At 34.3% G+C, this 430,582-nt stretch overlaps 1 protein-coding gene and 1 pseudogene across 3 annotated transcripts; both read right to left on the minus strand.

Moving 5' to 3' along the window:
* Positions 1-37,844: 37,844 nt before the first annotated feature.
* Positions 37,845-358,048, minus strand: PDZRN4 (PDZ domain containing ring finger 4). 3 transcript variants are annotated; one of them, XM_039882300.1, is made up of 10 exons: positions 357,193-358,048; positions 354,768-354,854; positions 352,831-352,938; positions 95,041-95,297; positions 91,952-92,054; positions 56,813-56,911; positions 54,572-54,634; positions 47,643-47,744; positions 43,494-43,610; positions 37,845-40,035 (listed from the first exon to the last, which is right to left on the minus strand). In XM_039882300.1, the coding sequence occupies exons 1-10, from the start codon at positions 357,841-357,843 to the stop codon at positions 38,512-38,514; spliced, it is 3,111 nt and encodes a 1,036-aa protein (XP_039738234.1). In that variant the 5' UTR covers positions 357,844-358,048; the 3' UTR covers positions 37,845-38,511. The 3 variants fall into 3 exon arrangements, with proteins under 3 accessions (XP_039738234.1, XP_039738235.1, XP_039738236.1); XM_039882301.1 differs by lacking the exon at positions 354,768-354,854 and having other exon boundaries at positions 357,193-357,343; XM_039882302.1 differs by lacking the exons at positions 352,831-352,938; positions 354,768-354,854; positions 357,193-358,048 and adding an exon at positions 159,489-159,963.
* A 44,380-nt stretch (positions 358,049-402,428) lies between these two features.
* Positions 402,429-402,547, minus strand: LOC120618723 (uncharacterized; annotated as a pseudogene).
* Positions 402,548-430,582: the final 28,035 nt, after the last annotated feature.

Here is a 430,582-nt window from a genome sequence, read left to right on the forward strand (position 1 = left end):
GAGTCTTTTTTTTTTTTTTACCATGCATGTGACATTTGAGATTTATCCATGTTATATCATCAGTTCATTTCTTACTGTTGTTGAATAATTTGTTTATCCATTCACCAGTTGAAGAATTTTTGGGTTGTTTCCAGTTTAAATTACTGCAAATAAAGCTGTTACAAACATTTGCATACATGTTTTTTGTGTGATCTTAGTTTTCTCTTGGGTAAATATTTAGGAGTGAAATTTCTAGGTCATATGATAAGTGAAAGTTCAACTTTATAAGAAACCATCAAATTGCAAAGTGACTATAGTATTTTTCATTTCCTCTCTTTTGTGTATAATATCCTATTGTTCTAATATCACTTGTTTAAAAGACTATCCTCATCCATTTTAGTTAGCTTTGCACATTTGTCAAAAATCAATTAAGCATATTCGTATAGGCCTATTTCTAGACTCTATTTTTGTTTCATTGATCTATGTGTATATCCTTTCATCAATACCATGCTATCTTGATATATATATATTTAATCAATGTTTTGTGGTTTTCAGCAGACAGAACCCAAATATATTTTGTTATATTCAAATCTTTCTATTTATTTTTTTGGTGCTGTTTTAAATAGTACTATTTTATAATTTCGATTTCTTATTTTCATACTATATAGTAATATAGAGTAGTTGATTGATTTGTTTATATTGATCTTGTATCCTGCAAACTTGCTAAAGTCATTGTTAATTCTAGGAGACTTTTTATAGATTCTTTGGAATTTTCTACACAGACAATTATGCCATCTGCAATTGAGTTAGTTATTTTTCTTTCTCATACATGTGCTTTTTATTTATTTTTTAAAAAATATTATTTATTTTATATTTTTCAATTATAGTTGACATTTAATATTATTTTATATTAGTTTCAGGTATATAGCACAGTGCTTAGACATTTATATAATTTACAAAGTGAATCCCCCTGATTAATACCATATTGAACTATTACAGTATTATTAACTATATTCCTTATGCTGTATATTTCTTATCACCATGACTATTTAGTAACTACCAATTTATAAATCTTAATCTCTTTACTTTTTCACCCAGCTCCCCAACTGCCCTCTCATTGCAACCACCAGTTTGTTTTCTGTATCCGTGAGTCTGTTTCTAATATTTCATTTAATTAATTAATTAATTAATTTTTGCCTTATTGTACTAGGTGGCACTTTCAATGTGGTATTGAATAGCATGACAGAATGAATATCTTTGCCTTCTCCCAATCTTAGAAGGAAAGCATTTAGGCTTTTACCATTAAATATAATGTTAAATGTAGTTTTATGTAGAAGTTCTTTATCAGGATAAGGAAGATTGCTATTGTTCAGAGTTTGCCGAGAGTATTTTATTACATTTTTTTGGTCATAAATGAATGTTGAATTTTTGTCAAATGTTTTTCTTGCATATATTGAGATGGTCATGTGGCTTTCTTTCTTTAAAGTATTAATATCCTAAATTAAATTGATTTTTGAATGTTGAACCAGACTTGCATTCTTAGCAAGAATGATGTAATGTGTTATCTTTTACGTAATGATTAATAAAATTTTTATAACATTTTGTTAAAGATTTTTGTCTATTTTCATGAGAAATATTGATAGATAATACTCTTCCTTATAATGTTTTTGTCTGGTTTTGGTATCAAGGTAATGCTGGACTTACAAGATTATAAGATTAGTTGATTAGTATTCCCTTCTTTTCTGTTTTCTAGAATTCTAAAATTCATATTAATTGTTCTTTAAATGTTTGATAAAGTTTTTCAGTAAAATCTTTTGGATTTTTTTTTTGTTAGAAGTCTCTAAACTACAAAATTAATTGCTTTAATAGATTTAGGACTATTCAAGTGGCCTATTTCTTCTTGAGTGAGTTTTGATAGTGTCTTTCAAGAGGTTGATCCATTTCATCTAAGTTGTCGAACTTATGGACATAGAGTTATTCATAATATTCCCTTATTATTTTTTATATTGTAATATTTGTAAAGATATATTCTCTTTAATTCCTGATATTGGTAATTTATGTATTCTCCTTCCCTCACCCTCGGCCATGCTAGGTTGAGATTAACAAATTTTATTGATCTTTTCAAAGAACCACATTTTTATGGTTTTATTTTATTTCTCTATTTTTTTGCTTTTATTTTTTATTTTTTATTTTTATTTTTTATTTTTCTCCTACCTTTATTATTTCCTTTCTCTTTCTGGCTTTTGGTTTAATTTGTTCTTCTTTTTCTAGTTCCTTAATGTGTAAATTTAGAATATTGATCTGGGAACTTTATCTCTCTCTCTTTTTTTAAAATATAAGCCTTTCTTGCTGTTACATGACAATACAGCAGAGAATATTTGAGTTGTCAGTACTACCTAGTTAAACCTAAGCTTATAGATATGGATTTTACTAATTCGAATGGAGTTTCCTTTAGACAAGTGTTTCCCTTAGTTTCAATTACACACAAAGCACCAAAGAATCATGTGAATTCTGCTACTAAATTTATTCAAGTGCCTCTTGAATTTGAAAATGAGATTATCATTACAGAAAGAAACAAGTGAAATGAATCCCAGTCATCGCAGTTCTGTCCAGTAGGCACAAAAGCAGGTTCCTAAGGACATTTTCAGGATCAATTGAAACCTAAGGTTGAAAAACTTAAAACTGCAACATATGAAACTTATAAAAAATGATACACTTCATCCAGACTGTAGAATCGACAAGAATTTAATAAAGTTAATCAAATAATTGTAGTTCAATTGCACATAAATTTGAATTGTTTTCCCATTAAAGAGTGCTTGTCTGTAAATTATTGCAAGGAAAGCCATTTTCAAGTTAATGTTTCAATGATTAGAAAATACAAAGGGCATTTTCATTAATTAGACACAGCTCTTTTTCCTCCTAGCTTATCATTACCTTTGCTAGGTGGAATCAGTTTAATACTCAAATTTATTGACATGTGTGATTCAATGACACTATTTGTTTAGAGTTCATCATATACCTGGTGGAATAAACTCATTAAGTATAAATGAATAGTTATGTAGTCATCATCTAAAATGAGTCAGAGCTGTTCTCCAGAGTCATTATAATGAATGCGAACACAGCTGGAATAAAAGTCTCTGTGAAGGTTACAGGCTTTATTCTGAAATATTTAAGGCTGTGGCTTTCTTCCTACTATTTGAAGGCCCCTTGTTCAGGAAAAAGAACTTGACCTCCCTTAGAGGAAGATTGTTACATGCATTTACTTGCCATTTTATCAAAGCTACGTATGTTCTGTAGTGGCATCTTAGAAAGTATAGGAACATGTAAAAGCCAGAACTGCCCTGGCTGTTTTTGTTTGGTGAATTTTCTGTATTCAAGAAAGCGTTTGGAGATTTAGAATGAACTTTTTGGGTTCTGTGGGCTGCTAAGTTGTCAATATTGTCATGATGCAAGATTCCTCTATCTTCAACCCTTTTGCTGTTTTTCCACTGTTCCCTTGAGAATGGGGAATAGTGTGCAGCACAAGAGAATGAAATTCATCTTTGTGTTTTTGAGATTTATAGTCTTGATTGGAATTTGGTGCTATAATTCTTTTTAGCATCTAAGGATGGAAGAGGGTATGACTTGAATATGTAACCAAGGGTGGAGGGATTCATTAGAATAGTGTTTCAAAACTCTGCTTTAGAATTATGCAAATATTGTATTCTAGGACTTTGCTTTTAACCAAGTCACTAATATGTTCTTAAGACATGCATGCTATATATCAGTTAAAGGAATGTTCAAAATCAGAGAGTAACATCAGTAATAGAAAAAATTTTATTATACCAGTGCACAAAGCTATTCCATTGTTTTAGGATTTGATAGCAGATTAGCCCATTTCACAGTTCACACCATTGAGAAAATATCAGGGTAAAGATAGGAGTGAAACTGCCAATTTAGTATGACTATTATATAATGCTACCATGCTGGTTAAGCTCCTGCGTACAAAAGTGGTGAAATGATGTGGCTTGAAGGAATTCCTGAGATGTAAGATCACTTTTCCTCACCTCCCCCTTTCCCTATCTTTCAAAGTATCTGACAAATTTGCCAGAACTATTTTTAGAAAATAGTGATATTTGGGTATATTGAGTATGTTGGGAATGTAGTCCATGTGTGAAGCTTCTTTTAGGTAATACTTTTTTTCTTGATGTGAAAAACAAAGATATTGTATCAAGTAAGTGAATGATGTGTGCATTTTTAATCCTTGTTAATAAATATTAAACATTACTTATTCAAATGCTAATACTTCATTAGCTATAAAATTAAACATTGAACCAACAAGAAATTAAATGTAAATAATTATGTCTATTAATGAGAAAAGATCAATGAAAGAAGGGAGGTGAGAAATATATTCTGTAACCACTATTTCCTTTTATACAAAGATCACTATATAGTGTTACAAGTATTCACTTTCACTGGTGCCTTCATTTTTTATGTCCCTCTTTTTTTTTCCTCCCACTCTTCTGGTTTTCCCCTTCCTCCTACTCCCCGTCACCTGGTTCCTGTTGTCAAATAAAGCTACAGATTAATGCTTCTGTCCTCTCTTGAGAATTTCCATAATGCTCTTGTCTTCCCTGCCGGGGTGAAAACTGTACGGATTATCATTCTAAATATTTATGTATTTGATAAGACATAGTCTTAGTGAGCTGAGTACTGAGTTTATTGCCTAAAAAAATCAAGCCAAAAAATGAGAGAAGCTATTCGCATTAATATCCAAGTGGTAGTACACATAGGAGAGAACAATTTCTTGCTCCTCATTCATTCATTCACTCACTCGCTCATTTGTTCATTCATTTAATACATGTGTATTTTGGTGGCACTGTGTGCTTAGCAGATGCAAGGTACTGGGGTTATAAAGAGGATAATAAGGTTCTATAGGAGATTACAAATTTTACATTTCATTTTTCTTCGAGAAATCAGGAGAAATTTAATAACAAACAAACTGAAAGTGTAATATACGAATGACCTAAAGTTAGGTAAGTGTGGTTTTCAAAATTAAATGTCTGTTATAGTCTCTCCACAATATTCATTCAGAAGATGTGGGAGGAGGAGTGTGGAGAAGGGGTAAAACCCTCAGGCTCCAGAGTCACTCCTGCCTCCAAGCCCTGGCTTGTCATTTTCTATCTGAAAGATGGTAAGATTTTTGAGAGTAGAGATTTTTGTTTATTTGTTCACTGATGGAATAAACTGAACTTTGTTTGTAAATTCACCTCTCTTTCTTGGTTTCTTCATCTGTAAAATAAGGCTAATAATAGTTACCACCTAGGAGAGCTTGAGCATCTCTTGTGGATGTAAAGCTTAGTGTCTGGCACAGAATCTGGGCTCAGTAACTGCTGGCTATGAAACTCTTCAGCAGCTGTTCATTGTCATGTACTTCCTGCCAGGAGCACCGTGATGGACAATGAATACGTGAGAGTGAAACTAACAAACGTGCATAGTCCTTGCCTTCTAGGGGAAGTGAGGGCACAGACATTAAACACACACACATAAGTATAATGACAACTTGTGATGAGAGCCAGGAAGGAAAAGAACACGGGAGGTAACAATGAGGAGGACCTAACTTAGATTTAAGTCAGAGTAGCCGTCATTGAAGAATGGTATATAAACCGGTGTTTGATGGTTGAGAAGAAGTTAATCCAGAATAGGTGCAAGAAGGGTTCCATGAACAAATGCAATAGGGCTGCAAGAGTGTAGGCCAGAAAGCGGTAAAGAGATTGGTGCATTCAAGAAGGGGCCCTGTGTGCTTGGACTGTACATTTCCAGACTTCTATATGGGAAAAAGACTCCTTTATTGTTAAGACCACTGTTGTTTTTGTTTTGTTGTTCTTATTAGCTTCCAAACTTAAGCATAATTACTCTAGATGTACTTCTCCCTCACCTCCTCGGATTTTAACATCTCTAAAATCTGGATGCTTCTTTTAGTTAATGGCACTTACAGTTATAATTATAACTGTAAATTATAACTGTAACTATAATTTTTACCTTCAGAAAGGTAAAAATTAATTTTTATGTCAACAAAGTTAATATTGAAACATGTTAATTTAAAATTTTAGTGACAAAACTTCTCAGTCTTCATAATATATTTGGAGAGACCAATGTGTTTGAATATGTTTCATTATTTTTCAAATGTTTGGTTTATCTATAAGTTATGATCATTTATAAATTCTGTTAATTTAAGTATTTGGTATTATATCAGATTTGAGAAAGATACCTCACAAAGATATGTACATCTAAATTGAAGAAATTCAAGACAGGCTACACTTACTAAATCACAGTCTCATTATTCAATCCCAACCAACAGCGAAGCCAACAATTTTGTTGAAGCCAGCTCATAAATTTTCATCTTCCCTTATGTCAATCAGTTGTTTTTGCAAACTAAACAGAAGATGTTACACTTTTACACTGGTTTAAACTCAATTTAATCATATTTAGAAATGTCTTTTTTAATGTTAGTAGTTTGTTTCCAAGAGGTTTAAATATGCAGATATGTAAGTTTTTATAGAAGACATACTTACATCATTATTATTGTCACAAAAACACGATCCATGGAAATATTTCCAGACATCCATTATCAACATACCGACTTCATAACAGTCTCTTTTGAAAAGCAGTCATATTTTTCATTTGTTGGCTGCCTTCTTATCAGATTTGGTGAGATTGTCATTGTTTCCCCTTGTAATGTGGCTAAGAGCTTTTATCAGTTAAGGATTAGCTCTGCCGTTTTCTTGTTCACTTGTGTTGCATTTTAAATCTTCTATCCAGTGTGCATGTGTGTGGGCATGTGTGTGTATGCACTTTTGTATCTGAACATGTCAATGCTGAGAAACCACTTAAAACCACTTGTGCACTTGGAGAAGTTTATGTTAATTAAAACAAGATATTTAATTCGAGTGTTTTCTTAAGTAAAGGCTGCCTATACTTCGATGCCCAGTGTATGAACACAGCACATAGCTGCTTGAATTGCAATTTTCCCTGCGGCATATCTGAATTGTAACCTGACAAGCAGACCGGGTGAAGGTGCAGTGGTCTATATGAACATTAAATATTAGTAAAGTCAAATTTCTTTCTTGTTTTTAGATAAAAACTAAATTTTAATGTGTTCTAAATTTTCCCCTCACGTCCTAGTGGACTGATTGCCTAGTGTACCTCTTGGGGTCAAGATACTCTACTTTGGAAATCCTGGTTTATAACATAAATTCCTTAGCTTTGAAGTCATGGCCTTCCTCAAAGTGCTTCGCACTCATGTATCCATGTTTATTTTCCGTTTCTCTGTTTCACAAACCTTCAGAATTCTTTGATTAATCTCCTTATTCTTCAGGATGCAAAATAGTGTTGTGTTTTTCCATCTTTAACATGCATACAAATCACCTGCTGATCTGGTTACAGTGCAGATTCTGAATCATTAGGTCTGGGGTAGGGCCTGACATTCTGAATCTCTAAGCTCTTAGATGGTGCTGAGGCTGCTAGTGCATGGATGACTTTGAGTAAAAAGGAAATAGAGAAAAAAACACTGTCAGAAAGACATTTTATTAATTCCTTAATTTGGGAAAGCCACACGTTAGGCCTCAGTTTTTTCGTACCTCTTCTGCAGTGTCCATTGATTCATTCTTTCTTTTATTCAATGAATATGTATTAAGCACCTAATACGTACGTGTCATGTTGGTTCCTGATAAGTATGGGGTTTCAGATATCAAGGAGCTGAGTCTAGTGGATTGCTAGGTGAATTAAATGACTTACCATAAATAGATATCATATTAATATATTTATATGCATGTATGCATTTAAGTAGCATGGCTACACACATATATGTATGAATTTTCATAACATGCATACACATATATGTGTGTATACACACAGCCACAAAGACAGAAAGACAGACAGACAGACAGACACATACACACACACACACACACACACACACACACACACACTTTTCCCACCTGAGGCATTTGTTTCGCATTGTTTCTTCAGCCTACAATACCCTACCTTCATTTCTTTGCTAGTCTAATCTTACCTTACTTTTCTGTACCCAGCCTATCTCTTACCCTCCAAACTGAACAAATGCTCTTTCTTTTTAACTTTTATATCTATTATTTCGTGCCCTATTTATCTGGCATATAGAAAATGCTAAAAGGCTATTTTTAATAGCAATGCTTAATTGTTAATCTCTTTAAGGGGAAAAATCATGTCTCATACTTTTGAAATATAATTAGAAGAAGCTCAGTCAATATTTATTGGCAATGACCATATTACTTTTAGTTTTTAAATGTCATGTCTAATACTAACTCAGATATTCTATGGTTTCTTTTTTATTGTTTATTAATTTATATTTAACTGGTATTTTTGTCCACCACTTAAAGTATTTATAAGAAAAGCTGAACTCATAGAAACAGAATAGAATGATTGCCAGGAGCTGGAGGTTTGGAAAATGGGGAGAGGTTGATAAAAAGATATAAACATTCAATTATAAAGTGAATAAGGTCTTAGGATCTAATGCATAACATGATGACTATAGTTCTATAATTAAAATTTGTATTGTGTAAATGAACTGTATTATGCAATAAATTTGCTAAGGTGGTGGTAGAATTTTATAATTATATCGTATAACTGAAATTTGCTAAGGTGGTAGAACTTAAGTATTCTTACCAAAAAAGGAAAAAAAGTTAAGTGATGGATTAGGTGTTGGTCACTGGATTGTGGAATCCTCTCATCATGTATACCTATATCAAATCATCACATTATACACTTTATGTTATGATTTTATTTTTCAAATATATCTCAATAAAGCTGAAAAAAGCTGAGGAAACACTTAAAACTATAGATTACAAGTGAAATATTCAAGAAACTATAATAAGACTTTAAATATGACATTGGTTTTATGGTTATTTGTTCAATTCATTGTCCTATTATTGTTCCTTGAAGATAAAGATCATATTTTATATTCTGAATAATTCAGAGTACTCATCTTACTCTGCTATGCTGCAGTCACTCAATCCAATTGTTAAAGAAAAAACATAAGAGACTTTGTTTAATACATCAAAATAAGAAGTTTTAGGCTAACTAAAAACTATAATTAACATAAAATTGCATCAGATCAATAAAACAATCAAAACTCATGAGTTTGTTCTTTCTCTTTCATTTTTTGTCAAATGTGAAAACTGTACTAATCACTATGATAGCACTTCCAAGAGGTGATACAAACTCTCAATCTACGCCTCTTCAATGTATCTTTCATAAATCTTCTGTATAGTTGTTACAGAAATAGAAACTGCATGGGGCTCTACACACACCTTTATCATCACAAGATCATCTTAAAATTCTACATAGAGGCTGGTCCACATCATCTTTCTTGGTTCAGAACCACACCAGATATCTAGTTTAGCTCTAACTGGTCTTCTATCTTGAGAATTAGTGAGTGCATGGTTCATTCATTCTCTTAAAAATAATGATAGATAAAAATTGGTAATAACTGCATGCCATTAAAAAGTGATCTAGAAAGTTCTATGGTGAAATATATTTCTCAATCCATCCTGACTCATACCAACCAGAACTCATACCTAAAGGTAATCCTTGCTGCTCGTTCTCATATATTGTTTTATATCAACTAGCTATTGACACATGACAAACCTAATAATTTAAAATAGTGTTTGTAGTTTTGTGAGCCAGCTGGACAGTTTTTAATCTCATCTGGGATCAGTCATGCATCTGTGGTTAGGGGGGTTGAGACATGACTGGCCTGTGATGACCTTGGCTGAGACAGGTAGCATGACTAGAACCTCCAAGGTAGACTCTTATTCAGTAGGCTAACCCACACTGCTTCTCATGGTGGCAATGACAGGGGTCTGAGAGAAAGAGAGCAGAAGCACAAATGGTAGACCTAGGTTCTGAACTGACAAACTGCCACCTCTGCCGCATTCTTATATTTAAGGCCGTGCCTGATTCAAAGGGTGAGGAAATAGATTTCACATCTCAATGGGAGGAGATGCTAAGTCACCTTGTAAAGGCACAGGTACAGGGAGGAGTAAAGAATCAGAGACATTTTACTATCCATCTACCGTACTTTCAAACTATACATTATATATATGTAAATATACATATTTACATATGTGAAGATTTTCTTCTTTTTTGCTTTAAATATTAACATTTTTTGAGCACGTGGTGGTATTTTTTGAGCCAGGTGGTATTTTAAGCACTTTTCCTGTTCTAATTCAATTAATCCCTTCTAAAACTTTAGGAGATAGGTCCTTAATTCTTTTTTTCCATTTTACAAGTGAAGCTACAGAGATACTAGGTACTTGCCAAGATTACCAGCTAGGAGTTGGAGACAGAATTCAGTCAAGGAGACTAACATGAGAACTGGAGTTCTTACCACTCTGGTCCCATGCTTTTCATGGGTCTGCTAACATATGATAACATACTCTATACGTGGTTCTGCACTTTGCTTTATTCACTTAGAAATAGATCATTGATATTCTTATCTATCAGTATATATAGGGTTTCCTTATTAGTTTCAGTGAGTATACATATTTGGTTGTATAGATGTATATAAACTATTTAACTAATCCTTTATCGATGGACCTTCAGGTTGTTTCAAATCTTTTTCTACTACACACAATATCTCATTAAATATCTCAGTACATTGGTTTATTAAATGAGACCACAGGGTCAGTTTTATTGCTGAAGATACAACTACCATGAATATTTGCATCCTAAATAACGGTATTGACATTTAAAAGTAAAAACTACTGCAACTATAAATAAAAGAATTTTATTTATCATATCATAAATATGATAGCATTAGAAGATCTTACACAATGTTCTCAGTTATATTCAGATAAAATGCTCAAGGAATTACTAGGGCATAGATAATCTGAATGATAGCTAAACTTGTTTAAATTGATACTCATCCAACTTTATACTATACAAACAGCAAATGCATTTTATTTCAAGTACCCTCTTGATCAAATATTAGACAATATTCTAAACTGTATTCAATTAAAATTGGAAATGGATACTGAAAATATAAACACACAGAGAAGAACCTGAATCATTTGGAAAACAGTATTCTAAAAAAATTTTTGGTAAAGGAGGAACTCAAAACTGCTTGAAATACAGAATATCTAGGAAAATAATCATGAGATACAGCCAGGCAGGAAAATTGAAAGTATTTAAAGAGAAAAAATTAAAAATTACCATTCAACTCAAGAAATTACAAAAAGAAGAAAAATATACCTATGGAGAGCAGGTAGAGTAATTAATAAGCATAAAAGCAGAAATGAATGAATTAATAAATAAAGAACACTAGCATTGAAAAACAAATGTAAGAATTGGCTATTTGAATAAAAAGATTCTCTGAAAAACCATAGAGAAGATAAACAAAAAAACAATAAGAGAGATAAGATTTTGGTGAATCCGATGAGGTGAAAAGAGAAGAAATAAAAATAGAAAAAAGACATTAGAAATTAGAAGTAACAGAAGATATCAGGATTAAATACTTATAAAGATGTATTTTTATTGTATTTATGATACTAGATTTGAAAATGGATGAAGTATTTAGGAAATATAAATAATAGTTTTTTCTAATTTAGTTAATAGTTTTATTTTTTAATTATTTTTAATTTTTATTTTTCAATTACAGTTGACATTCAACATTATATTAGTTTCAGGTGTATAGTGTAATGGTTAGACATTTATATAATTTATGAAGTGGTCCCCCTGACTAGTCTAGTGCCCACCTGGCATTATACATAGTTATCATGATATTATTGACTATATTCCTTATGCTATACTTTACATTCTCATGACTATTTTATAACTATCAATTTGTACTTAATCCCCTCACCTTTTTCACTCAGCCCCTCAACTCCTCTCAGCTGGCAATGATCAGTTTATTAACAACAAAATTTAATAATACCATGAAAAAGATTACCAGAATGATCCAAAACATCTTCTTTTAAAATGTACTAGGTCCACACAGTTTCAATGTGAAGTCTTTTAAACTTTCAATGAACAGATTATTTCTTATGCTGCTGTATATCTTCAACTCTGAGAATCATGGAACTGAAATCAGGACACATTGTGTAGCATATAATGGCTGCATTTATATCATATTATTTCAATTCTTCTCTAAAAGCTTCTATTAAATTAATAATGAATTCTACAATGATAAAGGTGTAGAAGCTGAATATGCTATTCACACAGAGATAAATGTCAGTAAATAATCCTACCACTTTGCCCCATCAACATGCACACTTCGTGTCTATGGACTATAAACTTACCTGCCTTAGAGAAATTTTAAGAATAGTTATTTCATAAATGTGTAATTTTCTTCCAATAGCCTGGAAATCTCTTTAGGTGAGGGAATGTACCTTTTGCTCCCATTTTTACCCACCATAGTATAAAAACTAAAATTTAGACCAATACAAGATGATGACACATGGTTTTGAAATAATGAATGTCAGAAGTAGTATCATATAAGAGTTTTAGTCCAAAAACTTTAGTTTTGAATTCTAGCTCTTCTACTTTATATCTGTGGGACTGGGACAAATTACTTAACTTCTAAGCTTCAGCCATCTATAAAATATATATAATAATAGCCTAGATTGAAAGTATTAAATATGTGGGTTGAAATATATAACAGGAAAACATTTGGCATAGTGGTGAGCATGTAGTAAGAGTTCAAAATAATAATGATGATAGTGATAGACTCTTTATAATTTCAAGTTTTCATCCCTGTAGATGGGAATCTCTATGAGGGCATGGGAATTTGTCTCTTCATTGTCTTATCATTGTACTTAAAGTAGTAGCACATAGCAGGCATCAAATAAATACCTGTTAAATGAATAAATAAATAAATTTCCAGTGTTTGTTAAGCATAATTTGCTTAGTCTGTCTTAAAATAACTCCATGGTAAGTATTTTCATTATTGCAACACTAAACAAAATTTTATTTTTTCTATTGTTAACAAAAAATTGGTTTAAAAATTTTGATAAGTTACACATTTATCTTTTATATGTGTCATACCTTTAGTTTTTCTGGCAGTGTTTCTCATTTGGTGTCAAAAAGAAAATATATGTTGGGGAAATTTTTCTATCAATATTTTGTAGTAATAAAAGAAGCTGAATGAAACACACTGGAGACTGACAGAATTAAAAATATAGCCCAGCATCTAGGTAGTATGATTAATTTTTTTAACACAAATTTATTCATCTAGTGTGTGCCTACATTCATCCATTAGTCTATTCTAATAATGAGTTCAGAGATGAAAATAATTATTTCACCCAAAATATAATTCAGTGCTGGGGCTATATTAGTTTTAAAAAAGCGCAAGCTATCATGTGCTTGAAATTGTCATCAAATTTCTTCAATTTAATGGTCATTTAAAAAACTACCTTCCCCCTACCGTTCCCCCCGCCCCCCCAAGTATTCAGGATGAATGTCAGTGTGCATATCCAGGGAGATCACCAATCAATTTAGTATTAATGATTATTGTTTCCATTTCAGAGTGTTTACAGTTTTCTTCAGCTTCTCCTAATGCAGTATTGTATGATTTAGGGGAGAAGGCACCACTTTGTCAGCACCGTGGCATATGTGAGCATTTCTTTGCTTATTTGTCGTGAAGGCATTTAGTTAGAATCTAACTGAGAAACAACAACAACTGGAAATATCTTTCCCCACCCCAGTGAACACAAAAAATTAATCATCTCAGAGAGACTGCATAAGACTCAACAATGCACAATGCAAATATGGCACAAAGTCTATCTTTACATTTATTTGCAAATGTGTACAGATATGCTTCATATAAATTAATCCTCCATTTCATTATAAGGAAAGAATTACGTCTGTGGTCAAAAGTGGTAGTGGTGGGGGTAGAGTTAATCTGATTTAGCGCAGCATGTGAAAAATTAATTGAAAGTCAGAACTCCATAGTGTTTATTATAAAGTAATTTCACACCAGCTCAGGATTAGCATGATAACGGGTAACAATAGGTCATCACTATGTTAATTGAAAGACAGCATGCTTCATAAAGAGGGAGGGAGAAAAGGAAGGAGAGAGAGAGAGAGAGAGAGAGATTATTGATACTGAATGTAAGATGAGTTGATGCGTTTGGGACAACGGGAGGGTCCTCTCTGAAAAAGACAGCTTTTTGCAAAATCAAATGTCTCTCTTTGGGTAGCCTAAGCAAACATTTTGTCTGGTGACATGAAGCTCTGAGACATTCTGAAATTCCCAAAGATTGAAATGTTTTCTAGTTGTTCTTGTCTTCTACCTGAAGACTCCGATGTGCTTTCTGGTGGCGATGCTGGAGCCAGTGGAGAAAGGGAAGAGCCCAGGCCCGTGGCAAGGTGTTTTAAGTTTTCATCTTTTGTTCTCTGGGAACACAGCTTGGCTCTAGAGACTCTGAACACTCACCCGAAAGGATTAGTGCAATAGCATTAGTAGTAAAGTGAGGGTATCTTTCTCCCACCAACCTCAGGGTTAATAAAACCAATACCAGTAGACAAGCAACAGAAAATAACCTGTCATTTTGACATCATGCCGACTGAGCAGCCAAGTCAGGCTCAGCCTTCTAGGTGAGTGCAAGATGCACTGAGCATCTATCTCTACAGCAACTTGTGCCCCACGACACTTCCGCACTCCCACGTGGACTGTGGGCTGGTATTTGCAACCCAGAACCACAGCCTGCTGAAATAGGAAAGCACTTCTGTGGCCGAAGTAGGAAAGCACTTCTCTGTGATATTTACATAAGGGGGTGAAGTGGTGAAGTTTCATGCCACAGGCACAGATCACACAGGATGTATTGCAAGTGAGAACTCTGTGTTTTTAATTGCTGTCATCTCTGAGGTCTGGGCTAGTGGCTTGTTAATGATTTAAATAAGCATTTCCATCAGAGCAAACATACAAAGAAAAGTAGAACAAGGAAACACATATTTAACTCATCTAGGAACTGACTCAAGAAAATCAAATTCTCAGGAACGGATGGGAGAGAAGCTGGCTGCGGACTATGGGGTGAGTGGTGTGTGTGTGAGTTGTGTGTGTGGGGAGGAGGTAGCTGGTGGCTGTAACAAGAGGAAATTAGTGACTTTTATTTATAAAAAGAAGAAATCATCTTTTAGGATTCTGAAATTCTCTGTGGTATGAGCTGATGAGTATGACCTTTCAGCCTACCCTTTCTTGTGGAAAGTTCGCAACCCAGGCTGACACAAGCTCTTGTAATATGTTAATTTTGACTCGACTCTGCTAAAAATACTAACTCTGATATCTAAGACATTTTACTAAGAAATATAGTCTTTTCAGACATAGCTTTCAGCATTAAGTATCCTGATGAAATGTGCTAACCTTTTTAATGAAGGTCAAAATTTAAAAATAAAAAATAAAACAAGCAAAGAAAAAGTGGTGTAGAGAAATGGGAGCTCCATGGAGGTTGTTAATTGTGAGGTTAGCATTCCAGGTACAGTTCTTTCTCCTTCATTCTTTTAGTAAGCTTTGTTCTTTGCAAGAGCATGGCAGGAGGTCAGCTGGAAGTTATTTGGAAAAAATTGAGTGGAGATGAATTCAGTGAATGGGCTGCATTTGGAATCTCCTATCAAGGAGTTAGGCGTGATTTTAGAGGCTGGAAGGAAATGGGGAAAGCAGGCTTGCTCAGCTGAGTGTTCGGTGACACTGGGTCGACATTCATTTATTCAAGGGCTGACCATCATGGGTCACAAGCTCCAATGCCCACTAAGGTCAGCCACACACTAGAAATGAGTGAAACAGCGAAGTAGGTGCTTGTGGGTATTGTAGTGAACTGGGAAAACAGGTAGTGGCTACTTAGCCCTTATTGATTGTTGCTTCATAGAAGTATGGACCAACTGTGCCCTATACCTTCTGACCTTCCAAGAAGAGACGGAAAAAACTTTATGTGAAATTTCCCAATTTCTAAGTGTGTATGACTAATTTAAATGTTTGAAATTACTATGTGGATCTAACAAGGACTGTCTGTAAGAAACAGCTGTCTGCTCATAGTTTGCTGCTGTGGTCCAGGGGGTTTGCCCCAATCCTCCCATTCTTCTCTGAAATTTATTTGCTGGAAGATAGGTGTCCCTCCTTCAGTGGATGTGCTTGCAGAATTGGTGTTTGTTATTATATATATCATTATATTTTTAAATCTAAAGGTTAAATGAATTTTTCCCCTCTCTGATTAATAGCTCTCTTGTCAATTCTCTAGTAAAATAAAAGGTAAAATATGGAATATGGGTTCTGTGATACACATCATTGAGGTTTATTGAATAAGAAAGCATTTCATGAAACTACAATGTTGTATCTTTTTGTTCATTCTTAAAGATAAGAAATAAACGTTCTTTGTTCTAGAGCAGAAATTCTTAGTACTGGGTTTGCTTATGAGCTTCAGTTGGGCTCTAAACTCTCTGAAACGGTACATATAATTTTGAAAGTAAATGTGGATTGTATATTTTCCTTTTTGGAGAGAAAGTCCATAGCTTTCATTGACTCCAAAAAGGAGTCCATATCTCCCCTTAAAAGATTAGTATCTATAGCTTTAGATCTTATTGTTAATCTTTAACTATTTATATTCCAGAAAAAAAAATTTCATTTTCTCTGTTTTAACTGTATCTTTTGAGGTTCATAGTTAGTAAAATAAAAATGACAAGGAGTTCTCCTATAATTTCTTTAGTAGTAAATCTAGAGTCACATGTTTGATGAATGTGTCAGGTCATAAGGACAATCACTGGTAAGTTATTTCTGATCAGATTAAATTAGTTTTTATACATTGAACTAGAACTGTATTTAAAACTTGGTAGAATGCATACTTTCCTAGATTTCACACTTTTTAGATAATATGGTAAGTGGGCAATTGCCATTCTTTTTAACTTTCCAGGATCCAAACCACTTATTTTAAGAATAAGTGAAATTAAGTAAAGAAATTTATTTAAATTCCTGGTGAAAATGCATAGAATGGGAATAAAGAGTAAAGGACTCATCTTTGAATCAGTTCAACCCATGATTGTATTAAGGTAATCTTTCTTCGAACTAATTTTTTTCAAGAAGCTAAAGTACAGGTTCTCTGGAGGTTGTAACATCATCCAGAGTCTCAAGTACTTTTGTGATTTTCCACACAAAAAAAATATGTGACTCAGAATAAAAAATAACAAGGTACAAGTGGTACAAACTGGCTAGAAATCAAGAGCAAAAATATAGAAACATGTCAATAGGAAATACAGATACTGGAGTAGTGTGACTTAAAGTGAGTGTGATTAATATAATTTTCAGAAATTACATGACAAAATGAAGAATTTCAGAAGGGAGCAGAAATATATCCTCCCCAGACTTAAATGGCAAATCAACAAACAAATAAATAACTGAAATTAAGATCAGTGGGTATTTTAAACTGTGATTAGATTCAGCTAGAGAGAGAATTATTCAAGTAAAATACAATTCAGAAGAAGAGATTCTGACCGAAGAGGAGACAATATATTGGAGAGTTTAGGAAAAAGCATTAGAAGCATTTGTAATACCAAGAAAAAGTCTAGCACATGAGTAATTGGAATTATAGAAGGAAGAGAGAGAGAGAGGGAGAAAGTGAAGGAAGAAAGAGGGAGGGAGAGAAAAAGAGAGAGAATATGAATAAGTAAATGGAAGAAAAGAAGTATTTGAAAAAATAGTGTCATAAAATTGTCTACACGAAAGAAAAACATCAAGCAACAGATGCAAGAAGTGCCATAATCCCAAAGCAGAATAAATCCAAAGAGAACTACATAGAGACGCATGGTAGTAATAGTGCTCAGTATCAGGACTGAGAAAAAAATGTTAAAAGAAGCCAGAGGAAATGTTATAATACCTTACAACACCTTTTAAGTAGCAACAATAAGGCTGTTAGATGAGAGATCACTGACAGAAACAATGCAAGTCAGAACACAATGAATGTTATCTTCAAAATGCTGACAATTTTTATGTTTAACAAAAAAAAGCATTAACTAGGGCAAATCAGCTATGGACTTCTGCTCCCAGTCAATATGAATTAACAGAGACCAGATTTACCTTCCTACCTGGAACAACAAGAAGAAACTCGACAAAATAAATAAAAAATTTCGCAGACACTGGACATTAAGGTCATTACCTTAATGAATGTGTGATCCCTGAGAAATGTGATATAAATGAAGTTAGCACTATGATTACCTGGCTTAAAGTCTTGAGAGACTTTCCAGCCCATAATGCAGGGAGGAGAAACACTCAAAAATTAATGATAAGAAAACAAATAACCCAATAAAGAGTGGGCAAAATATTTGAACAGATTCTTCACCGAAGAAGATATGCAAACTATAAATAAGAACATGAAAAAGAACCTATCATTAATCATTAGAAGAGTGACTGTTAAAACTATAGTTATATCTCATTAAAAACTTATTAGATTGGTTAAAATTAAACCAGCTTACCCTGCCAAGTGTTGGCAAAGATATGGAGAAATTGGAACTCTTACACAATGCTGGTGGGAGTGCAAAATGGCATAACTACTTTAGAAATTTTGACAGTTTCTCAAAAAGTTGATACACCTACCATATGAATCGACTATCCCATTCTAGTAATTTACCTGAAACAGGTGAAAGCATGTGTCCCTATAAATAACTGTGCATGAATTTTCAGAACACTTATATCTGTATTAGCTTCAAACTGGAAACAATCCAAGTGTCCATTATGGTAAATGGATAGATACTGTAGTACATCCATATGATGGAATACTACTCAGCAAATTAATGAACAATTAAAGCACGTAAAATAGGTGATCTTAAAATAATTATGCTGAGTGAAAGAGGGGAGACAAAAAATATATTTGCATTATTATATATATATTATATATATATAATATAGTTATATATAATATATATAACTCTAGAAAATTTAAGCTAATGTGACAGAGAACAGGTTAGTGATTGGGAAAGGGAGGTACTTAGGGGTAAGAGGGAGATACTACTAAGGGACATAAGGAAACTTTTGGGATTTATGGATATATTTACTCTTTTGATTATGGCATGTTTTCATGAGTGTATACACATGTCAAAACTTATCAAATAACACACTATAAACGAAATATCTTCAGCTTTTTTTTTTTTGGTCAATTATACCTCAATTAGGATGCTAAAAATAAAGGCAAATGGATACACATTTAAAAAATAGGAGAATTCTTTATATGTGAATGAAAGAAAACACAAGAGGAATTTATTCAAGTGAAAGGAAAATTATCCCAATTGAAGCAGAGTGGTGTAAAAAAGAATGAAAAACAATAAAAAGAATAAATATGTTGATAAGTCTAAGTGAATAATAATTTATTAAGAGAATAAAAACAATGTCATTAGATATTAAAAGTATATGTAATAATACATATCAACTGCAACATAAAGATGGGTAAATGAAGTTAAAATGTCCTAAGATGATTTCATAGTTGGTCATGTGACAAGTTCTATTAGACTTTAATAAGTTAACAATGCATATTTTAACATCTAGGGTAATGTGGAATAAAATAGTAAATATAATAATATAACTTATATAGAAGAAAATAACAACAAGAATGATAAATTATTCCAATCACGGCAAGCAAAGAAAGAAAGAGGGACATGAGGATAAACAGAAAATAAGTAATAAGATGGTAGATTTAATAGCAGATATGTCAGGAATTATATTTGAAGTAATGTCTAAATATGTTTATTAAAATCAAAGATAATATTGGGTATAATAGACTGGATAAAATAACAAAATGTAGCTATGTGCTGTTTAGTGTAGATTATATAAAGATTGAAAGTAAAGGACTGGAAAAAGATAACTTTGCATACACTACCCAAAAAAGGCTAGTATTATCATAACAGTATTAAACAAAGTAAACTTCAAGGTAAGAGAAATACTAGAGATAAAAAGTAACATAAAAGTGTCATTCCACTCCAAAGTATAATAATTCTAGTTTTTATGGCTCATTATATAGCTTCAAGGTCTTTGAAAAACTATTTGGCTGTATCTACTAAAGTTGAACATATGCACACTCCATACATAGCACAGTAATCTACACGTCATTTTTGCAACAGAAACATGTATATTTATGTACCTAAATATATAGGTTCATAGCAACATTATTCTTAATAAACAAAAACTGAAAAGAACCCAAATGTTCATTAAAGTAGAATGTCTAAATAAATTGTGGCACACTTACATAATAAATATCTTCTGAATGCCTAAAAGTCCTCTGAGTTTCAAGATTTCTTACTCTCTACCTCTGTTTTAAAGTCATATATATATTTCTTTGTGTATAAATGAGTGTCTTTTGGGGAAGAGTTTAAAGCTTTCAAGGTATTTGCACAGGCATCAGTGGCTCCAAAAGGGCTAATCTCTTTTTCTAGCATTGACCCAATGGACACTGGCTAGTATTTCTCAAAGAATACTGATGAGTCTTTTAAGATGTCCGATGGACATAGGAAATAACGCTTGTAAATATAACCCCTCTTTTGGAGATAAGCATACTTAAGGCTTTTATAGAAACCCTGCTGTGAAGAATCACGTATTATTTCGGTCATATTAGCATCCACAAACTAGTCTGACAAAGGAATTGAAATGCCCTTCTCCCAACTGTTTTTGTGTTCTGTTCGTTTGTTCATGTTTTTTTTTTTTTTTTTAAAGATATCTGATGTCCTAAAGGACTAGTCTTTCTTGCAAAAATATTTTGGAAAACCTTTCTGTATGTGGGGACATTATATGAAAGAATTTATGAAAAATACTTAACATAATCGAGAGATGACTCAAACTAGTCAGTGCCAAACCCAGATATTAATTGAAATCACCCAGTCCTTATTTATACACAATTAGAAATCCAATTCCTGCCTAAATATTTCTGTAAGTTCCCAGGGGATTACATTCTCATGTTCATTTCTGGGTCTGAGCTTCTGCTTTCACTGAACTCCTGATCTTATTCACATTTTACCCTAAGAGTGTTCTCTTTCCTCTGTTGCTTATAAAACTTGACGTGGCCCTTGTTTTAATCTCTCCTAATCATTGTATGTCATAGACCTCATTGATAATTTGTTGGGTTGGTTGAGGAGTTTAAAGCATAGTAAAGCAAAAATCTTAAAACCTTTTGAGATCTTTGTTCTCAAAAGTCTTTCAGACCCTTGATCACTAAAATTTTCTTACCTGCCACCTCTTGTTAGAGGCTCTGACTTCCTACTATGCAGCTGTGACCATTAGTTCCCTCCCTTCATTCTCTTCAGAGCCTCTCTTTCTCCATTCTACATTTCTTGTTTTTCTTCATCTGGAAAGTGGGTTAGTCATCAACTGTCTCCATGTATGACCTCATCTTCTACTCTTGAAGGGCATACTGAGATCTGTTCTGAACAAATTCTTCTTTTCTGTTATTATTTTTTATTTATTAGTCAATAAATATTTATTGAATACCTCCCGTATGCCACACATATCGGTAGCTATTTGACTTTTTATCTGGGTTATAGCTCTGTGCCATTGCAGCTTTCTCTAATCTCTGTTTCCTACCTCTATAGTTTTACATGCACACACAAAGGTGGGCATTTAAAAATCTTTTTCATAGAACACAATGCTTTTTCTCAGGATATATCTAAGAACATATTACAAGGTGGACAAAAATATGTAGTCATGACATTCTCTGTGTACCATATTATATCTTTCTTTAAGATGTAATAATTCAAATGTTTCGACTTAACTATTTCATATTTGCTATTGTTTAGCTTGTGCACATAGAAATTATTTTCTTGGCCATAAGACCGATGAAAGTGTTTTACATTTATTACTTTTCCTGATCTTCAATACCTGCACTCACGTAGAAAGAGAAGAAAACCAAATCACTTCTTTTCATCTCTCATCCTTCTCACCTCTAATAATAAGTAATCAGGAAGTTATTTTCTCCCTATGACTACTTTTATTTTGTGATTTAGAAATTGTATTCTTGGGAATGTATGTGCTGTTCATTCATTGATTCATCCATTCACACTTAAAGTCACCGAACATATATTGAGTCTCATCAGCAACTATGTTAAGTAATAGATCATAAAATTGGTCGGTGACAGTCTCTGCTGGGGGTTGGTGGCTTCTCCCTTTTCAAGATGGTGCCTTCACTAGTTTTGGATGATCTCTTATCATGGAAACAAAAGACAAGCTCTAATCTAACAATGGATCTAGAAATTTGATTGATTATAGTTCTAACCTTGAGAAAATTTCACTTCAGAAATTGGTGCCTCTGCAACTAGAATATTCCTTTCCACATGATGACCTGTGATGCTCTGTTTGTTTATTTCAAACTTCCCTGAAAGACCTAACAGGAGTAAAGACCATAGAATTAGACTGAGCTTTACTTCATGGGAAGAGAGCATCTATGAGCTGAATTCTCTTCCAGAATAATGAAATTTCATGTGAAGCATTTGGTGTCCTGGGATTCAAAAAGGTTATCAGCCAAGCATTTATAATAAAAGTTCTCTCTGCTTTTCCCTTGCATGCACTGGGAAGATGGGAGTGCTATCAGTTTGACATTTCTGTCAGAACTGGTATTTGAACCACAGGATGATTCTGACAAATGCCACTGCTGTCATTGGCTCAGTTTTAATTATACCTGACTGAAGCTTTCAATGGCAGCAAGCAGAAAACTTAATTAGTTGGAGTCTAGAGCATCAGCTGGCTGGAGGATTCCCAAATAGTTGTTTGGGCTTCCAGTGGAGAAGTGACCATGTTTAAATCTACCACCCTCAGCAGGGAGCTGTCCTGGATGGACATTTGTTAAAGCCTATAAAGATTATTGATCCATTTAAATTGCTTTCGAGGGCACATTACGGCTATACATTTGTTTTTCAAGCATTTCACTCAGTAAGTGAAATAAACAAATACGAAAAGGAAAAAAAAAAAAAGCATGTGTATATATGTTTATAAGTGGATTTAGAAAAAAAAAAACAGCAAAGAAGAATGGAATTGATGTTTCTATCACATCTTATATGCTCAATATTTGCTTTTTAGGTATAAATGTGATTATACTTTTTACATTCCTATAGAAACATGAATTAGCAAGCTATGATGTCAAACTGCTAATATGTTGCAATTAAAAATTAACATAACTCTTGCCTGGTTGTTGGACAAAGCTTTTTCTTTTTCATTAAAACATGCAATCTCTCAGAATCACTGTACTTTTGTATGGTATTTCTGAGTTTTTCTTTAAGGCTACTACAACTCACCGTGTAGCTCAGACTAAGTTTACTCTACTTTTCAAATTACATGTGGATTTGAGACTCGTCATTTGTTTTCCCTCACAGAGGCTGAGCAGAAAGAGCTGTGCTGAATATTGAGTTTTGTCAAATGTAAAGAATAAATTCTGCTTTATTTTATAAATAAAATATGGCAATTCTTGACAAGAGTGACTGAACTTCTGTCTCAGTGACTCAGGCAGGACTCAGGATCTCTCACTCTTGTCAGATGTCTGGTTTGATTCTGCTGTCATTGTCACTGCTGCCTGTAAACCCAGTGGCGTCTGTGGGACAGAACATTATTGGATACTGATTGACTCCTTGGGTAAAATGACAGCCTAAGGGGAATTTTACTTCTGAAGGAAGGCATGACAGTGTTGGGCTTCGAAATTTTCTCTAGAGGGTTCCCGTGGGAATAGCTGTAAATTTTTCACTTTCAGGAATACTAAAATGCTACTACTTGGCCTAAGTTAGCCTTATTGTAAACTGGAATTATTGGCCTTAGAATAATATCTGGGTGAAAGCTTCCCTCAACATTCTTAGCAACTTTGAAGAAGAACAAATTTTAGATTTAATTGTTAAGTCAAGAAATATTAATTTCCAGAGATAAAATTACTACTGAGTTATGTCTCAATATTTAGTAATATGGGAGTTAATTTTAAGCATCAGGTTTTTTTCATGGGTACTTGCATTGGCATGCAGAGGTCTTTTTGAGGACAGATGTGATTAAGAAATATTTAGTCTCTATCATTTTATGACAGTTTTCAAGAGACGTGCTTCTAAACCTCCACTTTCTAGGCTCTGATGAACCAAAGTAAGGAATAAGGTTGATGGTGTCCCTTTTCATCATCCCTCTGAAAATGAAATGGAATTAAAATTGGTACTTAAAATTAAATTAGGAGAGGTTCCACGTATCAAGTAAATATAAAGTATTTAAAAGAAAATGCTACAGATGACAGAAAAGCACAAAAATTGTTCCTGACATGAATAATTCACCAATTCTTGGATGGTATAAGTCACCTACTAATGTGCACTACTTGCCATTTAATAGTGGCTGTATCTGAAGAAATATGGAAATTGGAATATTTTAATAACTTTCTATATGAAAGATGATGAGACTGCCTAAATGATTAAGAGGAAGATATGTTATAATGAACTAAAGCCACTCGAGTGTAAGGTAATTTTAATTCAAATCTCCATCTGCTTATGTATAATTAAGACTCATTTAACAAGTTAATGCCTACCAGAGAGAACTGATAAGTTTGGTATTAAAGATCTTAAGAGAAGTAAATTAAACTGTTGGGGTTGAACTGGTCTTTAGTTTTAATTTCTTACACCTGAACCTTGATATGAATTTCAGGGTCCATTTCTTTATCCTCACTATTCATTTAAGTATAAAGACAAAGACAAAAGGGGAGGAGAAATGGAATTATTCTTTTTATATTTTAATTTTGGAGCTCCTTCCTGTCAAAGGTGTGACAGCATCTTGACTGATATGAATATTTATACATTTCATATCGCTCACTGTATAGCATCTATATTCCATTAAGGTGGTGATTTCAAAGCCACAAAAATATTTATGCACAGTTGAGATTGGCAGCAAGGTTAAATAACCTCAGAAAATAAGAGAAAAGCCTTTAAAGTGCCAAAAGGGACTTTTTTTGATCTCTAGTGAATTTCATGAGCTTGTTGACTGCTCAACTTCCTATTTCAATTTATTTTCTACAGTTACTGCCAAAAAGGTCCAGCCATCATAAATATGGTGTCAACCTTTTTGTCTTCTAGCATAAAAATTTAATGACCAGTGTATGAATGACTCCTCATTTAGAAAGAAGATAAATGGATCTCTATTTACATGCTTTTTAACATTTTCAGGACTAGATTCAAACACTAGACTCATGAGGCTTTTTCGGCTTGAGTCTCACTAAGAAGTCAATGGGTTTTAGCAATGCTTGAGTAATGTGCTACTGTGAGACCACAGAGCTGAACCTCAGTCTTTTTGCTCATTGTCAGCCATTACATACCACTTTTGTCAGGACACCTGGAATGACAACTTTTTATGTCATAACTTTCACAGATCACAAATTAAATCATTGAAACTTTTTGAGTCCTGTCAAGAAATTCATAGCTCTAATCACCTTCTAATATGCATTGCCTGAATTATTTTTTACACCTTAAAATCCAGAAAGTATCCTATTGCTTGGTTCTTTTATTTCATTGACTCTTAAAGTTCAAGAAATTTGCTCAAGTTCATGGTCTAGTATTTTGATTACTGGTTTGGCATTCTTTCCCCCATATTACACTGCCTCTTAGAGCTATCAAATATATGGTCTTCCTTTCACACACATATACTATTTTTATAAATATGTATTTTCCATATAATATATATATATTTTGTGAGTGAATATATGTCACAAAATCAAAATATCCTTAAATTAACAGTGCCTCATTTTTGTTTTCTACTATTTAAAAATATTTCTTGGAAAGAAAGTAAACATTTGCTAGAACTTGCAAACTATATAGGAAAGCAAAATCCATATATGAATGAAACTCTGGTTATCCTTCCAGGTAGTATAAACTATTTTTCTTAAAATATGTGTAGAATGCAGTGTCCCCAGCAAGTTTTCATCTATCAAATTATTGAAAATCTGGCTAGCCACTTAGCATGTTCATGTTCAATAGACCCATTCACCTCCACATTGCTCCCTCAATAACTGGCCTCCCTTGGTGTATGTAGTCACTACAACTGGGGAGACTCCTCAGAGACAGTGAGATCTTAAGGCAAATATATATTTATTCATACAATTGGACATTTTCATGCATTGTTGTTGAGAATATAATTGTTAATTCTAGAGGGCATTTTAAAAATATGATTTAAAAGTCTTATAAATGATCATATTCTTTAATCAAGCAGGCTTACTCCTGGTTATTTATCCAAAGGAAATAATCAAATTAGTATATACAGATGTATGAAAAAATGTGTTTCTTGTATCATTATTTATTATACTAGCGCAAACTATATGATAAAGGGAAAAAGGCAATTACTATATAAGTTCCAGTTCATCCTTGTAATGTCTACTCTAAACACTGAAAATGCTGCATATACACATTTATTGTTACAGATATTAAAAATATATTGATAAATCAAATAACCAGGACATAAATGATTTGTATCATACGATCTGATTTCGTAAAAATAAAATCATACATATACACAGAAAGAGGTTCAGAAAGACATTATTTCAAGTGGGTTCTTCTGGTTGCAGTGAATGAAAACTTTCTCAGGTTATTATAATTATGGTGACTTATTATGAACATGTATGTCAAGATAAAGAGTATAGGAATTTCAGTCACAGAGCCAGCCCTCATGTAAACCAGAAGAAACTTTATTACCAGCCATCACTAAAATAGCATGAATTGTAAGAGTCAAGCTTTCTGGAAACAAACTAGTTAGCAAATCACAAAATTGTCCTTTCTTGAGAATGTGTGAATCCCTACTCTAGTTTTTCACCATTATGGAGAGTCTTTCTCTTTCTCTCTATTGATTTAATCATTAGCTAATAACTAACTGATGATCTCCCCAAACCTCCAGTTCAAATTCCTAGTAAAACTGATTGATCTACTTGATCAATATGCTTATTTGGAAGTGACAAGTCACTTCTTAGGCAGACGGTTGGCCTTAAATTTGGATACCCTTGGGTTTGATGTCCATCCTCTGGTCCAATTAGCTATGGTTAGGGGTGTGGATTTTCAGATACCGGGAGGTGACCTATGAAAAAGAACTACAACTCAATTGCAAAACAAAAGAAAGCAAAACAAAAAGACAAAAAAAAAAAAAAAAACAACCCCAAAAAACCCACCTCAAATAATCCAATTAAAAAATTTGCAAAGAATTTAAACAGACATTTTTCTAAAGAAGACCTATGAATCGCCAACAAGCACATGTAAAGGTGATCAACATCACTAACCACCAGGAAACTGCAAAACAAAACCACAAGATATCACCTGACACAGACTAGAATGTCTATTATCAAAAAGGCAAGAGAAAACAGGTGCGGGCAAGAATGCAGAGGAAAGGAACTCTTGTGAACTATTGGTGGGAATACAACTTGGTGTAGCCACTGTGGAAAACAGTATGGAGGTTTCACAAATGATCAAAAATAGAACTAAACATAATGCAGGAATCCCACTTTGGGGTACATATTTGAAGGAAATGAAATCAATTTCTTGAGGAGATATCTTTATACCTATGTTCAGTGTTATTTACAATAGCCAAGGCATGGAAACGCCTAAGTAAACATTGACAGATGAATGGATAAAGAAAGTGTTACACACACACACACACACACACGCACACACATGCACACACACGCACACAGAAATATTTTTCGGACATAAAAGAAGGAAATCTTTCCATTTCCTAAAACATGGATAGAACTTCAGGGCATTATGCTAAATGAAATAAGCCAGCCAGAGAAAAACAAATACTGTATGATCTCACTTACACGTGGAATTTAAAAAAGCCTAACTCATAAAAACAAAGAGTAGAATATTGGTTGCCAGGGGCTGGGAAATAGGGAAAATACAAAGTGATTGTTAAATAGTACAAATGTCCAGCTATAAAATGAGTAATTTCTGGGGATCTAATGTACAGCATGATGACTCTACTTAATAGTACTGTGATGTATACTTCAAAGCTGCTAAGAGAGTAAATCTTAACGTTCTTACAATACACAAAAATTATGTGAGGGGGTGGGGTATTAACTAACCTTACTGTGATAATCATTTTGCAATGTATACATTAAATCATCATGTTGTACATCTTAAACTTAATGTTATCTGCCAACTACATCAATAAATCTGGAAAAAATTTAAATAGGGAAAGAATAATAAAGAATATTCTGCTAAATTATTAGGCATGAAATTTGGTTGTATGCTTACTAAAAATAGGTATTTCTTATAATCTTTGGATACTTTGAGCTGGCATGAACAATTAGTACGGTAATAAAATAAATTCTGCCCAAAATTTAAAAAAAATTTTCAAGTATTGGTAATGATGTGGAACACTGAGAACACTTAAACACTGGGAATATAAATTTTAATAATCACTTATTTCATATGTCTAAAGTTGAACCCATGCATAAACTAAGAGCCCGTTATTCAACTTCCAGGTATATGCTAAAAAAAATGTGTACTATGTATACAAAAATGTTCATGGTATTATTTGCCATAATCAATAATTGGAAACAATCAAACTTTTTATCAGCTATAGAGCAGATATATAAATTGTGGCAATCTTACACTAGAATACTGCACACTGATGAAAATGAACAAACTATAAATACACATAATACCATGGGTCAGCCTCACAAACAAAACGTTGAATAAAAGAAGCCAGACCTAAAGAATATATACTGTAGGATACCATTTATACAAACTTTGAAAATAGGCAAAATCAATCTGTAGTGTTAGAAGCCTGGATATTGTTTAAGTTGGAAATGAGAGAGGGGTAATATTTAGTGGGTGAATTCTGGAGTGCTGGCTATGTTTAGTCATCATAGCCTGGATGCTGGTTATACAGTTGTGTCCATTCTGTGATAATTTATAGTGTTTTTTATGTATGTTTTACTTTTATACAAAAGTTTAAAATATGAGTTATTAGTAAATAACAAAATAACTACTTAGAAGGGAAATATGATGTGTTAGGCATTCTGAAGTTTAGTTTGTTCAGTGTAGGTGGACTATAAGATTGCCAGTGGTTATTTCTGATGCCTATAAATGTGTCTTTATTAAAAGTCGGTCTTTTTTCCTAATAGTTTCTCAGTATTGGTTAGAGTTAAAGCAAGAGAACAGAAATTGTTTTAAATAAGACAGAGAGTTTAATAAAAGGAATCCATTGAGGGTGACGAAAAAGTTGAAAATGAAACAATCCAGAAATGAGAAATAGTGTGAAGCCAAGAATGGTCCTAGGCAAGTGTTATAGGCGTTCAGGGGCCAGGGTCACTTGGAATTTGGAACTGTGGTTGGCTTATCTGGTGGGAGCTGTAGCCACGGAGGAGATTCAGCTTCTGCCAGAGATGTTGCCTGAGGTGGTGAAGGAGGAGCCAGAGGCAGACTGAGGGTGGAGTCAAAGAAGTTTGAGCTTTAGCATCCCCCATTTGCTCTCTAAGGCTGTGGGAGGAGCTGGGTCAATGTGTTCACATGGTCATGTTTTTGTAAAATTTTGTAAAATTAAGATATCATAACTATGATTAGTTAAGACTGCTGCTTGCTTTCACTCTTTTCTTTTCACATTTTCCCACATCAGGTGGTGATAGCGTGACCATGGGCATTTTAGGGCTCAGACTAAGGAGAAGATGAGTTGAGAATATATTTATTTTCATATTTTTGTGTTTCACATAAATAAATATTTACTTTTGTGCCTAATTTTGAATTCATAATTAAAAAAATTTTTAATTAGAACCTCTGAGTGTTTAAGCCATAGGCCTCATAAAAATCTGGATATTCCCTTGGGAGAAAATGCCATGATTTCTTTCTGTCCTCCGTTCTCCACTGACTGAGTCCAGCTGACATACAAGCGTGGGACATATAGTCCATGGGAATCTGCAAAGTGAGGAAAGGGGAATGCATTAAGAAGCAAACAGGACTGAAATGCGGCAAGGAAGTAGGAAGAACAGGCCCTTTCTGACTCTGCTTCTAGGAGCTGAAGTCATGCCACCTCTGTGGAGGATAGTGTTTATGATAGTAAGTATCAAAATCACAAATTCATGCATGCAATAATAAATTATAAGGTTATTAATTAAGGCATTAGTTGAAATAGAGATTAGAGACAATAAAAATATACAGAAGTGTGTGATAGATTAACACATTTATGGTACATCAATACAATAGAATACCATTTCCTTTCAAAAGGAGGACAAACAAAAGAAAAAGGAAATTATGGACTAGTATGGAATATTAAGTAAAAAGGGGTTGTTCAGGTTTGCTATCATTGATGTAAATAAGGTTCATAATCTTTCTGCTGAAATTCTAAAATTCATAAATCTCTGAAAAAAGAAACTTTTTAATAAATAATTGGGTTGTAAAACCTGACCTAAACCTACATGTGCTGTTTAGAATTTAATTATTCACATGTTTCTCTGAAGAGATGTTTATGTATTTGGTTACAAGGTGCTTTCTGGGAATATTTCTAAAACCCATTCTCTGGACTTGAAGGTGGCTCTAGAGGAGCTAGGAGGATATGTGAATGGGATGCTCTTCTCTTCTTCACTTAGCGAGGCAGAGACATGACATTTGCAAACCAGGTGCTCCTATAAGTGGGGAAGGGCCCAGGAGGAAGAAAGGTAATGGCAATTTGATATACGCCCCAACTTTTTGACATTCAGCAGTTTCCTGTTGACTGCTCTTCTCCTGGTAACTAGGCCTTTGTGGACATTGAGGGGCCTCGGTGAAAGAGAGGAAACCAGTGGATGGTACTCTTGGTGCCACAACACATATTCCTCTGATTCCTGTTTACTATTCAGAACTCTATGTCTGTATATTTAATTGCCCATTAGACATCTTTCCCTAGATTGTTGTATTGGCAACTTAACATCAACAGGCCCAAGACTTACTTGTTCACCTTTCCTTCTAGAACATTTTTCTCATGCTAAGCCCATTCTGCTGAGTGGTAGCATTGTTCCCCCAACCAGAAACCTGAACAACATCCTCAGCTCCTTCCTCCCTCTATTTATCTCTTATTCTATATCGAGTTAGTCCCCAAGATCTAGCTATTCTACTTCCCTAATAGAATTGTCAGATAAAATACAAGACGCCTATTTATATGAAATTAGACAATAATTAGTTTTTAATGTAAGTATGTCCCCAATATACACTTACATTGAAAAAATTATTTCACTGTTTTCCTGAAATTCAAATTTAATTGGGTGTACCGTATTTTATTTGCTAAATCTGCAACCCTAGTCCCTAAAATCTGTCAAATTCTCTCTCCGCACTCACTGGTTCATTGTTCAAGTTCTTCTCTTTCTTTTCTTTTCTTTTCTTTTCTTTCTTCTTCCTTCCTTCCTTCCTTCCTTCCTTCCTTCCTTCCTTCCTTCCTTCTTCCTTCCTTCCTTCTTCCTTCTTCCTTCCTTCTTTTTTTTTTCTCTTTTCTCTTTTCTCTTTTCTTTTTTTCTTTTCATTTCTTTTCGTTTCTTTTTATTTTTTTTATCACTGGAACAACTTCCTAACTGGTTGTCCTTCCTCTAAATATTTCCCTACCCAATATTAGGTCTAAATTGCTAATAAACAAATCTTTCAAAAACATAAATTTGATTACTTTCACTTCTCCACTTCTTTGCATATGAAACCCTTCATAATCCAGCTTCTGCCTAACTCTCCTACCCTTCTTGTAACTTAAATTTTAGTCCTACATTATATGGGGAAACTAGTCAATGTGTCAGCTGGATGACTTCAGGGGCTTTCCCTCAAATAGCCTAGTAACAAGCTTTCTCAGGCCAATCATTATTGCAAAACTGAGAATTACCCAGATGGTGGACAAGCTCTTCCCCTTTCCATCTTCCCTATAACTATGCAAGTGTCAGAAGATCCAGGTTTCTCTTCCAGAGCATAGCTCCATGATGCTCTGAGAATGTAGAATGCATATGTAGCTTTTCAGAGTGTGGCAACCATCATGAAAGATGGCTTCTAGAAATAAAGTATGTGGTGTGGCAGCTGGTAAATATGATAAGAGAGGATAGGCATTATTTTCTACCAATGGATTGTTTTCTTATTTTTCCTTTGGAAAATGTCCTTATTTGCTTTATTGGCAGGAGATGAATTCATTTAAAATAGCTCCATAACAAATTGTGGTATAGCTACAATGAAAGGAAATTTGGAATAAAATGTTTCATTTTATTGACAACTTATAGGATGTTAGAAATAAAATGGGTGGTGAGGATGATTGGTTCTAATATTCTCATTTCACATATGAGAAAAAATGGAATCTCAAATAAGGGATGTAACTTGCTCAAGATCACAGAACTGATGCGAAATTGTCCTGGAGTAAGTCATCATTCCAGTCTGTGAGACCAGGGAGGACTTTCCAAAGATACTGACAGCCCATAGTTAGCCCTCAGCCTCTTAGCCCTCTTGTGCTCCTCATTGGCTCTATCACTCTGCACTGATTGCTTATACAGTTACATTTCTTTTCATGTGCTCATATTTCACCTCCCTCAGACAAGAAGTTCATTAATGACCCATGTAAAGCATTTACACGAACACTGTAGGTTCTCAAACATGTTTCTATTTTTTTGTGTCCATCTGATTTTCTGATTAGCGTTCTGTTTCAAAAATAAAGTCAGGCTAAATTAAATGGACACAAATAGAAATCTAGGCTATGCTCACTGAACCTACCATAATGAGAACATCAGGGCAGGGCTGGTTTCTTGAAACTTTTGAGTAGGCTTTGCTTCCTAGAGGCCCTCACAAATATTCCAAGATACAATGGGAAGTTTCATCCCATCTAATCTATTCTTATCACCACCAGAGATGTGAAGTTGAATAAACGTCTTGGTTTATTAAATTTGAGGACCGAATTTCTAGCATTGACTAAGCTTCCTATTAAAACACCAGGCTTTAAGAATCTGTAACAATTCCACAAATAGATATGCAAGAAGTTCTTTACAACGATGTTAAATTTCTGATAATGTACTGGCAGGCAGCACAATGGCCAGGAGTGTTAATAAATTTGAGGTAGAATGCAATGATGTACTGCTTATCTTTTAGAGAAACAATCATAGACTCACTGACTGATCAAACCCAAAATCTACCACCATAATAATTCCCTATAGTAGGTAGCACGTAATTCAAGAAACAGGCTGACTGGTAAAATACAATCAAATGAAGAAAGTCAGCACATTTGATAACACACAGAAAATTGTGTCAGTACCTGGACTTCTGTTTGAAGCAGAACTGATAGACCTTAAGTGAACAGGTTGCTGTTAACTCTGATGTCCATTCTTAATTAATGTGGAGACTATAAAAAGTGGAAAGAAGAGAAACTTTGGGGTGGCAGACCACCATGAGTTTGAATCTAGAACCTATGGCTTAGTAGCTGTGGAATTTGTGGCAGATTACTGAAATTATATTAGCCACAGTTTATTTGTAAATAAAAATATTAGCTGAGTGCCTGCCTATTTGTGCCAGCACTTATCTATCTTCTTTATATGTATTAACCTATTTAACTCCCAATCTATGAAAAAGGCTATAATTGTCTCCACTGTATTGAGCAGTAGCAAGCTTAAGTAACTTGCCTAAGAATACAAACCTAGTAAGTGGCAGAGCTTGGAGGCAGTAAATAGGTAGCGAATATTGCTAAAAACATGTATTAGGATACTGAAGAATAAGTAGGACCCTAGTTTATAAATGGCCTATGAACCCAGAAGCAATGCTTATTGCAACACTGTTGACTGGAAATGTGAAGAACGCACAGCAGCATTTTCTGGTAAAACAGAAGAAACGCCAGAAGGACACATGTGGCAATGATTCCTAAAGGTGCAACACACTACATGTAGGACAGATGCCTTATAGAGAAAAAAATTAGGCACTATTGAGTAGAAAGTCAAGTGAGTGTTAAAACAATACCATTTATGAGTATTCAGAAATAAGAGCTGCTGTTAGCAGCAGCTAGGGAAAATCTCCTGGAGAGATGGGAAAACGTGAAATAAACATTGATGGAGGGATGGACAAAGAGAAAGGAGAAAGGTTTAATCTAATATGTGAAATACCACTATCAAAGAGCGATGTCAGAAATGAGAACGACATGTTTGAAAAACTATAGGAGTCCTGTCTGACTAAAGCAGAACACTAAAGCTAGTGGAACACTAGAAGTAGCACAAAAGTATCCCCCTAATAATCTGTCTTATGGTGCTCATTTACTCACTTCTTCAAGGAGACTTCCTACAAAACTGCTACAGTATAAACTGGTCTTGCTCTGGCTGAAAAGAGCAGCACACTTGAGAGGAAACAGCAAAAAAAAAAAAAAAAAAAAAAATTCAAAGTGTTCCTTAATAGATGACTATCTTAATAAATTATTTTTGTCAGTGGCTTCCTGTAGTCACTAGTCACTAAAATTCTGAAACCATATTATGCATATTTACAGGTACAAATGTTTTATCTAAATTTAAGTCCTTTAACATACCTCTAAAGATGTATATTTTTGAAAATAATGATAGAAAACTGAAGGGAGAACCAAAACTTCAGATAAGTGGGAACTAATTAGCTGGGAAAAATTTTTTTGTTTCCTTTTTTTTTTTTTAGAAGTGAATTAGTTGCAGTGTTCAACTTCATTTATTCAAAATTAATAGAAATTATTTAATAATTGTTATATTATTTATATCAATTATATTGATTATTAATAGAAATAGAAGTAATGGTAATTAACTAATGAGTATTAATAGAAAATAAAATTGAATTAAATATTAATTAAAATTTAAAGAATATTAATTTGAAGGAGCATAAAATTATTTACCTACCCAAGGAACAGTTTTCTTAAGGTCTGAGTTGGAAGTGTCTCCCAGAGAGAGTGTGAATCAGATGGAAAAAAAGATTGAGGTTTAATTATGGAAGTCCTTGGATAATAGTTTCGGACACTCTGGTTTTATCCCATTGCTCAGAAAAAGATTCCTTAAGATACCTTAGCACAGTGAGGAAAGTGATATTTAAGAGGCCAAGTGTTGCCGCCATATGTAAGATAGACTGGAAAGGGCATACGGGGTGACCAGTACAGATCCATTGAGATAATTAGGCATGAGACAGTGACAGTCTAGCCAAAAGGTGATTTAAGGTTAAGACAGTCTGATGCATGTAGAAGAAAAATTAAGACTGCCTTTGTGATTGACCAGGTAAAAGAGAATTTCAAGAGGACTTAGGTAATAAGCATGAAAGAGGCATCATCACAAAACAAGGAATTTGAAGCAGGGAGCATGAACTCACTGGAGGGATAAAAAGAATATGTTTATGTGGAAGATTTAGACAAACACGAAGACATGGATTAAGTTATGAGTAGCTATGGAAAGGCAATGTTAGAGGAGTCTCCCTCAGCCCACATTATGTGTTCGTAAAGGTACGGTCAGCACAAAATAAGATGGGAACAATCTCCTTCCTCATGGCACGCAGTGAAGAAATGTCCATTGAACATACATTATTTTCAACCCTTTTAGGTCATTTACATATAGATCCTAACACAAATTTCTGTAACATTTTTAATATAAAAAGCAAGAATATGGAATTTCAAAGGTAAGCCCACGTGAAACATTTCCTCTTTATATTCACATAATTTTTCTGAACCGAAATAAAATATCCGACTTATAACCAATCATTTTTCTTTGCTGAGCAAGATTTATTGTTCATTTACTAAAAAAACATATTTAGCACAAAGATAAGTTATGTAGAAAGATAAAGCATTCCAATTTTCAGATTTTCACTGATTTTTTAAAAAGACATTTCTCAACTTGTAGAACTATATAAACACAGACATGAAAAACACCAACATTACATTTTTTAAAAAATTGGCAAGCACGCTTGGCTTTAATAAAAATAAAATTAAACTGGTAACTTTGGAAACACAGCATTCTGTGAAACGTGTACATGTTTCTTCAGGGAAAATCTATATGTTGATTCTAAATCACATTTATCTATAGGAGTAATATGAAGGCAATGAATATTTAAACCTAGTTGTGTCATGGTAATAAACACTAACTACAGGCATTAGGTCAGGAGAGAACTGAGCTCTTCAGGTAGACAGGCATTCTCATTTAAGACTGAATGTTAACTCTCAGTGCACGCAGAATAATCTTATTGATTGGATTAACAACAGTAAAGTTAGGATTGATGAAATTTTCACTTGCCTTGGGTTGCTATTACTATCACTATCTTAAAATTTTTGACCCTAACTTTTCATTATATGTAAATAAGATTCATTTTTTTCCTGTTTACATAATAGCCCTTCAAACAGTAAGAACTTAGAAGGGTAGAAGAGTAAAGAAAACAGTAACAAAAATACCAATATGTGGAGGAGAGAGATAAATGAATAAAATAATTTAACAACTAGCATTCATTATTATTTATCTATCATTCATATCAGAGATTTACAAAGACAGAGGTGGACGCAAGTGCCAAACCCTATGTTCAAATCTATGCAGGGAGATAATAAGTCCTATCTACGTGATAACAGAAGAATAAAATTTCCAAGGTAAAACAATACTGCAGGTGCAATCATAATGTGTGCCAAAATGCTGAGAAAATCTGGTGTCATCAAAACAGTCTCTAAAGGGAAAATATATACGTGATTATGCTTGAAGGGAGGTGTGGGATTGGCACAGAAATCCTAAGCAGGAGAATAACATATGGTAACTTCAGTGGAAATGGGCAGGTTATTTTGGAACCGGAAATAACTCAGAGAAGATCTAAAAGGGGCAATAGGCAAGGTGGGCAAGTTAATAGAGAGGCTTGAAAGAGGCTGAGGCATCAGAGTCTGATTCAGTATTTAACAAGGAGCCACTGTATGTTTTTAATCATGAAAGTAGCTTCAAAAATATTCAGATGTTGCATATCCATTATGTTAAATGATCTCTTAAGTTTAATGAAAATTTGATCTAACTTATGTTTGCATGCATACGATTGACCTTTCACTCTGGAGGCATCATGATTGACAAGATATGGTTTACAAATTTATATGATGAAAAGATAGATTTAAAAAACCTATCTGATAATCTAACAATTTCACTTTTTAATAAACTGATATAAAAGGCATTTATAGTCGACTATGCTGAAAATGATGAAAAAGATGGTTCTCAAAAATTTATTCATAAATGATCAAATAAATAAATGTACATGGTGCTATGGGCTGAATTGTATTACTGCCCCCAAATTCATATGTTGAAGCTTTAACTCCCAATGTGACACTTGTTGAAGATGGGCCTTTGTGGTAATTAGGTTTAGATGGAGTCACAAGGGTGGGGCCTTCATGATGGCATCGGTGACTTTATAAGAAGACACCGGAGAGCTTCCTCTCTCTATTTCTACCATATGAGGACACAGAGAGAAGGTGGCCATTGCAAAACAGGAAGAGCGCCCTTTCCAGGGAGCTGAATCAGCTGGCATCCTTGACCTTGGACTTCTCAGCCTGAAGACTCTGAGAAAAAAATTCCTGTTTAAGCCACATAGTCTATGGAATTTTGTTATGGTAGCTTGAGCTGACTGATACATACAGGGTCATTATAAATCATCTCAGACATGTCATTGATCATCTCTCTCCATGTCTTCCCCATTTTTTCTTGGCTTTTCTTTACATGAGTGGCAGGCAAGGGCAGCATGAACTCATGTTTACTGAATTTTAGTTAGCGTCTGTAAGATGCTCTACATATGTTACCTAATTTAATCCTGGTAAGAATATATGACACCATGATCTATGGGAAATATTTCAAGACAATTTTATTGAAAAAAAGTGATAGAAAATGTGCACATTTTATAATCCACAATTAGAAGTCTTCTAAATAGTATACATATATAACTAATTTATATCTGGTAACCACAGTGGACAATGAAAATAAAACACTCCTTGAAAACTTTTATTAAGGATAATCAATAATTTATTTCTTTTATTGTCACAATTACCACAATTACCTAGCTACATGACCAATGTCACTACATATCACAGGAAGATTGTCCACCTACACTTTACTGAGACAAAAACAATGGCCACATATTATGTTAAAAGTACAATGGGATGTTAAACAAGTTTTTTTTTTATGTGTAAGACAAGATGTGGCACATGACTTATTAACAAGTTTGATATAATAGGCATTATGCCAAGTACAGAAATGTTTTGGCATTGGGTTATTATTAAAGTAGAAAATAAGTAAACTAGAGAAATAAATCCAGATCTTAACGTACAATAGATACATCAAAATAGGAAATTAATTGGCTCCTTAGTATTTTTGTTCATTTTTTTGTTTTCTTTCCTTTTGTTTTTTTTTTATATATATATATAAATGAGTAATATGAATATATCACAAGTTAAAGAAAGACCTCAGCCAAAAAGAAGGTACCGGTATATGAAAAACAAATGAAAAATTACCAGGTATTTTTTGCTTACAAAAAATTCAAACTATAGAGTCAGAAAATATATATAAAAATGCCACATTGAACGAGGCAATCATACTCTACCCAAACTGGTAGCACCCTCTTAACATCAGTTGTGTTCTATTCATTCGGTCATACAGTGGTGACTGACAAAAAGGCATTATGAACTCGTGTGCCATCAGGAGACTTGGCCCCGTGGGTCATCAGTTCTTGGATTGTCATCCAGTTGTCCAAAATTTTCTTGTTTCTTTTTTTCATCATCTTTTTGTGGCTGAGTTCAATGATGTTGAGCTCCTTCTTGCCCTCGCTGCCACTCTGAGGACTCTCCTTGAGACACTCTAACCGGCTCCGCATCATGAACTCTCTGCGCCGACGTTGCTCTTTGGCCCGAACCAGGTGTTGCTTTCTCTCCTCTTTGCTCCAGTAGCGCCCCATTTTCATCTCGCTCATGGTGTCATCGTCTGTCGTCATGCCACTCCGTTCCTCCTTAATCTTTAAGGCACGTTCCTTCAGAATCCGGTCTCGCACTGGTCTCTTTGTTATGTAGCGGGTCCCATCGCTCCTAATTTTCACCTTCCATTCCATCTTGGGCTCTGAACACTTCTGAGACTCCTTGCACATGCTCACCAAACTGAGCTGACTCTGAGCATATTCTACCGCAGATTTCTGTTGAATTAACTGCATGTAGCTTTGATAATGCCGGGCATGTGCTGGGATGTTTGCATATCTATATGAGGAGCTGTGGTAAGGAGAGAGGTAAGGGATGTGTTCGCTGCCTGTCTTCTCTTGATCAGAAAGTTTGTTGCTTTCTGAAATCTCCTTGCCTTCGATGCCACAACCTTGGTCAGTGGTTTTGGCTTTGGGGGAGGTTGACTCTTTACCGCTCTGTCCAGAAGAGGGCTGATTGGCTGAAATTGTGCTTCTCAGGTTTTTCTTATTGGTGAGGTTGATCACTCTTGGAAGGGAACTGTCAGGTGAACGATCCACAGTGAGTGGAGTGCTTCTGCAGCTTTCGGCTGTGTTGTAAGCACTCGAACTGTCCTTGTCTGACTTTTCTGGGTGTTCGATGATGTCATCTAGTTTTCCCCTTTGCATATCAATGCTGGTGTTATAATTTCGGAATCCTCCATCATGCAATGCCCAGATGTCTCCATACTGGTCTGTCACTTTCTGGAGCCTGTGAGCCTGCATGATATTCTGGCATTCGAGTTCAATGTTTCTTAGTTCTTCATTAAGCAATTGTAGCTCATGCTCCACTCCCTCTTGTCCGCCTTGATTGCATTCTATTGTGCTGCTCGAGTAATACAGGTCATACTCTCCATGGTTTCGAATCTTGCATTTGAGCTCCAAGAGCTGCCGGAATCGTTCACACTCCTCATCCTGGTTGCCAGGGCAGTCTGAGTCAATGTATTCACCGGACATGAAGCTCTCGTTGCACTGAAGTTCAACACTCCCTAGAGTATCGTGGCTCTGCCCCAGGTCTCTCTTGCTCTTCAAAGATGTGTTGTTGGGATCTTCAGCTGCATTCTCCTGCTCTGAGCTCTCGTCATTCCGCAAACTTTCATCTGTGCGCCCCACTCCACTGTCCTTCTCGTGGTTGTTTGATGAAGATGTGGCCGTGTCTGTTGTGCCTTCTTCTTCTTCTTGTTTTTTCGGCTAAGAAAATAATGTTGAGGGAACAAAGAAAACCATGTGTTGAAAAATTTGCTAAAAAAAATGCTTTTTGACAAAAGTACAGTTCCTAGAAAGATGCTCTAATTTTAGTATCCATAACAATTTTAGAAATAAAGGCAATTAGCTCAAGGTAGCTTTTTATGCAATGAAATAACGAAAAGAAAAACTGCATGAATATAGCTATGATACTCACTTGGGGATAAATAAAACAGAATGTATTTAAATAAGTTATTCTTCTTTTAAGGCTTTATCTTACTTGGAAAACTCTGGCATGAAGATGTGTAAATGAGGTGACTTTATGAGTTTCTAAGAAGATGAATAAGAATGTCTAAATGGTCTTCAGCCATATGGAAGCTTGGAGTTCAGAAGTCACATCACCCTATTACTATTACTGTTTTCTGAACATTAAGTTCAGAGGAAACGTTATTGCTCTAGTAATACATTGATTATGGTAAGCCAAACATCACGAAATTTCAGCAATAGGTTAGTATTGGAGCCTAGGTCCTTCTATCTACAGATGAGGAAGCTTAATCTCAGATGGATTTAGGTTATTAGTGACACAGAGAGGTCTAGAAGGCTTTTGTCATCTCAGTGTCAGGATTTCTTATATGTCCAGGATGCCATATTCTTGCATACATATGCTTTGACCTCAGTGCATCTCCGAATCACGTGATTGAAAAGCAACGATAATGTCTCAGGACTCATATGGGTACTTAAAAAGATTTTTCTACTTTTAACCAGTAATTTCCTTCAAAGGTGAGTTTTATTCTGCCAAGAGTAAAATAACAGTTCCCATGAAAATCTGAGCAGCACTGATTGCCACAGATAGGCATAATATCAAAAATATATTTTGTCATATATATGTAAATATATGTATAAATGTCACTCCCCAGTACTTTCTGGCTTTTGAGCAGAATGATTAACTGTTGCTGCCCTAAGGAGATGCATATCTAGTTCTTTCTCTGTGAATGGCGTAAAGTTACTTTTTCTCCCACCACTCCTTAGTCTACATGGCAGTGTCTGGACGTATTTTCTTTATGTTTAAGTTTTTTTCTCTTCCAGGTGTAATTATATAATTCAATATAATTGAGCCTTTTTTAAAGAAGGACATAATGGGTGATAAAACATATTCTAGAACAGGTTTGAAAAGGTCTCTCCACATAATTGTTATTTTTTCCACATAAGTAATGACAGAACTATATGTAACAAATTGGAGATGAAAGAATATGGCCATGTATTATGCTATTCTTAGAGTCTATCTTTCCCTAAAATATTTTTCCTCACTTGTTGAAAACATACTGAGATTGATTTAAAATATCTTATTGATAAAAATAGTTATAAATAAGTAATAGTAACTAAAAATGGAAAGCTTGTTTCATCTGCATGTCCCTTGCTATAAGCTGATAATACCAAATGTGGTGACATCTGCACATTGTGCTATAAAACCCTCAGAGGATATAACTGATATTGAACATCTGAGTTTCTGTACCACATTATTTACATTTATATTTTTCTCATATCTAATGATAAGCTGAAAAAACACAAGAAGGTTACTATCTTTTTAAAAATTTTACATGCAGTATAGACTAATTATGCTGTGGGAGATGTTACACAATGTGTCAAGAGTAGCCATAGGACCAAAGATAGTATGTAAAGTTAAACTGTCATATGGTTATTAATTTTAGTTTTTAAATATGGGTATGTATTTTTAATTGAATTGCTCTTTCTTTAGTCACTGGTTTATGAACATATCTGAAAATAAAAAGAGTTTTTCTATTCTCAAACCTAGAATTCCTGGTTTCTAATGTAATGCTACTCTATCATTTATCATTTCCCTATGGAATTATTATAGTGACAGGCAATGTTTTTACCAAGACATTTCTAATGTAGTGTTATTGTTTATAAGGGCAAAGGACTTTTAAAGGTTTCTGTATTTCTCATCATTTTTCAGTCTCATGGTGAAGAAAAATTTCCACACGATGAAAATTTAACCTCAAGGTCATCTAGTGTTACCTCAAAAGACTTAGCATTTGTATTATGTCTGATGAGTAGGCGGCATTTGACACCATATCACTTCACCTGGGCAGGATTTCTCCCTTCTTTCTTTATTCCAACATCCTCCTGTCAATTCTGTATCAGGTCACATTTTGTATTTAAGAAAGAAAAAGCCTGGAGCAAGGGCTCTCTTGCTTGTAACCAGCAGCTGCCACCCGAAAATATCTTTATTTGTGGCCAGTGTTGAAGTCATACATAAAAATTTCAATCTGTCTGATACTGAAAAGCCTTCACTATAGTAGAAGTGTCACTGCTGAGCATGAACTACTGTTGATGAAGTGGCCAATGAGCCTCCATGATCAGCTCAGAGTATATAGCACACATGGCTATGTTGACACTGTAGTTTGCATTTTAATGATTTATTTAATATATGGACATGTGCATATACACACATATCTCTGTTATGGGATGCTAGCATGTCAATATATTTCATCATTCAGCTTGGTAAAGTGATAGGATGTTTGTGTTTCATGTTCTTAAGCTGAACTGTCAGAGTTTTTTGTTTTTGTTTTTGTTTTTAATTATCTTTCAGGATATGTTAAGGATTAATATTGAAAATGGATGATAATTAAACAAATCAGAAAACTGACAGCAGAAGTGTTAATAAAATTATATAAGGCAGATGAACGTCATGAATCTGACATAAAAATTTATGATATATTGATCTGTTTTTATCTAGTAGGAAAACAACAACAAAAATGAAGACTGCCACAAATCACACTGTGATCTTTTACTAGTTATACATTAATTAAAAGCAGGAACTTTGCTCATTTTTCTTTGTATTCTCAGAATCAAGTGTGGTGATTGGAACATATTAGGAGCTCAGAATTTTTTGTTGAATGAATATGTCCCTAAGGCAAAATCATGTGAATAATTTCAAGTAGGACTGCTCCTATTTAATGTTATAAAGGTGTAATCATAATACCAAAAACACAGATAAGATAGATGGCTTACATCATGTCATTATCTTCCTTTAGTTGCTTAAATATTCAAAGATGCACATTAATTTCAAAGTATAAATTTACTGTTTTGGGGGAGGTTCTCTCAAAAGATATAGTTTGTCTCCCACTAGCATACTGAGCAGCAACATGCATTTTTACTATTAAACTTCGGAATTAGGTTGACAGTATCTGGGTCAGCATTTGAATACTACATTACTCTATCAACAGTGGTCCCTAAGCTTCCCAAACTAGAAATATTCTTAATAGAAAAAATTGTATTTATTCCCTCTGCTTCATTTGAGATGCTCATTTGCTCTCAAAAATTACCATTACATGGATGGTTGATCAAACTCTTTGATTTTGTTTTTTACTCCATTTATGGTTATACATTAAAAAAAGAACTAGCAACATTTCAAATGATGTAGTTCAAATTGTTGGCCCTACCTGCTCCACCTCATTGGCAGTGCGCTGCATTGCTTCATTATGCTGTTCTTCCAACATCTCTAAGTTTAAGTCCTCTAAGAATTCATTCCTTTCATCTTCCAGCCAGCCTTCATCCAGCTGCAAAAGAATACATTAGTACATTATTTTAGGTTAGTGAGAACTCATGCTAAAATAGGGGAAACTTAAATGGCGATGCCTGACCGGTTCCTTTTATCATAATGATTCTCTTTAGAACAGTGGCCTCTGATAGTTCACCTCTCAGAAGGAAGAAAAGGTGATTAAAAAAAAAAATGGACTCACGCCTTTTATCCTTTCCTGAAACAGAGCTACAGATTTTCTCTCATAACTGAGTAGATCTCACAGCATAGAACATTACCGTCTTTCAAAATGTATAAAAAGCATACTGCGTAATCCACAGCTGTCACGCTCATTACCTCCAACAGTCCCCATGTTAAAGAAACGCACTCGTACTAATAGGGCCATGAGCTGATTGGGCTTTTCCCTTAACAATGACCCCCAACGTGACTACACATAAAGTGCCTCTCCCTGTCCCATCCTGCTTTTTATATTTTTAGGAGCATGGCTTCCAAGTTAACAAGATGGCTGCTTGCCACAAATGCAAACATCATTTATTTTATCTGAAAAAAAAAAGTTCTAAGTTATTCTTCTCAAAAAACAAAACAAAAAACAAAAAAGTGATGTTATACCATGTCTATTTTGATTCATTTTCCAGGTTCAATTCCAAAGAAAATTACCTTAAATGTTGCTTGTAAGGGCAGTGGAATGGCGTGGAGCATGCAGGGTTTTGTTTGTGGGTGCTGAATGGAAGTATTCTTGTGGGCATCTTACACAAATTAAACTGAACAAATCTCTTTGACTTCTAAATACAAAGTAAAGTGGAGAGCTGGTGGTTGCTAATATGATGAATGTTGACAGCCAATACAGATAATTTTCCTCAAAGTGGATTTTGGTGCTGGATTACATGAATTAGCTGTCTATGCTGATTAAATTAACTGAATTATTGTCAAATCTCTGCTTCATTCTGTATTACAGAGAAACAGCAGCTTTCTAGGGAGCCAAAATTGATAATAGTTTGAGGTGTTTCACCACTAAATAAATGGGCAAAATAACCTTTTAAAGATAAGTGATCTCTAAAATTTGAAAACAAAACAAATCTGAGAGAAGGATATTAAATTGGCACCAGAAGAGGCATTAGAATATATGTATCACATACATTAACATGAAGGCAATCATAGGTTTCTTGATATTTATTAAAGGTTATCTAGAACTAAAATTACCTCAAATTTCACTGGGGCCAAAAGCATGGACACATTTATTCATTCTCATTTATCTTAATATAGTCTTAATAACTAGATCAAGTTCCACCCCACTGACCTTGATATGCAGATGAACTATGAAAATTAAGCTGACTAAAAATTTAAATTCAGTCCAATTTATAATTGTCCAAGTTTTACTTTCTTTAATCCCTTTTAAATTTCATGAAGCTGCAAACTCCAGACTCTGAAAGAAATTATTTCAAGCTAGCAATGTTTGCTTTTTATAAGCACACTAAGGTATTTTTCTTAAATTGGGTCAAAATATTTGCTGACATTGATATAATAAATGACGGAACCAAATCTTTTGAAATTTCAATGAAGGAGTAGAGAAGATAAGGAGACCACAGGGTAAGAATTAACGGTCTCTTGCAACTCTTTTCTTATTAACTATCCCTGTAGATCCTTGATTTACCATGTGTAGTCAGTATATGCCTATTTTGATTAGGCTTTCCTCTAGGCTAGAGGTATACACAGCACAATAAGTGAGGAGAGATTCTTCTTGCTCACTTCCTTTCCCTGTCCCTTTCCACGGAGAAGTACATTGATGGCAGTCTGAATCTAGCTCTGTGGCAGAGACAAAACTCTTCCTTGAGCTGAGCTGCAGGAAAGGGAGGACTGTCATTATGATACAGGGGGATCTGTCTGCATGGTAGTGGATCACACACTGGCATTTCAGAGAAAGAAACAGCTACACTGTCTCAAAACTAGTGGCTACAAGTTCTTTATGAGAGCCCTCTGTGCCCCCATGTCCCAAGGGGAAGCAGAGAGAATGGCAATATCGTTAATGGTCTGAGGAAGAAAATGGGCAGAAAATGAAAGAAAGTTGACAGGGAATGAAAAAAATGAGTTATTTAAAAATATTGCACAGTTGCACAGTACAGCCCCCAGCAACTCTGTAGATCATTTCCAAGAATGTAGAGAGGATTTGAGACATTTAAAAAATATGGCTAGAAAAAGCACACAAAAACCTTCTACATTTTCCCTGAATAAAACTCACATGCACAAAAAAAATGTAATAATGAGATATATTGAAATTAATGAAAATATATAGGTGATATAAAGACAAGGGTTATTGTTTTGTTTTGGTTTCTTTTTTTTTCTTTTTCTTTTTTTGTTTTTTTTTTATGCTACTTTATAGCAGGTACTGCTTAAATTACATTTTTAAAGTATGGTGTTAAAATGAATTTTTTTTCTTTATTTTCCTACAAATCTTATTTTCTAAAGGTAATTAGCTCCATTCCAGTATGATGAAGGCTAGGGGGACTTCAGGATCAAGGGACTAATGCAGACCTTGATTTTGATAGACAGGACGGTATCCTACAGAGTCAGATTGCCATTGACCTTTTATCAACCATGGAAAGGAAGTCTTGTTTGAAAATTCATCCTCCAACACTGATTCTTTTGGGTCAGGAGTGTAGCAAGATATTAAAAAATGTCACTGGTTCTACCAAGTGTGTGTATTCCACTAAGATTAACAGATCTGGTCTTATGTCATTAATTTCCATTCTTTCCTTAGCCCATTATACCGGCTATGTGGGAAGGAAATGTTTTAATTCTAAATTAACGAGGTTCTCTAGCAGTTACCTGGAAAGGGCAGGGAAACCACATTATAACATCAAAATATCTTTTCTACAACTATTGAGTTCTCCTCAATTTACCATGAATTTCACTAATATGTTTTTAGCCTCATTATTCTGTTCTTTTTCAAGAAAATGAGATCAGTAAGATTAACTGGTTTGTGAAATTTCCAGGTAATTAGTGCAATTTCATATGTATTTTTAAAATTCACTCCCAAATAGGCAGTCCAGCCAGTTGTATAGGTTCCCCTCCCCACTCTGAGGACCTCAGGTGTGTAACTTTACTCTGCCCTGGGCTATGGCAGGCTTTATGAGAATCATTTAGAATGGTCCAGGGTGTAAAGGAAATATATGTGGAAAGGGTGATCTTTTACAACCACTACATTTGAGTCAGGATTCAGTCTGACACTGAAATACACTTACTCAAGGAAATTTATAGATAGTATATAGTTACTGAGTCTAAAAAATATCAGATCAATAACCTAGAAGACAAATGTTGATATAACGAATTTCACTCAAACTACTGACAGATGGATAGAATGGTGACAACGTAATGTCCCTTCTGCACTGCGATGGCGCATAAAAGGGTATAAAAGGAAGTACCAACAGTACTTCGCTTCCACCATTTCCTCTCCTTGACTTTCACGACATCTCCCTCTGTAAAAACATTTAAAAATTCCTTTAGAAGCTTTTTGTTTTTGGTGGGACAGATGTTTTTGTCACACTAAACTTGGAAAAGATTTGTTAGCTACACATAGAAAGAACTACACCATACTATGTAAGCCACTTTATTTGATAAAGTTATTCTGAAAAGATTTAAGTTGATAGCTAGATATGTTAATGTTTTTCTTTCATTAGAGATTCTTTCAAGATACCTTAAGATGTCAATTAAGAATTTTTAGATGGAAACCTAAAGCAAGGATCCACACAGAATTAAAAATCATGTAAAGTTAACCATTTTTCAGTTATGAATTTATTTAAATAACTGATAAGAGAAAGGAGAGAATAACGATTCAATTTTTTTTTTTAATAAAATATTTAGTTGACATTCTGTGAAGCAATATTAAAGGAGACTTTAACTTATAATTGTTTTGATCAGGTTGGTAACTTGGGAAAGATAACTCAATTATACTTTGAATACTTGGTTTTACAAATATCCATGGTACTGATTTGATATAGAATAGCAAATAATGACTATAAAGTTCAGTTTCAGGACATTTGATCTCTGTTCTGACCTGAATCTCTGGCCTTGCAACAAGCAGCACGATTCTCTTGCACTCATCACTAGAGAGTAATGCCACCGCTTCTTCTCGATTCTGGACATCCTCTCCATTTATCTAGAAAACAAATGAAAGTGGCACATTAGTTTCCATTTCCACAATGCTGCACACAATAAATGGCAAATATCAGCTCATTTATGGTAAATGTATGGACAATGAAGCTCACACAATGGGCTCATCTTCAGCCCCTCAGTGGTAAGTGCCTTCACTCAATTACGCACTTACTGTAAGAGCCATATCGATCCCTGAAGGATGGCGGACATCAGAGGAAGCAGTTATGTTCATAAATGTCCAACCTGCGCCCTGGCAACATACATCTAGCAACACAATTAACCAGCCCCTGACAGGTGACGTTCATCTTTCTCCGCTCAGAGTAATGGAAGTGTCACTCTGAGATAATAGTGCTGGGGGAAGCAGTGTGGCAATACCACAACTGAAATCCGTCATCCTGCATGCTTGCTGCGAGCCAATTAGAGAGCTGCAGTATTATCTCTCGTCAGGCAATGCTCCCGGGACACTGCCGATTGCATTTTCATTTAATCATTTCATATCTGTGTGTGGATCTGACTCAGTTGAACCGAATCACTCTCAGGATATCTTTCAGTGCTTAACTAATCAAAAGAAAATACAGTTCATCAGTAACATCCTCATTCAATACTCCAGTTCCTTTCCAAGATATATCTTTATGCTAAAGCAACAAAACTTTAATGTAATATCTTAAGGCTCATCTTTTCAGTGTACTTAAAATTAAAAAAAAAATAACAAAGTAGGATTAGCTTTTAGTAAGAATGCTTAGTCAAAGAAACCAAGCCTGAGTAAACTTTTGGTTAAAAAGAAAAGACTCTAGTGGCATTCAAACCATATCTTTTTTCCTTTTTCTAAGTTGTACGGACAGAGAAAACAAGGTTTCTAAAGTTTGTATTTTAAACTACATTTTCATGTTTAAATGTATTTTGTTCTTAGTTAACTGAACTTTTTTCTTTGGACATTTTAAATTAATTTTATTTTATTGATTGTTCGAATCCATAGAGACAATGAGATTTTTGATTTATAACATATAATCAAAATATATAAAAACAAATTTCAATTGAATAGGCCAAGTAATTCTATCTCAAATAAGTATTAATTATTTCAATAAATTAAAATGTGGCTGCACTGACGATTTTTTTTTTTTTCAATAATTAACACCTTTCACTAAGGATTTCTACTTAAAAGCATGACACAGACTACTCAAGTTTCCTACTTGTGGGTCTCTGGGATTCCGGCTGATATATGATGACAGACATAATTACCAAAAACAAGCCCTGGAAATCTTAACTTTGAACCACAATAAATGATCCATATTCCTAGATTCTTATCATACATACTGAGTATAAACAAAGCAGACAATAATAGGCAAAGAGGGGAAAATCACAAGAGTATTTTCTTACTCTGATCAAATGAATATCAGCTTAGTCTTTCACTTGTAAATGTAGACAAGAAATTCAGCTCTTATAAGTTTCAACTGCATTTCCTTTTTTTTTTTGCAAGTCGCAAATAAAATTTATCAAATTAGAAAATAAAGGCTATGATTCAAAAATGGAGACTAGTGACTGGGAAGCATATGATGTTTTTTTCATAACTATATATCTGAAAAGCTATTTTTGTACTGAATCCAAGGTCTTTTTTCCCTCAAATAAAGATAAATTGGCAGTGATGGATTCCACAACACCTCTCCTATCCTCAATTAAGTGTACTTTGAAAATAATGACTTGGAAATTTTTACCTTCTTTGAGCTTTGAGAGCTTATGTACATTTCATAGTAATTCTTGGTAGTATATCTGCAGTGCATCTATTTGTCTATCGATCACGGATCTAATCACCATTCCCCCACTGCAGGCACATTTAGTCCTATGGGGATTGAGTTGAGTAATTTCACATACCTTTTCTTCATTTTTCCTGTTTAAAATAAAACCCCCACTACTTTTTTCTCTGGTCTCCACTCAAGTATATAAGTACTGCTAAATTCTTTATCAAACTTTCACTTACCATTAGTCTAAATACTCTTATTTATGTTAGTTTAATATAATTATTATGTTCTCTATATTAAAGTGCAGATAATAGTGCCTTTCTAAGAGGTCGTTATAAGGATTAAATAAGTTAATATATGTAAAGGGCTTAAATAAGTGCCTGGTATAAAGTGTTCAAGGTTGGCACACATTACTGTTAATGATGTTGTTATTATAACTATCACTATTTATATTTTAATCTTTGGTAAAGGAAAGACTATTTTCTCTAAATAAAGCAAATATATTAAAATTTATGCACAATAATCAAATCTACAGTAGTAAACATGGTTCTGTTTTGAAAGCTATCTATGTCATATGTACTTTTAACTCTTAGAGAGCCATCAAGAAAAATGTGTTTACCCCTAAAAAGAGCCAAATATTTGGTGACAGAAGGTAATCTAACTTTGGGTGATGAATATACTATACAATATATATACGACTTGCTGTTGAATGACACACTTGAAACATTTGTTTTTGTTACTCAACGTCACCCCAATAATTTTTAATTAAGATATGTGTTTATGTCTCATTTTCAGTTCTTTTACAGTTGGTATTCATTTCTCTCCTCTGTGAACGCATAACAACTCAAGCTACGGTCTCCAGCTCTGGCAGTAAGTCCCTGTTTTGGGGGGACAGATCATAAGCTTTAGAAACATTTTTACATTCACAATCATATGTGGAATAACATTAATTTGCCACCAAATCTGGCATTAAAATGTGATTTATTGTTTCTTTTTCAAACCAAAGGCCCCTTTAGCCAACTGGTTGGTAGGTCTTATAGTACTCAGGACATTAATTTGATGGCCAAACTAATGTCGGGGCAAGAAATGCAGCCATGGGTTACAGCAAAGATGTTTCTCAAGGAACGAAAAGGTTTGAGGAATGGAATCAGATAGAACTTTCAGCCTTCATTTTCTCTCACTCCTGAATGCTGGGGTCTAGCTACAGGCTTGCTTATGGGAATGTGGCTTTCTGTGCCTGAAAATACGTTAAAGGCGCAGGGCCCAGAAACAAGGGGAGGGGACAGATGAGTAGTCGCATTACCACGGTTTCATGAGAGAGTTCTCTTTAAAAAAAAAAGAGAGGGAAAGGGAACCAAGAGACGGGAGCATATAACTTTTATTATAAATGAGGAAAACCTTTGCTAGATAATTATCTGTCTCATTTTCTGTGGAGGTACATATGCAAATATTAGTTTCAAAAGGGATATTGCCTTGGCTTAGAACAGATTTGTGGCAATTACAAAGATAAATCAGTCAAAATTTCACTTTAGGCCCAATGTCCTATTTACATGTGCGTGCACGCGCGCGTGTGTGTGTATGTGTGTGTAAAATACTCAAATCCTAGCAATGACTTAATATAGCTTTTTTTTTTTGCTTGAATATACCAAATTTTAGGTTTTCAGTATTAGTATATCAGAGACAGGTGGGCAACTAGAATTTTTGTGTCCAATTACATATGGAATTTCTTATTTGAAAACAGAAGAATCTTAGGCAAAAAAGGAAAGATTCATTTCAAATGTGTTTTTATTTGAGTGTGGAGAGAAAGAAGGTGAAGTACAGAGATATAGAGATGGAAAAAATGGATATAGGGTAAAACAGCTACCTAAAAGGAAGAAAATTAGAGTAGGAAGGAATTCCAAGGACTAGTTTATGTGTAGGTCAGAGAAAGAAAGAGCTCATTAGGTGTCTCATTGTTCCACTGTTTGAGTTTTTGCAGGGTTTTGTTAGGGAATAATCCTTAGGAATATGACTGATTGTTTTGGCCCGTATGAGATTAGGCTGCTTACACAGAATGTTATATGCGTACTCTCCCAAGGAGAAAATGAGAATATAGCACTCTCTCCTGTGGAAAGCTGATCACATGTGGCATTTAATCCTTCCTCTCTGGCTCAGGAATGCTTTGTCTTGATGCAGTGCTGCAATTTTGTGAGAGGACTTCCCCTTATTAATTCCTGATACCACAAATTTGTGGCAATGGCACAGCAGATGGAACTGTCAAGCACTTGCAGAGAAAAAAAATGAGTGATAGCTAGAATATATTCTCATAAACTTGGTTCATGGTTTCTCTTCTGCATAATACCTACCCTCTGTCAATCTCACGTGAGTATCTCTGTGTGTGGTGCCAATGTGTGAGGTCATTTAACGGGGCCCATGGTTTAGTTCATTTGGAAAATTTTATCTATGCAATGAGGACAGGGCCACAGAAGTACTCTACTTAGGTCCTCACAAACAGGAAATTAAAATCACAATTGCTCTAAAGAGATTCATTTAAATAAAAGCCAGCCAGGAAACTTCAAGGATAAGAAGAAAATCCTCTCTTTCTCCTATTCTCATCTCCCTGGGACAAGAGTCATTAATTCTTCATTACAGGGTATCCCATAATCTCTTCATCAGCCATATGGGAGCTATTTGTCTATGGGTACAATTTTGTCACAGTTTTATTTAATATAATTTCACTATCACCCTTAAGACTCTTTGTTTCCTGTGTGCACAGATAGAATTGGATTCTAGGCTTTCTAATGTGACATGTATTTATTCATTAAGTGTGACATATTTGTCACTGAATATAAAGTAATCAGGCAGACAACAGCACTTTATCAATTCTGCTGTTGTTTCTTCAATGAACCAACTCCATTAAGAAATGCCTTATTATCCAGCAAATATTTTATCTGAAAACTTTATCTGCCCATAATATAGCCAAAAATAAGAAAGTATCAAAATGTACAGTATACATATGTGGAGATACATGTATTTATTTCTGTCCAACTCTAGCCATAGAACAAATAGATGCAATTTTAATAACTGTATTTGTGTATCTAGCTTACGGGAAAATCATTAGCTAGAAACTAGGAAGGGAGCCAGTGAGGGTGCAGAAGGTATGGGGTATGGCAAGTAGATGGTGAGCGGACGAAGTGACAGCTGGAAACAGCAAGAGAAAAATGACAAAGTGTAGATCCAATATATCAGAAAATGTAGCCAAGTAGAGCCATTTTATATTGGGGTGCAAAATTTTCCAGACCTTTTAGTTATTGAGCATTCTACTCTATTATATCATTGTGTAATGATTACTGAGTATAACATGACCCTAAACATCAAAAAAAGTTACGTTTTATTTTAGTATACTTAATTGGAGATGTTAACTAAGTGAACAATACATTTAAGATTATTTCCACATTTAAAAAAAATCAAATATTTTTGAAGCTTTCATTATCTGGATAACGCAGTAAAATGGTCCTCTTATTTCTTATTGAGGCCATGCAAATAAAGCTTTGCTGTAGATTTTATTCATTTATGCTATCACTTTTTCCACCGAACACCTTTGTTTTCTTCATTCATTTATTCACATGTACGTGTGAAAGACATTGAAAATATGGGAGTAAACAAGACTAAATCTTGATCTCCTGATTCACTTTCCTTCCCCTGATATATCCAATGATAGACATAGTACATTTTGTTAAGTACAGGTCATCATTTAGGGAGGTCACTGAAGTAGAAATGATATATTCTGGAAGTTTTCTGAAAACTAGTGGGGCCAAGAATGACCACTAATTCATGCTTTTTTTTTTTTTCCCTAATCAAAGCCTTAGTAGAGAGTCCTTGATGTAAAAGGAGTTCCCTGGCTTCTAGCTAGAGAAAGGGATGGTATGAAGAAGTGGTGTGATTTGGAGAGTGTTATCCTGAAGAAAGGGAGGGAGAATAGTGGAAGGCCACGCTGGAAAAATCTCCAATGTGCACCGAAGGTGGCACGGGCACACCTTTATCATGACAATATCAGTTGTGTTTGTAATCATCTGTGTACACAGCCATCTTCCTAATTACACAGGGAGTGCCAAATGCTGGGATGGCATCTTGTCTATTTTCAAAGTGCTGATTCTAGGCAGAGTGTTGAATCCAACTGTGCTGAATCCAAAGAAACATTCTTCAGGGGTTCGTATCTAGTAAGGAGAAATGGGAGCTATAGATCTGTCGCAATGACTAAAATTTTTGCAGAATGTTTTAACAGTTTGTACTATCCTCAACTTGTCTTTTGAGTCTTCCTTCCTGTTTTGCAGTTGGATCTGCAGTGAAACTGAACTCTCAAGGGCTTGTGTTCTTATTTTGGGTTAATCTGGACACAAAAGCTGAGGAGCTGTATATCTTTCTGCAGCCATTCTTCATAGGAGAGGACTCCAAAGGGATAGAGCAGGTCAAGGCAGGTTTAGGACAGAAGCTTTGCCTTTCAAAGTTATTCCCGTTTTGGCCCAGTACTCTTTCCAGTTCTGTATCCCCTTTCCATGATCTGCTTATCATCTCTCTCATTAAACTGAAATTTAATAAAACAAATCAGTCTCTATGTTTTCACATTTCCATGAGCAGCAGAAAGCATGTTTCTTCCACCTGTCACTAGCTACTCACTAGTAAATAGTTAAATGGTCTTCAAACTTCTAGATTTTCATATAGCAATGGAATATTGTGATTCATCACCTACTTTATTCTGGAAAAAGCATCAATAACTGCTGCTGCTGCTAGTAATAACAGCAATTAATGTTTATTACTTACCATGCACTGTGCTAAGAATATCACATGCATAATCACATTTAACCTTTGCAACAATGTTTTATTATCAAGTTATCTGAGTGCAGATATGATATCTAAATCACTAGTTATTAGCTAATAATTCTTAATAAAAGGCATCATTTTTACCTAAAAAAGGTTTAATAGCTTTATATTTTGTAAATGTTACTACCCAAAGCAAAGACAAATTAATTTCTCTCACATTTTACAAGAAACAAACATAAAAAAAATTAAGACTGTTAGATAATAGGAAACTAAAGGAAATAACCACACCACATACTTGCAAAATACGATCCCCTTCTCGAATTCGGCCATCTTTGGCAGCGATGCTATTTGGATCTACCTGTAAGGAATGGAGAGGATGTATGTCTTCAACTGGATATGCAATGTTTCACCACAAGAACTTAAAAATATGGTTTTAAACATATTTTTTTAAATATTTGGTTCACAATTCTCTGATTTATACAATGTCAAAAATCACTGATTCTAAAAATGTAAATGAACTCAGAATAACAATGAAATTAAAGACTAGAGAAGAACTCGATTTGAAGACTGTTTTTCCCTCCCCTCCTTTCTCCCTGTCTTCCTTCCTTTCATCTTTTCTTCTTTTCCTTCTTCTCCTCCTTCTCTTCCTCCTCCTCCTCCTTTTCCTCCTCCTCCTTCTTCTTCTTCCTCTTCCTCCTCTTCTTTTTTTTACATTCATTCACTCACTTCTGTAACCCAACTGTCAGACTGTCAGACTCAGACTGTCAGACATGGTCTTCAGCTGACATGATCTTCAGCTGATGTTAATACTTAGGATTCTCTGGACCTAGGAAATTTACTTTCTACTAGGTTGATTTTTAAATCCTCCCTCAGCTGTCTTAGAAAAGCTGAGACCTATACTCTAAGTCCATACTTACTAAAGGGATTTCTGTCTCATGAGCATATTAATTTATAAAGAGATTTATAATTTATGTTGCTCAAAAAAATGAAAAAAATTCTACCTATGTAGATTATTATTAGACACTACTTCATACATAGGGTGAACTATATTAACTATGTTATTTTAGAATAAATAGATATTTAAGGATTTATTAAGAGTTGATTAACATTTTAATGGGCTAAACTGGAGTGATGACTTACATTTCATTGGGAGTAGTTCTATCACTTTTCATATGATGGCTTCAAACCATTTATTTGTGCTTATTTCATAAAAACGTTTTGTTTTTAAGCAAAGTATTACAAGTGTTACATAAGGTTGACCCATCCTATCCAGAGTGTATATATTACTTATTTATTTGATGGTAGTTATCAATTAAGAACAAAAGATACTATGATTACATGTCAGAGGTATAAAAAAAACATTTCTTCCAAGTACATATGTTCAGTTCCTATGACTTCTTTATTATCCCTGAAAAATAAAGTTCTAAAATCGACATATTTAAATAATAAATAGAGACTTACTAGAAGGAAGTGAGGGATAAGTAATCAATCATATCTATTTAGAAGTTATTTGGAAGAATAACATTTACATTTATAGAGCTGTGTAATTTTTTTAACTTCATTAATTATATTATCTTTTCCATATTCTAAACACCTACAAAAACAATGAGATAAGCATCATTACACTAAGCTTCTAGTCGAGGAAGCTGAAGTTCAGTAAATTAGGTAATGTTTTCAAGATCATGGCCACTAAGAACTGGAACGGCATAGAACAGCAGTAAGTATGTAGTTTGTCTAACTTTTGTATGTGTGTGTGTGTGTGTGTGTGTGTGTATATATATATATGTTTTCACACATATACACACATTTATGCCTGTATATTTGGAGGAGTTAGATAATGTATATATACATATGTATGTATGTATTACATACATATGTAATTTTTAATCACATGTAAATATATAATTTAAAAAATCATACCTTACTATTTCTCATAAAATGATTATTTTGGGAGTTTTGAAAAAAAAATAACCTGTACTAATAAATGTTGCTCCACATTTTTTCGAAGTAATTAACACTAAGGTGTTCCACATTTAAGTGTCTAATTTTTTGAAAGTAATTATGGGGTTGAATAAAACAAACTAATAGATGCACTCCTTGTATATCTAAATTTATCAATCCTGTCAGCAGAGTAAAATATGTGATTATTGTGAATATTAGATTTAAAACAATTAGTCAACACTATTGTTAACAGAACTAATAAAAGACACAGTGGAATGGAAGGACAAATGTTTGCCAATCAAAACTTTGCTCCACTTCCTGAATACTTATGGGAATTTATTCAAATTTAGACAACGTTACTATTTTTGCTTTTTCCCTTACTGGGATTCTGTGGTGAAAGCATCCACATTAAACAAGCTGATAATAATTACATTACTTGGGCAACATAATTTACTTTCCTAATTGAAAGTGACAAGTATTGGAACATGGCCAATCCTTCACATTCAAGCCTCCCAAGGATTTTCTCATTGTAAGTCATTTCACTCCATTTCTCACATTCTCCCCCCTCTAATGTCCCCTCTATGGCATTTCTTACCTCGCTGACATAAATGCCGGTGTCTTCTTCATCATCCGTTCGGTAACAGACTGTCAGGCCCAGCTTCTCTTGACTGCTAACACGACACAACTCGACCTCCTGAGAGGAAAACACACACGTAATGACATTTATCTCAGAGAGAAATCCCACAGCTGAATGGAGAACTCACTGATACTTTGGGTTATCCTGGGAGGTTTTCATAATGATTGCCCAACATTTGAAATTAACTTATGTTACCAAAATCATCGAAATTTACCTTTGATGTGTATTTCTGTATAGTCAAGCCAATGTTTTAAATTTCACTGTAAAGTTGAAAACGAGAAAATATGTTCATCAAATCATGAACTTAAAACTCCTTAGAAATTACACAATGAAGTATAAAAATGTATAAATCAATAAGATGGGATTAATAAAATATTTGAGGATGTCAAGGTAGCTGGTAAAATGTTCATAAAAGTATTGAGAGTTATCGTGTTTTTATTTGTATTTTAATAAAATAAAGTTAAATAAAAAAGACTATATTGGACTCTGCATTAATTTCTCTTCTGAGTCCTATATGATAGGATGATAAGCAAGTGTTTCACATGGCTTAGGTCAAGGTTTTCTATTATTTGGTAGAAGCGCTCACCCTTGGGATAAAATAGGTTCATCCAGGCTGAAGGGAGAGACATCAACATTTATATGGGCAGAGGCAATGATTCAAAATGTAGCAGTAAATGAACAAGAGAACACATTTACTGAAACACATGGCTAAGGGGCTTGAAATGTCAGTCCTTACCTAATGCATATTGAATCCATTGCCTGATTTATGTTCAGTAAAATAATAATAAATTTCAGTGTATTTCATTTTTATACAATGAAATGGACTCATACTACTCCCAGAAGCAGATGACTTTAGGATAAATCACATAATTCCAAGGACTAAAACACAAATTGGTACTCTCATCATGGAGAACTTGTTCTTATTTGATGGAGAATAAAGGCCCCTTAGTAAGTAATCGGATGAGAAAGAACAAAGTAAATTTAAATTAGAAGTGAAGTCTGGATCAAGTTTTAGAACTCAGGCTCTGTGGGGTGAAAATTTGTCTGTCTTGCTTAATGCTCTTTCTCCAATGCCTAGAATAGGGCCACACTCAGTAAATGCTGGTTGAAGGGTACCTGCTTCTATTTCAAAATCTTTCCTAGTGTTTATGACTTTTTGTAAAACAATAATTATCTTTCTTCTTTAATTGGAAGTAGATGCGTGTGTATATGTATGTGAGAATAAAAAGATTTTGAACTTGATAATAATAAAGTATACATTTAACTGTCTGTAAACTGAAATAGTCACCAGGACTAAATAAAGAAAAAAAATCACTTAACTTCTAATAAGAGGATACCTCCCAGTAAACTCTACTACATTTGAAGAAGTATCCTTCCCTTTAATTTTGCATTTCAGTCTTTGTCATTGGATAATAATCATTTATGTTAATCACATGCTATCGACCATAGGTAAATCCTTACCAAGGATAGTCATAAGTTCCAATGATCAATAGTTTTACAGCTAATAACAAATCATATAGAATTTAAATCTTCTATCTTGAAACTTGTACTGTAAACCGGTGAACTACATGAAACTATGAAGAATGTTGACTTTCTAACTGGTGAGCAATAATACTCTAAATTGCATTACGGTGCCCTAAACTTTGGGTGGTAAACACACAATAGAATATGCAGATGTCAAATGATAATATACACCTGAAAATTATATAATTGTATTAACCAATGTTACCCCAATAAACTTAATAAAAAAAAACTTTATAAAAAATATTGTTTATCATCCTCTCCCCCAAAAGGGCATGGTGCATTCTGAATAATAAAGAAAAAAAGATGAAAAATCTTTTCACCTAAAGGAAGACTAGGAAAAGGTGATACAATTTGGCACTGGAAGTGAAAAGTACACACCAAGAAAGAATATTTTTAAAACTGGCAATAATTAATGCCTCCATAGGGAAAGAAGACGACTAAAACTATAACATTAGGAAGGAATTACAGCAACAAAAGAGCTTCAATTACAGCAAAGAAGTACACAGCTAAGGTATAAAAAAGCTTGTGATTCCTAAGAGGCCTATGAGGAAACCTAAACACTCCATAAAGAACTGAGATAGGGACCTTTAAAATCAAGCAAATGAAGAGCGGTAGTCAAAGCTGAGATCCACTGACTTTCAATGTCCTTCCAATGGTACAGGAGAAACTCCCTAATTTGTGGGAAGATATTTCCACAAGGAAGCATTCCTTTCCTCAGTGTTTTTCTCTGCTTTCTCAGTGGTGTACCCTGTTTTGGCGTTTGTTTAGAATAAAATGGGACCACTCTATTAAAATGAAAGGGTATAATCCATTTGTAAGACTCTAATACCACAAATAAAAGTATTTACCCAAGAATTACAGGGAAAAGGAGACTAAGATTGTGAGGTCAAAGTAACTTTTCAATATTGTCAGTCTATTGGACCCAAACAAAACTGTGAAATAGGTTTCAAAGTTATCTACAGCATCTTTGTTTTCAGCATCCTCCCTTTTACGACACTCACTACCCTCATATTTCCTTTTAGCTTCCTGGAGTTCTTAAGGTCTGCCTATCTAGTAGCCACCGGTATTTCAGATTTGCCATTTTATCTATTTCCTTGCAAAATCTGGCATTTGATGTGGTCTTCCATTTTCTCAGAAGTGGCTTTTGAGATATAAAGATAATTGATAAATAAATATTTCTTAAAGGGATCATCATTAAAATTACTTAAAATGCGGGCCATGCAGGGTTCGGTTCATACTAACAAATTACCAAGCTTTAATTCAAAAGATGGAATTTCTGGTAGCAGGATTCAAGGCTCTGGAAGGAGACTCAAGTGAGATTTCCTGGATCCCACCTACCACCAGCCCCAAGTGTGGACTTGCATTGCTTTCTTTGTTTGAAATGCCTCAGACACTATACATTTCATATTGATACAAAGAAGCATACATTTTAGAATCAAAGTTCCTTTAATTCCACGACAAAATAACTTATAAGCAGCTACCTGTAGACCACTTTGTTTGTATGAGGCAAAAGTGGCTTTGTAAAGCCTGATTATCTGAAAGAAATTCCCTGGCACAGGTTTAATTTAGCATTCCCTTCACAGCGAACACCAGCCTCTGACTTCTGAAGAAACAACCTCCTGGTAATAGAGAATGTTTTCCCTAACAACTTTCATACCTTTCTCGCTGTTACCTCGAAGCTGTTTGATGAAAAACATAAAAGTGAAATGCTACCTCTGTACATTTTCTCCATGGAGACGATTCATGGGCGTATACAAATCAAAGCCGAGCCCGCACGGATAGCACTGCTCACCATCCATAAGTCATTTGTGACTGGAGTGGAAGACTCACTTCATAGAGCTGGTGAAACTACGTTAATTTTGGCTTAAATGTGCTTTAACATGTCCCTTAAAAAAAAAAATCAAATCATGGTATCTAATCCTGTGAGAAATTGATTATATGAAGACTGAGGGTGGAGTAGATTAAAGTTAGTTAGTAAAGCTTGCTGTGAAACACCCTTCTAATCTTAAAATGAGAAGAATAAGATTTTTACATAAATCAATTATACTACAGTGCTGGAAAAATTTTATATTTTTTTATGATTGAGTCTGGGGAGGAAAAAGGAACTTAAAAAGAAAAAAAAAACCTACACTTTTGTTTTCTAGATAGGACTGTCTTGGTGGAGGAAGAATTTAGGCTTAACGCTGCCTGCCATGGCTTTTAAAGCAAATTGTTTCTAAACTCTAAAGCGCCCTGAGGCCCAAGCTATGAAGGTTTTTCCTTTCGGAGAGAAAATTCAGAGGCTGTCAGAACTACTCAAGTCCGAAAAGGAGCCAAGGCTAGAAAGGACAGTCACTGAGGTCACTGGTATTAATTCACAATCACAGGAGAGAGGGGTCTGTTGTGTTCATTTGTTTTGTTGTGTTTCATTTGTTTTCTTGGTTTTTATTTATCAGACAACATATGTATTATTGTATAAGTTTAATATTAATCATATGTCATTGTTTTACATTTTGAATTGTTTATTAGTAACTAGGGAAATACCATGCTTAGATGTTTCAACAAAACATTAAAAAAAAATTAAATGGGAAATATGAAAACTTTCACCTCCCCAGGTAAGAAAAGCCTAGACAGTGTGAAAATACTGCTTCAATGTCATTGTCTTCTGAATAGTGGAAATCAGGTATAATACATAGTAAGAAATAAATTTAAAAAACTCCTAAAATACCCAAATCGTTATGATGACAGCATTTCAGGACACACACCTCAACTCTAAACATTCAAAACAAGTTGCTACATCTAGTAATTAAATCACGCTTCTAGAGCTACATTAGGGTAAAAACAAAAGCAATGTGGCCACGTCTTTACACGAATATCCCTAACCTCAACCTCTTGTTCAACACTTTTTCTTTTTCAATGATATTGTGAATTGCAGGCAGTGTTTTATCCTCGATTTCCTTCCTACTCTTAGAGATTTTCTGCAGTTTTTGGGAGATAAAATTGTCACATTTTTATAATTCCAGTTTCTCTGCTTCTCACTGTGGGTTCTGAATCACTTGAGGAAGTCATACATTACCCATTTTGAATGGATTTTATACCTCTTTTGTTAAAAAAAAAAGATAATTTTGTTTACACTGCTAATTGGGGAAAGGGATGGATTCACGATCCCAGTAATCAATAACTGATGTCATAAATAATGGACCAGGGATAGAAATGGGAACCTTAAAATCAAGGTGAGTGTGAAAAATGGTATGCCGTTTTTTTATTGTTACTGCTGCTGCACCACCTAGAGAATCAGGCCAGCTGCATGGACACCTGTCCCCTTATGGGCTCTCACCCAGTCCTGCTCTGTCTCAACAGACAACAAAAGCATGTCAGGAAACCAGAGAAGCGCTTCTGCTTACATCATATAAGGTTTTATTTTTTCTTCATTTTTCTATTTTGGTTATTGTATCTTTTGAGAAAACTGTAGTTGCTTTTAGGCACTAGGATCGTGAGGTTTACCTTTGTAAGAATCCAGAAACCCAGGGTTTTTCACAGCTGAATCTTGAGTTTTGAACAAACATTAAAATGATCATTTGTTAGCTTATAATGACATTGCTAAATATCCACAGTCATTTGTGGCTGGATTTTGTGATTTATATGAGTTCTTGGTGTAGGGGTCTCCCTCAAAATAGTTCAACATGGAATAAGCAATGTGTAAAAAGAACTATTCATAAAATGTCATTTCCATAGTTGCTTTCGTTTTTAATATATTCACTTTAAGCATGCCACTCTTGATCAGCCTAAGAACGCTTGCATCCCCACTCGCATTTTTGGTCTCTCACTAGACCTTGAACCTATTGATGCTTCCACTTTTCACTATCAATAATTCCCTCATGCTCTCCCTTGTCTCCTTGCCTAGCTTGGATCCACAATTAGTCACAATAATCTTTTATAAAAAACCACAACTCCTGTGTTCTCTGTCTCTGCTATATCATCCAGCAAAAGTTCAATCATGGTTAAGCCCAACTATTCACTTCCTTGTATCCCCACCTCAGCAGCCGCATGGTCCCGGAGGAAAATGCACAACCATGCTGACCACGCTGACTGCTTTCACTGTAAATTCATTGCCACAAATCTCAAATGGGCCATCAATGTTGCCTGACGATCACACTACACTTCCCTTGTCAGGCTGTACCTCTTTCCTCGAATTTTCAACGGAACCTGCCCACTCTCAGTTGGTAACTTTACCTCATAGTTCATTGGACACGAGTGGATAATCACTGCCTCAACTTTCCACTCTCCTAGACTAGCATTTCACACTCCTTTTCTCTGCTACACTGCCTTCTCTCTTTTCACTCTTAGCCAATCATTCTGTTCTATGCTTTATGAAGAAAAAGAAGCCAGGAAACGGAAACTACTGCATCTTCTCTCCACTCAGTTTATGGATCTAAATTTATCTGTAACCACCTTGTAGTCTGTACCTCTGTTACAATGAAAGAAGAATCCCCAATTCTACCGAAAGCAAATGCCTCCATGCATGCTTTATTATTCCGTTTTTATTTTTCAAGAGTTTTTCTCATGGAATTATTCCTCCTCTTTCTCTTGTGTTATCTCTTTCCTTATTAGATCATTCTCATTGCTATACACACACACACACACACATTAATAAATTCACATGGGCTGGGCTATTAGGAAACCCAATAGAGACAGTGGTCAGCTCTAGATTGGCAGTTCCTGGAAGAACCTAATAAAAGCACCTTGGAAGAGATAATGGAATTGACCATGGTGTTCACCAAAACCAAATTTTCAAGCAGAGGACACAGAACATACAAAGACACAAAAATAGGAAACAGCATGTCATGTTAGAGGAATTTTAGTAGTTAATGTGTATGAAGCTAAAGGTTTAAGATTGGGGTAGATGAGGGGGCATGATGAATGACAAAACTGGAGAGGTAAACAAGGGCCAAATCATGGAGGGCTTACCACAACATGTTAAATTATTTGGACTCTGTAAAAAGGAAAGAGGAGTCATCGTAAAGGAGATACAGTTTGGTTTGCAGTTTGGAAGAATGGCTTCAGCAGAAGCATGGTGATCTTACTGGTCCTTATATTATACTTTAAGTAATTCTCATCTGGGATAGAGGTCTGGAGGGGTACCAAGAGAAGAGTGTGTTGGGGTGGCAAAATCATTGCATGGAATGAGAGAAGCTGATAGAGGCATGTTACTTAAGTAAGATGTGTGGAGGAGGCAGGAGCAAGATTGAGAAGCTGATGTTTGCTGTAATATTAACTGAATCAGGATGATGAATATAGGACTCAAGGAGAGAAGGGGTTGAATTAAAAAATTTCTTAGTGTTCTTTCAACCCTTCATGTCTGCAGCAAATTTAAAAAGAAGATACAGTATACCAAACTTTTACATAAAAGTATTGTTCATTCTCTGAGAAGCTCAAATATCTACTGTCATTTTGATAGTACTGTTTTTCACCTGGTCCTGCTATCTTTATTGTATCTCTACTCTTGGCATTTGTAAACTGTCTTTTCTTTGAATTACTGAAAATAGCTTTTTCAAAAGAAAGTGTTAACAGCATTTCTTTGAGATTAGCTATGTGCTCTCTACAAAGTAAATGGTCAAAACAGACAGGGTACACCTTTGTGTAATGATAGTCCCCGATTCAATGATTGCAATTCTTGGTGACATTCATGGTCATGCTTTTGAGCTGGTTATGTTTTCAGTAAAGGAGATCAGCTAATGAGATACCATCTACTGTTTGGGATGCTGCTTGAAAGTGAAAAAAAAACCCCACATCATTTTGAAGAGGCAGACATTTACACCTCTAAGGGTCTATATAAACAATCTATAGCTATTCTGGGTGGCAGAGTGAGCATTGTAGAGGAATAACAGCAAAAGCCAAGCATTCAGAAAATGATCCTCAAGAGCATCTTCAAGGGAATTTGGTAAACTAGGACTTACATAGGTTATAAACATCAACTTTGTGTAACAAGCTATGATGGTAAAGGTTATCATTACTTTATCTAATGGGAAACAATGTCATTGGCAGTTAACATTTTGGAATATTGGAAGTCCTGTTAAATATTTGGCACAGATGTTGAGACGTTGCTTATCTCTAGAGGTGGGATACATGGGTAAGGATCAAGTGGCAAAGAAGGCAGAATGAAGAAACAAGGCTGTAGTTTAATACACACCCAAGAAAGAGTACATTTAGGTTTGATAGGACTGAAAGACTGTTCCAAAGGGCACAGAGTTTAGGAGAGATAGTAGACTATGATTTTGGGCTAAAAGTTAATGAAAGGAAAAAATGTGGGGCAAGTTAACATAAACTACTTTTTGAACTTGAATGGAGACATTAATCTAAATTTATCAGATAAATTCCATTTATTATGCTTCATGTTGGGTCGATATGTTGATATGCAATGGATTTTTTTTTCTGTGACAAATAGTGAAAACGCATTGTTTTCTTCATAGTGGGTCAGATTAATTAGAAAAGTTACACAGAAACTACATCATAAAACATTACATAGAATAAATCTGTGTTCCTAGAAGTGGATCTAAAAAAGAGATCTTTTATACTGTTATATTTTTGTACCCAATATTTATTGATGTTGGTTAAAAATATGGTCAAATAATGAATTTAATTTTCTCATGACAAAAATCCAAAATATTGTTTTGATCATATGATCATCCAAAAATATGGTACTTTATTATAGCATCTGACAGGAAGAAACTTGATCCACAAGATTAATTATTAAAAGACTGCTTGGTGTTCCACATCTTCAGATTACTGTCATAGTGTAAAATAACAAACTTTTTGTGTAAATATATAGCTTTTAATTGTAGGTAACTGGCTAATTCTTAATTCAAGCTTTTTTTTTTTCATATTTGGTAGGTTCCACGTTTTGCTGCTGGCATGATCTCAAGTGGCCAAATAATTCTTTTGATAGCACAGATTCTAGATTATTCCTTTTCTATCTCTTTCTTTTGGAGCAGCATTTCCTAGTTATTTTTTTAATGCCGGTCTATTATGTACTTGAAATGCACTGCATTTTATTGTACTGGCAATAAAATTCTAATAACATGCATTAAAATCAGTTAGTAGACCTGAATATCTCCTGATCTGATGGATGAGAAATGGAGGGTTTACATTTATCTGTTTCAGATATTATACATTGAGTTCCAGACTGGGAGACGCCCAAGTTTATGTTGACACAACAGAAATTTTTCAATCCCCCTCGGAACTTCTCTTTATATGAAAACCATTCAGGAACTTTCCCAGCATGTGTTATTAAGGAAACATAAAGGAAAGATTAAAAAAAAAAGAAGAAGAAGAAGGGGAAATAAATAAACCTGTTGACAAGATGAATTTCATTTCCATGAGCTGGTTACTGGAGCAGGAAACATAGGCTTTTCTAATGAGGCAAGGGCTATCATTGCAAGTGTTTCTAAGCTAATTTATAGTTGGGGCTAGGGAGTTTTCCCATGGTCATCATAACAGAAAAGGTACAAGACTTTTAAACCTGTCAAGATCCCATAAATGTCATAATAATTGTTCTGAAATTATTTTTTTCTCATTTTTTTTCTTGTTTGGTAAAGTAGAACTTTCATATAATTAAATGAGTTCACATTACATCATAGATATTGCTGATCTAAGAAAATTAACCCCCCCAAAATAGATTTATTTTAAAATATAGCAAATATTATAAAATGTGAAAGTTAAAGCTTAATGTTTCATTAAACAGTTTTACCTTTTCTTTAAAATACTCAAGACAATGAGTTTTTTTTTTTTTTTTTTTTAAACCAGGAAGCAAGATATGCATTTTAAATACACCCATTCTTAGAAGGGAGAAAGTTCATTTGGAGGAAGTATGTGCAGTCTTAAATACTGGAGTAGCTCTCTCAAAATGTATATAACATTACTTAAAGGCAAAAGTGCATGTATACATATTTTCTAAGTTTGGTAATAGCTCCTTATCTGTACCCATAGGATTCATGATTAACAATGGACTCTAATATTTACCACTATTATTTTATCATCTCTTAAAAAATGCAAAACAAGTGATGGTATAAACTATTGTGAGCTAGTAAATTTTCATAAGAATGTATATACTCTCACATATATGTATTAATTTTTATTCTGAATGGTATAATTTTCCCAGTGACTGTTGTGTAGGTATTTATTGCATAATCATGATGTCAATGTGTCATTTTGAAGGAATTTGAGTAGCATTTTACTACATGGAATAGACAATAAAATAAAATAAATGATCAGATTAATTTACTTTTTTATTTAACATATTTATTTACTAAAATTATTTTATGGTTATTTGCCCAACTCCTTTATCAACTGCTTTTTCTTTGGGCCTTTGAAGAATAGGCATGTTTCTCTATTTATTGTTAATGAGATTAATCTGATCATTTTGGCCACTTGAAAATTAATTTCAATCATTTCATTATGTATTCTGTAGTCTGGTTTGGTAACTACATACAAAAACATGGATTGTCAAAATTAACCTGACATATATCAGCATCTGTTCACTACCACATAATTTGTAATAGCAAAATGTCATAAATGCCCTCAATGTCCACAATGTGGGAGTTCTTGAATAAATAAGGGAATAGCTAAACAATGGAACGTTATGAGTGAAGAACTTTTATAACATGGAAATGATCATGATAAGCTCTAAATAATAAAACAGGACACATATAATCTCTTCCCTTTATTTTAAAGTCTTATAATCAGTACTATGTTAAATCCAAACTCCTAAGAATTACTCTCCAGGTCCTCTATAATCTGATCCCAAACATTTCCCCAACTTCTCCTGCTCTCTGCTCAAAGATCTCATGATCTGGCCAAACCAGAATAGGAATAATTTCCTATATCTGTCATATCTTCTTCCTCCTCAAAAAATATATGCCACTTCACTTACCATCCCAATTAAAATTTTACCTATATTTAACTTAAGATCTAACAAATCATAAACTTACAAAAGGTAGAGGAAATGTATTAACTTTGTAGGACCTCGCAAGCAGTTAAGTGCCTGTTTGCTGAATACATGCATGTTTCAAACAAACTTCCACCACAGTTTCATCACCCAGAATGTCTTCATCCATCTGAGAACACAGAGATCTCTGCATTTCTATTTCAATACATATCATACTCAAACTTGCTTGTTGTTAGGGAAGACAGGGACATTCCCAATTTATGGGCCTATAATGTTTTCACATTAGGATTCAGTTACCTCTGGATAAGTCAAGAAGACTGGTAAAGATGGCCTGCTAGAACCTATTTGTAAAATAGGGCTTAAGAGTCTTCCTGTGAAAAAAACTGATACTAAGGAAACAAAGATTCAAGAAATAGGACTCTCCAAAATAGGAATTTCATATGTGGCAGTTATGTTGTGCTAGGTACTGTGAAGATCCTTCTTGCTGAAAACAATTAGTGATGCTGATAACCTTCTTTTATTATTTTTAACATATTGATGAGATGACAAAATAACAGTAAATACTCAGAGGTCAAAACAAATGAGTGAAGGTGAGACTATGGAGAAGAATAATCAGGAAGCAGATTTTAACTTTGAGAGAATTTACTGATTTAAGTGAACCTAGGCTTCAATGTCCACAGTTTCATAGGCCATGATGAACAGGAGACAAAGTCTAGGGCCCACTCAGGATGGAGAGTCTAATAGAAGACAAGAGGAAGGAAGCTGGAAGTCCCAATAGCAACAGTGAACAAGAAATACAGCAACTCTTTCTTGAGGCGTTGCAAAGAAAATAGCCTATCGTGAATTCTGGCCTTGAATCAAAGAGACAAAAGTCTCATCTGAGAATGCTCCAGAGCAAGCTGATTCCCCATGCAAAGCTCCAATTTGCACTACCTGGAAAGTTGAAGTAATATCTAAAACAGTTAAAGCTGATAATTCAGCTTAAAGTAATCCTAGGAGAGTGATATCTCAAGGAGTTATGGTAGAAACAAAGTCACACTATCTGGTTGGTGAAACATAGGCCTCAAACGGTCTCAGAGATAAAGTTGGAATTAAAATGAGTTTAGAATCAAATTTTACAAAATATACAAAGACACAATACACTATGAGTGAGATCTAGCAGGAGAAAAATAATAATTAAGCAAGCATCCTAATTACAAAGACACTGCAAATATATACAGGGAGATTTAACATAATAAAAGAAGTTGGAGAAATGATTGCAAATATGAGTAAAGAGTGAGCAAAAAAAGAAACAAAAAATTAAAACTTACAGAGATGAAAGTTATAATAATTGAGATTAAAATATAATGGATATGTTTAATAGCAGATTAGACATACCTGAGGAAAGAATTAATCAACTGAGCTGGAAGATAGATTGACAAAATTACCTAGTGTGCGCACAAGGAGACAAAAAATTTTTTTAAAAAAAGAAATAGGAAATAGAAGTTAAGAAACATAAAGATAAAGGCTGACAATATTCCAGAACTGATTCAGGAATATTCAGGATCAGTGTTTTTCTTGTGCATTGGTTTTGTACTGTGTATCAGTAAAGATACAGTGGAATGACATCTTTGTTGTGCTGAGACAAAACATCTGCTGATCTTGAGTCCTATACCCAGGAAAAATATCTTTTTAGAACAAAGGTAGAAAATATTTTTAATAAATAAAAAAACAAAATATTTTGTCAATAGCAGAGTTTCACTAAAGAAAACTCAAAGATATATTTCAAGTTCAGAAGGTCTGAGATGTAAAAAGAAATAATGGCAAAGAAAATATAAACAAATGTGGAGTATAATGGTTTAAAGAGTTAAAACTAGGCCAGAAAATATTAAAATGTTTATAAAGTTAGCATATAGGCTGGCAGGGGTTGGTTAGAGTTTAAGTGTTCTTGAGTCCCAGCATTCCTGTTTAGGAGAAGGGTAAAGATACTATTTAATTATAACAATTGATAAATTAAGATTTCTTAAGCTATACACTAAAGGACAGAAACAGTATATATTACTTCTAATTCGGCCGAAGTAAAAAAATGAAATGAGAGAAACAGATGATCAATTCACCTAAAAGATTACAAAGGAAAGAAAAAGAAACAGAAAACAGAAAACAAATGAAGCACAGTATGAGATACTGGAATTAAATCCAAATTTAGAAATAATTATAATAAGTATAAACTGTGGTATAGTTAAAAGACAAAAAATGATAAAGTAGAAATAAAAAACAAACTACCACCACCACTAGTGCAAAAGAACAACAATCCAGCTATGGAAAAGATAACAAGAAACACTTTTAACGAGAAGTTACAAGATGTTATAAGAAACACATGTAAAACACAATTCAGAAAAGTTGAAAGTAAAATGTTGGCAAAAAGATATGCCACGAAATACAAGAGAAAGCTGATGTAGCTATATTATTACCAGGTGAAATATATTATAGAACAAAGAGCATCACAAGAAATGAAGAGGGTGACCGCATAATTTCTTTTAAGAAAAGTGAAGTCGACCAGGAAGAAATAAACACTCTGGACTTAGATGTACCTCATATTGTAAAAACAAAAATGATAGAATTAGAGATAGAATTTGACAAATCTATTACTATAATGGTAACTGGTATATAAATCAGGTAATAAAAGTTTAAGGATATAGATGATCTGAACAATATGATTAACAAGCTTGATCTAATGTATAAACTATGTAATATTATTAATATTAATAATCTATGTAAATGGAGAATATATTTTTTCAAGCATGAATTAACATTTTATGAAAAGGTTCTCCTCAATATAGTAATAGCTAATAGAATAGTGCTTTAACCACTTTAGAATACATTTAACCCTCACAAAAATCCTAAAGGTTGGTATATAAATATCTGTATTTACATATGAAAAAACTAAAGCCTAAAGAAGTTAAGTGATTTTTCTCAAGATAACAGAACTAGGAAATGAAAGAGCTGGGATTCTAGAGTCTATGATCTATTTACTATATAATACTGCAGAAAAAATATGCAGTACTTAGGAATAAAGCTAATAAGAAGATGTTTAAGCAACTTATGGAGAAAATGACAAAATCTATTGCAAGACATTAAAGACCTGAGAAAAGAAGAGTTTCTGTTTATGAATTGGAAAAATCAATAACATAGTTAATTCTTCTCAAACTGATGTACAGATTCAAAAGCCCCATAATATTGTTGTGCATTTGCAAAGTTAATTAAAAAATTTCTGTGAACTGCAAGGGACAATGATATTAAATATACTTGTGAAGAAGGATAAGGTAAGATGGATTATCCAGTCAGCTACCAAGACTTCTTATAAAGCTATACTATATACTACTTAAAAAGATTGTGTAGTGTAACACACGGTTTGACAAATCGACCAGTGGAACAGATAGAAGAAACCAGAAACAGACTCACACATGTACAAAAAGTTGATTTATGATGGAGTTGTAATTGCATATCAGGTAAAAAGTAGACTTTCAATTTGTAGGACAAGGAGAACATATTATTCATATTGAGAAAAAATAAATTTGGGCTCCAAACTATGACCATAATAAAAAATACTCTTTGTGGATCAAAGATTACAGTGAAAAGCAAAATTATTTTTAAAATTTAGAATACAAAATAGGAACTACTTTTATTTGGGCAGGAGGGATATAAAAACCTAGAGCATCAAACGTAAAGAAGCATATTTTACTGCATTAAAATTAGGAACTTTTGTTTATCATAAGATACCATAAAAAATGGAAAAAGAAGTCACAAACCGTAAAAAGATATTTATAACACAAATAGAGGATTGATTTCACAATATATAAAGAATTCAAAAAAATCTATAAAAAACAATCAATATAGAAGTAAGCAAAAAACTTGAAATGGTATTATACAGAAGAAGAAAACTGAATAGGCCCATACGCATATGAGAAGATGCTCAATCTCATTAGGAATCAGAATAATGAAGATTTTAAACCATAATACCATTTTAAAACAAGCGGAGAAAATGAAAAGTCTGAAAATGCCAAGAATTTTTAGGAGTACGATGCCCCAGGAGTACCTCGGCGTGGTTGATAGGAGTTAGAATTGGCTCAAGCACTCACTGCTTAGTAAATGTACATATCCTATGCTCAGGAATTCTCCTAGAGAGCTCTCATATGCACTGGTCTATACATAAAAGAATGTTTATGGTAACATTGTAATACTATAAAGCTGGAAACAACTCAGATGCCCACCAAGTGATTGGATAAACTATGCCATTTTCATAAATGTTAATAATATAACAGTAAATATGAATGAATTACAGCTATACATAACAACTTGAATTAACTAGGCACTAGGGTCACAATTTGAATAAAAAATTTAGGTTTCAGAAGAATACATTGAATTTGGTTACATGTACAGAAACATGCAAAATTAAAGAACACATTGTTTAGAGCTACAAACTTATGTGATGAAATTATAAAGATAAGCAAGATGATGAAAATAAAATTCAGGATAGTGGTTACTTCTGTGGGAGAAGGTAAGGAGACAGGATTAGGGAGAGGAATGCACAGGGCTATAATGTCATGGTAATGTTTCTGTTCTAGAACTGGGTGTTGAGTAGACAGGTGTTTATTGCATCTCTTTTTGAAGGGAAGTTGACATTGTAGCACAATATCACTCAGACTCTTTTTAGACCTGCCATTATACTCTTATACCACTGTCCTATAAGTGCCATAGAGAACAAGTAAAAATAAAAGACATTTTAGCTCTTATGACACCAAAATCACAAAGACAGACAAAAGTTGTTTTTTCTCCTGAGGTAACTTTTGGAACAGGACATGACAAGTATCTAGTGATCTGCATGATCCATCTGGGCCTCTCAGAAATGGAGAGTGGGAGAGGATGGGCATCAGAATATCAGGTCCAGCAGAAGGTGTGAACATCGTAGTTGAAGTCAGAAAGAAGAAAAATGTCAGATTTTACGGGGTGGCAGAAAGGCAGTTTTGAAAGCATAAATGAGACATACCCTGAGGGTTCCCAGAAGTTTCTAAAAGAGTTTTGAGAGGTGACTTAAAGAACTCTAAAAACTTTCAGAGGATACAGCCAGAAAAAGTACTGTTTTCTTACTGTCTGTGTTTTAGTTTACCGTCTGGGCATTTTCTAAGAAAACTTGGCAACTTATCCACGCACTTCAAATGAATAATAGATATTAATACTGAAGGTAGCCACTATATTTCTTTTATCTCAACACTACCTTACATGATATAAAAGTAAACATTCCATGAATGAATGCAAAAACCCTACAGAACTTCTGTAAAACAACTTTTAAGTGTGTCTGACACTTTATATTAAGGACACCATTCTGAAAACTAAAGAAGGCACGTGACCTACTATAGCACTTAAAGTGCTGTTCTACTAGTCTCGTAACACCAGTAGGCGTTTTCAAATTTAACTCTATCTCTAATCTAGGACAAATACATGTGTGGGAGAAAGGGTCTGAAAGAACAATGTGTCTATGAATTTATAAAGGCGACAAGAAATGTGTAATATATAGATACAGTAATTTACGTACACATGGAAATCCAGAAACACACACACACACACACACACACACCCCTATAGAATATATACTAGCCCTAAAAGGCTCTGTTCTTTCCAGCTTGGCAATGCTACTGGTATCCAGCACCCCAGGTAGTTGCTCCCTCTGTAAGTTCCTGGCTAAAATGAAGAAATTCTGCAAATTACTTCTATAATGGGCAATGGAGAGGAAAAACTGGATAAAATGCAACATAGGAAAAGCCAATTTGAATACTATAAAATGTTTTCTAATGATAGTCTATTAAGTCTTGGAATAATCTCAGCAGGAGAGTATAAAGGCTATATCATAGGAAAGACTTAAAAAATCTCAATGAAAAATCATTTTTAACCATCGATTGAACAAACATCTGCAGCAGAAGAAAGGCAGAATCTTGAGAACATTATCAGGGTTATGACAATTGTCAAAAGTTATGTGTGACAGAGAAAACCTTGCAATTCACTGCTGTGTGCTGGAAGGTCAAGGACATTATAGCTTCAAAGAATCGTTATTTGATTTCTAGGGGGGAAAAAGGGACAGTTTCATGTTAAAAATATGGTTTCCTAATGTAAACAATGTGAGGCAAGATGGTCTGGGAATGAGAAACAGTGGATACCTGCCATAATTAAAATTTTCCTGTTGCAAGCATTTCGTCTAAAGAAAATATTCACTGAAAAATTTTTCAACTTTCCACTGTGAATGGAAGCTTCGTTACTGACCACGCCATGGGAAGATCAAAATCCTGCCGTTGCTCTATTTAAATTTTGGCTCTTTACTTCCTAGGTTTTGAGAGAAGTGTATTCAGGTTCATAGCTAACCACAATCCCATTTGCAAAGAGGAAAGAGAGGAAAATTGTCCAGAGCTGCACTGTAGACTTCTATTCTCATCAGTGCTGGGGTGGTCCTCTGAGACTTTCATTTCTTTCCTTCACAAAAGCAGAAGATGAAGTTTAAATGCCTTCCAGTGTATTTAATTTAAAAACACCAGCCACTCTATTGTTCAGAGCTAAGTCTTTTTAATCAAAAAAAAAAAAAAAAAGCTCCTAATTCCTTAGATACTTTCTATGCATGAGGTAATGAACATTTTAGGATTTTCGAAGTACACTTTATAGTAATCCCTGGTTTTTTCTATTTCACAGAATTTACTACCTATTTTGCTAAATGCCTACAGAGAATTGGTCAAGTTCATGCTTTCCCTTTTAAAGTTATTGAAACTCTTCAGTTGTGAAAACAATCTAATGAAAGCAGCCTCTTTATCTTCCTCCTGCACTCACAGACTACTCTGGAATAATTATCTCACATAGGTACGCATGGCCTCAGTGTGTTTTGGGGCTATTTGGGTGAAAATAGAAAAGTCTCAGAGCAAGACAGACCAGTCTAGAGGTAAAGAAGCTGCAAGTGCTGGCAGCTGTGCCATTACAAATAGGACTGCATTCCCCACTGTCATCTCACTTATCAATTTTGACAGGAGACTGTCTTGGCTCCCTGGAACATTTATCAAAGAGGACAAATCATGCTGAGCATCGAGTTTGCCAGAATGACTTTGTTAGTAGTTGATATAAAGAAAATAGGGCTCATAACCACTTGTCATGCAGGGGAAAGATAACAGTCTGCCTAAATAATTTTTGTTTATTTTAAAAAGCCAGTTATTTTGTTTATTTATTTGAATCTATACTCTACCATTCCTACTACCTTTCAATTTCACACCTGAACTATTCAAATTGGCCCCAATTTGTCTCTTGTCTTTGGGTTTTGTTCTTCCAAATTTTCCCACACTCTTACAAAACCGGTTCAGTCTGGAATATCAATCAGACTCCATCACGCTTCTTCTAATATGGAATTGTCTTTCCCTTGCCTGTAGTATAAAGTCCAAGTTTCTCATTATAACATAAAAGGCATTTTTTAAAAAAATCTGGCCTCTGCATACTTGTCCAGCCTCATCCTGCATCTTCACTTCTCAAAACTTACTCCTCAGTTAGACAAAACTATTAGTAATTCCTTGAACCTGTTGTGCTTGTTGATGCCTTCACATGTTTGCACTTGTTCTAGCCTTAAATATCTGCTTATTAGAAATTCTTCTCAGGTGCCCTGTCCTCTCTGACCATTCCCCAAAGAGTTAGTCACTGGTTTGTCTGTACCACTTATGTATTTTATTATTGTATATGTCTCACAGTTGTGTATTATATATGTCTTCCCATTTCCATATCTAGACTGTGAGCTCCTTTATGCAAGAGGGTATCTTTTTTATTTTTGGTTTACCAATGCTCAACATAGAGTCTGAAATATATTGCTCAAAAATATTTATTTCTGAATTTATCTATGTGCCCATGGCTACCAGATAGCTGAAGGGAAAACATTTTTAGATCACAGTAGAAGTGGAAGCCAATTCAAAATCTTTGGGTCTAAAAGAAAATTTAATAGAATATGAAAAAAAAAAGTAAAAAACCTTCATGTTTATTCATGTATTATGGGAATATCATGATCTGTGCTTGTATGCAGAATAATTGAGACCTTAGACTACGATTTTCTTTTCTGTTCTTATTTTGTTCCAGCTTTACTGAAATATTATTGAAATCCAGGAAAATTTAAGGTGTGAAATATGATGATTTCATATATGTATATCCTGTGAAATTATTATCACAATAAGCTTACTAAGCACCTCCATTCTCTCACATAATTACTTTTTTTGTGGAGAAAACATTTAAAATCCTCCCTAAACCAGTGGTCCCCAACTTTTTTGGCACCAGGAACCAATGCTCCTTTGAGAATCTTATGCCTTATGATCTGAGGTGGAGCCGAGGTGGTGATGCTAGCCCTGGGGAGCGGCTGCAAACACAGATGAAGCTTTGCTCGCCCCTTGTTCACCTCCTTCTGTGCGGCCCAGTTCCTAACAGGCTACAGACCAGTACTGGGGATTGGAGATCCCTGCTCTAGACAACTTTCAGGTATATAATACAGTACTGTTAATTATTGTCACCATTAATGCCCAGCACTTATTCATCTTATAGCTGGAAGTTTGTACCTTTGACCAACATCTCCCCATTTCCTCCAACCCCCAGCCTCTGGCAGTCACCATTCTACTATTTTCTTTGAGTTCAGCTTTTTTAAGATTCCACATGTAAGTGAGTATATGCAGTACCTGTCTTTCTCTGTCTAACTTCCTTAGCATAATGTCTTCAGACCACCTATGTGCAAATGGTAGAATTTCTTTGTGTGTGTGTGTGTGTGTGTGTGTGTGTGTGTGTGTGTGTGTGTGTGTGTGGTTGAATAATATTCCACTATGTGTATATACCACCTTTCTTTATCCATTCATCTGTTAATGGACACTTAGGAGGTTTCGTGTCTTGGTTATAGTGAATAATGCTGCAATGAAAATGGGGGTACAGATATCACATTGAAATAGTGATTTTATTCCCTTTGGATACATATCCAGAAGTGGAACTACTGGATCATATGGTAGTTCTATTTTTAACTTTTTGAGGAACCTCCATACTGTTTTCCAGAGTGGCTGCACCAATACACATTCTCACCATCAGTTATTACAGTCAAATTTTAAATCAGTGAATACAATGTTCACGAAGTTGTAAAACTGAGATGAGTGTCTGATGTAGGGTATATATGAAACTTAAAAACCAATAAAACACTTAATTTAGTAAATACTAGTAAAATTTACTTTAATTTGCAGGAATTAATGCTTAAAAAGAACATCTAATATTGAGCCAGGCCTTTCCTTAATACTCCACATTCCAACAATTACTAACTCTTTGAATTTGCCTCTGAAATATATGCTTCAGACATATATTTAAAGGCAAACATAGGTTTGCCTTTAATTTTCCACTGCTGCTGCTGCTACCACCACCACCATCACCACCACCACCACTACTACTAGGGCTGTCCTTATTCTGGTCTAAAAAGAAAACTAATAATTCATTCATTTTATTTTTAACATACAAAAAATATCATTTGACAGACACATATTGAACATATAACTAATATGAGAGATATACAAGACTGGAAGAAAGGAGCTAAAAGTCTAATGGGAGAAACTAACGTACATTGATGCTAGCTAGCATAGGCTATCATCTCCTCTCCTGCTCCAAACCCTAGAATGTATAGAAAAGTATATATTAAAAATCACAATAATGCTTTAAAATAAGAAAGGGAATCCTTGATGGGTTGGAAACTGAGAAATCTCAGAAAGATGAAAAGCAGAAGGGATCACATGAAAGCCTGAAGCTCAAACAAGAGAGAACGAGAGCCAAGGGAATGATTCTAAGGCAACACTGTACGTACCAGTGAGGCTCTGGGCTGGTGTTGGTGTGACACACGTTGTGGATTCCTCCAGTTCCATTTTCCCTGCCGGCTCGGAACACCAAGAGCCACAGGTCAGCTTGTTTAAGTCTTCCCACATCCCTGAGAAATAAGGCTATAATAGCCCCAAACTTAGAGATAGGAAATTGAATTAAGTCTGGGTAGAGCTGTCATATGATTAGAAGATAAGGCAGAGGGGTACTGTGGAAACCAATAACAAAGAGCATTTCAAGAAGATGCAGATGACCAAACAGAACCAAATACTGATGAAAGGATAGTGAAGTAGAAGATATAACTGGATTTGGTCATTCATTCAGCGTTAATTTTCACCCTCAAATCCCACTTAAATGGACTGAGAAATGAATGAGATTTTTAAAAAGTGGTAGAGAATAAAACTATTCTTTTAAGATGTTCAGGAAAAGGAAGAACAGAGAAGATAGAAGTCAGAGATCCAAACAGGCTTCATTCGAGGCCTTTTATTTTATTTTTTTAAATAAAGGACACACTTACATTTGGGCCTGCGTGACAGAGTATTCTTCCTTGTGTGCAGCTTGTACCTAATTAGACAGTACCATCTATAAAGTTTCTCTTCTGAAGTTTTATTTTCTTCTTTCTCCTTAAATACTCTCTACTCAAGGTGATGAAATTGAGACTTACAATGGTTAAATGGTGGAATATAAATATAAATAAATATATAAATATGGTATCTCTCTCTGTATATACATATGTATATCTCCCAGCCATTGTATTACATGTTCTCATATATTATATCATTTAATATTAAGAATTACTTATTAATCCTATCTTCTTTGCACAGATGAAGAACCCAAGGCTCAGAGAGGTGACACAGGTACCAAACAGTGGAGAATGACATGAGTTCACTTCAGGCTAATTCCAAATAAAACTAAATATATATATATTTTTCCAAATCAGAGTTATACAATCAGACCTTTAACTTATTGGGAGAAAAAATTTTGAAAGATTTTCTTGCAAATTAATGGGTAGGTTATTTATAGGAGGAAAAAAATGAGGATTTAATGAAGTTAATTTATTTTATGTAGTTGGAAAATAAGCAAAGTACTATGGATGTCAGAAAACCTCCTAGAATGTTTTTCAGGTGATTGATCTAATACCCATCAGGTATGGATCACCTTGCATTATTATTTTAGAGATGTCTGCATTTTGTTTTATGGCTACTATATAGTAATGCATGTGTTCGAGACTATTAAGAAAAAATACAGGAAATGACTAAAAATAATATCTCCATACCTGAGAGAAATCCGTAAGAGAACATATGACTTTCTCTGCTTTTGACAATCATAAAAATAGAACATGAATCTGGAATACCCAGCCTGGTTTTGAAGTGGGGCTAATGTTAATGCAGTTCCTCCTATGAGAGTCAGATAGTAAAACTAATTGAAGATTCACATATGATGCCACTTCTATGAATTACTCTAGGTCTGTGAACTTGTTTACCCATCCAACATTGGGTTTTATTGCATGAAATTGCTTTACTAAACTATTTAAAGTGGACAAATCCCAAAGTACATCATTGGAAATATTTAGACCTTCAAGTTAACACAGAAGAAAGTAAGCAATGGGAACTCTGATGATCATCCAAGTTATCTGAAGAAGAGAAACCAGTTTAGAGTCCCTTCAACTTTCATTGTGAAGGGAGAGATTTTATTAATTTCTATGCATATCAGACAGGAAGTGATTAAATCTTTTCTAACTACAAACAGTAACGTCTTCACTCAGGGCATCACAGTTTTATTTTGAATTTCCCAACTAACTTGCTCACATGTTCTTAAAGCATATTTAAAACTTTGTTTAAAAGGATTCACGACAGTGTTTATTTGGCAGGTACTCATGTATAAGTCAAAGAAAGGAAAAATTCTTTAAGGATTATGAACTTCCTGGCTATAAAAAGGCTCAACAGCTGTTCATGGATCATTTGGTTACTTATAAATATCCGCTTGGAAAAGCATTATCCTTCCAATGGTTATTTAGAAGTTTCAGACCTTTCTCATAAGATAAATCACAGGTAATCACACTTTGTAGGACGTTTTAGTTTTAGTTTGTTTATAAGAGGAAGATGAAATATTATATACTCGACAATTTTACACTCTAGAAAAGAACACTTAATCACTTGTATGCCAAAGGGGAATTTGAATAAAAAAATAAAACAACGAACACCTATTACTTTTATAACCATAAAATTTTTTTTAAAGAAAATAAAATAAACTTTTGTCTAGCATTTGCTACAAACTAGCTATGATCAATGGATCTTTAACCTTCATGGGTTTGACTTTCCTCTGTCAAGTAAATCTGCTGTGCTTCTACAACCTTCTTATGGTTCAAATTCTACCTCACACTTCTCTTAATTTTAATTCTCTTCTGTCCAAAGACCATTTAATTATTTTTTATCCAGATGTGCTCATTTTTATTTTAAGGTTCTACCTCTAATATCTTTTATTATCACTCGATTACTAAAACTCCTTTTATATTTGAAAAGACAGCTGTAATAATTCTCCTTTTAAAAGTACATTCATTTTTTAAAAAGAAGTTTTATGGCAACTCTCTTTTTTGTTACTGCTTCTTATAAAATTCTTCACTTCCTACTGGGCAGAATATATGACTTTAAAATCTGGTCTTCTCAGGAGAGTGAAAGAACAAATGGTTTCAATGTGTTTTACAGAATAAAGAAAAAAGTTACAGATCTAACTTTCAATATTTTGCTACTGAAAAACAAATAGAAATATGAAAAGGAAATGTCAAGAGGGCAAGAATAATGACAGCACAGGCAAAAGAGTATTTGTGAGGCCTGTCAAATTTTAACTTTGGCTGGTGAATAACTTCTGCTGTAGAACTCCAACTCACAGGTAGCTTTGGCTCCCAAAACAATGGCTTCTATGACTTGTATCAACACCAAGTACAAACAGAAATTGCCTTAAATGTCCTGTCCTAAGAGATGAAACATGCTCATTTAAAATCCAATGATATAGGTAAGTGTCATATCTCAGTTCAAAGTGATTATCAATTTTGTGCCACTCATCTTAGCATTTTCCCAATCTATTTTGTCTATGATGACTATAGGTATAGATTATTTCTTGTTGTCTTTCAAAATACTACTGTCCCATGTTTCATCTGTAAACATCATTATTTCTGTTGATATTTTTCTCTGGGTTTAAGATGAGCCAAAATATTTATTTGCTTCATCACATTTTAAATACACTACTAGTCAATGAAGAGGCAGAGTAAGAAGCTTTGTGACAGTGTGTGTGTGTGTGTGTGTGTGTGTGACATATTTTTAATTGTTTACTAGAATGGTAAATAATAATTTGCAATTTCAATTAGAAAAAATTATAATGATATTTTCCCTAATATTTAATTCAAAGAAGAAAACAACTATATGAAAAAAATGAGAACATCTAAAGAGCTTCACCTCTAAACCCCCTTAAAGACTTAAACCTTAGATATGCTAGCCTATAAATATATTTGAGATTTAATCATTGCTTCAGTCATACTTCTATGTGCTTCATACTTAGAAGACAAAGTACCACACTGAAGAAGCTCAGAGACTTAAGGGGGAGCCCAAAGTGAGAATAAACAATAATCATATAGTAAGGCAAAAGGAGGAAGATGTAGAGGCCAGAAACCAAGACCCAGTGCTTATTTAAGTAAGTAACTGTAATAATATCTTATGATTGTCAATTATTTAACAGTTAATGCAACAGTTAAAGAGACAATTTTTGTCTCTGCTCTCATTTCTACCTCAATTATAAAGTCAATGAATCATCAATTTACAAAGGAAGAAAGCAATTGAGGAAGAAGAAAAAAGGAAACTACAAAATAGTCAGGATACAACTAATAAAATGGCGTTAATGGATCTTTACCTATCATTAATTACTCTAAATGTAAATGGATTAAATCGTCCAATCAAAAAGCACAAAGTGGCTGGATGGATAAAAGTAAAATAAGACCCAACTATCTGCTGCCTATCTGCTGCTCAGAGTGAAGGGATAAAAAAAAGATAGTCCATGCAAGTGGAAATCAGAAGAGACTAGGGTAGCTATATTTATACCACATAAAAGACACTTTAAGTCAAAGCTGTAATAATAGACAAAGAAGGTCATTATATCGTATTAAAAGGGGCAATTTATCAAGAGGACATTATAATTATATATTTATATGTACTCAGCACCAGAGCACCTAAATATATTAAGCAAATACTAACAAATCTGAAGAGATAGACAATAATATAGGACCAATAGAAGACTTCAATACCTTTCTTTCAACAGTGGATAGATCATCAGTAAGAAGTCAATAAGAAAACCTTGACAATCAATAAGGAAATATTGAAAATCAATAAAGAAACGACTTGAAATATACTTTAGAACAATAAACCTAACATATATATACAGAACATTCAATCCAACCACATATGATTTATCTTGGAGAATATTCTGGATGTGTTCTCAAAGCAGAATGCACTTTATTCTCAAACACATCCAGAATATTCTCCAAGATAAATCATATGTCAGTTCACAAAACAAGCTCAACAAATTCAGAAGATTGATATGATATTAAGTATATTCTGACCACAATGGTATGAAAGTAGAAATAAATAATTAGAGAAAAGATGAAAAATTTACAGTTATGTGTAAATTAAACAACACATTGCTCAACAACCAATAGTCAAAGAATAAATGAAAAGAGAAATCAAAAAATTTCTTGAAACAAATGAAAATGGAAACACAGCATGTCAAAACCTATAGGATGCAGCAAAAGCAGTCCTAAGAGGGAAGTTAGGTGATAAATGCCTACATTAAGTAAAAAAAAAGATCTCAGGTAAAGAATCTAAATTTATACCTTAAGGAACTACAAAAAGAAGAATAAAGTATGTCCAAAACTAGAAGAAAGAAAATAATAGAAATAAATGAAATAAAGACAAGAAAAACAATAGAAATGATCTATGAAGGTAAGAGTTGAGTTTTTGAAGGTAAACAAATTTGATAAACCTTTAGCTAGACTGAGAACAAAAGAGAAGATGCAAATAAATAAAGTCAGAAATGAAAGAGGAGACATTATAACTGAGACTACAGAAAAACAAAGGATCATAAGAGACTATTATGAACAATTACATACCAACAAATTGGATAACTTAGAAGACCTGGACAAATTCCTAGAAACATACAACCTACCAACACTTAATCATGAAGATATAAAAAATCTGAACAAATAATGATTTGGAGATTGAATTAGTAATTAGAAACCTTCTAACAAAGAGAGCCCAGGATAAGATGGTTCTGCTGGTGAATTCTACGAATTAATGCCAATCCTCCTCAAATTCTTTCAAAAAATTGGAGGAGGAAACACTTTCAAACTCATTTTATGAGGCCAGTATTACTCTGATACTAAAACCAGATAAAGAGAGTACAAAATAAGAAAACTATAGGCCAATGTCCCTGATGAATATAGGTGCACAGATTCTCAACAGAATAATAGCAAACTGAATTCAACAGCACATTAAAAGAACCATACAGCATGATCAAGTGGGATTTATCCCTGGGATGCAAAGATGGTTCAACATATGCAAACCTATAAATGTGATATACCACATTAATACAATGAAAGGTAAAAATCATATTATCATATCAATAGATACAAAAAAAAGTATTAGATAAAATTCAACATTCTTTCATGATTAAAAACTCTCAACAAATTGGGTATAGATGGAATGTATACAGGCCGAATATGAAAAGCCCAAATCTAACACTCAATGGTGAAAATGTTTCCTCTAAGATGAGGAACAAAACAAGGGTGCCCCATCTCACCACCCCTATTGTCAGAGCAGTTAGGCAAAAAGAAAAAATAAAAGGCAGCCTAATCAGAAAGGAAGAAGTAAAATTATCTCTGTTTGTACATAATATGATCTTATATGTAGAAAATCCTAAAGATCCCACCAAAAAACTGTTTGAATTAATAAACAAATTCAGTAGAATTGTAGGATACAAAATCAACACACGATAATCAGCTGAGTTTCTATACACTAACAACAAAATAATTAACAAAGAAATAAAAAAAAAATCTCATTCACGATAGCATCAAAAACAATAAATACTTATAAGTAAATATAGCCGAGGAGGTGAAATATCTATGCTCTGAAAACTAGAAGACTTTGATGAAAGAAACTGAAAATGACACAAATAAATAGATATCTGGTGTTCATGGATCAGAATTAATATTGTTACAATGTCAATACTATCCAAAGCCACATATAGATTTAATGTAATCCCCTTCAAAATTCCAATGGTATTTTACATAGAAATAGAAAAAAATCCTAAAATTTGTGTGGAACCATAAAAGACCCCAAATAGTCAAAGCAATCTTGAGAAAGAAGAATAAAGCTGGAGGCATTTCTATTTGGCAAATGTATGTGATTAACTTGTTCTAAACACTAAAGTTAAGTCAGAGATAATATGAGAGGTGTGCTACTTGCTACCATACCAGTTGGTACAATATGGTACTAGACACAGAACAATGTGTGGCCATATGAATGTATGTATTCTCTTTATAAAAATCTGTAAAATGTGGGTTGATATATTTCAAATGTTAAAATATTTGTAAAATTTTTAAGGCTTCGTCTATGCATTTATCTCAATTTCCTTAAGTTCTCACTATGGAAAAACTAGATGATGGTAAATTTTTTCAAACTAACATTGGTATCCTCATGAAACTCACATGTGAGAATGCTGTGATTCAAGAGGTAAATGGTCCCTTCAAGAGACATACCTAGAACTGGGACCAGACTCCTTGTTTGAATTTCTTCCACCAGATTATATTGCCTCAGGAAGGAACATTAGGAATCCTTATCTGAGATTTGCTTTATACTGAAAAAGACATCTCTTATTTCTTTGCCCTGTGAAAATAATTCTTTGAAAGCAGAATAGAAGTCATTGGGAAAGATTTGAAATGTAAATGTTCACCTTAAACACAACCTTTCACAAATGCTTTTCAGTAATGCAAGGCAATCATCTGAATGTGTATGATGAGTATTTTCAAACAAAAATAGAACGTCAGTATTTTGATAACATTCATATATACAGTATAGGGAATCTTCTTTTTATATCTAAATTCCTAGTAAAGTAAATGCGCCCATGGTTATATTGTTTAATAACCAACCTGGAAAATTAAATTTGCTTTTCATTGTTTTCTTAGGAAATAAGGTTTAGTGTTGTCATAATCAGTGAGGTGAAAGATATGACTCGTGTTTATGAAATGACATGACCAAATTAACAGCAATACTAATCTCATTTCTTTCAGTAAGAAATCTAAAAGAATTACAATAACTTTAATGACTAGCTCCAATTTTGTAGCATTTTCCTTCTTGTCACTCCTTAAGGAGGACATTTTTTTTACATAGAAAGTTACAACTTAGTTCAATTTCATAAAGATAGGTATTCAAATTAAGAAACTCTAAGTTGTCTCCACTTGGTATATTCAAATTATATAAAATATGATTTCAAAGTCTTAGCAAGGGTCAACAAGTATAAAAACTAGGACAATCATATAAGGTATTGTATAACTAGAATGTTTTTGAAAGTGAAAGAAGTTGCTATTCATAATTAATCTGGAATATCAACCACACATGGAGGCGGTTTAGGGCAAACCAGGATATGTGGTTACCCTAGGAGGAACTGAACCCCAGTCATTCTTCATCTACATCAGTCAGCAAGTCTATTTACTACAGTTCTGCAGTTTATAAATTGGGGATAAAATGCACACATTTTCATTGTTAGAAAGGCAACACAAAATCCAAATTTTCTTTTACAATCTGACATAGTGTGTGCTTAAATCCATTTGCTCCTATTACTAAGCTGTTAAATGAATTATTTTGAGAAAAAATGAAGTCTTTCATGCTTTATTTCAAATTTCTATTCTCCCTCAGATATCTTTCCACGTCCTCCCATTTAACTCTTTGTATTTGTTTTCAGGACACTAATAAAATAAGAACAGAAGCTGCAATGATCAATATTTTATTCACTCATTCTGAAAATGCTGCTGAGTGCCCACTGTCTGCCAGGGCCTGTTCTAGGCTATCCTGGTGATAGATAATTAGAAGAGGTCACTTCTGTTAAGAAAGACAAGCTATTTAGAAGAAAAAGATAAGTACATGAATTACTATAACACAGGGCATAATGACAAAAATATAAATCTATATATACTTATATAGATATATACATACATACGTGCATATATACATATACACGTATGTATGTGTATATCTATATCTATCTATCTATCTATCTATCTATCTATCTATCTATCTATCTATCATCTCTCTATCTATCTACCTATATATATGGTATGGGAGTTCAGTGATGGGAAAGAGATTTGAGAAAGGTGTTTTGGGAGCAGAGAGGCCCATAAGTAAAGTCACAGAGGAAGGAAAGCACAGGGATTCCTCTGAGTGTTACTGCACTCTGGAGTTTGATCCCAAGGTGCCTGGAAAAGTGGAGTGGTGAAAGAGTACAAAGGATCTGCAATATCAGGCAAAGCATTTTAGAATTAGTTCAAGGAATAGGGTCATACTAGATGAGGAACAGGGAAAGATCTACTGAGAAGTGCACTTGTGGAGGACTGGTCTGACAGTGGCGAATAGGATGGACTGCCTGGCCTGAGGAGACCAAGAAATAGCCTAGAGATAGAGTAGTGTTCTAACAAGGGAGGAGACAGTGGTGATATGAAGGAGGAACATGCCCCAGAGAACCTGGAAATATAAGCCTGAATATATGACAAGTGACTCGTTTGACCTCCATGATTAAGCTTTTAATTTGATATAATAGAGAAAATAATGATGGTGTCATTAACAAACATTTCAATGAACCTACTCCAAACTGACTGAATACCATTTTATCTTAAATGTTCAAGCAGTAAAAATATTTTCACACTTCATCTAGATTAGTTTTTAATTCAATAAGTTTTCCAAAAGAATAAAACTTACAAAGGTAACTTTTTAAACGAATAATTTTATTGTCCCAGTCGTAAGTGGTATAAACTTATTTTAGTTATTTAATTAATAATTTTAAAATGTGACTAGCAAGTGAAAGAAAAGGGACTAGTGAAATCTAAAATATCCACTGAATTAAAAATGTTGAAGATTCTACACTTCGATAGTCTACACGCTGTTTTCTCTTTCCCTACTATCCACCATAACATAAGGATAACATACAGTCTCTTTAAGAGTAATGTGTCATTCCCAAACATGTTCCTTCCATCATTTGCTTTCAAACTCCTTAATAAATTTCTCTCTCTAAATACTCAGCGATTGTCACTGACAGATTTGGCTACTTGGGGAAGGCGCTCAGTTCTCTGTCCATTGTAGTATATCACAAATTTGCTGAGTGATCCCTTGGTGAAGAAGTTACATTTCTGGTAGAGGTTGGATTTGAGATCTTTCTCTGACTTGCTAAGGGCTATTTATGATAAAGAGTGTCTAAGAATGGATTAAAGAACATGTCATCTTCACACCAAGTACAAGATTCTACGATTTTACAAAATGGTTATCGGCAAAGATGAATTTTCATGAAGAAATTCTAAATTCAAAGAAATTTAAATTATAGTTTATTACTTATCTCTCTGTTTCTGTTCTTATTTTATTAGTGTCCTGAAAACAAATACAAAGAGTTAAATGAGAGGACGTGGAAAGATATCTGTTAGGATTAGAACCCCTGACACAAAGAACAAATACCTGTTAGAAAGGGAGAGATTGATTATCTGTTGTAACTGCATGGTAGTCCCAGGTTCTTGTTATGTGATTCCCTTGTTTAAAGGGAGGAAAGGTACCACACTGCCCAGAAGTTGATCCATGCAGAAAGCAAGGGGAATCTTTATTTATTTGTTCATCAAATACTGAACATCCACAGGGAAACAGGTGATGTGATGCAACGATGAACAAGGTAGATAAGGCCTCTGATCTCACAGCCTAGGAAGGAGCCACAAAGCTCTACACTTGTACATCTTGGCGATTTTTCCAAAGGTAGGCTTCACGAATGAAGCTGCTCAAAAAGATCTGATCGAAATCTAGTTAAAGCTTATCCTCTTGTTAACTTTTTGAATGAACATCTCTTTGATTCATAATTTTCTTTTTTAATTATGTAAGAGAGAGACTATATACTTAAATTCTCACAAGTATTCTGCACATATTCTAAGAGATCCAGCTCTGGGAAATAACTTTTGCAAAATTACACTTCTCAGTATAGCACAAGGGTTTACTTATGCTTTGCATAAAAATTGCGAAGAAGCAGCTCATTAATATGCTAAATGCCCTTTCCTATTTATAGACACTGACCCACATTTCGTTTTCAGTTAATATGTATTCAGAACTCTGACATTTACTTGTCCTTCTCTCCTTTCCACCTTTAATACCACTTCAAGCAAAACTGTCAAATTCCTTTTTATTTTGTTGACCATGAACATATAAGGGGAGAACTCTAAGTGTACTTAATTCAAGCTGTTTGAATATGTTTCTTTTGCCTGATCTTAGAGGAAGCAGTAAAAACGATTTCAGGTAGCATTTTTAGTGATGAAAATCTGCAGGCTCAGCAATATTGCTTAAATTATTTGCTTGTCTTGGCTAATGTGATGTTTCATACTATCAAACTGTTGCACTGATTAGTTCTCTGTCCTCTATCAGCACTGACTTTTGAGAGTTAATGGCAAATGCTGTAGAAAATTTGACATCTTCCTTGCACTCAGGCAGTAGCAAACATATCTTTATTAGGAGTTAGATGAAAGAGTGCTGTATTTCTTGAAGCTTTTCTCTTTAAATTATTTCTGGTAGAGGTTGGATTTGAGATCTTTCTCTGACTTGCTAAGGGCTATTTATGATTTATTTCAACCTTTAGCTGGCTCTTGGAAAAAAAAAAGAACAAAGTTGAAAATAAAGAAGAGAGGCCGCTTAATCCTCAGTGGTATTTCAGCGGCATGGAGTACCCTGAATCTTAGGATAGGTGCATTGTTTAAATTTAAAAATATTTTTATTTTTTCTCTGAAAAATAAAATTAAAATCCTTTATCATTTTTAATTAGAGAACAAGTGCCATCATTTTTTAAAGAGAACAAATTTCAAGCTGTGAGTCTTTTAATGCAGGCTGGTCCTCTGAGACTTTTCTGAATCACAGCAGGGAAATTTTAAACTCAGTCAAATAATTTTCTTAGGCAAAGTAGTGATAGGCCATGGTGAGATATGAGTGTCATTAAAATTTTATAGAGGTCCCTAAGACACCACAGTCACTGTAACATTGACACATTGACTATAATATCTCCAAAGAAGCGTTTGCTGTCTATCATGTCTCTGAAGGGAGCTGTTATAGCCTATCGATGCAATAATCTGCATGTTAAAAAGTCTCTAAATATGTATTTACAAGATAGTCAGATCTGTTTTGGTCTATTGGGTCAATAATCCATGCATTAAAAGTCCCTAAATATATAATTTACAAGATAGGTCAGTTTTGGTTCGCTGAGTCAACAGTGAGGAGGCCTTTAAAAAAGGACCTAGATAGTTGCATAGTCTGCATTTTAGCAAGTTTGGAAATGCAGTTCTGTACACTTTCTCTCATTTAAAGAGTGGATTTACTATGGTAGTTTCAGTGGATGTCAGAATCTGTGTTTCATTCTGGCCTATGATATTTTGCTTTTAAAATGTCAGAAGAAGGTAAACTGACATAGTATAAACTATATTAAAGCTATGAGCAAGTGATAGAAATGCAGACATTTAGGCAAAGCCCTCTGGGCCAGGATGTATGCTGTCCTTCCAGGCTGTCTTAGAGCTTCTTCTATCTCCATCCAGGCCCAATTCACCTCTCCGTTTTACCTGACTGCTCTGCTGTAGCCTTTGCCTCCTCTCTGTCAATCTCCTTCCAGCAGCCAGAGGGATCTTGCTAGGACTTCACATTATGGCCTTGCTCTTTCTTCTCCAGCAACTTTGCATTTCATGATAAAAGCCAAAGGCTCCTTAAGATATGCCTCTAATCACTGACTTCTCCTACCACTCGCCCCCTTGCGGATGCTGCCAGAGCACACTGGCCTCTGCTGTTCTTGAGCAGACCAGGCATGCTCTTGCTTCAGGTTCTTTGTACTTCCCTTCCCTCTACTTGGAAAGCTCCTCCCTCAGATATCCACATGGCTAGCTCTCTCACTTCCTTTAGGAGTCTTAGGAGAAGAGGCCTTCCCTGGCCACCTTGTATAAGATAGCAACACCCCATCCCAACACCATGAATTTCTTTCTCCATCATCCATTTTTGTTGTTCTCCACTAGCACTTATCACCATCTAATATACTATGTTGTTATTTATTTGTTTATTGTCCATCTCTCTCCCCTAAAAGTTAAGCTCCACTAGGGCAGGGGCTTCATCAATCCCAAAAATTTAGATAAGAACCTGGCACCTGTAAGTGCTCATTAAATATTTGTGGTGAAAATGAATGAAAGCAGATAAAATAGAGTTTTCTCTCTACTTCCCCAACTGCTGGCTGATACGTATTCGTGTTTAGGTTGAGGAGGAGTATCTCTTTCTGAGATAAAGTCCTCTCTTCAGCCATTAGACCTCAGTTTCCTGTAATATTCTCTAAGTGGCACAAAACTGGTCCTTCATGAAGATGTTCATCCACCACTACCCCAGAGCTACTGGGTTACGATGGGGCTCGTGGAGGAGCTGGGGTCATTTCATCTGGTCATGAAAACACTCGACCAGCCAAATTCTAAGTGCAATAGTGTATCAAGATGGGATTAGCATTTCTAAATCTCCTCCAGTTATATGGCAGAGGTGCACATACCATCCCTCATGACTGCACCAGATTAGACGACAGTTACAGTTATATGGCAGAGGTGCACATACCATCCCTCATGGCTGCATCAGATTAGACTGTATGTGCACCTCTGCCATATAACTGTAACAGACTGCGGAGTACTGAGTAGAATCATTATTCTCTCCTAAACTTGGTAAATTATCCTTGGGTATTCTCCCATGTCTCTACCCCCACCTTGAACCATGCATGATATTCTCAAATGCATCCTCTCTCATGATGGAAGCCTGTCACAGTAACTTCTTTATTTAAATTTCACAGGAACATTCTTTATTTCAGTTACTCAGAAAGGTGCCTTTGGCAAGAGAATCACAGCTGACAGCAAATTAATGACTATGATGCTGTGATTAGTTGAGATTACAGGCTATAGAGGACGTGTCTGAGCATTTACCACTGTCATCATACTAATGCTGTCATCTATCAGTGATTCATATTGGTCAAAAAAGAAGATATGGTTCAGTTACAGTAGTCCTATAGAAATGTAACGAAATCTGTCTGTAATGTAAGATTCAGTGATATGCTAATTAATTGAGAGAATTTTTACTGTTAACCTGCTTATTCTAGTCTCTCCCATGCCCTCCCCCAGCACACAGATTTATTTTAATAAAGCTTTAAGGAACAAGCTAACTGAAAAACTGAAGATAATTCCAGTCCCCAAACCTGAAGTATTCATTAAATGAAAGGAAAACATCATTTAATCTTGAATTATTTGGATAAGTGACTCAATTTTGTAATTTATTTTGCATGAGTAGACAAAACTTAATGGATATTTCAGTGCCTACCAGCACTTGACTGGATTTATAAAATAAACTTTTCTATCAGTTTAACAGACAGGAGAGGATAAAAATTAACATGAACAATACCAACGACAAAACCTTCTACTCAGATACTAGGTATCATTCCACCTCCTTCCAAATTCTGTCTGAAAAGCAATAACGATTTCTATAATCCCCAGCAATGACTTTTGCAGGGAGAAGATTTCAAATAAACGTCTATTTGCTTTAGGTGAGCTTCACTGAATCGGTCTTATTTGATTTCAGATCCTCCTCAGGGAAGAGATTTCAGGATTTCCTGGTTGTAAAATGGAAAAGAACATTTTGCTGAACTTGTATGACATCATCTAAAGCATTAAAAGGGCAGATAATCATGGATTCTCTGCCTGTTTACTAAAGCTTCTTTACCTTCTCAATCTATTTTATTTCCAAATGTCAGAGTAGTCTGAAACCTTTCAAAGATTTACAGACTGCAGAAGCAGAGGAAATATTAGGATAAATCCTTTAACTTTTGCAAAAGCTCTTAAATAATTAATAGGTGGGCTTTTGGAAATGTTATATATCACAGTACAGTTACTCTAATATATACCTTGTGAAGGCAAAACATAATTTAACAACAAAGGGCTTGAGGCCCTCTCCCTTTCTAGAAAGTTAGTGAAATGGCTCTTTAGTATACACTTGAGTCACAAATGAAGAGAATATTGAATTTGTGAAGGGGAAGATTATAACTAATATCATAAAATTTATTTATTAAAATTAAAATACTACATAGTGAATGAAAATGGTAAGTACCATCTTTGTTTTAAATACAATTTCTTTTCCATATTCTACTTGGAAATTCCCTTGCATTGTGGAAAGAAGAACAAATGTAGCTACCATAATATTATTGATAAAAAGCAACAGAAAATGTAAGCAAATTATTTTCAAGCTTAAATTACAAAAATGTTTCTCTAATATACTTAAAATACCAGAGCCAAATAGCTAAAACAAATAAGATTTAAAAGATCTTATCCCACATATAGACAAAATATATTTCACAGTAATAAATTAATTTTTCTTTTTTATGCAAAATCTTTCAACCATAACTTCATGAAGAAATGTGAAGTGGTGTGAAAATGATCTTACCTCATATTCAAAGTCCTCTGTTCTGTCTGCATCAGCAGGCAAGCTGGAAAGATACTCATTGTCCTCATAAAATTCATGCTCCATCGGATGAAGAGAATGGCAGCTATGGGGAATGTAGCAATATGATAGGAATAGATCAAAAGGGTTGTTTTCAAAATTAAAACTGATTTTAGAATTTCACTTTAGTCTTCTGTGCTTTGCAATAAGACTTGTACTGATCTAGGCTTTAAATGAACTACAGCTCAGAAGGAGCAATTGCTTGTCTTTCTCCACCTACATGAAGTCCATCAATTCGATTTTCTGAGAGAATTTGAAGATAAGGGCCCATGGTCAGAGCTGCATTTTGTGAAGACTGATGTGAAATCTTTGACAGGCCATGGTGTTTTATTCATATTCTCTGGTCTGTTGCCAGTCTACCGAATGTGACTTGCTGCATGCATGGGTACATGGCTTTTAAGACTGCAGTCTACCCAAAGGGAGGGTGGGGTAGGGTGGGTATTTTGTAACAAAGTACTACCAATGTCAAAATACACAGCTCCAAACTTTTTTGAAATCCATTTTAAAAGCACATATTTTTCAGATAGTAAAACATACTCACATTACCCCCAATTCCTTAAGACCTCCTTCCTCATAACCTACATTTTCCCCTCTTTGCACAAATATTAAAGAACATTCATGGTGATAACTCACTGGAAACTCCTAAGCCACAGGTTTTTATAATCCCTTTAGAAAATTCCAGGGAACAGACAGAACTGATTAAGTAAAGGAAATGAAGGGGCCCCAGGGCATTGTACATATCTTTTATACATTCTTTCACTTTAGGGAAATGTTTTAAGTAATTGATAGAAGTGCTTTCAAATTATTATATACTATGGTAGATACTATACATTATACTATACAAGGGCTAAGCATAGTTCAACAGCAAAGGGCATGAGATCATCTCTATTTCTAAAAGTCAGTGAAAAAGCATAAGTGCAATCAAGCAAGTTCATTGCAAGTAAGATTTGCCAGTATGGATGTTCTTGGAATGGTGCCTTCACACAGTCTGTGTAAATAATTTACCAGCCTCTTACTACTATAGGCTCCTTACAGGGTGAAACAGTGTAGGCTCAAATACTACAAGCAGTACATGCAACACCTTGTTTGCTGTTCTAATAGGTAAACCCTTCTTGCTTAAATCCAGACTGGTTCTGCAAAGCCCATTTGGGCTGGTAAAATGTCAAAGCTTGCTGTTTGGGGCATCTGATGTGTTTCTCTTATCTTTCAGTCAGTAAGAGGGGAACCCTGCCAGGAGAAACACCTTATTCATTCAATAAACATTTATTGCATGTCTACCAGATGCCAGGCCCTATGTCAAGTACTGGAAATAACGTTGGTGCACAAAATCCAATTCTTGTCCTATTAATTGGGTAAAGCAGCAAAGTAGGATTTTAATATAGTGCAATAAGGAAAAAACACAGAAGCTGTGAGAGCGCTTAGTGGGGGTATTCCTGTGGCAGCCCTAGGAAGTTTTCTAGAAGAGGTCGCCTCTAAACTAAGATCTAAGGAAGAGCATCACAGCGTATTGGTCGAAAGAGTTTGCACTTAGGCCAGACCTCTTTGGCTCAGGAGTGCGTCCGACATTTCTTTGCTATGTGATCTGGGCCAAGTTACCCAACATGTGTGACATGGGTATGGTAATAATACAGTGCACCCCTCCGAAGGTTGTTGTGAAGACTAAATGAATTAATAAGTGTAAAACACTTAAAATATTACCTAAAACATGTTAAGTGAGCTAATAAATATTGGTTGTTTTTATTATTCATTCGAGAAAGTATTTATTGGAGGGCTGGCTATTCTGTGTCAGGCTGTACTAATAGATATTTTATATTTGTTTGCTTGTGCATTGTTCATCTTTCTCTCTAGAATAGAAGCTCCAGGAAGTAGTGACTTCATTTTCATTCCCAATTTTATGCCCAGCACCTAGTTCCAGTGCCTGACATAAGGAATTATTTAACAAGCAATGGATAAATGAATAGAGCCATAAGCAAGACAAACTAAGTCCCTACATTCCTGGAACTTGAGGTTTCAAGGAGTGGTTTCCAAAACATGGTAGCACGTTACAATTTTCTAGAGAGATTTTTGAAAAATTCTGATGCCTGGGCCTTACTCTAAAAAATTCTTATTTAATTGGCCTGAGGTGGGACTCAGGCAATTGATATTGCTTTTCCAAGTTCCCAGGTGATTCTAATGTATACATTCGACCCACTGAAATAACTTAAAAAAGCCACTTAAGGGCAGGAAATTGGCACGATTAGATCTATGTTTTGCAAAGTGGAAAATGGAGTACAGTAGGCAATGAAAATGCCATCTAAGCATACTATTGCTCTTATGAATCAAACTCTCAATAAGGTTTGAATATTTGCTTAAAAGTTCATAGAACATGGGCAAAGCATTCTTCTAAGCCTATACAAGTAGAATTACTTGAATAAAATATCTCAAACTCCCTTTTAATTAGGTAAAAATTTGGAAGAAATATTCTTATAACAGTTTATTTCATAGTTCTATACTTCTCTGACAGCCAGGACCTTTTGTTTACAAATACAATATATTGGGTAATTGCTTTCTTTGGACAACTGCACTTCAATTAATTTCCTAGCGTTTCCTTTAAAAAAGAGAAAAGCAACAGAGAGTCAGAGAGAGAGGTGACCTACAGGGGAGAGTATAGTGCCAACATGCCACTTCTGTATCAGTCTTAATAAGGGTTTTGGCAGCTTTTGTGAGAAAAGCTATTTCCCTGACCAGTGCTCATGAGTAGTGTGAGGCTTTTGATGACTGGAAATGAAAAGGTGAACTAATTGGAGCCAGAATTTTTCATTGTATCTCAGTAAGTAAGATTCCTGAGGTGAAACAGCTGTGTGGGTCAGGGACAGCAGCTAGCAGAGATATCTGAAAATTAACTGTAGACAAGTGGAGACAGACTATAGACAACTGTAGACAGCCTGTCTCTGTAATTGTCAACTAGCTAGTGTGACTGATTCTTTCCAACAGCGACTTTAAACGATGAATGAAAACAAATAGGGCTTTGAGGGGAAATGACAGAAAAATACCTGTCTGAGAGCAGAAATGGACAGATGTCTGGCACTGGAGGCGTAGGTGGCCTCAGCTTGGCCAGGGCCATGATGTGTTCGAAAGTGATGTCTGTCTGTGTGCTGGCGTTCATGAGCTGCACTTCTGGGGCCGTTCCGTAGAATGGTTTACTAAGAGGCGTTCGCCTTAGCACCTGAACCACAATGGGCTCCTTGGCATTTCGAAAAGCTTCCACTGCCTCTTCATGGGTGGCCTTTGAGAGATCCTTCCCATTGACCTGTGAAGATAAAAGGACACTGCTCATCTCAGAGGAAAGAACAGAGAGGCTGTCATGATAGATTAATAAAAGGTGGAGAGGGGAGGTTTAAATCAGCTCTGATATAAATTTTGCAAAGGAATATTTAATCGGACATGGATATTTATTGAGCTCCTTACCAACATGAGAAAGTGAAGGAGATAAGGAAAACAATTACTTCTAGTATTTTTAGAGAGTACACCAACAGAATGATTAGTAAAGATTTAAAAATTTAAATAATACATTGGCCTCAGAAAATGTTCACTGAAATCTTCGGATAGGTAGAAATGCTAAGTATATCCTTTTTTATGATCTATCAATCTCTTACTAGAATTTTCAACATTTAATCAAAGTCTTCCTGGTCTGAAATCTATTTTTTTAGAATACTGTTAAATTTCTTTCATATTCGTCATCTTCTTATCTAAGACCATGTTTTATCCAAGATAATTTACATTTTATCCTAAATCCTTTCTATTCAAAGTATGGTCTGTGGACCAGCAGTTAAGCATCATCTAAGAGATTATTAGAAATGCAGAAAACCTAGCCCTACCTCGGACCTCCTGAATCAGAACTGGCATTATAACAAGATACCAGATGATTTCTATGATATGCACATAAAAGGAGCACTACTCTAAAACACCTCTGAAGGAGTATACTGTGTCTCTTTGGATCATCATCTATTTTAATTTATATCAACTGATGACTCTCCAAGGTAGCCCTGGACATAATAAAGAAAGAGGTGGCATTTGCCTTTGCTCTCCATCACTGCTTCTCAGCTGGACCAACTACAGGCACTTACTCTAGCCTTTGTGGCATCCCAAACACCTGCACACTTTTCTGAACACCCTCTTGAGGGGCAGCACAGGCTGCTCTCAAATAGTTGTTAATATATTTCCCTAAATAGGTACTGATAACATAGCCTCTTAGTGGGAGTTGTGCTTTAATAAAAGATCATGGAATCTTGAAATAGCTTCACAACTCCCACCCCAAATGAATTAATAATGTTGGCTTTTGCCTACAGGAAAAGATACTTAGAAGCAAAATTCTGTGTTCAAAACCACAGAAATAATACCATTTTTAGACAACTATGACACCCGTCTATTGGTGAGGCTCAGATAACTGCTATGTACCGGCAAATCCTTAGAGATCCCTGGGAAGAAGCAAAGGGAATCACTGAGTTGCAATCAAAGAGCAATTGCTGACATTGAAATGAGCACATTCTCTCTCCCTGAGTAGACAAAGAACATGTGTGCTCAAAGCAAGTGTGGGGCATTTCAGGGTAAATGATACAATGCCAGGTAGAAATCGTCATGTCACGTAGAGACAGGCTTAATAACCTGGAAGAGTTAATTTACTCAATGGACCCTGAAAGAGTTAATGTGCCTTCACAAAAGGAGCAATTAAGTTTCCTCACCAGCAAAATATGTCCCAGCACAGTTCTTAGATCACTAGTAAGAAATTTTAGTTGGAGATTTGAGTGGGTACCTACCAGTGTGCATATGCTCGCTAATCTGTACATTCACACTCTAATTCTTCTCTCCATGGACTAAACTTGAAAATTACCACCAAATTTTCATTGGCACAACCTCAGAATACCTTGATGACTTTGGGCATATGGGAGTATGTAAACATCAGACACAAAAACCCATGGACACAGTCATTCGTTCCAGGAACTTTGGGCTGGGGCCACCACTGTCTTCCCTGAGGACATGTAGTCAGCAGATGATAAGAGAACTTCCAGAATGTTAAAGCACAACCTAAAAGCTAGCCTCTCATTTTAAACGATGTCGTCTTCTATGTTTCATATTGTGGTCAGTATCTATAAATTCCTGGGTTATGGAAATTGCTCCAGTTGTAGATAAGATTGCTCTGTCAGTGATATCTACAAGCTTTGCATTTAGAGTAACCCCTAATAGTGGCAGTATGAAAGAAGACAATGCTCTTTCAAAAGGAATTTCAACCAATATCTGAGGGTAAAGGGAAAATAATTTGTGATCAGGGTTCATTCCAGTCATAAATTAAATCCCACTAATGCATAAATTGTGTACTATTAAGTAGTGGACAGATAAATGTCATTATTCCATTTCTTCCTCAGGGTAGATGGGTACCTTGCCTACATGTCAATCTAGTTTTGGTATTCCTTTGTTTTAGTGATCTTCAAAGCAAGAATAATTTTTAAAAAGTGAGTTATTACTGATAATGATCATGTTCTTATGAGCTAAGTAAGATTATTTTTGCAAAATCCAGAAAAGAATAAAAATTTTTGTAGAGACATAAAAACTAATGAAGAGTATTTTGGGCTGTGAAATCATCAGTTCTTATTGTAATGGTTAGTATATGCAAATGATATTAGCATTCATACAGCAAGATCAATAACTATTGATTCTAAGACCTGTACATTCATTCATTTACAATCATGGCATTTACATGCAAATTTCATTTTCGGCTTTAAGGACAATCAAATACAATCTTAAAAAAGGACAGTTGGCGTAATCTCAAATATCTTACTTTCTCATTGGGGAATGCTTTTTTCTTCCGGTTATCATGCAGCTGACCTCTATTTTCATTAGCTATTTAATATCTCTCAAAGTAAAGAAGTCTATGACCTTTAAAGGCTCTACTGCTTCACGTGATTCCTTGGAAAATGTAAGCACTGATAATACAAAACACTCTTTTTTTTTCTTTCACTTCACTTGAAGTTCATCAACATACTGTTAGCCTACCAAAAGGTCACCATTTTATAAATTATGCCTTTCACAACAGAAAAAAGAATGGCTTAATTGAGATTTTCCGACAGTGGCTTTACTCAGTTATCATCAGTTACAGCTAGGAAGACGAATAACACTGAAAGAATATCTAAAGTTTTAATCCTAAAGAAAAATTTTGTAGTACATTAACAAATAAATTTATAGCAAAACCTCATTTTCTTCAAGTGGTGAGATCCTAAATCAACAACAAGGTATTTGATATTTTATGGTGCCATATCATTATCATTATTTTTCTTTTTCATCATATTTTCTCCCTCCCTTCTTCCCTTGCTTTCTCCTCCTCCCTCCCCCCACACTTTACTCCCTCTGTCTCAATCTTAAATTTGGTTTTGTATGGGTGATATATAACTTTTATGTGTTTTGGGAAATGAAACTGGTGATGGAGAAACCCTCTATTAAAGGTGTTCCACTTAACACAGACAGTTAAAGGTGTGGATCCAAACTCCGCTAGGTGCCCAGTGAAAGGAAAGAAGCTTTTGTGCTAGAAAAGTGCAGGGAAATTGACTTTCAGGAAAAAAAAAAAAATGAAGAGGGTTGGGAGCGAAATTGGTGAGGAGATGAAAGATAATATGAAGATTTAAAAAAATATTTTTGTGTTATGGAGTTTGAGTTTGAAGTTTCTATGCAAAAGGGTTTCAAAAAAGCTGGGAATTTGATTTCAGCACGGTTTAGAGAAGGAGACTTTTTCTAAGTGGTTGTTAAATGGAATGGGTGAGACGTTACAGTGTCATAATAAACATGAGAAGTGTATGAGATAATTCTCTCCGTTACTATAACATCTGGCATTTTGATAACTGTGGCCAAACTGATTTGGTTCCATTGCTACCAAACAATAAGAATATACCTGAAAAGACTCATGTGATTGACATTTGGTAAGATGCTAGCAGTTCAGAGTGAGATGACTGGATCTGAGATGGTGACTAGGCCATCTGATTTGAGATAAATGAGAAACCAGGCATGTTATGCATAAGTAGGTTATCAGAATTGGCAACAGCATAAACAAGGGGAAGAAGATACCAATGATAGAAGTTTTGGGATAAATACATGTGGTTGTTCTCATAAAAAACTAAATTTGGGATTGGAAACAAGTGGAAAAACTTAGTGATGTGATCACATTGTAAGGTATATAAATGTTAAGTCACTATATTCTATACCTCAAACTAATAGGTATACTATTGTATACCTACTATACTTAAAAAATATAAAAATAAATAAAAAATAAACAAATAATATTACTCATGTCAAACTTGAAGCAATTATGACATTCAGATAAACTAACAAACAGATGATTGATGACTAAAAGATAAACTGATCACTGGAAAGCATTTTCTGAGGTCTTCCTCTCACCCCTGCACTTGTCAACTCAGTTGAAAAATATACACATTTTTACAGATATAACAAAGTAAGTGTCCTAGCTCTAAAAAGTTATTATTTGCCATTATATTGATAGAAATAAGTGGATAGGAAAAAAGCAGGTACTTTTCAGCAATCAATACAAAAGAAGTATGAATACATTTGTTGTGGCAGATGGGCTAATTAGTCCATAAGCAACTTGTGAATGTTAAGTAAAGAATATAGCTTTTCATATGTAAACCATATCACAGGCAATGTTTGATGAAGCTTCTGTTTAACGAACAATCCACCCTTTTGAATAAATTGCAAAATCTGGGCCACTAGTCAACGACCTCCCCAGAGTGACTGGTGGCCTCAGCTTGGATATGAGCTGTTTTACTTTGATTATTTCTCCAAATCCAGCCACATGCAAAATTTTCTTGAGTATCAGAAAACAAACAGGCTTTTTTTTCCCTTTTGAAGTGCAAACAAGTGCATGGATAACTGAGTCACCCTGGTGAGTTGCCATTTCTAGAGTCAGCTGTTTGGAAATGATGAGGATTTCTAAACTTCTGTGCTGCTTATGAAAAATAAAGGCCTTTAAGCACCTATGGCTTTCATGGGAGAATACATGTAAGAATACTGTATAGAAGAAGTACAGAATATCAAGGATTATGTATAATTGATATAGCCCAATTTCAAATTGGGAATAAGTAGAAATCACATGGATCTTTTCTGAATGTTTACAAAATTCATTCATTCATTCATTCACTTATTCCTTTATTTTTAGCTTTATTGAAGTATAGTTAACAAAACTGTAAGTTATTTAAAGTACATGTCATGGTGATTTGATATATGTATATGTTATGAAAGGATTCCCATTATCTAATTAATTAACACTTTTATCACCTTACATATTTGCTTTTTTTTTTTTGTGAGTTCTATTCTCTTAGCAAATTTCAATTATATAATATGGTGTTATTGACCGCAGTCAGCATGTTTTATGTTACATCCTCAGACCTGAGTATTATAAGTCTTGTTGGACATGACAGTTTATAAGCTCTCCCCCCGTCACAAATAACTGTGGAATTAATTTTGATTAAACTCCCAATGTGAATGCTGATCAAATGTTCTATTTGCTAATCAGGAGGGTGCTGTAAAAATAGAGTCTAGTAATATTTTATAGAAGGAGGAAACTATTTAAATTGCTGCTAAAATGTTTGGTATAAAAGGAACTTAAAATAATCTGAACCTTATATTCATTAAACACCTGTCATAGACAATCTTTAAATCCATTTTAAGGATTTTAATTATATTTTTTTCTAAATTTCAGTGTGTATGATTCTATGTGGACATCTGTTATATAAATTGAGCATTACACAGTGTTAAAAATATTTAAAGGAAAAAGAACTCACAGAATAGGGATTGTACATAAGTATATGAAGAAAACCCAGTTAGAGACTGACTAAAATTAATTTTGATCTTTAACAATATTTTTAATGAACATAACTATAACTGGTAGGTTTGTGATCAATTTTAGAAGATAAGAACATAAGAAATGTTAGAAAATGTTAGACTATATTAAACCAAAAGCCTGTGTAGCCAGTGTTCTGCTTTTGACAGTGCTATTATTAGATTTTTGGAAAAAAATATGGTAATTATCACGTGCGATATAATGAGCAGACTTATCCGAAAGTGATCCTGGGGCTCCTTCTGGCTTGTCTGAACTACAAGGGACTAGAAACTTCATTTTCCTGGTGTATGGGGGTGTTGCAGCTTCCTTTGAGCTCCAAAGTCTCCAGCTGGCTTTCCCAGACAAATGGAAATAACCCAGACAGCCCCAACCTCCTGCAGTGTTTCCTTACTGACAATGTTTTCATAGGAAGAGAAAGCAACCAAGGGATGGAATCCCTCCCTCCCTGGAATACAGACCCACTCACTGCATGTCCAACAGTTCCAGCTCCTGTATGACTCTCTGTGTTGCTGACTCCTGAATTGTATATTTCCCAAATAAAGACTGTTGCCTAACCTATAACTTGCGACATTGTGGGATCTGCCCTTATTAAAGCCACATGTGACATAATACACATTTGCAACTTAAAGAATTGAATATATTAAAAATGCTTATATATGCAATAATAATGAATTTAAGACTCTCAGTAACCCACCCAATGAGACAGTTAGACAGCTTATTATTACATTTAGTTAATTGATTGTGACGTTGAGGTTACTACAGTAGGACAGTATGCTGCTTCCTGATCTCTTTCACAGAACACTTTGATGGTGGGGGTATTTATTCCCAAATGCAAGCAAACATCTTTAACTTTTCTTATTAAGATGATATAGACTCATTATTTGTGAACGTATTAAAACTTTTTGAACCAATTTATAATTTTGGTTATAGGAAATCTTGGGGATGTATCTTTTATAAATGCTCTTTTTCTCTTATTATCTTTTGATTTATTTTTTAAATCTCTTCTGTATTTTCTGTTTCTTTCCTTCTTCACACTCCCATACTTCTCTTCTATGCTTTCCCATTTGGGATTTAAAAAATCTGAAAAGTGTTTATCTAAATTATTTCTGTTATTAAGGAACAGGTTATGATAGGTATTAATTTTTACTAAAGTAAATAAATTAAAATATACACAACATAGTTTCATATACCTCTTTATAAAGTATTTTTCCTCGCCTTAACAAAAGAAATGGAAGTTTCTTCTCTTTGGCACATGAGCTGGTGGTTCTTGGTTTGTCTCCCAGATACACAGTCCACTCATCTCTACCTGCTCTGTGCCCTGGGATGCTGACCACTGTATACTGCATCACCAGCCACTCTGCTTTATGTATTTTGTTTGGTTTGGCCAGTAGTAAGAAAGCTCATGTTCTGTACCTTTACCCAGCCCCCTCTTCACCTGGCTTTGGAAATACTAGCTCTTACCTTGTTCTGCTCACACCCCTTTCACCTGTCCCCTTCCGGTCTATGGGTATTTAGGATTTCTCTTTCTATTGCTATTCCCTACGTTCTTTTTCTTAACTCTGCTCACACCTCTGTAAGTTGTTCCATCATTAAACTTTGTTCAACTAAACACTTTTAGTGGGCCTTCCGTTTCCTTCTGCCTGACATAACTGGACATAAAACTCCTCTGATTTAAACAATAAAAAACAAAAATATGATAAAGCTGAAGGTTGCTATCTTTGCAAATTAACTTTACTATCAAAATTAGTCATATCAAAATATAATTTCTAATTTCTTGAATTTAGCAAAAGTCATAGATTTTTAAGGGAGGACTAAAATATAACTTTTATTGAGATCATATAGCACATTTAAAGTATTTAAATATTTGATAATAGAGTTATTTTGTAGAACATCCCTCAGTTTGCCTTTGTCTAGTGTTCCTCTTGATTTGGTTCAGGTTATGTATTTTTGGCAGGAATGTTTAGAAGTGGTAGTGTGTCATTTTCAATCTATCCTATGAGAAAGTAACTAATATGAATTTGTCCATTACTGGTGATGTTAACCTTGATGATTTATTGAGGGGGAAGAATATAAATCAAAGCAAATGTAAAATGTTAATGTTAAAATTTGGGGAATCTAGGCAAACGATATTTGAAAATTCTTTGTACTATTCCTGCAATGTATAACTTTTTGATTAGTCTGAAATGATGTCAAAATAAAGTATTTCAAAATATTGTATTTGTTTTTAGCTAAGAACAGATTTGTGTTGTAATCATTTAGAATTAATAATAATTATAAGGACTTGAGCTTCCTCAGAGTTTCTGTATTTGCCTATCTCTAGAGGAACAAATTTCTACTTGGCACTAATGTCTTTTCTTGTGCACATGTGCACACACAACATGTCCCTACAGCAAAAAACACAGGTTGGTATCACCAATTTATCATTGTCATAACAATTCATCTACTGAATATCACCTGAAATCCTGTTCTCCTCCAAGCTGAACTATTTAAAAAGATAGATGGCTGCCTTCTGGCTAATTGTGGGAGTACTTTCATTACTATAAAAAGACTTTATATCTCAAGTGACTCTATAAGCAGTGAATAATGACTTGAAGTCTTTAGAGAAGAGTCCACTGATGAGATGGTAGAATAACAACTACTTAACTGACCTTTTACTTCCTAAGATAATACTAAGCTGATGTAGCTGATTATTAATAAACCCATCCATTGAGTTTTGACATATCAGATCTAAGTATGTTAAACTTAATGAGACATAAAATTTTCTGCAACAGGCCTAAGGGTGTAAAGACATAAGGCATATATAGGGTAAATGCTGTTAAAAAGAACATAAATTGTTTCATTCGGAAGAAACTTCAATATAATTAAATGACCTAGATTTACTTTAAGAAAATTACTATAAATAGCATCAGTATCTGAAGACTCAGACAGAACTATTCATCTTCTATACTCAGTGAACAATAGGAAATGTGCTCTTAGTCCCTGGACAAGAACTCCTGGTCTCATTTTTGTTAGGAGAGCATATATGTATATCAAGAACAGAACCTTGGGTCTTAGCCACACTAGGGTAATGCTAAAAAAGTGCTAAATATAACTATCTGTTAAATGGAAGGAGTAAAAGTGTTCCACATAGTTACTAATAAGAGACTCTAGACAGTGAATTATTTGTAATAGGGCGTCTGTCACAACAATATCAAAGATGCTGAGGACATCTTCACCAGAGGTTCGCTGTGCCCTATCTATGAGAGTGATCTCATGCTTCACTATTTAAATACTTCTGTGCAAAAGGCATTAAATGATAAGAAACTGTTTTGTTCAGTGCTGTAGTTTAAGGTCCCTAAGATGTTTGGCACATATTTGACAATAAATATGTTAAATAAATTTTCAAGATACACATTAAAATAAATGTGATTGGACTTGTCATTAAAATTATCTGTGTTTACATGCAAATTTCATTTTTTTCATTGCCCAACTCTATTTTGTAACCCAGTTACTCATGTTTCTCTTTTTACTTAAATATATTGCATAAATGATTTGAGTGGCAAGCAGAGGCTTCAAAAGCTCCATTTGTAAGCCCCACCCATCAGTCTATGTTGTAGTACAAAAGAACATGGGTGTGGGAATCATATAGAACTGTGATCTAAAAACAGTTCTCAATATTAGCTGTGTGACTTTAAGTTATTTAAACTATCTGAACCTCAGTTTCTTCACCTGGAAAAGGAGATGATAACACCCACTCAAAAGAGTTGTGGATTAAGTTAAACAAATAATACAGTTAAGGCAGCTAACAGAGTTCTGTGATGTTGACCTGTGTTTCCTTCCTTCTCTCCTTTTCTTCCTAAGAAACTCTTAGTGACAGAGACTAGACAATTCTGTGGGGATACAAGTTAATACCTGTGCTTACAGTCCGGGCAGTGACAATGACAATAGTATCAGTTTGCATTGAGTGAGCTTTCACAAAGTGCCCGAAGCTGAGCAAAGCATCTGGCTTATATTATCTCAATCACACTCAAGAACAGTCATGTGAGGTAAATATTTTACCACCATCTGAAAGCTGCAGAGGCTGAGGATCACAGGGGCGTAATAGACTGAACAAGGAAAGGCACCTACTTGCTCTCAAGATCTGCTAGAGAACAGTAATGTATATATCTACGATTGTAAGCACACTTGTAAAGAGCTGAAATAAAGGTACTAACAGAGTTTTGTGAAAGCACAAAGGGCTAACTATGCCTAGGAATATTGCAATTTGATTCTCAGATGTGACATTTCGGGTGGGTCTTAAAAAATAAAGAGTTTTGTAAGTCATAAAGATGAAAGAAAGGAAAGGAATCCTAGGGTAAAGGCTTGAAAGAGCAAGTCTTCTGAGAACCGGTGAGAGATCTGATGTGACTGAGTATTGAGGAATTTGGGTCAGTGTTAAATTAAGAGGCTGGAAAAGAGGCTTTGACCCAGGTCCTGGTGTTCTCAGTGAGCCATGGTCAAGTATTTGTTTTAAACAACACCTTTCATCTGAAAATTAGCATGATCTCATTTATATTTTGGGACGATAACTCTGAATCTGTGGTGAGAATTGAACAGAGAGAGGAAAACCACTTAGAAAATTACTGGGAAAAAATGATTAGTGTCTGAATTGAGACAGAGACAGCATGGATGGTCCAACTGGAGGAGGATGGAGATAATTATAAAATGATATTTTGATGCTCTCATTCATATGTATTCCTATGAGGTCTATAAGATTCGCAGACTTTTTATAACAGCCTAACCTCAGTTTCTATTCTAATTAATTAAATCCATACCATGTAGATATACAAGCTGTAGAAGTAAATTTAAAGTACAAAGTATAAAGGCATGAAGGTATTCTAAGTAGATGTTACCCATCTTCTAAAGACTTTACTTTTAGTGATCACTTTAGAAATCAAAAACTATTTCTTCCAATGTTGTGAAACTGCCTTTCTGGTTAGTACCCGCCTAGCCAAGTGGGCAATTGTCTCACCACAAACACACAAATACTCTCTCCCTCTTTTCCCTCTTTTTCTCAGTCTCTCTCTCTCTCTCTCTCTCTCTCTCTTTCTCTCTCTCTCTCTGTCTCTTTCTCATCTCTCTCTTTTTCTCTCTCTCTCTTTCATATACTTTTATACCTTCTAGAGTCCTTAACCTGAATAACTGATAGCTTTGTGTGGCATATAAACTTAGAAAAATATTCTAAGTGAATATATAGGAGTTGTAGTACATGGAGATTAACATAAGAAAGTAGAACTTGCTTAATATATAACTCTCATTCAATACTAGCATCTCTATCTAACCTAGTGGCTGAAAGATGAAAGGTACTCCATACCAGTTTTAAAGGGCAGGGCAAAATCTGAACAAACAGCCGTCACCTTAGGAAAAGCAGGAGGTTTAAATCATTTTCAACAATCAATTCTGCCATTTGAATTCATTCTGACACTTGTTGAGCTCAGTGAATGAAACTATAGTAAAAAGGCCAAGCCCCCAGGGAAATTCACAGGCTTTTACATCTGCAAGTAAAACCACTTGAATTTATGTCCATAACTTTCCTAACACCATGCTTCCAATTTCCTCAAATTCACTGGCTTGGAAAAAAAATATTTTGTTCTATATTTATAAAAAACAGATTGCTGCCTAAGTCAAAAATAAAATTATTGCATTTAAAATATCTACTGATACTATTTTATTTAACATAGTTGGAATTTGCCCTAGTAATTTAATTGACTTGACTGTCTCTAAAATCACCTTAAAATGGTTAATAAAAATAATAATAATAATAAAAATTTGTTGAGTGCTTACTTTGTGCCATATACTCTACCTAGTACTATCTGTTACTAGAAGTACAGAAATTATTATCGTTCTCATCCTATAGACAAAGTGACTAAACCTTAACAGCTTAGCAACTCGTTCAAGGTCTAAGTGAAAAAGAAAAGATTTTTCTACAAATTCCTATTCTTTTTAAACATCAATAGGAATTTTAGCTTAGAAGCTCTAAAAATTATACAAGAGAATTGATGGGAAGTTTATTCCATTTTCTTTTAGTAAATTATTCATAAAATTATAATTAAGTAGTGAATCACTATGAATATATGTATGGTTAATTGTCTTAACTTATGTCCCTAAGACAAGAAAACTCCAGTTTAAAAGTGAAAAAAATGTTCCTGTAAAATAAATAAGTTAGATAGCATACTATCTAACAACCACCTCAGTTCTAAAAATCTTTTAAAAAAACCATACCAATTTTGGGTATTTACCTGAAGAAATCCAAAACACTCATTTGAAAAGAGATATGCACCCCTGTGTTCACCAGAGCATTATTTACAATAGCCAAGATGTGAAAGTAACCTAAGTATCCATCGACAAACGGATAAAGAAGAAATGATACATATATACAGTGGAATATTACTCAGCCATAAAAAAGAATAAAATCTTGCCATTTGCAAAAACTTGGATGGACCTAGAGGGTATTATGCTAAGTGAAATAAGTCAGACAGAGAAAGACAAATGCCATATGATTTTATTATATGTGGAATATAAAACACAAAATAAATGAGGAAACAAAACAGAAACAAACTCATAAATAAAGAGAGCATTTTGATGGTTACCAGATGGAAGGGAGGCTGAGGGGTGAGTGAAATAGGGGAAGAGATTAAGAAGTACAAATTTCCAATTATAAAAACAGTCACTGGGATGTAAAGTACAGCTTAGGGAATATAGTCAATAATATTGTAATAATTATGTATGGGTCAGATGGGTACTAGACTTATTGGTGTGATTTCTTTATAAGTTATATAAATGTCTAATCTCTATGTTGCATACCTGAAACTAAGATAATGTTGTATATTAACTGTAATTGAAAAGTTTTTTAAAATATACATAAGCATGAATAAGGCTTTTCATTATACAAACTCTGAAGTTACTTAAAACTTTTGTAAAGAATACTTTCCACCACTATCTTTATTTTCTCTAAGTGCATCAGGTAAAGCTTGGACTAGGAGGTGACTCAAAGACTGATCAATCTATTATTGAACTTTATCTTAAGATCCTCATTCAAGGCTCAGCCTGGCCCATGTGTGACCTAATATTGTTACTGCTGAGATGAGATGAACGAAGTTCTTAAGGGGAAAAAGACCACCTGGGTTCTTTCATGCTTTTACCTAAGTAGACAGTTGCAATGAGTGGTTCAAACCAAAGGACTTTTCCAAACCAGCAGCTGGACTGTATGGACAGGGGAAGCCAACTCAAGGTTCTGGGTCTATCTGAGTGCATGTAAAATCAGACAGTGGTGTTAGGGGAGACACTTTTTGAAAACTGTTTGACATGGCTCTATATCTCCTTGAGGAAGCACATAAGACAGAGCAACAGAGTGAGTGTAACTACAGATGGAGTCATCATATTCTTAAATTTAATTTGCCATAAACATTTTTCTATACTAATACTGTTAATTTTATTTCCTTTTGTTTGGAAGAGTGGAAGAGAGGGGCAAATTTTTATAAATTTAGTTCCTTTAAACAATTACCATCTGTATGCTTTTGAAATAGTTTTCAGCAGATAAAACCATCCTGCCAAGGCCTGGTAAAAGCTCTTCATTGTTCCATGTCTGCACAAATTACCTTGCATCTCCAATGATTTTATGTACATTTAATCACTAAAGATTAATTACATGGCATACGGAAACCAGTGAAATACTGAAGAGATAACTTCACTTTAAGTGCACATGCAGCTAACTTGTGGCTTTTTAAAACAATTTTAATTAAAAGTACTAGAAGAATCATCGGGCTGAAAATATTAGGAGCTCTGGGATGGATGAGCTTAGCATAGCTAATTAATTGTATATTTAATCACAGCAGCCTTTGGCTGTAATTAATAATCTATTTTCCTCTGGTAATAAATATTGTAGTTCTGTAAAACAGAATTTATAATTTCCAGAATGCCATATGCACAGAAAAGTGGGACAGAAAACAAGCATTTCCACACCAGCTTTTGAGCTGAGGTTGATTTTATTTATTTAGAGAAGATGTTTTCTATACCTTTCATTCTTTTTAAATGTCATCTCACAGTGGCAGCTTACAAATAGCTATCCCAGAGTGACTTGGACATTTCAAAGGTGTAAAGAATAATCCAAGAGGAGTGACTAGTGGAATGCTAAATGAAGTCTGATTTTTCTTGCACCACAAAGATCTCATACTTTAGAGAGCTTCAGGTAGCTGCAACCTAATACGAATGCTAGGATGGTGAAACTCAGTAAAACAGTTCCTGCCCTTCATTTCCTTTTAAATGGCAGAGATTTCTACCACCTGCCACCTGGTAAAATGCTTAAATCAAACAGCCAACTTTAAAAACACTTCCTGTGATAGCTTTCAGTCTGAGTGCCAGGCGCATGCCCTTCCAGAATCCATGCCAAGTACAGCATATTTTTGTTCTTATGACGCTTTCATCAATTTTTGTGAGAGAAACTCTCTAGTGGGAGGTTGTCACATGCTTTTCATATGATCTAAGATTTCTTTTTGCAAGCAAGATTTAAATTCCAAGAGTTTTGCATATAAAGGAGAAAACAATAAATTAATCTTAGATGATAGGTTTTTTTCCCTATATTTTAAAGATTTTTTAATGAGAAATTTAACTATCAGTTTGCCATTACTGCTTTATAATTTTAAGATTTTTACAGTAATATGTAGGAGTTACAAGTTGTTGAATAAATAAATATTTAGCTTAAAAAATCTTTTAAGATCGTGGAGAACACACATTTTTGTATGCATCCGACAAAATTGTTTGATACGCTAATCAATTCATAGCCCAAGTTCCAACTTTTGGGGAGTTATGTGGTCTTCATATAAATATGTATGACAGAAACAGATATTAATTAGGTTATTAAAATTATATCAAGTGAAAATGTTTATTCAGTCTATACTGGCGTTAATAAAGGTCTAGGAACCAGACAAAGAAGAGAATAAAATACGGTGGTAAAAATTTGCAAGTTTCCTGGAGGCCACCATCACTATCATGTGATCAAAAGTAGCTCTTGTCAAATAGATGATGACGTCTTCAGGGCTTAATCGGTTTATAATATAAAATGTATTTCTAATGAGAAGAAAAGTGTTAAAGATAATCATTTAAAAACTGCGCAAGATAGTCTTTTCTTTTTAGAATCATTCCTAGTTAACAACTCCTAACACAGGCTCTCCCAATATTCCACTAAAATTATTTATGAAAGCAAAGGGGAAAAAAGTTTATCTGGACAGTGAAAGGCAGCAGTCACGGTTACTTTATTTTCCCCAAATTTCGCAGAATTCTTCACTTACCGATTGAAGAAAATTAACAACTTTGACAACTTTCTCTGAGAAGTCATTTGATATTTGGATAATATAGATATGTGGAGTGTGTGTGCATGCGTGAGTGTGTGTTTGTGTGTTTGTGTGTGTGTGTGTGTGTGTGTGTGTATGTGGTATTTTACACACTGGATACTGGATGCTCAGAAAAGTAAAGTTGTGCTGCTCATTCTGTAGCGAAACCTGGCAGTTTCCATGTCTGCCCTGGAATATTCTGTGCTACTCACAGAACAAAAGCCTACTCTGCCCTGTTCCACCTTTAGAAGATTATGTTAATATGTCAGGCCTGAGGGTATGTACTGCTGGGGCTGAGAAGACAAATCTTGAGAGATGAGATCACACTAATAGATAGATGTGGGAATTCCTTGAAATGTATAGGGAGATTTGCATAGAAGAAGTTCAAAACAGAGGATCTTAGATATGGGACAATCCTGAAGACAAGAGAGATGATGCTACCATGGTTTTTTAACTTCATTCTCTTGGACTATGAGATGCCATTTTTAAATTTATTCTCCATTTTAGTTGTGTTCCTCATAAGTTATTTTCTTTAGTTTTCTTTAAAACTTCTTGTTATGAGAAGGGCTGATTGAGAAGAGAATGAGAGGGAAGTGAGAGTGAGAGAGTGAATGACACACAGAGAGAGATATGCCGGAGCCACACTTAGCTCTTCTTCATGTTCAGTGCTGCACATGATATCCTTGTAGACAAGAAAGAACTGTGGACACAGAGAAAGTGCTATTTTGAGGGCCCAAGTTGCTTAAACAGTACATGAAAAGATATTAATATACCATTATAATGCACAAAGGCAGAGTAAAGTAAAGGAAAAAGAAAGCGTGAACGTTTAGCCCTCTGTTGATTCCCAGCTCTGCTCCTGAGCAGCTGTGGGACTTCAAACTAGTCACTTCATTATTTGAACTTTGTTTTCCTTTTCTAATACATCGAGGATAATATTGATCTCTAAGAGTTGTGATGACAAAGTAATGAGAAAACATAGGTAAATAACCAGTATGTGAGATAGAGTAGGAATTCAACAAAAATATGGAAATTATTCATCATATTTTGTTATGTATGTGGCATTCGAAAGGATTCTCTATCCAGTTTATCAGTGAGTGATTATTATGGCACCTTTAGACCTGTTGAGAAAGCTTGTTCAAGAGATTTTTTGGATGGTACAAATTTGAAGAAGTAAAATGTTATACACAAAAATATAACATTGGATTAGTGTTTCAAAGTCTTGAATCCTCATTCTAGACCATTTGTTACCAACGTAGAATTGGAAAATTACTTAAGTGCTGGAAACCTTAGTTATAAAAAGTTTTGAACACATGTGAAGTCATTACAGATGAGGGAAGTTAATGCTTGATATTCGAAATCTATTTAGCAATTTATAAATTAATTGCTTCACCACCATTTATCTCACTGCTCACAGGAGATTTAAGTATTATCCACATCTTAAATAAGAGGTAATATTGGTTTAATCGATTTTTGCCAAGGTCACACAACAAGTGATAAAGCTGGGATTAAAAGCCTTGACTGGCTCTCAGCATTTTTGTTGTCCCACCATAAGGCATCCTTTTCATTCTCGACCTTTTGCCTGGATTTATTAATCACTGTACAGGATATAGAAAATGGCTGTTAACTTAAATCCAAATATTATGTTCTCAGCAAAACTGCTTATCATGCAAGACAACGACAAGAAGAATCTATTATTGATTTTCAAGTTCTCTTAAGTATAGTTGAGTGAACTAGAAAGCAGGGCATAGAACTATTGGCTACACTTGGTCCTTGTGAAATATTTAATCTGGTACCTTTTAGAAGCTGAGGATTATGGATAATTGAAGTCACCATTAAATTTTTACTAATGTCCTAGACTTATTGAATGATAGCGTCACAAAGAGTTCTGTGTTACAGAGAAAGAACTGAAAACCTCAGTAAAATATCCAAAATCTCTAAAGTCTAAGTCTTTCCAAATAAATAAAATAACATAACAAATTCAAAACATAGTTTTGAGAATGGTGAGTTGACTTGCTCTCATTGCTTAAATTGAACACTGTGTATAAATTGCTGAGATTCCAAACATGGAGGTAAGTTCTAGTCACATCTACTGCTCCATTACCCCCACAATTACTCTAATACAGGATGCACAGAGAGGAGCAGCTGGTGGAAATGATTTCCTAAGTGACTGAACTGCTGAATAGCACAATATCCTTTAGGCTTGGCTTTCTCAACAGTGGCACTATTGGCATTTTAGGCTGGATAATTCTTCGTTGTGGGGCACTGTCATGTGCACTGAGAACGTTTAGCAGCATCTCTGGCATCTACCCATTTGATGCTAGCAGCAACTCCTACAGAAACATACACACACCGCCACCTATTGTGACAACCAAAAATATTTCCGGACTTTGCCAAATGTCCCCTAGAGAGCGAGATCATATCCAGTTGAGAACTGCTGTTTTAGGCTTCATTTGTTTGTGTGTGTGTACGTATGATTTTTTTTTATTAAAGCATGGTTGACATACAATATTATATTAGTTTCAGGTATATAACATAGTAATTCAACATTTGTACACCTTATGATATGATCAGTAAGTATAGTAACCATCTGTCACTGTACAAAATTATTATATTATTGACTATATTCCCTATACTGTGCATTATATTCCTGTGACTTAAGAGGTACAAACTTCCAGTTATAAAATAAATAAGTCACAGACTTCATTTTAATGGCATTTTACTTCATTAAAGTTGAAGAATGCTGGGTCTAACAGAGACTCGGGTTTATTTTAAGAGAGTTAAAACACTGCATAACATAAAAGGTGAAAACAGAAATTAATTTGCTTCATGTATTTTTAAATTTTATAATTATAGTCGTATTTTAAGGGAAAAAAATGACTCAAATATATCTGAATAAAAAAGAAAGCAATATTACTTAGCAGGGCTCTAATTTGTTTTTTTCTGCCAGTCAGGAAAAGTTAAGTGTGATTATCAGGCTTCATCCACCATGGTGTTGTCCTAAAGTAGAGACTCAGAAACTGTTACTTGTCTGTCATCTACTTACTTTATGTCAGATTCTTTGAGCTATCATCAAGTGGTAAATCACACTTTGTTGGTGATGGCCAAATGACAAAAATTGAGAAAACAAGGATACCTGGATACCAGATGATTGGCTGCTTGCTTATTCTAATAAATATTGTTTCATTAATTTTATACAAAGAAAACCCAAACAATAATTTGTAAAGATCTATGCATACCTATGTTCATGGCAGTACAATTTACAATAGCCAAGATGTGGAAACAACCTAAATGTCCATCAACAGATGATTGGATAAAGAAGTTATGGTTCATATATACAATAGAATATTACTAAGCCATTAAAAAAATGAAATCCTACCATTCACAATGACATGGATGGACCTAGAAGTTATTATGCTGGGTGAAATAAGTCAAAGATAAATACCATATGATTTCACTTATACACGGTATCTAAGGAACAAAAAGAACAAACTAATCAAAAACAGACTCACAAATATAGAGGACAATCTGGTGACAGCAAGAGGGGAGGGGGATTGGGCAGTTAGAAGAAAGGGGTGGAGGGTTAAAGAAGTACAAATTAGCAGTTTATACATGGTCATGGGGATGGGGAGCACGGCATAGAGAATGCAGTCAACATTAACGTAATGGCTAGGTGGAGAGCCAGAGGAGAGAGAGAGCAATCAGGGGGATCATTTCATAAACTGTTTAAATGTCTAACCAACATACTGTACACTTGAAACTAATAATAAAATAAAATTAAAAATAAAAATAAAAATAAAATAAAAAAATAATTTTTCCTTTTAGATCTCATTTTCTATTTCCTATTCAATTTATAATTTCCTCTAAACTTATTTAAATTTTCCATATCCTCCTCAAGTAATGAAGCTTACATATGGTTATAATATGACCCTAATAAATAACAGCCTAAACATTGTTAATATAAATTTAAAAATTGTTTGAAATTCCATATGTTCTTCCTAGAAATGCTCTGCTCCATGTTGATTATCTGAACACTTCACTGCATTGCTGACTTGGGACAAAATTTGGGATGCTGAATAAAGAAATGTGGAAAGAATGACAGAATGTACTTTTACAGGATGAAAAGGCTGCGACACATCACCAGATTAACAACAATACCTGTAACACTTGTTCTGGAAATAGTACTTAGCTATTTGGAGCTCTTGACATGACTGCATACTGTTATTTTGGATGCTGATGAAAAGTAACATAGAAGACTCATATCTTATTCATTCATTCATATATAATGCATTTTCTCTCTAGATTTAAGAAGGATGCATACATATGTATTTTCTAAAAGGCTATAAAAGTCAATTACTATGTTTACCCAACAAGGAACTACTTTCTCAACTTTAGAACTTCAATTTGAGAAAACACTCACCTTTTAGCTAGAAGACATTTCCATCTTCCCTCATTAGGATGGTTGGGTGTGATACAGAAAAATATGATCAAGTATGACAAAATCTGTGCTTCATCTACACTAGTTGCTTCCACTATAATTTTAATTGCTAGATATCAGGGATTCAGGTATTTCTAATGCATGTCAAGAAACAAGCCTTATGAATTAAAGAATATTTTTGGCATATAACCAAACAAGTAAATAGATATTTTGCATAATTAGCTAATTTTTGGAAGCCAGCAAATTTGAAGAGTTTACAACAGTAAACATTTAAATACACATAGTTGAGGTTCCCTGCTTATAGTATTTCAAGTTCTAGGCTTATTTAGAGTTGGTTACAGTAAACTAGAAAGTAATTGGTGTTTTTAAAACTCAAAGCTAATGATTTAAAATATATGTTGAGACCTTTTTTCTAGTGTGTAACGTTATACTCCTGTCAAAGCACTGAGAATAACCATTAAAATAAAAAAAACTAGAAAACAATTTTCCTGAGTCTGAGATTAGTTTCTTCTTTTTTTTTCCCCCAATTTTCATTAATGTATTAAAAAAAAATTACTGAACAGTAGCCATATGCCAGACAGTTTTAGGCACTGTTGTAACATAAGTGAACAAGTCAGACAAAATCACTGATCCCATAGAGTTTAAATTTTAGTGAAATGTAAAACAGATAATAAATATAATAAATACTTCATCTATTTGTTATGTGCTATGGAGAAAATAGAGCATTGTGAGGATGACTGACAATGGGGGAGGGGAGTTATAATTTTTCTTTTTGTGGTCAGTGTAGGTCTCACTGAGAAGGTGCTAGAAATTTGAGCAAAGATTTAATTCGTTGTCTTCCCAAGAAAGCTTTCCCTGCTTTTCTTACTTTGATTTATTTTTCCTATTTTCATTCTCTACTTTCCTATCTTGCTCAATCTGCCTCCTCCTTCTCTGTCATCACCCACATTCCTCCAGTTGCTGCCATGCTAGTGCCATTTCTCTCGCAACCTCCAGGTAGACTGTCCACTCAAGCAGTAAAATCTTATTCGTTGAGCTCTTACTTTGTTGAACATGAAGTATTAAATACAATCTTGTTTAATTCAATTTTTGCAATAACTCTATTAGATTTGGGCATTATGACTACACCTATTTTTCAGATGAGAAAAGAGATAAAAGTTATATATTTCTATTTATGTTGTATAATAAAGCTCTGCAAGCAATGAGATTTGAACCCAGTAGAGCTGACTCAAAATCTAAGTTTCTTATCCACCAAATTATATTGTTTCCTGGTATTTTTTTTTTTTTATTCCCAACTCAATTAAAGAAGTATTCAAAACAATGGATTTAACAGAATAGGCATCTTACCAAAATTTTCAGTGTTAGAAGGGGCTTTGTAAGCCATTCTGTCTAACTGCTCCTCAATATTTGAATGTTTTTTATAGCTTCTATGCCAAGTGGTCATCTAGGCTGTACATGAAAACTTTCAGCAACAAAGAGTTGAAATAATGGTTTGTTTTTAAACAGAACGTTATTATAACACAGGTCCATGATTTTCTATTGTTCTATCTTACTATTAAACTGGAAACTATTGTCTGTGATTTTTCACATAAAAATATTGAAAAGTTATTGTCACTTTTCAGTTCTGTTTTAACAGTATTTTGTCTTTATTTCATTAAGTGATACATTTTAAAAAATAATTTAATAGCATAACTTTATATTTCTTGCTAAATTTAGCTTTGAGATTCTGTTGCAGCAAAAGCAGATATAGGAATTATTAAACTTCTTTGTCTCTAATTGCATTTCAAACCAAACACAAATAGTAACATAGGAAACAGGTGACAGTAAGAATAGTAACACTTCCAGTGAATCCTGGCATGCTGGGAATTTCCTGACATGTCATTTCCGTACCGGAATTAACCCACAGGAATAGTCAGTCTCTAGGATCTAGTCATTTCAGGACAAGTAAGGGGTACAGACTGTCTGATTTGGCTTGCACCAAGTACAAGATGATGCAAGTTTCCTGCCCAGAAGTGGGCTTCTTCCTGTTCTCCTAATAGCATCCTCTGCCATGGAGCCTGAAACTTCTCACTGTTCCTTAACATCACACTCCCCTCCCCCAACTTAAAAGAATTCAACACATATCTTGTCTAGGAACAGTAACATATTAGCATTCTCTGCACTTTACTATAGATGAATTAATCAGGTTAACTAATGGCAAGATTTAGATATTAAGAAACCTGGATCTAGGGCAAGCACACTTTTCCAGGAGGACGTTGAGACTGAAGAGAAGGGGCAAGTTTTAAAGTGTGAGAATGATTAGGGTGTCACACTTGGAAAGTAAGGTAAGGATCAACCTTGGATGACCAGAGGGAGGTTAGACTAGGAAAGAACACAAAAAGTCATTGGACAAACTAGTGTGTAGACACACTTGACCTCCTACATGCTTTTCTCTGGTGTTTGTCATCTTGTGGTGACTTCCTAGTAAAATGCCAATGTGCCCACGAAGAATATTTGAACAAAAATACCTCACCTTAGAATTAAGAAAACAGAATCATAAAGACTGAGTAGCCCCAAATCACACGGTTAGTTTGTATTAAATCTCAGTGACAGAGCTGTCTGGTAGATATTTGGACTCCTTGGTTTAGTTAAGGTTATAGCAAGGGAGAGGAAAATGTGGGCAATCACATTTTACATTTATTTAGCACTTACTAGTCATCAAGTGGTAAATATTTTTCTTATATGCATTCAGCATGTAATTGGTAAAAACACTCCTTGTGGTGAGATAATTCTCCTATTATACTTTTTTGGGTGCTTGAAAAAACAGATGCAGTGATTTTAAGTGACTTGTCTCATCATGTAGCTAATTTATCAAGGTCAAGATTTGAACCAAAACTTCTAATTACTGTATTAAAATAAGAAAAGGCTCTAGTTAGTTTTAGTGGGAAGAACCCAGCACATAAATGACCTCTTCGATTCTGCAATTATGGTTAAGGGAGATTTAAGTTCGAAAAGTCACATGGATTTGCTTTGATCTCTTAGGACTATTTGAGTATTTCCAAATACCTCTTCTTAATTTCACACTATATAGTAGGGCAGAAAAATCCAGTTATAAGGAATAACGCTCCCTTAATTTTACTATAAGACATTCCTAAGTTCTCTATATAGTGCAGGTCCTTATTCTATTTCTTTTAAAAATAATTTGTTGAACTTTTCTGATGGGTCTAACAGGAAGAGCAGGATCTTACACATAAATTCAAGGTATTTTTTACCTATTTCCCTACTTAACAGAATATATTTTTTTCAGAGTGGGATGCAGAACAAATTTAACAAAGATAAAAATGCACAAAAAATTTAGATGAAATAAGTTCAAGGGGCAGATGAAGAGGGTTCTAATCATACAAATGTAATGTATGTAATATTAGACTCTGAATTTCTACTTGATTGGTCGTTTATTTTTTCTTTGGAGAAGGCATATCGGAACAAAGATTAGGTGCTTTAAGACACTGCCCAAGAACTTTCAAGAGGGAGAAAAAAACTTACAGTTAGGTTCCATAATTTAGGGATCCTGACAAGAACCATTAATTATCACTGTGTTGCTACCATTTGAACTCATACAGTCAATTTAGTCTGAGTTCTTATAAGATCTGAGAGGATCATTAAAGGAAGCTTGAGGCTAAGCACAGATAATAGAAGTATTCTAATATTCTTGATGCCTTTACAAAGGAACAGCATGTCATACATCAATTCTATACACTGCTCTGAAGCTCTCTAGATGAGGGGTGGGGGAATTTAAGCCACCCTCTCCTTTTTTCTCAACTGCTTAAAAAAAAAGATGTTTAGAAAGCTGCTCTCCAGAAGTCCTAAGGCACTATAAGAATCTAAAAAATATCAAAAGAGATATGTATTAGTTTTCACTCTTTTTGATATTCTTCTCTTTGAAGTCTTGTGTAAACTTATTGAGAGAATGAAAATATATTGCTACTTTTTGGATCACAAAGAAAGGAAATTTAAAATACAGAAAAACTATAATCCTTGGTTATGGAGGATGCCTACTATCTGCCATTTGACAAAGAGGATAGAATGTAAAATTTTAGAATATTTAAAAGCTCAGCTGCAATACAGGTTATCCTTTAGGATCTACATAAATTAAATTCTATTTCATGACTGTTTCTCAAAGTGTATATATATATACACACTTAATATCAGGATGAATTTTTCAAAAAGTTATTTTTCTGTTTACATAAATAGAAATAATTACATAATTTTGAAAAGTTCTTAACACTCTTATTGCTGATCCTGGGCTAATCTCTAATGGATGTTCCTAGTTCCCCACCCCCTATAAACAGCCTCACTATTAGAAGGCCAATTTACTTGTGCTGTCCCTGTTCTCTTTCTACTATATATTAGGCATACTACCCTATCTTATTCTGGTTAGGTTTTTTTTCTTCTTCTTTACCTGTCATTAAAATTTTCTGCTCTGAGAATCAGCTGAGGTACAGTAGAAAACATGCTGGCCTTGGCCTTATAAGAGGAACTTAAATCTCATCTCTCTTATTTGGTTAATTTTGGTAATTCTCTAACCTCTCTGATCCTCAGTTTCTTATTCTGTAAGATGGAAACTACTACTAACCTCACAGGATTGCTATGAGAAATAAATGACTCAACACACGTGAAAGCAGCTAGTCTGAATCCTGACACTGTAGGTACTTAATGATGGTTACTTGACTCTGAATCTTACCTGGTGACAGATACTATTGGTTGCCCATCCAGAGCCATTCCCTTCTTCCTTTTTGTAGAACCCCAGCTCCCATGCTAGAGGCAACATACTTCAGTTACTTCTTTTACAGCTTCCTTAATAGCTAAGAGATAGGCATAAAATCCTATACTGGTTTCAACTATTTCTGGGGGGAATCTACTGAGGTATTTCTGGGATTTTTCATTTTGGTAAAAGAGAGAGATGGCAAAGAAAATCACCTTCTCTGTCTTTCTACCTCGGGTTTGGCTTCATGAGGATATGGTACTTAGAGATATGGTAGCCATTTGTGACAATGAAGAGAAAGACAGGGAAGCTAACCCAATGCCTGGACATCAATCACTCATGGATCCAGGCTGGGAATGATTATTCCTGGCATGTTTTTATGAGATTAAAATGAACATGAACTCCCATATTTAATCCACCTTTGGTGGAGTATTTTGTTACTTGTAGCCATAAAAAAGTGATAAAACTAAAAAGCCCTTTACAAATATAAGGTATTATTATAATCGACTCATTCTTCTTTACCTAGTAAATTGACCCATATTATCCACAAACTCCTAGTAGTAAATGGCTAATCTAAGGAGGGCAATGTAATAGATACTAGTGAGGTGAACAGGTACAAAATATGGTTTCTGTAATTTAAGATTTCGTTTTGGTATTTATATTTTATTTGCCTGACATCATGAGGCTTTTCAGTCTAGCAAACAAGATAATTACTTAGCCATGTTTTGAAGTCTATCTTCTCCATTGAAATTTTATCTGTCTTCTATTCTATAGGGTATCAGCATTACCCACCTAGAGCTCTCATTTGAGCAAAGTATCTTTTTGTATTTCTCCTCCTTTATCTTGTTCTCTCTATGTTGGTTATCTGGAAAGAATATCTTCCAGGGGAGGAGTTAAGAAACTATAAAATGTTTATGTAAAAGTTTCTATTTGGTAGCTGAGCCTGACGTTGGGAAACACTTAAATAGCAATGTTGTTTTTGTTTATTACCTCCATTAAGGCTACATTGTGCAGAGGTAACACACTTAGTAGGAAATCTTCCCACAGGGCATCTGGGATATAAAATAAAACCTGCTTATTAACAGTTTGTATCTTCATAGCATGTTATGTTTTGACATTCAATCTAGATGTTTCCCAAAGAACTGAAATCTCAGTAAAATCCGTTACTCTACTGAAAACCTATATTCTTAGTACAATAGATGAATATAAAACAAAAGGGCAGGAGTAAATTTTACCTAAGATTTCCAAATCTCAATTCCAATTTAATTTGACTGTCTAAAATATCCCAACCATCTGGTGGCTTAGCAGTTGGCTAATGTCAGCCTAATGTCTTATGACCAGGATCAAATCTAGAATGGGATTGATAAACTAGCTTTACCTCGGAAGGATACTGAAGCCATTGAGGTAATAAATAGGCCAGCTGCTCTCTTAACAGGTGGCTGGTAAAAGAGATGGCTATTGTGACTGAGAGAAGGAAATGCTAACATATCCGAAATCATGTCCTTGAACTTCCAATCATTATAGTTAATTTAGAGAAGAAAAATTCTGTACCAATGTATAATAAGCATGAAACATACAAACTTAAAACATGCGAAGAATTACATGGTCACAAGAGATTAACTATCTTGGTTCTTCGAAATTACACTGTCATTTGATCTAGTTTTAGAAAGTTATGGATCGATGATGGTGATTCATATTTAATAGAAAAGATATTTGGAGTTGATAAAACAGCGAGGTGGATCAAATGATCGGTTTAAGGATGGAAAACATGTTTTTAATATGTGTATATTTTAATTCTCATATTTCTTACACTCTCTGGGCTCTCATTTTCTTTAATGTAAAATTGTTATTGAAATCTTCACCAAAGGGACATGCCTATTTCTATGAAGAGAACTATATAATAGGTGTTCTGGAATTTCTCTGGTTAAGCCTTTCTTGCACTTAACCATCTTTCCAGAGAAGTGCTTTTCCTTGTGTACAGCAGGAACTCATGTGTAAGGAAGCTTCGGACAGATGATGATGTTGACGATCATGATTCCCATGCAACTTAGAGACCTGCTACTTCAATTTAAACTATTTCTTCTTGCTCACTCATCAGTGAAAATGGTGAGCAGCTAGTTAACCTTTTTGATAAAATAATCTTATGCACATGAGAAGTTACTCAATCATTCTCTCAGCCATAGAAGAATTTTGAAGTAATAATGAAACTAAGTAAAAATGGATATATATTATTATAATACTATCATAACTATGTTCACCGATCTATTGAATTGTAATAAAATTGAAATTAAAAAAATACTGTGTCATCTCCTTTAGTATCCTGACGAGTCAGTACTGCCCCAATCTCAAGGAAGTTAGCTTTTTTTTCTGTGTATCAATTGAAAACCTATACCCACATCCAAATTAGGATATGGTCACATTCTTTTTATCTTTTTATCAATGATATACCATTAATTTTAATAATATGGCATTGGTAAAAGTCATTATTTCTTATTCTGAAATCTTCATGGTAATTGTGATGTTGAATATTTGAATGGATTTCATAACAGAAACAAAACTAACTCCCCCCACCCCCCAACAAGTTGCTTTTATTTTGGGAAGGGAGATAGGGATTACTTTGGTCCTTATTTTTCATTAGAAACTAACTAAAAGCACTATTATTTTCCCCTTAGAATTCTAACTTAGAACATCTGGTTAAAGCTTGGCATTGGATGTGTTTCTGAGGCAATATGGTTCTAACAAAAGGTTTATTAAGCTTTAGCGTTATAGCTCCTTTAATTTTTTCTCAGGAAGCTTCCTGGATATCATGAACAGTCGAGAGAGAGAGAGAGAACAGAGAGACAGAGAGAGAGAGAGACAGAGACAGAGGCAGAGAGACAGAGAGAGAGCAGAGAGAGAGAGAGAGAGAGAATGTTTCTTATTAAAGGGACCAAACTCACTAATTATACATTATTTTAGTTTTTTTGATGCTATCAGTATTGGGTCATTGTGATTACAATTATGTTTGGTCCCTTCATGTAACAAGACTTCTATGACTGTGGAGAACATGTGAAGTTTGCGTCTTGGATTCCTATAAATTATCAATAGGTAATAATGTTTTAAAACATATTAAAATTATAATAGGAACAGTCTCTGGTCTTTTATTCTTTTGTAAAGAGTAAAATCCAGCTTTCCAAATAATAGCATAACTCATATAAGTTAGTGTATGTTAGGGATCTTTAAATTAACATATTTAATTTCATTTTCAATGGATTGCCAACAGGTCACAAAGCCAGAGGTTCAAGGAAAAACTCTCCTATTTGGAAAATATAAGAGAAATTCAAAGATAAGCATTTTCCAATCAAAATCATTACCACATATATGGTAAATACCCTTGTGAGCTTTTCATGATGTCACATTTATCTCTAACGTTTTTTATTTGGCTGTTTTATGCAGAGCTGGTATATTTACCAAATAACCATCATTTATATTTATATTCTATATCATACCAATTCTGAATCTAAATAAAATAAGCTTTTATGTGGCTCTGTAACATAGTAACCCATTGCTGATGCCCAAAACTTTTTAAATAGTATTAATAAACAAAAGAAATTAAAATTCAAAAAGTTTGCTGCAATCCTTCCACATCCAAGACCGCTTCCATACTTTTCACCATCCTCTTCAGCTATTCTAAACAGACACGTGCCGACATCTCTTCTAGACAATTTCACCTTCAATACTGCTGAGAATCTGCCCACTAATGACCATAATGAAACATGCTTTGTGTGAGAGCCTGTTCATTTATTTTCATTCCCGTGAGTGCCTTCAGAGACCAGAGTTGCAATCACGGCTACTTACTATTTAATTCCCAGCCAAATTTATGGTCAAATTGAAAAATGGAGGCAGGCAGCCTGATGCAGGATGCTTTTGTCTGAAGTGTCCTCATGGAATCATTATACTTGCATTAATCTTTAATCTGCAATTAAACAATCAGTTCTATGTAAAAGATAGCTGCAAACAGATCTCCTGCATGTGTCCTAGACAATATATCTTAATGGAAGGTGTGGAGGAAGGGTGAGAATAAGGTGCAATTAGGACTAAATTCGTCACGGATCCTGGTTCAGTAGGAGGTTATTCATGGAGCTAAAAGTTCCACATGCAAAATGACTTTTGTATATTCAGATATTGGCCAAATAACCTCCTTGTCTCCTTGGGGGCCTGCAGAATAACAAAACACAAATGTAAGTGTGCAGACTAGAGGATGAAGGTTGGCCTGACAGATAACATGTCTTGGCAGAAATTGCAACCTGCCTTGCATCTTCAGCTTCCCAATTAAGAGCCTGGCTTTTCAGCTACCGCAGATGCTTAATTAGAGACTGAGGATGCCAGACAGGCATGGGAACCACAATCATTAACAGGTAGTTTGAGGACATTAGATGCTCAGGCTTGTCAATTTTCCTTTGCTTTCAGAGCTGTTGACAAGGTGCCACCTTCCTGCAAGGGAGAAACACCTGGATACGATGAGCTTTTTTATAAATAATACAAACAAAGCTCTTAGAGTAGACCAAAGGTTTGTTTCAGTGTGTTCTTGGGAAAGGAACAGTCTGAATGGAAGGCAGTATAGATCTCTCTGCCTGAGGAAAACAAACATTCAAAGAGGACAAAATGAGTAAAGCAATAGTTAAATAAAAGGGTCATCTATTTCAGATTTGAGTGGTCCCGTAATACAGTTTGTATAATGGATGGTGCTTAAACACTAGTTCATTTTGGATCCCATCTAACAAATTAGAAAAAAAATGAGATACAAGCCTCCTAATTTTAATTTCTAATTGTGATTCTACTGGTTTGCTAAGCTGTTTTTTAGCAATGAATATGTACTATGAAAATGAGTCATTTCAGTCAATTTTTCAGCGAACAACAGCTATGACAACTTTAAAGTCAACCAAGTAAATAGAAACAAATTGGCATAGAAATTGTATTAGAGCAAACCCTGAAGAGACTGACTTTGCTTTACAACCACATTTCTACAGACAATTTTCATTTTAATATCATGTTTCTTTCTTCACGTACAATGCATTCACAATTATAAAAATCATAGGAAAATATCAGATTTATAGGGGGTACTAAAAAACTGTTTTCAAGGCACTTTGGGATCTTGAAAAGCTGACAACTGTTAATGGCATTGGGACATGCTCTGTGAGCACAGGGTTGTGGTGTGTATGAGAGAGTTGCAGGTGCTGCGGAGAATCCTTAGAAACTTGGTATCTTCAAGGAGCTGAAATTCTCTATGCATGAAAGTACAGCTTAAAATACTGAATAGCACGTATTGAATGAATGGTACAGACAACATATACCCCTGGAGGCCAACAGAAGAAAACAAGGAGAAGAGAGCAAAGGGAATAATAGAAAAGATTCTCTAAGTATTCTATTCAAGACACCACGTAGGAATTCCAGGTTTCTAAGGCATCTCAAACATTACAAGCGTAGAAGAAGCATCATACTTTTTATGATATTATGTATGAAATAAATAAAATGTGAACGGTTAATACTACGCCATCAATCTGCTTTTCTGGGTTGTTTAGATTCAGAAGATCACATGGTAAAAATGTATTGCCGTTTTTAATTGAGACATAAAAGTCACTTCCAATACCTGGCTGTTCTTAGGAGAGTTTCCTACAATACCATTTAGAGCTACAAAGAATTTGCTTCTCGACACCTCTTACAGCCTCACAACCAAATACTCTAGATAAACACAATTAAAGACATGAGAGTAATAGACATGTATTGATTCCAACTACTAAACCATTAAGATAATTCTCAGGTAATATTTTGTTAAACATTTGATGATTTTACTCTACAGTATCATAGGTTGTAAGTTTTAAATCTGCTAGAAAAAGAGCTGAAACCATAATCTCCAGAAGAAAGAGAAAGCTGATATCTGATTCTCATTTCTCTATTTTCTTTAGAGACTCAAGACCACAGCTATCATTATTATCTGAATAATCCTTATTCATGTCATCATATTTATTGAGCATACTATGTTACCAGGTCCAGGGATGAGGGCTTAGAAATCACTTCTAGGTAGGAGAAACAGGTATAGAAACATGCCATAGAATACAATATAAGTACATTTAATGTAAAATGGGAACTTTAGGTATCTATCTCTAGTACTGTACTAGATATGTCCACTTGCATTTTTCAGTCAGGGCACAAAATTTGCCTCTAAGTGTTTCTTGCAATTTATTATTATTATTTTTTATTTCAGCAGGTTGTAGTATAATTCTTGCTAGTCAGGTTTACATCCTCAGGATCATATTTTACTCCTTCACACTTACCTTTCATATCTAATTAGTTCCCACATCTGCTTTTATTCTTCCTTCATAATATTTCTCATGTTCTTTTCTCTTTCTGTTCTCACCAACATTGTTCACTCAAGGTCTCACTCATTTCAGGTTAAAATTGTAGATTTAATCTTCCACCTGACTTCCCACGTAAGTATTTAATAACACTTACATGTCACTTTGGTTATGTAATTATATTACTCAAAACTTTTAGTGCCCTGCTGCCCCCTCATTTTACAACTATTAGCAGAATGCAGAACACAGACCCCGAAGCAAGACTTCCTGTGTTTGAATACTGGCTTCAGCTTTAAAAAAAAACTGTAAGACTTTGAGCAAATTAGGTAACTCCAGGGTTCCTCTTTTAGCTCTAATACGAGAGGAGAATAATAATAATGAATAATAATAATACTATTTGCCTCACTGGGTTGTTCTGTAGTTTGAGTTAATTTTTGTTAAGCACTTACATCTGAGCCTGTTCTATAGTAAATATTTCAAAAGTGATTAACCAAAAAGCTTTAAAAATTAGCCTTTGATAAGATACTTATCCTCTCTAGATGGCAGCTTCTTATCTGTAGAACTGATAACTGAATTCTCTAATTTGCTAAAATTAAAGATGTCATGTCAAGTACTTGGCACATAGGAAATATTCAGTACATGGTAGCAACTACTGGTTGTGACTCAAGGCCCTCAACCCGACATTAAAAACTTAATATAAACTATTTTAATTCACCTTTCTCTTCTATCTCCAACTTCAGGAAATCTTCGCTCTGATGGGATGATTCCTTACCCTCCCTACCAAGGCCATGGGCCCCTCTATGTTGTTTCCACAGCCTGAATATCCTTTTACGTCTCTATTCATCTACATTCTACCAGTTCAAATCTCTGTTCTGGCTTATTCATGTCAGTGAAGCTATCTCTAAATAGTTTGATTCTCAAATACTCTTTCTCCTTAATATTATGATACTAACTGGTCTGGTCACTTTGAAAGATTTTATCAGATAATATTTATAACAGCTACTTAATAGGTTGAGTCCTATCAAGGTATCAGCATGGTACTGGGGAGAGCTTCAGGGCATACAGGAGATAGAGACAAAGGCCAGATGCTGGAGGCAGAGCTGTGGTTGGGGACTGAGGCAGGTCACCAGTGCTTGGCCTAGAGTGGGTAAGTGCATAATGAGGGACATTAGCGGGAGTCAAGCTTAACTCGGGGTATAAGACTCAGAGTATGTGCAGTTTCCGCGGGTCATGCAGGCAGAGGTTACTGATGTAAGGCAGGAGCACTCACAGTGGTGCTGGCAGCTTCAGGGAGATTGCAGGGACCTTTCTAAAAGCCCGAAGTTCATTCCTGCCTTGTGCTGTTATTGCTTTTACAGGGAAAGCTCTCTGAGCCCTGCATTTGAACATGATTTCACTCTGTAACATCTTCTGAGTGGTATCATTTACATTTATAGGTATGTACGATTTGTTCCTACACTCACATTGGAAGCCCTCGTGACTAGGACCATGAATGACTTCTTTTGAATCCTTGCATTTTCTGTATCATAATTTCTGACCCACTCTTTAATAATACTTGTAGTATTTGGTTGGTAATCATTTGAATCATATGGAATTGTCAATATGTGACCATTTTTGACCTATAAAACTGGCAATTTTATATATGGTCCAATTCAATATAGTTTGTCTTTTCTAGGATGCTTTACTTAAAAAAGAATAGCATATTAGTTAACTTATAAAGCTGATTAAAATAGCACTCAACTTTTTTTCCTCTTCCTTTTCTCATGCCTTAACTTCTCTAATAGTCTTCTAAGATCAAAAAACATTTTTCAAATCAAGAGAAATAAGGGATATTACCTTTTGTCTTTTATATGTAGCAATGAACTACATATGCATTCCATTTGATTATTGGTTGCTCAATAATATCATGCTTATTTGGATACATTGCAAAAACTATTATGTAAATATTACCTTAAAAATCAACATTTTGGTTGTTCTTTGTAGAGAGGCAGCTTTAGTGTGGCTCTGAGCAAGGCTTGTGGTGTTCGACTTCCTTGGTTCAAGTCCCATTTCACTAGTGAGCAATGTAACGGCTATGGGCAAGCTATTTAATCATGCTATGCCTCAGTTTCCTCACTGTTAAAATAGAAGTAATATTACTACCATCTCATATGTCTACTAGGAAGACCAAATGAGTTAATGTGTTTAAAACTGAGAGTGACACCTGATACTTAGTAAAAACTCAATAATTTTTAGCTATGTTAAGTAAATGGCAGCTAGAATACTTTTTAAAATGCTTTCACAGAAAGTGAATTGCTTTGTATAATTCCTGAGGAAGTAAAATGCTCTACAGCACAAATATATATCCATGAAAGGGTATCTATCGTCTTTTTGTCACAGTTGATCAACAAATAATGCTGTGTGATATAAAATATCTCAAATATAATTAGATCTTTTTAGCAAGTATTGCAGAATAATAGTTATTAAATATATGTACTTTTTACTTGAGCTTATTGATGATTTGTCACCTATCAATTATATTGACATTTATTAGAAATATAATTAATTATGCTCAAAGGGATCTTAAGTATTAAAATGTATTCTAAAAAAATTGACTTCTATAAAGAAATTTTTATAAAAGCAACACATTCTATTTTAAATGAAGTATAGTCCCAGCCTGTTTTTATCAATGATTTATATTTATAATTTTCACTTTATAATAATAATAATGATTATTATTATGATGATACAATTCATCATAAGAGCTAAAACAATTTCAACCAACACTCATTAATCCACACAACTATCTCTGAGTTTCTGCATAAAAATCATCACAATCATCATCACCAATAACATCATCAAAAGTCCTATTTAAACTCATCTAATATTTGTTAAATACCTACTATGTACGAGGCAATGATTCAAAACACAAGCCAATAGAAAAATCCCCCTCTCTGGCAAAATAAAAAATAAACTTTTTTTTTAAAGCGCAATTCAACTACCTAGTATATTTTCAGATATGGCATTAAAAATAATTTACTCTAGAAACTGAGTTTCATGTTTCTCCTTGACATCACCTGTTAGATGTGACAATAGAAAATAATAAACAGTAAACAGCAAAACCAAATAAACTAATAAAACATATTTAAATAACTTTAGCAAGAGTGAGAAAAAAAGAACCTGGCATTGGTTTAAAAAATTACTCTTATTCTTTGGTCATGTGTTTACTTTAACAACATTTGAGTTGTTTAATGCAAGCTTTATCACTTAAGAAAGTTTCTCTGTCACAATAGCTTTGGACATGCATTTTTCTATCTGGATAGGGGTCATTTCAAACCACCGCCATTACTGAAAAAACAATACTTCGAGTACATTATTAACTCAATCAGGAGTGTTATTTAGTAGGTAATTTGCATATTGATACAGCTAGATGATTTTATCTGCATGTGTGTATTCTCATCTATTTGTGCTTTTTCTCTCATTTTTCAGACTTCCAGGTTCTTTATTACCTATGGCTGAGGTGGCTAGTTATCTACCATAAAGTCATGCTGTCCCAGTGTGGGGTTGTGGCTTATATTCAGCTACTTAGGGACTATATTTCTGACTCCCCACAGTCCAGCTGTAGTTATGTGGCTTGTTTTTGCCAATAGAGTAAGAGCAGAATCGAACATTTCTGTCTTTTAAGAAGTGGGTGGGATTTTCTACTCTCCTGTTTTTCCCTTTCTGCTAGCTGGAAACAGAGGATTCTGAAGCCACAGGGAATGAGAGACACAAGATGGAAGGAGCTTGGGTTTCTGAATCATATGGAGGAAGGTCTCCCGCCAATAGGAGAGAGTATCCAATCCTTAGTTATTTTTTCCCTACTACAGAAGATCATTATCAAAATAATTTTGACCTTTCTTATCACCACTATCATACATTTATTAAAAATGAGGGTGATTTATTTAATTATGTCATTGGTGAAAGACTATACGTAGAGATCTCACCAGCCAAAATCTAAAAAAAAAAAATTGGAAGTTTTCTGGCAAATTCATCTATATAAAACTCAGTAGAGACCCCGAAATAACCCTGAGCCTTAGTCAAAATAAATGTCAAAGATTTCTAGTGCCCATGACAAGGCTTTGGGCAGAGGGGAATCTGTAAGAATGAACTCTACTGTTATTTTACAGACCAGTTTATCAATCTTTTAATCTGATGTTCCAGTCTGTGGAACATCCGAATTAACATAACAGACACACTAATAGCAACGAGAAATGGATCTGGACTGATTAATTTGTAGGAAAAATCCAAATTTAAGTAGAAATTTTTCAAAAGCTATGACAGAGTCTACTTAGTAGAAAGAACACAATGATACAGATAACTTTAACTCTGTTTATTTCCACTTACGGCTAAACTGGAATTTAGAAAATAATTGTGCACATATAGAGTAAGATACACATAGAATAAGCCAACTAGCAACAACGTAAGTTGATATTCTTTGGTTTTAAGCATTTGATTAACATCAGGTTATCTAGTTCTTTCACTAATTATAGTTTTTCTTTTATAATTTCTCAACTATTCTCAGCATGCCATTTTTCAAAGACATTAATTTTAGCAGGTTATTTAGGCAAAATGATGTTACTAAAATACTTAGAAGAAACAACAGTTTTCTAAAGGCTGCCCCCAATTGTGAAGAGAAATCCTTCTTCTCCTGGTATCCCATTATTGTAACATTCAGGAAAACCAGTATGCACCACAAAGTAACTGAAGAAAGGATGGCTATAACTGGATGCAAGGGCAGATGATTTGAGTAACAAAAATCAAAGGCAAAAACCAAAAGAGAACAAAAAGAAGTTTACCAGATTGTTTGTGATAGAATGGATTCTGATTATTTCTAATTAGTCAATATACATGAGGGGAAGAAATTATGGAGTACATTTAGCTTGTATATAATGCCTTTTTGCAAAGGTTACATTCTAATACGCGCACGTTAACATTTGTGCTTAGTGAAAGACCTGGAAAGTTTAAAAAATTAATCGTATTTCCTACAACTCAAAAGGAGGAAGCATGAAAAGAATTTACTTAAGAATATATACTTGCAGTATATAAATGGGAATGAGCAAAGAAGTTACATTTTTAGGAAAGGAAAGTGATATTTTAGTCTTTCTGGTGGTTTTCCTTTAGTTAAAGTTCAGTTAAGAATATCTGTCTGTGATGTTAGTTCATGTTAGTTCAACTCAGTGTTTTTGAGCTTCATCTACAGAGGGGAACGATACTCTGGAATCTTTTACAAGGGGAGACATTCTCTCGTTTCCATGGGTGAGGAAATGTTGCCTGCTGATGCCCACATAAGTCCAGGGAAAATTTTTCCAAAAATTTTTAATGATCCAACCACTTTACCCAAGGGATAAGGAATTAAATTGGGGGGTCTTGCTAAATGTTCCCTGACTTATTTTTAGTTTCCACATTTCTAAGGAGTAGCTGTGTATTCTCTGAAATTGTCCCTTTCTTCTCTGTGTTCTCATGGTACTCTGCCCATACTTCAATAACAGTATCCCTCACATTAGGTTGCAGATATGCTGTTTCCTTCTCCATTAGAGGAAGAATGCTATTTCTATTTGTTTATCACTGAAATGCAATGCCTAGCACATAATAAATGTTCAGTATATATTTGCTGCGTGAATGTTAGAATATCAAAGGTTATAGAAGGTATCCACTACTTAATTGAAAGGGGCAGAGAAACTTTCAGTAAGAATAGTAACTAGTTTACCCACAATAAAGGGGAACATACGATGAATTAGGAGTGATTTGTGGAATAAATAATTTCTTACTTTATATTAGCTTTTACTTGGTCAGAATGTGTGGAGTGCCCTGGGGCTGTCTGCATTATGAGCTGGGAGTCACCAGTTATCATCAGCAGTAGATCAAAACTCAGAGTGAAGCTGCAGCTTGTGGCCAGCTCTGGGTCACAGTTTTATATTTCTGGTTTGTGGTGAGAAAAAAGTAGATAAGTTCAATCTGCAAATCACTGCTGTGTTCTGGACAAATGGCTAAACCACATCATAGTGACAAATATATCCAATTGCATCCTCTGAAAGAGTTTAGAACCCAGAAAATCCCTCTCATTCAACCTCGTATACTTAAACCTCCTTGCATTTTTTCCTACTGAGTAGGGTAAGAACAAAGTGAGGTGAAATAGCATTTCTATAGCACTTAGGCAAACAGTTCAATTGTGAATCATCGCTTAAAACCTTTATATAAAGGACACATTGTTCATTAATTTCAACTATCATGGTTTTTGAAAGAATATACTATTATTACAGATATTTTCCCTCATACCCTCGCCCCGCCCCCCCCCAAAAAACCTCATTAGTTTTTGAGGCCAATAACATCAAAAATATCCTTTTCTGGGTCAATGTGTTCTATGCAATTATACCGTAGTGAATTAAAATTTTCCACCCACCAAACTCTCATTCTATTTACTATTGCCATTATATGTTATTAAAGTACCATATGTATACAATATTTGTGGTTTAGGTATGCCACTCTCCCATCAGGAGCGAAGCTATTTGTGCTGTAATGCAAATGACTGCATTCATCAAAGAAGCTTTGTTAGTTATTCATTGTGCTCCTTATCATTCCTTTCCCAAACCCTAGCGATTCTGCAGCACGCACGGAGGTGCGTCAACAGCAGCATCAGCCACTGTCAAAGGTATCCTTATCAGGCGAAGCAGGGTGCACTGGGAATGACCTGCCAAGTCGCTGCATCCTCTTGCCTTCCTACTCTTTTGTGCCTAGTGAGATTCTTTGTCCTCATTCTATGATCTGCTTTTCTCAACATGGTTCGTAGTGTGAGACCCACAAACACATCTGGAAAAACACACTGGAATTTGTGAAAACACCAAGCTCTTCTTTTCCCTTCTTTTTGTATGAAATGGATTACTTCGTCCAGCCTTCCCACATGGATCAGCTTAGTTGTTTTCTCTCTTTGTCCCTCTTTCTTTTTAAGCACAAATATAATTATTTAAAGATGCCATAAGACTTAGAGAAGCCTCGTAGGAGTGGAGAGAAGGAAAGCCCAAAAGGGATATCGATAAGTTGAGAAAGGGTCATCTAATGTCTCCGACAGAGGTGGGCACAGGGGGCTCTTTTTCATTACATCTAACACAGCTTAACTGAGTTCAACATAGCCTTCTCTATCCTCTAGGGGAAGGTTTTCTTTTTGGAGGAGCACTAGAGATTAATCCGTCTGTAATTTCTCCTGCTTTTCTAACTGTCAGGGGATTTGTGTTGGAGATAATGGCGGTATTAATGCCTAACCTAGGTGTAGAAATTGCCTTAATATAACAAGGATCATAAGGAGGACACCAATAATTGCTCCTGAGTGATAGCCCTTAAAGTAAATGGCAATATAGGAGGGCCCACATCCAGCGGTCTTTAATGAAGTTTGGGGCTTTTCTGATGAGATTCCCTACACAATAGGCAGAGAATCAAGCCTGCCTCATGAGTTTTAACCTCTAGCCTGGATTTAATATGGCCTTATTAAAGATCCTGGCCAGGTTTATTCTGGCATGAAATGTAATAAAACAAGGCACAAAATGTGCTGTAATTAAAGCGGTTTGGATAGTATTATCAGATACTTAATAATTAAGGATTTTATCAGACAGTTGTGCTGGACAATGAAACAAAGAATACACGGATAATGAACTGATAATGGCATTGAAACAAAGGCTACTTAAAAAATGCACTAAAAACATTCATACATATATTTTCTGAAAACACTGTGGCATTAGAACTTAAGCTGAATTTAAGTATCGCTGGGTGAGATTCTATAAATTAACAGTTGGCAGAAAACTGAAATAGTCTATAGTAAACACTTCTCACATTCTCTTCTTTATCCCCAGTGCCAAAATAAACTGGTGGCAGGAAGGGAGACCGGTTAGTGCCATAACTGTCTAGATATAAAGCAAGACTATGGCAGTGGGATAAAGAAAGGGGAAGAACAATTGCCAGAACATAAAAGGAGTCTATAAATGATGTTATTATTATATTAATAGAACTGTAAGCAAATGAGCATATTAACTATCTTTCTTCAACACGGAAACTTATTTCTAATTTTGTTACTATCCTTTCACAGCTTTTCTTTGGTCAACCAATTTTTCAGAGACATGCACATTTTCTTAAATTTCTTGGTTCCAAAAAGTAAACTTTAGAAAAAAGGAATATAACTTTAGTTATTAGATGTATAGTGAGTTAGAAGTGAAATCTCTGTAGTTATTTACTGATGTGCTTGGATGTCTTAAATTATGTCTATAATTTAAACATATCTGTCTCTTCTACACTGACACATGATAAGGGCCCTCTTCCCCTTCCACAACACAGAGTACAAACCATGTAATTAGATGTTTAGAAGTAATTGTCATATCTTTAAAGAGAAAAAAGTATAATTCGAGAGTATGACAATGGTCCATTCACACTCATTCCCTATCTTACTGGATAAGAAGTAAAAGATACCATTATATCCATTCACCCCGTTTAACAATGAAATTCATCCTAAATGATTCTAAACAGGCTCCAGTTATCACATAATATTTTCATTATCACATTCTGTCTTCACTTTTCCTAAGAGTGATAAGTGAATTCACCAGATGAGTGAATTAAAGAGAAAAATATGTAAGTTAGTACTTGGATGTTTTTATTTACTAATTCTTATATGTAAACTCTATGGCAAAATATGTCTAATTTAGAAGGGAAAAAGTAACAATATATACCAAAATAAACTTAAGGAAAAGAAACCCATGACAAGTATAATTTAAGAATGCATATTAATTGTATTTAAAATTTTCTAAGTACTCTGGTACCATGTCTAGACTGGTGTGTCTCCAGACACTGTTGAATGAGTGAGTGATTCTACTGAATGGCATCATAATAGAAATAGTGAGTAGGCACAGGTGACCATTTTGTTCATTTGCACTTGAGCTCTTCTATTCTATAGAACTGAACAACATATGAGAGCCATATTCTATTTTCTGAGAAGCTAGTGGAAGCTCAGAACTGGGCTAATTCTCTTGGCATTCAGCTGGATTTCTGAACAGAGCCAGTCGTATCATCTGTTGAACGTGTTTTGCTTCTGTGTTCATTCAAGACCGCTGGCACATGACTGCTTGACTGTTCTAGTTGAACATGGTTGATATTATGGAGTGTGGAGGTCAGAACAGCCACTTCTGGAAGTAATCTAATTGTGTTCTCATGTCCTTGGAGATGCAAATCCAATCTTAATAAGAGATGCACTTTGGAAGCCATGAGAGCCCTGGTCATGCTCTGTGACCCAAGGTCGTGGTGCTTCTCTGGTTAGCTGAGCTCCCAGGATCCCCCTTATGTTTGGCCAGAGTGAAGCCTCCTGGTAGGTGGAAAGGGCTAATTTATATCTTATTGACTCAAGATCTTTAACTACTGGAAGGAAAGCACACTGTCTTCCACCTAATCAGAGACTGTGTTTAAGCTCAGGTGCTTTCTGATGATCAATTTGACAGAAATAGGGAACAAAAATTTACTTCGATGCTAAATGGGAGTGAATAACCTATAATTTCTGTTTTAACTTAAATATATCACAGTGCATCCTACTATCTAATTTACTGAAGGAGTCACATGTTGGATATAAATGTGGAGATCATCATATAATATTCCAATTCTTTGGTTCTATACATCTGTTGTGTGTACTAAGCCTGCAAGGTGCTGTGGTTTCTAACTTGTTCATTTAAAGATTATGTGGTTCTGACAGTCATTCTTCTTTAACATAGTCCCTATTCTTCCTCTTTCTTCATCCCACTGCCATAGTCTTGCACTGTGCTAGATATTGTGGAAGGAACGAAGAATTCAAGATAGGGCTTCTTCTGTCATGAAAGTTATAATATAAAGATACATCGCCCAAATCCAAATAACTCTAATATAAGTCTGAGTGTCAAGAACTTCATTATAAACTGGGAGTATGTGGACTTGAGAAAGTATAGTTGAAGGACTCAGGATTCAGATCTGGGGAGACATCTCTAAGGTGGAAAAAAATGTTTCCAGCAGAGAATATGGAATGAACAAAGTATAAAATAAAGTCCAAAGTCAGCTGGTTGCCCAGTTTGGCATTTATTTATTTGGGGGAATTAGGCAATATGGCATAAGAGAGATCTTATAACACTTGCTAATCATATCTGGTTTTGTAATTTTGTAGACAATTGAGAGCTACTAAAGATTTGTGAGTAAGAGAATGATATAGTTATATATTCTTGAAGAATATATATTCGGCTCTGGGATGGTAAGGGATCATAGTCTGTGCCTGTTAATGCTAGAAGTGATCTCAGGGTATATTACCCAAACTTTGGCCTTGAAATCACTGGGCTGTGCCCAGGGTCTGGCAGTGAACAGACCCCAAGTCCTTTTACATTGTGCCAATTATTCTTGTCAATATCACTGTTGAATTATTTTAATTCTTGTGTTTTTTTATTTTATAAAACCATTTTCTAAAAAAATTGACAAAATTACTGACAAATAATTGTGTACATCAATTTTTTGGTTATATATTTTTTCTGTTGCAAGGAATTACCCCCCCCCATAAAAAATCACTTATTTTTTTTACTTGATTTGACAGAGCTTAAAAATCAATATTTCTGCCTTTTCCTCATAGGTTAGTGAGAAAAGATCTTGGAATCCAGGCAGAGGTCATTGTGTGTATATCCTTAAGTACAGTTTAGGAATTCTTCTGAAGCAATGACTAAGTGATGATCAATTTTTTACCTGGATAGCTTCATTTGTTTTACTCAGGTAGAGAGATTAGCAGCATCTTGTGACTAATGATCAATGACTTTTAAACCATGTCAATACCTTTTTAGAGTTAAAGCATAATGAAAACTTAATGAAGTCTTCCTGGTACATTAACTTTCTATGAGAAATATACATAAGAAATGCTTGCTCAGCAGTCAAGAGACTCCATATGAGTTTTATAGGTCTTCCTGACTTAACAATTTAGTTCCATAAACACTGACTATCTATTTTATTAAAAGCCCTGTATTAAGCAACTCTGTGGGATTCAAAAATGATATATGAAGTGAATATTTCCCTCAAGGACCTTTCAGTATAGAAGTTAATTTACTTGTATTTAATCCTGAATAGATTTGAAAATCAGGTTTAGAAGACTACCTAGGCTGGTTGGTAGAAAAGACAGACATTGTATAGTCATATAAGGCTGAATGTAACCAGTGCTATTATCAAAGTTTAACCTTCGGGTGTACATGTCAGGTTAATATTTAATGTGAACATGAATGGCATTTTACTGAACATCTACTTTGTGCAAAACACTCTTCTATGGGATTCGGGGTGAGATGGGGGAGTAAAGCAAATATGAAAGAGACAGGTCCTGCTCTAGAGGACAAAGATAGACATGCACGCAATTGAAATACAAAGCATCTGTTAAGAGTTCAATAAGAGAGGCACGGACAATTTATAGATTTTTTGAGAAGAAACTATTCTAGTTAGGGCTCTGAGAAGACATTATGAAGCTGGTGCCATATAAACTGGGTCTTGAAGATGAGGTAGAATTTTTAAAGGCAAGGAAATAAGTGAAGGACCACACAATTTCATTCCCCAATATTTTTACATGGGTAAAATCTGGCTAATATATGTCAATATTAAATGTTTGCAGAAGTAAGCTATTGCTTGGGAATAACATGAGGAAATGTGGTTTTCAGGGAGCCTCTTTTCTCATCTCTTTAGGGGAGCTGTGCCCATGTCTCTCAATGGTTGCTTTTGCTGTTGCTTTTGTGCTTGTCATTTGGTTGATTGGCTAAAATGTCTCCCTGCAGCACTATTCAAATGAATGGGATTTCTCCAAAGACCAAGGTCCAAAGTGCCCACTTACTATACAAGAAACTCTGCAGAGCATCATCCAATGTACAGGAGATTCTATACAGCTGTGCCTGAGGACAGCCATAGAAGTAGCAGAGATCCCCCTGAAGACAAAGAACTCAACTGAGCAATTTGGAACTCCAATGAATCCTTGTAATCCACATAGTTGTTGCTCAGTCGGGCAACATGAAGGTGAATAGTTATGACAGACAGACAAATCTCCACGAACCTATTCATCTAGGGTTATATGTGCATTTTACAACAAGACAGAATTTTATTCTTTTCTTTCCTCCTCAAGAAAGCATAGCGGAATGCAAGAGAGTACAGTGTAGTTATAACACTTCTCTCCTTTTCTGTACATATGCGTGTGTGTATGCACACACACACAAACACACTCAGTTTGTGAACATTAAGTACTTTTTCTACAATTATTAATAATATGTTACCTGCAAAATATAATACAGTTTTTAAGACACATTGAATATTTCAAAAACATATTCAGGAAGGCTCTAAGAACACTAGTACAGTTTGCTCTAAATTTTTTTCTCAGTATACTTCCAACTGAATTCATCTGTGAGCAATTCACTTTCTCCAGACTTCCTTTGTTCGAACTGAATTTTAAAAAGCTTCATTTAAAAAATGCCTCTCTATTAAGCTTCATTTCTAGCATGTTAACATTTATGCATTAGGAAGTTTGAAACCAGTTAAATATAAGCTTTTTTTCATTCAAATTGGAAAATTACAACCTTTAAAAACTACATATTTAATGCAAAACATATAAAAAAGTAGCAAGTATATACTTTTATCTATTCCTAAATATTTGAAAAGGAGACTATTTACTCATTCAAGGAGAAAATTATTTGTCAAAGCTGCAACCAATATATAAATAAAAAGGCAGCAGGAGAAACATGTGCTAGGAAGGCTATGTTTATGATCTCCTGACAGAAAATGTATAAATAGGGAAAATTTACCATTTATTCACGAGAGCCTAATGCAGCAGAACTAAGATCTCACGCACACTATCCGTCAGGTTGGGAACGTTGGCAATTTCTCAATTTCATGCAGAATAACACTGTTCAAGTCACATCTCATAGAACAAAGGTCATTTTTTCCCCTTAAGTCAAAACAGTAAAACTGTAATTGTTTCAGAAGTTTTCATTTTTCTTAAACTAATGTTAACTTAATGGGTATTCCTTTCCTACATTCCTGAATGCAGGTGACACAGGGCTGTGCTCTCTACAGAATCAATCTGTTCCATGCACTGTGTCACGTGCAGTACATTTAATTGATGTTTATTGCAAGGTAAAATGATTTATAGTATCTAGTAAGCATTCACAATGAAGAGACTTATTGTTCACAACAGCTTCCTGAAATAACAGAATCTTGGGGTGCATAAGTCTATTCATAAAGGCTATTAAAAGTGTTGCATCTCTTTAGCTATGGAATCTGATTCAGCCATAGACAGGATGAAAAATCTACTACCAGCTAAACATTTCTATACTTAAATCTGATAATGGCTAATTGAAAGGTTGCAGTATGTAGGAAGGCTTAAATATGGCCCAGATTTTAGACAAAGGCATGATTCCAATTATTGAATGTTCATTTATATTTCCTCAAGCTGCACTACTGTGTTGGCCAAAAGAGACATATGGAGTTTCGACTACTCTCTAAGCTGCACATTGTTAACTTGCCCATGAAAACACATTTTAAAATTTGTTACATTAGCCTGGATCATATGCCAGACTCTCCTCTAGTACTTTCTCAAGTTGTTTTGAAATGTTGGTGTAAAAGATCACGTTAACAAAGCTTCAGGATATACTAAGGAAAGAAAAATAATAAATACAAACAAATTGACTTAAGCCTGAACAGTGCTAACATGACTTTGGGCATTCAGATAGCTACACATTCAAATTACTGAGCGAAGCTGCCAATATTTGTCTGCATTTTTAATACCCATTGTTCTACAAAACTTTTGAATTCAGGTCTCACACTTAGTCCATAATCTATTTCTCAAGACCTGTTAATTCTGTCTCCTGTATTTCCTATCTTAGTGCCGCTGCCCTCTTCCCAAATACTCTAATCTGACACATCAGAAAATTCTCTGCCTCCTTTCTCTCCCTGAAGTCCCTCCATTGGAACCAGTCACCAAGTCATGATGCTCTGGCCTGGATCCTTCTCACAGCCACCTTCTCCAAGCCAGTCCCAGCCCCTATTCTCATTTCTTTTGACTTTCCTATTAACCTCTGGTCTTCCTCACTTACCATCCTCACAAGTCCACCCGTAGGAGCTTTAGGGGCCACCACTTTGGGGCTCACAGTGCTGAGTCCACTCTTAGAAACTCCTCAGATACAGCCAGGCTACTGTGTTTTATATATCAAAGTTTTTTATTTTTTTTTATTTTTTTAAATTTCATTTGGAAAAACAATAAAGGTTCTACTCCTGAAAACAAGTGTGAAAATTACACCTATCTTGCTAATAGTAATTTTCTCTCATTTTAGGCACACATAGATCTGATTTTGCTACCATGAGAAACAAAACGTCTGAGGGCTTCCAACCACATATTAAAACCTGCTCTCCTCAGCATGGCACACAAAAAGTTGTCACGATCTACTCCTCTCTTACTTTTTGGTCGCTTACTCCTCTCATCTTCAGCACACATTAGATTCCCCCAATTCTGACTCTGCACTTTCACTGTCTTTACTAGAATGTTGCACCCCCATCTACTTGTTCAATGTTCCAGAATCAACTCAAATCACATTCTTCATAAGATTTTTCCTTTTTTGTTGCTCCATTAGCTACAATTCCCTTCCTTTCCCTGGTCATCAGTTGCATTTTGTCTCATTCTAATGACTTTTCCTGAGAATGTTAAACCTCTGGTCCGTGTCTTGTCTTATTCACCTCTAGAGCGCCACTACACTGGTAGCTTTGCACATAGAATGCACTTAAAATCTGTGTTGAATTTATTTGGTCATTATCAACTGCTGGGTTAATTTACTATTCATATTACCAAAAAGTCACTAATCTTTTTCAAGTATTTACGAACTACACTTCAAACTTGCAAATTAAGTTAACTTAATTTAAAACAAATGGCTTGTTTCTGACATTGGTACAATGAAAATTAACATTATAGAAAAGGTCTTGGTTCCTTAAAAATTGTAGTTATAACTACACAACTCAAATGGGTATGATAATCTAGCCATTTCATTTGACTCTAGCTAAAAAGAGGGGGAAAGGAGATTATTCTTCATGAGTTGAAAGTTTCTTTGTTATAAAACTCGAGGAAGTGTAAATGTTTTAGTGTTCCCAGAAAATTTGAAAAAAATCATCTTTAAAATTCAAGCTACTTTTCCTCTACAGAAAAGTTAGTTTGTGCTATTCACTACACTTCTATTCTACTTAAAAAGCATTCATAGCAGAATGCATTTGGGAAAAATGCAGCTATTTTTGTGGAAAATTATATTTTTGGTTGTACAATGTGTGCCTTAATTAAACTTTCATAAAGGATACAGCACAATTCAATAGAAGAGTGTTTATGGCACATTCAAATTAATCAATTTCCACACTTCTTGGTGGGTCTACTTCTGCCTACCAGGGGGGCAAGTGCCACGGGAACAATAAGAAAAGATAGAGGAAAACAACTTTTCACATGTGAATAATTAGACATGGATCCTGGGAAGAGTATGAGACAATATACAGTTGAATCAGATACCAAAGGGTGTAGAACACATAAAGCCTCATCTGCATTCAAGCAAAACACCTTGTCCTCTATGCTCATCTCTTTCTGGTATGGGTACCACTCTGGGACACATACCATGGCTAGATGTTGTGCTTTGTTTTCTCTTTTGGCCTTCACATTCAATTTGTGTCAAAAAGTTATAATTCTTAACTTTTTCTTGAAAATATCTCTCACTTTTCCCTTTTTATCTTGTGTTCCACTGCCACACTGTATGGAGCTTGTATCTCCTCACTTCTGTTTGACTTCCTAATTATTCTCTCCAATTTACCTGCATACCTCTGTGACTGCTCATTGTCTAATTAATCCAGTTTAAACACCAGTCGGCATATTCAAAAGGCCCTCTACGATGTACCTTAATTAATTCATTCACTCATTCAATCAATCAATCAACTTTTACTTCTTTTTTTAAAACACTTATTATATGCCAAGTAGTATTTTAGGCACTGGTGATATTATTGTTTTTATTGAAACCTTCATCTTATTACTATGGAAAGAAGCCAGAAATTGGGTCACTTACTGGCTGTGTAACCTTGGGTTATTCTCTCACCTTTCTAACTTCTGCTGGTTTCCTTCTTTATAGAGTAGGAAAACTATCCTGTCTGCCCTACTCAGATCTCGGAATTTCTGAGAAACTTAGATATGAGGTAGGGCATTGAAAATGTTTTGCAGTCTCTGAAGTAACAAACTGCCATTAATTCCTTTAGTTCTGCAGATATCCTGAAAAGAAATAGTCAGCCAATATAGAGAAGAGAGGAATAGATTATGGAAGGCTTTCAGGATTTAGTGTTCTTCTCTGAGCTAGGTGTAACTTGCAGAACTGGGTTTTGTCTTAAATATAGTGAGAAATCTGTCACTGAAGAGTTTTGAGTGATGAAGTTAAAAGGACAATGTACTGGAAGCAGGGTAGAAGATGGCTTGATGCTTAGAGACCAGAAGCAAGAAGATAGGATTAGAGAGAAAATGTAGGTTCATTAATTCCAGAAGATTGGTAGTAAAGGAAAGGAAGGGTGGAAGTCAAAGAAACATTATAGAGGAAGAATCCTAGAATTTGACAACTTAGATGTGGTGACCAGAAGAACAGGATGAGGAACACAGATAAGTAGGAGATGACTTACAAATTAGGATGGCTTGTGATACTCCTACCAGGGAAAACAAGCAAATTTCTATTCAAAGGCAATGAGTTGACTATTGAATGATGAGTCTGAATTGCTCATATCTTGGAATAGACATCACTATATATAAATTAATACATAAATAGAAAGTATTATTAGAGCCAAAATAGACTAATAAGAACTTTGAGGAAATGGCACTTCCTAACTATTTCTCAGATTAATGTACATGATTTATGGACAGAATCCTAAGATTGAGGAAGAGTGGAAATGGAGGTTCAGTACAGACCGCTTCCCTAATTATACTTTTATTAATATTGTCATTTTATTATTTTATTTATTTTTGCTGTTACGGTTGAAAGGGGAACTGCTTTTCTCAGAATGCTCCAGTTGATGATACTTTTTTGAGGTCTAGAAAAGCAATTCTTTTGTATGTGGATTAAAATAAATTTATTCTTTACTCCAACTGCTAAAGTACAATGAATCAGGTTTCAAGCTTTCAAGATCTCTAATTTATAAAATAAATTAGAGATAAATAAATAAATTAGTGAGACTGTTTTTTCTTTTCTGTGAAATTTTCATGCCTAGAATGTTCACTGAACTATTATGTATAGGGGTTCTATTATTGTTGCCATTTCTAAGACTCCTCTCTGTAGACAATTTCATGTGATTCATATGTTTATGATTTTTTTGAACTTATATTCTGTCAGTTTTTAAAAAAGCATTACATATTTACACAAAATGCAACCCTCCTAAAAAATCAACAAAGAGGTTTTTTTAAAAAAATGCTAGGCTAGAATAAGAATTGAATTGTAGACTTTAAAGTTTTAAGACCTTAAAGTCTATAGCTGTGGCTATGATTTCTTAAGAATTTCTAGACCAGGTATAGTAGCCACTAGCCACATGTGGCTACTGAAATTTAACTTAACTAAAATTAGTAAAATAAATTCAATCCCTTAGTCTAGTCCCATTTTAACTAAAATATACACATGTGGCTAGTGGCTACTGTATTCAACAACACAGATATTGGGTATTTCTATCAACAGAAATATCTATTTGTATAGAAATTTGTATAGTACTAGTTGAACTATTTTTTTTTTTCTACCTAAGTGAAAGAACCTGACTACAGTCTGATTAGTTCTGTTTGTCCCACAGTTGGTCGAGGTATTTGTATAGTAAATGATCATTAATATTGCTGAAAATGTAGGACATTTTCAGGCCACATCCAATGTGATAGCTGTTCACAGATGTACTCCTGTGGTCAAAATCCCAGGAGAGCTCCTGCCATCCTTGTCACCAAGGTCCATATGGAAGAATGTGTTTTTTTACCTTCCTGTCTCTCTCAAGGAACTATATTATCCTAAGTAAATTATCCCGTAGATCCCTGGGTAGTTAGATTTGCTCAGGAGAACCCCAAAATAATGTTATTTCATATTATTTGGTCAAACTTACTTCATTTCTAAATTTTATTTTTAAAAAATGTGATTTTCTCCTGTCTCTTAAGAAATAAATACACACTGTTCCTTCTAACTAAACACAGGAATATGAGGAGAAACGAGGTGCAGAGGCCAAAGCCTCATAACTGCCAGTGGGCAGGATTTCCCCCCATAACACATTAAATATTGTAATTAAACAAATGTTTTGTGAGCAGTGCAGAAATATCTTGCTGTTCTATAATTTGTTGAACACAAAGATAACATTCAATAGATCCAAAAAAACCTAGGAAGAGTGGGCAATCCAAAATCACTATGGTTTTGGCTTCAGTTTACAATAACGGTCAATTTAATTATCGGCCATCAGAGAACATAAAATGAGCTATTACGATAGCTCATCAGAAGGAAAAAAAAATCTGACATGGAAGGCATCTGATCTAATTGGTTCTGGTATTGAGAATTCACCAAAATAACTCCTGACTATAAACAATGTTACAGCTATCGAATTCATCTTATAAAGATCAAACATTTCATTCAGGAGGTTGAATTTTAAAGCAGGCTAAATAATGTGTGCTTATAAATAGGAGACTCTGTTTAGTAAATCTAGCTAATTAAAGCACTTAATAAATGGGGGGAAAACCCAGCACTCTAAATCTCTTGTTGGTACTAGAGAATTCTCATTTGCTCTTTCAGAGAAGTAATCAATTGAAGGGCACATTTTTCCTCTCTTTGTTCTTTCCCATCAGTTTTAATGGGTGCAGAACATCAGTCACACAACATGTAATGGGACAAGAAGATGGATGAATACATTTGAAGCCACCAGTCACAGGACAGAAAACATCCTGATGAGGTGACCGTGGCAGTGCAGAGTTCAACGATATGGCCTGGGCAATATTTAGTAAGTGAAAGTACGTGGTTACATGATTTGGTATTAGCACTCAGCAAAATCAATCTCCAGGCACAATTTATCACATTTCCACAGGTCAGCCTTTCAAAGTCACATTTTCAAAATATGCTCCAATGATACTCTTACTTCCAGAAAATGATTTAATCTAGCAACAAAGTGGATAAAGAGGAGAAGAACACTTTAACCTTAACCTTGTCGTATAAGTGATTAAAATTCCTTTAGGAGGGAAATTTTATTATAGCCTACGAATTATGCCCACATCTTACAAGATGAATTGGTGTATGCAGTGAATACTTGCTGGGCACCAACATCCCCTTTAGGACTGAGGCACTTGCTCTCCCTGGCCCTGGGGGCACTGGGTGCTGCACCTCCCAACTCTGTCCTTCTTTGGGAACTGTGCTCAGCCAAAGGGAGTTGCCTTGTGTAAAGCTAACCCTCTCTACATGGGCCACTACATCCTAAGACTAGACAATACGGGAGTGCAAAGACATGGTTGGCTGCTTTGCCCCCTTTGAGAACAGTTATGAAGGGTCATCGCAGCTTCACAGCTCTCCCTGTTATCAGCTGAGGTCTCTGTTGAGACTGCATCACAGTTCTGCTTTTTCTCTGCCCCGTCCTACTGTCTTCACTCCCACACAGGTGTTATTCCTGAGGCAATTCTCCAAGCATCTCACACCCAAATCTCAGTCTCAAAGCCTGTTCCCAGGGCCATGTAACCTATGACGGTATGTATTTTCAAAGAGCCATTCATTTTTCTTTGCAGCAAATTAAGATAATTTAAATGGGCTAAATGAAATGACTATGGACATTCAGGTTCACGATTGATATGTAATATGCTGTTACTGTTAAGACTTACACAGAGAAAAAAGGTGTTTTTTTTATATAGCTTTAAAAAAATTTAAACATTACATTTAATGGTTTCAGCAGTTTGATCCTAGTGGCTTTTATAACCCTATGAATCCAACGATGAATCAAAGTGTATTAACGCAGTCAGGGGCTAAGGTACCATCTGCTAGGCCTGCTGTTTCCTTTTTGAGGGATTCAAGGCAACACTAGGTATCGTATGACCATCTATTGGTTTCCACCTATGAATACTATGATATTATTAATAAAATTTAAATAGATATTTCCCTAAGGTCCTGTCAGCTATTTGTCTCTTATACACCTTCTAAAAAAATGCTTTATTACAGGATATTGCAAAATAAAACCAAACCTATTTGAAAAGTACCAACAGAAGATTCTACATCTCAAATTAATAAGTGTTTTTCCCTCTCTCAGATTTTCTGTGATATATGAAACAAAGGTAATACTGGCCAGAAAGCTGTGCATACTTCAAAGCTATCAAAGGAACTTCAAAGTGAGGGGCCAATTTTAAAATAATGTTCAGTTGTTGTGGAAGGTGAGAATCAGGTATTTATGGTGGGAGGAAGAGAAGAAAAACACTGGGGAGTGGTGATTAGCACACTGATAAGATTGTTACTGGGTGTGTCCAATGACATCAGAGGGTCTTGTTCATCAGTCACAGTAATTGACAAAGTGTCAATTACTCAACCAGAAAATAATTCATCAAGATCATTTCATGAATAGGATCTCATATAGAAATTATTGGGGAGGCTATTTATGTATACTATTTGCTTTAAATACTTTTATCACTGTCGTGTTTAATCAGTTATGAAACCACGATTTCATTTTCCTGAAATCTAGGACCTAGTTACTTTGATTTGAAGAGAATGGAATAATAATATAAAAGATTTATAAAACTATGTCTTTATAAATTATATTTAACTTAGCTTTAACAACTTTTCAACATAGTATCCAAATAGATCCCACGAACCTGAAAAAGAATGGATAGTCACAGACTCCACTTAAATATGTCTGTGAATAATCTACTGTGCATATGAACATCATACAAAGGAATATGCAATTTTTATACATTTGCTAAGGTTACTGGTATTTATTGGTGATATTTCAGAAGGTGGACATAGAAAAGACTAAATTAAGCTACCTAGTCTGTGTTAATTCAGGAGGAGATATTTCTAAGAATTTTGAGTCTAAATTTCACACTCAGGGAAATATTACTATATAAAATGGAATACTGTCACTGTCTTTCTCTCAATTTTACTAACTACATTAAATATAATTTGGTGCACTTCTGAAAAACTTTAAAAATTGTTACCTAAGTTTTACCAATTCTTGAGAATTGAGTAATTCACTCTCAGGTAGAGACACCAGCCTTATATATTGTATTTAAAATGTCCACCATAAGCAAGACAGTAAAAATATCCTCCCTCCTTCCCTTCCTCTTCAGATAACTCTAGAATCTGGATACGACTCTAGGCTTTCATCGAATATATTGGGCATTTAGGTTAAAATTCAGGACTAATTTTCATGGGACTGAGAAATCCTGGCTTAAAAAGAACTTTGGAGGTAGACAGAGATAAAAGGGGTCAAATATTCAGTGACATTAGAGAATTTAACTTTGGGTGATGAACACACAATGCACTAGATATATTACATACTGTTGAATTGTACACTTGAAACTTATTTGATTTTATTAATCGATGTCACCCCAATAATTTTTAATAAAAAAATGAAATTCAAAAACTTAACTTCTACCCTCTTTGAGTTTTCTATCTCAAGTGATATATGGTCCATTGAGTTAGATAGTTTCCTGAAAACCTTCACTGATATTGGGTATATGAGGGGGATTATCTTTACTCATATTATTTTCTCCATGGCTCAAAAATTATCCTAGCTTTTCCAAGTAATAAAAATAATAAACATGCTTTCAAGTTATTGAAAAATAAACATTTAGTATATCAACTTGGACTAGGTTTTAGTTAGAGCTTAAAGTTTTAAAAATGATTTTCATGATTTTCTTAAGCTACTTTGTTTAAAATAATCTTAAGTGGGATATTCGCAGTTGTAGAAATTCTCATTTTAGTACTAAAGTAATTATAAAACCCAAAGGCAGCATCAGAGAATTTTCATCAGGGAAAATCTGAGCATTTTCCAGTATGTTTTACAAACATCACCTTAAATTATTTTTATACTTAGGAGGAAAATATATAAAATTAATAGTTTAATAATTAGCCATATTCATTATTCCAATGATATAAATCATCTAAAACAAAAAGAGATATGTATTAAGGCATTTTTATATAAAATAGCTAATTCAATTTTACAGTAAATGAAGAAACATAACTAGTTACTAAATCAATAATCCATTTAATCTCACACAGAGCACTATTTTACTTTATACATGCATAAATAACATTCTATTTTAGATACTTCGTTTTAATTTTTATCTATACTACAGCAAATCATCAGTGTGACATCTCATAAAATTTTGTTCCTTTCTCTCCTTTCCCCACTCTCTTTTTGTCTTTGTCCCTCCCTTCCCTCCAATAGAATATCACTCCTTGCATTGTAGTTATTTGTGAACAAGCCATTTACTGAAGCCTGCTGGACAGTAAACACCTTGAAGGCAGAGATCCCACCTTATTCTTTTATGTCACCTTCATCATATTGCTGTGCACACAATTCATTTAGCGTTTATTTAGTCATTCATCCTTTACTCAAGAAACATCTATATGAGAACTGGATTAGATTGAAGACAGAGTTTTTGTCCTGCAGAGATTTGTAGCCCAGTGGAAACTGTAAGCAAGTAAACTGAGAAATGATATGATTTGGTACATATTATGACAGAGGTAAGCAGTGGGCATCTTAGAAAAAGAAAAGAGAGGACCTACTTAAATTAATAAACTCTGAGATTTCCTGAGAAAGTGATTCCTAATCTAAGCTTTGAGGAAGGCTACCATTTAGTGTGCTAAAGAACAATGGGGAAATTTTAGAAAGAAAGAAAAAAAAAACAGATAGGTTTATTTTGACAGTTGAGGAATGAAAATTCTATCATCTATCATGACTGGGGATTTTGAGATAAAGACCTGATATGCAAGTTCATTTGGGTAATAAAATCCACAGCTTGGGAGCGGAGGTCAGGGAATAGGAGTGCAGTATGCGTGAAGGAAGGGTCAAGAGTGATTTTTTTTTTTTTGAGAAATGACCATTTTCCCTCAATTCTAAGATATAAGTTCTCCCCAATATCTTCTTGTTTCTGAAATTGGTATTCAGCTTGCAATCAATGTGCATGTTAAAGGTGGTAGCTTGTCAATCCCAGATGTTCTTAAATTTGATGATCAGCCTTACAATTAATAGTATCTTAAAATAGATGGCATCTTCAAAATCAAGAAAATATAGACTATTCAATTTCTTGAATTATCCCGTTTTTCAAATACAACTCAGTGAATATTGAAGAGAATAATGAAATAAGATTTCTTTTATGAATGTAATTATAGCTATGTTCTCAATCCTATCCCCTGACTTGATCTATATTAAATACCTGCTTTGAACCAGGCATTGTATGATATGGTAGAACTGCAAAGATGAGGAAAAACTAAACACCAACACAGAAAAGTCTGGCTGTATTTCAAATTGTGAAGCACCACTGAATAGGAGAATCGGGAAGAGTGACTGACTCTTCGTTAGGTTCAGAGAGGACTTTTCAGATGGCAGACTTTGAACTGAGTCACAAGGGATCGGTGTTTTTACACATATGGGGGTGGGAAAAGCACAGTAGGCAAAAGAGACATTGTGTTGAAAGGCAAAGATATAAAAAAAATCAAATACAAAATTATAGTTTGGTTTGCCTAAAATATGGGTTGTTAGGAGAGCATAAGAGAAAATAGCAGATTGTGAAGGATCTTTTCAGGCATGGGTTTATTAAAAAGTGGAGAAAGGCTTTCAAGCTCTCAAAAGTAGGATTGACAAGTCATTTTCCCATACTGATGGGCTCTCATAGGTAAGAAGATTTGATTTAAGGAGTTAAAATAGATGAGGAAAGAGGTAGTGGAGAGGATCTATTTCTCTTCCTCATGTCAAAAAGGGCATCTCTGCAAACCCTTCCGAAGAGAAATTTAAATAGCATCTATTATTTTCCTTCTTTCCTTCTTCTTTTCCTCTCTCCTTTCCATTTTTTTCTTCCTTTTTTCTTCTTCCTTTATCAGATATTTATTGAGTGCCTACCAAGTGCCATGGACCAGTAAAGCAGATAAATATAGAGAGCTCAAAGGGTGCGGGATATTTCATACTTATAATAAAATAAACATGAGCTTTGGCACTAGGCAGATCCTGGTTTGAATTCCAAATGTTCAACTTGTTGACAATATGAATTTGTCACTTGATTACTTTGCGCCTCAGTTTTCTCATCTGTAAACAGGGACAGTATTACCCATCTCACAATATAATAACTTGTTAGACTGAAATGGGATTGTAACCTCAAAAGTTACCCTTTATTGCGTTCCTGTAATGTGTTATGCCCTTTATATATGCTATCTCATTTAACCGTTGACAAAACACTTTAGTGATATTAATCAGTTAAACTAAGGCTAAATGAAGTTAAGTAACTAACTCAGTCCTAGAGGAAATAAGTGGTGCAGTTGCCTGATTCCACAGCTTTTGTTCTTTCTTTTATGCACAGTACCTCTGCTGTGTACCACATTGTGTATTTAGCATGTCCTCACCAAATAGTAATACCCCATGTGCCAACTAGTAAAACATTTTTACTATTTTCCAAGTTGCCTTAACACTGAGGTTCACAACTGCATAGGCAATAGGCAAAACCAACTTCAAACATTATAAATAGGAGTCACTAAGGAAATACAGAGCATACTTAAGGTGTGCATGGCAAGATCTATCCACTGTGGGTCAGCTCAGCATGGTGGTGCTCTTATAAATAAAGTACCAAGCAAACAATATTTACACATATTCTATTGTTTAAATTGATTTCAAAGACTCTATTTGATTGAATCTTTAGGGTGTACAGTGCCCTGCTGTGATGATGGCACCAAGTCCATTCATTTTTGCATGTAGATCAAGACATTCAACTACCCTCATCCCATATCTTGTTTTAGTCAGGCTGGCCTTCCCATTTCCCCCTAAATATGTCCTGTTAGTCATCTTCCTGTGATTTTGCTTTCATGATACATCCTGGCACCAAACATTTATCTTCAACTGGGTGTCTATTTAGCACAGTATTGAGGACAAAGTAGGTACAGAGTAATTATTTATTGCTATTTGATGAGAAATACTCTTTCCCAAACTTTCTTTTATTTAAAAAAAATATTAATACCTGAATTCTATCATGATTCAATTATAAGAGAACATTACCGATTGCAACAGTGGTCTTTATGGATTTATTATTTTAAAATCATACTAAATATTTTAGAAATTCCCTTTGTTCACATACCCTTGAAAGAGTCTTTAAAAAAATAAATAAAGGCACCTGAAACAGATCCTTAAGAAGCTTGGAAGTCAGAGGTTAGTTCATAAAAATCTAATTTCCACTGAGATGAGAGCATGTTTCTAGAAAAAAAATTCCAACAGTATTTCTAAAAAGCTATATAAAGCAGAAATGAGGGGGGTGGGAGTGTGAGGGAGAATACTTCACCAGGACCCAAACAACCATAAAGCAAGATTTACAGCTTGTTACGGAATGGCACAAATTAGCAATTAGATGTTATATGTTGAAACACAGAAAAATATGGGGCTGCTACCTTTTAAGCTTTTTGTTGAAGGAAACAATGAACTCTTCACAATAACCCTTTTAAAGCTGTTATTCCACATTGAGAGTGATAGAATTAAGAAAGAAGAAATGAGTACATCTGGAAGGGAGATGGAGATGGGACAGGGTATATTGATGACTTTGGAAATACTGCAGTTAGAACTGAAAAACGCAGCTGCACTTGCATTATCTAGAATTCTAAATTTGAAGACAAAATTACCTCTCAGTGTTACCTAAATCCCCATGCATCAAAAGAAGACGACATTTATTAAGAATAACACCTAAAACTCTTATAGTGTATGCCCTAGGATGGATAATGGGAGAAAAGAGTGTCTGCAAAAGACTAAATGATTGAAGCAGATCCTGTTCTGAGCACCTTGTTCACCTTCCTTTCCCCCATGGATTATAAACGTTTCAAAGGCAGGGATCCTTCATAGAACCACAATCCAGGGACCTCTATTTGACTACCTGGTGATTAATTTTTGTGATTATTTAATAAAATTGACTGTATACCTATTAATTGACTTGTGAAAATTTAATAGATAAAAATCCACTTATATAAAATGAATGTACTAGATTGTGATTGGCTATTGTGGAAGAATTTTTCACTTATCAGTTAATCTTTAGAAATAGTTCCTCTTGTGAAGTTTAGAAATCACTGCTGAAGATACGAGTCTCATTTGTTACTATCTAATGTGATTATAAATGAATAATAAAGGTGCATGTTAAGTAATTATGTAAATATCATGTTTTAGAAAAAAATTGCACCAAAAATTGAAATTAAAGAATTTACTAATCAGACTAGCCTACTTAACCAGCAAATTCAGATGAGTTGAAGAGTCAAATTTCTCAGCATATGTATCAGCTAAGTTTTCAGCAACATGTCACCTTGTGTATAATATGAAACCAGTGAAAATGTTTCATCTAAATAGAAAAATATGCAATTAGAAATGATTGACCTTCTCCCAGGTCTAGACCAATTCAATAAGTGGTGAAATATAAATAAATTAAATGTGTACATTTAAATAAAATATGTGATGTGATTTTCTGATCCTTCTAGTAGGAAAGGACACTTCACTTATTAAACCTATAAATTAATTGTACAATTAAAATATTCATTTTTACAAAAGGCCTCCTATATATCAAAAACTCTAACATTTAAGTTTTTTTCTCAAACGTCTTAGATAAGGATGATCCCAGCTAAATGTATGTTTTATTTTTTAATTGCTACATTATCACCACTATCTTAATATCATGGCTCAAATGTAAAATCAATTTATCTTACTTTTTAAAGTAAAAGTAAGAATAACTTTAATTTTTTTTAAAAAATTCAGTTTTAAATAATTTTGCATTCTCCTAAAAATGGGCTAATAAAATCTGTACTCCAATGCAAGCGGTGACTTCATTTTTGATAATCTGTTACATCTTGAGAAACTTCTAGAAAGCGTAGTAGACCTTTTCTTTGAATACACCACTTTCTGGATTTTTGTCCATATTTTTATACTGAAATACTCTGTAATAGTTACCACTGACCTCTGTCAAGGGTAGGTTCTTCAAAGAAGGCAGCCTCTGAGATAGAATTGAGTGTGCAAGATGTTTGCTAAAGAGTATTTCCTTTGTAAATAGGAGAAGAAGAAAGCAGAATTTGGCAGGAGAACCAAATTGTGATGAAGACCCAATGACAGCTGCAGGAAACTCTAGAGCCGACACTGCCTTTTAGAGTCTCCCCGCAAACAAGGCTAGGCCCTTATACTCGTGCATCAGTCATTAGATGGGCCTCCTTGGAGGGGAAGAACCTTGGGTGAGGGTGCTCTCTGCATGTAAGACAGTCCCCGAAGAAGCTGACAGGTGAAGTTCCTTACTGTCTGTATGCTCAGCAGCTGAAGAGGACATCATATCTTTTTAATCCGAAGATACCGCGATTCTTAACTTATCACACACAATGTGTTTGACCACGTTTGGCCACTCCTCTTTTTAAAACTCTCTCCTCTTGGCTTCTCCTACAGCTCATTTTCCATCTCGCTCTGTAATAATTTCCCTTTTTCTTCCTTTCTTCTTTCTTCTCTGCCCATTTCTCAATATTGCATCCTTGGCCCCCATCTCTCTGCACTTTTTAGTTTATTTCCTTACTTTTGACATCTTTTTAGGTGATTTCATCAGACAAATATACATACGACAAGTTTTTGTTTTGAACATTCACTATTTGCCAAACATTGCTTGGATTGCCCATAAGTGAACTCAACAGCCTTTTCTTCTCTCCCTAGAAATTACTTCCCTTCTCTTATTCTGTCTATAAATTCACTACGCCTCTCATCTCACAAGCCAGAAACCTATTGGATTTACCTTCACATGGGTCTTAATTCTGTTCCCTCTATTATATTCTTTCTATCATTAACTTAGCCTCTGTAACAACCACCAATTGGTCTCCCTTGTGTCAGTCTTGCTGTAGTACACCATCCCAACTCAAGCCCAATGTTGCTCAGCTACACATAACAACCAAGTCCACCACACTCTCAATTATTATCAGAGTGATCTCTCCCTCTTTAAAACCAACCAACCAACCAACCAACCAACCAACCAGCCAGCCAACCAGGCAGCCAGCCAGCCAACCAGGAGATAGATGGGAGACTCTCCAGGGTCCGGTATTGTCCATCTCTCAGGCCATGTCATGGGAGCCCGTCTCCCACTTTAGGTTTTAGAAACACTTATCTCTTGTAGTTCCCGTACTCCAAGTCCATTCACACCTATTATCTGTTTGCCAGTTCCATGGACTTCTTTACCTTTCCATCTTTTTATTTTCATCTCCCTTTCTTCTCCCACTCCCCAAACTCCTATCAGGTTGAGTATCTTTGCACTGCTATAGATAGAGGTCGGTGAACATCTCTGTTGACTCAATGCTTCACTTACTAACATTATATGAAAATTCTCTGCGTATATGTCTCTTATGCTACCAGAGTGCACATTTTTCAAAACCAAGGACTGTCAAATTTGTCTTTGCATTCCCCTCAGTAAAGATCAGAACTTGGCACTTACTGGGCAATTGGAGCTTACTGAAAGTTTATTGAACTGAACTGCATGTCTAGAGTTTAAGGCACCTGCTGGGTGGTTGAAAGAAGCAAGATACTGTCATGTGTCATTTGTTTTTCTGATTGTAAGGAATAGACCTCATTTAAGCAAAATTAAAATAAATGGAGATTTATAGGAATGTACCAGAACTAAGAAAATGAGGTCACTCTGAAGATTTGTTATTTATTCTTGATGTCTTTTTCTCATAACCCACGTGACTTATTTCTCAAGTGTCTCTGATATTGGTAGCAGATATGATCATCCTAGATCTGGTAAACCACAGAACCCCAAGTTCCCCAATATATTTAAAGATTACTCTCTCTCTCTTTGCATTCTTTTGCTTCCTAATCCCCTTACTAATGGTCTGTTTCCCAATACAAATTTCTGAAACTAAAAGACATTTAATTGAACCCTCAACTTTATGCATCAGGTGTCTGTTCCTAGTTTAATCAGCCATTAGGTATGGGTAGAGAGGACAGCCGATGGATATGGTCCTTCACCAGAAGCTGTGAGTGGGAGAATTTACTCTAAACAGGCTGTGGACATGCAAGACTTCCTGTCTGCTGGCCGAGTGGGGGTTGAAAGACAATCAATCACCTCACCTGCCTTCAAGGAGCTCACAATTCAGTCACACACAATTGACTATGATACCAGACAGATGAACATGATAAAAGAACTCTAAAAATTGTGTGCAAAATGCTATGAGAGTTCCAAGGTGGGAGAGATCAATTTTTTAAAATCGATAATCTGCCCGAGGAGATATTTGAATCAAAGACGCAGGATTTATACAGCTAGTAAAGAAAGAAAATAGACAGTGGTGGAGGTAGATAAGAAGGGCATTCTACAGAAGTTGAACAAAAAGAACTAAGTTGCAAGGGTCCAAGCTGGGAAGCAAACTTACAGAGAAAAGCAAAAGGACGGGTCCAAAAGAATTGTAAACTGTATTAGGAAAAGATTGGTGAAAGAGAAAGCTGAAAAAGAACCTAGGATCAGCTCAGGAGGTCCTTAAATATACTAGAATTAGAAGTTTTACTTTATTTTATAGTAATTGGGAGCCACTGGATACTTTCTAGAAATATTATTCCAGCAACAATAATCAGAGTAAAAGGGCACACTGGTGAATTCTATGTGGGAAAGTTCTTACTATGATATCAGCGAGTGTTAATAAAAGAAATTATGCTTGTAGGGAGGGCAGGATTTGATGCTGGCGAACGTGCAGAAGTACAATAAGCAGAAGGTAACTGTGTGGATGAAGAGGACAGAAGCGTCCATTTAAAGTCTGCTTCTGTGTTTTATTGATAGCAAGAAGGACAGGTGAGACCTTCTCTAGCATTAAGGAATGTGAGGAAAGGATGATGTTTGGGAAAAGAGGTTAAGATGTGATTTGAGTTTACATAGTATGTGACAAAGTAAATTTCTGAAAGCTATGGGACAGTAACTAGAGAAGGGAGATTACATGAGATTCAAGAAACTTGTAGAATAATGGTGCCTTTAACATATTTTAATATTATGGATTCTATCCTATAACTCCTCATTGGGCTCTTATGAGGATTAAATAAGAGGATGCTTAGGGAAAGAGTACTTAGTGTAGTGCCTCGAATACTGTAAGTCTTCACTGCTGGCTGCTGTCAATATTGTGATTGTTGTTACTTTCAAAGCAGTTTCTCTTTCAGTTTATGTAACTAATGCATGGGAGCAGATTGCAGGGAGACCTTTGAGCTGTGCCAAACCAGTCAAATGAATAAACCAACTCTGAGTCATGCAACGGTCTCCACTTATAAGAAGATAGTGGTCACATTGGTGACATTGCCTGGAGAGCTAGCTAGCACTAGTGTAAGTAAGAGAAGAATCTTGCATATCACATTACGGGATTTTAACTAACTCTTATAAACAGTTTTATGTTAACAGTATAAACTCTTAAATATATGCCTACATTTTGAGTACATTATTTATTCAACACCAAAGAACACCTCATTGATAATTTCCATTATTTAATCAATCAAAAAGTTTACATTTGGTTTATGTATGAAGAAATTAAACTAAGAAGTCAATAGATTAGATATTATCATGTAATCTCACAGAAATAAATCTGTTACTAGGTCAGAAATGCCTAGCAAGCTACTGTAGCTTTCTCAGTACAATTGGCTGTTTAATCAGATTAATAGGAAACAGGCAATTCAGTTCATGTCAACAGAAGGGCATTGTTCGAATTACCCATTTATTAATTCTTAAGAGGTTAATAAATAACCTACTTTGAATAAAATAAATCACTTCAGATAACAATTGTGTCCCTGGCACATATAAAAGTTAATAGATGCATAAAGATGTATGGAAACTGCTTAGTGTCAAGGTTGCTAGATCCAGCCCCAGACCCTAGATTCTCGCATCTGTGTTTATACTGGAGCCTGATTGGCCCAACTCCAGCTGAAAAATAATTTTTTTGAGGCAACATTTCCTCTCTTCTGCCAATTGAAAGTCTTAGCTACTCTATAGGAGCAAAAAATAGCAACAAAATATAAATGACCTCATTTCACACCTCGGCACATCATTCTGATTGCTCCACCATACTCCAAAGTGAGCACATTTGCTTTTGTTTACTGCAGTTATAAACCTGAAACTGTATTCTACTTGGCCTACATCATCAGATTGCTAAATCTAGAAAGAAAATGTGAAAAAGTTCAATAAATACTTTACTCTTGGTTATGCATTTAGTATTCGCTGCTAATCTTAAATCATCATATCCCCTGGTAAACTTTAATTTGTCCTGGCTTTTAAGAAATAATAACAAAAGAAACAAAAGGGCAGGTGATCTGAAAATTACAAGTCTATATATACATATGATTTGGACAATCAGGTGTTAATGTTTGTGTGAGCTAATTCATTTTAATATACCAGGCAGAAATACTCAGGCTTCCAATCTCAAGTCACTTTTGTAAATAGTATCCTCTCTAATGGGGGCAGCTACGTGTCCTTGTGAACACCTGGCTGAGAACATGCTCACTTTCATGTGTGCTCTGAGCTGCTTCTCCAAATAAAAATAGAAACTAGTTTGCAGCACCACACGGGGCTCCAGTGTATTATATGAGCCTATCACTGGTTTCCTTTGATATCTTATCTATTGCATTAACTCAATAAAATAGAACGCAAAGCTGGGGACAAACTGTAGGAGGGCTCCCCTTGGAAAAGACATGCAAGACCTTTAAGCTGAGGTTTTAACTTATCTAATAAAAGCCAGTTAAATGGAAGCTAATACTTCATTTTTCACTCCCTTTATTAAAGATCATAAGTACTGCATCTCAGGAGTAGAGGAAATAAAATAAATATATGGAGGAGTACAGGTGGAGGCAATAAAGAGTATGGCTTATCTATTTTCTCAAGATTTAGGAAGCACTTAAAGCCAAAACTCACAGGCAAGCATTTTAAAAATCCACAACAAAGGCTCCTGCTCCTTAACAAATACAGTGGTCCTTTCTGGATGCAGTAATCCTGCTTGATTGTTTAGTAGAATATAAACAGCATAATCAGGGAGGATGCCACCCAACACTTCCTCCATATTACACTTTTATGTCAATTTAGTAATTCAGAGAAAAAATAGATTGAATAATCCACTCCCCTGTTCCCCGACCACCCAAAGAAAAACAATACTAGAACTCAAACTCCAACAAACCAAACTAAAGGAAAGTGTTCCACCTAGAGACTGTTTTCATGAGTCAAAGTAGATGAGAGCTTATCTATGAGGTGAATATTATTTTAACCTATCCTTGAAAGTTTGTAGCAAAAAAATTAAGCAAAAGGTATTGCCCCTGGTGTAATTAACAATGTTAATCTTCTTTTTCCTCTCTATGGTGATAAAGGAGTCATTTTTATATTTAATTAATGCAGAGCATCATTTTGGAAACTGGCTAATGAGCCTCTGATCACATTACCATGAAAATGTGCATTAACATTGCAACTGAGGAGGCTGTTTCATGTGTAGCAAATCCACTTTGTAATTAGCCCACTGTGAAATGAATCATGTTAGGGGGAAATCTGAGGGAACCAGTAGGCAGTGGGCATTTGGCTGCTGCTGTGCCCACAGACCACCAACATCCCAAACATTGTCTTTCATTAGCAATATTGTTTAAACACAAAAGTAGTGGTGTGCCACAACTGGACAAACTGGAAGAATGGAGAAATAAACTTTATTTTGACAAACCAGAAATTTGGACTTGAGCATACACTTCAGGAAAATCTGCCTAAATCAAATGGTGAATACATAAAATTCTATGAAAACTATGAGGGCTAGGGATATAGTTTTCTTATTTTTATTCTGAAAAACCCTCGGATATACATAGATAGACATCTGAATTTATACACTTTTTTCTAGAACACACGCAGATATTGTAACAAGCTCTTGAAATTAATTTCTAGTACTAAACAGGCAAAAAATTACAAAAAGGATCCAAGAACAAGTGAAAAAAAATTCCTTTATCTCCTTTTTAAGCTAAGACATATCATATATTTTTTTTCCCTCATATAATACAAATATACTGGGTCTTCCTCTTAAACCAAAGCAAAAATTCCTAATTAATCAAATAATTCCTCTGATTAATAAGATCTGGCAAGAAACTTTTCCTATTAAAAATTACTGAGATCACAGACCTATTAAATCCCAATATTTATGCAGACAATGATACATTTGATTTTCAAATGTCAACACTATTCCAAAATGAAAGAGGTGTCTCAAAATATGACAGACATGGATCTCAGTGTTACTCTTTTTACTTGACTGACATCTTGGCAGGAGATACAAAAAATGTTAAAAAGAATCCCACAGGAAGTCATCTGAAGGGGGAGTGGCAAGGAAGCTGAAAACTGCCACCCAAAAACAAAATAAAAAGCCCCCAACCAGCAAGTCTGTCCTCAATTCTGAAATCTACTGAAAGAAAAAATAAAGCTAGCCACAATTCATTTACCATCTTTTAGACAAACACAAAGCCTGCCTGTTTAGCTGCTTAGGTATCAGACCCTGCACTCACCTGGGAAACTTCATACAGCAGTTTGTAGTGTTCCTCTCTTTTCTGAAAAGTGCACAAATTGCAGCCCATTCTAAGAAGCAGAGAGAGAGAGCAAATCTTCTAATTTCCCCAGAACTGAAAGGCAAGTGAACTGAAAGGGAATCACCCTCCAGACTTGACTACTGTTTTTCATCAGTCACTTCAGTCCAGAAACAGACAAACCGCTGTTAGCTGGAAGCACAAGCCAGGGTGGTGTGTAGCAGCATGCTCTTCTTCGCTTTCCCTAAGTATCTTGCACTCACGGATACACACACAGAGTTTCCAGTCAGTTCATGGCAACACTCCCCCTGTCTCTGCATCAGTGCACATGACTACACAGATTCCAGCTCATGAATATTAATAGTGCCTCATTGATTATTTATGACAGAACATGTTAGCAGGGAGGGGTGTCATAGCTGCTGCTGATGACAGATGAATATTCACTAATTAAGAAGCAAATGTAGTGTGGTTAAACAAAATTCACTTGTGTCAATAGCATCTCTGTTTATTAAGGATAAAGGGGTTGAGCATAGGGCATTTCAAAAAGAACATACACTTAATTTCTCCATTGATTTAAGCTTTTAATATGGGAATAAGAAATTCAGAAACAAATATATTTAGTTCCCATCTCCATGTTTTGCAACAATTAGAAGAAATATTTTCAGCATTATTAAGGATAGGGGAAGATGAATAGGAGCAATTATTTAAAGTAATAAAATAATCAGAAGCAAAGAAAAATTTGGGGAGTGATAGACAGAAACAGAAGATGGGTGGTGTCATTCAGAGTTTTAATTGTGAATCAAAAATAAATAAATAAATAACTGAATACTTTCATTTGTAAAGACCATTACTTCCTAGAAAGAAAATAAGGCATATTTTTTTAGTCTAACATTTAAGCAGGTGTGAGTACATGATACTTGTACAGATAATAAATATTTTAATTAGATAATAAGGGCATATCTATTGAATATGAATTTACAGCAGTATAATGCATGCATATCTATATTCAAAGATTAGATAAATACAATGCCTTTCCTGAGAAAAATTTCAAATGCATATATAGTATTTATGCTAATTTTATTAAAGTCATATATAATATTTCAGAAAGCTGACTTTGGCAATATTTAAATTCTAATGTAATGCACAATAACTCCATTTATACTTCTATATCTACAGTTCATTATGTACGAAGGTGAACACAGACTTAAAAACTAAGCTTAGATGTTTAGATAACAGAAGTAATGTATTTAATTTCACACTTTCACAAACATATATATTGTACTGCAAGCTGGCAATTTTTGTCTCTTAAAGATATATTACAAACACCTAAAGCAGATAATGAAAGAAAATTCCTTTTGTTCCTCTGCTGACTTATCCACAACCTCTGCTAATTAAGAAGTATGTCCTTGTTCCAGCACATCTTTAAACTGGACAGGCTAGCAGGTGGGTTCCAAAGCAAAAATAATTACTTGGAAACTGATGACTCTGGTTAGGAATTACATTGGATCTTGAAGATTTTTAATTGCTCAACACTTACACATAGCTACTTTTGGGGGTCTAATTTCCTAAAAGTGCTTTGTCAAATGTTTAGAATCGATAACAGGAAATGATTCTAATGAGTACTAATTGTTAACAAATTGGCTTTGCAACTAGTAACACCTCAACACCAGCAAGTAGCAAGGAGATGAGCAATCATCTGCTGCTTATCAGTTGTTTCCCTTGGGATGCAATAATCCGATTTTCTGGGCCTAATTTCACCTAACAGCCTGGATGAAAGCCAAGATGAGAGACCTGGCATCGTAATTGGGAACAGTGCATGTGAACAAAGTTCACCAGGACTTCTTGTAAGTTAGAAAACACTGGTGGTAGATATTAATTATTTTGATTCTTTTATAGAAAGAATGTTTTCAAGGTGGTATTTGAGGGAACCTTTATGAAAACCAGTGGAGGCCACAAACAGAAGCAGTCTCTTTAGGTGCAGTTGTCAAACACGTATGTTTGGTGATTTTTAAAATTGTAATTTTCTCTGAGTGTCTACACCACTTCCCCTGAAGTGTTCTTATGTTAGAGTTCACATCCTCAAAGTAGGCACTGCTTATTTCTTTGAAGGATTCTGTATTGCTGAGCTGCGTAAGAATTAATGATTTTCAGGTGTTTAAATTCTGTACATTAACAAGTCAGATCAAAGAATTAGAATGCAGTAAGGCAAGGACGGTTCACTTATCTATCAATGAAAATGCTTCTTCCACTGATAAAACTTCTTTATGCAACAGGTCTTAAAAGCTAAGTAGGAAACTTAATTATTAAAGCTAGTTTTGCTTATGGGAGCTTTCTTATGGTGTTTTGTAGTTGGCTTTTATAGAAAAAATAAACAACGATAGTTTTAAAAATATTTTCTTAGTCATCAGAAAATAAAGAATAAACATCCCCATGAAGTAAAGCAGTTTCAAATTGAAGTCATTCTTTCAGGAATTTCTCTTGGCTATTTTCTTTATTCATTACTAGTCCCCCTGTTCTTTTGTTTCTATTTCAGGAAGCAAGGGCAGCTTCTCTAATCATTTATCAAATGCTGCCCTTGGCCCATCTGTCCTGGAAAGATTCTATCTTCTGCTTCTAATGGGCTCATCCCATAGAAGTGAAGGGTGATTTGAAAAGGGTAACCCATAATTCCAAAGTTCTCTAAATTTCATTAGAACATGAGGGTTAGGTTTCTCAATGATTAAACTACAAAATCTTTTATTAGATTATAAAGTTTAAAGTAGATAGGAAAAATGAGTTAATCTGAACAATGTTTTAAAAATACAAATGGATTAGATGTTATATGTCTTGATCAGTAATAGTAATTGGGGTTATATGGATTAAAAATAAGCAGAGAACAGATGACTATCTTTCCAAATATCCTTAGGAAAAAATTCACCAAACTATAAAATCACATGTTAGGTATATATTTTGAGATATAGTTATTTATTTTAATTGCCTTTGTGTTAGTTTACTCTCCCCAAATGCTGTGGCATTCAAAGTCGGACATACGTTTGTCGAGATCTAGACTGACATCTAAGAGGGCTAAATGAGAGGCAAATAAAAGAAAGGAATCAAGAGTTTATCTTGCTTTTCCTCTATCAAATGTACCATTAAGTCACTAAAGAGACGGTGAGGGTGAGTTTCTCTTTATTGAATTATTCTAGCCAAAAAATTGAGGAATGATAGAACATGCTCATGCCAGCAATCCTTAATGAATGGATCTAGTACTGAGAATTAATGGTTGCTAATATCACACACACACATGCATGCAAGCAGGCATACACGCATGCATGCATGCACACACTCACAGACACAAGAGATAACTGGACGTTATGTACCACCTGCCAGAAGAAAATGAAATCAATTTTGAAAGAGCCTATCCAAAAGTGAGAAAATTACAGGGAATGTGGAGGACAGGTTGAAATATTAAACTATTTCATGAAGATACAATCAGCCCAATTCAGACTGTGGGCAAGTCAACATAGATAGATTCATATTTCAGTTTCTGAGAAACAGAGAGAAAGAGAAGGAAAGAGAGAGGGAGAAGAAGAGAGAGAGAGGGAGGGAGGGAGGAAGAGGAAGGGAGTAGAGAGAGAGACAGACAGACAGACAGACTAGAGATAGATAGATATGATGGGGAGGAAGTTTATAGATTTTTAAGAGACTTCAGCAACATTAACAAACAAGAGTTAATAAACTAGATACTTTAGGTATGCACATCGTTTGGGTGATAAAATTATAACAAAAGTAAGAAAATGATTACCAAAAAAGTCAAGATGATGATTACTCTTTAGAGGGATATAGGTGGCTGTGATTAGGAGGGGGCGCCTGAAAATTTCAGTGTGACTAACAAAATTCTAACTCCTGATCTGGGTAGCATTTTGCTAGGTGGTCTCATTATAATTCATTTGATCAACATTTGTTTTATGTGATTTCTATATTTTTGCTACCTTTACAAGAAGACATTTTAAAAACTGAAATGCCCTATCCCTGGTGGCAAAGGCAGCACATAGTTGCAGTTCCTACTCTGAGAGGGGTGGAAAACACAAATACGAATCTTTTGAATCGCCAGTCCCCTGAGTCTGTGACAGCTGCCATAAATTGTAGATGATCCTTTTCTTTATTGCCTTTGCAATGACTCTAATGTTCTTTTTCCTCTGCTGGCATGGAAGTTCAGTAGGTAACTTCACTCTATTACTCTCTCTGTGTCCTTGCCACAGTCATATGTGGACATTCCAATTAGGCCTATCGCCTACCTTGACACCCAGTTTACACATTTCTGTTCTAGTTCCAATCATTTTAGACACTTTTGAGTAGACACTTAGCTACCTAACATTTTCTAAAGTTTAAAATCTTATATTCATTCATAAGGCAAAGAACCTGAGGCTCAGAGAGACAACGACTTAATTAAGGTCAAACTGAGTAGGGATCTGAACTCAGTTCTCCAATTAGAAATTCTATGGTTGAAGTCAATAGCTAATTTGCTGAGCTAACTGTCGCAGAGGAGGCTAGAACTATATCAGTATGCCTTTACCTGATCCTGAGGACTGAGAAAACGTAGGATAGCACTTGAAAGTGCTGAAATTGAGAGAGAGAGAGAGAGAGAGAGAGAACTTTAAAAGGTTAAATCTAACCTAAAATAAGGATGTAAACTTTACTTATCAAAGTATTAAAATGTTTTTATATATCACGGCAAAATACCTTTAATTAGCTCATACCCTTGATGACCAGTCATTAGGCACTGCTTGAGGGCACACAAGAAATGACCAACTCATCAGGTTTGCCTGGGACTTTCTGAGCATTAGCATTCAAGGTTCCATATCCTGAGAATGCCCTCAGTGCTGGGCAAACTGGTACCTTGAGTGCATAAGTCATCTTTCTAGGCTCCAGGAAAGCTGAATGGCTGTGTACAGGTTTCCATCTGCCTATCTTTGTCCCAGATTTTATCTCATCCTGCTTATTCTTCAGAAACTCCCACGAATCAATTTATTGACTGTTTGTGGTCCAGTTTAAACTCTCTCTCCTTCATGGGCTCATGAAACTAAAGTAGTCATCTCTTCAACATCTGAATCTACGGTGCATTTTATCCATACCCATCTCAAGACACATCACTTCTATTTTGCATCATCTTTATATACGTGCTTTGCCTCCCTTATTGAACTCTAAGACATGTGAGGGAAACAGTAACATAAGTCTTGGGCAAACTAGGATGAGTTGGTCAATTGACCTTTGAATTCCTGAAACTCCTAGCATGGTGTCTTTCACATTGTAGGTCTTCAATAAAGCCATATTGAATAAACGACTAGTAAATGACAGCAGACCTGATTTTCGCCAAGTGACACAAATTTGTGTTTTTGTACCTATACCTACATGCCAGGTGACTTTTTTTCCCCTAATGTGGGAAATATTAACTTGAAGGACTCAAGAACTATAAATATAAGGTATATTTAATTTGGTTCAATTATGCAAACATAAATTTGAGAGTCTGTGAAATAAAAATCTCTGTGATAGGTACACAAATGAATAAGGTATGATCACATGCAGTTTATCATTTATTGGTGTCTTTATATGTATATACTATATATACATTTGAAGTTATACACTGCTCCACATATTAGTCATATATCAACTTATTTTTTCCACAAGTACATATTGGGCACTTATCATATTTGACTGATGGTATATGAATGTCAGGTGTTTGGAATTATGTACTATCTCATTTGGTTTTCACAATGTCTTTGAGGTAAATATGCTAGATAGTATTCCTTATTTATTAATGAAGAAATAATTAGATGTTGAAAGTCTCAGTGTCAAGAGACCTAGAGCCTTTGCCTTTTGACTTGAATCTAGTTTTTTTTTTTTACAACCTTCTGCAATAACAACTAATATCATGAGTTTACAAAAAAAGCTACTGCTGATAGTGCCCATGTTTGAGCCACTTGCATGGTTATAGCTCAACAGATAAATGTGTAATCAAGCATCCTTTTCACATTGTATTTACTAGATGACCATCTTCATTTTGCATCTATAATAACTGCTTGGTGAATGAAGAGTACTTTACCAACTTATGAACCACTACGAATTGTCAAGTTATAAGACTAGACTCTAATGGAAGGAATTGGTGCTCAAGTCTGAGGTCTGAGTGTCTGACTTGGCTCTTCTCTTCTTCTCTTTCCCTACACTCAGTGACCAAGCATGGTCAATTTCAACTGCTCAATCTCTCCTTTCTTCCTTTCCAGACCATTCTCCTAGGTTCAAGTTACTCTTTTTTTCACCTGGGTCCATCATTCACTCATGAGCATTTGGAGTTTATAATAGTATAAGAAGCCAACTGTTGGGTTCTTGTTTCTCTCTGCCTACGAACACATTTATAAGCCCTTCTTATCTCCAGGTCCCTGGCCCCTATCCTTGCCCCTCCCCCACACTCACACCACATGCATGTACACATACACATACACAAAAGAGAACATACAATAGAATATTCCTGCTCTAGGTGCAGAGATCACATCTCTACTAGCATCGCTCCTTATGTCTTTCGGGTATATTTCTTTCCTTTGACCTGAACAGATTCTAGACTCCACTTTTCTGCCTGGCATTGTGACACATGATCATTCCACTCTTATTCTTGGACTCTGATCACCTATTCAGTTACTGTAATGATACTGAAGCTATACAAAGGTCCTAGGTCTCATGGAGGAAACTTTAGAGTGAGAGGAAGCAATCAATAAATGAAAAAAATCATTATATAATATATCTAGGCAATAATAGGGGTTATATGGGGAATTAACACAGAATGATGTGATAGAGAGTAACTGGATTATCTTTCTTGGATATTCTAGAGTCTGGGATATCTCTTTTATTCTCTACCTGCTTATATACATTATATATAGAACCAAGTAAATATAAATAAAGAAAAATAAGGCAGGTAAGAGATAGAAAACAAAGAGATGAGCTATTTTAATAAAGTGTCCAAGGCCTGAAGTTTTTTCTACTTTCAGGACCCTATGAAATTATCTACTGTGGTCCTGGCATCTTCAGACCTCTTAGCCAATGGCCACTTTTGTTTTATCATGAAAACAGCCCTAATATGGCTGTTTAAAACATTAGCATTATTAATCAATATATTAATACAACATTGATTTCTATGCAATTAATCATCTAGAATTCCTGATTGCATACAAATTCCTGTTTAGGACACCTTGTCATCAAAATGAGTATCTAAGTTTTTTTTAAACTTCAAAGTCATCTAGAAATGTCTTCAAACCTCATTATAAAAAACTTTCTGTGTGAACTTGAACAAGTTACACACCCTTTAGATACCTCAATTTCCTCATTGTGAAATAAGGATGTTCATAGTACTTACCACAAAGGGATTTGTGTACCTGGGCTTTATCTAGATCTGCTCCACGTAGCTGCTCAATAAATACTAGCTAATGATATTACAGCTTACAATAGTGTCTTGCTGAAGTGTCTCAATTCTATTATTGTGAAGATATCCCCACAAAAGCGAGCAGCTATATTATTATCTTGTCTACATTTTTGCAAATGGCTAGATACTTTGAAACGTGAATTTTCCTCTGGGAGGAGCTGGATGCCTCTAAGGTAAACAAAAGTTAATGTTGTAGTAACTGGAAGCCAGGAAAGAGCAGAAAAGAGCGATATGGTTACAAGAAGTAGGAAATGGGTCAAGACATGGACCTTCTGAATTCCACAAGTGTTTGCAGAGTACCTCCTATTTACCAAGATCTGTGCAGGCCTCTAGAGCTTGGTACTTAATTATGGGTGTTCATCAGACTTATTCTTATTTCTAATTTTTATTTATTTTTGACTCATTTGTGAAGCTTTTTCAAGTTACACATGCACAAGCTTTATCCCTGGAGCTTCTGAGTCAGCAAACCTGGAATGAGGCCTTGGGTAATGCATTTTAAAACAACCTACAGAAACAATTCAGATGTGTGCGCCCCTTTCCCTCTTCTAAATCTAGATGTAAGGCATTAAACCTGACACTCTCTTGAATGCCTCCTAGCACCATAATTTCTAATATGGTTACTTATATGATTATGAAGGTCATCTGGTCTTTATTACTAATTTAAAGAGAGAACTAACATTTACAGAGTGCCTACTATATCAAAAGTACTTTAAGTCTCACAAAAATTTTATGAGATATACGTGGTTATTTTTCACATAAGAAACTGAGGCTCAGAACACTACGTGATTTGATCAAAGTCACACAGTTGGAAACTGGCAAAGCTGAGATTTAAATCCAGATGGGCTTAACTCTAAGACTCTGCCTTGTCCAGTAAGGAAGTAAGGCAACAGGACCCACTTCATACAGCACAGTGTCTTTAGTCCTGTGGCCCATGAATGAAGAGTTTGTGGTAGGGTTGAGCCTGAATCAGTCATTATCTCCTTATGCAGTTCACTAGACATGTCCTACCTATGGGCTATACTGATGAGCAAATTCTTACCAGATCTGTGGCAAGGCTGAGTTTTAGCATCTGAGACCAGATATGAGGTTAAGCATGAATGACCCACTATGCCCCTAGTGGGACAGTGAGTGACCCAAATTCCAGGTATCGGTGCCAGGCTAAGGGAATTAAGTGACTGCTTATTGGATTTTATGTTAACGAGAGGATTTTGCATAATGTGCCCAAACCAATCGAGTTAAAGTATAAATCCATCTACTCTTCCAAAATATACAATTCTTCTTTGATTTTCAGTATCTCTAGACACCAAGTCCAACCTGTCTGGAGCTTAGTAGCTTGCTATTTGAAATCTGTTTCACAAGGAGCAGTATGTAGTGATGATAAGGAACATAGGGTAATTGAGGTCATAGAGCCTATGGTATCAAAGAAGTGGCAATGGAGGGTATACTGTGGAAATTGTGGTTTCAGGTTGGAATTCTTAAAATCGTGTTTTTAGTCCAGCTAGCTGTAAGCCTATTTCTTAGTTAGGCTGAAGTAGATCCAGAAGGCTAGTGATACATTCAGTGGGGAAGGGCCAAACGTATCCACCACATGTGTGCTAACAAAAGACACCAATATAGAGCGGGGTCACATGGTGAAAATAGCCTAGGTGTCTGCTCACTACTTGGAGAAAGTCTTTCACATGAACTTCCAGACCTGTATCCAACTTCGTATGAAGAAAAAACACACCTTTACTTCATTAAACCACTGAGGATTTGAAAACTGTTTGTTACCCCAGCGTAACTTAGTGTGACTAAGATTCAAAGACAACACTTGTATTGTCTGTATTCTATGTATTTAAACAATAAGTTAGCACAAAAAAGCTCAGCTCATCATGGCTCAAAAACAAGTAATGATGGCTTCTAGGGACCTCTTCAGCAATCTGTGTAAAAAGATATATACAAATGACCTAGCATAATTAAATGCATACTCAGAAATAGCAGTATAAAAATTGTCAAATTTCCCCATAAGCCACCCAGATTTTCATCAGATCATTGGTTTAACTGTAAAGATAAGCAGTATGTTTTTGGAAAGAAGGGAGAATAAATGCAACATAGGGAGAGGTTTATAGAAGAAGACTAAGTATATACACGGTGTGATCTTATAGAGCTAATGACCCTTTGGAGAGAAACTACCCATTTCAGAAAGACGGAAGCTCTGAGGGACTTTGCACCTTAATTGGGTTAAGACAGCAACTCTGTAGCAAACAAACAGAGCGCAAATAGGTTAAGCTGATTCTTCATCAAGGGATGGATTATTTTTAAATAAAGGAGAGCGGGCTTGAAGGAAACCAAACATAGCTTGGAGTGATTTTAGTGTGTTTTAGAAAATAGGAATTTCCACAGCATAAGGAAATTCTAAATACAGAAAGAGTAATGGAACGACATGGGCTGCAAAATAAAGAAGTTGTGGGTTAAAATCCAAGCTCTACAATTTGAACTACAAAACCAGGTTTAATTTTGTTGAGTCTCAGTTTCCATTTGTGAAACAAAGTCGATTGCTCCTGCCTCATGGAATTATTGATAGGCTTACATGAAATAACTGTTCCTCATATAAGACCATCTTTTCCTCCCCTGGCTCCCAAGAGTTTTACCACCTTGGGAATGATTTGGACAAGTTACAATTACTAACTTGTTCAAAATTTTAACAGCTTAAATATCAACTTTTTAACTACTGACATGAGAGGTGGGAGTCTAATGCCAAGGTAAAATGAAACTTCTGATTTGGAGAGAGACTTGGAAGTATGGAACTAATAGAAGTTTGGCAAAATTTTCATATCTGCTAAATACAATATTATAATATTACATACAAAAGGTCAGAAGCATCAGATTATATAGAGCCAGTAAATCTTGGGGAAAATTGTCCTAGTAGGACAAATCTTAAAAATTTTTCTCACTGAAATTAATGCTGAGGAGTGCAAAACAACAACAATAACAACACAGAGTTGAGCATAGGTTGCAATTTTTAACTAACAAAAAGGAGTTCTTGAACAAAGAACATCAGAAGGTAATAATTTAGGAAAACCAGAATGAGCATACATAAAAGGAAGAAAGCAGAGGATAAGAGCTGGGCTAATCATTTTGTAAATGCCTCAAATACATGTCATATTGACAAAAGAAATTACTATTACACACGCACAGAATGAGATGTATATGTATATTGTGTATACATGTATATATTATTATGTACACATATTTATAAATTTTGGACACTAGTAATAATTTTTGGTAAATTTTATTACGGGAAATTTATTATAATAAGTTATAATAAATTACAAAAAATAAATAATACTCTATTATTAATTAATAATGTGAAAATAAGTTATGTTTGTATTAATTCTTTTTGTGCTTTAATGATTATTCCTATTTATTTCCATAGGTGTAGCATATAAAATGATGTAGAAATCAGTGGGCATAAAACTACAAATAAAAGCAAAATTGATAACTCTGTCAGGCTCAAGAAATACCAAGTTAATGAGCCAAGAGATTCTAATTAAAAACAATCAGTTAAATTCATTTATTCATGCAACAAGTATTTATTGATACACATGGGTACTCTGCTAACCTTAAATAATTAAATAAATAAATCATTAAAAGAATTCTCAGTAGAGAAATGGTATAGTACTCACTGTGAAATATTAGCTGGCTGAGAGATCTATTTTTATATATCATTTACTTATAAATATATGCTACATGTAGATGTAGTTCTTTGTTGGTAATTTTTGACTATTTCTCAGGAAAATATAAGGCAGCATAGATTTAACAGGTAGTGATAGAGAGTTGAAGAAAAATTGTTTGTGGAATAAAATAGTGAAGAAAAGATGAATACTTAAGGAAACATGGGAACATTAAGGGCATGGCAAATAATTTAGTTTGCAGAGTGAAATGTAGAACCCCTTCAGGAGAGATGAACTTGACTATTAGGTGAAGAGTCTTGATGGTCTGTATTTGTTCTCTCTGCAGTGAGTAGTGAGGTACTACTGAAGATTTCTATGTGAGGAAGTGCCAAAATGCAGGTCATTATTTCAATTTCTCAAGAGTCCCAAACTGGAAGAAACAAATAGGAATCCAATAACAGTCTTAATAAAAAAAGAGATAAATGTTTTACAATAGAACAGTGTGTGAGTGGTTTTGAAGAAAAAAAAAATGGAAATGGAAAGACAAAGTATACAGAATAAATGAGAGAAATGATACAGAGATAGAAACAAGCTGTCTTCCCAAGTCATTGGCAAGGGATAGGAAGAAATCAACAAGGAGCACATTTGTAAGTGTCTGGGTTAAAGGCTATGTCATTAATAGAAATAAGGAAGTCAGGAGGAAGAGCTACTATGTAAGCAGATTGAACTTGGGTATGGTGCCACTGAGGTATTTCTCAGAATAAAGATTTCCTTTATGGAATTAAAATTTTGATTAGTGAAGACAAAAATAATGATATGAATATGGTCACCAGTATATATTTGTAACAGGTAGTAAGTTGGGAATTCAAAGAAAAAGATATACAATAAAAGGATGAGCTAAGAACTAAAACTCTGCGTATCCCTAGGTAAAGAAATCAGAAGAGAAAGGGCCAGAAGAGAAAGACAAGAGTCAAGGGAGTCAAGAACCCACAGAAATACAGCTTCAGAAATGAGGGGCTCATCAGTAGGGTCAAGTGTGGCTGAGAAATCCAGGCTGGGGTGCAGTGTAAGGAATGGTAGGTTTGTTGATTAGAATGTAACAGACATTTGTGAAAGAGCTGCTTAGAGTAAGGCAGAGTGTTTTGCACAGAGTTGAACAAGAAATGTGGCAAAAGATGAAGTGTTCCCAACAGATTAAGACTATTCTTTCAAGAAGTTTAAAATGGAAAAAAGAGAGACCTAAAATGATATCGTTGGATATAGCAGAATCAAGGGAGGGTTGGTTTGTTTGCTTATTTTAAAATAGTAATGAACCTAATATTCCATTGTATAGATAGACCATCTTTATCCAATCATATATTGATGGACGCTTATGCTGCTTCCATATCTTGGCTATTGTAAATAATGCTGCAATGAATCTAGGGGTGCATAACTGAATGAATACTCAGAAGTAGGATGTTTTGCTGGGATATTTGGTAATTCTATTTTTAATTTTTTTGAGACATCTCCTTACTGTTTTCCATAGTGACTACGTCACTATGTATGGTGCCAGAGGAGCACTAGACTTATCACGGTGATCGCTTCGTAAGATATGTAAATGTCTAACTGCTATGTTATACATCTGAAACTAATATTGTATGTCAATTGTAATTGAAAAATAAATTTAAAAATGGTAATGAATCTAAGAAAAAAGAGATTGAAAATGCTGAAGAGAGGTGGAACTCAAATGAAGAGGAGGTGAGAGTGAATTAGATGAGAGCGAATTGGATAAAGGCAATAGGTATTGATTGGAGGAAGATTTTTTTTTTTCAGATAGGAGACAAAGATAAGTAAAGACATGGACAGTTTAAAAGTATGGGAAGGAAGAATAGTTGAATGAGTTCACATCAGATTTCTTTGCATTCAGTGATATAGAAAGTTAGGTTACAGCCTCTTTAGGTTAAATTAAAAAAAAAAGAATAATGTTACTTTTAAAAATCAGATATTCAACAAATAGCAATAATTTCAAATACTTCAATGCTCAAGAAAACTAAGTTTCCACAGGGACATGGAAATTGCCTCTAAAAAGTGACAACTTGCTTTGCTTTTGTCATAAAAGTTATATCAAGCACATGCAAAACAGTTGAGGTTCCAAGTAATAATATGATGGATGTAAGAGAAACGTCAAATATTACCAAGAAGGATTCCTCATGTTCTGGGTGTATCTGACAGTTGGCTAGTTTGATTTAAAATTACAATTTGAACAGATATAAACTCTTATTTCTTGACAGTCATTAACCGCAAGTCATAAAAATGCCATTAATTCTGCAGCAGTCAGCAGAATGCTTTGTAATGATCTAACACTAATGCACCCCACTCCTATAAAACCCCCACGGCAACAAAGGTTTTCTCTGTGATACTGGTTGGGTTTTCAGAAGCTTAAAATTCCTGCCAATGCACCTGGTTTCCAGAAGATCATTAGGTAAAAATCCCAAGGCAATACAACCAACCTGGCTTTGGTTACCTTACCGTCTGCTAGAGAGGAAAATTAATGTTATTCTATGAGTCTCTCTCCCAAGATTGGCTAGTGTATAGTTTCTGGGTCAGCTGTCTGAGGGGTGCTTAGGTCTGTTCTAAGCTGACCCGGCTCAGCATTTGTCTGGATTGCAAGTCTCAGCATAGCACACTAACAAACTGACTGCAGCCTGCACCAGCTGTTACACTATTGTACAGGTACTTAACAGGATTACAGCACACGGAGCTACTAGCTTGGCAGTAGTTCGTTGTCCAACCACAGTTTTTTGGCAACTCTCACAGAGGCCATTATACTTAAAAAAAAAATTATAAAAGCAAAACATCAGAATAAAACCAGCGTTCAAGACAAGAAGACAAGGAGAAAAGGAAGATTCCTAATACAGGGTTATTGCTAAAATCTATTTAACAAAGGATTTCTCTTTTACTCTCATTTCCTATGAAAAATATTACAAATTAGCGTAGAAAATCCTGCTTTATCTCAGAATGGAGTTATATAGCCTTAATCTGAAATCTGCTTTTATTCTGGCTACAAGCCAAGCAGGGCATCCCATCAAATTGCAAGGAGAGATTTGTCACATTTGACTGATTCTCAGACTGTAGGTCGTCAGCTGGATGCTGATCTAAGACAGCAGTCACCCCACCACTGACACCTATACCCTACACTGGTCATCCAACTATTCTCGAGCCAAGTCCTTTCCCTTGGCTGCTGCCGTATCCACTCAGGGAAGCAGCAATAGATCAGTGTTTCCTTCATATATCAGAGCTGTCCTCCAAGGAGGATTGCAGTGAAATTGCTTTGTTTTACATAACAGCCAACTCTGAAATTTCATGGTAGAAAAGTAGCCACAGGCAAAATGTTGTGGATCTCATTCAATCTCTGGTTTAACCACTTAAAATAGGACAAAGTCATGACTATTTATAGAGATACAGCTTGCCTTTGGATTTGCATGAGGCATGATAACACAATTTTTAACAAGTCAGGGATTTTTTTGTAAAACCAGGAGTGAAATTCCTTACGGGCAGTTTTTAAACTTGATATCTATATGTAGTAACTATGATTATTTCCTTGTTTTGATGCAAGCTAGAATGCCTTTGTTCATTTGAAAATGTATATTACAGTATCGTTCTTCCAGTTACTCTTTCCAGATAACATACCAGCAGAAATGACACCAATGATTCATTTGGGATGACATTCTACTTTCAATTAATGTTCCATAGAATGAAAGCAATGTTTCCAAGTTTTTCAATTTAGATTTTAAAGTATATTGCTATTAAAAAAGTGAATACATGCAAACATCATGGACTTTTGTTGTTTGTCAATGTCAGTTATAAATTCAAATAAATGATAATCTGCTGCAGAAGGATGCTCATAGAAGCAGGAAAAAATAAGCCTATTAGAATTGCATAAATTCTACCTTGTCATTCAATGTTCAATATTTTTAAATAAAAATAAACAAATCTGTATTTATACAAGTTATACATTGCATACATAAGATAAAGACCACTTATTATCTGTTGTAAGGATGAATATTCAGAAATTAATGGGGTTGTTTGTGGTACATGACTATAAAAGGGGTTAACATGTTGGACTAAATTGTCACTACACACACACACACACACACACACACACATCAGAGGTGGAAATCTTGAGACCCATAAAATGTGTCTTACAGCTTCAACCTTCAATTCCTTCTACTCTCCTAAAGAACACTGTATAGCTCTGCATTTTCCACCATTCTCATGTACCTTACCCTGTGTACTCGAATACCATTAACCTAACTGAGAATTCAAACTTTACCCCTTCTGTGAGCTTTTCCCTTCTTTCTGAAGTAGAGCCGTATGCCTCCTTTTCTGTACTTTCACACCACTTTGTAATTATTGCTATTATGGGAATGTTGACATTGTATTCTTACTTGCCTGCTGGATTGTGAGATCTTGAAGGATAAGCATCATCTCTGCCTTTCTGGCATCTTGAATACTGCCTGGCACACAACAGACACTCAATAAGTACTAATGGATAATTGAATGAGATGTGTGAAACTATAATAGTGGCCAAATTAAGGAAGAACATCATACATAAATCTCTTGAACTATTAGCCTTGTCAATGGTTTTGCCAATTGTTCTCCCTGAAAGTAGTTGATTCTAATTGGTTTGTGTTGACAATGGTACATACCAAATTTCCTCTAGCCAAAGGTGGCACTGACTATAAAACAACTATTAATTTAATATCAGCTTTTTGAGTAGGGAGGAGAGAAAAGAAATATTACATTAAATGTATAAATTGCAAGCCTTTGTGTCTTTTTTTTTACTTATCGAAAAATGTGAAAATATTTAAAAATGTTTTTTTGTTTTTGTTTTTGTTTTTGTTTTTTAGAATTGAGAAAATATAGCAATTTATTTTCCAAGTAAAATATTTAGAAATCATTCTTGGTCAGGCCTATAGTATTTACCTCAATATTCCATCTCTGGAAGTGATGAACAAAATAAGACTTCATGTATAACAATATTTGATTTTATCTAGGAAGTCGAATTCCATTTTCTTTAAGAGCATATTCTTTTTTTGTGTTATCCTTGCCAGGTTTTCGTATAAAGGTAATGTTGGCCCCATGAAATAAGTTAGAAAGTATTGGCTTTTCTTCAATTTTTTGGAAGAGTTTGGGAAAGATATGTATTAAATCATCTTTGAACAGTGGAATTCACTAGTGAAGCTATCTGGTCCTGGACTTTTACTTTTTGGGAGGTTTTTGATGATTGTTTCAATTTCCTTACTGTTGATCAGTCTATTTAGATTTTCCAGTTCTTCATGATTCAGTCTAGGAAGGTTATATATTTCTAAGAATTTGTCCATTTCTTCTAAGTTATTGAATTTGGTGGCATATAGTCTTTCATAGTATTCTTGTATGATCCTTTGTATTTCTGTGGTATCTGTCATAACTTCTCCTCTTTCACTTCTGATTTTGTTTATTTGAGTCTTTTCTCTGTTTTCTTTAGTGAGTGTAGCCAGGGGTTTGTCAATTTTATTAATCTTTTCAAAGAACCAGCTCTTAGTTGCATTAATTTTTTTCTATTATCTTTTTTGTTCTCTATTTCATTTAATTTTGCTCTAGTTTTTATCATTTCCTTCCTTATATAGACTTTGGCTTCATTTGTTCTTCTTTTTCTAGTTCTTTAAGATGTAATGTTAGGTTGTTTATTTGGGATTTTTCTTGTTTCTTGATATAGGCCTGTATTGATACAAACTTTCCTCTTACTACTGTTTTTGCTGCAGCCCCAAAGTTTTGATATGTCATCCATTGCATTCTATATACTAACAATGAAATTTCAGAAAAATAAATAAAAAAATTTCATTTTGCAATTTCATCAAAAAGAATAAAGTACCAAAGAATAAACTTAACAAAGGATATAAAGGATACATACGCTGAAAACTACAAGAAATTACTGAAAGAAATTGAAGAAGACACAAAGAAATGGGAAGATATTCCATGTTCATGGATTGGAAGAATCAATATAGTTAAAATGACCATATTACTCAAAGCAATACATAGATTTAATGCAATCCCTATCAAAATCCCAATGGCATTTTTAAAAGAAATATAACAAAAAAGTCATCAGATTTGCAAGGAATCACAGAAGACTCTGAATAGCCAAAGCAATCCTAAGAAAAAAGAACAAGCCTAGAGGTATCACACTCCTTGACTTCAGGTTATACTGCAAAGCAACAATAATCAAAACAGCATGGTATTGGCAGAAAAACAGATACAAAGACCGATGAAACAGAATTGAGAGCCCAGAAATAAGCCCCTATATGTATGGGCAAGTAATTTTCAACCAAGGAGCCAAAAACTTACAATGAAAAAAAAGAAAGCCTCTTCAACAAGTGGTGCTGGGGAAGTTGAAAAGCAACATGCAAAAGAATGAAACTAGACTACTATTTATCACCATACACAAAAATTAACTCAAAATAGATCAAAGACCAAAATATAACACTCAAAACAATAAAATACATAGAAGAAATCATAGGTACTAAACTGATGTACCTTGGTCTTAGAGAGAAATTTATAAATTTGCCCTCAAAGGCAAGGGAAGTAAAAGCAAAAATAAATGAATGGGGCTATATCAAACTAAAAAGCTTCTGCAGAGCAAAATAAATCATCAACAAAACAAAGAGGCAACCAACCGAATAGGAGAAAATATTTGTAAACGACACCTTCCATAAGGGGTAATATTCAAAATACATAAAAACTCATACAACTCAACAACAAAAAATTATACAATCCAATTAAAAAATAGGCAGAGGACCTGAACAGATACTTTTCCCCAGAAGACATACAAATGGCCAATAGATATGTAAAAAGATGCTCAACTCCACTAGCTATTAGGGAAATGTGAATCAAAACCACAATGAGATACCACTTCCTGTCTGTTAGAATGACTAATATCAACAAGACAAGTAATAACAAGTGTTGGAGGGGTCATGGGGAAAAAGGTACTTTCATACACTGCTGGTGGGAATGTAGATTGGTACGGCTACTATGGAAAACAGTAGGGAGGTTCCTCAAAAAATTAAGAATAGAATTACCATATGACTCAGCAATCCCTTTTATGGTATCTACCCCAAATTTTTGAAAAAATTTAGTCATAAAGATATATGTACCCCTATGTTCACTGCAGCATTATTCATGGTGGCCAAGACATGAAAACAACTGGTGTCCTTTGATAGATGATTGGATAAAGAAGATGTGGTATATATATACAATGGAATATTATTCATAAGATGAAATACTGCCATTTGCAAAATATGGATAGATCTTGAGAATATCATGCTAAATGAAATAAGTCAGGTGAGAAAAGTGGAAAACCATATGATTTCAGAAGACAAACAAACAAAAACTCATAGACACAGATAATAGTTTAGTGGTTGCCAGAGGGAAGCGGGGAGAGGGGTAGGTAGATAAGGATAAAGGGGGTCAAATACATGGTGACAGAAGATTGATTCTGGTAGTGAACATACAATGCAATATACAGATGATGTGTTATTGAATTATATACTTGAAATCTATAATTTTATTTATCAATGTCACCTCAATAAATTTTATAATAATAAAAAAGGAAGCTCAGTATGGCTGGAACAATATTGGAGGGTTTGTAGAGAAGAGAGCATGTAAGACATGGCCAAGAATTTTGATTTTAACCTAATGGGAATCAGAGCAAAGATTTCCACCCTAATACTTGAGTGTCAAATTTTATTAAGACAAATAAAAGTATGAAGTATGCCAGTGGGAAAAAAATTATAATGACTTACAAATATTATAAGAAAAGAGTAAAGGGGATCAAATATATGGTGATAGAAGATTTTACTTTGGGTGGTGAACATACAATGCAATATACAGATGATGTATTATAGAACTGTACAATTGAAACTGATATAATTTTATTAACCAATATCACTCCAACAAATTTAATAGAAAAGAACATATTTTTTCAATGCTGCTATAGACTGAATATTTATATCCCTCTAAAGTTCATATGTTGAAACCTAAACAGAAGGTGTTGGAAGGTGGTGATGGAGCATTCGGAAGATGATTAGGTCATGAGGGCAGAGCTCTCACGAATGGAATTTGTGTCCTTATGAAAGAGATCCCACAAAGCTTCCTCATTCCCTTCTGTCCTGTGAGGATAGTGTCAAGATGACTATCTACAAACCTGGATGCAGACTCTCACCAGACACCAAATCTGTCAGTGCCTTAATATTGGATATCCCAGACTCCAGAATTGTGAGAAATAAATTTCTCTTATTTATAAGCTACCCAGTCTATGTTATCCTATAATAGCAGAAGAAATGGAATAAGACAGATGCTTTTACCACAAAATTTAAACATCAAGGCACATGATACATTTAAATAAGGGTATTATGGTAGTATTTCAGGAAAACTTTACAAATATTTGGACTCAACTAGAGCATCCCACTGCGATATAAAAGAACAGGCCTAACCTGACACACAATTACAGATAACTTGCACAAAACTAGGACATCTACCCAGAGAAGAAAAACAATTCACTTCAGACTTTACAGCCATCTTCCCTGGCCTAATCTGTCCCAAATTTTTAGTTGTATATAAAAATTCATGTTGAGAAAAATAAAAGGCTAAATGTTTTTAATAAGAAAGTCCCTCTTTTGCCATTTTTGGTCTTCAAAAAGAAGAAAAAGAGTCTCTTATTTATAATGGAAGAAAATAATATCTCTAAAATAAAAACTTAGTTACCAGACTTTTAAACTTCAGTAGGTATATAAGCATGTGGAGAAAATAAGAACAACCATGAAAATAAATTTAGTACACTGGCTCACATTTTTATTCAAATCCTTTTTTTAAATTTATATCATGTGTAAACTTTCAAATGTTAATTACTAGTTTAAGAAAAAAATGTTTGTCAATCTCAGAGGAAATATTTGGATCTCCATTAATCACATAGTTGGAAAGTCATGGAAGAACATTGAAATATGGCTTTGCTTCTAGGACTTGTGTGTGCTGGCTAGACTTAGGTTTTATATAAAATTTAAAATGAATATGAAGTATACACACATTACACTTGCAAGTTTGAAAATAGACAAAACTTAGAATAATTCTATTTCAAGAGTCAAGATCTTGATTAACTAACAAAATAAGCCGATAATATGTGACATATTCAGCACATTTTTCTTATGATAAATTACCCTTTGTAAAACTGACAGACATACTGTAACTCAATGTTAAGGTTGCTATGGTAAAGCATGCTTTCTGGACACAATTCCTCATTTTCAAATAATTATGTTTTATCTACCATAAAGTAACCAATTTCTTCCTTGAAATACAGAATAAAAACGTTTCTATACTTTACTACAATACTTTTCCAAAGTCTAAATTTTACCCAAAATATTGGATGGTTTACAACAAAGGCTGTTTAGCTGTTATAAATTTGACGGTGTCAACAATTTTCTATACACAGGCTAAAGTGTTTGTTTATTCATTCAACTTTCATTTATATATGGGTAGTTTATCCTGGTAGCCTCTAGGAAGAAAAAAGCAAAGTTCCAAATTAGTACCTGAATTTTACAAAGTTATATATTAAAAAAAGTCCCATTGACTTTTGCTTCTAAATATCTCAGTTCCACTTATGTCTACATTTTTTACTGCATACCACCAAGGTGAAATGATCATCATCTTTAATCTGAATTATACAAAAAACTGGTACCATTATATATGTCCTGCCCCTCTTCAAAACCTTCTCCAACAAGCTTTCTATAGTTCATGTTGAGTAGAAGTGTACTTTAAAAGACTAACTGCATCATATCACATCCTTACTTTAAACCCTAAGCGAATTCCTGGTGTCTTAAGGCTAAATAGCTAAATCTGTAATACCGTTTGCAAGGCCCAGCCTGATAACATCTGTGCTTTACCAGCCTCAGTTCTTGCTGCAATTCCTTCAGTCATTAGCCTTTGTCTATTTCTTCATGTGTGCTCTGCCCTGTTCCCTGCTACCTTAGACCTTTGGCTGTGCTGGTGCTTGAATAACAACAATGAATAACACTTTTCTATGTGTCGTAAGTGCCTACTCATCTTACAATATCATTTCTCCTGGGACAGTTTTCCTGAGGCTCAAAATAATATTATTTTTCTGGTAGACATCTTTATAGTGTTCTGATATTTTTCCATCATGGTAGTTACCATTTTTAATTACTTTTGTGAAAATTTAATTAACACTTATCTTATTTACTCTTACTTCTAGATTTTAAAGTTATATACATAATAAATATTGACATTCTACAATAGATAATAAGAAGTTAGTTCTTTACTTCCCTTCCAACTTTTTAATATTAATTATTCCATCATAATTTTTGTTTAAATCAATATTGTTATTATGTCATCATAACTATGAATATATGATTCACTGCTGAGTCATGTGGTATATTCTGATTATATTTCCTTTCTTATAGAAAATCTTGTTTTCCCTGGAGTTAATATTGACTCTCTCATTTTTAAAAAAATTTTTTATTTACTCGGTATGTATCTATGTATATCTATGTCTCTATAGTGGAGACTGCTAGATGTCACCTAATATCACATATCCTTCTTTCAAAGTAAAAAAACTTCCAATTTTTAACTTGGTACATGATTACCCAAAATCTACTTCTCAAGTGCTGTCAAGTTTCTGACCAATGAGCTATAAGTGAAATGTCATGTGGCATCTTCCAGGAACCTTTCTTAAATTACTGCTGGCTCATATACTTTTCATTTTTTTCATCATCCCTTTCTCTTTCCTGCTATCTTTCTAGCAGAGGTAAAGTACACATAATGACTGCAGGTGAAAGTCATTTGGGTGAAGTGATCTTGGAAATGGAGGCCAGATATGCCCATATATGTGGTTCAAGGACATCTGTGACTATTACACCTAAAATTGTATTTATATATATATCCTGATATGATAAAAAGAAATCTATAGGAATTATGAGATTTTTCAATGAAAAGAGCCTAACCTTTAAAATATTAATTAAAGTTGATCTTGTGCAATATCTTTATTTTAAACCTAAGGAAACTGACCCAGAGAGACAACTTGTCTTACAGACATATTAGCAGACATTGGACTGGCCGGAGATCTTAGCTCCCTCTTTTCTTGGCCCTCTCTTTTCTATCTTTTCTTCTCAATGTCTTTGTCAATTGTTAACAAGCAGAGTTCTTAGCTATAACAACCTGGCAGAGAAAGCTGCTGATCATGTTAAGAACTGAAATTAATAGAAGAAGGTGAAAAGAGGACATAACTGCTCTATTTTGTTTACCTATAGGGCCTTGTAAAGAATTAACTAGGTTTAAATGAAATGGCTTTTGATGCCTTTTACTTGAAACAGCATTCTCGCTTCAATTAAGCAGCACTCAGTGAAGCAATAACCCGGTAGGATAGAGAAGCTGCTTATCCTCTAAGTTCTTTAACAAGCTAAAAAGTCAAACCCAAGATGTAATGTCTGTGCTTCTGTCAATGAGTGCCGAATAAACAAAGAATCCTGTATCAATTGATTTTTTATTTGTCTTTCACCCAGTGAGAGAAGTCATTCTGATCAATGTTATTTCTTACACAGAGTTACAGGTTTTTGTGATCTAACTCGTGACTAAAAATAGAGAAACATCGGGGTAGGTAGTGTATCTTGAATGTGACACATGGGGATGACTATCTTCCTACTTCCTCTTCACTTTTCCTATTTTAAATGGGACGTTGAAGAAAATACGGCTAGAAAGGAAGATTAGAACTGCAAACAGAATGGCTGTACTTATATCTGGAGGTAACACTGATTTTGTATGTTCTCACACTCTAGGAATTAGGTTGTGAGAGCCTAGGCTCCACTGACTGCAAATTCCTGGACTTGATGAACCCTTTCCCAGGTAGCCCCTATGTACCCAACAGTGAAAGAGGTGCTCTCTCTCATGTTATGTCATTTAATTCTGGCAACAGCTCTTTCATTTTTAAAGATGAGAAATTAAGTCCAAGGCAGATTCAACCGTCAGAACCATCAAGCCAGAACAGGATTCCAAATTAAATCAGTCTTCCTTTATATCTCACTGTAGCATTCTTCCTCCTAGGTAGGATACCAAACAGGATACTTTCTGATACTGTAAATACTAAAGAAAAGACAGTATCACTTAAACCATGAATATTACATAATGTTTTAGTATTTTATTTTAGGCTAGGCCAAGTCATTATCAGAAGGTTCAATAATAATATAGTGTAGCTGTATATATGTTAAATATAGAACTGCCTATGATAAAAAAATTCCAAGAAATGGCATGTATTTAAAGGCTGAATTAGCATGCAAACATTTCAGAATAACTATCTTTAGCTTTTTAATTATGTGCACACACACATTTTTCCAGCATCTGAGAATATAAAGGATTTTTTTAGGAAATCCTTATGCTTATGATTTTAAAACAAAAATACTAACAAAGACTGCACATGACCATGACCAACAAAATATGGGAAAAAGTGTTAGAAATCTTTCTGGGAGAAAACATGTGAGCTATTGTTCATATTTTTACAGTGCTTAATTTTCTCAAAAAGGTATAAATTTGAAATGAAAGTTTATATACTGTTATATATTGACAGTGTCCCTCCACCCTGCAAAAAAGCTTTGTTTGTTGAAGTCCTAGCCTCAGTACCTCACTGCAAATTTAATTAGTTAAGATCAGCTTAAACTGGAGTAAGGTGGACCCCTAATCCAATATGATTACTGTCTTTATAAGAAGACGGCCATGTGAAGACACAGGGAGGATGCTATGTGAAGACAGAGGTAGAGATTAGAGTTATGCTGTTACAAGCTAAGGAGTTTGTAGCAGCATAACTGGGGCTATTAGAATCTAGAAGAGGCAAGGAAGGCTCCTTTCCTGGTGGCTTCAGTGAGAATGTGACACAGCTGACACCCTCAGTTTGGACTTCTGGTCTCCAAAACTGTGAGGCAACAAATCACCCAGTTTGTGGTATTTTGGTAAAATAACCCTACAAAATGAATACATCTGCTAACAGTAGTTATTTCTGAGTTTCACTGAGAATATTGAAAAATATATTTTTAAATATCTGAATCTTATTAAGAACAAAGAGAAACTTTAACATTTTTGTATTTCCTTGATTATAAAGTAGCAAATAAATGAAATGCCACAAAATATTGTCAGGAACAACCTCATATTAGTAAATTCTACAACAAATGGAATAAATTCTACTAAGAATGACAGGTAAAATATTTCTTCTCAATGACCCTACTGAATCCCTCTGTTTACTTATCTTTTTCCCCAATGAACAGAGAGTACTTAAAGATAGGGGTCTTGTCTTTTTGTAACTTCTGCACTCAGATGAATGCCTGGTGTTAAAAACTCAATAAATATATGTACTAAACAAATGAATAAAGAAATAACAAAATAGCACAGATTTTAAACTTAAAAAAAAAGTGTTTAAATTTAAATTTTGTTTTTAAAACACAAAAGTATAATAAATCTCTTTATACAAAGGCTGTAGATGATAAACTTTTTTGTCATTTTCAACTTTCATTGTATTTCTTATCTCAGTTGTTATATTTAGGAATATAATTAACTATCTCATCTAAAAGTAAAACTATTTAGAGCCAAAATTCAGTCCATAATAAAAATAGTTTTCTCTTTGATACCAACTGGATTACACTATGTAAACAAGTAATTTGGAATATTTGCAGAAGTTTTTAAAATTAAAGCTATCAGAATTTTTCATTCAAGCAAACATTAATAATAGAAGTGAATATCTTTAAGGTCCAAAAGTAATAAGAAGAAAGATAAAGATGGAGAGAGAGAAGGTAGGAAAGAGGAAAGGAGGGAGGGAGAGAGAGAGAGAGAGAAAGAGAGACTGATTCAGGAGAGAGAGAGAGAAGAAAAAGAGAGAAACGAACAGTAAATTTGCTCAACCAGACCTTTAAAAATTCCACAAGAATTTTTATATTTAGCATATTGTTTATTGGAAAAATATATAAAACTCTGACTTTAAAAGTCTTCAGTAAACCTCAGATTTTAGACTAAGAAGGGCCATATAATCTTCATTTTATATGCTCATACTCAGTGTGGCTCTTTAGAGAACTACTCCTCTTCTGGGTAAAATACCATTTTCTCGTTAGAAGACTTCATCTCTTATGTTGAAAAAGATGATGTTTTAATCAGCTCCCACACATCCACTTTGACAAAATTTGAACTCTGTAAACTTATAGAAATGCAGCTTCCGTAGATGATCGTACTTCACTGGGAGCTGTTTAAAATAAAAACCTGTTGTGCTGAAAGAGAAGGAATTTACAAACATCTTTATCTTTATGTTTCAAAACACTTCTAAATTAAAAACAACGAGCCTTTCATAATGTATGAATCAGTACCTTCTAAACGCTTCCATGAAGGTGAAATATCCCTTTCTTTATAGAATGCAAAATGCCTAATTTTTCTCTTCTACTCACTTCATGGTCTCAGTTCATCATACTTTCTTATTTATAATATCCATTTACTGAAATTATTCCTGGCATTTTTTCCAGCTGATAAATACTGTCAAGGTAATTATTAAGTGTATATTTCTTTAGCCAGCTAACTCGCCTTATTATCAAACCTCACACTCTAAAAACTAATTGTATGTAAAGTCAACGGGCTGCATGTTTAAGAATTTTAATTACTTTTCTATGATCACTTTATATTCTGTACATAACATCCAGGTAACACAGCCTCTACAAATGATAAGGAGTTTAATTAGAGAGCTAAGATAAGAAAAATGCCTTTTACGTTACCGAATTTGTTCATGCCAGTCACGTGACAACTTGGACTCATCCCTTCTTGCAGAATTTTAAAATGTGAAATGTTAATATTAGTTGAACCTTACTTTCTAACAGTCTAGCAAATGCTTTATTAATATGCCGTTTGGTTCTTTCTCTTCTGCACATGTAAACACTACAGTTGTAATTAGATTGCAAAACTGAACCTGCCTTTAATCTGTGTGCCAGTCCAAACAAACAAGTTCTTTCTCACACTCATAACCTGGCACAAGAACCACAACAAAAAGACACAAATGTAAGCTGTGTGCTGCCAATAGCAAGCCTGCCCTTTCCACAAACTGTCTCAGAGGAGAGCCATTGATTTCCTAGTTATTATGAACATGAAATTATTGAATGACAGATGATAGAGTGTTAGGTCCTACAAGTATTTTCCCAAATGGGTTATCTAGCCAGGGTTGCCATGGTAACTGTGCTGTTTGACAGACCTTCCCACAAAGAACCCTTTGCTCAGAATTCAGCATCAAATAGCTCTCTGCTTACTACAGGCTCATGTTAAATCACAGAACTTAGACGCTTTCTTATAAAGAATAGAAGGTTTTTCTTGCTGGGTGAGTCCACTCTGGTACTCAAAGTACTAACCTAAAACGACACATATTTTAGCTCAGTATTTTCCCCAAGGGGATGAGAATTTTGCCAACGGCTGGACCCTGTTAGATTAACAAAGGCAGTGTTGATTCATAAAAGATAAATTAATAGTTCTGAGAGCACAGGGTCTACAGGGAATGTAAGTTCTGCATCACAAAACACAACTCATTAGGAGGAATGATGCTCGCAAATCAGGCGTTTCTTGAACACCTAAAGGCTGTAGAATTTCTTGTCATTGCAATATTCACTCTATGAAGATAAAATTGGGTTGCATTTTTATTTTATTTTATTTTTGGTTGTCAGATAAACACAAAATAAATTAAAACAATCTTTCTAAATAAAATATTTTTAAAGGTGATTTTTCCACTTGATAAGTCTCTTCCTAACTTTTGGCTTCACACTTAGCAGATTAGCTATGGAAGATTTATAAGCTGGTGTGGTTAAGATGAGTTGTCCTAGATGTGTGTAAACAACAGTTTCATATCAAAACAACAAATTGAGGACATCTTAATAGCTTGTCAAGATGACTGCTGCCCACAGGTAGGCTTTGTTGTTTTTCTTTTTTTTCTAACTTTTCAACTGATTCATTTCCTCATTTTCTTTTCTTCTTGCTAAATATAACTTTGCTCTTAAATAACGTCCTGTTATTCAAGAGCTTTAATATTCTTACTAAAGGATTCTTTGTATTCTTACTATGTAGTATTTTTACAGGAATATTTTATTAGACTTATCTAATGCTTGTATTTTAGTCTTTCTGTAGAAGGTATCAGCACTTTAAAGGAACATAAATTGGGTCGAATTCTGTATCCGATCAATGCTTTATAGAAGAAATCTTATAGGAATGAATAGCAGAGACTACATTCTTTGTATGTAAATGCAACTCATCTTCAAGTTTCTATCCAAATTCTCCAGAGACTATTTTAGGACTGAGATGCCAAAACCTAGTTTTATAACATTATTTATCTAAAGGAAAGACCTAAAATAAAATTAATTTTAATTCATTTTAAATTAAAAATATATATGCCATTCAACATTTTTCTTTCTTCCGTAGAGTAGAAGATATATCAAGTAAAGTCAAACAAGAAATGATAATATGTCACAATTCCAATCATTTTGGACTAATTAGTTTTGACCAAATTAACTAATAGAATCACAATAGTTTAGAGTAAAAATTTAGAATAAAATAGAAGGTTAAATAAACCACAACTTAGGCAAAATTTTTGCTATTTCAAATTTAAATTACTATGAATTACAGGAAATTCAATTACATGCTGATAATAGACAAATTCTAGATCTTTGCAGATATCAACCCCCCGAACTTCAGACCTATTATAGCCAATGGTCTAATGGATGTTATCTATTGGCATTTCTATTGGGATGACCAAAAGACACACCAAATTTGACATATTCAACATGGAATTCATTGAATTTGTTGAATTCCTTCCCCTTGCTCTTATCATTTCTCTAAACCAAGTGCTGTTTTCTATATTTAAAAAATGGCAGCATCATCCACCCAATTGCCCATACTAGAAACTTGGGTGTCATCTGACACCCCATCTATAATACAGATGACACTGCACCTCACCTTGCCTCACTCTCTACATTCAATCATCAAGTGCTACTGATTCCATCTAATCAAAATCTCTCATATAGCTAAACTCAATTTATTGCCTACTATTCTAGTCCACACCATCATAATCTTTCCTAAATTATAACAATAGACTCAGTCTCCTTGCATTCAGTCTCATTGACCTATGCAGACTCTATAAGGTGGTCAAATTAATCTTTATAAAACATAAATCTTGTCAGATCACTTTAAATGCTTCTCCATTGCCTTCAAGATGTAGTTTAATCATCTTATATAGCATGATCCAAAGGTCACTATTTACATTCCTAGTGTTATTTTTGGGAACTTTAATGCATTTTTTTTTTCTAAACTCTAGCCAGGTTGAATAATTTTTTAGGCTCCTGATCAGTACATGAATTCTTTTGCCTCCAGGTCTTTGCATGCACTGTTTTCTTTGTGGTGCAGGATATTTTAAGATACCAATGTTGAGTCTCTGTGTACTAAAACCCCTTGTATCTTTGGTACCCCCACTTTTCAATTCACTTTGGGAATCTCCCCTTCTGTTTAATTCTAAGAAGGAATAATACAGTAGAACATGAGGATAGGGGAAAAATTAAGGGTAAATTCTTGGCATTTCAGTTTCAAAAGCTTAAACCTGAGATGTGGTAGAGGGTAAACGGTGTTATGAAATCAGAAACTAGAAAATGTATTTTAAGAGAAGTCCTTGAAGAGGGTCAGAAGTAAATGAATGAGAGCTAAACCTGAAATGGCCTATCACGTTGAATGAAGAGCTAAACCTGAAATGGCCTATCACGTTCAAGCAAGTCTCAACAGTGACTTGCTTGAACTGTCAATTGAAACCCAGTCAGAATGAGGATTTCTCAGTGGATAATGGGTAGCTAAAGGAAGACATGGAAGATCAGATACCCATCTCTCTCTCTCTCTCTCTCTCTCTCTCTCTCTATCAGCTTTACTGAGGTATAATTAAAATTGTAAGCTATTTAAAGGCTACAATATGATGATTTCATATATGTATACATTGATATATCCCCAATGTATGTATACATTGATATATCCCCATTGAGTTATTTAACACATCTGTTACCTTACATATTTACCCCCGCCTTTTTTAGTGAGATCATTTAAGTTCTAAACTCTCAGCAAATTTCCATTATATAATATAGTCATCATGTTATACATTAGATTACCAGATCTTATTCATCTTCTAACTGAAAATATGTACCCTTTTATCACCCTCTCCCTATGTACCCGAACACCCAGCCCCTGGCAACCACTTTTCTACTTTCTGTTTCTATGAATTCGACTTTTCTTGTTGTTTGTTTAAGATTCCACATATCTTTGTACACATACACACGAACACACACACACACACATACACCACACACTTCTTATTTATTCATCTATTGACAGACACCTCCATACTGTTTTCCATAGTGCCTATTCCAGTTTACATTTCCAGCAACAATGCATAAGGGTTCCCTTTTCTTTACATCCGCACTAGCATTTCTTATCTCTTATCTTTTTGATAATAGCCATTCTAACAGATATCATATCTCATTGCGGTTTCAATTTGGGTAAAGGTAAATAATACATAAAACACTGGCAGTGCTCTCAAAGGGCTTTATTTTTAATGATTTTTTTATGCAAAATAGATCATAATATTTTAATCTCTGATCAATAATGATAGGTAAAATAATTGGTAATTCCAATTTTTGAGGACCTATTAGTGTTCAATAAATGCAAATACTTCTTGCCCTTAGGAAGAGAGGAGTGGGAATAAGTTAGGGCTATAGTAAGGGAGAGGCCCACCCACGGACACAAGATTTGGATGCTGACCTCAAGGGATGGAAAGTATTTTTTATATAAGAGAGAAAAGTGGCTCTATATGTGAAGGACACAACTATGCAAAGGCCTGAAAAACTTAAGGGTTCACAAATGAAGAGAGTTAATTGTTTCTGGCTGAAGTATAGTTGGGGGAGGACTGCAGGAGATATATTTAATATAAGATCAGAGAGAGACTGTAAAGTTTGTGATATTCTGTGGACTTTGGACTTCATCTTGCAGATAATGTAGTTGCTATCAAAAAATGTAGTATGATTGGGTTATTCTGGAAAGGAGAAATTCTGTCAATATTGAAGACATTGGACTGAATAACCCCCAAAGGAGGTTATTATAATAAGCTAGATAAGGTATGAGAATGGTCTGCATAACAGTGAGAAGTGACAATGGCAAAGAAGGGATGTATTCAAGAACCTCTATGAAGACAACAATCTGTTTCAGTGAAAAAGACTGACAAAGAATAAAAATAACCCATGAGGTACTAATTTCTAAAGTATGCTCTCTGCCCAAAATGAACCCTGATAGTGCCTTGAATGTGTTGCAAATCACTTAACACAAATTATCTTCCCCAGAAAAAATTTCTGATGAGACTGAGAAAAAGAAACTGAGATAGATTCTGAAATTTCTGCCTAGAGAACTAATGGATAGTGAATGGACATAAAGAGAGTATTTTATCAGTTACACATTCATAATAAAACTATTGAATTTAACACACAGCACAATAGAGGGCAAGTTAAAGAACCAACTGAAATATGTTTATTATAGATGTTGGAGAAATTGGTGATATACCATAAGCTACTGAAGGGAAACTTTCAATTTCTAATAGCGTTCCTTAGTTCTCAGTAGACATTTGTGAAATGTTTCTTGAATAAGGGAAATGGTATATTTATTTTTTTGACTATTGGCATGCAAAGTGTCAAGTTGGTGACAATTGTGTTGCTTCATGGATATTTTACACTGACTTGGCAAGCAGATTAAAGGAATTATAAGGACAAACTTTTAGCATTTAAACAGAAAATTTGGATTGCCAGTAAGTGGAATTTTGCTATGCACAAAGCACATTATGGTTAGCCACCTCTTTCAAAAGTATACATTTAATGAGGAAGAATTTTTTAAATGCTTAGATCCTAAATAAATGTGAAAGCAAACTCTATTGTATAATCCAGAATCTCAAGAATATAATTTAAAAAGCCTAATTACAGTCAGGTTCAGTTTTACCTCAAAAATGCAAAAGATATACATGCCAGTAAATCAAGGAAGGCCTAATTTGGCTAAGTAGGCTATACTTCAGAACTATTTTAGCTTCTTGAACATGTTTATAAAAAAGATGGTTTTGTGCTATTTGCAAAGCAACATCTGTTCCTAAAGGCAGTTTTATAGGTTAGGTCTTAATGAAATTATTTTTCAGTGACAGTTAGTTTAGATTTTACTGTAAGAAAGGGTAAAATGATGCACTGGGGCAGTTTTATGGAGTTATCTTCCCCTGCTACAACTTCTCACTCACACCCTCTTTCTCCCTCAGGCTGAAAGCTGTAAACATTTTAGGGCTGTGTGACAGTCTCAGAACAAAACAGAACATATGTAGTGTATTTTCAAACAGAAAGAAAAAAGAAATAACCCATGAGGACTCAATTTCTAACGTATGCCTTCTGCCCAAAATACACCCTTGACAGTGCCTTGAATGTGTTGCAAATCACTTAACACAAATTATTCAGATTTAGATGAATCTGAAGCCCCATCAGAAGAATATTAGTCGACTATTTTACATGGAGGCCAATTACATGTTTCCTATATCATTCCCTGACTACCCACTAAAATTTTGCTGATATTAGCCTATCCAAAATGCCTTTCTGAGACTTAAGTACCGATAGTGTCTATTATGAAATTCATCCACGGTTTCTGTCAGATTTAAGTTAAATGCACAACAGGGAGAAAAAATGCTGCTAGAAAATTGCAGATTCAGTAGATATAGAAACAAAGAGAACGTATTTGTGTATTGCTCTGAGTCTTGCAACCAGAACCTGAGTTATCTGATAACTGCTTCATAACTGAAGCAGCTTCAATCTCTCTTTAGAAATAGCATGAGTTTGAAAGAGAACAGCATTTTGCACATGAAGCTGGCCAGCACATTCTCTCCCTCTGCCCTGCCTCTGCCTTTCTGCCATGCCCTTTGCAAGATGTATGGAGTCTTTATTATTAAGCTGAGAGAACAGAAGCATCTACCGAAACAGGAATAATTGAATTTTACCCTAAAACTGAAAGGCCCATGGAACAATTAAGAAGGAATACAAAGGGAAATTACTGCTTTTTCTTTCTCTTTTGTTGACATCAATATCATATATCACTATGACTTAGAATACTTTTAAAACCCATAGATCTGTAAAAATCTAAGTGTGTAGCATGGAAAAAGTCAGGAAGACAACCATCACAAGTTGGGAAAATAGGTGGAAGAAATAAGAAACTGGATAAAGGGACATAATTTACCATTTGATTTTAATATTCTTTTATCATTCTCATGTGAGCCTACACATTTATATATGCATATAACATGTTAATGGTAATTATTTTGAATGACTATAATTTTTTAAATTTCTTCTTTTTATATACCTTGGTCATTTTACTTTTGGCAATCAACAGGGATTATTTGTGCAATAAAAACAACTGATGAATTTTAGTGGATCAAATAAAAGATCAATATTCTTGAATTGCATATTTGAGTACACATAATAAATACTTTATTTTTAGGCATTTCTAGTTTTCCATTTTTCTTTAAGACCTGATGACTCAAATGCTTTAAAAACAATGCAAATGAATAAAAGTACTAAAATATGTTGTCTTTGCAAGTGCTTATTTCACAGCTGAGAATGTATTAGGGATAAAATTGTACAGAATAAATGAAAATAGTTTCTTTGAATTTAATCTAATAACATCACTTTAGGATTAGTACATTTAGAGAAGATTCTCAAATTAATTGTCAATCTTCATGCAACCAAAAAATTCTTAACTGAGCACCTGCTGTGTCAGGCGCTGCTGTAATTTCTGGAATAAATACTTTTATAATTTATTTATACCAGGTATGAAAGAAATGGGAAGGAAAATCTATATCTTTGACTTTCTACCCCAATTTCGATATAAAGTAAAATAGTATAATATTTGATATTTTGACTACAGCACAAAAAGTTTACTAAATGGAACTTACACAAAAGTTACAGCTTATGACAGTTGTAAGTCATTATAATTTTTTTCACTGGTATACTTCATACTTTTATTTGTCTTTCTAAAGTGTGACACTTAAATATTAGGGTGGAGATGTTTGTTCTGATTCTCATTAGGATAAAATCAAAACTCTTGGCCATGTCTTACATGCTCTTTTCTCTAGGATCTCTCCAATTTTGTTCCAGCCAAACTGATCTTCTTGTTCTTTTTTATTATTAAATTTATTGGGGCAACATTGGTTAATAAAATTATGTAGGTTTCAAGTGTACAACTCAATAACACGTCATCTGTATATTGCATTGTGTGTTCACTGCTCAAAGCCAAATCTCCTTCTGTCACCATGTATTTGATCCCCTTTACCCTTATCTACCTATCTCCTCCCTCTTTCCCTCTAGCAACCACTAAACTGTTACCTGTGTCTATGAGTTGTTTGTCTGCTTTGTTCGTTTGTTGCTTTCAGTCTTATACCCCACGTGAGTGAAATCATGGTTCTCAACTTTTTCTGTCTAACTTATTTCATTTAGCATGACTATCTCGAGATCTATCCATGTTGTTCCAAATGGCAATTTTCATTATAATTCTTCATTCAAATTAGAACAGCTACAGGCATTATCATGAATCTTTTGGTTATGATCTGGTCTGTTTATTCCTTTAAGTGGTGACCTATGATTTTCTTAAAAAAGGGACAATAGATCGAGGTCCTTCTCTTCCTATTTTGCTTCCTTTGCTTCCTTCCCAAATTTGAAATAGCAATTTTTCTCCAATCACTGAATTCATATACCCTTTGTCTCACTGCCCTACCTCTTAATGACACCTTCAGAAAATCCCATAGTTTCCCAGTCACCTTCTGTTACTAAAATTTCTAGTCTCATGACTGTTCAATGTACTCTTACTCTACACCAGCCACTGGAGATGAAATCTGCCAGTGTAGGTATATTTTAAAATTTAGTGTTATATTGAGAACAGAGTAGTAATAGTAATAACAACCAAAACTTACATTGCATATCTTATACACCAGGTACTTTGTTAGAAGCATTACACATTTATACCTCCACTCTTCGCATTATCTTTAAGGAACAGACAAGGTTAATAGCATGCCCAAGATCACCTAGCTAGTAAGTAGCTGAGTCAAAATTTAAACTTGAGTGCTTGTAGATCGCAAGCGCTTCTGCTTTTTTACTGTATTTCCTCTCTTCTGTATAAAGGGCAATTTTGTGTATCGTTTAGGACAAGATATAGTCCTGAGGGGTGAAATTACTTATATTTTTACAATAAAGGAGTAAAAACTTTAAGTGACTTATAAAATAAACTGCCACTTTCTAATAATAGTCTAAATTCTAGGAGGGTACGAAGACCGATATACTGTATGATAGCACAATTCAAAAATGTCTATTGGCTAGAGTTGTTTTAATTTTTAAAGGTGAGAGTGACCTGGAAAATAAAATGTGGTTTCTTCAAGTTTCTCTGGAACTTTCTCAAAATTGAATCTATTGGAAAAAAAAAAATACTGAATGTTAAAAGTAATTAAATACAGCATTGCCCGCCCTGTCTCAGCTTGATTTATCAATCTTATTAGACCAAACTCTAATTAAGAGTGGAAAACTAGTTATTTTATCTTCCAAATAAAAATAATCTAGTGAAAGTTAATAAAGATTGGTTTATTTCTGATTGGCTATTTTGATTCCAGCTTGTTATAATAGTAGACATTGTTTTCAAAAGATATACTCATTTTGCCAGTTGTTTATTCGCATCAGATAAAGAAAAAATACTTTGTTGTGCCTATTTTTGGATTCAAAATAGGATGGAGGTATAGTAGAGCAAGAAACTAAACACACCCTTTGAAATCATAATTCTAAGGTGAAAGAAGAGGAACAGAAATAAAGTAATTCCAATATCTTATTAGTGTTTTATTTTGACACAACATCTTTCAATTAAAATAAAATGAGAGTGATTTAAAAGTCGAACTTGCAGAAAGAGCTACTTTAAAACAAGCATGTATTACTTACCAGTCAAATGTATATACCCACTAAACTACACATGCCACTTTATAATTGTAACACATGAGCAAGAGAAGAAAAACTATCATAAAAAAAAATTATATTTGGGAATTTTTATTTATATTACACTGTAATGATTTTTAATTAGTATGATTCATCATAAAATATAACAGTTAGTAAGGCTGATCTTAACATTCATTCTCAAGTACCTGACATTCTCACTGTGCACTCACTTGATTTGATTTGTAATTTTCTTAAAATATGTCGTAGATCCTCTAGTTAAAGGATAGCATATAAATAGACAATGGAAAATTCCATTGGGCATAAAGAGCTATTTAGTTTACTTACAAATGTGAGCTGGGAAATAGATCTTCCCCAGAATACCTTTCTGATGAGACTGCAGCCCCAGCCAACTGCATGACAGTAATATCATAAGAGATTTTGGGGCACGAAACAGCCAGCTATGTTGTTTCTGAATTCCTGACCCACGAAGATCATGAGATAATAAATGTTTGTTGTTTTTAGCTGCTAAGGTTTGGGAGTAATTTATTATAAATACAAAAATGACACAGATTTTGGTACCTGGAAGTGGAGTGCTGCCATAGCAGGAAAAGAGAACCCTCAAATGAGCAAGTAGCACTTAAACCAAGCCCTGGGCTTTTTGGGGAATGTTAGTGAGAGCCTAAAGGGCCTTAAAGAAACCATCTCATGATCTTTGACAGGACTGTAGAGGAGGATCTGCAGGAAAATTCGGTAATGTTATTAAAAATTGGAGGAAAGGAGATCCTTGTTATGGAATGGCAGTAAAGTCGAGCAATCCCGTTACCTGGTAATAAGTGACTTGCTTATTAAATGGGGTGATCTAGTTAAAGGCCTTTCCAAGCAAAGTGTTGAAGTTGTTTTCTCGTTTCTTTTTACTGCTTATAGTGAAGTGCGAGATAATGAAGATGAACTAAAGAAAGGACTATTAAAAGGGAGGTTAAAATTGGTAGTTTTGAAAATTCTTATCGTTTTCATATGGCACACAACGCTAAAAGTAAGAAATGGCTTCTGAGAAAAGATGAAATCCAGAGTATTGCCAAGAAAACCTGGTCCAAAGGTGAAGCAAAAGGTATGTAAACCTGTGAGATCTTTTGTTAAGGTGTCAGAAAGATCTAAGGTGGTATTTCAGTGTACTATTCAGCTATACAAAAGGCCTCTAAAGAGATTAGGGGTGTGCCAAATCTTTCAACTAAACAATAAGTCTTCTAGAAGGTTAAGGGTGTTGTTTCTTGGTGTTCACAGCTGAATCCCAAAGAAGAAAAGGGCTTACCTGAAAGATGTTTTTGAGAGTAGACTTTGTTTAATGGAGCAGACACTAATAAGATTCACAGAAGACTCATAAAGTTTTAAAAGAATTTTATATGTGGACACACTGTCAGCTTTGACTGAAAGGGACAGAGATAGCATGAAATGAACTATGGATTTTGGACCTCCAAAGTTCTACTTGCTGAAAGCAAGAAAAGGGAACTATTCAGCTGCAAACGTACTAACTTTCATGAAAAATGAAGGAAGACTCAGCCTGAAAGTGGAGCTGAGACCTATGAAATATTACAACACCCCCTGACCTTGAGACGTAATCAAGGAACCTCAGAATTGTGATGGACCAGTGATAGCTTTACGTTTCTCATTTCTCCCATTTTTTGAACAGGCATGTGTAGATCAGTTATCTGATACTTGTGACAGCATTGTATTTTGGGTGTGTGGGGAGCAGATAACTTGCTTCTTTGGTTCAACAGATTACATGTTAAGAGCAACTGTACTCAAGAAGATTTATTTAAGGGTCTATAGCACAGGAGATTCCTCCATATCTACAGCTGATTTAGATAATGCGATTCTAGATTTAGAGCTGATGCTGTCTGTAATGCATGAGACTTTTGGGGGCCTTGGGTGAGGTAGGTGTATTTTGCTTGCGGGAGCAATGTGAATAAATTTATGGCCAGAAATTAGACAGTGGTTACAAAAATTCTTTGATACTTTTCCCTTCAATAGGTGGAGCATAGTTTACCTTCCTCTGGGTGTAGGCTGGACTAATTAATTTGCTTCTAATGAATAAAATATGGCAGAAGTGAAGCTATGCCATTCCCAAAGTAGGGTATAAAAAGAATGTGGTTCCTGGTTTGGGTGTATCTCTCTCTTTTGCCTGAATTCTTGGCCAACGAAATCATGAGATATAATAAAATGGTTTTTATGTTGAGCACAAAGTTTGGGGAATTTATGCAACAATGGATAGCCAGAACAGTTACCATTTTTATTTTAAGGTAAACATTCAGTTACATAGCAATACATAACCATAAAAGCTACAATTACTGATACTAGAAGAATTCCAAACTCTTTCCTGAGTTCATAAGCCCCTTGAAAACCTATTAAAAAAAAAAAATTGGGAGTAGGAATCCTACCAATCAGTGTTCTAAAAATGCACTTGCTACAACTGATTGGGTTACCCAGAGTTACAAACAACCATGACAACAACAAAGTAAGTCTTTTAAATAAATCTAATAGTTCATGCATTTACCCAATAAATAATTACTGGCCTCAGACTAATTATAGTGTTAAAAAAAAAAGGAAAGCGTTACATAACAATTTTTTTTGTGCTAGGTGTTATATAAAACTATAAGAACCTAACACAGTTTAAAAAGAGGGGAAGTACTACTTCTAAATACTGACTACATGGTAAATTCTATCAATTAGGATAAGCACTCAATGAGGGAACCAAACTGAAGAGCTGAATGATTTAATGAAATAGAGAATACTTTTACTCCATAGATACTGGTGATAGTGAGACCACAATCACAGTGTTATCACAGTAAACACATAATGTCTGGGACATTAAAGGCACTCAGTAAATCTTTCGGAATGAATGGATGAATTCTAAATAAATGCATAGAGCGTACGGTAGTATACAGTGACTAAGAGCATTGCTTTGATTCTTGTTTCTAGTATGACGCTAAACTTAGATGAAGAAATTTTCCTAGACAATCTGGGATACCTCACCTTGTGGTTCAGTGTTAATAATAAAATATTCTTTTGCAGTTATATTGTGCATGTATTTCCATTAGGGACCTTGCTGAAAGAAATGGCTAGTGAAGGATAAGGTTCCAGTGCTCTTGGATCTTCTGGTGATATACTATTAATTTTATAATTATTTCTAATAGAATTCAATAGGTGATAGCACTCTTTCTGGGTAACTTCCAGGATGATTGGGATTTAGGTAAAAGGAGAGCATTCTGGAAAAAATAACAGTATGAACATAGGTCTAATGAGAGAAACGTGTACAGCATATTCTGGGAATAAGGAAGATTTCACTACAATGTATTTCAAATAGCTTTTTGTGAACCATTGGCAAACTCTGTCATCAATTTAATGTGATATAATCAGCCTTTTATATGAAAACTGAAATAGAATACAAGAAGAGAATAGAAATAGAACAGGACAGAACAGAACAGAATAGAGTAGGAGTAGAATAGAATAATCAAAGTGTGTCTGTCACAAAAGATAGGAATGAGTCTCTTTTGAGTAATATTTATTTAAGTTCTGGGTATGTGTACTGTATATATACTGAGTCCCAATGAATAATCTCTTCTTTCACTGGTCATGATCAAAGTAGTTTGAGAACCTTTGTCCTAGGGGAACATCAGCAGAAGCCACTGGGAGATCCTGAATCACAAGAACCAAAGCCTTTATTTTACTCTTCCATCAAAGCAAATCCTTCAGGATACATTTATAATTTAATTCACCCCTCTGTGTTGAATTTTCAAGAATTCTGACATCAGTACATTTTATGTGGCCTAATTTTATTAAGAACTATAAAATAAGGTTTCTCTGTTTTAGTGAACGTAACACCTATAGCAAAAAGCTATGCTATAACTTTCTTGCTTTTTCAATTTTACATATTCTCCCTAAAGCCCTGTGCTACTAAAAACCATATAATATGATTTAAAACAAACATCACTCCAGGGCTTCCTCATCTTCATCATTTGTTGGCTTTTGACCTTGACACTTATTCAATTAGAACTGACTTGCCAATCATGCACTCCTTGGCTAGAGTCAGCCTTCTCACACCGGGGCGAAGGCTATTTAGTTAGTAAAGATTTTTCAATGAACCCAGGGCCAAAAAGAAAAAGAAAAAAAATCTTACAATGTTAGAGCACATAAACTAGTGACTGGGGGGGCGGGGTCCATTTCAAAGACTCCATTTCTCCTCATATTATGACACTCACTGAATTGATGTATATGAGGAGAGTCTACAAATATGTTGGCAAATAAATTGCTTCAAAATGTCCCAAATTGTGAGGCTGTTTCGTCTGTTCATTGACATGTGCCTCACTAGGTAAGGTGGCTCAGGCTCTGCCTAGTTATAATGTCAATTTTCCCTTGGTCTCAGAATATGAGTAAGCACAAAGTTCACATCACATATTGGCCATACAGTAAGCTTGGAGAGAGCAGGACTTAAGATTGTCAAGTACCATTCACAAATTTATGCCTGTAGAGTTGTTCCCCCTGGAAGGGAGCCAAATAACTCATGCTTTTTGAAAATTGCTTATGACAGCTTTTCAGTCTGCTTTAGGCAGGCTTTCTGTAGTGATTTGTATTTTCATATACTGCTCATACATTAAAAAATTTACACCTGTCAGGTATTGACAGAGTGCCTCCATATTTAACCTTTTTTTTTTTTTTCTTATGGGGTTGGGGGGGGGTTGTAGACATTATCCAAATAAGTTTCTATCAAGAGTGAGGGTGACAAAACAGGAAGAGGCATAAGAAATATGAACCATATAGGTATAGAATTTTAATAAGAAACCAAGTCTTTGGACATTTTGAAGGGGTAGAAGTTGCAATAGTTCTAGGATGTTTGAAATTGCACATCCAGTATGTGCTAATAGTGGGGAGACACTATAATTATAGTTAGTGTAGAACTTGCAAGGTTTGTTTTATTGTTCATGGTGGAATTTTATTTTCTCCCTGCATCTCTGACTTATGCTTAGAATTAAAAAAAAAATAAGACTGTCCATGGTATCTTCTTTTTTGTTTCCAAATGAATGACAATAAATACTATTGCCAAGCTGTTTGTATTAGTTATTTTGTTTAACTCATTTCTGAAATTGCTTGCACAACAGGGGCTTGTAAATTTCACCTCCTGCAGATCATGGTTACATTGTCCTTATCAAGCAACTTGCTAGGATATAAGAGTATTTCAAATATCAGTGGGATAATGACATGTTACTTAGCCCAATTAGAAGGATATATATGATCTGAGCCCTAGTTTGAAAATATCAAAAAAGCTTTCCTTCTTTTGCTCTGTTTTTCACAATCACCAGGCTACCAGGCTACCAGGCAACAATTCCATTTTGTTTAGCGAGTATAGGGCACAATTCTTTCAGGAAATACCCGCTGGTTCCTTCTCTTTACTTGGAAGGTCATGTGGGTTGCTCATATGGGGAACAAAGCAAAATAAAACAACAAACAAGCAGCTCAAACAACCTGAGAAATGAAATTGAATAAGGAAAGCATCAATGCAAATATTCCAGTCTGCATCTAATGAAGCAAGAATTAATATTCATTTGAACATAAAAAGTTTTTTAATACTCATCATGGCTCTAAATAACACCACAGCAAGTCTTCTGGGCAGTAATACTTAATTATCCCTGTTCTTAAACTCTAATGAATGGCTGAGTTATCAGTGTTAAAAATCCAGTTTGTCCATTGCAAATTAATGTCATTAAACACATTGCTGTCTTCAACTATATAAAGGGCATTAATCTCAGGCATCTAACTAAGATTACCATTCGTTCTTTACAGCTTGCATATCAAAGGTTGAATGGTTGACTTTTAGCCATGTATTTATCTTATTTGAAGAATAATCAACATTATCAAACACAAGATGCTACTGAAATCCATAGTGCTTGAGAATGGATTATCTCTGGGTATAATTGCAATTGTGATGATAACACTCAGCATTTTGCAGAAAGTGACAACATTCAGAACTCAGAAATGGAGATGTCTCCAGGTGGATGTCAGCTTCTTTCTGACCTCTGAGTGGCCAGCACAAAAGGCAGTGGCACAGTAAGGCTTGATGGCTGAGAATATACAGGTCACACCCTATAGCCAGGGAATAGTGTGTGGACACTGTGACCCATGTGACATCGTGAAGATAGTTAAATATCTTGCTTGGCATTCAATCACTTTATTTCTAAAATTATGTCTATACTCTTGGGAGATTGACAGGATTGTACTCTAAATTCCCTGAAAATTGAAAAAAAAAAGAGACTAAAGTCAAAACATAAACAAAGTAAGGTAGACCACTGGGCCAGGAACAAGTAGATGTGGTTTTAAATCTCCCTTAGCCACTAATTAGCCATGGGAACTTGACCAATTCACTTTGACTCTCTTAGTAACTCAGATGGAAAATTAAAAGGTGAAAATAGATACTTTCTCAATTCCCTTTTATTTATAAGTTCTGGGTTGTACAGCATAGAGGTACAGGTATACCTGTTTACATTTAAATACCATCTTTTGTTCCAAATTAGGGCTTTGTTTGATTTCACTTAAAAGCCTAGAAAATGCCTTTAAAAGGTTTCTACAATAAAATGAAATGTGTTTTTAGTCTTTTAAACATTCATTTAGATTTACTAGTTATAAGTAGATGTTGCTTCTAGTTAGGAGTATATTAATTTTCTCACTTATAGTATTATTTATATTAGATCAGGGGCCCTTCAAGTATACTGCATATTAGATCTGAGAATTTTAAAAGCAGTCAAAATTCTTTATATGAACAAACTTTTATTTTTCCTCTATTATTTTCATATAATTTTAAATATCTCTAGAGATATTTACTAGTCCAACCATAACCATCCATGGTTATGAATGTAGAATTATCTCAGCCATCACAGCCAACTTTATGACAAGTTTAATCAGTGTCACTGACAAGCCATACAAAATCAGTCAATCAGTCATCAATATTTGCTGATTACCATAAAGAGAGAAAAGTGCCATTAGCATACACGAAGAGGAAACAATACACTGTTCTTGCTCTTTAAATGGAAGCTCCATCTGCTTAGCTACTCAAGTCAAAATCTCAAGATATCCTTGACTTTTTCCTCTCTCACATACAACATCCAATCCATCTGAAATTCTGTCCACTCTGTCTCACAAGCATCTGAACATTTCTCACCACCTCCATTCATTACCCCTTGGTAATTTCTCACCTAGATTATTGCAAGTTTCCTAAATGTTCTCCTGCTTCCACCTTGGTTTTTCTAGAGTCCATTCTCAAAAGAACAATCAAAGAGACAAAAAGTAAAGCAGATATAAAACAGGATTGCACAAAACCTCCGATGGCTTTTACTCTAGCTGAGATAGTCTTGACAATGGCCTACAAATCTGATCACAGTTTGGTCCCTGAGACTTATGTGACCTTGCCTTTTTTACTTTTCTCTGTTCACTCTGTTCTAGAACATTAGCCTTCAAATATGCCAAGTCTATGCCCACATCACTTTGCATTGGCTGTTTACTCTGTATGGAAGATTCTTCCTCCAGACATTTACCCGGTTGGGTCCCTTGTCTCCTTCATTCTTTTGCTCAAATGTTACAGTTTTGTTTATCTTATCTCCCTTTTTAAAACTCTCTTTCCTCTTATGCTTTGTTTTTCTTCATAGCATTTATTTTCCACTATAGAATATCATTTTGTTCATGGTCTGTCTCTCTCTACTAGAATGTTGGATCAGTGTTATAAATCTTGTCTGGCATCAAATAAGTACTGTTTATTGAATGCATGAATGAATTGATGAATGTAGGATGCAAAATAATGCTTTCTAATGCAATCATGTGTATGTTGTATAAAAGGAAGGCATCCACTTACCAGGCAGGATTTTAGATACTTAGTATACGTCACCTTTAATCTTAAATTCCTTGGAGTTGAGAATTGCTATTACTTCTTGTATCACTATTCCCCTTTTCCAGATGAGGAAATTGAGTTTCAGGGCATATAGTTGATTAAACTGGAGATACATAGTTCTAATCTATATTTGACAACTTTAGCAGACTCTGCCCTCTTTGTCTTATAGTCTTTCAAGTTCTAATCAAAAGCCACAGGAGCCCAGAAATAAGAGTCAACGGTTATGATAAATCCACAGTAGCTAGGCTGAACTGTCCTAACAAGTAGTGTACTCCAGGAGCATAGGACACATGGGTCCTTCCAAGACCAATTTTATACAGTGAGAAATGTAATTGATTTTAACAACTTGAAATTATCAGCACTATTGAAGACAGCATTAATTCCATCTATATTCAGTTCAAAAATAGGAAGTCTCCACAGAAAGTTTTGGCAGTGTTAAATCTAGCCTTGCCAAGGGGAGAAAAACACTGTCAGGAGGAAGTTACTACTGGGATTAATAGAGTTGTTTATTCTGGTGTAAGTGGCACAGTAATGCTTATCATATCTTTCCACAGCCCAGAAGAAATGCCCCTTACAACAGTCCCAATTCTGCAACTAATATTAACAACTTAAAATTCTGATTTCTCCATCACTACGAAACATTGTGTTTATTAAGGGACCCAACCAGGAGGTACTTTCAAGACCAGAAATTGAAAAGGCTTTCCCACGTATCTTCAATCCCCTTCAGAAAAATCAAGTAACGTCTTGGCGTATGCATCAGCCATCAATGAGTTGGGCTAGCATAAAACAGCTCGAAGGATCCCAATGTATTGTAGGTGAAGTTAAAATATTTATTGATAATACAACACAATAAATATTATAATACAAACGTGTAGAGAGTGATGGCCAACATAGATAAAAGTGTGACTAATCCATGTGAAGAGAGAAAGCTTTAAAGAATAGGGATTATTTAAGCTGATTTGAGAAGAAGTTTTTTCAGATTCTTTTGGGCTCCAGAATTCTCTGGAATATGCGTCTTTGCAAATTATAAAAACTAAATATGACTTGGTGTTTATGGATGCACTTTGCATAGTCACAAATATTTTATTTAAGTTGGTGCTTTAACCATAAAAATATAAAGGTGATTATTTCAAGCAAGCAACTACTTTAAAATGCTCAACATATCACTTTGCTTAACGGATCCCTTTTTTTCTGTCTTTTCACCACAAAGTGCTTACACAGAACAGCTTTGCTGGAGTTATTTCCTTGGCAGAAGGGAGGCAAATTTCTGCACCATCTACATGGCAAAAATTGAAGAAATAATGTGCTCCAAATTTCCAAATCAGGTGCCCAAATCCTCATTTGGTGTTCTAAAGAGCAGAAAAGCACAGAAGATCCAGTGTCATTGGCCTCACACATCTGAGGACCTGAAGGCATAATCAGGAGCCTGAGTAATTATAGTTGAAGATCACTGTATCACTACACTCAATGCATTACAAAATCACAACATTAAAATGGAATTTATTTATGTTTCACTTATACAGTATTTCTTCTGGGAGAAAACCCTAATAAGAGATATGAGGAAAAGGTTATGAATTGTTTACAAAATGACAACTGATAAAACAAGATGAGCTTCATTCTATGTCAGTGTAAACACATTTGTTAGCAAATGAACAGAATACTTTTTTTATATTTAGTGTTAGTCTTTTAATATGCTAATGATATAAAGCTATAAATGGAGATACAAATTCAAAGAATACTTAAAGAAAAATACCAACTGTATAAAAAAGAACAGTGTTTTTATATCTGAATTCCTCCGTCTTTTGACCCAGGCTTCCACAAAGCTGCCAAATAGTAATAGAAAAAGCACACCTTTGAAAAGCAGAGAAATTGTTGATTACTCCCTATGTGAAAACTGCTAAGTAATTTATAATCTCACTATCCTCCTCTGTATAAAGGCCAAGCCTGCTTTGCAAGGTAGGTCCCTAAGAAGAATCCAAGATTGTGGAGAGAATATGGGCTGACTTTTAATGAATTTTTGACAGATGAATTAAAATCATGAATTAAGGAAACTTCTGTTTTGACAAAATTCAATGAAGTTCTATTCCCTGGATTTGTAATTCCTTACCCTGGTTGCCTCTTTGCTCGTCCCATTCCTTACTTCAATGTTTAGCAGTTAAGAATATGAGTCTGGGAGCCTCAGTTGCTAAACTAGCTGTGTGATCATGATCATGATCTTAATTTTCCTCATTTGTAAAAGAGGAATAATAATACTATCTAGTTCATAAGATTGCTATATTCAATGTATTAGTACACTTAAAGAATTGAGAATAGTGCTCTGGATATGTGGTTTCTCTTTATGCTTTATTTTAAAATAGTAAAAGTAAAGACAGGTACTTTAAAATTAGATTTCAAATAAATAAATATTGAACACTTAGAAGATGTGTACATATATACAACAGAATATTACTTGGCCATAAAAAATGAAATCTTACTATTTGTGGCAACATAGATGAACCTAGAGGGTATTATGCTAAGTGAAATAAGTCAGAGAAAGAAAGACAATTACCATATGATGTCATTTATATGTGGAATCTAAAAAACAAAATAAATGAACAAATGAAGCAGAAGCAAACTCATAGACACAGAGCAGCAGTCTCCAATCTTTTTGGCACCAGGGGCTGGTGCTCCTATGAGAATTTAATGCTTGATGATCTGCGGTGGAGGTGAGGTGGTGATGCTGGCACTGGGAAGTGGCTGCAAATACAGAGCTTTGCTCGCTTGCCTGCTGCTCACCTCCTGCTGTGTGGCCGAATTCCTAACAGGCCATGTATTGGTACTGGTCTGTGGCCTGGGGGTTGGGTACCCCTGATACAGAGAACAAACTGATGGTTGTCAGATGGAAGAGGGGATGGAGGCTGAGTGAAAAAGGTGAAGGGATTAAGAAGTACAAATTGGTAGTTACAAAATGGTCATGAGGATGTAAACTACAGCATAGGGAATATAATCAATATATTGTAATAACTATGATCCAGGTAGGTATTAGATTAATTGGGGGATCACTTCATAAATTATATAGATGTCTAACCAGTATGCTGTACACCTAAAACTAATACAATATTGAATGTCAATTGTAATTAAAAAATAATTTAAAAATATTAATAAGTAAAAAATAAATAAAACCCTACCTGTATATTGTTTAAAATATATATATACTTAAAGACTTAATGACATAAGAAGTTTGACTCAAAAGGAAATGATAAAGGTATATCAGTCAAAAAAAAAAACTGAAAGAAAAGTGAAAACAATGTTTATTACAAACAAATGGACTTTAAAAAATTACTAACAAGAAAGAACAACTGCACATATAAATAAAATTAACAGTTCAAGAGGAAAAGATAACCATACTGATCATCTATGCACTTAATCATATTTCCTCACGGGGCATAGAGAAAAAATTTAAGAGAATTAAAAGAAAGAATTGATAAATCCACAATTATAAGATTTTATCATACCATTCTAAGAAACTGTTAACAGACAAACAAGCAGTGTAGATATTATAAAGTAGATTTATACAATTAACAAGCTTAGCATACCGTGTGTGTATATATGAGTGTATGCATAATTGTGCATGTGAATGTATATATGTATTTATACAAATATATGTATAACATATATATACACATATTTATGCTTACATTACATGAGTGAGAGAGAAAAAGAACCTGTACCCCTAAACTATAAAAAGAGTCTTTTAAAACATACTAAAAAATGCAAATGATTATAGGTATATTACATGATTAAGGAACTATCAATAAATATGAAAGAACCAATCCAACACCGACAATGTTTTTTGACAAAAATGCAATAAATTCGAAGAGGTGGGGGTAAAATCTATAATTTTGACACAGAAAAAAACTTACTTCTAAAAATTTAAAATAAAGAAATAAGTATAAAAGTATTATAAATAGTTACATGTCATAGCAATGACAATTCTCTATATTAAAACTGAAATGGGATGCAGCTAATACAGTATATAAAAGTAAATGTATTGTCTGAAAGGCACATATGAAAAGCAGTAAAAGAGAAAGAAAAATTAATAAGTGAATTAATTTATGAAATAAGTAAAATACCAACTAAGGAGACCCCCAAAAAAGGAGAATTAGAAAAAAATAAAGATACAGTAGGAATTATTGAAATAAGAACAAAGAAGGATTAGAAATATTCAATAAAAATCATATAAAAGACTAATGAAGTAGATAAACTTGGCAATACTGGACTAGAAAAAAGAGAAAAAATATAGAATGATAGATAAATGGGACTTTTTATATACAATTAATAAAGTACGTATTTTACAAACACCAGATCAGTATAAACCTTGTATATAATGGGTATATTCTTGATGACAGGAAAATATTAATCACTTAGATTGGCTTAACAACAAGTAGAAATCTTAACTAAGACTATAAACATGAAAAAACCAAATCAGTAAAAAAAAAAAAAAAAAAAACCCGCTCAAAAATCACTAGCCCCAGTTTTATAAGAGCATTTCTTACCAAACTTGATAATCTCCATTTCTAACAAATTGGTGCAGAAATAGAAAAATAGTTTAGTATAACCTGATACCAAAAGCAAGTCTGGAAATGTATAAAAATTATAAATTATGAATAAGTAGTTTATCATAGTTACTCAAAATTGGCTTAATATTAGAATGATTTTTTAATTTAATATGCCCCATTAGCAAATTAATATTGTAAAACTACATACTAATTTAAATAGATAATATAATCCTTTAAATAAAAATCAGCCTTTATTTATATTTAAAAATATTTTAAAAAGAGGGAGAAAATATAAGTTCTTCAGCTGCAGAAATATACAGCACATATCATTCTTAGAATTAAAATATTAAAAGCCGAAAGCTTTCTCTTTAAAATGTAATATATTTAACACTGCACTAAACACCCTAACCAGTGCAATAAAAAAAAAAATATATAAAAGAATTGGAAAGGGAGAAACAAAAATCTTGTTATTTGCAGACAATATAATTATATAAATGAAAAATCAAGGAGAACCTACAAATTTATAGATTAAAAGATTTCTGCAAATTTATTGTATATAAAATCCATTTATTAAAATTATACAGTGACTTGTGTTTGAGGTCTGGTTTCCATATGTATAAACTACTTCAGCCAGGTGATTTCTGAGTTTGTATCATAAACTCTTTGAACGTGGATTCCTAACCTGAAATACCAGGCTAACAATACCTCCCTTGAGTGTTGTGAAGATAAAACGAGGTATTGTGTATAGTATCTAGAAACATTATTTCCTCTCCTTTATAATATTCTTTTCATAGGCCATAATAAAGACAGTCATTAGATTACCCTAATATCCTTTTTGTATGACAAATTAATAATTAAGTTGAACTACAAAACAAAGAATTACCTTTGCAGAAATTTTTCTCATAACAGCAAGTGAATACAATTTGGGCAGTACTTTTTAGCACGAGAAGTTGACACTTAAAGTGGCTGGCTGGCTTTCTTTAAAGTAAAAATGGAAAGTTACCTTAGAGACTGGTTCTGCAATTAAATCTTGAGGTATATAAATATAAAACAATAAGTAGGCTTCCATGTCCCAGTAAGACACCCAGAAAAAAGTACAGTGGGCGCCTTATATTCTTGATGAGAGTAGCTCCTTGCCCTCAACTATATTGTAGGCCACTAGGGAGAAGATGAAAAATATAAAAGCACCTGGATGGAAAAGATAATATTAAAATATTAAGGACTAATATTATTAGAATCTTTTGAATGAATAGAGCTAATAGCAACTGAAATCTGCAGATGAGAAACATGCCAGAGTTAAGGAAAGGGAGAAGGCTGGACTGGGCCCTCTGCTCAACTTCAAGGCGGTCTTGTGTTATTTGAATAAGAATGATAGCTAACAGTCTGTTCTAAGTGTGTGTGTGTGTTTATAATTTATTAAATATCATCAAATACTCATCCTCACACAACTCAGTGAGGAAAATCTGATATTCTAGCTCTCATATAGCATGAATCTGAAGCCCTTTCTTATTTAGCTTTGCAGTACTGTTGGTGTACTTGGGGGGAAATAGTTGAAATGGAAGCATAAACTCAAGTGGGAAATGCAGGACGAGGCTTTCCGACCATTTTTTTTTTTTTTTTAAAGAGTATAAGGAGGAAAACAGTGTTTTGTTAGTAGTTTAGGAGGTAATTTAAGTGCTTACAGTGAATATTAGAATATTCTAAGATAATATTAGAAAATAGAGGACACCTTACTTTTCCCCTACACTATGGTGCATATTGATTTCTTCTGTTGTCTTAGCAAGCTCAAAATCAGACTGTCAAACTCAGTGTCAATTATGGTAAAACATTTCTCTCAAGGGTCTGGTAGCAATCATTTCTTCTGCCTCCTGGATATATTCTGGGATTTTTTTTCTCCTTTAAAAAAATTTCTTTTTAATAATTAAATAAGAGATTTTGTAATATGATTTAATTTAGTTTATAGGTTCCTCAAATTCTCTTTAAAATAGGTAGGACAACTATTCAAAATAGTAAATTATTTTGATTTTTCCATTTCATCCAAAATGGAACACATATTACTCCCAAGCTACTTCATGCCAATAACAGCAAATTCTATTTTTCTTTTCTTTCTTTTTTTTTTTTTTTTGGTGAAAATGTTCATGAAAGACCAACAGAAAAAAGGAAAATGCACTGATGAGACACTGTGAGCATTTATTTAAGACTCATACAAGTATATGTACTTGGGATGTAGGGGCAAAGACACTGTACATAGGACCAGAGAGAAATGTGTGTGCATCTACATTTCTGCCTCCTATAGTCTCACTGAGCTAACCTGCATGCCATTTAACCTGGGGAGAAATGGAGTTCCAACAGCCCTCCACAGGTCTAAATCATCTTTCCTAACACCATTCATGCTCCATGTCACCTCACCTTGAACTTACTGCCTTCTCTCCTACTCAGGCACATTTCAGATAATTCAGACTTGTGCCAGAGCAATTTGCGAAGAACATTCATTTTGAAAGCAATTCCCAATTACCTAATATCACAAAAAGATATATACAACTGTAATAATTGCTATATAATTTAAAATTTATAATATATTTTAAGGTAATTTTCTTATGATAGTAAATACTGAGAGGATTCGCTGTCTTGTGCAGATTTTTAGAATTTACCTGTCTTTGTCTATCCTTCTCTGTCAAACTCAATAATAGCCATTTTATTGCTAAAGTCTTACTAAGGAAACATTATGGTATATTCCAAAAGGAATATTCCTTCAAGAAGAATATGGTATATTCCTCCAAAAGGAAACATTATGGTATATTCCATTAAACACAGCAAAACTTAAAATTTCACACATAAAAATAGGTTATCCAATTACATGGTAAATGTGTCATTTGTTCATTGTCCAGTACACAATATATTTACAGGAAAATTACCAGGAGCTTCTCAACTGTATCAGATCTCAACCTCATATTTAGATGCAGTCATATATTACTGCTGATAATGTGATGTCAGTGAATAGATTGGAATTTTTCACTGTCCTTTATCAAGATAAATTGTTCTGTCAATAGCAAATGGCTGGCAAGTATTAACACTCTGCACACTATATGACTTTTCATCCCCTGCAAAAATTGTGTTTAATGCTTTTGCACAAAATCTATGGCCGTGACTATCCTTATTACCTATTTAACTACCTTTTAAAAGGAGGATTTATTTCTGCAAATTAGGACCTGGGTAACAAGATGGTATCATGCATCATAAACTTTAAGTCAATACAAGGCAGGACACTTGCAGTTTGAATGGGAAAATATCTTGCTCTCATCTCTTGGTCATCCAATAGTATTAGCAATCTGTGGTGGGAGCAGCTGCTCAGAGCAGAACTTTATCTTGGCCTCCTTCCATCTACACTGCCATGGTGTCCCACAGTAGCAATTTGCTCATTGGCCTATTACTTTCAATAGGTATTCCAGTAATTGGCTATTTCACACTTGTAAGGCTTGAACTGGCAGAGAGCAAAGGCCAGGCAACCAGCCTGTCAGGGTCTAGCAAGCTGGTCGTTCATCAATTATAATCAGCTTTTACAAGAGTGAGTGAATCCTCGAAAACCTTGTTTGCTCCGATCAGCTTTGCTACCAGTATAATTCGACCCCAAACTGAGCTGAGTCCTTATCTGAAGAATGTAAAAGTAGTCCAACAGTGACAAGCACGTTTGTGTATTTAGACCCCTAGAGAGACTGATTTGAGCTCAAAAGGGAGAAGGAAAATTTTTATAATCTTCAGGATTCTGGGTTCCTCCTGTTTTTGTAGCCATTTGCTGTCTGTCACACAAATACACTTCCCTTTGCCAAAAAATTAACATTCAGAGGGTATTAAAATAATTTACTTTATAATGATAGATTATTAAAGAGAGTCTCACTAAATTAAGAACCGAATTTCTCTAAGGTGAAGTGTACTCTGTCCAGAGCAGTTGAGCGTCTTACGATTATGTAGATTATTTTAGAAATATCTCTTTAACCAGAACATGCAATTAACAAATATATTGTAGTAGTAGAAATGATGTATGTGCTTATGTGGACAATAAATTCTCAATAATCTGATTTAACATGATCTAGGATAAGCTGGAAAAACAGTTTGCTAGAAACTTTGAGTCCATAACAGTAAATCAGTGTGGGTTTCACTCACATTTAAGAATAGCATTTTTTCTTTTTAGCCATTCCCAGTATCCTCCATTATTTCTCATATCACCAAGCTCTAAGAGAACTGAAACAAGCGACACAGTCTAAGTTTTTAAGAAAAAGATATATGAAACAGAGACCACATGTAATATATTCTGAAAGTCTGATGAGGTTTAACTGTCCTCACAATTTTAGGGCCTAGGCACGTGGTTTGTTGTTAATTTATGTAATTCACCCTATGGAGCTAGAAAAACTTCATTTGTATAATTTAGAGACAGGGTCCTGTTTTAAAATGCTTCCTAACATTCAGGATTTATATTTTTATCCCCACTGGCATCCCTTTTACTTGATATGCAAGCATACAAGATTTCTAATGAAAATCACCACTCTTCATTAGGTTGTCTATTATTTGCCATTGATCGGCTCGTATGATTCCTGTACTACATACAGCCTATGCTATCTCTTTCTAAAGCCCCATTTGGTCTGTTGATCAGCTGGTGACAAGGTGACTTGTCATCCAGCAACTGTCTCGAGCACAAATAAAATATACCACCCAAATTTTAAACTATTTAGTAAAGATTTTTTTAAGGTTCCATACTTAAAAAAAATGTAAAGAGTAGCCATTTAGAAAGCTGTTAGAGATGCTCGAAAATCATTCCTACATTTTGAAAAGACATGAGTAAAGCTCTTAATAAATCTACCTTCAAAGAGTTATGTACTCCTACTAGTTGAATAAATGCAGTGACACTGACGCATATCTAATTGTAATACATCACAAGACAGTCTGCTAAGCCTCAAGTGCTCAGGTCCTGTCATTCCTCTTCATCATTATTTATCTACAACCTTCAATGCCAGTGAAGTTTAGTATGGCATCAGAGACTGTTTCTGTCACGTAGCAAAAACTTTTGGAACATACGTAGTAGATAATAATCGTTCAACAGTTTCTAAATTGTTTCTGATGGGAAAACAGCAAAATATTTTAAAAGCATCAGGATTATCACAGGCAAAATTATACATTTCATGTAGCTGAGTGATACACCAGATGTTCCATGCTAACGAAGCTCATTGGAGTGTAACTATAAGTCCCCAAATGTAATCAAATATCCATGATCTTTCTTGCGTCATGAAAAAGACTGCAAAGATCAAAAAGAAATGAAATTTTGAGCATATAACAACATTTAATTTAATAATAGACAAACAGACTAAGGGACCAATGTAATAATTTTTTTTCTCCTCTTTCTTTAATTGCTCAGTTGATGAAAAAGTTGGAAGGATGAGGGATGTACGTTTTTAGCACTTTGTTGATGTGGAGAGCCTGTATCTGGCAGTTACTGGAAGGTAGTCTTGCCTTTCTGCTGGTCCTTCTACCAGTGCATACAGTGCTGCTCCACATCCCTTCGCAGGGGACAGGGACTTAGGAAAACTTCCTGAGCCCATGTATCCTGGCTTTACAATCAGAATTACACAGTGCTTTTTTGTTGTTGTTTTCTTAAGGAATCACTGTCGTAATCCATAGAAAGTATATATTTTTTCGAACATGCTCTTAAATAATGAAGAGAAAAATACACATTTTTAAATCATTTTAACAATTCAGGCTGATTTACTCATGAGGGGATGATAAGAACAGAAATCTACTTCAGGCATTTAGTAGTAGAAAATTAAGGTTCCTATAAATTAGATGAATATATTCTTCTCCCAGACCAATTACGAGCTTTATTATTATTCAATAAAATATCAAATAAAAGACTAGTCTCTAGATAAGGCAGCTGTTGCCATTTGGACTCTGTGATACTTTATGTTCTCAGACTGTGGTGTGGAAATTGCTGATAATGCCTTTACATCACTAACAGGAGCCCTAAGGCCCAAATCTTATATACTTTTCTCTGGAAAGAAAAATCATAATAAAAGAACAGAACATACACATCATACGCAAGGATAAGATTAGGCCAGTTGCTGTTTTATGGCCTTGTAACATTTGAACTGGAGTTTTGAAACGTTCTTTGTGATTAATAAAAGTCACGATTAACACAAGAATATCATAGCTAGAAGCAATTCTGGTTTGATGCTGCAACTAAGCTACTTGCCACAGCCTCACACAATTCCTCCCAACCAGAACCCGTCTTGTCTTATAACAGCTGCTTCTCATCACTTCCGTGGACAGAAGGGCAGCGGATTACATGCCTTTGCTATGGAGACCCATGCATCTCCTTGACAATGTGGAGGAAATTCCACCATGTGGAAAAGACAAGTTTGCTTCTTCCCTTTGAAGATGTATGCTAAATTTACAGGATCATTAGGCTACCTTGTGAAAGAATAGATTTTCTTTCTTTAAGACTTTACTTCTCTTAAAGAAAAAAAAAAAATTAGCCTCCATCTTATGTGGCTTTTAGGAGACCAGCACTGAGGACATAAATTCAAACTTGTCTCATCTGGTCTGGGGTTCTTGTGTTTGGACAGGTTTTCATTAATATATATATTTTTTTAAAACAGAAGCCATCTTTAGCCTTAGAAATCCAGATTCTCTTTTCTAATAAGGATCCAAGTAAATTCTCCAAAATTGAGAAGTCAAAACAATTGCAGGCAAAATAAAGTAATTTTAAGTTTATTCTCTGTTTGCAGAGGTGGGGGAGCTTTGGTTCTATTTGATTGTGGCAATGCTAACAATTAACTTAGGATGATGGTGCGACATGAAAATAAAACTTCTGATTACATTTCAAGGACTCTTCTGTTTAACAAGCTTCAAGAGTCCTTTTTTGATCATAATAAAATTATTTGCCATATGGTTCAGATGCTTGTGATCCCCTCTCAATGAGAGGATTATGCATGAGATAAAATGCCTACTGTAGCTGCAGCCAAGCACACAGCTGGCTCTGATAATGCCAACAAATGGCTTCATCTATCTCAGTGTCACGTAGGAGCTGGTGCGACACGAGTCAGCCCCGAGTACAATTAAAATCTACATCATCTGTGAGAAAGGTGATGGAGGTTCTGACATCAGAGCTGTGCCAGATTCATCCTCTTCCCAGAATAACAGAAGAAACGTGTTGCCCCTTTCACCCTGTCACACTAATGATGCACCCTGCACATCCTTTCCTCCGCACATTAAAGGTACTAAATCAAGGGGCATCCTATTTAAAAGCCTCACCTTTATCTGACATTCAGTAAGAAGATGTACAGTTTCTAAACTTAAGTTATGTATTCTTGCTTCCTCTTTTTTCCTGATGAGATAATGCCATTTATGTCCACCAGTGAAATATAAATAGAAGAGTTTATGATCCATATGGCCTCAAATTGTGGCAATATGCAGGAATTTCCTTGTTTTAGTTCCACAATGTTCAACCACACTAATAAAATCAGATTTGAACATCCATTTGTTCCAGAAAGCCAAATTTTATTGCTAAAGCATCCATAACTCATAACAAGCAAGCTCAATACCAATTCACGGATAAGCCTCCTCTTCTGCATGTTTTGAGCAAAAATGAAAAGTGGAGTTTGCACAAGGACTTTGCTGTCTTGCTATGTTATTTTACAAGGAAACCTTGAAAATATATTTCATTAACATTTCCAATGACTTTCCATTAAAATTAATTGGAATAACATTTAAATTTCAGAAAGAAGTTACTGAAAGCTAATTCTATAATTAGTGGATTATTTATATACCTTTGCTGTGTACTTTTTCTCTACTGAGTGATTATTCTTAAAATACAAAATTATAAACTGTACACTAGCATGCAAATCTGTAGACTAGCATGTAAATTTTTCATGCAACTGGAAGAGGAAAGTATCCATGTCAAATGAGATACTCTGTATGTTAGAGACAAAGAAAAAATTGTATCAGATACTTGAAAGTCCTTAACATATAAATATATGTGTTTGTATATATTGTATATACATGTGTGTAGATATGTTTTATATAGTATATACATTTATGTATATAAATAATTCCTTGGAACAATAGGTAGGTTTTTTGTTTTGTTGTTTTAATTTCCTAACCCTAGAGTTTGGTAGAAGACCCTGTGCAGCATAAGGCAGATAATCGACAATGGACATTAGACATTTCAGGTGCCAACCTTTGCATGCTCTCCCTGTCTTTTATGCACAAGGTCTATAATATGCACAAGGGTAATTTTTAGTCAAGCCTCTTTCAAGTAGTCTACTAATGTGACAATTATGCTGTTAGTCTATTCAGTTTATGGAAAATGTATGAAAAGCAAGTCAATTATTCACTATTTGTCAATTATTCGCTATTTTTTTTTAACCAAATAAGCCATAAAACACTCTATGCAATGTCCTATAACAATTTCTATAGAATTGGTTGTGGTCATCCTAAATGAGGGATTTTCAACATTGTCTGCACCTTAGTATCATTTGTGGTGTTTTTAAAGGTAATGATGCCTGGGACTTTCCCCTAATACGCTAAAACTGAATATCTGAGAATAGGGCCCAGAGTTCTGTATAAAGTTCTTTTATAAAGTTCCCCAGGTGACAACTAATGCACCATGATGGATGGAGACCTGTATCTAACCATCGCCTAAAAAGCATTTTAAATGTATGGTTTAGCACCTATATGAAATATACAGCACCATGAGAATAACTGTATTATTTACAGATATTTCTTATATTAAGCAAAATAAATCAATATTTCTGACATAAATTTATGTAAATATTTATGATACCATTACAGTATGTTCAGCTCTATACTAGGTATTGCAGAAGAATATTTTTAAAAAAGTATAAGACATAGTTTTTATGTTCATAGAGTTAATCATCAGTAGGAAAAAGATACACACAACAATAGCATTAACCAAATATTGCATTATAATTGTCATATTGAATGAGGCTTACAGTAAATGCCAAAAGGAAGCAGAACTAGAAGATACCAGTATGCAGGCATGTGTTGATTATCCACCTATGGAAATCTTCACCAAGTATTTCTCTGAATAGCAAAATCCACTCCTGCCTCTTAGAAATGATTTAAAAAATGCACACAAAACTTCTAGGAGAAACCTACTGTACAACCAAAGTATCTTGTCTACTGTATTTTAACTTTTAGTCTTACTTTGCAATAGGTCCTAGCCTGATAAAGATTTGGTTTATTAATCCTAAATGAGAATTGCCTATATCAGATTACCTTTTAGGAGAGAAAATTAAAAAGTTATTAGGAGGTGAAAAAAATAAGTAAATATATTAATGTAGTAATTTGAATACAGAAGTGTCCCATTTCTAACCTAAAGTAGCTATTTAATAGATTTCTGCAAACTAGTCTCAAGTATAATACAATTAATCAGGCTCTTCATTCAAAAAAATGTAAAAACATTTTAGAGATTTGGTTACTGAAAATGCCTTTGAAGAAGGCAGTAGTAATATTATTCTGTATAAGAAATGTAAATATTATTCTGTATAAGCAATATTAAAGGACTTATGATGTCACCCAGTTAGCAATAAAATATAAATACTAACAATTATAGGGATAGAAGAAGTTTTAAGCAGTTATCATTAAGTCACCACTGATTCGCTCATCAATCTAAACTTTCTTAGACAAGTCAACCCAGAGCCTTAATTATTAAATTAAATAATTTAAATAAATTAAATAATTAAAGGCTTAGTTCTTTTAGAAATACTAGAAATGGAACCCACAGTGGGGGCAGGGGAGGGGGGTACAATTATCTACTGAGTGGCTATACCTAAAAGACAAAATTATAACTTACCTGTGACATATGATCACAATTTATACATTAGCATGAAAATCCATCAAGCAATTGCAAGATGAAAATATCTATACAAAATAAGCTAACCTATGGATCTATGCTTTAGAGTCAAAGAAAAACACAAAACACATTGAAAGTCCTTAGAAACAAGCAAGTCTCACATATGGGTGATCTACAGCTGCCAGAGCAGGGCAGACGTCTTATGATTTAGATTAGTTCAAGTTAAGCAACTCTGAAATCAGACACCCAAATTCTGCCTTGTCTCTAAAACTTACTAGCTGGGTGATACTGAACAAGTCAATCTTTCTCGGCTTCAGTTTCCTCTTCTGTACAATGGAGGAGAGTGAGTAGGTGTGAGGATTAAGCATATGGGAATTGCCCAGGACATTATCTGGCAGATTATAAAATCTCAATAAAAGGCAGAATAATAATAATGCTGTTACCAATAAGAGAAAATTATTGTTAACATTGGAACATAGGGTTAAATCAGAATACTCTGTTCCCATGCAAAGAAACTTTATGTGAGTTCTGGCAATCCTGAATGTAATTCTTCTATTCAGCATGTATAATGAGATGGGGGTGGCTGCTGGGATACAAGTAGTATACAAATGGCTGTGATTTTGAGGCTGTGCTTTTTGACTTTGTGCTATTTCCCACACTCGTCATGTTTTTAATATCAAATTCTGCTAAGGGAAAAACCCCCTCTGAGACATCACCACAAATCAGAAAATTCACATTGTTCAGAATCAAACTGTTTCAGACTCGCTAGTTGTCCCCTGTGTTTCACACCTTTCCTTCCTCATTCCTGATTGTCCCCAGAGCATGAATTAGAGTAAGGGTATCATTCTTTTTCTTGGTGGAAGTAAAAGACATTACAATTTTGCTCTTGGCTTCACGCCGCCTGTTCCTTACTTACCAGGAACTGCAGGGTGGGATGTAGACTGTTAGAAAAGTGAGGGACATTCCAAGAGTCACTCAGAAACTGATCCTGTGTCTAGTGGCTGGGTCCTGAAATGTTCTGTGGCTGTGTAGCTGTTGCTACTACCTGAACCGTCCACCAAAGCTAACGTGGCCACCAGAAACTCGACTTCAGAATTAATAAAGTTCCCAGAATTGTTGCAGGCCTCTGTAGCATCAGTGAATACCACACGCAGCACATGCTTAGAGCTAAAGCCTATGAATGTACAGAAATTACCCATTGACGTACAGATGGTTTATAAGAAGAAAACTATTTACATATTGTCAACACCATGAGGATAGGGACCATGTCCATTTTGTATTCCTAGCTTCTAGAAAAGTCTGAGACCAAATGACACTAAATTGCCAAATTAATGAAGAAATGAATATAACACCATACTGCTTAAGAGAATGGGTGTTAGAATAAGACACAGAGATTTAAGTCTGGGTCTGCTTTATTCAACCTTTTATGGCTTCAGTTTTCCTTTATATATGATGTATATAGTAATATACACTAGCTTGTTGGATTGTTAAGACAAATAAAATAGTTTATTCACAGTAAGTACACTAGAGCACACAGTAAATGCTCTAAACATGTTAATATTCTAGAGCACAGTCTTCATGTAGAAGGTGTGTAAGGTATGTGTGTGAGAGACAGAGAGAGATAAAGAGAGAGGGACGGAGAGAGAGAGGATGTGAGGAGAGAAAAATTAAAGTAAATCTTTCTAGATTTGGGAGTCAAAATAAAAGAAAGTACCTTTTTTAGGGTTCTGTTTTTCATTTGCATAAAATATAAAAGCCCTTTACACAAACATTTTCCAAAAATCCTAACCTGAAAGCTGCTAGAAAGTTTAGATCTAACCCTGATCCCTTAAGATGACCTGTGGATTTGCAGATTGGTAAACCTAAGCACTTGAAATGAATCTTAAAATCACTCAACAATGAGATTTAACAACAAAAGAATAAAGAAATATCAGTTTGGAACATTTTTCCTGAATAGAATGCCACTTGTTACTCATTCTTCCCTTTAGTTGCTCAAAGATAAAATTGTCTCAGTGAAGGTGTCAGAGCCAACTCTCTACCAGATGAAATCAGTTCTAAAAGGTCATTATAAAATTAGTAAAGGCAGACGGAAAATGTGCTGGTAACAGCTGGTCGTCCCAAAGTGTGTGCACACTGGTGTAATTATGATATGAGACATTGCTTTTCCATCTCCCTCCTTTCTCTACATGTGTTCTTTAATTCCCAGGGATACAATTATCTTGGTGGTTGAAATTCAATAATATACATTACAGATTGATAGTTGGGAAGATATCATTAGGTTCTTAGCCAATACAGAATTCTACATGTCAATACAGGCTATCAATGAGTAAGTATGAATACAATACTGGCTTGTCAAAAAGTAGTTTAGGGTCTTGGGTATAGATTCTGAAAACTATCACCTCTCAACATTGTTATTAACCTACAAAATTTTTTATCACTTCCTCCTACCAATGTTAAAGAATAAAAGATACAAATTATATCTCAGAAAAGGGAGAAAAATGGTTTTAGGTCTTTTTGTTTTAATCAGTTTTCTGCCATTCGATTTTCATAAATTCAATTTCTAAACACAATCTGAAAAACATTACTAGATAGTTCAATTGAATTGTTTAATTTAGCTAATATTTAGTATTTCAAAGACTTTGAATATCTAACTTTTAATTGTGCTTAATATATTATATGTTTATTCTTCCATCTTGGTGTTACATACATAGTTGAATCCATGGATGTATCAGATAGATACTGACAAATGCAACTCAGAGTAATTATTTTATTCAATTGAATTCTCAGCATTAAAAACGAAAGGAAAGAGAATATTTGAATTTTCACATGCAATTTTTCCTCTCACGTTAAAGTCTATGGAGGCAAGAATCCATTAGCAGAGACATAATGGGGTGATTGTTGTTGTAACAAATAATGGGATGCATGTAATGCAGGCATTCATTTGTTTAGCACCAAATAACCACTCTCTCCTGGTTAGTTTTTTTCGCCTCTTGAATAACTATGAATGAACCAAATTTTAATTCTCTGAACGAGCTCCAGAAAACTTGGAGGCACTAATATTTTTTGATCATTTTCTTCCATTTTCATTTTTCATTTTGTGAGACCCAGCTGTCTGCTTACAATACTACAAAGATTTTGTTTAATACTGTATCAATGTTCTTGGTTTACCATTGACAGATTTGAAAAGGTTGTTGAAAACTGAATGCATATATGCTAATGTTTTGTTATTAAATGGAAACATTCCAAGAACTCAAATGATCCATGTGAAATTTTAATTATAACTTAACAGCTGCTTGAGCTAATTGAAGGATATCAGAAAGGTGATTTCCTTCTCATTGTAATTAAAGAGTTAAGCTTAATTTGCTGTTGTCAGAACAAGACTAAATACCAATCTGGTCTGCCTAATTATATTAAAAGGTAAACAGATAACTACTAGAATAGGGTAGGGCCCACCCTAGACAAAGACAACAGGTTCTCAACATGCCATCACCACCCCACTCCTGTTGGAACATGAGCAATGACCTTTAAGGAAAGTAGCAACTGTTCTCAACTTCTGCTGTGAAGGCTGCAATTCCATCCTGCAGCATCATCTGCTCATTCCCTCTGGTAGCCAATTTTACTTTCCTGAACTGCAACTCCAATTTCTCAGTCCTTTCCCGTAAAAGCCCTCAGTGATCTCTCCACTTATGAAATAAAGAAACTGAGGCAGAGAGAGAGAAAGAAAATCATCAGAGCAAACAATTAGTGGCAAAACAAGACTTTTGACTAAATGGTATGGTGCTTTTCCCTCAACTCTCTGTGCTTTGCATCTACTAACTGGAATTTATCTCGTTTTCAACTTACTATGGTGCAGGAATGGGGGATACATTTTGAGCTCTTTTTCATAGTATGGTATCCCTTGACTATGTCCTGGGAGATCTGAAAAGTTGTATTTTTGAACTTTTTTTTATAAGAGTGCTATGGAAGAGTCCTTTATGAGCAGTGCCATGCTCTACCATCCCAATTAAAGGAAGTTAAAGCTCTTCATCGGTAGTGTGATGATTTTAGATATAAAAATATGAAGTTGCTTTTTCTAAGCTTGGTATTTCAAGCTATTTATGGTAGGTACCCTGCTCACTTTTGGGTAGGCCTCTTGATATTAAAGCAGAGCAGTCGAATCCAGCTGCCAAGAGTCCTGGCAATCCTGATATTTCTTGGATGATTTTTTTCTGCCTTCTTTTATAAATTTCTTTTCTTTCTACAAGCCTATGACATAAGTGTAGCCTGTATTTGTTTCCATCTTTTTTATTTTCCACTTTCAAAAATATGGACTCCCAGGCGAAATGCTTTTGAAGTGGGGTAGGGGGATGAAGTAGGAGCTTATTTAATTAGTAATCTTTGAATCTTTCTCAATGGACACTTGCTTCTTTATCTCACATGCTTATTCCAAGTGAGGCAAGTCTTCCCCCAAATACAAATTGCAAGTAAACTGAGGCTGAAAACAGAATCACTGTCAAAATGAACCAGGTCCCTGTGTGTGGCCCATGTGCTCGCCCTCAGGCATGTCAAGGCAGATTATCTAGAGGACTGGTGCTCTATAATTCTTCATCAGAGCAATAATCCCTTTGCTTAGAACAGCACTCCTCCCTATACAGACACCTTATTATTAAAGTTTGACACTAACTTCTCTAATCTATGCCCAGTCCCATATTGTCATTGCCTAATTATATATTTGTTGTACCTACTTAGACTCAAACTGCCTGACCTCTTCCCCTGCAAACCCATTCCCTTGTTATTATGATCCATCTCACCTATATTATCTTTCTAGCTGTAGTCTCTCTCTCAAATTAGTCATCCTACATGACACTGACGTTAATCATCGCTTAAAAAATTCTGGGTTAATAAAGCATCACTTAGGTGATGTCATCCTACTTTACAAAACTCTTAAATATTGGGATCTTTCCTATAGATGAAAGTTCAAACTCCTTAGGCTGACATTAAAAGCCCTCATAATCTCACCTTAAACTCTTGCATTTTTCATAATTTTAGTTTCCAGTAACCAGAACAACTCTAATCAGTTAAAGCAGAAAAGGAATTTTTGGAAAAATGACTGGGTTGCTCGCCGAATTGTTGGAGAGGCAAGAGAACCAGGCTCAGGAAATGGACCTGAAAGAAGGGAGGCCAGGGACCCCAAGCCATCTTCAGATCAGTCCACTGAACCATTCTGATAAGGACACTGCTGCCTCTACCACTGACCACTGAATGCCACAGCCTGCCACTTTTCTGTCATTAACACTGCTGGATGTCAACACTGGGTACACTGCTATTGCTACTACAATGAGTGGATGTGGCTGCCTCTACTGCCAAAATGGATGCCTTATTACAAAGGCAACTAGTTCCCGATTCCAAGTCCCAGATAAGTCTTGTGCTTGGCCAAACCTGAATGTTGTAAGGGAGCTGAGAAAACAAGTACCTGGACTTTCTAAGTTCCAGAGCAAGAAGTAAGATCTGTCTCCTACCATTACTCATATGGGAAAATTTCCCAGACATTGGCAGAGAATTCAGGTGCTGGGAGAACAGAAAATAAACTAAAATAGAGTGAGAGAGAGAACAAAGAGAGCTCTTTGGCAACTCAGGTCCTAATCAAACCATTAACCTATTTATGGTGCATTCAGTCACCTGAAACAAATTCCATTTCTCCTCACCTTCACTAATCATTAAATTATAATTATGCATATTTAAAACACCTGGTATATCGCCATTGACTAGTAATCCCCAATTCATGAGAAAGTAATACTTCCATTCTAGCTAAAATGCCTTTCTTTCTATCTCTACATCTACTCCACCTAAGAATTTGTTTGAGCCCATCTTGTCCAAGGAGTTATCTCTGAATGCTCTCAGTGTTAACCATCTTTTCTAAATTCCTATTGCATTTAATCGTTATCATTCATTTTGGTGTTTATCATTTATATTGTGATACTGTTAGCTATCTTTTCATGTGTGCAGTTTTATATCCACAGACTGCAACCTTCATTACAATAAAGACCATGTGCTATAATTCTTTGTATCAGCTCTAGCACATACTGTAGTATCTTTGGAAGAGCAAGCACATAATAAATGCTAACTGATTGCCTGTTCTGCCCCTGAAGTAGGTTTTAAATTAAATTCTTAATCACCCACCTCGACATGCTTTCTCATTCACATAAAAGAAAAAGTGTAGAAAAAATATGGGCTAATAAGTTAGCTGATTTCCTGTTAATCAAAGAATTATCTAATAAGCTTCTAGAATAATTTATTTTGTTGTCATATATATTTTTCGTTTTCCTATAAACTATGTAACAAAATTTCTGTATGTGGAGGAATTGACAACAATAAGTTTATCAGGGTCAGAAATGCCATGATGAATAAAAAGAACTCAAGGTCTCTTATCCTGAATAGAATGGGAGCTGCCAGTCACCCAAATAAATCACCCACCACTCCCTTGCCACTGGCTCTTACCATGAGCTTCTGACATGGTTAAGTTCATCCTGTTTAAATCAACAAAAGCACTTTCTTGACAGTCTGTCCTTTTGCAAGATGACACTGTCCCTCATTTTCTTTCATTTTATAGCCACGCTTTTTAAAAGTGAGCCTGTATTCATTGTCTTTGTATCCTGAAACCTATAAAAGCTAGCACCACTATTCCACTCAATCTGGTTGTAACTGAGTTCACGATGTAGCTTTTATTTGGTAACTCCAGTGCACTTTTTCCAGAACTTAATGTGGCCACTAGGTGTAATCAGAAGCCGTGGGCACTTCCACTTTTAAAAAATAAGTCTTCTCCTTAGCTTTCATATCATTTCTTTCCCAGCTTTCTTCCTTCATTTTTATTCCTTTGAAAAAATTTTATGACTTCAATCTACCTGTTTAATATTGGATGATCTCTCTGCTGTAAAGTAGATGCATGTATCAAATCAACACATTGTACACCTTAAACTTACACAACATTTCATGTCAATTATATCCCAATAAGCTAGAAAAAAATAAAATAAAAACTGGATGTCTTCCAAATTATTGACCTTTGTCTTATTCTCCTTTACTTTACCTATTTATATATCCAAATCTCCCAGTGCTTTCCACTTCGTTACAGGAAAATATCTACAAGGCCTACTGCTACCTAATATAGAGTATACCTCACCTGTTTTGTTATAATGAAATTAATAACAATCTCCCTCCAGAATTTCTGATATAATGCCATGTCTTAGAGTGACGTAGAGTGACTATCACCTATAAGAACTCAAATTTCCATCCTAGGTTTCTCCTATATTTAACTGATATTTTGGTTAAAAACTTAATGTGTTTCTGATAACCAGAATCTTGTTCATGACCCAAAACTCCAGAAGAAATGCACTTTTTTCATCTTCTTCAGACTTTTGCCATATATTGAGTCCCACCTAGAATCAGAATAAAGTTTTGATACTCCCCAGTCCAGGTACAAAGTCGGTTGTGATGCATACACCCCTCTCAGGTGTGTGGCAGATGAAGTTAGGATGGTGGCCCTGCTATTTCTATTTCTACTCTGACAGGAAATCTGCTTCTGGGTTGGGCAAATTGAGTTTTGGGTTGGTTTCAATTCTTCGGTTTCCTCATTTATAAATAAAATAGATATAATAACATACATAAAGTAGTTATAATAACACTCAAAAGTAGATATAATAACAACGTATCTAATATGACTAGAAGGATATATTGAAAAAGTGTATATAAAGTTCTAAGCTACTATTACTATAGTTCAGAAAGTTATTACTGTTTCCTATATGTTTTGCAGGAAACTGTTTTATCTTAATCTCCCTTTGGGTGATGTTTATTAAGCCAGAAACCAGGCTCTTATACTCAGTTTAAACTAAAATGTACTTGTAATGGTTCCAGAGTCCTATTATTGTTGTCATTGCGTAGCATTTTTTCTAATTAATCAAAGTTTGTAGAATTTTATAAATAATGTTTATTTTGAACCCTTAAGAGTATCTTTTTTATTTAATCTATTTTGAGTACTTCAAGGACTTTTTATCTATAAACAGTATGCCTATAGGCATTCATAAGACTAATTATGAACAATTGTTATGCCCTGCACCATCTTGTTTAGGCACCAAAGTCACAGCAATTCTGGAATTGCTGCAGTTGCCTATACTGTAAAGAAGTAACGGCCATTATATCAGTAAGCCATTGGAGCACACATGGTAATTTAAGTGTATAGCATAGTGCTTTATGTGGATTTCCCATTTCATCACAAAGATTACTAAAAAAGACATGTATCAATGGTTAAGACCTAATAAAATGAATAATCTTACTACCTCATCAAGGATGTTCTTAAGTGAAACTGGCATTCATTTATTTATTTACTTATTTATTTTTAACCTTTTCTGCAAGTCTGTGTCAGTAAGAATGTAATGACTACCAGCACAGTTGGTGCCACTGCCTTGGTTTATGTTAATGCACAGTTTTTCCATTATTGCTTCTGCATAATCAGCACAATGTAAATACAATGAAAAAGGCAAATAATATCTGAATATAATTAGGAAAATTGTCTTGACCTAGCAGACCACTTGTAAGTGTCTCAGGGACTCTCAGTGTTCTACCAACCACACTTTTAGAACTGCTGCTCTATGACACAGAACTGTCAAGGTCAGCAATGCTGTCCACTCCAGAAACTGCAATGCAAGTGGGATTAATCAGTGATGTCCCTGATCTTTGTTCAAGCAGGGAAATTCTGCCAAAACTTTACCTTGATTCTAATTTCGAGATTCAAATCAAGCATGAATATCACTTTCCACAACTACAGGTAATCATTCTTCCCTAAATTCCCAAGATGTATGCTCAATCCCTTTCATGTAGTCCTTGGCACATTTTACCTTACAGTTTAGTTATTTGTGTTATGTCTTACTCTTTATTAGGTAAAAATTTCTTGACTATATAACAATCACTGACAAATTCTTATTTTTTGAATTTGACTTATCTAATTGCAAAACCAAAAAGAATTAGGCCGATACCACAAGGTGTCCTTTATAGAATGTTTCAGATAAAATTTAACCATATTTTATTTAACCATATTTTATGGTTAAATTTAACCATATATGTGTGTGTGTGTGTATATATACATATGTGTGTGTGTATATATATGTGTGTATGTGTGTGTGTGTGTGTGTATATATATATGTATATACATATAGAGCTAAAGAAAACACAGGAGTATATCTTTGAGACCTCAAGTTAGGCAATGGTTTCTTAAATATGATACTTTAAGCACAGCAGCAAAATATAATTGGGCTGCATAAAAAGTAAAAACTTTTGTGCTGCAAACAATACCATCAAGAAAATGAAAGACAATCCATAGGATGAGAGAACGTATTTGCAAATCATACATGTGATAGGAGACTTATATCCAAAATATGCAAAGAACTTTTAAATATCAACAATAAATATACAAAGAATTCATACAACTCAATAACAACAAAAAAGTCCCAAATGATCCAATCAAAAAATGGGCAGAGGACCTGAACAGACACTTCTACGTAGAGGACATACAAATGGCCAACAAATATATGAAAAGATGCTCAACATTGCTAGCTATTAGAGAAATGCAAATCAAAACCACAATGAGATACCATCTCACACCTGTTAGAATAGCTATAATTGACAGCACAAGTACTAACAGATGCTGGAGAGGATGAGGAGAAAAAGAAACCCTCACACACTGCTGGTAGGACTGCAAATTGGTACAGCCACTATGGAAAACAGTATAGAGATTCCTCAAAAAAACTAAGAATTGATCTACCATATGATCCAGCAATCCCTCTACTGGGTATTTACCCCAAAGAATTGAAAACCCATATCCAAAAAGATATTTGCACATCGATGTTCATAGCAGCATTATCCATGGTGGCCAAGACATGGAAGTAATCGAAGTGCCCTATGATAGATGATTGGCTAAAGAAGCTGCAGTACATATGTACCATGGAATATTATTCAGCCATAAGAAGAGATGAAATACTGCCATTTGCGACAATATGGATGGGCCTTGAGATAACCATGCTAAGCGAAATAAGCCAGACAAAAGGTTGAAAATCACATGATATCACTTATATGTCAATATAAACCTAAAAGCACCAAACAAACAGGACAAACAGGGACTCATGAACATGGACTATAGATTAGTGGTTACCAGAGGGTAGGCGGTGGTGGATGAGGGGGTAGGTAAATGGTTAGAGGGGGTCAAATACAGGGAGGTAGGGGGAGGGGGAGGTGGTAAAAGAGATCGAATATATGGTAGCTGAAGGAAACTGGACTTTGGGTGGTAAACATACAACAGAATATACAGATGTCAAATTATAATGTACACCTGAAAATTATATAATTGTATTAACTAATGTCACCCCAATAAATTTAATTAAAAAATGACAAAAAATTTTTCAAAAATAAATTTTCAAAAAAAAAAAAGATAAATAACCTGATTTAAAAATAAACTAAGAAGTTGAACAGACATTTCTCTAAAGATACACAAACGGCAAATAAGCACATGGAAAAACAGTTACCACATGACCCAGAAATTCTACTCCTAGGTAAACACCCAAGAGAAATGAAATCAAATGTCAACACAGAAACTTGTATACCAATATTCACTATAGCATAATACATAACAGCCAAATAGTAAGAATAATCCAAATGTTCATCAGTTGATAAACAGATAAAGAACACATGATATATCTGTGCAATGGAATATTATTCAGCAATTTAAAAATAAGGTACTGACATGTACAAGAAAATAGATGAACGTTCAAAGTATTATGCCAAGGGAAGGAAATCAGACACAAACAACCACATACTGTATGAGTTTTATGATTCCATTGATGTCCTGAATAATCAAATCTAGAGAGACAGAAAGTAGGTTAGTAGGGGGATATTGGAGGGAAATGGGGAGTGACTGCTAATGGTGTGGGCTTTCTTTTAGGGGGGCACAAATGTTCTCTAACTATATTATAGTGATGGTTATACAATTTAAATTGTGTACTTTAAAAAGAAATCATGCAAGACACCATCAAGCTTTGGGTTAGAAGGACTAAATCAATATTTATCAAATAAATATAATTATATATCAGTATTTATTGTGTTAGAAACTAAAATTTAGCACATTAAAAGAAAACTACATAAAGGAATCCTCAGGGATAGCTAATATTGTAGGACTGAAAACAAAATTTATTTTTATTTATAAATGAAATATAGTCTATACAGCATTTTTTCAGGACACAGATGTACTTTAGATGGGTAAAAGTAGATGAGATACATTACATATAAATGTGTGTGTGTATATATATGTGTATATATGACACATAATCCAATAGAAAACCATTGCTCATGCTTAGAAATCCACTTTTTGTTTTAATATCCACACTGTCTTTAAAAAATTCCAGAAAGAATTCCAATACAAACATTTTGGGCAAAAGGAAGAAAGATATATCAACTTATCAGTATATCAAAGGTATATGTATTTTGCTTCATGGATAAAGAAACTACCTAAATAAAAAATTTACTACTCACCTCTCCCTATCTTGACAAAAGTAAATTTAAAGCAATTAAGAAGATAAATGGTTTCTCACATAAAGTTGGGGAGGGAAAACTAATTTGGGACTGTGACCAAAAAAAAAAAAAAAAAAAAATTCATTTGTCATCACTGTACTGAGATATCCTGGAAAATGACTAGAACGTCATTATATATTGTTTGACCAGAAGGACTTATGTCTGTTTTCTGCCACTTCCTTTTTCAAACTCCTTCTCCTAATGCCTCAGTTTATTTTCATTGAAGGTTATTAGCAATATTAACTCTCTTCAAGTCAGGTGCCCAGCAGAAGGCATGGGGGGTAGGGCCAGGTAGGGAACTGAGAGAGAGGAGAGAGATACACTGACTAGGAGGGAAAGGTTGGGTCATGAATTTGTAAGAACTAATTTGTCTACTATTCAGTAACAAAAGGAACGCGTCTGTGCCGTGCATTAATGCAGCATCAATCACTGAATAACTGCTCGACACACATAATGAGAATATTCTCTGGCCAGCCCCATGATCTGTACAGACAGCTGGGGAGATAATAACCCAAATGGAATTTTTATTTTAATGCAACTCCCATCCTTTAAACACAGAAATGAAACAGATTAAAGTTGGTAAAAATATAACAGCCTTTCATAAAAGCTGAGTGGGTTAACATATTTATTCTAGCAGTGATGCCTAAAGAGCCTGAAATGTCTTCACTTGATTGTTGGGATTCTCCAGTTTAATGGCTCTTTTCTTTTTAATTCATTATGAGATGCTTTAGTCTTTCTAGTGGTTGTGTCTAATAACATTGGCTCATCTGATTACATTTCAGTCAGAGATTCTCCCCTCCTCCTTTATTTAAAGGATGCTTGGAAAGCTGCACTTTATTCAGAATGTTATTTTCTAATCAAAATTATATCCATATTGAAACTTATGTGAAATATTTAAAGTATATATTCACATCCACATTGCATATGCAATATGTAGATGAAAAATAGATTAACTGCTACAAAAATTCACAGAAACAGGCATTATATTTAAGAACAGATCAGCTTCATTGCAATAGAAATTTAGGGCATATGTTAGAGGAAAAATTTTCCACATTTCCTATTTATTTCTCCACTCTAAGAAACAACATCTAGGCAAGAAAGTGGGATATTCTTTTCCTATGTTAGACTACAGTAATTTCTCTACTAAAGACAGTTGAAAAACAAATTTAAAAATAAACATGAATAAACATGAAAATAGCTTTTGACATTTAATGCTTTTCTAAAAAACAATCAGCAACCAGGAAATCTACCTGAATTTTTCTAAATGAAGGTCATGAGGCACAATGAAATCAGTGCATTAGGGCATTCAATATGCTGTCACTATCAGAAATAATGAACTCTTCATGCCACAGTTATTTCTAAAAGAAAATTTTAAAATAATAAAGGGGCCAAGAGGAAATATGAAAAATAGTAAGTCTAACAATGAAAAATAGAAGGAAAAGACTTTAATGAGGTCAAGTTGAAAATATAATTTAAGATAAAAAGCCTCATTGAACCCTGCCTGCTGTTCCACTACAAGAGAATGATATGATCAGATCCCTTGATCTCTGGTACAGATTTTAATTCAGGGAAGCTGCTTTAGCATGAAGAAATTAAATATAAAATACCGTGTTAATAATGAATAGCGGTACACAATTTTACAATATTTGCTGTGTGGTTTTAAGACTGAATTATATGATAATATAATTTTTGATTTATTTTTATATCTATATACCATAAGGCTGACAGAAATATTTGATACTTTTACATGAATTGATATAAACATTAACTATTTTTTTCTTAAATCTGAAAAAAAACCTTTCTTAATCGAAGACCTTTGAAACATGTGGCCTGATCTCATTGAGATTAATGGGAGTGACAATGGGTCTAATAATTGGTCTATATTTTCACCATGTTTCTAATTTTGATTTAAAATAGTTTCAGCATCAAAAACTATCATACTCCTTGTAAGACAAATAAAAACCACACTCATGCCAAGAGTGTGAGTCGACTGATGAGTGCACTTGTACATTTCCATAAGCAGAGAAATGATGGTTAGATTTCATTTTCTGTAGCCCATATTCAAAAAACAGTGTGCTTTCTCACTTCAAAATATAAAATTATACTATATTATTGAGCATGTTTTTCCAGCTCTACATCTTTTCATCCTCTTTTGAGAATCAGTGTTTTAAAGGAAGGACAAATTGGGTCAGATTTCTCCAGAAAACAGCTGGAAATTAGTTCAGAAGTCTTTGACCCCAGTCTCCAACGTGGCTCCCAATGATCTCTGCCTGCTAGTATTTGTGCTCCTGTGTCATCCCGTCCCACACAGTACCAGGGTTGTCTTTGTTAGTACTAGAATATGGCAGAAGTGATGGTATATCATTTCCGAGATGAGTTTACAATCCACTGTAGCTCTTTGTCTTGGTTGTTCACTTAATCTCTCTCTTGGATCATTTGCTCTGGGAGAAGCCAACTTCCATGTGGTGAGTTGTCCAGTGGCAAGAAATTAAGGCCTCAAATCAACAGCCAGCGAGGAAATAAAGCCTCTTGCCAAGAGTCATATGTGTGGTAAAAAGAAACTCTTTAGCCCAAACCAAGCCTTCAGATGACTGAGGCTTTGCCATACATCTTGACTGCAACCTCATGAGAGACAATGGACCAGAATTACTCAGCTAAACTGCTCCCAGATTCCCAACCCTAAGAACGTGTGTAAGATGATGTGTTTGCTGTTTTAAGTTGCTAAGATAGGCAGCAATTGATAACTAATGCAGTTCTTGCTGCTACCAAGAAGAGTAGGTATAGGGTTAATAAGAGTACCGCATTCCCATTGTAAATAAACATGTTATTTGTCTTGAGTATTGGAACTGGTCCAACCTGGTTAATGTAGCCATTATTGAACCATGGATATGGATGATATATGCCGACATATGGTTTTATATGCCTACATAGGCTATAGAACCAAAACTAAACCAAACCAAAGTGACTGATCTATTGTGACCCATGGCATTTTTACTATGTATACTTTATAAAGAATCCTATGACCACTATTCAAAATGCAAAAGGCCATAAGAGTTGTACATGAACATGTACATTCTAGTAAAATAAGTTCAGAATGCTAATCTTTATACATTGCTTAAAGACCTCACTAATTTTGAGATTATGGCACTGAATAAATACAAGATGAATAAATAAATTAACTCACTGTAATACTAGGTTATATTTTACTTTTGAAGTGGAATGTAAAAACAAAAGATCAGAACAAATATTAATCAATTCTTTCTAAATAACCAAATTATATGCTATAGCCACATATCTAAACATGACACTTTCTCTAAGAAAACAAGATATAGAAAATCTTCCCTCTATTTTCTACTTATACATAGTCATAAAGGTCATACAAGCAAGAAATGATAAAGACAGAGCATAGGAAGAGAATACATATTGAGGCCTCCATGAAGTCATCTGCGTTGGTAGCCCAGAATCCTTTATAGTCTTGGTGTGGTCTATTCCAGGAGAGCACTGGGTCAAAGATCATTTAGTTCTATTAGATTCCAAGGAATGATTTCATTCTCATCCTGACAGGTGACCAAGGAAACTGAACTCTGGGATCAAGGTCATCTGATAAGTCTTCCTGAGAACAAAGGCATGACTCAGATAAAGAAGAGCAGAAACTGTGAAAACTGAGATGATGATCATTATCTTAAGATACCTGGAGAGGCTATGAGACTCCTCTGAGCTTCCTCTGAAGAATCAACATCCATATAAAATAAAAATCCCAGGGTAAAGCTTCATTGCTCCTCTAGCTTGCCCAGCCTTGGAGTTCTTAATGCTACATTGCCATCCCTAAAGCCACGAGCCACTGTTGATGGCTGAGGCAGGGCAAACTTGGAGGCTGCATACTATTTTGCATGAGGTAGTTCATTAATCTTGCCTGTTTTTGGTGATATTATCTTTCTTTTTTGAGAAACACAGCTCTGATCTGGACAGCCTCTACTTTGAGTACTGGAAAGAATGAGCATAAAATTGTGAATTCTGAAATTCTTCCAGAGTTAGATTTGCACATATACAATGAGAGATGATGTTCTGGCCACATAAGTCATATGACTATCATGTTCAACTTTTCTTGGCTGACGTTTCCCTGTTCATAGCCCTGTTGTCTGGAAAGGAGTGCCAGAGTTGGCCACCTATTGGACCAGAGTGTGTGTGTGGGAAGTGAGGTGGGGTAGCATCTGACCCAAGGGTAATCAATCCCTGAACTTCCCAGTGACCTATAATCATCACTACAAGAGCAGTACATTATTCTCCTTTCCTGAAGCTTCAATCTATCAATTCTTCCTTCTTCCTTCGCTCTGTTTTTCACACTCAGATGAACCAGTTGACACATACATTATTCTAGGGAATACTTTGTATAATTTGGCATATTATTGGCCATATTTGTTGAATAGTAAGGGCAACAGATTTTATCTCTGCACATGCACACTATAAATACTTCTGAATGAGAATTGTTAAAAGAGGAGGAATACCTCCTTAATTTGCATGAAGATATATAAAAATTAGAGCTATGAATTCTTTCTAAAAGAATATGTTTTTATATGCCTTATCCTAAAAGTAGTTGTTATATAAAATGAAATGCTATTTCTGAAAGGAACTCTTATTTCAGTTAACATTTTAATAAACCATGCACTGCCCTTTTTTAGTTAAAACTCTCTGGATAAAGAATATGAGTAAGAATACAAAAATATGACCAGAAATTAGATACCCAGATAAAGCTACTGCATTGGTTTGGTAGAATATTAAGGGTCATGTTCTTAGTTTCCTGCTCCAATAAGATTCATAAGTATACATATTAAACACATTAACTCCATGTGTTTTTCTGAACATTGTGGTTATTTTCCCACCAATGAGCAAAAAAAGATTCATAAAGTAATATTAGCCTCTTCATTCTCAGTGTTGTAACCCAGTGAAATAACTAATATCCTGGGCAAACATGTTTTATTGTACACGAAAACATGTTTGCATATCTTAAAATCTTCAATACCTTCTTCAATAGCAAAACAAATCAGGTCAGAAATCATTAATTAGCTCTTCAAAACTCAATAATTAACCTAGCTAAGAATTATTACTCCTTTTATCAGATTATTTTAATATATTATAAGGCATGCAACATTTCTGACATACATAACATAAAATGGTGGTGAACAGGCATAGCATAGTGAATAGGCATAGTGATTATTATTATGGTTCTGTCTCCAACATTTTCTTTGTCAATATACAAAGCTACTTTAGATGTGTAAATGAGACCTCTGCTGTCACCACTCAGAGCATTATATAAACAGTAGACTTTCACACAAAATACTATTATATTTAATATCTTCATATTTTCAATTTTTGCCTAATTATTTTTCAAGAATGCTCTATCAAGATCATTAATGCTTTTTATTTTAAAATGTTAAGATAAAAATTCCAAGGCACATCAAAATCATGTTGCTATTTTTCAAAGAAAAGCTTGTCACACAGACATAGGGTTGAAAGAATCACATATATGGTCTTTTAAGTATATGGTAGTTTGAAAAAAATCTTATTAAATGACAGTTTCTATTAAGGATGCTGACAAATTTAACTGATCTAGAACACAAGGTTACAGTTTCAGTGACAAGTGAATTAAAGGAAAATCAGATATTCTATAATCAATGATTTATCTTTTCTCCTCTTCTTTAATCAAGGAATTAAATCCAGCCCCAGTTAGTCTAGTTATCTATGATGTGCAAGGCAGACATGATCCATTGTGTACCCAGTGTGAGTGACAGCATGAATGACAGCCTTTGCCAGTCAAAGCCATGATAAGGACTGGGTTCTGAGGGAAGCTCCCACTTGAGAGCCATCTGCATTGTTCCAGCCATCACTTCTGGCAGGAAGGCCGATTCTGAGATAAGAAGGTGATGGTGCTGAGCTTATTTTTGAGAAAGATCCCAGCAAACTAATCAGTGCCATCTGCATTTAGAACAACAGTCATCAATTTGGCTGCTTTTTTTCTTGCTTTTCCTTTTTCTTTCACTGAATACTTCTAAAGTCTTATTACATTTAGTGAGCTACCCAAGTACAGAGTCTTGGTATTCGAAAGCAAACAAAGCCAAATAAAATAAAAACATTGACAAGATCTGAGTATGATGAAAAGACAGCAGCAGGAAGGCCTGTAAAAGATTTTATTCTGATGACTCTGACTTGGATTGGTGAGATGCTAGTTACAGACTCACAGATTCAAATGCTAATTAAGAGGCAAAGGTTCAACAGAGTCTTCCAGAGAAAAGGATGGTCTTTGCCCAAGAGGTGTGCATAAGTAAAAACAATAATAAAAAAACTACCAATAGAGTGGTAGACGCTTAACTTATAATAGGGGTCCCTGTCAGTAACTTGAAAGCCCAGTGGAATTAGAAAGAGAATTTCCCTTCTTCCAAGGGTTATGGAATGATTAATTGTCCAAATTTTCAGTCTGTTTGTGACTCTCACAAAGATAACTGGGTATAAAAAGCATATCCTGATTGATTCAACAAAGATTCTTTGGAAACCTCGATACTCAGATAAAAGCAAAGCAATGTATGATAAACCACAAATTATGTTCTTTCTTTCACATATCTCTTTACAAATATGTACTCGTTAATAGGACTTGGGTACAGTGAAAGGTCAACAGTCAATATAAACTGCAGAGACTTTCTGATGGAATGTTTTGGGCATAATGGATAACAAGATAGTCTCTCTATATATGTCTGTATGTTTGCATGTATGTATTTATGTATGTTTTGTTTTGCTTTTTTTCATTTTGTCAAATCACAAGCTATACTGGGGATTTGCCATGGAGGGATGGAATGAACGTAGAGTAAGATAGGGTCCAAGATCTGGACTGGCTGAAGACTGGACTAGAGGCAAGTAGGAGACTCAAGATCTAGCACACAAGCAATAAGTTATGGTCTGAGAATGAAATGGCAGAACCTGCTGTCAGACCAGTGGGAGCAGCACTCTCTCTATTCACAGAACAAACAGTCTGCTTCTTTGTAAGCAGAGGTCCAAATGGGCTCCTTTTGGGTTCAAGGTGGGATGACAATAGTGAGGGGGCAGTGAGAGGCTGCTGTGTAGGAGCATGTGGCTGACAAGAAAGAAGGGTTAAGAAAGAGACCAGTATTGCCTCTCCATCCTGCAGTATGAATTCCTGCAACCACAACTTCCTATCTCAGAACCATAGCCCACTGATCCCAAATGGTCCCAGAGTAACCTGAAACTCAGTGGGCACATCCTCCTACAAAAGTGATTCTCTCGATTCCCAGTTAAGGACTAAGGTTGCTATGCCTGGTTCGGAAGCACTGGCTTTGAAGTCCTGCTGCCAGGATTTGAACTTTAGCTATTATCACTTATTAGCTATGTGACTTTGGCAAAATTACTTAATTTTTTTGCCTCAGTTTACTCAAATGGGAATATTGTTTATAGTTTTTACTTCTCAAAGAGTTACTGTAATGATTGAATAAGTGAATCAATGTAAAGCATTTAAACAGTATCTTAGCTCATAGTAAATTCTCAATAGGTATTTCATTGTTGCTGCTGCTGCTGCTGTTACTGTTACTTCATGTACTTCATTCAAATCAAAGAGGTAGAAAAATTATTTCATTATTATTATTTCATATACTTCAGATCTAGGTGGCAAACTTCTTGACTCTCTTCCCCCCCAGCCCAAGCCCCACCCCAGGTCTCTACCTCCAGACCATTTCTTTTTTTTCTTTTTTTATTATTTATTTTTTTCCCCTCTTTAATCCCTCTGCCCTGCCTTTCTACCCCTACGGATGCTGCCATTTCCCTTTTAAGAGCTGGATCTCTGAAGGCAGGGCATCTCCTCTCGCGTGCACCTGGGGCCTGGCGCACCCAGGACCTTCTGTGTGTAAAGCAGACGTGCTTGCTAACCACTACACTATGAAGCCACCCCCCAGACTATTTCTTTATCTGCTTCTTGTAAGACTTGTTACTCTGCCCTCACTACCTCTTTGGGGTTGTTTTTACTCATTTCTTGGTCATTTCCCTTGATTAAAAAATATTTTAGCTCTAGGACCTGTTTTCCTTGTCATTTCAACTCTAGCCAGTCTCGATAACTTCATCATTAATTGGGATAATCCTTCCAATTTAATAGACCCTCAGGTTCTTGACCTCCTTATCTTAGATAATATCCTTCATAACACCTTTTTCCTGATCACAGCTGAGGCTCCTTCATCATCAGAATCGGCACCATCCCCAAATCTGAAGTGCAAACATTCCACCCTGAGATCATATCTTCCTTTCCATCTCGCTTCCTCATCCATATAAGTGCTCTCCTTAGAACATTATTGGCTCCACTGACTTTTCATCTATTCTCACTTTCCTCCTGTCTTCACTCCTGCAACTTACAAAGTCCATTATTATAATCATAGCCTCAACTACATTGTTTCTCTCCTCCTCTATTGCATTCTTCTTGCAAAACTCAAATTCCAGAGGAATGTAATGTTTTCTTAATGCTTCTCCTTGAGTAGTTGAATGTCGCTGGAAAAAATTATACAACCAGGCATACTATACTGCTTTTACTTTAACATTATGATCTCACATCTCAAATGGGCTCTTAGCAATTCTTCCATGTTTCTCAATTAAGCTAAATTCCCAATACCTGAGATGACTATTTTAGATATTATCCTCTCTCCTTTCCTATTCCAGCTCTTGATTCACTCTTAGCTAATGGTCCCACCTTATATTTTACTGTGAAAATTGAAATTATCCGATGCCAAGTTCCTTATAGCCAGATCTACAAATTACTTATATACCCACAGATCTTCTCTTTTCCCCTCCTTTTATATCTAAGAAATGTACATGCTAATCCCTTTGCAAGTGTTTGGATTCCATTTTGGCTTCTCTTTCAAGCTCTTTACTCCTGTTTTTAACTTAGATCCAATAGTTTTAGCTCTTCAAGTCTACAAACATTTGAAGGGTATAATTGTTTCTGGGTTTATGTAATTATTGATATAGTTATATATATAAGCATACTCATCTGTAAATGGCCAGATAATCCTACTAAAGGATAGGAAATAATTAAGAATATAATTCTAAAACCATGAGTCAGGTTTTTACGAAGCAAAATAAATTAGATATAGTTTAAACATATCTTCTGCTTCTCTGCTTTCACAATCACCAAATTCAAGTTCTCAGAGTCTAAATATCCCTTATATTCACTCAGAATAATTCATTGCAGTGGTTATATTTCTCAAATCAGCTGGAGTAATTTGCAATTCACAATGTTAATTGGTCTTTCCCAAAACCTATTTATTTTTCAGATGTTTTGAGTTTGAATTCACCTTAGTAATTCTCACTTTTTTTTTCCCTCAGTGGTAATGGAAGAAAATAGCTATATTAAAGCTGCACAATATACTATAATTTAAAGCTGGATATGGAAAACCTTTTGATGATATGAGCTAAATGCAGTATCAACAATATTTTGGAGGGTGATTTCTTGAGAGATTCTTGCACTGAATGCAGACCAAGTCATGTGGATGCACGCTTCACAAAAACACTCCTTATCCATAAATGAAAATACTTTAATTATTATGACTTTTAGAAATATAAGCAAAGAATTTATTATAAACTACTTTGGGCTGCTGGATGGTATTGCTTTGAATGCATTTCCTTCACTCAGAGATTGACCAAATAATCCTTAGCTTTTTTTATTCTAACAATAAAAAATAGTAACTAAAATTTATGGAAGCTTACTATAGCATATTTGGCATTGTACTAAGAGCTTACATGTAGTAGGTCTTTTAATCTCATCAATCTTATGATTTTTTTTTATTATATGTGACCTACAGACTTGCAATTTTATATGATTTAACCTAATTTTAATATCCCCATTTAACAGATGATGATACTAAGGTACAGAGAGGTGACATTGAGTACTCAAGGCTTGTGTCATACCAAGGTCTGTAAGGTCTGTAAAAACTGAAAAAACTTAAAACTCAGAATGGTATCTTAGCAACACCTGGAATGTCAAAATAACTTTTTCTTATAACAGAAAACTTTGATCAGTGATAACTCTTAAGGTCTGCAACATTGAGTTATCAATGGTTCAACTCATTCAGATTTTATCAGATAATTCTTTGTACTTTGTCAGACCGTGTAACACTAATTATATTAACTTAGAAGTATGAAAGGAAAACAGATTTCTAAACAACACACGATAATCCTAAATTTTCCATTGTTACTGAAAATCATATAACAAAGAATTTTAAATGGTCCAGCTTATTTCCTGATAAACTTAAAAAGCACATTATATCACTGTATGCTATAATTCAAAAATTAATCAAAGTTTAGCCTTCAGGCAAAGACTGGCCTGTTGATATCATGAGAGTATCAGGTATAAAAGATTACAGGGGAGAACTGCAGGTTCATTTTTAGTAGTCAGGTCTGAGTAACTGGAGTAAAAACTGTATTTGATCTGAATGATAGTTAAATCTACTATTTTCCTTGCTTGACTATTTTATACGTTATATTTTCTCATATGTTTAATGGGGTTGAATTTGTATAAGCAATATCAGATGAAACAGCATTTACTTAAAGAAACAAGAAAAGAAATTTAATTAGCAATTAAAAATCTCATTTTGCCTGTTCTTAGTAGTCATTATTTTAGCATTATTCTATGATTATAGTAAAGAAAAAAAAATGTACATTAACACTACATTACTACATACGGTCATGCCAAAAATGACAACAGATATGTTTATTGTCATGAGTAGTATGCTGAACTGACTTTTAAAACATGATTAGGGAATTGATTAAAAGTGACTAAGATGGCTGAATTAACTAAGCAGAAGAAAATTTCCCTATCAACCACAGGATTTGTAAATACATGCTCTGAAAAATATATGCTCTTTGCCGAGCTTGCCTTTTTAAAAACGTAATGTATAAAAAAATCAGTGTATTAACATGTGTAAAGAATTAGCATAGAATGGATAGGTATTAAAGTTGATTTTAGCCATGGTAGAAAAGATTGAAAACACATTTCTCTATTAAATATAGTCCTGCTTACTTTGAGAGAATGAGTTTTGAAAGATAGGCAACTAGGATTGATTCAAGGGAGGTTCCCATTTCTGGTGCCTTCCAAATGGTAGTATAACAACAAGTTATACTACCAAATAACTAGCAGAGGATGCTATCAAGAATATGCAGTATGATTCTGTAAATTTACTTAGAGATGAAGACCTTTAAAGTTGAAATGGAGGTGAAGAGCGAGTCTGATATCTAAAAGGCAGACAATCCTCTCAAGTTTATCAAGTTGGTTCCATTCTGTTTTACTGTGTCCAAATTTGCTCAAGCTTCAAAACCTATTAGTGAACTCTCTGTGAAAGCTGCTCCCTGGACTACTGTTGATAATACTTCACCTTCTGGCTTAATAAGGTACCAAATCAGAAAAGCCTCACTTCGACTCACAAAATAAAGTCCACTTGGCTTTGCCTAAATTCTCATGACGGTTGGTCTCCTGTCTTCCTAGTTCTCATAAGACTCATAAGATATGTTTGCTTTGAGTCTCCAGATACATTTTATCTGGCCCTGGAAAGAATTTTGCTGTGTAAAGAGTAAGTCTATCAATGCAAACAGCACCATTCTCTAAGCCAGTGGGCTTTTAGAAACAAGTTTGACACATCTTTTTTAAATGAGATCTAAATTCATATAAACAGAATTTTGACAACTAACCTTTTAAACAAAGTTGAGTCTATGGCCATACCACCCTGAAGGGGCCGGATCTCATCTAATCTCAGAAGTTAAACAAAGTTGAGCTGTTTTATAACAAACTCTCCAAATCTGCATTCTATATTTTTAATGTTTTTTATACACACACACACACACACACACACACATACATATATATATACACACACACACACATATATACATATATACATATATATATATATATACACACACACACACATATATATATATATATATATATATATTTGTCTGAACACATTTCATCTAGTATACCACCATCAAGTGTCAAAGGCACATAACAAACTTCACATTTTGTACAATACTAATGGCTCAGATAAAAGATTAAAAACAACTACTTTTATTTATAATTGGAAATCAAGTTTTGCTTTTAGATTTATTTTCCATTATTCTTTTTAAATACATAGTTATTACAGTTGGATAAACCCTCATCCTTTCCTCTGAGATAGATTAAGTGCAGTTTGAGTTCATAATTATATTTACCAATTTTTTTCATATTTGACTCATTTAGTGTAGTTTATTAATATCATGGAATCATGCTTCAGCATAGACAAAACAAAATGCATTTTGATTATTTCAGTAAACTTAAACAAATGTATCTGAATGCATAACTATATAGAGAAAAGTAGATATGTAAGAGATCTCATATACATAGGCATGCATGTGTATATTCATATTGAATATTCACACACACACACACATGCACACACACACATATACAACATAGAACAGTTTAACATTATTTTGTATCCTAGTTACATACTATATGATTATCACTTTTAAAGATGATACCACTAGAGGTAGCAGTTACTGAAGCAATTTTGAGCTCTGTACCAACAGAGGGCTTAAAGAGATAGTGGCCATTGTAAACATAAGCTGCTGGCCTTACCCACCGATCCAGGGATGTACTCACAGGCTTTTCACTGTTTATCCCTCTCCTTCACAAGCTACATAAAAATTTTATTCAAATTGAATAGATTTCTCGGTTTGATTGTTATTCACAGGTACAACCACTTACCCCAAATTAAAGCAGCAGAAATCAAGTAGCACACTCTAGCAGTGATGAGGGTCAACCTTTAAATTTCAACAAATATGCCACAGTTCAGTTGTCTCTGGTACAGAGAGAAAAGATTTAGCAAAGAAGTAACATCAAAAGTGCAGACAGGGGCCCATGCTTTAGCACCATGGATTAACAGCAAAAGGAAAGTCCCTTTGGAACAAGCCTGCAGGAGGCCGTGTACAGCTTTCTATCAATCACTACCAGCTGAAGAAAAGAAAGAAATGCTAGAAACAGAGAGAAATTAAAAAATGGCCCGAATGATGCAAGAGCAATGCTGCACCCAGCACCCCAATTTAGCAAAGTGGAATATGTACTAATATTAATAAGAAAATAAGTATTTTCCTTAATAGAAGGATAACGAGGAAAATAAAGTGGAATTGTACTTTCAAGAGAAATAGAAATTATAAATGACCATATTCCCTTGGAGAGAAACTGATTGAAAAGATGGGTAGAAAAATAATTCAATTCAGATACTCAGGATCAAAATTCCATCATTCAATCTTGTTTGTTTTCATTTTTCTTCTTATATTTATAATTTAATCAAAATTGTAATTTGTCCATGTACTTTATTAGTACTTGAATATCCTAAGCTGTATATTATATAATGCCATTCATTTTAGCAAATGATATTTTCTTTAAAATTTCTATTATAGTCTGCATTTGTAAAGAATTCTTTGCATCCTCATTTTCCAAATCTAAGTAGAGAGGTAGATTGCCCTATCTGGTGCATCTAGTTAGGGCTGTATTGGTTTCACAGAGGAATATGTACTGGGTAGAAGATAACCACATCAAAATTACACTTGACCCAAATCACAGGTGTTTGGTGCTTGGGGATTTCTGATTCCCTTGCTCTTTCTATGGATAGGGTATGTTGGTCCTAAACCTTCTACTGCTTTTTAATCTCTTGCTGCTCAATCTTCAAGCTTGACCTTGTGACTCCTATTGTCTGACATCTACATAGAATAGTTTTTTTTTTTTTTTCCAAATTGAGTAGGATTTTAAATTAATGGTGTGAGTTGTGGTTGTGAGGTCAATTTAGTAGATCATAACCAGAAAATGAAATTGAATAGACTAGATAGAAAATATCAAAATCCATCAGCTGGAATGATGTAAATATGGTTATGTAAACTCCATGTGTGTATGTTGTGATGTAAATGTATTACTGCTGATCATGGTCCAAAAACTTTGAAAGTCATTACTGTAGAAAAGTACTTAACCATGACAAAAAAGTCAAAAACATTCCAAATGAAATTATCTTAATTTTTTCAATTTATTTGATAATATATTTATTGCATTCCATCTTTAAGACACATACAACATACATGTTAAACCTGCTTATTTCTTATCATAGTCCATAGTAGGAATGATAACAGTTGCTAAAATGTCTTTTTTTAAATCACTTTGACTTTTTGTATTCACAATATCTAAAGTTCAAAAATAACAATTAACTGAGGCAGATCAATGGTTAGACTCTAGCAAATGATTTTTGGCAGAAACTCTAAATTCTGGGTCTTGAATATTGCTCATCAGCTAAACTTAACTGATTTTTCTAGAAGGGGCCTCTATTGCCCCTAGTTTACACGGCAGTCAACCTTCTCCCTGTTGACATAAGTTTATTGAAGTGAGTTTACCAAGTCCTGGTCTCCTCCTCCCTAGTAGAGCCTATATCATCTTACTTCCTTAGAGACTTATTGTTATGAGTTTTTAAAATTGATTACTATACTGTTTCTGAGAATTCAGTTAAACTATGCATAAAGATATTGTAATCATTGGTGTGTACAAACTCATTTTGATTCATTCTATTTTCAGAAAAATGTCTAATCTACATTACGCTAAACATATTGGTACAAACTCTCACAGAAATGTTAATTTTTAACATAAGGTTTTCTAATGTTTTAAAGTATAAATTCAAATGCCACAGAATCATCATATAATAATATGACATAAATAAAACCCTACACATTGGAATATTGATTTTTAAGATTAGTATATAGTAGAGAAATACAAGTAATGATCATGCCGTAATACTTGATATATGATTTCACAAATATTAATAAAGTACATTTAAATAGCTTCACAGCTGGTCCATGCTTTAAAAAAAGATATTTTCCCTACTATATTAGTTTATGAAATAGATACATGAGGTATCTAGATCAGCACTGTCCAACAGAAATCATATGAGCACAAATGACAGCCACATATATAATTTCAAATGTTCATTTTTCTAGTTTCTACATTAAAGAGGAACAAGTAGAGTTAATTCTAATGATACATTTTATTTAACCCAAAATATTCTCATATCAACATGTAATCAATATAAAATTAATATTTTTATACCAAATTTAAAAAATCCAGGAAATACCAATTCAGATTTGTACTATTTTAATTAGGCAAATAGCCATCTGTGGCTAATGGCTACTATATTGGAAAGCACAGAACTCAAAAATATTTGGTTTTTAAAAAATATTTACTATAAAGTTCCTTTAAACTAGTTACTCTTGATGGATGCATCTATGAAAACTGGTGCGTAAATTATAGTAATCTGTGTCTACAATGAAAAAATAATAATCTTTCCAAAGTCACAAGACAAAAAAATGTGGTTAATGAATGAAATGTTTCTTGATGAAAATGTGTTCTTCATATAATTTGTAAATTTCTGGTCCTTCATAATGTTTCACAGAACACTAGAATATTGAATTATTTCAATGGTTAACAAACTGCACACCTACTGTTTCCTGCACACTAACCTCTTTCCTGACTTTAAAATATGACCTAATTTTCAAAAATTGTTTTACATATAAATTTATATAGATATATATTTTATAAATATATATCTATATATCTGTAAAATGAAATATAGATAGTAATGATTAAAGAAATATTTAACAACTTGCTGGTGCTTGCAAAATCCCATGCAGAGGAATAAAAAGAGGAAAAATTAGATCACCTTTATTTAGACACAACTTTTATTCAATCTTTCTATGTTATAGTGCATTATGACATATTAAAAACATTAGCTGTGACAAAAATTCTTTTTCCATGTATTACTGAAAGTATAGTCTCATAAATAAATGATTCATGGAAACTTGATTACAAGAATATGAACATCTAAAATAGATAAATACCTAGAATGCAAAAGAAAAAAAATCTATGTAGTTTTTTTTTAAAACTATACAGCTAAATTTTTTGGACAATGTTTTTATAATTTGCTTTCTGTTTGAGATTAATAAAATCTTATAATATACTAACTCAGGTTAACTTCTCATTTAGTGTATTAGCTTGAAAATTTTAGAAAGCTAATATAAATCACATTGCTATGAAAAATATTTATAGCTAGATTTCTTAATAAAGTAAAACTAATGTGTATCACTATAAAAATGTGCAGATAATGTTTAGACATTTTATAATTCATTACTAGAAAAGAGAAACTTGAATGTTTAAACTTTAGCATTTGTTACTGTATTAGTGATATCCTTTTTGGATAACAAACAATTTTATGATTGATTTAAAACATGTTATCATTTCAATTTGTTTGAAAATTTCTCATACTTTATTCTATAGCTTGGCTATGATTATTTCTTGCTTTTATTTGGTGAACAATACAATAAGAAGACCTATCTCTTCATCTAGCAAAAAATATTGCTTTTTCATCTTCTGTTTATCTTAGGAGCATTCAATTTCAATAGATTCATTACTTTTAGAGTTTATTCTATTTCATTGTTCCTTTATCATATGCTTTTTTAGATGCCTATCAAACTCAACTAAAGGTCTTATGTAGATTTCAAGAGTGGGGTCAATATTTTCATACACTCAGGAGCTAAAATTTATATTTTGAAAATTGACTTTGATCCTTCATTTCAGTAACAATGAAGAATTTATTTAGATGTTTCCTTTAAGGCATATTCTATCATTAGAATATTGTCCCAGCATAGTCCTCTTGTCATTTTGAGCTGCAACTGAGATGCAAACCTTGGGGGTAAAGTAGAATGATTTATACTGCTGGGCTTAGAAGAAATGCTTTATTTTGATAAGATCCAGGAAGTTTTAAACAAAAGTAATGCAACTACTAATCTAGCCACCTTCATCGTCAGTCAGACAGCAAAACTGGGAAACATATTTCTTTACTGGATTGGCCTTATTTGCCCTGTGCCATGGTTTTCATTATCTTGGCAATGTAGTAGATATCTATTTTCAAGATATAAAAATATAACCTTCCCCCTTTCAATATTTACAATAAAAGGAAAAAGAAAATGATCAGAGTTGAGATTCCTTTAAATAAGGATGTTTCTAATGAATCTAATAGAGTCAAAATTTCCAAAATTAATTTTATATAATATTTAATAAATGCATTTATTATATAAAATGAGTGTATAAAATGAGTATAAAATTTTGGGCTATATTTTAGTGAGTCTAAAATTGCCCAGTAGACAATCCTCAAAGTCTAGTTAGAAAAATTTTTGGTAAATGCAACCTTGGTGGACCAATACCTGAAGTATATTATGAACAACCAGTTTTAAATATATATATTCAGATGCTCTTGTAGGATGAAAAGGCAGTTCCATTGGCTTATAACCATATCTACCCACATGAAGATAGAATTCTAAGCTTTTTAGCTGGAGATCCCCCTAAAATTATTCAAATTATAAAATAATAATATAAAATATTCTTGGTGATGAGACTATCTCTGCTCAAAGAAATTAAAGGTTAATATGTCACATTTATAGATGTGATTACTGTCCTGTTATATATTTATCTTCTAAGAAAATATGAGACAGTCTATTTAAGATACAATGATTAAGAAAGATTAGATTCCACTCAAAAAAACCAAAGCCAAAACAAGTAAATAGGCAAACAGAGCAAAGGAGTACTAGTTAGGTAATTATACAAATCACTAAATGAAAAGCAAATTTTAAAAGGCCATATATGACAAACCCACAGCTAACATATTCAATGGAAAAAAGCAAAAAGGCATTTTCCTTAAGATCAGAAACAGAAAAGGAGGCGTACTTTCACTTTTATTCAACATAGTATTGGAATTCCTAGCTAAAGCAATCAGATGAGAAAAAGAATTAAAAGGTATCCATATTGAAAAGGAAGAAGTAAAACTGTTATTTGCAGACGACACAATACTAAATATAAAGAACCCTAAAGATTCCACCAAAAAACAGTTAGAACTGATAAATATGTTCGGTAAAATAGCAGGATATAAAAATTAATATTCAGAAATCCATTGCATTTTTATACACCAATAATGAAGTATCAGAAAGAGAAATTAAGAAAATAATCCCATTTATAATGGTGTCGAATATAAAATACCTAGGAATAAATTCATCCAAGGAGGAAAAGCATCTGTACTTAGAGAATTATAAATCATTGAAGAAAGAAACTGAAGAAGATACAAATAAATGAAAGCATATACCATGGTCATGGATAGGAAGAATGAACATTGTTATAATGGCCATACTACCCAAAGCAACCTATAGATTCAGTGCAACCCCTATCCAAATATAAAACTAGAACAAATAATCCTAAAATTTATATAGAACCATAAAAGACTCTGAATAGCCATGGCAATCTTGAGAAAAAGGAACAAAGTTAGAGGTATCATGCTACCTGATATCAAACTATACTATTAGCCTATAGTAATCAAAACAGCATGGTACTGGCATAAAAGCAGACATATAGATCAATGGAACAGAATAGAGAGCCCAGAAATAAATCCAGATCTATATAGTCATTTAATCTATGACAAAGGAGACAAGAATATACAACGGGGCAAAGGCGGCTTATTCAATAAATGATGTTGAGAAAACTGGACAAATACATAACAAAAATAAAACTAGACCATTTTCTTACACCATATACAAGAATAAACTCAAAATAGATTAAAGAGTTAAAGGTAAGAACTGAAACCATAAAACTACTAGAAGAAAATATAGGCAGTAAACTCTCTGAGATTGCTCTTAGTAATTTTTTTTTTTTTATGATTATAGCTCTTTGGGCAAGAGAAACAAAAGAAAAAATAAACAAATGGGACTACATCAAACTAAAAAGTTTTTGTACACAAAGGAAACCATCAACACAACAAAAAGACAACCCACTGAATATCAGAATATAATTGCTAATGATATACCTAATAAAGGGCTAATATCTAAAATTTATAAGGAACTCATACAACTCAACACCAAAAAAACAAACCATTCAATTAAAAAACAGGCAGAAGACCTGAAGAGGCATTTCTCCAAAGAGGACATATAGATGGCCAACAGACATATGAAAAGATGCTTAATGTCACTAGTCATCAGAGAAATATAAATCAAGATATCACTTCATACCTCTTAGAACAGCTATGATAAAAAAAATCAACAAACAAGTGTTGGTGAGGATCCGGAAAAAAGGGAATCCTCATGCGTTGATGGGATTGCATATTGTACAGCCACTATTGAAAGCAGTTTGGAGGCTCCTCAAAATATTAAAAATAGAACTACTTTATGACCCAGGAATAACACTTCTGAGTATATCTGAAGAAATTCAAAACACTAATTCGAAAAGATATATACACCCTTACGTTCACTACAGCCTTATTTACAATAGCCAAGATATGGAAGCAACCTATGTCCAACAACAGATGACTCGATAAAGAAAATGTGATGTGTATATATATATACAATGAAATATTATTTGGCCATAAAAAATGAAATCTTACCATTTGCAACCACATGGATAGAGTTAGAGGGTATCATGTTAAGTGATACAAGTCAAAGAAAAACAAACACTATATGATCTTACTTATATGTGGAATGTAAAGAAAAAAAATAAACAAAACAGAAACAGACTCCAATTCAGAGAACAAACTAATAGTTGCCAGATGGGAAGGGTATTGGGGGTCCATGTGAAAATGGTGAAGATGTTAAGAAGCACAAATTGGCAGTTACAAAATAGTCACAGGGATGTGAAGTACAGCATAGCGCATATTGTCAATAATATTATAACTATGTATAGTGCCAGGTAGGTACTAGACTAATTGGGGAGATGATTTAGTGAATTATTTAAATCTCTAACCACTACGCTGTACATCTGAAACTAATACAAAATAATATTAAATGTCAACTCTAATTGAAAAATAAAAATTAAAAAAACAGTGAATTTGACTTGTGTTTCTAGGAATTAAGGCAGGGGAGATTTGGGATAGGTAGTTTTCATTTTACACAAAATCCGTCTATAGAAAAATTGTTTCCTGGGAATAATGTCACAAAAGAGAGTTCTGTGTCAGTCTGTGTGTAAAGAACCATGAGTCTGGGCAATATTTTGAATTATAGTTTTAAAACTGAACCCAGAGATAACATTAAAATGATTCTCAGGCTAGAAGCAGAGAATGCACCACTAAATCATAACTCAGTGAAGGTGGTCCAGGCTCATGGCTTTCTGATGACGGATGTAATTTACTTAGAGAGCAGATGGATTACTCAAACACTGGAGGGCAATTTATTACTTATCTGCATAGTCCAGCATTTGTGACATAAACAGCAGACACTTTATTTTTAAAAGGTGTGTAGAAGGGTCTTTCGGTTTTGTTTAGCTCATATTAGATTTTCTAGTATGTGAGAAAAATTTTAGAAACTGCAAAGAGAAGAGTATTTTTATTATTTAAATGTTATGGGGGTAGGATTATTTAAACTTGTAAAAGTTTTCATATATATTTTTTATTATAGAAGAGATAGATATTTATTGTAGAAATTCTAGAAAATATAAGCACCAAGAAAAAAAGTAAAAATTACATCTAATTGAATCACCTACAGATAACCATTGTTAATTTTTTGGTATGATTTCTTCTTGACACTTTTATAGTTTTAGGATTATTTATCCTTATAAACTTCACTCATATAGTCTAATGAATTTTAATTCATAGATTGTCATTCTAAGGGAGAGATTTCTCCTTTGTGTTGTCAGTTCCTACTTAACTCAATGAAATTTCTACATGTTCAGTCTCTAAAAACTATACTGAATTTACTATTTTACTATTGACATCTGCTTGTCTCTAATTTCAGGACAGCCTGAAGTCAGCTGGAAATAAGCATTGTTTCCTTCTGACCAAGTGTCCAGTTATTGGTCACTGCAAGCAAAACAAAGAGTGATGAGGAGACAGCTCAAGGCAACATGAATAACGTTTTTTGCCTGATACTCTCCATTCCCACGATGTCCTGTATAACAAATAAAAGCTTTTCCTGAATATTTAAGATATAAAACTGATAATCATAACTGAGTTCTTAGCAGCTAAAATTCTGAGTATTTATTGACGGATGGAATGAAAAAATGGAATATTTTTAGTCAGCACACATTACGAAAGATGAAATGACAATGTCATGCAACACTGTGACACATCTAAGGACATCGGTAGCATGCACACAGGTCTGGGGGTACAGCAGCCTCCCCAGAAGCTCTTTTGAGCCACAGGAAGTATGAAGTGGTATGGCAAGACCTCCCAGTGATGACTTGGTACTCGGCCAAGGCCCTAGTGCTGAAATTGTGTTCTCTCTGCCTCAGCCCCCAGGTGGGACTGTGGCTAACAGCAGGCACTCAGATGGCAGCTGAACAACAGGCAAGTGCAGGGCTGCTGCAAGCTCAGGAGGCAGAATAAATGCCGAAGGATGCACAGAGCACAGCCTAAAGCCATGCTGCATAGCTGCCGGTGGCTGGGGAAGCAACTGCAGGGACCAATCTGAGACAAGCATCAGAGAAGAAGTGGCTCTTTTTGTAGAAAAGGGTAGGACAACCATAAGATAAAAAGCAGGGGTCAGACTACACATTTCTGCAAATAAATCATAGGGTTGCAGGTGAAATGAGTAAATTGCTTTTACCTTTAGGAATATTTAATAATTACTTTCAGCCTCAGTTTCCTTCTCTGAATGAACCAACATGTTCTAGCTGAGAGGAAAAAAAACAACAGGAATTTAAACTCTAGCTGACTCTGGAATGGATGAGCTGATTATTCATGGGAAGGCCTATGTTGTGCCACCTTTGGGTGGAAGAGGAAAGAGGTTTGTGCCAAGGTGTTGGGGAAAGACAACAGATGTGGGCATTGAGGAGGGGCAGCATCTGGTGTTGAATGGCGCGGGACCAAGTGATTTGTGTAGATTGATGAGGAAGGAACTGTATGCATGTGAGGCTGTGAGACTGTGGCCACAAACACTGAGAACCAGGCCTTAAGTGACACAGCTTATCACTCTGTGGTCTGCCTTCTCTCTCTTCTCTCTGCAAGCCAACCCGCCCAGCAGAGCTGGCATCCTGGGTGTTCATTATATAGCCTCCATTGCAGGAGTATGTAGGTTTCCACAGAGGGCATTGAAAACAACTGGAGCAGTAGAACATGAACAAACTTTCCAACATCCCTCTGTAGATTCTTAGAAAAACTGGGAAGGTTTTCGAGGGAGGTTGAGGTCCTCTGAATGGGGACTGCTGGAGAAGTGTACCAATTTAGGCATTAATGTGACTGTGATTTCATTTGCACTCATAGAATAAGGAGGCCTGGGGCATTCAAGTTACATGTAAAAATTCATATGTTTATTTTAGGTCATAGTTGTTCTGAGAAGTTAATTATATAACATAAATGATAGGGCCCAAACCAGGTCCTGGCATAAAGAGGTTACTTAATATTTTCTAAGAAACACTGTGCAGAAAACTTTACATGCATTTTTCATTTTAATGCTCATAAGCCACTTTAAAAATTATGAAATGACTATTAACATGTCTAACAAATTTCAGAGAGGTAATAATCTACCCAGCATCACACAATTGTAAGCAATGAAGTCAGAACAGTAAGAGACAATAGGATTCAGAACAATGAGAGGTTTCCTGTTTTTCATTTTTTTTTCCTGATTATACTTGTAATTCTCAAATAGAAGTGGGAGGGGAGGCGATGGAGGAAATCATCAGAATCTAGGTGTACATAGCTTGAGAAAGCATAAGCAATATACCTGCTGTTTTCATTATTCAAACTATAGGAAGTAAAGCTTGATACAAATGCTCTTGGCTAGTGGGTGTACTAAATAAAAGACTGAAAAAACACTGCAGGGTTATGTGGCTAGTGAACACCTGCATCTCAACTCACTGACTTACTGTGGGATATGTATACAAGGCAGCTAAATGAGGATGTCAAAATGTTAATTTTATTTCTCTTTGGGTGCTGGGATCGTGGCAAAGTTTTATTTCCTTCTTTGTTTTCCCAAGTTTCCACAATAAACTAGCATCCTTCCTAATCATAAAGTAGTTATTAAATGCCGATTCAATTTTTAAATTTGATGTTTATTTTAATATGGAAATCATTTTTGATTGAGTAGTCATAGTTAAAAGGTAGTAAATAGAAGTAAATAGAAATATATATATATACATATATATATAAATATATATATATTTTCATTATTCAAACTATAGGAAGTAAAGCTTCCTACATATATATATATATATATGTAGTTACATATATATGTAGTTACATAAACTTATCTATTGGAAAAACAATGAGGGAAAGTATACGAAACCCCAGCTCATTCTGAATGTCCTTTGAAAACTGCCCCAATACTCAAATCTAGGTAATAATAAGCTGTTTAAACAACAGTTTTCTTGCACCTATATTAACTTTCTAGATTGTTTTGTAATGTGATAGTCAATAAATATTTATTAAATAAACAACTTAATGAAAAATACATAATGAATAAACCACTTACTGTTTTAAGGTACAGGGCAAAGAGAAGGGTAAAGGACTATATTGTACCTGCCACTATGGGGAACATCAAAATTACCTGTGGAGATTTTTTCAACCCACAAATCTGCATAAACATCTCACACTACCTGCTATTATCTTTTCTCAGATTCAGATACACCAGTTGAAAATGGGAAAATGGGTGAAAATAACTCTGATAGTAAGTCAGTGTTTCATGTTAGTATGTTCAATTCTTTTGGTTTGTGAATTTGGAGGACAACGCAGAAGCATCAGCTCAGACCCTGTGTATAGCTGTCCAAAAGAGTCACACTGAAAACACTAGAGAAATATTTTATTGGTCAACTAGGGACAATATGTATAAACCTCAGAGGTTTTCTTTGTTTGTTCTATTTTGCTTTTATTTCTCAAAGAAAAAACTCTATATTCCTGAAGGCCATGTGGAATAAAATTTCAATCTCTTTTATAGAAACCGAGTAGATTAAATTGTTTAAAAGTACTAACTTAAATAATGGTAGAGTATTAGAGATGTTATGAGCCATACAAATATAGGTGATCTTGTGACTCAATCACTTTCATTGATGACAAGTAGTTGGAATATTTTTCTTTTTTTTTTGAAATTGACATTTGTATTACATCCATAAGTAAAAGTAAATATTATCTAGGTATAGTCCATCTTTGTAGGAAATTCAATATCTTGGACTAAAATTTACTTTTTTTTACTTTTTACCTCTGGTAATCACTCTGGCCTCAGAACTTCTCATGAGAAATATTTCCTAAATTACTTCCTCCTAGTGACCACTATGTATACAACAAAAGCACCGTTTGAATTATTAAGAAGGAAAAGGCAGTTTCTCTTAATCACTGCTACCTTATCCTGATTTTATTATACATTCACTCTTAACCAAGATTACATATTTATATTGACTTGTTCTTTAAACCAGAGGTATCAATACATGAAAAATAGAAACAATCTAATAAAAGATTATGATCATCAGGCATGAATATCAGAAGGAAGAGAAAGCTTTCCAATCTGGGTAAACTTCCCTGTGAAAAAGGAAAATGGGCTACAATTCTATTTTAGAGTTCCAAGAAAGAAAATACATTATTTTGAGACTCATTTCTGAAGCATTTGCCTGCCTCTCTCCCTGGACACCTCACCCTACCTCACTTCATAAGTCACATTCTGTCTTGACCAGATTCAAGGTTCTTCCTGAAAAGATTACATTCACAGGGTCACTGGGAGTGAAGGTGGGGACAGGAGCTTTCAGATTGGAGAATGGAGCTTTGATTTATGTTGGGTTGCAAATTTAAGTTCTGACCAGGACTTTTCTACCTTTCCAGTCTGAAAAGCAAGAATACAAGAAAAGAAAAACAACTTGCAATGCAATATAAATGAGTACAATAACTTAATATAAGGGCAATCTACCTTAATAGTACTTTATATAGTTCCAGGATAATTCATATATTTTACAACTCCTGCATAGCGTGATGATAAATTCTATCATCAAATAATCCCAAATTTCCCCGTGCTACAAACTTATTTACATAAAAACTTCATCTATAATTTATTAAATAAAGGACAAGAACGATTTATTAACCAAGATTAAAAATCAAATGATAATAACAAATAACATTAAAATCTTTGTTTATATTTATTTTTATTTTACTTCAAACAAAGGGGTTATAATGTTTACTTGCTCTCATACCTTTCATATACATCTTCATTTAATTGAAAGGTCAAATGTCAGTGGTGTGGATCAAATGTAATAAACAAGAGTGGAAAAAATCAAATGTCATTTGGCTTTTTCACTATCATGATAATGATAGTAGAAAGAATAAACTAAACTAAATTTTATATACTGGTCGACAGAAGAGGTTTTCATTGTTATGAAGTAGAATGCATGAGAACAAGAACACGTGGAGTTCATAAAATGTCACTTCACAATGAAATATGTACTCACTTGTTTCATGTAGGTTTGGCTTCATATGCTTTTAGATTGAAAATATGGGTAATATAACAAAGAAGAGTTCAGAAAGGAGTGAAAAATTATACGCAGATGAATTCTCCTGAATGCTCAGGAATATAGCTCTGGTTTGGAGTATATCGCTTTAAACCAAGCAAACAAGATCACTGGGAGACATAACTTCTCCCACATGACCTCTGCCTGCATTTTCTCCCATTCTTAATGACTTAAAGTTAGTTTTCAATTATTTTTCATAGATATCTAAACCCTAAAATCTCCCTTAAATTACTTTATTTCTTTTCAGAAGACTTACATTAGACCAGTACCACAGGAAACTTATATAAAGAATACACAGTGAAGAGTCTGGATGTCTCAATATTAAGAGAATCTAAATGGGGAAAACATAAACAAAAATAATCTTTTAAAAAAAAGAAATCAAAAAAAGACAAAGACCAACTACAAACTAAACATTTACAAAGCATAGCCTTTCAGTCATACAAACTTTCCAGTCTTCTTCAAATATTCCACATTCTTTTTGATGTCTAAATCTTTGTTCATACATGAAATGCCTTCTTCTTTCTTCCTATATAGAATATTCCCACTCAACACTCAAGACTCAGTTAAAATGTCACCTCTTTGGTGAAAGCCCATCACTGACCAAGAAATAATCACTTCCTTGACTACTGTGCATCTTTAAATTGTACCACTTATGCTGTATTGTAATTTATATTGTAATTTTCCTGATTCCGAGGCCTTCAAATTATGGAGAATAGATGGCGATTTCTGAGACAAGAAATAACAAATAGGCTCAAAGGAATCTTTTCATCTCCTTCCTCCAGTTGGAGATGTCTGGTTGACAGTCAGAACTTTTGGGTCTAACACTAAATAAAGCAATGTGATTTGGCAATAATGAACATTGGAGCCCCTAGTCTCTAAGGGCTATAGGAGTGAATAATATTGCCCAGGAATAGAATATAGAGGAAGAAGAAAAGAAAGAAGCTACTTGCCTGTCTTCAGGGGTACAGTATGAACAGGCAGGCAGACGAAGATGCTGCAAGACCTGGATTTGTTATAAACATAACTTTTACCAAGCTCTAAGTTCAGTAAAATAATTCTGGAAGTCTTTTTTTTTTGCTACAGAGAAATGTAAAATGTGTGTATACGTGTATGTGTCTTTTTTTTTTTTTCCCATGAAAGCATCTGGCACAGAGAGAAGACTGCCCATAGATATGAATATACTCAGAAAAAGTTAAAAGTGACAAATGAAATATGTTCGTGAAGATACTGGACAAAGTTGAATGTGCTGTACAAATGTATTTAAAGTCATATTATTTAAGTTTTTAGTATTTGAACGTGGCAGGAAAAAAAACCTTATGCTGATTGAGGGAAATATGATTTTGGCATCAGAAGCAACCCCAGCTCTCCTCCCACTCAGCTGGCTAGTAGCTATAAAAAGCATGATGCCAAGTCAGTGTCAGTGAATATATTTTTTAAATATAAAACTGCCAGGTTTTTTCAAATCAAATATTTTTATGTATACTATGTTTCAAAGCAAAAACTTTTTATAAAGCTAAGTATATTTTTGTAATGAACATAATCATTTTCTAATATATATATTTTAAAATTCACTCAATAACTTTTGAATCTTTGTCAAATGAGAATAATTTTATACCTGATATAAATTGCTTTCTGTTTTTATAGGTCATCAGTATTTCATATAACAAGTAAAAGAATTAGGAAATGATTCATCTATATTCTTAAATCTGAATATCGGTCATATACACTTCCTGAAGACCACTGGATTTTGACATTTTATAGGGATATCTTGTATTCTAGAAGACTAGGCAATAAAATGAGAAGTCAAGTCATTGAAGTACTAAATGCCTAATGTATCATTCTAATTCCTACACGGTGATACCTAATATTTCAATCTTCATGTGCTTAAATGAAATAGTTCTCAACCCAAGGTGTATATCAAAATCACCTTGTGGACCTTTAAAATTATAGATAGTCAGACCTACTTGAACTTACTTGAAGCCAAAGAAGTATTCTTATATCCTAAAAATTTCAGCACGCAATACTTCTCTACCCCCCATTCTGAACAACTATAATGTCTGGTGTATTGCTAATTATTTTTCATAGGCAAGAGTGTAATTTCCCTACATGGCAAGAGTTTTGCCTCTTTTTTTTAAATTCCTCCCTGCTTGTAGCATAATAGTACATCTGACTCAGTATACATATTTGTTGACTGATGTGATTTTTAAAAGATTTACTGCAACCAAATTAAGGTATGCAATGATGTGGTACTGGAGTGTTAGTTTTGGAACAAAATCATATAGCATCCTAAACTGTTAACAAGGATATTCAAACTGTTCAATGCTTTCATCTATTTTTGATGATTCAGTGCAGTAAGAAGTTTTGCAAATGTATGAAAGATTTTTTAGTCGTTGTTATGTGTGCTGAAGGAAATATATTATTAGCAGGAGGCCTAATTTACATTCCAGATCAGAAGAAGTTGGTAGTAGAATAATCATATGCTCATGAGATTCAACATTAGATCTGTATATTTCCCATAATCCTATATGAACTATGTGAACATGCAAAAAAAAATGCTTTTATGTTTCTTAGAACCATTTGCCCTAAATATAAATGGTTTCCAAGGTAAAATTACTAAAGAAAGTGACAGAATATTTGTAAGAATTTGTCTTATGAATAAAATATTAAAACATGATAGTGTTTTAGAAATAGGATACTGTGGGAAAAGACAGCCTTTGCTTTTTCATAAAGCTTTCCTTTAATCTTAAGAAATATTTTGTCCTTCATCTTCAAGAGCAACAATTGACACTGATTACTTAGCAACCATATAAAGCCTGGCATGGTCAAGCTGTGATAATGTAACCATCAATGCAGTTATAATGTACTTAGGTCCTGAGGATGGTGATTGCAAATGTAACTATGATCCAAGCTAAATTCTCTTTGCAAGTCTGGAAGGGCTAATAGTAACTGAATAGAGCTCTTTAAAAAGGCAAGTCACAAGGTGAGAAAAAGGAGGATGAGGTTAAGAGTGTGAAATAATCTTTAAAAAATTCTAGATATTGTTAACATGTAAAGCCCATCACTTTACTATTTTTAATCTATAGGTAGACATTTATGATATTCGAATTTTAATAACACTTCAAATACATACACACACGTTCCTCAGTGTCTCTCAGAGAGAAAGGAGAGCATACTTTTCCTATCTTCAGGCACCGTAGGATATTGTCATGCAATATCATTTTTCCTTTTTGTCATTTTGATAACTGATAATCTGCATTTATTGGATCATTAGTATGAGATATAGTTTTTAAAAATTGTTTACCATTACTCATTATTACCTGATCCTAACCTTGGCTCATGTTTCTGTGGGGATGTTTAACTTCCCTTATTTATTTGCATCAGCTCTTGCATATTGAGAACATTAATTAGCCTTATCTAATACTCATGATGCAAATAGTTTTTTAGTCATATTTTTAACTTAATTTTGCTTATACTTTTTCTCATTTTCAAGTGTTAAATTGTGTTTTGATTGTGTTTAAGGAGGCCTTCCCTACTAAAATAATATAAAATGTCATATCCTATATTTTCTTCCAGTACTTTTATAGTTGTACTGTACTTAAGGGGAATGTTGCATTTTAATGTAGGTCTATAATCCACCTGGAATTTATTTTGATGTATATTTTTAAATAGGAATATGTACTTTTTTCCAAATTGAAATGTGAACATAAAATACCTTGAAATACTGCATTATAAATATACCTGTGGGTGTGATAAATCAGATTCTCTATAATAGCATTTTTAGAAAGAAAATAATGAATAGTATTCTTTATTCTAAGAAATTTGTGTGAACTATAAATAAAGAATATGAATCTAATTTCACTAAATAAACTTCTTTGAAAATAATTTCTAGAATACTTAAATATTCAAATATACATATTGCTCTTTTTAGAACATAAACATCCACACAAAAGCTAAAATCACATATGGATATATTCTTAGATTAATTGCTATTTGACATTGTATAAACCTCTGCTTTCTCCCATTTAAAAGATAATCGAGTTGACAACATGGGATTCATTTTCAGTTCTTTTTCTGGAATTTAAAATTGCCTCAGGATTTCGTCTTTGATATTGCTTCTGAGGATTTCCTGCTTCTGACGTTATAATCTAATTCACAAGTGATTCATTCTTTTGAACTGTGAGTGCTAAAGGTAAGAGATTTTCTTTTGCACATACACATACTGTGGTATACAAGGAGAATTATAATCTTCAAATCTCAGGTTCCTCATCTGATATTTGAGTATCCCAATGCTACCTCACAAATAAAGGTGAGCATGAAATGAGAGGACAGAGAAAAGGGCCCAGCATAGAGTCTGGTACATAGCAGTCAGACAGTAAATAATTATGTCTCACTTTTCCGTTCCTTGAAAACACATACATTACACATGGGCCAGGAATATTCTTTAATTTTAACTTAATGAAAGGAAAACTGAAATAATGATCATAATAACTTAAAGAATTTAGAAATATTGTTAATTTTAAAGCAGAAAAATTCTTTTAAAAAAAGGCCATGAGGATTGCTATAGTCTGAATGTTTGTGTCTCCTTCAAATTCATCTGTTGAAATCCGAACTCCCAAGATGATGGTATTAGGAGATGGGTCCTTTCAGAGCTGATTAGGTCATGAAGGCAGAGCCCTCATGATTAGGATTAGTGTCCCTACAGAAGATGCCTGAGAGCTCCTGTGCCCCTTCTGTCATATGAGGCTACAGCAAAAGATGGTCATATAGGAGGTAATCTCTTATCAGATACCAAATCTTCTGGTGCCTTGATCTTAGACATCCTACACCTCAGAGCTGTGAGAAATTTCTGTCATTTATAAGCTACCCAGCCTATGGCATTTTGTTATTAAAGCTGGAACAGATTAAGACAAGAATATTATGAGAAAATAATGATATACAAAGCAGAATAGCAGATGTTTAAGAGCTGGGGTACATAGTCATGATCTCAATGACAACTTAATAACTGTAGGTACTTGAGAAAACTACTTTAACCTGTCTAGGCTGTAGCTTTTTTTTTTTTCCATCTACAAAGTAGGCATAAAAACAGCAATAATCTCACAAAATGTTGTATGGATAATGGTCTATAAAACAATTATCCCAATGCTTGAGCACACCATAGCCTATTAATGCACTATGGTAACAAAATAACCAAAGATATTTTCATATGTAGCCTAGAGTGGATTTAGAAGATATGGAAAGGCTGTTGTGGAAGAAATGTGATATGAAGACAATCTAGATGTGTTTCTGGACTGTGTGAAGCTGCTATAGTACAACAAAGAAAACTATTTTAAAAAATAGCTTTACCCCCCTCTCCCCGCCAACACACACCTGCTTTAGGTAAGAAATCTCATAGTCTCTTAGCTGTTTGCATTAAATAACAGCTAATAATAGTTTTTATTGTATATCAGGCAGTATTCATCTGCTTTAATTCATTTATCTTCCCAAGTCTTCCAAAATTTTCTCACCCTTTCTGGTTTACTGATGGCATCCTTCCAGATTTCCAATGATGAAGTGGATTTTTAGGTGTGCATGTGATTTCAGTAGGATTTTAGCAGGGGAGGAGAAGAGAGAAATGTGCTGGCTTCCCTCAGCAACCTTGAACAGGAAGTAAAATGTCTCAGTGATCTTTATAAGACACAGACTGATCTTATCTCCTTTCCACTGCTTCCATAACAGTTTAGGCTCCTAGTTTATGACATAGCCCTGACAATTCTCCAGTGCTCTCAAGTTTTTTTTGCAGACCCCAAAACTGCCCATGTTGTTTCATCCTCTTTGCCTTTCAATATGTGAGTCTTGCCTGACTGCAATGTCCTTCTCCTTTTTTTCCAGCTGGTATACACATCCTTGTACTGCAAGTCTTAACCATGAAGGGAGTTTATGAAGTCTCTTCTAACTGCTCTCAATCAGAGTTGAAGACAGCCTCTTTTGTGCTATTACTGTACCTTGTACATTCTTCTGTTGTTGAACTCACTCTCTACTGAAATTGTTTACTTGTACCTCTCATCTATTAGCCATCAAAATGACAAAGGGAAAGGACCATATCCTATTCATTTTTATATCTTTAGCATTTGGCAAAATGTCTCTAAAGCATGCATTCTCTATGAGGTGGATGACAACTTCAAGGGGGCAACATTCAGTTCTTGGGAAGGAAGTGAAAAAAATCTTAGCTATTACAATGGTTTGTAGCCCTCCAAGAGTCACAGTGTAAAACAGATACATACTATATCTGAGGTATTAAAATTATTCTAGGTAGAGGGAAATTAGGTTAAAAAAAGTCTAAAAAGCCTCCTTAGGTGGAGTGATAATTTTAAAAAGTTGAGAAACACTGCTTTGAAGTAAGCACTTAATCAAGATTCCTGTTTATTATTTTTTAACATTCAGTAAATATTTTTGTGTAAAGGAAAGAATGAATTAATTCAAACTTTAGTACTGATACTTATTAACTGGGTGACTTTGTATAAGTCATTTAATTTCTCTTGATGTAATATTTATCGTACAAGACTAGTGAAAGATTAAAGCTGATTATCATGTATTTGAAAACACTGTAAACTCAAAAATATGTAAATAGCATACTCTTTCATGCTTCAGAACTACGCCACTGAAATTCCTTTCTTCACCTTCTCTATTCAGCAACTTCCTAAGACAGAACTTTTCATTTTTTTGTAAAGTATGTCATGATCATTTAAGGGAAAAACTGATCTACTGTATATAGTTCTCCTCTAATGTGTGTCACAGTTTTGCAATAATCTTGTGAATCAAATGCTAAAATAATATCAATATTAGCATTGTTTTCAAATAAGCAAGATAATGACAAATTAGACACGTTTACTCTAGATTTAAATAAAAAATAATATATCGAGTGATTAACCAGATATAATCTTTTTGAAACCTAATTGAATGTGAGATTTCCAGAAGAAACAGGTGAATTCTTCACTACTTTTATTTATAAGCAGCATTTTTATAATTGGATGTAGCCCTTGTCTTATGTAAAACATAATAATTTCTAAATATAGTTCATGTATAAAGGAAACTTCTAAGAAGCTGAAAGGCATGAGATGCATGCATGCCTGGGATCAAATTAGAGGCCAGCAAGAAAACCTCCTTAGGCACTTAGCACAAAGGACTGTGGGGAGTTTTCTCTAAAAATCTCCTTTGTAATTATGCCGCATCATATTTTGCCAAGGGCATGGTCTGACTGATTTACTGGCCAACATGGACAACATTATGAAAATAGAAGACTTGGAGCAATAATTGTAACTGCCATGGAGGTCTCCCCGAAGACCGTCTTTATCCTGCCATGAATTCATGTGCTCCCAGTGGATATTCCTCAGATCATGTGATTCATGGTTAACTGACTATCAGTCTATCAGTACTAAAGTCAGTGTCATGGAATTAATATCTGCAGCTTTTAGATTTTCAACTAACAAAATTATATACATATTGTAATGATCCAAGTTATTAAGCCAAGGCCCATAATTAAATTAGGCCAGGACTAAAATTCTAAACATGTGATTTACCCTTTAGGATACACATGAAGGTTCACTCACATCAGCTGCAGCTGATGTCATCAATTGTGAATGGGGGATAAAAGGGTAAAATGAACAATTGATAAGCTAAGAGTTACAAAAAATTGTAGACAGAAAATAAATCCGCAAGGCTGTGATATTTCACTGACTATATAGAAAACTTTTAACGTTGTAAAGGAACTTTTTCCAAAATCCATTGTGTAAAAGTTGGCAGGAGTGAAACAGATTTCATTCCTTTTGGGATTAAGAATCTGATCCTATAAAAACTTACTACCTATGGGATAATTTAATTGTTTATAAGAGGTATGTAGAGACTACATAGCTCTCAATATCTTTACATCTTTTTTAAAAACTGCACACAAATCATCCTCAAAATATCATTTAATGTTGTGCTTTGAAAACTGGAGTTTTCCTCTTCCTTTGGAAATATACTGAATAAAAAGCACAAGAATCCACAAAATCAATATTGAGTATCTTTTGAAGTAAACAATTTTACTCTAAAATGTGGTAAGTGTAAAGATATTATTTTAATATTAAAATATATGACCTTATAATACAAAATGTACATGGAATTTTAAGATTTAATAAGAAATTAAAAAAATATGCTTGAGGTCAGTCAAAATGTTCTGAACAAAATATGCTATATGCAGGTATGTCCATATATACATATATACACACAAAAACATATACAAACATATACACACAAGTATATGCATATACACATACATGAACACATATACCTTTGTGTGCACACGTGTATACATATACAAACACACATATATCATGTGGAACATTCTATTAGTTTTATAATCAAAAAGAGAGGAGAAAAGAGAAAAAATAAAATTATTGAGCAAATACTGTGTTAGATCTTGTGCTGGACATTTTAAATATATTATCTCAAATAATAATGCCAACAAACTTGAAAATTAGTATTAGGCCACTTTTAGAGAAGAGCCATGTGAGTTTTGAGGAGGTTAAATAACTTTGCTGATACGACATGACTAATAATTATCGAGGTTTGATTTCGAATCTAGGATTGTGAGGCTCCAAAACAAATCCTGGGCTCTTTTCACCCACATTTTGGTGTGAGGACTCCTAATATCTAAATTCTGCTCACCACTATCCAATCTTGTTTTCTCTTGCTTCACTGCAGTGAAAAAGGAAAAAGAATTTTGGTAACCATCACTCATAGCACAGCTATTATATTTAGCATTATCTTTCATTTGGGTTATGGTATGTAGAATGAATGACTGCAAAAAGGCCTTGAATTAAGTGAGATATTTAAAACTTCTAAATTATATGAAGGAAAGGATAAAGCCCCAATAACATTTTACTTTTCTATAAAAATGATATAAAGATCATGAAGTCTGTTTATGGTCAGATCTTCCTTTTATCAAATCTGAAATGGAAACATGGCACAGATACATTTCTTCCACATTTGTCTGTTCTACAGGAGACAAAGGGAATTTCTCAAATACTGCAGATTTGAGAAAAGCTAAATATATCAGATACAAAACACTAGAAATCTTGAAAGTGGGTACCTGGGAAGCAAGACAGTATATTCTGATGGGTATGATGTGTCTGTGTTTTCTTTCCTATCTTTCAACCTCTTTTTTTTTTTTAACCCCTTTGAAAGCAAACAGCCAAATGTCCCCAATAACCTCCTGTGCGTGCAAGTTTGAGAGTAATTTTCCAGCAATCGTCTATAAGCTAATAACTGTCAAAGGACAGAGATGATATCAAAAATAAGGTTGACATTTAGAATTGGAAACAAAAATAATCTATACTGATAAGAAATTCCTCTTTCAGATAATTCAATACTTTAAAAATAACAACAACCCCTTTCACCTTGGCAGCTTTCCTGCAGATAAACAGAAGCCATAACAGAGAACTAATGTTTTGATAACCTTGATCTCTTGAGTCTACTGTCATTTCAAGTTCTGGATCTAGAAAGACACATTTATTTTCCCTGAAGCTTTCAATAAAGCACAAGGAAGTCTTCGAAGATATAATAGCTCTGAAGGATCACAAAGTTATACTGCAAAACTACATGAAGTTTTCATAATGATCTCTGTGTACAGCTGACCAGTATGTGAAAGGCCCTAGGGATATTTGACAAATATCTTACAGATATAATAGGGAAGGGAGAACTCTTGAGGTTTTTATTTCCTTAATGTACACATATCCTGGGGCCAAATGAATATCTTTATTAGAGGTCATTTTTCAAAGAACAGATAATGATCGCAAGGGAAAAAATAAAAACTACATAATATGAAATATTTCTAATATATGTTCAGTTTTAATTGGGGGCATTTCTGGGTGTGCCAGGAAGCTTGTTGAACTGTTTCACATAAAAATACACACACGCATACACACATACACATCTTGAAATGAAATTGTTAAAGTTATTTTATTCCTCACTATAGACTATCTGTAGTTGAAATATTAAACTGTGATTCAAGAAAATTGTATGTTAATTCTAGTACTGAATTTGTCAGGCTTTATGATGTTGGCATATTATTTATTGCTATAGTATTTCAATTTCTTAAAATGAATGTATATGATTATAAATCTATTTATTTCAAAAGCTTTAAGAAGATAAAAGAAAATACACATTAAAACAGTAGTTGAAAGAACTATATAAAAGCAATGTGGCATTGCTATTATTGTTACACAGTATTTTCCTATTTAGAATATATTTATTACTAATGGATATATAAAGGCGATATAGTAATATATATTACATATGATGCAATAAATAAACATAAATGAATAAATATGCTTTACCTTAAAATAATATTGGTAGTGGTTATTCAGAGGTCAAGAAAGATAAAACAATTAGATAAAAATATACGCATTAAGTCTATTTTTAATAGGGTAAGATGACATGCACCTTTTCAAAAAAAATACTTTTGTTCATGAAAGCATCATAAAATATTCTTGTTTTATGAAGATGAAAAATATAAATTGTATAAGATCTCAATATATAAATACATTCAAATGGCGTTTAGTGGCTGAATTTGCTGAGTCTGTTATTGTGAAACACAAATATATTGTGAAATATGCTTTGAAAATGAACTCAATTTGAAAATGTAAAAGCACAGTAGAATTATTTACAATTGTTTGTCATAAAATTAAATTAAATAATTACCTGAAAATACACTCTGAAAGTTCTACTCGTTAAGAACTAAACAAAGGGTATAGTGATTCTGCCACTGAATAATGAAGCGTAATTCACTACTAAGAAAGATTATAAGGATACCATCTAAGCCTCAAAAACCTGAGGATTATAAAATAAATGAATTCTGGGAGAGAAAATATCTAGAATCAATTTGGATCTGAAGGTCAGAACCAATAATTAAAATAACTTCACAAGTTAAATATGTGTCCAACAGAAGCATTCTGAGATTCAACAAATCTTGATGATTTAACAGATTACAAAAGAGGAGAAAAATCCAAGAGGAGGCTTAAAAATGAGTGTCCAGATGAAGGCCATTTAATTGCATAAAATTTCAATCTCTTTTTTTTTTTTTAACTTTCCAGTTGTAAAACCAAGTACAAGAACATTTCACTTAAAGTTTTTGATTGATTATATTTAGTGGTTAAAGCAGCTAGAGAAGATGGCTAACTCTGCATCTATTTTTGGGAGTCATTTGCCTTAGAATGTTATGTAATATAAAGAATACCTCCAAGAATCCAGGGTCACTCCTGCTTAATTGCTTTTTCTGAAGGATGCACGGGGCTTCTGACGCTAGCCTCGGAGAGGGTGCTATTTAGATGTTGTCAAAGAAAAAAAGTGCACAGAACAATAGAAATGGAAAAAGAAGGCCAAGGTGGTGGGGTTCATGATTGCACAGCAGACTGGTAGCGCTGGGACAGGAATGAGGGATGGCTCTTAAAAGAACTGAGTTCCACTAAATCAGTTCAAAGAACAGAGCAGTAGAGATTGCTTTCTCAAAGAAAAAAAATATTTCCACCCCAAATCTTATCTTTTTAATTGACAAATAATAGAAATTCAAATGTTAATTGTAATCTGACACACTTATGTTCCTTTCTAGAAGACAGTATACTAGTCTATTTCACTGGATTGGCTCATTTTAATGCCTTTTAACCTCATTCTAATTCATATTCTAGGTCCATTATATACCATTTCTCATCTATGTCTTATCAGGTAATTTGTAAAGACATCTACAACAAAAAGCACATCTTCATTTCAAAATATTCATAAGGCAACAAATTAAAATTTAAGGTAAACTTGACTGGCAACGCAGCTATGTTATTTTCAATTTATTAGTTCAGGATTATTCAACAAGAATAGCACATTCTTAGCCAGGAAAACAAGGAAAGAATGTATAACAAGCAAACAGAAAAGTTTATGAATACACAAAAAAATCTTGAAGCTCTAAATTGTCACTGAGAATAATCTTGAACTTCAATTCTTAAAATAATATTGAATATTCACATCTGTTAATAGTATTTATCTCTGGGGTGGGATTATTGAGACTTTTAATTTTCTTCATTATTTCTATAATATAAAAATGATTATTAAAGTTTTAAAATATATTTGAACTAGAAAATATGTATTAGTTTCTATACTCTAGAAGGCAGGCTAGCGACGGGGCGTGAAAGGGATAGTGAAAAACAGTGACAAATACTTTAGGAAACTGCAGAGATGTCCCCATGTCATCTTAGCATTACATTAAATCTAAAGGGAGCGATTCTCCAGGCTGCTTAGAAATCACTTCGCAATTTCCCTCTCCATTTGGGATTCCTATATCTCTTAAAGGTTGATTATCATCAAATATCACATTTTCCTTTATAACCTAATAGTCAATTTAGTCAAAACTTTTGTATTATTTTACTTCAACGAAATGACTGTTTGAATATCTCATGAACACAGCTTAGAGCACAAGTTACAGAGACACAATTTTCCACTGAGATTGGGTTGAGAAAGAGAGAGAAGGAAGGATTCTCCTCCCCATGGAGAGGAATATTTTATGTGTTCCTCCAATAATGCAAGGTAAATAGCCTGTATTTTAACAAACCATTTTCCCAATGTCTTAGCACCTTTTAGGCCAGCCAACACTAGTTTATTGTCTGTCCCAAATTTTAAAGATATGAAAAATAGTTTAAAAAGCTTCAGAGAACAGGCTTTAGTTTGGACATTAGTTGGCCAAAAGTCACAACAATAATCCAAAGCATTATTATGGACTTCATAACAGTAAAGCTGTAGTGGAGGGTAAGGCCAGGGCCAAAACCAGGGCCACTGGGACATATTAACTGTGGGCTAAGGATTTTATTATTTTTCTTTTAGCTCAATGTTATTATCTCTATGCTACTTAAAATTCAAACATTATGTCAAAATTTTTTCTTCTTATAGCTCATCCATGTTCAAAAGCACGCTATATTGTTTTAAAATATATATTTTGGGCCATGGTTTTCTTATACAGTTTTAGGTTTTGTTCTGTTTTTGTTTGTGAAGGATATATCAGTAGTATACCTGTGTTTACTTTTTCTTTTGCATTTTCTGGCTTTCATAAATGCCATTCTTTTGTCTTGTTGAGAAAAAACATGTCTTCCCAGATAACAGCTTCTAGCTTCTTTGTCATTTTATCTTTGAATTGAATCAGTTTCAACTCTGCTTTCTGTTTGATGTGAGGACCATTTTTGATTTATGAATGACAATATGACATTTTTTGGTATTTGAAATTAATGGACTGGTTCCAACATCCCATATCTCAACTTTTCCTTTTTCTTGGTTTTCATGACTGTTTGGCTGGAGTACACTTTGAAGTAACTTCCTCAGAATGGTGATTAGAAGGTAAATTTTTTTTGAGTTCTTACATTTCTACAATCATCTTTATTCTGAACTCATAGTTTAAGGAACGTTTGATTGGGTATGGAACTCTACATTGAAAATCATTAGCCCTCAAAATTTGAAAGGAATGCTCCAGTGTCTTTGCAGTGTTACTAATGAGAAATCAACGCTACTATAATTTTTACATCTTTTTGATAACTACTTTTTCTGGAAGACTTTAGGCTTTTTGAAAAAATTTCATGTCTCTATATGGCTGCAGAAAATTTTCTCCTATGACTTCTCTGATTGTCTCCTCACTTCCATTTTATCATTTCTTTCCTTTTAGAATTTATGTTGAAAATACTTGACTTCCTGAGCTGGTCTATGTTTCTCTGTCTTTTTGTTCTAAGAGGCCTTTTCAACTTTATCTTCCAGGTCTTACGATAGATTTTTTAAAAAGTTGTTTTTGCTATCGTGTTTTTAATATACTAGGGCTCTGCCTTAATTTCAGAGTATTCTCCCTAGTGAAGTGTGATTCCTTGAGCTCAGATTTGAAAGGAGATAATATTTAAGTTAATCAAATTTGGATCATCTCTATTTTAATAAAGAAATTTAGTTTCAAAGTCACCCTATTTGATATCATAATATTTTCAATATACTAATTTTAAATGTTAAATATTTAAAATGAATTCCTTTAATCATTTATTAATCTTTATAAAGTCAAAACAATTCTCACGCTACTTTTATTTATATTTTTATCTTTTGAAATCAACCTTACTTATAATTCATATAAAATTATTAGTAGAAATTAATCATTTTTTAAGAGAAAGGCAATTCAGTTAGCTAACTTCAGGTTTTGTTTAATATCATACAGTTTAATACATACAACTTTGTGAACTATATTTTATAAATGGGAAAAAGTGAGAGATGGCAAGTAATTTGCATACGAAGTGTAATAAACTCAGGACTTGTACTCAGATCTGACTCCAAAAGTTCACTCCTCTCCATAATACTACACTGCAAAGAGAAGTGGAAGTTTCAATGGCACGAAAGATCAGGATGAATATTTTGCCCAGCAAACACATACTCTTGTGATACAAACTGTAGTGCAAAAAGTAATAATAATAATAAAAAACTCTGAGCATATTTATGCAAACATCTTCAAATTAATCCAAGCAATACTATTGTTTATTGTATGGTACTTGTTTTGTAGAATATTTATGTAAAGGGAAGACAGATTCTCACTTATTTGTAATGGTCATATTTTCCAGCTTTGATATTTAGCATTAGAAACATGTTTTATTGGCTTTATTTTACAGTACTGTATCATTCTCCATGACATCCAGAATGAATAATTAAACAGGTAACTGTGAAACACTACAAAAATTAATTTTAAGAGGACAAATGGGATCAGGGAACACAGCACACACTGCATTTTACTGAAAACACCTTTAGCCATTACACTAAATAATCCATGTCACATCCTCTGGTAATTTCCAGGGTGATTTCCTTTGCCAGGATGAGTTATTTCTGCCACCACTTGGAGTGCAACATACCCGGGACATGCATTAATGGTGAGTTTACTTTTTCAAAAGAGGAGGGAAGCAGTTAAAGACTCTAAGAAAATCCCCCCAAATGCCGACACCTTGCCATGACATTTATTGTAAATAGCAGCAGAGAGAGTGGGGAGCAGCCACTGGCTTCACACACTTTCCTGGTGATAGCTCTTGACTTCCTTAAAGCAGAGCACAGACAGAGAAGGGGAGCAAATGCTGGAGATAAGAATGGGGAAAGAACAACAGGCCAGTCACTTGAGTGGATGTGATTAAACTTTATAGAGCCTGTGGCAGGTACAACAATACTTGTGCCCCAACCAGTTTATTTTCCTGAACAGCACCAGGAAGACTTCATTTCCAAAGACATTCTGCCTCTAGGTGGGACCTCATGATTAACTTCTGGCTAACAGAATATGAATGAAAGTCATAAATGCTTTTATCAGGCCTGACCATATAACCAGAGGGAACGTCTGTTTTCTACTTCCTCTCCCATCTCCCACTCACCTCTGCTCTCCCTGAATTGAGCAGCTGGAAGCAAGGGACTTCAAGATGACAGTGGACCCACACAATGCAAAGACCTCAGAGTTCTAATCCTATCTCAGAAAAGAGCCACTGAGGAAAGCTGCCTGACCAGGAACATTTTCACACTGGACTTATCATGAGCAAGAAACAAACACTTACTGGATTAAGTCATGGAGATTTGGAAGTTGTTTATTAAGACTCTTAATAGTCCAGTTGATCTTGTCATATATAGAGCCTAAATAAAATATTATGAATACTGGTCAGATGTATAGCTTTCTGGGACATATTTTCAGTGGTTGCTGAACCCAATTAAAATATATAGGATGTGCCATATTCTCCATATTCCTTAAAGATAAAGGTAACAGGTTGGCATCATTCTTGGAAAGTAATCTTAACAATTAAAAATGAGTCTCATGCTTCCATTGATGTCCAGGTGCTATCATGTATATTTAAAAAGTGAATTTCTGGGCTATCTGGGGTTTGAAGCACTAATTCTATTCAAAGTAGTAGCAAAAGGAAGCAAACACAGTCATAAGGCATCTTGAGATATAAAAATCAAATTAGGAAAGATATTCCAAATGATAGCCTCAGAAATACAGTTATAAGTAAACTTCTCTTACTAGGTTATTTATTGCTTCCTTCTCTGACCTCTGTGCATTTGCTGTTCTCATGGTCTATACTTTCTGCACACAAATGATCTCCTGTAACATAGAACTAGGTCTTTTCATGTTCTGGAGCAGTTTTTTGCCCCTTTGGTAAGAATTTTTGAACATCGTGGTGGGAATTAACAACTCTCTGCAGCTAGTTCCTTAAATCTGTTGTTCTGCCCATTTTTTCTCTATCCCTTTGTTATTGTAACCCATAACTGCATAGTTGCAACTATGAATTACATCTCTTCCCTAAGAACCATTATAACTGACCTGATTTTTTTTCTAACCCTCTATACTAATGCTTTAATTTCTGCTTGTCTGCCTGCTGATTAATTACTTCACACATGCTAAAGACTGCAAAATACCACTAGGCGGATATAGAGGCTCTTCAGCCTGTTTTCCCAGTGGCAGCAGATTTCTGACAATCTTCAACTTGGCTTCCTCCTGCATTTAATGTTCAAAGTTCCTATGATGAGACTTTTAGAGAGGCTGCATCTGATGTATCAGCGGGGAGAAGAGGGAGGAGGGATACAGTTTCCATGGAGAGGAAATAATTGCAGTATTTGCTTCCCTACAATAGACCTTCTTCATGGTATCCATGAAGTTGTCTATCTCCTTATTCCACTCACAACCCCTATTTATACAAACCTAGATTCATATAGTTCCAGTCTTACTCAATAACAATATACATTACACGAGTGCAGTGTATTGAGTATCTGTTGTAGTTAGGGCTTATTTTTGACTTTGGCAGAATCAGGAAGAATTGTATTTTAAATTATACAACAAATAAAGAAAAGAAAATGTATTGAGCACTTTTACATCTTACAGAAACTTTGAGAACCATAATTCTTAATTTACAGATGATAAAACTGAGATTCAGAGTTTAAGTAATATATCCAAGTTTATAGAGCAAGTGAATGAGAAAATTGAGGGTTAAACTTAATTCTACTGTACCCAAGAAACTCTGTAATGCTCACAAATTCTTTCGCTTAAGCAAAAATATGGCAAGGGCATGGCTTTCTTGATTTCTTCCACTTACACCATACACTTTAGAAGCATTTCAATTAGAACAAATAATAGTGTCGCTGATAACCAGTATCTCAGAAATTAGTCAATATTTTGAATCTCCATAATGATCCCAGTAATAAAGTAAAATAAAGTTGAATGTTAAAATTACAAAACATACATTTATAATCCATGGATAACAATATTTGTATATCTTAAAAATATTTTGTAAATCCTGTCTCAGAATTCACATGACTTAAGGTTAATTTTAGCACAGTAAAGAAAAAATAAAAATAAAAAAGTTTAGAAACAAGCAAAATACATCGCACTTCTTAAAAAAGCCTTTTATTCTCTTATTGATATTTATGTTTTACCCAATTTAGAGAGAATTAAATATAGAATTCAAAAAATACTTTAAAAAGTGCGTCAAATTATTTAGATTTAGAAAATTACAAATATTTAGAAATTAGGTTGAAAAGTCTGAAAGTAAGAGAGACTGCATCCTTGCTAGACACAGGAAAAGTAATGATTTCTGATAAGATTGTGAAGAATGACATATTATTTTCTTGAAAGATTTTGAATCCCTATTTTCCTGAAATTAAGGTATATGAAATTATCCCTCATAGATTTAATCATGATCTATTTCAGAATTATCATTTCATGGAAGTTCATTAAGTGATATCAGTACTGGATTTTATATTTTTCTAGATCTTTCCCCCGAGTTAAAGTGCTTGTATATATGTCAAGATATGTGTGTACTTTAGAACACATATGTATGAATGTGTATGCTTTTTTTCTCAGGGTGATTTTGTTTCATATGTATGAGAAGGGACTTTCTGTTGTTTTACACTTTCCTAAACAAAAGGGCAAAAAGAATTCTACAGAAAATGTGATAAATCAGTGATTGTTTACTTTTATTTTAAAGTGTCATGAGACAGAGCAAACAGCTTTAGAATTTATTTCTATTTTCCAAACAAAAGATGTCTTTGAATAAAAGCATTTTAAGAAAAGTCTTTATTCAGTGATATATAAAATGCCCTATTAAAGCATATTTGATATTTTGCTTTGAAATCTTTTTATTAAAAAAAAATATCTCCCATAACTAAAAGCTATGCATGTTAGCCAACCACAGCACTTAAATCATCTTTCATCTGAGCTTATGGTAAGGAAGCTAAGAGGATTCTACTCCAAAGTACAATGGATCTCAAACATTAAATAAATCTCTAGCTACACATGAACCCAAAGGAAAGACCCATCATCAGCGTTTCCTAGGCACCACAGTAGCTTTTCACAAATAAATGGACATTCTTAAGCTAAATACTTGAAGGCATGCCTTATTAGGTGTTAAAATTTCCAACTCTTTCATAACAATCACTGGATTTCCATTACGATGTCAGAATTCTACTTTCTTCTCTAGGGTACAGTCAAGAGGTTAAGTTGATAGAGAAGACTTTGCACACCTATTTTCTTCACTATCTCCAATCTGGAGACAGATAGAAGGCATCTGTCTTTGAAATTGCTGTCACCATAGTGTTCCATGCTTTTCTAATCCCTATATTGGACTGTAGCAATCTCTTCTGCAAGAGCCAGCTTTGAGGACCTGCTGGTGCAGAACAGAGGCCACACAAGCCATTTGAAATGTAAAAGAGCCATGCCGTGCCTTATGAGCTGTACCAGTTACATATTTGCTTCCAAATGAAGTCGAGCTGATGTGTTCTAAAAGGCTCTGTATTATATAAATTCTGGTTTTCTTAGAAATTGGCCATCTTTATACAGCTCAGCTGGTGTGCTGCTGCTAATAGTCTCTGCATTTATATTTCAGGAACATGAAGGAGCAGTGGGCCTAAACTGTTATTTTCTACCTGTTTCAATCCAAATATACTTCAGGACTAGTTCATGATCTTTTGTATGAAAAGCACAGCCCCTCCCACATCTGTTTAGATGCCGGTAGATTAAAATACACTATTATTATAGTTTTATGACTGTAATTAGTTCGAATGTTTAAAATGGGCTTAAGTTATCAACCATAATATTACACTTTAGTAAATGGTACTGTGTGGATGCATCAAATCACTGTTTTCTTGACTGTTCAATCTTATGCATTATAAAGAGCTAAACTACTTTTCAGAAGTAGCTTACACAGTTGTAATGTAAAAATAACAAAATGAAATATATGTCTCACCTCCTTCAGAACAGCTGTTAATTTCAATCTAGTGTTTCTTATAAAATTTTTAAGATCTTTGTTACCATTAGAGAAAATTTTGATGTTTAAAAAAAGGTGTATATTCTCAGCCAAAAGAATGATTTTGAATTGGGCCTTTATTTCATATACACCAACCATCACCCTTGCTGTTATTTTAGGAGAAATTAATACATACAGAAGGCTCAGAGATACTAACAAAGTTTATGTAAACATGATTATTTAAATCATATACAGTTGAAATTTGCTACCAACCACACTGGGCTGTCATCCTTCAAAACACATGAGGTAGTGATGAACTAATGGCCATCACAGCTCCAAGAAAGAGAGTTCCTATAAGGGTAGCTATATTTTTTAAGAGGATAAATAAGAACAGTTAGGACTTATTGATTTCTCATCCATACAAAGATAACTGAGAGGCAGGGTGATATCACTTAGAGAAGTTGCACTATATATAAAACAACTTTTATTTTTAAAGAAACACTGCACCATCTTGCAAATAGAGACACAAAGAAGAACTACAGTTCCAATTAGGACAAAATCAGCTACTCCGGGCAATAAAACAACAGGAGGCATCACAATATCGATACCTGAGAAATACTGCCACTTGTTATCTAACCATATCGCTCACTCAAAACATTACTCAGGAGAATTGGAGCCAGTCTAAACATTTCAGAAACCATCCAGGGCCGTATGGCATACTATTCTTTCAGACCTCAGGAGTAAAAGTTAGCCAGAGCCTACTGACAAACTAAAATGATTTATTATCACAGGGCTGAACTAATGCATTCTGCTTTACAACTCTCCTGGCAGTCCAGGGGAGAGGCTGCGTTTATTACCTACAGTACATAATGCCCGCTGAAGAGCTCTGTATTATTCATAAGACTGCCTTTTTTGTGCCATCATAATGCTGATAAATTATGAAAAAATGCATATTTTATTTCAATTTATAACATATTGTTGTATACATATCAATACATCACGTTGCAGCAGGCGGAGCAAATATTATTGCTGACAGCTGTTGACATGCTTCAATAAAGTCCAAACAAAGGGGCTTCACCAATAATCCTAAGTCACAACTAGCATTCCAAATAAAAAGCCATTTCCTTCTCTCATAATATTTAGAGGGGATTTGCACAAATGTCAGTACGGCGTAAGGGAGAAATTCTGCCCAAAGCCCTGAGAGATGTTTATAATTTTCCACCCAAATTCACTGGGGATATTCTACGTTAAACAGGAAGGCTTCTGTAGGAAATGCAGGTCGTAGATAAAGAACAGGAAGTCGAATTTAAAAAGGAGAGGTCCTGTCAGTTTGCTATTACATTATTTGGTTTTTCTTTTCTTGCCTCAGATGGTGAAGTGCCTCATTCTAAAACACGTCCTGAGAAGAAGGCCCTTTGAGAAGACCTGAGATTTTCCATTAACTCAGACTTCCTTTGCAGTTTGCAGTTTTACAGGTTATTTTATCATTAGTCAAACTGCATAGCCAAATGACACGTGGATCTTTGCAAATAAATTTAATAATTTCCTTTTTTTATTCCATTTATGAAGGAATAGTTTAAAAGCAATGACTAAGTTAATTTAGGGTAACTGATACTTTTAATAAAGGAAAGTTTCTTTTCGACATCAAGAACTGATACAATTTTGAGTTGAAAAAGATCTTAGAGCTCATCAGTTCAACTATTTCATTTTACAAATTAGAAATCTGAGCTAATAAGTCAAGTGATCTGCTCTAGGTTATGCCTCTAGCAGAGGCCACGGTTAGAACACAGGTTTGTCTCCTTATTTAGTCTTTCTATGTGGCCTTTTGGAGTTTAAAATTATATATATGCATATATATATTATATATTTATATATATATAATATATATATTTAAATGACTCAAATAATATTTGAATACAATGATCTATTTCTGCATATCACATCATTAAAAGATGTTTCTGCCTAGGGTCCTCTGCAGAGGCTATCTAGAATGAGAAGATTGCCGAAGCTACCCTGGATGTATTTTTATGCCTAAGTAAGGAAAATTTACTGATCATTCCTCCCAAAAAAAGATATTATTTCCAAACCTAGATAACATAATGACTACTAAAAGAAGTTAAAAGTATTGTATGATCTATATGGAACAATATGCCTATGTTTAAAAACATAAATGGTCATCATTTTATGTGTATGGGGTGTCTCATCATGTCATCAGACTCATCTGCCATGGTGAAATCCGAAACTACTGCTAGGAAAATAGTGCTCCCATGGTGCTCTCTGCCCTGTGGGTTTACTGCAAACATCAGCAGTGTCCAATACAAAGACTTCTAGTGAACACTCAAACATTTAATCTGCCTGGTTGGTGTTGACACATCCATGTACACATCAGACAGCCACCTATGCATCCAAGAGCAGTGAGAGAACCAGAGCCTGCTTTTATTTAATGAAATGGGATTGTGGAACAATCATTGTACACTAACTGTCTCTCACATGTTAGAATTTGTGCCCAGTTTATCATGCAGACCAGGTCATGGATAAGCTGGGGACATTTTTGGAAAAAAGAGAGAGTTTCTAAGGGGGTTGGTATGGGGAAGGGAGTTCTCTCGTGGCTACTAAAGTTTGTTGTGAGCTCGTACCAGACAAAAAAATTACCTATTAAGGAGAAATGGGACCTTCTGAGCTATTCTTATTTAGTATCTACCTTAGAACCTAAGTCAGCTTTTATGTTGCTGTTTTCTACTCAGTTAAGATAGTGCTTCAGAGTGATGGAAAAAGAAGTCTTAAGATTAAAAATAAATCTTGGTATGTGCCTTGCAGCTTCCTTTCTAATTAATCATCAGAGTCTCTTTATAGTCTTTCCTCAATATTATTACTTATAAACTCTATTACTTTGATTTAACAAATCTCTTTTTCCTCCATCAGAAGCATTACTGTTCACATGTAAATGGTAATATGTTTGATTTCCACATTTTCAGTTTTAAAAATTCACATTTCCCACAGGTTAAACCCAGGTTCATTTAATATTTTCCCCTGAGGACATAGAGACTTCAGAAACACACACACACGCACACGCACGCACGCATGCACCTAGACAACACAGTGTTCTTTAGAGAAACCCAAAGAGAAACTAATAAATTCAATAATAGTTGCTCTTATTACTGGAAATTAGCCCTTATCTTTAACCACCACAGCCATCACTTTTTATACAATGATTTGCTGCTTCTCGTTTAGGTTCATGAATTGTGTCAAGGTGTTTTAGTTTTTTAGGCTTTAATAATTGCCTACTTTGTATGCATACAATCAAAGCTATTTTGAAAACTGCATTTCCTTTTTTGTTTGTCATTCTTAAGTGATTTTGAGCTGAGGGGAACCTTACAAGTCCCTCTAGCTCAACATTCTTATTTTATAAATAAGATGACTTATATCAAGAATGTTATATTTGCTCACGGTGTGACAAGATAAGTGGTTCTCAAAATTTATCAGCTCAAACACTTGAAAAACTGTGTACTCAAGCCCCGCATGTGACTCTATATTCCCTTTGGGATTCACTAAACAAGAATCCTAGTATATTGCTATTTTCGTATTACACGGCCTTATTTTTAATGTCCCAGAAATCCTCCAGAGTTACCAATATGACAGGATATTTAAATGGGACCTGTTCTATCTCTATTTTTGGCTGAAGGCACAAAGACTCAGTCAAGAGCCATTATCCCCACTACTTGAGTCTATGCTAGATCACCAGGCAGGATTGAAAAAAATGATGTCCAAAAACAAATACTGAAACCTTTAACTCAACCTGTACTTTGAAGATATTTAGGAATCAGAATACCCAAGAAATGGGATGGTTTGAGATAGAATTTCTTACGTGAGAGCTGTTGGCGTGCTGCAGCATTTTCTCAGTTTCCTCTCTTATTGCTAAGTAAGAGTTTAAAGGAACTACTGAAGAGGGTTTAACGTTGAATGATGTGGATAGTTTTGATTATTAAGAGACCTTTTTTGTAATTAGGATTGACTGAAGCGATGGAACTGCTTTGACATTTCATGGAAATAACTAGCCTGTCTAGCAGAGTTTTAGGGAGAGTAGAAGGAAAAAGGTTGCTTTCTACTGTACTGTTGAGTTGTGCTCTTTCAGTGTAATTATTACACAAAGTAACCTTTTGCAAAGTCAATAAACCTGTTCATTTAACAGACTGCTAAGATTAACCAATGCCTGTACATTAACCCATCTGCACGAAAGAAATTGAAAAGTCTTCTGCATTTGGTGAAATACATCATCCTCGATAGAAAGATGTCCACTTTTATTTTCACTGCATCTTGTGTCTATTTTTTCTTCCATAATTTTGAATATACCATAAGACTCAGCTTGGAGGACATGTACAATCCTGGCTTTATAAAGAGTCTTCACTCCATTCAGTCCTATTACCTTATAGGTAATGCATATATCAAAGGGTAAAAAATGATTTTAACTTTGAATACAGCCAGAGAACAGGAGGAAAAGGATCATGCAAGTGTCCAGGCAAACATATTAAGTGCCAAAGGTCTGGGCTGACTTATGGCCACAGCTTTTACATCTAAGAGTGCCATTAGCATAATTGGCTTTTGGATCAGACGAAGGCCATTAGCTTTAAATTCTCTGCTGAGGACTAAAATGTCTAACTAATACCCCTTTTATTCTACATTACCTTTCACTTGCTCACATAAATTATTTCCCTCTCTCCCAGACATAAGAAAAAAAAATCATCTTTATCCATATGGAACCTCTGTGTGTGAATTCTATCCGTGGCCACTAATCTACCAAAGAGAAATTGATTTCTTCCACCAAACGTAGCTTTTCCTACACACCAAAGAGCAGCAGAGCATTCTCAGTTATTGCAACAAGAACCATTCCCCAACCTTATTTCAGCTGGAAGTCACACTTTTGTTCCAGCAGTAAGTCTAGATTAGTGTCGGCACAACTGGAGATCACTGATTAGTCCAGCTATTCTAGTCTACTGAGTTGACAATCCACCCACTTGGACCAGGTGAGAAATTGCCACAGTGAGCATAAGGGGAAGAAGAAACTGGGACAAGAAGGCTCGTTGTCTGTTTGTGGACACCACACCTGGACTGTGAATAAACTCCTCAGTTCACAACGTTCAGAATCAAAGCTGCCTCTTCCTTCAGTGGGGAATTCACTGCTCCATGCCTCTGAGCTAAAGTATCCACCCCGTACTCAAGCCCATTTTGTTTTCAGCGTCAGCCTTGTATTTAGAGGCAACTCGATTTTATATTTTTGGTATTGCTAGTTAACCAAAATTCCATTAAAAAAGGAAAGCCTTCTTTTGATGGGAAGCAGGGTTTTAGGCCCAAATTCAGATGCTTGGGTACTCTGCCATCTGCTGGTTTATGTATGGAATGTTTAAAATTCCTATCCACTCTCATTATTGGGATTTTCTGTCATTTTCATTGTTCAGCAGGATTTATGAAATTGAATATTTTTCAATTGAAAGTTAAAAGAAAATACGCACTCATTGCTAGAAAAGGATCTTTTTAAAACAGAAGAACAGATCTAGGTCTAGAGAAAAGTTGTGAATATACAGAGTCTCCATATACTCACACTCACTTTCTCCCCTGTTAGCCTCCTACATGAGAGTGGTACATTTATCACACTAACAATATTGATGCATTACTAATAACTAAAGTAGAAATGTATCTTTAAGAATATGCTTCTGACTCTGGTGATCCAGACGAATGTAGGGTACCAACAACATGAGGTTAATATGAGAAACTAACATTCCTGCCTGGCACTGCGCTACCTGCTTTACAGACATGATCCCAAGTAATTCTCACAGAGACCTACAAAATAGGTGTTACTATTTGTTATCCCACTTTCCCAGTCAGGAAAATAAAGCTCACAGTGATGCTACCCCTAACATTAAGAGCTGTGTGACCTTGGGATTTCATTCAAATAACATCTCATAAATTTATCGCAAAGCTTTAATCAATGAATACATGGAAAACATTTAGAAGAGTCTATAGTACATGTTAGACATAAAGCAATCCCTGGATCTATCTGAGGACAGAGTTACTCCTTAAGCTACCATAATATACTAAGAAGAGCTCTTAAAACACCATAGAACAGCCTACTAGACTTTTCCTTTGTATAAATTATTTTCCCTTATGGTTTCTACTCTCTTACTCTTTTACATTAGGTCTGTGTCTGTCTGTCTCTATCTTTCATTATCATCCTCTCCCTTCCCTGTGAAATCTTAATACTTCAGATACACAGTTACATCTGTTTCTATATCATGATCCTTTGGAATACGAAATCTACTGTTTTGTTGATGTTGTTGTTTTGTTTTTGTTTTTGCCCTTCAAGAACCAATTTTGCCCCTTTGAGGCTGATAATCATCTCTATTGAGAATACTCTAGGCTTAGCACACCAGCCACCCTTCCTCTTAATATTAATTAAATTGCTGCTAGTCCACCATATCCACCAAGATAGAAGTATATAAATCTGAGCGTCCCATGCCTGCAACCTTTTCTGAACTCTGAAACTCACAAGTACTTGTCACAGTCTTCACTATTCTCACATCCCTCTGAATCACCTTCATTCTTCACATCAAGCTTTACCTTTTCTCTAAATGATTTCCTTAGGCTCAATGATGCTCCATTTTAATTTCAACACACCCTCCTCCCCCCTTTACACATATCACTGCAACCCTTAGTCAGATATTAAAAGCTTTCCCCTAGTCTTCTGGTCAGTCATATCTGAGTTTAAATTCTATCTCCTTCACTTACTATATACCTATAGCCTTATATATAATAAAATAATCCCTCAGATTATGTGTTTTAATGTCTATGGCACACTCTCATGAAATTTTAGAGGAGATAAATAAAATAACATAAAACATCTATCATAGACCCTATGTAGTGGGTATGTAGTGGGGAAGAAGGTGTGTCAGAGGGAATCTATTTTCTGCCTCTTTACCATGTCATTCTATTAGTTTACTTTTTCTAAGTTTATTGTTCAATCTACTGCAAAGCTCTTGCCAATAGCTTGGCCATTAGACCATTTAGTGGGGAAGAACTGAATGTTTGAATTTTGTCAGTGAAAACTAAAAAAATGTTGGGACTTACATTCTAGTGGAGGGTTCTTTCCAGCAAACTGATAAATATACAACACACCAGGTGATTATAAGTACTATGAATAAAATAAAGCAGGTAGAGACTTACTCTAGGGGGAGAATGCTAATTTGTATGAGGTGATCAGAAAGGGCCTATCTGAAATATGAAGTTTTATTAGACTTGAATAAAACAAGGAAGTGCGTCATCAAACATGTCTACTCTCTCTCTCTCAGAGATGCCTCTACTGTCAATTTGATCCTATGTCGATCAAGGTCCTCAGCTTTGTCATGAATTCAAATGTTTAGCATCTTAGTTTAAAGCACAAAACCATACCACATCCAAGATACATGGAGACTTCAGCTCTCCAAGCTGACACTGACCTATTAATTAGCCTCTGGTTATGAACTTATTAATTGTACTGTCAGCCAGCATTTTCTGTCTATAAGAATTATTAGGAGACTTAGAATATATTTGGTTAAATTCAGAGCATTTTTGTTTACAACACTCCTCTGGTGGCTACTTAGTATAGCAATCTAGTAAAAAGGGAAGGAAATTATCTTTAGAAAATTATCTGTCTTCAGATTTTTAAAAAATTTTATTTATTTTTTTATGGTGACATTGGTTAACGAAATCCAATAAGCTTCAGCTGCACACTTTAACAGTAAGGTATATATATATTTACACTGTGTATTCGCCTCCCATAGTTAGCTTTCTTTCTGTCACCACATATTTGATCCCCTTTACCTTGTCTACCTCCCCCCTCCCATCTACTCTCTGGTAAACACTATGTCTTCAGATTTTTAAAGGACTCATATATGGTCCCAGCAGGCAGAATTCAGGCCAGGGAATTCTGGTTACAGGGAGACTGACTTGGAATTATGTAAGGAAGCATTTTCTAATCGAGCCATCTGAAGCAGCAGCCTGCCTTGGTGGGTGTGTGCTACACCCCTGATTCAGGTGATTCAGAGGTCTAGGGAGCCAAGCCAGTAGGCAGAGATGCTGTAGATGTCGTATAGACTTCAGGTAGTGGTTAAAGGATAACCTCTAATGTCCTTGAAAGTCTATGGTATTGTATTTGATTCCAAAGTATTCTCTAATTTAGACCTTTTACAAATTCAGAGCAATCTTTCTTTCTAATTTCATCTAGAAGGGCTTTGCTAACATAGAAACAAGCCCAGCACTTACAAGGTTTTCCATTCATAGATATGAAGTCTACATATTTCAATTCAAATTTCACCTTGATGCCATATCAATTTAATTTTAAAAGATTAATTATTTTAAATACTGTTTGGGATTACAGATGTTATAAAGTCAATTTTAACTTCACATTACACACAGCAGTTATTAAAAAACATATTACTGTTCTATGAAAAAACAAAACGGGTATTTTCTAAAGCAAAATACCAGCTTAACCCACACTCATTAGGATGACCTACTTTTTGACATGTGGTTACAATTTATTCTACCACTTACTGGTAATGTAGTTAGCCCAGTTCAAAATTTTTAAAAAAATGTACTCACTTAAAAGGTTATATGAACTTAACTTTAAATGTCATGTCCTACGTATAAGAAGGCAAGACCCTTTTTATGACAAAGGAAAGGAAATGCAATATGAATTCCATATTTCTATGGTTGCTGACCAAGCTTGCCTTCATGGATTTACACTTTAAGTCTTGATATATTGAGAAAAATGATAAATGATAATGGGATGACATTAAGGCATAATTGCTGAACTAGTTCTTTGGCATCTGCTACAGTGAAGGTAAATTTAATGATACATTACATGCATGTGGTGGTTTTCTACTACAATAAGACATATCAAAATCAACTATAGTTTTTTGCTGATAGAACTGACGAAATATTTTATCAATTAAAAATATGATTTTGTATTGAGTCTTTGTTTTTAAGTATTTCAAAAACTCCTATAATTATTACTTCTGGTTAAATATACTTTTTCTTCAATGAAATACTTCATTTATTTGTTTCTTCAACACTTTTAGAATAATGTCTAAATAGAATAGCCTTACTAACTTCATCCCTTTTCATTTCTCTCATCTCTGCTTTATGTTTAATTTGTAGTTAAAACTACTTGTAAGTTTTCTATCATGCCACACTATTTCATTCTTCTCTATTCTGAATTCACTTTTTTCAAATACACTTTTTTTTTCTTTATATGTCAGGGGAACTGCATTTTCAGGTTTGTTATAATGTCTTTCATGATACCCTCCCCCATCAGCTGTGATCATTCTTCCTCTTGTTAAAACACTATCTCATGCATACTTCCATTATTATACTTATCAAACTGGATTATAACTTACTTTCCTCATAAGAATATTTCTCTCTTTAGATTAAGAAGTCTTTGAAAGCAGAAACCGAGTCTCTGTTATTTCCATCTGCAGCACTTAACACATTGCCTCAATAAAATATTTTTTTCGCATGAATAAAATTAATTCAAATGGACAGTCAGCACTTTGTTCATTTTCCATGCTGTACGTTAGTGCTAATTTAACATGAAAAGACAATTAAATGAAGCCCAAATTTAAGCAAGATATCAAGAAAGAGGCCTTTAAGACACTCTTAAAACTATACAGTTCTCATTGTTGCAGAAATTAATTTCCTCCCCCATGATTTGATTAGAATTTTAACTTTAATGTAACTTCTGCAAATTCAGATTAACACTCAACAGCACCTATTTTGCTGTTCTCTCACATGGAACAATTTAACCAACTCTTCCAGTGTCCACTCCGGATGCCTTCAAGGGATAATTTGACTGCCACAAAGAATGAAAAGAAAGTATTTTCTAAGAAAATATGTTATAATAAAATAAAGATAGAAACTTAATCTAAGTATGGCCAATATTTTCATTATCTTCTAAATGATGATAAAGTTTGTAAAGATGTTTCTGGTAGTATTAGTACATGTGCTTTAAAAGCATATCCATTTTATTTTTTAAACATAAGAGTGGGTTACACTTACTGAACATTGTGGTGCTTTTGGTTTTTTGAAGAGATGGGAATTACTGCTGGTGTAGGTATATATTTTGGGAGCAATTAGATCCATGACCCTTTAAAACAGTTTTAAGTAGTTGTAAAGATTTAATACTCATTTAATACAATGAATGGGCCATTATAGTTATGATGCTTTAAAATTAATATGTCAAGCAGGTCACTCTCAGAATCAATACATATGGTCTATGAATTATATTTTATATGGATGCCACTTAAAAGTATTTTATGTGAAGATCCAGATCAGTAAGTTCCAATTAGGTCAGAAATTTTCGCAATCAAGAAAAACAAAGTATTTTCACCTGATAATTTTAGATTTATTCACCATATTGGTACTTTAGCTTCAAATGAGGTTGTTCATTATGAATTTTGTGTTCCTAAAGTGAACATTGGTGGGGGAAAAAGAAGCAAATAGTTCACTGAATAGACATTTAAAAGTCCTTGATTTTTATTGTTTGTAGGAATTGAGAAAACGAGTTTAGATGTCTGCTTATCATTCTCTTTCATACCAAAAAAATTATGAACTCATTATTTGGTAGATAAAGCAGCTGCGTTTTTGAGACTTTCTATATAATACAGGTTTATGTAGATGTAGAAATGATGTTTCAAGATTACTTGATGCTTATGCCATATTGACCTTTTTGAGATCAAAATAATGAAAATAGGCTTGGGCAGCATGTGTTTTATTTCTTCATTTCAGATATTCCCTAATGATAACCACAAGGTTCTCTGAGGGGGCACGTATTTTTTTCAGTGCAATTGTAATAGAAAGAAGGAAAGCTTTAGCTTACTAGCATGCTGCATTCCTAATAATTCTTTCCATCCACTTGCAAATGTAAATTGTCACCCCTGATTTATGTTCATTAATCAAAATGGCAAATGCATGTGGAGTGCAGAATTGGGGTCCAGGCTGTTGTCTGAAAATGTGATCAATCATCACTGATTGGCATTTTGAGTTAAACTATACAAGAATGTGGAAAAACAGATGCTTGCTGGGAACAAGGGAAAGGAAGTTAGGGCCAAGAGGCTAGCATTTTAATTGGCAAGATGCAAAATGTTTAGAACATAAAAAAAAAAATCTGAGTTTTGGAAGAAAATAATTATGCAAAACACAAAAAAAGTGATTTAAAAACACATTTATATGAAAGATATCTTTAAAACAATGCCATGGATACTTAAACATGCTACCTACCGTTGTGATTTAATAAGGCCATGAAAATAGGGCTTGACCCACATTTTTTGTACCTAAGGGAAAGTATCTAAGTATAATGAGAATCAGCTATTCATAAAACAATACTTGGAAGATATTTAATGTCTCTACTTTCTGCTTGTTGGGGGAGGGTGAATATATTAAATCAGTTTTTTTAAAAACTCTAAATATAGTCATTCAAGAACAAATAGCTATATTATTTTAATCTGATGAGGTGAGAATATATTTTATACCTTGAGGTATAAATTATATAAAATACAAAAGAAAAAATGATATAAAAGTAAATTTTAGAAACCAAATAGAATTACTCTAGTCCTGGAAAACTACATGTGATGCTATAAAGACTTATATTTAAGATTTCTAAAATAATAATAATTTCAATCTATAATAATGAACAAGGTTTTTACCTTTTAACAATCAATTTGACTATCTTATCTTATTTTTAAATACAAAGTTGTTACATCTAAAGATAGATAGAAACACACTTTAGAAAAGAACACTTCTCATTCAAAATATTACTTTCCCATGGAAAGTGTTGAGTTTTTATACTCATTATGGTATGTACACAACAAATATTTTGAGATTTCTGACTCACTGAACAAATGAATGAAGGAATGAATGAGTTTTGTATGAAATATATATCATTTCTTCCAATTGCATGCATCTTTATTCTATTAGGATATAAAATATCGAGAAATAATTACTATAAGAGTGAATAAATTATTATGAGGTTGATAAATTAAAGTGCAATGATGGCAAGATGAAAGCAAATGAAAAAATTCTAACCTTGTATCTTCACTGAAAACAAGCAGAAATTTTGATAAAGTCAAAAATTCCAGGACACAATTCCATTAAAAAATTGAATAAATCTTTTATTAAGCAAGCCATTTAAGTGTTTCTGTGACTTAGTTCTTACAATTAAATTAGAGAATTAGATTATCCCCAACAACACCTTCCAATGGCAAAATTTATTGAGTTTAAATATCTATAAATTGCTCAAATTATGGCCAAGTTATATGCATTGAAAATCGAATTCTAAACATGCACATGTGCATACAAACAGTAGGTATCAACCCAAAATTAACTTGGATAATAGCAATGTTAACTGAGCAGCAAGCACTCTTACATCTATGAGCTTATTTAATTTATAACAATCTTGGAGATGGGGAAATAATTATCATGACTTTAGAAATGAAGAACTGACTCACCATAGCTATTAAATAAGCAAAACTTGAAACCTGAATTCAAATTCAGGTCTGTGTAATACCTAACTCTTCCTACTCTTTATCGGTGTTCTATTAGAAGTTATTCAAAAACCCCAGAGAAAGAGGGGAGCAGAGAGGAGGAAAAAAAGGTGCTTTTCATCTCCTATGGCATATTTAACGTCTAGAAATTTTATGGCAATGGTGTGTGTGTGCGTGTGTGTGATGATATTGATGGAGTGTGTGTGTGTGTGTGTGTGTATAGCGGAATGCTTATCAGTTCAAAATCTAATGTTGACTGATGTCTTCCTCAAGGACTTGTGGATCTATGCAAAACAAGTCATTATTACACCCTTAATCTTCCTATTTTGTGCTTTATTTAAAGCTTGACTTTGCATCTTTCTTTGGAGTCCCCTGGAAATGACAGTGTGACACAAAAAGCCACTGGTTCCTGAGCATGTGAGGCCCTGAACTCCGGCACATCATGATGCAACATAGAGGAATTGACATGATGTTTGTGTTTTAATAGTAAGGCTCTTAAATTATTGAAATAAATTGAAAACGCAGTTTTTAGAAAAAGTTTATTTTGAATCATTGAATTTGGATCAGAAATGTTTTCTATCTTCTTTTTTCTCTTGTAAAGGATTTTCATAAAACCAATTAGTCCTCTGTAATTAGGAACGCATCAGAAGCTGCGTAATATGCACTCTGGTAATAAAAGTTCTGCTGGAATCAATTATGTTGAACTGCAAGAAGCTATCTGCTTCCTGTATCATGCATAACATCCAGCTTAAATAGTATCAACATTAATAAGCTGCTCTTAAGTTTCTATACAGATTTCTCTGGGGAGAATTTGTTACTGTCAGTCAGCTGTCAAATGCTTATAGTATGATTAATGAATCATATCTAGATGATTGACAGTAAAAGTCCACTTTATAGGACATGTCAATCATTTTCATAGTTGCTTTCCATTTTCATGAACATGAGCAATACTGATCTTAGCTGTAGAACCATTATAACCCCAATTCTGCTGTAGGCGACTAGCCACACAGAGATCTGGAGATTTTATTCCATCTCTTTTTACATTGCTCTAGGCTAAACCCAAATATCCTTGTTTGCAATTTCCAAGCTCAAGGCAAGCAGCTAGGTGAAGCAGACAATTCATTTTAAGTAAAAAATTAATGACTAAGCGTTACTGTACAAAATCATACTATCCAGTTGATAACTTATAAGGTAGGGTATAAAGTGGAATACGTCAGTTTCAATCATGCAGTTTTCCATGTTTTTACTCTTCAATGATTTGTTTATCATGTTCCTTTTATGTTCATTCTGCCAATTTAATTTGAATTTTTAAAAATACTCTAGTCTCTTCAAATGAAGGGTGGCCCCATTAAAATAAAATTAACATTGCTAAAAAAATATGATTTCATTTGTCCGACTCCAAAATTCTTTCCACTATGTTGGAAAATAATGATGTGTTTAAGTGGAAAATTTGAATGTGATTTCCTAATATGTTGGCTATCTTTAAGTGTCTAAAACTATATTTACAATAAAGTTTAATAGGCAACTATTTTTGAGGGAAAATGTCAGTTTTTCATACCTGATAATAAGTAATGAGACCAGAATAGGTAGATAGGTAGTCAAGAATGGGTAATGGTGTGTGTGTGTGTGTGTGTGTGTGTGTGTGTGTGTGTGTGTTTATTCTTTGGAGCCTGTATGGTTTGTCCAAGGAAATGATGTATGTGATCAGGAGGCAAGACCGTCTCTGCTCTTTTGCTGCTTCAATGCATCCAGAGATATATAAAAAGACAAGTGCAACTATGTTACTGGCCATGTGAGACAACAAAGTATGACAGGACTATGAATTTTTGTGCAATATTTGGCCTCATTTGATAACTGCATGACTTTTGGCAACTGGCTTAACCTCCCTGAGTCTTCTTATTTCTAAAGGTGACACAATGCTACTTGAGGCCTGGATGTTTGGGGACTTGAAAAATTAGCATATGTTAATAACCTGGCATGGTGCCTAGCATTTAATAGGGGCTCAGTTTATAAAACGTCCTTTTTGTACCTACCTTATCACCTAAAATAGTAGGAAACTATGTGCAGTATGCATAACATCCCTTAACAAATATCCTTGAATTTAATTTAATGAAGTCTGAGTAGTGAATAGCAGAGGTCTTTAGCTTCCCCCAGTAGCAATAGCAGCCTTGGTAACTGGTTACTTTGTGTAGGATTCTTTTTCTATTGTGAAAAGGATTATCAGAGTAACTTTCTTACCCATCCCTTTTCCTTCTCTTTGCTTCAACTTCAATTTTTATTGGCAGCACATAGAAAAGACATTTCTAATTTATGATTCACTGGGAAACCCTGGTACTTCCTCTTCTTTCTTCTATCCCATACCCTTATGTTTGCCTTTTTTTTCTTTTTCTTTCTACAAATACAACAATGGCATCGAAGTTTCAAGTAACATGCCTGCTCCAATTGGTTGGTAATGGCTGTCTAGAGATGGATTCTGATCAAGATCAGTAGAAATGATCAATTAGCAATGCCTGCCATGGCACAGGGGGTGCAAATAAATTATGAGCGCTTAGTACTTGCCAGCCCTAACCAAATCTCACTACAGATATATTTTTGCTTCATTATATGCTGAAAGTCATGATAGTTTTTATATTATCCACATAAGATGACAGCCAAAGGCTGGACAGGTTTGTTTTAGAGTTCATAGACTAGCACTGAATTATTTTTAATTAACAGCTTGTCTGGCATCCAAATGAAGAGTTTACATGAGCAAATAATGCTTTGATTCACTGAGATGGAATGCTGGTTTTCTAATTCTATGGATGGACAGATAGAGAGACAGACTAATAGCATTCTGGTAATCTATAATACAAAATTTGTGAATACACTGGAAAGAACACTCCACTTCATGGTATTATATTAAACTACTAATGGATGTATTATTGTTAAAAGATAGTATCATTTATGAATGATACAAGATTTGGATACATTCTCAAAAAACATATGACTATTTTTAAACAAGAAACTTTTCTTTTCCAACAAATAAGCGAATTTCTGCATATTTGCCCAGGTAACACTAGTGAAAAATCAGAACAGTCTAAGGTTATGAGCGGACTGGATCTTGAACACTGAAATGGTCCAGGGACTGGCTACTATGTACACTTTCATTCTCACCAGCATTGGTCTTTGCCCATTCTTTTCTGACCATAACTTTCTAATATTGTCCACATTCTCTGGTTCGGTGTTCCCCAAATGTGGAACATATATGCCAATAAAATAATCTTTGATGGTATGAGGATGAATATTTGTTAGTGAGATTTCTAAGGTGACTGGAGTCAGCTTTTCTCTCTTTGGATCTCAGGCTAGTATCTTTAATTAGGGCTAATTCATACATGGCAAAGGTGATGGTGGCATGCAGATTTTTATGATTTTTTGGGTCATAGACCATGCAGGAAAATATTTTTTCCTGAGGTGGGTACCTGAAATGAGTGAAAATAGTAGCCTGAAATCTAGTTTTTTGCTTCATACCTGCTTCTCACTGCTCAAAGGACCACAGTTCATAATTAAAAATGTAAATTATGATATGGCTCATAATATCCAACTAAGTGCTCTTGTGAAATGGGATTCTAAGTTCCAGTTAATATTAACACAAAGGAAAAAAAGGATTATTGATTTAAAAATCTCATCTTACATCATAAAGTAAGCAACACTAGACCAAAGCAAATCCCTCTATTATGAACTGATAATAAAAAGGTTTTGCGTTGAATTTATTTTCTGTGCATTTTTGTATAGATAGGTTCACTGTAGTTTATTTTTTACTGTTTAATTTCATTTTTTATTTAAAATATTTTCCTTGTATTTATTTTTGTTGTTTCCTAGTATTTATGGCACATCACTTTGTATTTCAATTTCTGGTAATGGTATCCTTTACAATACAACAATTTAAGTTAAAAGCTGGACCAGTGAAGTAAACAACAGTACAAGAGATACATGGACATGGCTTAAAGTTTGAGGGGCATTGGTCTAGTCCAAGTCCAAAAGACAGTAAGTCTAATTGGTTAATTACCATCCCCCTTCTCTTGAGTTCACACTCTCACTAGCCTTTATATAAAGAGGTTCCTGTGTTATTCAGATGCTCATTCTTGGCCCAGAGAGCAGCTACCCCCATGCTAAGATGAGTTCAGAGCTAATCCATTCTAGTTTTAGAAGAAAACAAAGTCCTAATATAGTTCTTTAATGCTTGTTTTTTTCTTTAAATGTTCAATTTATTTTGGTGCAATTAGATTAATATACTTTCATTTAAACCATAGGACTTAAGACATGATTTGAGATAGGTCCTTGCTGTGTTCTGTGTCACACAGAACCATTTCTTAAAGTAAAACCACATTCATGACATATTCATCCTAAATTACATTTAAATTAAATAAAACATAAGGCTATATTAAATTATATAAACTACTTCATTACATGAATTAAGATGTAGTCTCAGTTTACAAATATAATTTGGGTTGAGTACATCGACCCAAATTATGAAACATATATGTAAGATACATGTCCTTTAATATAATTAATCAACTTTAAGAGGAAGTCCAGATTTTCTTCATATATATATTCCCTAAATTTTAAATTTGAAACAAGTTACTTATTCATTTTTAAGGAATTTTTATATTATATTGTGGGAAAAAGTGATCTTTTAAAATAAAACTTGACATTTACCTGTGCTATCTATTTGTATCTATCAAATTATAAACACAAACGCAAGATAAAAATCCAAACTTAGAATATTTTCTTTATAACCGTAAATTCTTTAAAGAGCTTAAAATTCAGCTGAGGGTCTGTGTTTCAGAAAAATAAAACACGAATAAAGGAAGACCAAAACTAAATAATTTATTTCGTTATTAAGAAGCCCATTTTTCAAAACTCCCACACAAAGAGGCAGAATAATTCTGTATCCTTTCTACAGTACCTTTTCTTAGCTTCAGAGCAATATTATATTGCCCTCTAATGGATTTTTTGAACCACTACAAACCACTATGTAGATAATAAGAAAATGGCAAAAAGAATATATTTTAGTGGTGATAAGCACATTTCCAAGAGCTACAACTAATATAAGGTTGGTTTCAATTGCTATTGCAATGATGCTTAATTCGTTATGATTTTAAAACCAATTAACATAGTCATCTTTAAAATTGCATTCACTCAGTGTGAATTTTACTTTCATAAGGCCACAGTCACTTGATCTTTGCAATTAGATCTCATTATCGGTCCTGCCAATAAAAATCTTTTCATTATTTTGTTATCATATAAAAACAAGGTATTCATTATACCTACAGCTTTGAGTAGTTATATAGTAGGAAAATGATAGAATTTAAACTTTTTCCTTTCCCCTAAATTAGGACACTTGTAAGTATGCATTTCATTAACTATAGTTCTATATTTTCAAATAGTTGTGAGAATTCCAATGATTAGGATACTATGTCAAAGGTGTGCATTTATAAAAGCAGTTACTTTGACTTGCCATCAGGGGTAGTCCTAGATCACACACATAAAAGCATGTTTATGGATTGATAGTTTCCAGCACAATATTAATTACCAATATTAATATTACCAATGCAGGGGGAAGGGAGGAGTCTGCTTCCTGCATTTTAAGATATGTGATTACTTATGGTAAATATTTTTATTACATAGTTTAAACTAATTCTTTTCTAAATTTAATATGGGCACAAAAAATGTGATTGTTAATTTTTCATCCCATCAGCATTTTGCTTTTACCTAATTGATGAATTCTATTTTCGTTTTCTTTAAATGAATATTAGATACAATTAAATAAAGATGACTATATTAGTATATTCCAAAACAAAAAAAATTAGTATGGCTGAAGAATTCACTTTATATATCGTATTGATATACGTATGTGTGTAAACACACACACACTTATACTCACACAGATATTCTTTTTGCCTTTGGGAGTCACTATAGGATTAAGTAATAATTTTGAGAAATAATTAAAGTGACTAAATTAATCCCTTTTGTGATTTGCTTTGGTCAATAGATACAACTGACTACAGTCCCTTGTGGTTTATCATTGGAAGTATGAGATTATCTTCTAATACTATGTATATTTTAACTAAATAGTATACACTTTGTGTCTTAGAATGTTAATATGTATAAGTGCTTTTTATTCCTAATCAAAATTTCAGGCTAAAATAGCAATTCAATTGACTTATTTATTAATCTTTAAGATTTGCCTTCAATTTAATTCTAAGAATGTAGACATCTTACTTTAGTGATTTACGTTTACCTTCTACCAGTTTCACCTAGAATCAATCTAAAATGAGATATAATTACTAAATAATCTAGCATATATCAGGAATGCTTTGTCTAAGAAAGGTAATTTCACTATAAAACAACGATTAAATATCCATAGAATGAATATCATTCCTTCTGAGTCTCAAACCCAGGACAGGCATTGATAATTATTGGGACCCTCCCTTCCACGAGGTCTAGAAGAAGTTGTAAGATCTTAAGCACAATGATTTAAGCAGCTACTATAATTGATCAGAGTTGGCATAAAAGTTAATCTCTGCTATTCCTGCTCTTAGTGCTCATATTTCTCCAAATTCTTTGTTTTAGATCATCTAAACAAATAATATTTAATCTGTGAACCAGTCTCCCTTATGTATCTTCTGCCAAATATTACTTCTGTGGTTTTACTCTATGCTGGTTATTAAGCAGGAGGAATTTCATCCTTTCAGACTCTAACACAATCTTTAAAAACCATCTCAAATGCTGCTTCCTTAAGGGAAATTGTATCTCCAGTATCTTCTAGCCGGCATTTCTTATCTGTTTTCCAGTTTTATTGAGATATCACAGACATACAACTTATGTAAGTGTATAATGTGATAATTCGATACATGTATATATTACAAAATGACTACCACATTAGGTTAGTTAACACCTCCATCCTCTCACATAATTACCATTTGTGTGTGTGTGTGTGTGTGTGTATGGTGATAACATTTAAGATCTAGTCTTTTAATAACTTTAAAGTATATAATATTGTTAATTATAGTCACCATGCTGTGCATTAGATCCCCAAAACTTATTCATTTTATATAGCTTGGAGTTTGTACCCTTCCACCAACACTTCCCCATTTCTCCATCCCCTGGCAACCACCATTCTACTCTCTATTTTTATGAGTTCTAGCCAGCACTTCTAAGACCATGATAATGCTACTGCATAAATATTATTGTAAGAATTGTAAATGTTACAATATATTGAAATTATTTGTTTGTTTTTATCTATCTCTTACTAACTTAAAAATTCCTGAAGATCACAAACTTTGTCTTGCATATTTTGCATACCCAGCCCAAGGGCATTACATTTCCTAAAGATACTTGATAGAGTCTTCTTTAAAAGAACCAAATGTATGCTAACACATCAGACAAGGACCTGCAAGTTGGCTTTGTGCACACAATGCATGACTGCTTAGCTCAAGGCTCTGCCATAGGATGGCAGAGTGGTAATTGTTGTTACATCTTATAGTACTATGTCATAAGTGCCATTGGGAAGTAGAAAAAGAGTTCCAGAAGTCTTGATGTTAGAGAAGACAGTACTTTAGGGAACTGGACCAAGTATCTGAGAGCCTTGAAGGAGTGCTAATGGAATCATAAGATGAGGCAATAAGAAGATGAAGACAGAAGAGACTGCAATCATAGGATAAATATCCAGATTTCAATGAGGAGCCAAACACTGCTAGTACAAGATGTTTCTCTTTCTCTATTTGTAACTCATTATAAACTATTGAGTTTACTTAAATTTAGAAGATTCCGAAACAATAAAAAGAAAATATAACTACTTTGTTTTTGTAGAAGAATGGGCCCTGATTTTTTAATTCCTAAATCTTGATTAAGCCTGTGACTTCTGATATAGCATAACTCATTTATCAGAAGTTATTAGATTTTCCACAAACTATCTACGTGGGATGAAATTTGCCCTTAGGTGTTTTCTAAAGAAAGCTGTAACTCTTCCTCACTAAGTACTGCAATTTACATTCCTCACAAGTATACTATACACATTTTTTAAAAAATCTAACTGAAGTCGTTTGTTATAAAAATCTATATAAATTAGTATGAGGAATTCTAGGGAATCCCAGATCGGCTAGACATTTCATACGTTCCTAGTAAGTCTATGGGATAGAGGATTCTTCACCTTTTCAAACTAGGATATGCCATGGAATTCATGAAGCAACAAAATAAAGATAAGTGAATCTTTTGAGATCATTAGTTTTACTCAATTAATGAAAACATGTTGCTTTTTTAATTAAAAAGAAAAGATACTTCCTAGAGTTTAATTTTTTTAAAAAAACAAGATTTTAAAAATATCTTGATGGGGGGGCGGTGACTTTGCAGTAAATCAGCAGAAAACTGGTGTTAGGAGTGCCTAATTTTCTGCCATTAAAAGTATTTTAAGTGGAAAAGTATAAGAAATACTAATGTTTCTCTGTGAGGGAAACAAAGGAAATGCAGATTATAGAATATCCAAGTCCTGACTTCAACTGTACACAAGTTTATGTAATGTTCTTTGTACTTCCTTAGTGGATATAACAGACCCTCGATTAAACTTCGATGGACACTAATACATTTGAATTTTTCCTCTTATTTATTTAGCATATAGTAATTTTTAATATCAAGAAACATATTTATTACTAATAATTATATCAGATAACACTGGCTACATAATTCTATTATAGAAAAAAGGAAACAATTTTACATGAACTCATGTACAGTTGGAGTCATAACTTAGATCTGCTACAATCTGAATTTCCTCAAGGCTTGAGTTTATCTTATTTTCAAAATAAAATAAACAATGACATTTCCACTCAATAGCACTAGTTTGTTTAATCAGAAACCACCCCAAATATGACACTTCTTACGGTCTTTGTTTAAAAGGGAATCAAGACTAAAATTTTAGTATAAATTGTACCAAAATGGAAACACACACACACCCCTCTCAGCTGTCATCTTGGAAATTATACCAAAATTCTGCTAGAAAGTACAATGTATGAAATACTATTATTCCTACTCTAATATAAGTCAAAACAAAACATGTCAAGTGAATATTTCTAAAATTATTATACAAAAAGTCAAAGGGAAAAAAAATGACTGTCGAATGTTCTCTTTTAAAATATAAATTGCATTCAGTATTTTTGATAGAAGATACATTTTTTTCATCATTCAAATATAAAAACAATTTCAAAGATTATTCTCAGACATTCTGAACAAACCAGTTCACAAGCAGTATCCTGAAATAAAGTAGAAAATGACTTAATACAAGTCTGAGCTGTTTCATCAAGGTCAGTTTTCTCTGAATCTTATCAGAAATACAGATGAAAACAATGTATCTGACTGACATGTCAATTTCTGTAGATTTACTGGCAAAATAAATAGAATTTATAATCCTAGTAAGTGAAATAGTTATTGATAAAGACATCAAAAGAGATAGCTAAAACTAGGCTGATTAGTGGCCCTCTAGACTAAATTTATTTGTGAAATAATTACACGGTATAAAGTAATCAGTCTTGCCAATATATTCTCCTTTTAAAGGTTAATTCTTAAGAACATAAATAATTTTTAAACTTATTTCTGTTGTGTCTTGAAGGCTTTGTCCACATATATGATTAGAGTCTACAAAAAAGACCATCTAAGAACCAAAGCTGGAGTCTGGCCCAGGTTTTATTTACTGTTTTAATTCTTCCATCAAGAGCTGATCCACCCTTCGGTCTAATTTCATCCAACATAAATAACAATTTTTCAGTACCTGAATTTTTTGACATGTTGTCCTGTTAAAATGCAAGATTACACTCTTCAGTGGCTGGTTTTAAAGAGTACAACATGGAGCTATTATGTGAGCAATGTAGACATGTTTCTCTTGAATCTCTTTTTCTTAAAATGAAAGTTATGTCTTTCTGTGTATTTGTATTTTTATATCTATTTTTGCTGTCTTTTTGCCTCTATTCTCCTCTTATGTTCTCCTTTCTTTCTCTTTCCACTCTTTCCTCTTTACTAGGTTTAACATAAAAGTGTTAAATGCTATTTTTTTCTTATCATTATTGATCATAGAACTATTTCTATATGCTTAAAAGATAAAAATAAAAATCGGTCAGTGATAGCCATCATTACTATTTTGGTATTTGCTTCCAGCCTCTTTTATGTATGTATTTAAATGTATGTTAATTTCTAAACATATGCAATTGTTTTAGAAATTGATGTTTCAACCTGAGTGTGCTCCCTACAATGCTCCTTCTCTATATCCCTGTCTTTACCAACATGAGAGACAAAAAATGGACCAGAGTCTGACTGTTCATTACCAGCATCATCATCATCATCATCATCATCATCATCATCTGGTAATATTAATTGGACAGCATCTCCAGCATTCCCTTTTCTCCTAACCTCCTTTTTCATGATGGTGTATATCACCACCTGACATACTATACACCTATTGGTTTCTTTACTGTCTATCTCTCCAACTAGAACATAAACTCCCTAAGAGCAGGGAATTTTGTTTGTTCATTGTTACATCCCTAGCACTAGAATAGATCTAAGCAAATAGTGTGCACTACATAAATGTTTGTGGAATGAATAAATTAAATGTAGTTACATATTTTGGGTACTTTATTTTAACAGTATTTATATTTTTTATCAAATATTTTATGGTTTAAAATAGTATTCGTTATAAAGTTCCTGTTTTTCTCCCACTTTGGGGTATAATCTTTTAATTGGGGAAGGGAAAGATTCCTTATAGGTAATCCACACAAAGAGGAACCTCTATCACTAACAACTCCTACTCTGAATTATGTATAAAAAGAGATATTTCATTTCTAATATATGACTTTTTTTTTCTTTTTTTCTCTCCTTCCCTCCATTTACCAGAATAAAAACATTGTTTGGACATAGCAAAATTTGTTTATTCATTTACCCGTTGGTGGGCATTTGAGTTACTTCAAGATTTTTGCTATTATAAAAAGAGCATATATATTTGTGTGTTTCTTTCTTTCTAGTAAATATCTAGGAGTGAAATTACTAGTCACAAAGTATGTGTAACTTTGTAAGACATTGCCGAAAGTTTCCAAAGTAATTATACTGCAGTGATTATTTCAAATAAAACATATTTTTAATTACTTTGTTTCCTGATTTTTACAATTTAAGGAGTTGTTGATCTATATTGTAATTTGACTATGCAAGACAGGGATGATTGGCTCAGGTAAGGGAAGGCAGGGTCTTAAGTGATTTATCGTAGAGTGGTTATAAAAAAAGAAAACAAGATGATGGTAGAATAATCAAGAAATGTCTTATGTTCTAACACAAGATTTCAAACAGAGACTTCTAGTTTTTCTAAAAATGATTTTTGGAGGCAAGCAAATGGCCAAGTCTATACTATGACAGCTGTCTTTTCTATCCCACACAACTGTGTCAGTGAAAAGCAATTGTTCATCTTTGCTGGAACATGGAATGAACCAGTAGAAGCTAGTTACCAAAAAAAGGTGCTTTGTGTGTCTAGGGTGGCTAGAAGGCTGTTTTATAATGTACCTATAATAATCTGTCTGAACATCTGAGTCAAGAGCAAAAAAATAAAGTATGTAAGTTACCCTACTCATTGTTTCCATCATTATTTATACCTAGAATTTTATAAAAGACCAGTCTAAATAAAATTGTTTTTAAATGAGATTTACGTGTCACAACTATGTTTGCTGGGGTAAATTGTGGGGAAATTTGATTGATCCCCCATAAAACTTGATGGAGAAATTTAAACACATGCACATATGCGCGCGCGCGCGCGCACACACACACACACACACACACACACACATTTTCCTACAAATAAAGACAAGGCTTCGGTTACCAAATCTAGACACTGTATCTATGAGTGATCGCTGCTTCCTCTTTTCTTCCCTACTATTTTGTGCATTCTTAGCTTTGTGCTGAATAAGTCAACAATATCTGTCAAAAAGTGAGAAGTCTTAAAAGCAAAGGATGGCTGTGTACTACTTCAGGCAAGTCATCTGTATAGCACTCTTGAATAGTGGTGAATCCACTGTCATACTTCAGGCTGAAAGCAACCTAAATTAGCAAGGGAATAATGTTTTCAGAGCCTAAGTATGTCCCTACTACTGACCTCTCTACAGCCTCAAAGCTACTCATTCAGGTCCCTTCTTCACCCAAGTCTCCACAATTCAGTAATAAAGCCAAACCACAGGTTTTATAGTAGCACACTGCCACATTGTCAGGGACATTCAATGATGGTGAAAGTTCCATGTATAAATTAATTTTTCCCAAAACAACTTATTTTAACATGTTATATACAATCTTTATAAATCATCCTCAACACAGAAATGTTTCCTAATTGGTGACAAAGTACTTCTTCATGAAATACATCTAGTATCCACAAGACTAACAATGTAATTGACTTTTTGTGGTAGGACACATTTCACATCATTTTTTTTTTTTTTTTTACCCCATCTACATGTTCAGGCTTTTAATGTAATGAAAACAATTATCTTTTTGGGAATTGATGCTGTGTGTGTGGCTGTGTGTGTGTGTGTGTGTGTGTGTGTATGCACGTGCGTATATGTAACTTGAATTACACAGTCATTTTTGTTTAGTAATAACCAAGAAGTTTTACTTCATAGGAATTTAAAACAAATATTGGAGAAATGAAAATGCCCACTAATCTAAGTGCAGCGCATACATGGTTCACATAACTATGGCATCTAAATGCTTTCTGGTTATTACCAAACTAATATGACTATGTAATCCAGGTTGTGGTTACTGGCAACTTCAAAGAAACTGCTTTGGAGAAATTTATCATATGATAAGTAAATTATCTGTGTTTCAATTCATTTTTTAAAGTGTTGTTCTATAATGTAATTATTTACACTGAGGTATCTTCCAATGACATATATATTTTATTAAAATATGTTTTAAAATTATAGTATTTTTAAATTATAATATTTTATAATTTTTAATATATTAAGTATTAATTTATAGCACTTCTTCCAAAAATTCAGGCATCTGAATGCTTTCCAGATGTTTGCATTTTTGGTTAATTGTTATATATGAAATATGTTAGGGCTCACAGTAAATGTCGAAAACTGCATACTGCAATCATTAACATAAATGACCTGAACTCTTTTTTGACAGTCTACCATAATGATTAATTACTGCCATTCTAAAATCTCAATTTCACATTAAATTTCCTGAACAGGAGGATAAAAACTCAGGTATTACTATCATTTATACAACAACTTATTGGATTTAGCTCTTGAATATTAAGCAAACTTTCTCTTTTCAAGCAATTTAAATGTTACTTTTCTTCTTATTTGCATTAAGTTTCTATTTTCAGCATATCATGTGCAATTTATTAAACCTACAGTGCATGTGCATGATGACAGAATCTCAGCCAAAAAATTTCTAAATCCCTTATAGAAAATCATTATAATGCATGACTTAAGTTTGTAAATTGTATCCAACACTGGGTTTTGTCTCAATCTGATAGAAGTACTCAGTAAAATGCCTCATGAAGCAGAAATCATCTGCAGAAGACCAAAAAAGCCCCCAAAACAATACAGTTGCAAACCTTCCGGCCAATATCACTTTAAATATCATAATGAATGGGTGAAGTAAATCTGCAAGAACTAGAATCATTTCAATTCACTGCAGCCTACTGCGTGCAGGTCATTTCCTGTTGCACCCTGACCGCCTAAAACAACATTCTAGTCAATTTCACATCTATAAACTCTCCCAGGACATGGCCTAATGCTAGTGCTTTCTGTAGCTGAAATGCCTGTATAAGTGTCCTAATCAACTTAATATAAACCTGAATCTTCTAAAATCTTAGTTTGAGCCTAAATCTTCCAAAAACAAATCTAAATACAAGAATTTTAAGTTGGCTACACTAAGCACAAAGGCTATTTTGTTTCCTTTAAAAAAACCTTTAAAATATTTTAAAAATATATGCATATTTTTAAAAGGATAGAAGATAGGTGGACACTTTTTTTAAAAAAAAATTCTGTTACATGAATTTATTTTCTTCTATCTAAGCCTACTTTGCCAAGAAACATGCAACAGTCAATATGTATGAGATTTATCATATTTTTTGAGCTAATCATAAACAAAGCCAAGCCCAAGGCAGTAGTGAAGCAAAAGGCAGTTACGCAGTACACTCTACCACACAGGAGGGACTTCTGCTCATTATGTAAAACATTTAAAAAGAATCCCCACTCCCGCCAAAATTAATCAACAATTCACTTATATTAAGTAACTGCACTGGTCAGTGGCATGTACTAACATGCATGAAAATCAACTTGCTAAAACACAGAGTGCAAGTCTGTACTTCCAAAGACTGTGATTGGTTCAGAGAGTCTAATTGGGACCTGATAATGTGCATACCTAGCAAGTTTTCACAGAATGCTGATTCTGTCAGTCCACACACCACATTTAGAAGATAAAGTACTAGGTTTTACGATCAGCATCTTTCCAGAGCTCTCAAGCAGACATGATACATCATTCCTATGTAGTTCCAAAACTTTCTTACTTAATCATATTCTACCTTAGATCATAATTATTTGGGTACTTATTAATCCTTTTACTGAATTTTAAATTCTTTGAGGCTAGGGTTCCACTAGCATTATATTACGTCATAGACCTGAAAATGTTAAATTTTAAAAAATGCTGAATAAATAAAGGACATATTAATTCCTGAAGGACTAAAAATAAACAAAATATCCCAGCTGAAGACTATACAGCATTCTACTTATGTTTCAGAGTAAAAAGAAAAAATTGTAGAGGCTTTCTATGCAAAGCAATGTTTTCAGTTCTTAAGTAATTTAGAGGTCATTATCTTCACTATATTTCACATTTGATGGCATAATAGGACCCAAAGCATGAAGGATAACAGGGTTGAAGTGAAACTTGCTGCTGTATAACTCCCACTGAATGAGAAGGTTTAGAGAATAAAGAAAATGAGAATAGAAACAAGTGTCACAGTGAAATCGGTTGTGATTCTAAGCCCTTGAAGTGGACCTCATTAGAATGCCTGCATCTTGCTACATGATCTGCCCCCCTAGTCAACCACACACAAGCAGACTGAAAAGTTTATAGTCAAGACATCAACAAATATAGCAAGACAACATGCCCCAACCATTACAGATAAAAACTTCCTTTGAAAATGAAAGAATCCAATAATGAAAAAATACAAAGAATTTACTCAAGAGGTTCAAGTTTAGATACATATCTACCCATATGTATCCATGCAGCACAATCTCTTTGCAAAAACTTTACTATCATGTCATCACAGCTTTTCAATCTAGAGTGAATTTTGAAATGCACTATCAATTGTACAGTTCTTTAAAAACTCTGACATATACAGTATGACAAAACAGTTGTTATTTAAAAAAATTCCTCAGCAAACAGAGCTCGTATCAAGTATTGTAATGAAGCAGGCAAACAATACCCAAAGCAAATTATCAAAAGGCATTCTATTAGGGAAATCTTTCTGCAGTCAGTGAAATGTCTCCTGACTACCAATGGCTGCTCAATGGTCATGCTATTAGAGTTACGACTCTAAATTTTGAAGTATTAAAATCTCAGTTGGGTTTTGACTCCCTACAGAATAATTCCATATCCCTTCATATTTCAAACAAGGTCCCTGACTATTTCCCCCAAGCTACCCCTCTAAATCACCTTATTTTCTTGTGTGATTTGAGCCACACCTAAAAGTATCAAGTCCTTGCATTATTTTCTTTTGCAGGGCAGATAGTGGTGGGGAGGGGGTGTGCAGCTCCCTTCAAACCCACCACTTTGAGTTCCCGCCTCATCTCCTAGGCTAGCCTAAATACCATTTTCTCTTTAAAGACTCCCTGTCCCCATAGGAAAAGTTAACCATTTCATCTACTATATTATCTTAGGATTTAAAAACAAAATCTTTGTTATGGAAACTGTCAAGTACTTTTAAAAGTAGAATAGTGTAATGAATTCCTATGTATCTTCTGTTCAGCTTTAACAATTGTGAATACATTGTTCTATATAAATCACACCCTCCCCTCCATATTATTTTGAAACTAATCCTAGATATCCCATCATGTCATTCATAAATATTTCAGTGTTCACAGAACTTCTTATAAGGCTCAATTATAGCAATGGTCACATCACATTATAAGAAACTTTTTTGTGTGTGTCCATCTCCACCACTTGAAGGCAGAGCCCACGTTTTATTCCCATTGAGTCCCCAACAATTGAAATAGTACCAGGCATAGCCGATATGTATTTGCTGACAAAATAATTCATTTTGATAAAATAAGGTTCATTTATTCATTCATTCAACACATTTTTACTGAACACCTAATAGGCAGCATTTTTCTGTCTGGGTCCTGGTGATGACAATGAACAGGCAAAGCTCCTGTACTCAGAAACCATGTAAGGTGGTGAAGATGCTTTGAAATACAATAGCATGCTGCCATTGAGGCTAGGGGAATGCCCAAGATGGGAAGCAGAAATGGGATGACCCAGGAATATTTCTCTGATAAAGTGACATTTGATCAGAGACCAACATGAGTGAGGGTCAAGGCAAGGATATATCCAGAGGAAGACCTTCCAAGAGAAGAACCAGCAAAACTCTGAAATGGAAGTCAGCTTGTTCTGCTAAAAGAACAGGGAGGATGCTGGCTTGGTAAGGGAGAAGTAAGCAAAGTGGAGGGGAGTATAAGATGAGGTCATGAAGGCAACAGTGCGGGGATCATGAAGAGCCATGGCTGGAAAGAACTTTGGATTTTACTGAGTGAGATGGGACACACTGAATACCTGGGCAGAGGAGTATCATGATCCTCTGACATCAGAGTATCACTCTGGCTGCAGTATGGAGAATACAGTGTAGTGGGCAGAAGAGGAAGGAGAGAGACCTGTTAGAAGGCTATTGCAATACTCTAGGAGAGAGATATGGTGGCTTAGTGTAGATGGTGAGACAGAATTTCATGTAGGGTGTGGGAAAATGAGACAAGGCAACTCCAAGGGTTTGACCTCAGTGACTAGAAGAATAGAATTGTCATTCACTGAAATGGTTGCAGTTCAGGAGTTGGAAATCAAATGTTTGTTTTGAGACATGGAAAATCTGATGCCTATTAGATGTCCAATTGGAAATGCTGGGAAAGCAGATGGAGTTAGGGATAGAGGTCAAAATGCAAATTAACTATTAGGAGCCATGAAGGCTCCTTTAGCCTCAGGTTTGGCTGAGATCATCTAAAATTAGGTAGAAATTTTTAAAAAGGTCAGATAAGAAACATGACAAGGAGATGGTGATGTTTGAGTGAATATTTTAGCTAAGGTTACAAAATAGAAACATTAAGTACTTTTGTGTTAGTTATAGAGATACATTTTCTACATGAAAAATTCTATATCTAATATATTATAAGTAGATATATATTCTACCATCGTGAATTAAATATGAGGCAACACTATCTCATATAAAAATTAAAACACACTAAGTCTGCAACACAGAGTAAGAAACATACTCTCAAATTGAAGTCTGAAATATAATTTTAACTTGATCGCAGTTGTAAATACGAAGCAGCTTCAATAAGTCTATTTAGCTTTAAATGTGAACTAAAACTTTTAATTTGCTCATATGTTGTCAGATAACTTGTTTGAATAATATTTTTTACTTTTCAATTAGTTGCTTTGTCATTATTTTGTCACAACTCATGAGACATGGTCATAAACTTAAAACATTTTAAGATCTATATTATCCTTGTTTTACCAAAACTGCACTTATTAATTTTTAAATTTATAATTATTCACTGTAGTACAAGAATAAATCGAGCTAATCCAGATGTTAACAATTAAAACAAATCTAAGGAGTAATATCTGTTCAAAAGGTTAAAATTGGAAATATTACTTATAAAAACCTGACTTTGACCATGTCCCTATATCTCACTATGCTTTTTACTACACGTATAATCTACTGAAGGAAGTAAGAACTTTCTGCAGACAAGGTAAAGAGATGGAAGGATACAGGGGAAAACTCTTTTTCCCTCTACATTCAAAAAGTTTTTGACCCAGAAATAAATGAGACAGAAGTAAAGTAACAGAAGAGAAGGATGAACAATAAAAGAAAATACTAAAAGGAATCTCATTGCAAATACTTTAGAATCAGATATGACAAAAGCATTTAGAATAGGCGCTGCAATTAGGTGGAAATGTGGAGCCAGGAATCTATTAAGGAAAAGATGCTTCTGCCAATTCTATTTACCCCTGACAAGGGCTACCTCAAGTGCAATGAGCAGGGCACTGCCATCTTTGCCAGGCACATTTACTCCGCAGCAGTAGAGAGAGCAGGTGACAGCTGCTCTCTGTCCTCAAGGATATTTTGTTTCCAGCAGGGTTTTTATCTAACAGACTTTCCAAATGAATCAAGAAAAAACAAGCACAAGGGATATTAGAGAATCAGCAAAGAACTTTTTAAATATAACGAGTTTAAGGGTTCTAAAACCTCACTGAACATAAGATATCACATGCAAAGAAATTTTAAAAATAATAAAAATCTTAAGGATTCCTTGAACCAGTTGAAAATAAGATGTCATGTGGATTTTCTAGTTTATTTTCCCAAACAGTTGATTGATATGCTATAGTTTCTGTAAAAGCAAACAAAACTTCTCAGGGAATGAAAGGAATTTTTTAAATGGGATCACTAAAACACAGAGAGGGTTATGCAATTAATCACTTAATTATTTTAACGTCTACAAAGTGAATTTCAGTAACTTAGGTTAATGTGTGTATCTTTCAGTGATAAATTTTGGATCTGATGCTAAGAATACGCAATTGCCCAACTGTCTACATAATCTATACTTTCTGATGGAAGCACTTGACAGAGCAGCTCTAAAACTTTTCAGGACCAACACGAAACACTCTTGTTATACCAAATTGTAGTACAAAATTGGAGATCCTTTTTTTTCTTATTTTTATGGACCAAAAAAACCAAAATTGATATTTATTTCAATAATGATATGTTTTATATGAATTCATAAGTTCATCTTTTTCGACTCCAATACAATTGTGAACAGCCTCCACAAACAGTGACTTTCTAACACCAACATTCCCACCTCAAAGCATACACTGGCAAAATCTGACTTTGAGAATCTAGGTCATTCCTTTTGATTATAAGATTATCAAGCACTCTATCAAAGAAATAATTTATAATCTATCTAAACTTCATTTCTATTTATTACAGGACCTGGCAAAACTATTTTCGATCCCTTAAAACTGAGAGAATGTTCCCAATTGCTCAGATGCTCAGTTTTCTCGAGCCAGAGAGCTCCAGACAGCTGTCCTGATTCACCCACTATTGGGAGAAGCACATGCTCTCATACATATTCTAAGATGTCATCAGGCATAACTGATTGTCCTGAATATCAGTTTTGGAGAGAAACACTTTCACTTTCTCTCTCTCTCTCCTTTTCGTATTTATTTTATGTTGATTGTTACCCATTTGCTCCCCAAAGTGAGCAAAAGTCATAAACAATGGGAATAATAAAAATTTTGGAGCATATTAGATAGGGAGACTAGATCTTAAGCAACTGTGGACACTAGTTAAACAATTTATGTATGGCCCCTGTGTCTGAGGCTAGATCTAATATCGGCAGGACAGACAGGTGGGAAGGAAACATGGAATTAAAATGAGGAAGACAAAGGACAACCTGGAACCTGCAAGGATGTGCTGAGACAGATATGGATGAATTAAAATCTGCATTGTTTTCTCATTTCTTCCAAGCTTTCAACTTTGATAATACAGGTGATTTGTGGGAGAATCTGGCACCTTCAGCACAAGCCTAAACACACTCCTGGCCCAAGAGCTGGAGAAATTGAAAGGTCTGGCAGGAGCCGAAGAAGCTGTGGGTGAGCTGCACCCAGGGAGGTGCAGCAGGAGCTGGAGGAAGTCGGGGCCCCCTGCTGCCTCATGCCAACGAGGTGAATCAGCAGGTCTGTGACAATGTGTGTGAGCTGCAATGATGACTGACCCTACCCTGAACTTCAAGAGTAAAAATAGCTGCTGCTTTACTTCTGCTTCCCAAATCTTATAGAACTTTTTTTTTTGCTGCTCATTTTAGCCTAGATCTGTAAAGGAAAGGAGTGCCGAGAGATGCAGTTCCAGCGGTTCAGCTAAACAGTGGTAGCTGTGAAATATGAAGTGTGGCTGAGATACTCATCAATCCAGGATGGTCCCCAGTAAGTGCTCAGAGTGACCATAATAAAAGATAAAGTGCTAATAAATATTTTCATTTGTCTTAAGAAACATAAGGTCATACCACCAAAGGTTTATAAGGGAAGAGCTGAAAAAAATTTCTGTCTTGAACTATACTAAGTGCTTTATTATTATATCCTTGAAATTCTCACAACAATATTGGAATGTAATTGTTATTATCCCCATTTTATAGTTGAGAATACTGAGACTCAAACAAGATAAATAACTACTTGGCTAGTGTGTGGTAGAACAAAGGGTCGATGCAAGCCAATCCTCTAACAAAAGCCTGTGCTCTTTCCATTAAACATTAATTTTTAAGATTGCTCAATTTTAATATTTTTTTAGGAGTAGTCTGTGCAACCCTTTTAAACAAATTCAAAATCAACAACTGGTATAATACAAAATATATATTAGGTCTTTGTACCTGATTCCTGAAACAGTGTCTAAAATTCTTGGAATTTCCTGAGTGACAGAGGTAAGAGGAGCATAATTTGTTATTGAGTATATGCCTATTTCGACCATGTGAATTTATGCAAATAAGGTGACTCTTCATGTGCCCCTAGATAGCATCCAGATGGGAATTAATCATGTGAATAGAGAGTTTGAGCTTTTAGTCCTCCCCCCAGGATCTCTGGGGAGGGGAGAGGAAGAAGGGATTGAGTTAAACACCAATAGCCAAAGATTTAATCAATCATATCTATGTAATGAAATCTCTGTAAAAAAACCCTAAAAGATGGGGTTCAGGGAATGTACAGTTTTGTGAACACATTGGGGTGCTAAGAGGGTGACATGCTCAAAGAAAGCTCTGCTCCTGCTCCCCAACCTGCATCCCAACCCCATATCTTACCAAATCCATCTTACATTTGGCTGTTCCTGAGTTGGGTCCTGTATTATAAACCAGTAGAGCAAATAAAGCACTTTCCTGAGTTCTCTGAGACAGTTTAGTAAATTACTGAATCTGAAGAGGGGATTATGCAATTCCCCAAGACTTCAGAGTTGGTCATTCAAGAAGTACAGGTGGCCTGGACTTGCCACTGACATCTGAAATGGGGGCAGTCTTGTGGGACTAAGCCTTTTACCTGTGAGGTCTGTGTTAACCCCGGATAGTGAGGATCAGAACTAATCCAAATTGTAGGACATCCAGTTGGTGTTCAGAGAGTTGGAGAATTGATTGGTGCAAAGAAAAAACTTACACACTGGTATCAGAAGTGTTATGAGTAAAAAGAGGTCAGAATAACCAAGCAGAATAGATGACAGTTCCAGATCTCTATCCCTGACAGCATCTCTCTGTGTAATATAAAGAAAAGAGTTAAAAACACTGGGGAGGGAAAGTAGGGTACAGAAACTGACTTCCATCCATTTTAAAACTGCATAATCTATAAAGAGTTAGTAGATCAGTAAACAATTAGTTGACTTGGCAGCTAGTTTGAGCCATTTTATTGTTTTCACTGTCTTCATTATAACTACATCCACCTGGCAGCCTAAAACAGATACAATCAACATGCAAATTAGTTGGCTCTTCAGCTACTTCCAGTTAATGTATCTCCAAAATTTAGATTTTAGCTTTTACTTTTTAGTATGGTACTGACAAATGACATTTACTATATCCCTTATATTCTGAGACAGGGCCTTGGGTGATCACATGTGAGGATTGCATCTCGATTATGTTGTTGATGGGAATAACAAGTAACAAATATTTAGAAATAATCACCCACAAAAACACTTCTGGCAACCATCAGTTAGAAATTTGTCAGATGCTTATAATTAATTTGAATTCAACTATAATAGCGATACAATGACAAATTTTCAAGCAGTAAAAACAAGTATGGAATGTGAAATGAGTACTACAATTTGCCACGTTTTCAGCAATATGAACTTGCCAAGTGTGCAGTATATGTGTCTTTTCCCAAATATACACATTAGAATTATTTAAAAGGAAAAAATGATTCCCATAATGGGTATGTTGAGGTTTAAAACACTATCGGATATAATTTCCTGTGGAAAGTGTTAAGTTCAATCCTCTTTAAAGTTTTTGCTTGTTTTTAAGATTTATCTTTTTAAAAAACTGTTTTATATTGCTCAAAATCTTAAGTTATGTTAACTTTTTATTTTCACTCCTCTAGTTTCTCCAGTACACTTGCTTCCTAGTGAATTAGCAGAAAATATAAAGCTGTAAGAGAAGTTAACCTGACTTTCAAAACATCAAAACAAAAAAATCAAAATCCTTGAAAATGGTTTATTTAATATTTTCTTCACCTTTATAACCCCAATAGCATGTGGCACCTTTAACTAAAAGGAGCTCGGTTAATTGTTGGTATATGAGTTGAACACAGTAGTTAGGGAAAGCATATATTCCCCTATGTCATTACACTATTTCAAGATTGGGAAACAGCAGGTGACAGTTTTGTGCCCTCAAGCATTAAAAAAAATTATTTCATCACATGTTACAAAGCAACACATGCTAGCAATAGTAATAATATTATGAAACAATTTAGTTGAGACACTTACTTGGACATTTTAGCAATTAACATGGCCCAATGAGAATATGATCCATAAAAACATTTGCTCTAAATATGTCTATTTTTAGTGATCTTAATTTTACCAGATGTTTTATACTTTCATTTCATAAGGAAAAAATAAGGAATTGATTTTTGAAGAATTATGAACAAGTCTTTCATTTCATCAGATGTCTTTGGATTGTACACTCTGTTCATTTGAAAGCTATTTATTTCCACCTTTTTCTAAGAAGCACCTACCAGGGGACATAATCTCAAAGAAAGTGTGATGATTAGATGATATTACCTAATTGTAATATCATTTTAATGTTTGATTTTTCCAACGATGCAAGTTAGTGTTGGGAATTTTAATCCTTCTTGTCTTTATTTTGTAATCTATGTTATCATTTTTTTAAACTTTTACCTGTGTATACATTTGAATTGTTATCAGTCCTCCACCTTTAGAGTATATAATAAAACATTTTCTATCTTTTGTCTCCCCTGCTCAATAAATCCCATTTGAAAAAGAAAATACATCAAGAACCTGAAAATAGAAGTTATTTTTGACTATGTACCAAAATCTAAATACTCATTGTCTTATCATTTCTTTCTTATTCTGTTGGTTATGCTGAAATTCAAAAAGAACAGTGAGATGACAGAGTGAGAAGAACAAAACTAAGATGTAGGTCAAATTATTTCATTCACAGCGTTGGCAAGAAAGAAACAATCCCTGGACCGTAACATAGTATGACACCCAAACCCATAGTCTCTCAAGTCCTGCTGCCCCTACACCAGCTCGAGTGATCATTATCTGTTGTCTACACTATTGAAATAGTCTCCTAATTGATCTTTCTACATTCAGCCTCTTTTCCTTTATCTCTAATCCATGTTTTACAATTCACTAGCATTAGCTTCTAAAATAGAGACTGTACCTATTAAAAATCCTTAGATTGATCTCTTCTTTCTGCAGAATAAAATCTCAAACCATGCCAGTATGTTACTCAAGGCTCTGTAATCCTGTCCCAAGTTAGCCTCCCACTCACCCCCACTCTGGTACCTCTGAGCTCCAGCCATGCCAGACCATTTACTATAGCTCAGCCTAAGAATTTGGATAGCCTCCCTCCTCCCTGATTCTGCAATGTCTCACTCTCTCAGACACATCTGAAATGCCACTTCCTTCAGGATGCTTTCCTTGATCTTTGATCTCTGCAAAAAATCAATCTTCCTTTCCTTTGTACTATGAAGGCACAAAGGAGATCATATTTTCTCTCTCTCATGACATTTGTACATTTGCTTTTATCTGAGCTATAGAAAAGCTAGTCCTTCTGATTTCCTGGGTTGCAAACTATTTTGGTTAGGAACTGTATTTTAATCACCTTTTCAATGTCTTTTAATCTGGATACTCAATAAATGTGGGTTAACTGGATGGTGAAAAAGTATTTCAAATTAGTTTAGAGTTTATTTTCTTTAGGATTAATACTGATTTCTGAAATGGCTGAGTTACTAATGTACATAGCTAAATATATCTGATACAGCTTTAACTTGACTTTGACAACTGAATAATGAGAAAAATGAACATTATACATTTGAAAATAAAATTCTGTAACTCTGATGCTTAGTTATGTTTTACTTGATTAAACGAGTATTTTTGCAGTGCCTACTATACACAAAGCTTTAAGTTTGTGCATATTTATACATTTCATCAGAGAGTACAAGCTGGTGGCCTGTGGGCCAAATGGCCCTTGAAACCACACATGTATGGGGTTTGGCCCATGGAAAGTTTTTAAAATTTTTGAACCAACACTTAAAAAATGATATATTTTACATACAAATTTAGATTTTTACCTTTCTTGACAAAACAAAGTCTAGCTCTCCTGGGCCCACATACTTATGAAGTAACATGTGTGTTTAATTTTCCACAATCCTCACCATTCATATGCACAGTGTGTACAAATGAACTTACTCCCTGTGGAATTTTCCTGACCCTTTTATGCATTTTGAATTTGTGACCCTGGTGAACATAATTGTTTTTTTTTTCTTTATGGTTTAATATTATTTATTAAACTCTGTCATTTATAAAGCTAGACTTTGAACCCACATTGTTTTCAACTTTATTTTATTATTTAGCCTTTTTCTTATTTTCCCAGGAGATGGATATTGTTGCAAAAGGAACAACATGGTATAGTAATCCATCAGGTGAGAAGGTAGCAGGGCTTGAAATATCACCTTTGTTGCCAAGTCAAAGAGTTAATATGTGATTCTACTACACTCAAAGTTTATATCTGAACAACAAAAAATCACAGTAATCATCTTAAAACCAGTATTCTTTAATTCTTACTTCATAATTGATAAGGCAGACGTATTTAGAGATACTAATGCCCTGGAAAGGTGTTTCTAATAGACTTATAAAGGACTGTGTGTTTAGGTAACCTTCTAACCCCTTCCAGTATAGGTTAGTGGGGTCATTTACACAGACTGATGGCTAGCTTCAAAGCTGGGGTCTGGGGAGTGCCAGGAATGCATCCTTCCTCAGTCTCTCAATCGGTCTACTTCAATTAGTCTCATATTTACTCTCTTGTGCTCATTCACATTTCATCTTTGAAGGCTGCGACAGGCTGTCTCCATCTGTCATAGGGTTAAATAACCATCTCCAATTTCAGGAGATTCAATGAGCTAGAAAGCACAGCTCTGATTCAATCAACTTTTAAAGGACACATTTATTTAACAACTAAAGAGCAACCTAGAAAACACATTTGGGTTTTTGTGTATGTCATTATCTCATCTCATACAAGACACAAATGCATGTAAAGGTGAATCTCAAAGACTTCCTATGTACTCACGTGTGACTGACTCCTCATCCCAGAAATCCAGAAACCACCACTAAACAAGCTCTCTTTCTTGTGAAATTAAAAAATATAAATTTAATGTTTCTACAAGAGATCTTGCATATTGAGATTATAAAAGTCCCTCTTCATAAACAGTATCCACCCGTACCCTAGGGCCTGTAGTTTTCTGTTTTGAAGCACTGAAAAGTATACTTGAACTTTTCTACGATGGTTTTCCTGACCGAAGATTTCCAGTTTCTTCTGTCTTAATCCTGGCTGTTCATATTCATAATTTTACATAAGACTCCCAACTGTATGAATTCAGAGAATTCAGAGGTCTTGCTACAATAATATTATAAAATACAGTGACAGTATTAGTCATTCTAATATAAGAGTATGATATTAATATGATCATATTACATCATATATTAATATAATGTAATTAAATAAATAATTTTAAATATTTGTTTAATTATATAAAATTATAGACAGCCCTATAATTTTCTATTATACATATGCCAATATAAAATTAAATACATATTTTAAAATATTTAATTATAAAATTATAGATGGGTCTATAATTTTGGAGTTTAAGTAAAAATATATTATAAAACAATGCTTTCCTATTGTGCTCCTTATTGGCTTCTTGGAGATTCTAGTAATCAAGAAGTAAATTCATTAAAATGGATATTTTTCATAGGACCAACATTGCTCTATAACTCAGTCCAATGAGAAAGGCATTCTCTGCTAGATCTGAAAATATATTTCTCTGCTACTCATCTCCTCATGTGCCAAACATGTAAGGATAGGAATACCTTATCTAGAAACTAACTGAACTATGCAATGTGCTGTTAAATTCTAGGCCTTGATAATACAGATGACAAACACCCCCTTACATATCCAGGAATGGCATATGGAGAACTGGTATAGGGGTCTTTTTCACGCTATATATTCAGAGTATAGTGAATCAAAGAGTGCACAATAATGTACTCTCTTTATCATCTTATGCAGAAGGAGCAGATGAGGCTACATGGGCATAAATTTATAACTGCTCTGTTATGAAAGTAAATATTTGGCAATAGTATATGAAGACAGCATTTCATCAAAACCTAGAAATTTAGATTTGAACACGAGCTCATTAACATGTGGTTCCCTAATAGATTTGAAATCTATGTAGGTTTGCTGCTGCAGATGGCATTCCATAACCTCCGTATTTTCTAAAAACAGCCTTTTAGAAAGTCAAAATGTTTGTCTACATTAATAAACAAAAAATACTAGGAATATATCTTTAAATAATTCACTTACTAAAACAATTATAATTTTACTGATTCATACGTCTAATAAATTTCTTTAACTCAGTTACAGGCGGTACCATGGTATTTTAAAAACACTTCTATAAAATTATGCTGCCTTTTCAGAATAACTACAACACTAAGACTTTTCAGTTTGCTTTCATGGAATCATAAATGTTGGTACTAGAACTGACTATAATTCGAGATCTAGTCTAGCCGACCATAATTGACAAATAGGAAATCACAGCTCAGAAAGTGTGAGAATTGCTCATTTTCATGTAGCATAGCTAGGGGTGGGATCAATATACTATTCATAGCATCAGGCTTTTCTGTTATACATTATCAAGTAAAACATTAAATTAATAAAATTTAAAACAGCAAAAGTGACTATAGAAATTCCTACAAAGTCTAAGAAAATACGCCATACCTTACAGCATATAATCAGAAAAAAACTACCACTCTGCAACAATCACACCTCTAGGGACTCTATCTGCATGCCACCATCACTCTGACATCAGGGGAGTCAAATTAAATAGATCAGCAAGTTAATTATCTTACCTTGCAGTTTTCATCTATTATATTTAGGTCAGTCATCATAGAGCAAGTCCAACCCTTTCTGAAACAAGTAACATCACTGGAAATTAGGCAATGTAAATGCCAACAATTGGATATTTGGCATTAGCTGATGACACAAAGGCAATTTTAACATCCATATATTTTTCCCTAATAAAAATTCTGAAAAAAGCAATTGAAAAATTTATAAAATCCATTAGTGATAATAGAGCAGTCTGTTGCTCAAGGGCTTATCAAGTCCAGATCAGCTCCTAATTCTTTGTATCTGCTCAGCCCTAATCAGTGTTTTTCATTGAAGATGAGTGTACAGCTAATTGGAGCAATGTGAGCTCATGAATGGATTTCTGTTCTAAACCTCCTTGAAATCTCTTTTTGAAAACATGTACAGATACATACGCACCTACACACTCAATTAAATCATGGGGGAGGTGACAGAAATTAAATTAATCTTACACATGGAAGAATTAGACAGCTCAGACCAAAAAAAAAAAGTATATTGTTATGTTTTAGTGTGGCTAAAATACAGATGTCTCCTGGGTAGAAAAAAAAAAATTGCTGTGTTAAAAGAATTACCATGACTGTGATTATTATGAATAAAACCAGGTATAAGAGTTTGAAAGACAAAAATCAACATTTCTGAAAATATCTAACATAATCAAAAACCCTATTTAAATAACTCATCACTTTGAAAAAGATGGAGCGTTTCCAAGTCTACTGACAAAGATAAAATACACTTTACTTGGAATCCATCATTTCTAAAGATAGCAGAATAGCACATTATTTATTCTACTCTATTATTATAATGTGCCATCCTTATTCATAGCAGCCTACATTTATAACTTATTAGTTATGATAGCCTTTTTTTTTCTGGCTGGATATATGTCAATGGAGATAAGCAGAAGTAAAAAGAATCCAGTAAAGTGGTAACCTGGAAATCATAGAAAATTCCTTTGGAACACACTGCATGATTTCACTTTTATATTTTAGTGGAAGATGCACCCTTCTAATGATGCTTTCTTTAGACTAATTAATATTCATTATAAAATATTCAATATATTCTATTGCCTGGACACAAGCCAGTGATGAGAGAGGGTTTGAGAAGGCAGGAAGGAGTAAAACATTCACAATCAATAAAATCATAGGTATGTAAGTGTCCTCTTACAGTGGGATATAAAGCGCCCTACTTATACATAAGACATACCATCCCTTACCCAGACTGGAAGAACATATGTACTTTACCTGGTCAACATAAAGCAGAGAGTTCTCACAGTGCTCATCCCAGCAGCAATGTCTACTCTGTTCAAAAATATTATCAGGTTTGTGATTTGGGGCCTCCAAGAGAGATAGGGATGGTTTTGAAAATCAATCACTGTTAAATTCTAGGGGACCCTTGACATAGCAATAAAAGCAAAAGGTTTCTGCCAAGAACCATTTGCAGAAACTTGATGAAAATCACTAAGTGCACCAACGTTATGCAGAACCAAATTATGCCTTTAAAAAATGTCAAGTTAGATCATGCCTGAGCTTCCAGCCTGAGAAAAGAGGCCATCCTCCTAGTGAGAATTGCAGAGAATGTCACTGGCCTCACCTAGGACCTTGAGGAAAAAAAATAAAATGAGAAATTTCTCAAGCCTCAAGCTCTGGTTCCCAAGGCTTCTGAAGTTCAACATAAGAAGGGTTATACATAAAAATTCCAATACAGCAATGGTGCTAGTGGTCATGAGGTTCTTTTAAAGAATAATGTGAAAGTAGATACCAGAACCGCATCTACGCCTATGCTTTGACATAGCAGATAGGGAATAAGACAAGGAAAAGGTCACCATCTGATAAAGTAGAGCCTAGTTCTAGCAATATTAACATAGAATACAATCTTAACAAGCTCTTCATGCTAAATTGAAAGAAAAAAAAAAACCTCCTTTGAAATAAGTAAACAGAAGTAACAGAAATAACAAAGCACCAGGAATTCGGGGCCTGATATTGAATCTGACATTTTTGGTTATAAAACTGAAAAATCCTGTTTAGTATTTCATGTTTCATTTGTAATAGTGAACTTTTCATTCTTTCTTTGAACAAATTTCCAGGTGCCTGCCATAATGATAATCTTCAGGTTCACACTTTGCACAGTTCTTTAGTGAGTTAAACAGGCACAAAAACACACATTATCTGTTTCAGTTGATCTGGATAAACATTAGATGAGTTAATGTGGGGGGAAATATAAAGCATTGCATGATGCAGGATTTGACTGAGGTAATGAGTTTTCTTCCAATTCGGGGTCGGGGGGTGGACTTTATTGGAAAGGAAAAGAATGTCATACTAACTTGTTCCGAATTCTTTAAGAATTGGAGCGTTAAATCTCATCTAGGCTGATATTCCAGCATAATGAAACTTCTGTCTAATTTTTAAACTCTAAGAAATAATTCCATAGAAAAAATTCATCTCCTCTACATATAAATGCAAAGATATATAATGTCACCACACCTCATTTTATATGTTGACTTTCATAGAAATAATTCAGTGAAGTGTTAAGAAATATCGTTTCCTTGAGGTGTTCAAAGAAGCTCAACTGGAACTCTGTTTTCTCTTTAAGAAAACTCATGCTTATACTTGTCAATAACATCACAGTTGTCTAATTCATAAAAATCAGAGCATCATAGCCCTTTGAGTGTGACAGACCCTGAACAAAAGTAGCCTTTTTATTCGGGAAGATAATAAAATTCTCTAAAGATCAACCTCCGCCCCACCCAATCTACCTCTAACCCACAGCACATTCTCTTTTGATCCTTTTTAAAATCAAGACTAGAGTCAGTTTTGTCACCGCTTTTTTACCTATTATATCCAAGTTAAACAGACTATTCACATAATACTAATGCTGTTGTGAACTTTCTTGAATACTCACTAATTCTCCGAGCAGCACAAAAATTAGTTTGTAGTCAGTAAGTCTGACTTATGCCCCGAAACTTAATTAACATTAACCCTTACCCTAAAGAAACCCTGATGAATTCCCCTTCTGTGATTTAAGATAATTGTAATGACATAAATGGTGATACACTGGTGAATGGATACCACTGTTCATTTGATTGGAGAAATGCTTGAAAACGTCTTCACTAGGCTCTGGCAGAGTCTGAAGAGGGTTGATCATAAATGTTGGTGATAAGCAGATACGGAGTTCTGTCTTTCTGGCTCCATATTAGTTCAGTATAGATGACTGTCTTGTATCATTTTATTTATATCATAGATGGTATCAAAGACCTTTCCTTTTATAGTTTAATCAGTTATCTAAATAGTACTAGTAGATACCTTTGAAAGTTATTATATTATATGTGATATAATATATATATTATATTTGTAATGTATATTATAAATCAACTCTTGTGATATACATGTGATGTGATATATATATATGTTGTGTATGTAGATTTTTATTTGTTTGTTTGTTTAAGACAAATATTATTTGTTTAAGATGTAATTTTTTTCCTTTCCCTTGGATCTACTCCTGGTTATTTTGTTTCTCATGACATTTTGCATAGAAGAGAAGTAGGATATAGTTCATTAAACACCACACAGTATATATCTCATATATATATTCATAGTATAGACCTTGATGACTTTGATATCCCAGTTTGCAGCTGGATAAGTCATCTTCAAATTCCATATTGGTCTTGACAAAACAAGAAGAAGCAGTGGGGTTTTTCAAAATCACTAGGAATTCTAGCTCTTTTATCTGAGGCCAACAGAAGAAATCTAAGGCTAAATCAGAATAACCTGTAACCACCACTTGAGCAAAGTTCTCATACTCTGAACTTCTCACAAATATCTTTTTAATTCACCATTTCACTTATTTTATTTACCAAGTGTGAAAGATAATTAGCATAACTAATAGCTATCATCCTAAATATGTGGATTATCTACAACTTTTAAATCTACAAACTTGGATAAAGCCATCTACTTAAGATGCACATGACTATCTGCGATTTGGGTATTTTACACCTGCATGATACAAACAGGCAAACTACTTGTGTATAAAACAGAAAAATAGCAAATACACTTATATGCAGAATCTAAGGAACAAAAAGAACAAACTAATCAAAAACAGACTCACAAATATAGTAGACAATTTGCTGATGGACTGAGGGAAGGAGGTTTGGGGGGCTGGGAGAATGGAGTGAAGGGTTAAAGAAGTACAGATTAGTAGTTGATAGATGGTTACGGGGATGAGGAGCACAGCATAGGGAATGCAGTTAGCATTAATATGTTGGTTAGCTGGAGGGCCAGGGGAAGGAGGGAGCAATAGGGGGATTGTTTTATGAACTATATAGATGTCTAACCAATGTACTGTATACTTGAAACTAATTAAAATAAATACATAAATTTAAAAAAATAGCATATACAAAATGGTCAAGAGAAGGTTGGTTTGCTTGACACAAGAAGAATGAGAAAGAACGCTATAGATAGGCCTTCAGAGTATAAACGATATGATTTGAAAGGCAGATGATTTTACCACAAGGTAGTTGGGGCTAGGAGGAAGGGCAAAGATAAGTCCTCTGTAGTCACAGTGCATGATAATATGGTACTCAGCCACTAAAGATTTGGTATTTTCTTTGGATCTTAAAAACGTTTCCAACTTCAGCATTATTAAAGTACCAGTATGTCTGGTAAGAGTAATATCTTAATCTGTCTGTACAATGCAAACAGGAATCTCATGGCCGATAGTTGAGCCAAAGGCAAATTTTTTATGGCCTGCACTGTTTTACACATTGAAGCAACATTTAAAATCAGAAAGTTCTATGCTTTACTTTCTGACTTAACACCTTAAATCAGAATTTCTTTACCTTTATGTTGTTTAAGGTCATAGCCCTTTTTGGAATCTAATTTATTTAACAGTTACTAGATATCAGTCCCTGTTCTGGGCTCTAGAGTTCCCTCCCAACAATGGACAAAAATACAAAACAAAACAAAATGCCTTCATAGAACTTTTGATCTAGTAGGGAGCAGGCAGAAAATAAACAGCTAGGTACATTACACAGCACACTGGAAGGTGCTAGTGCTATGGGGAGAAGTAGTAGATGAGGGGGCCAGGAATGCCAGGGGTAGAGAGATGCAACTAAAGAGGTGATCAGGCAAGTGCCCACCAAGGACCTAGTACTTGAAAAAAGCCATGAAGTTAGTGAGTGAGTGGGCCATAGCAAGGTCTTCATTTTATAATGCATTCAACACACACCATTTGTTCAGAAACTTTCGAGGTCTTCATGTTAAGAATCACAGTGTCAAATGATCAGCTCAAGCATTTTAAGGTGGCATTAAACCAGGTTCTCAGAGAAAGGGACCCAGAGCAGGTGAACTTAGGAACAGCAGCATGCCTGGAGAGGTAAAAGTAGCAGAAAAAGAAGAACCCAAATGGAGGCAGGAGTGTGCTGTTGACAAGGGTCACCTGCCCCATAGGTGCTCGGCTCTGGCATAGCCCTATAGGGTAGGAGAACGTATGATGCAAATGAAATCCTGAGTGAGCCACCTCAATAGCTGTTATACTTAACATGCAAACAAGCTGAGACGATAGATACAGTAAAATTGATAACAAGAAAGGCAAGAGATTTCATTGATTCCTGACTGGGAGGTAAGGAGTGAAGTTTCTAGGCTCCCACCCCCATACGCAGTTGTCTCTTAAGAGCCTACAACAAAGAATCATCCATGTTGATCCAGAAAAAAGAGACAGGGAAATTAAAACAGGTTTATATATAATTTGCTGTTCTTTTAGCTAAATTGCAAAAGTATTGCAAGAGTATTTAAATATAAAGTACTTAATTATGTTTCCACAAAACTGTTTTTTACATAAAGGTAATGTACATGGTGTCAGAAAAAATAGTCACAATTTAATATAAAATGAATTATAGCCCCAAATCTGAACCCCAGATATGTTATATCATTGCTTTCAGAGCTTTGTTTTTAATTTTCTTCTAATTTATTACATTAAACACAACCATCCAGAGCTTAAGGCATTAAGATGTTATTCTTGTTTATAGACTGAAATCACAGCCATCTTTATTTAGCTTTAAAAAATAAAATGGTAAATACCTCTGCAAATGATGGTAGTAAACATTCATCAGACTGACAGTATAAGTTCAAAGATTAATTAATGTACTATTTCTTGATAAAAAAAGAAATACAGGCAATTTATATTATTTTCCCTCAGAATAATAGCACAACTTTTTTACACACTGTAAAAGGGAGAAATGTATAGAATAATCACGCGAAAAAGTGAAACTTGTCCTTATTTGTTTAAGTATTAAATTGTTATTTTTCAGACTTGGTGTCCTGATTTATGCTCAAGAAAACATGGCTTCTATATTCTAATACTATAGAAGCACTATTAAGGTGTCATTGTGTAGTGGTTAAAACCGTGAGAGCTGGAGTTAGTCTGCCTGGGTTCCAATTCCGACCAAGTTTCTAGTCTCAAAGTGTTAGTTTAGTTTTCTCATCTGTGAAACTGAAATAACAACAATAGCCTCTGCTGTTGCGGCTGTTGTTGTATTATAAAATGTGAACTGTATGAAAAGTCAGGAGTTTGATTTCTTGTCCCATCTATACTATTAGTTAGATATATTGCCCTATGAAACAAACTTAAATTCTCTTCATGTATAGCATTAAAATCGGGATGATCTCCACAATCCTAAAAGAGCTACAATTCTATGCTTCCAGGAACAGAAATTCTTTTGACTTTCTCTTTCCTTTGTTTTTAAACTCCACTAAAAGCATGATTACTTTATCACCTCCCCATTAAAACCATCTGAACCTGTGGTTTAATGAAGTGTCTGTCCATGCATAGGAAAAGTTCTATTCATGACCACACCTCAGCAAATAACTGACCCATTGATCTTGGCATTAATATTTACTACAATAACCTTTAAAGACTGTAATAAAATATAATGTTATGAATATGTTAATAGATAAATTATAACCTGGCACATGAGCTGACAGATTTGATGGCATAACACTGGGCAAGGAACTTAACCTTTCTGAACGTCAGTTTACCTACCTGTTATATTGGGTAAATGTTCTTCCATGGCAATTGAATGCCACAATGTCTTGCACAGAGCAAGTTCCTGAGAAGCCCAGTTCTAAGCCCAAATCCTGTGTGCACTCTTTCTTACATGTCCAACCACAGGCAGTTGCAAAGCTTTGCCCGGCAGGCCTCATGTTGGGGCAAGCTGTTCTCACTGCATCGGAATTAGTATAGTTTTCTGGAGAGAACTGCAGTCAAGGACTCAGTTCCTCTCCCATCGCCTCCCAGGCCAGTCATGTTTATATGCAAATCTGCATTCCTAGACCAGACACCTCCATTCAGAGGCTTCCTTACTGAAAGGTCTTAACTGAGGTGCTTTTCTTCACTTTGACTCAGTACTTTTCCACTCCTAGCCCTTCTCCCTCTCCCTGCCCTGGAACCACTGATGCATAAAGAGGTAGGAGTTCTATCTGGGCTCCTCAGCAGTGCGGCAATCCCCTCATTCTGCACTGCTCCCACCTGACTCTCATCCAGTGCCATTCAATGGGGAAAAATGGGATACTGGGGAGCGGGCAGCTCTTATTTGCATTGTTGCAGTAAATGAATAAAGGCTTGACTAGTACGCTGGCTCATTATCTTAACTGATCACTGCTACACCCAACTGCTCAACAATCCTCATCATCAATATTATTCTATTTTTAGCATTTACTTTAAAAACAACAACAAAAAAGTACTTTGATTTGAAATTTGCTAAGTAGACTACAAAATAATTATACTTTTAAAGATAGAGCACCATCAGTGTACTACATATTATGACTAGAGGGTGAGCTTCTAGAAAGGAAGAGGTATATGCTATTCGTCTCTGTTTCTCCTGTATGGTTGGTTGAAAGAGTAAGAGAGTCGGAGAGTGAGGAAGGGGGAGAAGTGGAGGAGGGATGGTGGAGGGAGAGGGAGAATGCAATGGCATGACCAGGCCTAGAAGTAGTATCACCTCCATTTGTATCCTCTTGGCTGGGACTCAGTCATATAGTCCACCTACATGCCAGGGAAGTGGAGGTAATGTCGTCTTCGAGTGTACCCACAAGGAAACCAATGTGCAAAGGCACAATACTGCCACCATAACTGGGTTCCAGGCACAGTATGTAGAAAGACAGATCCTCTAGGTAAACAGATGCTTTTCTCTATAGTATTTTGTTTTTCTCCAAATTATAGTTGTAGGGACCAAAATTATTGAAATCTAACTCGTATCAAGACTGGGCCATCACTGTTATGATTTGATCTTACTGACTTATGTCTTTTTCCTGAACTGCCTGGTCTATTCCATCCCCTCCTCGTCATTCTATTTTCTTATCTGTGCAGACTACGGAACTGACTACCAATATAGCATATATTTCCTCCGTAGGCTCCGTAATCTAAGTTAACTTCTGACATCAGCTTTTCTCTGCCTATTTGTTTATTCTTTCAAACATTTATTAAAAAAAAAAAAGTTTAATGAGTGCTACTATATGTCAGATACTTGCTCTAAGCACTGAGGATTCTGTTATGGGCTGAACTCTGTCACTCTCAATTTCATATGCTGAAGCCTTGAGCCACAGCACCTCAGAATGTGAATGGATTTGGAGATAGGGCCTTTAAAGAAATGGCAGATTAAATGAGGTCATTAGAGTAGACCCTTATTCCATATGACTGGTGTCCTAAGAAGATATCAGGATACAAACACACACAGAAGAAAGACCATGTGAAGACAGAAAAAGATGATGGCCATTTACAAGCCAAGAAAAGAGACCCTCAGAAAAAACAACAACAACAACAAAAAACAAAAAACAAAAAACAACCCTGCCAACCCCAGTTCTAGCCTCCAGAACTATGAGAAAATAAATGTCTGTTGTTTAAGCCACCCAGTCTATGGTACTTTGTTATGGCAGCCCTAGCAAATGTAGAGTTCACACAGAAAAAATGAACAGATAAACAGTCTTCTGCATTCTTGCAGCTTGGCTTCCGGGCTCTGCTTTATCATACTGCTCCACTCAGCACACCCCTACTAACTAGTCCTGTCCCCTAGGATCCTACTTTGCATTTGCAGCCTTTATGAAAAACATCCAAACTGGTTTATCCTCCCTTGGACAACAGTCAGACGAGCCCTCTACGTCAAATTGACACAGAAGAACCTCTAAAATTTTCCCCATCAATGTTGTACATTATATTAGTAGCAAGCTACAGTATCTAAAATGTGCTGAAATATATGGAATTCTCAGTAAGATTCTGGTAAAGCCTGATACAGATATAAAATATTCCTCTCAAGAGAAAGATTTCATTTTCTGCAAAAACAGCAAATACCTACAACCAATTCTTAATATCATGTCCAGGTCACTTCTTCACTAGTACACTCATGAAGCATGTCTTATCTACCAGGCAAGTTCAGGTTTGTCAGTTAGCAGCTTTAACATCTCACCTAACATATAATCCAATTTCTTTTAAGCATTTACACTATTTAAAATTCAGATTATCAAGAACATTGCCAAGGCTACAATTGATTAGGAAAAGAAGTTATGCTTACTTACACTGCAAAGGATGCCAAGTTTCAACTCCTAGAGCATATCATTAGATTATTCCTTCTCCTTGATCTCTAATGGAAAAATATCTACAAAAAGATAATATTCGAAATACATATGATATGAGGTTTGAGACTACTCAGTTTTCTTCTCCTTGCCATTCTCCACCTCTAACCTTGACTGAACTCCTACTCAGTCATTAAAATGCAGCTCGGAGGTCACAACCTCCAGGAACTTTCATAGCTCTCCTCCTGGTTTCTTTCCACCATCTCCAGGTAAAACTAGGGCATGCTTATATCATCTCTCTGATTCCATCATAGTATTTAGGACCCAGTGCTATAATTCTCTAATGGTCTCAACTCCAGAAAGATAGAAATTGTATCTTTGTATATAAAGCAGCCTCTATAAACGTATGCTGAGTGAAGCAGCATTTACTTCACCCACTGGAATATTATTCCTAGATATCTGCTTAAGATTTTAGAAATATTTCTACAGTTAATTTCAGGTTTATTCACTTTTAGCCAAATATTTGAAATTGGCATAAAATGGTAGAATTGAATTAAAATGTGTAAGGAGCAGTGGATGTGAAATATTTGAACATACTTCAGCCTTTATAAGTGGTACATATTTGCTGGAAAGGAGCTGTAGTAAGTGACAAAAGTAAATTTATTTTATTTTAGCAGATTTAATCGAATTATCTGTGAGTCCTCCTTTAGGAGTCACTTTCTGCTTTTAACTAACATTAACTAACTAACATTAACTAACATTACTGAAAAAGCGTAACACTCCATACAGAAGATGTGTCAGGTCTTCCTAGCTTATTATCAAATTATTATGTTGTAAATAGTTTTAGTGCTTTAAAAATAACCTTAAATGCATCGAAATGCAAGACATACATCAGAAGTGAGTCATATCTGTGACTATGGCGGATTTTTACTATAGAATGAACTTTTCATCTTTAACATTTTCAAAATCAGCGATCAGGTCTGCTCTGAAATAGTATTCTTCTTTTTCAGCCTTTGATATTTTTAAATTCTCTTAGAACATATTTCCCTTTTTGTGTCCCATCTACTTTATCCTACATTGAAGAGCAAATCGGATGAGGCAATGAGCTAGGAGGTAAAGATTCATACAACACACAAGAGAAACATAGGGTTTTACTTTAATTATCCCTACAATCCAGACAAAAGGAAGATTGTTTTTCTAAAATTGACTTAATCATTTCAATAGGTCATTATGCCAAAGACCCAAACTGAATTATGGGGAGATATGAAAATTGCATTTTAAAAATTGCCCCTACCAAAAGTTTCAATTGGGGGAATGAATTCATTTTCACAGTGTTTCAGCTCTTGGCTATCTGACTTGTACAAGTCCTTTTCTACATGGACTGAGAAGGTGGTGCTCTGGGGGAAGTTTATGTAAATAATGTGGTGTCTCCCTTCATTATTTCTTCATTGAAGTTATGGATGGGATTTAGAAGGTTATAGGGGGCACAGAGTGGAACCCTGCAAACAGTAAAACAGGATCAATAGGCAGCATTATCTTATTGGCAGCTCATGCTAAGAATACCTAGGATGGGTGGTGTATCATTAAAGAGAAGTAAACAAACAGAAGAGGGATGCTGATGCAGCTGAGAAAATGGTCTTTGTTTTACTCAGAAAATACTTCTTTCCGGCTGTCAGAAGTACTTGCTTAATTGATTTTTAAAAATCAAACTTACTCGTACCTTCCCTGACCATCTCAAATGTAATTAGTTGGTACACCAACTGACTGAAACTCCAAAACTCTGCTATTTTTCTTTTCATGTTAAAAAATGACACTTATTTGGTACTTTCATCTGTTCTAGATGCCACCATAGTAAAGAATACAAGTCTTAGAGCAAGACCCAATACAACATGACAACATGGAGTTCATCATTCAAAAATTACTAAGAATCTCAAGACAGTGACAGCAGAGCATTAAAACAAACACAGGTCCCTTCTAAGGGTGACTGCACAGGTGCACATCCACAAAGCCAGCCCTGCCTGAGAAGCTTTTTGATCTCTGCTCGGACTTTAAATAAAGACAGCAAACGATTAGTTGAATTGTTCTGGTTTGGGTCAGGAGCCACTTGAGCCTAAACTGAAAGTCAGGGCACAGTGCCAGCTTTGAGTAACACTTTTGCTTTAAACTAGCTTCAAAACTATAGATTTTGCCCAAGTGTATGAGACAGGAAAATTAAAGGATCATTTATGACAAAGAAGAAACTGAAATCAACCTATTTGTTTGGGGAAGATTATAACGTTGGGGAGTTGACTTCCTCATGAGACAAATATGAATTTCTATATGAGTAGGCCTCTTCTCTGCAAGGCATTTACTATGACTATTATTAAAGCAAGTGACTCCTTTTTAAGGATAATAAAAGGACATTAATTTAAACTTAACATGTTGATTAAGTAATTTAAAAAATAATACTTGATGGTTCTATACTTTCTAATAGAATCATCGAATATCTTGTTCTGTTCTCTAAAATGAATTATAAACAGAGCAAATGAGACCAACAGATAATAGTGAAAATTCAAATCAATATTAAGGGAAACTTTTTGGTCAAGGAAGCAAGGCAATCATTCTCCATATCACAGTCTACTATATTTCCAACTAGCTGTGTTTGAAGGCTGTTCTTCCATCCTAGAAAGACACATACATATTCCATAGTCTCTTTTAATTTCACGAATACATCTCACAGCTTTTTAAAGTACTGAGAACCATCTAGAAAATGAGAGCATTAGACTTTACTAACTATAAAACTTTTCCTTGAACATTTTTAAAGCTTTTTAGACATTTTTTCTTCAAACGAGCAAGGCACTTAATTTTTCTAACCCTGATTCCTATATCTCTACCATAAAAGAATGTTTTTAAAAAGTCATCTATAATGACTTTCGACTATAACAGTCTATATATATAGATCTAATTTTAAGCTGAGCCAGAAAACTATACTCTAAATAGCCTGATGAAATTAAGCCTGAAAACATTTTTCTTTTAAAAATGTAACCATTTATTTAATCTTTTCTCTATTCATTCCGGCCAGAATTCTAGTCAAGTTCAAATTGAGATGATCATTTATTATTTGCTTTTAAGGAATTTATCAGTTTTAAGTAGATAACATACATAATCAATAGGCCGTATAAGATATTCCGATCAAGAATTATCCTACTAACCCTGTGATCAAGCTTCAGTATAAATCACACAGTAACTCATTTTTAATTATTTAACAAAATTTATACAGGTATTACTATGTACCAGGAAGTTCTTTAAGTTTTTTACAAATATTAACTCATTTAATCTTGATAACAAGTCTATGAGGTGGGCACTGATTTTTATGCTCATTTTAGAGATGAGGATCCAGAGAAGGTCAGTGATTCTCCCATATCATAACCAGTAGGTTGAGAAGCTGAAATTCCAACCCAGGCCCTCTGACTCTAGAGCCTGAGCTCCAAACCAATACTCTATGCTATTTTCCTGGATCAGCTATTGACGAGAATGCTTTCCAAAAGTTTGCTACAGATTAATCAGGAGACAGGATGCTGATAAACCAGAGACCTTATGTGTTATCATGAAGTCGCTTGAAATGTAATTTTATTATGAGCATTGAATATGAATTTTACTGAAATAAAGAAAATGTTATGGCTGGACCAATGGAAATGCCTGTTGTTTATGGTCATTCTGAGTCTGTCCTTGAAATATATGTTAAGTCTGTATATTTTCTTTATCTCCACTACTAACCCTCAATCCAAACCACTGCCACCTGGCATTTGAGCTACTGACTAACTAACTAGTTTCCTCATCTCCATCTCGATTCCTCAAATCTATGCACAAATTTGCAGAATATTATTCTTAAAATGATAATTTGATCTTGTCACTTGACTGCTTGAATAGTTTAATGGGTTAAACTATTTTGGAGGTAAAAACAAAATATAAGCAGGGTGACTATATAATTTAACATTAAATAGAAGGATTTTTGATATTAGGGACATTATTAATGATTTTGCCAGATCGGCAAGGCTGCCCACGCCAGCTCAGATGTGTAGGCACCCTGCTGGTGAAATATTGCATGAATTAGTCCCTTTGAAATGCTCCAACACGTGTGAGAGCCTTTCTTCTACCCAGCTTTCTTTCGATTCTTATAATACACTGAGATTTTTTCCCACCTCAGAGCTTTTGCACATACTCATCTGTCTGTTTAAAAAACTCTGTCCCCAAATCTTTGCCTAATTAATATCAATTCATGTTTCAAATAATGCTATACACATCACTCCTCAAAGAAGAATTCCTTGATCCTCCAAATAAAAACCACCTTTACTTCACTCCCATTATTTCCTCGAATAATATCTAAAATTTTCCCTTGGTACTTCTGCTATAATTTTTAATTTCCTATAGATTGAATTTGTCTCTATCATTTTACCAAATTTATAGTTCCTTAGTTGTAGCTGCTGATAGGAGAAGCTATGAAAATTATTGAACAAGAAAGTGAATATTTTTTAAAAAGAGAGAATAAGTACTCTGTCACAGAAAGTCTTGGATTGATTTCGGACAACTATTACATAAAACACAGCAAAAATAACACAAGATATCAATCTTTCCCTATTTAAAGGACATAAGTATTCTACTTAGAATATTATAAAATAAGTAAGAATAGTAGGAAAAAAATCCACCCATCTAAACAAGAATCTTCTTGTATAACTACTTGTTCACAAAAAACTAAAAAACAAAACAACAAAAAAACCCTCTAAAAATAGGTAGAAGAAAAATATCACTGCATCAATACAGTAATAAGACTACATAAAATATTAGCAATATTTTGCTCTCGGCAAAACAAATGCTTAAATATCTACACAGAATTTTTTTATGTCCCCATAATAGCTATATAATCTTGTTAAATCCCAGAAAAATTTTGGAACATATGCTGGTTAAGGCAAGACCAAATTAACGTCAAATTGGTCTTCTCTCACCATTAGGCTGACTGGCACAGTGCCCAGTTAAAGGTTTCTTCTATTCCAGGTTACAGTAATGCGCAAGAAAATACAAACAAATGCAAGTGAAGTTTCTGTTAAATTAGATGTAAGGCATATATACCTATTTTTAAAGTCTTATATAAAGGAATCTGGTATATAAAAGAACTACTAAAAAGAGAGGCTCTGACAGAAAAACATCTATAGGTAAATGAACAATTAATGTCATTCTTATGGATTTCCGGTCTCATTAAAAACAATGTTTTCATTTCAATTTTGGCTAAAATAAGAGGTTTTACTCAACTTAATTTATCTTCAGACAGCTCATCAGATTCAATTGCATTTTCACACATCCAGGCTTCTTTGCCTGCTGCCTAAACCATCCAATTATCAAATCAGTGGAAAGTATCTACAGGGGGGCTTCTTCCTGTATTTTTGTTGTTAGGGTTGCGGTTTCAGGATAATAGTGTTCTGATTAAGATTGTATCTCTTTATTTAAGTGATTAGTACTTCTCATGCAAATCATACTACATAAGCACCTCAGAGAAAAGCTTCTTCAACAATGCAGAAATAACTAGGAAAAACAAATCTATCCAAAAGGCTTTCTATAAATACCATGGGATATATGAAAAAGACTAGAACCTTCTTTTATATTGTACAACAGATTTTCTCCTAAAACAAACCAAAGCAATCGAATCTGAAATTATCTTCTAAGACCAATCCCAGGACTAGGTTGGCATCTGAAAATTAAAATTCCCATCTATAATCTAGGAATCTTTCTACGTTCTACAATATTTCCCCCTCAAGGAATAAATGGTTACTAACAATTATGTCAATAAGGTGACTATTTATAAAGTACCCTGGTGTAACAACTCTGACAGTTGGACAATTGAGAACATAGCTAATCTCCAATTGTATGTATATTTGATCCTCGAGCAGTGCAGGGGTTAGAAGCACTGAACTCCTGCATAGTCGAAAATCCATGTATAACTTTTGACTCCCCAAAACTTAATTACTAATGGCCTACTGTTGACGTGAAGACTTACAGATAACAAAAAGTTAATCAACACATATTTTGCATGTTACATGTATTACATACTATATTCTTACTATAAAGTAAGCTAGAGAAAAGAAGATGTTAAGAAAATCATAAGGAAGAAAAAATATATTTACATAATTTATTTTTAAAAATCCGTGTATAAGTGGACCTGCACAGTTCAAACTCGTGTTGTTCAAGGGCCAACTGTGCTTGCTGAAGACATAAAATATTGGATTTTGATTTTTAAAAATTTAAGAATTATTTGTATTTCCTGGCATTGTGTAGGCATAATTTATCTATAAAACTAACAATATTTTAGAGATATTTAAGTAACAGCGTGGCACAGAGAAAACAGCTATAAATATTTAGCAGAAATAGATTTCAGTGTTTGAGAATGAAAAAAGAGTTAACTATTTTTAGACTTTACTATCCTTTGGGGAAAAAAAGAATTAGAAATCTTAGAAATGGTTTAAGTGATTCTGGGAACTTTAAACCTTCTGCAAAATCCGTATGTATCAGTTGACACTAGGAGCTACACGAAGAACATGGTAAGGCAGAGCTTACATTTTGAGCACCGTGTAAGTTCACATTTATACTTGGCTTTCAGAATTTCCAGGAATACACCCCAAAAAGAAAATTCAGTTTTAAATGACATTTTTACACTATGGTTTCAATTTCCAACAACTACACATAAAATAAAATAAAACATTTATTTTCACATTTTAAAAATGTCCAATTGTTGAAAATGAGCAATATATACAAATTATAATACTTATATTGTATTTTTAAGAATGTTGAAGATTTTATGTATATTTACTTTATCCTTTCCACTCCTATATGAAACAATCAATACTTATATTGTTTCCTGAACACTTTCTATAGAAAACTTACTACTAACGTTGTGCTTGTTGATAAAGTGATGTCTGATTTTAAGAAGTCTTCATTTGTATCCAAATGACTTTTAGAAACCTAACGAAGTAAATGTTAATTTTTTTTAGTTCTTTTTCACTCGAAAATAAACCACTTCTCATGGTTCATTACCTTAGCCACATCTGTACCCCAGAAGCTCTTTCCAAAATAAGGATAAAAAAATTATCCTTATAATGAATCAAAGTGCTGACACATTACTTTCTAACTTGGCAAAGAGAGAGGAAACATTTATACACATGCATGCGTGCACAAATGCACATACTTGGAGAAATTTGCAAGGTTTACACACTTTCTTATTTTCATGAAACTTAATCTGCACACTTTTAAATTCCCAGAACGTGAAAAATATAAAGGTCAAGAATTCATTATCTTGTACATGTAAACTTTCTGGAAAATATGTTTTATTCCCTAACAACAAAACTCACAAAGAATAAGAAAAAAAATATTGGTAAAAATTAACCACCTCCACTTTCTTTCCTTAATATGGACTCTTTTCCAGAGAATGAACAATAAGAATCTTACTACTGAATTTTTTTCAAAGACGAAAAAAGACTGCATATTTCCTAGAGATCTGAGGTTCAGGCTTTTATTAAACAAACAAAAAAATTCACATATTCTTAGTTTTTTTTTTACAAAGCCCCGCTCCATGTCAAGAACCAATTTGATTATGGTCAAAGATTAACATTAAAAAGCAAATATTTTAGGTTGTGACAATTCTAAAAGGTGAAGTTTCATCAGCTGCTACTGTTTAAATAAGTAACAAAGATCAGTAGCTAAATCCCTGAACTGATGCAAACAAATATTACTGACATGTATAGTAAAAATCTTAGGAAAAAAATGATGAAACTACATAGATTGGGATGAAGGTTTCTTTAGTTAGAAAGTTTCACATGGAAAGACATCAGAAATATTAAAATTTGGGATTCCTATTCTCAAAACAGAAAACTCTCTTCTTCAAGTTACTCCTGGAATTGGATTTAAAATTTTCCCTTCGTTTAAATAGTCAAGTCTTTATTGTAAAGCTTACACATAAAGACCTTTATTTTAGTAGTTTAGACATTTCCAATACATTATGAATCCTGAGATTTAACAGTTGGATCCTGGGAATAGAGGAAACAGTGGAATCTCAATTAATATACATAAAGCTTCAAACTGGCAAAAGACAGAACATTTAGAGCTAAGAATAAAACTATCTATAACCTACTCTAAGTGTTTTGGAATCTTTTAACAATGAAACTTATTAACTCTAAATACTACAAGGGATAAGGATAACTTCATTTCCTTGATTTTTTGGAAAGCTGTAAACTTGGTCAATACTGTAATAACTTTAACTTTACTTCATAGCTTAAAGTATTGTTAGAACCATCAGCTTCACAGGTCTTCATTACATGTCAGTTCATGGTTACTACCCCTCCAAAAAAACCAACTCATATTTTCTTCTTGGGCATAAAAAAAGTCGATTAGGATAAAACTGAATCTTGTCATGATTAAGTTGTTATTCACTGCTATCCTTTAATTGCACCAATTCATTTATTACATGTAGTTTTTAGCATGTTTATATGCAATAAGGACTCCATAAATGTTAGAGCTATTATTAATTTAAAATCATTAGTGTTCCATTATGATGAAAGTAAATGGCCATTTGACACATAATGTATATTATATATTGAGATATATTTATGTTCTCACTGCATCAGACATACATGCATGAATTAGTCCAATAATTTTATAACTCATGATTCCATATTATAAAATGTTTAGTTATATAAAATATTATTATGGTATTCGGCTTTTTTTACTTTCATATGAAACTTATTTTTCAACTATTTACTTACATAACAATTTTCAGCCAATCAATTCAGCTATAAGACACTCTCTCACCATGAGTATGCTTGGTAATCTATTTTTATCTTAGGGCTGACTTAGTATGCTTCAATGACTTAATTTTGAACCTGAAATTACTGGAATTCTAATGTGAACCAAAGAAAAATTATACCTCTCTAAGAAGAAATATGCATTTTAAAGTTCTTTATATATATATATAAAATCTCTGAGTGAAAGCTTGGGCAAGGAAAAAAGCAAATAATTTTTCTTTGATCATTCTTATCTAATGGAAAGAGTTATGCTTCTGAAAAAATAACACCCACACACTCAGTAAGGTGAAAGGGTTTGTAACACAGTGTATCTAGGCCAAAAGTACTTATTTAGGGAGCACATTAATCTTTTTGACACTGTAACAAAGAATTGTGAAGGGATATATACAGCATAAGACTGGCCCTACAAAAACAGTAACATTAAAAATTGTATGCCAAGATGATCAAATGTGATGTCAAAAGAAAATTACTTCTAGAAAACACTGGGTAAGATAGGAAGGGTATAATTGCTTTGTGATAGATATATGTTTAAAACAAACTTACAAAACTTTTTTCATCTATTTAGTACATACTTATTGCACACCTCACAGTTATCGAGCATAGATTTTTAATAGCAATGCTAGCTTTGCTTTATCTTTGTAGTCTTGTATGTATTAATTCATCCATCAAACTTTGCCAGGCAGTGTGGAAATGCAGGAAAAGGATTTCTGCATTCACCGTGGTGTGAACAGGTACTTCACAAAAAAGGACACTGAAATGGCCAATAAACACATAAACTTCTTTAACTTCACTAGATATCAAGGAACTGTGTGTACACCACTTACTTCTTGGCTTAAATTGAAAAGACACACAATACCACATCTTTACAAGTATGTGCAGTAATTAGAACTCTGACACTACTGGTAAGAATTTAAATTGCTACAACTACTTTAATCTGTTTGGCAGCTATCACTGAAGCTGAACATGTACATATCCTATGATTCTGGGATGTACAAATATACTCCTAGGAGTGTGTGTGAATGGGGGGAAGGGGGGAAGAAACACATTCATATATTCACCAAAAGATGCATACGAGAATGTTCAGAGCACTGTTATTATAATAATCTAGAATTAGCAATGCCACTCATGGTAACTAAATTATGATATAGTGCACAGTCACAGAGCTATGAGAATGAACAAACTACAGTTAGATACAACATCAGTGAATTTCGCCAATACAATGTTAAATAAAAGAAGCCATATTCTAAATAATACATATTGTGTGGTTCTATTTGTACAAAATTTAAACATAGGCAAAACTTGGAGGAAGGTGATGATGAAACAGGGGCATACAGAAGACTCCTGGGGTGCTTGTAATGATCTGTTTCTATGTGGGTGACTTCACTTTATGATCATGCATTACACTAGACACATGATTTGTGATTCTCCTGTAAAAATTTACTTAAACATAAGCACCAAGCACCATTTTTGATTTAAGATGAGCATACCGTAGGAAAGTGAAGATAAGGGAAAACATTCAAGATAAGTATGATGAATAAAGTAAGAGGCTGTCACTACTCTCAGGCAGTTTTCTATTATATTTGCTACAGTTCCTCATTTTCACATGTATGGACAACTTTGGTACTCATCCACTAGCCTCTCTGTCTCAGGTACATTCACTTTTCAATCTATTTCTACATCCTAGTGAAGGCTATTTTTTAAATTAATTGTTTAATCATTGTTTTACCCATGTCATTCTTCTGCTCAAAAATGATCAGACTCCTTATTTCCTATAAAATAAAAACCTATCTCCTTAGCGAAAAATAAAAAGTCTTCATTAATTTCATCAAATTTAACTTCTCATACAGTATCTGCCTTGAATCACCTATATATAACTCTTAATAACAGGTAGTGTATCAAATGATGGTGAAGGTCACAGATCCAAGAACTCTTACTCTGTGACCTTGACAAATTGCTTGCTTTCTCTGTGCCTCAGTTTTCTCATCTGTGAAACAGGGATACTACTAATACTTACAACATCAATCTCAGAGTTTCCATGGAGATAAAACAAGTTAGTACCTATATAACACCTAAGGAGTGTTTGGCTTACAGTAATCGATATGTATTAGTTATTATTTTTTCATTATGATAATCAGCCAAAATGGCTACCAAGTAAACAGTCAGTCCTGCCTTTTCACGTGACTCATAGCATTCTTCCTAAAGTTGGAAAGCCCCGCTCCATCCTCTCTTCCCTCTTAATCCAATTCTTAAAGCTTCAGGCCACCATAATACCAGGAAAGTCTTTTTGATAGCACCTCTGTGCCAGTCTTTCAACATGTGTTCTTCTGTTTTGGATTTTTTAATATTTAAAAAAACTTTTTCAATTACAGTTGGCATACAATATTATGTCAGTTTCTGGTGTAAAATATGGTGCTTAGACATTTATATATTTTACAAAGTGATCACCCTGATAAATCTAGTATGCATCTGACACTATACATAGTTATTACAATTTTATTGACTATATTCCTTATGCTGTATTTTACATCATTGTGACTATTTTATAACTACCAATTTGTACTTCTTAATCCCTTCCCCCTTTTCACCGCCACAACATCCCTCCCATCTGGCAATCATCAAAATGTTCTCTGTATCTATGAATTTGTTTCCGTTTTGTTTGCTCGTTTTGTTATTTAGATTCGACATATAAGTAAAATCATATGGCCTTTGTCTTTCTCTGTCTGACTTACTCCACTCAGCACAAAACCCTCTTGGATATATAATATCTATTTTCCTGTCTTGATTCTTAGCTATTTATGTACTAGAGGTCTTTTTACCTCTAGCAACAAAAGCTTATTGTCATTTAAACATGTTTTTATTTACTTAATAAATCTTGTGTGTTGTAAATTTCACTGTGAAAACTTTTTTTCAGCTTTTTTGAAGTATAATTGACAAACAGTAAGATATTAGAACTGCACACTGTGATTTGATATATGTATACGTTGTGAACAAATTCTTATCTACTTAATACATCCATCAACTTATTTTATTTATTTATTTATTTGTTTATTTAGGGAGTGGAATTTAAGTTCTCTCCTAGCAAATTTCAATGAGCTAATACAGTATTATCAACTATAGCCATGTTTCACTTTAGATCCTGGGACCTTATTCATCTTATAAATGAAAATTTGTCTCTTTTAGCAACCTCTCCCTATTTCCCTCACCCCGAAATCAACATATAAAAATTGCTTGCATTTCTATATAAAACTATCAGAAAGAGAAATTAAGAGAAAAATCCCATTTATGACTGCATAAAAAAAAATTAAATATCTAGGCATAAATTTAATTGTGGAGGTGAAAGATATATACACTGAAAACTATAATACATTGATAAAAGACACTGAATAAGACATAAATAAATGGAATGATATTTTCTGAGGTTATAGCTTGGAAGAATTTATATCATTAAAATGACCCACTACACAAAGCAATCTACAGATTTGATGCATTCCCTCTCAAAATTCCAATGGCTTTTTTCACAGAAATAGAAAAATCAATCCTAAAATTTGTATATAACCAGAAAAGACTTCTAAATAGCAAAAGCAACCTTGAGAAAAAAGAACCAAGCTAGAAGCATCACCTTTCCTAATTTCAAACTATATTATAAAGTTATAGTAATCAAAATAGTATGATATTGGCATAAAAAAAAAAGACACATAACTCAACAGAATAGAATGAAGAGCCCAGAAATAAACCCACACATGTTTATATGGTCAATGAATTATGACAAAGGAGTCAAGAACATACAATGGGGAAAGGACAGTCTCTTCCATAAATGGTTCTGGGAAATCAGAACAGCCACATACAAAAGAATGAAACTGGTCCCTTACCATCCACCACTCACAAAAATCAGCTCAAAATGTTTAAAAGACCTGCATTTAAGACCTAAATCCACAAAAACTGGAAAAAAAATAGGAGGTATGCTCCTTGACATCATTCTTGGCCATGAGTTTTTGGACTTGACACCAAAAGCAAAGGCAACAACTGCAAAAATAAACAAGTGGGACTATATCAAACTAAAAACTTTCTGCATAGCAAAGGAAACCATCAAAAAAAAAGACAACCTATGAAACTGGAAAATATATTTACAAATGACATATATGAAAATAGGTTAACATCAAAATATGTAAAAAAAACTTATACAACTCAAAAAAGCAAAAAGCAGCAAACAATCTGATTTAAAAAGGGCAAAAGAACTAATGAGACATTTTTCTAAAGAAGATGTCCAAATGACCAACAGGTAAATGAAAAGGTACACAACATAATTAATCATCAGGGAAATGCAAATCAAAACCACAATGAGCTATCATCTCACAACTGTTAGAATGGCCATCATCAAAAGAATAAGAGATAAAAAGTGTTGGTGAGGATGTGGAGAAAAAGGAACCCTTGTCTACTATTGGTGGGAATATAAACCGGTGCAGCCACTATGGCAAACAATATGAAAGTTCCTGAAAAAATTGAAAATAGAACTACCATGTGATCCAACAATTCCATTTCTAGATATATATCCAAAGGAAATGCAAACAGGATATCGAAGAGATATCTGCACTCCCATGTTCATTACAGCAATAATCACAATAGCCAAGAAAAATCGAAGTATCCATCAATGAATGACTACATAAAGAAGATGTGCTGTGTGTGTGTGCGTACATATAATGGAATATTATTCAGCCATGAGAAGAAGGAAATCTTGCCATTTGAGACAACATAGATGAACCTAGAGAGCATTATGCTGTGACAAATACTGCATGGTATCACTTATTTTTAGAACAAAAAAAAAAAAGAAAAAAAACCCCATCAAACTCATAGAAACAGAAAGTAGAAAACAGATTATCTTTTATATGACTAACACTATTATTAATGATTTCTTTTCCAAATATAATTTCATAAGCTATACTGTTTCTTTTTACTTCAATATGATATATTATTTGAATAAAATATCGACTTACTTAATTTTACATAAAATACATTAAATATTTTAATTATATATTTTCTAGTTATTCAGAGCCAAATTTTATCCTAATTTATATTATAAAAAATAATTATTTCCATTTAAGTGAACAATACAGTCAATTGCTCATCTATTCTTATGAAGACATTCTTATACCTTTTACAGCAATATAGAACTGCTTAAAATATTTTAAACTATATAATGAATAATATCTATTCTTTGGGACATTTTTTATTTGAAGATAATAACGAATCATCCAAGATGTTGATTATAAAAAGAGTGATAAACTTCTTCTTAAGAACACTATTAACTACTTTTAAAAGAAGAGGGAAGCTTATTAAAGGTATTGCTCATAAAGAATTGGACTGTGATGTGGCCACAGTAATTCATAGGGTTAAGAAGATCAGGCACCAAATCCACCCACATTTCAGCTGCCCTTTTCTCCTTTGTGATGCTTTCTCAAGGGAGTGGGAACAACAACATTTTAGAAAATAATGGACTAGTTTCCATTTATCTCAGTAGAAACACTAGAACGTACTAGAAATACAACAGCACGTATTCCACAAAAGCACAACCTTCTGAAACTTGCCTTAAAAAATTCCAAGCAACAAACTTAGTGAGTTATTCCTTAAATTTCCTCAGAATTCCTCACAGCTGGGGGACTACTGTTAATTATTCCAAGCAGCTCTCACCATGAGAACTTCAAAGAGTCTCCCTGGCCACTCCTCAGTGCTCTAGGAAGCTTCTAACTCTGTCTTCTCACCAAATCATTTACAAGGCTTGGACACATTGAAAACATCTTTCATCTTTTCAGTTCCTCTGTGGCTAATCATGTTTTTGTTCAATTCCATGTTCCATCCAGTGCCATTTTCTGCAAATCTGCTTTGCAGGCAAGCATGTGAATTCAGTCTGCTGTACAAGTGTTCAAGTTCAATAACGAAAAATATGCATCAGGGCAAAGGCAAACACACATGTCTTCAAATACAACTCAAGAATTTACGTAAACAGAATGTGAAACATTGTATTGTAGACTTGGGTTCCTTCTTATTTACAGGCTAGAAGAAAAAGTCCAGAGAAATACAATTACTACAATCTATAATAGCTAGATCTTAGAGATTTTGAAACTTAAACAGTAAGTCTTTCAACTTCTGAACGACCTTGTGATAAAGATGCAAAGAGAAAGAATAGGATTTAACAGGGATAGCCTTCAGGGACTGCCCACCTGGGCCTTGAAAGAAAAACCCTTACATTTAGATCATAATGCCTAAAATTTTGAGCTCAAGTTCTGTCTATCCATTCATTTATTCTATCAGTCAAAGAAAATTAACAGAATGCCTGTAGTTTGCCAGGCACAATGCTAAGAGCAGGAAGGGAGCTGGAGCTATTAAGTTCAATAAAATTCTAAATCACTTTTAAGGAACCTATACATTTGTGGAGAGAGAAGAAAACCAAAGATATATAGCATAGCATATGAAAGTGAAAGGGATAAAAACCTACTAGAAACAGAGATAAGAAAATAATTCCCCCTTGGTAGATTTGAAGGGCTCCAGGGGGAATGGAGGAGTTTTGGCGATTCTCAGAAACTTGCCAGTTAAAGAATAGATGTGGGGGTTGGAGTGGGGTGAGAACTCCAGGTAAAAACAAAAGGTAGAGAGGTATAAAGATAAGAAAGGAGGGAGGGGAGTTTCATGTCATTACAGTAGAGAGTCTGAAGGGGAAAACTGAAAAAAAAAAAAAAGAAGAAAAGTTTTGAAGATCTATTTTTGCTTCACTAATAAATTTACCCTGACAGCAGAATGCAAATGAAGGACCTTAAGAAAAGGAAAAAAATGAAGATAAAAATAATGACAACCCTGACAGTCACAGGCAAGTTGAGTTGTAAACGATAGAGACTGGGTGAAGGGAACGTTTACTCAAGAAGCTACTGTGCTCGTCAAGGAGAAAAAGATAAAAGCTTGAGAATCATTAATGCCCTATCTCCAGTTAAAGTTCAGAGACCCAGAGTGGGGCAAACTTTTATTATTCAAATATCTAGTGGTATAAGTGACTTTTAAGACATTCTTTCCTAAAGACAAATACTGCAGGAAAACAAAAATGTGACAAAAAGGATGCCAGATGGCTATGATGGTTGAAGGAAAAAAAGAAGGCGAAAACAGCAAGACGTGGCCTACTTTGAAATTTTACCTAAAATCAATTCTAGATCTCATTTTAAAATAACTCTCAATAATGTTATAGGAAAGTTCAATGTAGGAAGATCCTGAACTTGCCTCCTCCTACAGGCACACCAAATCTACATATGGAACAATTTCCTCTTTAAAAAAAATAAAAAATAAAAAAAACTAAACTAAAAACTAAAGAATAGTAGAGTGAGCACTTCCCAAGGCAAATGAAAGGGGGACGACATCGAAGCAGGTAGGAAAGGCTGAGACACAGTCATGCCATAAGCCCTGTCCTCAGTGAGACAACCCACAGTTGGGAGGGAACTCAAAACCTGGAGTTTCTCCTTTGAGCTGTGAAAGGTTTGTCCCCCAGCTCAGGCACCTGAGAGACTCACCCCCAAAATACCTGGCTTTGAAGACCACAGTGGCTCATGCTCATGAGATCTGCAGGGCTGTGGCTAAGAAATGTCTTTTAAAAGGCTAGCACGCAGATTGGCACACCCCAGGGCCTAGTGCAGGGCAGCCAATTGAATAGTGCCCAGACTTTATGTGGAAGTGGCATATTTGCTGAAGTGTGTCTGAGGGGCAGAGGCCTGCTGGGATGCCCTCCAGGGATGAAAGCAGACAAGTGCCATCGTCCTGCTCTCCCTTTGCTTCTCTAAAGCTGGCAGGCACTATCTTTTACTTTTTCCTTTCCAGAGTTTGCTATCTTTATTATGCTCCAGTAGGCAGGTGTCATCTTTTGTGCTCCTCCTCTGCCTTGCTGAATCAAGTGGGCACCATCTTTCTCTCTCTCTCTTTTTTTTTTTCCTATTTGTCTCTCTTTTATTCCCCCTTTTCTCTTCTTTTTCTATATTCTTTTTTCATTTTTTTCATTTTTCAGAAGCTACCATCTTCACATTCATCCTCTGCCACACTCCGAAGCACCAGTATTTCCTGGAGGGGAGCTTTTACACACATCTGCTGTCCTGGTTTTTACATCTGGTGACTCAGTTTCTATAACTGCTATGTAGGGTATGCCCCTGATGGCCTTTGGTGGCCAGGCAGACTTGTGTTCCTGGGTCCCATGGGACTATAAAAATCCAAGAGATAGTTCTTGGCAGACTACTACCGCCAGGGCACTGTACAGAGAGGAGAGTGAAACGCACCTCTGGCCTTTCTGAGAAAGATGCCTAGTTACTTGTCCAGGAGCTTTGGCCTAAGGGGCAGGCTTCTGGTTTGGCATACTTGCATACTTACAGGGGATTATGGAGGTGCTCTCAGGGAAAAGAAGTCAGTGAGTAAAATCTTCACACTCTCCCTCTGCCTCCCTCCAGCTCACCAGTATCTTCCAGAAAGGATCTTACATCCTTGTCTGGTACTCTGATTTTTGCAGCTGCTGACAGAGGACACCTCTTTCTGGCCTGGTTTTTATGGCCTGTGAGGCTTATGCTCCTGAGTCCCAAAGGACTGTAACCAATGGAGAAAGAGTTCTTAAACATATACCATTCTCAGGCCCAGCATGAGTCAACAGACCCAGGAGCTCAGTCTGTCTGTGAAAGAGACCAATTAGCTTATCAGCGTAGCTGCAGCCTGAAGGGCAGGCTTCTAATTAAACACACATCTAAGGACTACTTTCTAAGACCTTGGAGGCCAGGCATTATCTTCTGTTCTCCCTCTGCAGTGCCCCAGAGCACCAGTATCTCTTGGATGGGAGCTCTTGTACGTGTCTGTGCCCCAGTTTTTACATCTGGTGCCCTGGTTTTTGTGTCTGCTGTCCAGGGGATACCCTTTGATCGGTTGCCTTGGTGGCCCAGCGGGGCTCATACTCCCGGGTTCCATGGGACCTTAACAATCCAAGAGATAGTTTTTGGCAGCCTACAACCCCCAAGGCACCGCACAGACTGCAGACTGAAACACATCTCCAGCCTTTCTGTGAAAGAGGGCTACTTGCTTGTCCTAGAGCTTCAGCTCTAGGGGTAGGCTTCAGCTTTGGAATGCATTTAGAGGCTATGGAAGTGCTCTCAGGGAACACAGGCCAGGGGATGCCATCTTCATGCTGTCTCTCTGCCATACTACAGCTTACCAGTATCTCCCAGAAAATAACTTATACATTTATCTGGAGCCCTGATTTTCACAACTGCCACTCAGGGAAGACCTCTAGATTTCCTGGCTCTGGTGATCAGCAGGCCTTATACTTGCTGTCCCACAGGACCATATAATATTTGCATACTTTCAAGGCTGCTACCTGAGGATCTGGCTTCCAATCAATCTGAATCTACATTCGACTGAGATCCCCTTTGAGATATTGACAGGACAGGTCGTGGCATACCCTCAACTACCTGAAGTAATTAACAATAAAATAGGCTGTCTGGACAGTCACAAATGCTTGAGAGATGATTAAGAGCCAGGGCACGGTTGAATAATAATGTTCACTTCCTACACTAGGCCAAACTGTCAAGACTGGGAGAAGTGGCTGTTTCATCTAATATGTAGAAACCAACACAGATAGATAAGGAAAATTAAAAAAAAAAAGAACTATGTTACAAACGAAAAAAACAAGATAAAAATCTCACAAAAAATCTTAATGAAAAGGAGATAATTTACCTGATAAAAAGTTCAAAGTAATGGTCATAAAAATGCTCATCGAACTCCAGAGAAGAATGTATGACCACGGCGAAAACTTCAACAAAGACAGAAAATCTAAGAAGATAACAAACAGAAGTTATAGAGCTAAGTAATACAATAACTGAACTTAAAAATACAATAGAAAGGTTCAGAAGCAGATTGGATGAAGCAGAATACAGGATTAATGAAGTCAGAGAAGGCAGAGAAACCACCAGTCAAGACCAGTGAAGATGGCTTATGGGACTTATGGGACAATATCAACCAAACTAATGTGTGCATTATAGGCATCCCAGAGGGAAAAGAGACAGAGAAAAGGGCAGAACATCTACTTTAAGAATTAATGGCTGAAAATTTCCCTAACCTGGTAAGGGAAACAGACATCCAGATCCAGGAAGCCCAGAAAGTTCGAGAAAAGATGAACCTAAAGAGACCTACACCAACACACATTACAATTACAATGTCAAAAGTTAAAGACGAGGAGAGAATATTTAAAGCAGAGAGAGAAAAAACAATTTGTTACATATAAGGGAACCCCCATAAGACCATAAGCAGAATTTTTCAGCAGAAACTGCAGTCCAGAAGGGAATAGTATAATAGATCCAAAGTGCTGAAAGCAAAATAACTTCCAACCAAGAATACTCTACCTGGCAAAGTTACCAATCAGAATTGAAGGAGAGAGAGTTTTTCAGATAAACAAAAGCTAAGAGTTTATCATCACTAAACCAGCCTTACAAGAAATATTAAAGAAACTTGTTTAAGCTGAAAAGGTGTTAATTAGTAACAAGAAAATATATAAAAGTATAAATCTCACTGATAAGGTAAATATACAGTAAAGGAAGTGGGTCAATCATTTGTAAAGCTGGTATAAAGGTTAAAAGACAAATGTAGTAAAAATAACTAAAACTACAATAATAACTTAGGAGATAAAAAAGATAATATATAAAATGTGACACTTATGTTTTAAAATCATCGGGGAGTAAGAGTAAAAATGTACAGCTTTAGCATACAAATTTAAGTTATTATAAACTTAAAATTAACTGTTATAAACATAAGTTGTTATATGTAAGCTCATGGTAACCATAAAGCAAAAAGCTATAATATATACACAAAAGATAATGAGAAAGGAATCTAAGAATACCATTAAAGAAAGTCATCTAACCACAATGGAAGAGAGCAAGAGAAGAACTACAAAACAGCCAGAAAACAATTAAGAAATTGGCAATAAGTGCATACCTATCAAGAATTACTTTAAACGTAAAAAGATTAAATTTTCTAGTCAAAAGACATATAGTGGCTTAATGGATTCAAAAACAAAAACAAAAACAAGACCCATCTATATACTGCCTATAAGACAGGGGTTCCCTTCTCCTGGGCCACAGACCAGTACCAGTTCGTGGTCTGTTAGGAACCAGGCCACACAGAAGGAGGTGAACAGCGGGAGAGTGAGCAAAGCTTCATCTGTATTTGCAGCCACTTCCTGGTGCTAGCATCATCACTTCAGCTCTATCTCAGATCATCAGGCATTAGATTCTCATTGGAGCACCGGTCGCTGGTGCCAAAAAGGTTGGGGACCACGGCTATAAGGACTCATTTCAGACATAAGGCCACACACAGACTAACTACTCAGGGATAGAAAAAGATATTCTATGCAAGTTGAAACAAAAGGAAAGCTGGGGTAGCTATTCTTACATCAGACAAAATAGATGTTAAAACAAAGACTATAATAAGAGACAAAGAGGGTCAATACATAATGATAAAGTGGCCAATCCAACAGAGGATATAACATTTATAAATACTAATGCACCCAACACAGGAGCACCTAAATATATAATGCAAATATTAACAGACTTTAAGGGAGAAATGGATGGCAATGCAATAATAGGAGGGTATGTACTACCCCACTTACAATAATGGATAGAACATTCATACAGAAAATCAATAAGGAAACATTGGCCTTAAATAGCATATTAGACTAGATGGACTTAACAGGAAATGCAGAACATTCTATCCAAAAGCAACAGAATACACATTCTTCTCAAGTGCATATAAAATATTCTCTAGGATATATCATATGTTAGGCCAAAAAAACAAGTCTTAACAGATTTAAGATTACAATCATATCAAACACCATTTCAAACCACAATGGTATGAAACTAGAAGTAAATTGCAAGAAAAAAAAATACAAACAGAAAATTCACACATATGTGGAATTAAACTCCATACTAATAAACAACCAATGTGTTAATGAAAAAAATCAAAAGAGAAATCAAAAAATATCTTGAGACAAATGAAAATGGAAATACTACATACCAGAACTAATGGGATGCCGAAAAAGAAGTTTTAAGGATTTCATTCATAGTGATAAATGTCTTCCTCAAGAAACAATAAAAATTTTAAACAACCTACCTTTACACTTCAAGAAACTAGAAAAAGAAGAAAAAACAAAGCCCAAAGTTAGTGGACGGAAGGAAATAATAAAAATCAGCACATACATAAGTGAAATAGAGACCGAAAGACAATGAAAAAGATCAATGAAACCAAGAGCTGGTTCTATGAAAATATAAACAAAATTGATAAACCTTTAGCTAGCTTCACCAAGGAAAAACGAGAACTCAAATAAAAACAAATGAAAGAGGGACATTACAGCTGAAAGCACAGAAATAAAAAGTTTTATGAGAGACTTATGAACAATTATATTTCAACAAATTAGATAACCTAAAAGAAATAGATAAATTCCTATACTCATACAACATAATGTAAGACTTAAACATGAAGAAATAGAAAATCTGAACAGACCAATTATGAATAAGGAGATTGAATCACTAATCAAAACTTCCCAGCAAAGAAAAGTTCAATATCAGATGGCTTCACTGATGTATTCTACCAAATAGTCAAAGAAGAATTAATATCAATCTTTCTCAAATTCTTCCAAAAAATAGAAGCGGAGGAAACACTTCCAAATTAATTTTATGAGGCTAGCATTACCCTGATACCAAAAGCAGACAAGGAAATCAGAAGAGAAAATTACAGGCCAGTGTTTTTGATAAACGAACATAAAATTCCTCAACAAAATATTAGCAAACTAAATTTAACAATATATCAAAAGGATCATACCATAGCCAATAGGTATTTATTCTAAGGATACATGTTCAACATTGGCAAATCAAACAATGGGATATAGTACATTAACAAAGGGGCAAAAATCATGATCATTTCAATAGTTGCAAAAAAAGCATTTGACAAAATTAAACATCCATTAATGTTAAAAACTCTCAACAAAGTGGATATAGAGAGAACACACCTCAACATAATAAAGGTCACATATAACAAGCCCATAGCTAACATTATATTCAATGGTCGAAAGTTAAAAGCTTTTGCTCTAAGATCAGGAACAAGGCAAAGATGTCTACTCTTGCCATTTTTATTCAACATAGTATTGGAACTCCTAGACAGAGTAATTAGGCAAGAAAAAGAAATAAAAGTCATCAAAATTGGAAAAGAAGTAAAACTGTCACTATCTGTAGATAACACGATATTATACATACAAAACCCTAAAGACTCGACTACAAAACTGTTAGAATTAATGAATGACTTCAGTAGAGTTGCAAGATACAAAATTATTATGCAGAAATCTATTGCATTTCTATACACTAATAATGAACTATCAGAAAGAGAAATTAATAAAACCATCCCATTTACAATTGCATCAAAAAATACCTTGGAAAAAATTTAACCAAAGGTAAAATACCTGTACACTGAAAACTAAAAGACATTGAGAAAAGAAATTGAAGAAGACACAAATAAATGGAAAGATATTTCATGCTTACGTATTGAAAGAGTTAATATTGTTAAAATGTCCAAACCACCTAAATCAATACACAGATTCAATGCAATCCCTATCAAAGCTCCAATATAATTTTTTACAAAAATATAAAATCAATCCTAAAATTAGAATGGACCACAAAAGGCTCCAACTAGCTAAAGCAATGTTGAGAAAGAGGGACAAAGCAGGAGGCATCAGAGTCCTTGATTTCAAACTATATTACAAAACTGTTAGGTACTGGCATAAAAAGAGACACATAGATCAATGAAACACAATAGCACAGAAATCAATCCAAACACGAATATATTGTCAATTAATTTGCAACAAAGGAACCAATATATACAATGGGGAAAGGACAGTCTCTTCAATAAATGGTGCTGGGAAATTGGACGGCCTCATGCAAAAGAATGAAACTGGACCCCTATCATCCACTACTCAAAAAATGCAGCTCAAAATGGATTAAAGACTTGAATGTAAGACTTGATACCATGAAACTCTTAGAAGAAAACATAGGCTGTAAGCTCCCTGACATAAAATTTCACTATGATTTTTTTGGACTTGACACCAAAAGCAAAGGCAGCAAAAGCAAAAACAAATAAATGAGACCACACCTAACTACAAAGCTTCTGCACAGGAAACCATCAATAAAATAAAAAGGCAACCTATTGAATGACAGAAAATATTTTCGAATTAGACACCTGATAAGGAGCTAATATGCAAAATATATAAAGAACTCATACAACTCAATAGCAAAAACAAACCAACAAGCAATCCAATTAAAAAATGGGCAGAGGATCTAAATAGACATTTTGCCAAAGATGACATAGAGATGGCCAACAGATACATAAAAAGAAGCTCAAAATCACTAATTATCAGAGAAATGAATAACAAAACCACAATGAGATATCACTCACACCTATTAGAATGGCTATTATCAAAAAAGACTAGAGATTACAAATCCTGGAGAGGGTGTAGAGAAAAGGGAACTCTTGCACACTTTTGGTAAGAATGTAAATTGGTGTAGTCACTATGGAAAATAGTATGGAGGTTCCTCAAAAATTTAAAACTAGAACTTCTATATGATCCAGCAATTCCACTTCTGGGTATTAACCTAAAGAAAATGAAAACACTATAACTCAAAAAAATATATACACCTCCATGTTCATTGCCACATTATTTATAGTAGCCAAGATATGGAAACAACTTAAATGTCTAATAACAGATGAAGAAAGACAGAAAAAGTGATATATATACACAATGGAAAATTATTTAGCTATAGAAAATAATGCATTTGTAACAACAGGGATAGAACTTGAGGGCATTATGTTAAATTAAATAAGTCTGACAAAGAAAATACCGTATTATCTCACTTGCATGTGGAATCTAAAAAACAAACAAAACCAAGCTCAAACATACAGAAAACAGATTGCTGGTTGCCAGAGACTGGGTGTGAGGGGTGGGCCAAGTGGGTGAAGGGAGTCAAGAGGTACAAACATCCAGTATAAAGTAAATCATGGGGATATAATGTACAGCATGATGACTACAGTTATAATAGTCTATTTTGTATTTGAAAGTTGCTAAGAAAGATCTCGAAAGTTCTTATCACAAGAACAAAAATTCTATAACTATATATGATATAGTTATAGGTCAACTAGACTTAGTGTGCTGATCATTTCACAATATATATATCAATTCATTATGTCATAAACCTGAAACTAATATAATGTTATATGTCAATTATATCTTAAAAAAAAATCACATAAAAATAATGTTATAGGTGCTCTGATGAGATATGTAGCACAGAATAATGAGGAGAATGGGAACCATAGTTAGACCTTCTGACATGTAGGCTCCCACATGTAGCTACGCAGGGTGCAAACTGCATAATCAGATGTGGTGGTCCTGTTTTCCTTCTCAGAAGTTTAGTACTAAAAAAAAATATATCAACTCAAGTTCCTATGTTATACTTTTTAAATAGGTAAAACTGCGGTAAACACACTAAAACTCAATGGCGTAAACTAAACACTTTTTCCAGCCTCTTTTGTAAGCTAAAATAAAACTATGTTTACTAATAATAGAAACTAAATGGAGTAGCAAATACTATGATCATCTAGATAGAGCTAGGAACTCACTATTCTTGTCCTTGTTATAGGCAAGAAATTGAAAATTAGAAAAATTGAGAAATCTTTGCAAGATAACTTGGTACAAATGCAAGGCCAAGACTCAAGTTCAGAGACTGTACCCTTTCCTTAAACCATGATGGTGTTTTACATCCACATATTCTACTATTTTACTAATCCTTGCCATGATTTCTCAAAATGAATTGAACTACTACTGGGAGAACAGGAAAACTAGATTAAACCTGTCATCTCATTCCATTAAGACAAGATGGTGATGTCTATTTATGTCTGGAACAATTGAAGGGGCAGCTTCACACAAAAGCTTGCTTTGCCTAGTATAGACAGACAACAGGATCCCTACACTGAGCCACTTAAGGGCAGAGAACTGATCTTATCGATCTTTACTTCCATAACACAGAGTATGCTGTCTGGCACAAATCACCAATTTGTACGTAGTTGCTGAATAACAATTAAATTATGAGTCTATAGTTTCAGAGCTTTCTCCCACAGCCATTTTTACATCTGAGAGTTCCATGTGAGTATGTGAAAATGTACAAGTTAAAACTTCCTACATTTACTCATCCAAACTGTAGTGTCTATGGAAATGGGTATCACTAAAAGCTGGGAGAGAGTGACCTGGATTCTCCAAGAAAGGAAAATACCTGTTCCTCTACTGTCTGTGCTCTGGAGAACAAACTACTGGCATAAGCTGAATGAGACACATCAGGCTCATAATAGTGGGTTGGAAAAACCTGCCCTGTGCCTGGAACTTCATGTGTCCGGTAACTATGAATGACATAGAAATTGAGGCACAGCTGGCTTGCTCAAGGCCACCTCCATTTTAAGAGGCAAGACAGGACTTCCAGCCAGATGTCCTTTATTTCAGCATTCATGCACTTCCCACTGCACCACAGTACTTTTCAAGATGCATTAAAATATACAATTATATAATGATAGCTCTATCGTGATGTTAAAACTATATTCAATTTTAGTAACATTTAATAATTGCAAATCTCATTACAATGTAATTCTTTACTTGCACTAACATGATTGATTTTAGTTTTTTCTTAAGTCTTTCAGTCAATGTTATCTGAACTGCTAAAATAGACTTCAAAATGTGGAATGATGTATTTTATTGAAGAGATGTATTCGAATTAAACAGCAATTTGTCATAAAAACAGACCTACAAAACTTGTAAATGCTTCCTACACATACACAAATCAACGTGGCTGTTTTATGAGGCAGTAAGGTGCACTGTGCCATCAGGCACATAGAGAGATAGCACATTATAGATCTGCTTCAACAGCATTCCTAAATGTTCAGCTCCAATCTGCATTTAAATTTCCTGCAGTAACAGCTGTGACTGAACTGTGCGGAGCCTTAGGCAAATACATATGACAACCACCAAAGATTTTTACTTCAGCAGTACAGAAAGTAGGGACAGAAAATACAGAAGGCATAACATTACAGAAAAAAAGAAAGTGTATTTGGCAGTCTGGAATAGTTAAGAAGTTCTTGTTCAAACATGGCATTTGGAAAGTTCTTTCTGCTAGTACTAAAGGCAGCACTTTCTAGAAAGTGCCACACTGACATTGTTCAACGTGAGAACTATTTCTGAAGTCAATGAAAATGCCTTGTGTGCTATATTTCATCATGAATTTCAAGGTAAAGAGAAGAAATTTTAATATATACACTAACAAAAAAGTCTGCTTTCTGCTTCAAACTGTTCTCGTAGACTTCATAGACCTCTCCCCCGACTCCCTGGTCTCCAGAAGCTGAGAGAAGGGTGGACTTTCCTGTCACATAGCATTGACTAGGAGCTAGGGGGAAGAGTGGACAAAAGAAAGTGAATGAAGTATGATTGACTATCCACCCTCTATTCACTTTCCCACTCAGGGGTTATGATTGTATGGCCTGCTATCAGCATCACAGAACTACTAATAAAGGAATAGTGGCTGACAGCAGCAGTGAACTTTGATTTTCAGCTCCCTCCCACATACTGCTCAGGCACCCTAACGTGATAACCACAGTAATGGTATTGTCCTCTTACAGAATTGTGCCTAAGCATCTGATAGTATCGAGGATCTTCTGTGGTTCCTTTGAGTCTTGAAAGGGTGAAAGACAGCATGCAAAAAATGATTTAATTTGGATGTGCACTCTGATGAATTCCTGGTCTATGTGAATTGTGATGTTTGACAATATCCTCTGTCTTTTCGGTCCCCAGTGATACTTTGACACCATATTACAACTATTTCTTTTCTGAATCCACTCACATATTTTGATAAATGTAGAAGTATAAATATCTAGAAATGGGTAAACATGATTGCTCATGGAAAATGACTCCAAAAATGAATTTGCCTTGTATTATGTGAAAAATATGACATAGATTTACCTCATCACTGTGATTTTTTTCTTTTATGATTCTTGAATTTATTTGATTAGCTTTAGTGGAATGCAGAATATTAAAAATAACATTTGGGGCACTGCTAGTCTTTGCTAAACTTTGGCAAAATTGTCGTATCTAATATTTTTATTAGAATTAGTAAAATCTCTTTAATCAATAGAACCAAACTTTTAATGTTTCTACTTTCTCCTTCAACTGAATGGTTTAAGAATTTTTTATTTTATAAGAACAATTCATAAACCTGTTATAATGTGTGTTTTAATCAATTAAGGTGCTAAAATATTTTTAGCATATCTTGACTGTAAGTAAAAAATAAATGGTGTAACAGTTTCTATTTTTTATTTCAGTCACATATCGCTGAATTCAAAGTACTTAGTAATGTGTCAGACTGTGACAGTTAAGTCATATGGATAGTTTCATAGTATATGAACTAAGGGTGCACTTGATTTGCTAAAAAATTTATTTGGTGCACCAGGTTTAAATCAGCGTGACCACTTGGAATTCAAAAACTGAAAGAAACAATCCATCAAATTATTTCAGTAAACAAATCACTGAGCACAAAAAATGAAAATTACTCTATTTTAAAATCTGTTTTTCTGCCTTAAGACATTTTAAGATAATCAATGTATTTCTTATCAGTTTCCCATTACTATAAAATGTGTAAATTTGACTGGTACCATAATGGCAGATGAACTAAAATAATTGACAAGCATCAGATATTTCTAATTGGTACATAGGGATCTCTTACACATTTATATGCTCAAGAACAAGCATGCTACTTGTTTAAATATACATATTAAAGTCACACAAATATCTATTTGCTTTAAAAAGCTGATGGCATCACTGAAAATTAAATATCAGAGATTTAGTTCTAATAATCTTCCTTCTAAAATTTTTCATTCTATTTAACAGACAACATTCCAGAAATATGTAGGTCACCTAACTCATTTCTTATCTGCAAATGTGGTCATATGAATCTATTATAGAATTACAACAAAAATATGTATATCACCAGTATACTCTGGCATTAAAAGATACATTGATAAATTTCTATCATTGAGGCAATTTTAAGCTGTTGTCATTAACTGCTTATATATGCATATAAAGGGGAACTAATAATAATACTGCAGCTAGTTATAAATTATAATTTAAATTTCTGTGGTTCATTTCTTTGATCTCTATCTTATATGATTTAAATAAGTTATTTTGACATATATTAGTAACAGTATTAGATGTCTAGATGCACTTGATTTATTAACAATAGTTTTTATAAAATTACCTCTTTACATTAACAAAATCAATAAATTTTTAACAAAAGTTCTATATAACAATATAAAAGGCAAATTCTTCCTCTTTTTAATGCAACATCAATGAAGTATACATAATATTGTTACCTAGCTAGAACAAATTAGTTTTTAAATCCCCAGTACATGTTTCTGTTGTGTATAATTATTTGTGCTAATTGAACATATGTATTCAGCTCCCACAACCCTTATCAAATGTAGGCATTCATTTTCCATTTAACTAGAAAAAACAAAATGCTTTAGAGATAAGGCAGAAAGTAATCAGGACAAATTTTTGTTTAAAATATGTTGCCCTTTAAATCATACTGCAGAAACACAAGTAGAAATAGAAAAATTCTAACTTTAGAAACTGCAGCATATAAATGTTTCCACTAGGCAAACTGTCAGGACAAACTGGATAGCATCAGTGAAAGTAAGTCTGTACTTTTCTGGCTACACACTGGAGGAGAAAATCTTGATATAAGAGAATTCTTCAGATAAAAACTATGGTTTTTCAGCCAAGGCAACTCTTCTCTCTTGCCCAAAGTGCCTAGTCAGCTATTTCCTAAATGTTATGAGCTCTTTGTCTTCAAAATAGAAAACTATTGGCTCTTCTATACTGTTTACTCCTATCCTAGGTTAAATTACCCAAAATTCAACTTTTTTTCTTTTTTAACGTAGAAATAAAGATCTAAACTTTGTTCTAAGTTTAATTTAAAAAAAAAGAAAAGAAATAATCTCCATCAAGATAGTTTAGGTAAATATTCAGAAAGATAACACTACTGATTATATAATCTAGAATAAATAGAATTTTTCCAAAAAAATAGTGGAGTCATCAAATACACCTTTCAAATTTCTATTTATGCCTTAGAAATGACTCCATTGACAAAAGTAACCTAATCATTTTCAGTAGCACCAAATAATACTATCTCAACCAGTTGAAATGTCAAAAGCATTGAAGTAGTGAATGTTAATGACCCAAAATTCCATTATCATAGCCCAAATTTCGCTAACTTGTAATTATTTACTTTATAAACCCCAGATACAACAATACAGCTACAATATACACTAGAAAAAAGAAGAGTTCCCACCAAGTTTTTGTAATAGGAAAAAAAAGCTGCTTCTTTTTTTCATGAAAAAAGACATGAACAAGATAACCACACTAAGCTAAGAAATTTTAAAAGGCATTGTATAAATAATTTAAAACTACATATAACACAGTAATCGTAAGTTTAAGGATAGTAATATTTCCTCATCATAAATGTCCTTCAAGAGATTTATCATCCTTTTTGGAAATGTTTTAAAAATTAATCCCTTAATTATTACACAACTACCTTCATAGTTCATGGGGAGGGGCAATTATTAAAACAGAGATATTCATTAACATTTGGAAACTTCAGGTGATTTATTATTTTATCCCAACATCTAATAATTGATATAGATTAGATATATACTATATACTCTAGTTAGATATACACTCTAATAAGTAACGCACCAGGGTAAAGCAATAAGTTTATAAATTTAAAATATCCAAATATTTCTTCCATGGATCATATTTGTTTTTATTATTGTCTTACCTCGATGATTTTGTCATGAATCTCCAGGCCATCTGCTTTGTCAGCAGGTCCATTTTCCAAAATTTTTGAAACATAAATTCCTTCTGTTGATGTTTCTTCCTGACGATTCTATTAAAAAAATATATAACAACATTAAAAAAGATGTAAACAAAATTCTAAGTTAGATAAGAGACAATTTAGTAAATGTAACATTGCTAATATTCTCTAAACATGCAACTCTCTATCTTAGCTGGGGATTTGGCACTGAATTTTAACTAACACCAGTCATTAATCAAGATGGCAGCTTCTTCGTCTCTGACAAGATTATCTATTTACCTCACATTTTTTGAGTATATATAAAAAGCTATGGGGAAAGGGCATGTGATATCAACAAGGTGATATCAACTGGCTCCTAAATATGGTTTATAGAACATCTCACTTTTAAAAAGATGTTGCAGTTAAAAAGGGTTATAAGTTAAAGAAAACAAAAAGCATATCTAGCTTCACAAGATAATTGGTTTGAGATGTGGTCACAGTTTCGAAAATACAATTTAGCTTCATGATGTGTCAGATTTGGAAATATAGCTCTGACTGTTTCTATTCACAGAGGAGACTGGGAGCTTGTTCAAGTGTGAAATCCCAAAAGATCCACTCTAACCTGCAAGAGAACCCATTCAAGGCTAATCTTTACACATTTCCAGGTGCAATGAGCCTGATGATTATTAAACCTAAAACAGCCAATATGGTACAAGTAGGACATTTTATCCAGTCCCAGGAAACCAATCATATAGCAGAACTTATATACTGAAAATGCCCAACATCCCATAAAATGATTCATCATATAATTTTAAATGTCATTTTACTTTATGGCAGGTTAAATAAAATTATTTCTCCTAAATTAGCCTTCCTTAATCTGAATTTTAAGAGGCTCTTAAAAATGACCAATGTCCTCTAAATGTCAAACACCTAGCTAACATTTATAACAATATTCCTTAGGGGGAAAAAAAACACAAAAATGATATGATGAAAAGACATAGCTCTCTTTTCATAATAAATGGGTACTGTTCTAGAAACTAGAAACAGAAGCACAGCAGTCATTAGTTGCTAGGTTTTCGAAATACTAAACACAAAGAAGTATGTCATTGCCATTCTGACCCAAGCAGAGCATATGGCCAACAACTCTAAGACAGTTTCCTTGGACAACATCTGCAGTACAGGATGCAAAAATTTCATGGCAGTTTATTGGGAAAATTAAAGAAGATGATTTTTTAAAAACTTCACCACCTTTTCCTAGTTATGGCAAAAATTAAGTTGATGTAGTATAAAAAGAACTTTGCAACTACAGTGTATAGTATAAGTTTATAACCCATGCATTTTGAAAACAATTGCTATCTATCTAGAAAATATTATTTATTCAGTTAAATAAAGAATTTGATTTGGGGAGCCAAAAATATTTTAAATCAACTATTGTTCTTTAACATAGCATTTCCTATGTAATTGTGAAAATGATATCCCTTATTTCAACTTATTTTAACTGTTCATTCATTTAACATACATTATATACTGCCTGGTCTGTGTGAGCATCTGAAAACTGACTAATTTCACTAATAAATAGGAAGTACAAGCAGGCAATGCAATTACCTAACATTATCAAGTAGAAATTACCTATATACATTATTGTGAAATTGGTTTATTTAAGAAATTTGCCAACAGGGCTATACAATGTAGATAAAATGCGAATATATATATTTTTTTAAGTAGAAAAGATAAACAAGTTTGTTAGCTGTTTTTTTTTTCCTCAAAATAATAGGTATTTGCATTAAGGCATCTGATATTTGATCACGAGCATAATTTTAAAGTTTCAATCATTTGTTTTCTTACTCAATATCACAAATGAAAGCTAAGTCGCTATTATTTCATAAGCAAAAAGTGAGCTATGCGTTAACAAGGTAGGTTACCTGATTTGGTCGACCTCCTATAATATTGAATCCCAAAGTGTCATTTTCTCTTTCTAACACAATGGTGAATGGCTTATGGTCTCTAACCTAGAAGGAAAGGTATAAAATAACTAACCAGGTAAAAATCTAAGAGAAAAAAATAAATGCTACAATAAAGCTTTTTTGTTTTTACTGTAAATAAATTAACATTTGAAAAGAGGAAAACCTTAAAATTAAGGATGGTTGAATTTAAGAGGTTAATTTCTTTCTACATTTATTTTGAAACTGTATTTGAAGGGAACAACCACACATGTGAGAAAAATAACTATTTTCAGCTAAATGGCTTTGCATCTTTACATATGCAGCTTTTATTCTAATGCATTCATCATCTAATTTTGACTTCACTGTAATTTAAAACAGATTCTCGGTTTAATCCTGTAGGTATTCTTATTCTTTCCCTCTATTATAGAGGAGTAAAATAAATTGCTAAAGGATCTGAGAATTACTTTATGTAAAAATTTCCCTTTGGAAAGTCTTAAGGAATAAAGTGAGCTATTTATAAAGTTTTTTGAATGGTAATATTCAGATTACTATTGTAAGACTGATAAATTACAGTAATCCTAATTTTAAATAGTATTCTTATTTGGTTTTGCATAACTCCTGAAGAATTTAAAAGATGTGATTCGTGCTACGTAGTATTTCTCTCATGATAGCCAAATAAGAGTTAAATAGGAATTATATCTATAACCTGTTTATTAGTAAAGATAATGTGAAATAGTGCCAGACTAGACGAGTTTTATCTATGACTATGGATATTATTAACCACCCTAGGAAAATATACATTTGGTAATTACTTTTGAATGATAAAATTCCATAAGCATCATTACCACTGCAACCATCATCACCATCTTTTCCCAGGAGTTTTTCCCAGGCAGTTCACACAGCAGCCCCTACTGGTAGTGGGAAAACATTTCTGAGGAGCACAGAGAAGCCTTGTGATAAGTAAGCCTACAAATCATGGGCAGTGTTTCCTCACTTCTCAGAACCATAGCTTGACTTGTTGCATGGACTTCTGTCATAATTCTAGCTGTTACTCCTTTCCATCAACCATTGTTTCCCTAAGACCTTGAAACCTGAACTGGTTATACAGAGGATATGTCTGTGCTTCTCTATGGCTCATCCCATTTTCTAACTTTACCTGGATATAAATAGGATAGAGAAAAAAATCATATACCATCCAGTCTTTTAATAAGCAATGCACTTCCGTTTATCAGAGCGGAAACATTTTAGCCCCTCAAATTTCAATTATCTTTTTTAGGTTCAAGTATAGAAGCTTCTCAACTCGATGCCTGAGTTGGAGGCAGTCCCAAATGGGAATCATCCTGGGTTGCTCCTCTGCAGGACTCTGAAGAATGAAAACAGCTCCTTGAATGGAGTGCAAGTTCTGCTAAATCCCTGCTCACCATGGCAGCGACCAACAATGTCAAACACTGTGCAGAAGTCCTCCAGAAGAGAAGTAACAGCTTTATAAACAAGCCTCTTCACACGGGGTGCTGCAAAGAGACTTGTTTATTCCGTCTGAAAGCGGGCAGTCCACCAGCACAGTTTGGGGCCAGCAGCTTCGACAAAGAAGGGAAACAGCCGCTGCCCGGGGGCTTGTCTGACCACAGATGGATGTGGCTGCTCTCACTTAGCTCCCCAAGCCTGTCTCTGTCTCTCTGTCTCTGTCTGTCTCTCTCTCACACACGCGTGCACACACACACACTCCACCAATAATGAAACCCTAAAACAGGGAGGATTATTTAGGGAAATTCTGGATAATGAAAAGAACTCTGCAGGTCTAAGAAACACCATCTTTTAATCTCTCAACTCAAAGTCAGTCCAGTTCCCCACATCCCTAACAGTTCCTGCACTGAGTAGAAGGTGCTGATATGGACAGTTTGGCAGGGCAACTAAATCATTCAGAGCCAAAGGTGTGGGACTGACAAGGCCACAGGGATGCTGGTGCAGTAGGAGAGGGCAGGAAGGGTCGGAGATTACCCGGCTTCCCTTCCCTGACTTCGGGCACAAGCCAAAGGTGCAACTAGGCAGAGAGGGCAAGGCAGGAGACTGAAAGACAGAGAGCAAGGGTCTGAGTGGGAAAATGAGTTTTCCTAATTCTTTCTTCATGGAAAAGTTGAAACTGAAACTGTTTAACTCTTTCCAATCTAAACATAAGTAGAAAGGGGGCTATCCTTGTTAATATTAATATACTCGATACTAATACACTGCAATACTAATACACTCGAAAGGTAATAGTATAGTATGATCAAGGAGGGTAGATGCTTCCTACTGCATAATAAGGAAGGATATCACCTTTCGCAGGAATCGTGAAGCACCAGAAAGAAGGGTTCCTCTTTCCACCCCTATGGTCCATTCCCCGGGTGCCCTATCCCTCTGCGCTTACCGGGCCGTGGCCGCCGCCCAGGTCCCTGGCGAAGTTGCGGACGTGAGCCATGTACTGGGTGAACTTCTCCTGGTACCTGCGGGCCGTGAGCTGCACCTCGCCCTGCAGCGCCCAGAGCTGCGCCAGCAGCGCCTTCTCGCGCCGCCTCCAGGCGAGGACTCGAGGCCCGGGTCCCCGCCCGCTCCCGCAGCAGCCGCCCGGCAGCACCCCGCGCGCGCCCCCGCCTCGGCCGGCCCCGGGCGCCCTCCCGCAGCCCCCCCGCGCAGGCACGTCCCCGCCGCCGCGGCGGACCGGCCCCGAGACGCAGCCCCGGCGGCCGCAGCGGGCTGGGCCGAAGTCGCAACGTTCGACGTGCGCCGCCAGCTCGTGCAGCCGGACCGAGCGGCCACAGCCGCGGGCGTGGTAATCGCACTGGATGCTCAGTTTGTGGATGAGGCTGCGCAGAGGCAGCACCCGGTACAGTTCGCCCGGCGCCAGGGGCTGGCACTGCAGCGGGCACCGGCGCCGCCGCGCCGCCCAGGGCAGCAGGCAGCTGGCGCAGAAGACGTGCCCGCACGGCGTGCACAGGGGCTCCTCCAGCACCTGGCCGCACAGTTTGCATTCGAAATCCGGGTCCACGGCTTCGGCGAAGCGCTCCTGGGCAAAGCCCATGGCGAGGATGAGGGGATGGGCAAGCGAATGCGAAGTCCACTTTCTCCGAGCCCCCTTGTCTCCCCCGGGTACTCCCGGAACAGCGCTCCGGCTGCGGCTCTGGCCGCTCGGAGGGGAGAAAGGTGGGGGTTGTAATCTCAGAGTTTGTTTGGCTTGAAGTTTTCAGGCTCCAGCTATGTCCCCTGACTCCGCCGTATTGATGTTAATAGACGCCATCTCAAGTGACCTACCTCCCCTCCCCGCCCCAACACACACTCTTTCGCTGCCCTGCGGTTTATATCCTTTAAAATTTTGTCCGCAGAGGGCTGAGGCCAGCTTACAATGGCCCTTAGGAAAGCTGTGCTCCACTTAGCCTGCACAGTGAACTTCAAGCAGTCTTCCAGCAGAGCTGATAACGAGCTCAGCGCGGATGTTGAGAAATAACTTTTAATTCCACCCGACCTTAGGCTCCAGGAGAGCAGAATCTTTGTCCATGCGATTTTCCGTCGAATCTTCATCGCTCCGCATCAAGTCGATCTTCACTAAATGTATTTGAAATAGATGTATTTCTGTTCTTTCAAATAAGCAAATTACAAAATTACCAGCTAAGTGCCTACGATCTTAGGGAAATCACTATGAAGTACCTACAGAACCAGGCTTTTCAGATCACGATCCAGAAATCAGGTGAGTGTAGCGAGGCGGGATGATGACTGACAGCAAAGATGGGGGAAAAGCCAGGTGCTCACCTTAAGACACCATGCTCTAACGGAGAACTTGAACCCGCCATTGAAGGCCTCCTAAGGTGTGAGGAGGCTGGGATTCTTTTACCCAGCAGTCTGACTCTAGGGTCAATTGCCACACCATCCATCTTCTTCCACAGGCATTTACTACTGGGGGCGGGGTGGCGTGGCGTGGTGGTGGTGAATGTGATCATTTGGGCACCTGGAAAGGAAAATTAAAGGAAAAGAAAAAAAAAGTCAGTAAAATAAGAAATAAAATCTTAATGGCTTCCCTCCACTTACCCTGAATATACAGATTAGGTCCAAACTGCGTCCTCCCCCCGTTTGACCCTTAGACATGTGTAGCATGCCAGGCCTCACTGAGAACACGCAGTCAGGGGTGCCTCCAAACCCTTCTTCCATAGCTTCCTTCACCATCTCCTGAAACTCAAGCATGCAAAGCAACCCTTTCACTTGGATGCATACACTTCCTGCCATTATCCTGAAGCTACTTCCACATGCTTCGGATGGGCTTCCTAAATTAATCATTGATGATTTTTCACTGCCAGCTGAGCATTGTTCCCAGAAAGCTGTGTACTTTTGTATAGCACCAAAAGCTTTCAGTTGAAACACATGAAAAAGGCTCCAGACTTTGCCCTTTAAATCCTTGGAGCAAGGGAAGAATTAGCAAAGGCTAATAATAGAGGCTAATAAGAACCTTCTGAGCCTTCTTTCTGTTTGAAAGATGAGATTTTATTAAAGTAGTTCAATAGCAGTGGGGATTCTGGAGTGGCTTGCCAGATATTTGATATGCTTTTAAACTTGTTTCAAAATAAGATGCTATATTCCACATTTTACACATATGATATATGATAAAGTAACATTTACCCCAATACTCTAAATTTCCTCCTTCCCTTTGGCCTTTCACCAAGTAAATAAACAATAAATTTCCAAATAAATAAGAAATCATTTAATATTAACAACATGAACATATTCTTGTGAATTGCATAGATAATAAAAAGGAGAATGTTATAAAATTTATTCAAATAATCTGGGGGTACGGATCTATTCCATTTTAGTTATAGAAAAAGCTATGGCATATAGCTGTGACTTTATAGCTGGGGCTTGACATTCGTTTCACAATAAACACAATGGCAATGAGAACATTTTAAAAGAGAGAGAAGAGATGAAATCTAAAAGTATTTTATTGAGATATTAGGAAAATGAGACTTGTAGTTACTTGAATAGAAAATAACACAATGGTCATATGATGTCATTAGTCTACCCACTCAATTCCTGTAGCAAAAGTGAGGAACATGAGCAGATTATGTTATGAATAATTCCAGGATGTATGACATTTTGATTGTTAAAAAGAAGATGGATGTCAAAAACCTTGTCCACAGAGAATAACAAGTTAAAAAATGAGAACATGGAAGTGAAGCCAAATAATGAAGTAGGCCAAAAGGGAGCTTAGGAAAATCTTTTACATGAGAAAATGCAAGCTTGAGTGCTTCCCAGAGTACCAAGAAAAAAACATAAAAGTTGAACACTAAGGAAATGGACACACCTAAGTGAATCTCATGGACTCTTCCCATATGAAGACATTGCAGCATATTAAATCTGCGACATCAATTGAGCTAAATAGTCTGATCTCACTTCCCATACTATAAAAGATTATTCTGTATATTAAGAAAGTTGTAATATCTCAGAATAGCTTGGGTGAGCTAGTAACAAGTGAAGTCATTAGGTAAGCAAAGAAAGCACTTGGAATAAGTTTAAAATATGCACAAATATTTCAGCAAAACAGATCCAGTAACACTCAAATATCTTTCAGCAAATGAGAAAAATTAGCACTTTGCATCATTAGCTTGGGTGTATGCTTATGTATTCACTGATTATAATTATCTATTAAGAATTCCTGGTTAGTGAAAGTTTCGGGCTCAATACCAACATTGGGGTAAGAGCTGAAAGGTAAGCCATTGTCTTCCTTCTTGTTGAACAAGGCCGATTTCTAACTGTTCTGCTGGTTGTGGGCAAGAGCAGGCCTGTCACCTTTCTCATAATCTTTCATACAGACTGGACTGAGAACATTGCTTTGCCAACAGGGAGATGATGGAAAAACAATAAATATACACTTAGTTCATCTCTAAGCCAAGGACCATGGCTAAACAAAGTATTTTAAAGTTGTCAGTGTTTGATTAGGTATTTTCAGCTTAGAAACTAGTTTGTTTCCAGTGAGAAGAGGCAGGGTTCCAACCCAACTCTGAGTCATCCCTACTTCCAAGGATGAATAGGGAATCTGAGAGTTACTGATTGTTAAGTCAAATGCTAAAAGATTTAATACTGAAATACTATACCCCAAGACTCAGAAATGATGAATAGAGAGGTGAAAAAGAAGAGAGAGAGAATTTTTCCACCCCATGCATAGATTATACTTTAAATCAACTCATTTATGAGTTTTTTTTTTATGTAGTCTCATGCATTTGATTGAGAACTGTAAAGTCAGGAAGCTTGGGGAAATTTTTTTAAAGAAATACTTAAACCACTTTAATTCATTTATATTTGCATAGCATAATTTGGTACTTTTGACAAAATAATAATTTTTAAATCTTCTGTTATAAGAACTTAAAATCTTATCATTTATATATATTTCTCCTTGATTCCCTGTCCATTTATCATGAGTTATTATTATAGTCGACAAATGTATGGACTTCCCAAGGTGCCCTAAATTTAAGCTGTAACTATATAAGAATATAAGATTACTCAGGTAGGTGAGGTAAAAATACCTGGCTACCTCAGATCAAAATAGTTCTTGTGGAATACATTTATATTATTGAAGTTAATGTTCATTTTTGTCCTTATCTCTTTTTTTTTTTTGCATCATAATCTAGGATCAGAATTGCACCTAGTAGCATAAACAAATGTGTTCATAAAGCATGAAATAACAGCAAGATCAACTTGACACTATTTAAAAATTTCAAACTTGATAACAACAATAAAAGATGCTTTACAGTTGAGTTATTCGAAAACTCATTAGGAACAAGGAATTTATTTTTACAAGATAGGCTGATAACATATTATGCCAGAGAAGAGACAATTTTGGTTATGCATTTTACTCGTTAGAAAATATGGAATCTATCAAACCTAGAGAACATAGAGAAATATCAGTCATTATGATTCCTGTCTTTTGACATGTAATCCTTTAGAAGTTATTTGCTATTATCTTGCTTTTCAACTATCTTTGGCAAAATGAAGAGCTAAAAGGGGCATCATGGCAATACCAAATATTGTTTTAAAGAAGAATAAAAGATATGAACAAAACTTTTACGTACACCAAAATACAGTAAATGATTTATAGTAATTGTGCAGTCTCTATGGGAATGAATTATCAGATAGAGCACAATAAAGAATTTGAAGGAAACCAAGTTAAAGCGATATCTTAAATTAAAAATTGTGGCAACTTTCAATTCAATTATGGACTGATTTCTAAAGTTACTGAGACATTACTTTCAGTAACACTATTATCCTATTTAGGAGAGTACTATTGTAAGATGTGATTTGTACAGGAAAATACATTAAATTAAATACATTGTATTTAATTGACCTTGATTGTGCTGTATCTTTGCGGGTCACGGTCACTGACAAAGATGAAAGATATCAGAAACAACTACAAGATATCAGAAACAACTACTCTGTGACTGACAGAGCAGTACACTTTATATGCAATCATTCCATTCTCCCAATGATCATTGGGTAGATACTATTATTATTTCCACAACTTGCCCAAGTTTATGCAAATAGGAAGTGGCAAAATCTGAGATTAAACCAAGGTCTGCCTCATTAAAGAACTCTTACTCTTCACTACTTTGTAATGACTTTAATGGCTTTTTTTTTTTTAATATCAACTATGGTGTTATTTTAGGATAAAATGCATAGTCAAACCTGATATGTGAATGGAAGCTGTAATTATGTCTATTTGAATTCCACTGTTTAAAGCCTACCACCTTTTGTTCTCCTTCCTCGAAGGAGGGAACTTCTAGGGTCACATTTATTAGCAGTCTTTAAGTAATTTATATGAACGAGAATATTGACCTTATTAATTGTTCTGTATAATACCAATGTCGTTATACTTTTAGATCATTTTGTCTCACATAGCTGATCTGAAATAGCTGTGAGCTTTCTCTATTATAAACCAATTGTCTTAGTTCTTTAAATCCTGGTTTAATAAATTGATCACTATATATTTTGGTTGAAACCTTACTTTGTGTTTAGTTCTTCAATGAAGATTTTCTGTAACTTAATTTCTTTTAGATGATTCTCTAGAATTCCAGAGACTTCCAAAAAAATTTTGATATATGGTAAGTTCATTAAATAAATGTGTTGCTTAATGAAAACCAACAAATTATTTGTCAAAGTTCATTTTTTTTTTTGTTTATTTTCACTACTTATTATAATGGCGTAGGAACCAGGGCACCAAAAACTAACGTTGAAAGTAGAGTTTGATGACAAAACTAGAAAAAATGTCACTAATCAGATTTATCATTAGTAATTCTCCTTTGGGTTTCTGAAGCCATTTGTTTGCCCATTTTACACAACTCAAAGGAAATTCATTAATAGTTAATATTTATTAAAGAAATTTTTAAAGAATAAAATAAAGTATCTATACTATGTTTGGAATGCTTTAATGACCATTTATAATTATAGACAAAATGATCATACACTATAGTGTAATATGTGACATAAGTTTAAATTCTAAACTCCTAAATTCAGGGTATCTTATCTTTATTAATGTAAAGCAAATCTCAAACTTCCAATCAACTGGCCGTGTAGTCTTAACTAATTTAGTTAACCTTTTCCCGACTTAGTTTCCTATAATCTATAAAATGAAAATAACAATTATACCTACCTCATTGGGTTGTTGTGAGATTGAGTGAATAAATATAACATAGAACCTTGAAGCATAACTAATATTACATATAAGTATTTGCCCTCGTTATTGCACTCCAGAAATATTTTATCAAATTACACATAGAGAACAGAGTTTGAGTATACATGCCGTCCTTCCAAAAAAAAAAAAGTCTCATTGTGTTATTTTCATTTGCACTTTTTCATTTACCAGTGGAATTGAATATTTTAAATGATTATTGACCATAGGTATTTCTTCATGGAATTTACTGTTCACATTTTTCTAAAATTTTTTTGTGATTAATATATAAGTCCTTTATATATTAAGAATATTAATTTCTTATCAGCCTGTATAACATCATTAAATTCTGTTTATGATTATCTATATTTGAAAGTTGAGGAAAGAAGAACATGCATTATTCTTTGTAAAAAGCATCTTATAACATGGACTACCAATCATCACTGTCTTGTTTTGAGAAGAGGTAGGAGTCTTTGTTTTGTATGTGTCCCACCACATTCATTAAATAGATATGTATGACTCATTACACGCCTAGAGAGTAAGAGTGTGCCATCCAATACGACTTCGAACATGTGCTAGGGGAACCACTTTCACTTTCTGGATTTTTCCATCTAGAATATTGAAGCCACCAGAACAATCTTTTATCTAAGTTGCAAATCTTTTTCACCAGTTTCATATCATTTACCTTTGTTTGATATGTGATATGCTAAAATTGTACTATTTTATGAAGAACTTTTTTTGATGAAACTTTGTATGTACAATACAGTATTTGGTAAATGCTTGTTTAATGTTAAATAAACATGATAGTTTAAATTATGTGCAATTTTGGTTTATAGTTAAGGTTATGATTACAGTATTCATTTGCAGGGTCATCCCACAACTGCACACCAAATTTCTGATTGTAATAGGGAGGCTGATTAGTTCCATTCCTATACTTCTTGCCCACTCTTAGCTCATGAAACTTACTACAATTAGATCCATAATCACAATCCAAGTTACAGGACCTTTGGGTTAACTGTCTTCCCCTAATTCTTTCCAACTCAGTTTCTTTCTTTAAAAAGAATTTTTTTTATCATACTTGCTTATCTTTTACATTCTATTTGCAGCTTCATTCACAGTACCTTCCTGTGTGATTCTATTTATAAGACTCTCGTATATTTAACTTTTTCTAGGAAAATTTTTTAAATATCTACCATTGCAACTTAATCCAATTTTCCTCTGGTAACTGAATTCTTTCTCAAGAAACTATGAAAGAATGAAGTAGTTCACTCTTCTAAACACTCAGAGGTAAGAAAAGGGACAGCAATAATTTATAGCCTGCTTTTAGACACGTGAATATAACTTTCGCTCAGTAACCCACTGTACCAAAAATTCAACTCATTCTGGCCTAAACAGTAGGTTGGAGTCTAGAGACAGAGTAGGCTTTGGTTCATCTAGTGGCTCCAGAATGCCCTCGATAACTCAGGTTCTGTGTCTTTATGGCTCTGGCTGTTTCTTGCTCCCCTCATGGCCAAAGTGGCAGGGGGTGGGGTGTGGCAGGGGCAGGGGGATGCTAACTTTCAGTGTTCTGTACTTCCTCATACATGTCGAGTAGTCCAGGAGGTAGTTCTCAGAAAAGCAAGCAAAGAGCCAGAACTATCCCCGCCCCCCGGCTCTGCCCTCAATACACACACAAACACATCTCCTTGGGTCTCATTGACCACAGTGGCACATTAAAGCACATTTTAGAATCAGTCACTAGCATGGGTGATGGAATTATGCTGATTGATTCAGACTGACCAGGACCTGCACCTGGAGCTGGGGATGAGATTGGCTTCTGCTTGGCGAACAGTGCTCTGACAGAAAGAAACAAATATCTGAACAAAAGTACAGTCCTCTTTGGAAAAAGAATAGGTGATAATTAACTGTTGCTATGTTCCACAAACTGTCCTAAACTTTAAATGTATTTTAATCATTTATAAGTCAAAACAACTCTAGGAGGCAGGTATTACTATTGTCATTATTTTTGTATTGCAGACAAAGAAACTGAAGTATAGAGAGTTTGAGTAACTTCTTCAAGGTTTCAAAGTTCTTAAGTGGCAACACTGGGATTCATTCTTGGACATCTAGCTTCAGAGATTCTGCTCTTAACAGCTAAGCTAAATAGTCCTTATGCTGTCCACTCCACCATCTTTTTTGGAGGTCCATAGTGAAGACTCAGACTTAGTAGTTAATGTAGTCCTTGAATTGAATCCGTGCTCCTTTATATAGCAATTGTGCAATCTTGTGGGAAATGAATTAACCTTTCAAATATTAATTTCTTAACCTGTAAAATGAATAAAATAATGACTAATACACAGTGATTATGAGAAAAATAATAAAATAGTGCTTATTTCTCTGACACAGGCAGCATTTAATAAATGGCTGCTCTTGGTAATTTCTCTAGGTAAACCTAATTTATGTTAGTGCATTTTTAAATCTAAAATGTATACAATAATTATAAAAATTTTGGTCATTCTATAACTCATAGTATACAACATATTTGTTGTTATGAAATTACATTTTATTCAAAATGTTTTCCTAAAATCTGATCCACCTTACTAAATATGGATAATACTAAATACTGCATGTACCATTTCTCGAAAATGCTGGGGTTTTTTTTTTAGTTAAATAATCTAAAGGAGAGTTGCATGTAGAATTACCTTAAACATTAAATTTCTTTTTGACTTTGCACACAGTTATAAAATTCAACCTGCCCCTAAATGTTGGCACAGAACCAGATATTCAACTTAATGTGAATCTTGCCAAAATACTTAAGAAATATAAGCCAACAAATCTGGAGAACAATCTGGCAGCACTTAGTGACGTCAAGAATGTGCACCCCTATGACCTGGCAACCCTCTCCTGGGAGCCTCTTCCGCAGGTTGATTCTGGAGGTTTGCCGCAGCTTTGTCTGGGGACCAGAGAATTGTGGAAAATCTAGGTGTTCATCTCTTGCAGAAGAGAAAAAAAGTGTGGTAGAAATAGCCGATGGGCTATACACTGGTTGAAAGGAATGATCTACATACACATATAGCACATAGCTGAGCTCAAAGCCAAAGTATTGAGTTAAAAATAACCATAAGCCGTCAAAGAAAATGAGTCCTGCACTAATATCTGCAAGTATCTGCAAAACTTTTTCAGTAAAAAAAAAAGAACATAAGCATGTCTGTAGCAGAATACCATTTTTGTAAATTAAAAACAGATATATTCATAAAATAACAAGCACATTTTTCAAGGACACATACATATCCAAGGACACATATTAAATGCATTAGAGTAGGTGACTGTGGAAGGAGGGAAATAGTAGTGAGGAGTGGGAATAAAAGCAAAAATGAAAAATTAAAGCAAGAAAATGAATTGCACAAACTAATGACGATGGTTTATCATGAACTGAGGATTATGAGTCATTCAATTCTCTATTTCTGAGGCCCAATTGAAACAAAAGAGAAACAGAAAAGGAAAAAAAAAAACAGAGAAAGAAGAAATAAAGGGAAGAGAAAGAAAGGGAAGAAAAGACTACAGTTAGGTCTTTCTTCATACACATTCAATTAAGTACTTCTTTTTAAAATTTTTTCATAGGAGTTCTAATTTAGTTTGCATATCATCAAATGATACCTGCATATCATCGAAACATACTTCCCGAAGATAACTGCATTAATTATACCTACTTTTAGTAGTTTTACATAAGGACTACAGGCACATTTAGATATTAAATGGAATGACTTAATCCATACTTAAATTAATAACAGTAAAAGCAAATTGTCTCTCTACCTGGATTTGTTGTTTAGTAAGCCTGCTGAACATTTTGCTGTAACAGAATGGTTTCTATAGCTATTTATCAGTCTTATTTTTCATAGCTGGAGAGAGTTCCTAAATAAAAAAAGGGTAGAATATGTTTGTGCATACTTGTACTGGTGCACAAAGATTATATAAATTATATTTTTGGTTAATTTTTCCACTTGGAATAGTATAGCTAAAGACATATGTAAAACATTATGAGAAGCTGAGAGGGAAAGACAGAAAACAGACACAAAGAATATCCCTCTGGGCTGTGAAGATACCCCAAGCTTCCAAGACACAGGGCAGAACCTGGGGGTTTTGTGGGGAGAGCGAAAGGGAGAGGATTGGCAGGGTAGAGAATTGGCTTCTACACAAACGTTATGGAAGTTAATGACCCAAGCCTTCTTAAACTATCTAGTCTCAGTGTGCAGTACGGAAATTGGGAAAAAAATAGATGATTCAGTAAATGATATCAAGAAAATCACCTACATATTTGGGAACAAACTCTGTTTCAATTTTGACCAATCTCCATTTGTGCATATAAATTCCACACATATTAAATAATTAAATATTAAAATTTCTGGAAACCAATTTGAAGAGAATAGACAAAGATATCAGTTGGTTTGGCTACGTCACCTTTAAAACTTCTAGATATTAACAATAAAACAAAAGCAAAAATGAGTAATAAACATGCAGGTTAATATCACTAAGAAAAGTATTAAAATTCTAACAGAGAAATGAACAGAGAGCGTTTATAGGGAAGAGATAAAAATAACTAAGAAACAACCAAACAAAAGGTTTATTTCATTAAGTTAAAGATGCTAAAACAGAAGCAATAAGAGAACATTGTTTGTCTAATGAAATAGCAAAGTGTAATTTATAATCGGGAGAATATAGATGTCTAGATATCTGTGTGTGTTTGTATGTATGAAGGTTTATCTGTCTATTACATGTCTCTGTGTTTATTAGTGAGACTTACTGGATTTCACATTCCCTGTTGTAGAGAAATATAACCTCTCTGACGATATAAAAATCACTTTTATAAGTTTAATTCTCATCCATAGTTTCATTTAGACTACACAATAAAAAAATCTAATTAACCTACACATATATGGTCACATGATTGATAACAAGGGTTTCACTACAGTTCAATGTCAAGGGTTGTCTTTTTTATTAGGTCGTTTTCTGGGTCAATTTGATAATATTCTGGGGAAAATATGATCTCTATATCACACCACTACAACGTTCTAAGTGTAGAAGTGGTTTTAAAGGTGAAAGAGGTATGTATGCTACATGTAAAATAATGATTAAGATCTTAGAAAAAAAGGCATAGAAGGATATTTATTGGAATAAGCTAAAATTTCTTAAGATGTAGAAAGTGCTAACTATAAAGTTTAAAAATGATAAATTAGGTGGCATTTGGAAGAATATGTGGATTCATGAGTTTTGCCTCAGAATTTGATAATCTAAAGCATATTTGTGTGTTAATTAGTGTGATCCATTAGAGATGGAGAATGAGATGATGTAGGAGAAAAAAGGCACTGAAGAAATGTCTATTCATGCCCTCTCTTGAGTGTCATGGCCTGAGAGATATAACCTGCATGTTTATTACTCATGAATTGCTTCTAAACAACAATATATGGCAAAGGTAATGGGTTGTCACTTATATGATTAGGTTATGTAAGATTGTGATTTCTGCTTTGGTAGCAGAATCTCTCTGGCTTTGATAAAGCAAGTTGCCATATTTGGAGAAACCCATGTGGCAAAGATCGGAATAGATTCTGTCCAATAGCCAGCAAGAAACTGAGTCTTGAAGTCTAATAGCCCCAGAGGAATTCATTCCTACACACAGCCATAAAAGGACCACTCAGGTAATCTATACAATCTCAATTCTGCATATTTGTAGCACTAAAAAGAGTTGAGCCAGGGCAGAGTCAGAAGGGGAGAACAAGTCCTAGGGGAAGCCAATCAGTTAGGTTTGCCTGAGGCTGAGGTGGCCCCAGAACACAGCACTTTCAGTTTTAAAGCTAGGACTGCCCTAGGAAAACCAGAATGAGTTGGTCACCCTCTCAGGCCTTAAATATGGTAAACTTAGGCCTCATTTCCACAGATTCAGATTTCCATGCAGATACCATGGGTACCTGTGTATCTGAGGCCTACACCCTATTCTATCTTCACATGATCTTATAAATGCAATTTCATATGGAAATGCCATCTCAGCTAAAATAAGGGGTGGAAGAAACAAGTCCTGGGTGGGAATGGGTTGGTGAAGAATCTCAAACATTAAGCATTTACCCAAAGTAGACTGACTTTACTCAGAAAAGACAGGGTAAATCAAAGGAAGATCCTGTTGATAAGCTTATGTCCTTCCTCCTTTCAGCACTGTGGGATTCAAGGCTCAGGAGCAGGAAGAGATTTGTTACAGAATACAAAAAAGGCATAATTTTATGCACATCTAAGATGGAATCTACATGTTTTTGACATCATTACACCCATGAGGTGGCTTTGTTATAGGTCAATTTAGCTAAGCTGAATTGATGTTTTGCGAATTCCCTTTTTTTTCCTGCTTGGTGTTGGATTAGGATAGGCAATGAGTGTATTTTGTGCTAGATTTGGAATGCAGAAGTGATACAGCAGCTGTATTTCTGCTGGAAAGTTTGAAGAAGAACCAGATGCTGTTGTGGCTCATACCTGGTGTCCTGGATCTAGTGGCTCACCTTTTGGCACGAATCAACAGCTCCTGCAGCCCTTCGGATCCTCCTGCAGCTTCTCCTATTTCTGGACCAATTTCCAAAGCAGTGTCAGCAATTCTACATGTCACCTACATCTTCAAATTTGGAGGCTTACAAGATGTGCATACAAATGCCAGTGACAGAAAAGGGCCCAATATGTCCTTGTGAGCTCCAGCTTATCTTCACAGACTCTAGTTGTCTTTGCTCCTCCCACTTCATGTCTACCTTTCTTTCCTTGCTGCCGGTCCTTGCTAACTTTAGGCATCCCTTCAAATATAGAAGCAGCACACTTAGACCACTTAACCAGCCTCCATAATCACAAACGAGCTGATACATACAATAAATGTGTTACATCCCTCAGAGCAGTTCAGCTTCTGTGATGGATGCCATAGGATTCTTAACAAGCAATAACAACTCTGTTATTATTTCAATTTTTCAGATGAAGTCACCGTAGCTGAAAGCAGTTAAGTATTTGACAACAAATCATATGGTTCATAAGTGGCAACCTGGAATTTGAACTCCTGTTTCTCGAGCTTCACAGCCCTCCTTCTGTACAAGTTGGCTTTCTTTCATTAGTATTATCCATGGGCAACCACTTTATTATGTTAGTTATTGCCTATCAAAACTCTGGCAGAATAAAATGGAGGGCAGGGAACTCAGGACGGTGGAGAATGGCTGCTTCTGGGGAGGGCAGACCAGCAGGAAAGCCGGGAAGAGCAAGTTCTGCTTGCCTGAGCTTGAAGGCCCTAATACTAACACTTACTATGATAATGACATTTACCCTGTGTCAGACTTTTCCTAAGTGCTTTACGCTTATTAAATCATTTACTCCTCTGATAACCGTAAGAGGTAGGCTTTATTAGTAACTCCATTTTACAGACGGACAAGATTACTCAGTGGATTGGCATAAAGCCAGGATTGAAGCTCAGAAGGGTGGCCTATCAAGCTGGCTTTCTGAACAAAATAGAGCAGACACCACAAGGAGGGGCAGAGGTTTATTAGGAGAGTTAGAACTTCCTTGAAGATTAACTTTTTTCACCTCATTATTTTGTTGCATTAACAACATATCCCAGAAATATAAAGGCCTATGATTTTTTTTAAAGACACAGATAGTAGACAACAAAGTAAAACTTAATTTTACTCAGCCAAATTATCTATCTTACACTTTCATAAGACATTAAATTGCCAACAAAAACAAAGTTTTGAGGAATTAAACATTGGAACTGCCATTATTATTAACTGCTAAAGTAAATTTCATGAAAGTGAAAATTCAGGAGAGTGCTTACATTGTGGATTGTCAAAGATTGCTCAAGTGTCTACAGGACATTTTTGTTTAGTGGTTTTCTGTCATAAATGATTGATTCTCATACAATCCACTAAACCTGTTTAATTATAATTAACTTTGAAAAATTACATATTTAAGAATAAAAGAAGGGTCCTTTGTGTTGATCTGACATTATTAACAGAATGGAAAAGTGAAGCGTGAAGTATGAGGAGGAAACCAACTATAAACACAAAGAAAGAAAAAATGAGGGAAAAAATAGCATATTGGAGGATTTCCAGAGTGTTTAATTCTTGGAATTAAGATTTTGAAGAGAAGCTTAAATATCATTCCATTAGAATGCAATTGGCTCACCCCAAAGCTAAAGCAAGCATCCTAAATGATCTGTGAAGAGAATCATAAGAAGTGTTACAGCTTAACATAGACTCAAGATGTTGTCCAAAAAGTCAGGGAAAATGATCCTGCACATCTTCTTAAAAGCAAAATGGAAATGGCAGTTAAAAATCAATAAACATGTCTGAGAGATAAACATTAACTTGACCTTATTTTGCTATTATTTTTTTTTCTTTTGTCTAGACAGGGGTCACATTAGAAATCAGCAATGGGCAAGTAAAAAATGCTTAAGGAACAAATATATTTAATTCCTGACTCTTAAAAATTAATAAAATTACCCTCATCCAATTATCTTAAATAGTATTTTATAGATTAAAAACAATGATTCTTCTAACTTCTATAGGACTTTAGTGTTTACAGAACACATTCATATTCATTATGTTTTTGATCTGTCACATCGATTCCATGAGAGAGGACAGGTATTATTACCACTATTGTACAGATGGAAAAACTGAGTCTCAGATCTTAAAATGAATTGTCCAAAGACACTGGCTAGAATTTGAATCTTGGCCAACTAATTTTAGGATTAATGCTTTTTTTCCTCCCTACATTTAAACTAGTTTTTCTCTTTAGTTTTGAAAAGCTTGGCACCAAGAGTTATTGTGTTCTAGCTCCTTCAATATCTTCTCAAAGTTGAGATTATACAAAAATAACTATATTTTTATTACACTTCATAATATTCATAGGCCCTATTTTTTCATAAAGCTTATTTTTAAATCGACTAGATTATTATAACCCTTTTCCTCCGCCAAAATATTTTTTAAAAATTCTTCCTCAGCCATCAAACATCAGAAAAATTCAGATTGCTCTCCAATATCAGTGTTAGATAGAAAAATTAAGTCAACTCAGTAGAATAGAAAATTTCAGCCAGAATAATAAACTGGATCATTGAGCTTAATTCAGAAACAAGTTACCTGAAATTTTCCTACCAATCATCCATAGACTTTTTCTGCAGAAATTCTACTTCAGTTAGGAAGTAGATAAGGCATATATTCTGTTTAACACAATTTTGTTTTCTGGCCCATGAGAATCTTGACCTTTAAAATTTTTTTTGTTTTATAAAATATACATTTTCTTAGTTTAAACCACACTATAAGAGCCTCCATAGAGGTAGAGATTTTTGTCTAGTTTTCATTCTCCATTGTAACTCTATGTTTAAAACAATATCTGGCATGTGGTAGAAGCTCTACAAATATTTTTTGAATGAAGGAAGCAAATTGATAAGCAAAGTTTTAGTAGAGAAATTTGTTTCCCATCTACTTCCAAATAATAGGGATATATAAGCAGGATTTGGGTCATCAATATAGCTTATAAAATCTATTCCTCTTCTTGTTCTTCACAATATTTTTCAATTTTGAAGCCTCCACTCGTTTGGTATAATTCCTACTGTCTGCACACTAGGTGATGGAAGCAAGTGGGAACAGAGGGTCAAAGACAATGAAGTAGACTGGGATGGAGAAAGGCAAAAAGGATGGAGTCCTATTTTTCTACATTCTTTCATCTTTTACTTAACCTCCAATAATGTCTTTTCAAACTCCAATTTTAACTGCCCTCTATTTATCTGATAAACACTACCATTGACATCCTGTTCACTAAACACTTACTATATTATCTCTTATAACCATTTGGAACTCTGACAGGCAGTATATCTCTAGAACAGCTGCTGCGAATGTTAGCAGCAGTTTTATGAAAGTTGCAAGAAAATGGTCTAATTATTAAACTATTATACATAATCTGAAAAAAATAAGGTGCAATAAAATATCAATCACAACAAACTACATTTGACTAAACTTCATATCAACATTCCTTGATAGCTATTAGTAATTCTACTTTAATTATATCCAGCAAATTGGCAAAGGAGAGTTAATAATTGTTTTCTGAAATATTCTGTTCTCATCTGTATGCAAATTTAGAAAGAAAAATTTGACATCCAGGTCTCCATAGGTCTCGTTCTATTGGTAAATTGTAGATAGGCATTTTCCAAAATTGACATTTCTTTAGTTCTTTCAATGTATAACTAAATTATAAAAATTTATCTAAGAGAAAAATTTGTTAGTCATATTCTGAAAAATAATCTGTGAGCCCAGTTTTATTTTATTTTAATTTTTTTAGTATGATTATAACAGTGTAGCCTTTTTGTTCATTGATTCTTAATATCGCCAAAATTTAGTTGTTAGTCTTCAGTGTTCAGCCTGAGTTTAGAGCCTAATCTAATTGTGTCTATATAAAATAAATTTACAACAGACAACCTTTTGAAGAGAGGTCTTACTACCTCCTTTTTCTCAAATTGTTTTAATGCGTGCATCGATCAATAGCACATTTTTTCTGTGTTGGCATTAAATTACACTTAAATTTTTATAACTGATGATAGTAAAAACAAGATGATATTAGTATTGTCTGTTTGAAACTACACTCTTTTGCTTAATGACCCAAATTCAGTGCTAATTTTTCCTCTGTCCTCATGACCTACGGGTTTTGCTTTTTTTTTTTCACATGTTGTATCTGACCATACTCATTCTTTTCACTTTTTAATGCGAGTCATTAATTTCTAAATTTTAGTAGAAGAATGTTTTAAACAAATAGTCATTAATATTCTCCATTTAAAATTTTTTATTTTAAAATTATGTATTTAATCAACCTCACAAACATCACTAAATAAGTCATAACTCAGAAATTTCAAAATTCTGCATGTCACTTTTCCCACCCTACATACCTCTTGAATTAAAAAAAAATCTCACAGGTATTTTCTATTAACATTTGATATAAAAGACACTTTTATAAGGATGTGACTGTAAACTTACCTGATTCATAGTAAAGATTTAAATATTGCTCTCTACAGAATTTTTATATGCAAACATTTCTTGAATTACATCCAAATTAGTTTAGTTTCTGAAGAATTTAAAATAACTTTTATAAGATACTTTTATACGCATGCTCATGAGGTAATCTACAGCATGAACTTTGGGGATAAGGTTGAATAAACTTAAACTTCTGTGTTCTTCTTCCAGTTCCGAACCTATTAGTGTTAAAAGAGCATGTGTCACTAAAATAGTCCAATCGAATGTGAAGGTAATAGCTTAGCTGAAAATCTGGTTCTCTAAAGAAGGGTTAGCAAGTTATAGCCTAAGGCCAAATCTGATCTGCCACCAATTTTGTAAATAACAGCTTTTTTCAAATAAAGCTCATTTGTTTATATGATGTCTATGGCTGATTCCACACTATGATGACAACAGAGACTGTCTAAGCTCCAACGCCTAAAATATTTACTATCAATAGGCCTTTTATAGAAAATGCTCTAGATCATTATATAATTACATGAGGACTTCCACACACCTCAGGGTCCCTATTAGAAAATTATTTCTATATTTAAATCCTTATATAACTTGCTGATACTTTACAAATTAATTTGATTATATTTTTGTCTGCCACACCACTTAAAAAGATTAAAAGCATACATTTTAAAAATTATAAAAATGTTTTAAAGGAGGCAAAGTTTTTCATAAAATCAACCCAGTGTCCATGATATATCATACAACAGAAAATAGAATTTCAATTTTCTCTCAGATGAAGAATAGTAGAATAAAAAAATCATAGAGGAACATGTATTTGGGTTAATTAAAGAAATTATACAATGAGATGCCTAGCCTTATAGATAGAAGCTTCTATTTTTTTACCAAATAATTTTTTAATGTTTTTAAAGTAAAATTAAATACCAATAACTTTAAATTTATAAGGTAATAATCATGACAGAACTAGGTAGACTATTTTAATAAATTCACAATTTAACATTTTCAAATGTTTTGTTAACTAGGTTAAATTTTCAGTATGCTAGCATGAATTTGTGAAAAATTTAATTACAGTTTACATTTGTCATTTTAAAAATTATAATGGAATGAGGTGATATCATTTCTGGTGACCAAAGAGCTTTAGAGAAGTCATAATATTAACATCTTTTGATTATTAGATACCAATACCGTACTAACAATTTTAAGATATATTTTTATCACTTATTCTAAATGTGGAAATTTATACTCATCCATTGGAAGTATAACATGAACTCTTGAAGAGGGTTGAGGCTGGAATTTGAACCAGGCCCTTGATGCTATACTGCTTATCATCATGAAATCTCATTCTGTTATAAAGCTTTTAGAGTAAGATATGATGTACCTCTCTTATTTTTGTTTGTTAAATGAGCCATTTTTTATTTGCCTAATCATGTTTGAAAACCTATAACACTTTTTTGACAATTACTTCATATATACTTTTTCTTTTTCATCCAAATGCACATTAAAAATGTTATAATATGTCATGTTCATCATTTAACATGAAACAAAGTTCCTAGTCAAAGACAGTCATTTGGAACAAATTTAGATTGTATACCATGTTTGAATAAACCTAAAATGTTTTGCTCTGCAGATGTACAGCAGTAAGGAAGATGAAGAGATAGCATCCTCTAAACTCTTCAATCTGTTTGCCTGAATGCTATTTCATGTGTTTCAATGGGCATTCATGTTAAGCATATGATTATTATCAAGCACATGTGACTCTCATATTGAAGATCTGCCCAGAAGTCAATCATTTGAATTTCCATCATCTTCCAAAAAATGACTCCTTTGTACCCTTATTCCACTAATTCCACCAACCTTAACCTGCTATCAAGTATTCTTTTCTTTGTTAAATACAATAAACATTTATTACCTCACTTTTTATGAACGAAATGTATTTACTTACTTTTAATTTTTTTATAACTTATATAAACTTGTTTTCATTTGATTCGTTATTCTTTCTATAAAAAAGCTGCTTGAGTGTCTTAGATGGGATTGGATGTCTAATAATTTTATCCATTAGAATTAGTGGAAATGTTTTTTTATTGAATAATTTTTTTCACTTAGCAGAAGAGTTTTCAGAAACATAAAAAATTATTAAATAAGAGATAGCCATACTTACATAAAGGACTCAGTTGAAAATAAATGCAGAGAAAGTGTCTACATCATTCTTAAAGTTTCTGCTTGGATATGACTTTTCACTGTCACTCACAATTACCTGTTTATAACAACTTTAGTTTAGAATTTGAAAACATGTAATCCAGAAAAAATATACTTTCACTCCCAAATTACATGGACTGCCTTTGTTTCAATTGTACTTTATAATTATTACTCTTTATAGATTGTACTTATATTCTGTAAGTTCATGTACTTCACCATGCTTTGGATGTATGCCTGGATAACCGATAAAAAATCATATGGGTCTGTAGGTATGACAGGAGGGGGCTACTGGTAGGTTTGGGTTTTAGAATGCTTGGTCAATAATTTTTAATTGGCTACTGTGCATTAAGTAAAGGTTAATGGGAATAATCCCTAACTTTACCTTTAAAATATATTAACTTGTATACAGAAAGCATTAAATCATTTATAGTAGCATCTTAGATTTTTAAAATCTGACTTTAAGCTATTAATACTTTATTTTATTATCGATTAGTCTAGGCATTTAAAAAATAATTACTCAGATAAAAACTATTGGCATTTGCTACTTAACCAGTGCTTCATTTTCCAATAACAAAAAAAATCTCTTTATTCTTCTTGCCTACTTCTATATATAAATGTTTATATTTTGTGGAGCTTAGGATGTGTTCTTTCTATTTTTTTTAGAAATGTGCATTAAATTTATATTCCCCATACCAACTGATAGTCTTGGTAAATATAAAAGAGAAATTGGATAAGTGGAAAACCTCTAAAATTCTAATTTTTAGGGGAAAAGTGAAACCGAGTTTATACCACTAAAGCAGATTGTGATAATCTAATTCTGAGCTAGATGATTTTTCTGATCGATTGCATGTAAATTGTAAGCTACTTAGAACGCTAAAAAGTAGTTTTTTCCTTTTAGACTTTTCAAGTTACTTCTACGCTAATGTAATATTAGCCAATCAACATTTCAGAGTATGACCTTGCTTTAATGCATATTCATAAAAGTTATTATTTAGTGCATGCCCTAGAATATTAATACCAATAATTATTCCAGAATTGTATAGAAGGAAGATTATATTTGTGTTAGTGGTAGAGCAATAGTTGGAAGATAGACTTGGAAGAGAAAAAGATTGAAGATTAAAAACTTGATCGACACCTAACAAACTATGTATTATTTTGGTCTAAGTTATTCAGGGATTATTTTTTCTCATTTATAAATCTATGAGAAATGGCCACCACATTTCTTGGCACAAAGTAGACATTAAGTAAATACATTTCCTCATTTTTTTTTAAGAATGTGGAGTAAAAGCATTGAGATTTGAGTATGCTTCAACGGAATGCATTTCATAAAAGGGGGGAAATAAGCTAAGTTAGCAATTCTTGGGTTTGGCAATGTGACTGTTTCTGGAAGACATGGATTAATTGACTCTGATCCAAAAATTTAGGTAAGAAATGAAGCATCAAATAGCTAAATTAAAAGTGGGTGATAAAAATAAATTAGTACTTAATGGGAGATCAGAAATCCTAAAAAGATGGCCATGTGTGTGCCTACATAAATACTTAACCACATAAAGAATTTAAGAGATTCTTTTAAAAACTTTAAAGATTTTTTAAATCTATTATTCTTACTACAGATGACTTGTGGAAACGAGCAACTATCATTTCATTTTCTCCTTCTACCAGCTAGTATGGAAAAACAAATTACTTGCTATATAAAATAGAGGTTATCAGCAGTATTTCTAATTGACGGTATAGTTGCCAAATACCAAGTTACATTCTCACAAAGAATATGACCTAATGTTACTCAATAACATTTCATCAATCTCAAGTCAGAAAATAACCAACAGTCAGTATTTTCTTTGGATCGGTAAGGCAACTTAATAGTGGCAGTTGGCGTAATTAAAGGCCAGTAACCAGATTAAAAAGTCTTAGTTTGTAATTTTTTTACTAAGAAAAAATATATATTAAATGATGTTTGAGCTGATTCCAAAGTATGGGAGAAATCCCACCAATATGGTTTAAAAGCTTTCAATGAGTATTTAATGAGTACCTATCCAGTGCCCAGTGAAGGGCACTTGAGGAGATATAATGGTAGAGGGATATAATCTCTGCTCCCTGTGTATTTACAATATAGCTGGATAAAGAGAATGAGCAGATTTAAAATGAAAAGCAAAAGCTCAATGGCTAAAAATGAAATACTACAGGAAATCTAAGGATAAGGAAAACTCCATGAGTTGAAATTATCAGAAAATAATATCGCAGAGAAGGTAAACTTCAAGATGTATGAATGGAAGGCATTTCAGTGGTCTCTTGTCTCTATAATCTAACTTCCTAAATGAGCACATAAAAAGACAACTGCGTATCCCACAAATTGTTTAGGATACAAAAGTTTAATACAATGAAAAATTATATAGGTAGTCATCATTTTGTAGCCATTAATACTCAAATATCAATTGAAATTATGGACATAAGCTTGAGCAACTGGATCTAGAGGCAGAAACAAACAAGTATGGAGTCATGTGTAAAACACAAAAATCAACTTTGAGAGATGCAGAAAAGTTATTCATATTAGGCATTGAGTAGAAAGTAAGAAGTTAATATCAAAGCAGTGAGAGTGAGATAAAAAATAATATTGGATCAGCAAAGCAGTCAGTCATTTTTACCATATGAAAAAAGAAACAAAGATCAAAATAAGGAGATTTGTTGAATTAAAAAGCATCATCAATGTTTGGAAAAGTTGGATGGTGGAAAAAGAAAAAAAAAATCTGCATGTTATCTAAAAATTCTGGTAGCACTCAGATAGCAATCATATTCTTTTGAAACGAAAAATGACCATTGCAAATATCATTGCTTTGGCGACTATTTTGGTATATCATAGTTGAGAAAAATATCTTCAGAAAATAAGAATTATTTTTTCTTCTACTAAAAAGTAAAGCTGAGTGCTAAATGTGACACAGTAAACTGGCTAGCCTAGCAATACATATTCTGATAGTGTTCTTTCACACCGTGAAGTAGTATGATGGAAGACTAATCCAGTTTGTCAGAACAGAGCAGCTCATCCATCTTAAAAAGCTCTTAAGATATCATGGATTTGCTTTACTGTGATATTTATGTAAGGAGCCAAACATTACTCATCCCCCCACTAATCTGTATTCAACTTGTTCTTTGGTATTATTCATCACTAACTTAAATATGCTAACATGAAAAGTTAGAAAAGAAACTGAAAACAAAACAATATATTTAAAGGAAAACTAAGCCTTAATAAAATACACAAAACCATACAGTGGCCAACAATAACTATTAAAATTGGAGTCAATTAATCTTATTTCTTACAGAAAGCTAATTATAAGAATTGAGACCATGTCTCTGGAAACAGATTGCCTGCATTTGCCACTAGTCATATGTCATCAAGCTAATTATATAAGTACTATGACTCAGTTTCCTCATCTTTAGACTATTAAAAGCACCTACCATTTAGAGTTGTTGTGAAGATTAACTTATGGAAGTTTTTAGATCAGATACAAAAACTGAAAATTGAAAATGTTTGCCATTTTACTTATCATTTGTTTCTTTTTAATGAGTACGAGTTTCCCAAATGATTTTATGAGGTTGTGATGTTATTTTTGATAATTGTTATAAACGATTGTGTTAAATTTATGTTGGGCTGCTATGTATTTGTTTCATATATCCTTATCTTTCAATATTAGTATTATGAGTCTCTGTTCTCTTATTCAAAACTGGGAGCTCATCCTCTACATCTTCATAGTATAAAAGGCCAGCAGAGTTTTGTGCTTCATTTTCATGTCTTGCCCTTGGAAAACTGGTGTGTGTTAAAATATAGTCTACTAGCCACCTGTTGCCCAAATAAGGTACTTATTAAATATATGTATTCCTGGGTTCCAGCATAGAACTACTGAATAATAATCCATTGGAGTTGATTCCAGGAAAATATATTATTTTTGTAAGCATACTATAAGTTGAACAATGCATATTAAAATTTGAGAACCACTGACAGATTATTTGATATACTCTCTCATGCTTGTTCTCAAATCTTTTGCTCATTTTGTTCTATCTTCCTACATTTTCTGTCTTTGGCCTTACAGGTGGAAAGAAAGCAGTGCTTTGCTTAACAAAAATTAATGCTAAATACTATTTGAGATTTTGAACATAAAGTTAATTTTGCATTTTAAATTGTCAGCTGCATTAACCAGGTGACTAAATATTTTAATACAAAGCACCTAAAAGAACATAAAGCAAACAGCAACTAATCTGGTATAAGACATACTACAAAGCTGTGTAAATCCACTAGCATGCCTGCACATATTAAGTACCTACTATTCTATCAAGTTCTGTGCTAATTGTGTTACATACATTATTCTATTTAATTATAGTGACATTCTTAAGAGATGAAAACTAATATTTACAGATGAAGAGACAGAGATTTAGAAATATGAAGCAACTTCCCTAGAATCGCCCGAAAAGAGAAGGAGCTGGGATGCCAAACAAACTATATTATTCCTAACAGTGATCTCAGGTGCTATGATATTTTTTTGTATATCAAGTATAGATCCAGTCAAGCATTGCATAATGAATATATGTATTTTGATCTCTTTTCTCATAAAAGTCTTCACTGAAGTTAGTATAAAGTAATAAAAATGTACAAACTTACAGTACGGAGACAATGGTGTGGTGAAATGGTGATATAAAGATGTCAACACATTTTTAGAATTTAAAAGAAGATGGAATTGTTGCCAGAGAGGAGAAAGTTGATATAAATGCCAATGAAAAACAAATTGATTAACACCACAGAACCTTGGAAAAGCTCTAGAATTGGAGGTTACAGGAAGCAGGTAAGATGTAGGGATAAAAACAAGGGAAAAGTCAAAATTTGTTGTGTGGAGAAATTGAACTAGAATGATGATAGAGAGTGCTTTTTATACTTTTAATAAATCATGCTGCAAATAGAAGATATACATATATACATATATATATATATAGCCTTCGGGGTAGTTGGCAAGTATTTTTATGAGACTGATGAAATATGTTTACTTATATTTAGTAATTATAAGAAAAATATAAAGTGTTAGGGAAAATATTAAATATTAAATTTATATAAAACTCACAAAAGTATCTTAATTTTTAATAAGAATGTGGTTGCCAGTATGAATATAACCTTTTTTGTATCAATTTATTAAAAAGGCTTCATGATATTTCAGATAAAAATGTAGTGTTAGGAAAAACACCAAATTATTAGTTCTTTGATGCTTTTAAAACAAATTTTTAAAATTTAAAACAATATTTTTTTGAATTCTTTAATTGGTTGGTTCAAATTACATAAGCTGCCTTTTTCAGAAGATTTTTTCTACTAGAATAAAACCATATTTTTCAAAACCAGTCAAAAATTAAAAGTTGAAATAATTAAATAATATACCTTCCATTTTTTTTATCAAATGAAATCTTAAAGTTACTTATGATATTTCGAATGAAGGTGACTTCTAATTTAACTTTCATAGAAATTATTTCGGCAGGATAATGAAGCTCTAACTAGTGGAAAATACATGCATTGCTAGGACAGTCTCTTGGTAACTATCTTGAAAAAAAGACTACACATCAGAGTACATAAATACATGCATACAAGCACATAAAGCACAAATAAAGTATCCAATGAATGAACGTAGAAAGTCAGGTTATCTGCTGGGGCTGTGTCTACTAGAAGACTGTACCTGGCATCCCTGTTCTCCAGGTCTTGCCAAGAGCCTCTTTAGTCAACAGAACACTGACTCCTCTATCAGCTCCATAGGATTCTCATCTGTGATGGTTACTGGGAACTCTGTAGCTGGCTCTTGAAAGACATCAAGGGAATGAGATGCAACCCAGCAAATCGGCTGTTGCTGAATTTGCTCATGCTGCCTGCCACATGCAGGGATTGAAGAGGGCACAGACAACTTTGCTATGTTGACCTTTATGAGGCCCTGAGCAAGGCTGCTTGCTGCCATTACAGATGACAGATTGGGGAACATATAATTTATCATCTAAACCAGAGTAAAGAGGGCACAATTTAATTACATTGAGGCAACTGGTGTAAACTAAGGCCATTGGATCTAATGGGAAATGTGATTATCCCACCATAGCCTCACCCAGGCTCCATCTGGCCATTTCAATAGCACAGGAAATCAATATCTCGTGGTCAATCTGAAATCCATTCATAGTACTTAATTGGGAAGCTTAAGTCTTGTACTGAAACAAGAAATTTGAATAAAAGTCAACAAATAATAGTGAGGCTTCAAGAAGAGTGCAATCAAGCATACACACCACTAAATCTGCTTAACCCCTTCGCTCTCCCAACATATGGAGCTTCCCACATTGAAATAGCTAGGTCACCACCCAACTACTATGAGAAACTTATCAGTTGATAAGTTTTACTCCCATAAACACAGAACTTTGAATAAGCTTTTCAGAGTCCCCCCACTTAAATATTTGAAATATATAGACAAGGATTTCCTGACATTTGTGAAGAGATTGTCATATGAAATATAGAGAAAAAAAGAAAACTGAAAAAGAGTATATCAGAAGAGCAGGAAAAAACCCACTATAAAAAGTAGCCTTGGAAAAATAAGAGAATACTTTGTTTACCTGTAAGAGCATGATACCTAAAAAAGGGGACTTGAAGGGAGAAAGGATATGCAGACACAAGCAAGAGACTTTTTAAAAATATGTGAGCAGAAACAAAATGTTGATAAAGGTTTTTGAACATAAAGCAGAGGAAATCACTCAGAAAGAACAAAAAATGGCTCAGAAATGAAAAATTCATTGGAAAAAGATTATCAGATATTAAATCAGGAGGTTCCACAGCTATAATAATAATAATAATAATAATAATAATAATAATAATAATAAACTAGAGTTCCTGAAAGAGAAAACAGAGAGACTTATATGAAAGAAATAATATTTAAAAATTTTTCTAGAATGTAGAAACTTGAGTCAGAAAAGATTCTGAAAATGCAATGAATGAGAAATAATGACACCAGACTCATCATTAGGAATTTCAGAAAACTAAGGAAAAAACAGTGACCCTAAAAGCTTCTAGAGAGGAAATATAAACTGGTTACTTAGATAGGATTAAGAATCAGCATGGTACTGAACTCAACAATACTGGAAACTTATAAACTATGTAATAATGCTTTCAAAATTCTGAGGAAAAATTATTTCCCAGCTAGAAGTCTATATGTACCTATGGGGGTAGGATGAAGACATTTTTAGACAATCAATGTTCTTGAAGTATTTGCCCTCCATATACACATTCTTTGGAAGCTACTGTAGGATGTGCTCCACCAAAATGAGGAAGCGAACAAAGAGAACTACTTGGATGTTAGATGTTGGGATTAAAAAGCAAACAAACAAACAAAACAAACAAACAAAAGACCAGTAGAATCAGCATATCAGAGTCCTCCCACTTAAATATTTGAAATAGATAGACAAGGAGATCTCAGGGTGACAGCTGTGTTTTAGGCCTAGAGGATAGCAGTATATTTGAAATACCAGAAGAAATATCTTTATTTAAAACAACAACAACAACAACAATAACCACAAAAATAGGATTGAAAGGTTATTTAATATGTGACCATATAGAATGTAGCATCTAGAGGAGTTTATAGAGTTCTGTTTGAGAATTTCTGATAAATAATAAAGGGAATGATAAATAATAAACAAAGACAACTATTAATTCCATAAGAAAAGGTACTGCTGCATAAGAAAGAAAATATGTATCTCTTGGCTCTACAAGGAATACTATTAACATAATCAGAATAAGGTAAATCCTGAATATTGAGTTAACCAAAAAAGTCAGGAAAATAAAGGAGAGAAAATTGGGGAAGGAGAATGTAAAAATACTAAATGCATATATTCCATATTAGAAGGTCAGTAGATAATATCTTAAATAGTATCTGTATAAATACATTATTTAAACTTCAGAGGACATCTAAGAAGAAATAGCTAAAGAGTTACATTTAGGATGTGAGATTTGATGATGGTGTAACATGGGGTTCCTGTTATGTTATAAGCTTTCTAGCAGTATTATATTTTTTAAATTAAGAACTTATAAACAACAAAAGCAATACAAAGAATATGAAAGTCACTAGATGGTTATAAACAGGAGAGTATTGTGATCTGGTTTACATTTTAAATGTCAATAACATATGAAGTAGAAAAAAGCAGACTATATAAAAGCACGTGTGTAGAAAGATCTCTGGAAGGATACATAAATATTTGTAGTTAACAGTAGTTAACTCTGGGTGGTCAAATTTGGAATGATATAAGAAATACTATTTGTATTCATATTTTTTCTTTAACTGATTTGTACTAGTTGTCTAATACCTGGGAAAAAATGCCTGGAAGTCAGAGACACCCAGACAAGAGCTGACCAATGAAGCTTAAGCTTCAGAGTCCCTCACTTGGCCTCACCAGTCAGGCATTTTGTATTTATAAGCTTGTTTTCTTTTGTTTAAATAATGTGTACCCATAAATATTGTATAAGATTTAGGTCTCACAAAACCTAGATCCACCCTTAGATGTAGGTTCAAATTCTAGACCTACTGTTTACTACTGTATGATTTTAAGCAACTCACTTTTAACTTATATAACTTAGGCAACTTTATAATTTTTTTATTTGAAAATGAAGGTGCTCTCAGTTCTATCTCAGAGACATTGTAAGGATTAGATTACATACTAAAAATAAAATGTCTTTTACTGGACCTGGAATATAATAGACACTACAATGTTAGTGTTTCTCTTTTTAACATTCTTAAAAATAACACAATTTTAAGATGAATTCTGTTTCTTATAATTTTAGAGCTAGCCATAAATCACTGCTGAGTGTAAAATAAATGTTTTGTCCTAGAACTTGCAGAAGTTTTAGTGTGGCTACTCTAGCATGCTTCTATAAATGGCCTCATGTCCTATCTATGCTTCTCTCATAATTATATTTTGGTTTCTTGTTTTAACTTAACATATGTATTTGGCCTTCTTTAACCATGAATGAGAAAGATCTGGTCATCTGTGAAAACTTTACATACCGTATTAGTTTCCTAAGGCTGCCATAACAAAGCACCATAAGCAGAACAGCTTAAAACAACAGAAATTTATTCTCTCACAGTTCCGGAGGCAAAATTCCAACATTAAGGTGTCAGCAGGGTCATGCTCCTGCTGAAGGTTCTAGGAAAGAATCTTTCCTTGCCTTGTGCTAGCTTCTGTGGTGGTAGAAGCATACTACCTACCTGCGTCATTACATCCTCTTTCTCCATCGTCATCACATGACCTTTTCCCCATGGGTGTGTGTCCGCGTTCTAATTTCTCTTTTCTTATAAAGTGACTGGTCATTGGATTTAGGACTCAGTTTAATCTAAGATGACCTCGTCTTAACTTGAATACATCTGTGAAGACCCTAATATCCAAATAAGGTCACATTCCCAGGTACCTGGTGTTAGGACTTCAGCATATCTTTTGGGGGTACACAATTCACCCACAACACATATCAAATATTTTAGCCACTCTGAGATACAATCAACTTAAAGTTTCTTATTCTATTTCAACTGGTATGTTTTTCTTATTTCAAGAAAAAAAAAGGAAAGAATAGGTTTAGTGAAGTTTTAATAGGAATTTAATAAATCCAATATAACTTTCATCTGAATATATTTTAAGAATTTTTTAATGATTAAATATTAAATATTAGTTTTCATGATACAGGCATCTTTTTTCTTTTGCCTATTCATTTATGTAAATTTAACAATTTATTAACAGGTATCAAAAGGTCAATGTTTTTTCTCACATTACAAAAAAGAAATCTGAAGAAACCTTTTAGCATGTGTTAAAGAGCATTAATTATCAACCTACTTTTTCAATCATGATTAAAGTAAGCTGGTTGCTAAGGCCTGAATCTAAGGTTTACTTTGTGAATTTCCAAAAAACCTTGATGTCTCAAAAACCTAGTTCATGAGTCATACTCAGTGTCCCCTCAAGGCTAGCAGGATGAAAAATTACAGCTAATTGTTTTAGGTCAAAATGTTGTGTAGAACACCACAAAATAAATTTAATGGGCCCTAATGAAATCTTTGTGCAATAGATCTTAAATTTGAAGTGCAAGTGCTCCAAATTTGAATGTTATGCTGAAGGTAGACCCTTACCTAATTCAAAAATATTTTGCCTCAGATTGTTATGCTGAAGGTAGACCCTTACCTAATTCAAAAATATTTTGCCTCAGATTTCTAAGTAATTACTTTCTGTTTAATAAGTATGTCTGTGTTTTACTCTTTAGTTTCTCAAAGGAAAAAATAAATATGTGCATATATTCTTCCTGATTTTTAAAATTCTATATCGAATAACAATTAAGTGTATGCTTTAAAAAGAACTAGTATTTTTACTTCCTATGTCAAACCACTAAATATCTCCTAATTAACAAATTGAGACATTTTAATATTGACATATTTAGTTGCCCTTTCCTGTACTTTTCTAATAGATATTTTTGTATTTTATAATATCACCTTCAACCCTTATTTTACTTTGAATACCAAGCATAGTTTAAGAGTTCCACAAGAACATTGTAAGTTCCATGACAATAGGCGCTGTCACCTGTCTGACTTTGTGTTTCAGTGCCTAGCATAGCCTGGCACATACTAGGTGGTCGGCAAATGTTTTTTGATCGAAGGAATGACACTGACATGATGATAACGGAATGTGTGCCTGTAGATACAAAACATCCTCTTAATTCTGCGAGTTCAGAGGTGGGGAGTGGAGACTGTATCTTCTTAGGCATCTATAGACTTGTTTAGAAATGCCCTTGGCATGACTTTCAAACCCAGAGGCATCTAGGATGGTACTGTAATATTTTAAATAAAAAAAATATTTCTTTTAATAAGGGTCCAGGCAAGAAACAAACAGTGCACTCAAAGGAAGTGATTGGGGAATGTTTAATGAAGAAACTATTTAGAAAGATGCGAGTAGAGTTAAGAGAGTGAAAGGAGGGATGGGGAGTGGACTGGTAACACTTCCAGGCCTCAAGGAGCAAAGGGAAGGAGCAGTCACAGAAACCTGAGGTTGCTTTCCAAGGAGGAACAAAGCCAATGCAACCCATGTTCACCAGAAACAGAGTCATGTGAATAAATATCTGGCTTCCTGCTTTTCCTACTTCTGCATCTCCTGTTGTTACCTTTATTGGCCAGACCCGTTAGAAACCAGAGAACAATGCAATTCACAAAAGGTCACAGAACAGGGTGGAAAGAGGAAGAGAGTAAATCTAGAGATAAATGGAGAATATCTAGCAGGGTTTTGTTCATTTTACTGTTTGACACATAGATTAAGCAAAAGGATAAAGAATAACTTCTTAGGCACATTCTAGAGGATATTTATTTATATTTAGTGAGCATAGCTGAAATACAAAATGTAGTGCTAGAGACAACTTAAATATTTTCTAGTTTGGAACATCTAAAAGTAGTATTCTCAAGAATTTGTCATTTCACTATTTAGCGTGTGTTATGCACTAGGTACTGTGCATATGGTGAAAAGACAGACGAGACATACAGACTCCTGCCCCCCAAAAGTTTACATTTTAGAAAGGAGGTGGGCAATAACAACCAGACAGATAAACAGGATAATTACAGGTTATACACCTCGCAATGCAAATTAAAAAGGAAAGAAGATAGACTGAGATCTCTTTAGAAAATAAGGAAACAAACCTCGGACACCTGAAGAAAATGCAAGAGTTAATACAGTTTGTTCAAATTTTGAGTAGTTTACAAATGTTTAATTACTGGTGAAAGTGATATAGTGGGTTCAAAGAGCATTAACCTTCGCATATAAATTATTTTAACTGGTCAGAGTACATCACACATAAGGAGTGTTGTTTCATGAAATTGCATTCAGTTACACATGTGTATGCTAGGTATGTGGGCAGGTTCTTTAATGTAAAATATATCCCTTAAGTGGATTACAATCCAGTGCTGCAGAGGCTAATGTGACCCAGTCTGTCACCAATCTCCACCTTCCAAATCTCTTCCATTGTGCCATTTGGAGCATAGGGTAGATTAGTAGTCAAATCCTCACTTTCAGTAACTTTTTCTGAATGTCCCTTCTCCTTTCTTGTTCTAAATAAAATCTGGCCATCTCCTGCTGATGCTGTACTTCTGGAAAAGTTCGAGAATGGAGAGCTTTTTTGTATGTTTTCTTTCCATATACCTCAGGGTTCAGAAAAGGGAAAGGCGTGTGTGTCTCTTGTTCCCCAGTGCTGCTTCCAAGCTGTCTCCATCCTTCTCATTCAAATACACCAGTATTTAAAGTTTATGCCAACAGACTCTATCAACTGCCACGGCTCCTTCTGAATTTCATCTGCCAACCTCCAGGCCACTCCCCTTTCATTCACGATGACTTTAGTAGTTGCTCCATTTCTTCACCACATTTACTCTGAGACAGTTTTTGGTGACTCATGATCTATATAATACCTTGATCTATATAATACCTTGGCTTCTTAATCCTTTGGTTTCATGTTTTTTTTATTTCACTTCACCTCACTTACCAACACTCCTGGTCATACCTTTGATATTTATAACCATCAAAAACTCAAAAAGTGTCAGATTTTCTATTTCATTCTTCAGATGCTAACCACCACCTCCTACTCATTTAGCTTACTTATTCTAGTTCTACTCCAGTACTCCTTTGACCTGAGACTCTTAATTCTTTACTGCTTTTTTCTGTATCAACTGTAACCCTCTAATTCCCATTGCTACAGTTATATAGCTTAGATTTCATGGCCAATAAACAAAATCACTTTCTTGCAAAAAAAAAAAAAAAAAACCTTTAATTCTCCTTTCTTCGATTCCTGCTCCAACTCTGGAAAAAACAATGAAAGCAACTTGTATTTATGACCACGAATCTCAATTGATGACTCAACTTTGTTCAGGAAACTTACAAACTATTCTAGAATATTTTCCCACCTATTCTCTGTTCCAGTCTGATACATTATTTTCTTCATGATTTCATAGCTTCTCTCTCCTTCACAGCAGATGCATTAGAGAAACTCACAAAGTATAAATTCAATAGTTTGACATCTCACTTTATATCTCTCTCTTTCTTTTTTAAACCAAATGCTAAGTTTTGCTGGATGGGATGCTTATTCATTCAACTTAGATCAGGCAGCACTCTGGTCTAATGAACCACAATCAGGAATGTGTAGTTAGAGACATATTGTGCAAATACGGCTACTAGGGGACCAGCTGCTATGGAAGGGAAGTCTCAAAGGATGAAGATGCTGATCAAGAGTTCTTTACAATCAAGCAGACATTCCCAAAAGGTCTTTATGATCCAATCTAAGTTCCTTCATGCCTCATGTCTTTGTCTCTGTTGTTTCATCTGTCCGCCATGCTTCTGTTTAACACAACTGTTCCCACTTGAATTGTGTCCCTACAGCCATTTTCTGTCCTTGATGACTGAGATCTAACATTCTCACTGGGACTTATTTGCTCCTATGTGTCTGTACTCCTTTGTAAGTTTTATATAACCATAAGACTAATGGCTTCTCTATAGAATTTACTAACATGTATGTCTTCTCAATGTATCGCTTTTTAAGGCTATGAATCATGTCACAAGTTTTGCATATCCATGGCTGAGCAGAGTAGAATGTCCTAATTAGTACAATTTTTTTTTTCATGCGACAGGGCAAGTATGCAGGTAGTAAGTTGAATCCCATATAAGTGGTAGCAGTGAATAGAAACAGTAGGACCAAGGAAGAAGAACGTGAGCTAAAAAAAAGGTTTTGATTTATGTATGTGAAGATTTAAAGATCATGACATTGGAATAGAGACTTTGTGGGTAGAGAACAAATAAGCTGGAACAGACTTTGTGGGTAGAGTAGAGAATGAATAAGCTGGAATTAATGACAGAAGGAAGGGTCATACTGGGCACATGAACATTTTTTGATGCCGAGCAATTCTCTTTCAACATCTCCCCAAAATATCTTAGAAAAAAATTGCAGAAATATAATTGGTCTATAAAAATCGAATGACGTAAATTGAGAATTATGTCATTGTTTTTATTCTTCACTGGTACAATTTTAAATTATCAAATTATATATTCAATATTGTTCTTATGTTTGTTGAGGGTTATTTTTTCCTACTGGCAGAAGACAAACTGAACCATAAGAACTTATATGAAAGATACATTAGATTAAAAAGAAATTAAAGATGTTAATTAAAATGAATAATGAATAAAAGTAAATGAAAATCAAAGAAAAAGGAAAGAGTGTGATCCTCAGAATGCCAAGCCGACAAGGTCTAGTTTTTTAATGGCATTGGCGTTGTGTTCAAGGAAATCCCAATGAGATTATGTGAAATGAATCTATCTGTGACAGTTTCTAGATGTGAATTTGTATAATTTAGTTTAATCTCTAAGCCTCTAATCTGTAAATCAGGTTTTTGAGGAATTCATTGAGAAAAATTTGTATATAAAAATATTCAAATTAATCAAATAAAAATTAATCAAATCTTTTGGATTGTAAGAAACTCAACAAAAATTAATTTAATTAAAAACAAATAGAGATGAAAAGATATTTACTCATGTAACTGAGAAGTCCAAGAAGAGTTAGAACCAGGGACTTAAAGAACATTACTTAGATTTATTTGTGGGCTTAAATCTCAGTCTCTTTCTATGTAAACAAAATGAAGGATTCTGGTGGCCTCCAAGTTGTATTCTTCTATCTCATAGTCCAAAGGGAGTTGAGATCCTCTCTATTATTTTTTAAAAGACTGTGATTAGCTTAGGGCACATGCCTGCTGCTGTACTAATCACCACATCCCAAGGAACACAGAACTCCTGGCTAAATAGTCTTACATATATCTTTAGGAGTTGGTGGAGCATAATAACTGACAATCTCACCAGGAACACATGGAAAGAGAAGATGGTTCCTTGAAAGGAAAAGCGTAGATAAAAAGATAGTGTTCATCACTTCATAAATTGCCTTATCTATGAGAAAAATAGGCTTGCAAGGGAGGATGTATATCAAGTAGGAAGTAAATGTTACCATTCTTTCTTTCTCTCCCGTTCTCCTCTCTGCTCTCCTTTCTTTCCTCCAACTACTCTCCAAACTTTTCTCTTGCATTATTTGAGTCAAACCGCATTTTACTTTGAAATATTTAATTCTGCATTTCTCTGTGGCAAAGCTTTGATAAGTGAAATCCTGGCTGAAACATTATGGTGATTCTAGTTATGAAGTTAGGTGGCGTGGTGAATTTCTGTGGTGTGTTATCTTTGTATTGTGCAAACAGGAATTTATTTGTAGAAGCCAAACAAGTCAAGTTTAATAAATACAATTCCTTTTTCTAGAAGCTGTAGCATTAACATTTGAAAATATTCTTGATTTAACCCTGCATCAAGGTGTCAAAACATTAAAAGAATTTGTTTCCTTTAAAATATTTAGAGATTATTGAGTCTAAGACAAAAATAAGCAAAGTGGAAGGAGAGATTTCTGTTCTGTTCTTTACTATTCTAACAGCATGCTGTCTGGATTGAGCTAGGAGCCTTGAATATTATCTCTAACAGGTAGAGTACTAATTGAGAACTCTTCAAATTTAGCAGTAAATTTTTCATTGCAATTTTCATTTCATTTTCAATTTTAAATCTCTATAATGTGAGAATATGTGATAATATTATTAAAATCTCTTGCGTGTAATATCCTTTTCAAAACAGAGGATCATAATGTTTTACAAACATTAGCTTGTTAACTTTCACAGAAGCGCTTTAAGGTAGGTTTAAATTTTTTTCTTGTTTTCTTTTCCCCTGTTTTCAATGAAGTCTACATTTCTCCCCAAATTTGAAGTGCATCGTTTCCATTGTTTGTCAATATTTTCTAAATGCAATACCCCTAAAATAAGCCTTTTATAAAATAAGGTGTTAGATGTAGAATTACTTCTCTTAGATGTAAGCATGTTTTTGGTATTTTGAATTGTCAGTAAGGTTTTTATTTCCAGATATCTAAAAAAAATAGTGAGAGCTGATAAGCAGAATTCTTATTATAGATTTAAGTGTATAGTTAGATGGAATTAGGGTTGATAGGGGAACAAATGTGTTTGTAGAAAACCAGGTGAGCATGTTGATGTCTTCTTTTGCACTTCTTTCTTAACAAGGCAAATACTGGCAGCCACAGGAAGGGCTTCAAAATGGAACTTATACCAGTAAGAATGACAGATTACATATTTTATTTTTATTTGCAAATTCTTTCCCATTGTCTTGGTTCAGCTAAGGAACCAAAAAAGAAAAGAATCACCTCACTTTCTTTGATGGGCAATATTCTCAAAACCATATCAGTCAAGGCTTCTGCAGCTAAAACAGCCCCAGGACAAGGTTATGAAGTATAATATTTTAATACAGGGATATTATCAATCTAAAAATGTAGCACAAAAATAAATTAAATATTCTGATATTTTAAAAAGATATGATATAGGCAATGATAAAAACGATTTAGATAAAATTAGGAATGGACTTGACTTGAAGACAGGAGATGGGTAGATGTGGCTACCATCTCTTTAACCTTGTGCAAATTCAGGCATATACTTGAGGTTCTTTATCTACAAAATAAGTGGCTGGTTGCCATAATATAAGAATCTATTTTGGCTCCAACATAAACTGGAAAGTACTATTTGTAAGTGGTTTAGTTTATCCTCTGCTACCTCATCTGTAAAATAGAAGCAATGATTACCTTGGGTGTCTTACATAATATTATGCAATTAAATGAGGTTATGCATATGAAACCCTTTATAAAATAGAAATCCATTCAACTGTAAGTCATCATTATTATTAAAGATGAGTAAAACAGGTAATTATTTAGAGGAGTAGGATGTTAGTCTTAGAATGTCTAAGAAATCTATCACTGGGGGTGGTCATCATTTGGAAATTCATCAGATAAAGAATTAGCAACATTTCATCATTATTGCTATACCCGCTCACTCTTCAAATTATCCTCAGTATTTTATAACTTCCTCTTTACTGTTCATTCCTTCACTTTTTCTCCAGTTACCTGATGAATATTCATCCATTCATTTTTTAAAGCCAATACATATTGAGCCCTCATGATGTGCCAAGTGGTACACCCTTTTATATATTTTGTATCAATATAAAGCTTTATGTGTGATTACTTATTTTCTGCATGGTGCTCTACCACATTCACACATTCAAATTTTCATTGTTTCTTCTAATTTTTGACAATTAGTGCTTTTGTGCTTAAGCTATTCTGAGGCTGCCTGCCTCTTTTATGCTTTCATGAGCTTTTCCTTAACTTCTTTTTGACTTTATTTTAATTCCTTAAATCTCTTTTTTTCGTAACCCACTATGTGGATCAAAAAACATTTACCGAGCATCTATTCAAAAGCTGGAACTGTGCTGAAGGCTGAGATGAGAATCCTTAGAGAGCTTACCCTGTAGTCATAAAGATGAGAAGACAATTCTAATTTATAGCAAAACATAATCAGTCTTTGAGAAAGGTATACTTTAAGTGCAGTGGAAGCACAGTGGGGAATTGAGTCAATCAGATAGGCAGATGAAGAGAAAGTCCCTGAAAGCAAACATATATGAGCTAAGGTTTGAAGGATTACTAGTATTTGGCTAAATAAATATGATAGTAAAGGTATTCTGGGAATAGCAGGTGAAGGTAAAGAAGGGTATTACTCCTTTGAAGTAACTGCAGGTAGTTTGGTATAGTAGCTGGGGAGAAAAATGTTTCTTGAGAAAAATGGGATTCAACTTTCTGGGTGCAAAAACAGCTGACTTCTTGCTGTGTCTTCATATGGTCTTTTCTCTGGGCTCTGCACTTGTGATGTCTCTTCGTCTTATCATAAGGATACCAGTTCTACCAGATCAGGGCCCCATTTTATAACTTAATTTAAACTTAATCACCTCTTTTTAGACCCTTTCTTCAAATATAATCACACAACGGGTAAGGGCTTCAATATATGAATTGTAGGGCACAATTCAGTTATTAACACAGAGGATGAAATTACTAGCTCAAAATAAATTGAAATTATATAGTTATTTCCCTGTCCATTAGAAACTTATATGCATAAGTGTCTGCTCTGCCACATTCAAAAGAAAAGAAAATTCCAAAGGCAAACTTTATAATGGAAAATCTTTTGTATCAAACTGAGGTCCCAATATCAACTGCAGGCTCTTATCTAACTATTGAGAAGACTTACAGCCATACATGTGAGGGAAAAAAGTTGTGAAACTTCTTTTGCCAAACTCCTATACTTTATGAGTTGTTTCTTATTTCAGTAAATGTTTCTGCCATCACTAAGAAAGATATTTTCTAGTTTATGACACTCACAAGAGTAGATTTATTCTAATCAGTGTTAAGGCATGAGAAGCACCACATGGTAAACCACAGTAAAACTATCAAGCTATCCAACAAAGGCAGACAAAGAGAGACCACCTCAAACATCTGCATATACTATGAGCTCAAGTTCACACCTTTTTGTAATTTTTATAATTCACAAAGCACTTTTGCAGATATTATTATTTGAAGTTTAAATTATTCCTGAAATAGAGAAAAATATCCCCATTTTACAGAGAATAAAGAACTTTCCTAATTAGTGGAGGACAAATTCAAAGCCTGTTTTGCTAATTACTACTAACCCCAATACTTCTTAGAATTCACTTATGAATATTTTACTGATGCCTTTTCATTTAGAATCTTGTTTTTCTTTCAAATTCTTTAAACTTCCTACAAAACTCTTTTAAAAAGCAATAAAAAAAATACCAGAGTTTTAAAATTATAATTATTCCAAAAATAACCTCTTTTCAAGAAAGAGGATTAACAAGATTGAGAGCCAGAATTCAGCCAATCTTTGAGAGGCTTAATATTCTCTGCCATAGTAATCTTTATAAAAGTTCAACTTTATCAAAATTATTGTCTTAAAATACTCCCATGTTTATACTATATCTATATCTAGAATAAAATTAATTGCTAAACACAATATGATATTTTTCTACCTCTCAAGCTCTGCCATTTTTGTGCTCAGCCTTGATATTTTTCTTCAAAGTCAACATACTTTTTCATATCCAATATCTATTCATCCTTCAGGAATCAATTCCAGTATCACCATCAATTGAGAAGGTTATCCATAGGTTCCACAAGAATAATTAGTGTTTTTCTCCCTACCCATTTAACAATTATTAATTAATTATTATTTTTTACTTTTCTCTCCCTCACCATGTGGATAGGCCCAAGAGGCCAGATATTCCATTCCACACATTTTTATATTTCAGCACCTTATTGTAGGTACTTAACTTTTGTTAAACAAATAAATGAATGAACTAACACAACGATGCAGGTTGGGTACATAGAGGCAACGTATTGTCATGATGTAAAAGACAGGCTTTAGAATCACATCTAGATTTGATTTCTACTTTTGACACTGATTAGCTAATGTTAACCATGAAAAAATTTTCTTATCTTTCTCAATTTCAACATCTGTATAATAGGGATACGTTAGGGATCCTAAGAGGATTAGCACAGGGCCTAGCATATTGAGTATTTAAAATAAGTTAGACACCGTTTTAATTTTAATTAAAATATATATATTTTATTGAGGGAATAGCTAATAGTGTACAGTTGGTATATAGCAACTCTATAGAGGGATGAACCAAAAACATTCCTTAAGAACTAGATAAGTAAGTTTCACACAGTGTGCCATATTACAACCCTATGGGAAAGTCCTATCACAGCTGACAACTCAGGATTTATGATGAATGAGGTGGCAGTAGAAAGACCTGAAGTGAAGCCAAGCAGCAAATGGAGCTGATTTTGTTAAAAAAAGAAAAAAGAGCTATTAATCAGCTCTAATTCAAATCAAAGAATGATCTGTTTGAGACAGCACTGCAGTTACTGGCCACCTAATAAGCTTTGTATACAAATGCCCACAAAGCCAGTGACTACAGCTAGTTTAATTATTTTTAATATAAGGTATACAAAATATTTATTGAATTGAATTCTCCCTAGTATTAATTGACCTCCACCCCTCCATCAATGATAAATTTATTAAGTCCTACCTAAAAGGGCTATGTGGAGTATTGTGCCCTTGATTAGAGCATGAGATATGCTTATGAAGACAATTAAGCACCTCTGAAAATATATGAAGGAATTCCATTGTGTTTGTGTTTTCTCACTTCCTTTTTTACAAAATTAAAATTGTTGCTATCACTGCTAAACAGTGTATTTTATATTGTTTGATTCTCAGCTTTGTAAATACAAGAAAACTTAAATGCTATTTATAATAATTCATCATATAATTGTAGCTAGGCTGGTTTTTATAAACCTCGGCATTTTATTCTTTAAAAAAAGTATTTGCTAACAAATTAATACCATAAACCAAATATCAGGTTGGAAATGGACATATTTAAGAGACTATTCACTAAAGGAAATTTAAAACTTCACTTGTACATGATGTATGGTGAGGGCCAAACAATCACATCACCTTTTACTCAACATCAGTCTTTGATGACTCTCTGTTCTAGTTGGAGATACTATTAGGCAAAACACATTAAGTTAATGTCCCACCTTACTGGGAAAAAAGAATACAATTTTATACCCAAAACACATGAAATAATTTTTGTACATTTACAGGTTATCAGAAAAAAATTCCAAAATTAAAAGAAATACTTTTATATTATTTATAGCAAACTGTGCAAAACATTTTTTTTTTTTTACAGCACCAAAAGAATCGCTTTATTGGAAGGATGAGTAAAGTATGAGTAAAGTAATAGTATACTTCTAGATGTGGAAGCAGGCTTGAGCAAGAGAAGGGTGGCTCAAGGGCCAACAATTAATTTTTTGACTTGCTTTAAATAATTCCAAACCTACTGAAACTGTAAAAAAAATGGATGTTTAGCAATTATTGGAGTTAAGATGTTTTCATGCCCTCCCCATCAGGGAAAGGGTCCCTAGCTGCAATCTCACATGCAATCATTTTCTACGCAGGTAGACTGCTCCTGACTGAGGTAGCTCTGTCATGCAGTACCCAGCCTGGCCTGGGGCTCACTTTCCCAAAGACCAGTTGAGTATTGAAGAGTTTAGCTTAGTTTCCCAAAGGCCAGGATGAGGCTTGGGCCATGGGGTTCACTTCACCTACATGTCCTCCCCTTTCCTCATCTAAGGACATAGCTTCCCAACTGTTTCTCATGTGTATACCTGTGCACGTGTGTGGCTAGTGGATGGCAAAGCCCCTCTGTTAACTTCTTTGGTGCCCTAAGACCAAAACAATTCTTACCTGCTGACTGCATTTCTCCTCAGGGCAAAAATTCTTACACAGACTGGCTAGAGGCCTGTGCTTGAAATTTGGATTGGGGCAGGGGGAACTGCGTGGGGCGAAGGGAAAGAATCAACCCAGGTTGCCATGTCAGACATATTTCCAGTCATATTTTAAAGGTAAGTTGAGAAGACAGTGATGAGCATTGTGATAAGACAGTGATGAGCATTGTGATAAGGCTTTAATTAGAATAAATTAGAAATCACTGAGTAGTTTTCAGAAAAGCAAAAGGACAGTAATAAATCAAGCTTAGAGTGAGAAGGGGGAACAAAGGAATAATAATTCTGATTTGAGCTTATCTGAAGCTTCAAAAATTGTCAGTTTAAGTGCTAGAGGTTATTCTACAATACAAGGAATCAGTTTAAGTGCTAGAGGTTATTCTACAATACAAGGAATAATAATTCTGATTTGAGCTTATCTGAAGCTTCAAAAATTGTCAGTTTAATTGCTAGAGGTTATTCTACAATACAAGGAATCAGTCTTACTTTTGAAGTGAAAATCTTACTCTGCAGTTTCTGTGTGTCAGACTCTAAGGATTCCTGTGAGGAGTGGGAGGAGGGTCTGAGTAAGACAGGCTCTGTAGCACCTAATCTTATCGTAGTGAGAGTGACTCCACTTAGATATTTACTATATTGGACTTGACCAGTAAACTGCTTTATGAAGAAAGGCTTCTCTGAACAAAAGAAGGAAAATGCATGTAAACAACTACTAAAGGATATCAGAGAGATGACTGTTAAGATGGAATAAAAGGTAGATGCTACTACATATTTTTAAAATCTACAAAGCTAAAATACTTCATTGTATGAAAAAACTAAGACAAAATTAGTAAAATTGGCTATCAATGGGCCTTGTTAACAGAGAAAAGAATCTCTATCTATGGTGCACTTCCAGTATAACATTTGATAGTGAAGTATTTTTTAAATAAGCAATACAAAGCTATCTCTGTAGGTAGAATATTCAGTGTTCAAAGATTTTAGAGAGAAATGAGATTATTATTCCTTTTACACATCCAAGTGTATTTTTCTATACCCTATTTACCTTTTCCCAGATGATTTCTTTCATGAGAAAGATGATTTCTTTACATGAGAGAAGTGCATTTTATTTATAACCTACAATGTTCACATGTAAGTAATACCTCAACATCCCATTATTATTTTTAATAAAATTATAAAGAAAAAAGAAGCGAAGAATCCAATTTAGAGAAAAAAAAATAATCTATTAAAAAATCATTGGTGGCATTAGAAGAAGCTCAGTTTGAAACTCTATTTTCTACCTAATGTGTTATATGACTTCTCTGAACCTCAATTTCTTCACCTTTGAGCTGAGGGGTTAATGATAACTTTTAACATGGAATGCCAGGTATTTTTCTAAGCATATAGTATTAATTAATTCAATCCTCACACAACCCTATGAAGTGGTTGCTAATATTATCACCACCTTTCAGGTAGGGAATTTGGAATCCATGGCAGTTAAAAACCTCATCCAAGGTGACATAGGTAATGAATGGTAAAGCTGGGATTTCAAACAAGCAGTCTGACTCCAAAGCTACATGCTTAACAGTTACCTTTTACTGTCTCTCTGGGGAGCTGAGCCCAGATGTTATGACAACAGTCTGCTCCTTACTTACCTCTAGGTCAATCATTTATCTAATCATTCATTCTACAGGTATTTATTTGTGTCTGTGATGTGTCACTTACACAGCTTGGAATAAAAGCAGGGAAAATAGTTACTCTCATGATGCTTATGCTATAGCAGGAGGAAAAAAATAAACGAAATCTATATAATGTGTCAGGAGATAACTGCTAAGATGAAAAATATCCTAGGAAAAGGAATAATAGGAGCAGTTCCTATTTAGATAGGTTGATAACGGAAGGCTTTTTTGACAGGGCGATGTTTGAACAGAGATAGGAATAAAATGAGTGAATCATGTGGAGCAGTTATGAGGATTATATGAAATAAGTACATAAAAGTACCTAAGACAGTGGCTGTCTCATACTGGGGACTGGCTAAATCATATGTCCTTTTAGCCTTTAGAGTTCAAAGAAATTGAGAAATGAAAACTGGACCTTGTGAAAAGACAAAATATTGATGGGAAGCTTATTTATTCAAACTTTAAAAAAAATAAAACGATAAAAAATAAATATTATTGAAAGTTCCCAAATTCCCTGAACATTCAAATTTACAAAAGCAAATGTGTTATAAACCAAGACAAAAAGTATAATAAGCTCTGTGTGTGTGTGTGTGTGTGTGTGTAAGAGACACACAAAGAAACAGGGTAAGGGGAAAAGTAGAAAAAAAATCATTCAAAGGTTTAAGCAAAAAGTGCTGACAGACTTTTGAGCATTTCAGAGCGTGAAGCATTTAATGTGCTAATAAATAATGTTTCTGGCAGGTCAGAATTCAGAACTTTTGTGCAGAGATGGAAAGATGAGTATTTGACTGCTTCTGGATTTCATCCAGCTCAATTAATATCATATGTATCATATGGCTTACCCAAATGCATAAATCACAAGTACAACCACCATTATTTTTTTAATGATGCGATGACTATCATCATGCACGCAGAGAAATTCGTTTCCTTTGGGAAAATTATGCGAACATTAAAATTTTATATGAGTAATGGGAAAATAAACATGAAAATATAATGGCTCCAAACTTCTTTTAATAATATATAACTGTGACTATCATATCAAAGCATCTAGCTTGTCCTAGTCCATGTAGTGCATTCAGGGTGACTTCATTGCATGGTTTGGTATTAAATTAAAGTGAAATTTATGTAAAAGTCCACCTGGAATTTAATACAGAATCCAGGTGCAGGGTTGTAAAGTGGTAATTACTTTAGGGTTCTTGGCATAGACAGGTGGATCAGATCAAGTTAGTGTTACCTTATATCACACTGCTGCTGTTATTTAAACTTTGCAGTTACTTACTGATATTTGTACCCATCATATTTAATCTATAAATATGTAGTGAATAGATATAATGCAGGGGAGTTTGAGTAATGGAAATTGATAGATATAAATGTGCTTTTGTTTCTCTAATGGTAACAAAAGTTCTTTGTAGGAGGTATAACTGAAGAAACTCTAATCCAGTAGCCTGCTCACTGTTCCTTTTATTCCAGGACTTGATTAAGTTTCTGGCTTCCTCGATGGAGCTTCTTGCCAGGAAACAGGGTGCTGCTGAGAAAAAGCACTCTCTCAGCTCCTCCTCCCTCTACTCTTCCATCTTGTCCTTTCCTTCACCCAACACTTTCAAACTAGCTTTTAAAACTTTCCCATATCATATGCTCTAGACCAAGCTGTTGCGCTCTTCCAAACTGCGGCTCATATTATTTTATCTAAGAAAGAAATTCCCCCAAGTTTAAAGGCATAAGGCATGCAATATTTCAGTTGCATAATAAATCTTCTTAGTCTGACATTATGCCACGGCCCTTTAAAATACATCAAATTAGAGCTGTAAAACTGGAAACTGTCAGAAGGAAGAGTGTGACACTCCCTTTCAGTGGCTGAGGCCTCTATTCTTCGTCCTCCCTACATTTCTCCATAAAAACCAGGCCTAAAGTTGTTTTCTAAAGAGGTGGTAAATATTATCAGTAAATTGTATTCTGCATATTCACATAATGGATACATTTTTATGAAGAACTATATTATTTTATTTAATAGGTTAATTGTAAAATTAAATATTAATAGTAAACATAGCCCTTTAATCAAGCTCTTTAGAAAGGAATATTTCTCTGAGAATAGATTGAGCCATGTCTATTTCCAAAAGACTAAATTACATGAAACTTTAAAGCAACATGTCTTTCTCATTAATAGAAAAAGCACAGTAGATGTGACTGCTTTGTTTTTAAATACGTATTCAATATAAATTTTAAATAATCATTTGGCTTTACACGAGTTTCATATTTTAGTAACCAAGTAACACTAAACAATACAGTGGCTTATCACAATGTTCATAATAAGGGGAATAGTATTATAACCATAGAAACAAGTTTTGATCAAAAATATTGTCAAGACACAGATCTTTCCATGAGTGTTACATTCTATATTCACACCCTTTCTAGGTGTAATATGACTATTTTTTCAGTCCCTGTAAAAATCTAAATACTAAATAGAAATAATGCTTACCATGCACCTACCACATAGTTTATACCAAAACAGACAGTTTCAATTTTAGAAAGCCACATTCTGATTTTAGAGCATGGATCACTCATAAATTTAAATCATATCTTAACCCTCAGAGGAAACTTATTACACATCCTGTCGTGAAACTCAAAAGAGATAATTTGTCATACTAAACAAACATTCTTTCCTTTACATTGGTGGCTTAAGACTACAAATTCGATTCAAGTTTCATTTTTTTTTTTTTTATAGGCGAGGCAACTCTCGGTTGACCTCACAGATTGCAAGGACCTTACCTTGTCAGCTTACAATCTCTTATTATTTTTTATTTTTTACACCTACAGCACCTGGTCTTCCTAGGTAGTCTCCCATCCAAGTACTAACCAGGCCTGACCCTGCTTAGCTTTGAAGGTCAGACAGGGTCGGGCTTATTCAGGGTAGCATGGCTGTAGACAAGAAAAATTCTTTATTTCCATTGATTTTCATAGTAATTTTTGAGGTATTGTTCCAAGTCTAATAGGCTTTTGTCAGGGGTGATAGTGGGCAAGTCTGTGAATACGAATGTTAAATAGGAGAGGCTTTGTTGTATTTTCAGATCTCTGAATCCCTTTCCAGATTCACCCCTAATTAGTTAATAGTCAGTCAGGTTACATTTTAAGGCATCTACTATGTAAGGAAAAAGCAAAATTTCCTGTGCCCAATTTCAATATAATTGGGCCATCTTAAAATATAAAATATCTATGACAAAATATAATCAAATGTTAAGTGGCATGGTATAATTGGAAAGGGCTAAATGAACTTATAGGAGTAAATAGGCTGCAAAAGTTAGCGGAGACTTCAGCCATCTGCCCTTGATGAGTCAACAAAGAATCAAGAGGCAGGAAGAAAAGAAAGAAATTTCAAGAAGAGAAAGAGGCTGAGCCTTGGAGAAGTGGACCCAGTTGAGAATGTTCTCCAGAAATGGGAGAGATTGCCCTGACCAGAATTAAAAAAATAAATTTAGATTGTTTGAGTGGGAGTAGATAATAAAGGATTTTGAAATTCTGGTTCTAGAACAGTGAATTTTTATAGTAAACTTTTGCAGAATTTTCAGCAGGTACATGAAAACTATATGTGAGAAATTTTGACATGATGGATTGGATTGGAGAGAAACAAAGGTCATAAGACCTCAGATAAGGTAGAAAATTGTTTTTCCCAATTTTCGGATAAAAAATTTTGCAAGGAATTATCTGCCTGTGAAGAAATAAGTTGGAGAAACCATCGAAATCAAAAGAAATAACAGTTATTCTGAACTAAGAATTACAGGAAACATTAATAAGATTTGTAAAGTTTATTAAACTAGCCAGAGAGGCGAATTGTTTGCTTCGCAGCTGTGGCCTGGCTATTTCCCACTGTCACATTTAGAAACTGCAACCTGATTGACCATTACTCAGTCTGGAATGTACTTTCTCTTCCTTGCTAACTCTAAGAATAGTAGCATCTGATATTTAGAATGTTTTATGCTTATGGCTTTGTGAAATGGTCAACTTTATTTTAAAGATGGGACAAAAAGAAAGTGTTTTGTCCAAGCATATAATCTAAAATAAGATACATGTCATTTAATACCAATTCTAGCCTTTGAGTTCTCTCATACTACAAAACAAACAAAACAAACAAACAAACAGACACACACTTGGATAAACAAAAAGGAACAATAAAATATGAAACTCAACGATGAATTATTTTTGGGACTTGCTGTTGGGTGATGGTAGTAGATATTTCTATGTTGACATGTCAATCTGTTAAATTAGGGACGAAGCTTGGTTAACTTTTCATTCTATTGTTTAGGCTTTTCTTCGGTAGATTTATGGTCTTTGAACCTTATGCCTTCTCACTGTATATTGATGGAAAATTCACCTGTTTCCTCTTTGGCTGTATGCTAACAGAGAAACACAGTTAAATGGCCTCTCATAGTGTCGAAATTTGGCATGAATGTGTTGTTTGCACACAGATTCTGTTCTGTAGGCAGAACGCCCAGTTTCATTTACATTTTCGTTTATTATTTGTTTAACATTCTGCGTGTTCTTCAGCCTGCTGCTGATCACTTTTGGCTGCTTTTCTGTAAAAGCAACAATGTCATTTAAAGACAGGGAATAGATGTATATCAGCAAATGGGATAAAATTTGTAATTCTGAGACGTTTTTCCTGTGCCATTAATTTACTTACAAGAACATTTCCTGTCTACCCTGAGGAAAGGAGCCTTTCTGAAGTTCTCGTATGCTGTTTTGAAAATACCTTGAAATAACAAAAATATGGGGAAAAATGTATGAGCAAGAAAAAATATGCCAGTTTTTTACCAGGTTTTATTTCAAGTGACTTTAAAATAATTTGTTGGTAGTGGAATTTGGGGCATGTGGTTTACTTTCAGTTAACATGCTTTATTATAATAATGAGAATAAATATTATTATTATTGAGAAAGAGAGAGAGAGAGAGGAGAGGAGAGGAGAGAATTTTCCCTTATCCTCTTTATTCTTTCCATGGCTGGATATAAATGACTAAAATAAAAAAAATATGTATGTATTCAGTCCTCACTTAATAGGGCAAACATCGTGAAACAGTCTCACTTAGACTAAGGTGCCCCATCTACTATTATGAATCACTAGAATGAGGTACATTTCTCTAGTGATTTGTTTCAATTAAATCTTGCAAAATTTTATTTCTTTATGGCACTGTGCAAAATGCTACTATTGATGCCAAAATAAGTAGAAGTTTAATCAGGGCAAAAGGAAAAAGGAGTGACAGTCATGGTGATCTATCTCTAAAAATAAATGGACTTTCATTACAGTGAGACACACTGGGAAATAAAAGGTGTCTTGTGCTTCTGTAGTTAGTGGGGAATGGAGAGATGGCAGCGATGGATGAAACTGATAAGGTAGGCAAAGACTAGCTAACATATCGTGTGTTATTCAAAAGAATTCAAAATTTATTCTGGTCAGTTCCATGTGGGGGTGTGGTGATTTGAATGTTTGTGTCCCTCCTGAATTCATTTATTGAAACCCTCCCCCATAATGTGATGGTATTAAGAGGTAGGGTCTTTGGGAGGTAATTAAGATTAGATGAGGTCATGAGGTTAAAGCCCTCATGAGAGTGAGTAGTGCCTTCATACAAGTCATGAGAGTGACAGAAACTGGTACCAAGAAGTGGGGATGCTACTGTAACAAATACATAAATATGTGGAAGCAGCTCTGGAACTCAGTAATGAGTAGAGGGTGGAAGAGTTTTGAGGTGTGTGCTAGAAAAAGCCTACATGGCAACCTTCAAAGGGTTCTCGTGAGAGTTCAGAAAGATAAGAGGAGAGATGCAGAGAACACCTCTGTCTTAGAGAGGACCTAAGTAATCCTGAACAGAATGTTGGTAGAAATGCAGACAGAAAAGGCGATTTTAATGAGCTCTCAAATGGAAATGAGGAACGTGTTACTGGAAACTACAGGAAAGGTGTTCCTCGTTATAAAGTGGCAAAGGACTTGGCTAATTGTGCTTGCGTTCTAGTGCTTTGTGGAAGGTAGTACTTGTGAATGATGAAATTGGATATTTAGCTGAGGAAATTTCTAAGCAAAGTGTTGAAGATGCAGCTTGGCTGCTGACTGCTTATAGTAAAATGGAAGAAGACTTAAAAATGGAATTGTTAAGCAAAAAGAAAATCGAAATAAAAAATCTGGAAAATTCTCAGCCTATCCATATTACAAAAAATAGGAATTCCTATTCAGAAGAGAACATGAAAGTTATGGCCAAACATCTGTTTAAAAAAGAGATTACTATATACGTGAACCACAAACTCAATCAGCCACTCCATCAGGAAACCGCCAATTTGAAGTGAAGAGGAAGAGGAGATAGAGAAAGAATGAATGAGGGCTGTAGGACTTCTTGGGTTTTATAGGACAGGGTCAGAGAGCTATTTGGCTCTGAACATGTACTATCTTCAAGGACAGAATAACCCTGAAGGCTATTTGGAAATAATTAAGGCTGCTTTCTTGGTCTCAAAAGGTGGACACCACCCTGCTTTCAATAGGCTAGATGGCTTCTGCCCAAAACCTTGAGGGTAGGGCCATGTGGCAGAGCCTGGGGGTGCAGATCTGCTGGGACAGAACCACTCATGGGCTTGGAACGCACAGCATCAGTCCAAAGAAGATTATTATCAAGCCTTGAGATCTAAGGAGGTTTGCTCTGCTATGTTTTGCACTTGCTCGGGATCTGTCGCCCCTTCTTTCCTGTTTCTCCTGTTTGAAATGAGAATATCTGTTTTATGCCTGTATCACCATTAGATTTGGGAAGAACATTACTTCAGGATGACTAGTACCTCCAATCTCACCCACACTTGATTTAGATAAAATTTAGATGAGACTGTGGACTTAGATTTTAGAGTTAATGTTGGAATAAGTTAATTTTTGGGGTAGTTGGGATGGAATGAATGTATTTACATGTGAGAAGGACATAAATTTTGAGGGGATACAAATATTTGGAGAGACAAGTTATGCATATAATGTTTGTGCATCCCCCAATATCCATATGTTGAAACTCCGCCCTCCAATCTGATGGTATTAGGAGTGAGGCTTTTGGGAAGTAATTAGGATTAAATTAAGTCATTAGCGTAGAACTCCCATGAGTTGTATTAGTGCCCTTTTAAGTGCTGTGAGAGATCTTGCTTTCTCTCTCTGCTCTTGCCATGAAAAGATACAATGAGAAGTTGGCAGTCTGCAACTAGAAAAAGAGTTCTCACCGGAACTTGACCGTGTTGGCAAACTGGTCATGGACTTCTATCCTCCAGAACTGTGAGGAATAAATTTCTGTTGTTCATAATCCTTCCAGTCTGTGATACTTTGGAGCCTGAACCGAATAGGAAAGGGGTAACCATTTTTAAACCCATTATTTAGCCATACACCATGCTATTTTAGTTTCTGGCTTCTCTTCCCTTCTCTACACCCCAACAATTCTAAAATAATGGATAGGAGTAGTAAGGCAACTACCCTAATCAGGTTTTATCTGCAACCTCACAAAGTTTGTAGAGTAGGGTACCAGTGTTTAATAGTTTAAATTTGGTTATAGGTGCAATTGGCCTTTTTGTGAAACAAGATATCAAATTCCTGGATTGTCAGTTAATTTAGGCTGTAGATCACAGGTAGTATCTTTGTTAACAAAGCTGTATTACCTTTTGTCTCTGTTTGCAGACTAGTTCACTCTAATATGAATTTACTGCAGATTTTTTTTGATAAAATTGTTTACTATAAATATCAATAAGCAGCCAGCACATAAGAATATTATTCTACTTTATTTCTCTTATTTATGTAAGGCTACAGTCTTGTCTGGCACTTGGTCTACCTTCTAAAGTATGGTAGGCAATATTTTGAATAACTGCTTTGCCATTGCTAAATAAGAGTTACCAGATTTTTAAACTCTAACATCTAGGTTATCTCTGACTTTTCACTAAGTTAATGCTACACTTTAGGTTGTGTTATTTGTTGCGTTCTACTCCAGCTTTCAAATTTGGGTAGTTAATATAACTAATAAACAAGCATATAAAAAAATTTCAATTGTGTTAGTTTTCAAAGATATTTTTTAAATAATGAAACATTTCAAATGAGAAAAAATTTAAAATTTAATAAGTAATAATAAACATGGAGCAAAATTACTACTCTCATACATGCATATTAGCAAAACCATGTTTTAGTTTTGTTGGTATAGATCAAGACTCAATTAATATATTTGATAGTATAGTATCATTCATGAAAAACATTTTAAGAAATAATAAATAAGATAAAAACAGTGTGCATATTTTTTTCTATTATTCCCCCAAATATAAAGCAGCTTGAATATTAAAATGAAGAAAAATGGATGGGAAAATTGTAACACATCTATTCAATGAAATACGTAACTATTAAAATAATTATGAAGACTCAAAAATATACTGAAAATGGATTAAATACTTCAAAGTAAGACCCAAACCATAAAACTTCTAGAAGAAAACATAGACAGTAAACTCTCTATTATTACTAGTAATTTCTTTCCTCTGACAAGGGAAACAAAAGAAAAAATAAACAAATGGGACTACATCAAACTAAAAAGTTTTTGCACGGCAAAGGAAACCAACAAAATGAAAAAACAACCTACTGAACAGAAGATATTCACCTATGATACATCTGATAAGGGACTAATATCCAAAATATGTAAAGAACTCATACAACTCAACAACAAAAAAATAAACAATCCAATTAAAAAATGGGCAGAAGCTCTGAATAGATATTTCTCCAAAGAGGAAATATACATATCAAAGAGGCCAATAGACATATGAAAAGATACTCAAAAGATACTCACTAATCATCAGAGAAATGCAAATTAAAACCACAATGAGATATCACCTCATATCTGTAATATGGCTATCAATAAGTCAAAAAACAACAAGTGTTGGCGAAGATGTGGAGAAAAGGGAACACTCATAAGCTATTAGTAGGATTGCAAATTAGTACAGCCACTGTGGAAAAGAGCCTGGAGGTTTCTCAAAGAATTAAAAGTAAATCTCCTTTTCAACCCAGCAATTGAACTTCTGGGTATTTATCCAAAGGAAACCAAAACACTAATTCACAAAGATCTATGCACCCCTATGTTCACTGCAGAACTATTCATAATACCCCAGATATAGAAGCAACCTAAATGCCCATTAACAGACAATTGGATAAAGAAGTTGTGGTTCATATATATAATGAAATATTACTCAGCCATAAAAAAATAAAATTCTACCATTTGCAATGACATGGATGGACCTAGAGGTTATTATGCTGAGCGAAATAAGTCAGACAGAGAAAGATAAACACCATATGATTTCACTTATATGCAGAATCTAAGGAACAAAAAGAACAAACTAATTGAAAACAGACTCACAAATACAGAAGACAATCTTGTGACTGCCAGAGAGAGGTTGGGGCTGGGAGAAAGGGGTGAAGGTTTAAAGAAGCAGAAATTAGTAGTTGAGAGAGGGTCACGGAGATGGGGAGTATGGCGTAGGGAATATAGTCAGTAGTATTGTAACGACTACATGTAGAGCCAGATGGATGATAAAGTAATCGGGGGATCATTTCATAAACTATATAAATGTCTAACCAATATACTGTATATTGCAAACTAATAGTAAAGTAAAAAGTAAAATAATCATGAAGACTATGTTGCTACCTACATTATAAACTATTATTCAACATAAAAAGTCACACAAGGACTGCGAGCAAGTGAAGTAATATATGAAAAATTATAGGACAGAATTATGACAAAATGATTTTTGTTGTTTTGGGTGGTGAGATTATGTTGTTCTCCTACGATATCCATTTTTTTTTTTTGTGGTCCAGGGAAAATACCTAAAGATTTATGACCTATGACTTACATGACTCACCTTTAAAACATAATAAAGTGTACCTATATTATTAAATAGATTTAAAGGGGCATATTATTGTAATCTGGTGGGTAAAGTTAGATATAACATTCTATTCTGCTTGTGTTAGGTTTTATGCTACCTGCAGAACAGCTGCTTTATCCTTTTATCCTTTAATTATTTTCTACAACGTATTTATTTAAATGCATACAAACTACCAATAATTAATTTCTTAGAGAAATTATCAAGGCAATTATTGGAAAATCTCCTTTAAAATTTTCAGAATACAGTTTAAAAGTACATTTCCTTAAAGATACACACAAGTATTCTACATTTCTGTAACTTCTTCTAAAATGATTTTCCATTTTCTATTCTTACTCTTTATTTTGCTTACACTGGGATGCTTCCATTTCCTTAATTATGCCAAACAAAATCTGGGGTATTTAAAACACTTTTTTTTTGTCTGTTCATAAAGTGGCTTTTTTAATGGATAATGGAGAATGTTTTTTAAAATATATGTTTTCCTTTAGTTTCATGTCAAAGTAATAAGCTAAGGAATTGTAAGATATCCCTATGTCTGTCCCTCAGATCTGAATTAGACATCAGTTTTCAAGTTTGGGCTGTAGACATCAAGAGGCAGTCTATCTAGGTAGTCGTGATCATCACCTCACCGATAAAAAAGTCCACATTAACCAAATAAAGAGAGCAGATCACCAACTTTAGTTGTCTGCCTACGTCTTTTTTTTTTATCTCTAGTGAAGCTAAAAATGAGTTTAAAAATACATGTGCGCGTGTGCGCACGCACGCACACACGCACACACACACACACACATAATGATCATGCATATTTATTGCAGAACAAGTAAACGGGACCAGTATCCTAAAGGAACACCAGTGTTTACTAACCCAGATGAAAATTTTAGAAAATTGACATCTTAATTGAAAAAAAAAATTCTCATTTAAAATATTTCCACATTTTTCCTGCATCTGCTCCACCTACATAAATTTTCTTGTGGGAGCTCTACTTTCAAGGTTGTGATAATGACATCACCATACCCTTCCTTCCTATCCATCTCTCTTCAATGACCTCATTTTTCTCCATCAAACCCCCAACTCATTTCTCACCATGCTACTCCACCACATGTTTTTTATCAAATACTTTTGGAATTTTATGTTTCTAAATAGATATAGCAGGAAAAGTAAAGTTTAAAAGTTGGAGGAAATGTAGCACTTAAGTATTAGCACCAAATAAACTGAGGTCAGTAGCTCACTTTTCTAGTTTAGCATGGCATTATTTTTTCTGTATTCAACAAATATTTATTAAGTTCTTCTATATGGCATGAACTGAGGAAATAAAGTAATGACAAAAAAAAAAGTGTGATTTTTGTCCTCATCAACCCCACCTACTAGTAAAAAAATAAGCATGAATAATCATGATATGTCATCTAGTTCTCTAGCTCTCCCTTTTATTTTTATTTATAAATGTTGGAAAATATGATGAAGGAAAAATATAAAGTATCATTAGAGAATTGAGCATTATATTGATTAGTGATTCAGAGAATGATTTTCTGAATAAATAATATTTAAAGTGAGAACTAAAGAATAAAAATGAGTTAATCATGTGATGATTGTGTGTGATTATTGAGTGAGGGCTGAGATGGTGAGCAGGCAGAGGGAACACCGCCTGCTATATGCTCTGAGGCAGGAAAGAACTTGGCACAGATATCATGTCTGTGAAACAGAAACCGTGCAGTGAAGGAGATATGAAGCATGATTTTTCCTACAAGTAAACAATACACATAGGCTACCATATTTTATTGCTGTTTTATTTCATTACTTCTATTTTCTCAGGGAGCTCACAGGTCCTTGTTTTTAATGTTATCATGAGTTTTCAGTCTTTAACAGCAGAGTCATAAGTATTTTTGTTGGCTGGTGGCAGAATTTGCTGCAGGATTTGCCAACTAGTTGCTGTTTTAAGAAGAATCTATCAAGCAGCGAAGCATTCCCAAAGCAGCGGCGTGGTGGTAGCAGGACTACAGGTAGAACTACTTAATTGTTAAGTTGCCTTGCCACCTTTCCCTAGATTTGGCCAGTACAGTTCACTATATATGTAAAAGATAAGTAAGATCAGCCTGGTGCCAGCTCGCCTGTCCCTAGTCTCACCAGATGTTTCAGATGACAGTCGACAAAGGTGAAGGATTGCTCTGCCATTAGAAGAAGCCTCAAAACCACACCCAGTTTATAAACACACGTAAAAGTCTACAGCCATACTCACCTGGTGAGGAGAAGTGAAAAGTCCAGTGATCTACTGAAACTACAGAGATGGATGGGAATCCACTTTGCAGTAGTTTTCCATAAGACTGGGAACTCCTTACGGCTACTCCTCAAGAGGCTTACCTCCCCATGCTCCAAAGAAGAGTCACAGGACTTGTCATCAACATTTGGATTAGACTATGGCCAGGGTTGCCCACGGGGCCTATGTGGAGGTGTGCAAAATCGCCAAGGCCCTGAGGCAGAGCCCTAGAGAATCCCGTCTGCTTATAATGTTGCTCTAAAATGTATCCTTGTCTCCTTTATAATTTTCAAAAGAAGTTTATAGATATGATATATCAAAAAATAGTGGAAACTAATATATCAGATTGAAATGCCAAATTTCTCTCCCTCTAAATACATTAATATATATGCACATATAATTATAATTTCTAAAGTGGAGATATTTGCCCTAAGTACTTGTTATTTAGATGATTAAATTATATCTCTCTCCTTTTATTAAGGAGATGAGAATAATGCCTAAATAATTTTATGTCTACAGAATAATACATAGGCAGTAAGTATAGAGGTTTGTACAATTGTCTGTAGCCCAGAGAAGAGAGTCCTTACCCCTGCTTGAAGGACTCAGGAAAGACTTCTGGATAAACTTGCTATCTAGGTTAATATTTAAAGGAAGTGGATGAGTTCAATTTGTAGTTCCCAAACTCTATTACTGGCATATAATAAGAGTTCAAAAATGTCCTGTAATGGGTGAGTGTGGCCAACGTTGTCATTGGAAATGAAGGCAATAGCAAGTCAATGTATAGTCTTATATCACATTCTAATAGTCTAAGTATTTCAGTTTAATCTTGATGGTGACTTTAGGAATTAATATTGGAAGAGTGAAATTATATCTGTGCGTTAAACAGATAGCTCTGGTGGCAGTGGGTATAGATTTAACACCACACTCTCTAAGAAAGAAATTAAATCAAACCAAACAGAATAAAACAAATAGAAACACAGTTTTTTAAAATGTAAATTGACAATCTTATTGTAAAATGTATATGTAAAGGCAAAAAATGGAGAAGGAGGAGAAGGAGGAAGAGGAGAAAAAGAAAAGGTAGGAAGGCTTACTTTAATGAATATTAAAGCTTGTTATGAAGGCAAATAATTAAGAGAGAATGGTGTTGACTGAAGAATGGACAAATAGGCCAAAACAACAAAACAGATAACCAGAAAGAGACGCATAGATATAGACACATGATTTATGCAAAACTTAGCACTTTAGAGAAATAGAAAAATGATATATTTGATAAAATGTTGAATCAGATAGCTACATGAGGGGAAAAAATGGCCACTTCCTTATGCCTTATTGAAAAAAGTATTTCCAGATATAAATGCAAATGAAAAAACAAAGATAATATAGACTATCTTCAAGACTATTAGAAGAAAATACTTTTTAAAAATAAAATAAACATATTAATCATAATTTGCTAAACTGACTACTTCAAAATTAAGTATTTTTTAATAAAAAAAAATACCAAATACCACTTGAGAGAGTGAAAAAGTAGGCTACAAAGTAGGAGAAGTATTTATATCATCTATAACTGAATGCCAAAATGATATAAAAGACTTCTACCAATCAAGATGAAAAAAACAAATGATGCAGCATGGGAGAAAAGGCAAGAGTCTTGAATAAGCACTTCACAGAAGGATCTCAAGGGTCAATACATATGTGAAAAGGTATTGACACCATCAGGGCTCTGGATAGGAAAATAGAATGTACATTATGTATTTAGGATATGAAGAGTTTTAGTAGAGGGAATTAAAAGCTTCTACGCACATTTAAAGAGAAGGGAGAGTAGAGCTCAGAGACACTCCCACCATCTCTCAGTCTATATCAGTTAAGTGAGTGGTACTCAAGAGCTCATCAAGACACTACTGAGAATCTCTTGTTGCCTGTTAGTGTGGCTACAATGTTCTCTGGAGAATATGACCTTTCCTTTCTTTCCCTTCTTAGAATTGCCTCTCAATGTCAGACTTTAATCCAGAATTGAACAGACAAAAAATTCTTGGAAATATAATCTCTGGCTTCTTCTCTGTGATACAGAAAATATCTTGGTCGTGATGCCTAGCTGACAACAGATAAATTAGAACAATGTCCAACTTTATTAGTAATTAGGAAAATAAAAAGTAAACCTACAAATGGGTTCACTACAGATCCACCAGGTAGCTAGAAATAAAAAGACTGGCAATTCTAAGTATGGCAAGTATGTGGAGCGATTCTCACATTGTGGGTAGAAGTGTAAATTGGTAAAACCATTTTGGAAAACCATTTAGCAGTGTCTATGAAGCCAAGCATATGCATATCATGTGGCTCTTTCAATTCCTAGTTGAAATTAGTTTACAAACAAAAATTTGTGAAAACATGGTCCAAGGGTCATGTCCAATAACATGCACAGCTGTATTATTTATGGTAGGCAAAAATGGAAACAACTCCATTGTCCATAAATAATAGAATGGCTAAATTGTAGAGTAAAATAAATAAACTATATCTATATGCAGCAACGGGATAACTTCACAAATGTTATGTTGTTATGAAATGTTATATTGTCTGAAAGAAAGCAGAAAAATATACATATCCTATTATTTCATTCATATAATGTTTAAAAGCAGGCAAGGGTGAATTACTGTGTTAGTCAAAATACTGGTTATCCTTAAGAAGGAGCAAGGGATAGTAATCAAAATGAGGAGGAGGAGTACTTCTGGTTACTGAAAATCATTTGTTTCTTGGAAAAATTATCCATATTGTAATAAGTCAATGAGTTATACAATTATGTTTTGATTATTCTTCATGCATTATACACAATAATAATAAAGATAAAAATATAATAGAAAGCAAAGATGCAAACAAACAAAACATAAAAATTAGAAAAAAATATCTCACCAACAGAAGCCAAACAAGAAAAGGAAACAATTTAATATCATTTTTTAACATGTATTAGAAGGGAGAGAAATAAAATGTTCTCCTATGACTTAGTATAGTTCCAAAACATTTCCCCACTCTCACCCTCTAATGTGGTATAAGAAATCTGGAAAATTCTGAGAACTTTTCCTTATACTCTTACAACTTGAAAAGAAGTGGACTCAGAGTACAAGTGGACAGCCTGAAGGAAAACTTATAAAAACTACTGAAGCCAGAAGTCCACAGTTACCATTGCTGCACACCATCAGATATAGAAAAAAATCACCAGGTCTCACTAGTCTCTAGGGCTTCATTATGAATTTGAGAGAAGGAAAAAAAAAAATACAGAAAGGAAAGATTCAATTAATGATTTAAGGAAAAGGTCATAGGCCCTCAAGAGAGAGAGAAAAAAGACAAATAGGCTTCTGAAAGAGAATTGGTGCTTTTAAAGTAGAAAAACTCTAAAATAAAATATAGTTGAAGATATGATAAAAATAATCTTTGATAAAAGAGATGAATTTCTTTCTTAAAAATTTATACAAAAATGAAAATATCAAGAGGGTTCTGGCTAAGTTATTGAACCTCAAAGGTAAAGTTTTTTTTCAGTCATGAAAGTGAAAAACGCCAGGGAAGAACAAAAAAGGGAGACCAGGCTGATCTCTAACATCCTTGCAGTAGTAGTCAGTATCAGAATATAAAAGATCATGTTTACCAAGCCTTGAAGGAAAGAATATTATGTCTAGCCATTTTTCCATTTAATAAGGAAGCATTTTTCAAATATAATAAAAAACTCAGAGAATATAGCCCTCATGATCCCTTCTTAAAAGAAAACCCAGTGACTAAATGATTAAACCCAGTAAATCAGAAGATGATTAAGGAATTGGTAGAAAAAAAGTAGTGCTATACCTACAAGCAGGAAACAAGACTACAGTTTTCTGATAGAAAAAAAAAAAAATGTGAATCAATAGTTGTTTACCCAGTTAGGAGACAAGTTTCTCAAGCTTGCAGCAATTCAGTAATACAGATTTTCCAACCCCTTCCCGTGAGAAGAAAAGAATCTTCTTTATTATAGAAACCTGTGGTCGGAAGCATTCTACCTGATTCCCAGCTTCAGCTATCTATACACCTGCTCCTAGTTATTCAAATAAATGTCAATCTTGTACTACTGTGAAGAGCTTTTGCAGACATAATTAAAGTTCCATATCAGTTGATCTTAAAATAAGGAGATTATCCAGGTGGGCCAGACCTAATCATATGAACCTTTAAAAACAGAGCATTTTCCTAAATTGGTCACAGAGTACAAAGTCAGAAACTGCATCAGGAGAAGGATTGGGTGCAATGTTGCTGTCTTGAAGATGAAAGGGCCATGTGGCAAAGAAGGAAAGCAGACTCTAATTCTACAAGCAGCCCTGAGCTAACATTCAGCAAGTAAACAGGGAGCTAAGTACTACGACTGTACAGATATGAATTCTGCCAACAATTAGAATTGCTTGGAAGCAGGTTTTTTTCTCAGCGTTCCCTTGATATAAATTCAGCCTGTCCAACACTTTATTTCAGCCTGTGATACTGTGGTCACAGAACCTAATCATGCTTCTGACCCACAGTACTCTGAGTTAATAAATAGGTGTTGTGTTAAGCAATCAAGGTGATTTGTTACACAACAATAGAAAACAAATACAAAATCTAACCATACCAAAACAGAATTTATAATAAAGAGCTCAGCAACATAGAAGCAATGGTTACAGTGTCGATCAGTGAATTTATATAAACAAATGATATAAATAACCAATGACAAAAAAAACAGAAATTGTTAACAATTATTCACTCACTTTTTTTTCTTTAAACAAGTATCGAGCACCTATGTGACAGCTATTGTTCATAAAAATAGTAAACCAAACAAGTAAATTTCCCTGCCCTTATAAAGTTTACATTCGAATGGAGGAGGGTAAAGAAGACAACAAATAAAATAAATGAGTAAAACATATATATTAGATGATGATAAGTGCTATGGAGAAAAACAAATCAAGGAAGGTGGACAGAAAGTTTGGAGGGAGGGTTGTAATTTAATAGAGTGGTCAGGAAAGGCCAACCTGAGAAAGTAACATCTAAGTAAAGTCTGCATAGTAAGAGGGAGTGAGCCATGCAGAGGTCTTGAAGCAAAGTGATTGTAGGCAGAGGAAACGAAACATCAAGTATAAAAGCCATGAGTCAAGCTATTAGGGAAATGCAAATCAAAACTACAATGAGATACCATCTCACACCTGTTGGAATAGCTATAATCAACAAGATATGTAGTAAGTGTTGGAGAGGATGTGGAGAAAAAGGAACCCTCATACACTGCTGGTGGGACTGCAAATTGGTACAGCCATTATGGAAACAGCATGGAGGTTCCTCAAAAATCTGAGCCTTAATCTACCATAGGATTCAGCAATCCCTTTACTGGGTATTTACCCCAAAGACTTGAAAACTCATATCTGAAAAGATATTTGCACACTGATGTTCATACAGCATTATTTATGGTGTCCAGGACATGGAAGCAACTGAAGTATCTTACGATAGATGACTGGATAAAGAAACTGTGGTACATATATACAATGGATATTACTCAGCCATAAGAAGAAATGAAATATTGCCATTTGCAACAACATGGACGGACTTTGAGATAATCATGCTAAGCGAAATAAGCCAGACAGAAAAAGTTGAAAACCATATGACATCATTTATATGTGGGATATAAACCTAAAAGCAACAAACGAACAGAACAAACAAACAGAAACTCATGGACATGGACAATAGACTAGTAGTTACCAGGCAGTAAGAGGAAGTGGGGAGGAAGGAGGTAGATGAGGTAAGAGGGGTCAAATATGTGGTGATAGAAAGAAATCTAACTATGGGAGGTGAATACACAATGCAATGTATATAAATATATATCCATATATATATACACATATGGATATCCATATATATATATGGATATATAAATATATGCCTTACTGTTGAATTGTATACCTGAAACTTACTGGATTTCATTAAATAATGTCACCATAATAAAAATAAAAAATTAAAAACCATGAGTCAGGAGCATGCCCAGAACATTTGAGGAGGCCAGTGTAGCTGGAGTGAAGTAGTAGAGGATGAGATGAAATGAATAACAGGACAAGATTGTTCAGGGCCTTGTAAGACATTGTTAAGACTTTGGAGATTTTCCCGCAAAGCGTTGGCGGTCTGTACAGTTCTTACAAAAGAATCATTCCAGCTGCTGTGTTGAGAAGTGCCTGAGTAGCAGAAGGGCAAAGCGAGGGCAAAACTGGTTAGGAGGCTGTGGCAAAGATTCAGGTGAGTTTGCTGATGACTTGCACCAGAGTGGTGGTGGTGAAGGTGCTGAAAGACGGGCAAATTCTGGATATGTTTAGGGGGTAGAGCCAGCAGGATTTGTTTATGGTTTGGACGTGGGGAACGAGTTTCCTGGACTGAGCAACTGGAAGACTAGAGTTGCTGATAACCAAGATAGACAAGAGTGTTAGGGGAACACATTTCAGTTCCTGGAGAGCTGGATGTTAAGCACATAAAGTTTGACTGGCTTACCAGGAATCAAAATAGTCACAGAAGAGTGTGTAAATGATATAAACCTTCAAAAGTAATGAATGACAAAAACAAAATACCAAACACACAAAAACTATAAACAGTATAGCAAATGTTTAGTTATGTGGGCAAATAGGAGGCAGGGTGTAGGATGATGAATTTGAATGTTCATGTCTACATATTTATATTAGGCAGTTACTACTGTCTGCAACTTAGATATTTAGTTTAAAAAATGACATAACACCTTTAAGATTTGATGACCCTTTAAAATTTAGTTTAGAAAGATATTTTAGGTCAGTCATGCTATCTTTTTTGATGAAGAAACAAGTATCAAAATTTTAACAATTCATTTAGTTTCAATTCAGTTTTTTTCTTTTAAATTAAAATAAAATGGCATATATTAATTTTGAAAATGATACATAAGTTATTATTAGAAATCAAAAAATAATTATTATTATAAGTTATTCAGAATTCTTAAAAAATATAGTAAAGCAAGTACAGCTCCATTTTAATAATATATTTTGATCTCTCAATATATATATCTATACATCTATGTTTCTGTATGAATAGAGAAATGTCTGGAATTAGGATCACTTAAATTTAGCTATGATTATTTCTCAGTGATGAAATAAGCTTTTTTTTAACTTTAATTTTTATGCGGAATGGCTTGGATATTTTTTAAACATGAAAATTTTATAATCAAATAAATATGTATATTTTAATATATTTAAGGATAATAAAGTACAAATTGTAAAAGTATTTTCTATTTTATGTTAACAAAAAATGTATAATAGTAAACAAATATCTGAGAGTAACTCCTGGAAACCCATGTCCAATTATCTCCATGCCTTATACTTACCATGCTGATGGTGGTAACCTTATAAACACCTCTGTCTAAAGTGAGTAACGTATTTTGTTTGAGAAACTGAGAAGTGAATATAATAACTTTTGTGGACTAGTTTATCACATTAAACAATGAGACTGGATTATTCATTATCAGAATGACACCAAAAACATCCAGAAGTAAGACGTAAAACCACCAACTGGTTCGTTCATTTTGGAGTCACTTAATCAATGTCTTTACTCATTCTGACCCAGAGGAGCTGAGTTGCTTCAATTACTTTCACTGTTCCCCTTTCTTATGGTTACCACATAATTAATGACTCTTTGGCTGTTAGAAGAGGTAGTCTACAGCCTAGAGCTGTGATATCCAACATAGTAGCCACTAGTCATTTGAAGCTATTTAAAGTTAAATTTATTAAAATGAAATAAAACATAAAATCCAATTTCTCCTTGCACTGGCCACATTTCAGGTGCTCAAGGCCTAGTGGGTACCATTTTGGACAGAGCACATTTCCATCATCTCAGAATGCTCTAAAGGCCAGTACCGATCTAGTTAATTTGTCTCATAAGAAGTTTTTTTTGCAATGCTCTAAAATGTATTCTTTCTCTTTGTTTTCTAGGTCATTTATTGAAACTTGCCATTTCAAAGAAAAAAAAAACAACAAGATATGTTTTGCATTATCTGGTGATTTAAATTAGCTTAAGAATTTGGAACAAAATATAAAAAAAAATTTATTTCGAATAGAAGTTAAAGTTGACTTTCAAATGATGATGTCATTGTAGACACAGCCCTGGTTTTAGGATTAAGGATCTGCAATAATCTTAGTCTTTGAGTAAATAAGTATCAGCCATATATTCAATTAATAGAGTTAGTCTAACAGCAAAGAATCATATAAGTTACAATTCAGAGTAAATGCAAAATCTTTTTTGTTATTTTAGATTTGTTCATGAGACATTTTACAAAGCTTCCACATATATTTATTGAACATGTTGGAAATTCATTCTCAGATGTATTGGTTTAACTTTTCTATTTCTGGGAATTTAAATGGTACCTACATCAAGAACATTTAGAGTACCATGGGGGATGACTTATTCTTAAGACAAACTTTTCACTTCAGCAACCCAGGATTTGAGCTAATAATGGCATTCAGCCAACTAATCCCATGGATTAGTTTAAATTATCTTTTGTTTACTAAGCAAAATGTCAAGGCACTAGATATTAGAGTTTACTTAATTTAATTTCTTCTGCTTAAAAATAAACACTTCTCTCTATAGCTGAGGAAAACCACTTATATTAATGAGTTACTCTGTGACACCCACTTAATTATACAGATAATGCTTTCTTTTCACTTACAATTTTATATTTTGTAAATGAGTTCCTCTAGATGTATTTACAAATATATTTGTCATATTTCACTCTTGCAAATAAAAGTATAAAGTGATATAAATTGACTAATGTATTTCTAAATTCTCTTTATTTTGTGAAATACTTTTTGACTGAATTCCTCTTGTAAATCATTCTTTGATTCAGTTCTTAGTATTCTTGATTCTCTGGGCTATAAAGAGGGTAATCGATGGAGTACTTTTTAGACTCACATATTTTCTTCTAAGCAGCTGATACACATTCAGCAAATTTTGGTGCTTATAATTATTTCTTTGATTATGATTATTAATTTCACTAATATAATATTTGTGTACTGCTGCTGCTTTTATCTTTTTGCATACACAATAATTTTTAAATAAGTACCAATTCATAGTATAATCAAGGTATTTTAAATGTAGTTAAATCAAACATGTGTGGTACCAACCACACTCATTACTTGACTGTAGTGAGGACAATATTGACATCATGACCAAGTTCTCACATGCTCAGACAAGGTCATCTACTTTAAAAATGCCTCTGTCCAATCATCATTGTGAGATTTCAATTCGGAAGTATTAAATTATGAAAAAATTCATAGTTTGGAAAGATTAAATGATTATTTCTTTATATTTATCTAATGATATCATAGCTTCTATAATTTCTGAGACCTGGTCATTCGGATTATCCTTCATTTAGCATTTACTATATGTTTTAGACACTTTCCTCTATGCTTTACATGGATTATCTAGTTGGATTTAATGACACAGCATATGAGGTAAATACTGTGGGTGTGTGATATAACAGTATATATAAAGAATATTTACATGTATATATGTATACATATACTATATAAAAATATGTGAAAAAATATATTAAATAAAAATTTGGAAGCAATCTAAATATCTTTTAGTAAAAGTTAAGATTAAATCTTTTTGTTCTGTTCAAAAAATAAATTATCATCAGCTGCAGTGTTTAAAGTTTCTTATAGTAACTCAAGAACTTTACATAGTGGCCTTTCTTTAAGTGTAAGTATAAATTAATGGGCAGCCATTACCTTGGTGGTAGTGCATAAAACAGAAGTAGTACCAATAAATGCCTCTAGGGGCCAGGAATCTTTTAGTAGTTGAGACTGTGGAGTCATAGCAGCCTTACTACCTGCGCACTGCTGATCTCCTTTAGAAAAGGAGGCTGTTTTCAACTCTGGCAAATTGTTTCTATGTAGACACATGTCCCACTGTTGCCAAATCTGTCATGTTTTCAAGACAATACATAAATCTAACATTTTACATGAATTCAATTGACAATTTGTTAAAAAACTAAACACTGAAGGCTAAACAAAAGATTATATGTAGGACAACTTTGGGGTTGAGTAAGGCAGTAAAAAGTAAGATTAAAAAGTAAGAGGATGTTCTCTTGTCTTGGAACTTCATTTTAGGGGACATGGACCTCTAAGGAAAAAAGACTATATTTACCAGCTTCCCTAGGAAGAATTTGAAATTTCATTATCTGGTAGATTCAGGAAATTTCATTAAAAGCAGCTGGACCATGCCTTTGGACATTTCTTTGCCCCTTCAACCTTTCTACTGCCTGGAATGCTCTTGGACCTTGAAGGCAAGGGCCATGCCTTAGAAATGGCAGACTGGTGATCCAAAAAGAGCCTAAATTCTTGAAGATTTAATAGAATAAAAATTACCAAACTAGCCCTCCTCTGCCAATCTCCAGACTTTTATAGCATTATGTATTGTTCAAACCAATGTTTCCATTTAATTTGAAGTTTATTCAGAAATTGACTCTGAAAGTTCAAAGTCTATATTTATCTTCACATGTTATAAACTTTTGAATAAACTTCTGAGATAATAACTAAAAATGCAAGCAAATCAAGTCAAATCTGGTATAGTCTTTAAATGATTAATGAGAAAATATATTTTCATACCTTTAAAAGGGTCTGCATTATAATCAAGTGTGTCACAGGGTGCCCTTCTGCTCATAAGAAGCAGATACTTTCTATTACCTTCTCACCCTCCCTGATTTTATGGATCTATTTTTTCAAAGCCAGAATAGTCTAACCTTCCGTCTTTTAAATTTTCTTTTCCAAATAGCAATTGCCAGATTTTCTGTGGCTTAGTTTTTTATTTTTTTAAGTAGCTGCATATTTAAATAACATATTAGAAATCAGAGAAACCCCATAGAAACTTTCTAGAACTTTCTAGAACTCTAGGTTTTTTAGAAGTGTTATCAGAAGACTCAGGTAAATAAAAGCAACCTAAGGAATGATTGATGACATTTTCTGTAGTAGATTCTAAAAAGTATCAGCTGCTTAGGAACCCAACCCAAGGAGATCCTGTTGCAGTAGGTAGAGGCAGATGGGGCAATCTGGAGATCAAAGGGCTTCCTGTGGCTATTCTGGGGACAGAAGTCTGAGGCAACTCTTTGATTTTGGGCTTGCCCACCCACATAGTATATTATGCCTCTCTAGGATGGCCACCCAAACTGATCTTTTCTGAGTGCCAGACAACAGAATATATCATGGAAAGAAGAGACCTAACCAACTTGGTTTTGCTTGCCTCAAAGAGTCATCACTAGGAAAAACATTGTTACATTAATTAGATGTAAAAAAGGAAAAGAAAGAAAAGAAAAAAAAGGAGAAAAGGAGAAAAGGGGAAGAAGGAAAGAAAAATAGTAAAACAAATAAACAAAAAGTTTCTTAGTCAGAAAATATTTTAGAAACTCGGAAAGGTTACATTATTTATTTGATCATTAATGAACCAAAATTTTGTATAGTTCTTTAATAGCCTTGAGGCACCATTTCTCTGGCTAAAAAGTGCTTGATTATACTAGATAAACAAAAAAAATAAATTTACCGTAAAGTCCCAGGGATAGATTCTTTTCCTGAAATGGCTGTAAGAAAGACCAGAATGATTTTTTTTTCCAAAGTTTGAGATAATGAGAACATTATTATAAAAATATGGCATATTTTTCTTCCTTTTTTCAGTTGAAGCACAGAAATAGTTTGTTTGACCAGTTAAGATTTAGCACATAGGCTTTTAGGACCAAGCTCATATTTAGAGTGAGATGGAAATATATTTAAAAAAATTTTTCAATTATAGCTAACATTCAATATTCTATTAGTTTCAGGTGTACAGTATAGTGGTTAGACATTTATATAACTTACAAAGTGATCCACCTTATAAGTCTAGTACCCACCTGGCACCATATATAGTTATTACAATATTTTTGACTATATTCTGTATGTCATATTTTATATCCCCATGACTATTTTAAAACTGCCAATTTGTGCTTCTTAATCTCTTAACTTTTTTCACCCAGTCCCCAACACCCCTCCCATCTGGCAACCATCAGTTAGTTTTCTGGATCTATGAATCTGTTTCCTTTTGTTTATTTTGTTTTTAGATTCCGCATGTAAGTGAAATCATATGGTATTTGTCTTTTTCTGTTTGACTTATTTTATTTAGCATGATACCCTCTTGGTAAATCCATGTTGCAGATGGCAAGTTCTCATTCTTTTTAATGGCTGAGTAATATTCCATTGTGTATGTGTACTACATCTTCTTTATCCAGTTGTCTATTGATGGGTGCTTAGGTAGCTTCCATATCTCAGCTATTGTAAATAATGCTGCAATGAACATAGGAATGCATATATCTTTTTGGATTAGCGTTTTGGATTTCTTCAGATAAATATCCAGCAGTGGAATTGTTGGGTCATATAGTAGTTCTATTTTAAAATTTTTGAGGAACTTCTATATTGTTTTCCATAGCAGCTGCACCAATTTGCAGTTCCACAAACAGTTCATTGTTGGAAATACTCTTTATATGACACATATGAGATCCAATTAGATAAGTAAAGGGAGAAATAATTAACTTCTCTCTTTGTTAAATATTGATATTGTAGAGGTTTAGGATAAAGATTGGAGGATTCTTCAACTGAAGGATTTAATGATGAAGAGAGATTTACTCAGTGATTATTTGTGCCAACTCCCTCCTATTATAGTGTACAAAACTTAAACCAACAGGAATCATGTAGCTAGTATAATATCGCTAGATATGGGACTCAATTCTATGGCTTAAGACTCAGTAAATTACTTTTTTTCAAAGATTGGCTTTATTTACTAAGATTTTTCAAATGGTAAAATTCTCAACTTGATTACTTAGAGTATTCCATTTCATACCATATTAACCATTTCTAAAGTATACAATCTGTCTGTCCATAATCGAATTATTTAAAAAATAGATATTTCTATGCAAATCAGAGAAAGTCATGAATATCCAGAATCAATAATATCTCCTGTGTCAAAAATGCCAATCAGTAAATCTCAAAGATGGCTTGCCTTAGCAGTGTTAACAATCTTTCTGGAGATTGAAACTGTTTATTTTGAAATTCTGTCTTTTTACTTTCCTGAGTATTGTGATTCTACATGGGCATGGCTGAATTTAATAGAAGAATATAACTGCATCTATAATTTTTACTAATGTCATGAACAAAATTTTTTAAGTATTCAAATTATACTTTATATTCTTCCTCAGACACTTTAACTATTTTCTTTCTCCTATGTGACAGACATTTTGGACTCTATTTCCTAGTGCCTTCTAGTACCTTCCAAAATCTTCATATCATTACTAGAAATGGTTTATGTACAAATGCTTCAATTATTAACCCTTTAACTACAGCCAAAAAGATTGTTTTTCCTTTTCTTCAAGGCCTTTCCTTATCCACTCAAAATTATTTTGAGTTAGGGTATGAATAGATGGTGGGTGCCATTCTTTACAGATAATATTTGCATTTTAACTCTTGCCTATTAAGTCTTAATCCATTGTTCCTAAAATTGGGTCTGGTCAAAGAACCTGCTTCCCACAAATTCTGAGAGTTCTCAAGGAGAATTTAAAACTTTTGATCATTCGATGATAGTCTGGATGATATCTTAAAAAATAATGTATAAGTATATTCTGGATCTTCTGAATGACCACTAGACAGCTTAATATTTCCTATAGTTTTAGCCTTGGAGTTTGTGTTTACATTTCTATGGGTGGCAAGTAGTATGATTTTATTGCCTCAGGCTAACAAGGAATAAGCAGACAGACACTTAATGGTAAATGATGAGTTTGCAGTAAGTGATGCCCAAATGTCAGCACTGCTTGCCAAAGTTTTTATAGTAATTAGGATTGAAAAATGGTAGGATAATTCAGTAATCTGGTGCAGGTTGTGAGCAGCAAATTAATTGTGGCAAAACAATATCAATGATTGTATTAAATTAATTATTAATTTCACTATTACCAAACTTGTCTAATTATTAAATTTACTTTGATATGAATTATAAGTACAAGCAATTTATTACTAATTTTGTTATATATATTTAGGTAACGGTTTAATGATAAATGATTTTAGTCAACATTGATAGCTTGTGATTGATTACTTATCTGGTTTCAGCTGTACTTTCCTCAATTTTAAGGGACACAAAGCCAAAAGAGAAAATAACACAAAAATCTAAAATTTGTCAGACAGATGGTCCTTTCAGCAATTCTCAAATCACAAGAGTAACAGAAGCTGTCTTCCCAAAATTTGGCTATGGAAATGGCAAATATGTAGGCAGTCAATCAGTCAATGTTTCTGAGCACAGCAGATTAAATGAGGAGGAGAACGTTAATTTATCCTATTTTTAAATATCTAAATTACCATGTTCTCAAAATATCTGAAATTTCAACTTTTATAAGCTACAAAAAAAAAAAATCAGAGAAACTTTTGAACAATCTGATTTATTTCTGCTTACCTAAGTCTTTTTAGTCTCATGAAGATACTTCAGACTTTTCCTTTAACATACTATCATGCATTAAGCTGTCTTCCTTCAGATAGTGTATCCTTTTTTCTAGTCACAGCTGTGAATAGTATAATATAAATGCTGTAATATTATGAAAATTCAGTGTAAATACTTAAAGGTACTCAAAACCATTACTGAGGTCATTTGAAAGCACTGGTTAATTACAAAGGAAAAAGCTAACTCTAAAATCAAAAAATGATACTCAACTTTTTTCATTTCTTCTACTTATATCCATCAAATCATGAGTTCTCTTAATTTGGCCCATTAGATATCTCTAAGTCTTCTAAATCTCATCTAGACTCTCTCAACATGGTTCCTTCACAGTGCCTTTCCCTTTTCCAGATACATGCTTCTCATCATTCTCTGTGTAATATCCAGTCTTTTTTTTTTTTTTTTTTTTTTTTTTTTTCTCAAGTAGATTCTGAGAAGCTTTCTTTGATTTCTGGACTGCTATTGCCAAGCCCACTCTCCTTTGATAGCATCTTGAATTCTCCCTATCATAGGACTTACAATACTTGATTATAATTTCTTTTTCAATCACCAGTCTTTCTTGTTGATCAAGAATAATAAGTTTTATAAGTCCTTTGTGGGATATTTTATGTGTGACAAATAGTTCTAATTCTTAGTCTAACATTGTTATGTTAGGACATAATTAGAAATGCAGACTTATGTGCCAATAGTTTATTGAATTTTCAACCTAATTTATTTATTGAAGCATAATATGCACATTGAAAAATGCACAAGTGTTAAGTGTACAGCTAAATGATTTTTCACATAAATTATCAGGAAAAACTATCACTACTTCCTGCTAGTCCCTACCTTATCCTGAAATGAAAATTGAAGCGACATTTTCAAATTTATGTGACTTTATTTTGCTTATTGCTATATCGAATCCCCAAAAGAATACCTTGTCAAATGAAGATGTATGAGTAAAACAGTATGTTATGCATATATGCTATAACCTAGTAAATTTTCATTACTGAATATATATACCCCAAGAAAATTTTCACAAATGTTCATAAAGAGGCACATAAAAAGATGCTTGTTGTAAAATTGTCTCTAGTAAGGAGATTTCAAAACATAATGCTAACGAAAAAATGAAATGTAATACAAGTAGCCAGAGAATAAACTGGACCTACATAGAACAACATGGACAGATTGGAAAAAAATAGCCTTAATCAAAAGAGCGGGGAAACCAAATAAAATCTGCACTAAAGTATAATTTATGTAAATACAAACCAAATATAATCATATTATTTATTGTTTATAGAATAACACATGTGTAAATAAAATGAAGAACTGAAGGGATAAACATTGAATACATGACAGTGAAGGCATGGCAGAATATGGAACTGGAGTTCGATGGAGAGAAACATAAAAATATATATAAATAAACACATAAATAAATAAATGAGACATGTAAGAGCTATCTCTAGACAATGTATTAGTGTGTGCCATGAATAGTAGAGTATTATTGATCATATCAATCTGATCCTGTGCTCCTGAGGTACAAACATTTAGAAATAAAGTATTATAGAAACAATACTCAGAGGAGGAAGTAAAGGCTATTTTCTGAGAGTACAAGTGTAGATAAATTTCTTCCTTTTAACTAGTGACCCTTCACTGAACCTATTTCCCACCCAAATATTTTCACAAACTCATACTGGTGAACACAACGCTGTCAAAAGCTTATTGTTCTCTTTTATTAAAGATCATCATAATATTGAAATATGTGGAATAGGCACATTTTTCAATCAAGCAATATGAAAATTATGTGCAGAAAAATGTGCTAAAACACTAAAATTTTAAAAACTTGTTTTTCATCAATAATCTATTCAATATGTATGTACTGAATCTTTATTACACAGAAAGCTTTGTGCCATTCCATGAAGATAAAAAGAAACAGAGTTAAGTCTGATGAAACACTTTGAACTGTTACTTTTATGGCAGATGTAAAGGTAAAAAGTTTCCTTTGGTAGCCATGCTCATCTGAGCTCACCATTGAGATTTCAGCCAGCTAAGCTGGAGTCTTGCTTCCACAGTAAACTAAACAAATACCATTCGATATCCAAACATAAACATAACTCTCACCTTTTTTAATCCTCGATTTGGTCCAGAAGGTTTAAATGTTAAGAGCTATTAAATGTCATACTTTATCGTTTCTAGTACACCTAGTTTTTTTACATGTTAACATCACTGAAAATGGGATGCATCTGACAATCAATGGCATCTTTCAATTGCTCTCAGCCAGGAAACAACTGTGACTTAGCTGTCATTAATTACATGTATGTGACCTTAGTCAAAGTTGTTTATATTGTCATTCAATTAGGTTGGAGGTATTTTGAGGATACCACATGTTAAATTTGTCTTTTAAATGTCTTATGATTTATCAATAAGACGAAAAAATTGTGTCAATCATGCACAGAAATTCAAGGAAATAAAACATCTGGACATATAGGGATACATTTGTTATTCATGTTGGCCAAATGAGACAAGTTCATTTGCTTAAAATTCTTGTCAGGAAATCATTTAAGAGTCGTTGTTTTATGCTAACTATATATAGTAGTCCTTCCTTACCTGCAGGTGATGTGTTCCAAGACCTCTAGTAGATGCCTAAAACTGAGGATAGTACCAAACCTTATATGTACTATATTTTCCTCCTATGTATACATATCTATAATAAAGTTTAATTTATATTTTAGGCACAGTAAGAGATTAACAACAATAACTAATGATAAAATAGAACAATTATAACAATATACTGTAGAAAAAGTTATGCGAATGTGGTCTCTCTCAAAATATCTTATTTGTACTGTACTGTACTTACCTTTTTTACTTAAAGGAAGCACTTTTCAGCTTCCTTTTTGCATAACCAAATTGCCAACATCACTACTCTTGTGCTTTGGGGCCATTATTAATTAAAATAAAGGTTACTTGAACACAAGCACTGTGATACAAAGACAGCTGATCGATCACTTGATAACTAAGGTGGCTACCAAGTGACTAAAGGGCAGGTAACGTCTACTTCGTGAATGTGCTAGACAAAGGAATGATTCACGTCCTGGGTGGGATGGAGCAAGACAGCACAAAATTTCATCACAGTACTCAGAAAAAGCACACAGTTTAAAACTTATGAATTGTTTATTTCTGGAATCTTCCACTTAATATTTTTAGACTGCAGCACACCACGAATAACTCAAACTGTAGAAAACAAAACCGTGGATAATGGGGGATTACCATAGTTATCTATTATTTTATAACAAATTACCCGCAAAACATAGTGGCTTAAAACAACAAATATTTGTTATTTCACACAGTTTCTGAGGGTCGTGAATCTGGGAGCAGTTTGGTTGAGCCTTTCTGGCTCAAGGTCTTTCATAAGATTGCAGTTAAACTTTTAGCCAGGGCTGCAGTCATCTGAAGACTTGATTGGGGTTGGGAGTTATGCTTGCAAGATGGCTCACTTGTGTGGCTTTTGGCAGGGAGCCTTGGTTCCTTATCATGTGGGCACTTCCATAGGGCTCCCTAAATCCTTTCAAACATGGCATTTGGCTCCTCCCAGAGCAACTGACCCAAGAGAAAGATTGAGAGATACAGAGAAGTGTGGGGTAGGAGTCGGGGGTGGGGGAAGGAGAGAGGCCAAGATGGAAACATTTACTTTTTATGACCTAGTTCTAAAGTCCTGCACTTTCATTTCTGCTTTATTCTATTCATTAGAAATGAGTTGCTATATCCACCATAATCACAAGGGGGAAGAGAATTAGTTTTCACCTCTTGAAGGGAGGACTATCAAAGAATTTCTGAACATATTTTTTAAGTAGCCATAACTTTCTGTTATTGTCTGATAAGATTGGAAAGTACTTGGAATAAATAGTAGAGCACTCTTTTAAGAAGTGATGCGTATACCAATACTACCAAATGATGATATTTTGTGGCAAAATACAAGTATTACTCAAAGTTTGAATATGATTTAGAAGAGTCATATTCTGAATGCAGAGAATTTTTAAGACTATATTACACAATTTATTTTCTGGTATTTCCTTTTTGTCTAAGTATAACGAGTCATAAAAATATTTGTGCAAATAAATGACTATTTCAACAAATATAAAATAAAAGTTATATATGATAAGTAAATACTTTTTCTTTCTTAGTGGTAAGATTGATGGCCTCTTAAACCCAATGAAATTTGGTAAGAATCTGTGGTAGTTTGCATCATTTGGCTCCAATTCTTCAACACTCCTTAAATCCACCTTTGCTTATT

This window comes from Pteropus medius, unplaced genomic scaffold (assembly GCF_902729225.1).
Source record: "Pteropus medius unplaced genomic scaffold, Ma_sr-lr_union100, whole genome shotgun sequence".
Taxonomy (NCBI): domain Eukaryota; kingdom Metazoa; phylum Chordata; class Mammalia; order Chiroptera; family Pteropodidae; genus Pteropus; species Pteropus medius.

Bases quoted from the DNA above. Each gene is read 5' to 3' on its own strand.
- PDZRN4 (XM_039882300.1), bottom strand. From the start codon at position 357,843: ATGGGCTTTGCCCAGGAGCGCTTCGCCGAAGCCGTGGACCCGGATTTC. The intron at 352,939-354,767 runs GTAACCTACCTT...TTTTTTTAATAG, and splicing joins TAGGAGGTCGACCAAATCAG to AATCGTCAGGAAGAAACATC. The intron at 95,298-352,830 runs GTAAGACAATAA...TTATCTTCACAG, and splicing joins TTCATGACAAAATCATCGAG to GTCAATGGGAAGGATCTCTC.